At 39.5% G+C, this 415,508-nt stretch overlaps 5 protein-coding genes, 2 long non-coding RNA genes, 1 other non-coding gene and 2 pseudogenes across 35 annotated transcripts; 6 read left to right on the top strand and 4 right to left on the bottom strand.

Moving 5' to 3' along the window:
• The first annotated feature begins 59,640 nt into the window (after positions 1 to 59,640).
• NMU (neuromedin U) lies at positions 59,641 to 95,669 on the top strand. 6 transcript variants are annotated; one of them, XM_003898873.4, is made up of 10 exons: positions 59,651 to 59,895; positions 65,657 to 65,715; positions 73,201 to 73,248; positions 80,737 to 80,796; positions 82,448 to 82,477; positions 82,566 to 82,616; positions 84,571 to 84,645; positions 89,696 to 89,749; positions 91,079 to 91,118; positions 95,489 to 95,669. In XM_003898873.4, the coding sequence occupies exons 1-9, from the start codon at positions 59,787 to 59,789 to the stop codon at positions 91,112 to 91,114; spliced, it is 522 nt and encodes a 173-aa protein (XP_003898922.2). In that variant the 5' UTR covers positions 59,651 to 59,786; the 3' UTR covers positions 91,115 to 91,118; positions 95,489 to 95,669. The 6 variants fall into 6 exon arrangements, 5 of the variants coding, with proteins under 5 accessions (XP_021794302.2, XP_031520323.1, XP_021794301.2 ...); XR_004182761.1 differs by lacking the exon at positions 95,489 to 95,669 and having other exon boundaries at positions 59,645 to 59,895; positions 84,571 to 84,922; positions 91,079 to 91,097; XM_009207072.4 differs by lacking the exon at positions 82,566 to 82,616 and having other exon boundaries at positions 59,647 to 59,895.
• Positions 92,209 to 92,806, top strand: LOC101017119 (annotated as a pseudogene). Its single transcript, XR_160804.4, has one exon. The product of XR_160804.4 is annotated as a thymosin beta-4 pseudogene (transcript).
• A 2,942-nt stretch (positions 95,670 to 98,611) lies between the features above and the next one.
• Positions 98,612 to 133,910, top strand: PDCL2 (phosducin like 2). Its single transcript, XM_031664462.1, has 6 exons — positions 98,612 to 98,748; positions 106,922 to 107,042; positions 108,593 to 108,683; positions 120,524 to 120,667; positions 127,755 to 127,963; positions 133,718 to 133,910. Exons 1-6 carry the CDS (start codon positions 98,743 to 98,745, stop codon positions 133,870 to 133,872), a joined length of 726 nt encoding a protein of 241 aa, XP_031520322.1. The 5' UTR covers positions 98,612 to 98,742; the 3' UTR covers positions 133,873 to 133,910.
• Positions 133,911 to 141,756: 7,846 nt separating this feature from the next.
• LOC116274170 lies at positions 141,757 to 142,964 on the bottom strand. The gene is made up of 2 exons (XR_004182760.1): positions 142,877 to 142,964; positions 141,757 to 141,944 (listed from the first exon to the last, which is right to left on the bottom strand). It is a non-coding gene; the product is annotated as an uncharacterized LOC116274170 (long non-coding RNA).
• A 302-nt stretch (positions 142,965 to 143,266) lies between these two features.
• CLOCK (clock circadian regulator) lies at positions 143,267 to 263,459 on the top strand. Of its 16 annotated transcripts, none has more exons than XM_009207079.4 (24): positions 143,267 to 143,427; positions 178,975 to 179,128; positions 201,098 to 201,189; positions 204,447 to 204,603; positions 208,489 to 208,578; positions 211,308 to 211,367; positions 212,048 to 212,196; positions 214,938 to 215,029; positions 220,121 to 220,210; positions 226,960 to 227,080; positions 231,478 to 231,591; positions 231,729 to 231,847; positions 234,428 to 234,510; positions 234,723 to 234,829; positions 236,582 to 236,729; positions 237,263 to 237,338; positions 240,486 to 240,627; positions 241,531 to 241,631; positions 242,160 to 242,249; positions 246,706 to 246,858; positions 247,603 to 247,815; positions 248,866 to 249,068; positions 252,966 to 253,221; positions 255,905 to 262,709. In XM_009207079.4, the coding sequence occupies exons 5-24, from the start codon at positions 208,532 to 208,534 to the stop codon at positions 256,082 to 256,084; spliced, it is 2,544 nt and encodes an 847-aa protein (XP_009205343.1). In that variant the 5' UTR covers positions 143,267 to 143,427; positions 178,975 to 179,128; positions 201,098 to 201,189; positions 204,447 to 204,603; positions 208,489 to 208,531; the 3' UTR covers positions 256,085 to 262,709. The 16 variants fall into 16 exon arrangements, with proteins under 16 accessions (XP_009205343.1, XP_021794304.1, XP_003898923.1 ...); XM_021938612.2 differs by lacking the exon at positions 204,447 to 204,603 and adding an exon at positions 185,206 to 185,347 and having other exon boundaries at positions 255,905 to 256,351; XM_009207080.3 differs by lacking the exon at positions 143,267 to 143,427 and adding an exon at positions 143,562 to 143,726 and having other exon boundaries at positions 255,905 to 263,459.
• Positions 263,460 to 264,983: 1,524 nt separating this feature from the next.
• Positions 264,984 to 296,332, bottom strand: TMEM165 (transmembrane protein 165). Of its 3 annotated transcripts, XM_021938615.2 has the most exons (8): positions 295,583 to 296,332; positions 288,780 to 288,882; positions 279,379 to 279,604; positions 273,982 to 274,157; positions 273,249 to 273,431; positions 270,871 to 270,910; positions 266,500 to 266,605; positions 264,984 to 265,781 (listed from the first exon to the last, which is right to left on the bottom strand). In XM_021938615.2, exons 2-8 carry the CDS (start codon positions 288,795 to 288,797, stop codon positions 265,718 to 265,720), a joined length of 813 nt encoding a protein of 270 aa, XP_021794307.1. In that variant the 5' UTR covers positions 288,798 to 288,882; positions 295,583 to 296,332; the 3' UTR covers positions 264,984 to 265,717. The 3 variants fall into 3 exon arrangements, with proteins under 3 accessions (XP_021794307.1, XP_021794306.1, XP_009205338.1); XM_021938614.2 differs by lacking the exon at positions 288,780 to 288,882; XM_009207074.3 differs by lacking the exons at positions 270,871 to 270,910; positions 288,780 to 288,882 and having other exon boundaries at positions 295,583 to 296,006.
• Positions 296,333 to 304,799: 8,467 nt separating this feature from the next.
• SRD5A3 (steroid 5 alpha-reductase 3) lies at positions 304,800 to 346,357 on the bottom strand. 5 transcript variants are annotated; one of them, XM_031664459.1, is made up of 7 exons: positions 345,909 to 346,357; positions 333,049 to 333,191; positions 327,949 to 328,146; positions 324,511 to 324,645; positions 309,222 to 309,285; positions 306,885 to 306,947; positions 304,800 to 305,821 (listed from the first exon to the last, which is right to left on the bottom strand). In XM_031664459.1, exons 1-7 carry the CDS (start codon positions 346,127 to 346,129, stop codon positions 305,737 to 305,739), a joined length of 909 nt encoding a protein of 302 aa, XP_031520319.1. In that variant the 5' UTR covers positions 346,130 to 346,357; the 3' UTR covers positions 304,800 to 305,736. The 5 variants fall into 5 exon arrangements, with proteins under 5 accessions (XP_031520319.1, XP_017814298.1, XP_031520320.1 ...); XM_017958810.3 differs by having other exon boundaries at positions 305,668 to 305,821; positions 306,885 to 306,928; XM_017958809.3 differs by lacking the exon at positions 306,885 to 306,947.
• Positions 322,622 to 326,558, top strand: LOC103884453. Its single transcript, XR_647058.3, has 2 exons — positions 322,622 to 323,410; positions 325,065 to 326,558. It is a non-coding gene; the product is annotated as an uncharacterized LOC103884453 (long non-coding RNA).
• On the top strand, positions 339,186 to 340,837 carry LOC101019025 (annotated as a pseudogene).
• Positions 346,358 to 395,675: 49,318 nt separating the features above from the next.
• On the bottom strand, positions 395,676 to 395,784 carry LOC116274265. The gene has a single exon (XR_004182901.1). It is a non-coding gene; the product is annotated as a U6 spliceosomal RNA (small nuclear RNA).
• Between the last annotated feature and the right edge of the window lie 19,724 nt (positions 395,785 to 415,508).

Below are 415,508 nucleotides of genomic sequence, written 5' to 3'. Positions count from 1 at the left end.
GAAAGCCTTCCCAAGAAGGATGGGTACGAACAACCCTACACTGTGAAGACTACAATAAATACCTAACTCTTCAATCCCCAGATACTAACAAACATCCATAAGCATCAAGACCATCCAGGAAAACATGACTTCACCAAAGGAACTAAATAAGGCACCAGTGACCAATCCTGCAGAGACAGAGATATGTGCCCTTTCAACAGAGAATTCAAAATCATTGTTTTGAGGAAACTCAAAGAAATTTAAAATAACATAGGGAATTCAGAATCATATTAGATAGATTTAACAAAGAAATTGGAACAATTAAAAACAATCAAGCAGAAATTCTAGAGTTGAAAAATGCAATTGACCTACTGAAGAACGCATCAGAACCTCAACAGCAGAATTGCAAGCAGAAGAAAGAATTGGTGAGCTTAAAGACAGACGATTTGAAAATACACAAAGGAGACAAAAAAATAAAAAGCAATAAAGCAGGCCTACAAGATATAGAAAAAAGAGCCTCAAAAGGGCAAATTCAGGAGTTATTGGCCTTAAAGAGGAGGTGGAGAGAGATATCAGGATATAAAGTTTATTCAAAGAGATAACAACAGAGAACTTTCCAAACCTGGAAAAGATATCAATATTCAAGTATAAGAGAGTTATAGAACACCAAATAGACTTAACCCAAAGAAGACCACCTCCAGATATTCAATAGTCAAATTCCCAAAGGTCAAGGATAAAGAAAGGATTCTAAAAGCAGCAAGAGAAAGGAAACAAATAACATACAATGGAGGTCCAATACGTTTGGCAGCAGACTTTTTGGTGGAAGCCTTACAGGCCAGGAGGAAGTAGCATGACATATTTAAAGTGCTAAAGGAAAAAATATTTTATGCTAGAATAGTATATGCAGTGAAAATCTTCTTAAAACATGAAGGAGAAATAAAGATTTTACCAGACAAAAGCTGAAGGACTTCATCAACACCAGGTCTTTTCTACAGAAAAATGCTAAAGAGAGTTCTTCAGGCTGAAAGAAAAGGACAAAACAAGCCTTAAAACATTCAAAAAACTATACAAACACATGGAAATTAAACAATATGCTCCTGAATTACCAGTGATTCAATGAAGAAATTAAGAAGGAAATTGAAAAGTTTCTTGAAACAAATAAGAATGGAAACACAACATACCAAAACTTATGGGATATAGTGAAAGTAGTACTAAGAGGAAAGTTTATAGTTTATAGTACTAAACTATTTAATTCAGTCAGGAACCTTTAATCTTTCATTCTCAAAGACCTAAATTCTGAATTTAATTAAAATATCAAGTGTCATTCATGCTTCACCTCTATTCTACATTCACAATATGATTTAATTTGATTTCATTTCAATTTAATTTATATTTCTCTTTGGGGAAGTCCCTTCCTCTCTTTACATTTGTTTCCCCATCTGAAATGTGAAGATAATATTTATCGCATAGAGTTGTGTGATATTGTGATATAATAAGAAGTATATGTTTTGGTTTCTCATCCAGTGTTCCTGGTTCACAGCCGCTAAAACCCTTGAAATTTCCTAAGCTATTAGAGCTATGGTTGTATCTTACTGTTATAATATTTGATTTTTTGCCCTTGGTCCCTGAAACAGCTCCAGAATGATGAAAGTGAAAGAAGCATCTTGTGTTATTCATAACAAGCCCCTTTTATCCATACATAAATTTATGTTAATGAGGTGATTTTTAGAAAGCCTCCAGATAACCACAGGATGGGGTCTGGTTGCCAAGAGAACCAACCATGTGATTAGAGAGTTGGAATTTCCAGCCCCAGTGCTCACCTTCAGGGAGGGGAGAGGAGCTCAAGGTTGAGTTGATCACCAATAGCCAATGATTTAATCAATCATGTTGTTGCAATGAAGTTTCCATAAAAACCCAAAGGAATGAAGTTCAGAGAGCTTCTGGGTGATGAATAAGAACACAGCCATGTGCTATGAGGGTGGCATACCGAGAAGCTCCATAGGGACAGGAGGTCCTGTGCTTGGGACCCTTCTGGACCTCTCCCTATGTATCTCTTCATCTGACTGTTCATTTCTATCTTTCAATATATTCTTTGTAATAATCTGGTAATCTAGTTTTATACACTGCTTCCAGTTCAAAATTTGACTCCTAAACTGTTTTCCCGAGTTCTATAAGCTGCGTTAGCAAATGACTGAACCCAGCAGGAGGTCATGCAAACCTCTGATTTATAGCTGGTCAGCCAGAAACGCAGGTGACAAGGCTGTGATTGGCATCTGAAGTGGGGTCTCATCTTCACTTGTGGGACTGAGCCCTTAACCTGTGTGCTCTGAAAGCCATTTCCAGGTAGATACTGTTAAAATTGGGTTAAACTGTAAAATGCCCGTCAGTGTCTGCAGCGAACTAGGGAACTGCTTGGTGTGAAAAAGATCCCTACACAATTGGTGGCCAGAAGTGAAGTGTTGTCAGTATTAAGTGAGAATATAAGGGGGAAAAACAAACAAACAAAAAAATGTTTTTTCCCTCTTCAGTTGGTGTCAGAGAGGCAGGATTTGCTAAAATAAACTTGGCTTAGGAAACATGTGGTTTGAGAAGAGAAAGAATGAGGGGAGAGAGAGAGAAAATGAAGAACTTTTGATCCCTGGATGGCTACCTAGTCACCTATGGTACAAAACTGCAGCTTTGCTGCAATCAGTTACTAACGGTAAAAGTTACGAATTGTATTTAGAAATGGTGTTAGAACAAACTCCTGATGAGTCAATTCTAGGAAGTAAGCATTAGTAGCAATAGTTAAAATTGTAATCCATAGACACAGATGAAAGAAAATGATATTTGGGCCGGGTGCAGTGGCTCACGCCTGTAATCCCAGCACTTTGGGATGCCAAGGCAGGCAGATCACAGGTCAGGGTATCGAGACCATCCTGGCTAACACAGTGAAACCCCGTCTCTACTGAAAATACATTTAAAAAATAAATTAGCCGGGAGTTGTGGCAGGCGCCTGTAGTCCCAGCTACTCAGGAGGCTGAGGCAGGAGAATGGCGTGAACCTGGGAGGCGGAGCTTGCAGTAAGCCTAGGTGGCGCCACTGCACTCCAGCCTGGGTGACAGAGCAAGACTCTGTCTCCAAAAAAAAAAAAAAAAAAAAAAAAGAAAGCCACTTTTCTACGGTTTTTTTTGTTGTTGTTTGTTTGTTTGTTTTTAGTATTCAGGTATATCCATATGCTTACCTTGATACAATTGTGTTTAGATATTTCACCATTTGGATATACCTGAATTGTTAATAAACTATTTATTTATGTCATGCTTATTCTATTACATAGGAATTTATAAAACTACATTTATATAATATGGTTCTTAAATATACTAATCAACTTAGGTCAAAATTAATGAGATCCCAAACATTTACAAAGCACTGAAGCCAGTGTAGTTAAATTGTATTCTGAATGGCTGTATTTTGAGAGCTGAATGATAAATTTCTCTTGAATTATTATTATTTTACTAAAGTACTTTGATGAGAAGAAACAGATATAGAAGGAGCAATAATACAGGAGTTGCGCATTTGAGCAGTTGCCAAGTTCGAGAACCCTGAGCATTTTTAGCAGCCCTCTGCAACTCAGTCTTAAAATGACTTTTCAGATGAATGGGCATTTGTTTCATCCCTCCCACCTCCTCCAAAATCTCACTCCATCATCTTCTCTTTCAAAGTATCTTCAGTGTCTTTCCATATTCTTACTTTTTCTGCATCTCGTAGACTAGTCTGATCTGATATTCCTTAAGATACAATAATACTCTTCCCGTGCACAAAACTCTTGCTGATACACAAGAAGAGGACAAGGGCATAGGCTGTAGGTGGTAAGGCAATGTGGACAGAGATAGCAGTGACTGCAAACGTGGATCCCAAACCAAATGTCCCAAGGGCAGAGGCTATGCACTGCGGCGCTAATTGGCCTTCAAGCTGCTTCTCACATGGCTATTGCTAGGCAGCATGCTCCAAGGTCAGTGATGGTGGGAAGGTATTTAATAACAATGAATGAGTCTTACCAGCGACTCTGAATAGGCCAGCAAGAAAATAATAAAATAGGCTGGGTGTGGTGGCTCACGCTTGTAATCCCAGCACTTAGGGAGGCCGAGGCGGGCGGATCACAAGGTCAGAAGTTTGAGGCCAGCCTGGCCAACATAGTGAAACCCCGTCTCTACTAAAAAATACAAAAATTAGCTGGGTGTGGTGGCGGACACCTGTAATCCCAGCTACTCGAGAGGCTGAGGCAGGAGAATCGCTTGAATCCAGGAGGCCAGAGGTTGCAGTGAGCCAAGATCGCACCACTGCACTCCAGCCTGGGGAACAGAGCAAGATTCTATCTCAAAAAGATAAATAAAATAATAAAATAACAAATTGCCAGAGAAATTAAATATCAGCAAGGGGTTAATTTTGTGCTCTTTAAGCTCAGAATCGGCTTTTTCCTTCACAATCCTTCTGTTCCTTCATGATCTATTCTGCCTCTGCCTCTCCCGACAGAAAGAACTGCGTCTGATTTCATTCTTTCATCACAAGTACACAGTTTTAGAATACCAAAGTTAAAATTGTTTTAAGCAATTGCTTCCAAATGGAGCCTTTTACTGTGGACAACATCCCAGGAAAAGGGAATTAGAATTTTTCTCATCTCTGTTCTTACATATTCAAACTCTTTGGAAGCACTCAGTGGAAACAAGCTCAGTTGGGTTCTATTTAATTGCGTACTTAGTGGTCACTAAAAAGTGTTGGTCTGAATCACTGGAATGGTTCTTTATTTTAGTTCTCACAGTTGTTTTCCACAAGACATTAACTTAATTCTCCATTTCCCATCCTCTGTAAATCATAGGTATGGCTCACCATAAAAAGTAATTCCAATATTCAAGGTCAAGAATATGTAGTTAATGAAGTTAGATATGACTGCAATTTGGGATGAAAACCTGGTCCAGAATGCTGTACATTCTTATTTTTTTCTGTCGCGTGGTATTAAATGGATTTGTTCCATCTAATCAAAACAAAAGCAATTCTTAGAATTGAAATGTACCATATACATCAGTGCACAGATTGGTTCAGTACAGCATCCCCTGTACCTCGTACCTAGAACACAGTATGTGCTTAGTAAATATTTGCTGAATAACTTCATCTTGTTCAATCTTGCTGTCCATTGCAGAAATATTTTCAACTATGTTTCTTTAAGATGGTCCTTAATATTTTCTGCTTAAGACATTCCAGTTCCAGGAAACCCTTTCCTTCCTCTTTCCTTGTCTCCTCCCCTCCACTCCTTCTTCAGGAGATCCATATGCCGGACACTGTGCTAGGCTCTGGGATATTGGGAGCAAAAACACATTCCCTGTTCTCATGGAATTCATTGATTAGTAGGGGAAACAAACATTAATAAAAGAGTCAAACAAAAAAAGTAGCACCCAGAATAGTCAAATTCATAGAGACAGAAAGTGAAATAGCGATTGCCAAGGACTGGGGGCAAGAGGGAAAGGGGAATTATTGTTTAATGGGCATAGAGTGTCAGTATGGGATGATGAATAGGTTCTGGAGATGAATAATGGTATGGTTGTACAACAATGTGAATGTCTTTAATGCCATTAAGCTATACAGTTGAAAGTGGCTAAAATGGTAAATTTTATGTTATGTATATTTTACCACAATAAAAAGAAACAAAACAAAACAAAAGTAAAGGCACAACTCTGACAAATGCTTAAGAAGAGCAGTGCACAGAGCGCATAGAGGCAAAATTACCTCCTCTTGTTGGTCAGGAAGCTCTCCCAGAGGATGGGTAAACTGAGAGCTGAAGAATGAGTACAAGCTGGCTTGATATAGAAATGAAGGAAGACTACCCAGGCAGAAGGACTGGCACTTTCAACAGGTGGGAAGGAGGCTGCTGTGCACCAGGGACAGAAGGGAGGTCAGTATGGTTGCCATCAGTGGGAAAGGGGACCAGGTGCAGGCTGTGGCTGAACACCAAGGAGGGGCCAGTCCCCAAAAGACCTTGTAAACTCTGCTAAGGAACTTGATCTTTATCCTAAGAGTACTGAGGAGCCATTCAGTAGTTTTAGACAAGGGGAAACAGGATCAAATGGAGGAAACATGATCAAATTTGCATCCTACTCACTGCTTAGGGGTGTGTGTCTGTGTGTGTGTGTATTAGAAAGTTCTTCCTTCTATTGGCTTATAACTGCCTTCGTTCAGCTTTCTGCCACTAGTCTTGGTTTCCGTCTTCTTTCTTCCGGAGCTCTGCAGAAACAAGTGTCCTTTCTCTTTTCTGTGAGGGCTTTTTAAACTCCAGTTTTGTTTCAGCTTCTTACTATCCTCATGGTATCCTGTACTTTTTATTTTCAATCCTCCTAATAAAACGTGTCTTCTGTAGTTGCATACAATTCTCATCTCAGTTTTAGGAACACAAGAAATGCTATTGTCTGTGACCTGGACCCTATACCAGAGCCGCACCCATCACAGACTGTTTCATATTAAGTTGGTAGTTGACGAAACAATCCCCACCTCCAGCTTTTTTCAGACGCCATGCTAATAAAGCAGCAGGTCTCTGCCATTCTGATTTTTCTCCTTTTTAAAAAGCATAAATAAATAGAACAGCACTGGGTTTCAGCCCTGGCACTGTCACCAACTTGCTACACAACCTCATCTTTCTTCAGGAATAAACAGGCTACCAAAAGCACGTACTCTGGCCTACTCTCCCCATGCTCTTAAGTTTTACAAGCAGTTTTTTCGGGCTGGGAGGTCTGCAGTAGTCCAGTAGGATTCCCTGTTGGGAGGGCCACTTCCCTGCATGCTTAAACCAGTTTCTTCATTATCAACTTTATCGGTGATAATATAATAGTTTTGATCCCAACTGTCTTACTTCATTATCTTATTTCTCAATTGGTTCAGCACAGAGTAATATTAATTGGGTTCTCCCAAACAATGAGATCATGACCAGTGTTCCTTTTCTAAACTTCGTTGTCCCTAGGACTATGATTTTACATTTATCTCATTAAACGTCCTTAGGTTGGTTTTGGCCCATTCTTTATTATAACCTATTCTTTATTAGTACCCATTAGCACTAATTGGTACTAAGGATAATGGTCTGGAAGAGTTCTTATTTCCTTAACCAATTAGCTAACTCCAAGGAAGTGACTTTGGTCCTGGAATCCATCCTAGGGAAAGAATACAGTATGCTGGAATGTGGCCACAGCATGCATTATGTCAGTGCCATATTAACAATTATATGGAAGCCCCCATTAGTAAAATGCTATTTCTTAGGCTCAAAATCAGATCTGTTCTATATTCAATTCCACTCTCCTGTAACTAACATCACAGCAAGGTCATATGTTATACTATTTAGCATATCCCTTAAAAAGTTTGTTCATTGTGACTGTTGCATAACATATGCAGAAATAATCAAAGAAATTGATAAGGGTGATGAGTCAAAGTTTTAACAATAGTAATTTATAATAGCCAAGTGCTTTATAAGAGTCAAAGAAATCTCAGGTATAGTATCTCCCTTGGGCTTCTCAGTAGTCCTAGGAAGCAGGCTGAGTGAGAATTGCTGTCTTCACCTTACAGATGAGGAGAGGAGTTCAATAACATGTCCCAAATCACAAAGTGTTTTTAGTAGTAGAGTCAAAACCAGAACACAGGTCTGCAAAGACTGTCCAAAATTTGCCTCTAAACCTGATAACTACTCCAATTGTATATTACTTTCCACCTTGAATGGATTCTTACTAATGACCCTGATGTAGGTATGAAGATCACACTTATTTATCACTAGACTCAGTGCTCTGTGTAAATACTCTTAATGTGACTCTCTGGAGTTTATATAACATGGTGCCTATTGTTTGCATTAGAGCCCATGTTCCTCAGGACAGTGCCTAAGACCACAGGTGTTGAAAACAGACTTTCTGGGTTCAAATCCTGGCTCTGCCTATTACTGAGTGTCTTTGGGAAAGCTACTTAATATACCTGCCTGATTTTGGGTTCTCTTGAGAACTTGGGTAAAGAGAATTTGCTTCAAAGGTGATCCTGGGAAACAGAAAAGAGAAAAGTGAGACTTGGAAGGAAGAGAAGCCAATAGAGAGCATGCAAATTATCTGGTTACCACTGGGGGCAACTGAGACTCAGTTGTGTGGGGACCTTCTAAGGAACTATGCATAGATTGCATCTCAGAAGCTGTCTCAGCCCTGATTCTTGCCCTCACTGACTGAGAGTCCCCTCTGGTCGTTAGCTCCCCGACACTTCCAGATTGTCAAGTGGTTGAGAAGCTTCCTGAGGCTTCAAAGCTTCCCGAGGCAGCCAAGTAGAGCAATGCTGATGTCCTTAACCAACTAGCTAACTCCATGGAAGTGACTTTGGCCCTGGAACCCATCCTATGCAAAGAATAAATTGTGCCAGAATGTTGCCATAGCATGCATTATCTCAATGTCATATTAACAATTATAGAGAAGCCCCCATTAGTAAAATGCTAATTAATTGATGTGGGCAACATGTGTGGAACTGTATAACCAAGATGGATTGGTATCAGGTGTAGCAGAGCATGTAGCATAGTGCTCCAAAAGCATCTGCTACAGTCCCTAAGCCATGGTTATTGCATCCGTGACAAGCGATTGCAATACACCTTCTCATAGAGTGATAATGATGATTAAATGATAATATACACTTCCTAGGACACTTGATGTGCTTGATCAATGTTAGTGGTAATGAGGATGATAATGATGATGGAGATAAGTTATTCATCTTTTATTAAATCCCTAGTAATTCCAACTGAAATTAAGGTCAACGGGCAGGTCATATTTTTGCTATTTCTATGTGACTGTATTATTGGTCAGATCTCTAATCTGGAGTTATTTGTCTAGAACCAGCTATTGAATGTATCGTTGCATTAAACATAATTTATAGTTTGTGCTTTTAAGTTAAATAACCACTAAAAAGACAAAAAAAGCAAGTGATAATCTGGTACATCTGTAACCATAAAAGTTTTAAAAATAAATTTATAAGAGTACAGAGTACAGAAAACCAGGGATTGGGAGGACATGTGCTTAATTTTAGTCATTCATGAAAGATTTAATCCATATGGTCTTCTTCATCTTTCTAGGTTTGTTTTACATTTTGGATCCCCAAATATTAGACGTTTTCTTCTTTGTTCTCATAAGTACCACATCAGTACCTTTCTCTTTCTTAAAAATCTTCCATTCTTTTTTTTTTTTTTTTTTTTTTTTTTGAGATGGGGTCTTGCTTTGTTGCCCAGGCTGGAGTGCTGTGGAGTGCTGTGGCACAATTTCAGCTCACTGCAACCTTTGCCTCCAGGGCTCAAGTGATCCTCTCACCTCAACCTCCTAAGTAGCTGGGACTATAGGCACACGTCATTATGCCTGGCTAATTTTTTGTATTTTTGGTAGAGACAGGAGTCTTATTATGTTGCCCAGACTAATCTTGAACTACTGAGTTCAAGCGATCCACCCACTTCGGCCTCCCAAAATGTTGGGATTGCAGGTGTGAACCCCGACGCCTGGCCCCGAATCTCCCATTGTTTAGGAAGCCATGTGATTGGTTCAAGCCTCAGTTCTACTATTGTTTACTGGTTCTGTGACATTGGGCAAGTTACCTAGCTTTATTTTCCTTATTCTAACAACAACAAAACCCAAAAAATGTTAGCACTCTCGTCTTTTACTTTCTTAATAGCAAATCCCTCTTTCTTTCCATTGTGCTGGAATGTCCCTAAGAACAAAATTAAAATTGGCAGGGGATTTTAAAGCTGTAGTTCCTTCCACCTCTTCCTATATCGTTAGGGAGAATATTTTCCCTTTTTCCTCACTCCCAAACCCACAGTTTTTCTAATATGTCTAAGATTGGTCCCACTGGCTTCTTTGGCAACCACAGAAGAGAAACCTGGGTGAAGAGCAGGAGAGGGGAGGACAGTGGTATGGCTCCTGCATGGATGGGGGACCTGGCACATGTTACATTTCTGTGGCCTTTTGTGCTTTTTAAGGGCTCAAAACTGCTATTTTTAGAAGAAATCTTTAGCTGAGCATAGTGATTCACACCTGTAATCCCAGAACTTTGGGAAGCCAAGGCAGAAGGACCACTTAAGGCCAGGAGTTAGAGACCAGCCTGGGCAACACAGTGAAACTCTGTCTCTACCTAAAAATAAAAATGAAATAATTAGCTGGCCATGGTGGTGCACACCTGAAGTCCAGCCACTCAAGAGGCTGAGGTGGGAGGACTGCTTGAACCCAGGGATTTGAGGCCACAGTGAGCTATGATAGCACAGCTGCACTCCAGTTAGGGCAACAGAGAAAGACTCTGTCTCAAAAAAGAGTTTAAAAAAAGAAAAAAACTTTAAATTTTTTCAGTAAGTCTTCCTTTCTTTTTTAATATATGGGGCCAAGTCAAATTGTACCCAACTATCTTCATCACAAATTCTGATCTAGTCTAAAATAATGAGTAATCACAAATCATAAATAAATAGAATAAAATTCACAACCTGCAGTGTCTTAGGGTGCTGTGCTTAAGAAATAAGTAGCAAACTGAGTTTGAGGACATGGATGGACAATTGTGCATACACTCTGGCATGCTACTCTTCTGTCTATCTCCCATTACGTTGTCATAATCTCTCTGAAGAGTGAGGCCGCTGGGATCTATTGAACAGTCTCTCACATCCATCTCCTCTTCCACCCCTGCTGCTTGAATCAGTCCTGAAGGTGCTTAACAGCCCCGTCTCCTGGCTCACTCTTCTTCCATTAACCTCCCACATTGCATGAGTGATCTTCTAAAACACACATCTTACCATAACACCTATCCATTTGAAACTCCTGATGGCTTCTCACTACCCCCTCGAGATAGTACCCGCATATCTTGGCACAATAAATGAAGCCCCTTTACAACTTCACCTGAGCCCACCTCTCCAGATATGCCTCCATCTGTTCTCCCCCACCCTCCCATCGCTCACTATTGTTTACCTGAACATCCTGTGCACATTCCAGCCTCATTTCTGTGTACTCATTGAAACCCACTTGAAACTCTTGACGGCGTCTCACCACCCACTCCAGATAGTACATGAATATCTTAGCACAGTAAACAAAGCCCCTTTACAACCTCACCTGAGCCCAGCTCTCCAGATACTCCTCCATCCGTTCTCCCCACCACCTCCCATTACTCATTGTTGTTTACCTGAATATCCTGTGCACATTCCAGCCTCAATTCTCCTCTCCTACATTTCCCTTTGCCTGGAACTCCTCTTTTCACTTTGCTTGCCTAAGCTGCCTATTCTAAGCCAGAAATAATCAATCATTCTGTATCTTTGTATTTTATATAACACAAAACATTACAATTTATTATAACATATAACATATTATTGTGGTTATTTTTGTTTGCTTCTCTATATTCCAACCTAAGACATAAGCTCTGATGTGGTTTGGCTGTGTCCCCACCCAAATCTCATCTTGAATTGTAGCTCCCATAATTCCCGCATGTCATGGGAGGGACCTGGTGAGAGGTAATTGAATCATGGGGGCAGCTCTTTCCTGTGCTGTTCTCGTGAAAGTGAATACATTTCACAAGATGTGATGGTTTTATAAAGGGGAATTCCCCTGCACATGTTCTCTTGCCTGTCACCGTGTAAGAACATGGCTTTGTTCCTCCTTCACCTTCTGCCATGATTGTGAGGCCTCTCCAGGCATGTGGAACTGTGAGTCAATTAAACCACTTTCCTTTTTAAATTACCCAGTCTCAGATATGTCTTTATTAGCAATATGAGAGAAGACTAATACAAGCTCTCTCAAGACAGGGACTACCTTTTTTCCAGAACATAAATGATGCACAGAAATGTCAAGAACAAATATTGAGACATGGTGGAGTTAAGTCAATTTAAATAAAGCAAAGCCACCAGAAGTAGCCATTCAGAAGTACCTTACTAAAATCTTAATGAATTAAACTGCTGATAGCACATAAAAAACATCTTTCCCTAATCCTATTTCTCCCAACGAATTAAACAGCCTCTTGTCTCATGGCTGCCAGTTTCGAAGTTTCTGTTTTACATTGCTCTCAACTTACATTGTGGTCAGTTTGACAAAAAAAAAAAAAAACAAGCATACAGGAGAATTTTGAATAAAATTGGTCAGAGAAAACAATGAGACAAGAACAGGAAATTGAAGAACATATTGTCTTGCTTATGAAGACCTCATAATAGAAAATAACATGTTATAATATATTATACAGATGAAAAGGACAAAACCATTACCTGTATCATGCTTATTTAGCATGGCGTTTCTTATGTGATAGAGCATCAATCCATTCACTCGACTGTGTGGTAAGACTGTGGCTGGCATTTGTCATGCAAAAGGACAGGAAATGCTCTTTGGGGAACTCTTACCAGGACCTGACAATGGGCAACACCCAGAGTCTTGGAACTGCTCTGCAACCAAAACTGTTGCGGTAAGTAAAAAGACCCTTGTCATGACACGACCCTTTATCTTTTAGGCATTCTGTCTCTTTCTGAAAGGACTGTCTGAATGATCCAATGGACAAGATAATGAACTCCTCCTACAAGAGTATCAGGTCTAGATCCCTGTTCTGCTGCCAAGTAGTTAACTGTTTTCTAGTTTAAGTGGTAAAAGTCAAAGAAATATTTTTGAGTCTATTTGCAAAAAGTTTCCTATGTAGAGGTATGAGTAATCACACTCATTAGTCTAACCTCCACTGAGCACCTACTTTGCACAAGTAAGAGTGTAGGGGACTCTACAGGAGAATGGACCAGGTTCCTGTTCTCCAGGAGATGAGAATGTGGTTGAGAGTGTTTCAGTCAGTTCAAGCTACTACGGTAAATCTATCACAGACTGAATGACTTAAACAACAGATATTTTTGCATAAATAGCTCTAAGGGAAATTTCCAAAGTAAAGTTCCAAAAAGCATTTGAACAGAAGCCTTTTTGTTTGCTTGTGTTTTTTTTGTTTTTTTTTTTTTTTAAATTCAGGGTCTTGCTCTGTTGCCTGAGCTGAAGTACAGTGGTGCTGTCATAGCTCACTGCAGCCTTGAGCTCCTAGGCTCAAATGATTCTCCTGCCTTAGCCTCCTGAGTAGCTGGGACTACAGGTGTGTGTCACCATGTCTGGCTCATTTTTATATTTTTTTGTAGAGATGGGGTCTTGCTATGTTACTCAGGGTGAGTAACCTTTTTTTTTTTTTTTGAAAGAACATATAGATTCTCAGAAGGAATTTGGAGGACAACGTTTGTATGTATAGATTTTGGAATCTTAAAGGAGTAGAAGTAGAGGCACAGAGTGTCTGGGTAATGCTCCTTGGAGAGTCTGAGCTCTTCATAGTGTCCTAGGCCCTTTTGTCTGGGTGCTTTGAGGAGGTTTTCTCTTACATATGTTCTTACACATATACTACTAATGTGGGTGCTATTGTCCAGTTTGAAGGTGTATAGGTCAACTGAGTGGGGCTTGCATGGCTAGTTTTCCAGGCCAGGCCTCATGCATTGGCTTTAATACTTCCAAATATAGTCCTTCACTTCATAACCCAGGAACTTGACTTTTTCAGCCTACCAAAGCAGCCATCTGACTTAAGATAACAATACCTACCAAATCATCAATTTATTCATCGGGGCTGTTCTTTTACAATGACAGACTAGTCATGTCCGCTCTTCAGCAAGCTCTTCCTGGTTTCAAGATATCTTAAAGTCTGTGTGAAAACAAATCAGTAGTTTGCTCTGTGAGCACGCATTCAGAGCAAAGGGAGGTTGATAGAAATGGCAGAGTATCTTCAGAAGCTGAGTCGTTTCTAACTCAGAGCAGGGAGTTATCTCTAACTTACCTCTAACTAAGAGCCCTTAGTAAGTGTATTTGTTTTCCTTAGGGTCAGAGTCAACGTCAGCTGGAAGGACACTACTGACTTTGGTTGTTCTGATCCCCTTTTCTGCATTTTCACTTAGGCCACCCACTCGCATTACAATATTCTTTATTAAGCAATATTAATATATCACTCAGATCAATTCTATATTTCTATTTTTGAGCCAGAGCTCTTAAAAGCTACTACTCCACCCTTGCTTTTTTTAGATTTTGGCTACCTTTTGCCAATGTGTTCATTTTTTTCAGTCAAGTAAGTTCTTTGCCCCCTGCCTCCACAGCTAAGCTATGATGCCTGCACAGATGTAGCTTGCTCTGAATGGGGTAAATCAGAGAGCTCCATGCAAGAAGTTATTTATAAAATTTTCATTTTGCTCACTGAGATAGCTGTAAAAACAGTGCTGGAGAAAATTAAAGAAATAATATAGCACTATTCCCTATAAGCTTTTATCATAGACTCCAGCCATTTATATTTTGCCCCATGTTCGTTTGTTCTCCATAAAACTCCCTTACAAAACCCCAGAAGAGATCTTCAGACAACAAGCACAGTCACATCAGATGACTATTCAGGTTCTTAATACATTTTTTCCCTTTGGGATGTGCTATTCCAGATCCTATCTGCTCACTCCTTTATTAACTTGGTCTTTAAATATCTTTATGTTTATTTAGTTAATATTCATGATGAAAGGCCATGCTCTCCATCTGCAGTGCATACTCATTTTGTTTTGACTAAACCTTTAAAAAATCATTATTGATTTATAGTGGATGTGCACCTATTCCTTGAAGTTATAACCTAAACTATAATGCAAACATAATGCCAATACCAGTTTACATTAGAAGTTACCCACTTTATTAGTCTTGTATGACTTTCAGCTTTTTGAGCTCCAAAGATGGAATTTGTGTTGTGTTCTAGGAGATAAGAGATGCTACTATCAAGTGACAATGAGTTGAAGGTTTGAAAAATTCTAACTCATTTTCTTTATCCTCAACCCTAGGGAACTTTGGAGCACTGTAGCAGCTGCTGCAGTGCCTCACTTGGATTCCTCTCCCTGCCCCTTCAGCATACTCCAGCTCACTTCCAGCTGTGGGTACCTGCACCTCTTTGCCTGACGGCATTTTGGGGTCATGTGCTCTGCCCAGATGCAAAATGGCAGGCCAGAGGGAAGAAATGGGGAAATTAATATCCCTGAGAACCCTCAACTGAGGACTGATGGGACTTGGTGTACAAACACCCCAGAGTACTTTTCAAAATGCACACTGAAACATACTCTTGCGAGAAAATTAGTTTGGGAATTCAGGAATACTGGCCGGGCGCAGTGGCTCACGCCTGTAATCCCAGCACTTTGGGAGGCCAAGGTGGGCAGATCACTTGAGGTCAGGAGTTGGAGACCTACCTGGCCAACATGGTGAAACCCTGTCTCTACTAAAAATACAAAAATTAGCTGGGCGTGGGGGCAGGCACCTGTAATCCCAGCTACTTGGAAGGCTCAAGAATGAGAATGGCTTGAACCCAGGAGGCAGTGGTTGCAGTGAGCCAAGATGGTGCCACTGCACTCCAGCCCGGGTGACAAAATGAGACTCTGTCTCAAAAAAAAAAAAAAAAAAAAAAAAAAAGGTTGTGGGGTGGAATTCAGGAATGCTGATTTGCTCTAACTCTGGCAGAGGGAATTTGCGAAGTATTTACTTGGGGGGGAAAACTATATAAATATCCATTTCTTTGGGAACATTATGTTGTAGTTAGAGTGATAAGACCAACACATGTGTGCAGTAAAGGATTAACTCAGCAGATCTGGGTTGCTCAAATGCTTTAAGATCCAAAGAAAGCCTGCCTTCACAGGACTGGTGCTTGACTGGCCAGTCCTGGCAGATAACCTCTGAGCCGTTGGAATATCCTGCCTGATGAAGCATGTTTTCGTATGCCAGAGGGTCCTGGACCACGCTGTATCAATTTGACATAAGTAGAGGGGTGGCGCTGTAGGCCAAGTAATTAAAGTCGGTCCTGCCTACCTGACCAATTTGCAATAATAACCCTGGATATCAAGACTTATGTGAGCTTTCCTGAGTGGCAATAATTCACACATGTTGTCACATACCATTGCTTGGAGGATTAAATGCATCCCCATGCAACTCCACCCGGAAGCTTGTGCCTGATATCTCCTGGACATTGACCCATACACCTTTCCCATTTGCCGGTTTTAGTATGTACTCATTTCTCTGTAATAAGCAGTAATCATGAACATACCAGCTTTTCTGAGTTCCGTGAGTCTTTCTTGCAAATCTTCAAGCCCAACTGTAGCCTTAAGAACTTTCAACGAAACATATAACAGGCAAGACTAATCCTGGGTGGCCCCTTAAGACAGCTTACTTAAGAAGTGATCTAGAAAACAGAAGAGAAAGAAGGGTGAAAAAGACATGTTATCAAGTTGATCCATAGGCTTGATGCTGCTGGGATATTCTAAAGAGCCATAAAATATCTCTCACAGTGGTCTTCATGAAGAGGAGGTAGGGGCATTTATTCACCCATCCCCACTACCCCTGTATCAAGGATTTTTTTCAGAAAGATAATGATTCCCTTAAACTTTGAACATTTAGGTTGTATAGGCCATTGTAATGCTGCTAGTAAAAGATGGGCTGAGAGGATGTGAAGTGGAGCATAAGAGGTATCCACTGCAGTTCACCCCTTGTACCAAAAGATCCACTGTGTCCTACATGAAGTCCAATCCAAAGCCTTCAAGATGGTGGCTGGCAACAATCTACAAAAGACTCAATTCAGGAAAGTTAATAGAACAGGTTATACGCTCTATCAATACCAAGAGTTTTTACCATGAAGGGCTGTTGAATTTTGTCAAAGGCCTTTTCTGCATCTATTGAGATTATCATGTGGTTTTTGTCTTTGGTTCTGTTTATATGCTGGATTACGTTTATTAATTTGCGTATGTTGAACCAGCCTTGCATCCCAGGGATGAAGCCCACCTGATCATGGTGGATAAGCTTTTTGATGTGCTGCTGGATTCGGTTTGCCAGTATTTTATTGAGGATTTTTGCATTGATGTTCATCAGGGATATTGGTCTAAAATTCTCTTTTTTTGTTGTGTCTCTGCCAGGCTTTGGTATCAGGATGATGTTGGCCTCATAAAATGAGTTAGGGAGGATTCCCTTTTTTTCTATTGATTGGAATAGTTTCAGAAGGAATGGTACCAGCTCCTCCTTGAACCTCTGGTAGAAATCGGCTGTGAATCCATCTGGTCCTGGACTTTTTTTGGTTGGTAGGCTATTAATTATTGCCTCAATTTCAGAGCCTGTTATTGGTCTATTCAGGGATTCAACTTCTTCTTGGTTTGGACTTGGGAGAGTGTATGTGTCCAGGAATTTATCCATTTCTTTGAGGTTTTCTAGTTTATTTGCGTGGAGGTGTTTATTGTATTCTCTGATGGTAGTTTGTATTTCTGTGGGGTTAGTGGTGATATCCCCTTTATTATTTTTTATTGCATCTCTTTGATTCTCCTCTCTTTTCTTCTTTATTAGTCTTGCCAGTTCTGGCCAGGGCAATGAGACAGGAGAAAGACATAAAGGGTATTCAATTAGGAAACGAGGAAGTCAAATTGTCCCTGTTTGCAGATGACATGGTTGTATATTTAGAAAACCCCATCGTCTCAGCCCAAAATCTCCTTAAGCTGATAAGCAACTTTAGCAAAGTCTCAGGATACAAAATCAATGTGCAAAAATCACAAGCATTCTTATACACCAATAACAGACAAACAGAGAGCCAAATCATGAATGAACTACCATTCACAATTGCTTCAAAGAGAATAAAATACCTAGGAATTCAACTTACAAGGGATGTGAAGGGCCTCTTCAAGGAGAACTACAAACCATGCTCAATGAAATAAAAGAGGACACAAACAAATGGAAGAACATTCCATGCTCATGGATAGGAAGAATCAATATCGTGAAAATGGCCATACTGCCCTAGGTAATTTATAGATTCATTGCCATCTCCCTTAAGCTACCAATGACTTTCTTTACAGAATTGGAAAAAACTGCTTTAAAGTTCATATGGAACCAAGAAAGAGCCCGCATTGCCAAGACAATCGTTAACAAAAAGAACAAAGCTGGAGGCATCATGCTACCTGACTTCGAACTACACTACAAGGCTACAGTAACCAAAATAGCATGGTACTGGTACCAAAACAGAGATACAGAGCAATGGAACAGAACAGAGCCCGCAGAAATAATACCACACATCTACAACCATCTGACTTTTGACAAACCTGACAAAAATAAGAAATGGGGAAAGGATTTCCTATTTAATAAGTGGTGCTGGGAAAACTGGCTAGCCATAAGTACAAAGCTGAAACTGGGTCCTTTCCTTACACCTTAACAAAAAATTAATTCAACATGCATTACAGACTTAAATGTTAGACCTAAAACCATAAAAACCCTAGAAGAAAACCTAGGTAATACCATTCAGGACATAGGCATGGGCAAGGACTTCATGTCTAAAACACCAAAAGCAATGGCAACAAAAGCCAAAATAGACAAATGGGATCTAATTAAACCAAAGAGCTTCTGCACAGCAAAAGAAACTACCATCAGAGTGAACAGGCAACCTACAGAATGGGAGAAAATTTTTGCAATCTACTTATCTGAAAAAGGGCTAATATCCAGAACCTACAAAAAACTCAAACAAATTTATAAGAAAAAAAACAAACAACCCCATCAAAAAGTGGGCAAAGGATATGAACAGATGCTTCTCAAAATAAGACATTTATGCAGCCAACAAACACATGAAAAAATGCTCATCATCACTCACCATCAAGAGAAATGCAAATCAAAACCACAATGAGATACTATCTCACACCAGTGAGAATGGCAATCATTAAAAAGTCAGGAAACAACAGGTGCTGGAGAGGATGTGGAGAAATAGGAACACTTTTACACTCTTGGTGGGACTGTAAACTAGTTCAACCATTGTGGAAAACAGTATGGCGATTCCTCAAGGATCTAGAACTAGAAATACCATTTGACTCAGCCATCCCATTACTGGGTATATACCCAAAGGATTATAAATCATGCTGCTATAAAGACACATGCACATGTATGTTCACTGCGGCACTATTCACAATAGCAAAGAGTTAGAACTAACCCAAATGTCCATCAATGACAGACTGGATTAAGAAAATGTGGCACATATACACCATGGAATACTATGCAGCCATAAAAAAGGATGAATTTGTGTCCTTTGTAGGAACATGGATGTAGCTGGAAACCATCATTCTCAGCAAACTATCACAAGAACAGAAAACCAAACACCACATGTTCTCACTCATAGGTGGGAATTGAACATGAGAACACTTACACACAGGAAGGGGAACATCACACACTGGGCCTGTCGTGGGGTTGGTGGAGGGGGAACGGATAGCATTAGGAGATATACCTAATGTAAATGACGAGTTAATGGGTGCGGCACACCAACATGGCACATGTATAAATATGTAACTAACCTGCACGTTGTGCACATGTACCCTAGAATATGAAGTATAATTAAAAAAAGAAAAAGAAAATGTAGCACATAGACACCATGGAATACTATGCAGCCATAAAAAAAGATGAGTTCATGTCCTTTGCAGGGACATGGATACAGCTGGAAACCGTCATTCTCAGAAAACTATCACAAGGACAGAAAATCAAATACCACATGTTCTCACTCATAGGTGGGAATTGAACAATGAGAACACTTGGACACAGGAAGGGGAACATCACACACTGGGGCCTGTCATGGGGTGGGGGGAGGGCGATGGGATAGCACATGTATACATACATGACAAACCTGCATGTTGTGCACATGTACCCTAGAACTTAAAGTATAAAAAAAAAAAAAGAACAGGTTACACTCCCTACTGCTGCAGTGGTCCCAAAGCTATAGTTGGTATTTATAATCTACCTCCTCTTTCATCCATTCTAGATTCCTTTCACACTAGGCCTGCAACCAAGGCCAGCAAAGAGCATGCTAGAGTAAGGGTAAGTTGCTACTATAGGAAATGAGCTTCCAGAACCTATGATGGCAGCTTTATGAAATGTGTTGGATTTTTATTAAAATTTAAGCTGATCCACACCGGTCCTCTTGGACCCTAGGCATGGGAATGATTGCTGGATGTATAAATAATAACTATTTTGTGAATAATTCTTTCCACCATTACTGGATAGAATATGTTGTATCCATTATGTGTTTTGCAGTAGGAAAAAATTTTGAAAACTACTGATCCAGTAAACAACTAATATTATATTTGAAATCTTGATTTGAATTTAAAATTTTCTGGACAGTAAAGAAAATATCTTGCTATCTTGATTAAATATGATTATCCATAATTTTTGAGGCAAAGAAACAGTTTTTATGCTTACATAAGAATTAACTCTTTTGTTTTCTTTGTATATATGCAGGAATCCTTTTTCATAACACAGTTCACTAAGGCCCTTAACATTTTTTTTTTTTTTTTTTGAGATGGAGTCATGCTCTGTTGCCCAGGCTGGAGTACAGTGGTGTGATCTTGGCTCACTGCAATCTCCACCCCCTGAGTTCAAGTGATTCTCCTGCCTGAGCCTCCTGAGTAGTGGGAGTACAGGCACACACCACCATGCCCAGCTAGTTTCTGTATTTTTAGTAGAGATGGGGTTTCACCATGTTGTCCAGGCTGGTCTCAAACTCCTGACGTCAGGTGATCCACCCACGTTGGCCTCCCAGAGTGCTGGGATTACAGGTGTAAGCCTACCACGCCCGACTACTAAGGCCCTTAATTTATTACAGTGGGATAGTTACATTTAGACAACTAAATAAAAATCTTATGCCATCCAATATAAAAATAAAATCACTAGAGAAATTTAATTATAAGAAAAGCCCAGGAGAAGGAAAACCATACACAGACACCAGACATACACACAGACATACAATATTATTAATTTTTAAAATTAATATCCTACTTAAGATGTCAAAACTTAGTTTTGATAGAGGCAGACAAATACCTAGGCAGATAGGGGGCAGATCCCCAGCAAAACCCCATCTCCAGGCTGAAGACAGTTTAAAGCCTGAAAGCCAAGCTACAAGTTAAATCCTTGGGCTGGATTGAGAACTTGTCTTCCTGTTTGGTGCGCCTTCCTCCAATTAGTTCCCATTCTTCACCCATTTTACATATACCTACCCTTTCCTAATTGGTTTTCTACACTGTCATGCCCACCTTTGAGTGGTGTCATCGCTTTAACTTTTTTTGCATGCTCACAAACCAATCAGCATGCACTCCCCATTCTGAGTCTATAAAAGGCCTCAGACCCAGCCACACAGGGGACCCATCCCCACCTTGTCCCCTCTCCACTGAAAGCCATTTACATTGCTCAATACAATTATTCTCCACCCTCTTCACCCTCCAATGTCTTGCATATCCTCATTCTTCTTGTGCACAATACAAGAGCTCAGGAACAAATGTGGGTACAAGCTATATCACAGGCAAGCTGGGGCATACCAGTGTGGCTGAGCAAGGCCCTGCATGGAGTGTCGCTGGCCAGGGGTCACCGGCTCACAAAGAGAGAAGAAAAATCCTGCATCAGTTTGATATCAGGCCTATATTTGGCCAAGGGACTTGATAACAGCGCTAATCTGTCCAAAGACATTAGGAAGTATTCACATTTGGTGACAATGCAATAAGATATACTTGAAAGTATTTTGTAAAAATACATAAAGATGAGATCAAACTGTAGAATGCAAGTTTTGCTCTGATTGCTATTGCAATTAATATTTTTGTTCTTCAGGCCTATAGTTTCTTATCTAAAACCCTTAGACCAGGTGTTTTGAAATTCAGAATTAAAAAAAATTATAAGTAATACTGTACATTTACCACGTATGACATAACAGCCCCATTTAGTCTGAGGAAGAGCCCTGTAATTAACATATTAATAATTATGCAACAAAATATAGGATTATTCACACTAAATGAAATAAATAAGAGCCATGAAAAATCATTACATTTCAGGCCAAGTTTTGCCACCAAATGAATTCAAGTCAGGTCAGGTGTGAGACGAATTACAAAACCTACTTTGGGGCTTTTTGAATTTCAGAATTGCAAATATGGGTTTGTGGACTCTATCATCTTTGTCACTATATAGCTCAAGCTTTGATTATAAAAGAAAAATATCACCTATGCGTAGAATGTTTGCTGAGTGTTGGTGCTTAGAAGGTCCCATTCATGGAGGAAATGGAATACGCTTTCTCACTAGAGCTGGCTCCCAGACTTTGCCATTTATTAAGTGTGTTTCCTTGAGAAAGTCACCTTCTCTGAACTTTATTTTTCTCATCTATAAAATGTGTATGGTAACTTTGTGGATCCTTGATATTCCCACGGGTTATATATTGAGATCATATGAAACCACAAACTTGTGAGTATTAACAGATAATATAATTTCTCACAAAATTTAGTAAATTGTTACTGAGCCCAGTTGTTTATCAACTAGCTAATGTGTTGCCACTTGTAAGTAGTGGGCAGTCTAGATGATGGAGTTTATAGAAAATGATTGTTCAGGCCAGGTGCGATGGCTCACACCTGTAATCCCAGCACTTTGGGAGGCTGACACAGGCAGATCACCTGAAGTTAGGAGTTCGAGATCAGACTGGCTAACATAATGAAACCCCATCTCTACTTAAAACAAAAAAATTAGCAAGGCATGGTGGTGCATGCCTGTAATCCCAGTTATTTGGGAGTCTGAGGCAGGAGAATCCCTTGAACCTGGGAGGCTGAGGTTGCAGTGAGTCAAGATTGTGCCACTGTACTCCAGCCTGGGTGACAGAGAAAGACTCCGTCTAAAAAAAATAATAATGATGATCGTCCAAAGAGTAGTTGGAATGAAAATGTTGGTTTGTTTTGCTGTTTCAAATGCAACATCTCTTGGTTATTTAAGCAGAGATACAAACTTAGTTTCTATTTATGCAGTTATATTTTGCCTTGGGCATGACACATTCATGAGAAAAGTCCAAATGTGAAAATAAAATATGTGGCTAAGCTTGGACTTTTGATAATATCAAAGTGGTTTTGAAAGCCTCTACTTGGAAAACAACAACAACAACAACAACAACAAAACTGTGTCCAGAGAGTTTTGAAAACAGTAGTCATTTACATCTAGTAACTTGATTTGAATTTGTAATTTCTCCAAGAAGTTGAAAAGAAATAGTTATAATTTTTAGATAATGGCTGCCACAGCAAGAGAACTTTAAATATTTAAATGTGCAAAAAGTTTGTTCATAAACCAAACTTTTATAAGTTTTAAAATTTTACTTTTAAGTTACTTGCACTCCTGTACCAAAAAAAAGGCATTTGGAAATAGACATTCCACTGATGTTATTTTTAATCTGATACATTGACAGGGCACTTTTTTTGATGATTAAGAGCCCTTCACTTGGGGAGATAACAGGATTCAGGGACTGTCTAGAGCCATTTACATTTACAATCCAACTGAGTTTAAGTTAAGTGCTGATCATGAATCTAGAGGGCAAGATAAAGTTAAATAACTTGGGATGCCTGGAGTGTGTCATTTTTTGGTGTATAAGATTCAAAAGTGGGTTAGATGAATTTTGAGACTTCACAATTAACAATCAAAAAAGTAACACTTCAATTCCATCTCAGACCTAGAGAATTAAAATGACTCTCATGAAATCACACCCTCATGAAGTAGAAGATCACAGAATTAAATCATCAATCAAATCTTGGGAAGAAGAGAGATATTATCCACTTGATAGCTGTATAAGTTTTAAATAAGTACTATATGTGCTTAGAAATGAAAATCTGATGTTCCAGCCTGGACAACAAAATGAGACCTCATCTCTACAAAAAATGAAAAAGTTAGCCAGGCATGGTGTCATGGGCCTGTGGTCCCAGCTACATGGGAGGCTGAGGCAGAAAGATCACTTGAACCCAAGAGGTCCAGGCTGCAGTGAGCTGTCATTGTGCCATTGTACTCCAGCCTCGGTAACCGAGCAAGACCCTGTCTCAAAAAACAAACAAACAAACAAACCAAAGAAAGTGCAGTTTGAGATCAGGCTGGCCAATGTGGTAAAACCCCGTCTCTACTAAAAATACTAAAAATTAGTTGAGTGTGGTGGCCCACACCTATAATCCCAGTTATTCAAGAGGCTGAGGCACAAGAATTGCTTGCACTCAGTAGGCAGAGGTTTTTGTGAGCTAAGATAGTGCCACGGCACTCCAGCCTGGGTAACAAAGCAAGACTCTGTATCCAAAAAAAGAAAAAAAGAAAAGAAGAAAGTCTGCTGTCAAATCTACTGACAAGCAATGGGAGCCTTTTCTTCTCTGTCCCAAGAGAATGTTAGTAATTCTTAGGGATAATGTTTAAAATGAACTGTTTTCTCTAGACCATCCTTTGACATAATAAGAATAAGAATGGTCAGTTATCTTATTAACTGGGTCTAGATGGTATCCTTATTGTGGTTTTTGAAAAATGGCAATGATTATAGATGAGAATGCTAATACTTGATAGGTGTGGTATCACTAATAAATATAAAAACTTATTTCTAAGACAATAAAAAATACATTAGAATTTTATTTTCCAAGATGCTGATTTTTATTTATCAATCTATGGTCTGGGGCAAATTATTTCGTTTCCTTGAGATATTGAAAATAATGCTAATTATTTAAAATAATTTGATTACAATAGCTCTAATAGCTCTCTTAGACTGTTTTGTGCTGCTCTAACAGAATACCACAGACTAGGTAATTTATAATACACAAAAGTTTATTTGGCAACTGCTTCAGGAGGCTGGGAAGTCCAAGATTGTGGAATGGGCATCTGGTGAGGGCCTTCTTGCTGCATCATCCCATGGTGGAAGGCAGAAGGGCAAAAGAGCACTCGCAAGAGAGCAAGAGATTGAATTTGCAGTTTCAAGCCCTTTTAAAGTTTGCATTAATCCATTCATAAGAGTGGAGTCCTCTTGACCTGAACATCTCCTATTAGGCCCCACCCACTTTCCAACATTGTTGCAGTTGGGAATTAAGTTTCCAAAATGTGCTTTTTAGGGAACACATTCAAACCATAGAAATGGTTTTAAGTAGTTTCCGATGCACCTGGGATATCAAGGCGCTCAGAGGAAGAAAAAAAGTTGAGTGATTTATGAATCCTTCTATTTTGCCCCCAGTAGATTCTAAGAAAGACGATATAACTGATACAATCAGAATCTCGTAAGAATTAGTATTAGAATCACCCACATTAGTCAGAGAAACTCTAAATGATAACATTTTCTCACTAGTAAGACTTGTTTTATGGGCATGGTGGCTCAGGCCTATAATCCCAGTATTTTGGGAGGCTGAGGTGGGCAGACTGTTTGAGCCCAGGGGTTTGAGACCAGCCTGGACAACATTGAAAAACTCTCTCTCTACAAGCAATACAAAAATTAGCTAGGTGTGGCACTGTACACCTGTAGTCCCAGCTACTAGGGAGGTTGAGGTGGGAGGAGCCCTTGGGCCCAGGAAATTGAGCCTGCAGTGAGCAGTGAGCATGCCACTGCACTCCAGCCTGGGGACAGAGTGAGACCCTATCTAAAAAAAAAAAAAAAGAGGCGGAGCAAGATGGCCGAATAGGAACAGTGCCGGTCTCCAGCTCCCAGCGCAAGTGACACAGAAGACTGGTGATTTCTGCATTTTCAACTGAGGTACCGGGTTCATCTCACTAGGGAGTGCTGGACAATCAGTGCTGGTCAGCTGCTGCAACCTGACCAGCGAGAGCTGAAGCAGGGCGAGGCATCGCCTCACCTGGGAAGTGCAAAGGGGAAGGGAATCCCTTTTCCTACCCAGGGGAACTGAGACACACAACACCTGGAAAATCCGGTAACTCCCACCCCAATATTGTGCTTTACCAAGGGTCTTAGCAAATGGCACACTAGGGGATTATATCCCACACCTGGCTGGGAGGGTCCCACACCCATGGAGCCTCCCTCATTGCTAGCACAGCAGTCTGAGATCTAAGTGCAAGGTGGCAGCGAGGTTGGGGGAGGGGCGCCCACCATTGCTGAGGCTTAAGTAGGTAAACAAAGCCTCCAGGAAGCTCGAACTGGGTGGAGCTCAAGGAGGCTGGCCTGTCTCTGTAGACTCCACCTCTGGGGACAGGGCAGAGCTAAACAAAAAAAAAAAGCAGCAGAAACCTCTGCAGACGCAAACGACCCTGTCTGACCGCTTTGAAGAGAGCAGTGGATCTCCCAACATGGAGGTTGAGATCTGAGAACAGACAGACTGCCTGCTCAAGTGGGTCCCTGACCCCTGAGTAGCCTAACTGGGAGACATTCCCCACTGGGGGCAGACTGATACCCCACACCTCACACGGCGGAGTACACCCCTGAGATGAAGCTTCCAAAGCAAGAATCAGACAGTAATATTCTATCTTCTGCAGCCTCCTGCTGATACCTAGGCAAACAGGGTCTGAAGTGGACCTCAAGCAATCTCCAACAGACCTACAGCTGAGGGTTCTGACTGTTAGAAGGAAAACTAACAAACAGGAAGGACACCCACACCAAAACCCCATCAGTACGTCACCATCATCAAATACCAAAAGCAGATAAAACCACAAAGATGGGGAAAAAGCAGGGCAGAAAAAGCTGGAATTCAGTAAAATAAGAGCCGCACTCTCCAAAGGAACACAACTCATCGCCAGCAATGGATAAAAGCTGATGGAGAATAACTTTGACGAGTTGAGAGAAGAAGGCTTCAGTCCATCAAACTCTCAGAGCTAAAGGAGGAATTATTTAATTCCAAAGAAAGAAAATGGAAAATCTTGAAAAAAGAAATGGAAAAATGGATAACTAGAATAACAATTTGAAAGAGAAGGCCATAAACGAACTGACAGGACAAAACCATGACACGAGAAATACTTGACAAATGCACAAGCTTCAGTAACCGAATTTGATCAACTGGAAGAAAGATGAGGACAGTGATTGAGGATCAAACAAATGAATGAAGTGAGAAGAGAAGTCTAAAGAAAAGAGGAAAAGAAAGAACAAGCTCAAGAGGTATGGGATTATGTGAAAGACCAAATCTACATCTGATTGGGGTGCCTGAAAGTGAAGGGGGAAAATGGAAACCAAGTTGGAAAACACTCTTCAGGATATCATCATCCAGGAGAACTTCCCCAACCTAGCGTCTGGCAGGTCAACATTCAAATTCAGGAAATGGCAGAGAACGCCACAAAGATACCTCGAGAAGAGCAACTCCAAGGCACATAATGGTCGATTCACCAAAGTTGAAATGAAGGAAAACTGTTATGGGAAGGCAGCCATAGAGAGAAAGGTTGGGCTACCCAATAAAGCGTGGGAAGCCATTCAGACTAATAGCAGAGATCTCAAGCAGAAACCTACAAGCCAGAAGAGAGGCAAAAGAACATTCAACATTCTTAAAGGAAAGCAAATTTAAAACCCGAATTTCATCCGCCAAACTAAGTTTCATAAGTGAAGGAGAAATAAAATCCTTTACAGATAAGCAAATGCTTAGAGATTTTGTCACCACCAGGCCTGCCTTTAAAGACCGCTGAAGGAAGCACTCAACATGGAAAGGAACAACCGGGTACCAGCCATTGCAAAACATGTCAAAATGTAAAGACCATCGATGCTAGGAAGAAACTGCATCAACTAACGAGCAAAATAACCAGTTAATATCATAAACACAGGATCAAGTTCACACATAACAATATTAACTCTTTAAATGAAAAATGGACTAAATGGTCCAATTAAAAGACACAGACTGGCAAATTGATAAAGAGTCAAGACCCATCAGTTTGTTGGGTATTCAGGAGACTAATCTCAAAATGCAGAGACATACATAGGCTCAAAACAGTGATGGAGGGGAAGATCTACCGCAAGCAAATGGAGAACAAAAGCAGGGTTGCAATCCTAGTTTCTGACAAACAGACTTCTAAACCATCAAAGATCAAAGAGACAAAGAAGGCCATTACAATGGTAAAGGGATCAATTCAACAGGAAGAGCTAACTATCCTAAATATATATGCACCCAATACAGGAGCACCTATAGATTCATAAAGCAAGTCCCTAGAGACTTACAAAGAGACTTAGACTCATGCTGTCACAAATGGGAGATTCTCAAACACCCACTGTCAACATAAGACAGATCAAACAAGACAGAAAGTTAACAAGGATACAGGAATTGAACTAACTGTGCACCAAGCTGACTCAATAGACATCTACAGAACTCTCTACCCCAAATCAACAGAATATACATTCTTCCCAGCACCACATCACACTTATTCCAAAATTGACCACATAATTGTAGCGTAAAGCACTCAGCAAAATGGACAAGAACAGAAATTATAAATAAACTGTCTCAGACCACAGTAATCAAACTAGGAACTCATGACTAAGAAACTCAATCAAAACTGTTCAACCATGCTGAAACTGAACAACCTGCTCCTGAATGACTACTGGGTGCTACAACGAAATGAAAGCAGAAATAAAGATGTTCTTTGAAACCAATGAGACCAAAGATACAACACATACTCAGAAATCCTGGGACACATTTAAAGCAGTTTGTAGAGGGAAATTTATAGCACTAAATGCCCACAAGAGTAAGCTGGAAAGATCTAAAATTGACATTCTAACATCACAATTAAAAGACCTAGAGAAGCAAGAGCAAACACATCTCAAAAGCTAGCAGAAGGCAAGAAATAACTAAGATTAGAGCAGAACTGAAGGGAGATAGAGACACAAAAACCCTCCAAAAATCAATGAATCCAGGAGTTATTTTTGAAAAGATCAACAAAATGATAGGACCGCTAGCAAGACTAATAGCAAAGAAAGAGAGAAGAATCAAATAGACGAATAAAATGATAAAAGGGATACCACCACTGACCCCACAGAAATACAAACTACCATCAGAGAATACTATAAACACCTTCTATGCAAATAAACTAGAAAATCTAGAAGAAAATGGATAATTTCCTGACACTTACACTCTCCCAAGACTAAACCAGGAAGAAGTTGAATCCCTGAATAAACCCAACAGCAGGCTCTTGAAATAGAGGCAATAATTAATAGCCTACCAACCAAAAAAACTCCAGGACCAGATGATTCATTAAATTGAATTCTACCAGAGGTACAAGTAGGAGTTGGCACCCTCCCTTCTGAAACTACCCAATCAATAGAAAAACAGGGAATCCTCCCTTTAATTCATTTTATGAGGCCAACATCATCCTGGTAATTAAAGTCTGGCAGAAAACACAACAAAGCAAGAGAATTTTAGGACCAACATCCCCTGATGAACATCAATGCAAAAATCCCTCAATAAAATACTGGCAACACCGATCCCGCAGCGAAAGCACATCAAAAAAGCAAATCAATAAACGTAATCCAGCATATAAACAGAAGCAAAGACAAAAACCACATGATAATCTCAATAGATGCAGAAAAGGCCTTTGACAAAATTCAACAGCCCTTCATGCTAAAAACTCTCAATAAATTCAGTATTGATGGAACATATCTCAATAAGAAATATTTGTGACAAACCCACAGCCAATATCATACTGAATGGGCAAAAACTGGAAGCATTCGCTTTGAAAACTGGCACAAGACAGGGATGCCCTCATTGTATATTTAGAAAACCCCATCATCTCAGCCCCAAATCTCCTTAAGCTGATAAGCAACTTCAGCAAAGTCTCAGGATGTGAATTATTGTGCAAAAATCACAAGCATTCTTATACACCAGTAACAGACAAACAGAGAGCTAAATCATGAATGAACTTCCATTCACAATAGCTTCAAAGAGAATAAAATACCTAGGAATCCAATCCACAAGGGATGTAAAGGACTTCTTCAAGGAGAACTACAAAACCACTGCTCAATGAAATAAAAGAGGACACAAAACAAATGGAAGAACATCATACCGCGTTTCCGGCGGATAGGAAGAATCAATATCGTGAAAATGGCCATACTGCCCAAGGTAATTTATAGATTCAATGCCATCTCCATCAAGCTTATTCAATGAGTTTCTTCTCACAGAATTGGAAAACTGCTTTTAAAGTTCATATGGAACCAGGAAAGAGCCTGCATTGCCAAGACAATCGTTAACAAAAGAACAAAGCTGGAGGCAGACCATGCTACTCTGACTTCAAACTATTCACAAGGCTACAGTAAATCCCAAAAACAGCATAGTACTGGCAACAAACACATGCAGACCAATGAACAGAACAGAGCCTCAGAAATAATAATACCACACATCTACAGCCATCTGATCTTTGACAAACCTGAGAAAAACCAGGAAATGGGGAAAGGATTTCTATTTAATAAATGGTGCTTGAAAATTGGCTAGCCATAAGTAGGAAGCTGAAACTGATCCTTTCCTTACTCCTTATATGAAAATTAATTCAAGATGGATTAGAGACTTAAATGTTAGACCTAAAACCATAAAAACCCTAGAAGAAACTTTGAGGCCATCACATTCAGGACATAGGGCATGAGCGCGACTTCCATGTCTAAAAACACAAAAGCAATGGCAACAAAAGCCAAAATAGACAAATGATCTAATTAAACTAAAGAGCTTCTAACAGCAAAGAAACTACCATCAGAGTGAACAGGCAACCTACAGAATGGGAGAAAAATTTTGGTAAATCTACTCATCTGACAAAGGGCTAATATCCAGAACCTACAAAGAACTCAAAACAAATTTACAAGAAAACAAACAACCCCATCAAAGCGGGGCAAAGGATATGAAAACAGACATTTCTCAAAAAGAAATATATCATACAGCCAACAGACACACATGAAAAAATGCTCAATATCACTGGCCACCGAGAAATGCAAATCAAAACTACAAATGAGATACCATCTCACACCCAAAGTTAGAATGGCACCATAAGGAGTCAGGAAACAACAGGTGCTGGAGAGGATGTGGAGAAATAGGGAACACTTACACTGTTGGTGGGATTGTAACCAGTTCAAGCATTATGGAAAACAGTATGGCTTTATCCTCAAGGATCTAGAACTAGACGTACCATATGACCCAGCCATCCCATTACTGCTTATATAATTCCAAGTGATTATAAATTATGCTTTGGCGAAAAGACACATGCACACATATGTTTATTGGGGTAGCACTATTCCACAATAGCAAAGACTTGAATCAACCTAAATGTCCATCAGTGACAGACTGATGAAGAAATGTGTGGTACATATACACCATGGAATACTATGCAGCCATAAAAAGGATGAGTTTCAGGTCCTTTGTAGGACATGGATGCAGCTGAAACCATCATTTTAGCAACCATCACAAGAACAGAAAACCAAACACCCCGCACCTCACTCACAGGTGGGAACTCGAATACCGAGATCACTGGACTCGGAAGGGGAACATCACAACGGGCCTATCAAGTGGAGGGGGAGGGGGAGGGATTGCATTGGGAGTTATAATTCCTGGATAAATGACGAGTTGATGGATGCATACACCAACATGGCACAAGTACATATAATAAACCTGCATGTTATGCACATAAAATTTGCTAAACTTAAAGTATAATAATAAATAAATTTAAAAAAAAAAAAAAAAAAAAAGAAACTACCATCAGAGGAATAGGCAACCTACAGAATGGTAAAAAATTTTGCAATCTACTTATCTAACAAAGGGGCTAATATCCAGAACCTACAAAGAACTCAAACAAATTTACAAGAAAAACAACCCCATCAAAAACGTGTGGGCAAAGGATATGAACAGACATTTCTCAAGAAGACATGCATACAGCCAACAGACACATGAAAAAATGCTTGTCATCACTGGCCATCAGAGAATGCAAATCAAAACCACATTGAGATACCCATCTCACCCCAGTTAGAATGTTCATTAAAAAGTCAGGAAACAACAGGTGCTGGAGAGGATGTGAGAAATAGGAACACTTTGCACTGTTGGTGGGATTGTAAACTAAGTTCAACCATTATGGAAAAACAACAGTATGGGAATTCCTCAAGGATCTAGAACTAGAAGTACCATATGACCCAGCCATCCTACATTACTGGATATATACCCAAAGGATTATAAATCATGCTGCTATAAAGACACATGCACACGATGTTCATTGTGGCACTATTCACAATAGCAAAGACTTGAATCAACCCAAAATGTCCATCAGTGACAGATCAAGGAAGAAAATGTGGCACATATACACCATGGAATACTATGCAGCCATGTGATGATGAGTTTTGTGTCCTTGTAGGACATGGATGCAGCTGAAACCATCATTCTCAGCATACTATCTCAAGAACAGAAAACCAAACACCACATGTTCTCACCATAGGTGGAACTGAACAATGAGATCACTTGAACTCTGGAAGGGGAACATCACACACCAGGGCTATGGAGTGGGGGGAGGGGTTGCATTGGGAGTTATACCTGATGTAAATGACAAGTTGATGGGTGCTGACGAGTTGATGGGTGCAGCACACCAACATGGCACAAGTATACATAGGTAACAAACCTGCATGTTATGCACATGTACCCTAGAACTTAAAGTATAATAATAAAAAAAAAGGGACAGTAAAGCTATTATATTACTGAATGTATCAATGATAATCTCTTCAACAAGAATAGTTTTGAGGCCAGGCATAGTGGCTCACACCTGTAATCCCAACACTTTGGGAGGCCAAGGTGGGCAGTCACCTGAGGTCTGGAGTTCGAGACCAGCCTGACCAACATGCTGAAACCCTGTCTGTACTAAAAATACAAAATTAGCCAAGTGTCGTGGTGCACACCTGTAATCCAGGTAGGCTGAGGCAGGAGAATTGCTCGAACCTGCAGGAGAATTGCTTGAACTTGGAAGGTGGAGGTTGCGATGAGCCAAGATTGCACCATTGCACTGCAGCCTAGGCAACAAGAGTGAAACTCCATCTTAAAAAGAAAAAAAAAAAAAAAAAAAGAATAGCTTTGAAGGGGAAATTACATATAAGGCATTCATATCTTTTTCTGTTCTAAGACAGCTATTTACTAAGAATCCTAAGTAGCAGATTATAGAAATTCCTGAATGAACTATTATAATTGGTTCAACAACTTAAATACTTAGTTCCTTTTAAAAAAAAACTGTGTACATATATTTTCTTCAATTTTTAAATTTTATTATGAATATTTCAAACACAGAATTAAAAAGGTTCAGTGAACCCCCAGGCATCCATCCCCCAGCTGCAAAACCATCAACTCACGGCCTCTTGTTTCATCTAACTCAACCTCATTCACTGCTTCTCTCCCTCAATGGAGTTTTATGAAGCAAGTTGCAAATACCATATAATCTCACTTATAGAAACAAAGCCTGAGACAAAAGACCACATGTTGTGTAATTCAGTTTATATAAAATGTTCAGAAAAGCAACAGTTGCCTGGGTTGGGAGTAGGAATGGGGATTACCTGAAAATGAGTATGAAGAATCTTTCTGGGGTGATATACATATTCTAAAACTGGATTATGATGATGGTTGCACATCTTATAAGTTTACTAAGAGTCACTTGATTGTACACTTAGAATGGGTGAATTTCATGATGTGTAATGATGTGTGAAAGAAGCCAGATGCAAAAGAGTACATTAGTGTATGATTCCATTTATATGAACTCCAAGAACAGCAAAATTGATCTGTGATGCTAGAAGGCAGAAAGTGATTGCCTCTGAGGTAGGAGTGGGGAGTTACTGACTGGAAAGGAACTAGAGGGAACTTTCAGGGGTGATGAAAATGTTATATATCTACATCTATATTTTGTTTTTGGTAATAATTACCCAAGGGGATACAATTGTTAAAATTTGTCATACAGAACACTTAAAATCTGTGCATTTTATTGTATGCAAATTATACATTCATTAAAAGCTTAACAATAATTATGTTTTTGAGACAAGTCTTGCTCTATCATCCAGGCTGAAGTGCAATGGTGCTATCTCCACTCATTCCAACCTCCACCTCCCAGGTTCAGGTGATTCTCCTGTCTCAGCCTCCTAAGTAGCTGGGGCTACAGGTACACACCACCATGCCTGGCTAATTTTTGTATTTTTAGTAGAGACAGGGTTTCACCACGTTGGCCAGGCTGGTCTTGATCTCCTGACCTCAGGTGATCCACTCGCCTTGGCCTCCCAAAGGGTTGGGATTACAGGCATGAGCCACTGTGCCCAGCCAACAATAATTCTTCAATACCTTAAAATATCCAGTTCTGAATCCCTTGTTCATGTATATATAATTGATTTGTTTGAATTGGCATCTAAACTGATCCATACATTGCTCTTAATTGTCATCAGTTCTTTTCCCTCTCAAGCCTTTTCCCTCAAGAAAAAGAAGAAAGTTGATTTTTAGGTAGTATGTGTTTTGCACATGCATTTCATTTACTCTCTTGTTAAGTATGTTGTGGAGAAATAACTTACATATAATAAAATGCAATGATCTTTTAAATATATCACATGTATTTTTACCTGGAAAAGTAATTTAACCACATTGTAAAACAAGTTCAAATGAGAGAAAATTAAAAAAAAAAAAAGACAATGATCATTTTAGTGTATTCCATCTTTTTTATAACTACTTCTTCTTCACTGAGATAATATATGTATAGTATCTATTATTATTCTTAATAATGATATTATTCCATAGGCATAGATTCCTGAGAAAATTTATAGCTATAAATTCTATTAGTGGAATTATATTGAATTTTGAAGCCCCAAGCATACTATATGATGCTATTCTATCATTTCCATATCTAAGTGATAGCTAGGAAATGGATACACGTGTTTCAGCAGCTTTACATACATTTACCTATCTTCTACAATATTTTTTTTTTGAGACAGACTTTCAGTCTTGTTGCCCAAGCTGGAGTACAATGGCATGATCTCGGCTCACTGCAACCTCTGCCTTCTGGGTTCAAGCAATTATCCTGCCTCAGCCTCCCAAGTAGCTGGAATTACAGGGATGCATCACCACACCCAGCTAATTTTGTATTTTCAGTAGGATGGGGTTTCATCATGTAGTCCAGGCTAGTCTTGAACTCCTGACCTCAGGTGATCCACCTGCCTCAGCCTCCCAAAGTATTGGGATTACAGGCATGAGCCACATCTGGCCATACTTACCTATCTTCCAATAAGTTTATTTATTTCTTTAAAGTATACACAGATCTGCTTAAATTATCCTGAGAATGTAAAGATCTTTGTGTTGATTGAGGGAAAAAGATACCTACTATTTTATCCAGAGACCCCTATTCACAGTCCAGTATAGTTTTCAAGTTGACAGAAGGGTTGTACAGGTCTTTCCTTTGGCATTTTCAAGTTCTAAACTCAGTATGTTTTGTTGAAAATGAAGTTATGTCCTGGCATATGTTTTGATCTAAACTTAACTGCACATTGACTTACTCAGTACATGAGCTTTCTGAAAAGTTTCCACGTAACAGTTTGAGGCGTTGATTTTTCTACAGTCTCATTAACTCTTACGAACATGCTAGTTTTTTTGAGAAGAAACTATGTTAAATAATGGAAACATTGGCTTTTGGGTATCACTTTTATAAGCAGCATTTTTTTCTGGACTAGAAAAGGTTACGGCATTTCTAAGAGTATACTCTTTTGGAGGGCTGCTGTTCCTTCTCCTGAGATGTAATGAGATGCAGCTGATCTGTCAGCAAAAATGGCTTTCAGAGACTGTAGGTACAGTACAATCAAATCAAAGCAAACAAGATTATCCTAAAGTGACTTTTAAATAAAAAGTGGTTATCCCACTTTCTCAATAGTTTTGAAAACAATACCAAAAGCATGAAACCCGGTCAAAGGCAATGTAATGTTTTTAAAAATTTATGAGCACCTTTTCAAAAAATGGTGCTGCAGCAATTGGATATCTATCGGCAAAAAAATGTTAACCTTCACCTACATCTCATACCTTATGCAAAAATTAACTTAAAATTAATAACAGATTTAAATATAAGACATAAAACTATAAAACTTGTAGGAAAATATCATAAAACTCTTCAGAACCCAGGGCTAAGTGGAGAGTTTTCAGACTTGACACCAAAAGCACGATCCATAAAAGGAAAAAATGTGGTAAGTTGGACCTCACAATTTAAAAATCTGCTCTGCAAAAGACCTTATAAAGAGGATGAAAAAATGAACTGCAGACAGGAAGACAATAATGGTGAATCACATATTCAACACAAAGCCTTGCATCTAGACTATAGAAAGAACACTCAAAACTCAACAGTAAAAAACTAAACAATCCAATTAGAAAGTGGGCAAAAGACAGGAACAAACATTTCCTGGGTGAAGGAAATGTCCTGTTGAGAGGCGACAATGTGCTAGCAGCCCTCACTCTCAGCGCCTCCTCGGCCTCCAGTCTCCGCATCCACTCTGACGGCGCTTGAGGAGCCCTTCAGCCTGCCACAGCACCGTGGGAGCCCCTCTCTAGTCTGGCTGAGGCCAGAGCCTCCTCCCTTTGCTTGCCAGGAGGTGTGGAGGGAGAGGTGTGGGCGGGACCGTGGCTGTGCTCTCTGGCCGGTGTGAGTTCAGAGGGCCCAGGCGCTGGCTAGGCGGGCCTCACATACGGAGTGGCCGGCCGGCACCCCGGCCCAGGGGCAGTGAGGGGCTTAGCACCTGAGACAGCAGCTGCGGAGGTTGCACTAGGTCCCCCAGCAGTGCCGGCCCACGGGCACCACACTCAAATTGTCGCTGGGCCTTAGCTGCCTCCCGGCGGAGCAGGGCTCGGGACCTGCAGCACGCCATATCTGAGCCCCGCGCGGCCTGAGCCTCCCCGAGGGGCGCCTGGCCAGTCCTGCTCGGTGGCACCCAGTCCCATCCACAGCCCAAAGGCTGAGGAGTGCAGGAGCGGCTGGGGACTGGCGGCCAGCTCCGCCTGCAGCCCCAGTGCAGGATCCACTGGGTGAAGCCAGCTGGGCTCCGCAACCCAATGAGGACTTGGAGAAATTTTATATATAGCCTGAGGATTGTATGTGCACCAATCAGCACTCTGTCTCTAGCTCAGGGTTTGTAAATACACCAATCAGCATTCTGTGTCTACCTCAGGGTTTGTGAATACACCAAATGGTACTCTGTATCTAGCTCACCTAGTGGAGACTTGGAAGACTAGCACTCTGTGACTCTGTCTAGCTCAAGGACTGTAAATGCAACAATCAGCACTCTGTGTCTAGCTCAGGGTTTGTAAATACACCAATCAGCACTCTGTGTCTAGCTCAAGGTTTGTAAATACACCAATTGGTACTCTGTATCTAGCTAACTCTGTATCTAGCTAACTAGTACTCTGTGACTCTGTACCTAGCTCAAGGATTGTAAACGCACCAATCAGCACTCTGTCAAAACAGACCAATCAGCTCTCTGTAAAATGGACAATCAGCAGGATGTAGGTGGGGCCAGATAAGGGAATAAAAGCAGGCTGCCCGAGCCAGCCAGCAGCAACCCGCTCTGGTCCCCTTCCACATCGTGGAAGCTTTGTTCTTTCTCTCTTTGCAATAAATCTTGCTGCTGCTCACTCTTTGGGTCCACACTGCTTTTATGAGCTGTAACACTCACCACGAAGGTCTGCAGCTTCACTCCTGAAGCCAGCGAGACCACGAACCCACCGGGAAGAACAAACAACTCCAGACATGATGCCTTTAAGAGCTCTAACACTCACCACGAAGGTCTGAAGCTTCACTCCTGACAGTGAGACCACGAACCCACCAGAAGGAAGAAGCTCCAGATGCATCTGAACGTCTGAAGGAAAAAACTGCGGACACACCATCTTTAAGAACTGTAACACTCACTGCGAGAGTCTGCGGCTTCTTTCTTGAAGTGAGACCAAGAACCCACCAATTCTGGACACACTGTGTCCCACTGAAGAAGACACGCAGATGGCAAATGAGCACCTGAAAAGATGCCCAAAATATCGGGGGAACCAGCCCCCAGTATTTCAACGTAGGTTATTTTCTATTTTCCCTAAGTGTCAGCCTGTCTGAGAAATAAAGGGAAAGAGTACAAAAGAGAGAAATTTTAAAGCTAGGTGCCTGGGGGTGACACCACGTGGCAACAGGTTCCTATATGCCCTCCCCAAGTCATAAAACCAGCAAGTTTTTATTATGGATTTCAAAAGGGGAGGGAGTGTATGAATAGGGTGTGGGTCACAGAGATCACATGCTTCAAGGGCAATAAAATATCACAAGGCTAATGGGGGCAGGGTGAGATCACAGGACCAGGGCGAAATTAGAATTGCTGATAAAGTTTCATGTCCTACTGGGCATTCATTGTCATTGATAACATCAGGAGATAGGGTTTGAGAGCAGACAACTGGTCAAATTTACTAGGCAGGAATTTCCTAATCCTAGTAAGCTTGTGGGTGCTACGGGAGACTGGGGTTTATTTCATCTCTTATCTGCAACCGTGTAAGACAGATACTCCCAGAGCAGCCATTTTAGAGACCTCCCGCTGGGAATGCATTCTCTCTCTCTCAGGGCTGTTCCTTGCTGAGAAAAAGAATTCAGCGATATTTCTCCTATTTGCTTTTGTAAGAAGAGAAATATGACTCTGTTCTGTCCGGCCTTGCAGGCAGTTAGTCCTAATGGTTATCTCACTTGTTCCCTGAAAATCGCAGCCATCCTGTTCCTTTCGGATGTCCAGATTTCATATTGTTTAAACACACATGCTATACAAACAATTTATGCAGATAACGCAATCATTACAGGATCCTGAGGCGACATACATCCTAAGTTTATGAAGATGATGGCACTAAGAGATTAAAGACAGGCATAGGAAATTGTAAGAGTATTGATTGTGGAAGTGACAAATATCCATGAAATCTTCACAATTTATGTTCAGAGATTGCAGTACAGACAAGCATAAGAAATTATAAAAGTATTAATTTGGGGAACTAATAAATGTCCATGAAATCTTCACAATTTATGTTTTTCTGTCATAGCTTCAGCAGGTCCCTCTGTTCGGGGTACCTGACTTCCCACAACATCTCTCCCTTTCTTTTTATATAAATGTGCCACGGTGATGAAGGCTTGTTTGGTCTCTCAATTTTGATGCAGGATTTTTTTGACTGGTCCAGCACACTAAAGACAAGCTGATTAAACAGAGAAACATAATTCCAAAATTTACTACAGTCGAGCCCCCAATAGACTTAATTCAAGTTGCGGGGTTTAGTCCAGATTTTCTGTCACCTCATCTAATGCTTCAACTCCAGGCACAATGGATAAATGAGCTTGAGAGACTTCACACATTTGTTTCTTTAATTTAGTTATGTTCAATGATAAATTATCTTCCCTACCCAGAAGGTGTCCTTTGACCACGTCCCATGAATGATCAGTCTCATTGTAGTAATATGGGGTGATACAGAAATCCAAAGTATTCCAATCACACTGCATTTGCATGCAATGTTCGAGACTCACTACCCGATCTCCAAGCCAAATAACAGACTGTCTTAAATCATTAATTTGATTAGCCAATTTTTGATCAATGCCTTGTTGAGAATTCCACATTTGGGTGGTATTGGCTTGCCAATCATTAACAAAATTAGCCGTTTGAATAGATTGATGTAACGCCATTCCGGCAGCGGTGGTCATTGCAGTGACTGTAATTAGGCCCATGATCACAACAATTAAAGTGAAAACAAATCTCTTAGATCTTTTTAGAATTTGCTGTAACACTTCATTAATTAAATGTATTGAGGGGGAGGATTCCCAAGGTCTGGGCAAAGTTACTGGAATCCAGATTCCTTCTCGAGCTCGAACCAACATTTCCTGGAACCAACACTTTTCCTGGAGTCAAAATGGGAGTTAATACAAGTGTATAAATGACCATTTATGCATTGGACAGTTTGTTCATTCAAATTTTGATATTTCCCACTAATAGCATGTAAGGAGGCTTAACACAACTCTGTATGAGAACAGTCAGGTTGGAGGTAAGTAAAACAGAATGACTGGATCTACGTTGATACTGAGAGAGGGGGACAGTAGCGGGGACAACAGACAGAATAGTTTCCACTTCCCATACTCACAATCCAGACATGGTAATAGCCAATTTCCAAAGTTCTGGGTGTTCTGGGCTCAGAATAGGGAATATCATACAAGGCCTTGTGGGGGTAATGCCTTTATCTTCCCATTTTAAGGGAAAGAATGAGCTGAACCTCTTATGCAAAGTAGAATGATGATTCTCGTTCTTCTGATAAGAAATAAAATAAGTAGCCTCCAGGCATTCCCTTCTGTGAGAGGAGCAATTGTTTTTTAAATAGCCCTTTGGTGCCCAGTCTATTACTGAACCATATGAGTCATTTTTTCATATTACTGCATGTGAGTTAACACAATCTTCCCAAATTAAAGTTTTAGATAGGCCCTCAAAAATTTTAGGGCATAGTTTTCCTGCAGGTTTATATTGAAAGTATGGGGTATCTCCCATTACTCCCCCTTTCATTTGTTTTAAATGAGAAAGGGAGAGGCCAGAGACCAAATGTCCTGGTTCCTCTGTAGCTGATTTCTCTGGAAGATAAGCAGCCCAGACTTGGATTTGTAGATGGATACAACCAGGTGCATGTCCGAGGCACAGAGGTGGGTATCTATAACCCATAGTAAAATTAAATGCAGTGCCTTCTTCTCCTGGTTGAGTGGGTCAATGGTCATCTGTAGCTCCAGGCTTCCACACACTATCATTAGTGTAGATTTCCGCAGGGGCATCCATCCAGGTGAGAGGTCAAATCGGTGGAGGAAAAGGCACATAAACCGAACAAGAATAATTTTGTGTAGCAGGTAAATCAGTGTGAGAGGAAACTGGTGAGACAGAAAGTATAAGGAGGAGAATCATTAAATAAAACCTAGTGTAAGTGAGATTCAGTGCTGAAGGAGGAAGAGAAGAACAGAGGGATGTTATTTTCAGGCTAATAGAAGTGGTGAGATTTTTAGGTTTGTAAGGAGAAAAAGAAAGGTAATTAGGAGAAGTGGGATTAGTTAGATGGGTCTCTGTTGCCATCAGGGAGATTGAACCAGACCCATTTTGATTTGGCGTGCCAGCTTCTGAGGAGTTGGCACAGATCTCACCATGTCTGAGGGTGGTCTCTGACGCAGACGTCTTTTCCCTGTGGTTTTCGTCTGATGATCTCCCGGTGAAACACAAACATATCCTCTTTCCCATGTTAAGTAGAATCAGAGACAACATTTATAAGTTTGGGGAAATCCTGTAAGGCAGTAATTACAGCAACTAACTCTGCCTTTTGAGCAGAGGTATAAGGGGTAGAAATAAGCTTGTCTGTAGGACCGACATAACCAGCATCTCCATTGCTGGAGCCATCAGTGAACACTGTAACAGCCTCAGGAATGGGCTGATCTTTGGTTAATCGAGGGACCACTCAATAAGTCATTTTTATAAAATCAAACAATTAGTTTTTTGGATAATGATTGTCAATAATGCCAATAAAATCAGCCAAGTGAATTTGCCACAGTACGGAATGTTGAAAAGTGGCTTGAACTTCAAGCCGATTTAAAGGAATTACAATTAAATTCGGATCAAATCCAGACATTTTAAGTACTCTACCCCGAGCTTGTCCAATTAAGATGGCCAGTCAGTCCAGATAAACAAAGTTTTTGACACAGAATGAGGATGAAAACACCACTCCACTAAATCATTATGTCAAACTATTAGCCTAGTAAGGGAGTGCAATTAAGTGAAAACTGGAAGCTGAAAAGGCTGACATGGCTGTACTCTAGATAACTAGGCAGTCTGGATTCTTTCCTCTACGAATTCCAGTTCTAGTGAAGCCTCAGGGGTCAACATCCTGGCACTGTGGAGACTGGAATCTTCCCACAGCACAGAAAACAAGTTAGACAGTGCATAGGTCAGAATGCCTAAAGTAGGTCTTAAATAATTAATGTTACTCAAGAGTTTTTGGAAGTCATTTAAAGTTTTCAAAGAATCTTTCCTAATTTGAAATTTTTGAGGTTGAATGTGCTGTTTATTGACCACCATTCCTAAATATTAAACAGGGGTGGTCTGTTGAATTTTATCCTGAGCGATGTGTTATCCAGCCTCTGTAACATGGCAGCTCCAAATTTGATAACAGACAATTAATTCTTTATCAGTGGGGGCCGCAATTAAAATATCATCAATATAATGAAGACTATAGGAACTGGTGAAAGCACCTATCCAACATAAAGCTGGCAGATTGTAGGGCTATTTAGCATTCACTGAGGAAGTATTTTCCATTGATAACGAGCTCCAGGCTCCTGATTATTGATAGACGGTACAGTAAAAGCAAATTTTTCACAATCCGATTTATGTAAAGCAATATGAAAAAAAAAAACAATCTTCAAGATCAATAACTATGAGAGGCCAATGTTTAGGTATTAAAGCAGAGGCAGGCATGCCGGGTTGGACGGCTCCCATAGGTTTAATTACAGTGTTAATGGCCTTTAAATCAGTTGCCATCTGCCACTTGCCTGATTTCGTTTTTACTAGAAACACAGGAGAATTGCAGGGGGAAAGAGAAGGTTCCATGTTTCCAAGTCGTAACTGTTCGGAAACCAGTTGAGTCAAAGCCTCCAGTTTTTCTTTAGAAAGCAGCTACTGGTCAATCCACACAGGTGTGTCAGATTTCCATTGGAAAGGGATAGGATTAGGAGGCGAGGCAGAGGCTGCCATTAAAAGGGATAACCCAAACCAGCCCTGTCTTATTTTACAGTAATTGGGAGGGGTTTAGTAATCTCTTAATGTTTTGGACCGAGACCAAGTCCAGGAACAAACCCCATGTTTTCCATCATATACTGACTGGGAGCACTATAAGAGTTATGTGGAATATTAATTTCAGCCCCCCATTGTGCCAGTAAATCTCTACCCCAAAGATAAATGCGGATTGGCGTGATATAAGGCTGAATTGTACCCTTTTGACCAACAGGGCCGGTGCAAGGTAAGATAAATGTGCTCTCATAAACTTCCTCGGCTTTTCCAACACCTACTAGTCCCATGTGTGCAGGATGTTTAAGCCAGGAGGAAGGCCATAAACTAGAGGAAATAATAGAAACATCGGCACCAGTATCTACTAGGCCCTCAAACTTTTTTCCTTGAATGTGTATGGTGCAGGTGGGCCGTTGTTTAGAAATTACATTAATCCAATAAGCAGCCTTTTCACCACTGGAGCCCATCCCAGGGTCACGTGTCTTACCTCCTTTGTTTAAAATGATATTTGGAAGTAAAAACAATTGAGCAATTGACTCACTGGCTGGAATGGAAACAGGAACCTTGGGAGACAAGATTAATTTAATCTCATCAATGGAATCAGAATTAATGAGACCTGTGTGAATAGTGATTCCTTTAGTGGAGGTGGATGCCCTACCTACCGCCTGGCCCATCAAACCTTGAGATAAAGGGCCAGTGACCCCTGTGGGGACAATTAAAGGCAAAAAGTTGGGTAGTAAATTTAGAGGAATAGTACTACAGAGATTGACCACCCCGCCCCCTACTGTGGAGGTGGACAAGCATTGTACAGAGAGAGGAGAGGCTGGGACCCATTTGGGTTGACTGTAGGTAAATTTGTTTGTTCTGGGGACCTCCTGAAGCAGAAACACAATGCTGGTCTGAGTCTGAAGCATCCCATTTGATATTAGGGCCTGGGACTGGCCCTGCTCCCCATTTCCCTGGGTTTGTGGCAGGGGGTTTCCATCTATATCATACTTAGAGTGGCAAGTACTTGCCCAATGTTTACCTTTGTGACAAGGTGGGCAAATAGTAGCAGCAGCATTTGGCCGTGTTTGTTGAGCCGACTTGGCCACTTTTAAGTTTTTAAGAGTGTAATTTTTCTAAGTATGACCAAGTTGAACACAATTATAGCAGGCTCCAAGAAAAGAGTTAGTGGGGCCAGTTTGATTGGTGTTCTTCATGGCCCATGCCCACAGGATAGCTTTGTGGGTGTCTGATCCAATGTGTTCACAAGCTTTAATATATGCAGGCAACACCTCATGATCAGGTAAATTTTGTCATTGGATGGAATGCATGGCCATTTTACACTCATGGTTAGCATTTTCAAAAGCTAACATACGAAGGAGAATACCTTGAGTGCGCTCATCAGAGACAGATTTTTCAACAGCATCTTATAATTTAGCTAAAAAATCAGGGTATAATTCAGCGTGACCTGGTTTAACCGTGGTAAAAGAAACAGGAGCTTGGCCTGGGGTGCGTAATTTGTTCCAAGCTCTCATATACACCTTTGTTACTTGTTCTGTGGTAAGAGTATCAAAGTTTAATTGGGCATAAGTATCAGAGAAACTATTGGAGCCTGTGAGCTGAGCCTGAGTAATTAGAATGCCATTAGTCCAATTGATTTAGCTAAGCCTGCAAACGGGCCTCCTTTGACCATCAGGTACGAAATTGTAAATGCTGAGATGGAGTTAGAACAACTTTTGCCAAAAGGTCCCAGTCTAAAGGAAGCAACACAATCTCAGTACAAAAAGTTTGTAATACCATTTTAACATAAGGAGAAGTAGTACCATACTGAGTACAAGAAGGTACGGAGAAGCAGGTTGAGTGGATGACAAAGTGACTGGTTGAGGAACCAAAATGACAGGAGGGTGAGGGGCTGCAGTGTGCAGGAGAGGGCCTGCAGGATTACAGGTAAATTGTAGTTTGGCCCCAGAGCCATTAGGTGATGCCCAGAGGCAAGTGCTGCAAAGGTTTGAAGAGGGAAGAATTAGCATATATGTGGTCCTGGACTGTCTGAGTTGGGGCCACAAGAGCTATGAGTACCGGCTCTTCGTGAAAAGAAATAAGATCAGATAATGAAGGCCGTGTGGGAGAGGAAAGTTGAGGAAGAGGCAGAGGGTCATCAGATTCAGAAAATTGTGGTAACTGTAAGGGGTCACAAGATCGGCATGCCACCAAGGCCCAACCACCCCAAACAGTGACGGGAACACAATTCCCCACTGGGACCAGCTCCCGGAATGTTGCACCAACACAATCCCATAGTTTTACGTTGAAGTTTCCTTTTTCAGGAAACCAAGGACAATATTTTTCCACCGCCCTGAATAGAATGACCATATTTTCCATGGTTACTCAGACTCTTCCCTGTTTTAACAGGTCTATGTCTAAGGTTCCTTTTTCAGGAGACCAAGGACGGTATTTTTCCACTGCACTGAATAGAGTGATCACAGTTTCCACGAGCACTCGAACCCTTTTTTATTTTAACCGGAGTGTAATATAGAAGAGATAAGTATAATTTTTAGACTCCATGTGACTCATAGTTAACCCAGACCATACACAGACTACTCACCAGTCATCAGGGAGTTGAACAAGCGTTTCTGTGGACTGAACTGATGATGTTTCTCTGCACCTACCAAAGGGAATCAGGTTTCCACATGCACTTAGGAAAAAAGAAAAAACCACACTGGGCACCAGATATCAGGGGAACCAGCCCCCAATATTTCAATGTAGGTTCTTTTCTATTTTCTCTAAGTGTCAGCCTGTCTGAGAAATAAAGGGAAAGAGTACAAAAGAGAGAAATTTTAAAGCTGGGTGTCTGGGGGTGACATCACATGTCAGCAGGTTCTGTGATGCCTCCTGAGCCACAAAACCAGCAAGTTTTTATTATGGATTTCAAAAGGGGAGGGAGTGTATGAATAGGGTGTGGGTCACAGAGATCACATGCTTCGAGGGCAATAAAATATCACAAGGCTAATGGGGGCAGGGTGAGATCACAGGACCAAGGTGAAATTAGAATTGCTGATAAAGTTTCAAGTCCCACTGGGCATGCATTGTCATTGATAACATCAGGAGACAGGGTTTGAGAGCAGACAACTGGTCAGACTAAAATTTACTAGGCAGGAATTTCCTAATCCTAGTAAGCCTGTGGGTGCTACAGGAGACTGGAGTTTATTTCATCCCTTATCTGCAACTGTGTAAGACAGACACTCCCAGAGCAGCCATTTTAGAGACCTCCCGCTGGGAATGCATTCTCTTTCTCAGGGCTGTTCCTTGCTGAGAAAAAGAATTCAGCGATATTTCTCCTATTTGCTTTTGTAAGAAGAGAAATATGACTCTGTTCTGTCCGGCCTTGCAGGCAGTTAGTCCTAATGGTTATCTCACTTGTTTGCTGAAAATCGCAGTCATCCTGTTCCTTTTAGGTGCCCAGATTTCATATTGTTCAAACACACATGCTCTACAAACAATTTATGCAAATAACGCAATTATCACAGGATCCTGAGGCGACGTACATCCTCAGTTTACGAAGATGACGGGATTAAGAGATTAAAGTAAAGACAGGCATAGGAAATTATAAGAGTATTGATTGTGGAAGTGACAAATATCCATGAAATCTTCACAATTTATGTTCAGAGATTGCAGTAAAGACAGGCATAAGAAATTATAAAAGTATTAATTTGGGGAACTAATAAATGTCCATGAAATCTTCACAATTTATGTTCTTCTGTCATGACCTCAGCAGGTCCCTCTGTTCAGGGTCCCTGACTTCCCGCAACACAATAACACTAGCTTTTGAGGGGAGATGCAGATTAAAACTAAAACAAGATACTACTACGCACCTCTAAGGATGGCTAAAATAAAAAACAGTAATAACACCAAATGCTTACTAAGATATGAAGAAACGGAATCGCTCACTGCTGGTTGGAATGTAAAATGGTACAGCCACTCTAGAAAATAGTTTCTCATTCTCTAAATAAGTGCTTACGATACAACCCAGCAATTGCACTCTTGGGCATTTATTCCAGAGAAGTGAAAATTTATGTCAGCACAAACACCTGTAAAAGAATATTCATAGCATCTTTTTCACAATAGTAAAAAACCAGAAACAACCAAACGTCCTTCAGGAGGGGAAGTGTGAAATGGAACACAATAAAAAGGAACAAGCTATTGACACACACAACTTGGATAATCTCAAGGAAATTATGCTGAGTGAAAAAAGTCAATATCCAAAGATAACATGGTATATGATTCTATTTATATAACATTCATAAAATGACACTCATAAAATAAAATAACATTCATAAAATAAAATATATAACATTCATAAAACAAAATAATATAACATTCATAAAATTAAAAAATAACAAAATTATAGGGATGAAGAACAGATTAGTGGTTGCCAGGGGCTGGGGATAAGAACATGATGGGTGGGTATGGTTATAAAAGGATGATGTGGCTGGGCACAGTGGCTCAGGGCTGTAACTCCAGTACTTTGGGAGGCCGAGGCAGGAGGATCACTTGAGATCAGGAGTTCAAGAACAGCCTGACCAACATAGTAAAACCCAGTCTCTACTAAAAATAGCAAAAACTAGCTGGGTGTGGTGGTGGACACCCATAATCCCAGCAACTCCAGAGGCTGAGGCAGGAAAATGGCTTGAATTCAGGCGGCAGTGGGGTAGGGGACGGAGGTTGCAATGAGCCAAGGTCACACCACTGCACTCCAGCCTGGGCAACAGAACGAGACACTGTCTCAAAAAAAAAGGAAGAGATAATGTAAGGGAACCTTGCAGATGGAACTGTTCTGTATCTTGACTGTGGTGGTGGTTACAAGAGTCTGCATATTTGATAAAATTGCATGGAACTACACACTCACACAAATGAGTACATGTAAATGTGGTGGTATCTAAATAAGTTCTATGAGTTGTACCAATGTCAGCTTCCTGGTTTTAATATTGTGTTATTCAAGATGTTATCATTGGGGAAAACTAAGCAAAGGATCCATAGGACCTCATTGTACATTTTTTGATGATTTCCTGTGAATCTATAATTACATCAAAATTAAAAGTGTTTAAAAATTAATGAGAGCTTGGGTTGTGTGTTTATGGAAAGGCCCGAATAGTAGGAGGCTACGCAGTAATTAGTATAGTAGCCTCCTCTCTCCCTGAAGAAGTGGTGGGTCTAGGTCTTTGAAAGTTTGGTGAAAGAAAATGAATTGTCCCCTTTCTCGTATCTTTTCTTCCTATTTTAGACGTTGCCACTCTCATTATGAAACACACACAAAATCGAATAAAACTTTAGAAGTTTTTAAAGCCCTCTTTGCCGTGTGATGACTTTTCTTCCTCCTCTATTTATCATCACCAACACACTAAAATGTATTGGGTATGTATTTTGTTTCAGTCACTGTTGAAAATTTCTCAAACCCAACTTAAAAGAAAAACGGAAATTTTTGATTTACCTAACTCCAAACTCCAAAGGATGGACCTGGTTTCAGGCACAGCTGAATGTCAGCATGTATATCAATGTCAATCTCTCTTTCTCTCACTCTCTCTCTCTCTCTCCATCTCTCATTGCTGGCTGGTGTCATTGTTAAACAGGCTCTCTCTATGTAAGTATTGTCCTCACATGTTAGATTAACAGAGAATGAGAATGCCTTCACCATAGCCGCTGCACAAATACAGTGAATTGTGTAAGATTATTATAGAAGAGGGAAGGCATAGTTTTCCAAAACAGGGGTGCTGTGTAGGCCAAAAAGCAAAAAATCATACACTCACATTTTAAAAATAACAAAAACTGAAGCTTTCAGAAGTTAATTATCATCCCAATGTCTTCCACCGAGCAGGTGGTGTTGCCATGACTCAAAGTCAGGTTGTCCAGCTCCACTGCTCAATCTCTCAATCATGAGGTCACACTACCTCCAAGAATCCTTGCTCTCCTGGTTAGAAAATCCCAGTTCCTAATAATACTTCTGTATTTTTATTTTCCACCATATGCTAATTGACTCTTTATCATTTCCAAGTTCTCGTCTCCCAAATTGACTACAACAAAATAGGAAATAGAACTCAGGAAGATTCTAAGCAATGGTTTATACAGTGAAAGATTGTTCATTATTCCAGTATAGTTTAAGGGTATATCACCATTTATGCATATGTGCTTAAAGTTTGAATGATAGTATAAATAGAAGCTTCATAAACCAGATTATTTATTTCCCTGATTCATTTACATATATTCTGTAGTGCCCACTATGTGCCAAGTTATCTTGATACCACCAAGAACTTGAGATATTAGAAGAATATAAAAGCAAATATAAAATGAGTGTTTTTAAAATGATAAAAAGGGATTTAAAACCTTGCTTGGAGTTCTCATTCTACTAAAAGGAGATGGATAGATAATAAGCAAATGAAGAATTATCTAGATATAGACATGTAGTATGGTATTATCAGGAGGTTATAAGTGCTCAGGGTGAAGAAAAGCTACGCAAAGTAGATAGGAAATGCTGAGAGGAAGGAAGTTTCTGTTAACTATCAGGTGATCAAGGAAGGAAGATGTCGTCAATAAGATAACACACTATCTACCTCATATGCCTTTCCCAATATAGAATTAACTCTGTACACCTGAAGATCTCTAAGATGGAGTAATAATGATGTGGTGGGATAGAATACGAGTTAGAGGCAACTCTTTTATATTTTTAACTTTTAACTTTATTTTTTCTATTTTTGTAGAGACAGGGTCTCCCTATGTTGCCCAGGCTGGTCTGGAACTCCTGGGCTCAAGCAATCCTCCCACCTCGGCTTCCCAAAGTGTTGGAATTATAGGCGTGAGCCACCATGGTGAAAAGGGAATAAAAGTATAGCAGGAGAGAAGGATGAAAGCAAAAAAGTTCAAGTTGATTTTAATTGATCAACAATTGCCCCCAATCAATTGTTGGCAATTGAACCAATAGACATTAAACATATATTAGGTTGGTGCAAAAATAATTGAGGTTTTGCCATTACTTTGCACCAAACTAATAGATATCATAATAGAGAAGACCAGAGATGACCTGCTTGCAAACCTACTCAGTTAATGCAATGATTGCCTTAACTTTTTCAGTTTTCTCTAAGAAGTAAATATATTGTCTATTTTTGCTTTTTCCCTTAAACTGTTTAAAAACTTTAAAATTATGTTTGAAACTTGGGAAGATTGAAAGTAGCTTACATCTGAATTCACACTAATGGATGAAAACAGAAAAAGGACATGTGATTAACTTTTTAGAAAAAAGGATTTGATTACTTTACAGATGAACAAAGAGAATAAACTGCTCAACACTGGCTACTTTTATTCTCAGAAATTTCTTAAATTTCTTAAAATAATGTCAATTAGTATTTAATTTAGAGCAACATGACATGCATATTTATGCAACTTTCAGCATTTCATATCTATATTTAAAAGTACAGATTTTTTTACTTAAAAAAATCAGAGCTAAAATTATTTGAGATACTGGAGATAAAATGAGTAGTGATTACCCCTTTTATAACACTAACTAACATGTCTCTTATTTTTATATTCAGAAATTCATTCCAGGTCTCTTTCAATTATTTTAACTTTTTAAAAAATATTAAATTTTACCAACTTTTTTCTCTTCACTTTTTTCAATCACTTTTGCCCAAATGCAATAAAAATTTTGATCTGAACATGTCTATATAAAAACTTTATATATTTTTTCATAAATACCAGATGCTTTAGAAAACATAATAATGTTTTGATTTATTTTTAAATAGATTGAAAACTAGTCTAGCAATAAAAAATGGCTATAATATGTAGAAATAATAAAAATTACTTTATCATCTGTCCTTGTATTTTTATAGCTATCATTTAATTTTAGGTTCCATTTTTACAAAACTTCATAGGTCTGGAAATATGTTTTATTTGCCAGCTTTGTCCAGATGTGATTTATAAATATGTCAAGAAAATCTAATAAATTTTTCATTAGTTGGTATTAATATTTTCATTGCAATTTAAGGAACAAGAAAAGAGTCTGCCTTCAATGGACTGAAATTTTTTTAATGCCATGTTCCAAATTTGCAGTGACATTGCTGCTTTTCTTTAATGGCTTTACTCTCAGAACATCTATCATGTGAAAATTTAGCCTTGTGGACATCAATGTAACTGTAAAAAGCTACTGACTTTGCTTTCTAAAAAATTCTCTTATTACTTTTCTCAAAATAAATTTATTTCTCAAGGCTCTCCCATGCTGCTTTCAGATGGCATCTTAACCTTCCATGGCCAGCACTTAGAGAATTCATCAAAACTATCCCTACCTGCAATACTTCATGACCCCAAGAGGCTGAAGAGATGAAACCTCTTTTGCAAAAGAATGGCTCTTGGACTTTCATACAAATCTTTTATTTGCCATTAGCCCATCAGTCCACACAACATTCACTGGGTGAATCTGAAAAGAACCTCAAAAGGAAGGACTTTTAATAATGTTGTTTATAATTTTTGTAAATGGTTTAAAATTAATTTTAGCAAGTAAAATTAGAGAAATAAGAAAAGCTTTCCTTTCCTGTAAAGGATATTGTATTTCTTACAATTACGTGAACGGTTGTGTCATTATCAGGGCAAAGTTAATTATCCTACAACAGGAAGTCTTAAGAAACATCAATTTATTTGGTCTATAGTCTTCCATTTCTTGTATTCATTGTACTTTCATTGTCTTTTAGAAGAGCATTTCTCCTGGGATGATTTCTCAGTATAGTTCAGTTCATTCAAAAGTCCTTCAAAATCAATATTGTTAAAATGTTCATACTACCCAAAGCAATCTACAAAGTCAATGCAATCCCTATTAAAATACCCATGACATTCTTCACGGAAGTAGAAAAAAAAATCCTAAAATTTATATGGAACCACAAATGAACCAGAATAGTCAAAGCTATCCTGAGCAAAATAACAAAACTGGAGGAATTATATTACTTGACTTCAAATCATACTACAGAGCTATAGTAACCAAAACAGCATGGTACTGGCATAAAAACAGACACACAGACCAATGGAACAGAGTAGATAAGCCAGAAACAAATCCATACATCTATAGGCAACTCATTTTTGACAAAGTTGTCAGGAACATACATTGGAAAAAGGACAGTCTCTCCAGCAAGTGGTGCTTGGAAAACTGACAATCCGTATGCAGAAGAATAAAACTAGACCTCTGTCGCCATATACAAAAATCAAGTCAAAATGGATTAAAAACTTAAATATAAGACCTTAAGCTATGAAACTACTAAAAAAAAAAACATTAGGGAAACTCTCCAGGACATTGAAGTGGGCAAAGATTTCTTGAGTAATACTCCACAAACACAGGCAACAAAAGCAAAAATGCACAAAGGGTTAAAAAACTTCATCAAGTTAAAAAGCTTCTGCACAGCAAATGACACGATCAACAAAGTAAACAGACAACCAACAGAATGGGAGAAAATATCTGCAAGCTATCCATTTGACAAGAAATTAATAACCAGAATATATGCGGAGCTCAAACAAATCTATAGGGAAAAAAATCTAATAATCCAATTTAAAAATGGGCAAAGGATATGAGTAGACATTTCTCAAAAGGAGACATATAAATAGCAAACAGGTGTATGAAAAGGTGCTCAACATCATTGATCATCAGATAAATGCAAATCAAACCTACAGTGAGATATCATCTCACCTCAGTTAAAATGGCTTATATCCAAAAGACAGACAATAACAAATGCTGGCAAGGATGTCGAGAAAGAACCTTTGTAACACTGTTGGTGGAAACGAAATTAGTACAACCACTATGGTGAACAGTATGAAGGTTCCTCAAAAAGCAAAACATAGAGTTACAATATGATCCAGCAATCCCACTGCTAGGTATATATCCAAAAGAAAGAAAATCAGTATACTGAAGAGATATCTGCACTCCATGTTTATTGTAGCACTATTTACAATAGCCAAGATTTGGAAGCAACCTGTGTCCATCAACAGATGAATGGATTAAAAAATGTGATACATATATGCAATGGAGTACTATTCAACCATAAAAAGAATGAGATAGCGTCATTTGCAACAACATGGAATGGAACTGGAAGTCATTATGTTAAGTGAAATAAGCCAGGCACAGAAAGACAAACTTCCCATGTTCTCACTGATTTGTGGGAGTTAAAAATTAGAATAATTGAATGAATGGAGGTAGAGACTAGAATGATGGTTACCAGAGGTTGGGAAGGCTAGTGGGGAAGGGGAGGAAGAGGGGATGGTTAATGGGTACAAAAAATAGAAAGAATGAATTAGATGTAGTATTTGCTAGAATAACAGGGTGACTATAGTCAATAATAATTTCACTGTACATTCAAAAATAACAAAAAGAATATAAGATTGTTTGTAACACAAAGGATAAATGCTTAAGGCGAAGGATACCCCATTTACCCTGATAAGATTATTACTTATTGCATGCCTATATTAAAATATCTTATATACCCTATAAATATGTATACCTACTATGTGTACACAAAAATTACAAAAACAAAAGACAAAAGTCCTTCCAAATCAAGAGATTTTCCTGCAAGCAGAGAGGTTGATATCTACATAGCTTGAAGTAATCCCAATGGGAACCCCATAGTTATAGTAACACCAATAATCCTAATTATCAGTTATAGTAATCCTAATTATTGGAGTTACTATATATTATGAAATGTTATGAATTAGGATTATTGGGGTTACTATAGCTTATGGAATATTAGTGTTGAAAGAGAACCCAGTCATAAAAAAGGAATTCTATCCAGATGCCAAAGGCTTTTGTGGAGAGGACTGAAAGGTGTCCTGTCATTAAATAACAGTCATCCATCTTCGGAAACAAACAGGCCTCCAATCACTTGATCAGTTTCCTGCAGTTGTCACAAATGACTGTCTGTTCTAGAGCCTGAGCTCTATAGCTCCACAATTGGCTTCTATCCTGAACTCTATTTAGAGATAACAGGCTAAATTGGGTCTTTGGAGTACTTTGCTTTCAAATTCAGTAAAACTTTGACTTTTTGGTATTAGACATCCTTAAGCAAAAACTTTCCTCTGCATTTCAAATTTGAAATTAGGGTAGTATTTCTAAATGGCTCAGCCTGCATCAGCATAAGCAGTGAATAATAGGACATTGGGAAGATATATTGTCTTAGTCAATTTGGGCTGTTATTTACAAGTACCATACACCAGGCAGGGTAGCTCACGTCAGTAATCCTAGCACTTTGGGAGGCTGAGGTGAGAAGATCACTTGAGCCTAGAAGTTGGAGACCAGGCTGGGCAACATAGGGAGGCCCTATCTCTGCACAAAATAAAATTATCTGGATGTGGTGGTACACACCTGTAGTCCCAGCGACTTGGGAGGCTTAGGTGGCAGGATCACTAGAGCCTGGGAGACTGAGATTGCAGTGAGCTGTGATTGTGCCACTGCACCCTAGCCTGAGTGACAAAGCGAGACCCTGTTAAACACAAAAAACAAAAAACAAGAAAACCATAAACTAAGTGGCTTATAAACAACAAAAATTTATTTCTCACAGTTTGGAGACTGGGAAGTCCAGAATGAATGCACTGGCAGATTCAGGGTCTGGTGAGGGCCCACGTCCTGGTTCACAGATGGCTGTCTTTCTGCTGTTTCCTCATGTGGTAGAATGGGCAAGGGAGCTCTCTGGGGCCTCTTTTCTAAGAGCACTAACCCATTCATGAGGGCTGCACACTCACTATCTAATCATCTCCCAAAGGCCCTACCTCCAAATATCATCACATAGGGATTAAGATTTCAACTTAAGAATTTTGGGGGAATACATTCAGTCTACAGCATGTATGAAAGGGTGCAGGTGGTCTTAGAGATGATAAAACAGAACACGGAATTTTCAGAATTTTGAGAGTCTATACATGGCTGACACTTGAATGCTCATTAAATGGGTGAATACACATCCTGTAAAGCATTTATTCGTAGCAGGTTATTATTATTTCACAGATAGTATCCACTGTCCATTTTTTAGATAATGATGCTGTTCTTAGTTAAGAATCATATCAAAGTGAGTGTAAAGACCAATGCTCTCCACTTGGCTTTTATAAAGTATTTTCTGCCCTGAAAAAATTAAAACTAGGAATTACAGCAGAGTCACTGATGCAGACATGTCCTAGGTGAATGCCTTCGTGAAGTGGGAGAGGAGGATTTCGAGTTACTAAGAACACCTAGGACTATGTAATAAAATTTGGATATTTCATGCCAAAAATAGACAAATTTTGCTTGTGCTAAGATGCAAAGACTGCCACCATCCGATCCAACATATCTAGACTTCAATCTTTTTTCAAAGTTGAAATATTATTCACATTATAATATTCATCCTTTTAGAGTGTATAATTCAATGGTTTCTAGTCTATTCACAAGGCTGTGCAACTGTTACTACTGTCTAATTCCAGAACATTTTCATCACCCCAAAAGGAAACCGTTATACTTAGAAGCAGTCACTCTCACCAATCCCTGAAAACCACTAATCTATTTTCTGTCTCCATGGAGTTGCTTATTCTAGACATTACACATAAATGGAATCATACAATATGTGGCCTTTTGTATCTGGCTTCTTTTGCTTGGGATAAGTGTTTTCAAGTTTCACACAGGTTGCAGAATATATCAGTACTTCGTTCCTTTTGGCCATGGCATGAGCTTCTGTAGTATCCTCTTACCTGGTCTCCCTGCTTCTATTCAGGTCCCCCAGAACCTGTTCCTCACTGAAGCTGGAGTGATCTTTTTCAAATATAATTCAGATCATCTCACTCCTCTTCTTTAAATCCCCCAAAGGTTTCCCATTTTACTTAGAGAAAAATCTGAACTCATTATGGCCTCTAAGACTCATCAATCATCAAGACCCTACCTTGCCTACTCACTCCGTGCCAGCTACACTGGCTTCCTTCTGCTCTCTAAACCTTTGAGACTTGTTTCTGCCTCAGGACCTTTGCACTTGATGGCCCCTCTGTCTGGGGTTCCTTTTTCCCAGTTCTTCCCATAACTCATTCCTTCTCATCATTCAGGCCTCCCATAACCCCTCCTCAGAGACGCATGCCTAGATGATCCTGGCTCAAGTATCTTTCCCCCAACTGCCAGCCACCTTCTATTATTTCATTACCCTGGCTTAATTTCTTTTATAGCATTTGCTACTAGCTGAAATTGCTAATTTTAAAATTTACTTTCTTATTATCTGACTCTCTTGAAAATCTGCCAACTCCAAGGCAGAGACATCACTGCTATATCCCAAGCTCCCAGAATGGAGCCCAGTAGGTGTTCGATTAATATTTGAAGGACTTCCCGATTTCACCTTGCCTAGAATGCTTACATCTTCCAGATCTTGCCTCTACTCTTAGTTCCTGAAGCTGGATATTTTTGCTTATTACTAGACTTCCCTATTGCCAACTGACTGTATATGTGTATATATGTATGTATATATGTATTCATTCATTCATTCATCCACTCATAGAGACACAGTTTCACTCTATTTCCCAGGCTGGAGTGCAGTGGCACAGTCAGAGCTCACTGCAACCTTAAATTCCTGGGCTCAAGCAATCCACCTGCCTCAGGATCCTGAGTAGCTAGGACTACAGGTGCATGCCATTGCATCCAACTAAATTTTCTTTTTATTTTTTGTAGAGATGAGGTTTCATTATGTTGCCCAGGCCAGTCTCGGACTCCTGGCCACAAGTGATCCTCCTACCTTAGCCTCCCAAAGCTCTGGGATTACAGGCATGAAATACCACTAAGCTGCCTGACTGGTTTTTATCTATTACTGACTTTCTCATTCTCCTGATATCCCACTCTCCTCCCCTTCTAATCCTTTCTATGACAACTTTTCTAGACATCTCTATCACAAGCTAGTAGGTCTTGCTAATCTGCAGGCCCTTGACCAATTGAACTTTCATTGTTATAGTTTGTCAGCAGAAAGCAAAGTCCAGTTGCCAATTTGTGGTGAAGAATACAAGAGATAATAGGTGAGAGGAATCAGCATGGCACTAAGAATCAAACTTTCAATCTGATACAGAATAAGTGGAAATGCTCTCAAAGCTCGTATATATGGATATACAAGCTCAAATGAATGTGAATTTAGAAGTACAGATTGGAATGTCTGTAACTAAATTATCAAGGGACCACTGCAGTGATCTGGGATTTCACTTCTTTGCAATGCTTGGACAAAGGGGTACCTGTAGAATCAGCTTCCATTTAGTCATCTGTTCCCAGAGGAATCCAGTGCCTATAGGCCCCCACTTTTCTACTCCCCTATCTATCTTCTGTTATCATTCAAGTCACATAATGGCATGACCTTCAAGCCTGCAAGTCTTTTCCTGAACATTTCTTCAAAAATAACAACTCATATTAAAAATAATGGAAGAAAAGCCATAAATAGGGAGAAAATATTTGCCACATTTTTAATCAAACAAATGTTCCCAAATACATAAAGCATTGCTATAATGATTAAGAAAAAAGTTAACAACCCAATGGGGGAAAATGGGCAAAATAAATTTTCACTGAGATATTTCACAGAAGAGGAAGCAATAATGGCCAATAATTTGTGGAAAATTACTCAACCTCTTTTAGTAAACTGGGATTGCAAATTAAGTCCACAATAAAAAGTCACACTAGCCAGGCTCAGCAGCTTATATCTATAGTCCCAGCACTTTGGGAGGCTGAGACAGGGGGATTACCTGAGGTCAAGCATTCAAAGACCAGCCAGGCCAACATGGTGAAACTTCATCTTTACTAAAAATACAAAAATTAGCCGGGTGTGGTGGTGCACACCTGTAGTCCCAACTAGGAGACTGAGACATGAGGATCCCTTGAACTGGGAGGGAGAGGTTGGAGTGAGCCAAGATCGTGCCACTGCACTCCAGCTTGGGTAACAGAGTGAGACTCTATCTCAAAAAAAAAGAAGGAAAAAAAAAAAAAAAGGAAAGAAGTCACACTCACCAGATTGTCAAAGGTTTCTGCATGAATGAATAGCCATGGAAACTTCATTCATGGTTGGTGGGAATGTAAATTGGTATAACACTTTGGAAAACAGTGTAAAACAGAGATTAGCTAGGTCATCACCTATGACCTAATGACTGCACTCCTGGGAACATTCCTCAGAAAACTCTTGCACGTGTACACTAGGGGGCATGTACAAGAACGTTCTAAGCAGGCTGGTTTATGCAAGAAAAAAAAAACACCTTTAATACACAAGTTGTTTATTTTGCTGACTTGTTGGGGATATAAAAAACATTGAGCCCACTGTTTCAGGCTTCTCTGCTCTGGCTGACATTTCACGCTCACACTGGCTGCTGGGACTGGTGATCTTTCAGTGCACCTCTGGGAGACACCAGGAAGAAGGTCATAGGGAAGCAGAGCCATGTTCACTTGCTTGCATCCGTAGGTCATTTACATCCTTTGTGCTCTTTTTTTTTTTCTTTTTTTACTACTTTGGGAATAAATCAAAGTACAAGAATCTTGAATCAAATATTTTCTCACCCATCCCTGAACTTGGACCAGACCCTATAATCCAGCCTTTCTTACACGCTTCCTGTGTATAAAGAATTTAAAGAAGGTGGCCATTATTTTTTTACCTAATCTGTCAGGGTTTTACTCCTGCCTCTCTTCGTATTTCTGACAGAGCACTATCCCAATCTGCCTTGTAATTCAGCTATTTGAGTAAGGGTTTAGGGTCCTTTACCAAGTTATAACTTCCTTAGGAGAGAAAGATCCTACTGTCACTAAATCTTGTATCCCCAAAGGTCAGGTCTTGCTTACAGTAGGTTGAGCTGTGTGTGCCTGATACATTAAAACTCTGTATTTAGGGAGAAGTATCTTGGTGGAGTCGAATAGCCAGTGGCTGCCTCACGTGCTGACAGCCCTGAGCAGATTGTTTAATCCCTCTTGGCATCATAAATGAGAATTTCAGTACTTCTACATCCCAGAGATGCCATGAATATTAAATAAAATAACACAAGAAAATGCCTGACGCAAAAGTGCCCCTTCAGAAATGTTAATGTACTTCCTGCCCTTTCCTCGGCGTTCCTCGCCTTTCAAAGGGAGGTCAAATAAGACCGGTTTTCACACACTGGGACCTATGGGGGGGTAGAGTGCGGGGACAGGGGGAGCATCAGGAAAAATAGCTAATGCATTCTGGGCTTAATTCCTAGGTGATGGGTTGATAGGTACAGCAAACCACTATGGAACACGTTTAGCTATGGGACAAACCGGCACATCCTGCGCATGTACCCAGGAACTTGAAATAATAATAATAAAGACGAGGTTTCCCTCTTTCTGTAGAAGGAAATTAGGACTGTATTAGCTGGTGTCCTGGAAGAGGCTGCTTCCTGAACGTTTCCAATCAAGGAAAGTATAGAGATGGAAAGAGGGAGTCAGGTCACGGTAGAAATCAGGATGCAATAGCAGCAGAAATGCATAGAAAAAGGAGTTTCCTTAGGCTTGGAAATCCGTAGGATAACCAGCGCTCCAGAGCTGTTAGAAATGTGTGTGGTCAAGCCCCAGCAGTCCTTTCTTCTTTATCTTTTATTAACAGGCAACTGCATTTCCCTAAGGGGTCTGTGATTTTGCAGGAATTTGGGGGAGGGTAGATAGCATCAACATCACCGTTGAACCAGCACTGCCCTGATATGCACCAGGCATTGAGCTTGGACCTGGGGATAAACCGGGGAACAAAACAGAGGCGCTTCCACAGAGGTGCGTACTAGGGGCTGCCGGAGCTCTAGCAGAGGTGAAGGAGAAAGCGCGTCCCACGCAGACCCAGGAAACCAGACAGCGTCGCCACTACCAAGTTTAAAAACTCAGACGGCCTGGTTTGCCATCTCCATTGTGTTCCCACTCCAGTCCTTCCAAAGGTGTGAATGGTGCATTATTTAAAGTCCATTCTCTTTATTCCAGAGCGAAAATGCGTGGTACTTGGGTCAGAAACTCAGGCCAGAGGGCTCGGGTCCCCCTGCAGGGTGGGGCGCGGGCAGGCAGTGGGGCGGGTGACGCGGGGTAGGCCGGGGGTGGCAGGCGGCGAGGTGACGTGCGGCGGGGACTGCGCAGCCCAGCCCACGTGTGCGCGAGATTTAAAAGTTGTCGGCGCGCCGGGCGCTCAGTTCTGTGTGTGGGCCCCGCGAGCGGCGCTCCAGGGCCGCTGGAGACACTGCCAGGGCACCAGGTGGAGCACCAGCTCGGCGTGGCGCAGCGCAGGGTCCCTAGCAGCGAGCCTCCCGCAGCCGCCGAGATGCTGCGAACAGCGAGCTGCCCCGCCAGGTCGCCCCCCGGACAGGGGGCCGCGGCGTCCACGCTCCTGCTGCTGCTGCTGCTCGCCTGCTGCGCGGGCGCCTGCAGAGGTAAGACAGCCCCGCACCCGGCCGCCGCCACACCATGCGCGCCTCTCTCTGGCTCCACTCACCACTGTCTCCCGCCCTTTCTTTCACCTTCACTTGGTTTCTGGGACTTCTCTTGGCTTCTCTGGTACCGCGGGATTTCCCGCCTCCCAGGCACAGATCGCCCCCCTAGAGCAACTAGCGACATAGGAGCAAGGGGCCCGGCCGGGGCCGAAATCCCCAGGCCCCGCGCGTTGATGCCCAGCGGAGACCCTGCGCGGGGCCGACTGCGATAGGTGGAGACTGGTAGGGCTCCCTCATCCTCGGGATTTCCAGCCCCGCTGGCCCGTGGAAACGGGTATTAAAATAGTGAACGTTAAAATGCCTTCCCTTTGATTGCAATTATTGAAGGGATTGATGGTCGAAGCAAAACAAGAGTGAGCCTGATACTTCGTCCGCTGAGGCAAGGTAAACTTGGCGAGTGCTCAGCCTGTTTGGTGAGTGAGCTCGTGTTATGTTGACATAAACCTGAGCGGTACAACGGGCCTCACGCGCTAACCGCTTAGAAGGGGGAAGGAGTGGGCTTTGTGTTTTATCGGTTTTCAGGCACTAGATCAGGAAAAGGAATAGAGAACTTCTCATCACACAAAGTTGAAGAGGCAAATGTGCAAGCCAGGCTTTCAGGCAGTGCGACAGCTACAGCAAGTGATGGCAGATGTGATTTGATAACAATAGGGACTTCCTGAGCTTGGCTTAGAGGAAAGAAATAGGAAACGCAAGGTCAGGGAAGGAGATCGGAAGCTTTGGAGACATAGCCGAGCAGAATGCAAACGTTCTGGAGAGATTTGCATGGAGAGATCATTTTCTGGGTTCTCCAAGGGTTACAGCTTACGTTTGCAGGTGGCTTATGGGCACCATTATTCATCCCCAAGTCAGGGGTCCCTCCATTGTCAACCACTGCCTGGCTACATCCATAAATTTTCTAGCTTGACAGGAGGTTCTGTTAGCTTCCCTCTGCTCTCCTGTCAGTGAGGTAAAAGTGGCAGGCTGTTGTGTCATTGTTCAGAACGTTGGGTACTTAAAATCACAACTGCAGAGCCTGTAGTCCAGCCCTCAATTAGAGATGGGGAAATAGAGACCGCTATGCTTTTCCTAATCTATTTATTTTTACTGTTCTCCTCTCATTGTTTTGATTTTGTCCTTTCCTGAGGCATTGGAGGGGTGTGTGTGTGTGTGTGTGTGTGTGTGTGTGAGAGAGAGAGAGAGAGAGAGAGAGAGAGAGAGAGAGAGAGAGAGAGAGACTCCCCTACTTGAAAAGCAAGATAATTTGGCTTTGAAATCCAGGCAGTCAGAAGCTAGCAAACCCAAACCTTCTCCACATAGCCAGTAGTGATACATTACTTTCTCCCAAGGTAAATGTTCATCTTTTAGGATTTTAAATATATTATTGGTAACTTTGGATGGTAATCTTTATCTGCCTTCTTAAGGATGCAGATAAGCATAGTTTGAAAAGTGACTTTGCTATGTAAAGAAAATGGATTTCTATGCATTTGCATGCTATATGCTTGCAGTGAATTTGGCATCAGTGAATTTTGCATGCAGAGAAATTTGCATCAGAGATAACTGCCTTGGGATGGGTTGGAGAATTTCAGACTGCTGGTGATTGAACAGTATAGAAAGCAGCAGCTGGTTCCTAAAAGAGATGAGTCTTGGTTTTTATTTCCAAAAGAGCGTATCTGCTGACATACCAATCGTCTCGTAGATAACCCCAATATTTTTCAAGCAAAAGAATGAGATACTTCCTTTACTACCCAGAAGCCCCCTAGATTGCCCTTTTGCATCTTCATTCCCCTTCAGACCTGCTCTGAATACTAAAAAATGAATTGTATCTCTTTAAAAATGTGGTAGGATGGGGAGAGGGTGAATAGCCATGTGATCTGTCCGAGTCCTGAGTCCCTAAAGATGGCACTGAGGGGGACGTGACATACATAAGCAAAACCCAGAGATTATCTACCATGGTCAATCATCATGCAAGATGCAACTGGATGCCTCAAAAAACAACACAACAAATGTTGCAATGCCAGAGGAAAATAAAAGTGTCATTAAATGCAGCATCCTTGGAAAAAAAAAAGATAAAGGGTCAGCCACAGATTCAGTGGATGGAAACAATTTACTATTCAGAGCACACTAGTAAAATAAAGAAGGAAAATAAACACACTAGTAAAATAAAAAAAGATAAAGGGTCATGCGAAGATAAAGGGTCAGCCACAGATTCAGTGGATGGAAACAATTTACTATTCAGAGCACACTAGTAAAATAAAGAAGGAAACTTCTATAAGAGGAACACATTTTGGATATCTGCAACAAACTGTTACTTGATTTTGCCTGTGACAATAAGTTATCAAATGGTCAAGACTAAGTTAAGGAGTGTCTTTTCCTGCCCAGGCCTCTTGCTCATAGAATAATTCTTAACGTTCACTTGGCAGTAAAGATTTCTCACTTCCCAAACCCACAGTGAAGTACATACTCGCCATGAGAAAAGAAAATTGGCACTACTTTTAGAATAATCAGGTTTGTCATTCTTATACATAATGTATTTACAGATGTACAAGTTTTTATTTTCAGCAGAGTATACTGTATAATACTGAAGATTTCACTTTGCTAAATAGTAATGAAGTATAAATATCTTGAAGTTTCTCACTGAAACTTATCAAAAACAGTACAGTTTTTATGATACAGGCACTGTCTCTGAAAACACGGAAAGTGATCTAAGTACAGTATTGCTCTTTGACAGTGTGAAGTCCATATCCAGAATGAAAATCACATTGACTCTAATTAACACATAGACAAAGGAAAGAATAACTCCCCCTTACGTTTGGGTTCAGTCATAGGATATTAGTCGTCAGTCTTTTTTCTTTTCGTGAGACGGAGTCTCGCTCTGTCGCCCAGGCTGGAGTGCAGTGGCCTCATCTGGGCTCACTGCAAGCTCCGCCTCTTGGGTTCACCCCATTCTCCAGCCTCAGCCTCCCAAATAGCTGGAACTACAGGTGCCTGCCACCATGCCCGGCTAATTTTCTTTTATTTTTAGTGGAGATGGGGTTTCATCGTGTTAGCCAGGATGGTCTTGATCTCCTGACCTCATGATCCGCCCGTCTCGTCCTCCCAAAGTGTTGGGATTACAGGCGTGAACCACTGTGCCTGGCCAGGATATTAGTCGTTTTCTACAAATCATAGAATTTTTTTTTAAATTGTGTCTCTTCTTTTTATCTTTTTTTTTTTAAACATGAAACTGTGTTTGCATGTTTTTAGAAGGGCCACAAAATGTCCTTTTTCTATTTTATGGAAGTGCCTGGGGCTAAGTTAGGCATAGTGGCCTTTCTAAGGGCCCATGCGAGCTTGGGAAATGGAAGGAAGCAAACTCTCCATGGTCCTGATGAGGCGGTGTGTCTGAACACAGTGAAGTTGAGGTGGAAGCTTCCACTTTTACTGGGGGCCAGGGATGGTCAAAAGTATAAGAATAAAAAATAGCATTATTTAAACAGGAATGCTCTGTCAAACAGAATCTCATTTAGTGAGATCACCAGGTGTTTTATATGGAAATTTGAGAAGCACAGCTTTATCCCTTCCTGAAAACAATGAGCTCCGGGTAGGATCTACCAGACAACTGTGACTTTGGGATATATGTTTATGGTAGGGTGAGAAATATATATTTGAGAAGTGTGTAAGATTGTTTACCCATGTTCAATAGTTGTCCCATGAGAGGGGACTCTGTCAGGTTCTGAAATAAAGCCACTCTTTTATGGACTGCATGACCTCTCTAAGTTGTTTCTAATGCTTAGTGCCACAGAAAATGTAGTTGATTACTGTCATTATTATTGCTGTTATCAGAACTTAAATGAAATAACAGTAAAAACTTGTATGAATTCAAGGCAAGAGTTGCCTAAAACATGATAGAATTAGGAAAAAAAATCTGTCAGGATATGCAATCAACCAGACTGATTTTCTGAGTTTTTAGTGCACCTGTCATCCAAGAAGCATACACTATACCCAATATGTAGTCTTTTATCCCCCAGCCTCCTCCTAGCCTCCCACCTCAGAGTCCCCAAAGTCCATTACATCACTCTATGTCTTATGTCCTCATAGCTTAGCTCCCACTTATAAGTGATAACATATGGTATTTAGTTTCCCATTCACTTCAAATAATGGCCTCCAGCTCCATCCAAGTTGCTGCAAAAGACATTACTTTGTTCCTTTTTATGGCTGAGAGATAGTCCATGGTGTATATATACACCACATTTTCTTTATCCACTTGTTGGTCAATAAGAACATAGGTTGTTTCCATATCTTTGCAGTTGCAAATTTTGCTGCTATAAACATGTGTGCGCATGTGTCTTTTTCATATAATGACTTCTTTTCCTTTGGATGGATACCCAGTAGTGGGATTGCTGGATCAACCCATAGATCTACTTTTGGTTCTTTAAGGAATTTCCGTACTGTTTTCCATAGTGGTTGTACTAGTTTACATTCCCACCAGTAGTGTAAAAGTGTACCCTTTTTACACATCCATGCCAACATCTATTGTTTTATGACTTTTTAATTATGGCTGTTCTTGCAGGAGTAAGGTATTAACTTGTGGTTTTAATTTGCATTTCCCTGATGATTAGTGATGCTGAGCATTTTTTTTCATATGTTTGCTGGCTCTTTGTATATCTTCTTTTGAGAAATGTCTATTCATGTTCTTTGCCAACTTTTTGATGGGATTGTTTTTTTCTTGCTGATTTGAGTTCCTCATAGATTCTGGATACTAGTCCTTTGTTGGATGCATAGTTTGCATATATTTTCTCCTACTCTGTGGGTTCTCTGTTTACTCTGCTGATTATTTCTTTTGCTGTGCAGAAGCTTTTTAGTTTAATTAGGTCCCATTTATTTATTTTAGTTTTTGTTGCTTTTGCTTTTGGGGTTTTAGTCACAAATTCTTTGCCTAAGCCAATGTCCAAAAGAGTTTTTCCAATGGACTTTCTAGAATTTTTATTGTCTCAAGTCTTATATTTAAGTCCTTGATATGTCTCAAGTTGATTTTTAAGGTGAGAGATAAGGATCCACTTTCATTCTTCTGTATGTGGCTTGTCAGTTTTCCTAGCACCATTTATTGAATAAGGGTGTACTTTCTCCAATTTATGTTTTTGTATACTTTATTGAAGAATAGTTGGTTTTAAGTATTTGACTTTATTTCTTTGTTCTCTATTCTTTTCCATTGGTCTAAATGCCTATTTTTATACCAGTACCATACAGTTTTGGTAACTATAGCCTTATAGTATAATTTGAAGTCCAGTAATGTGATGCCTCCAGATGCATTCTTTTTGCTTAGTATTGCTTTGGCTATGTGGGCTCTTTTTGGTTTTATTTTAGGATTGTTTTTTCTAGTTCTGTGAAAAATGATGTTGATATTTTGATGGGAATTGCATTGAATCTGTAGATTGCTTTGGGCAGTATGATCATTTTCACAATATTCAGTCTTCCAATTCATGAGCATGAGGTGTGTTTCTATTTGTCTGTAGACATAAGTAATTCATTCTTGAGAGTAATATCTTTGTAATGTTATTAAGGTTTGTTTAGTAATTATGTCTCCTTGTACTAAATCTAATGCTGAAATATTTAGTTGAAATAGGTGGGTGATAATGTACAGTGAAAAATGAAGAGAGTGTCCAAGAAAGAATTATATGTGGATATTTAATTTTAGAAGAAATGCTATAAAATTAACCTGTGGCTATAACTTTATTTTTAGGTGCTCCAATATCACCTCAAGGATTACAGCCTGCACAACAGCTACAGTTGTGGAATGAGGTAAGGAACTATCATCACACAAATTTGTAGAAACTTTACCCTTCTTTGAAATTATCATGTTAAAATCTATAATTGAGCTTTGGGAAAACTATGATTTTACCAATAATCTCATAATAAAACCCAGAATTACTATTTTTATTAAATAAAAGAGAAGGAAAGAAGAAAAGAAACAAAAATTTTGTAAATGGTTAAGAGGGCAGAAACAAATGCCAATAACAGGATAAAATAGAATAATACAAGAACAGAGTAGTTACAGTAAATGTGTATGTACTTAAAAGACAGAGGTTCTAAGATTGGATTTTAAAAAATAGATCCAGATATATATTGTCTATCAGTATCACACTTAAAACAGAAAACAAAAAAAGACTAAGTATAAAAGGATGGAAAATGATGTAGCAAGCAAATACAAACTGAAAGAGAATATATCTGATCAAATAGAATTCAAATAAATAAACCGTCATAACAGACAAATAAGGATCTTATATGTTAATAAAAGAAAACCAGAACAAGAAAATATAGACATCATTAATATAAACTAATAATGCAACCTTAAAATTTATTTAACAACTGATAGACCTTCAGGAAAAAAATAAAAACATTATAACTCAAAACGTATAAGCTATAGCTAAAACAGTAGCTAGAGAGAAATTTTAGCTTCATATGTGTTTATCAGGAGAGAAGAAAATTTAAAAACATTAATAAGCTAAGCATTCTGCTAAAAATGAGGTGAAAAAGGAACAGGGAAAATTAGAAGAAACACGAAAGAAGTAAATAATAAAAATAAGCAGGGCGTGCTGGCTCACGCCTGTAATCCCAGCACTTTGGGGGGCCGAGGTGGGCGGATCACGAGATCAGGAGTTTGAGACCAGCCCAGTCAACATAGTAAAACCCCATCTACTAATAACACAAAAATTACCTGGACATGGTGGCACGTGCCTGTAATCCCAGCTACTCGGGAGGCTGGGAGGCGGAGGTTGCAGTGAGCCGAGATGGCACCACTGCACTCCAGCCTGGGCGGCAGAGTGAGACTCCATCTCAAAAAAGAATAAATAATAATAGTAATAATAATAATGGCAGCAATACATTTTTTAAAAAGAGTGGAGCAACAGTTTTAGCAAAACCATATATTTGTTCTTTCAGTAAGTTAAACGCTGGTGGTACTGATTTCAAAAGGCAAAGGGGAAGGCAAAGAAACAAGATATAGACCAAAAAAGGTAGAACCCAAGAAAAATAGAGATATAAAAAAAGTTTTAAAATAATATTATGGATAATTGATTGTGTGATGGATGGTTGCACAACTCTGTAAATACACTAAAAACCTTTGAGTTGTGCACTTTAAGTGGGTGAATTGTATGGCTTGTGGATTATATCTCAGTAAAGCTGTTAAAAAGAAAGTATGGACAGCTATCTGGTAATAATTTTGAAATTAGATGAAATGGATAAATTCCTAGATCAATATGCTGTGCCAAAAAAGGTGCAGTGGTAACATGATAAGCACTGAAGGAACAATTTCTTCTTTCCTTGTATCACTGGCCAAGGCCTGCTTACTATCTTACACAGTAAATGTATCTAAAGCTTCTCCATAAAGTATAAACTTGCTCTAGAAGTTCGATACATAACGTTTACCCAGTTAAGAAAGTTCTCTTATTTTCCTATCTTGCTAAGAGTTTTGTTAATCCTAAATAAAATGTGAACTTAGATACTTTATTTGTGTCACTATTGAGATAAACAATATGCTTTTTCTCTTTTAGTCTATAACTGCAATGAATTGCATTAACAAACTTCTTGCTCTTGAACTATTAGAACTAGTTTGAGAGTTCAGGAGATTTTTGGATGTAATGCCAATATACAAGACTCAATAACATTTCTTTTCACTAGGCAAAAGTAACATAAAAGTACAGTTTAAAATACTGTAGTATACACAATAGTGACAAAATCTGTATTTAGGAATTAACCAAAAACACACCCTAAATTTATGCAGTAGAAAATTAGTTTCTAATAAAGAAAATAGATGATGATATAAGTATTTGGAGAGACATTCTCTCTTGGATGAAACAATTAATTTAACATAATAAAAATATCATTTTTCCTTGTTAATTAATATAAATCCCATAAAATCAATGCAATCCCAAACAATTTAATTTACCTAAAAAAAAAACCCTTAAAATTTTTTTTTTTTTTTTGTGACGGAGTCTCGCTTTGTCACCCAGGCTGGAGTGCAGTGGCGCGATCTCGGCTCGCTGCAAGCTCCGCCTCCCGGGTTCCCGCCATTCTCCTGCCTCAGCCTCCCGAGTAGCTGGGACTACAGGCGCCCACCACCTCGCCGGGCTATTTTTTTGTATTTTTTTAGTAGAGACGGGGTTTCACCGTGTTAGCCAGGATGGTCTCGATCTCCTGACCTCGTGATCCGCCCGTCTTGGCCTCCCAAAGTGCTGGGATTACAGGCTTGAGCCACTGCACCTGGCTTGTGTTTTGTTTTTTAGAGACAGAGTCTTGCTCTGTTGCCCAGGCTGGAGTGCAGTGGCCGGATCTCAGCTCACTGCAAGCTCCGCCTTCCGGGTTCACGCCATTCTCCTGCCTCAGCCTCCCGAGTAGCTGGGACTACAGGCGCCCGCCACCACGCCCGGCTAATTTTTTGTATTTTTAGTAGAGACGGGGTTTCACTGGGTTAGCCAGGATGGTCTCGATCTCCTGACCTCGTGATCCGCCCGTCTCAGCCTCCCAAAGTGCTGGGATTACAGGCTTGAGCCACCGCGCCCGGCAAAAAACCCTTAAAATTTAACCTAAAATTGATATGGAAAAATACAGGTCTACAAATAGCTGAAGACATTTTAAATATGAAGAGCTACTACTGGGAATTGCCTTATTGGATATTGAGACATAGTATAAAAACTGCAGTAATTAAAAAAAGAGGCATGGTAATTGCACAAGAACAGACAGAATGAACCAATGGAACAGAGACTAGAGCTTGGCGAGTATAGCAGTCACCGCCAGTACCTGTCATATCCCTTTGGCATTTGCCATCCCAGGGCACTGGAAATTTATAGTTTCTGATTGCAAGCGTCCATGACTTTTCCTGTGCTGCCTGTACTTGGGCCAGCCAGAAGTGCCTGAATATAAATGACCCCACCACTGAGAGCAGCCCCCAATTGGAGACCAAAGGGAGTTGGTAGATAAATACCTTAGCCACCTCACCCTTAAAGAAGGAAATATATTGTAAATTATAGAGTTAGTAGAAAATCTTGTAGGACAATATCTTTTTTAGCTAGGTGAAGGGAAAAAACTTCTTGAATGAAACTTCAAATATAAATCGTAAGAAACTTCAAATATAAATCGTAAGGCCAAAAACATTCATGAATTAATTACATTAAAAGTGAAAATTCTTTCAACAAAGGACTCCATGGAAAAAAGTAAGAGCCTTTGTTGGTTTTTTGTTTTTGTTTTTGAGACAGGGTCTTGCTCTGTCGCCCAGGCTGGAGTATAGTGGTATGACCTCTGCTCACTGCAACCTCCACCTCCTTGGGTTCAAGTGATTCTCATGCCTTAGCCTCCTAAGTAGCTGGGACTACAGGCACGTGCCACCATGCCCAGCTAGTTTTTGTATTTTAAGTGGAGACAGGGTCTTGCCATGTTGGCCAGGCCGGTCTCGAACTCCTGACCTCAAGTGATCCGCCCACCTCGGCTTCTCAAAGTGCTGGAATTACAGATGTGAGCCACCCTGCCCAGCTGGTAAGAGCCTTTCAAAGAAGATATTGACAATGTCTAAAACCGATACGGGGTTGCTTTTCTAGATTATATAAGAAACTACACCAAATCAACTGGATAAAGATAAGACTTCAAAATAAAAATAGTCATAGGATAAGAACAGTTTACAGAAGAGGAAGTTCAAAAGGTTAACAAACATCTAAAACGTATAAGCATGTTCATTAGTAACAATAAAATGAAAATTGGGACAAGAGCAAAGTGTCACTTTCTACCTATTAGACTAGCAAAACAATTGAAATCTAGTTAATCACAAATGTTAACAAGGATGTGGGGTCTACAAACCCTCATGCATTGCTGGGCAGAGTGCAAACTGGTAGAGCCATCTAGAAAACAACCTAGATATCCCCATGATCCAGCATTCCCTCTCCTGGGTAGATAGCCCAAAGATATTCCCCCACAGATCTGTAAGTGGAGGACAGATTCAAGGAGGTTGATTATAGCTTTGCTTATAGTGGGAGGAATTGGAGGGAACCCAGCTGTCTCTCACTGGGGAGTGGTTAGGCAACATGTGGTGGGCACACATTATAGAATATATTACAGCACTTGAAGCAACATGCTAGATACACACCCAGCAACATGGATAGGTCTCAGTGGATAGTGTTAAGTAGGAAAAAAGTAAGAAAATATACATGCACACAAAACAACAATATGGGTTTTACAAAAACATATACAAATGGAGGATATGCCTCAAATACACTAGAAGAGTTGCCTATAGGAGGGTGGAATGGGGGTAGGAAATGGAAATACAAAAAGAATAAATAAATAAAGCAAGGCTAATGATGATAGTGAGCTATGAACTGAGAAGAGTACCCTTTGTACCTAGGCCACCCCTAACAAAATACATAAGGGAAAAGATAAGATAGATGCCAAGTGCCAAGTACAAAACAGTCTTCAATAGTATAGAAATTCATCAAGTGTGTATTACAAGGGCCTCTGCCGTGGTAGAATATCTAGGTACATGCTGGAAATATAAATAAGATGAAGAGTGACTTAGATAACAGATATTAATGTATAGTACAGACACATTTATTTTAGCTTGAAATATTCTATATTTCCATGGAAAATATTTGGAAAAATACTTTAGATGATAATGCTGGAAAAAACTCAGAGTTGCAAAAGCAGTATACATTCTTTTACAGAAAAAAAGATATTTAAACAAGTTAAGATGCAGCTGGGCATGGTGACTCAGGCCTAATACCAGTTCTTTGACAGGCTGAGGCAGGAGGATCCCTTGAGCTCAGGAGTTCAAGACCAGCCTGGGTAACATAGTGAGACCTCATCTCTATAAATAATAAAAAATATGCCAGGCATGGTGGTGCTTGCCTGTGGTGCCACCTACTCAAGAGGCTGAGGTGGGAGGATCACTTGAGCCCAAGAAGTCAAGGCTGCAGTAAGCTCTTATTGTACCACTGCACTCCAGTCTGGCAGTCTGGGTGACAGCCAGACCTCATCTCAAAAAAATAAAAAATAAAAAAAAAAAATAAAGAAAAGAAAAGAAAAGAAAGAAAAAAAAAAGAAGTTAAGATGCTAGGAACATATAGTTAATTTTTCTGCTTGAAGATTTAAAAATTACAGAGCTATAGCAAACCAACACAGGAACAGAAAACCAAACATCACATGTTCTCACTCGTAAGTGGGAGTTGAACAATGAGAACAAATGGACACAGGGAGGGGGAACATCACACACCAGAGCCTGTTGGTGGGAGGGGCTTGGGGGGTAAGGGGAGGGAGAGCATTAAGACAAATACCTAATGCATGCAGGGCTTAAAACCCAGATGATGGGTTGATGGGTGCAGCAAACCACCATGGCATGTGTATACCTATGTAACAAACCTACACGTTCTGCACATGTTTCCCAGAACTTAAAGTAAAATAAAAATAAATAAACAAATAAATACAGAGCTACCCAGACACTAGAAACACATTCTTCCTAACCATATATAGAGACCTAAACATTTTCAATGAGATTTACCAATGGTCTCTACAGAGTTCTCAAAAGCAATCAGTGGCATAAAAAAACCATTAGAGCCATATGCTGAGTACAATGAACAAACGCTTACTCAAATGGAAAGTGGGCAAGCAGTGTTCCTGTGTCCTTCAAAGAAATGTGAGAAAAGACTGAAAAACTTTGCAGCTATCTCCTAATTTGACTAACGGGGGTTTTTTAAAGTGTCATGTTTTTATTCAAATGGCGTTGATGTCCTGAGATTCAAAGGTTCTCTGTTCTTGAACATGGGCCACCTCACATAGACGGGCAGCCTGGTCTGTGTGTGGACAACGTTCCCCTGGAGTGGGTAATGTGTTCAGATACCTGCACACCATAAAAAACTCAGGAGAAACTACTTACTTTTACCCTACTGAACCACAGAAGGTGACATTTGGAGGTGATGTAGTAAGCATTGCTCAAAAGTCAGAGCTTTAAAATGGTTATCTTTTTGACTTTGCCCTCTCAATTCACTTTTTTCCCCCGCAAGTTTAATTCAACTTAATTAAAGGATTTTTGTTAAACACTTATTCTGGGCGATTTAGCAATGACATGGCCCCTACCCAGAGAGAGAGAGAGAGAGAGAGAGAGTGTGTGTGTGTGTGTGTGTGTGTGTGTGTGCGACCATGATTTCAGGTTTGTAAGGCATGGAAGAGGGACCAGCTGGGTGGGTGCAAAGGATGAGTGGAACAAACAATTCCCCAAATATTTGGGAAATAAAGGGAGGATGAGGATAAAAGGAGGATAAAAGTTCTGTGAGGATAAAAAGGAAGGAGACATAAGCTTATGCTTTTCTGTATTATCTTATACCTTTGTTATTCTCTAAGTTAGGAAATAATATATTTTAGGACATGTTCAACTTAGAAGCAATGAGGAGCTTGAGAATTTACGACAGTGAAGTATAATAATCCACCCCCTGGTATGAGAAGAAGAATTCTGGGACTGAAACGGGCCTCTGAGATGGAATGCCATAAATAGGACTCAACCTCAATCATTGCAGAGAGACAAGCATCAGTACCATTTTTTCCAGTTCCATTTTAAAAGGCCATCAAAGAAATAAATGTCATAAACAATGCCATACATCCAGCTTAGTGCTTAAATTCTCAGCATAGTTTTTATGATTAATATGAATCTCTCATTCTACCATTTAAAGTCTCAAGTTTTCTTTTTAGGATAAGGGCTGAGAATAGTTGCCAACTGTAGCTCAGTAAACCCTCATTATAAAATAGAACTCTCTTCCAATACTGGTTTCATAGGAGAGATCTAGTGGATTGCCTATGTTGTATGAACAATTTTTCTGGCATGCTGTTTATCATACTGTTATTATGTTAATTTAGGTGACATTAGGTTCGTGTGTCATACAGAACCATATGGTAACCAAAGGTCTGCCTTAATTTTAAACTCATTCTTTAGTCAGCTCTCACATTTCTCAGACTAAATAATATGTGACAGTCTTTTCCTCAATATATTAATGTGAGGCATCTCCATGCCCTAGGATGGTCCCCGTCAGCAGTCACTAGAGACGTATACCCTGTGGTTAGGATGACATCTTGAGGGAAGTCTCATTTCCAAGACTTTCTTATAAAGTTTTTGAGGCTCCTCTCTTCCACATCCAGAGTCCTAAACTGTCATGGAACTGTGGTTAATATTCCATAGGTAATGTGACTTTGTAAAATCTACTCTCTGTTATTTTCTGTCCATTCCCAGGATGTAACTGACATTTTTGTTTTCTACAGATAGATGATGCTTGTTCGTCTTTTCTGTCCATTGATTCCCAGCCTCAGGTAATTCCAATTGAAGATATTTTGTCATAATGTAGGTGTTTGTGTAGTGCTTAAACTCTCCATTGCTGCCTTTGGAACCTTTACGTGCTCACGAAAACATGTCAACATATGAGATATTATTACATTTGCTGCAGATAATAATCAATACTGTGGGCTTGTGTTGTAATGTGCTAGGGCTTTCATCTCTAAATAAAATAGATTTGCAGATAATATACACATATTTTGTAATGTCAAATTAAAATGTTAATTTCAAAATCAAATTATATGTTAAGTTAGAAATACTGTAACTGTCAGGGTGCAGTGGCTTATGCCTGTAATCCCAGTGCTTTGAGAGGTCCAGGTGGGAGGATCACTTGAGGCTGGGAGTTCGAGACTAGCCTGGGCAACATAGCAAGACCCTGTCTCTACCAAATCATATTAGTAAAAATTTAAGCAAACTAACACAGGAACAGAAAACCAAATACTGCATGTTCTCACTTACAAGTGGGAGTTAAATGATAAGAACACATGAACACAAAGAGGGGGAAAACAGACACAGGGCCTACTTGAGGGTGGAGGTGGGAAGAGAGAGACGATCAGAAGAAATAACTATTGGGTACTAGACTTAGTACCTGGGTGACGAAATAATCTGTATAACAGAACCCTGTGACACAAGTTTACCTATATGACAATCTTGCACATGTACTGCTGAACCTAAAATAAAAGTTTAAATAATTATAAAAATTTAAAATACTGTATCTATTGCTGTATTTGGGGACAAATATCCTATCTCCCAATTGAGTTCGAAACCCATTGAGAGATGAATTTATGAGTCAGACTTTTGGAGGTCAAAATATTGTCATTATAATGGAAAAGTCCATTTGTGACTGTGGCTTCAGATCTGATATCAAGTGTGTCTGCTATAATTGCCTCCAGAATTAAACTTGCCTGCAAGTCTCAGACAGTGACTCTGAGCTTTCCACCAGTCAGATTCTCAGCCACAGGGCAGAGACCAGGCAAGAACAACTGACCAGAGTAAGAACACTGACTCTATAGAGGAAGGAGCTGAACTGAACATGCCCAATTTCTTCCTCTCAGTTCACCTACCAGACAGCTCACTCCTCTTCAATAGAAAAGAATTAAGAGAAGGTTTTGGAAAGAGGCCAGGAGTGCTAATCTAGCCCCTCCACATGGACACTTAAGGAGTGGGGAATAAGTGTGTTCTTACATTGTCTTGACTGGATGATGCTGCTTTCAGAGTCATCAACTATGCGCCTGGGGCATACTCCCTACACAGTCTGGCCGAGGTGTCCAGGCTCTTGGTCACACAGTCTCCATTTGTGTTTTCCTGGCCCGTGTGAAGAAGCAGCCTTGTATAGTGTTGTATTTCTCCTGCCTCAATCTATACCCTAGGTACCTGCTGGAAATCTGAGGTATTAGGTAGTAAAGCAAGAACAAGATCACCATAGATGACGTTTTTGAACAATATTTCAAATTAATCCAGGAGCATTGGCAGATATATATTAATAACATGAGATAGATATTAATCAGTATATATGCATTTGTGTTGTATTTAAAATTCAGGAACATCCTCAAAATCACTTTTAGGTCTTCAGTACTAAGAGGATGAATTTTAAAGCGCTCATTTAAACTTCATCAAGATAAACTAATGTTTGACTGGATTTCAATACTGTGCCTCTTTCAAGAGGAGCTTAGTAAATTTACTATTTGTAACTTTTACATTTATAATGTAAATAGTAATAAATTTAATACTTTAAAAAATATTGTTTTATTACGTGTGAAATTAAAGCTATGCATTAAAACCTAATTTTGGTTTCACCATAGTATATTGGTGATGTTCTTATATGGGATACATTTATAGCCAGCACCTAGAATCATGCTTGAGAAGAGACTCAGTAAATATCTCTTTAATTACTTTGTTAATAAAACCCAGCAGCAAGCATGCTATGCAGAAATTTTTCTCTTGTAACAAATATCATTATATCATCCGTTTTTATGGCCCATTCACTAGTTTAAAAACCATATAAATATGGTTTTACTGATTTAGCTTTCAAATAAAAAATATAAATTCTGGAAGAATACTTACAAAATAAATGATAATGGTTATGTGGAAGGGGAGTCCTAGGTGGATAGAACAGAAAAAGGAGGACTTTTTAACTGGATATCATCTTATAATTTTTTTGCTTTGAAACGTGTGAAATTATGAATTATTCAAAATTCAAAGGAAATAAATGAAATAAATTGTATAAAAGAGATAGATTTACAAGTCCCTTCCCTAGAAATAGCTGCTAAATGAATACAGATGCATCTCTTTGGAATGGTGTTTATGTGTAGTAACTGTATTTGGGTACCTTCACAGGAATAAGTAATATTAATAAATTAGGAATTGTTTTTAAAAATTGTATTCCTGATGTTTTGGGAATATATCATTTTGTGGGCTTACTTCTGTGGCTGGGTTTCTTCATATGCTTGGTGATCGTTGGCTGGCTATTAGCAGGGGTGGTGGAGGCAGCTGGGCGAAGTGTTACTTACAGTCCAGCAGGCTAGTCTGAACTTTTTCACATGGTTGCTGGGTTCCACCAGCAGTGGGGAGAGCAAGCTCATTACCTAAGTGGGTTTCAAACATCTGCTTGTAACATGTTTACTCATGCCCCACTGGCCAAAGCAAGACACAGAGTCAATGTGGGGGGCCACACTCAGTGTCTGCGTTAGGGGACTGACTACATAAAGGCAATGGATACAGGGAGGCGTGATTCAATGGGGATATTGTCATAACAGTAATTACTATAATTTCTAAAAATTGACATTATTTTCTCAAAACATTGATAATAAACTCAATTCATGAGTGGGCAATTCAGTACACAACTGAAAACTAGTTGTAAGTATAGCTATTGTACTCAGATTTAAGGTTTTAGCATCACTTAGTCATTTAAAATACTAAGCCATCATATCACTGCTTTGTTCCAAATCTTCTTACGGTTTCTTATTGCAATTAGAATAATATCAAAATCCCTTGATACAGCCCACAGACCCTAAATAATTTTTTTTAATTTTAGGTTCGGGGTAAATGTGCTGTTTTGTTATGTAGGTAAAGTGTGTTGTGGAGGTTTGGTGTACAGATTATTTCATCACCCAAGTAATAAGCATATTACTAGATAGGTAATTTTTTGATCCTAACCCTCTTCCCACCCTCCACCCTCAAGAAGGCCCTGGTGTCTATTGTTCCCTTCTTTTTGGCCATGTGCATCCGTGTTTAGCTCCTACTTACAAGTGAGAACATGTGGTATTTGGTTTTCTATTCCTGTGTTATTTAGCTTAGGGTAATACCCTCCAGGTCCATCCATGTTGCTGCGAAGGACATGATCTCATTCTTTTTTATGGCTGCATAGTATTCAGTGGTGTATATGTACCACCAAATTTGATAAAATTTTAAAACATTGTTAATTTTCACATACACTATTATCTTATTATTTATGTGATTATGTGACCATTGCTTTGAAACATTTTTACCAAGTAGAAAATGTTATCTTTAAGGTCTATAAATTTAAAAATAAGATATTAAAACTTTCATGTATTTCAATCCTTGAAGAATAGCTGAGAATTGACTTCTTGTAAAGGGGAGTTGGGGAAAATGCATTTGCTTTGAAACTTTTTCAGTCAAAGTACAATCTTACTGAACCTCATCCAGCTTAGAAACTGTTTCCTAAGGAGAAACAGCTCACATGTGTGAATTTATTCTTCTTTGGAGTTGAAATACATTTTTGAAACATGACATTGTAGATATTTTCTTCTTATTGTTTTGTATTTTCTATTTTGAAATCAGCTACAAGTGTTTGTTCTTCTTTGAGGTGAAATACATTTTTGACACATGATATCACTGCCTATTTTTTTCTTATTGTTTTGTATTTTCTATTTTGAAATGATCGTAAGTGGAGCATTTTGTTTTTGTTTTTAGAGATAAGGTCTCACTCTATCCCAGGCTGGAATGCAGTGGTACAAGTGTAGCTCACCACAGCTACAAACTCCTTGGCTCAAGCAATCCTTCCAGCTTAGCCTCCTGAATAGCTGGGACTACAGGCGCATGCCGCCATGCCCAGCTAATTAAAAGAAAAAAATTTTGTGTACAGATGGGGGTCGCACCATCTTGCCTAGGCTGGTAAGAGAAGTTTTAGGGATTTTATTTCATATTTTTGTGGGGTGACCTGTGTATTCAGCCCTTAAGTATAACCAGTGAGAAAGGATGTATCAGTGTTCACACTCTAGTTTTTCTCGCTGCCAACTCCCAACTCTAGGCTTAGCAGGCAATACCAATGCAACACAAGAATATCTACAAATCAGAAGGCCAAGGTCCCAGGCCATGCTCCTCCAACTCCTAGCCATGTGTGGTATTGGGCAAGTGACAGTCTCTTAGGACCTCACTTCCTCTGTATATGAGAATCACAATTCATGTCCTGTGTAGGACAGAATACAAATTATGTATAGTCATGCATCACTTAACAATGGGGATATACATTCTGAAAAACGTGTCCTTAGATGATCTGTCATTGTGTAAAGATCATAGAGTGTACTTACACAAATCTAGATGTACAGCCTACTACACACCTAGGCTATATGACTACAAACCTGTACAGCACATTACTGTAATGAATACTGTGGGCAGTTGTAACACAATATGTATCTAAACATATCTAAATGTAGAAAAAGTACAGTAAATACATAATATAACAGATAAAAAATGATACACTTGTATAGGGCACTCACCATGAATGGAGCTTGAAAGACTGGAAGTTGCTTTGAGTGAGTCAATGAGTCAGTAATGAGTGAATGTGAAGGCCTAGGACATTACTATACACTACTGCAGATTTCATAAACACTGTAAACTTAGGCTGCTTTAAATTTATTTAAAAATTTTTCTCTCTTCAATAATAAGTTAACCTTAGCTCACTATAACTTTTATACTTTATAAACTTTTTAATTTTTTTTTTTTTTTTTTTTTTTTTTTGAGACGGAGTCTCGCGCTGTGTCACCCAGGCTGGAGTGCAGTGGCGCGTTCTCGGCTCACTGCAAGCTCCGCCTCCCAGGTTCAGGCCATTCTCCTGCCTCAGCCTCCGAGTAGCTGGGACTACAGGCGCCCGCCACCACGCCCGGCTAGTTTTTTTGTATTTTTAGTAGAGACGGGGTTTCACCATGTTAGCCAGGATGGTCTCGATCTCCTGACCTCGTGATCCGCCCGCCTCGGCCTCCCAAAGTGCTGGGATTACAGGCTTGAGCCACCGCGCGCGGCCAATTTTTTTTTTTTAAAGACAGGATCTCACTCTGTCATCCAGGCTGGAGTGCAGTGGCATAATCATGGCTCACTGTAGACTCGAACTCCTGGGCTCAGATGATCCTCCCATTTCAGCCTCCTGAGTAGCTGGGACTATAGGCATGCACCACCACACCTGGCTAATTTTTTGTATTTTTTGTAAAGACAGGATCTTGCTATGTTGTCCAGGCTGGTCTCAAACTCCTGGGCTCAAGCAATTCTTCCACCTCGGCCTCTCAAAGTGCTGGGATTACAGGCATGAGCCACTGTTCCTGGCCAACTTTTTAATATTTTAGAACTTTTTTCTCTTTTGTAATGACACTTGGCTTACAACACAAATTCGTTGAACAGGTGTATGTAAATATTTTCTTTCTTTATATCCTCATTCTATAAGCTTTTGAAATTAAAAAGAATTTTTTTTGACTTTTTAAACTTTGTTGTTAAAAATGAAGACATAAGCATTCATATTAGTCTAGGCCTACACAGGTCAGGATCATCAAGCTATGACTAGATGATAGGAATTTTTCAGCTTCATAATAATCTTATGTGACCACCATTGTATATGCACTCTATCATTGACTGATTGACTGAAATGCCATTATGTGGTGCATGACTGTATATGAAAGTGTTTTATAATTTATTGAAACACTATATACATGTGAGGCATTATTAATAAATACCCCAAGAATTTGCATGACAAGCAAACAAATGGAATGAAGAGAACAAAGCAGACCTCTGATGCTAGGAAGGGTGCGCAGGAAAACTGTCGACTCCACCTGCATCTCGAACCACAACCAACCATGTCAAGCATGTACTGTTGTTCAAAGGGAGAGAAGGTGAGACTACTTGAGGCCCTGAACAATTCTTTTCATATATCTCTTTTTTTTTTTTTTTTTTTTGAGACAGAGTCTCACTCCGTCATCCAGGCTGGAGTGCAGTGGCACCACCTCAGCTCACTGCAACCTCTGCCTCCTAGGTTCAAGTGATTCTCCTGCCTCAGCCTCCCTAGTAGCTGGAATTACAGGCGCGTGCTACCATGCCTGGCTAATTTTTTGTATTTTAGTAGAGACTAGGTTTCACCATGTTGGCCAGGCTGATCTCGAATTCCTGACCTCAGGAGAGCCGCCTGCCTCAGCATCCCAAAGTGCTGGGATTACAGGCGAGAGCCCCTGCACCCGACCTCTGTTTCATATAACTTCTAAATTAAGAATCACTTCAGCTGTAAATCAACCTGAGAACTTTACCTACATTTAATTCTTCTAAGAACTCTCTGCAGTGATGTCATCCCCAGCTTAGAGCTGAATAAACAGAAATTTAGAGAGGTTAGGTAACCAGCTCAAGGTTACACAGCTAATAAAGAGCAGAAATGGAATTTGCACTGCGTAGAGTTACAGCCTTCCCAACTCCATAGCTCATGCTTTTAACCACTAATTATATTGCCCTCCCCACTGTTCTAGTTCTTCATTACTTCCAAAATGCATATATTAAGTAATCAATTGTTTATGGTGCTACTGTGCTAAACTCTGTGCAAAGCAGGTTTCGCCCCTGCTTGTCCATTTCTTCTACTCCTTACCACACCCAGCTGGCTGCTAACCACAGAGCCCTGCCCTACTTCTGTGTTTGAATGCTTTGAAAAACCTGATCCTGGGGTGTGCAGTCAGCAACCTGAAAGGGTGGTACGCAGATTAGGTGCACCACACATGGCTTCTTCTCCTCCACTTCCCATTGTTTTCGAGCAATTGCAGGATTTTCAGATTAGCCAATAATGAGTAATATTCAGTGAGGCTCACAGCTTTGGCATGTAGATGCAGATTTTGCTACAAGCTGGGAAGAATAATTCCTCTTCTGGCACTGTCCCTTGTTACCCTCAGTCATAGAATTTCATAATATTTTAGCAAGTGCTGAGAACTATGTATCTAGATCACAGCAGAAGCCTTCATGAGTGCATATGTACAGTACTTACCTTTTTTTGTTGTTTCTAGTGAGAAGGAAGGCTTTACTTTTACAGCCAAGTTTTTGTTGTAAGAGAAATCAAAGGATTCCAGCAGTTTTAATAATCTACGGAAGGATTCTTTTCTAGGTAGTTAGCATTTCCTCATGCTGCTAACATTTTATAGTTATCTCTTCTATGTAAATGTCGTTAAAGCAGAAGCATAACTTACATATCTTCTCATTTCTGTCAGGCATCCAATGCACTGGAGGAGCTTTGCTTTGTGATTATGGGAATGCTACCAAAGCCTCAGGTAAGGTTGAAATAGTGTTTTGTTTGTAGACAAAAATTATCCAAAAATTTCTTGGAATTTCTCCTGGAAGAAAATATACTCAATTTAGGAAGCATGCCAAGACAAGTTAGAAGAGGAAAAATTGTTTTTGGATAAGAAATAATTCAGTTTCTCTGATGTCTGAGAATTGAGCATCATATTAATGGAGCTTACAGTAATCTAATTGGGAAATCATATGTCCCTATCAAATATAAAATGAGTTCCAGTCCGGAGGAATAAATATGGGGTCATGTTGGCTCTCTTTTTTTGCCCTGACTCATGCTACTTTGGAGAACAGATGCATCTTTCTAAGCTGCTAAGCACATCTAATGGTTCAAAGGTTAGGACATTGTACCTTGTGGGAGAGTAGGACATTAAGAATGCAAAACAAAAGCAAACTGTATTGTCATTGTCTTGGTTTCTTATTAAAATTACTTGATTCTTCTGGGAGAACTTTTTGTCCTAGAGTGAGGGTAGATGGAAACTTGAAAAGTAGCATAAGCACTATACCTAATTTTATAATCTCTGTCTTATGGATGAACTTATTTTTAAGCTACTTTATTAAAAATGAGAGCTTCAGGTTTGGAATTATACTTTTCATTTGCAATTCTAACTTAATCTGTGGTCATTGGTACACTCTGACTTTCATACCTTTTATATATAATAATTCAAAGAAAAAAAATTGATAATTTGAAAGCATAAATGTTTTATGAAACTAAGTAATCTCTGCCTACAATTGTATATTTATCCATTGTTTCTAACGGTGACATTGTCCCAAAAAGCATAATTGATTTTTTTCCTAATTAAGATAAAATAAATGACAATGGTGTTTATTCATGATCTTCCATTTGTATTAAAAACAAGTGAGAAAGAACAACAACAAAAAAGGAATTATACGATTTAAATTTTTTTTACTTTTTTAAAATTTTTTTTGAGACAGAGTTTTGCTCTGTTACCCAGGCTGGAGTACAGTGGCATCATCTCGGCTCACTGCAAGCTCTGCCTCCCGGATTCAAACCATTCTTCTGCCTCAGCCTCCCAAGTAGCTGGGACTACAGGCACGTGCCACCGCGCTCGGCTAATTTTTTGTCTTTTTTCAGTAGAGACGGGGTTTCACCGTGTTAGCCAGGGTGGTCTCAATCTCCTGACCTCATGATCTGCCCACCTCGGCCTCCCAAAGTGCTGGGATTACAGGTGTGAGCCACTGCACCCGGCTAAAAATTGTTTTGTGAAAGACATCAAAAACAACTCATAACCTTCTTATTTGGTGATAAACAGTAAAAATACTTTCATGTGATTCTTTCAGTCTTCTCCTCTGAATATTCCATCATGTCATGATATAATAATTTTGCATTCTACCACTGTTGAATATTTAGGATGTTTCCAATTTTTCACTCTTATGAATAAAGTTGCAGTAAAGAGATCTTTATGCACATCATATTTGTAAACAATATTCAATTAATTTCCCATTTATTTTTAGAGCAACGGATGCTTAACTAATTTCAGTCTTATATTTTATATGTAACATGAGTCATATGTTTTAAACAATTATGTGCTATAACATTATAAAATTATTGTATATAAGATAGTAAAATTTTACAATATATAATGATATAATATCTCTTTTCAATAGGAACAAGATGAAAAAGATAATACTAAAAGGGTAAGATGATTTTCATAAATCTATACCTTATAAAATAATAAGGAAACCATTAATTCTTATAGTAAAACTTACTGCTTTTTTAAAACAGTTCTTATTTCATTATTCGAAGACACAGAAGTTGGGCAATTCAAATGTTGTGGTAAGTTGTAGAACTACTTCTTAGTAATCACTAATATTTGTTTAAAATAATGAACCTGTTTTTGCAGCATAACAGAGCTACATCAGAATTCAAATTTTTTACTTTAAAAGTTTATATGTGAGTAAAAGAATGAAATTCAATATTTATTATCCATTTGATTTATTTTATATGTCAATTACTACCTGTACATTAAATTCATTCTTTAATTCATTCATTCTTTAACAGTTATTTACAAAGTATTAGCTATATGCTATGTGCCAGGCACAATTCTAGGTACTAGAAATATAGCAATAAATAAAACAAAATTTAAAAAAGAAATCCCTGGCCAGGCATGGTGGCTCGTGCCTGTAATCCCAGCAGTTTGGGAGGCCGAGGCAGGCAGATCACTTGAGGTCTGGAGTTCAAGACCAGCCTTGCCAACATGGTGAAACCCTGTCTCTAATAAAAATACAAAAATTAGCCAGGTGTGGTGGTGCACGCCTGTGGTCCCAGCTACTCAGGAGGTTAAGGCAAGAGAATTGCTTGTACCCAGGAGGTGGAGGTTGCAGTGAGCTGAGATCACGCCACTGCACTCTAGCATGGACGACAGAGTGATACTCTGTCTCAAAAAAAAAAAAGAAAGAAAAGAAAAGAAAAGTCCCTGCTTTTGTGAAACACATTCTAAAGACCAAGAAAATAAAAAAGCAAATAAATAAGTAAAACATATTGTTTCAGATGGCAATTGTTGCAAATTAAAAAATCATTTGATCCAAGGGCATTTTTTATTTTAAAGGATGATTTTCGAAAATGTAATTAAATATAATTAGAAATATCCTCTTCTATTCCTAAGATGTTCTTATTAATAATTAGGCATTTAATGTGCGAATGTATTCTCTAAGGTTAGCCAAAAACCAGTAACTTGAATTCAGTTCACTTTAAAATCATCTAGTATTAGCAGTAGTTTTTCTTTTTGTAGGCATGGATTTTAAAAATGCTAACCAGCCTACTTGGTGTTTCAATCTAGAATACTTAGAAATTATTTGACTATAATATTATTTCCACACTTGTGATTCACTTCCGTGAACCAATTTAGGGAATGAGGAGCATAGTGTATTTTAAGCAGATACATACCTATGGAAAGGTAACTGTAATCTTAAACTCAGTTTGAAATATTTATCACATGGAATATTCTTAACATATGAGGAGGCGAAAGATTATACTGGCTTTACACCAAGTACAAGTTGAATTAGTTAACAGATAACTGTTATATAGGGCTCAACATAATCCATGTCATAAATGAATTTAACATTAATGAGAAGTCTCAGTGTGACCCATACCTTTTTTAAAAATGCAGCCATAGCAGGTAGGTAGCTATATATCTCAAGTGTGCTTTCATTTTCTTTGGCTTGGCACCTTTACATTTTGGGAAAATGTATCTTAGTCACAGTTTTCACTATGGAGAACACATTGTCATTTTCACACATTGTTGTGTTGCTCCCAATGTTTCTATTTTAAGTATATAATTTATAAAGGAGGTTATTAGATGTGTGTATAGTATAATCTTCCAGATAAACATGTTTATAGTGGAAAATTGCTACTGGCAGTGTGGGTTTTGCCTGGCCCGAATTATTCTGACTAAGTCTAGTAACAGACAGACTGCCTTTTGCCTCTCAAAGAGGCAATGAGGGGTTTTACTTGCTGACAGTTCACAAGAGAGCTGCAGCTGTTGGGAAAGTGCTTCTTCTCAATATGAGGACAAAAATCCCAGTGTAGAGCTACCAAATTTTATCCCACCTCTTGGTTCATTCTCCACAGTTCTTTGAATTGCTCCCAAAGAGCAATTAGGTGACATCTTTAATTTTCCGTTTTGTCTGGGACAAGTTTAGTGGGTAAAAACAAAAACAAATAGGAAGCGTCTTGATGGCCAGTGCTGAGAAGCCATGTGCTCATCGCGTGTGTGTTCATGTCCTCTCAGTCATCTGTTGTGCATCCGTTGCTGCAGCTCGTTCCTCACCTGCATGAGAGAAGAATGAAGAGATTCAGAGTGGACGTATGTAATACAAACTGCATGCTGGCTTTGCCATTCCGCGTGGGGCAGCCCTTTCTGTTAATTCCCAGCTGTGGTAGTTCATCAAATGCTGCTCTTCAGGATAAGCCCACACTAATACCCAGTTAGCCAACGTAAGAGCATCTGTTTGCAGAGTAGAAGAGAATTGTTCAAGCCGCCCTTCCATGGACCCCTGCAATATTGTGTCCCTTCTAGCTGAAGCTGTGGACATTGAGGAAAGTTGGAACTACACTGTTTTCCAAAAGCCATGACTCTCTTGGTGAGAAAATCTATTCTTGGTTTAAGAAAGCTTGTATCCAGTCCTTAGGCAGGAATAAGAGAACAAATAAAGGACAATGTACTGCCCCTCTGTATCCAGCTTGGCAAATAGCTAGGATGGCAAGCTTTCTGCAAGTATTTAAATGTTCTTAAGAGTAGGCCAGGCCTGGTGGCTCACACCTGTAATCCCTTCAACTTTGAAGGTCCAGGTGGGTGGATCCCTTGAGGTCAGGAGTTCGAGACCAGCCTTGGCAACATGGCGAAACCCCGTCTCTACTAAAAATACAAAAAAAAAAAAAAAAAAAGTTAGCCAGGCATATTGGCGCATGCCTGTAATCCCAGTTACTCGGAGGCTGAGGCATAAGAATCGCTTGAACCCAGGAGGCAGAGGTTGCACTGCACTCCAGCTTGGGTGACAGAGCAAGACTCCGTCTCAAAAAAAAAAAAACAAAAAACAAGTTGGTAAGACTATGGTTCGTGAAGTAAATATCAGAAACTAAATATATATACTTTGGTTTTTTCAACAAAAAAATGTGACCTAAGTCCAGGGATCCACCCACCTGGACCTTCCAAAATTGAAGGGATTACAGGTGTGAGCCACCAGGCCTGGCCTACTCTTAACAACATTTAAATACTTGAGCAGAAAGCTTGCCATCCTAGCTATTTTGCCAATATGTGTAAGATGAATGTAACCACTTTAATACAGTCTAACTGTGTTACATTGTGGAGTTTTCACAGTCATTTAAAAAGAATCCTAACTCTTGTGGCTCACGCCTGTAATCCCAGCACTTTGGGAGGCTAGGTGGGTGCATCATTTGAGGTCAGGAGTTTGAGACCACCCTGGCCAACATGGTGAAACCCCGTCTTTACTAAAAATACAAAAATTAGCCGGGTGTGGCGGTGGGCGCCTGTGATCCCAGCTACTCGGGAGGCTGAGGAGAATCACTTGAACGGGGGAGGCGGAGGTTGCAGTAAGCCGAAATCTTGCCACTGCCCTGCAGCCTGAGTGACAGCGCGAGACTCCGTCTCAAAAAAAAAAAAAAAAAAAAAGAAAAGAAAAAAAAAGAATCCTAACCCTTGTAACACTGATAATTTCTGCAATTATTTTGTATACATATATATTATATACTTTTTTGTTTTTGTTTTTTGAGACGGAGTCTCGCTCTGTCACCCAGGCTGGAGTACAGTGGTGTGATCTTGGCTCACTGCAAGCTCCACCCACCATGTTCACGCCATTCTCCTGCCTCAGCCTCCCGAGGAGCTGGGATTACAGGCGCCCGCCACCACGCCCGGCTAATTTTTTGCATTTTTAGTAGAGACGGGGTTTCACTGTGTTAGCCAGGATGGTCTGGATCTCCTGACCTCGTGATCCACCCACCTCGGCCTCCCAAAGTGCTGGGATTACGGGCGTGAGCCACGGCGCCCCGCCTCTAGGATTATTTTTAAGTAATGCCTTCCCTTGCTGTAATACATTATAATTTTCAGTCTTATTTTATTCTTTGAGGAACTCTGTTAGTACTTTACAAGTATTATTTCCCATTTACAAAAGGGAAAGCAAGTCAGAATAGTTGAAGGAGTTTCCCAAGATCGTATTAGTAAGAGAAAGTGCAAAATAGTCTTCTGGCTTCTGATCTAGGCAAACTTTTTTTCACTATGCTGTATCCTTTATAGTTTAATCTTGGGTACTTTTATTATGTTATTTTTAAATTATGTATTTTATTATTAAAAGTTGAATTCAGGCTGGGCACGGTGGTTCACGCTTGTAATCCCAGCACTTTGGGAGGCCCAGGTGGGTGGATCACCTGTCAGGAGTTTGAGACCAGCCTGTCCATCATGATGAAATCTCGTCTCTACTAAAAATACAAAAAAAAAAAAAAAAGATTAGCTGGTCGTGGTGGCGGCACCTGTAATCCCGGCTACTTGGGAGGCTGAGGCGGGAGAATAGTTTGAATCGGGGGGCAGAGGTTGCAGTAAGCTGAGATCGTGCCACTGCACTCCAGCCTGGGTGACAGAGCAAGACTACGTCTCAAAACAAACAAACAAAAAAAATTTGAGTTCAGATCAAAGTTTTCTTTAATTTCAATACCATATTTAATTTATTCTTCTTAAAATGCTACCCAAAGTTTTCAGACACTTAAAAACGCATAGAGTTTAGGTGAATATATTCCTCAAAATTTATTTTTATGGCCAGTATTTCCTCCCTAGAATCTTCACATTCTTTTTTTTTTTTTGAGACGGAGTCTCGCTCTGTCGCCCATGCTGGAGTACAGTGGCACGATCTCGGCTCACTGCAAGCTCCACCTCCCGGGTTCATGACATTCTCCTGCCTCAGCCTCCTGAGTAGCTGGGACTACAGGTGCCTGCCACCACGCCCGGCTAATTTTTTTGTATTTTTAATAGAGATGGGGTTTCACCGTGTTAGCCAGGATGGTCTCGACCTCCTGACCTCGTGATCCACCCACCTCGGCCTCCCAAAGTGCTGGGATTACAGGCTTGAGCCACCGCGCCCGGCCAGAATCTTCACATTCTTAAATGAAGCTTCCATCAAAGAAGGCAATATCTGATGCCAACTGTAAAGAGAAATGTAAGATCTTAGGCAGTAGCCCCTTAAAATATTAGAATTTGCAGAATGAAGAAAAAGTAGTTGTCATCAAACTCTAGAAGTAACACATGCTTTTTTGATTTAACTTTTACTTCTTAAAGTATTTGCTTGAGTTATGAATTAGTAAACAATTTCAACTTAAAGATTCAGTTTCTTAAAAGACACCAACAATCATTAGTATGACTACATTATTTCAGTGCCGTGATTTACAAAACCAAAGCTAATCACTCAGTATTGTGGCCAGTTTAGTACATTGAGTGAATTTTCCACCTTCAGTGATATCATCTATATTTTCAGACAAATGATAAATCTTAAGGGTATTTTGCAGCCAGTCAAGTTTCCTAGAAACCTACGAAAGAAAATAATTTAAAAGATGAATAGAAATGCAATTGCAGGAGAGTGTTCACTTTGCTGGGCCTAAGTCATCTAATTTTAAAATGTATCTTTGATAGTGAAATATTTTGGATTCTTGAAGAAATGAGGTTTTAGATCTTAAAACACTTTTCTTAAATTTTGATTGCTAGACATCTTCCAATTTCATTCCCACATCTTTTTTTTTATCGCTACCTCCCAAATTATTTTATATACTACTCTATGCTTAATGATAAGACTCTAAAAAGATCTGTATGTTTGGGTTTTGCATTTGGAAGTTTTAAATATTTGGCACATTTAAATTTACATTTACATTTTGTCCTGCCTTTTAGTATTTTCTCTTTAATATGATATGCATTTGAATTTTTTTTTTTTTTTTTTTTTTTAGACAGCGTTTTTCTCTGTCACCTAGGCTGGAGTGCAGTGACGTTTTCATGGCTTACTGAGCCTTGACCTCCTGGGCTCAGGCAATCCTCCCACCTCAGCCTCCTGAGGAGCCTGAGGAATTGGGTCCACAGGTGTATGCCATCACACCTGGCTAAATTTTTTAATTATTTTTAGAGACTAGGTCTCTCTATGTTGCCCAGGCTGGTCTCAAACTCCTGGGCTCAAGTGATCCTCCCACATCAGTCTCCCAAAGTGCTCAGATTACAAGCATTAACCGCTGTACCCAGCTGAGAACGTTGCTTACATAGGTATATAAACATATATTTTATATGTGTACATTTTTTTTAATTTTGAAAACTTAAAAAAACTTTATTTTTTATTTTTCATTGGTATATTATAGTTATACATATTTTGGGGGTACATGTGATATTTTGATACATGTATACAGTATGTACATTTTTAAATACAGATTTTTTCAATATTAAGTAATTTGAGGAGTTATAGTAAAGATGAAAATTAAATACTATATTGAGAATTTAAGATACATTTGTTGCAAACTAAGTATTTCAGAATTTAAACATATATCAGAGCCATTTCTTAGAATTTAATATGATAGTATTCATATTATAAAATAGTTGAAAAAGGTCTTGGCTGACAGATTTCATGGTGATAGCCATGCTGATAATGCTTTTATGATATAGATAATTGTTAATGAAAATAGGAAGCTATAAGCCAATTTTATGGAAACCATAAAATGTTAATGTATTTTTTTCACAAAGTTTAAAATGAAATGTTTAAGAAAAAGATATACTTATTATGAATAATTGGGTCGTTCCTATTAATATTTGGAAATTTAAAAATTAACATTCTGCATATATAATTATATTAGGAACATCTGTCCTAAAGCTTCATCGAATAAACATAATTTACCAAATTTGTCCCTTAATTTCAAACTACATTTCTGTAGAAATATTGTATAATATTTTTTAGCTTTGACACAATTCTGTTTTGTATTTTCCCCTGTTCATGTGTTAACACATGCAATATATATTTTAAATAAATTATTTCATTCTAACAAAATGCTGAAAGGAGAATTTAAATATAGTCAATTATGAAGTGTCTGTCATTTCTCTTTCTACTTATTGATGAATTCACCTACAACTGACAAAATTCCTGAAAGGCAAATTGGTCACACTGATAAGGAAATTATTTCTAAATATAAGATTCTGATGATACTACTAGTTGTTGAAAATTTTCAGGTATAATACAAAAATTCTCTATTCAAGTCCCTGATTCCCTCTATGTTTAGTTATGATAGTTGAAAGTAATTCTGACCCTCAATGTACTTTCAAGGAGAATTTGCACTTATTTTTAGTGTTATTTGATTTGTAATGCCCTCATTTTCTCTTCTAGGAAGAATTCCAAAGTCCCTTTGCAAGTCAAAGTCGAGGATATTTTTTATTCAGGGTAGGTACATACTGTATTTTTTAAAAAAATCAATCTACATCAAAATTTAAAAACATGTTCACTGTGTATTTAATTAACTTTTACATTTCAATTAAGTTTTAAAGTTTATAGATGTTTGGCATCAGGTGTTACAGTCTGACATTCACTTCTGTCACCAGTTTATTGCTTCAATACCATAGTATCTCTGATCTCTCCTTTGATCTATTGCTCATGTTTAAACACCTCCAGTAACAGTCACCTATTTGACACTTTAATTCTATGACATTTTGTGTATAGAAAATAGGTGTCTTAAAGATACACTATTCCTTATTTCTATGGAATTATTTACAAAATTTTTAACTCAGTAGATTGGAAGAGAATTCACAAATTCTTAAAATTAAAAGAACCAATCATAATAAAAGGTATAAGTAGACAGAATTTCGGGATTACATTTCTGATTTTGTTTGTCCACATTGTCTATAAAATGTGTTTTTATTCTAGGCAGCTACACTTTGCAAAATATTTGCATCCTTAATACATTACCAGAAAGTTTTAATTAATTAGTTCAACAAGTATTTATTGAACTTCTACTGCGTGCTGAGCAATGTACCAAGGGCTGGGACTATAAAGACAGATAGGATTCCATTCCTGTGCTCTAGGAGTTTAGATAGGCTCTAAGAGAAAGCAGATAAGTAAACAAATATAAAGTACTGTGTGAAATGCACTTGTAATCCAAGGGCTGTGGTTTCCAAAAGAAAAGCATTTAACTCCAGCTGGGGAATGGAAGAGGTACAGAGAAGCTTCATGAGCTGAATCCTGAAGAATCAATGGGAAGTGGTTGATGAAATATTTAGCTAAGAGATTTCAGCTTTACACTAAAGGCTAAGGAGGGGGCAAATGTAAGATTTGCCTTTTGGAAAATAATTCTAATAGCAAATTAGAGAATGGATTGAATGAAGGAATTGGACTGATAGCAGGAAGGAGTAAGCAGCTAAACAGCCCTGACTTCAGTAAGTTCATTTTGGTTCATATCAAATTAAAATTGAGAACATTTGTTTTAAAATGTTGGTACCATCAAGGAAATAATTAAAGTCAAATAGCATCTAGTTCATGGTGGTCTTTGCAGCATTAGCATCACCTCAGAACTTGTTAGAAATACAAATTTCTCAGGATTCTCAGACTTACTAAATCAGAAATTCTGGCTAAGGAGTCCAGCAGTCTATGTTGTAAAAAGCCCTCAAGATGATTGTGATGCACATTAAACACTCCTCTAAGTCATCAATCTGTTCCTATGACTATTAGCTTCCATCTTTAGTTACAATGATTTATTTCTAATCTATTATTTTTCAGCCACGGAATGGAAGAAGGTCAGCAGGGTTCATTTAAAATGGTATGTGAGAAATAAATAAATAAAATGGTATGCATTTCACAGTTCAACACAGTTTGACATTTTCTGTTGTTTTCAAACAGTCACAAATTAAATTATGCTAAATATATTTCTATTATTTGATTGCATATGTACATGAATGTCCCATATAAATACTACAATGATAGGAGCTGTAAGGGCTTTATTGTAATGAGAAAATACCAGTATTTTAGGGCCTCATTTGCTTTGCCCATGTCATTTATTCCTCAGACTATGTCACAGTAATAATTATCATAAGTGATTTTGTAGACATTAATCTTATCATCATTTATTGTGCAAGTAGGATATGTCAAGGAATGAATTCTTATTGCAGTAATCAGTGTCTACCATAATGGGCCAAGATTTACAGACTGAAAGTACTTCTGTCATCTAAATAACCAATACTCAAAGATTCTTTGTAAAAGCTGGTGATTTACTGGTTTCTAGAGAATTTTTTAAAATGTGGAAAGACATGAGAGAATGACTACTTCTTTCGTGCTGCCAGAATTTCTACCTCAGTGCTGGACATACAGTAGAAATTTAGTAGCTGATGACTGTTCCCACATGTTTAATAAATATGTTAATCCTAATATTTTATTAGACAATAAATGTTGAAATCAAACCCAAATGCAGATGAATAAATTTATACCACAGAAATAAAAGTGTATTCTACTAAGCTTTTGTAATCCTAAATCCAGATTTTATGCTGAACGTATTTTTTCAAATATATCATTCATTTTAGACTGGGCAAGTGGCTCATGCCTGTAATCCTATCACTTTGAGAGGCTAGGGCATGAGGATCACTTGAGCACAGGATTTTGAGACCCCATCTCTACAAAAACTTAAGAAAAAAATTAGCCAGATGTGGTGGCGCATGCCTGTAGTCCTACCTACTTCAGAGGCTGAGATGGGAGGATAGCTTGAGCCCAGGAGTTTGAGGCTGTGAGCTATGTCTTTCCTCTGCACTCCAGCCAAGGCAATAGAACAAGAACTTATCTTAAAAAAATAAATAAATAAAATAAAAACAAAATAACAACAAAGTAAACTTCAAGAGGGCAGAAGGAAGTTATAAAAATGAAAGAAGAAATTGATGTTAAAAACAGTAAAACAGGACAACTCGGTGGTGGCCACTATGCAGACCAGACTTCGCTTGTTCTCGCGTGCCTGGCTCCACTTTCCCTCCGCAACCATGTCTGACAAACCCGATATGGCTGAGATCGAGAAATTCGGTAACTCGAAACTGAAGAAGACAGAGACGCAAGAGAAAAATCCACTGCCTTCCAAAGAAACGATGGAACAGGAGAAGCAAGCAGGCGAATCGTAATGAGGCGTGCGCCACCAATATGCACTGTACATTCCACAAGCATTGCCTTCTTATTTTACTTCTTTTAGCTGTTTAACTTTGTAAGATGCAAAGAGGTTGGATCAAGTTTAAATGACTGTACTGTCCCTTTCACATCAAAGAACTACTGACAACGAAGACCGCGCCTGCCTCTCTCATCTGTCTATCTGACTGGCAGGGAAGGAAAGAACTTGCATGTTGGTGAAGGAAGAAGTGGGGTGGAAGAAGTGGGGTGGGACGACAGTGAAATCTAGAGTAAAACCAAGCTGGCCCAAGGTGTCCTGCAGGATGTAATGCAGTTTAATCAGAGTGCCTTTTTTTTTTTTTTTTTTTTTTTGCTCAAATGATTTTAATTATTGGAATGCACAATTTTTTTAATATGCAAATGAAAAGTTTAAAAACTTTAAAAAAAAACCAGTAAAGAAGGAGGACAGTAAACAAAGCAAAAATCTATAGTAATTCTTTTTTTATAGTAATTCTTTGCAAAAATTAAATTGGCCTAGTGTAATCAAGAAAAAGGGTAAAATCATAAATATAGAAAAGTACAATGAAAAGAGAAATTAAAACAGAGAAGAAATAAAAATCACAAAAGAGTACTTTGCACATCTCTCCACATATCAGTTTGGAAACCTGGATAAAATGGAGGATTGTCTAATAAAGTAGGTGCTACCAAAATTGACCTCAGAAGAAAGAAAAACACTAAACGGACTAATAGGTATGGGGGAAAATTGGAAAATGTTATCTAGAAATTATACCCTTGGCCAGGTGCAGTAGCTCAGGCCTGTAATCCCAGCACTTTGGGAGGCCAAGGTGGGTGGATCACCTTCAAAAATAAAGAAACTGGAGTCAGGAGTTCAAGACCAGCCTGACCAACATGGAGAAATCCCGTCTCTACTAAAAATACAAAATTAGCCAGGTGTGGTGGTGCATCCCTATAATCCCAGCTACTCGGGAGGCTTAGGCAGGAGAATCACTTAAACCCAGGAGGCAGAGGTTGTAGTGAGCTGAGATCACACCATTGCACTCCAATCTGGTCATCAAGAGCAAAAAAAAAAAAAAAGAAAAAAAAAAGAAAAAAAATAAAGAAACTACTCATTCAAAACTATACTGTTTCAAAAAAAAGAAAAAAAAAAACTATACCCACAATATACCCTCAAAAAGTGCTAAGCCAATAATTTTGAATTTTTTCAGCTCAGAGAAAGAAGAAAAACTACCAAATATTTTTATGAAGCCAGCATAATATTAATACCAAAACTTAAAAAATAGTATAAAAAATCTGTAAGTCAACTGTGTTTATAAATATTAATGTAAAAATTTTAAAGGAATATTATTAAATAGTATTCATCAGTATACTTAAATAATTTTATGACCCCACTAAGTAAGATTTGTTCCAGCAACTCAAGGATGGTTCAACATTAAGAAGTGTGTTAAAAGTTTTCACTATTAGAAGAAAAATTATATGATAATCTCAATAGATACTTTTGGTAAAATTTCACATCAATTTCTGATCTATTAGGAAGAGATTAAGCCTTTCTTGACATGATTTATATAATGGTCTCAAACCAAGTTAGTACAGTAGCTGGCTTGTTAGTGAAACACTTTGGAGCATTTCCATTAATGTCAGGAACAAGATAAAGATACACTCTAATTTCTTATTTAATGTAGTTCTTAATGTGTTAGCCAATTCAATTAGAAAAGAAAGAAATAAAAGATTCAAATAGTGGAAAAGCGAAGGAAAAATTTAATGTGCTCATGGGACCTAATTAGGAACTTGAATTTGCAAACTGTGTTTAGTATTAACTCCTGCTTCAGAAGAGGCCTGATAAATTATGTTCACATGAAGAATATGAGAAAACATATTCTTAATTTTGTATTTTTTCAAGGAACGAAGAACAGAGAGCTAATGGATAAGAAACAATTTTATCTTTTATAATATTATAAATGTAAATTGGCATTAAAAATGTTTTTAAATAGCTTAATACCAAATGGGAAAAAAATAGGTGCATTTGTAACATCGAAGTAAGTATTAGAGTGTTCAGAATGTGAAATGAAATTTAATCCATGATTTGGTGAATTTAGTAAAAAAAAAAAAAAAAAAAAAACTCCAAAATTGAGAATAATTGCTTTATTCAGATTATGTTCAAGATTAGGGTATACATAAACTAATGTACTCATGATTTCATTTCATTTTCCCAATAGAAAAACAACATAATAATCATGTTTTCTTTGTTTTTCTCATCTGATTTTCTAAGGCCTTTCTCTATCCTGATGACCTATATTTATTTAGAAAGTGGTTAAACATAAAATAGAACTATTTAGTTGCAAATATATGAGGAAATAGATATACAAGGAGTAAAGGTAGCTTTTGAAATAGCTTATTCATAAATCTTATTGGTATGAATGAGCTTTAGGAAATCACTTTTAAATAGTTAAATACTGTAAACTGTTGGAAGCCACAGACATACAGAATAAGTGTTCCATTAGAGATAGATTAGATGATATATAGTTAAAAATATACAGACAGGCCAGGTACGGTGACTCACGCCGGTAATCCCAGCACTTTGGGATGCCAAAGTGGGCAGATCACTAGAGGTCAGGAGTTTGAGACCAGCCTGACCAACATAGTGAAACTCTGTCTCTACTAACAATACAAAAATTAGCTGGGCGTGGTGGTGCACTTCTGTAATCCCAGCTGCTCAGGAGGCTGAGGCAGGAGAATTGCTTAAACCCAGGAAGTGGAGGCTGCAGTGAGCCGAGATCACGCCACTGTACTCCAACCTGGGCAACAGAGCAAGACTCTGTCTCAAAAAAGAAAAATACATATATATATATTTCTTCTGTGTGTGTGTGTGTATTGTGTATGTATATATATATATAGAAGAACACACACAGAAGAACAGCTGGGAAATATTTCAGATGCTAATGTTACTCTATGACAAAATATAGAAATTATATACACATATTCACGTGGTCGTTTGCACTTAAATCTAATTCAGTTTTTCTTTTTTTGCAGGATGCCAACTAATTTTCCACAGAGCAATGCTATGGAATACAAAATGTACTGACATTTTGTTTTCTTCTGAAAAAAATCCTTGCTAAATTTACGCTGTTGAAAATCCCTGTGTTGTCGATGTTCTCAGTTGTAACAATGTTGTAAATGTTTAATTTGTTGAAAATTAAAAAATCTAAAAATATTTTTGCTTAGTGTTTTAATGAGAAATACTGTGTAATAAACCCGTAAATAATGATGTTCCTTAGATCCCTGCCGGGTTTGACAGTACTGACATGCTTTTTTTTTTTTTTTTTTGAAACAGAGTCTTGCTCTGTTACCCAGGCTGGAGTGCAGTGGTGCAATCTTGGTTCACTGCAACCTCTGTCTCTTGGGTTCAAGCGATTCTTCTACCTCAGTCTCCCGACTAGCTGGGATTACAGACATGCACCACCATGCCCAGCTAATTTTTTTTTTTTTGTATTTTTAGTAGAGACGAGGTTTTGCCATGTTGGCCAAGCTGGTCTCGAACTCTTGACCTCAGGTTATCCACCCGCCTTGGCCTCCCAAAGTGCTGGGATTACAGGCATGAGTCACCGTGCCCTGCCCACATGCATTTTTGATGTTTTCATTAAAGGCACTCATAGAGAGTTGAGAGTTGAGTTTTAATGAGCTGTATTAGTTTATCGTATTTGGATTTTGTCAGTGACAAAACACCAGCTCTCATAAATACCAGAATGCCCAGTAGCTACCAATCTTAGAATGTGAGCACCAACTGAAACTATACTAGTTGGAGGATTGGGCCATAACCCATCCAATAGTCCAATAATCAAGTTCTGATTTATAAACTGTATAATGGATATCTGATTGCTACAAATATATCAGAGGACCAACTTTTTCTACCAATTCATAGTATTCAGTTTATCCTAAAATAAGTTACTTCACCTCACAACATCTGAAAGGCAAGCAGTTCTGTCTATTAGCAGAAAGAAAATAATCTTATTAATAGAGGATCATGAACACAAATTGGGAACTTTTAACATCAAATCAATGTTTAGTGGGCACAGAATTAACTTCAGATGGAGGTTGAATTTATCTCCTCTCAGGTTCCCTTGATCTTTTTTCTTCTGACCTCTGTCTTAGGTTCCCACCTCCTCCATCAAGAAGGTTGCTGGCTGATTAGAAAGCAGTGGCTCTTTTGAGTAGGTAGAATTAGGTCTACACAGATATTCTTCAGAGCAGAGTATCTAACAAACCTTTGTCTTCCTAATGTTGAGCAATTATTATAGCTTAAGTTACACCTTTTACTAACAAAGTTCCTGAATTTCACTTCCTGTCAGCCTGAGTGAAGAACATAAGAAGAAGCAGAAGAGAAAAACATACATTATTTTTAGGGAAAAAAAAATGCCTTGATAAGATGGGGACTTGAGAGCAAGGAGAGCATGCTGCCCTAAAGCCACAAATGCATGGGGCTGCATTAGCTAGTTCTGTGCACAGTACTTCAACTAACCTGGACTTTGGATTGTCAGAACAAGAAAAGAATGTTAATTTAATCAGCAGTTCTCAGGGCCTCTCAGAAATCCAGAGAGATATAGGTAACATTTTTAGGGCTCCGGGGATGAAGAAGAAGAAGAAAGAGGAAGAGGAAGAAGATGAGGAAAATACCAAGACATTATTACAAAAATTGTGATATGTTTTAAATTATTTATATTTAACAAATTCATGTCTCATATGCAAACACAACAGAATATATGGGCTACTAGGAGTATAAGATTTGTATCAAGTACCCGCTGGGCACTACAGATGGACTGGTCCCATGCTGAACCCAAGTTTAAAGTTATGTCATTAAAAACATTTTTTTTCTTTCCAAGTCCTGTGAGTACATCTCTGGAACTGTGTAAAACAACTTGTGTAAAACACCAAGTGTTTTCCTCAAGTTCCTGGCAGCTCCCAGTAAACATCCTTTCCTTAATTTAAACACAAAGGAACCCCCACCTGTCTAGATATCCTACCTAAAGCCAGAGCTTTATTTATTTATTTATTTTTTCCCCTCAGTTTAGACAGATCTCACTCTGTCACTCAGGCTGGAGTGCAGTGGTGTGAACTTGGCTCGCTGCAACCTCTGCCTCCTGGGTAGCTGGGATTACAGGCACCCGCCACATCCCGTTAGTTTTTGGATTTTTAGTAGAGATGGGAGTTTCACCATGTTGGCCAGGCTGGTCTTGAACTCCTGAGCTCAAGTGATCTGCCTGCCTCAGCCTCCCAAAGAGCTGGGATTGCAGGCGTGTGCCACCGTGCCTGGCCTAAAGCCAGAGCTTCTGTCACTTAAGGCAGTGGATTTTTAAGATGGAATTGGGGGGCCTACAGTCCCATTTAAGCATCTAATGAAAGCTCTGGTTCTTAATTTCAGAAAAAAAAAATGTACACCTACAACAAAATTATGTGTACACTTGGGGGCTGGGGAGCAAGATATTCCCTAAAGTCTATCCAAATATATTGTATGGGCTAAGTGTGGTGGCTCATGCCTGTAATCCCAGCACTTTGGGAGACTGAAGTGGGAGGATCACTTGAGCCCAGGAATTTGAAACCAGCCTAGGCAACATGTGAGACCCCTGTCTCTACAAAAAAAATTAAAAAAAAATTATCTGGGTATGATGGCACATGCATCTGTGATCCCAGCTACTTGGGACGCTTATACAGGAGGATTGCTTGAGCCTTGGAGGTGGAGGCTGCAGTGAGCAGTGTTTGCACCACTTCACTCCAGCCGGTGCGACAGAGTAAGACCCTGTCTCAAAACAAAAAAATATATATAGTCTATGGATTCCAGGTTAAGAACCCCTCCTCTGAATAAAGGTTCTCCGTTCCAGGAGTTTGTTATTTCTCCATGAAGACAGGACTCGGTTTGAAGGGTGCCAGAGGCTCTGAAACAATCGGTTGATTCAGTGGTGGTGATGGAGGGAAAAGTTGACAGGAATGTCCACACCAGCACCACACAGCGAACGGGAAAGGCAGTGCTTGGGATAGAGGCTCCAGGCTCTGGGGCGTCAGTACCCACAACCATCCCCTGTGTTAGGCCTCTGCATTGCCTGGCAACCAAGCTGCCTCGTCCGCACAAGCGTAACAAGTCCTTGTTCGCCTCTGCCTCTTCCGGCGGGCACTCGAAACCGCCGGGCCTGAAGCGGGCGCGCTTCCTGCCTGGAGGAGGCTGCGGGTCTCAATCCGTGGCGCCTCGCCAGCTACAGGACGACGCGGGCTCCTGAGGGGCAGAGCAGCACATCATGCAGGTGAGGGTAGGGACTCGCCGGGCGACCCTGGAACACCCAGTGGGTCTCCAGCTGGGCCCGAAGCCAAGAGACACAAATGGGGAGGGCGGACACAGGAGTTAGGCTCTAACATTTGTTCTTGAAAAGTGCTCAATTTTGCGTGCTTCTCTGTCTAGTTTTGAGAAAAATCCTCTAGGAAAACGCCATTTTTTCAGCCTTTAAGACTTGTGTCTGTCGCTGGAGAAAACGTTAAAAGAGTTGCTGCGTATTGTATTTCACACCAGAATCATAGAAATCTTACTGCTGCATACTATTTTTGACTTAAGAAATAGACCAGCAACGTTAGCCCAAGTGTAATTCAATTTGTCCTCCTCCACTACCTTAAAAAATGATAAGAACAGAAAACCTACTAGTTTTTGTAGAATAGAAAGCCTTGAAATAAACCCACACATCTTTTCAAAAAGTTTTTAACAAGAGTGCTAAGACCATTAAATGGGCAACAGTTAATTTTTTTTTCAATAAATTGTGCTGGGTAAACTGGATATCCACATGCAAAAGAATGAAGTTGGAACCTTATCTTAGACTTTGTGAATCTGAAATATCTGAAACAGGTTTCAGTTGACTTAGAAAGTTTATTTTGCCAACGTTAAGGATGTACCCATGACACAGCCTTAAGAGGTCCTGATGACATGCGTCCAATGTGGCTGGGGTACAGCTTGCATTTATATATGCTACAGGAGTGCACCACCACGCCTGGCCACTTTTTGTATTTTTAGTAGACACAGGGTTTCAACACGTTCGCCAGGCTAGTCTCGGACTCCTGACCTCAAAAGATCTGCCTGCTTTGGCCTCTCAAAGTGCTGGGATTACAGGCTTGAGTTGGGACCCAACCTGTAATCTTGGGATAATGGGACAAAGAGCTGGGACTACAGTGCCTGGCTAGCAAAGCTTACTCTTAATACATCCTGCTTTTCCTGGATTCCTCCCCATCACTTGCTTCCCACATACCCCTTTTTTTTTTCCAGCTAAACATGTTATTTAAGTCTGAATTCTAAGCAACCTCTTTGAGATACACTCATTTTCCCTGGTATCTCCAATGTATCCATGAAGTATACATACTAATAAACAGGATTTTTTCTCTTGTTAATCTGTCTTTTATTACAGGAGTCTGTCCCAGCTAAGAAGTCAGAATGATAGAAAATTATTTGAGGTGGAACCAAAGGGTTTGGTTCATCAAAGGATGGGAGATGAGTAGGAGGGTGAACCGGCGGTAAACACATGTCTAGGAGAATTTAGGGAGGGATATCTTGGTGCTTAGTGGAACAGAGGAGAAAATGAAAAGGATTAAACCCCGTCGAAAAACATTTCGGCCCAAGACAGCTCTCATATGGATTTGTAACCTGAGTCGTATTGTTGGGTAGTCCAGCAACCTTAAACTGTGAATTCGTTATATATTATAGTGCCCTCAAATACCCGGAAGAAAAAACATACAAATCCTCTATAGAGGAAGATGTGTTTAGTTTAGGCTTTAAGGAATTCCCATCAATAAGTTTTCGAGGACAGAAAGCAGAAATCAGTCAAAGGTAACCAAGCACACAAGGAAATAAGCCACTGTGAGACCATGAACCAAGAAAAACAGAGTTACAGAGATTTTTAGATAACAGAATGGTCAGAAATAGGTTATAAAACAACCAGACTGGCCGGGCACAGTGCCTGTAATCCCAGCACTCTGGGAGGCCGAGGCGGGTGGATCACAAGTCAGGAGATCGAGACCATCCTGGCTAACACGGTGAAACCCTGTCTCTACTAAAAAAAAATACAAAAAATTAGCTGGGCATGGTGGCGGGCACCTGTAGTCCCAGCTACTCGGGAGGCTGAGGCAGGAGAATGTCATGAACCCAGGAGGTGGAGCTTGCAGTGAGCCGCCACTGCACTCCAGCCTGGGCGACAGAGCGAGACTCTGTCTCAAAAAAAAAACAACAACAATAACAAAAACAACTGTACTTATAAATACTGAAAACTATAAAACAGACAAGAGTAGAATAGAAAGCCTTGAAATAAACCCACACATCTTTTCAAAAAATTTTTAACAAGAGTGCTAAGACCATTAAATGGGCAATAGTTAATTTTTTTTCAATAAATGGTGCTGGGTAAACTGGAACCTTATCTTAGACTTTGTGAATCTGAAATATCTGAGACAGGTTTCAGTTGACTTAGAAAGTTTATTTTGCCAACGTTAAGGATGTACCCGTGACACAGTGTTAAGAGGTCCTGATGACATGCGTCCAATGTGGTTGGGGTACAGCTTGCATTTATATATGTTAGGGAGATGGGAGACATCATTCTCAATATGTGTAAGATGTACATTGATTTGGTATAGTAAGCAGGACAACTTGAAGAGGGGGTTTCAGGTCAGAAGTAGATAAGAGAGTCCTTGATTCTTTTGAGTCCTTGAGTAGCTTTCCACTGAATACACAATTTAGTCTGGCTCAGCGAATCTGCATTTTTACATAAACAACAGAGCAGAGGAAGCAGTCAGATATGCATTTGTCTCAGGTGAGTCTGAGAGGGATGATTTTCAGTTCCAGTCTGTCCTTTGTCCACAAGGAATTTCCTTTTGGGCAAATTGTGAGGGAGGTGTGTAGCTTTTTGTCTTTGTAGCTATTTTATTTAGGAATAAAATGAGAGGCAGATTTGCCTGACATAGTTCCCAACTTGACTTTTCCCTTGGCTTACTGATTTAGGGATCCTAAGATTTATTTTTCTTTCATAACTGTATACAAAAATTTACTCAAACTACATCAAAGTCCTATAGCTAAAGGTAGAAATATCTTAAAAGGAAACATAAGATAGACTCATGACATTGAGTTTGACAGTAATTTCTTGGTTATGACACCAAAAGCACAGGTAACAAAAGAAATAAATAAATTGTACTTTACCAAATTTAAAGCTTTTTTTTTGCTTCAGAGGACATTATCAAGAGAGTGAAAAGATAAGTAGTGAGGTGCGGTGGCTCAAACCTGTAATCCCAGCACTTTGGGAGGCTGAGGCAGGTGGATCATTGAGGTCAGGAGTTTGAGACCAACCTGGCCAACATGGTGAAACCCAATCTCTACTAAAAATACAAAAATTAGCTGGGTGTAGTGGTGGGCATCTGTAATCCTAGCTACTCAGGAGGCTGAGGTAGGAGAATCGTTTAAACCCAGGAAACGGAATTCGCAATGAGCCGAGATTGCTCCACTGTACTCCATCCTGGGCAATAGACCGAGACTTCATCTCAAAAAAAAAAAAAAAAAAAAGACAACCCACAGAATAGAAAATATTGGCTGATCATATATTTGATGAGAGAATAATATCCAGAAAATGTAAAGACTTCCTAAAATTCAACAACAAAAAGACAACCCAATATAAAAATGGGCAAAAGATTTTGCTATAGTTTGTGTCGGCTCCAAAATTCAGGTGTTTCCAATGTGATTGTATTAGGAGGTGGGGCCCTTAAGAGGTGATTAGGCCATTCGTCTCCTTCCTTGTAAATGAGATTAGATACCCTTATAAAAGGGCTTGTTAGAGAGAGTTTGTCCCTTTTTTTTTTTTTTTTTTTTTTTTTAACTATCCTGTCTTTTGCCATGTGAGGACACAGTGTTTCTCTCCTATGGAAGACACAGTGTTCAAAGTACCATCTTGAAAGACGAGATCAGACCCTCACTGGACAATGAACTTGACAGTGCCATAATCTTAGATTTCCCAGCCTCCAGAACAGTGAAAAATAAATTTCTGTTCTTTATAATTTACCGTCTAAGATATTTTGTTATAGAGTACAAAATGGACTCAGCCAAACTTGAATAGACATTTCTTAAAAGAAGATCTATAAATAGCCAATAAGCACATGAAAAGATGCTTAACATCACTAATCATGAGGGGGATGCAGCTCAAAACCACAATCTACTTCACACCCATTAGAATGTTTATGATAGAAAAGATTGACAATAACAAAACTGTTGATAAGGATGTAGACAAATTAGAACCCTTTTGCGTTGCTGGTAGGAATGTAAAACTGTGCAACTGCTGTAGAAAACTGGTAATTTCCTTCCAAATTAAACAGATAACATATGATCCAGTAATTCTCCTTCCAGGTATATACCCAAAAGAATTGAAAGTAAGGACATAAGGACTTAAACAGATACTTGTATACCCATTTTTACAACAGCTTTATTCCTAACAATGAAAAGTGAAAACTACCCAAATGTCCATTGATGGATGAATAAACAAAATGTGGTATATATGTACAATGGAATATTATTCAACCTTAAAAAAGAATGGAATTCTGCTACGTGCTACAACGTAGTTGAACCTTGAAAACACGCTAAGCGAAATAAGCCAGTCACAAAAGGACAATTATTGTATGGTTCCACTTGCATGAAGTACATAGAATAGTCAAATACATGGTAGAAAGTAGAACATAGAACAATGGTTTCCTGGAGTTTGGAAGAGGAGAGAATGAGGGGCTATCATTTTATGAGTACAGATTTTCTATTATAGAAATGAATAACAGGGGAAATCTTAGAAAATTAACAAACATGTGAAAATTAAACAACATGCTACTGAACAACCAATGGGTCAAAGAAGAAATTAGAAGAGAAATTTTAAAATATATTGAGGAAAACAAAAATGGAACTACAACAAAACCTATGGAAGGCAGCAAAAGCAGATTTAAGAGGGAAATGCATAGCAATAAATGCCAACAACAAAAAAGAACAAACTAAGCTTACAGTTATCAGAAGGATAGAAATAACAAACAGCAGAAATAAATAAAGACTAGAAAAACAATAGAAAAAATCAACAAAATCTTTGTTTTTTTTGAAAATATAAAATCAACAAAACCTTACCAATACTAAGAATAAAGAAGACTCAAATAAAATCAGAAACAAAAGAGGAGACCTTACAGCTGGTACCACAGAAATACAAAGCATCGTAAGACATTAATATGAACAGTTACATGCCAATGGATTGGATAACCTAGAAGAATTGGATAAATCCCTAGACACATAGAGCCTACCAACAGTGGATCAAGAAGAAATACAGAATCTAAACAGACCAATAACAAATAAGGAGATTGAATAAAAAATAAAGTCTCTCATCAAAGAAAAGTCCAGGACCTGATGGCTTCACCAGTAAATTCGACCAAACATTTCAAGGAGAACTAATACCAATCCTTCTTAAACTCTTCCAAAAATAGAAAAGGAATACTTCTAAATGTTTTTTGTTGTTGTTGTTGTTGTCTTTTTTTGTGACAGTGTCTCACTTTGTCTCCCAGGCTGGAGTGCAATGGTGCGATCTCGGCTCACTGCAACCTCCTCCTCCTGGGTTCAAGTGATTCTCTTGCCTCAGTCTCTCGAGTAGCTGGGATTACAGGTGCCTGCCACTGTGCCCAGCTAATTTTTGTATTTTTAGTAGAGACAGGGTTTCACCATGTTGGCCAGGCTGGTCTCGAACTCCTGACTTCAGGTGATCTGCCCACCTCGGCCTCCTAAGGTGCTGGGATTACAGGCCTGAGCCACTGCACCCGGCCCTAAATCTTTTTAATGAGATCAACATTACTTTGACATCAAAGCCAGACCTGGACATTACAAGAAAAGAAAATTAGAAGCCATTATCTCTGAAGAACACAGATGTAAAAATCCCCAACAAAATACTAGCAAACTGAAGTCAACAGCACATTAAAAGAATAATGTACCACAATTAAGTGGAATTTATCCTGTCGATGCAAGGATGTTTCAGCATATGCAAATCTACATATGTGACACACCACATTAAAAGAATTATGGACAAAAATCATATGATAATCTTGTTAGATGCAGAAAAAGCATTCAACCAAATTTAATATCCTTTCATGATAAAAACTTGCAACAAATTAGGTATAGAAGGAATATACCTCAACACAATAAAGGCATATATGACAAGCCTACCGATGATATTATATTCAATGGTAAGGTTGAAAGCTTTATTTCTTAGACAAGGATGCCCATTCTCACTACTTCTATTCAATATAGTACCAGAGGTCTTTGCCAGAGCAATTAAGCAAGAGAAATAAATAAAGGCATCCAAACAGGAAAGGAAATAGTGAAATTGTTGCTGTTTGCTTATGATGTAATCTTGTATATATAAAACCCTAAAGTCCCCACCAAAAAACTGTTAGGACTAATAAATGGATACAGTAAAGTTGCAAGATACCAAATCAATATAAAAACTAGTAGCATTTCTGGCCAGGCGTGGTGGCTCATACCTATAATCCCAGCACTTTGGGAGGCTGAGGTGGGTGTCTCACTTGAAGCCAGGAGTTTAAGACCAGCCTGGCCGACATGGTGAAACCTCATCTCTACTAAAAATACAAAATTAGCCGGGTGAGGTGGTAGGCACCTGTAGTTCCAGCTACTCGGGAGGCTGAGACAGGAGAATTGCTTGAACCCAGGAGGCAGAGGTTGCAGTGAGCTGAGTTTGCACCACTCCACTCCAGCCTGGGCGATAGAGTGAGACTCCATCTCAAAAAACAAAACACAAAACGAAACAAAACAAAAACAACAAAAAAACTAGTAGCATTTCTGTATACTAACAATGAACTATCAGAGAAATAAATCGAGGAAATAATCCCATTTATAATATTTACAAAAAAGTAAATACTTAGGATTTAAATACTTCTTAAAGAAGGATGTGAAAAATCTGTAGACTGAAAATGATAAAATATTGATGAAAGAGATTGAAGAAGACTCAAATAAATAGGAAGATATTCCATGTTCATGGATTGGAAAAATTATTGTTAAAGTGTTCATATTACCCAAAGCAATCTGCAGATTCCATATAATCCTTATCAAGATTCCAATTTGCCCTTTTGTACAGAAGTAGAAAAAGCAGTTCTAAAATCCATATGGCACTACAAGAAACTCTGAATAGCTAAGACAATCTTGAGCATAAAGAAGAAAACTAGAGGCATCACATTACCTGACTTCAAACTATATTGCAAAGCCATTGTAATCAAAACAGCATGGTACTGGCATAAAATAGACATTGACCAATGGAGAACTCAAAAATGAACTCATACATTTACAGTCAATTGATTTTTGGCAAAGGGGACAAGAACACACAATGGGGGAAGGGGCAGTCTCTTCAATAATTGGTTTTGGGGAATGAAATTGGACCCTTATCCCACTCCATCTATAAAAATCAACTAAAAATTGATTAAAGACCTAAATATAAGACCTGAAATTGTGAAAATATTATACAAGAAGAAAACACAGGGGAAAAACTACACACTACTGGTCTAAGCAGTGAATTTTTGGATTTAATCCCCCAAGCTCAGGCAACAAAGCAAAAATAGACAAGATTACATCGAACTAAAAAACTTCTGCACAGCAAAGGAAACAGTTAGCAAAGTGAAGAGACAATCTATATATTGGGAAAAAATATTTGCAAGCAATACGCTTGACATGGCATTACTACTTAAAATATATATGGAACTCAAATAACAGTAGTAAGAAAACAACCCAATTTTAAAATTAGCAAAGATAATCCCAGCAGTTTGGAAGACTGAGGAGGGAGGATCACTTGAGGCCAGGAGTTCAAGACCAGCTGAAGCAACATAGGGAAACCCTGTAAAAATACAAAAATTAGCTAGGCTTGGTGGAGCAAGCCTGTAGTCTCAGCTACTCAGGAGGCTGAGGCATGAGAATTACTTGAACCCAGGAGGTGGAGGTTGCAAGTGAGCCAAGATCATGCCACTGCATTCCAGCTTGGGTGACAGAGCAAGACTCTGTCTCAAAAAAAAAAAAAAAAAAGGAAGTTCATCTGATGGTCTCGAATGCTTACGTAGAAAAGGAAACCAAACTGTATTTGTGTATGATGTGAATTGGTTTTGCCCAATGCAGTCTTCAGCAAATTTTCCATGACTTAGGAGATACTTCCTTAATATTCTATATATGTATTCTAAATTGATACTTTATTAAAGTTTTCAATGGAGCACATAATCCCATTAGTGCTGGAAAGTAGGAGAAAGTAGGTCACTTTGCTTTATTCTCCAAAACCAATTAACTGTAGAGCTCATGAACAATTGAATACTTAAGTGCTACATGTCAATGAATTTTCCAAATACATATTAAAGTGTACAACCATGTTAATTTTCTTTTCTTTCCTTTTTGTGTAGGATCCCAATGAAGATACAGAATGGAATGACATTTTAAGAGATTTTGGCATTCTTCCTCCTAAAGAAGAGTCAAAAGATGAAATTGAAGAAATGGTTTTATGTTTACAGAAAGAAGCAATGGGTATGGTTGTAGATTTGGTGGGCTGGATGATGGGAATAATACAGTTAAGTTAGTAGTAAGGTACTTCATGAACATAGTGGGAGAGAGGACATTAGAAATCATTTAATATAGGCTGGGCGCGGTGGCTGACGCCTGTAATCCCAGCACTTTGGGAGGTGGAGGCGGGCGGATCACGAGGTCAGGAGATCGAGACCATCCTGGCTAACACGGTGAAACTCAGTCCCTACTAAAAATACAAAAACAAAATTAGCGGGGTATGGTGGCGAGCGCCTGTAGTCCTAGCTACTCGGGAGGCTGAGGCAGGAGAATGGTGTGAACCCAGGAGCCAGAGCTTGCAATGAGCCAAGATTGCACCACTGCACTCCAGCCTGGGTGACAGAGCAAGACTCTGTCTCAAAAAAACAAAACAAAAAAAAAACATTTAATATAAACCCCAACTACTTTCAGTATTTATATTGTTTCAGTATTTGTATACACCTAAAATGACTAATTTCACATTTCGAAAATCGCATACTAGTTAATAACAGAGCTGAAATAGCCTGTTGCATAAACTAGGGAGCTTTCTTCTCCCACCCTGTCCCTCTACCTTATTACCATCTATTTTTATCATTCTTTATAGTATGTATAGTATGTCTTCTTTATCAAGATTTCCAGGTACTTGAGGGAAATCTGAATTTATGAAATCTAATTGATTTTCATACCTAGTTTTTTTTGTTTTTTTGAGGAGGGGGACGGAGTCTCACTCTGTCGCCTAGGCTGGATGGAGTGCAGTGGCCGGATCTCGGCTCACTGCAAGCTCCGCCTCCCGGGTTTATGCCATTTTCCTGCCTCAGCCTCCCGAGTAGCTGGGACTACAGGCGCCCGCCACCTTGCCTGGCTAGTTTTTTTTGTATTTTTTAGTAGAGACGGGGTTTCATCGTGTTAGCCAGGATGGTCTCGATCTCCTGACCTCGTAATCCGCCCGTCTCGGCTTCCCAAAGTGCTGGGATTATAGGTTTGAGCCACCGCGCCCGGCCCATACCTAGTTTTAAATGTAGCCTGTCAGTTCTATGAACTTTGACGGAGTAATACTTTAATGTTATACTTTCTATAATATGTATACCTTTTTTTGGTGGCTGGCTGCTTTATGTTTGTTTGAAGATACTCTTTTTTGTTTGTTTGTTTTTTTGAGACCAAGTCTCGCTTTGTTGCCCCGGGTGGAATGCAGTGGTGTGATCTCAGCTCACTGCAACCTCAGCCATTTGGGTTCAAGTGATTCTCCTGCCTCAGCCTCCCAAGTAGCTAGGATTACAGGTGTTGCCACCACACCTGACTAATTTTTGTATTTTTAGTAGAGATAGGGTTTCACCATGTTGGCCAGGTTGGTCTCAAACTTCTGACCTCAAGTGATCCGCCCACCTTGACCTACCAAAGTGCTGGGATTCCATCACACCCGGCTGTTTAAAGATACTGTTGATCTCCTTTGTCTAAGACAGTTTTTTTCTAGACATTGATTGTATAGTAAAAAAATTTTTAAACAATTTGATAATCTATAATTTATGTTGTTTTAGTGAAACCATTTGAAAAGATGACTCTTGCACAGCTGAAGGAAGCTGAAGATGAATTTGATGAAGAAGATATGCAAGCTATTGAAACATACAGGTACAGTGATTCGTTTGGGTTAATTATAAATTTTTGAATGAAGTATTATAAGAATAAAACTAAAAAGATTTGTCTTGTCAGATAGGTTTTACAAAGAACAAAACTAATTTTTAAGTAACATTTTGAAACTCCCTTTATGTAAGGTGGAATTTTATTACATCATTACTTTATTTTTTCTTAATATTTTGCCTTTGATTGAATAGAAAATTATCCAATAATGTACAATATAACTTCATCAAGCTATGTATGATTAAAGTGGAATATAGCAATAAGAGGCCAGTAAAAAGATGGCCATGATTTTCCTTCTAGCATGATGCCTGTCAAAGGCAACTATCATTTCGTGAGTAATTAATTACTACTCTTAAACAAATTATTTTAGAAATTAGAACAGGGTCATACATTTCCCAACTTACTTCACAACTAAAATAAGCTGGGAAATGTATGAACCTGTTCTAAGTTCTAAAATAATTTTTACAAGACCAGTATTATCCTGATACTAAAACCAGAGAAAGATATCACTAAAACAGAGTACTACAAATATCCTTCATGACTGTAAACACAAAATCTTTAAGGAAATATTAGCAAATTAAGTCCAGCAATTTAAGGAAATAATAAATCTTGATCAAGTGGTATTGATTGCAGGAATGCAAGGTCATTTTAACAATTAAAAAAAAAACCAGTGAATTGGGACTAGACACAGTGGCTCATGCCTGTAATCTCTGACTTTGGGAGGCTATGGTGGGAAGATTGCTTGAGGCTAAGAGTTACAGACCAGCCTGGGCAACATAGTAAGACCCTGTCTCTACAAAACAAAAATAAAAACCAAAACCCACCAGTGAATGGAGTTAGAACAGCAATACTCCGGGAGCAATGAGCAGATATAGCAATCAGATCTTTCTCAGGCAGGGTGCAGTGGCTCACGCCTGTAATCCAGGCACTTTGGGAGGCCGAGGTGGGTGGATCACCTGAGGTCAGGAGTTTCAAACCAGTCTGGCCAACATGATGAAACCCGTGTCTACTAAAAATACAGAATTAGCCAGGCATTGTGACACATGCCTGTAATCCCAGCTACTTGAGAAGCTGAGGCAGGAGAATCACTTGAACCTGGGAGGTGGAGGTAGCAGTGAGCCGAGATCGTGCCATTGCACTCCATCCAGCCTGGGCAACAAGAGCGAAACTCCATCTCAAACAAACAAACAAACAAACAAAAACAAATAAGTACTATTCTCTAATAACAGGAATCAGTGCTCCTTAGTGAACTGCTTGATCCTTCGGTGTGTGTTAGGAAAGTATAATATGAATATGAAACATCTTATGTAGCCAGTAGGTAAGGAAGTACTTAAAAAAAAAAAAAAAGTCCCAGGAGTCAAATGGAAAGATCTTCCAAGGGCCAAAGTTAGAACAACTTGAACAACAAAATCAATAATTATATGATTGGATTATAAAGCAAATAATGAAATAAATATATAAAAGTTCATAATAATATAAGTAACTTAATATATGAACAAATTTGGAAGAAGTAATCTCTCTCCTTTACCGAAGAATTTTAATTAATCAATGTAAATGAAATGAGAGAAATAGAAAAATCACCATCAGAACAGTGGTAATTTCCTATGGGTAAGATCCAGTGGTGGATGCTAAAACGATTGGTTGAAAGTTTAAACACAAACAGGATATTGCATAATTTCAAAGAATTCTTCCCCAAATATTTAGTAATTATAAAGGAGGAAATACTAAGTTTATAGGCAGATACTGTCTTAGGCAAATGATCAAGTCTAACATCACCAGTAAAATATGCTGGGAGGTGATCAAGTAATCCCTGGTATGTTGTACTGAGAAGGACATATCACCTCTGTGGTATCCTTCTCAGTAATGCATAACTTTAATTATAAGAAAACTCCAAATAAACCCTAATTGAAGAACTCTTTAAAAATAAACCAAACCCACTAATGAGACATCAGTAAAAATAGCAGAATAGGAAGCTCCAAAAATCCATCTCTCTACCTAATCAAAGATTGTACTAGCAGGAACTGTCTGAAGTGACTGTTTTAGTACTCTGGATAATATTGAATGCTTGTAGTTTCCAAGTGAAAATTTGGCTGGTAAATGGCAGTACCAGTTGATTTCAGCCCTCAGTTCAGTAGTAGTTGTTCATACTCAATCCCTAGCTCCATGATAGGCAGCTGACAACCTATATTTCTGACACAGCTTGCTGGAGCCAAGGTGGACAATAGGATCTTTTCCTCCAAATATTGGGGTTCTGTGTTCTTATTACAGATTGCTGCTTCTGAACATGGATGTACAGGAACAGAGACTGGCTGCCATTGTGTGAACCCCCACTGGCTCAGGCAGCTATCAGAGGATTTAACAGAGCTATAACCTTTTTTAAAAATTCAAAACCAACTGTACTTTTGGGAAAATATAGAAAGCCAGTGCATTTACTCTGGGGAAGATGCAGGCTCAGAAAATACGTGAGAAGACCTTAAAGCTTATACCTCAGAATGATTCCCAGTACAAAGACAGCCTACAACAATTAAAACAAAACCCTGGCAAAGGAGGAGAACTTATTTCCAAAGTTACCACATTATAGGATTCAAATGTCACACTTTATAGGATTCACATTATAGGATTCATTATAGGATGTGTTCACATTATAGGAAATGTTCACATTATAGGATTCAAATGTCTAGTTTTCAACAAAAATCACAAGGCATACAAAGAAAGTATGGTCCATTCAAAGGAACAAAATATACTGATAGAAAATGCACTTGAGGAAGCCCAGAAGTCAGACTTACTAGACAAAGATTTTAAGACAACTATCTTACAGATGCTTAAAGAGCTAAAAAGATATGAATGTATGATCAAAAAGAGAATAGCAATAAAGAAATAGAAGTTATAAACAGGAATAAAAGATATTCTGGAACTGTGATAATAAGAAATATATATTTGATCTTCATCCCCAGTTCCTGACACAGACATACTTGGAATTTGCTGGGTGATAAAAGTACCTTTGGTATGCTCATGAGATGATTCTTGGGGGAGGGGATCCTAGTAGCTTTAGGAAGAGGGCTGGTTGTCAGAGGAACTAACCATGTGATAAGAAGGTTAGAACTTTTAATACTATTCCCTGCTCTCTGGCGAGGGCAGAGGGGCTAGAGATTGAGTTAATCACCAGTGGCCAATGATTTATTCAATCATGCCTGTCTAATGAAACCTCCCTAAAAACCACTAAATGATGGTGCTGTGGTCTGAATGTTTGTGTCCTCCCTCCCCCGAAATTCATATGTTGAAACCTAATCCCCCCCCAAAGTGATGACATTAAGAGGTGGAGCCTTAGGGAGGTAATTAGGTCATGAGGGCTCTCCCTTCATGAATGGCATTAGTGCTTTTATAAAAGAAGCCTGAGAAGGCCAGGCACAGTGGCCCATGCCTGTAATCCCAGCCCTTTGGGAGGCCAAGGCAGGCAGATCACCTGAGTCAGGAGTTCAAGACCAGCCTGGCCAACATGGTGAAACTCTGTCTCTCCTAAAATACAAAAATTAACTGGGTGTAGTGTCCTGCACCTGTAATCCCACCTATTCGGAAGGCTGAGGCAGGAGAATTGCTTGAATCTGGGAGGCGGAGGTTGCAGTGAGCCAAGATTGTGCCACTGCACTCCAGCCTGGGCGACAGAACAAGACTCTGTCTCAAAAAAAAGGACTGAGAAATCTGGAACATGCTTTTCTAAAGATTCATTTTGCCAATCTTTGCCTTTAGTTGGAGATTAATCACATTAGTTTAAAATTCACATACATTTAAAGTAAGTACTGTTAAGAAAGGAATGGCTTTTGCTACTTAGGTGTTTTCTGTATTTCTTATATAATTTTTGTTTTTTAAGTCTTCCATTACTGCTTTCTTTTCACAGTTAGCTGATTTTTGTAGTGTACGATTTTTATCTCCTTCTTCTTTCATTTTCTGTATATCTTTTAGTTTTTTCATAGTGATTATCCTAAGGATAAAAATTAACATCTTACAATGGCCTACTTTAAATAATACCAACTTCACTTCAATAGCATGTAAACACATCTCTATCCTTTTCCTTATTTGTTAGTGTCACAGACTACATTGTTATATATTGTGCATCCATTAACATAGATTTATTATTATTGCTTTATGTATTTGCCTCTTATATCATACAGGAGAAAAAGAGAAGTTAGAAACCAACGGTAGGCCAGGCATGATGGCTCATGCCTGTAATCCCAGTGCTTTGGGAGGCTGAGGTGGGCAGATCACCTGAGGTCAAGAGTTCGAGACCAGCCTGGCCAACATGGTGAAACCCCATGTCTAATAAAAATACAAAAAATTAGCCGGGCATGGTGGCACACGCCTGTAATCCCAGCTACTCAGGAGGCTAGGTGTGAGAATTGCTTGAACTTGGGAGGCAGAGGTTGCAGTGAGCCGAGATCGCGCCACGGCACTCCGGCCTGGGCAACAAAAAGGGAAAAAAAAGAAACCAACTCCTGTCTCAAAAAGAAAAAAAAAAAAACCAACTCCAATAATGGCTTTTACATTTTCTTATGTAAAAGCCAAATGGTAATACTGGCTATTATATTTCCCTATGTAGTTAACTTTACCATGTTCCTCGTTTCTTCATGTGGCTTTGGATACTATCTGGTGCCCTTTCATTTCAGCCCGAAGGACTCCTTTCACATATATTTTAGGCAGATCTAGGTCCCTTGATGTCTTTTTATTTTTATTTTTATTTTTTTAAATCTAGGAATGCATTAATTTACCCTCATTCTTAAAGCATAGTTTTGCCAAATATCAAATTCTTGCTTGACAGTTGTTTTCTCTCAGCATTTAAAAAACATCAACTCATTGCCTTTTTGGCTTCCAAAATTTGTACTGAGAAACTGGCTGATAGTCTTATTGAGGATCCCTTGTATGTGATGACTTGCTTCTCTCTGCTTTCAAGATTCTCATTGTCTCTTCTTGCCTTTCAGTAGTTTATGATGTATCCCCACGTGGGTGTCTTTGAGTCTGTCATACTGTTATCATACTTGCAGTTTGTTGAACATCTTGGATTTACAGATTCCTGTATTTTATCAAATTTGGGAAGTTTTCAGCCATTATTTCTTAAAATATGCTTTATGCTTTTTCTCTCTCTCTTTTCTGTTGAGATTCAGACAACATGTGTGTTGGTCTGCTTGATAACCATAGACCCTTTAGGCCCTGTTTATTTTTTTTCATTCTTTTTTTTTCTGTTCCTCAGATTTGATCATTGCAGTTGTCTTATTTTCAAGGTTGCTGATTCTTCTGCTTCTTCAAATCTGCTTTTGGAACTCTCCAATGTATTTTTTTATTTTAGTTACTGTACTTTTTAGTTCCTCTGGTGTGTTTTACTCATACCTCTTCTGACATGAAATGTTGGGGCAGGGTCCCCCACAACCAAAATCTCCAACTTCCTGGACACTAACTGGGTGTTCTACAATTCATTTCAATTCTGACACTATTGGAGTTAGGGAAGACCCCACATTGGGAGACTACTTCAAACACTAAGGTGATTATAATAAATAAGTTGGTAGGGATTGGAACCCTGTGAATTGCCATTGGGAATGTAAATGGTACAACCACTTTGAAAAACAGTCTGGTGGATCCTCAAAAGGTTAAATGTAAAGTTAGCATATGATCCAGCAATTCCACTTCTAAGTATATACCCAAGAAAATTCAAAACATGTATAGGAATGGCCATAGCAACATTATTCATAATAACGCCAAAATGGAAACAATCTAAATGTCATCAGTTGATGAAAAGATAACCAAAAGTGATATATCTATACAGTGGAATACTATTCAGCCATAATTGAAATGAAGTACCAATATGTTCTACAACACGGATGAAAACATGCTAGGTGAAAGAACCAGTACAAAAAGTCATAGAGACAGAATGCAATTATTGTTTACCAGGGCCTGGGATGGGGGATAGGGAGTAACTACAAATAGATATGGGTTTATTGTGGAGTGATGAAAATGTTTTTGAATTAGGTAGTGGTGATGGTTGCACAACTCTTTGATGCTTGTCCTATCGTTCTCCTGAGCAGCTCTCCTCCAGGTGATGACTATGAACCTGGGCTGTTTCATTAGGGGCTACATAATCTCAGAAACCTTTATTTGCAGTTGTGTGGATCAGAAAATGTGAAAGGTCACATGGAACATTTTAGGGGTGAGTCATCAAAATTTATATATCACTTTCACTCATGTGCCATGGGCTGTAATCTAGTCTCATGATGTGCAAGGCAAGCTGGCAAATGTAGTCTTCCAGGTAAATGTAGCTTCCCCAGAAGAGAAAGCTATAATGATGATCACCCTACCTGTCTCTACCAGAGACTGAAGAGCGATACCATAAATAGAAATTCTTTTATTTATATATTCCACATCAAAATCACAAATTTAGTTGCCACCAAATTATGGCATTATTTTCATTTCTGTACCTGAACCAGTAATGTTTAAAAATATTACTTGTTCTTAAGAAATTCTGTACTTGTTAGTGCTGATTTAAAGCAAATTTCTCATTTAAAGTAAAAACAAAACAGCAAGAAAATATTTTTAAAAAACTAGTGATAAATGGGAGGCTGGGGCAGGAGAATTCCTTGAACGCAGTGAGAGGTGACAATGTGCTAGCAGCCCTCGCTCTCAGTGCCTCCTCGGCCTCTGCGTCCACTCTGGCTGGGCTTGAGGAGTCCTTCAGCCCGCCACTGCACTGTGGGAGCCCCTCTCTGGGCTGGCCGAAGCCGGAGCCGGCTCCCTCTGCTTGCAGGGAGGTGTGGAGGGAGAGGCGGGGGCAGAAACCAGGGCTGCAGTGGGGTGCTCACAGGCCAGTGTGAGTTCCAGCAGGTGCGGGCTCGGGCCGCACTGGGAGCGGCCGGCAGTGAGGGGCTTAGCACCCGGGCCAGCAGCTGCTGAGGTTGCGCAGGGTACCCCAGCACTGCAGGCGCTGCGCTCAAATTCTCGCTGGGCCTCAGCCACCTCCCCATGGGGCAGGGCTCAGGACCTGCAGCCTGCCATGTCCCAGCCCCCTCTCTGCCGTGGGCTCCGCAGGGTAGGCGCCTCCCCGATTGGCGCCACCCCCTGCTCCCTGCCACCTGGTCCCATCTGCAGCCCAAGGGTTGAGGAGTGCAGGCCCGGCTGGGGACTGGTGGGCAGCTCTGCCTGCAGCCCCCATATGGGATCCACTGGATGAAGCCTGCTGGCCTCCTGAGTCTAGTGGGGACTTGGAGAACTTTTATGTCTAGCTAAGGGATTGTAAACACACCAATCAGCACCCTGTGTCTATCTCAAGGTTTGTAAATACACCAATCAGTACTCCGTATCTAGCTAACCTAGTGGGGACTTGGAGAACTTTTCTAATACTCTGTGTCCAACTAATGGATTGTAAATGCGCCAATCAGCACTCTGTCAAAACAGACCAATCGGCTCTCTGTAAAATGGGCCAATTAGCTCTCTGTAAAATGGACCAATCAGCAGGATGTGGGTGGGGCCAGATAAGGGAATAAAAGCTGGCTGCCAGCGGCGGCCAGTGGCAACTCACTCTGCCCTCTCCCAAAGGTTGGAAGATTTATTCTTTTGTTGTTTACAATAACTCTTGCTGCTGGTCGCTGTTTGGGTCCACGCTGCCTTTAAGAGCTGCAATACCGTGAAGCTCTGCAGCTTCAGTCATGAACACTCACCGTGAAGGTCTGGAGCTTCACTTCGAAAGCCAGGGAGACCACGAACCCACCAGGAAGAATGAACAACTGCAAATGCACCCGCCTGTAAGAGCTGTAACACTCACCGCAAAGGTGTGCAGCTTCACTTCTGAAGGCAGCGAGACCGGGAACCCACCAGAAGGAAGAAACTGTGGACATATCCGAAAATCAGAAGGAACAAACGCTGGACACACTTTAAGAACTGTAACACTCACCGCGAGGGTCTGCGGCTACATTCTTGGAGTCAGCAAGACCAAGAACCCACCAATTCCAGACACACCGGGAGGCAGAGTTTGCAATGAGCTGAGATCATGCCACTGCACTCCAGGCTGGTGATAGAGCGAGACTGTCTCAAAAACAAACAAACAAACTGAACTAAAGTAACAACTTTTTTTTACTTGATAAAAATTTTAACAACTTGTATGAGGAAAAAACGAATTACTCCTTTTTTTTTTTTTTTTTTTGGTAGGAGAAGGACAGAGTCTTGCTCTGTTGTGCCAGCTGCAGTGCAGTGGCCCAATCTCAGCTAACTGCAGCCTATGTCTCCTGGGCTCAAGTGATTATCCTACCTCAGCCTCTGGAGTAGCTGGGACTACAGGCACATCTACCACGCCCAACTAATTTTTGTATTTTTTTGGTAGAGAAGTGTTTAACCACGTTGGCCAGGCTGGTCTCGAACTCCTGACCTCAAGTGATGTGCCCGCCTTGGCCTCCCAAGGTGCTGGAATTACAAGCTTGAGCCACCATACGCGCCTCATCTGTTATTAAACATCATACTATAGGTCGTAGCCCGTAGCTTAGGACAATATTTTTTTTTAAAAAAAGATGTAATATTCTAACAAGAAGAGACAAATGTTATTGTGTAGATAATTATAAAATAACAAGGGAGTCAGTTCAGAAGCTCTTCTAGCTAAAAGGATGAAAAAAATTTATGCATAGCAATAAACAAGTATATTGTTGGTGTCATATAATACTAAATTGGCCTTTTTGACATATGTTCCCCTTTCTGTTGGTGTATTCCAGTACCATTGAAGCTAAAACCCTAACATGATATTTCTCAGACTTTGTTGCAGTAAAGGTAAAGGATGTGATTTAGATATTTCACCGGGAATGTGACTTCAGAACTAAATTAACTGGGGAAAGAAGTAGAAACACACGGCCGGGCACGGTGGCTCATGCCTGTAATCCCAGCTCTTTGAGAGTCCCAGGTGGGTGGATCATGAAGTCAGGAGATCGAGACCATCCTGGCTAACACGGTGAAACCCCGTCTCTACTAAAAATACAAAAAATTAGCTGGGCGTGGTAGCGGGCGCCTGTAGTCCCAGCTATTTGGGCGCTGAGGCGGGAGAATGGCGTGAATCCCGGAGGCGGAGCTTGCAGTGAGCCCAGATGCCCCACTGCACTCCAGTCTGGGGGACAGAGCCGAGACTCTGTCTCAAAAATAATAATAATAGTAATAATAATTAGAAACACACAAAGCATGCATTTAGGTGGTACTGATGTAGAATTTGCATCATGGTTTTGGAGCCTTTTTTTTTTTTATTTTATAATTTCAACTTTTATTGTAAATTCAGGGAATGCACATGCAGGCTTGTTATACTGGTACATTGCATGATACTGAGGTTTGGGATATGATTGAACCCATCATCCAGGTATGGAGCATAGTATCCAATGCAGCCATTATTTTGGCAACAATTTCTCATCCTTAGATTATTACTGAGAAGATAGGGTTCTAGAGACAAAAGTTGTTACACTGGCTTTCTGATTCTCAGAATAGTCTGATAGTAAAGCCAACAATGGAGTGGTAGTTCCAGATTCCCTAGTTTCCGGATTGTGGTAGAGAAAGCCTTGGCCGACCAGTTTTGCATGTTATTCTGGGAGTCATGCCTGGTATCCCAGCCTAGAGCCTGCTCCTTCTTTTTATTGGGTTGATAAAGTATTTAATTCCCCATATTAAGCTCCTTTCTGCTTAAAATAGCTAGTGGGCCTTCTGTTTATGCAACTGAATCCCAAATGATAGGATTGTTAGGTGAAAAATGCACGCCATTGAACACTGTGTGAACTCTTAATGGCAAAAGCAGCCCGTGTATTTACCGTTCTCCCCTGCCCAATTAGTTGAAATAACAGAAAAATGAGAAGGAGGAAGAAGTGGAAGAGGGGAGGAGGAAGAGAAGTTATTGATAGTTGCACCATTAATTAGAGCATGGTGTCATCATTGGAATAAGAATATTTTGAAATTTCTGAAAGATGTTAAGCCAGTAAGATCAAATTGAGGGAAGTTAGATACTCGGTACAAACAAAGTAGGGCTCCCAGAAGAACAGTGGAGTAACTCTAGGTTCCAAATATCTGGGCCAGTGGAGGAAAAATTGAAGGACTTCAATTTGAAAACTATGAGAGGTCCCCAGCCTTGGGTTACTATCCTTGGCATTTTCTTCTAGGTTTGATTTTGCTTGGATTACTGGTTATGTAAAGTAAGAGGTTTTACTTGAAATGTTTCTAGCATGTGAAATAAGGTCAGAATGTTTTAAAATATACCCAGGGTTTTGTTTTTATTCAAGTATGTCAGGAGATGGTTGCTATTGAAAGGATAGTTGGTTACTCACAGTTTCCAAGGGGAGGGGTGCATGCCACATCATGCCACACTGGGGCCATGCAGTGAAGCACCTGAATTGATCAGAAGTCAGAAGGAGCAAGGGGAAAAGCTTGGGCATAAGGCTTTTGTTGTGGTTTCTATGGGAAAAGCAAGGCTAGGCAGGGTAAGTAGAGTTAGGATTGGCTAGTTTCAATAATTTTGGTGGGCTCTGGGCTGTAGAGGCTATCTCTAGTTATTTGGTACCTGGCCCTGGGATGATTAGGGCAGGGGATCGTGGCTCAGTCTGATAAATGAAGTGATTGAGGGTATGGGCCCTAGATTGATTGGTTTGCGTTTGAAGAGTGTTTGCTATTTCGTGGAGTTCACGAGCCCTGGGAGGGGCAGACTCTACAGAATCAGCAATGTGCCAGATGCCAGAGCATCAAGAATACATAAAATGGGAAAATATGGTTAGTATACAGAGAAAGAAAGGGAGTAAATACTCCCAGCAAACTTAGAGGTATAGAATCATTAAATGTTAATAAACTTGCAGGCATGTCAGAAACCATTTAGATTTGCTTCATGAATCCAGGCATTCAACAGCAAAACTGTCAAATTGTAGATGTTGAGAAAGTTGGGTTTTTTAAACAGTTGCAAGGTTCTCTATGGATAGATAAATAGGTAGCAATGTTTACTGAATGCTCACAGTGTGTCAGGCACCCTGCTAAGAAATTTACATGTATTATTTCATTTTTTTCCCAATAATCCTTTGTGAGTAGTTATTAGTATTATTCCCATGTACAGTTAGGGAAACTGAAGTGTAGAGAGATTAAATAACTGCCCAACTTTATGCTATTAACAAGTACTGGAACTGGCATTTAAACCCAGTTTAGTCTGACCTTGGAATCCAAGCTCATAATCACTCTCCTCTACTACCTCTCTATCTATAATAAATCTATGTTTATAATAAATAATTGCAAATATCCACAAAAGCTTCAAAGTGAAGATCATCTTAGCATGATAGTTACTAACATTTACATGGGGATAATAATAGTACTGGCTTTGTAACATTTTTACAAGGATTAAGTTCATTAATGTTATGTATTTAAAATAGTGCCTGGCAACATAGCAAGCACTTGGTAAATGTTGGATATCATTATTCTCCTTAATGAAGTATTCAACTTGTACATGAGAATTTGTTGGCACAACATCCAGATAAACTCTCTATAGCAGGGAACAACTCCCCTGCACCCCTGCACCCCCCCATTCCTCCAAGACAGTTAATGATTTAAACCTAGTCTTAAATACAAACAAATTTAAAAGTCAATAGCAAACTTCTTATGCTTTTCAATATCCATGATAACACAGATTTGCATATAAAAAGAGAAATTGGCTTTATAAGATCATTCATTAATATCCCATCATTTAAAGTGTTTGATATGTATAGACATTATATTCATTGCCCTAAATTGTTATTACATATGAGAATGACCTTAAGAATATGACAGTATTCTTATGTAATTTAATTTCATGTTTTAATTAGAGAGAAGCGGTTACAGGAATGGAAAGCTCTTAAGAAAAAACAAAAATTTGGAGAATTAAGAGAAATTTCTGGAAATCAGTATGTGAATGAAGTCACAAATGCAGAAAAAGATGTGTGGGTTATAATTCATCTATACAGATCAAGGTAAGATCATAGTATTTCAAAATGTTAATATACTACTATTTTAAAAGACATATTTTTGGTTTTAAGGTTTTACAAAGCGTATGACAGTACTCAAGAAAAAGCAACTATATATTACACACATATACATCCATAGAGTTTTTGATAGTCATCGGCTTCAGGGATTAAATTAGGTATTTTAAGATCCTTTCATTTCTAATTTCAGGAACTTGTCACACTTTTTAGAAAAATAAGCACTCTTTGGTAGTTTTGTTAAAAATTTTTTATTCTAGAAAATCTCAAAAATACAGAGAAGTAGAAAGAATGAGAAAATGAACACTCTAAATATCGACCATGTAGATTCAACAAGTAACCTTTTGCCATATTTATATAATTGTATCTGTGTGTGTGTATATTTGCATTTGTAGAAAGTAAACTGAAAGTAAACTGACCATAGCATGATGCTTTATTCCTGTGTACTTCAGCATGCATCTTCAAAACATAAAGGTGTTGGAAAGAAAAAAAAGTTCTATTTCCTCTACCCATTTTAGGTTTATTGGCTGGGATCCTACAAATTGGACTGACAAAAGACAGGTTAACAAGAGAAAAACAAACAGAAGCCTATTAACAAGTGCATTACACATACACATAGGAGAGCTCAGTGATAAGTAACTCAAAGTGGTGGTTAGAGCTTGGGCTTATATAGTCTCTTAACAAAAGAACAGCAAATTTATAGAGATGTGATAAGACAACAGAAAGGGTCTTTGAGCTTCTAGGAATAACAAACTGTGGGATGGTAAATACATGGGTGAAACTATGTATTCAACTTGTTGAATCTATATGGTCAATATTTAGAGTGTTTGATTTAATAGAAATTAAAGGTTGTTTTAGCAAGGTTTGTTATACAGATTCCTCTGGTGCCTCACTGGGATGATAAGAATCTAGAGCTTTATCCAGTGATTAAGAGTGTCCTCCCCTTCCTGGTAGAGACAAGAGTGAGGATGTTACTGGGTGGAGAATATTTTTCTTGTGTTTGTTTCTTTTCAGTTGTCTTTAGCTCAAAATAATCCTTATGCCAGAGTGGCTTATTTTGGTGTGGCATATTACGAATCCCTGCAAGAACATTCTTCTACATAACCACAGTACCATTTTTTCACTTAACAAAATTAACAGTAATTCCTCATACCATCTAATACCTCGTCCTTACTCAGATTTTCCCAAGTGGCTTAAAAATGTCTTTTATAAATACATGTGTTTTGGACAAGGAGTCAATCAAGAATTATGCAGCACATTTAGATATATCAGCTTTCTTAAGTCTCTTCTAGTAGAACAATTCCCCTGCACTCCTATACTCCCCCATTCCTCCAAGACAGTTAATTTAAAAATATACCTGGTGGTACTAGGTATAATCCACTGTTGCTAGGCCTCACCAGCCTTGCCTAGTAAATAGGGAAAGTAGACTTTTCCCCAACTCTGTTTCTCTCATTCAAACAGTCCTTCTAGCTTTAGGTCCCTACCCCTCTGCCTCAGAGCTATAAACCGTTCTAGGAACAGAGGCCATGACAGCAACCTTCACTGTCCTTATTTCAATCTCTGAATAATAATTTTTTTTTCTCTTTAGGTTCTTGGGGAAATTATGTACAGAGCAATTTATGCAAATTATAGCCCTGTATATAACCCTGTGTAGCCTGTATGGGGCTATACTTTGCAGTTCCTGAGTTGAACTTTGACAGGACAACATGCCGCATAAAAGAAAATGCCCCATAAAAGTTATTTTATTATAACTAAAACTCTTGGTAGATTAATTTTTAGGTAGCTTTAAAGTTTTTAAAAGAATGTGTTGACCTAAAAGGAAGAGGCTGAGGCACAAAATATAATTTAAAGAGTTTACTTGAGCCAAAGTGAGGATAGCTGCCCAGAAGACTAAACCCAAGTAACCTTGGATACGATCTCCCTTTAGCCTTTGTTATGAGCAGGTTTGTGAAGACATAAAAGGGGGACAGGGAGTGGACTAATACAAAGCTGTTTGTCAGGAATTCTCTTTGGCTTAAGGAAATGACATTGATTAGTGATTGGCTATACATTGTTAAACTATGAAAATTACAGTGTCTGATGTATTATTGGGTTGATTTATAGCTACTTGCAAGCAATAGCAAGCAGTTTCAAGAGAGGAATGCATAGGTGAAGGAGGGAGTAGGTTGTAATTCTCTCTTTTTATTTTTGATACAGGGTCTCACTGTGTTTCCCAGGCTGGAGTGCAGTGACGATCGTAGCTCAATGCAGCCTTTAATGCTTGGGCTCAAGCAATGATCCTCCTGCCTCAGTCCTCCAAGTAGCTTGGACTACAGGTCTGCACTACCACATCTGGCCAATTTTTAAAATTTTTTCATCGAAACGGGGTCTTGCTATGTTGCCCAGACTGGTCTCGAACTCCTGGCCTCAAGTGATCCTCCTGCCTCAGCCTCCCAAAGTATTGAGATTACAGGCGTTAACCACTGTGCCTGGCTTGCTGTCTCATTTTAATGAGTCCGTGGGTGTAAATGTTTAAAAGGACTTGCATTCTTCAGAGAAAAGTTATTTCCTGAAATCACACTTCCATATTACCTATACTATTTATTTGGTTAACCAGTTTGTAAATGCTGCTTGTAGGTCTCACAGATAAGGATGAGAAACACTGACATTTATAAAACAGGGATCTGTTTGTGGTAAATATTATATACTGAAGTGGTTTACTGAATGTTTTTCTGACCCTGTGTGGTTAGCAGAGTAGATATTGCTTCTAAGTAAAATTATCTAGTTTAATGGTTATTTCCATATAAATTACTAGTTTTTAGAAATAATTTAAAAAAATTCATAAAGAGATTGCATGTGTTTTAGTCTGCTTCAAATTGTCATATGCTTTGATAGACTCAAAAAGAAGGATGTGGTTTCATAATATTTTAAGTATTTGTGACCTTCTCAGAAGGTTTTTCTGGACCACTCTAAAGTAGTTACATATTAGATTTCTGGACATTAAGAAAATACATTCCTGGGGCTGGGTGCCGTGGCTCACACCTGTAATCCCAGCACTTTGGGAGGCCGAGGCAGGCGGATCACTTGAGGTCAGGAGTCAAAGACCAGCCTGGCCAGCATGGTGAAACCCCATTTCTACTAAAAATCAAAAAAAAAAAAAAAAAAAAAAAAAATTTTAGCCGGGCTTGGTGGCGCATGCCTGTTGTCCCAGCAATGTGGGAGACTGAGGCAGGAGAATGGCTTGAACCCAGGAGGCAGAGGTTGCAGTGAGCTGAGATCGCGCCATTGCACTCCAACCTGGGTGACAGAGCAAGACTCTGAATCAAAAAAAAAAAAAAAAAAAACAGAAAATATGTTCCTGTGTTGGTATAAAACATATATTTTGAAAATTAATCTGTAATAATCCAAATTTATAAAATATAACAGAAAATAATTGTGTTATAAATATTCCTTAGAAAACTTTAGTTTTTAACAATGGAATTACTGGCCAGGCTTGGGGCTCATGCCTGTAATCCCAGCACTTTGGGAGGCTGAGGTGGGCAGATCACCTGAGGTCAGGAGTTTGAGACCAGCCTGGCCAACATGGCAAAACCCTGTCTTTACTAAAGTACAAAATATTAGCCGGGCATGGTGTCGTGTCCCTATAATCCCAGTTACTTGGGAGGCTGAGGCAGGAGAATCGCTTGAACCTGGGAGGCAGAGGTTACAGTGAGCTGAGATCGCATCATTGCGCTCCAGCCTGGGCAACAGAGCGGGACTCCATCTCAGAAAAAAAGGATTTACGTACAGCTTTTTAATATTATAAAGTTGAAGGAGAGCTGTTAATTTATGTTTTTGTAACCACCCAATGGGGTTCATTTTGCCTGCTGCCCACGTAGAGCCAATTTATCAAGACAGGGGAATTGCAATAAAGAGTTTAATTCATGCAGAGCCGGTTGAACAGGAAACCAGAGTTTTTTTATTACTCAAATCAGCCTCCCCCAAAATTTGGAGGCTGGGTTTTTCAAGGATAGTTTGCCAGACCACAGAATGGGTACTGCTGATTGGTTGGGAATGCAATCATAGGGATGTAGAAAATGATCCTTGATATGGTTTGGCTGTGTCCTCACTAAATCTCATCTTGAACTGAATTTCCCATAATCCCCATTTGTCGAGGGAGGGACCTGGCGGGAGGTAATTTAATCATGGGGGCAGTTACCCTTATGCTGTTCTTGTGATAATGAGTGAGTTCTCTTGAGATCTGATGGCTTTATAAGGGGCTTTTCCCCTTCTGCTCAGCACTTCTCATTGCTGCCACATGTGAAGAAGAATGTGCTTGCTTCCCCTTCTGCCATGATTGTAAGTTTCCTGTGAGTCAGTTAAACCTCTTTCCTTTATAATTACCCAGTCTTGGGTATGTCTTTATTATAATGCAGCATGAGAATGGACTAATACAGTCCTCATGCGGGCTAAGTCTGCTTCTGTATGGGGCCACAGGACCGCTTGGTGGGTCCAGGTAGAGGCATCAGTCATCAGAAATGCAAAAACCTTAAAAGATGTATCAAAAAGGCCAATCTTAGGTTCTACAATAGGGTTGTTGTCTGCAGGAGTAATTGAGGAAGTTGCAAATCTTGTGACTTCCAGAATAATGGCTGGTAATTGTTTAAGTGTGTATCTTAGCAGAATTCAGGCTCCTCTCATCCTCCTAACCTAGTCTTTGCTTAGCTTTTACAAAGGTGGTTTAGTTTTGGGGAAAAGCTATTATCATTTAAACTATAAACTGAATTTCTCCCAAAGTTAGCTTGGCCCAAGTCCAGGAATGATTCTGGGCAGTTTGGAGGTTAAAGAGAAGATGGGAGTTGGTTAGATCACATCTCTTTCACTGTCATAATTCTCTCACTGTTAAAGTTTTTGCAAAGGTGGTTTTATTTTTAGCTACTTTCTTTCAGTTTTATAAAAAGGTGGTGTGTGTTTGTTGATTAGACTCCTAAATTCTATGATTTCAATGCCTCCTTGCCATTAAATTGATAGGATTAGACCCACTTTTTATCCAAATGAAGGCTTAGCCTCCTTAAGGTGCTTTAGAGCGATCTAACTCAACCTGGGCCAGTAAGCCTGATGATTTAGCTTTAAGTCAGTCTTGTTTCTGGTTTTATTTAATCTTATGCCTGTACCCCAATTCTAATTTGGGGCTTTTATATTATTCTTATACCCAAGTGCATATTTTGAAGCTTGAATATCATAAATAGGCTCTTAACTTGCTTTGTGATGTTACTGGTCTGCCTCATATTTTACAGCTCTTCTGGGGTTAAAATTCTGGCCCTCAGCCCCAACACCAAATTTGTTCTCCTGCTGCTTGCTGTCAGAACTTTCTTCGGGTAACCCTTTCTCCCTGCATCACAATCTGTTATGCAATATTCTCTTAAATCTATACTTTTCACTGCCACCACCAATACCTACCTGCCTTTTGCCATTCACACTACTGATCCATCCCACAAATATCTGTTGTACCACTGACTGAGCTTTCATTCTGATAAAATTTCTAATGAAAATTATAAAATTTCTCTGAATTAGATATTAGTGGACTCATTTCACCTTGAAGAAAATCAAAACATTTTACTCTAAGATATACTTTCTTGACATATTTTGAGGTGGGTGTTCAGAGAGCCAACAAAACTGAAGTAACCCCTTAAAGCTGTCTTTTGTGGAGATTTGCAACTGTAGAGAAAATCTGCATTCATGCAGTCAGGCCTTCTCTGAGGGCCTTCCCTTGTCTGACCTAGGACCAAGTTAACTGAGAATCTGATGCCTTTAAAGGTCTAAAAGAAACATTTACCATCTATTCTCTTTAAGGGTTGCTACCTGTAAGGTTTCATCTACATAACAAGACCACTTTTGCTAGCCAGGCCTCCTCTTCTCTGCCTCCCATAGCCTGTCTTGTCACCGTAACCTGATTTACCCCAATGACACGTTTTTGGTCATGCCAGAGCCTCCATTCTTTCTGTAGCCTCAAGATGGCATATAAGCTTCTGTACCTCATTGGAGGGTTTGGGTAATCACTTTGTGTTTCCTCTCTCATGTGCATGTTAATAAACTTGTGTGCCTTTTCTCCAATTAATCTGCCTTTTGTTAGTTGATCTTTCAGTGAACCTTCCTTCGGAGGGCAAAGAAATTTTCCCTTGGCCCCTAAAACCTTTCATTTTTTAGTAGAGACGGGGTTTCACCATGTTGGCCAGACTGGTTTTGAACTCCTGACGTGAAAGGATCTGTCTACATTGGCATCCCAAAGTGCCGGGATTATAGGCTTGAGCCACTGCACCCGGCCCAAATTGAGTATGTTTATATAAAATGGAGAAAGAGTCTTTGGAGAAGGAAAGATGAGAAAACAGGAAAAGAGGGAAGCAGAATAACCAACAAAGGTCCCAAGGGAGATGGAAGGAATGTAGAATAAAGTAGAGGTGAAGAGATTCACTTGAAAGTTTGATAAAATGGGAGAAAAGGAACTAATTGATCAATGAGTGTGATGAGAATTAAGTGATAAAGCAGGAAGAACTGAGGTTGTGGTCACACTTCCAATCAATATTAAATTTCTGGTAAGGAATAGTTCTGGATAATGGGGCCACCAGAATGTGACATGGAGTGGGATTCTAAAGACTGTGGGAGAAGTTTGTTGGAGTCAGGAAAGACAGTTCTGGATATGGTAAACTCATTACATGGAAAGAAGCTGGTGATGGCAACAAGAGTTGGGATCCTTTTGTTTCAACTCAGAACTGCAAAGGATTTCCTAGAAGTGTCCTGTTTTTGTTTTTGTTTTTGTTTTTTCTATAAACTGGGAACCTGCTTGAACCAAACTGATGCTCAGTTGGATGTAGTTTCCTTAAGTTAAGCATCAGCTTGCCTGGTAGCTAGCTTCATTCCCAGGCTATAATGGTGCTTGCAATAAAACCAGAGGACTCTACATACAGTTCATCATTGCTAAAGGTAACAATAGAGGATGATAATAACATGTTTTTATATTAATCTAAGATTTATTTTTGCCATGGCGATATTTTACTTATTTCATTAGACTGAGATGAGTAGTCCGTTTATTAAAGATTGTGTGTACTGTTTCTCTTTTTAGCATCCCAATGTGTTTGTTGGTTAACCAGCATCTTAGTCTTCTAGCAAGAAAGTTTCCAGAAACTAAATTTGTTAAAGCCATCGTGAATAGCTGTATTCAACACTACCATGACAATTGTTTACCAACAATTTTTGTTTATAAAAATGGTCAGATAGAAGCCAAATTCATTGGAATTTTAGAATGTGGAGGGATAAATCTCAAGCTGGAAGGTAATGTTACAAATTTTGTTTATAAAAATGATAGGTGAAAACATCCAGAAACTAACAAGTATCCTAAAAGTTTTCTTCCTTTGTACCAAGGTTTTTTCCTTGCTTTTAGTCTCTTTTTGTATGCCTCCAGATTAACTTTCCTATAGTAATACTCTAATAACAGCCCCTTGCTTAAAATCCTTAATAGTTCTCTGTCTCAAGTAAGTTAAAAATTTAGAATCTTCTCCTTTAGAATGTCCACCCACCTCTCCAACTATATTGCTCAGTGCTTTCTAGTTTCTGTTCTTGTTAGGCTGGTCTTCAGCCACTACTAGGCTGGTCTTCAGCTACTACTAAATATACGTTAACTCATTTGTGCCATCACACTTTTTTACACATTCTCTGCTTGTACCTAACGTATTCTACCTTTCTCTGTTCTCCATATCCAAACTTTATTCCTACATGAGTCTGCTCTATTTTTATTTACTGCATTATGTAATATTGAACCAATTCATAATCTTTTTCTTCTCTACTGAATTTCTATAGTGTATATTCAATGCATCTTACTTTTCACTTATTAGCATGATAGCTAATTTTGTTGATGAAACAATCCGCTTTGAATTTTATCTTCCCAAAAATTGCAGGGACCATGCCTCCTATTACTTTATTTTTCTTAGCACACAGCACAAGACTTTCTATTTTTATCTTCTTTAATTGTTTTTACTTCCTAAGGTCATTTCTTTGATACATTCATTTTTTGGCAGTGCTTTAACTCTATTTTACAAAACTAAAAATCATTTTCTCTCACCACTGTGTTAAAGCCATCATGAATGGCTGTTTTCAGTTTTTGTTCTTTTGTTTGTTTGTTTGTTTGTTTGTTTTTGAGACGGAGCCTTGCTCTGTCACTCAGGCTAGTGTGCAGTGGCATGATCTCGGCTCACTGCAACCTTTGCCTCCTGGGTTCAAGCAGTTCTGCCTGCCTCAGCCTCCCGAGTAGCTGGGATTACAGGTGCCCACCACCATACCCGGCTAATTTTTGTAATTTTTAGTGGAGATGGGTTTTCGCCATGTTGGCAGGCTGATCTTGAACTCCTGACCTCGGGAGATCTGCCCTCCTCAGCCTCCCACAGTGATGGGATTACGGATGTAAGCCACTGCGCCTGGCCGGTTGGTTTCAATAGGTATTCTTTCACTCTGTCAGTCCCCCAAAATTGTTTTTGGCCTTACCGAGACCTCTGACACTTTAATTTTTCCAGAAGTTTCCCATTTTTCTTTTAGTCTTCTAAGGCCTTTCCTTGTTTTACCACTTGTTTTTGTAGCTTGGATCTTTTCTTTTTAATTAAAAAAAATTAACGACATAAGAGTACATAAAAGAATACATAGAATAATCATATAGTAAGCATTCATGAAATCATTATTGTCTTCTCTGTTTGGGATGCTATAATAAAAATACTATAAACTGGGTGGCTTATAAACAAGAAACTTTATATTAATATCTCACAGTTCTGGAGGCTGGGAAGTCCCAGATCAAGGCGCCAACAGATTTGGTGTTTTATGAGGACCTGTTCTTCATAGATGGTGACCTCTTCATTGACCTCACGTGGTGGAAGGGGCAAACAAGCTCCTTTTGGCCTCTCTGTTCACTCATTCCATTGAAGAGTGCTCTGCCCTCATGGTCTAATCACTCCCAAAGTCCCCACCTCTTAATACCATCACCTTGGGGATTAGGATTTCAACATATGAATTTTAGGGGGACACAAACATTCAGGACCATAGTAATTACCAAAAGTAACAAATGTGAACATTTGTTTATGCTTGCTTCAGCTGTTTATTTGAGATAGCATCTCACTCTGTCACCCAGGCTGGAGTGCAGTGGCACAATTATGGCTCACTTGCAGCCTTGACTTCTCAGGCTCAAGTAATCCTCCCACTTTAGCCTCCTGAGTAGCTGGGACTACAGGTGCCAGCCACCACACCTAACTATTTTTTTAACAAAATTTTGTAGTAGAGATGAGGTCTCACGATATTGCCCAGGCTGGTCTCAAACTCCTAGGCTCAAGTAATCCTCCCACATTTGACTCCCAAAGTGCTGGGATTACAAGCATGAGCCACCATGCCTGGCCTGTTTGCTTATCTTTTAAAAACACATTACAGATAAAGTTGAAATTACCTGTATTTCATACTTAGTCCTGTTCCCCTCCCTGCTTCCTTAGGGGCAAAAACTATCAAGAATTTAGAGTGTATCTCGTCCCTTTATTTATTTAATTTTTTTTTGAGAGGGAGATATCAATGACATTTATCGGTGTATTTTAAACATTGTAGTAGAATATGTGTAATATAACATTTACCATCAACTATTTTTAAGCATACAGTTCAGTGGCATTAAGCACATTCACATTCCATCACCATCATCTCCAGAAGTTTTTTTTGTCTTACGTAACAAACTCTGTACTCATTAAACAAAAACTCCTTGGTCTCCAGTTGCTTCAGCCCAGGCAATCACCTTTTTAAGATTCTGTCTCTATGAATTTGACAGCACTAGATACCTCATATAAATGGAATCATATAGTATTTGTCCTTTGTGATTGACTTATTTCACTTAGCATAATGTCCTCAAGTTTCATCCATGTGGTAGCATGTTATCAGAATTTTTTTCCTTTTTAAGTATATCTTGAGTATCCCTTCATCTGTTGATGGATACTTAGGTTGTTTTCACCTTTTGGCTATTGTGAATAATGCTGTTATGAACATATGTGTACAAATAATATGCTTATCTCCATTTTTAATTATTCTGGGAATATACACAGAAATGGAATTGCTAGATGATATGATAATTCTATTTTTAATTTTAGGAGAAACTATCTGGTCTATATTGTTATGCTTTAACTTAAGTATATCTATAGAAATAGAAGGAATAATTAATTGCAAAATCGAAAGTACTTAATAAAGGGCATTATATTGTAATATCATTCTGCAACTTGCTTTTTAAAAAATCTCAATCATAGTATTCAGAATCTCGTTTATTTCATATATGTCTGATTCAATAACTTTACCTCCTGTCTAGCATTCTATAATCAGCTATTCCTCAATTTATCATTCCCCTATTGTGAGAAATGTGAGTTGTTTCCAATTTTCCCATTATGAACAATTCTGCTGTGACAATTGTTGTGTCCACCTGTAAAAATTTCTCAAGGATATATGGAGAATTGTGGGAATATAGGGTATACACATTTTCAACTTCACTTGATAGTTGATAGATTGCTCTATAAATGGAAGTATCAATTTATCCTTCCATCTGTGTTTAAAGATATACGCACATCTTCACCACTTCTTGTTAATTTTAGACTGTTGGTTTTTTGGTCAATCTGATGGATATGAAATGGTATCATTTCATTGTTTAAATGTGGATTTCCCTCATTACAAGTGAGGTTATGGATTTTTTCATATGCATTGCTCATTCTGATTTCCTCTCCTGTTTATATACTTTGTCCATTTTGTCATTTGTGTTTTTTTCATTGATATAAGAGTGTGTATGTGTGCATATGTTGTTTCATTGACTCGTAAGAGTGGGTATGTGTGCATGAGTGTGTGTGTAAAGTTCTGGATACTATTTTTATAGTATTACTAATATATTCTCACCAGTTATGGCTTATCATTTCATTTTGATTGTCAGATAAAAGTTATGATTTGGCATAGTGAAAATTATTAATCTTTTTCTTTATTGTGTACTTTTTGTGCTTTCTTTTCAAAACCCTTCTGTATTCCCAAGGTGAAAAATATATTCTTCTATACTTTCTTCTAAGAGTTTTAAATTTTTATTTTTGAGCTTAGGTCTTGAATAACATTGGGCTTTTCTTTTGTGTATGATTTGATGTAAGGAATTGTATTAGTCTATTTTCACACTGCTAATAAAGACATACTTGAGACTTGGTAATTTATAAAGGAAAGAGGAGGTTTAATTGGCTCACAGTTCAGCTGGCTGGGGAGGTTTCAGGAAACTTACAATCATGACAGAATGGGAAGCAAGCATGTTCTTTTTCACATGGCAGCAGGAAAGAGAAGAATGAGAGCCAAGTGAAGTGGGGAAAAAGCCCCTTACAAAACCCATCAGATCTGGTGAGAACTCACTCAGTTCTCATCAAGAGAACAGCATGGAGATAACAACCCCCATGATTCAATTACCTCCCACCCACAATACGTGGTGATTATGACAACTACAGTTCAAGATGAGGTTAGGGTGGGGACATAGCCAAACCATATCAGGAATGTATCTACTTTTTTTCTGTAAGAAAATGCAACTGTTTCAACACCATTTATTAAAATTTCACTTCACTCTTTTTCTTTTTTTCTTTTTTTTTTTTTTTTGAGATGGAGTCTTGCACTGTTGCCCGCACTGGAGTGCAATGGCACGATCTCGATCTCGGCTCACTACAACCTCTGCCTCCAGGGTTCAAGCGATTCTTCTGCCTCAGCCTCCTGAATAGCTGGGATTACATGTGCCTGCCACCATGCGCGGCTAATGTTTTCTTTTCTTTTTTTTTTTTTTAGTATTTTTAGTAGGGATGGCGTTTCACCATGTTGGCCAGGCTGATCTCAAACTCCTTACCTCAGGTGACCCGCCCGCCTCAGCCTTTCAAAGTGCTGGGATTACAGGTGTGAGCCACCACACCTGGCCAGCTTGTTTAATTTTATAGGCTCACAGCTGGAGGGAAATGTACCTGAGTATGAATTGTGTCTTGAGTCTTTCCTGTATCTGATTTAGATGAGACTGTGGACTTTTGAGTTGATGTTGGAACAAGTTGAGACTTTGGGGGCTACTGGGATAGAATGAATGTATTTTGCATGTAAGAGGACATGAATTTTGGGGGCTGGGGTGGAATGGTATGATTTGAATGTGTCCCCCAAAATTAGTAATCCCCAATGCAACAGTGTTGAGAAGTGGGACCTTAAGAGGTGATTAGGTCATGAGGTCTCTGCCCTCATGAATGGATTAATGTCATTATTGCAGAGTGGGGTTGTTGTCATGAGGATGGGTTTGTTTTAGAAGTGAGTTCAGCCCTCTCTTGTTGTCTCTCATTCACCTTCTCTAACTCACTTGAATTCTGCCATGGGATAACCTCAGCAAGAAGACCCTCACCTGATGTAGGCCCCTCAACCTTATACTTCCCAGCCTCCAGATGTATAAGAAATAAATCTTGGTTCTCTATAAATTACTCAAGTCTCAGGTATTCTTTTATCACAAAACAGACTAGGAACCAGTTTAACCATAATTTCTCCCTTTAAGTATAACTTTGCTATATCTAATGTGTATTTTGATATTGTAGCACTTTTACTGTCAACCAGTTCTAAAGATACCAGGCTGGGTGTGGTGGCTTACACCTGTAATCCCAGCACTTTGGGAGGCTGAGGTAGGGGGATCACTTGAGGTCAGGAGTTCGAGACCAGCCTGGCCAACATGTTGAAACCCTGACTCTACTTAAAAAATATAAAACTTAGCTGGGTGTGGTGGCATGCACCTGTAATTGCAGCTACTCAGGAAGCCGTGGCATGAGAATCGCTTGAACCTGGGAGGCAGAGGTTGCAGTGAGCCAAGATGCACTCTAGCCTGGGTGACAGAGTGAGACTCTGTCTGAAAAAAGAAAAAAAAACTATAAATAAATATATCATCATTTCCATGGTAATATTACTAAGAGTCAATTCCTATTTCATATAGATGAAAAATTATTCATTTTTTCAAGATTTTTAACTGACTTAATGATGGGTTATTTATTACAGAACTTGAATGGAAGCTAGCAGAAGTTGGAGCAATACAGACTGATTTGGAAGAAAACCCCCAAAAAGACATTGTAGATATGATGGTATCTTCAATTAGAAACACTTCTATTCATGATGACAGTGATAGCTCCAACAGTGATAATGATACCAAATAGAGAGAAATATTCAGTAAATAGCTTTTAGTATATGTGTACTGAATGTTTTACTTATGACTGCTTTTATAATTAGGGATCAGAAAATTCATGAACAGATTTATTTTATTTTCATTTTTATATTAGAATTATGGCATATATGTCATTTAAAAAATTTTCAGGCATTTCAGAATATTCATTGCCTCTGAGAAAAATAGAATTTGGCAGCCAGGCATGGTGGCTTACGCCTGTAATCCCAGGACTTTGGGAGGCCAAAGTGGGCAGATCGCCTGAGGTCGGGAGTTCGAGACCAGTCTGACCAACATGGAGAAACCCCGTCTCTACTAAAAATACAAAAATTAGCTGGGCATCGTGGCACATGCCTGTAATCTCAGCTACTCGGGAGACTGAGGCAGGCGAATCGCTTGAACCCGGGAGGCAGAGGTTGCGATGAGCCAAGATCGCGCCATTGCACTCTATGTTGGGCAACAAGAGTGAAACTCCATCTCAAACAAAACAAAACAAAAAACAAAACAAAACAGAATTTGTATTAAGCCCTTAGTATTTTTCTGTGGTTTATCCTTTTTCTAACTCATGTTGGACAAAAACACAAATATTACAAGACCTTTCTTGCTTACTCACTTCCAAAGAGAACTACGAATGAAAGCAATGAAAGAAAACCATGAAATTTTATTTAAGTCAACACATTTTAAAATCTAGAGACTTAAGTAAAAAGTTTTAAATTTATGACCATAAAGCTTTTTCTTAGAAATCTCTTACCTATTAAAACATTAACCACTTAATAGCATAATGCAATTAATATATTTTGAAAAGTACATAAAAAAATCTGTATTCATTATTATTGTTCTGAGTAGTTACTATCAAGTTAGAAAATTACTGAGTATTCTCATTAATAGTTAAACTACAGAATCATTAGAACACTACACCATGTAAGTTTCTAAATCCTGAGCAGAGGTGAGAAAAATATATTGTAGGATGACCTATGTTTTAACAGTAATCACAGAAGAATTCATCATGAGAAAATATACATTAGTACACTGCAGAAGGCCTATAGGATGTTTCATCTTGGCATAATAATGAACATCACATTTAGCTGAAAGGTTGGTAAATCCAGCATATAATAGTTCAGTAACAGATTTTTTTCTACTTTGTTTGTATTTGTGATCCATAATTCTCATTATGGATGTTCACTGATATTTGTGAGAGAATCTAGACTAGGTTTAAATGCCTAGATCACAAAAATGAATTGGTGAGAATTGAGGCAGTTGAAGATTGAGTCAAGAAAGGGCTCTTGCTATTTAGGGATCTTAGAGGCTACAGAGAACCATGAAGTGGAAGGAAAGTTAAATACACATTTGGGTAAGGTAATAAGAGTTTATTTCACCAGGTAAAAATCAATTGATCTAATTCTGGGAAGGATTAGGAAAATTCTTCTGAGATAGTAAATATACATCTTGAGACTAGATGGAGGAAAGTTCAGAGAGGTCACACACAGTGGTCTTTTTTATAGCATTACATACACATGTCAGAGAGGTAATTACCTAGTTTTATTTATCCAATTCCTGAACCTTCCAGAAATGAATGGGTAAGTTACTATTCAGGATAAAAACAGCTGTGGAAATGAAAGGAAGAGCCATCTTCTACAGTTACAATGTAACTCTAATGCCATCTAATGCATATAACCATATTTATCAAAATAACTTTCATATACATTATTTTCCCCTCCAATTGAAACCAAATGCAGAAAGTCCCCCTAAATGAAGTCTTTTAAAAAGTAAATACATATTTATCTGTTTTCTTTTTAAAGTTAAAATAACGAAATAATAATAGTATTTAGGAGAGCTTAAAAAAGATATCTATTTCCCTTTGTCTTAACTCAGATCCACCAGGTGGCAGTAAGTTTTTACCCACAAACAGTTCTGAAGACTAACATTTGTAAAAATAATAAAAGTATATCATGTTAGAACTGGCTGCTTGTGATTCTGGCCCCGCTCTTTAGCAAAGTGCACGCACACATTCTTTTAGCAAGGACTGATTGATGCCTACCAACACAGGTCACTACTACTTCCATACACTGCTTCATGTATACATTCTCATTTGACTAGGGTAAAAATATTTGTCAGGATATGCAGAAATTATTTAATATGTAATATTGTTCCCCATTTTACTGAATGAATATTCAATGGGGTACAAAGTTTTTTTAATTGCCAATATTCAGTCATTTTTTGATCTATAAAAATTGATATTTTATCCTAATATTTTTGTCTATTCTTGCCAACTGTGCTGTATTGAATCTCCCTTCTCTATAGTGCCCTTTTTGTCAGAATGTGGTAAATGTGGTCCTAGAATCAGCAGGATTCCTAAGGAGCCTGTTAGAAATGCAGAATCTCTGGCCCCATCGCAGACTAACTGAATCATAATTTTCATTTTAATGAGATCTCCAGGTGATATGCACATTAAAATTCAAGAAGCACTAGGCAACAAATCCTTTAAAGGCAACCTGAGCATCTTCTTTTACCCATTCCACAGTGTGGGTTATTAAGTCTGTCTAGTTGAACACTCCAGTGTCAGTTCCAAGCAAACATTCTCTGGCTGAACTTGTGACCTAAGGAACTCTGAAGATGAAAGGTGGGGTTTTTAACCAGTTTTTCCCTCTCCTTTTGAGGCAGGAGAATAAGGTCTAGAGGCAGGGAACCTAAGGCTGTTTCACGCCACCTTCCTAGAGCTAGATTTAAAGGAAAACTCTTAACTTTCCATGCCTAAGTAACAAAAGGAGCAGAGGCTACTTTGCAAACCCCGACCTTTTGTGTCTGGCAGATGGGAAATTGGCTGTCCGCAATCAATCAGACTGATTGCCTGCTGAGGGTTCTTTTGCAACTTTGTAACTTCACCTCAGCCTCTGATTGGTGCAAGCCACCACTTCATGAAATGAAGTGGCCAATAGGAAGCCTCTAGGGGGTATTTGGACCGGAGAAGATTCTGAGCCACTGCTCATGCCTGCTCCCACACTGTGAAGTGTACTTTCATTTTCAATAAATCCCTGCTTTCGTTCTTTAGTTGCTTTATTCTGTCTTTACTTTGCTGGGCCTTTTGTCCAATTCTTTGTTCAAAACACCAAGAACTTGGACACCTTGCAGTCAAGACCCTCTACCAGTAACACTTTCAGGGCCTATCCCTCTTCTGTTGGGGACTGGGAGAGAGAACAGGGATGAAAGGGATAAATTTCCCTTAACTGTACAATGAATACTGCATCCAAATTGTTCACTCTTTAATGGGGCACATTGAGTTCTCCTAGAAACTCTGAAACAGCTTCCCAACTGCACAGTCCCTTGATTGACATGAGAGATGGACCAGTCTTAGCTCTATCTCTGCTAACTCTCTTAGTTTCCTCTCCTAGAAGTAAATCCAGCCTCTTGCTACTAGAATTTCCTTCCCCCTTGGGTGTCAAGATGGTTCAAATCTGAACAGCATTTTCCACACAGCATCAATTGACACATGAGAAACTTACACAACCATGGTATCCTTGCTACACCACATGGTAGATGTAGGTTGCTTTATTTCAGCCTACTCCCTGGCCAGCTATTTCTCCAACTCTTTTCCTGTTTCATGTAGGTACAAGGCAATATCAGCAAGTTTGATAGTGAATCAGATGCCACTCTCCCTCCCTCACAGTCACCTGATTCTGCTGGAGTCTTGTTCACTTGGGGTAGGGTAAGGCATAAAAAGGAAAGGAAAAACCATAGTACACACCAAGAGGCTGGCTTCAGTGATTCTCTCAGGTGTTTTTCCCTCTTGCCAAGTGTTGGGCTTATATGGTCTGAGAGTAGAGAGTTAGAGGTTTTGGCTATGGTAGATCCCTTTTTGTCCAACTTTTATCCTTGGGTGAAGGAGTGGGTATCTGACCCGAAATGTCGGCAGCTCTTTAGAAGGTGAGGTACTTCATGCACTTGTTCCTTATTTTAGATTTCAGTCAGCATCTTCTTATACAGGTATTAGCTGTACTTAATAGTGTTACATATTCTTGTTGGTTCTCAAGTATTCAATCACTAGAATAGTATTAGTCACATCATATTTCACCGACTGATTTTAGTTTGTTTCTCCTTTGTACTTTTGAGAGGTGAAGCCAGCTGGGCTTCTGGGTTTGGTGGGGACTTGGAGAACTCTTGTGTCTAGCTAAAGGATTGTAAATGCACCAATCAGCGCTCTCTGTCTAGCTAAAGGATTGTAAACGCACCAGTCAGCACTCTGTAAAAACGCACCAATCAGCACTCTGTGTCAAGTTAAAAGATTGTAAATGCACCAATCAGTAGTCTGTAAAATAGACCAATCAGTGCTCTGTAAAATGGAACAATCAGCAGGATGTGGGCAGGGCCAAACAAGGGAATAAAAGCTGGTCACCTAAGCCAGCAGCAGCAACCTGCTTGGGCCCCCTTCCATGCTGTGGAAGCTTTGTTCTTTCACTCTTAACAATAAATCTTGGTGCTGCTCACTCTTTGGGTCCGCATTACCTTTATGAGCTGTAACACTCACTGCGAGGGTCTGCAGCTTCATTCCTGAAGTCAGCAAGACCACAAACCCACCAGGAGGAACAAACAACTCCGGACGCGCCACCTTTAAGAGCTGTAACACTCACTGGGAAGGTCTGCGGCTTCACTCCTGAAGTCAGTGAGACCACAAACCCACCGGAAGGAAGAAACTCCGGACACATCTGAACATCGGAAAGAACAAACTCCAGACACACCATCTTTAAGAGCTATAACACTCACCACGAGGGTCCGTGGCTTCATTCTTGAAGTCAGTGAGACCAAGAACCCACCAGAAGGAATAAATTCCGGACACATTTTCATGCACATTACTAAGGCTACCCCTTGACAATAATCTGCCTACAGTCATAATTTAGGATAAAGATGATCCTAAAAATCTTCTTTCTGGCATTTCATTCACTCATTAAATCATTTATTCACCTCAGGCCTTGGTGGTTTTGTTTTTTTTTTTTTGAGACTGACTTGCTCTGTCACCCAGGCTGGAGTGCAGCAGCACGAATTGGGCTCATTGCAGACTCTGCCTCCCAGGTTCAAGTGATTTTCCTGCCACAGTCTCCCAGGTGGCTAGGACTACAGACATGCACCACCACATCTGGCTAATTATTTTGTATTTTTAGTAGAGACAGGGCTTCACTATGTTGGCCAGGCTGGTATCAAACTCCTGACCTCAAGTGATCTGCCTGCCTTGGCCTCCCAAAGTCCTGGGATTACAGGCGTCAGCCACCACACCCAACCTGGTTTTTATTTTTAAATTTTAATTAATTTATTTTAGTGATGGGGTCTTGCTATGTTGCCTTAACTCCTGGGCTCGAGCAATCCTCGAGCTTTCAAGGTGGGTACAGCTAACCTCAGGTATTGAAATGGATGCTACACATACAGTGAGTGGCAAAGAAAATACATGGTTCTTGCCCTTCTGGAGTTTACCTTGTGGTGGTAGGGAAAATAGTTAATAAGAAAACAAATATCATATATACATATAACTAATATATACATAATTTAAACTTATAAGTATTATGGGGGAAACTGGACACAATAGAAGAGAATAACTTTGCATATTATTGGTGGTGGGAGGGCAGGTGGGATGTTGGCAGGAGGCCTCCTTAAATAGGGTAGTTAGATCTTTGAGATGTGATGACTGAGAAGGAGCCAGCCATGAGAAAAGGTAGGAGGGGTCCAGTCAAGGGCACAGCATGCCTGAAAGCCTGAGAGCAGAGAGAAATTAGCAAGGAAATGAAAGGCAGTTTCTCAGTTGGAGAGTTACAGGAAAAGGAAAAAAATGGTAAGACATGAGGTTGGAGAGGTAGGGAGGGGCCAGATCAAACAGGTTATTGTGACCATAATTAGGAATTTGTATGTAATGGGAAATGATAAAAGGGATTTTAGAAGAAAATAACGTGACTTCATTTATATTTTCAAAATAATTTGGCTGCTCTGTGGAGAATAGATTGAAGGGAGCATCCAAGATATTTGTGATACAGAAGAAAAGACATCAGGTAGATAACTGGACAGTGTGTATAGAGCCCCGGGGAGAACTAAAGGCTGGAGTTAAAAAATCTGTGAGTCATTTCAACTATTCCTAGGGTTCCAACAAGAAATTGTAAAGATTTACAACCTTTAAAGATCACCACCTAACCTTTATGTAGCAGTTTATCTTTGATCATCACAGTTCTCTGAAATGCCTATTCTTTTAACTTTACAGATAAGTACCTGAAGCTCAGAGGAATTACTTGATTTGCTCACTATCTCTCAGCATTAGTCAGAATTTAAGCCAAGAGTTTTGACCACAAAGTCTGTAATACTACCTCAAGTATGAGGCAGGATTTTGTAGTTCTATTTTAAAGGGATTAGAAAGAATATGAGTAACTGAATAAACTATGCAAGCTTTAAAAAAATACTTAACCTTATATTCCGTATTAAGCATATCTTAAAGCTTCCTGTTCTCCAATTCACCTTAAAGCATGGTAGTAAAACTAGGAATGTCAATGAATGGATGAGTTACTATGGAAGAACAGATAATGACTTTGTGACTGACAGAGTGACACAGGAGTTAGGGCAAGAATTAGAGTAAAAGAGATATGAAAATTACCCAAAAAGGAACATCATTGACAAGAATAGCCAACATTTCTATGGGATTTCTTATGTACCAGATAAAAGTACACACAGACACACAGACACACACACACACACACAGTCTCAGTTATGTTATGAGATAGGATTGTAATTATCCCATTTTACAGATGAGGAAATTAAAGAACAGAGAAATAACTTGCTTAAAGTCATGCAGATATTAGTTGTGAAGCTATGATTTAAATGCAGGCAGTTTAGATCCTGATTCTGTACTCTTAACCACTATGATACATTGCCTACCAACTGGGGGAAATCAGTTGACAGAGGAGTTGAGAAAATAATCAGTTTAAATGATAGCAAGGTTCACAAGAAGGAGTGAATAGAATATCTGAAATTATGTTTAAGGTTATGGAATATAAATTTAGGATCTATGAAACTATGAGGCAGGATTTTTGTTTTATGAAAATGTGGGATCTGGAAGTTGGAAAAGCTATTGGAAATATCCAATACAGGCTCGGTACACTGGCTTGCGCCTGTAATCCCAGCACTTTTGGTGGCTGAGGCGGGTGGATCACTTGAGGCCAGGAGTTCAAGACCAGCCTGTCCAACATGGTGGCACCCCATCTCTACTAAAAATACAAAAATTAGCTGGGCGTGGTGGTGGGAGTCTGTAATCACAGCTACTTGGAAGGCTGAGGCAGAAGAATTGCTTGAACCTGGGAGGCAGAGGTTGCAGTGAGCTGAGATCATGCCACTGTACTCCAGATGGGCAATAGAGCAAGACTCTGTCTCAAAACAAAAAAAACACATGTAGTACATTTTTTCTTTTCTTGGAGAGAATCTGGGAGAAAGGAGAAGCTGTAAACTGAACCATGGGAAATGTTCAAGCAGCGAGAGAGGACTGAGCAGAAAAACGGGGGATTATCAACAGGTCTTGGTAAATAATTAAATACAATGAGAGAGAGAGGAGTCAAAGATGGACATGGTTTGATCTTGGTGACTGAGAGGACAATGAAATCAGTAAAAAGGGCAAAGGTATTTTTGAAGATAATACATTCTAGATGACAGGGACTATAAGGAGGGATCAGTGTCTCTAGAATAAAATTCAAAAATCCATCCTAGGGAAAGCATTCAAACCCTCTCTTGTCTGGCTGCAACCTAACTTATCAGTATTATTAACTTTGCCTCCTGTCTTCCTACCTACCTCTTGTCAGTCGGGACTCTTGATTGCATGTGAAAGAAAACCTCTCACTGGTTTAAGCAATAAAACAGATGCAAGAATTTACTGACTGGTTTAATGAAATTTCCAGAGGAATCTAGTCCACATTTGTTTCAGGGCCTCAAACATGTGTTTAGGCCAAACCTCTTGTCTTCAAATCTGCTTATTTTCCATGTTGCTTTCTTTCTCAGAATTCACGTGTGGAAAGACGGCTCCAGGTTTCCATTCTCCCAGATTTAAACCCACTGGTAAAGAGGTAAAACCTTTCTTAGGAACTGTAGTTTGCAACAGAGGATTAAACTCAAATATGCTTTCCCCCTGTGTCCTGCTCAGACCATGTGGACTGAGAGTGGATACATGATAGTTCTTCAAAGGAAATTATCAGAATAGGGAATAAATGCTGAACAGGCAAAAACATCGACCAAAATATCTTCTGTTATATGATGGGGTCAATTAACAAATCATGTTTTCCCACTCCTGAAAGAAAAATCCTTAGGTGAAGGATCAAGTATCTGAATAAGTGCTTCAGTTTGATGTTCTTTTGCCCGGAGCATACAGCAAGAACTGAAAATGTTTACTGAGGTGAATGTTACCTTAAAGGGAGGATTTTATAGCCAAAAAAGTAAAGTGTATTTTTTGAAACAAGAAGATGGCTTTTTATTTCAAATCCAAATGATATTCATTAAAACATAGGAATTACTAGGAATTAAGATTGTAAAGATCTATTCTCCAGTAGAAGCACTGAAATGTGCTTTCCCCTGTGGACCAAGAGTGCCTTAACGCATCAAGGGAAGTCATTTCCCGAAGATACGTAGTAGTCACACGTTGTTGCAACGAGGAAATCCATGCAAATTAGGGTCCTGGTTTATTTCTGATGCTTCATTCCCCATCTTCCATCATACTGTCACTTGGTGTTTATAAAAGGCCGGGGGAAAATCTCCAAATGAGCAAATAAATCCCGACGTCCTTTCGCTTCCCTCCTCCGGCCAAGGGCGCATGCCCTGTCTCCCCAAATCCACCCACCAATAAGAAGCAACCCAAGCCTCGCTCCTCCAGATGGGAGAGGATGTCACTGGCGGTCCAGGCGCCTCTTCAACTCTTCACTCCCAGCACCACGAGAGGAAACGCGAGTGATGCCACTGGGGGAAAAAGTCTGCCAACACCCGAAAAATCTAACCTGGCGTCTGCAGTGTTTTGCTTTGGAAGGGAGAGCGGGTTCCCTTTCTGGCCTCCGGATCCCTCATCCGGCAGGAAGCTCTTCCTCCTCCTCCTCGCCCCCGGCACACGGGGGGAAAGCCAAAGAGCCTCCAGGACCTAAGGCTAGCGCTCCGCCGGCCGGCCGCGCCCTCCACCCGACCAGGCCCCGCCTCCCCGGCTTTCTAGTAACCGGCGCCCTTCCCGGCCGGGGCAGGGAACTGGGCGCCTGCAGAGCCAGGTTTCGGCCCAAGGGAGCGGGAGTCTTTTCGGGCGTCCGGGATCCCTGGCGCGGCTCCGTGCTGCCTAACTGGGCAAGTCGCATGCGCACCGAGCCGCGCCGGGAAAAGGGAGAGTGAGGGGAGGGGCGAGCGCAGAGCCTCCGCCGGCCGTCGGAGCCCGCGGGGTAGCTGACGACGCATGCGCCGGGAGGGGGCGCAATCACTGACTCGGCTTGCGGCTGCCGTTTTAAAAAAGGAAACCCCGGAGAGCGAGAGCGCGAAGGAAATCTGGCCGCCGCCGTGAGCGCTCCCGGTGAGTGGCGCCCGCCCGGTGGGCCCAGGGCCTGCCGTCCACCGGTTGGCTTCCTCGGCGGCGCATGCGCGCTCCCGGTCGGTGGAGGAAGGGAAGGGAAGGGAGGGGGAGGAGGAGCTGGCCACAGTAGCGGCGAATTTTTGGGGGGGTGGGTGGGGGGCGCCACTCACAGCCCCAGGTGCTGCTGGAGGTGGGAGCCGCGGCGCCTCCTGGACACCGGCAGAGTAGTGGTTCCAAGCCACCGCAGCGGGAGACCTGGGTGGGGGAGGGAAGAAGCCGGAGCCGCCGCAAGCCACACGGTGAGGGCGCGGGGAAGGGGAGGGAGCGGGGGGCGGCGTGTGTGGGGCCGGGGGGCGGCGGCCAAGGGTGGGGAAGGCGGGAGCTGAAGCCCAAGTTTGGCGTCTTGTTCTAGTGTGTCTTTTCCCTGGACTTGGGGCGGAGGCCCGCCCTGCCTGAGAGGCCCTCTGGGGCAGCTGGGGTTACCTGCGGGGCAGGGGCGGGAGTGGGGTGCACGGCGGGGCCGGGTGGCTTGAGGGCGCCCGGAGCTGCTGCTGATTCCAGCAACTGGGAGGCGGGGAAAGCCGGGGACTGGGTGCCGAGAGCGCTTTCGCTGGGGACCCGCTAGGCCTTGTGACCCACTTTATTGCTGTCACCACTCGGGCACGTTTGGAGCAGCGCCCAATGGGGCGCCGGGGCGGCCAGCTCCTCCGGGGAACCCCCGCCCTCCCGGCGCCCGGCCCGCGTGCCGCGGTCCGCAGTCCGAGCGGCCGCCGTTGCCGCCCGCGGGCTGGTTCCGTAAGTGGTCGTGGTTCCGGGGTTCCGTCCCTGGGCAGCGCGCGGCTCTTAGTGTCTGACTCCGGCGACCGCGCGCGGGTTCGAGGGTTGGCGGCGAGGCGCTCGGTTTCTCTTCTTTCCTCCACCCGCGCTACCCGTTCCCGGTCACCCCCGCTGGCGTTTGTAGATTGCTTTTCGCCAGTGAAGCCGGGTTTTCTGGAGTTGGCTTTGGCCCTTGGAGTGTAATTTCCTACACGCAGCGCCGCAGAGTTTATATTCTTTGAAAGTGTTTGTCGCTTTGTAGAAGTCCTCTTGTTGACGGTAGGTGAGCCTAATTCTGCAAGATAAAAGCCTCAGTCTCTGACCTGGCAGATGAAAGATCAAATCGGGTTGTGGTTTCCTGCTATTAGAATGCCATGCTATTAGACTTTAAGGCTTTCTAGTCTTCTTTAAAAAATTTAAAAAAAAAAAATTGCAGTGGAAGAAAAGCACAAGAAGTAAAGAAACTTTTACAGTCGTTGTTGATTTGACTATAACGCTGAACCCCCCAAATGAAAGGTAATTTTACTTTGAAGATTGCATTCTGATTTGTAGCTTTAAGCGATTAGAGGAGAAAATTGTGCAATATTCCTCTCTACCTGTTTGAAAATAAACATTCTTAAAAGGATGTAATTTAGATAATGAGTTGCTTTCTCTGAAACGTATCCCTTGGGGACATCGCAAATCTGGTTGGTTTTCAAATCTTGGGGGAAGGAAATTAATTCCGGTGTTAAGTAGTTGGCTGAACAGAATGTCTTAAAAGGTTAGCCTGTAGCATTAGGAGAAATACCTAATGTAAATGATGAGTTAATGGGTGCAGCACACCGACATGGCACATGTATACATATGTAACAAACCTGCAGGTTGTGCATATGTACCCTAGAACTTAAAGTATAATAATAATAAAAAGAAGTAAAAAAAAGGTTAGCCTGGAGAAAGCAGACTGAAAATGTTCTAAAGCTAGGCATAATCAGTTATGAAAAAAGAATAAGGAAGCTTTCTGCGTTCTAACAGGGAAAGATCACAAAAATTTGTTATGAAGTGAAAAAAGCAAGGTCTAAGTAGTACATTGTGAATAGCGTGTTATGTCTTAAGGGCGAGGTATAATAATACAAATTTATGTTTGCTCTTTATATAAAGAAATTCTGGGAGGATTTAGAAAACTAGTAGTAATAGAGGAGGGTGAGAAACAGTGTCTGAGGGAATGGTGGGAAATGAGATGTATTATGTGTATGTCTTCATGTTTTCAAATTTTTGTGTATATTGTGGACTCATAAACTGGGTTAAACAAAAATTCTCCTCTCCCAAATAATTTATGTGATTTTTGTTGCCTAATTTATGGTGATTTGAGTCATTTTCAATATGATTGCTTTTAATATTTTTTAGGAAAATCAACTAAAAAGAAAGTTTGGGATACATTTTATGACTATTTACACTTTAATTTTTAAGATTGCAGAGGTCACAGGCATTTATCTTTTAAAGATGTTTAGTTACATTTTGCCTTGCTAAAATGTATAATGACTGTTTACATTTGGCATTATGGCTAGATTATGCTGCTTTCAGAGTGTAGTTTGTGTTTCCCCCTCCTCTTTTTTTCAGGAGTCGTAAGTGGATAAAATTTTACTTAATCCCAAAGTTTCATGATGAACAATTGTGAGGAGTAAGTGAACATTCCCTTTAAGTGCTAGTAAACTTGATTGTCCAGGTTGGTTTGCTTTTCAGATTGGGAAACTTTTCTTTCTTTTGAGGAAATCAAACATGAACCCTGGTGAAATGTAAATTGGGGTGTGTGTGTGTGTGTGTGTGTCTGGTTGTTTCTCATGAAAAAAGAGACAGTGTACAAAATGAACATTTTTTTAGGACTCTGAATTGTTGCAAACCTTTTTAATGAGGTTAAGACTGCACAGGCAGCTGTTAGATGGACCCTCAAACTCCCCCTGGTGACTAACATTGTGTAATCAAAGTAGTGACTAGCGAGTAATGGGTTGCAGTTGCTGTGAGCAGTTTTGTAATATTACCAGTATTCCTTTTTATTTTGTAGGGTAGGATACTTGTATTATTTCTGTTTGATACGTAGGTTTTTCTGATTGACTTCTGCAAAGTGGCACTTATTTTTCATTTGAATTCCATGTGGGTCTATTCAATCTTTTTAAAAAATTGAATTATATTTATTTATTTTTTCTTTTTTTTTTTTTTTTTGATACGGAGTCTCACTCTGTCACTAGGCCGGAGTGCAGTAGTGCAATCTCGGCTCACTGCAACCTCCGCTTCCCGGGTTGAAGTGATTCTCCTGCCTCAGCATCCCGAGTAGCTGGGACTCTTATTTTTAAAATTACAGAAGTAAATTGACGCTCATAAAAAGTTAAAACAATGGTGTATATATAATAAGTGACAACCCCTTTACATCCACTTCTAGCTCACATTCCTCCCCAGAGGAATCTGCGGAGCCCAGCTACTCATACTTTGACTGAAGGGTGTCACTGTTAGCACCACTGTATGATCTTCTAGATATTTTTCTGTGCATTAGCAGATATGTCCTTTTCAGTCTCGAAAACAGAATCGTTTTGAATGATCATCTGCTTTGTCATTTTGCCTCTAGTATGGGCTCTGTTATTACCTGCAGGACAGGGACATGACTTGGAGCCTGTGAGAAAGCTTAACATGTGATATAGACTGTAGGTCATACTCATCTTTTCACTAATGAGGGGCCAATTGTTATGGAGGCATTTGCAGAGTTTGCAGGGAGGTCATACTGATGTAAATTTTATCTGGTATAGATTGAATTTACTGTAAACTTTGAGAGGCTGAGGTAGGAGAATGGCTTGAGCCCAGGAGTTCAGGACCAGCCTGGACAACATAGTGAGACCTCTTTGCTACAACATGTTTTTTTAAAAAATAGCCAGATGGGGTGGTGCGCACCGTAATTCCAGCTAATTGGGAGGCTGAGGTGGGAGGATTACTTGAACCCAGGAGTTCTAAAAGAGCAGCCTGGGTGACAGAGTTGACACCCTTTTTTAAAACAAAACAAAACCCAAGAAGTACTTGGATTACATGAATTTTATAGGACTCTTCAGAATCCAAGTTTTAGGATTTTCTTTGGCTTTTGACTTGAGCAATAGCGTATGGGTTAAACTTCGATTTGTTTTTCTTCTGTACTTGCTTGCAGACTCCTACGAAAGCCTCCTAGATTACACCAGCCTCTTGAGCTTCTCTGAAGTGAACCTAAGCAGACTCTCCTTAGCTAAGGGACACTGTTACGGACTTGGATAAAATTTAGCTTTTGAAGGGAAAAGGAGAGAAGAGGCTCTTTGGTCTGGCTTTTGCTTAACTGACAGCAAACAACTAATATGCACTACTCTCTCCTCCATCCATCCCTCTGGTTCTCTAATAGTTCCAGAGGGTTGTTTGTTTTAAACCAGGTTACAAAGAATTACCAAACCTTAATTCTTTTTAGCTGATAGAGTTTGCAAAAAGTTCAGAGTATTGATAAAGACTGTTTACTATGGGAGATACCTAGAAAGATGCAGTATAATTGACCCTGCCTTCGGTGGAATCTAGTATGGTTAAAACAGCATAGACTACTACTACTACTACTACTACTACTATTATTATTATTATTATTATTATTCTTAGAGATAGAGTCTTGCTCTGTCACCCAGGCTGGAGTGCAGTGGCATGATCTCAGCTCACTGCAGCCTCCGCCTCCTGGGTTCAAGTGATTCTCCTGCCTCAGCCTCCCGAGAGTAGCTGGGATTACAGGTGCCTGCTTCCACACCCGGCTAATGTTTGTATTTTTAGTAGACACGATGTTTCTCCGTGTTGGCCAGGCTGGTCTTGACCTGCTGACCTCAGGTGATCCGCCCACCTCGGCCTCCCAAAGTGCTGGGATTATAGGGGTGAGCCACCGTGCCCAGCTGAAAAGCATAGACATTATAACACAAGGTAGAAAATGACAAATTTTAAAAGAAAATTACACACAAGATTTGTAAGGGTGAGCCTATTTCTGGCTATTTTTTTGTTTGTTTGTTTTTGTTTTTTGGTGGGGGAGAGGCATGGGGTTTTGAGGGAGAATATGTATGTCAACCTTTTAATTAGTTGAGAAAGGAAACTTAGCTCAGATCTTAGCTCTTGATAATGTAAGGAGTTGTTACATTCTTTTAGCAGGGATCTGTGAGACAGAGCTATTTCAATAGTTTTTTTTTAAAAGCTTTCCCACTGGAAAGAACCCTTTGATTTTTTTTTAATAATTATAATACAGCCTCTTTAATCACTTCAAGATTGCTAGAAAAATTTGGAAATTAAATCCTATCAGTTAACTGTTGTCTACCACCAAATATGTCAGCCAGTGTTAATATTAAAAGAAAATTGTTTCCTCTTATCTCAGTCTTGAAGCATGTATTTTATGTCACCTCTTCCCCACATTTTTACTTCTAGTGCTGTGTCAAAATATTTATTTGCTGTGACTATTTTAATAAAACAACACTGTGGGGGAAAAGTCAAAGTTCCACACTGTAGCTAAACCTTTTGATGTTTATCTGTTTCCTTATAGTTTTTTATAGATGCATAAAGTAAAATATTTTTTAAGTTCTTTTTAGGCGTTACACCAATGGCTGTTGCATTTTCTCCTTTTTTGAATAAAAAATTCTAGATGGAGTTATATGAATTATTTATAGAACACTCACGTGTCAGCAGTATAATTATTACTAATTGACTATAATTACATAATGGCATTTATATTTACAGGTTGCTTTACAACCGTTTGTTAAAAGCCCTATTAGGTGTAACTTAAATAGCTGGATAAAGAGATTCCTGTTTTTTTCCATTTTTTTGATTATGCAGATGTTAAATTATTTAAATTTATTCTCATAGCCTCAACTCTGAGTTATTACTTTAGTTGGATATTTCAGAGATATAATTCTGCTAATTTTAAGTCTTAGAAGTCTACAGAAAGAAATCACTTGTGAAAAATGAAATTTTGTGAATTACTTTGTGTTTTAAAGTATGCTGTTTCAGATATAATTTGCTTTTCATTTTTCAGAAACATTCATTTTTTACATTAATAATGATGGATATTAATTTTCTTTTTCAAAGAGTTCATATTCAGGTAGTTAACATTTTTAATTCTCATCCCAAATAGTGGAAAATGAGATGTGAGGGCTATCTGGCTGTGACATGTTACCTCATTGATCCCCAGGGTTGATTCAGCTCGTCTGGCTGACTCGGCAGGCATCCCCTTCCTCCCTCACTGCTCCATGTGTGTCCCTCCCGAAGCTGCATGCTTGGTCAAAGAGGATGACCATCCCTAATAGAGGAGGACTGGTCTTGGGTCAAGGGTGTATGAGTAGCTGCGCTCCCCTGCTAGAACCTTGGAACAAGCTCTCAAGGTCCAAATAGTGGAAAATGCAAGTACAGGTTGATTCATGTTGGCAGGTTTTGGTATTTAAAAAAAGGTAAAAAGCACAAATGGGGGATATACCAATAAAGGTTAGACCATATCCCTAGCTAAGAACTTATCGTTTGTATTAAAATATAGTTTAATATGAAAAGTTGCCTTTGTCCCTCCCCTCCCTTCCCCTCCCCTCCCCTCCCCCCTCTTCTCCTCCCTCCCTCTTCCCTTCTTTCCCCTCCCTTCCCCTCCCCTCCTCTCTTTCCCCCGGTTGTAAAAATAGCACATCCCTAATGTAGAAAACTTGGGAAACACTAAGAAAGCATAGATTAAATTTTAGACTGGGCGCAGTGGCTCATGCCTGTAATCCCAGCACTTTGGGAGGCCGAGGTGGGTGGATCACTTGACGTCGGGAGCTCGAGACCAGCCTGGCCAACATGGTGAAACCCCATCTCTACAAAAAATATAAAAATTAGCTGGGCATGGTGGCAAGTGCCTGTAATCCCAGCTACTTGGGAGGCTAAGACAGGAGAATTATGTGAACCCAGGAGGGAGAGGTTGCAGTGAGCAGAGATCACGCCATTGCACTCCAGCCTGTGCAACATATCAAGACTCAGTCTCAAAAAAAAAAAAAAAAAAATTAAAACAGTATCATTGGAGATCCTACCACCAAGAGTGCTGTTGTTAATCTTCTTGATTATCTATCTGCTTCCTGCATTTTGTTTAGCCATTACATAAGTATATGTATACTTTTATGATGTTACGGGTTCATAATGTAGTCCACTGTAGTGCAAGCTGTTAACAGTGAATCATCGACATATTTTCATGTCAGTATTTTTCTGCTATGTGATTATTTTTAGTAGGTATGTAACGTTCTCATCTCTGTAATACTTATCAATCTTCTGTTGGACATTGAAGTTGTTTTCAATTTTTAGAGTAATAATACTGTCACTTCCATATATTATGCATTTTGATAGTGGCCTACCTACTATCAGTGATTTTTTTCTATTTTTGTTTCTCTGAAAATATCTCAATTTCACCTGTTTTTTGTTTTTGTTTTTTTTTTTTGAGACAAGGTCTCATTCTGTCACCCAGGCTGGAGTGTGGTGGTAATAACATGGCTCAATGTAGCCTAAACCTTTTGGGCTCAGGCAATCCTTCCACCTCAGCCTCCTCAGTAGCTGGAACCACAGGCGCATGCCACCATGCCCAACTAATTTTTAAATTTTTTGTAGGGACAGGGTCTTGTCATATTGCCCAGTCTGTTCTTGAACTCCTGGGCTTAAGAGATCCTCCCACCTTGGCCTCCCAAAGTGCTGGGGTTATAGGTGTGAGCCACCATGCACGACAGTTTCACCTTTTTGAAGTGTTTTGTTTTGTTTTGTTTTGTTTTTTTGATACAGTCTCGTTCTGTTGCCTAGGCTGGAGTGCAGTGGCTGATCTAAGCTCACTGCAGCTTCTGCCTCCTGGGTTCAAATGATTCTCATGCCACAGCCTCTTGAGTAGCTGGGATTATAGGTATGTGCTACCTTGCCCAGCTAAATTTTTTTGTATTTTTAGTAGAGATAGGATTTTGCCATGTTGGCCACGCAGGTCTGTAAACTCATGGCCTCAAGTGATCTGCCCACCTTGGCCTCCCAAAGTGCTAGGATTGCAGGTATGAGTCACCGTGGCTGGCCTGAAGTGTGTTTTCATTGGCTATAAAGTTCTAAGTTGGTAGTTATTTTCTTTCAACACATTCAAGAATGTTTGGTTGCTTTCTGTCTTCCTTTCTTTTTGTTGAAGTCAGCTACCGGTCTTATTGAAGGCAATGTATTAGCTATATTCTTGCTGAGGATAATGTGTCTTTTATTTTTCTTTGGCTACTTTTAAGACTGTCTTACTTTTAAAGCACTTCGACTATGATGTGTTCAGATGTGGTTTTCTTTGTCGCTTTATGTTTATAGGGTTTTTTGAATCTGTAGCTGGATGCCTTTTAGTTTTCGAAAGTTCTGTTATCACCTTTTCCTATATTCTGCCCCTTTTTTTCTTTTTAGATCCTAATTACACATATGTTAAAGGTAATTATCATGTTCCACATGTTGAAAATTTTTTTTTTTCTCTGTTTGGATATTTTCTATTGACCTGCCTTCCAGTATGCCAAAACTGTCTTCTCTTTTTGGCAAAACTAATCTTTTGTATTCTTAATTTTACAGTGTGGTTTTGAGTTCTAGAGTATTCCTTTGATCTTATTTTATAGACTTGTAATAGACTCCAGTTCTCTTGAACATACTAATTACAGTTATTTAAATGCTTGTCTTTTCCAATATTGGCATCATCTATTCGTCTGTTTATCTTGTTTGTTTTTCTGTTGGTTATTGGTCATATGGTTGTATTGTTCTGTCTCTTCACATGCCTGGTAAGTTTTCCAAGGAACTTACCCATTTTATTTAACTTGTTGCATTTATTGGCAAAAAGTTGCTTATAATACTCTGTTATTGTTCTTTTACTATCTGTAGAAAGTGTAATGAGTCTAATATCTGTATAACCTGTAGAGATTTAGTATCATTCCCAATACTAGTAATTTGTGTCTGCTCCCCTTTTCCCTGATTAGTCTGGCTAGAAGTTTACTAATTTTATTGAGGTTTACTGATTTTATTGAGGTTCTTGAAAAGTTAACTTTTAGTTTGACTGCCTGTAGTTTTCTTATTTCTGCCCTGGTCTTTATTTCCTTTCCTCAGCTTATTTTGGGTTTAATTTGTTTTCTTTTTCTAGTTTCTTAAGATAGAAGCTGAGGTCATTGATTTGTGACCTTTTTTCTTTTCTAATGTAAGCATGCTATAAATTTCCCTTTAATTGTTTATAATTTATTTATTTGTTTTTTGAGACAAGGTCTCACTACTGCTCAGGCAGTGCAGTGGCATAATCATGGCCCATTGCAGCCTTGACCACTCGGGCTCAAGTGATCCTCCCATTTCAGCCTCCTGACTAGCTGGGACTGCAGGCGTGTGCCACCATGCCTGGCTAATTTTTTATTTTTATTTTATTTTTTTTGAGACTAGGTCTCACTCTGTTGCCCAGGCTTGAGTGCAGTGGCACAGTCATGGCTCACCACAGCGTTGACCTCTCGGGCTCAAGAGATCCTCCCACCACAGTCTCCTAAGTGCTGGGACTACAGGCGTGTGCCACCATGCCTGGCTAATTTTTGTATTTTTTGTAGAGAGAGGGTTTCACCATGTTGCCCAGACTGGTCTTGAACTCCTGAGGTCAGGCAATCAGACAATGCTTTAGCCTCCCAAAGTGCTGGGATTACAGGTGTAAGCCACCATACCTGGCCACAGTTTATTAAAATTTTTTCTGAAGACAAAGATGTCACTGTGTTGCCCATGTTGGTCTTGATCTCCTGAGTTCAAGCAGTCCTCTTTCCTTGGCCTCCTGGAGTGCTGTGATGTGAGCCACCACTCCTGGCCGTTTCCAGTTTTTGATATATTATGTTTCCATTTTCATTCCATTCAGAATACTTTATAATTTCTTTTCTGATGTCTTATTGGGTCTATAGTTTATTTATAAGTGTGTTATATATTTTTCAGATATTCGAGGATTTTCCCGAGATCATTGTTATTTTTAATTTAATTCCATTGTGATGAGATAAATTGAAATTTATTTGGATTTATTTCATGACCTAGAGTATATTCTGTCATGGTAAGGGTTCTTCATGTGCAGTTGAAAAGAATGTGTGTTTTGTTGTTAGGTGGAGTGTTTTACAAATGTCAATTAGGTTAAGTCTGTTGATTGTTTTGTTTATGTCTCATAATTTTTGATTGAATGCCAGGCATTGTGTAGTAAAAAAATTAAGCAAGCATTACCAGGTAATGGTACATTTTGCCGGGTTGGGAGAGGGGTGGGGGAAGGGGAAGTTCTATGCAGATAGGCTAGGGAGCTGTATTAATCTGTTTGCATTACTATAAAAGAATACCTGAGACTGGGTAATCTATAAAGAAAATAAGTTTAATTGGCTTATGGTTCTCCAAGGTATATAGGAAGCATGGTGCTGGCATCTGCTTATAGTGAGGCTTAGTAAGCTTCTAGTCATGGCTGAAAGTGAAGGGAGAGCAGGTACATCACATGGCAAGAGTGGGAGCAAGAGAGCAAGGTGGGGCAGGTCCCAGACTTTTCAACAACCAGATCTTGTGTGAACTCACTTATTACCGAGGAGATGGTACTAAGCCATTCTTGAGAGATTTGCCCCCATGATCTGGTTGCCTCCTACTGGGTCCCTCTTCCAACATTGGGAATTACATTTACATTTCATCATGAAGTTTTGAGGGGACAAACATCCAACCCATATCAAGAGCCCATCATCTTAAATTATGTGGTGGCTGGGTTGCTATTTTAATAGTTTGTTATCCTTATTTTTCCTTATTTTTTCAGGTGTTATCTTCTAAGGCTTTCATTTCAAAGCCTGTTGGTCTTGTCCCTTTAGCAATGCCAAAGATGGGAAATTTCACTTTGCTTTTTAAAGTTTTTTAGTTAACTTTGTAGCCTTTTACCCTGCACGGTTTTAAAATTCAGCAAATATGCTGAGGGGAGATACCACCCTTAAGCTTGAGGTCCTTGCATGAAACTTTTTATGAGAATTAGTCTCCTAGTTTTGTTATTTCTGCCCTGTGTGAACACCAAAAGCTATCCTGGCTTCTGTGTTCCTCAGCAACAATATTTTACACAGGTCAGGCCTCAATTTTCAGCCTCTAGCCCAAGCAATAATTAGGAAATACTCCCACGGAAAAGACAGATGCTGGTCATCTAAATACCCTTAAAATATTCTCCCCATCTCTGAGCTGGAGGTTGCAGTGAGCCAAGATCACACCACTGCACTCCAGCCTGGGCGACAGAGCAAGACTCCATCTCAAAAAAAAAAAAAAAAAAAAAGATTCTCCTCATCACTGTAATTTTAGACCTTCTTCTTTCCCATGCTTCCACAACTCTTCACTACCTTTAAAAATACGATTTTTATAATTTATTTAGCTTTTTAAGTTGTTCTTAGCAAGAATATTGGCCTGCTTCAAACTAGTTCATTTTACCTAAGTGCAGACAGTTTCCTATTATTATTATTGTCATTTATTTTTGCAGAGATAGGATCTGACTTTGTTGCCCAGGCTGGTCTTGAATTCCTGGCTAAAGTGATCCTCCTGCTTTGACCTTCCAAAGTACTAGGATTACAGGCATGAGCCACTTTACCTGGCCCCTATTATTTTTTAAAGGTGTGCAGAATACTCAATCTTTATGAGCTGTTTTATGTAGTGTTCTTTAGGTATTTTGTTGTTGGGTTTCACTTTTTGATGTAGTATGTTTTTTAAAATTGATTTGTATTGGAGTATAATGTATATATGTTAAAATCTGCCCAATTTAAATATGCAGATTTTGTTTTGACAAACCTAAACATTCTTGTAACCACCACAATCAAGAAGCAAAAAAAAAATTTTTTATACTGATACGGGGTCTTGCTGTATTGACCAGGTTGGAGTGTAGTGGCAATACAGCGAGGCCTTTGGCTCTCCAAAAAAATAGAAAAAGAATAGCCAGACGTGGTGGCATGCGCTTGTGATCCCAGCTACCCAGGAGCTGAGATGGGAGGATTGCTTGAGCCCAAGAGGTTGAGGCTGCTGTGAGCCATTGACTGCTGCTGGACTCGAGCCTGGATGATAGAGCAAGACTGTCTCAAAAAAAAAAAAAAAGAAAAAATTGTCACTGTATACAGAAAAGGCTGCTGAGATTTTGTTTAGGGTTATATTTACTCTATAGATTAATTTAAAGAAAATTGATAGCAACATTGAGTCCTTTGATCCTTGAACACAATATACCTCTCCATTCATTTAGGCCTTTCATTTTTCTCAGTAGTGCTTCAGAGTCTTTTAGTATACCTTTAATTGTGGTCCTTATCTTGTTCATTCAGCAGGTATATATTGAGCATCTCCTCAGTGCCAGGTACTGTTCTATTTGCTGGGGAACAAAGCCCTGCCTTCACGGAGCTTATGTTCTAACTGAGGAAACCAGATGAGAAACTAGTGAGTTAAATATATGCTAGATGGATATTTGTACTGTGGAGAAAACCAAATCAAGGCATCAGGATTAGAGTCTATTAGCATGTAAGGATAGAATGGATATTTTAGTTTTGGCTGCTATGATAAAAATACCTAGGAGTATTAGATACTGCAGTACGGCAGCACATAGACTGTGTGCTGTTGAATTTGGTTTGTGAGTATTTTTTTTTTTTTTTTAAGAGTAAAAAAATCAGTATTCATTAGGTTTATTGCTGTAGCTTTCTTTTTTTGTGATATCTTTGGTTTTGATATCAGAGCAATTCTGGCCTTTTAGAATGAGTTTGGAAATGTTCTCTCGCATATAATTCTTTGGAAGAGTTTGAGGATTGGCTTGGTGATAGTTGAGAGTAGAATAAGCACTCGTTTCAAGTTTGGTGTTGTTCCATTGATGCTCTACTTGACTTGCTGCATATTACAACTGTAATTGTTAATTATTTCTGTGCTGGTAATCATAAGGTAGTACAACCTAGATTAAATGGCAAACAAATGTACAAAGCGTTTTATTACTTACTGGGTTCTTTATAAATGTTTTAAGACACACACAAAAAGGAAAACATTGAGAGTTTACTGAAAAGCAAAAGTTTTGTAATGTGTCTTGAATTTAGTAAACAAGTATCCACTCTCCTACATCTTAAACAAACACTTTGGTTTTGTTTTATTTTTTTAAGATGGAGTCTTGCTCTTTGCTCAAGCTGGAGTGTAGTGGTGTGATTTGGGATTACTACAACCTCTGCCTCTCAGGTTGAAGCTGTTCTCCTGCCTCAGCCTCCCGAGTAGCTGGGATTACAGGCGTGTGCCACAACGCCTGGCTAATTTTTGTGGTGTTAGTAGAGACAGGGTTTCACCATGTTGGCCAAGCTGGCCTCAAACTCTTGACATCAGGTGATCTACCTGCCTTGGCCTCCCAAAGTGCTGGGATTACAGGCATGAGCCACCATGCTTGGCCTTAAACAAGCACTTTTTAATGGATTTATGAACAATCACAAAAATCTTTAGTCAGTGAAATGATTTAAATTACTTTCTAGGCAGAAAAATATTCCAATATGTATCTAAAATACTTAATTAAAAAGTGTTGGAAAAAATATTTGGAGATCAAAACTTTTAGGTCATCATAAAAAAATCAATAACATCACATTTTGGCTTCTCACATTTTGGAGAGGTATATTGTGTTCATTCTTTGGCATGCGGATATTCAGTTTTGCCAACACTGTTTGTTGTAGAGACTGTTTTTTTCTCCATTGGGTAGTCTTGGCACCCTTGTCACAAGTCATTTGGTGGTATGTGCAAGGGTATATTTCTGTTGTGTTCCATTGGTCTGTAGCTCTGTCTTTATGTCAGTACCACACTGTCTTGATTACTGTTGCTTTGTAGTGTGTTTTGAAATAAGAAAGTATGAGGCCTCTAAATTTTTGGTTGTTTTTCAAGATTGGTTTGACTACTTGGGGGGTCCCTTGAGATTCTGTGTGAATTTTATGATGGTTTTGTTTCTGTTTCTGCAAAAAAAGTGTCGTTGGGAATTTGACAGGGATTACATTGAATCTTTAGATTGCTTTAGGTAGTATGGACATTTTAACAGTAATGTTTAATTACTGTTAAAACACGGAATGTTTTTCCATTTATTTGTATTCTTTCTGTGATTTCTTTTAGCAACGTTTTATAGTTTTCAGAGTACAAGTCTTTTATCTCCTTGGTTAAGTTTATTCCTGAGTATTTTATCCACTCTACCCTTCCGCCGCCCCCCCCCCCCCCCCCCCCCCGCCAACCCCTTTTCTTTCTTTAAAGAGATAGGGTCTCTGTCACCTAGGCTGGAGTGCAGTGGCACAACCATGGCTCACTGTGACCTTGAACTCCTGGGCTCAAATGATCCTCCTGCCTCAGCCTCCCAAGTAACTGGGACTAAAAGTATATGCTTCCACACTTGCCTAATTTTTTGATTTTTTAAATAGACATAAGGTCTCAAATTCCTGGCTTCAAGCAGTCCTCCCACCTTGGCCTCCCAAAGTGCTAGGATTACAGGTTTGAGCCACCATGCTTGGCCTTTCCTCTTTTGATACTATAGTAAATTGGGATTTTTTTTTTAAATTTTCTTTTCCAGTTGATCGTTTTTAGTGTATAGAAACACAACTGATTTTTGTGTATTGATTTTGGATCCTGAAACTTTGCTGAAATCATGTATTAGTGCTAACAGTTTTTTTGTGGATTCTTCTTTAGGGCTTTCTGCATATAAATCATGTCATCTGTATACAGAAGTAATTTCCTTTCTTATTTGAGTGCCTGTTATTTATTCTTCTTGCCTAATTGCTCTATCTAGGAATTCTGGTACTGTGTTAAATAGAAGTAATGAGAGTGGGCATTCTTGACTTGCTTCTAATCCTAGAAGAAGTGATCAGTCTTTTACCATTGAATAGGATGTTAGCTGTGGGGTATTCATATATGGTGTTTATTATGTTGAGGTAGTTTCCTTCTATTCTTCATTTATTGAGTGTTTTTATCATGAAAGGGTGTTCAATCTTGTCAAATGCTTTGGTTCATCAATTGGAATCATGTGGTTTTTGTGCTTCATTCTATTAATGTGGTATATTACCCTAATTGATTTTTGTGTGTTGAACCATCCTTGAATTTCTGGTATAAATCCCACTTGGTCATGGTATATAATCCTTTTAATGTGCTGTTGAATTTGGTTTAAGATTTAAAAAATCAGTATTCATTATGGTTATTACTGTGGTTTTCTTGTGGTGTCTTTGTCTGGTTTTGGTATCAGGGTAATGGTGGCCTTTTAGAATGAGTTTGGAAATGTTCCCTCCTGTTTTAGTTGTTTGGAAGAGTTTGAGGAGGATTGGGTTAATTCCTTTCTTTTTTTTCTTTTCTTTTCTTTTCTTTTTTTTTGAGACGAAGTCTTGCTCTGTCACCAGGCGGAATGCAGTGGCGTGATCTCGACTCACTACAGTCCTGGGTTCAAGCGATTCTCCTGCCTCAGCTTCCTGAGTAGCTGGGACTACAGGCGCGCACCACCATGCCCAGCTAATTGTAGTTTTAGTAGAGATGGGGTTTCGCCATGTTGGCCAGGATGATCTGGACTTCTTAACCTCGTGATCCACCCTTCTCAGCCTCCCAAAGTGCTGGGATTACAGATGTGAGCCACCACGCCCGGCCTGGTTAATTCTTTTAAATGATTGGTAGAATTCTCCAGTAGAGCCTCCTAGGCTATTGTTGTTGTTGAGATCTGCTTTTATTTCTTGATTTACTAACTTCAAATTATATCTATTGACTCATTACTAAGAAAGATGAGGATTAACTCACTTACACTTTACTTAATTATTGTGCTAGGGTGATTTTTCTTTTCTGTGGTCTAAAGTCATAATGCTAGTGGAACTCAAGAAATAAAATATTTACTTATTTCTTCTTGTACTTCATCAGTTTTTCAAAATCATGCCACTAGATTGCTTTGTATCTAGATGACTTTTTGTTCATCTTTTCCTCCCACAGTTTGTAATTGTCCTTTTTTCTTGATAGAGAAATATATACCTTTATCATATTCTCAGATATTCTTCCTGCTTGGATCATAATATCTATTAACTGTTAGGTGGAATCCCTTTTCCTGGAGATATCACTCTTAGAGCCCTCATACTTCCTTTTTCAGTCTTGACAGGTTGTAAGCTGCTGTATATATGTCATTCTGAGATATTCCATGACTGCATTTCTGGTTAGATTTACTGTTTTAGATGCTACATCTTCCTCTTTTATGGCATTCTTCCTTTTTTAGCTGGAATGTATTTACTTTTTTGTGTGTGTGTGTGTGATGGAATCTTACTCTTTTTCCCAGGCGGGAGTGCAGGGGTACAATCTTGGCTCACTTCAGCCTCTACCTCCTGGGTTTAGCCAGTTCTCCTGCTTCAACCTCCCCAGTAGCTGGGATTACTGGCGTTTGCCACCATGTCTTGCTAATTTTTGTCCTTTTAATAGAGACAGGGTTTCACCATGTTGGCCAGGTTGGTCTTAAACGCCTGACCTCAAGTGATCCACCCTCCTCGGCCTCCCGAAGTGCTGGGATTATAGGCATGAGCCACCACATCCTGCTTTGAATGTATTTTAAATTAACTTCAGTATACGGAGTACTTACAATGTAATATCGTGAATTCTTGCATATCTGAAAATAGCTTTGGCCTGGGTCATAATTGCTTGATAGTTTGGCTGGGTGTAGAAATTTACTTTCAAATTAATTTTCTCTTACAACTTAGAGGTTTTTGGTCTATTCTGTTGAGCATCAAGATGGTAAGATGTCTGATGCTACTCCGTCTTGCTACTTTCTAAATGATCCTTTCCCTCACTCGCAAAGACAAGCTTTAGTATCTTTGTCCTTTGTAGTTGTGGAATTTTATAATTATGTGTTTAGATATGAATTGTTTTTGTCATTCTTTGCTAGACTCAGTAGGTCCTTTCAGTTGAAATGCAAGTGTCTCCCTTCAGTTATGGAAAATGTTCTTTTACTATTTCCTTGGTAATACTTCTTAGTCTACTAAGGTGGGAGGATTGCTTGAAGCTAGGAGTTTGAGACTAGCCTAGGCAACATAATGAGACCCCATCTCTACAAGAAAATTAAAGTATGAGTTGAGCATGGTCATGCATGTCTGTAGTCCTAGCTACTTGGGAGGCTGAGACTGGAAGATCACTTGAGCTCAGGAGTTCGAGGCTGCAGTGAGCTATGATTGTGCCACTGCACTCCTGCCTGGGCAACAAAGTAAGACTGTCTCTCTTAAAAGCTAAAAAAATAGATAATATCTTTATCTTGGTCTTTTTCTAGCTGTTGTTTCTTCTTGTATGTCTAGGGATCCTTATTGTTAATTCATGGTTCTTGCTAAAGGACTGTCTTGATTATATTAGGTGCTGCTGTTGGTTTCCTGTATTGTAGTGGTGGACTTGTTTTCTAATTGCCATCTTGGAATGAGAAGACTGTTTGTCAACTCTTTGTACATAGTTGGAGCATCTCTTGTTTCCTGGCAAGTTAGGTTTAGGGCAGAAGATCAGGGAACCTGTTTTTAGGCGTAGGAGCTTTCCAACTGCCGTATAGAAATGGACTCTACAGATACAAATATTCACACCAGAAAACCTAGTTTCTTTCTGTTCAGTTTGTTAACTGTCTTTAGAAAAAAAAAGAGTATTTCACCTTTTGTACCTACAGGTAACACTGGCCCTTGCTTAGTCATTGAGGGGGTAGGGAGAAAGAACGGGTGAAGCTTTCTCTTGTTTTCAGCCTCTTTACCTACTAACACTGAGCCTAGAATCTCTGAAAGATTGACTTCGACCTCCACTGTAGTCCTTTCATGTGTAGATTTTGGGCTGTGCTTCACTTAGTTCTGTTTAAACTTAACACACTTGGGTCTCCTTTCTGTTCTCCAGAAATCTATTGTAAACACTTTCTCTCTGTTCTTTTCATTGTCTTACAGATTTATTCTTTTTTGTTTGTTTTTATGTGCTCATCTGCACAGACTTTCTGCATGGCAGGGGCGGCAAAACATGAGTGTTTATCATCATCATCGTCATCATCATCTCATTCACTCCACAAGTTTCTTTAAAATAAGGCAGTTGGGGGCGGGGGTGAAAGAAATAGTCATTTCACCCCTAAATACTTCAATATGTTTAATTAATTAATTAATTATTTTTTTGAAATGGAGTTTTGCTCTTGTTTCCCAGGCTGGAGTGCAGTGGCATGATCTCGGCTCACTGCAGCCTCTCTCTCCTGGGTTCAAGTGATTCTCCTGCCTCAGCCTCCCAGGTAGCTGGGATTACAGGTATGCACCATGAGACCTGCTAATTTTGTATTTTTAGTAGAGACAGGATTTCACTGTTGGTCAGGCTGGTCTCAAACTCCTGACCTTAGGTGATCCACCCACCTCGCCTCCCAAAGTGCTGGAATTACAGGTGTGAGCCACCACACCCAGCTGATATTTTCTTTCATAATCTCAGTATCATTATCACACCTAACAAAATTAATACTTCCTTAATATCATAAAACACCTAGTTCATATTCAGATTTTTTCAAAAATGCCTTTTTGTTGCTTTATTTGAAACAAATAAATATTTGAATCAGGTATATACCTGCCAGTTATTTTTTTTAGTCTTTTAAAAATTCTATTTTCTCTTTTTCAGTCATGCCTATATAATGATTGAATCTTTTTTTAAAAAAGATATTATTTGGGAGAGGAATGACATCAGTTTGTAGATCACCTTTGATAGAAAATGTTTGGGCAAGCTATGTGTTGTATAGTTTTGTTCTCTCTAATATCCTAAGAAAGTAAAACCTGCCCCAAACATGCTTTTGTTTTTACAGGATGTTTTAAACATATATAACAGCATATAGAATAGTAAAATGAACTCCTATGTACCCATCACCTACTTTTAGTGATTTATTTACTCAACACCTCTCGTTTCATCTATACTTTAATCTCCTTACCCTTTTCTAATATTATTTTCAAGTGTATTCCACATCTTATTTATCTGTTAATATTTTAAAGTATATTTCTAAAAATGATTACCACAGTAAAGACTCTCAAGTCTTTTTACCCTCCATGTTGAAGGAACTGGGTCTATTTTTCTTTATAATGTTTCACGTTCTGCGTTTTCTTATTCCTTTTGATGTCATTTTACTTATTACTTTTTTTTTTTTTTTTGATACAGAGTCTCGCTCTGTCGCCCAGGTTGGAGTGCAGTGGCACCGTCTTGGCTCACTGCAAGGTCTGCTTCCCGAGTTCATGCCATTCTCCTGCCTCAGTATCCCAAGTAGCTGGGACTACAGGCACCCACCACCTTGCCTGGCTAATTTTTCGTATTTTTAGTAGAGACGGGGTTTCACCGTGTTAGCCAGGATGATCTCGATCTCCTGACCTCATGATCCGCCCACCTCGGCCTCCCAAAGTGCTGGGATTACAGGCACGAGCCACCGCTCCCAGCCTAGAACTTTTTTTTTTCCGTATTGTCAACACTGCACCTCTTCCCCAGAACTGGGGGCAGACACAGTAGTGTGATTTGGAGGATGAGAAACTGTCTTAATTTACTGTTTTAAGATTTCTTTGCCTTCTTGAATGTGACATTACTACTGTTGAGAATGTATGATCTAAAGGTTCATAAATTCTAGTTAGACTCTTAACAAGAATATTCTGTAAGTAGTACTGTTACTACATATTACATCATGATATGTGGTTGTCCCAGTGCTAGAGATGTTAAGATTGATAAGTGAATTCAGTTGGTGACAATATGATCCATTGTGAAATTCACCATTACTTTTTCTCCTAATGGTTTTTAGGGTTGATGATTTTTGCCTATGTATGTAATTTCTTTTGTTCTTAGTTGAAATTTTTCTTTAAAGGAGTAGCTCTCAGTACTTTGGTCCCTTTGCCTACCTTAAAATACAGTTTGACAGGACAGGCAAGGAAAATGCTTTGTTAATTTCCTATTACAGATTGAATATCTCTTATCTGAAATGCTTGGGATTAGAAGCGTTTCAGACTTCATATTTTTTTCCGATTGTGGGATATTTGTAGTATACTTTTCAGTTGAGTATCCCGAAAATCTGAAATCTGAAATACTGCTTTGAGTGTCATGTCATTACTCAAAAAGGTTCATATTTTGTAGCATTTCTGATTCTCGATTTTTGTATTAGGCATACTCAACCTATACTTAAATATTTTCTTATTAACCCTTGGCATACCATCAGTACACACTGGAATTTTTTTTTTTTTTTTTTTTAAATAGCAGTTCTAACTATTGAAGGACTAATAATTTCTTGACTGTCATTTTTTCTTAAAGGCCTTTGAAAGAAGAAAGGTAACATATACTTAAAATTTTTTTTTTAATTTAGCCAGGTGTGGTGGCTCATGCTTGTAATTCCAGCACTTTGGGAGGCTGAGGCGGGTGGATCACTTGAGGCCAGGAGTTTGAGACCAGCCTGGCCAACATGGTGAAACCCCGTCTCTACTAAAAATACAAAAAAAATTAGCTGAGCGTGGTGGTGGGCACCTGTAATCCCAGCTACTCGAGATGAATATTGCAATGAGCCAAGATTGTGCCATTGCACTCCAACCTGGGCAACAAGAACAAAACTCCATCTCAAAAAAAAAAAAAAAATTATTCATTTATTTAGAGACAAGGTCTTGCTCTGTTACCCAGGCTGGAGTGCAGTGGTGGGATCATAGCTTATCGTAACTTCCAATTCCTGGGCTCAAGCGATCTTCTCTTCTCAGACTTCTGAGTAGCTAGAACTATAGGCATGTGCCACCATGTCTGGCTGTTTTTCTTTTTTAAATTTTTTTCTAAAGAACAGGGTATGTGGCCCAGGCTGGTCTCGAACTCGCAACCTCAAGTGATCCTCCCACGTTGTCCTTTCAAAGTGCTGCGATTACAGACATGAGCCACTGTGCGCAGCCAAAATTTTCTTTTTAAAAACTGAATAAAACTCATTCTTTCATTGCTTATATTCCTGTAGCTTTAAGGATTGTGATTCATCATTCTAAGACTTGTTTCATTACTAAGATTTGTTTCGTTCCATTCATAACATATTACTCATCAATTATTTCCATCCCTCCTAAAAGATAATATGAAAATGGAAAAATGATGGAACCACCTAGGAGAGTGATAGAATATGGAAATAAATTGTCACTTTTGTATTTTTTTGTTTGTTTGTTTTTAAGATTTTTGCATTTCCCAAAGTATTATATCATCTTGCTAGAAGTTATATGTCTGGAGATACCATCATTGTAGGCTACTTTCTGCTTTCATTAGAAACAGTTGAGAATTTAGAAATTTTCATTTCTGCCCATTATGGCAAAGAGGAAAAATTACAGGAAGATGTTTTACATGTCTTTGACAAACCAGCACATAAATGCAAAGAGAAAAATAAATGCACTTCAGGCTTTATTCAATAGAAATTTCATGTGAATGACTGGACCATCATTGTCCAATAGAAATTTTATGTGAACCACAAATGTAAGTAATAGGTATAATTTAAAATAAAAAAATAAAAATAGGTCAAGCAAATTAAGCAAAATCTCAGATTGTACTTATTCGTATAGTAGGTGAATTTTCTCAGACTCAGAAATCAATGCATGAAGAATTATATTTCTGAGTGAAAAAATAAAAATATAGTTATTCTTATCTAGTCAGTCATTTAACAGGTGTTAATATTTTCTGTTTTCTTTTTTCTTTTTATTTATTTATTTATTTTATTTTTGAGACAGAGTCTCACTGTGTTGCCTAGGCTAGAGTGTAGTGGTGTGATCTCGGCTCACTGCAATGTCTGCCTCCCAGACTCAAGCAATTCTCCTGCCTCAGCCTCTTGAGTAGCTGGGACTACAGGCCGGTGCCACCATGCTCAGCTAATTTTTTTTTTTTTGTATTTTTAGTAGAGAGAGGGTTTTGCTGTGTTGGCCAGGCTGGTCTTCAAACTCCTGGCCTCAAGTGATCCGCCTGCTTCAGCCTCCCAAAGTACTGAGATTACAGACATAAGCTGCTGTGCCCAGCCAGGTATGAGTATTTTCTGATAAGCCTTACACCATCCTGTTTTGCTAGAATGATGTGTTCTTTCATCTTTTATGATGTTTGCATGCCAAAATTTACTAGATAACAGTTTGTAATACTAAAGATGTGTAACAAAGGTGACTGGAAGGAAATAGATTATTTAAAAAGAAAAAAGTTGTTTGCTCATTTTAATTGGTGCTTAAAAACAAGAATGTTTTGCAGTTTTGGTGCAAAAAAAGATGGTATCCACTTTTAATAAAATTATAAGCCATCAAAGGTTTCAAAAAATTCTTCAATTTTTTTAAATGAAATTGCAAGAAGAGTCAAAATATTGATAAGCTGATATGAAATTAGAGATATGTATTAGAAATCTGGTGAAGTATTAGAAATATATTTGAAATGTATGTAGAGATGTATCTGGAGAGGTATTAGAGATATATGTGAAACCTGGAAGCAGTACAAGATGATTATGTTCCAGATTCATGCATGGATGATCAGTCAGTTGCATTCAGAGGACATTACCATGTCATGTAGATACATTTTCAAAGCCTCAAAAAAGGAAATAAAAATTTGGTTGTGATATGTTTAATTTTTAAGTGTCAGTAATTTTTTTTATTATCCCTTTATTCTCATATAAATAATTCATAAAGTGACTTGAAAACATAAAGGGTCCGTTGGACCAAGAAGGTGTAAATAGTGATGACTGTTCTGTACCCTGAGGGTTGACTCGATACTCTAGCTACTCTTTGGTCACAAGTGAGAGTTTTACGTTTGCTCGGTTGTCTTTTTGAGTCAGAATCTTGCTCTGTCACCCAGGCTGTAGTGCAGTGGTGCGATCTCGGCTCACTGCAAGTTCCGCCTCCTGGGTTCATGCCATTCTCCTGCCTCAGCCTCCCCAGTAGCTGAGACTACAGGTGTCCGCCACCATGCCTGGCTAATTTTTTTTTGTATTTTTAGTAGAGACGGGGTTTCACTATCTTAGCCAGGGTGATATCGATCTCTTGACCTCATGATCTGCCCGTATGTACATGTGCATATTTGTATGTTGTATATGGAGATGCATACATATATATGAGAGAGGGAAAGTGCATTCACAAATACATATGTATGGTGGAAAGTGTACAGATGTGGCAGATTGTTAACAGTTGATGAATCTAGGTGAAGAATGTATGGCTGTTAATCTTATTATTCTTTAAGGGGTAAGATACCTGTTTAAGTTACCTATTTTTCCAACTACTTATTCTGTTCATGAGGTTTAGCATGTTTTCTTACATTTATTGGTTCTTTATGCTTCTTTTTAAAAACAAAAAAAACAAAAAAAAACATAGTTTATTACTGGTTCACATCTTTTGTCTTATCTTTTTTTCTTACTGATATGTAGTATCTTGTTAGAACTTTGGATACTAATCTGTGGTATATTTTCTCAGTCTGATTTGTCTTTTCATTTGTTTATGGGATATTTTGGTAATTAGAAAAGTTAAAAATAAACATTAAATTAGATTTAATTAGAATGAAGCCAAATATATATATTTTTTAAAGTTTGTGTTTGGCTTGTTTTCCTTTAAGGTTTATGATAGTTTTAAAAAGTTATTTTCTACTCTATACATATGAAGGTATTGTGTGTTTTCTTCTAAAAATTTCTGTTTTGCCTTCATATTTGGGTCTGACGCACTTGGAATTTGTTTTCGTGTGGTAAGAAAGAAATCCACTATAACTTTTTGCCCTATTTGGGTACCTGTTGTCTCTGTACCATTAATGGATAGTCCATTCTTTCCCTCTTTGTTTATAATGCTGCCTTTTTAGTGTATGTATAACTCTATTTCTGATCTTCTCTCTATCTTTGTTTTGAAAGACCCATGTTATAAGGCTTGATTATTTGTAGGACTACTTTCTCCGTTTTCTTCTTCAAATTACTGTAGCTATTCTTAGCCTTTTGCTCTTCCACATAAATACTAAGATCAGTTTGTCTAGTTACATACACACTCATATATGCATACCATATGGAAATAAATCAATATAAGATATTAATAAAAATTGCATAGCATCCATAGATGTATAGATGTATTTAGAGAGAATTCAGAGGTGAGGAAACTGAAATTCAAGCAAAGTGAATAATTTGCTCAAGTATGTCTGAGTCTGAGAGGCCCATTTCCTTTGCATACTTGTAAAGGCCAGTAATTCATGAGACATTACCACTACAGTATAACAGTAGCAAGAATCAGAATTTGGAGAGCACCAGCACACATCTACAATGTATAAGTGAGCTTTGTAAAACATAGAAATTTGAGCCCAGCATGTTGGCACATGCGTGCATTCCCAGCACTTTGGGAGGCTGAGGTGGGTGGATCACCTGAGGTCAGGAGTTCAAGACTAGCCTAACATGGTGAAACCCCATCTCTACTAAATACAAAAAATTAGCGACGCGTGGTGGCGCATGCCTGTAATCCCAGCTGCTTGGGAGGCTGAGGCAAGAGAATCGCTTGAATCTGGGAAGTGTGGGTTGCAGTGAGCTGAGATCATGCCATTGCACTCCAGCTCTGGCAACAAGAGCAAAACTCCATCTCAAAAAAACACACAAAAAAATAGAAGTTTGAATTTATGTGACAGATAAATTAAGGGACACAAATTACTGTAGTTCCATTTAAAATTGAATTTTTTTCTAGTACATTTTAGAAAGAAACTGTTTTACCAGTGTTAAAGTTGCACTTTTGTAAGAGAATATCTGTAAAAATATTGTAGACTGAAGAAACAGTGAGCATAAACTTGGAGGTGTAACAAAATTTGATGTATGTAGTGAATAGCAAGTAAATGGAAAGGGTTAAATCATGAGAGACTCGGAAGAGATAATGCTGAACCTTGGGGACTAAATCTGGAGTTCACAAAGGAGTTGTTATAGGGAGCAATTTTTATATCTCAGGGAATTTGAGTGACATGATCAAATATGAATGTTAGAGTCTTCTGATATAAAGCAAGGGATGGATTCAAGAGGGCTGGTACTGGAGGCAGGGGATGGGAAGAGGAATTTATGAAGATTAATTCCAGTCACAGAATTGGGAAAATTTTGAAGGAGTAAGGGAGAAAGAGTATTTAAAATGCCTCTAAAATTTGTAGCTTGTATGAGTTTAACATTACCTCACTTTGTTTCCTTAGAACTGAACCTTAGTATTAAAAATACTTTGGAGGGAGAAAAACCCTTTATGTCTACTGTGGATTTGTTTATTTTAAATGTATATTGTAAAATTAATATAAATTTGAAGCAGTAGGATACCTGTGTCAACAGTCTGTTTTGCCTCAGGTGTTGTTTTCTAGGTGTTGTTTTCTGTTTTCATACTATAAAAGCAGATCCTCATAATGATATTTTAGGAGTTGAATTTTCACCAGTTCATCTGCACAGTAGGGAAAACTATTGCTGTTAGTAAATGAGGTGTTGATGACCCTTGGATACAGTTGGCATCATAATCCTAAAACTTTCATCTGTAATTAATGGGAGCAAGGCTCATAGAAGTCAGGGTGTTGGGAGAAAACAGATACTTCACTTGATTGGTGTGGGGGCAGTGATAATTTTAAGGATTGTGATATGAGGTTGTTGCTTTTGATGATTCGGTGGCCTTAAAAAGGTAGTTAGATTTAGCACAACTAATTGCCAATGTAAGGCGTACTCTGGAACCCAGAGGGCTTCTATGACAGTTTTATAGGATAACAGAATCTTACCCTGTTGGCTTCAGGAAGACTATGCTAAAATGTTGGCCTTGAATCGGATTATTAAGGTGATACAACTGCAGAGAAGACTAAATATGCAAACATTGACAGGTCTTCTGTGTCTCAGTCAGTGCTCTAATAGAGAGAGAGTGGATCCCTCTACTTCAGAATTTTTAATCCTACAATTCCTGCTGAAGCTTCCTGGCAAGGAGAAACATCCCATTTCCCTCTGGCAGAGGAAAGACCCCCTACCACCCCCCCGTCCTCATTGCTTGAAGACTGTGCAGTGATCCATCCAAAGAAGGAGCTTTGTTCAATGACGTTTTTTTATTTTATTTTATTTTTTAATTTTTTTGAGGCAGATTCTTGCTCTGTTCCCCAGGCTGAAGTGCAGTGGCCAGTCTCTGCTCACTGCAGTCTCCGCTTTCCGGGTTCAAGCAATTCTCCTGCCTCAGCCTCCTGAGTAGTTGGAATTGTAGGTGTGTGCCACCACAGCCAGCTACTTTTTGTATTTTTGTATTTTCACCATGTTGGTCAGGCTGGTCTTGAACTCCTGACCTCAGGTGATCTGCCCACCTTGGCCTCCCAAAGTGCTGGGATTGCACGCATGAGCTACCACGCCTGGTCCAATGACGTTTATTCTTAAGATCTGCCTCTACTATGACTCGTTATCCTCTGGTTAATAACTATAGTCAGGGTCTTAGCACAGCCCAATAAGAGAATTACAAGCCCTGCTCCGGAAAGAACTATCCTGTATACAAAAAGAATTGCAGGACTGCAGGCTCAGTGACTCGCACCTATGATCCCAGTGCTGTGGGAAGCCAAGGCGGGAGGACCACTTGAGGCTAGGAGTTCGAGACCAGCCTGGGCAACATAGTGAGACCTTGTCTTTACAAAACACTTTTTAAAAAATTGGCTGGGCGTGGTGGTGTGTGCCTGTAGTTCTAGCTGCTCCAGAGGCTGAGGCGGGAGGATCGCTTGAGCCCAGGAGTTTGAGGGTGTAGTCAGTTATGATTGTTCCATTGCACTCCAGCCTGGGCAACAGAGTGAAACCCTATCAAATAAAAATAAAACAAAATAAAATTGCTGGACTTGAATAATAAGCATCTAGAGAAACCAGGGAAACAGGTATGAGAATGTTTTGAAAGGTGTTGGATTAGATGGGGGGCAGAATATAAGGTTAGCTTGAGGAAAATGTATTGACATGAGGATACTCATTGATGATCTGGGATTCAGTGTCATTCCAGGGCATTGGAACTTCCTCTTATAACTTGTCGGTTGTCTTAGTCCATTTGGCTGCTGTAACAAAGTATCTTAGTCTGACTAATTAATAAGCAACAGAAATTTATTATTTACAGTTCTAGAGACTGGGAAGTCCAAGATCAAGTTGCCAGCAGATTCAGTATCGTGGTGAAGGCTCATTCTGGTGCCTTCTTGCTGTGTCCTCACATGATGGAAAGGGAGGGGAACAAGCTCCCTCGGGCATTTTATAAGGGACACTAATCTCATTGATGAGGGTGGAGCCCTCATGACTTAATTACCTGCCAGAGGCCCCATGTCTTAATACTACCACATTGGGGATTAAGTTTTAACATAAGAATTTTGGAGGGACACAAACATTTACACCATAGCACTGATACAGTTCTTTGACGTCTGGGCACAGTGAATGTCTACAGTCAGCCTTTTAAGGAAAGATGGTATCATGAGGAAAACAATAAATATTTGGGATTTATATTTAGGGATTAATACCCTGTGGGAAAATCTTTGCCGGATCTCTTATGTCTCTTTAGCACTGATCAGATAAATTCTCCCCGTCTTCTCTCCTCTGCATTTACCCCAAATAGGCCGGTTTTCTCATGGCTCTACATAGCTTGGTAATTTCATACCTCATGTTTGCTTTGTCTCCTTATCTGCCTTATTTTCTTTAACTTTCTCTTCATATCCTGACATTATACCCTCTCTTCCCTAAGTGTCAGTTTATGATTTTTGCCTCAGGTTATCCTTTTAAAGCTGAAACAGTAGCTCCCAAACTTCTATGACCACAACTCATAGTAAGAAATAATATTTTATGTTATGACCTAGTACACTCATACACACTCAAACACATATCTGAAACAACAGTTTCAGGAAGTACCCTTTACCATAACTAGGTGTCCTGCGGTCCGACTCCCAACCCCCACCATGTTTCATTTTTTAAATGCTGGTTATAACCCCTATATTTCTGTACCAAAGGGTAAAAACATTTGTAATTTTGTTAAGGGTGCTGATGTAATGTTCTCTATAAAGTTTATATCAATTTATATTCCCACCATCAATGTGTAAGAGTAATGACAAAGCCAACATTCTACTACTGCTATCCCATAATCATTAAGGAAATTGATTTTGTAATTCTGAAACTCCCCAAAAAGATATCTCTAGGCCCAGTTGGTTTCACTGTAGAGTCTAATCTACACAGTCTCTTCTAGAAAACAGAAGAGAAGGGAACATTTCAAGTATTATCCTGATACTACAACCAAAGGCAGAACAAAAATAACAAATTAACCAATATTATTTGTAAATAGAGACACAAAAATCCTCAACTAAATATTAGCAAATAAAATTCAGCAACATATAAAAATAATCATTTTGTTTTGTTTTGTTGTTTTTTTGAGACACAGAGTGTCTCTGTTGCCCAGTCTGGAGTGCAGTGGCATGATCTCGGCTCACTGTAACCTCTGCCTCCCAGGTTCAAGTGATTCTCCTGCCTCAGCCTCCCAAGTAACTGGGACTAGAGGCACGTGCCACCACACCCGGCTAATTTTTTGTATTTTTAGTAGAGACAGGGTTTCACCATGTTAGCCAGGATGGTCTCGATCTCCTGACCTCATGATCCACCCACCTCAGCCTCCCAAAGTGCTGGGATTACAGGTGTGAGCCACCATGCCCGGACAACAGAATCTTATACTGTAATAATCATATGGAGTTTATTCTAGGGACACATGGCAGGTTAAATATTCAAAAATCAATGTGATCCACCACATTAACGGGCTTAACTGATGGTTTGTCCAAAATCATATTATCAACAGTATATTCAATTATGTGTGCTTATGTAAAAGTGAAGTGAATGACAGGAATGATACAAAGGATAGGAGGGAGGTATTAGGATTATTATGTGGTACTTGCACTACCCATAAAGTGGTTTAGTGTTACTTGAAAGCAGCCTTACATTAGTTGTAAATGTATATTGTGAACTCCAGGGCAACTACTGAAAAAAGTGAAAAAACAAAAGAAAATGAAAAAGTATGCCAAGAAAGGAGAGAAAATAGAATCATGTAAAACTACAACAGGCAGAATAAGACTGGAAGACTAAAATAGGAATAAAGAACAGCAATCACAAATATGGTAGCTACTAATCTAACTATATCAATGATCACTTTAAATGTTAGTGATCTCAGCACACCAATTAAAAGACAGTGCCGGAGTGGATGAAAAATCCAGGCTTAACTTTATGTTGTCTACAAAAAAACCACTTTAAATATAGATACATAGATTAAAAGAAAATGGATGGGGAAAAATACAGTATGCTAACACTAACCAAAAGAAAGCATGAATAGCTATATTTTAATTTCAGACAGAGCAGCTTTCAGAGCAAGGAAGTTATCTGGAATAAAGAGGGGCATTGCATAAATAATGATAAATGGGTCAGTTCTCCAAGAAGAGATAGTAGTCCTAAACATCTCTGCGGCTAACAGTGGAGCATCAAAGTATGTGAGGCAAAAACAGAACTGCAAGGAGAAACAGATGAATCTGCTCTTATAATGGAGACTTTATCCCATTGTTAGAAATGGACAGTTCTAGCAGACAGAAAACCGGTAAAGACATAGACGAGTTCAACAGTGCTGTCGAACAACTTGATATAATTGACATCTATAGTCTACTTCATCCAACAACAGCAGAATACACATTCTTCTCAAGCCTATGTGGAACACTCACCACGAGAGACAACATTTCGGGCCATAAAACACCTTAACAAATTTGAAAGAATAGAAATCAGACAGTGTCTGTTCTCAGACCACAGTATAATTAAAGTAGAAATCAATAACAGAAAGAGAGCTGGAAAATCCCCAAATACTTGAAGATTAAACAACACTCTTAACACATGGGTCAGAGATTCTCAAGAAATTTAATTTATTATTAAAAATTTTTTTATTTTCATCTTTTTTTGCACACTACACTGATGTATCAAGAGAAATCTAAAAATATTTTGAACTAAATGAAAATGAAAACAACCAAATATGTGGGATGCAACAAACGCAGTGCCTAGAGGGAAATTTATAGGGTGGAATACGTATATTAGAAAAGAGTAAAGATCTAAAACCAAAGTTTCTACCTCAGGAAACTACAAAAAGTAGAGCAAATTAAATCCAGAGTAAGCAGAAGAAAATAGAGCAGAGGCTGGTTGTGGTGGCTCATGCCTGTAATCCCAGCACTTTGGGAGGTAGAGGTAGGCGGATCACGAGGTCAGGAGATCAAGACCATGCTGGCTAATACAGTGAAACCCCATCTCTACTAAAAATACAAAAAATTCAAAAATTTAGCCAGGCATGGTGGCGGGCACCTGTAATCCCAGCTCATTGGGAGGCTAAGGCAGGAGAATCACTTGAACCCGGGAGGCGGAGCTTGCAGTGAGCCGAGATCTTGCCACTGTACTCCAGCCTGGGCAACAGAGCAAGACTCCGTCTCAAAACAAACAAACAAAACAGCAGAACCAGTGAAGTGGAAAACAAAAAATCTTACAGAAAATCAACAAAACCAAAAGCTGGTTCTTTGAAGAGATTAATAAAATTGATGTGCTTCCAACTAGACTAAGGAAAAAGGACACAAATTGCTAATAGAAGACATGAAAGTAGAAATCATAACAGATTCCCGTTTATATTAAAAATATTAAGGAATATTATGAACAACTCTGTGCCCACGAATTTGATAACCTAGATGAAATGAACCAATTCCTTGAAGGACGCAATCTGCCAAAAGTCATGCAAGAAATAGACAATCTGAATAGGCCTATATCTATTAAATTGAGTCAACAATTATTTATAATCTTTTAAGATAGAAATCACCAGGCCGAGATGGGTTCATTGGTGAGTTCTAATTCTACCAAACATTTAAGGAAGAAATTATACCAATATTAACAGTCTCTTTGAGAAGACAGAAGCGGAGGGAATACTTTCTAACTCATTCTGTGTGGCCAGTGTTACTTCAATACCAAAACCAGACAAAGATACTGCAAGAAAAGAAAACTGTAGACCAATTGATCTCTTACGAATGTAGATGCAAAAATCCCCAACAAAATATTAGCAAATCAAATTCAACATTTATAAAATGAACTATATGCTATGATCAAGTGGGATTTATCCAAGGCATGTAAGAAATTAATATAATCCGTCACATTGACTAGCTAAAGCAAACACAATTGTATGATCATATCAATAGATGTTTAAAAAACATTTGACAGAACCCAGCACCCATTCTTGATTAAAAAAAAAAAAAACTCTCCGTAACTGTATAACTTGGAATAGAGAGGAACTTCTTCAACTTGAGAAAGAACATCTTCGAAAAAATCTACAGCTCAGCAAAGTGGGGGAGGGATAAAAATGTTCTAAAGTTAGATTGTAGTGATAGTTGCACAACTCTGTAAATATAAAATTTACATTATATATAAATGTAAATATAAATTTACATTTATATTTACTCTGTAAATATAAAAAACACTGAATTGTAGGTTTTAAATGGCTGAGTTATATAGTGTGTGAATTGTGCCTCAGAATGGTAAATAATAATTTTTTTAAAAGAGACAAGGGGACATAACAGCCTAAATGCAGTAAAGAGCATCACTGAATTAGGTATTGGTATTGGGATATGAATGGAAGATTAAAAGTATTTTATGAATGTGAGAATAAAACTATAGCTAATGTTTTACATAATGGTGAGAATCTAGAACTTAAGATTCCCAGTAAGATCAGAAACAGGGTAAGGATGTCCCGTTTTACCACTCCTTTTCGGCGTCATAGTGGAAGTTCTAACTAATGCAATAAGATAAGAAAATGAAATGAAATGTATACTGATTGGGAAAGAAGAAATAAAACACATTTTGTTTGCAAGATGATATGATTGTTTATTTAGAAGCTCCAAAAGAATTGACAAACTGGAACCAAAAGCACAAGGTAGCAGGATACAAGGTTAATATGCAAAAGTAGATTATGTTCCTATATACCAGCAGTGAACAAGTGGAATTCTGAAATTAAAAACACAATACCATTAATCTCCTGAAATAAATTCTTAGGTATAAATTTAATAAAATATATATAAAATATGTGCAAAGAAAACTTCAAAACTCTGATGAAAGAAATCAAACAAGAACTAAGTAACATGTTCATGGATAGGAAGACTGTATTAACAAGATGTCAGTTCTTCGCAATTTTATTTGTAGACTGAATATAATCCTAGTCAAAATTGCACTTTGTTGTAGATATCAACAAACTGGTTCCAATAAGTTTATATGGAGAGGCAAAAGACCCAGAATAGAAAACTTAAAATTGAAAGAAAAGAACAAATTTGGAGATCCAACATTGCCTGACTTCGAGACTTACTTTACAACTACAGTCATCAAGCAGTGTGGTATTGGTGAAAGCATAGACAAATATTTTAATAGATCAGTGGAACAGAATAGAGAGCCCGGGAATAGATCCACATCAGTACAGTCATGTGTCACTTAATGAAAGAGATACATTCTGAGATGAGAAATGCATCGTTGGATGATTTTGTCGTTGTTCAAATAACGTGGAGTATATTTACACAAACTTAGGTGTATAGCCTGCTCTGCACCTAGGCTGTATGGTGCAGCCTATTGTTCCTAAACTGTACAGCATGTTACTGTAGTGAAACTATACGTAATTTTAATGTAACAGTAAGAGTTTGTGTATCTGAATGTAGAAAAGGAACATAAACATACAGTATAAAAGATGACGGTATACTTTACATAGAATACTTACCATGGAGATTTTTGGGCTGGAAGTTGCGTAGGGTGAGTCAGTGAGTGAGCGTAGATTGAATGTGAAGGCCTAGGACATTAGTGGACACTGCTATAGACTTTATATACACTGTACACTTAGACTACACTAAATGTATTTAAAAAGTAATTTGCACTACAATGTTATGATGGCTACAACAGCTGTAAAGTCACTAGACAACAGGAATTTTTCAGCTCTCTTATAATCTTACAGGACCACTGTCATCTATACGGTCTGTCCTGAAATATTGTTATGCAATTCATTATTGCATAGTCAACTAATGGTTCACAGAGAAACGAAGACAATACAATGGAGAAAATATAGTCTTCAACAAATGGTACTGGAACAACTGTCCACATGCAAAAAAGTGAATCTTGACAGACCTTATACCCTTCATAAAAATTAACTCAAAATGGATCATAGACCTAAATGTAAGTTGTAAAAGTATATAATTCCTAGAAGACAACATAGGAGAAAATCTAGATGACTTTGGGTTTGGCAGCGAGTTTTTATCCTCCAATCAAAGATGTATTCCATGTTAGAAAAAAATTAAATTTAATTAAAATTAATAATTTCTGCTCTGTGAAAGGTACTTACCAAAAGAATAAAAAGACACAGACTTGAAGGTTTTTGCAAAAGACATATTTGATAAAGGACTTTTATCCAAAGTACACAACGAACTCTTAAAACTTAACAGCTTTAACCAACAAACCAGTTAAAAAATGGGCCAGGTATGCTGACAGATACCTTACCAAAGAAGATGTACAAACAGCAAGAAGCATATGAAAAGATGTACCATATCATCTGTTATCATGGAAATGCAAATTAAAATGAGATATATACGTATTTGAATGGTGAAAATCCAAAATACTGACTACACCCAGTGCTGGCGAGGATGTGGAGCAATAGGAACTCTCATTCATTGCTGGTTAGAATGCAAAGTGGTACAGCCTCATTGAAAGGCAGTTTGGCAGGTTCTTACAAAACTAAACATAGTCTTACCATATGATCTAGCAACCAAAGAATTGAAAATTTATGTCCCTACAAAAATCTTTATGTGAAAGTTTATAGCATGCTTTTAAATAATTGCCAAAACTTGGAAGCAACCAAAGTGTCTTTCATTATATGAGCGGATAAACTGTGGTGTATTCAGACAATGAAATACGTCATTCAGTGCCAAAAAGAAATTATCAAGCCATGAAAAGACATGGAGGAATCTTAAATGTCTGAAATGGCTACATACTGTGTGATTCCAACTTTATGACATTCTGGAATAGGCAAAATTATGGAGGTAATAAAAAGATGAGTGTGGTGTAGGGGTTAGTGAGGGGAGGGATGCATATGCGGAGCACAGAGAGTTTTTAGGCCAGTGAAACTGTTCTGTATGATATGATAGTGGATGCCCTAAAGTTAACTATAAATTTTGGGTGATAAGGATGTGTCATTGTAGGTTTGTCAGTTGTAGTAAATGTGCCACTCTGGTGGGGAATGTTGAATATGGGGAAGGCTGTGCATTAATGGAGTCGGGGGTATATGGGAAATCTCTGTACTTTACCCTCAGTTTTTTATGTGAACCTAAAACAGTGGTATTAAATTAGAAAAGCTAAAGGAACCAAATTAATATTCTAAAGTCTTTTTTTGTTGATATTTAAACAGTACTTTTCTGATGGAGGAGTAACTAAAGTGCTTTCAATATTGTGTCAAGAAGTATTGTTGACATTTCTGTGAATTTTGTCAGTACAAGAAAATTAATAGTTGTGATTACACTGTGTCATTAAAGTCATACTAGATAAATAGGATAATGAGAGCACTTGCTTGATAATGATGTTGTGAGGATTGAATTAATACATGTCAAGTGCTTAAAACAGGGCTTTACACATAGTAAAGTGCTTAGTAATTGTTAATTATTAGTTGACAATTGTGATGAGACTTTTTTCTCATTCTGCACATTGGACCCTTGATGGTCAGTTGATTCTTTTATCCATCCATGGCAAGGTCAGCTATCGGCCCAGGGCTGTTCTTCCTTGGGCTTTTCCAAAAGTCCCCTGAAATCCTCTCTAGGAACTTTTAGCTTCCTGCTCAGAATGTCAGAATGGCTAGTATATTGCAGACAAGTGGTAAGGGTTTAAAATGGGCTCTGCCTTTAGCCCTGTGTGATTCAGGGCAAATTGCTTCACTTTTTACTTTCTTTCTTTGCCCATCTTGTCTCAGGAAATGTCTTTTCTCATTTCCTGTTTTATTCTGAGCATCCACATTGGACTTACATTACTTCCACACAAATGTCATATTTTCACCTATGCCTGGTCATTTGAACACACTGTTCCCTTTGGACAAAAAATTTTCTTTCTCACCTCTCCCCTCTTGCTTTATTTGGCTAGATCATACACATTCTTGCATTAAATTCTCCTCCTTAAGGAGAACTTTTTTTTTTTTTTGAGACAGAGTCTTGCTCTTTCGCCCAGACTGGAGTGCAGTGGAGCAATCTCGGCTCACTGGAACCTCCGTCTCCCGGGTTAAAGCTATTCTCCTGCCTCAGCCTCACCAGTAGCTGGGATTATAGATGTGTGCCACCATGCCTGGCTAATTTTTGTATTTTTAGTAGAGATGAGGTTTGACCATATTGGCCAGGCTGATCTTGAACTCCTGACCTTAAGTGATCCGCCTGCCTCGGCCTCCCAAAGTACTGGGGTTACAGGTGTGAGCCACCGCACCCATCCCAGGAGAACTTTTCTAACCAATTCCCAGCAAACTGGTTTGTATCTCTATTATGCTTTGCCTTCACACCATCGTGATTTTTCAAACTTTTTGTCCCATTTACAGTTGCCCTACAGGCTGAGTTCCCAGAGGGGTTGATGAGATCTGATCTGTTTATTGACACATTCCCAATTCTTGGCACGTAGAGGAGGCTCGCAATAAGTGTTCTATACGTCGATGAAACAAAAATACTAGAGATAATAATGTTACTTAAAATTTGGGTAGCATTATTTCAGCAACTGCTGTTTTTTTACAGAATTTTTATTTGTTCCCGCAAAGCTGCTGAAGCTCAGAAGCTGATTCTATCACATTGTAAGATGCCTTTGGATAATTCTACAGTCCTCTTAAATGAGTCTTTAGAACTTGGCGAGTTTCACTAGATACCTTCAATCATCATTTTGAGCTCAAAGGTATGCTATCTTTGTTTTTTTCCCTTAATCATGGTGGGTTGGGATTTGCAGTGTCCTGGTAGATGCATAGGACAAGGAATTATAAAAATAATTGGGGAATGATCTGCTACGTGGCAGCTTTTATTTATCTTTAGAATTTTCATTCTTATGAGGTGTAAGAAAGTTATTCATTGGGAAAAATAATTGAAATCCAGATGTAAAGTATTTTAGCAATTCCTGAAATTTCTCAAAACTAGTGCTCTAAAGTAAGAATCATAAACTTATCTTTTCCTGAGTTTAAGGAAGATGATTTGCAAATGACTGAAAGTCAAATAAGAATTATTTCCTGCCAGGCCTTAGGTATAAAGTATCAATTGACTGAGGTAAAAGAAGAGCCAGACTGCAGCTCCTATTTACAAGCAGGCCTTCATTGGGGTCTGCACACCACCAAATTTATTCAGCCTGGTGCCTGCTTTGGTATGACTCATGAGCTAAGAGTAGTGTTTGCATTTGTAAATGGTTGAAAAAAAATCTCAAGAAGACTAACTTGTGACATGTGAAAGTTATATGAAATTTAATTTTTAGTGTTTATGAGTAAAGCTTTATTAGAACATTAGCCACTCTTATTTTTTAGGTCTTGTGTATGACTGCTTTTAGGCTATAACAGCAGTTAAGTACAGTCATGCATTACGTGGTCAGTGATGGACCAAATATACAACAGTGGTCCCATGAGATTATAATGGAGCTGAAAAATTCCTATTGCCTGGTGACATCATGGCCATCAGGTCATCATGGCACAACCTGTTACCTTTTCTATGTTAAGATATGTTTAGATACTCAAATACTTAACATCGTGTTACAGTTGCTTTGAGTATTCAGTACCATTACATGCTGTGCAGGTTTGTAGCCTAGGAGCAATAGGCTATTCCATGTAGCCTAAGTGTGTAGTGGGCTATACCGTCTAGGTCTGTAAAATACAGTCTGTGATGTTGGCACAATGACAGATTGCCTGAGGATGCATTTCTCAGAATGTATCCCCATGACACATGTCTGTAGTTAAAGCAGAGACCCCAGCACTTTCGGAGGCTGAGGCGGGTGGATTACGAGGTCAGGAGATCGAGACTATCCTGGCTAACATGGTGAAAGCCCGTCTCTACTAAAAATACAAAAAATTAGCCAGGTGTGGTGGCGGGCACCTGTAGTCCCAGCTACTCGGGAGGCTGAGGCAGAAGAATGGTGTGAACCTAGGAGTTGGAGCTTGCAGTGAGCCGACATCACGCCACTGCACTCCAGCCTGGGCAACAGAGCGAGACTCCATCTCAAAAAAAAAAAAAAAAGTTTACCTGTGTGGGCCTTTACAGAATAAGTTTAGCTGATCCTTTCTCTACATGGTTGGAGAAGTATTTATAAATTTGAGTGCTATGATTTAAGAGATGAATTGGGGGGGAAATTAGAGATAGGAGTCCGTGCCAATTCTCAGTGACTTATATGTACTTTTTTCGTTTGTGGAAAGTATAACCCATATTCTAATTATATTGACCTGTGTTGTTTTAAAATAGCAAATCAGGGGAAATGGATTCTTTTATTATTTTTATTCTAAAATGAATATGTGGGAATATGTAAAAAGAAAATTAGTATGCTACTCTGTTTTTAACCAAGTTTTAATGTTACTGTAATACCTTACATACCTAATATCTTAAGTACTTAAAAGATTAGTTGATGACTGACTCAGTGTAACAAAAGTAGTTCATTGGAGATGAAAGTACACTGTTGCTTTGGAGTCAATGGATAGGCCTAAAAGATATGGTTAAGGAACTCTTTTGTAATCAGACACAGGCAGGTTAAGTACTGTATTAGGAGATAGAAGACCATAATTTTAGTGTTTACCTTCTTTGTCCCTTGAGAATACTTAGTTATGTGACTCGGGGCACATTTACCACTCTGAATCTAATTGCTTCATTTCCAAATTAGGGAAAACTAATACCTTTCCTGTCTGAAAACAGGAGTCTTTGGTGGTTTGCTAAATTACAAGTTTCCTAAGAGTAGATACTGTGCCTTTTTAGCTCACCACTGGATTCCCCAACTCTACAGTTAGCATAGGCCGGGCACATAGTTGGCACACAGGAAGTGTCCAGTGAAAGAACAAGGTATGTGCCAGTTCCAATAACTATTATATCTCTGCATGATCAGAGTAATTCCCCATTCTTTAAAGGTTTGCTTATTGAGACTGGGTGTTTTTGTTAACTGGAGGAGAGGATTTTGGTGAAAATAGTAATTTTCTGTAGATCCTTTTTTAAAAAGTTATTTTATTTATTTATTTATTTATTTTAATTTTTGAGACAGAGTCTTGCTCTGTCACCCAGGCTGGAGCGCAGTGGTGCTATCTTGGCTTACTACAACCTCCACCTCCTGGGTTCAAGTGATTCTTGTGCCTCAAACTCCTGAGTGGCTGGGACTACAAGTGTGCACCACCATGCCTGGCTAATTTTTATATTTTTAGTAGAGATGGGGTTTTGCCATGTTGGGCAGGCTGGTCTCAAACTCCTGATCTCAGATGTTCCCCCCACCTCAGCCTTCCAAAGTGTTGGAATTACAGATGTGAGCTGTCACACCTGGCTCCCCCCCCCCCCCCCCCCCCTTTTTTTTGAGACATGATCTTGCTCTGTCACCCACACCGGAGTGCAGTGGCATGATCTCAGTTCACTGCACCTCCCAGGCTCAAGCTATCCTCCCACCTTAGCCTCCTGAGTAGCTGAGACTATAGGTGTATACCACCATGCCCAGCTAATTTTGTTTATTTTTTGTAGAGATGACGTCTTACTATGTTGCTTAGGCTGGTCTAGAACTCCCAGACTTAAGTGGTCCTTCTGCCTCTGTCTCCCAAAGTGCTGGGATTACAAGTGTGAGCCACCATGCCCGACCCAGATCCATTTTCTACAGATACCAATCAAATCATTGGCCAGATTTATTTGTATAAATTGATTATATATTGCTATTTAATAGAATATAAACCTCTAATCTAAGAATTGCTGCTCTCAAAGAAACCTAGAAACCTCCTCATTATAAAGCTATATACTATAGGCCGGGTGTGGTGGCTCATGCCTGTGATCCCAGCACTTTGGGAGGCTGAGGTGGGTGGATCACCTGTGGTCAGGAGTTTGAGACCAGCCTGGCCAGCATGGTGAAACCCCATCTCTACTAAAAATACAAAAATTTAGGCAGGTGTGATGGCGGGAGCCTGTAATCCTAGCTACTTGGGAGGCTGAGGCAGAGAATTGCTTGAACCTGGAAGGCAGAGTTTACAGTGAGCCAAGATTGATTGCACCAGCCTGAACAGAGCGAGACTCCATCTCAAAAAAACAAAAAATAAATAAAATATAAAATAAAATAAAGACTATATGCTAAAAAGTCACTCTTGAGTAGGAAGATTTATGTATTTTTTATCTAAGTCTTATGAACTTTACGCAGCTCTTCCACTGAACCTCTTTTTTAAATGGAACTTCCCTATATAGTTTTTTGTAAGAATTCAACTTTCATAATCTTATCTTGCAGGAAACCATGTAAAGAAAAAATTGTTTAAAAGGTATTTAGCAGAAGCCGGGTATGTTGGTATGCACCTGTAGTCCCAGCTACCCAGGAGGCTGAGGCAGGAAGATCATTTGAACCTAGGAGTTCAAGAGCAGCCTGGGCAACATAGTGAGGCCCTGTCTCAAAAAAACAAAACAAAAAATATTTATTGAAAGAAAAATGTTTCAGCTTGAAGTCTGGGTAGACATGACAGCTAAATGCAGTACATGACCCTGGATTGGATTCTGTACTGGAAGAGGGAAAAAGTCTTGGAGGGCAGTTTTTGCTCAACTAAAATAAAGAGAGAAAATAGGCATTACATTAAGATATTGTATAACTGTTAAGTTTCCTGAAGTTGGTAATTATACTGTAGATATTTAAGAGAATATCCTTGTTCTTAGGAGGTATAGTTGAAGTATTTAGAGGTAAAAAGGTATGAGGTATGTGTTTTACTTTCAAATGATTCAGAAAATATGTTTATGTATGATATGGAAAATAATGCAAAATGTTGACAAATTGGTCAACAGGATTGTTGTTGACAGTTGGTCAAATCAGGATAAAGGATATGTAGAAGCTCTTTGAGCTATTCTTACAACTTTTCTGCATGTTTGAATGATTTCCAAGTATAAAGTTTAAGAAACATGTTTAGCAGCTGTGTATAAGACTGGAAATTGCATCCAGTTACTTTTAAAAAATTTTTTTTATTTATTATTTTGAGATGAGGTCTTGTTCTGTCACCCAGGCTGGAGTGCAGTGGTGCAGTCACTGCTCGTTGCAGCCTGGACTTCCAGGGCTCAGTTGATCCTCCTGCCTCAGCTTCCCAAGTAGCTGAGACCTTAGGCACTTGCCACAACACCCAGCTAATTTTTGTATTTTTAGTAGATACGGGTTTCGCCATGTTGCCCAGGCTGGTCTCGAATTCATGAGCTCTAATGATCTGCCTGCCTCCGCCTCCCAAAGTGCAGGGATTACAGGTGTGAGCCACCTTGCCTAGCTACTGTTACTTTTAAATTAACATTTATTTCCATTAAAAATATACTTACAGTATTGTAATAGGTTTAAAAAATATAGCCCCCCCCCTTTTTTTTCAAACTGCTTTTACATATACTTTGTTTACAAGATGGTACTGTTATTGAAAAGAATTTTTTTGGTTGGGTGGCATATCATTATGTGATCATAAGTATAAATATTCTTTGTTCCGTGATTTTTTTTTTTTTGGGCCGAGGGAGGATGGGGACAGAGTCTTGCTCTGTCACCCAGGCTGGATTGCATTGGTGGTGTCTCGGCTCACTGCAACCTCTGCCTCCCGGGTTCAAGCAATTCTCCCACCTCCACCTTCCAGGTAGCTGGGACTACAGGTGTGTGCCATCATACCCAGCTAATTTTTGTATTTTTAGTAAAGACAGGGATTTGCTATGTTGACCAGGCTGGTCTCGAACTCCTGACTTCATGATCCGCCTGCCTCGGCTTCCCACAGTGCTGGGATTACAGGCATGAGCCATTGCACCCGGCCTGTTCTGCAATTCGTTGCTGGATTTAATTGTTTTATAAAATAGGTTTAATTATTTTATAGTAATATGGTGATGAAATGAAATATAACTTTGCAAATGTAAAAAATGCGATGCAAAGATGAATTCTTTCTGTTAGCAGTATTTTTCCTGATTATCTCAGTTATTTTAATTGTAGGGTCATAGTTAAATACCAATTAAGTATAATTTAGAATTTAAAAAATTCTTGAGTAACATTTACTAAGTTTTTATTGATCCTGTACTTTAATATATTCAGTTCAGATTCATTAAAAATTGATTTTGTTCTCAACTCCATAAAAATGCTTTGTTTAAAAGTGGATCTGGTTTTACTACCATATATTTATTATATTTTGAAGGAAATTCAAGAATAAGGGTCTGTTACATGTGTTTCTTAGAATGGTATTAATAATTACAGACATTTTTGAGTGTTTACTTTGTTTGAGGCATTATATTCCAAACACTTTACATTTAATATTTATTTCATTCTTGTAACACCCTTATTGTGATACATTGCCTTGATTTGCTGAATGTTTTCAATTCAGTTAAAACTAAACTTAGGTGTGAAGCCTCAAGTTGTGTGTTTTTTTGGTTGATGTTATTTTTTAACCTCTTTTTGCCAAATAGAAGCTGTGGAAACTAGTGATCTGGAATGTAATAAAGAAAAATCGATCATTTATAATCACACTAAGAAGTACCTGTAGTGTTAGAATTTTCTAGTTTGTGAATATTGGATAACTGTAGCTTCAAGCTAGACTTTCTGTTGACCTCTGTTATGGGAAGGATCCACATACCAAGACAATTCCTCAGTAAATTGTGTTAAGAAAGAACGTGAACATGACTTTTAGTACCCACAAAGAGGCAGGCAGATGTAGAACTTACTAGACTTTTTAATTTCATAGACAAATAAAATAACAAAATTAAATTTAAAAAATCAAGGGACTGACATGGTATCACTAACTTTTTTTTACTCTTTCATCAAATTATAACACACATATTATAAAGTGCATAAATCCTGAGTGTCATTTTGATGAATTTTTATGAAGTCAACACCCGTTTAACCAATATCAAGAATAAGATATAGGACATTTTCATCAACCAAGGAGCCTCCTTCATGCCCCTTAACAGTTATTACACACTCCCGAAGGTAACTATTACGTGACTCATTCAGTATTCATTAGTATTGTCTATTTTTGAATTCTGTGCCTAGCCTTTTAAAATCTTGTTTATGACTCATCCATGTTGATGCATGTATCAGTGGTTCATCTTTTCTTTTGTTGCTGTGAAGTACTTCATTGTATGGATATGTCAGTATTTATTCTACTGTGATGAACATTTGGGGTGTTTCTAGGATTGGCTGTTATGAAGAATACTTCTGTGAACATTCTTGAGCATGTCTTTTGGTCCACATGTGTACACGTTTCTGTTGAGTAAACACCTAAGAGTGAAATTGCTGAGTCTTAAGGTATCTGGATATTTAGCTTTAGGAGATTATCCTAGTTTTCCAAAAGTAGTTAAATTAATTTATATTCCTGTTAGCAGTGTACAAAGAGTTCTCATTGTTCCACATCCTCACCAACACTTGAAATTATTAGTGTTTTTAATTTTAGCTCTTATGGAGCATGTGTAGTAAAGGTCTGTTGTAGTTTTAATTCATAATTCCCTGATCATTTAAAAGGCTTAGAATATTTTCAGATGCCTGTGGACCATTTGAATATCCTCTTTTGGGATATGACTGTTTATGTGTTTTGCTGATTTTTCTGTTGAGTTGGTTGTCTTGATTACCCCAGAAACAGATAATTTCAGTTGTTCAGTTGTATTGAAGATATCTTTCCTAGTCTTAAGCTTCTTCACTCTTAATAGTTTATCTTGATTAAGATAATTTCTTAATTTTAATGAAGTCCATTTTATCAAATTTTTTTATGGTTAGTGCTTCTTATGTTTCATTTAAGAAATCTTTGTGGCCAGGCTTAGTGGCTCATGCCTGTAATCCCAGCACTTTGGGAGGCCAAGGCAGGCAGATCACGAGGTCAGGAGATCGTGACAATCCTGGCTAACATGGTGAAACCCTGTCTCTACTAAAAATACAAATAATTAGCCAGGTGTGGTGGTGGGGGCCTGTAGTCCCAGCTACTCGGGAGGCTGAGGCAGGAGAATGGCGTGAACCCGGGAGGTGGAGCTGGCAGTGAGCTGAGACCGTGCCAGTGCACTCTAGCCTGGGTGACAGAGTGAGACTCCGTCTCAAAAAAAAAAAAGGAAATTTTTGCCTACCCTAAAGCCAAGAAGATGTTATCTATGTTTTCTTCTATAAACTTGACTGTTAAAACTATTGCATTTAGGTTTATGTATGATATATGTAAGCCTCATATTATTTTCCGTGTGAAAGTCCAGTTGTTCCAGTAGTATTTATTGAAAAGACCATCCTTTCTCTATTGTAATGCAGTAATACTTTTGTTGTAATTCAAGGGACTGTTTATTCATGGATTTATTTTTGGACTCTATTCTGTTGGTCTGTCTGTTGTGCCATTGCCATACTCTTTTAATTACTGTAGCTTTATAATAAGTCATGATATCTGATAGTTTAAATCCTCTAATTTGTTCTTCAGAATTACTTTGGCTTTCGTGGTCCTTTGAATTTCAATAAAAATTCTGCACTCAGCTTATAAGCAGTCTTCCTCACCACCCATCACAAACTGATTGGATTTTGTCTAGCTTAGTGTAGAATTTATAAATCAATTTGGAGATATTGGATGTTTTTCAATGTTGAGACTTCCAGTCAATTGAGAGGTTGTGTGCCTTCTTATATTTAGACTTTTATAGTTTCTCTCAGGGTGTTTTGTTATTTTGCATGTAAAGAAAGGTCTTATCTGTCTTTTGTTGACTTCTTAAGGTATGATAATGATATTGTAGTTATGTTTTATAAAGCTCTTGTAATTTATACAAATATACTGGACTATTTACCGATGGAATGATACAGTACTTGGGATTTGCTTCAAATAATCCAAAAGAATGGAGAGGAAGGGAAGGAGCAAAATAGATGAAACAAGATTGATTAGCCATGAGTTGATAATTGTGGAAACTGGGTGATGGATATATAGGATTAATTATATTATTCTTCTTACTTTGTGTATATTTGTAATTTCCTATAAAAATAGGTTTTAAAAAGTGTAATGTGACTAGTCTAAAGGTAATGGGTTATTTCATTTGATTGTTCACAGTCAGTTACAGATTGAACTCCTTGTTCTACTCTTCCCCCCTCATCTCACTACTGCGTTTGACTAATTTAAATATATATATATGCCAGGCATGGTGGCTCATGCATGTAGTCCCGGCTCCTTGGAAGGCTGAGGCAGGAAGGTCGCTTGAGCCTAGGAGTTTGAGGTTGCAGTGAGCTGTGATTATGCCACTACACTCCAACCTGGGTGACAGAGTGAGATCCTGTCTCTTAAAAAAAAAAGACAGAAATTTTAATATAAATGAATACTAAAAAGTGTAATGATTATAGTAGATTGAGATATACAAATATATAAGAATTCAGGAATTCATAATAATTCTTTAAAAATCCCTCATAGACACCAATTTATTATTCTGAAAATAATTGGTAAGTGAAAGGAAAAAGTCAACCATTTATTAATCTTTTTCTGTACAGATTATATTCCAGGACTGCCAAATAGTCAAGAGGGAAAGCATATCTTTAGAAGAATTGTAGCTATTAAGAAACGTTGGAGTTCAGGTGTGGTGGTCCATGCCTATAATCTCAACACTTTGGGAGGCTGAGGCGGGAGGATTGCTTGAGCTTGGTAGTTTGAGATCAGCCTGGGCAACATAGCAAGACCCCGTCTCTTCTAAAAACACAAAAATTAGCCCTACGCATGGTGGTACGTGCCTGTAGTCTCAGCTGCTGAGGAGGCTGAGGCAGGAGGATCGCTTGAACCCAGGAGATCGAGGCTGCAGTGAGCTGAGGTTGTGCCGCTGCGCTCCAGCCTGGGTGACAGAAGAAGACTCTGTCTCAAAAACAAGCACAAAAACAGACAAACAAACAGAAACACTGGAGAATGATCGGCTTACACACTCACTACAGTGCATACTCCTAATGAAATAATGATTCTAGATAATTAGTCGTGACTAGTAAAGCCATTAGGCGAAATTTAATTGGGAAATGGATGAAACATACTGGATAGCCAGAAGTGGAGTAAGCCTCTCTGATTAGAACTTACAACCCTGGTTAGGCCAGTGCTATGGCTCACGCCTTTAATCCCAGCAATTTGGGAGGTCAGGGCAGGAGGGTTGCTTGAGCCCAGGAGTTAGAGACCAGCCTGGACAACATAAGAAGATCTTGTCTCTGCAAAAAATTAAAAAGTTAAAAATTAACAGGACATGATGGTGTGTCCCTGTAATCCCAGCTACTTGGGAGGCTGAGGCAGGGAATTGCTTGAGCCCAGGAGGTCGAGGCCACAGGGAGCTGTGTTCACACCACTGCACTACAGCCTTGGTGAGGGAGTGAGGCCCTATCTGAAAACAACCCCTCTCCCCACTTGCCAAACAAAACAACAGCAACAACAAAAATCCTCTAGGTAGAAACAAAAACAATTATCTGAAGACTTTTAAAAGTAAACAGTAATAGACAAACTGAGAAGGGAAGTGAAAACCTGTATAGCTTGTATAGTGCTTAGCTTACCATTTTTTTTCTTTTTGTTATCCAGCTTTAACCAAATGGTAAGCTGGGTTGTAGAAGTACATACCGAGTGCAGCAGTTAGCAAAAACTCCAAGAGAAACCCTGTATTTCTAGTCATAGGACAAGGAAAGGTCTCCCCTTTTTTCCCTCTCCCAGCCCTGTCTTGAGACCATCTCCATTTGTAAAATTACATTGCCATAGTGGTACATGCACTTAAAATCCCAAAAAGAAAGCCATCTCTCTGGCCAGAGGAATTGGGAAAGAGAACTCTGGAAGCTGGAGCATGCTTTGGAAATCTCAGAGAGAAGAGAAATAATGTGGGAGGAGATTCCCTAATTGTGTGTATGAACGCACAAAGGTCCTACCGCATTCATGAGCTACAGTACATGGAACAGAGCCAAAGAAACATAGCAAAGACCTAGAGAGCTGAACTACGTCATAAACCACTGCTCAAATCCCAGAGTTGCCCCTGAGAGATGCATGCGGAGGATATATTCAAGCAGCATAGTGAAGGCTTTGAAAACTGAAGAAATGATTGGTACTGTGGCCTGTTAGGAACCAGGCCGCATAGCAGGAGGTAAGTGACTGGTGAATGAGCGTTAACGCCTGAGCTCCACCTCCTGTCATATCAGTAGCAGCATTAGATTCTCATAGGAGCGTGAACCCTGCAGTGAACTGTGAGTGCAAGGGATCTAGGTTGTATGCTCCTTATAAGAATCTTACTTAACAAGCCTGATGATCTGAGGTGGAACAGTTTTGTCCAGAAACCATCCCCGCTGTCCATGGAAAAAGTGTATTGCATGAAACCAGTCCCTGGTGCTAAAAAGGTTGAGGACTGCTGCTTTAGAGGATGTTAATAGAACCTAGAATCTCATAACTTAATATCTGGAATGTCCAGGATATAATCCAGAATTACTTGACACACAAAGAAACAGTAAAATCTGACCATTTTTAAAGGGAAAAGAACATAAGCAGATGACAACTCTGAGATGATGCAGATGATGGAATTATCAGAAAAAAGCCTTAAAGTACTCATGCTCATGAGGTAAAAGTGAACACTTCTGAAATGAGTGGGAAAATAGTTCTCTGAAAAATAAAAACCATATGAAATAATCAAATGGAAAATTCAGAGCCGAAAAATACAATATATGAAATATAGATGTACTGCATGGGCTCAATAACAGAATGGAGGTGACAGAAGAGTCAGTGAGCCTAAAGATGAATCAGTAGAAATCTCATCAGATCTTGTGTCTTCTGTATCAAGAGTATATATGTCTGTTCTATAATATACTTGTTATGTCCATGTTGGATTCTGTGAAACCTGGTCACAGGCCTTCTGGCTGGTGGATTCTTGTACTATCTACATGTCCTCATTTATCCTGTATTTACGTGATGCACTTACGTGACCTACTTACGTGATGCAAAGACCTGTGCAGTTTGAGCCCCTTTTCCCCTGCCACTCCACAGATTGAGATACCATCTTGGCCTGCCATTTTCCCAGACCTTGTCATTTTAGGGTAAGGATCAAACAGTCAGTGGGTTAAAATAATAATAATAAGGAACTAAATAGATCAATTTTTTAAATTTGAATGCTTTGAAAGTAAATAGGGACAGAAAGATAAGCAGAAACAGGTAACATGTATAAATTATATATTGCAAAACCTTCTAGTTCAAAGGGAGTACATTTTTTCCTGAACATAAACTTAGATATAATGGTTATTTTAGTGAGGAAGACATGCTTTATGGTAGTTTTTTTTCCCTGAATTATCTGTAGTTCAGGATGCATCAAAACTTCTTTGAAATACTTTTCAGATGATTTTGCATTTGCTTGGCCTACTTTGCTACACAAAAGCAACTGGCAGTTTACCCGAGTTTTAATAAGTCAAAACAACTGTCTTTTCAGTGAAAGGATTACTGCACAAAGAGGAATACTTGTGGCCTTGAAATTTGATGCATTTTTTGGTGGTGTTTTAAGTGGCTCTGGTGACCTCATAGATGTAGTGCATAATACGTCAAACATTGTCTTTATATTTATACGTATTAGTTGTAATTAAATATCTCATGAGTTAACTCTAAGCCTAGTATTGTCATACTACTACTTAATAATCATATTTCCTAAGAGGTCCCTAGAGGATTTATAGTACTAATGAAATTCTGTACTTTTTTTAGGTTGATAAAATTCTGTATCTCTTTTTTTTTTTTCTGGAGATGCATCTCAGAAATCTACATACATTTGCCCTGTTAAAAAATAGACTTCTACAATAAACATACGTGTGCATGTGTCTTTATAGCAGCAAGATTTATAATCCTTTGGGTATATACCCAGTAATGGGATCGCTGGGTCATATGGTACATCTAGTTCTAGATCCTTGAGGAATCGCCATACTGTTTTCCATAATGGTTGAACTAGTTTACAATCCCACCAACAGTGTAAAAATGTTCCTATTTCTCCACATCCTCTCCAGCACCTGTTGTTTCCTGACTTTTTAAAGACTTGGAATCAACCCAAATGTCCATCAGTGACAGACTGGATTAAGAAAATGTGGCACATATACACCATGGAATACTATGCAGCCATAAAAAAGGATGAGTTTGTGTCCTTTGTAGGGACATGGATGCAGCTGGAAACCATCATTCTTAGCAAACTATCACAAGAACAGAAAACCAAACACCGCATGTTCTCACTCATAGGTGGGAACTGAACAATGAGATCACTTGGACTCGGGAAAGGGAACATCACACACCGGGGCCTATCATGGGGAGGGGGAGGGATTGCATTGGGAGTTATTCCTGATGTAAATGACAAGTTGATGGGTGCTGACAAGTTGATGGGTGCAGCACAGCAACATGGCACAAGTATACATATGTAACAAACCTGCACGTTATGCACATGTACCCTAGAACTTAAAGTATAATAATAATAATAAATAAATTTAAAAAAAAATAGACTTCTACAAAGTTTGGGGTTTAATTCATCTTTTTTGGACATCTGTTTAGCGCATATAAATGATATCATATTTGTTTATGGTATAACAATTAATTTTCCAAAAGGGGAAATATGCCGTAGTATTCATTTGGACATTGACAGATTTTTCCTTTCAGAAGAATATGCTTAGAGCCTGTTGCTACCATATAGCAATAAAGTTAAAATAGTTACAGTTGAACTCATGCAGCCTGAATTGTCATACACATTATTTTCCAATTCCTTTTAAGAAATATGAAAGGATAAGATAGTTTAGAAGTTAGGAACTACTGGCATAGTACTGTAGTCTTTTATCTATTAATAGATCAGATTATCCTTTGATGTTTCATCTTTTCCCCCCAAAAAATTTGATTTTGTCTTTGTCAAACAGAGACTTCTTGGTCCATGGTACATGGTAGGCAGAATACTGACCCTTCAGAGAGATTCATATCCTGATTCCTGGAACCTGCCACTATGTTAGGGTACACGGCAAGGAATAATTAAGGTTGCTAATCAGTTAACCATAAAATATGGAGGTTATCTTAGATTATCTGTGTGGGCTTAATGTAATAAGGGAAGAAAGAGGCGGAAGAAATGGCAGCCTGAGAAGGACTTGGCCTCCTGCTGGTTTGAAGATGGAGTAGAGGGAACTATGAGCTAAAGAATATGGGTGGCTTCTAAAGCTTGAAAAGGCAAGGAAACATTTTCTGCTAGAGCTTCCAGGAGGGAATTCAGCCCTGCCAACACGTTGATTTTAGCCTGGTGAGACCTGTATTGGGCTCTCACCCACAGAACTGTAAGATAGTAAGTTTGTGTTGTTTTAATCCATTAACTTTGTGATAATTTTTAGAGAGGCCATAGGAAACACATAGTACCTCTTCAGTTTTTCACTAATAACATAAAGTTTATATTGTGATTAGTTGAATCCTGATGTGAATGACAATATGATTTTCTGTGAAGGTCAGTTCCAGTTTATTGTATTAAGACATTTATGTTGATAATATGTTGGGTACTGATGGACAAACCTTTGTTTTACGTAGAGGTCTTTATTTTCTACTATCTAGGAATGGTGACGTGATTCCTTATTATTGTAGCTGGAGAATAAGGAGTCTGTGTACAGTAAGGTAGAATGGGAAATGAGGAAGGAGAAATATACTAAAGCTAGAAAGGAAAATTGGTGTCTTGGAATGTGATAGATAATCTTCAGAAGCCTTGGAGCCCTGAACAAGTTTTTCATTATTTGCGTTATATGTGTTTGTGTTAATAAATACTGTAAATTGGAGTTTTAAAAAGTTTTTATAGTCAGCACAACTTGAACTATATTAGAGTGGTAAGCAATCATCACATTTTGCCACAGAATAGCTTATCAATATGGTAAGTGTATAAAGGACTCAGTGGTCAAAAGGAAGGCTAGAGTTTAGAGAAACATGAAAAAGAATGAAGCATTTCTCATAGAAGATAATTAACAACCTAACCAATCATTGACTGTCACTATATTTAGTCTTCCCTGTCATATCAAATAAACTTGCTTTACTCCCTTGTGCCTTTACTAGGAAGAGAAACTGAGGGTCCAACAAAGATTATGAGCTGACACAGTCTTTTTTTTTTTTTTTTTTTTTAAGACCAAGCATAAATAAGTTAGAGCTATATTGTCAGTTTTTTTTTTTTTGAGATGGCCTCTCACTCTGTTGCCCAGGATGAAGTGCGGTGGAGCAATCTTGGCTCACTGCAACCTCCGCCTCCTGGGTTCAAGCAGTTCTCCTGCCTCAGCCTCCCAAGTAGCTGGGATTACAGGCGGCTGCTACCACGCCCGGCTAATTTTTGTATTTTTAGTAGAGACGGGGTTTCACCATGTTGGCCGGGCTGGTCTTGAACTCCTGACCTCAGGTGATCCACCCGCCCCGACCTCCTAAAGTGCTGGGATTACAGGTGTGAGCCACTGCGCCCAGCAGTTTTTTTGGTTTTTTTTTTTTTTTTTGCTTGTGTTTGTTTTTTGCATCAAGTGGATCATATGCTATCCCAGTTTGTGAGAGAGAGGGGTTAGGTGCTTAAAATTGAGGATACAGAGGGTCTTTTGGTTATTAGTAATGGTTAATCTTTTGGTTATTAGAATTCTGGGGTAACACTAGCAGAATGAGTGGGGGGTGGGGTGGAACAAAAAATTGTTGCAGAAGAGATCAAGGAACTGACTGGCCAGTTTGGGGGGATCATTTTGTGTACACTGAAATTCAAAAGAGGTATTGGAGATGGTAATACCCTTCGTGGAGTGAAGGGGCTTATCCTGGGGTTTGTGAATGACAAATGACAATGAGTTACAAGGAAGTTCACCCCACCACCAGGGCTTGGTCATCTGAGATATGGGAGAAAAAACATATTTTCTCTCACATGGGAGAGAAGCCATTTTTTGAAAGGGCTAGAGCTAGAGCAGAACTCCTAGAGGGGGAGAGAGGTTACAGTTGGTACAAGAAAAGTGAAGAGTGTACAACAACAATACTGAGGAAATAGGATATTTTAACGACGATATATACCATGAGTTCCAGAAGACACAGCAAAAAGATTTTGGGAATTGGGGGTGGAAGAGAAAAGGGGTCAGTGTAGAGACATACAGAGTATACAGGGATGAAAGTATATAGGGATGGCGAGTCTTGGGAGTCTTGGGCATTTCTTGGTGACTGATGTTAATGGGATTTGCTTTGATGATCTCCTATTCAGGTTGCTGTAAATATTGAAAGGGAGGTGTTGGTGAGAGCCAGGTTTATCGAGAGAAACCAGATTCTGTATAGATTTCTGTTGCTACCATACAAATTACCACAAACTTAATGGCTTAAAACAATGCAAACTTATTGTTTTATGGTTCTACAGCTCAGAAGGCCAACACAAATCTCACTGGCCTGAACTCAAGGTGTCAGCAGGGCTGCCTTTCTCTCTGGAGGCTTCAGGAGAAAATCTGTTTCCTTGTTTTTTCCAGCTTGTAGAGTCTACCTGAATTCCTTGGCTTGTGGCCACCTTCTTTCACTTTCAAAGCCAGCAACTTTTCATCTTTTTAAAAGAATTATTATTTCAATAGGTTTTGGGGGAATAGGGTGGGTTTGGTTACATGGATAAGTTCTTTAGTGGTGATTTCTGAGATTTTGGTGCACCCATCACTTGAGCACTATTCCCAATGTATAGTCTTTTATCCCTCGTCCCCCCTCCCACCCTTCCCCCCGAGTCCCTATAGTCCATTGTATCATTCTTATGCCTTTAACTTGGCATCTTTTTGACCCTTCTTTCTGGTATATCAAACCACAGCTAGGAAAGGTCCTTCGCTCTTAAGAACTCACTTATTTTGGACCCCACTAGAATAATGCAGGATAATGTCCACATCTCAAGATCCTTACCCTTAATCACATCTGCAGGGTCCTTTTTTGCCATGTGAGGTAACATCTTCATAGGGTCAAGGGAGGAGGGAATGGACATTCCTCAGAGGCTGTTATTCTGCCTACCACAGGGCTCCCTCTTTCTTCCTGCTGGTGTTAGGATGAAGGCCAGGTGTAGAGTGGTATAGCTTCAGGTTTATGGTACCTGATTACCATGTGAAATTCATTCTGAGGCTTGCGCTCTTCCTCCACCTTCAGGTTTTCTGTGGGTCTTACTTGAGGCTGAGGACAGATGTAGGCCTCAGTCTTATCTCTGAAAAGGGGATAAGGTGCTCCTATACTCTCTGGGCAAGATCAGTTTATTACATGAATACAAAGCTCAGACATTACTTGAAATATATATATTAGGGGCTGGGCGCGGTGGCTCACGCCTGTAATCCCAGCACTTTGGGAGGCTGAGGCAGAGGTGGGCAGATCACGAGGTCAGGAGATTGAGACCATCCTGGCTAACAGGGTGAAACCCCGTCTCTACTAAAAATAGAAAAAATTAGCTGGGCATGGTGGTGGGCACCTGTAGTCCCAGCTACTCGGCAGACTGAGGCAGGAGAATGGCGTGAACCAGGAAGGCAGAGCTTACAGCGACCCAAGATTGCACCACTGCACTCTAGCCTAGGTGACAGAGCAAAACTTCGTCTCAAAAAACTATATATATATGTTTTTATAATATATATTATATATATATTAGTTGAATCATTGGAATAGTATTGTTCTACTTAGAGAACTGTGTTAATTTATTAGTTTTTGTTTATGTAATGAGGTTTAGTGAATATCTCACATCTTGACATTCAGCAGGCTAGAGTTATAGTATCAGTTGATGTTTGTCTTGAGCCAGAATCCTCTCTGGCTCTGAGAGGTTTGGTTCATAAAACTGGTTTGGACAATGAGAACACTTGGACACAGGGTGGGGAACATCACACACCGGGGCCTGTCGTGGGGTGGGGGGGAGCGGGGAGGGATAGCGATAGCATTAGGAATATACCTAATGTAAATGACGAGTTAACGGGTGCAGCACATCAACATGGCACATGTAAACATACGTAACAAACCTGCACGTTGTGCATATGTACCCTAGAACTTAAAGTATAATAATAAAATTAAAAATAATTTTTAAAAAAGTAGAATTAACCACCCCCCCCCCCAAAATGGTTTGGGATGTGATTGTTATTCTTACAGGTCAGTTTTCAAATTTGAATTGATCGTAGAGATAGCTGTAAAACCAAATATGTGTTTTATTTTGCCAGTACCTTATATTGGTTGTAGAGTTGGCTAATACTTTCAGTATTGAATAAATTGAGAACTACTGTTTAATTTCATTTTTTCCTCGTACATTAAACAGCGAATCGAAAAAGTATTAAATATTTGGGCCTTTCTTTGCAAGTTGAAATAGTTCTTCTCTTAAAATAATTATCAGCCGGGCGCGGTGGCTCACGCCTGTAATCCCAGCACTTTGGGAGGCCGAGGCGGGTGGATCACAAGGTCAGGAGATCGAGACCATGGTGAAACCCCGTCTCTACTAAAAATAGAAAAAATTAGCTGGGCGCAGCGGCGGGCGCCTGTAGTCCCAGCTACTCGGGAGGCTGAGGCAGGAGAATGGCGTGAACCCGGGAGGCAGAGCTTGCAGTGAGCCGAGATTGCGCCACTGCACTCCAGCCTGGGCAACAGAACAAGACTCCGTCTCAAAAAAAAAAAAAAAAAAAAAAAAAAAAATTATCATTTCATTTATAATACAAAATCAGTAATCCGCAGAAGCAAGTTAGAATTTTTCATAAATGGTAATACACGTAGTTAAGGTTTGTTGCTTGGGTTTTGTATTATACCAGTCAATTAAATTTCAGCACTACTTTTAATTAATGTTAATAGATCCGTCAGTTCCCGAAATACCTGTGGTATGAGAATTAACAAATCTAAATTCCAAAGTAGGTCAGTGGGTCAGTAGGTTATTAGGTTAGGGAAAAACTGTAGTTTTAATTTTTAAAATTCAAATTCCTGAGTTAGCCATTTTTAATTAATAATTTAAAAATTATTAACTAGATGAAACTTTTTTTTCTTTAAATGACTAGAACATAGAAAAATAGTCTCTGTTACTTAAGTTTTTGTTCTCTGGAATAGATAACAGGTTGTGTTTTATCTTATTAGCCTCCTCATGTATAGCTAGGCCTTAGTATTGTACAGTTAAAAGAAAAAGAAAAAAAAATGCAGCACTTAAGTTTTCTGATTATAAAAGTAATGCATGTTCATGGGAGAAATTTTAGAAAGTACTAAAGAAGGAACAAAAAAACACCATCCATAAACTACCTAGGAGCAATCACAGTTGATACTTTTGGTATATTCAGGTTTATGTCTGATATCTTTTCATGCCACTGTTAATGCAGTTAGACATTCAAATTTGTTCTAACTTTACTGTCTTTATTTCATTTTTTATTTTTTTTGAGACAGAATCTCGCTCTGTCACCCAGGCCAGAGTGCAGTGGCGCTGTCTCAGCTCAGTGCAACCTCGGCTTCCTGGGTTAAGCGATTCTCCTGCCTCACCCTCCCGAGTAACTGGGATTACAGGTGTGTGCCACCATGCCCAGCTAATTTTTGTATTTGTAGTAGAGATAGGGTTTCACCATATTAGCCAGGCTGGTCCACCCTGACCTCAAGTGATCTACCCGCCTTGGCCTCCCAAAGTGCTGGGATTACAGGCGTGAGCCACTGTGACTGGCCTAGCTTTATTATTTTTAATAATATCTCAATGAATATAAAAGTTTAGAGGCATCTTTGATTATTTTCTTATTTCTCAAAGTGAAATTACTGGGTCAAGGGCATAATTTTCAAACCAATTTGTTTTTTAAGAAAGAGAAATTCTTCCTTTTCCTGGTTTATAAATTCCTTCTATTCCTAGTTTGTTGAATGGTGTTTTTTAAAAATCATGAATAGGCATTGGAGTTTGCTAAATGCTTTTTCTGCATCAGTTGAGATCCCTAATATGATTTTTATCCTTTATTTTGTTAATGTGGTATGTAGCACATGGATTGGTTTTATTAATATATGTTGAACTTTGTTCAAATCCCAGGGATAAATACCACTTGGTCATGTTGAATAATCCTTTTAATTTACTATTGCGTTTGGATTGCTAGTATGTTGTTGAGAATTTTTCATCAATATTAATCAGAAATATTGTCTGTAGTTTTTTTCTTATGGTGTCTTTGGCTTTGATATCAGCATAATGCTGGCTTCATAAAGAGTTTGAAAGTGTTCCCTTTTCAGTTTGTTGGAAGCATTTGAGGGGGATTGGTATTCATTCTTTCACTGTTTGGTAGAATTCTTCAGTGAAGTCGTGTATATGGTCCTGGGCTTTTCTTTATTGGAAATTTTTTGATTCAATATAATTACAAGTTATACATGTCTGCTCAGATTTTCTTTTTTTATTTTATTCTGACTCTATTATCATTGATTAATTTGTCTATTCTTAAAAAACCTCTGTACTCTCTTGTAAAGTCATCTGTGCTGTTGCATGTAGTCTTCTCTTTGTTGTGTAGCATTCCATTATATGAATACCACATTTTGTTTTTCTGTTGTACTGTCAATGAAATCTGGGTTGTTTCTAGTTTTAGACTGTTACGAATAAAGGTGCTGTGAACTCTGTTCAGATTTCTATTCATGATTCAGCCTTGGTGGTAGATGGCATATTTCTGGGAATTTACCCATTTTTTCTAGGTTATCCGATTTGTTGGTGTATATTTATTGAGTTGTCTAAAAAAAATGCCTTTTTATTTCTGTGACATCAGTTGTAATTTCTCCCCTTATTTCTGATTTTGAGTCTTCTCTTATTCCTAGTGTAGCTAAAGGTTTGTCAATTTTGTTAGTCTTTTCAAAGAAACAACTCTTAGGTTTTGTTTTGTTTTGTTGTTGTTTTTCCTATTCACTGTTTTATTTCTACTCTTATCATATTTCCTTCCTTCTGCTCATAGTCTATGGGCTTTGTTCTTTTTCTAGTTCTTTGAGGTGTAAAGTTAGGTTGTTTGAGTTTTTTTTTTTTTTTTTTTTTTTTTTTTTTTTTAGCACACCTGCTGGCAGGAATCTTTCTTCATTTTTAATGCAGGCATTGACTGAAATAAGATTCCCTGTCAGAACACTTTTGCTGCATCCCATACATTTTGGTATGTTGTGTTTTCGTTTGTCTCAAGATGTTTTCTGATTTCTCTTTTGATGTCTTCCTTGACTCTTTGGTTATTCAACAGTGTGTTTAAATTTCATCTGCTTATGAATTTTCTCGTTTTCCTTCTGATACTGATTTCTATTTTCATTTCACTGTGATCAGAGAAGATACTTAGTAATTCAACCTTAAATTTGTTAAAACTTGTTCTGTGACTTGTTAAGTGATCTGTCCTAGAGAATGTTCTCTGTGTACTTGAGAATAATGTGCTGTTATTGTGTGGAATATTTTGTGTATGTCTGTTAGGTCCATTTGGTCTGTACAGTTGGCCTTCTGTATCTGAAGGTTCCACATCTGTGGATTCAACCAACTGTGGATAAAAATATTCAGAGAACAAAACCATTTACAAATAATAAAAATTAAAAAAAATATAGTGTAACACCTATTTACATCGTATTTACATTGTATTATGCATTATAAGTAATCTAGAGATGATTTAAAGTATAGGGGAGGAGGCACATAGATTATATGCAAATACTACATCATTTTATATAAGGGACTTAAGCATCTGCAGATTTTGATGCTAATATTTGGGGGGGGGGGGTCCTGGAACCGGTCCATCTCAGATAATGAAGGATGACTGTACTGATACACTGTTTAAGTTGATGCTTTCCTTCTTGATTTCTCTTGGATTATCTGTCCATTATTGAAAGTGGGATATTGACATCTCCTGCTGCTATTGCATCTGCTATTGCTATTTCTCCCTTCGGTTCTATTGATGTTTGCTTAATATATTTGGGTCCTCTGATGTTGGGTATGTATATATTTATAATTGCTATATCTTCCTAATGAATTGACTCTTATTTGTCTCTTGTATTTGACTTAACATGTATTTTATCTAAGTATGGTCACTCATACTCTTTAGGCTGCCATTTGCGTGGGATATATTTTTCCATTCTTTCACTTTCAGCTTCTGTTCTTAAATCTGAGGTGAATCTTGCAGACAACATGTAGTTGGATCTTTTTTTTTAAATATGTTCAGCCACTCTATGTATTTCAATTGAGGAGTTTAATCCATTTACGTTTAAAGTAGTTACTGATAGAGAAGGGCTTGCTTTCTTTCTTTCTTGTAGTGCTATTGTCCCTCTTTTCCTTTCTTCCTGTTTTTCTGTATGTTTCTTTTCTAATTTATTTATTATTATTTATTTATTTATTTATTTATTTATTTATTTTAGTGTAGTTGTGCTTTGACTCCCTTCGCATTTTCTTGTGTGAATCCTCACATGTGATTACCATGGGGCTTATATATAAAAACACCTTACAGTTAAAACAGTCTATCCTAAGCTTATAACAATCTAACTTCAATTGCATATAAAAATTTAACTCTCTCACTCTCCCCTTGTTATTGATGTCACAATTTTATCCTTTTATATTGTATACTCATTAATGTTTTCATAGTTACAGTTTTTTAATACTTTTACATTTTTAACTTCCGTACCAGAATTAAGTGGTTGTTTTAGTTTATTCATGATGTTTTAAGTTATTTTGTTTTCTTTTAGAAATAATTTATAGAATTTAAAATTGGTTATATACATTTTTGTGACGGTTCTAAATTTTATGTTTAAAAATCATTTTAAAACCCTTTTAATGATAAACTTCTATGTAAGTTTAATAAATCTAACATTTTTTCTTGTTTAAACAGAATTCTGAGACTTACGGTTGGTCATATAGAACAGTACCTTGAACTTACAGTTTCCTGAAGAATCAGTTTAAAAGATCCAAAGAGTACAAAAGGTAAAGAAAGGTGCATCTTAGAATGCATCATAAAATGATATTTTTCCAGAAAAATAAAAGAAATCCATGAACTATTTTGACACACTAATTTAAGGAAAGTTTAATTTAAAAAAAAATTTTGTGTGTGTTAATTTACCACCAAATGTAGTACCAGCTATGTTCCGATAATTACTTTAGATACTGGGGATTCAGTGATGAACAATACAGAAGCTGTCCCTGCTGTCGTGAAAACTGCCTTCTAGAGGAAGACAAATAATACACAAGTGAGAAATTTGTGGTTTGTACTGTGCAGAGAATTAAAATGGATAGTGTAAGGTTGGGCACAGTGGCTTGTGCCTGTAATCTTAGCAGTTTGGGAGGCTAAGGTGGGAGGATTGCGTGAGCCTAGAAGTTTGATACCAGCCTGGGCAACATAGACCCCGTCTCCACCAAAAATTTAGAAATTAGCTGGGCATAATGACGTATGCCTGTGATCCCAGCTACTTGGGAGGCTGAGGCAGGAGGACTTGAGCCTAGGAAGTTGAGGCTACAGTGAGCTCTGGTTGCACCACTGCATTCCAGCCTGGGAGACAGAGTGAGACCTTGTCTTACACATACAAAAAAGGGATAATGTGGTAGAGAATGGTGACTGCTTTCATTAGGCAGTCAGAGATAGCCTATGTGAAAAAGGGGAATTTTAGTTGAGATCTGAATGGCAAAAGGAGCCAGCTGTGTGAAGATCTGAGAGAAGAGCTTTATAGGTAGTGAGAACAAGAAAGATAGTGAAATGTTTGAGGAACATAAAGAGCATAATGTGACTGGAATATAGTAAGTGATGGAGAGAGTATATGGAGATCAGGTTGGGGAAAAAAACCTGGGAGTCAAATGCCCATCAGTGATAGACTGGATTAAGAAAATGTGGCACATATACACCATGGAATACTATGCAGCCATAAAAAAGGATGCGTTCATGTCCTTTGTAGGGACATGGATGAAGCTGGAAACCATCATTCTTCACAAACTATCGCAGGGACAGAAAACCAAGCACTGCATGTTCTCACTCATAGGTGGGAATTGAAAAGTGAGAACACCTGGACACAGGGTAGGGAACATCACACAGCAGGGCCTGTCGTGGGGTTGGAGGAGTAGGGAGGGATAGCATTAGGAGATACACCTAATGTAAATGATGAGTTAGTGGGCGCAGCACACCAACATGGCATATGTATACCTATGTAACAAACCTGCACGTTGTGCACATGTACCCTAGAACTTAAAAGTATAATAAAAACAAAACAAAATAAAAACCTGGGAGAGAAGCAAATTTACAGAAGAAAGTTAAGTGTTCTAAGTATATGGCATTTTGGACACCTTTAAAATCTGTAGAAATGTCTAAAAAGCAGTTGGATATCTGACTGCATTTGACAGTGTATTCTAGGGGTGGATTTGGGAGTCACTGGTATGTAGAAGTGCGATTTATCTAGGAAGTATATACAGATTGAGAAGGATTCAGCCCTGGCACATGCCAGTATTAGAGGAGAAGGAGCAGCCAGCAAGATGAGTAGAAAAGCAGGAGAATATTCTGTCACTGGAACCAAGAAAAGAAAGTACTTAATAAATGCAGAAGTGGTCATCTACATCACATATTACTTAATGGTCAAATAGAGAATAAACAGCCATTATTAGACTTGGCAATATGGAGATTTTGGATACTAAGAGTGAGCAATTTGAGTGGAGTGGTAGAAATGAAAGCCTAATTAAGAGTGATGAAGAAAGAATATGGGAAACTGCTGGTTATAGGTGGCAAACAATACAATTAAATTTTATTTTCTCTTGAGACCTCACTGAAGCTAAAGTAAAAAGAGTCTTACAAAAAACATAACTTCACAGGACAGAGAGAATGGAGAAGAAACAATGGCAACAAAATTTGGAACTGAAAAGCAAAAGGGAGCATAGTAACCTTCTTGCAAATCCCAGGATCCTAAGCCCGCTGTGAGAAAGCTGAGAAACAAACTTCTTGGCACTATAGAACCTCTATAATTTTCTTGAATTGAAAACACTGTTTCTGGAAATATGAGTTATGGTGGAACTAAAACAGGATAATTTGTGCAAATCTATTTAAGGGGTGATTATATTCCATGGGTCCTTTTCTTAACTTTGGAACCAAGGCAGCCACCTTTTTCCTATCTTAGCAGAAGTCAGTAGATTTATTCCCTAGTAAGAATAAAATAAAGGAGCCTCAAACATGGCTGAGAATGGGGGTAACATGTTAAAAATAGAAGGGTTAAGAACCCAGGGTACCAGGTTTTTATACTCTTCAGGCAAGAGTTGAGAAGATACATAATTCTTTTATCTGAATTATAATCATCTTAAAAGAAAAGATCTAAAGATTCTCACATTGAGAATTCCCCAAATCAATATTTCAACCTGATAACCCTACAATAAAGTTAACAGTCAGCAAGCTGTATCACACAGAGCTCCAGTTTTTTTAGTGCTTACCCTTAAATATGAGTTCATGCTCAGAGATCAGTAGACATCTGAGGAAAAACCTCTTATGTGCAAGATAAAGGCCAAACCGAAAGGTAAAACACCAAGTTAGGGGAAATGGAGAGCAGTTAGGCAGGTGACAATTAAACACAAACCTTAGATAAAGTTAAGAGGGATGCTATATCCATGAAATATGAACGAGAAACAATAAGAAATGAAATTAGAAATGAAAAACTCATTGGAAGGGTTGAAAAGTAAAGTGATCTATTGAAAGTAGAGCAAAGAGCCAAAGAGATGGAAAATGACAGAGAAAAAATAAGAAAATTACAACTGTCCAGGATGTCCAATATTCAAATAAGTGCTCCAGAAGGAGAGAGAGGAGATAGAGGGGAAAAACAAGGAATAGAGAACGACTCAAGAAAACTCTCCAGAATTAGAGTTACCAGTTAGGAAAAGCCTGTTGAGTGACCAGAACAGATACAAAAACAAGCCAAAACAGTGCGCATCACTGTTCAACTTTAGGAAACAAGGGAACTTCCAGATTGAGATAAATAACAGGTCACATTATTTTACTGATAAAGGATTACATCCTTTATCAGTAATCAGAATGGCTTTGCACTTCTTGACACCACACTGGAAGCTAGAAGATAGTGAAGCCTTCAGTATTCAGAGGGAAAAGTGATTTTCAACCAGGTATTCAGTATCCAACTAAACTATTGATTAAGGATAGACTAATGACAGTTTTAGACTTACGAAGTCTTAAAAAAATTTACCTGTCATGTCCCCTTTCTTAGGCAGTTAATGGAGGAATTACTCAACAAAAATAAAGAAATAAACTAAAAAAGGTGAAGGCATAGGATACAAGTAACAGGGAACATGACCTAACTAGAGACCCAGGGAATCACCAGGATGATGATGAATGATGGTCACAAGAAGATAGCTGGTCCTCAGGTTAGTAGATAGTTTCCAGTCCCAATAGAAACAGGTTGGAAGATTTCTAGTGATACCACTGTGAGAAGGTGAAATTGGTAGAATGTGTAATGTGTTTGAAGAAATAGTAGATTTAGACAGGGAAGAATTTGTAGCTAAGTTGGTAGTAAGTATAAACAAAACTAGGTAAACAACAAAACGGTAACTCTAGGAAAAACTCAAAAGGAAAAGTAATTATAGTATACTCTATGGCTCAGCTCTGAATTGACATTTACAGAGTCAAAATGATGTTAACTCCAAATATAACCACCTAACCAAAATTATGATACTGAGAATGGGGAAGTGTGCATGTGTATGAATAAAATAGTAATGTGATGCATGCTGAGCTGGGAAGTCATATCACCAGATAACTCTGATCTCAAGTTGCTTAAGTAAAGGAGCATTCGATTCCTAGCTGTAACTTGATCCTTTATAATTGGGGAACTTTGTTTTTTGGAATTTTTAATTTTAATTTTAATTTGTGTGGGTACCTAGTATATATATTTATGGGGTACATGAGATTTTTTGATAAAGGCATGCAATATGAAATAATCACATCTTGTAAAATGGGATATCCCCTCAAGCATTTATCCTTTGTGTTACAAACAATCCAGTTACATTATTTTCGTTATTTTAAATGTAACTGGTGAATTTTGGATTCCAGTAACTGCAACCGAGCCTTTTAAAGACATTGCCTATCATTGTGGTCTAATCATGTCGAACTTAAAATATAATGAAATTTATTCTATATTAGATGATATGTTTGACATTCCACTTCAGCTTGTGTAGGGAAGTGGCATGGCATCTGTATCCTTAGACTGCACACCATGGACAAGTGTGACTCTAGCTAGTCTCTTTCTGAATTGAAAGCATGGGACCTGCAGTAGTCTGCAAACAAAATATTTTGGCTGTTCCACCTTACCAGTTTGTCGCTAAAGTTAATTTGACACCATTTAAAAAAGTTTAGGGAAATCTTCTAACATTTGTTTTAGGGTGCATGTCCAGCCTATTTTACTTATTCCTTTCCCTTTCCCTTAAGTAAAGTGTGTCTGTCAATTGACTGGAAAGATGAAGATCTTGTGCTCGACTGTTAAGAGATGTATCTGAACGGTCACGGTGGCTCAAGCCTGTAATCCTAGCACTTTGGGAGGCTGAGGCGGGCAGATCACCGGAGTTCAGGAGTTCGAGACCAACCTGACCAATATGGTGAAACCTCATCTCTACTAAAAATACAAAAATTAGCTGGCTTTTGGTGGTATGTGCCTCTAATCTCAGCTACTGAGGAGGCAGAGGCAGGATAATCGCTTGAACCTGGGAGGCGGAGGTTGCAATGAGCTGAGATCGCGCCACTGCACTCCAGCCTGGACCACAGAGGGAGACCCTGTCTCAAAAAAAAAGAGAGATTTTTACATTCTATTAGCTAGACGACAAATAATTTTTAGAAGAATATTGTTAACAACAGTAGTTAAACAGCCTAATGAAGCATCAGCCTATATCTTCTAAACTATATTAGATTCACCCTTCTCGCAGTCAGCAAGGCTCTTCCTGTAGTATAACCCTTAATTCTTGGCGTTGCCAGTCCCCCGCCCCTGCCGCCCGCCCTTTTTTTGGTAGTTTGTCTTATTTTCTACCTTTTGATAATTAAGCCATACTGATGGCTTACTGGGTGCCTTAAAAGGCTCAGATCTGGCCTTTTAAACTTTTTACTGTTAATAATTCTTTTTTAATTCACTGAAATTTGCCCTGTTACTTTTATACTATTCTTCTTGTTCTAGTGATAGAATCAGCCTCAGTTTTTACCATGAAGATAAATATGTCTGTTGGACCAGAGGGATGTACTTAGGTGGTCTTTAAATTCTCTTCTACCTCTAAAATTCTGTAGTTCTGTGTTCCATCTGCTGATACTACCTCAGACACTTGAAATCACAACATTTCATTCTGGTGTTAGTTCTTTTTATTTTATTATTTCTATCTTTGACTCTGCCACTCATTTTCTTTTAAAAACTCTTAGTCCTGGGTATGGTAGCGAGTACCTGTAATCCCAGCTAGTCAGGCGGCTGAAGTGGCAGGATTGCTTGAGCCCAGGATTTCAAGGCAGCAGTGAGCTATGATCATGCCACAGCACTCTAGCCTGGGCAGCAGAGTAAGACCCCATCTCAAAAACAAAAAGAAAAAAAAATATTCTGAGCCCCTCACAGTTCTACTTCTGCAGCCGTAACCATACAGGCAATGCAGCAATGTTACCAGGGTTATTCTCCTTTCCTCTCATGAAGGTGCATTTAAAAACAGTGACCGAATGTTTAGAATCTCATGTTCTTGTAATATCTTTAATCTTCTTTGGTTTAGAAATACTCCAATGTGCATTTCCTTTGAATGTTGAACATTTTGTTGATGCTCAAAAGCTTTCAGATTTTGGAGCATTTTGCTATTCAGGTTTTCAGATTAGGGATACTCAACCTGTAGAATATAAAGAGACAAATTTTAGGCTTGTGATCCAGCTTTAAAGCAGTAAGTTTTACTTCCTTCAATTCGATATGAGACTCTTTATAGTAAGACTCTCCTGTACTTGACTTGCCTTTGCCAGTTTACCACTTGTATTCTCACTTTATGGTCTCATAATTAAAACTTTAAATTGTAACATGCCAGGTTTTTCATAAGGAAAATGCTAAACCTCCTAGTTTCTCAAATACGATATTCTTTTGTCTCACTAAGGCCTGTGCCTCTACAAATTGCCATTCTTGTAGCTTAAAATTCTTTCACCTATTACCTGTTTCTGTCCTTCAGCCTGTTGCTTCTCAAACTTAAGTGGTTATACATTATCACATGGAGCCCTTGTGAAAATGTAGATTCTGGTTGTTAAGGCTGGGATAGGGCCCAAGATTTTGCCTTTGAAAACAAGCTCTCAGAGGATGGTGATGCTGCCCGTCCCTGCACCATATTTGCATTAAAAAGAATCTTGACTCCTGACAGACTTACTGTCATGAAGAATATTTCCTCTTGTGTCCCCCCTCTAATTCCCATGGGTACACATAATTGTTCCTTGCCCAGTGATAGCATTACACAGTATATACCTTCATTATACCTCTTACTATAATTATTTAGATATCTATCTTCCTGCTCAATTGCAGTTTTTCCTGCAGGGACTGTGTCTTTCACTGTTGTGTACTAAAAGCCTGCTGTACTGTTTAGCAGAAAATAGGCTTTCAACAAATGTTTATTGCTGAATAGATGGTGTTATTACAGACTATTTGTGGCCGGGCACGGTGGCTCAAGCCTGTAATCCCAGCACTTTGGGAGGCCAAGATGGGTGGATCACAAGGTCAGGAGATTGAGACCATCATGGCTAACATGGTGAAACCCCATCTCTACTAAAAAATACAAAAAACTAGCCGGGCGAGGTGACGGGCGCCTGTAGTCCCAGCTACTCGGGAGGCTGAGGCAGGAGAATGGCGTGAACCCCGGAGGCGGAGCTTGCAGTGAGCTGAGATCCGGCCACTGCACTCCAGCCTGGGCGACAGAGCAAGACTCCGTCTCAAAAATAAAATAAAATAAAATACAGACTATTTGTAGTTATATAGTCAAATATATACTGAATATTGAGAATGTCTGTTTTATTTTGATTGATAGTAAAGAGAAAGTTTATATGAGCCTGAATTACTTTTTTTCTTGTAGTTGTTTTTTAGGAGGGGAGAAAAAGCCTCAAATGTACCTCAGCCATAGGTATTTGCTTGAAGATAATGTTCTAGTCTTCAGTACAAACAAAATGTTTTGAAGTCTCTGTGATAACATATCGTATTTCTCGGGATAACTTTGTGGAAGTAAGATTTTTAGAAAACTAATGACCATATATTTCTCTTTTCACATAAGGAGAAGTACAAATGTCTACTACAAGACGAAAACGTAGTATGTTATGTTGTTTACCGTAAGCTGTAGTAAAATGAGCTCGATTGTTGACAGGTATGTTTTTGAAGACTCTTATTTTAAGTTATATATCGTTATTTTAAAATGCACTATTAGAATGATGGTCTATATAATATTGATAGAAGGAGTTTTATGCCTAAACATAATTACTGTTGCATTCAGTTTCTGTATTAAACAAATATAGTGTAAAAAAGTAAGGTATATCAATATTTTTCTAGAGCCAAAGTCAGCAACATATGGGTTGTGTGTTTTAAATGAGTCCTGACCTGTAATTTTGAGTGATTTGGTCATAGCTGCTCTGAAGGAAATTCTGACAGTTGCAGATGTTTCCTTGGAACCTTCTAGAGTCCTTTTTCTTCTTATCTAACTTCATCCCTTCAAGCATCTTAGCATTTGTGACTGATAAGAGGTAACTATAATTAGGATTTCATTAGTTAAAATTGTAATCTTTACATCTTACTCTTGGGAAAAGGGTAAATCTCCATATTCCTTTGATTTTAATACTTGAAATTTTTGGAGGAGAGTAGAAGGGGGCAGAGAGGGTTAAAAAAACTATTGGGTACTGTGGTCACTACTTAGGTGGTGAGATCATTGGTACACGAAACCTCAGCGACATGCAGTCTACCCATGTGAAAAACCTGCACATATACCCTGGAACCTAAAGTAAAAGTAGAAATGAAAAGACTTTAAGTTGTCTTTATTTTTTACATTTTAACGTCTCTTATCATAATTTAATTGGTAGCACTCTTTTTTTTCTTTCTTAAGGGCACATAAAATAGTGGTGATCTTAACAGTCAATAATATCTTAAATTTGATATAATCCAATAACATTTTTAAAGCATCTACTCTTTGACAGCAAATGTACAGAATACTTTTTTATATGTTATTTAACCTCAATAATTACGTAAGATTTTACAGATAAGAAAACTGTAGGTCAGAGAGGTTAAATAATTGTTTAAAGTCACATAGCTAGTAAGATACCTGGAATTTTTACTTGTGTTGGTTTGGACATTAAAGTTGTTATGCTTTTATTGCACTGTTCTGGGTGCTCCATCCATTGGGGATTCTTGAAGAGTTTTGCACATAGACTTGTACACAGAAGTGACTTCTGACATCTGGGGACAACTTTTCTCCCTTTCTATGAGCTAAATAGTTAAGATATATACTCCACCAGAACTTAAGGTCTGAGGAGCCAGAAACTTCCTTAAAGAGGCCTGCCTGCCCCATGGCCATAGCTTTGAACTGTGCCATAGTTACAGGCAGAATTAATGATAGTCTTTTCCTTGGAAAGGATATTTCTTCACTGCCTTTGACAGATAAAATATGAATTTGGCATTATGCTTTTCCCATTCTAGATAGTATGACATCTAGGGATGACCTTTGTGTTTTCAGACATAAAGCAGTGATTATTAATATGGGTTCCTTATCTCTGAATGTCATGAAAGTTAGGAACTCTGTCCTCAGAAAATTCATGTACATACAAAAATTTTTAATAAATTTCAAGGCATACATGGAATCCCCAAAGTTCATACATACACCTCCACCATGATACAAGTGTTACAGGTGATCTCAATAGTGACCCCATTTTATAGCACATAGGCCTTTATAGGCCATAGAAAGGTGTGGCTAAAGGAGTGAATAGTGAATTTATATAAAACCTCATAAATCAACAGAAACTTTAATATTGCTCCTAGGGTTGAGTTAGCCACCAGTGCTCTTGATTTTATTTTTTGGGAATGGTCTTTCCTTACGTCTTCCCATAGCCAGCCCCTTGTTGTCACTTAGATCCTAGCTCACATGTCCCCCACTAACCACTCAGACTCTAGTAACTAAAACATCACCCATTTAAAAGAAATTAAAACTCATCACCCATTTTTATACTTGTTTCTATCTATTGGAAAATAAGGATGGGTATGGCAGCTCACACCTGTAATCACACTTTGGGAGGCTGAGGTGGGAAGGTCATTTGAGCCCAGGAATTTAGGACCAGCCTGGTCAATATAGCAAGACCCTGTCTCTACAAAAATTTAAAAAAACTAGCCAGTAATGGTGGCATGTACCTGTGGTCCCAGCTACTCAGGAGGCTGAGGCAAGAGGACTTCTTGAACCCAGGAGGTTGAGGCTGCAGTGAGTCATGTTCATGCAACTGCACTCTAGGCTGGGCAGCAGAGTAAGACACTGTCTCCAGAAAGAAAAAAAAAGGAAAAACTGTAGGAAAGCAGCTAAATGTCTTGTTCGTTGTTTACTAAACATGTCCAGAACAGAGCACATGAGTGCTACTACATATTTGTCAAATGAATTAGTAAATGAATGAAATGTATTAATATAAGTTAATGCATTAGATTGTGATGTTTATGAGTAATTTGTGGTTTTATAAAGTAAGAAAAAATTTAAATTATGCTGTTATAGTTAACAAAAATAATTTTATATAATGGCAAACACTGACTTTCTGTAAGTTTTTACTGATTACTAAAAGTTTGAAACAAGGTATTTAAACTGGTTAAATTCTTGTTTAGTGTAATGTGTTCATAATATAGCTAAGTATAAATACTTTTACAATTTATATATGTAATAAACTTAAAAATATAATTATTACTGAATTTTGATTTTCAAATATTTACTAGGAAATAGGTTAGTAGTTTGAATTTTATAGTCCATTAACTTTACAAAAATTCTAGGTTGTAACTGAGTTGATTTACATGTCATTTTAGTATTGCTGTTGCTTAGCGAGTCTGCTCTTATTTTCTCTATCCACTTTCTTTTAGAGATGACAGTAGTATTTTTGATGGGTTGGTGGAAGAAGATGACAAGGACAAAGCAAAAAGGTAGTTTGATTAGAGATGTAAAATAGTAAATAAGTGAATAATAAATATAATGGTAAATAAATAGTGAATTAATGATTTCCAAAAGCTCTCTGCTTTAGGAGTTTAGATATATTAGCAAGGGGGAAGAACTTAGAATATTGGTATGTAGTTTATAAATTAAATATCTTCTGACCTTTTGGAAAAGTATTATGCTTTGCTTAAACAGAAACTGAATTAGAAAATCTGACTTCCCAAAGCAGATAATTACAGGTATCATAAAATGATTGTTTTATAAATAATCAAGTTTATTTTTCTCAATAGCTCTTTGTTTACTGGTTACTGCTTCACATAGAATAGCAGTCATTATTCATTTAGCACATGTATTTATAATAACCATATAAGTTAACAATCATTGGAAGTATTAGATTAAATAAAACCTGTGATTTGAATGCAGTTTTTCTTATTGGCATTTTCGTAAAAACATGTATGTCAAATGCATGATTTGTAAAATTTTCTTTAGTAATAAACTAAGCTGAAAAATTATTGCAAATTAACTGTATATTGTTGGTAACCTGGGAGATACTTGTTACCATCTATGTTGATAGAAGTACGTGTTGTGTCATGTCTCAATTAACATTGTATTAAACTACTTGTGTAATTAAATGGATTGTTTAAAAAATGCATATTTTTCATTTCATCAGAGTATCTAGAAACAAATCTGAAAAGAAACGTAGAGATCAATTTAATGTTCTCATTAAAGAACTGGGATCCATGCTTCCTGGTAATGCTAGAAAGATGGACAAATCCACTGTTCTGCAGAAAAGCATTGATTTTTTACGAAAACATAAAGGTAAATTTTTAACTTTGTATAATGGAACAGACTCTCAAAGCATTAGTTAGAATCTTGGCAGAGATGCTTAAGATTGGATGCTTCCTTGGCTTTTTTAAGAGAGAGAAATCAATTGCATTTTAAAAGATTTCCTAATATGTTCATTCTTTCATTCAACAAACATTTATTCCATGCCTACTACATGATAAATCCTCATGATGCAGGGTAACAGTCCTGAATTTCAAGTAAGTCAAGCCAGGGCAGACAAACATGTAAGCACATAATTACAAATATGAGTAGTGCTTGTAAACTGCAGCAAAAACACAGGAAAGAGTGTATCAGGGAGACTTTAAAAATAGTTGATTTTTCAACTGAGCCTTTTAGATTAAGGAAGACAGCATGTCACACAAAGGGAATATGTGCAAAAGCAGAGAAGCAGGGAGACTTCATTGTCACTGAAGCATGTTTGTGTTGGAAAATTATGGGTGTATTTGAAAGAAAGGAAAAAGCTAGATGATATAAAGTTCTTATATGTCATTTTAAAAGGTTTTTTCAATGTATATCTAGTAAATCAACACTATAAAATAAAGTATTTGTTAATAGAAGAAAATCATCTTGACAAATGAGTCATGAAAAGAAAATTTAAAGAATATTAAGTATTTTGGTAACAGATAATAGATTAAAAAAAAAAAAAACCTGTAGAAGGAAATTTCCTTTTTCAAATGCGAATGAAACTGTTAAAGTCAGGACAGTTAGTAATTAGTGCCTCTGTTTTACTTCTGCCTAGCTCAGTTGCTAATGCCTTACCAGACTGGTTTATGTTCCACCACTCGTTGAAACTGTTTTTGTTAATTTCACTTATGACATTACCTGCCTATCCCCAAATAAAGCAATAGCTTTTTCTTATACCTCATCTTCTTCTGCATCTCTACAGCACTGGAAATTTTTATCCTTCCTCCCTTGGGCTTCCCTTATATTGTACTTTCACCTCCCCTTTTCTAACTGAAACTAACTTCTTTCCTCTCTCTTTTTCTACCCTCTAAATGTGACATTCCTAAGTCTTATCCTTGTTCTCTTGCTTTCTGTACACTCTCTCTCTTGCTTTTCTCATTCCATAGCTTCAGCTATTGTGTCTCTATTAAACTACCAGATTTCTATTTTTAGATGCAAACATTTTAGCCATGTATTTCCAGATAACTTCTAGATCTTTCTTTTGCATGTCCTCAAACTCAGTGCATCTAAAATTGAATTTATTTTCATTATGTCAAGTTACCTCTTTCTCTTAACTTGCCTTTTTTCATTTTTATACTACCGGCCTTTTAGTCACGTAAGACTTAAACCTGAAAAAATTTTAGGATTTTTTTTCATCTTCCTTAGCGCCATATCACAGTTGCCAAATTCTGTTGATCCTTTTGTAAATATGTCAATATTTATTGCCACCACTATCATCACATTTTACCTCTACAAATAGTATCTCACTAACCTCAGTGCCTGTTAAATGGCACACTCATTGAAATCAGTCCGAAAATACTAGGAGTTCAATAAATGATTGTTGAATGAAATGAAATGCATATATTTCCCCCGACAATAGAGGATGAATTTTGGCATTAGGTAATTTGTTTTTTCAAAATCAGATACATAATTCTCACAAAAGTAGTATTTCTGTTAAGGTGAAAGGATTTTATATATATATCATCCTAAAATAGGCCTATGTTTAATGAAACTTGATTGGATTTGTGGGTTTAAATCCTTTTCCCAAATGTATATAATTGATATGAATTTTAAAAGCACTATATTCCACACATTTAGTAGCTATACTTCTTAGTTACTCTTCATATTTCACTACAGGCATTTCTAATCTGCTAACTTATTCGACAGTATGCTGTATTTCTGTATCTGATGATAAAATCAGAATTTAGCTTATACTTACTACAAAGTAGAGTATATTTTGTAGAATATGGTCTATGACATAGATTTTTATTCTGCCTGCTTGTTTTAATATGTCTACATTTAAAAGTAGAAAAAATGTGTTACTAGGTTTCATCATGTATTAATAGCTTTTTCATAACTAAATCTATTAGAAGTATGTAGTGAAATAAAATAGTAATAATTGTTACAAATATATGTCCCACAGCAGGGATCTCCAAATTTTTGACCAGCTATCTACTATTGTACAAAGAGGACACTAAGAAAAATCACTGTGGGAGTATTACTGTAGTAAAGTTTTTGTGAAAAATAGTAATTTAGTCTCTTTGATTAATTAAGATGGAGCACTTAAGATTAGGAAAAAACTTTTTGCCCAGCAGTAGGCAGCTAAGGCCTTCTGTATTGAAAGTAAACCGAGTGACCTCTTTGGCCTTTTTCAGCTAATTTCCCTAATGCTGCTGTAGACATTGCTATTTGAATGCCAAGGGAAGGAAAAGGAAAAAAAGAATGTCTTCAAAATTCTTGGAGCAAAAATCTTATTTGGTCCTTGTGTCAAATAGGAAGCAATCTCAGGCCCATCAGCAACATAACAGAGCGCCAAGAGAAAAACTAAAGAGACTGGTATCACCAAGAAACCAAATCCAAGGAGATAACTTGCCACGTTATCTCAAATATTTCATCATACCAAAACCTGAACCTTTTGATATCTACCCAATAAATGTTAATGCCTATGGTTGTCATCTTTAATTAGACTGGGAAGAGAGAAGACAACTTGTAGGACTTTTGTACTCCTCCGGTGGTTGGAGTATGCCACTAATATGTCAATCTGTTTACAGAAATCACTGCACAGTCAGATGCTAGTGAAATTCGACAGGATTGGAAACCTACATTCCTTAGTAATGAAGAGTTTACACAATTAATGTTAGAGGTATGTCCAGATTTAATTTTTGAAAGTTTTATTTTCCTCAAAAAAGAAATCACTGGGTGACTTAATATACAGGTGTACCTTGGCGATATTGCAAGTTGAGTTCCAGACCACTGCAATAAAGCTAATATTTCAATAAAATGAGTCACATGAATTGTTTTGTTTCACTGTAGTCTATTAGGTGTGTAATAGCATTATATAAAAAAAATTGATCATACCTAAATTTAAAAATATTTTATTGCTAAAAAATTCTAACAATCACCTGAGCCTTCAGCAAGTCTTAATCTTTTTGCTGGTGGAAGGTATTGCCTCAGTGTCAGTGGCTACTAACTGATCAGGGTGATGGTTGCTGTAGGTTGGGATGGCTGTGGCAATTTCTTCAAATAGTCAGCAATGAAGTTTGCCACATCGATTGATTCTTCCTTACAAGAAGATTTCTCTGTAACGCGCAATGCTATTTGATAGCATTTTACCCAGAGTAGAACTTCTTTCAAAATTACAGTCAGTACTCTCAACCCCTGCTGCTGCTCTGTCAACTAAGTTTGTGTAATATTCTGTATCCTTTGCTGTCATGTCAACAATATTCACATCTTCATCAGGAGTAGAGTCGATCTCAAGAAACCGCTTTCTTTACTCATCAGTGGAGCAACTCCTCATCAGTTCAGGTTTATTAGGAGATTACAGCAATCAGTCACATCTTCAGACTGCACTTCTAATTCTAATTCTCTTGCTATTTCCACCACATCTGCAGTTACACGTTGACCCCCTCAAAAGTTATCCACAAGGGTTAGAATCATCTTCTTAACTCTTGTTAATGTTGATATTTTGTCCTTCTCCCATAAATCACAAATGTTCTCATGCCATCTAGAAGGGTGAATTCTTTCCAGAAAGTTTTCAGTTGACTTTGCCCAGTTCCATCACAGGAATCACTATCTGTGGGAGCTGTAGCCTTGCGAAATGTATTTCTTAAATAAGACCTGAAAGTCAGAATTATTCCTTAACCCATGGGCTGCAGAATGGGTGTTGTGTTAGCAGGCATGAAAACAACATTAATCTCCTTGTACATCTCCATCAGCTCTCTGGGCAACCAAGTACATTGTCAGTGAGTAATAGTATTTTGAAAGAAATGTATTTTTCTGACCAGTAGGTCTCAACAGTGGGCTTTAAATATTCAGTAAACCATGTTGTCAACAGATGTGCTGTCATCAGATGTCCTGTCATCCAGGGTTTGTTGCTCTATTCATAGGGCATACTTCTTAAGGGCTTTGGGACTTTCAGAATGGCAAATGAATATTGGCTTCAACTTAGAAGTTACCAGCTGCATTTGCCCCTGACAAGACAGTTAGCTTGTGTTTTGAAGCTTTGAAGCCAGCTATAGCTTCTCTTTTCCAACTTTGAAAGTTCTAATGGCATCTTCTCCCAATAGAAGGCTGTTTCATCTGCATTGAAACTCTGGTATATAGTGTAGCCACCTTCATCAATGATCTTACCTAGGTCTCCCGGATCACTTGCTGTAGCTTCTACATCAGCACTTGCTGCTTCACCTTGTACTTTTATGTTATGGAGATGGCTTCTTTCCTTATACCTCATGAACCAACCTCTGTTCACTTCGAACTTTTCTTCTGTAGTTTCCTTACCTCTCTCTGCCTTCACAGAATTGAAGAGAATTAAGGCCTTGCTCTGGATTAGGCTTTGGCTTAAGGGAATGTTGTGGCTAGTTTGATCATCTATACAGACCACTCAAACTTTCTCTATATCAGGAATAAGGCTGTTTCACTTTCTTAGCATTCATGTAGTTGCTAAAACTTTTCTTTTTCATTCACAACTTTGCTGCTTGTTTGGTTGCAAGAGGTCTAGCTTTTGGCCTGTCTCAGTTTTCGACATGCCTTCCTCACTAAGCTTAATCACATCTAACTTTTGATTCAAAGTCAGAGATGAGGGACTCTTCCTTTCACTTGAATACTTAAAGGCCATTGTAGAGTTATTAATTGGCCTAATTTCAATATTGTTGTGTGTCTCTGAATGGGAAGCTCCAAGGAGAGGGAGAGGGATGGGTGAGTTGGTGGAGCAGTCAGAGCATACACAACGTTTAAGTTCGCCATCTTATGTGGGCGAATCACCATTACAGATATAGTAATAATGGGAAAAGTTTGAAATATTGCAAGAATTACCAAAATGTCACACGAGACACAACGTGAACATATGCTATTGAAAAAAATGATGCTGATAGACTTACTTGACCCAAAGTTGCTACAAACCTTCACTTTGTAAAAAAAACAAAAAGCAAAACACAACCCAGTAACTGAAGTTCAATAAAGCGAAGCACAGTAAAACAAGGTATGCCTGTATAAATAGATTATGGCCACATCTCAAGTCTGAAGCAAGGTATTTGGCAAATTGAGTTATTTTTCTGTTTGTATTTTAGATGGGACAGTTAATTGTGTGTGATTCCTTATTCAGCAGAAATGTTACCATATGAAAATTTGTTAGAGTATAAATATAAACATTTAAACCTGTACTTTAAATCAGAAAAATAAGTGAATAATTTTTATGTATTAGCTCATTGAATCCTTATAACACTCTTATGAAGTAAACACTAGTATCTATGTGTCATAATAGCTAGTATTATAAAGTAGACAATAGTATCTGTTTCTTGCTTTCAGATGGAGAAATTGATGAACACTGTCTCTTATTTATTTATTTTTTTTGGAGACGGAGTCTTACTCAGTTGCCCAGGCTGGAGTGCAGTGGCACAATCTGCCCACTGCAACCTCTGCCTCCCAGATTCAAGTGATTCTGCCGCTTTAGCCTCCCAAGTAGCTGGGATTACAGGCATGTGTCACCGTGCCCAGCAATTTTTTTTATTTTTAGTAGAGACGAGGGTTTACCATGTTGGCCAGGCTGATCTCGAACTTGATCTCAGGTGATTCACCTGCCTTGGCCTCCCAAAGTGCTGGGATTACAGGCGTGAGCCTGGCGAACAGTTGTCTGCTTTTGACCCTATTATGAAATAATATTGGCATTATGGTACTAAAGGGTTGAAAAAAGTAATTCATGAATTTGCTCGAATGACAAGATTTCTACTTCTATATTAGCAAAGACTGGATTTGTTTGAGCCATTCTAAAAGATAGGCATCTACTCAAAATAAGTTCTTTGTGATATCCAGATCTCTTTTCCAAAAGAAGTGGACGTGGGGGAGGGTACCATTTTCTATATATTCATCAATTACGTAGAGTTAGGGAAGGTTACTCTAACTCCCAGCTCTATAAATTATATACTGCAAGTACTTCTACTTGTGCTACACTAGTGCTGTAGATACAAGGATTAATAAGATATACATGGTTCCTACCAGAGGTCACTATCCTTTTCGAGAGCCATTTAATTAAACAAGAATTAGAGTTTAGTGTGTTAACCATTTTAATAGAAGAATCCCTCTTGTAGTATCTTTTCCGCTGTGTATCTTCTACTTCTTCTCCACTGGATCTTCCTTTCCCTTTGACTGCAAATATACTTGCTCTTTTTTAAAATGCCTTCTGTTGATACTTCACCCTCTTAGAACTGTTTGCCTTTTTCTTTCCTTCTAAAGTTCATGAATGAATGACTTGTAATAGCCTTCTGATTTTGTACTCATTTTTAAACTCATTTTAGTCTGACTTACCTTCCTGTTAACATAACTTTTTGAAAATCACCAAAATTCATTTCTCATTCTTATTCTTTATTTTGTCTCATTTTATACCAAACCATTCCTCTCCTCTTCACTTTGTCATTCTCTCTTCAATTGATTCCTTGATGACAGCGTATTCTGTCTTTATCATTTTCTTTTTTGTAATTTTAATTTTTATTACTATTTTGAGGCAGGGTCTCACTCTGTTGCCCAGACTGGAGTGCAGTGACATGATCATGGCTCATGGCAGCCTCTGCTTCCTGGGCTCAAGTGATCTCACCTCAGCCTCCCAAGCATCTGGGACCATAGGCATGTGCCACCACACTTGGCTAATTTTTAAATTTTCTTTCAGAGACAAGGTTTCGCCATGTTGCTCAGGCTGGTCTCAAACTCCTGGGTTCTAGTGATCTTCCCGCCTTGGCTTCCAAATTGGCTTCCTGTCACAGGCGTAAACCACTGCACCCAGCTTTCTCTGTTACTTTCTCTGGCCTTTTTCTCTTCCTCATCCCTTATATGTAGATAATTCTTCCAGGATTTGTCTTTTGTAGATCTCATTTCTTCAACGGTCACTTCTGTGCCTAGGATTCTCAAATGAAAATACATTGTAGTGTATAAAGTACAAAATTGCTTTTTTATTAAGTCTTGTACTCCCTTCTCTGACTTCTCTTCTGAAATTAAGCTTCACATTTCTCAATGCTTGCTCAAAGTACTTTCTTTATTCCTAATACTACTGATTTCATTGAGATTCCCATTAACTTAATTATTCCAAAAGCCACTATGATTTTCCTAACTGAATTTTCTTTTCCCTCTAAATCCGTTTAACACCCTGCTTCCACACTACTCTTATTGAAGCACAGCTCCCTGCCCTAAAATCTTCTATTGGCTTACCATTGTATACAGAATAAAATTCTTATGTCAAAGCCTTTTATGATATGAACTCAGCCTAATTTTTCACCTTAATTTCCTGCTACTCCCTTTTACTTTATCCTCCATATATCTCCTTAAACTTCAAATGTACACCTCTGTGTTAACATATACATGATAATAATGTGTTCCTTTGTGTGCCTACAAAACATTTTGATGTCTTGTGTGCTTTGGAGATGTCAGCATCTTCAAATAAGCCATGATACTGTATATACATGGTTGGATCATGTAATATACCTAGTGATGAAGGTAGAACATTGTCTCTATCTTTTAGAGACCAGTTGTCCAATAGATGGCCAGAGAGAGACTTTTTTTCTCCAGAAGCATTTAAAAATGAACAAAGATACATACCAAGGTATTGTAAAGGGGGAAAGCTAGTATTATATTTTGACAGAACTTTGGATGTTTCCATATTAAATCCTTTGTCATTTATCTCAGATTTTTATTTCTGTCCTGTGAAATACTTTCTTCTTTTCATTTAACATATCATTATGTTTAATTTCAGGCTCTTGATGGTTTTTTTTTAGCAATCATGACAGATGGAAGCATAATATATGTGTCTGAGAGTGTAACTTCATTACTTGAACATTTACCAGTAAGTATAAAGATCCTACAATCTACTTCTCATTAAAATGCCTATTTTAAATATTCTAAAGCACTAGGAAGTGGACTTTGAGAGCAATGTACAACAGTGGTTAAAGGGGTAGGGATAAGAGCTGTAAGTATGTATTTGTTTTAGCATGTGTTTTCTCAAAGCTCAGTCATAACTAATCTGTAGTAACTTAATATTCAACTACAGTTATGCATCACTAAATAACGGGAATATGTTCTGAGTCACTTTTGTCACTGTGTGAACACCGTAGAGTATACTTATAAAAACCTAGATGTATATAACCTGCTACCCACTTAGGCTATATGGTGTAGCCTGTTGCTCCTAGACTCCAACCTGTACAGCATGCAGCTGTACTGAATACTATAGGTAATTGTAACACAATAAGTATCTATATGCTTAAAAATACCTAAACATAGAAAAGGTACATGTGAAGGATTAAGACAGTACTGTACACCTTTATAGACTTTATAAACACTGTGCACTTAGGCTTCTTTATATAAAAATGTTTTCGTCAATAATAAATTAACCTTAGCTTATTGTAACTTTTTAACTGTGTAAACTTAAAATTTTTTTTTTAACTTTTTTAATCTTGTAGTAACACTTAGCTTAACACTTTGGGAGGCCAAGGCTGGCAGATTGCTTGAGCTCAGGTGTTTGAGACCAGCCTGGGCCACGTGGTGAAACCCCATCTTTAAAAAAAGATAAAAATTAGCCAAGTGTTGTGGTATGCACCTGTGGTCCGAGTTACTCGGGAGGCTCTAGTAGGAGGATTGCACTGAGCCTGGGAGGCAAAGGCTACAGTGGGCCATCTGTGATAGTGCCAGTGTACTCCAGCCTGGGTGACAGAGCAAGACCCTGCCTCAAAACAAACAAACAAACAAACAAACAAAAAAACACACAAATACATCATACAGCTGTACAGAAATATTTCCTTTCTTTATATCCTTATTTCAAAAGCTTTTTTCTATTTAAAAAACTTTTTTTTTTAACTTTTTAAACATTTTTGTTTAAAAAGATGTAGCTGTCATCTCCTATAGTAACAGTACCCTTTTGAAATACCTCCTAAAGGACCTGCCTGATGCTGTTTTAGAGTTAACTTACAAATATATATATAAGGCCAGGTGTAGTGGCTCATGCCTGTAATCCCAGCACTTTGGGAGACCGAGGCAGGCGAATCACCTGAGGTTGGGAGTTTGAGACCAGCCTGACCAACATGGAGAAACCTCGTCTCTACTAAAAATACAAAATTAGCCGGGCGTGGTGGTGCATGCCTGTAATCCCAGCAACTTGGGAGGCTGAAGCAGGAGAATTGCTTGAACCTGGAAGGCGGAGGTTGCGGTGAGCCGAGATAGAGCCATTGCACTCCAGCCTGGTCAACAAGAGGGAAACTCCATCTCAAAAAAAAAAAAAATGTAAATAGAGAATACTCTAAATCATTAAAAGTATAGTAAATACATAAACTAGTAGATGATTGTTTATTATCATGTACATATGTACTGTATATAATTTTATGTGCTATACTTTTATATGATTGGTGGCACAATAGGTTTGTTTACACAGGCATCACCACAAACACAAGTGCAAAGGATGAGTGATGCATTGATTTATGACATTACAACAGATACGACATCACTAGACAGTAGGAATGTTTCAGCTCCACTGTAATCTTAGGGCCACTTGTGGTCATATATGCAGTCTATTGTTGACCGAAACATTGTTAATGCAATACAAGGTCGTACCACTTTATCTGACCTCTCTTCTTCCTGTCTTCTTTATTCTATTGCTAACTTTTTAGTGTTTCCATTTTAATCAGCCTGTTGAAAATGTTAAATCACTGAGAATGTCTTGAGAATGAATTTCTGCCGAGATACTTGTTGCAATTAGGGCAACTCGTAAATATTTTTCTCAATAGAATTACTTATTTAAAAAACACTCTAAAAATAGTAGATACAGAACTTTTTTTGCTGTGTGACTTTGAACTGATAAAGTCATACTGGCCATATTTTAATTTATTATCTATATGACCAAAAGGGTAAAGAATTAGAAAAGTGTATTTTGTTTGATTAGGATGGTGAATACCTGGTTTGTGTGCTTACTTTTTTTCTAATGTCTATTTATTAGTATCTACTCTGTGCCAGACACTGAGCTAGGTGCTGTGCCACAACTGATAGGCTTTTGGGGGGAATTTTCAGTTTTTAATATGTAATGTTACTGAAGATGGAGCTCGTGGTATAAATATTTTGAAGTTACTTATAAACTACTCTTAAAATGCCCCTCTATGTCTGGGTGCAGTGGCTTATGCCTGTAATGCTAATGTTTTCGGAGGCTAGGTGGGAAGATTGCTTGAGGCCAGGAATTCAAGACCAGCCTGGGCAACATAGTGAAGCATCCTGTCTCTACAAAAAAATTTTAAAAAGTAGCTCATCTCTGTAACAGGGTAAAGTAATTCTGCTTGTAAATGTCTCTTTCAAGAGATACTGAAAAGTGGTATTTCTCTCCCTTTGATTACTCTGATACTTCATATTTTGTAAAGAGAATGAATGGATTTTAGCACTTAAAAGTCCAGGCTCTAAAAGGGCATTTTTAAAAGATGAAAGCCATGCAGTAAATAATTTGCTAATTTCTTTGGTTCATACAGAAAATAACTTTTACTTTACCACTCTTCTGGGGCTTTATTTTCTAGTAAGCTCAAATAGTAGTATAAGCCCAACATTTAAAAACTTGTTTGAGAGTAACACATGAGATTATTAGCAACACATAAGTAAGCTAGCATAGGCAGAAAAAAGGACAGACTGATTAACTAAATTTTCTGGACAACTTAAAAAAATGTTTTCATAGCAAGAAAACCCAGGGAAAGAATCCCATTATAGGATTAAGATAATGTTTAAGTAATTTGAAAAAAGTATAGTTACATGCTTTTAAACTATATATAACTGTATTGGGTTTTGTCATGTTTACAGAAACTGTCTAATCTAGTCATAGAGCATCGTTTGCAATGTTTTTGCACTTTCTAAAAGTCTGCTTCTTGGCACTTGCTTGAATTTCATTCAGAATTAGATGTCCTTCATCTCTGTTCTACTGTTACCTTGTATGTACTACTGTCACGATACAGAGAATTGTAATTTTCTGTTTGTTTGGCTAGTTATGGTAGTTGTAGCTTCTTACAGGCAGGAACTTTATCTCTGTATCCGGAGGAGCTAGCTAGTTTCTTGGAGAGCCACTCAGTGATTATTTGTTGAATGTATGAAGATGAGTATGCTACTTGATTGGGCTGTTTTAAAAAATCCCTTTCTAATCTTTAGTGAGTTTAATTCCCTTTTGAAATAGACAACATGTGATAGATCTCATTGGAATCGAAGTGTTCGATTAACACTTCCCTCAATAAAAACACTCTCACCTTCCCATTTTCTTCTGGATATTTTTTAAAACATTTTTAATTTTAGAACCATTTTTAGATGTACAGAAAAATGGACAAGGTAGTTCAGAGAGTTCCCTTGTGCCCCATACCGTTTCCTCTGTTACTAACATCTTCTAGATTTTAAAAAATTGTGTCATCCAATCACTAAATGGTAATGTTGAGCTAATGTAGAAAAAAACAGAAAGGCTATTGATTTATGTCATATAAGTAAATCAGCAGAACTTATATTTCCTTTTCATGAAACGAGTAAGGGAGATAAAAAGATCCAAGTAGTTACCATTTTCTTTTCTTACTATTGAATTGTGTTTGAGAACTGAGTGGATGTATGGCCACATAAAGTATGATCAGCCTCATTTAGAGATTTTAAGTGTAGTGGTTAATGGAAAGTTTGACACCTATTAAAGTGGCAGGAGAGGCAGAGTGGTTGGGAGAGGCATTGCTTGTGATCCTACTACTCTTGATACAGCCATTCATTTTCTTTTCTCTATGAATATGAAACATCCTATGAAGTTATAGATGGAAAAACAAGGGTAAGATAGGTCACATCATAATTTACTGATGGTAGTAGAAATTGTTAGTAACAAATAATAGTAGAAAACTATAATCATTCTCAAAAATGAAAATTTTAGTTCCTATTAATATTTCAAATTGGTGGCATGTTTTTCTATTAAGACAACGTATTTGTCTGTTGTCAGACTGCTATAAAGGACTCCCTAATACTGGGTAATTTATAAAGGAAAGAGGTTTAATTGACTCACAGTTCAGCATGGCTGGGGAGGCCTCAGGAAACTTATAATCATGGTGGAGGGGAAGCAAACACGTCCCTCTTCACATGGCGACAAGAAGCAGAAGTGCTGAGCAAAAAGGGGAAAAGCCCCTTACAAAACCATCAGAACTTGGGAAAACTCACTATCACAAGAACATCAGCATGGAGGTATCTTCCCCCATGATTCAATCACCTCCCACTGGGCCCTTTCCATGACACATGGGGATTATGGGAACAGCAAGATGAGATTTAGATGGGGACACAGCCGAACCATATCAGATTATTTTTTGCATCAATATCGTGTACTATTGTATTTTGATTCTTTATTTTGTCAATAGAAGGCAACTTTCTAGCATTTGTGTTATTCAGGCCTGAATTTTTGTTTATTATTTTTTGAGACAGAGTCTTATTCTGTCGCCCAGGCTTGAGTGTAGTGGTAGGATCTCAGCTCACTACAGCCTCTGCCTCCTGGATTCAAGTGATTCTACTACCTCAGCCTCCCGAGTAGCTACGACTGTAGGTGCACACCACCATGCCCAGCTAATTTTTGTGTTAGCAGAGGCGGGGTTTCTCCATGTCGGCCAGGCTGGTCTCAAACTCCTGACCTCAGACAGTCGGCCTGCCTCAGCCTCCCAAAGTGCCGGGATTACAGGCATGAGCCACTGCACCCAGCCATGCATGAATTTTTAGTTCACTACTCCTTTAGTTGTAGAGGCTTTTCAGACTTCCAGAAAAATCCTTTATTGAAATATAGATATATTTTTGGTGTGGTTACCCTATAAGCCATTATCAAATACCTCCTTAGTCTAAAATCAGTTATTGTACTAATAACTGTTAAACACAGGGCACAGTGTTAATGTGCCTTGATTGGAAGTGAGAAAGATAAAGGTGTAAGAGATAGGCCCTTTGATTCACCTATAGGACAACAGGGCATAGACATTAAAATATAGTCATCCTTTGGTATCCATGGGGGATTGGTTCCAGCACCCGCTGCAGATACCAAAATCCATGGATGGTCAAGTCCCATAAATAAAATGGTGTTGTATTTACATGTAACTTACACACATCTTCCCATTTACATCACATCATCTCTATTTTATAATAACTAATACAATATCAATGCTATGTAAATATATGTTATACTACAGTGTTTAGGGAATAATGATTAGAAAAATGTCTGCACGTATTCAGTACAGACACAACCATCTGTTTTTGTTTTTGTTTTTTTTTTCCTGAATAGTTTTGATCCATCGTTGGCTGAATTCTGCTAAATGGGAAATGAATGATACAAGTAATAAATACTAAAGGAATTTTATTTTTAATGTGGATTATGGTGTTAAGGGAATGCTTTCTTGAAAGAAGTAATTTGAACTGGTCTTTGAAAGGTGAAAGATACAGATATGTAAAGAAGGGGATGGTCATTTCACTTCATGGAGTGGGCTTGGAGGGCTGGAGAAAAGACAAGAAATGATGGGAATGTGTGGCCTATATGAAGAATAGTATTAGGTTGGTACAAAAGTGATTGCATTCTTTGTTAGTAAAAGTATGGTACCAACCTAATACAACACCCTCTCACCATTCTTACTGCCTCTGTTTTTTGTTTGTTTGTTTGTTTTTTATTTTAAAGTAGTGGAGGTCTTCAAACAAAATCTTTACAGATGCGTGAAATAAAAACAAAAAGTAGAACTGCTTTAATTTAATGCAGGGGCAGGACCCTGAGCCCTGCTTCACAGCTCCTTTTTACTTCCCCAACCTCTAGTCCCACCTTTACAGTCCTTGAGATACGGTATCAGTATCCCTAGGATTCCACAGAGCAGTTTGAAATGCAGGAAACCAGGTAGAATGCATAGTAGCAAATGTAAAGTCATGGAAGTTTTGTTATCAATGGTACTTACGTATCAGAACTATCTTATTCATCTTTGTTTCCACAGCTGTGGCACGTTGTAGCCAACCTGATGTTTGTCAAATTGCTATTGATTAATCACGATTAAAGCTATATATTAGCAAGGATTATAATGCCTAACATATTAGGTGTCCTTTTGAGGGGGGATAACTAAACATAAGGCTTTTGTACAATGGGATGTAGGATAAATGCCAGGAAAAGATGAAGTAAAGAACACGTTGGACAACTGAAATCACAACAAAGCAAAATCTCCTCTTTATTTAGTTTGTGCCTAGTCCTTTATAGTAGGATATACCACTATTGTTTACCATAGGTTTGAATACATGTTAAGGCTCTGACTTGTCACCAGAGATTTTTCTTATTAGCTCTCTTGGTCACATTGTATTTTGAAATATTCAAAATGTTTTGGTGAAACACAGCTTTGCAAATAATTTATCAGGCTTTCAGGATCATACTGGTCATGGATTAGATGACATTAGTATCATCTCAATCTGGTTTTTGAGATTTGGTCTGTAACTTGACATTTGTTGGTTTTCACAGATAATTGAAAGCTAACTTCTGTGTTTAATAGCGATTATGTACTTTTAAAACAATTGTCTCTTGAATCATTAAAGTTATTTTACTTTTAACAATTTTCTTTTCAGTCTGATCTTGTGGATCAAAGTATATTTAATTTTATCCCAGAAGGGGAACATTCAGAGGTTTATAAAATACTCTCTACTCATCTGCTGGAAAGTGATTCATTAACCCCAGAATATTTAAAATGTAAGTAGTAGCTGTTAAGCAAAAAAGTCAAATGTTATATTCAGTAGCACTATCCTTTTGCAAGTTTATGAAAAATACAGACTTCTTTAAATACAGCATTACTCCATATGCCCTGTTAGGTGCTTTTTCAATATTAAAATACATATAAGATGAAATTGTGTCCATATTAAAAATCTGAAATCTATTTCAGAGTATATTGAAATCCCATCTTATTTGTTATAATAAATCCTGGACTCCCATTATGCCATAAAGCTATATTTTATGCAAAAGTGAGACCTAGCAATATATTGCTACTAATTTATAAATAAAACCTTACTATATTTAATGAGGGAAAATTAAACTTTCTGATTTTCACCATTGTTAACCAATTGGAAAAAATTTCTATGTTTCTCTTAAAGTTATTAAATATAAAGATAAATTATCTACTTTATTAATTAAACAGTCGTTTGTTAGATGTATCTAATTTGCTGGGCACTTGTGCTGTATCATAAAAATATCAAGAATAGTGAAAATAGTTCTCACCATCAAGAAACAACATATTATGGTAGAATCAGACATTTCTACTAGGTCCATTGACAAATTGATTTCACCAGAGTACCTCATTTTCTTCATATATTACCCTGTATAAAATCCAGAATTGTTACAGCACTATATTTGGCCATTAGCTATTAGATACCTTATTGAATCACCTTTTTCTTTATTTTTAAATGTGTCTCATCTGCTAATACATTATCTTAAAGATTCTTTGTGTTTGAATCCTCAAATTCTATAGCATACTGTCTAAAAATTAAGATACACATACGCGCACAAATTTGTATGTATCTATAACTTTGATAAGAGTGGATGGCCTTTCAGCGAGAGTTGAAAAAAACTAGACTTGGAGAATTCATTTGAAGCCTTGTTTTAAAACCAAGTTTATATGACATTGGCCATTACTAGGCCACTCTAGTCTGGTACTTAGAAAGATTTAGGCTGGATATAATAGATGCCTACAATTAGTATTTGAAGCCATGGATGGAATGGTATTGCTTGAGGTAAATATATAGAACGAGGAGAGAAGAATTAGAAAGGTGGGACCCAGCCAGGTCCAGTAGCTCACGCCTGTAATCCCAGCACTTTGGGAGGCTGAGGCGGGCAGATCACTTGAGGCTAGGAGTTTGAGACCAGCCTGGCCAACATGACGAAACCCTGTCTCTACCAAAAATTAGCCAGGCATGGTGGTGCGTGCCTGTAGTCCCAGCTACTCTGGAGACTGAGGTAGGAGAATTGCTTGAACTCCGGAGGCGGAGGTTGCAATGAGCCAGAGTCACACCACTGCACTCCAACCTGGGCGACAGAGCGAGACTCTGTCTCAAAAAAAAAAAAGAAAAGAAAGGTGGAACCCTTTGGAGATAGCAATAGGAAGACAAAGGAGAAGGCGTTTGCTTTGAAGACCCTACTAAGAATAAAATTGGATGGAGAACTAAATAAAAGCCTTTGGCAGAAAGAGCTTAGGCTTCTGCTTCCAAGAACAGAAATGAAAATGGCAAGAATACTTAAGAAAAGTCTTAATTAAATGGCTTGCTGATCTCCTCGTTAAACAAGTGATATACAGAAGAGTTCTTTCCCCAGAAAAAAGAAAGTTTCATGCCAAAAGAATAGACACAAGTTAAAACACAGGGAAAACTGCTTAGAAAATTCGGTAGGTCATTTTGGCCATAATGAAGTTGAGGTACAGGTGGTGTAATTTGTGTTGAGAGAAGGAATAAGGAAAGAATTATAAAGGTGCTTATAGTTCATCCTAAGAAATTTGAGTTTTATTTTTTACAGAGTAGAGAGCCAGTGAAGGAGATTTGGGTAGTTTTGTTGTCTGCAAAAAAAAAAAAAGAATAAAGAAAGAAAACCAGGTAAATAGTGGAAAGTTTGTTTGGAGAAGGCTAGGAAGAAAACTTGCAGCGGTGGGTTGCCTACCCCAGGCCTACGTGGCTTCTGCTTCATAAAGAGGCCCTGAGTCTGAGAGCTGAATAAGAGCCCTGGATTTCTCTGTCATAGTGGCTCAACTCAGGCTGTGCTCACCTGACCTGCAGGTTTCCTACTATGCAAATCAAGTGATAGCTTTATGGAGTTACTCCTCAGTTTCATTCCTAGAGTTCAGTTAAACACAACCAGAGATCTTATGGATCATACCATTCTGATGACAAAGCTGGCCCTGCTGCCTGGTACAGTAACTATGACTGTAACAGCTATTCTGTGTCATGGAGGTCCAGGTCTTCATTGCTGGCCTAGAGAGAGCAGCAGTACCTTGCTTATAAAAGTTGCTGCCACTTTCATCATCTGGTTTGGGAGATTAAAAAAATCACTCAGGTAGAAAATTTTTAAAAGAACCAGACTGGAGACAAAAAGGAAAACCATATAATCCTAGCAATAAAAGTAAGGATGGGCTGAGCACAGTTGTTCATGCCTGTAATCCCAGCACTTTGGGAGGCCAAGGTGGGCAGATCATTTGAGCCCAGGAGTTCAAGACCAGCATGGGCAACATGGTGAAACACTGTACACGATAAAGAGAAATACAAAAATTGGCTGGGGTGTGGTGGCACATGTCTGTAGTTCCTGCTACTCAGGAGGCTGAGCTCGAGGATCACTTGAGCCCAGTAGGCAGAGGTTGCAGTGAGCTGAGATCATGCCACTGTAGTCCAGCCTGGGTGACAGAGTGAGACTTTGTCTCAAAAAAAAAAAAAAAAAAAAAGGAAAGGATGGAGAGGAAAGTATATGACTGTTAAGTGTGTAAACTCAATAGAACTTGTTGTGATAGGCTCAGGTGACCAAGTGACTAAGAATCATCAATGGGGAATATTGAAGATAGTTAAATTTTGAACCTATTAGGTTAGATGATAAAGCCATCTATGATGATGTTAACAGAAGAATGTAAGCTTGAAGTAGTGAGCAAAGAAAGGTGTTACTAGTCCTTGAGTGCTGAAGTAGTACAGTGAAAGTAGTTATAAGTCTAAGAATAATAGGCAAGACTGAATCAGAGTGGCAGAATGTGGAGGCATAATGAATACATATTTCGGTTACCTAGATGCAAGGTAATTTGCAACTACACTAAATTGGTGGGCTTCCTTTGTGAAATAAGTAGCAGGTCTTGGTGACAGATTAGGTTTGGGACTTGTGATGGGAAGAGAAGAGACCAAATTGATACAGTTCCTAACTTGGGAAATAAGCATACATAGATGAAGGGAACTTGAAGAATGATAAATTCACTTTCAGATATTTTGATTTTAAGTTACTGATGGGACCATCAAGTACAAATGTCCTGAAAGCAAATTATAGGAAACTTTGTCTCACATAAAATGCTAGAGTTGGAGAGAGAGATTTAGGATCAGAAGAACCTTTGTGAAAGCCCCTAGTGTGAAAATGGATTAGCAGAAGATACAGGAGTAGTCAGTAAGGTAGGAAGGTAAGTTTATGCTGTGGGAATGACAAAGCATGACTTTAAAGAAATGGAAATGAAAAACCATTGAAGTTAACAATACAAATGTTAGTAATTTTGAGAAGAATAATTGCTGTAGAGGTGTAAGGATGAAAGCCACAGTGTGTGAAGTTATGGGAAATGAATATATGGAAGATGGAGCCCATAATGAAAAGGAAGGAGATCGATAATACCAAAATAATTAGCAAAACTCCTTTGAGATGGAAGACTGAGCAAATTTAAAAGTAGATAGTAAGGATCCTTGACCAGGTGCAGTGGCTCTCGCCTATAATCCCACCACTTTGGGAGGTTGAGGCAGGAGGATTGCTTGAGCCCAGAAGCTTGCAACCAGCCTGGGCAACATAGTGAGACCCACAAAAAATTAAAAATTAGCCAGGTATGGTGGCTCACATCTTGTAGTCTTGGCTACTTGGGAGGCTGAGGAAGGGGGCTCACTAGAGCCCAAGAGTTCAATGCTGCATGAGCTGTGATCATGCCACTGCACTCCAACCTGGGTGACAAAGCAAGATGCTGTCTCAAAAAAAAGAAAGTAAGGACCCAAAGGTGTAGATGCTCAAGGAATAAGGAACAGTGATGTGGCCCAGGTCCTAGAGAAAATAGGAAAGACTATAAATAGTAGAGATGGAAGGATTAGCTTTAGAACATGAAGCAAAACTTTCCTTTGAAAGTAAGTAAAGAAGGAAAAGGATGAATAGATAAAAATAGGAAAACATTAAGTTGTTTGCACCAGAAAGTCTGTTTTCCCTATTAAAGACAAAGTGAGGTCCTGTCCTGAAGTTACTCTGCTTTTATGAACTAAATGTCATTGACGACTTCTGTTGGGGAAAATAATGGTTGTAAACTTACACAACTTTTATGATCTTATTTTATGTGGTATATCATTGTTTTATATCACAAATATGTGATTTTTAAAATCTCTTTATTTCAGCAAAAAATCAGTTAGAATTCTGTTGTCATATGCTCCGAGGAACAATAGACCCAAAGGAGCCATCTACCTATGAATATGTAAAGTTTATAGGAAATTTCAAATCTTTAAACAGTGGTGAGTTAAAATGCTTCTCTCACAATGTGTTTCAACTTGTTATTTTTCTATGCTCTTAAAGACATAGATGTTTGAATATCAGTGACAGCTAGGTTTTGCTTGCATAACTCACGATACCTTTTTCCCTATTGTTTTAGTATCCTCTTCAGCACACAATGGTTTTGAAGGAACTATACAACGCACACATAGGCCGTCTTACGAAGATAGAGTTTGTTTTGTAGCTACTGTCAGGTTAGCTACACCTCAGTTCATCAAGGTATGTTTCTAATTTTATTTCCCTAAGGGGATTGCAGTTCATATGCTGAGAACTGCCTGAAACTTTCTGCAGACATTGAGGTGGAATGGCTTTGAGTCATTAAATATGCATGATAATACTTTTGAAATGACAAGTTATCAAGACACTCATTAAACTGTATAACTAATTTTTTAGTATATATCCTTTGCAGTTAACCAGTGATTATTATATATCAATATGCCCCACTTTTGTGGAAGATTTTAGGATCCTTTTGTGTATGGTTCATTATTAAAAGGGAAAGTCCAAAAATCTAGGTTTTTGGAATCTTTATTTTTAGAAGGTCACTTTTAAATATTTATTTGGAATGTACAAGTGACTCTTTACTACATATAACTTACCTTTTCAAATGTAAAATTAAGTATTTTGTTTTTATTTCCTGGGCCCCACAAACAGATGATTAGTAGGGAAGTGGAAAAGTGAAATAGTTCAACCGCTAGAAACTGACTGGAAAGAGGCAGCCAGGCTAAGATTTAAAATTTAGGCGGGGCCAGGCGAGGCAACTCATGCCTGTAATCCCAGCACTTTGGGAGGGCAAGGTGAGAGGATTGCCTGAGCCCAGTAGTTTGAGACCAGCCTGGGCAACATGACAAGACCCCATCTCTACAAAAAATACAAAAAATTAGCCAGGCATGGTGTTACACACCTGTGGTCTCAAGTTACTCAGGAGGCTGAGGTGGGAGGATCATTTGAGCCCAGGAGGTCGAGACTTCAGTGAACTGTGTTTGCATTTTATTTTGAGATGAGTCTCACTCTGTCTCAGATAAATTTGGGGAGACATCTTAGTACAGGACAAAGTACTGAATTATTAGAAGATCTTAAACCAGTCTTGCTCTGTTTGTTTTGCTCTTATGAAATGATAGTTGTTAACGTTTGAGTGCTTACTACATGCTGTGTATTTTACATACATTATCTCATTTAATTCTTATGACAGCCCTATAAGGTAGATGCTATTACGATCCCTCATTTTACATTATAAGGAAACAGAGGCTTAGGGAAGTTAAGTTACTTGCCCAAAGTCTCAGCTATTAGTGATGAAACTGGGACTTGATTCTATTAATTAATAATTATTTTTTTCTCAAAGCCCAACCTCACAACTATTACAGTGTGCTGCAGGTCATTCAGGGACGCAGAGGCAGGATGGAATACATTGTTTAGTATGACTAGAGTTTAGGGTTAGTGTGTGGAGGGGGAAGAGATAGTGGGAGGTAAGGCTACAAAAGTAATCAGAAACCAGAAATAAAATTTGTTTATTTCTTGTTTATTTCTCCATGCTGAAGAGAGTTTAGCACAAGGAACCATTAAAAGTTTTTTTAGCAGGGAAGTCATATAATATTTGAGTATTAGTAAGGTAATTGTAGCCCTAGAAGAGAAGATGAGTTGAAGGACAGGGAGACTAGTGAACACTATAGCAAATCAGTGATGGCAGGGGTCTAAACCAATGCACTTAAGATGGATGAGATGGAATTGATTTTTTAAATACTTAGATGAAATGGAAAATATTTAGTAGTGGCCACTTAGATGATGAAAGGTAAAAATGAAAGTATGTTTTAACTATCAGATTTCTAGAAACTGGCCACCATCCATGTATAGAATAATATGGAAGATTGTGTGACTGGGTGTGAGTTGTAAAGCAATTAGTTTATTTTAGGACATACTGAATTTGAGATGTGTGAGGACATTCAGATAGTTGGAAATAAGGATCTGTAATTCAGGAGAGAGGTCTGAATTTTGAGTAAGTGTTTATAGGCATGTGTGAATGGAAAATGTGCAGAGTGAGAAGTACCCACCCAAAATCTTGCATCTAAAGGTTATTTATTACCACATTCTTTAGTACTGGAAAAGTAAAATGTATTAACTTGTTTAGAAGGGCCTGCATTTTAGCTTATGCCTAGAATCTCAGCACTTTGGGAGGCTGTGATAGGCAGGTTGTTTGAGCCCAAGAGTTGAAAACCAGCCTGGACAACATAGTGAGACCCCCATCTCTACAAATAAAAATACAAAAATTAGCCGGGTGTGGTGGTGCATCCCTATTGTCTCAGCTACTTAGGATGCTGAGGCAGGAGGATCACTTGAGCCCGGAATGTTGAGGCTGCAGTGAGCTGAGATCACACCACTGCACTCCAGCCTGAGGGACAGAGTGAGACCTTGTCTGAAACAAATAAGTAAACATATACATACATACATGGAAACAACTAACTTGTTTAGGAAAAGTTATCTAGTAATGACAATTTATTTATTTAACCTCTACCTCCTGGGTTCAAGTGATTCTGCTGCCTCAGCCTGCTGAGTAGCTGGGATTACAGGCACCCGTCACTGTGCCCTGCTATGTTTTGTATTTTTAATAGAAATGGGGTTTCACCATATTGGCTGGGCTGGGCTCGAACTCCTGACCTTAGTGATTTGCCCACCTCAACCTCCCAAAGTGCTAGGATTACAGGTGTGAGCCACCGCGCCTGGCCATGACTTTTATTTTTATATGTAGCAATATTTAATATTCTTAAGGACACAAAGTATTTATAAATTTTAATTATTTATTTGTAGGAAATGTGCACTGTTGAAGAACCCAATGAAGAGTTTACATCTAGACATAGTTTAGAATGGAAATTTCTGTTTCTAGATCACAGGTAATTCCTTTTTTAATTCCATGGAAAGGTAATAGTCATGTTATATAATTCTTAAAATTAATGGATTTCAAGGGGAAACTCTTTTTTAAATTAGGACTTTGAAACCTGTTCCCATTTTTTGAAAAATAAAACCTCCCCCCCAATTTTATTTCTAGTTGGAATATTTCTTATTATGGAAAAACTTATAATAATGATTTTTGTGTGTAATTTAGGGCACCACCTATAATAGGATATTTGCCATTTGAAGTTCTGGGAACATCAGGCTATGATTACTATCATGTGGATGACCTAGAGAATTTGGCGAAATGTCATGAGCACTGTAAGTAGATTTTAACATTTCTGGTGATAATAACTTTTATATAAACAGAAGTCGCATCCTGAAATTATAGGTCTAAGACACAGATTTATAATCATTTTCATATTTTTGAAATGTACTAAAAGATTTTGCTCTGTGTATATAACCAATCTAGTGGGAATCATTGATCAAGTTTAAATTAAACTTGTTCCTATTTTTATAGTAAGTAGAATTTCATAATATAGCATCTGATACACCTTGTTCTGAAGCATGTGAGCTCTATATCTGGAGTAAGAGAAGTAGATTCCTTTGAAAATTGTAATATGTCAAACTTTTGGAATATTGTTTCCTAAATTTTGATTTTGAGGCATGTGAATCTTTTCAGGAGCTAGCTACATGTTTGGAAAATCTGTCTTAGAAAGCTCATAGTAAGTGCTTGGTGTTACCTGCTTATTATTATTGTTGTTAGAGCAGGAGCGTTATCATCCTTTGTGCCAGGCACTGTTCTAAATCCTTTACATGTATTACCTCCATTATTCTCCATCACAGTTCTAAAAGGTAGATACTATTATTGTCTTCATGAGTAAGCTGAAAACACAGTAAGGCTAAATAATTCACCCATAATTTCATAGCTCATTGGTGGCAGAGACAGGATTGGAGCCTAGGCCGACTCTTTTATCACTTGTATCTATTTTAGAAGTTTGTTTTAATGATGAGGTTTGTCTTAATGATATGTTTTATTTGCTTCTCTGATCCTCCTCCCAGGTGCTTACCCTCTTGAGTGTTCACTAAAACCTAACTAGGTATTTTAGACTTTTTCATGACATTTTATGCTGCTTTTATAAACCTCTGTGTATGGAAATGAAGCAGGTTGTATAATAGCATTAACTCTATGGAAAATTTTCAGAGTAAAGTCATTTCAGCACAAAAGATGTGGGCATTAAGTGCCATGATGTTGTGTAAAGAGCTGATACCTGTATTAACTAGCTGGGTAACTTTGGACAGCAAGTTTGTTTGTAGACCTTGATTTCCACCTTAGAGAGTGAGAGGCAGTGGTGGCAAGGTAGGGGGAGTTGGGGGAGAGATTGAGAGATCCTTGACCAGCATTTCCTAAGCTTTGTTCCACCAAATATTGGTCCATACAAAAAAGACTTTTTAGTCAAGGAAGACAGGGAAACACTGACCTCAAGTGATCCGCCCACCTCTGCTTCCCAAAGTACTGAGATTACAGGCGTGAGCCACCACACCCAGCCCAAAACCCATTTTTTTGCTTAATATCTGTTAAAAGGCTTCAGAACTTAAAACCTACAGCACGTGTTTTGGCAGTTACTGCACTCAGTTACTTTAGACAGTGAAGTTATTTTGATTTTGGTTAGTTAAGGTTTAAAATTAAATGCTTTGAAGGTTCTGTGCCTGCCAGAGTAGCTAGGAGAAAAAACTCAGGGGTGATTATTTATTGTTATTACCCTCTGTGTATCTAGGCAGGAGGAAGTCAGCAGTGTGAATTCTTAAGTATTTGGAAGTTAATTGTGTATGAAAAGATTGTAAGATCAGCAGTGACTAGCTCTGAGTTAGGCACTGTGGAAGATCTGATCATTGCTTGGGACCTTAAACTAGCTCTAAAGAATAACATTTTCATGTTGACATATATGTTATCAAAAGGCCTGAAAAAGAATAGTGTATGTAAACTTAAATGTAAATAACTTTTGGTTAAAAAACAGATTCTTTGTAACTAATATGAATTAAAGAAAAAATATTTTTCTATTTTCCTTTTAGTAATGCAATATGGGAAAGGCAAATCATGTTATTATAGGTTCCTGACTAAAGGGCAACAGTGGATTTGGCTTCAGACTCATTATTATATCACTTACCATCAGTGGAATTCAAGGCCAGAGTTTATTGTTTGTACTCACACTGTAGTAAGGTAATAATTCTTTTAGAGAATTTCTGAATTATTGTAACATCCTATGATGATTTTGGCAATGTAACTTTTATGCGTAACTTGTTAAAGAACTACAAAGTGCTCTTTTCTCAATTTCTGATACATCCTTTCAATGTTGCTATAAGCATTATATATAAATACAGGAATGATATAAATATATAAGGCTCGATACAAGTTTTGCGCTTTACAGCAGACGTTATTACTGTCATTTATGTAGCAGTGTCAGTCATGTAAGAGGAAAACTGTAGGTAGATAAGCATACACTTCCTTTACTTAGTTTTTCTTAATTTAAGTATTGTGGGGTTATGGATCATTTACAGCAGTGTTTGAAACTTTAAGATACCTAGAAAAATGCAAGTTAAATTAAGACATTACAGGTATATTTTAGGTTTGTGTAGCACATAGCAAATAGTCTAGATGAGCAGATGAGACACATAACACTGAATAGTTACAACTGTGCAGTATTTTAAATGAATGACCAAACACTAAAATTTGATTATTTTTTCCATTTGTAGTTATGCAGAAGTTAGGGCTGAAAGACGACGAGAACTTGGCATTGAAGAGTCTCTTCCTGAGACAGCTGCTGACAAAGTATGTTTCTTACAATTTAAAAAACATGATTTTAAATTTCTCTCCAATGAAAGATGAAACTCGAAAATTAATAGGAAAATTATTTTTCAAATACTTTATTTCCTCACTTATAACAGGGATATGATTATACTTTACTACTTATTTTTAGTTTAATATTTTAGAGTCTCACCTGCCTCTAAAAAGAAAATTGGATGAGAGACATATCTGATCTCAGATTAAAACTACCATTTATTCCCAGTGATGTACTAGTCTCTGGCTAGGTTATTTATATGAATTATGAAATATAATTTACACTTCAGATACTTTTATCTGGTAGATAATACCCCACTTTGAAAATACTGAAATTGGAGTTTCAAGAGGGGAAAAAAATCTCCCCTAAAGACACTGGCTGGGAAATTATAGTCAGAATTTGAACTCTGGTTTCTTTTTTGTTACATCAGGTCAAAAGTATAGTATATTAGTTATCTGTAGCTGTGTAACAAGTAACTCCAAAATTTAGTGATATAAAACAGCACACTTCTTATCTCCTAGTTTGGTGAATCAAGAATCCAGGCACAGTTTAGCTGGGCCCTCTACTTCAGATTCTGTCATGAGGCTGTAATCAAGGTGTTGGTGGGAGCCACAGTCATCTCAAAGTTCAACTGAGGTGGAATCTGTTTCCACCTCACTTAGTGGTTGCTGGCACACAAGTTCCTCATGGGCAGTTGGACTGAGGGCCTTGGTTTCTTACTGGCTGAAGGCTATCCTCAGTTCCTTTCTAGGTGACCTTTTCCATCAGAGCAAGCATGCAGGATGAGCCAGGGAGAGAAACTACAAGTTGGAAGTCACAGTCTTTTGTAACCTAATCACAGAATTGATATTTCACCACTTTTGTCTATTCTATTTATTATAGAAGGAAATCAGTAGGTCCAGCCCACACTCAAGGTTGGAGGATTATACAAGGGCACGAATACCAGGAGGCAGGAATTGTGAGCCATGTCAGAAGTTGCCTACCACAGTATTTTTGGACCTGCAGAAAATAAGTGGAATGAAAAGAGTCAAAAATCTATATAAAACTTGACTTAAATAGGCAGCATTCCAGGGGACAATATGGTGGATGTCATCCAGTCATTCAACAAATGGGTACATTCTACCCAGCATGGCTCTAGATGCTGAGAATACAGCATTGAATAATGCAAACAACTTCCTTGCTTTCATAGATCCGAAAGAACTTTTCGAAAGAGGTTTTGTATGTTTAGAAGAAGAGGATATAGTATGTTTTGGTAAAAGACATTATTTTCTGAGAAAAGTTCTTAAAATCTAGGGTTTCTTGATTAGGGGACCATTATGAAAACTTAAGTAATACAGAGATTAATTATCCTTCTTTTTCCTTCATGCAAAGATTCAATCCTAGTAAATCCTAAATTGCCCTATTTCCAAAATACACTCCAGCTATGTCTACTTTCTCACCATATTTACTGCCAGCATCATGATCCACCTGGGGTTTGGGGACAAGGTCCTTCTGAGATATTTTTGAGAAACTTCAGTGTGTGGATGGTTTAAAAATCGTGAGTCTTGGCCGGGCGCGGTGGCTCAAGCCTGTAATCCCAGCACTTCGGGAGGCCGAGATGGGCGGATCATGAGGTCAGGAAATCGAGACCATCCTGGCTAACATGGTGAAACCCCGTCTCTACTAAAAAATACAAAAAACAGCCAGGCGAGGTGGTGGCCGCCTGTAGTCCCAGCTACTCGTGAGGCTGAGGCAGGAGAATGGCATAAACCCGGGAGGCGCAGCTTGCAGTGAGCTGAGATCCGGCCACTGCACTCCAGCCTGGGTGACAGCGTGAGACTCCGTCTCAAAAAAAAAAAAAAAAAAAAAAAATCGTGAGTCTTGATGGGATCACCGAGGGGATGGGTATGTCTTAGAGCACTCCAGTATTAAGAGGTGATGGAGACGAGGAAGAGTCAACAACAGGGGGGTAATAACTAGTAAGTTAGGAATAAAACCAGGTAGTTACTTAGAAGACAAGAGTATCAGTGAGGAGTGAATGATCAGTTTTATCAGATTCAGCTGAAATAAGTTAAATTTTAGATGAGTGCTGAGAACTGAGCATTGACTTTAACATTTAATTCATTGGTGATCAATAATAACAGATTTTGTGGAGTAATAGTGTGGGTGAAAGCATGATTAGAGTGGGTTTAAAAGAGAATTTTCCAGGATGGGGGAATTAGGGACAGTGAATAGGGAGGGGTTTTGCTACAAAGAGATGAGAAATGGGGCAGTGGTAGGAAGGGAAAGTGGGCTTAAAGGAAGTTTCTGCCTTTTTTTTTTTTTTTTTTTTTTAAGAGAAATAACAGCATGTTTGTATACAGATGAGAATGAGATGATGGAGAAAGAAACGTTGGTGATGGGAAAGATTAGTGTCGCTTTATGAAACTATGACACTAGCTCCTGGGCTTAAGCAGTTCTCTTGCCTCAGCTTCCTGGGTAGTTGGCATCACAGGCATTCACCTGGCTTTCTCCCCTATGTTTTATTCTAAGTGTTACATAGTTTTAGCTGTTAACGTTTAGGTCTGCGATTCATTTTGAGTTGATTTTTTGTTTTTGTTTTTGTTTTTTTGTGTTTTTTTTTTAGATGGAGTCTTGCTCTTTTGCCCAGGCTAGAATGCAGTGGCAGGATCTCAGGGGACTACAACCTTCGCCTCCTTGGTTCAGGGGATTCTCCTGCCTCAGCCTCCCAAGTAGCTGGGATCACAGGCACCTGCCACCATACCTGGCTAATTTTTATAGTTTTGGTATAGAGAAGGGGTTTCACCATGTTGGCCAGGCTGGTCTCAAACTCCTGACCTCAGGTGGTCCACCTGCCTCAGCTTCCCAAAGTGCTGAGATTACAGGTGTGAGCCACCACACCTGGTCTTGAGTTAATTTTTGCATATGGTGTAAGAGATTCCAACTTCATTCTTCTGTTTTTTTTAAATAGTAAATGAAGCCAAAACTTTCTGGCTATAACACATAAATTTTCATTTCTTTACATGTGTATGTACATACAGGTACTTTTGCCTTGTTACAGACAAAAACTGATTTTTTTGTTGTTGATAACAGTATTGTGAATTTGAGATCTCTGAACTGAACCACAAGAAAACATTTATTTTACTCTGTCTCCTTAGAGCCAAGATTCTGGGTCAGACAATCGTATAAACACAGTCAGTCTCAAGGAAGCATTGGAAAGGTTTGATCACAGCCCAACCCCTTCTGCCTCTTCTCGGAGTTCAAGAAAATCATCTCACACAGCAGTCTCAGACCCTTCCTGTGAGTACCCTTACTTCAAAGCAGACTTCTTTAAAGTAACGAAACTGTTAGTTACTTACATCAGCATTTCTCATCAAATGCCTCTTTAAAATTGTAAGTTTTTACATTTCTGAAATATATTAACCTTTCCAGTGAGTTAAAGGCACGTTGCCCACTTTTAGCAAAGAATTAAGTTCTTCAAGTAGCCTATTAAAATGTGTAGGTGGTAATGGTGGTGATGGTGTTTTTAATCATCCCTCAAAAAGAAAGGCAACTATTTATTGTGTTTTTTACTGTAGGGCCAGTAAGTGTTCTTAGGTTTGCTTTTTGAAAGTTTTTTTTATTGTCTTCTCTTTATGAAGACTTGTATAATTGTCATTAAGTTAGTAACTTTTTGTATTTAAAGTTTTCCTATTTAAAATATTTTCTTTGTGCTCATAAAAAGATAGAAGTAACTATATTGAATCATCTGTCATGGACTTCACTTTCATTGAATGGTTTGGAAAAATAATTCAAAAGCCATTTTTATTAACTGAAATGCATTTTGAGATTAATCTTTTTTTTTTTTTTTTTGAGACGGAGTCTTGCTCTGTCACCCAGGCTGGGGTGCAGTGGCCGGATCTCAGCTCACTGCAAGCTCCGCCTCCCGGGTTGATGCCATTCTCCTGCCTCAGCCTCCCGAGTAGCTGGGACTACAGGCGCCCACCACCTCACCCGGCTACTTTTTTGTATTTTTTTAGTAGAGAGGGGTTTCACCGTGTTAGCCAGGATGGTCTCGATCTCCTGACCTCACGATCCGCCCGTCTCGGCCTCCCAAAGTGCTGGGATTACAGGCTTGAGCCACCACGCCCGGCCGAGATTAATCTTTGAAAAGTATATTTTACAAAGTACTAATGCTCTTCTGATTTTGTTGAATGACTTCAGCAACACCAACCAAGATCCCGACAGATACGAGCACTCCGCCCAGGCAGCATTTACCAGCTCATGAGAAGATGGTGCAAAGAAGGTCATCATTTAGTAGTCAGGTAAGCTCTTTAGTGGATATTCTTCTGAATAAAGATTTATTAAAAGGGGGAAAAATGATCTAAATCTTCAGAAATTCATTGATTTGTTACCCCTCTTTGTAAAGATCAAAATAGTTACTGATATGTGACGCTCAAGACTTCCCTTTTTTGTGTGAAGTGGTTGTCATGTGTATCAGTCCTTTCAATTATTTTTCAAGTAAAATATTAGTTTTTTTTTTTTTTTAATTGTGGAAAGCTCATAATTGATAACTGTTTTATGTCTGAGTTCAAATACCAATTGTCTTAAGTCTGGCCAGCTTTTATTGAGAGCTTGTTCAAGGTGTACTATAGGAAGTTCCTTGGAAAATAAAATATAAATAGGGAACAGGCCTTTCCAGTATAGACGGGAAGACATAGCTGTATTCAGCTAACAAAAATATGAGGCAAATGGTAAGTTTATTAATATGAATATCATATTGATATTTCTGCTGGAAGTACTCATGTATGGGAATGAGAATCACTTCAGTGTTATTTTTTATTTTGCTCTAGTCCATAAATTCCCAGTCTGTTGGTTCATCATTAACACAGCCAGTGATGTCTCAAGCTACAAATTTACCAATTCCACAAGGCATGTCCCAGGTATTTTTTGGTTTTTGTTTCAGTTGCATATTTGAAAATGATAAATTGCTTTTAAGCTAATGTAATTTAAAAAAAAAAAAAATCCATGCTTGCTGGCAAGTACCTGTAAGCACAGCTACTTGGGAGGCCGAGGTAGGAGCACATACACACACACACACACACACACACACGCACGCACGCACATATATAATTATAGTTACAGATGCAGTGAATCTTAACTGGGGCCATTTAGAATATCTGGGGACATTTTTGGTTGTCGTAATGATTGTGGGGTATCACTGGCCCTTAGTGAGCATGGTCCAGGAATCCTAATTATCTTTCAGGATGCATGACAGTCTTGCACAACAAAGAATTGTCTTGCTTAATATGCCATAACACTCCCTCATTGAGAAACACTATAGACATAAAGATATTAAAGATGAAATGTAGCTGTGCATTTTGTTCTTCCAATGAATATTGGAAGAATTGAGTAACTTTATTTGTATATTCATTCTTTCGATATTTATTGAGTTCCTTGTGTGTAACAGGCATTGCAGATGCTGACAGTACAAATATAATATCTATACTAAAAAACCATTACATCTAGAGGGAACGACAGATAACTACATTTCCACATTATATTGCCTGTGCTGAAGGTATATAAGTTGATATGTAAGCACATTGTGTGAATCCTTAATGCAATCTGAGGAAGTGAAGGAAAACTTTCTAGAATTGTTTCTTGGCCTAAGTTCAGAAGGAGGCCTGATAGTGGAAAGTAGCGAGAAAAGGGGGGAGTAATTCCAAAAGTGATACTGCGTTACTTTGGAGCCTAACTTCCCAACTTGTAATTTATGACTCTGTACTCTTTCAGTGCCTCAAACACATTAAAAATACCACGGAGAAATAGTATTTTTCTTCAACTTTTCTGTTTTGTTTGGCATTAAATATACCTTAACTTAGCAGGTCTTGATTTCAAGGAATGGTCATTAATAATAGGTAAAAACAGTATTTTTTTTTAAATGGCTCTCTCTGGGCCAGGCGTGGTGGCTCACTCTTGTAATCCCAGCACTTTGGGAGGCTGAGGCGGGTGGATCACCTGAGGTAGGGTGTTCGAGACCAGCCTGGCCAACCTGGGGAAACCCTGTCTCTACTAAAAATACAAATATCAGCCGGGTGTGGTTGCGGGCACCTGCAATCCCAGCTACTTGAGAGGCTGAGTAACGAGAATCGCTTGAACCCAGGAGGCGGACGTTGTAGTGAGCCGAGATCACGCCACTGCACTCCTACCTGGGCAACAAGAGTGAGACTCCATCTCAAAAAAAAAAAAAAAAAAAAGGTCTATCTTATATGGTTATTTAAGTTATACATATATGATAGGAGATACATACTTTCTATATTATTAGTTTTTTAATCTCAGGATTCTAAAGCATTTCTTAACATTTTATGGGAATATTTTCATGAAATAAAAGATATGTACTATGTCAAAAATGTTAGTAAGCATTCATATCTCACATTTTGTTCACTAATAAAACCAAATGCTTTCCCTCAGTTCTGTGGTTTTACTTCCTGTTTTCCTGCCTTCTGTGTTTGTTACTATTTTCTTTTTGTACTTGATAGAAATCCTTTTAAGTGATAGCAATATAATGCTTGTCCAAGGGTACAAATAACTTTAGTTATAATAAAATAACATTTGTATGATATAAATGTAACTTTTTTATTTTTTAATTTTTTGAGACAACGCCTCACCCTGTCATCCAGACTGGAGTGCAGTGGTGCTATCTTGGCTTACTGCAACCTCAGCTTCCTGGGCTCAGGCGATCTTCCCTCCTCAGCCTCCCAAGTAGCTGGGACTACGGGTGCATGCCACCACACCTGGCTAATTTTTATATTTTTAGTAAAGACGGGGTTTCACCCTGTTGCCCAGGCTGGTCGCAAACTCCTGGACTCAAGCATTCTGCCCACCTCAGCCTCCCAGAGTCCTGGGATTACAGCTGTGAGCCACCATGCTTGGCCATAATTATAACACATTGTCTAATTAAAAAAAAAAAAAAAGCTTGAGGGAGTTGAGGTACTAAATTAATTTATATTTTCTCAAGCTAGTATAATATAATATATGATATGGTCTGGTTATTGTTAATTTCTGAAATCAAAGTTGTGTGCTCTGAAATGTAATTTAGTATCCCGAATACAAACTATTCAAGATGGAGTTAAAAAGCTTTGGATGGGAAGGACATTTCTCGCTTTTACACACAGTTCACTGTAAGAGGCTACTTTAAGACTCTTTAAGACAGATTTCCTTCCAATAAAGAGAAACTCTTCCTGCTCTTACACTGTATCATGTACTGAAAATTCATGGGAATAATTAAAGAGCCTGTGTAGACTTAAGAGATGAATCACCAAATGTGGCTAAATTATAAGTAGAGGAAAATAGGAGCTGCTCATGACTCAAATGAAACAGAGAAATAAGATTGAAAACATAATTTTATTTTCATTCATGTATGTGTTTTTTCATTCATACTTGCCTAGTCTTTAAAAGCCCATGTTCTATACTTACCTGAGGATAGTTTCCATTGAAGATAGAAGTGAAAATATTATTATTGGTTATCTGTCAGATTTTTGCAACTTTGAGTAATTCTACTCATGTACACAGAGAGGACATTCTAGGGATGACAGAAATTGATACAGATTAACTCCAGGTGCAGACTACTTTTTCCTTTGTTAAGGGGTAAAAATGAAGCTAAGAAGTTTAAATACGACTGGGCACGGTGGCTTGTGGGAGGATTGCCTGAGCTCAGGAGTTCAACACCAGACTGGGCAACATGTGAGACCCCATCTCTTAAAAAAAAATTAGCCGGACATGGTGGCATATGCCTGTAGTCCCAGCCACTTGGGAGGCTGAAGTGCAAGGATTGCTTGAGCCTGGGTGGTTGAGGCTGCAATGAGCCATGATCACACCACTGCATTCCAGCCTGGGTGACTCTGTCTCAAAAAAAAAAAAGTAGTTACATTTTTTTCCAGTAAGTGATAGCTACAATATGAGCTCAGGTCTTGTAAATCCAGGGTGTATGTGTAATCAGTCAATATCCAGTCAGAAGCCAGAAGCATACCGGAAATTTGAACAGGAATAATATAAAAAAGTATTAACGGTAACACAGATTAACTCCTAAAAGAAGTAAAGAGAACCTAAAGAATATAGGAATAAGGCTAGGTGTGGTGGCTCATGCCTATATTCTCAGCACTTTGGAAGGCTGAAGGAGGAGGACTGCTTGAGCCAGAGAGTTCAAGAGTAGCATAGGCAACATAGGAAGACCCTATTTCAACTATATATATGTATTTTTAAATTTTTATTTATTTATTTATTTTGAGACAGAGTCTCGCTCTGTTGTCCAGGCTGGAACGCAGTGGCGTGATCTCAGCTCACTGCAAGCTCTGCCTCCCGGGTTCATGTCATTCACCTGCCTCAGCCTCCAGAGCAGCTGGGACTACAGGCGCCCGCCACCACGCCCAGCTAATTTTTTTTGTATTTTTTGGTAGGGGCAGGGTTTCACTGTGTCAGCTAGGATGGTCTCGATCTCCTGACCTCGTGATCCACCTGCCTCGGCCTCCCAAAGTGCTGGGATTACAGATGTGAGCCACCGCACCTGGCCAAAAAATACATTTTTGTATTAGCCAGGTGTGGTGGTGCATGCCTGTGGTCCCAGCCACTGGGGAGGCTGAAATGGGAGGATCTCTTGAACCCAGAAAGTTAAGGCTGCAGTGAGCCATGATCGCACTGCTGCTCAACAGCCTGGGTGACAGAGGGAGATCCTATCTCAAACAAACAAACAAAAAAAGAATACAGAAATAGCAGATGCAGAGAGCAACCACTCTGTAAGGCAGATGGAGAGTACCCAAGGAAGGAACATACTTAAAAGACTCCCCGCAAACTGCCAACCTCCTTCCCCCATGCCAGGCTAAGACACAGATCTTCTTGGGGCAGATGTGGCTATAGCAACTGGGTAATAGAGAAGTTCACTGACATGCCGCAGATTAGAGCTAGAGAGCTGGAAGCATCAGCTGGGGTACTGGTAAAGCTTTCAGGGAAGCTGCCCGCTAGGATGTCATTAAGACTTGCTGGAAAGCCACCTGCCGGGGAGCTGACAAGGCTAACTGGGAAGCTTCCCGTTGGCTTCCCGACATAAGAGCAAGAAGGAAAAGCACCAGAACCAGGAGTTGATCAAGCACCTTTCTTGGCAGTGTCCCTCCAGCACCACCTACTGATGTGGATAACTTTGTGCCTGCTGGCAAAGGAGAAATATTTTGAAGGTCCAGGTCCAATATCACAAAGCAGAGCAAAGATGGGTGGATTAGGAACTAAGGGGCATAATCAGCATAGCATCCTTCACTCATGTTACACTGCTTACTTTTCACATTGCACAATTATAAGGAGTAAGTAATTCTAAAATATTTTGTACTTTTGCCATACATGGTACTTCAGTTTCAGTTTTCAGCTCAATTAGGAGCCATGCAACATCTGAAAGACCAGTTGGAACAACGGACACGCATGATAGAAGCAAATATTCATCGGCAACAAGAAGAACTAAGAAAAATTCAAGAACAACTTCAGATGGTCCATGGCCAGGGGCTGCAGGTAATTGTTATATTTGAACACAAAGAAAGCATCCCATTCACATTTTGGATTTCTAGCAAAGTTAACTTTTCTTAATTAAAAGTGAGATGCAAGAGATACGTTTTATCAATTCAGTTAAATATTCACTGGTTACCTACTCAGTATGATTATACTTTACAGTCTCTAAAGATAATTCATTCCTGAGGGTATTTCTGTCAACATCCTTGTTTCTCCAGTCATCTTTTTTACCAGTCCAAATTTTAGTAAGTTTGAATCCATAATATAAAAATTATATTTTACATCAAGTTTTAGGTACCTCTTGGGTACGGAATTTATAAATCAATCATCAGTAATATTTTTATTAAACTACCAGTATGTATGATTCAAATTAGTCTTACATGACCAACCAGCAGGACCACGCCAGGAGACTATGACTTTGGTAAAGGGAAACGGAGTGAAAACTACTTCTGTCTGATGTTATAAAGTATAAATGATAAGTGATACAGAGCTGTCAGTCCACAGACTGAGTAGCACCGAGTTACACTTTTCTAACAATTGGAAACATAGAATTAAGATAACTGAAAGATTGAATATGAAGTTTCGTGTTTTATTCACTAATTATTTATTGCTAATTCTTCAAAGTGACTTAACCTTGTTACTTGCTTTTTAAATGCACTTTGTAGCTTGATTTTGCCTTCTTTTTAATGCTCTCATTCTTCTTTTCAATCTACAAAGCTCATTTTAACATAATCTTTATTTTTAAAGATGTTTTTGCAGCAATCAAATCCTGGGTTGAATTTTGGTTCTGTTCAACTTTCTTCTGGAAATTCATCTAACATCCAGCAACTTGCACCTATAAATATGCAAGGCCAAGTTGTTCCTACTAACCAGATTCAAAGTGGAATGAATACTGGACACATTGGCACAACTCAGCACATGATACAACAACAGACTTTACAGAGTAGTACATCAACTCAGGTAATGTTACTGAGCACAGCGGGCTGTGGAGTGGTCAGTGTTTGGAATGCACACTATTGCTGAAACAGAAATAAAGCTCTAATGATAAAATATCATTTCAAAATTTAATCATATTTAGAAAGTATAGCATTGAAAGTGATCATGAAAATATTTTGTGCTAATCATGTTAGTATCAAATATTTTCAGCTTTTTTTTTTTTTTTTTTTTGAGACAGAGTTTTGCTCCTGTTGCCCAGGCTGAAGTGCAATGGCATGATCTTAGCTCACTGAAACCTCTGCCTCCTGGGTTCAAGCGATTCTCCTGCCTCAACCTCCTGAATAGCTGGGATTACAGGCACCCGCCACCACGCCGGGCTAATTTTTGTATTTTTGTTAGAGATGGGGTTTCACCATGTTTGTCAGGCTGATCTTGAACTCCTGACCTCAGGTGATCGCCCACCTCAGCCTCCCAAAGTGCTGGGATTACAGGCCTGAGCCACTGCACCCAGCCGAGCTTTAAAATATGTCACAATCTGTTTAAAGATGTAGTCTAGTAATTATACCAAGTTACTATAACTTAGACTATTTCTGTATGTTAAAAAGGTATGACTTGCTCAAGAGGCTGACCAGGAAGCCTGCTGGTGCAGAATAGACTGTTGGGGGGTGGGGGGGCAGTAATGGTTTATTGACTATTCCAGAAAATATTGGCAATTACTGTACATCTGTGACTGTAAATCCCAAGGATTTAAATGGAAAATAGCAAAATACCCACTAATTAGTTATTCACTTTGGGCATTTAACAGAAATTCTTCGGGTATATTTTATATCATCTCTATTATAGTCACACTTCTTTCTAAAGTCATAGTTTACCTTCCAGCAAGATATTCAAGACTAATTCATTCTCAATTACCACGAGTCATTCCTTTGTGGTTATATTTCTCCCAGAGTAATATATCCTGCCACTTCTTTCTCTGTCATATTGTCATATTGTTAGAATGATGAATTCTAGCATACTTCCCAAATGATTATTTTCAGTTAATCTGTCTACAAAATCTGTCTTTATTTTTCACAGAGTCAACAAAATGTACTGAGTGGGCACAGTCAGCAAACATCTCTACCCAGTCAGACACAGAGCACTCTTACAGCCCCACTGTATAACACTATGGTGATTTCTCAGCCTGCAGCCGGAAGCATGGTCCAGATTCCATCTAGTATGCCGCAAAACAGCACCCAGAGTGCTGCAGTAACTACATTCACTCAGGACAGGCAGATAAGGTAGTTGTCATATTTCATTTGTTATTTTGAAAATTGTAAACCGATTAATTAGAAAACAATAATTTGATTTTTTAATCAAAATTTTTAATGTGACTTTAATGTGTTGCTCGCTGCAGCCAGTGTTCTTAAATTTGAAATAAAAACACATAATTTATTCATTGTTTAAAGACTTCATAATTAAAGGGTAACAACAAATTTTGTTTCTTGTCCAAAAATATGCTGCAAGATATTATAGAATACAGATTCTACAGCACATTGTTAGAAAAGGTTTATGACAGGCTCTGTGTCACTGTGAAGCTTTTGTCTTTTCAATATAGATGCTAGAGAATGTCCATGTAGTAACAGTGGTTAGGGTAGCTTACCTTTTTTAAGTTTGTTAAATGCTCAAAATATGTTGTCTCAAATTGTCATTTATTAAAAGAAAATGTACATGAGGGCCTTCTTTTATTTCCCAGATAAGAAAAAAGTGAATTTTCAGTAATTAGCCAAGGGGTCTATAGCTAGCTAAGGTGATGAGGGAGGGAGCTCTGAACACAGAGCTTGGTGTCGTCATTTCAATGCTCAAGTGCTTAAACATGTATTACAGAAAGGTTTTGTGGCCTGCTCTGGAAAAACAACCATCTATGACTTATTTTAGTGCACTGATCACGTGAGCAGTGCCCATTCTATCCAATATATAGTTTTTTTATCCCTCACCCCCACCATCCTCCTCCAAAGTCTATTATATCACTCTGTATGCCTTTGCTGTATCCATAGCTTAGCTCCCACTTACCAGTGAGAATATATAGTATTTGGTTTTCCATTTCTGAGTTACTTCACTTAGAATAATGGCCTCCACCTCCATCCAAGTTGCTGCAGAATGCATTATTTTATTCTTTTTTTATGGCTGAGTAGTAGTCCATGGTGTATACATACCACAGTTTCTTCATCCACTCACTGGTTGATGGGCACTTAGGTTGATTCCATATCTTTGGAATTGTGAATTGTACTGCGATAAACATACGTATGCAGGTGTCTTTTTGATACAATGACTTCTTTTCCTTTGGGTAGATACCCAGTAGTGGGATTGCTGGATCAAATGGTAGATCTACTTTTACTTCTTTGAGAAATCTCACATTCCCACCAGCAGTGTGTATTGTTTTTTGACTTTTTAATAATGGCCAGTCTGGCTGGGGTAAGGTGATATTTAACTGTGGTTTTAAGTTGCGTTTCCCTGAACATCTATCTATTGAGGAGGACAGAAACCACATCTTAGCAAACATTTGAAGGCCTACCTAGATGAGTATGGCATCGTCCCTTCCCCAAGGGAAAGACCAGACTAGTAAAAGCAGTAGAAAGATAAACAAATCAGTATTGTTTGGTATGATGAATACTTTAGAGTATTCTAAAGAGAAAGGAGGAAGTGAGCAGTTTTTTGTTTGTTTTTTTGTTTTTGTTTTGTTGTTTTGGTTTTGTAAGCAGTTTCATGGGTTGAGTCAAGCAGGTGAATAACAGTGTGGTCAGGAAAGCTTCACTAAGGCAGAGATACTTGCCTGGACTCTTCAAGAGCTTGGCTTTTGGTGTGGGTGTGGGCACGGAGTCTAGGGAAGCATTCTGGGCAGAGGGAGTCGTGTATACAAAGCTGCAGAAGTGTGAGTTACACGAAAGCAGATTAAAGAAAATGTTCTTATCACATTTACCAGTGAGCCATGGGCTAATTCAGATGTTAATTTCATTTAAGATTACAGAGAAATCAGCACCTAGCACTTCTGTGACTAAGTGTACTTTGTAAATATTACTTATTTCTTTGGACTTTCTTAATATGGACAATTTTAATTCTTTATAGTTTTGCATTAAAGTATTTGGTTGTGTAATATATAAAATACAGTATTTTATTTTCAAGATCTGTACTAAGTGTAATATTATATACTTTAAACAGTTTGTAAGTACAGTTATGTCATGCCACATCTATGTTAGAGTCATATCTCACTGTAATGACCAATGTTATAAACTAACTTCATCTCACAGAAAAGGCAAATGGAAATAATATTGTTCCACAAAGAAGCATCATTTTTTTGTGTTATTGTTCTTTCATTTCAATAAGCAAAAGGAAGCAGGGAAAGAGGGAAAAATTAATGAATTCTAGCACAGCAGATGCTATGCTGCCTTGATAAATCCATAAATTGAGAGGAGTTTTATTCACTGTTAGAATGTCATTTGGTTTTGAATTATATTTATAAGATACAATTTTGTGTGAATTTCTTCTGTAAACCTAGAGTTTAAAAAAATTACATTATGATAGCTTTGTTTATTCTTGAACTGTGTGCCAGTATAGCAGATGAATCATGTGCCACATGTATTTGACTCCCTGGTACCTAGTAATTTTATAAAAAGAAAAAGGTTCTTTTTTTATAGATTTTTAAAAAATTTTATTGTGGAAAAATGCAAATGACATAAAAGTTACCATGTTAACCATTTTAAAGTATACAGTTCCTTGTCATTGAGTACGATTTTTACCATCTCCCCTAACCATCTCCAGAACTTTTTTCATCTTCCCAAACAGAAACTCCATACCCATTATACAAGTCCCCATTCTTCTCTCCCCAGTCCTGGGCAACCACCATTCTATTTTCTGTCCCTGTAAATTTGACTAGTCTAAGTACCTCATATAAATGGAATCATACAGTATTTGTCCTTTTGTGAATGGCTTATTTTACTTAGGATAATGTTCTCAGGGTTCATCCGTGTTACAGCAGTTGTCAGAATTTCTTTCCTTTTTAAGGCTAAGTAATATTCCACTCTACTGTGTTGTACTTATTCATTCCATCTGTCAATGGAGTCTTGGGTTACTTCTACTTTTTGGCTCCTGTGAATAACGCTGCTTATGATTATGGGTGTACAAATATCTCTTTGAGTCCCTGCTTTCATTTTGGGGAGTTATGTAAGCAGAAGTGGAATTCCTTCATATAGTAATCCTATAGTAAATTTTTTGAGGAACTGCATACTGTTTTCCATAGTGGCTGCACCATTTTTACATTCCCACCAGCACTGCGCAAGATTTCTCTACTTGCTTGCCAACACTGGTCATTTTCTATTGTTGTTTGTCTTTTATAATAGCCATCCTGATGGGTATAAAGTAGCCTCTTGTTGTGGTTATGATTTGTATTTCCCTAATGATTAGTGATGTTGAGCATCTTTTCATGTGCTGATTAGCCATTTGTGTATCTTCTTTGGAGAAATGTTTGTTCAAGTTTGACCTTTGCCCATTTTTTTAATTGGGTTGATTGTTGGTGAGTTGAAGGAGCTCTTAGACATTCTGGTTATTAATCCCTTATCAGAAAGATGATAGGCAGTTATTTTCTCCCATCTGTGGGATGGGAGAGTTACCTTTTTACTCTGTTGATAGTGCCCTTTGATTCACAAGATTTTTAATTTGATATAGTCCAGTTTATCTGTTTATCTGTTCTTTTGTTGCCTGTACGTTCGGTATCATATCCAAGAAATTACTGCTAATGTCAGTTGCTAGTTATTGCTAAATCCATTGTCATGAAGCTTTTCCCCTATGTTTTCTTCTAAGAGTTTTATAGCATTGGCTCTTATATTTTGGTCTTTGGTCCATTTCAAGTTAACCTTTGTCTATGATGTGAGGTAAGGATCTAACTTTATCCTTTTGAATGTGGATATCCAAAAATGTTTTGTATTTTTGTTACACGTTGATCTTGCTGTATGAATTGTTTGTTTTACTGTTATACCAAAGGGAATCTTTTAAAATGAAACAAAGTAGGAATATACAGACCTTGAAAAACTAAATTGGCAATGTCATTGGGTATTATCTTAGGTAAGTATTTACTCCACTGCCTTTTATGATGTATACCTTGTACTTTGGACTCCAATTTTTTTCCTTCTTTCTTCTAACAGATTTTCTCAAGGTCAACAACTTGTGACCAAATTAGTGACTGCTCCTGTAGCTTGTGGGGCAGTCATGGTACCTAGTACTATGCTCATGGGCCAGGTGGTGACTGCATATCCTACTTTTGCTACACAACAGCAACAGTCACAGACATTGTCAGTAACACAGCAGCAGCAGCAGCAGAGCTCCCAGGAGCAGCAGCTCACTTCAGTTCAGCAACCATCTCAGGCTCAGCTGACCCAGCCACCGCAACAGTTTTTACAGGTAATTCTCGCCATGGGGAAGCTGCTTCAAACTCATTACTTTCATGTAATGAAATTAAGCATTAAGTGAACAGTTTTGTGAGTGATGTGAAAAATTCACAAAGCTTATTGTACAGTTTAAATCTCTACAAAGATGGAAAGCTGTCCTGGTTGGCAATTTTTTTTCTTCCCTTGTTCAGTCATTGGAAGACTTTAGACCTGCCTTTGGGTATACCCAGTTATCAGAACTGCTGGACAGAGTGAGTGGCCTACTTCCTGCCCACCTGTTTTCTCAGTCTCTGGCTAGAGTTTCTGGAACTTAAGCAAGTACCTCTTTCCTCCTTTTTCTAGCCAACCATAAATTCTACTCTGTACAGAGCAGGGATTTCTTTTTACTGGTATGGGTGTTACCTTAAATTATTTTGTTGAATTCAATCTTATTATAATTTTTGAGTTATAAATTAGTATCAGAGGAGAAATACTGTGGAGGTGTAGTATATGTATGAGCTAAGTATATGTATAGCTAAGAACTTGGGCTGTAAAGTCTAGCTGCCCTGGGGTTGAGTCACTGCTGCACCACGTACTGCGTGACCTTTGGCAGGTTGCTTACTCTTGCTAAACGTCACGTGTAAAGTGGAGGTTATAATAATTGATACCTCATGGATTAATAATGCTTGTAAATCACTGAATATAAGAAAGACAAGGCACATAGCTGTTATATGTGACCGCTATATTGACAAATGTCATAGACACTTGGATTCGCCAAAATATAGACACAGATATCATGTAGATAAATCAGACCATCTCTCCTTATCTATGGGATACAGAAGAAAGTCACTAGGGCGAGATCCTCATCAGAGAAATGAACAAAACCCTTATCTGGACCTCAGGATCCTCACTAGAAATCCACCTTTTCCCCTTCTGGCCTAGCTGGAGCATTGTGAATGTAGGCTAGCTTGGAAGTGTACTAGAGACCACTGCATCTAGGCCGGGCACTTACCATTAATTTCTGAGTTACACAACATGTGATGTGATTATTGTATTCTATATTTGGGCATAAATATAGTCTTAATTTGTCACCCTTTGTGTGCTGGTCCAAATATAATCCTTGTCTGTGGTGTGGAAAACTAAAACAGGCTAGTTGCCATAATATCTGATAGTCACACAGTCTCTTAGACTTTAAGCCTATGCTGCAGACATAACTGGGGTAGCTACTATTACAAATAAAGAAATAACAAAAACTTAGAACAAGTTCTAAATTATTATGTAGGGAAAATATATCCAATGAGAATTAAGCATAAGCTAAAAAAAGGAGAGGACCTGCCTTAACATCTCAGTCTTCTAAGTTATCAAGGAACAAAGGCCCTTAAAAGAATAAACATTCTCAAAAAAAAAAAAAAAAAAATTGGCATCCCAAAGACATAGGGCCCACAAAGAAATAAGATAGGCAATACCTCTCATAAATACACTTGTATGTAGGTAATAAATACACAACTTGGCCTTTCTAAATTATGTAATACCTAGTTCTAAAACATGCTCCTGTTGTAATCTTATAAGGCTCATAAGTATCCTGAAGTCTTTGCCTTACACAGCTTTTCCTAATAACAAAGAGCGAAAGAAAACTCTGAAGGTCCTTGACAAGGTGTAGTAGTCTTTAAGGTTTGTCAAGGATTTGCTCTTTTGTGTGTGTGTGTGCATGTTTCTTTCATGTACATTTGCAAAAATCGCCCACCACAGCTCCATTTTGAAATTAAGAACCCTGCATCAAGTTGTACTGTCAGTAATGGGGAAAGGACTTTCATTGTAAAAATTGACTTTCTTTCCATTAACGTTTTTTTGTATCCGAGAGTTTCACGTTAATGAACAGCACGTCAAAAGTAAAAATTTGGTGAAAGGAACGGGAGCTCATATATTTGAGTCTTGCCCAAAGTCACACAGCTTACTTATGTAAATGGCAGAGCAAAACTCAAATGCAGGGCTTCTGTCTGCAAATCCTGTGCCTTTTTTCGTTTTGTTTTGTTTTGTCTTGTCTGTCTGTATACCACACTGCTACTTATCGGACCTAAGGCTCCAACTTTGCCCTCATAATTATGATGCTTTTAAATAATATTAATATTTAATCTTTATTAAGAGCCCAGTGTGGTAGGCACTGTTATTCCTATTTTGTAAAGAAAGAAACTGAGGCCCAGAGAAGTACACAGCTTGACCAGGTCACACATGTGGTAAGTAGGGCAGCCCAAGTTTGAACCATTCAGTCTACCTCAGGGCCCACGGTCCTGGCAGCTTAACTGTGCCGCTCTAACCAGCTGAGCGGACCTGTGTGCAGAAGGCATTGTCTGTTTGGCCTAGGAGTGTTTGGTTTTCATATAGTCATAACTATGCTCAAATTTTGTAATTTAAAATATGGGTCTTTAGGACATAAAGTGAAAGAACATGTGTGATTTGGCTCAAGATATAGATTGCTTTCTATACCATAAAATCTGCAGCTGAGATTCCTGTAAAAAATGAAACTCTCATACTTTCAGAAAGAGGGAAGGCCTCATAAGCATTTTCCAAATTAGAATTTTTAAACCAGAGCGTGAAAGTGGTATGCGTTATGTAGAATTTTAAGGATTTTGTCCCTATGGACGGGAGAGTGTGAGTAAATCTTGCGTGGGTGGCATAAAGGGAGTAAAGCAATGCTGCATAATCCATTTGGTTTTTAGACTTCTAGGTTGCTCCATGGGAATCCCTCAACTCAGCTCATCCTCTCTGCTGCATTTCCTCTACAACAGAGCACCTTCTCTCAGTCACATCACCAGCAACATCAGTCTCAGCAACAGCAGCAACTCAGCCGGCACAGGACTGACAGTTTGCCCGACCCTTCCAAGGTTCAACCACAGTAGCACACGTGCTTCCTCTCTGACATCAAGGGAGGAAGGGGATGGCCCATTAAGAGTTACTCAAATGACCTGAGGAAAGGAGGAAAAGTTCCAGCAGTTTCATGAGATACGGTATTGAGTGTTCTAGTTCCTGGAATTAGTTGGCAGAGAAAATGCTGCCTAGTGCTACCGATGTACATTAAATACCAGCCAGCAGGAGCTGATCATAGGGGCATAGCCAATTCTGACAGTGTTTTAGTTGCCCGGATATTTTTGATGGAAAAAGAATATGTTGCCAAATGTTAAGAAGCTCAGCTATGAAATAACCTCCAGGGAATCAGAAAGGCACTAATGATGTTAGTAACTTTTAGTGGTTCTGTGCCTCTTACCAAGTGTTACAGAGGACACACCACTGCCACGTCAGGGGTTTGCTTACAGTGATGCCATGAAGACAGTCCAGTAGACTTGGTAGCGACCCCCTCCCCCGACCCCTCTCCCTTTTCAGATAATGATGGAACAGTAATTACTTTCAGAATGTTGTGTGGGTTCAAATTCTCTATGTACAGATGATGTAAAAATATGTATATGTCTGGATAAAAGGAGAGAAAGCAAAACATTTTGTATGCTGCATGAACGCGTTATCTCTTCCTTACAGGTATGAGCACCTTTCCTGAGATTCTGACACCATGTGCAAACTGATCCATCCTCTGTTTTTCCTTTTGTTTACAACACAATAGTGTTCTGTTCACTTTTCCGGGGCACAAGTTTTTTTGTTCATACTTTGGCTGTGATGTCACAGTTTGTTCAGTGAGGTATGATGTGCTGCTGGGAATGGATTTTTTTTTCAGGTTAAATTATTGATACAACAGGATTTTCAAGTTACTCAGAAATATCCCTCATTTCATTATTTTTCAATTATGTTTGAAAACAGAATTTGCACTGCTTTATTTTAGGTGGTTGGGAGTTTTGATTGCATATTTTGTTATAGTTCATAGTTGGAAATATTTGTGTAAATGGTTTTCAACAAGCCTGAAAGTAATTTCAAGAATGTTTCAGTTATAGAGGTAAAATTTGCACACAAAACATCTTAGGCACTTTTTAACATTCTCAATCATGGGAATTTTAACTTTTGAGATTTGTTGAAATATTTTTTATTATCCTTCACAATTTCAGTGCTTCTTTTAGTCAGAAATGATTCAGGGTTATTTGAGGGGGAAAAACCCCATAGTGCCTTGATTTTAATTCAGGTGATAACTCACCATCTTGAACTCATTGTCCGGTTTCCGTAGCAGTTTTACAACCTTAGTACCTTTTTAACAGCATGTGGGTGTCAGTGTCATTATTAGTCTCCTAATAAGTTCCTTTGAAGACTGCTATCAGTCTCTTGGACTGGAGATACAAATAATTTAGAAATGAAAGATGACAACCTAACACTATCATAGTTATTAATGTGATCCTAAAATTGTTTCCTAAATCAGCATTTTTCTTTAGTCATTTAAGAATTTACCAGAAATATTTGCTCAATATGATCTTGATATTCCTACAAAGAAAAAAAGAAGGCATAGGAATTTGGCTATGCCTTCACTACAACACTAAAATATTGTAACTCACATGCCTTCTAAACGTGAACTAAGATTTCCTTGAGCAATATCATATTCTAAAAGTAGTAAATTCCAATACAAGTTACATACATTTTAAAAACACTTTATAGATTTTATGGTACTAATGAAATTTACAGTGATAGAACAAAAGAAGATTAGTAGAAAATACATTATTAGAATATAAAAAAGTTATTACTGAGGAAAGGGAGGAGAGGACAAGTGTAATAAATCAAAATTGACCTCAAAAGAAAATGTGTAACAGAGTTGAGATTATTAAAACAGAAAAGGTTCTGAACAATGAAAATTAATCTAAATGCAGAATTGCTAGGTGAAGAGGTCAGGGGAATGCTAAGCCAGTTCTTAAGACTTTCTCTGTCCTCTGCTTTGCTGTTATCCTTAAGGCATATACTTTGTCTTTCTGCAGAAAATTCTACCTGGCCACAATTACTTTGAACATTAATGTTGAAAAAGAAAACAACCAAAGAAAATTGGTACTTACCCTTCTACAAGAGAAGTGCGACTAGATACCAATCAGTAATTAACATATCAAGGAGCTCTTCTAGCTCAATGACCATCCAGTAGAGATTTCCCACATTCCCATGAATATCAAGAATAGTTGTCAGAATATGTGTGTACCTGAGCATACGTACAGAGACAAGGGGGATGTTGTGGAATATGGCAAAAGGATTGTTCTTCTCCCCTTTCAAATTGCCTTTCTTAACTTTATGCCATTCCATATATATCTGAGTTGTGCCTCATTTATTTATTGGCAATTCCTAGTGATACGGATTTAGCTAACAAAAGATATGAAGAACTATTATATTAAGGCATGTCCTCTACATACCACACTTAAAAGATGGTGAACTGTGAGTACTACTTAGGTTGACAGCAACAAAGCATAAGACAAGCCCCAGGTAAATGTGTAAACTGTTTACTCACATTGTCCTACTCCAGCCCCTTCAATTATTTCCCATCTCTACAAATAGTTGGGGGAAAAAATTAAAATTTTCCTTTATGATTCTTACTGTTCTTCATAGCTCATCTTTTCCTGCTTAGAATTAACCATTGCTAATTTAAAGGAGCAGCTAGCTGCTTTTCTGTCAGTCTGAAGTGTAGTAGTGGAAGAAGTAGTAAGCACCAGCTGCCTCTTTGCTGCTTTGTTTTCCTCCTGCTTCTCTTAAATTTGGGGTGCAAAGCTATCCCGCCCCACACCCTGCCCCATGAAACTTGAGCATTCAAATGAAGATTCAGCAGTGTCTGTTCTTCATTCATTTCTATAGCCAAAGCTGTTAGTTAAAATCCCAAATCTTTATCATTTAAAGACACCAAATAGAAACACCTTCCAGCTTAAAGAGAAAAAAAAAGTCTCTTCCCTCTGCTTTACTCTCACAGGTATTCATCTTTCTTAAAAACACTTATTCTGGGTGGTACTTTTTAGGTAAGAAACTACTGGGTTTCAGGAAAAATGCTAGCTACTCTGCAGTTACCGTGCTTTGGATATACAGTTATCATAGTTTTGGGGGAGTCAGTATTGTTTAACAAATGCAAGTGAGAACTACAAGCGTTAATAAAGTTGCTCCTCAGAGCGGTGTCAAACCAGAACCCAGACACTTAAGTACTTCATTTTTGAGTGGAAAATATTGGAGGAACAAGTATGGGAGATGCCGGTAGCATGTGAGTAAATAACTACAGTCTAGCCTTCCAGCATCCCAAATTCCAGGGGTAACTTGAGAGTGCTGTGCTCTCCTTTGTCATTTGTATCTGGCTTAGGAATGTACTAGTAATAACAAGATGCCAGTGATTTTGAATAGTTTGTTGTAGATATTCAGTGCAAAATAGTGAAAATATTTGGATTCTTCAGAAGTGCTATAGTTGTTGGTCATTGCCTTAAAGCAGTCGCTTGACGTTAGGAGCACTGAAGCAGTCCAGCTCCATCAAGAGCACTGTGTTGAAGGGAGAAGAACCCTTGTTCAAGAAGCCTTAGAAAGGGATCCTTAAAATAGTACTCTACGCAGACAAGTGAAAATTCTTTTAAACTGGATATTACTCAACATGTTTTCAGATGTTTCCACTACACTGAGGCAAACTTTTTAAAAGTGGAATGCAAATAGCATTTTACTTTAGTATTTCTGCTTTTTTCTTTGTTTCTTTGGTAATTGAAAGTTTGTTGATGAATATTTGTGTAAAACTCATTCAACTCTATAACCTTTCCAATTACCTGTGGCCCTGTCTTAGTCCCACGGGAGTCCCTGTTGGAAGGGGTAAACACTGGATATTAATGTTGCTGAGTGAGTCTTTCTAGCCAGGACAAGCTGATTGGAATTTCTGAATGGTAGAGAAGAAACAGCACAAAGGCACTTGCCATTTTAAGTGTTTGGAGAAAGAGAACCTTTTAAGTTTGGATTGGGTGAGCTTTCTTCTAAAAGGAGCTTCTGAAGTAATTGCAAAGGAATAGAATCGACTATTTTTATAGTATATTTAATATATTTGTATATAACTATGAGTATAATAGGAACCCTCTACATGCCTCCCACTTTTCTAATTTACTTCCCCTTTTGCCATAGCACTAGTATAGCCTCATCCGCATGGGTAATGTGCCTATTGTCAGCCTACCAAAAGATAGTGCTGCTGCTTTATGAGACAGGTGAGAAGACCCAACTCTCATGCCTGGGGATCCTTTACGGAAGGAATAGCACACACTTTTAAAACAACATACCACAGTCTAAAAGCATCATTTGGAAATGTAACAAGCACTTTATTGCAATTACTCATTTTGATAAAGTTTATTCTTAGGCGTTAACCAATTCTAAAGGATCCCCAAATCATCACTTAGGTGAAATTATATAAAATGACACATTTCTGAGAAATGTTTAGATCCAGTGAACCGTAGTTGGTTTATGGGAGCGATTTCAAGATAGCCAAATGAACTTTGACTTTTGTTTTGAATGTGGTGGAGTCAAGAGATTGTAGATGCCTAGTTTGATTTAAACACTATTGTAAACCTATCTTGCCTATTGTGTGGACACCAAAAGAGACCAATGAGCCTGTTTATTTTTCAGAGGTCTAGGAAAATTGCATCCGTGTGAGTAGATGTACAGAACTAATCTAAAAGTGATTGCTAGTAATATTTTAGAATATAATAATTTCAAGAATTATTCTGAGTGTTTTAAATGTGCCCTGAAATGTTGGCATGTCATTTCAGCGTTTCCATTTGAATTGCTCTTGTAATATTTTTGCACAAAAAGGACTGAGAAAAAGACTACTTTGGTTAAAGGAAAAAAAGTATAATTTGATCTTTAATTTTAATGTCTCCTGTGGAAACACTGGGGATGAATTTTGTTGACACAGTTATTCAGGATATTTAAAACAGTGTTGAACAGCTCACAAGAAATTAAGCAAACTTGGATTTTTAAAATTAAAATACTTTCTTTCCATGTGACTGTTTTGCATAGTTTTTTCCCCCTATGTCATAACACTACATTCCTTTTCTTAAATAAAATACTCTGCAGGTTTTGTTGTGAGTGTTTAACAGTATTTTGTAAGCTGCCTGGGTTTCCTCAGGGAAACATTATTTAGTGGAATAATTTATGGAGAGACTGTTAAGTGAAATTCCATCACCACCACCAGCAAACACTGAGGTGCTGCATTAAGTGACAATCAAACTAGTAAGTATTTATGAAAGAATTTAGAAAGGGATTCAAAGAAGCAATTGCTTTTAAAACAGTTCTCTGGGGTTGTTGAATAAAAATGGCTAAATGTATTTATTTGTATTTTAAAATATCTGTGTGTTCTGTTTTCTCATCAAAGTGATTTCAGTGTCATGTATTTAATTTGTGGTTTGTTTTGTTTTGCACCATATTCTTCTTAGAGAACTGGCTCTGGTTTGGGGTGCAGTCACCAACTCTCACGATAATCTTTACGGACAGTCTGAACCTACTTTACTTCAGGACGGCAGTGGAGGGGCCAACTCCAGCAGCCCCTGCACTTCCCTCCTCAAGTCATCTCAGAAAGAATTTTAAAAATAACTTCTTTCAAATCTGATTCATATAGTTCCAACCTTTTTCTAGTTTCACTTGCTGCCTTCTCTGTTTTATGGGCACTTTTTGTATGATTACTTCCCCAACAGAGCCAAAGGCCAGTATGACAACCAATGGCACACGATGCCTCTATTTTGCCCAACTGGGGAAATGTTAGTAAAAGAAATAGCATCTTTTAATGGCTGTCATTATATCCATATTAAAATCCATTTAAAGTTATTAAATTTGATGGAATAATGTATACAGGCTGAAAACTTCTACCAAAAATGTTTGCTGTCTTTAACATGGTGTCGTGTTACTTGGTCCTTTGAAAACAAAACAAAACTTCCATACACAGCACTGCCCAATAAAGCAGTGTTGGAATATTGGAAGCCTAGGCATTGGAGGATCCTTCTTGGTCACATGCATTAGAACAGAATCCTCCACTTTAGGACTCAAAGAGAAGCTATGGAGTCTCACAGGCTAGGTATAGCACACAACTTAGAGAATGGTAGTTAAAGCACGTCAACCACAATTCAATGATCTAAAAAACATTTCTTAACTCTGAGGGTTAAAATGAAGACACAATGTTTTCAAATAAAAGCTTTTACATTTCTTAGGAAACAAACTGTGACATCGCTTTTAAAAATGACATTCAAATGTTTATAATGTGTGTTTTTGAGTTGGCTTGGACTAGTACAAGTTCAATGCTGGCAGTGGTTGTGCCAGTAGTTAAGTTAAAATAAGTTGTTACTTTCAGATTGATGTCTTGTATAACCAGACAATCATCTTCAAGCAAAAAAAAATGGCCAGGAAATGTCTTTTATTAAAAAAAAAAAAAAAAAAATGTCAGCCAGAACAGCTATCACTTAGACCATTCTGGAATGATTTCGAAATCTTTACTATGGTACAAAGTTGGGGAAGGCCTCAGTATGGCACTTTCATATTCACTCTATGTAAAGATTGAAGCCCAAAGATGAGTTTAATTCAGTGCTGTATTGAAACCAGTCAGTGCAAAAAAAAAAAAAAAAATTTATCTTTGTAAATTTTTCATTGTTAACATCAGTTGGTAGTTGTTAAAACATGCACCAAATTCTTTATAATGTTCTGTGTGGTTCTCAATGTGATATTCTTGACGTTGCTGTCCTTACTGCTTGGTTCTTGGTTTTAAATTAAAAAGTAGACGTAGCCCATCATTTTTACTTCCAAAACGGTGGAGCTAAAAACGGCTAATTGATCTTAAGAATACCCTTTACTAAGGCAAAGATTTAATTGAAATCCAAATTTACAGAAATGAAACTGACATTTTCCATTTGTTGTCTTCTGCCAAAATTCTGAATTGCATACACGCATGAGGGATAATGAATGGTTTCAACGGTGCTATATTAGGTTCTCTGATTTTCATGACCTATGTATGTTTGGAAATACAATATTGTATAAAATGTGGATCGTTTTGTTACCGATTTAATATTGCCATTTTAATTTGGTGTAACAATTGGTTACACTTGTTTTTCAAAGCTATCCTTTGAGGAGAAAGTCAAAATGTTGTTAGCCTACCTCCACTCAGGCCTCTTGCTGTGTAATCATTATTCCAGGTTATGATGTGCATAGCTTTTAAAACTGCGTGTACTATTATTCTGCTCTTTCCCATACTCTTGTCATGTATTCAGAACCTAAACTTATAGCAAAAGAGCCAAGCAGTAGTTTTTTTGTAAATGTAAAAATAATTAGATCCAGACTTTGTTTCCTTCAATTTTAAAAATAAAAAATACCTCAGTGCTATGTTTTTCAGTATCACCTGCATTTCTCAAGAAATAACACCTGCTTCATGTGGCACATAACTTGTAAGAATCACATTTTGGATTTTAAAGAAAGACGATTAAATATTTTAAGATCACAATCAATGACATTTCCCTTTCTTTTATTCAACTATGGAGCCTAATTGCTGCAATAGCGATTTTTTGTAGCTTAGGTCTGACTTACCAAATTCTCAGAGGAATTATGTCCTGCTACAAGATTGTGGTGCCTCAGAGTGCGACGCTGTTGTTATTTGCATATGAAGCTAGTATTGGGACCAAGCTATCTGAACTGAGGTTAGGCTATGATGGTACCAGCTACTCTCTACGAGTAATTGTCTCTTCTGTTATTGGAAAAACAGCCGGGCGCGGTGGCTCACGCTTGTAATCCTAGCACTTTGGGAGGCCGAGGTGGGTGGATCACCTAAGACCAGCCTGGCCAACATGGTAAAACCCTGTCTCTACTGAAAATACAAAAAATTAGCCGGGCGTGGTGGCAGGCACCTGTAATCCCTGCAACTCGGGAGGCTGAGGCAGGAGAATTGCTTGAACTCAGGAGGCGGACGTTGCAGGGAGCTGAGATCATGCCACTGCATTCCAGCCCGGGTGACAGAGTGAAACTCGGTCTCAAAAATAAAAAAAAAAAAAAAAAAAAAAGTATTAGTGAGAATTCCTCACTCTTTATAATAATCTAAGGCAATATAGACTGTCTAACCACAGAGTTTATCTTAATCCACAAGACATTGAGTTTTCCACCCTTTGATACTTCCTATAGCAGAGAACTGAAAAGTTGACAAATACGACCTTTTTCACTAACATGTGCTACTTGGCATTTAAAAGTTACTTTTTAGCTGAAGACCCCTCTAAGATCTCCACAGTAGTAGCTATCTTCCTCACAGAGTTACCATGTAGCAATTCCTACAGTGCTGGGTGATTAACTGGGTTCTTTCACAATCTCTTCAAATTGCAAACTACATTGTGGACCTTTGTAGTAACTCATAAACCTGAATTGCTCTGGGTCTCTTACACTTCACACAAATAACATGAATGTTTCTGTAGAATTGTCCTTCAGTTTAGTGAGGCTATTAATGGGAATATTACTGCATATGATTCTAGAATATAAAAGGCTGACAGAAAGCAGCTGTTACTCTACTTGGGTGGAGGAGTAGTCAGAATATACTCAAAACGACAGTGACGACTGAGGTTGCTATGAAAAAACAAGGCAGTCATAGCATAATGAATGATGTTAGGCTCTGGAATTAAACTGCCTGGTGTGACTCTACCATGTAACCTTGGGTGAGTTAGTTTTTTCTTGTTTAACCTTATATTAGTACCTACTAGCTCACAGAACTGTAAGGGTGACGACAGTACTTTCGAACAATGAATGCCTGGCTCCTGTTTAGCTACTTTAGGCATATCTCAAATGTTTAATATATTAGTTTTTTACATCAGCTTTAGAAATTGGCCTATCAATACTGATAATTGTATATAACACACAAGGAAAAACAAGCACTGGTCATACCACTTTTATTTATATTGTATCTATGTTACATTGTTTATTCAATATAGAAAAAATATGAATACATTCATAGTATTCTCTTTTAATTTGGTAATTCCACGTTGTCAAATATTGACTGTTTTAATATTGGGTGTCCTACCCAATTAAAAAAAAAAAAGAGGAAGAATGACCTGGCAGACAGTTCTTCTTGTACCATGTTATTGATAAAACAGTAATATCATATATGTCTTTTTTTAAACACCTAATTTTGAAAAGACCGATGATTAAACTACTGCTTACTGGCTCAGGGAAATGTTTTAAAACATAGAAATTAATTCATTCTTTCCCCAAGAAAATTTTTAAGGTAAACATCTTTAAAACACCTAAGTGATGAAGGAGAAAATTTGTATTCCTTAAAAAGGGGTCAGTGCTGAAAGAAAATCGCATGGCAGACCCCACTGCACAACAGTTCTGCACCAGAATAAAAATGGGAACTATATTAACATAATTATGCTGGAGAGAAAAAAACCCACACTTAGAAGTCAGGTTTCTTTTAAAACTCCTTGTTACAAATAGAATCAATGATTATATCTCAAACATCATAATGGGTCAAACTCACAAATCAGTGCTACAAAATACAGTATTTTTCCATCACTTTTAGTTGTAATGTACACTATGTACAGAAAGATAATATTATCTATTTTAAACTAAATACAGATGAACAAACAGCTTGTCAAAAACCAGAATCAGGGCTTATAAATAGTGCAGAAAATGCAAACGCCAAAAAAACGATGCCTCCTATGATTGTCACTGGAAGAGAGAAAAAAAAAGTCAAATACAGCAAAATTCCTATACCTTGATACTATACAAAATGAAAAGGGAGCCGATGAGGTGGCCAATTATTCTTCCAATCTAGTAAACTAACCTTGAAAACAAATTAGAATCACTTCAACCCCTTTTAAATAGCAAGGAACAACACTTAACACGCTTGACTGTGAACAGTAAGAATCAGGTTTTTCTCCAGCACTGTTTTGAGAAATGACAGGAGTGTATTAAATCCAGACAGTGCTGACAAGCAACAGGAGAACTGTAACTCATTTTAAGATCCAGTTATAAAAGAAAACGTTCAAGTCTTCTGACTAGCAAAGAGACAATTCTTCCATCTCCAGACCTAACTGTAGCTTCACAGGACATATTCAGCAGAATCAGTATATGGTCTGAACATATGATTCCAGTCTTGTAAGACACATTTTTAGAGCCAAAAACTTCTCATACTTCCAAATGGCAATTGTTTTACTAAGATACTATGTTAACAAGAAGCTACTATGAATTCAATAAAAATGACTTTGTATTTTGCTAACTTTTACACAGGTGAAAAGAGTCCACATTTGCAATACCAAGAGTAATAGTAGGTAGGTAATTACAAAAACCAAGTATACTTCAGCAGCAGAAATTTAAATAAAGCTAACACCCTTTAATCTCTCTGTGATTCTAAAATGTTATCTGATTTGTAATTTTCAAGACTTACCAGTTCTGACAGAGATTTTCTGTGCTATCATTCTTCCTCCAATTACTGCCAATCCCGTGCACAGGCAGTGCCCCACAGTTCCACCCACAGCTACACCATAGGGGTCCTGGAAGCAAGCATCACAGCATTAATTCAAAACCAAGTATTAATTCATAAGAACCATAACAATTCAGAAGCACTAAAAATGGTGGCCAACAATTAAAAAGCATAATAGTTATAAAAATGCAGGTGTATAATAAATTTATGAAAGGTGTAATGGCTGCTTGAAGGAATATGTACCAGTTATACTTAAGACTAGACCTAAAAATTGAAATAACCCAAATCAATTTGTAAAGTCAAAAAAATCCTGATGAAATAAAGCTAATCAAACCGTTTAGCAGTTATTAAACTTCCTTCACAGGCAATACGTAGCACTGCTATGACAAGTGCTAGGGAGGATTTTAAGCTAGACGGTTGTTCCCTCAGGTACTGCTTGGTGTTATGAGAAACTCAAGTCAATCTTTCGCAGAATAGTATGCCTCTGCTTCTTGGGAACAGAAACCCTGCCTCAGTGCCAGGAACCAAGGATTTATCCAGTGAACACATGCTACCTGAGCAAAGCAGGCACTCAGATTCGGAGGAGAGGAGTATTTAGTGAAAGTTTCCCAGAAGATAGCCCTGAAGAATGAGCAGGGGGTGGTGAGAATGTGATTTTGTTTTGTGGGAGAAGGAACATGCTAAGTAGAAAGCAAAGGCCAGCAGTACCAGACAACCAGCTGCAGAGCCCTTCACCATTTCACAAAAGGGTAGCTGGAAGCCCAGGTCAGGGAGGACCCTACCATCTTGGAGTTTAAACTGTGTCCTAAGACACTTACTGGTTTTTAGCTGGAAAGTAACAAAACAGATTTATGCTTTGAAAGTCCACTAGGCCAGGTGCAGTGGCTCATGCCTGTAATCCCAACACTTTGGGAGGCTGAAGCAGGAGAACTGCTTGAGCCTGGCAGTTTGAGACTAGCCTAGGCAACATAGTGAGACCTCTCATCTCTACAAAAAAATAAAAACTTAGCCAGGCATCCTAGCAACCACAAGTGGTCCCAGCCGCTCGGGAGGATGAGGTGGGAGGATCACTTGAGCCCAGGAGGTTGTGTCTGCAGTGAGCTGTGATTGTTCTCCATCCTGGGCAATAGAGTAAGACTCTATCTCAAAAATTTTTTAAAGTCTACTGAAGAGAAAGAACCGGAGGGGAACAAGACTGAAGGAAGGGTGATCCACTGCAATGCTACAGCAACAGCCCTGGAAAGAAAGAGCACTGCCCCAGATTGGGGTAGATGACTGTAGGCAAAAAGCAGGTGAATTTGAGAGAAATTAAGAAGGCAAATTAATATACATCCATGATAAATGAATGATAGGCTTTATGGAAAAATATCAGAGCCAAGCACAGTGGAGCCAGCCACTCAGGAGGCTAAGGCAGAAGGATCACTTGAGGCCAGGAGTTCAAGACTAGCCTGAGCAATACAGCGAGATCCTGTCTCTTAAAAATAAAATAATGGTGCAGTGGTTCATGAACGTAGTTCCAGCTATTAAGGAAGCTGAGGTGAAAGGATCACTTGAGCCTGAGTTTGAAGCTACAGTGAGTTATGATCACACTACTGTGCTACAAATTCCATCCTGGGTGACAAAGCAAGACTCCATCTCTTATTAAAAAAAGAAAAATTGGTTGGGTGCAGTGGCTCATGCCTGTAATGCCAGCACTTTGGGAGGCCGAGGAGGGCGGATCACAAGGTCAGGAGATCAAAACACGGTGAAACTCCGTCTCTACTAAAAATACAAAAAATTAGCCAGGTGTGGTGGCGGGCACCTGCAGTTCCAGCTACTGGGGAGGCTAAGGCAGTAGAATCGCTTGAATCTGGGAGGTGGAGACTGCAGTGAGCCGAGATCACACCACTGCACCATCTCAAAAAAAAAAAAAAAAAAAAAAATCAAGCATGACACCCAAGTTTCTCTCCCACAATTCTTTGGATGAACTATGGTAAGACCAATGTGATTTTTAAAGTTAAGAGTCAGCTGAATCATGGTGGGTGGATGGTTCACACATGTAATCTCACCACTCTGGGAGGCTAAGGCAGGCAGATCACCTGAGGTTGGGAGTTTAAGACCAGCCTGGCCAATATGGTGAAACCTCATCTTTACTAAAAATATAAAAACTAGCCAAGCTTGGTGGCACATGCCTCTAATCCCAGCTACTCGGAGGCTGAGGCATTAGAATCGCTTGAATCCAGGAAGCAGAGGTTGCAGCAAGCCAAGATTGCTCCACTGCACTCCAGCCTAGGTGACAGAACAAGACTCTTAAATTAAAAAAAAAAAAAAAAAAGAGTCAATAACCCTGGTATAGAGAAAGCAGAAAGAGAAGAATGTTGATGACATAATCATGAGGGACAAAGGCAGCATTCAAGGAAGGATAAAGAAGGGTCCACAGGAGAAAGCAAGTGAGGTGGCCAGGCAATTACCTCCTGTGAGGACCAATGGAGGCACCATCGAAGGCCATGGGGAGCTCAAAGCACAACAGTGTTTCTGGTGAGGCCAGAAACTGGGTTTCCACGGGCTAAGTATGCAAGGAGAGCAGAGCCAAGGCTTATTCCCATCACAGCCAAGCCCTCTGACACAAGTGGGATTTGAGATGTAGAATTGAGGAAAGGGGCTTTTTCTTTTTAAAGGATGAGAAAAAATTGGTACACACGAACAATGCTCACAAAACGGCTGAGAGAAAGGCAAAATCTAAGCATATTATAAGGGTGGAATTCAGAATACAGGAGGGTAGAGGGGCTGCCACTGTGATGGGTGGGAATGAAGACAGGGAACTACTGCTGTTATGAAGGAGAAGGGAAAGCCCGCTGCTGGGCAGTGTGTGTGCAGAGACAGGAAACTGGCTGAAGCATCCACTGTGAATAGAAGAGTGGGAGTACATTTCCCAAATTCTACTTGTTTATTATAAACTGCTATCCATGAAGATGGTTCTATTTGAAAGTAATATTTAGGCCAGGCGTAATCTCAGCACTGTGGGAGGCCAAGGTGGGCAGATTGCTTGAGCTCAGGAGTTCAAGACCAGCCTGGGCAACATGGCAAAACACCATCTCTACAAAAAATATAAAATTAGCCAGCCGTGGTGGCGGGAATCTGTAGTCCCAGACTTGGGATGCTGAGGTGGGAGAATGGCTTGAGCCCAGGAGGTGGAGGTTGAGGTGAGCTGAGATTGTGCCACTGTACTCCAGCCTGGTTAACAGAGCCAGATCCTGTCTCAAAAAAAAAGAAAGAAAATGATATTTAAAAATGCACTAGATTAAGTAAAATAAACTAGTAGTAAACTAGTTCCTTTAATATAGGATTTTTCAGTCTTTATTTGTATACTGAGTCGTCCTTTTTTTTTTTTTTTTTGAGATGGAATCTAGCTCTGTCACCCAGAGTGGAGTACAGTGACACAATCTCGGCTTACCCGGGTTCGAGCGATTCTCCTGCCTCAGCCTCCTGAGTAGCTGAGACTACAGGCGAGTGCCACCACACCCACCTAATTTTTGTATTTTTAGTAGACACGGAGTTTCTCCATGTTGGCCAGGCTGGTCTCAAACTCCTGACCTCAGGTGATCTGCCTGCCTTGGCCTCCCAAAGTGCTGGGATTAAACATGTGAGCCACCACACCCGGCCTGAGTCTTAAAAACAAAAAACAAAACACCAGGGATATAATATTTGCCAAATTTGACTCTGAATTTCTTCCTTCCCCCTCACCCTTTTTTGGCCTAGAACCAATTCACATCTCAAAAGACACTAGGATTATGTGAAATCCAATTTGGGAACAGTAAATCATGTTGGAAGCAAAGATAAAACTGCATACTAAAATGGCCTGAACTAGACAACTGCATGGTTCATAAGAAAAATTACCAACAAAAATAGGGAATACTAAGGGAACAGAAAAAGACACAACATTCCTGCCATTTCAGAGCTCATTATATATCCCCACAGTGCAGTTAGTATGGAAGTGTGACTAACACTGAATGTGCCACGTGTGGGACCGTGCTAGATACCCTGCGTGTGTTATTTCATCTGCAAAACGATCCACAAAGCAGGTAATCCCCATTTTTGGATGAGGAAATGCAGGGAAGTGTAGTAACATGATTATACAGCAAGAGACTCAGACCCAGTCAGCACGTGCCATACTGCTAGAATGGACCGGGGTGTCTCGTAGGTAGGGAGCCTCGAGCCTTTCACACATTGCTCTATGGCATACAGTCTATGGCACAGACTGTATGCCATAGAGCAGACAGAAAAACGCAGTGATTCTGCTGTCAGGATAACTCACCCTGGTAGAACCACTACCACTTCAACAATATGGTTACTTACTTTTGAGTCCAACTCTGGCAATCTGAAAGCCAATAAAAGGCTAGAAATCAAGAAGAATATAGGGTACAGCCATTATATATACATACACACACACACACACACACATATATATATTTTTTTATTTAAGATAGTGTCTCGCCGGGCGCGGTGGCTCAAGCCTGTAATCCCAGCACTTTGGGAGGCCGAGACGGGCGGATCACGAGGTCAGGAGATCAAGACCATCCTGGCTAACACGGTGAAACCCCGTCTCTACTAAAAAATACAAAAAACTAGCCGGGCGAGGTGGCGGGCGCCTGTAGTCCCAGCTACTCTGGAGGCTGAGGCAGGAGAATGGCGTAAACCCAGGAGGCGGAGCTTGCAGTGAGCTGAGACCGGCCCACCACCCCCCGCCGGGGGAAAAAAGAAAACCCCCGCTCAAAAAAAAAAAAAAAAAAAAAAAGATAGTGATAGTGTCTCACTCTGTCACCTAGGCTAGAGAACAGTGGCACGATCTCGGCTCACTGCAACCTCTGCCTCCGGGGTTCAAGTGATTCTCCTGCCTCAGCCTCCCTAGTAGCTAGGATTACAGGCACCTGCCACCACGCCCAGCTAATTAAAGTGATATTTTTTAAAGAAAGTTTGTTTTACGGGAATCCAGTGAAAATCAGAGTTCCATTTTTTTTCCTCAAAATACAGCATTTTTGAGGCTTCTCTGACAAAACAGCCTTTCCCATCTATCTTAGTCCTGGTCTTCAACTGTCTTATATTTTAAACCACAGCCTATAATTAAAGAACTTGTTCTTTTACAGTAGACAGTTCCAAGGAATTAGAAACAATTTTAATCTTATAAAAAGAATTTAATATAAACACAGATAAGAAATAACATTAGTTAAGATCAAAAAGAGGTTGAAAAGCAGTAGCAGTATTCCATTCCACAATCATCTCCACATGAAATCTTAATAAATCCGTGTGAACAATGACAGGCACCTCATACAAAACCTCACTATTCCTCAAAAGAAAAATTAAATAAAAAAATCAGTGGGCATGTTTTAAGTAAGTGGCATTGAACAACTGTGAAGAAGGCCACAGACAGCCAGCTTACTCCCTCACACAAGTCACTCGATCTCTCTGGGTGTCAGGTTCTTCATCTGAAGAGTAAAAGCTACAACAAGATGAGCTGAGGCCCTTAGCTTCCCACTCCAGGACTTAGGATTCTTGGGCTAAGACCTAACAGAAAGTTCCTACACAGAAACAAACAAGTCACCTAGACCAGAGCAGTGGCTCATGCCTATAATCCCAAAAGGATTATTTGCGAGGCTGAGGCAGGAAGTTTCAGGCCAGGGGTTCAAAACGGGCCTGGACAACATGGTGAGACCCCACCCCAACCAAAAAGTAAATAAATAAAACAAATTACCCATAATAGCAGTACTCAACGATACATAAGCACTGAAATAAAAACAATGTTTTTATTTCCTTAAGTCTTTTTTGTTCTTTTTATGTATCATTTATTTAATTTCTTGAGATAGAGTCTCGCTCTGCTGCCCAGGCTGGAGTGCAGTGGCGCAATCTAGGCTCACTGGAACCTCTGTTTCCCCGGTTCAAGTAATTCTCCTGCCTCAACCTCCTGAGTAGCTAAGATTACAAGCATGAGCCACCTTGCCCAGCTAATTTTTGTATTTCTAGTAGTAGAGGTTTCTCCATGCTGGCCAGGCTGGTCTCAAATTCCTGATCGCAGGTGATCCGCCCACCTTGGCCTCCCAAAGTGCTGAGATTACAGGCCTAAGGGACCGCGCCCGGCCTTCTTTTTATATTTTAAAAGTAAACCTCCTTTTAAAATTTTTCCATGTCACTAAAATGATGTTGAAGAGTGAATATTCTAAGAGTTACATAGAGATTTGTAAATAGTTGAACCAATTTTCTGCTGGATTATTAGGCTGCTTCTAAATTTCTACTAAGTTACAATAATTATAAGTAGTCTGTGCAACACTCAATTTCTTTAGTGTAACAGATAAACCAAAAGCTATACACTTTATTAAACACCAAAATGGCCTTCAATAATACTATACCGATTCATATTCTCAACTACTATAAAAAAGAAAGTTCTATGATAAGAAAGAAAACCAAGCTAAGATGACTAGTACCACAGTATCATTTTGGCAAAACCAAAGGGAAGAGGATGAGTAAAAACAGTCCAACTAAGCTTGGTTACAAGAATATCACCTGCAGGTAGCAGGAACTGGGAGAAGGCCAATTTTAGAGACTGGCAGAATTATCAGATGTAAAACAGTCTTGCATATGAAGGAATGCTGTGGCCCACTTGAGTGTGTCCAGTGTTTTCTGGAACAAAGTAATATTAATTGCATTTCGTTTTAAACAGTCTCCTCTCAAATATCACTCACCTCTCTAGCTGCCAATACAATTGTAGTTAGTTGAGAGCGATCACCCCATTCTGCTAAGAATGTTAATGTAAGAGCTTGAACAAAAATGGGTGAAATAAAATGCAACCACTTTTTCTGAGGTACTGTTATGCTTGTACCCGTTTCGACATCTCCTGGTCCATTTAAAAGTTTGGTTCGTTGGAACTAAAATAAATAATAAACAAATGAAAGTAAGCACAGGAAGCAAATAAAATAGCACACAAATCACTTAATTTTTCTTTTATAAGTGTTTAAATTCTATGAAATATGCTCCAAAAAAACATTTATGTGACCCCCAAACCTCCCCTCTGAAGCACTGGTCTCACACAGCAACAAATGCTATAGTCTCAATTCTTCCGTTTCTCCTCAGCTGAACAAACCAAACAGGATTTACTGATCATTTACTATCCCAGACACTATGGGAGAAACATGTAAAATTATAAAATACAGTTCCTGCTTTTCAGGAGCTTATAATCAACCTAATTAAGGAAACTGATTACCTGTGCTCAGTATTCATCTCTCAGCTTCCTTTCTCTACTACATTCACACCAACCCCAAGTCAGATCACAGACAGGTATAAGAACAGAACTAAGCAAAAGACGTTATTTTGGTGTAGCCCACGCATATCACACAGATGGGGCCACTGAGAAACCTCTGGAGTGTTTATTCCTAGTTGAGTGCCTTTCTGGTCCAGATCAATGGTGCCATGGCTTACTTCTTCATCTTTCTTCTTTAATTCAGCTTGAACTTCCTCCAGTTCCTCTTGACCCTCATCAGGGCTCATCTTTAAGCCTTCCCGAAGCATTCTAATGCCAAAAATGGCAAATAATACAGTTGAAACATAGTATGTATAGACCCTGGGGATGACTGTGGTGGCATAGCCAAACAAAACTGGAAAAAATACAACAGTATGTTTGTTAATGAGTGTGTATCATGACCGACTAAAGGAACAGTTAACTTCAGAAATAAAAATTTATCACTGTTGAAAGAAAAATGGTTCACATTAGAAGCTAATCTAGCATGTAATAAACTCAAGTAGTTCCAGTTCTTTCCCTCCACCAATAATAAACCCTCAGATCTAGCCCAGGCCTAACACAGCTTACTCAGAAGCCAATGGTCAGGCTGAAGATGGCACATCTCTCAGAGAGATGTTAAATAAGATATTGAACTCCTTTCCAGGCATGTTCAGCCAGAGGCTGGCTTGCCCATACGTTGCGCAAGGCACAGTACCTGGGGTAGAGATTAGCTCAGAGGCCCTCTCAAGAGTTGAGATTTTATTACCTGGAAGCCACACCACTTTCATAGTGGTATTTCTTCATCACAAATCTTTAAATTACAAACTTCTAGTGAAGCATCATGATAAGATTCTCACATAGCAAGATTCAAACTCTGCTCCTTTGTAACTATTTAAAATAAGTACATTTTATGAAAAAAAAAAAACCTAAAAATTCTTATAACATATATTAAAATAATGTTACAACAGGCTCAAACATTCAGTTCCACTCTTTCCCACTAATAAGACATCTGTGTAAGTTATATAAAAAATGATGCTTGGAACTGTATCAAGAACTCAAATCCTAACGGGGAAACAACTACATCAGTAATACTAATTCAGTAATTAAAACTTAAAAATTTGGCTGGGCAAAGTGGCATAATCCCAGCACTCTGGGAGGCCACGGCGGAAGGACTGCTTGAGCCTAGAAGTTCCAGACCAGCCTGGGAAACACAGTGAAACCCTGTCTCATAAACAAACAAAAACAACTACGTAAGGAACAGAGGATACGACCATACATATAATACATGCAATTACTCTGGCCAGGCACGGTGGCTCATGCCTGTAATCCCAGCACTTTGGGAGACCGAGTCGGGCGGATTACTTGAGCCCAGGAGCTTGAGACCACTGGTCAACATGGTGAAATCCTGTCTCCACAAAAAAAATACAAAAATTAGCCTGATGGGGTGGCACACACCTGTGGTTCCAACCTACTTGAGGGGCTGAGGTAGAAGGATCACTTGAGCCCAGGAGGTCAAAGCTGCAGTGAGCTGTAATCATGCCACTGCATCCCAGCTTGGGCAACAGAGTGAGACCCCATCTCAAAAAAGAAAGAAAGAAAGAAAAATACAATTACTCTTTAATTCACTAGCTCTTTTTATGAAATGGGTGCAACACTTATAAACCTGCCTGAAAATTAAATATATAACCTGTATGTAAATTCCCTACATTACAAAACTTAAAAGATCTTAAAATCATGGTTAGAAATGTAGCAAACCTATGTCTGCGTGCACATCTGTATTTAAATTATTGTGTGTGTGTATATGTATGGATGTATATTTGTATATATGTAAGTATACACACAGGATACAAGCACATATTTTCTAGCTCTGTCCGCTGAAAAGACAAGAGGCAATTTGTAACAATGAGCTCAGTAACCTTGCACCGAGATCTTGGGTTCTAATAACATTCTCCCCTAAAAAGCTCCTCAAAACTCCTCTGAGAAATGGCCAGTTCCAGGACTGGGCAGAGCAGGAGCATGATGAACCTGTAATATCTTCTTGTACTAGAAAGTGAGGAGCAAAAACAAATGGAAGCATGCCACAAAGACACAGGACACAGTTTGAAAAGGCTCCCACTGGCCTAACCTGGGATAATTTAATCAGCAAAATAGTTAAATAATTAATTATAAACCACTGAAAAAAGGAATCCATGAGTTTGTACTAATAGTAAAAAGACAAACAAATGGGAAAGGAAGGAGAGCTCTCGCTGGCAGTAGAATGTCAAGGCTTACTGGTGAATATGCAAGTACTAGAATTAAAAGTCGTCATTTTGCAAACATCAAGGAAAGATTTAATTATGCAAGAATCATCAACTGATGCAAAATCTTTGGAGAAATTTTGATGAGGAAGAGGGTGTTTGTACTGTCTTTAAGTATATCCCTACAGATTAGATATTAGTTACAAGGGAAGACAAAGACAACACAGAAAAGAAATCCTGACTGGGTCACCAAAATTAATGTCACCAATGAGGGATAAATGGACACCATGTGCTTCCAGATGAGACATTCTTGGAGAGACAAAGTATCACCTATGCAGTTTTCTAGTCAGGAATGCCTACCTCAATCTAACCGTGAAGAAACATCAGACAAACAAGAAATGGGTAACAGTCCATTCCGCCAGGGGAGGGGGGATGCACTGTATTCTCCCAAAAAAGCTGATGTCAGAAAACATTTTTAAAAAAGGCGATGGACATATTTCAGATTAAAAGACTAAAAAAAATAAATAAATAACTAAATGCAATACCTGACCTAGACCGAAGGGAAAAACACTGATATAAAGGACATTATCGAGGGGTTGGGGGCAAGGGGAGGGAGAGCATTAGGACCAATACCTAATGCATGGGGGGCTTAAAACCTAGATGACAGGTTGATGAGTGCAACAAATCACCATGGCACACGTATACCTAATGTAATAAACCTGCACGTTCTGCACATGTATCCCAGAACTTAAAGTATTAAAAAAAAAAAAGTGGTTAAATCTATAAAACTAAAGCTGTGAAAGAGAAGGAAGATGTAGAAATAAAGACATATGACTTAACAATTGAGACAAAATAATAAGACTGTTACATCCACTTAATTACATAAAACTGCTGTCACAAGTGAAATATTTAATAAGTTTTATGTTCTTTCTTTTTCTTTTTTTTTTTGAGACGAAGTCTCGCTCTGTCCCCCAGGCTGGAGTGCAGTGGCGCGATCTCGGCTCACTGCAAGCTCCGCCTCCCAGGTTCACGCCATTCTCCTGCCTCACCCTCCCGAGTAGCAGGAACTACAGGTGCCCGCCACCAAGCCCGGCTAATTTTTTGTACTTTTTTAGTAGAAATCGGGTTTCACCGTGTTAGCCAGGATGGTCTCAATCTCCTGACCTTGTGATCCGCCCACCTCGGCCTCCCAAAGTGCTGGGATTACAGGCGTGAGCCACCGCGCCCGGCCTATGTCCTTTCAAAAAACAAAAAAAGAAAGGACATTGGGTCATCCAAAATTAAAATATGGATGACAGATTCAAGTACTTTATCAATACATAAAATATATTAAATGTTGTGTGTATGTGTGTGCATTACATAGCTCATAATGTATGTATATGTACACACTATAGACAGGTATTTAAACCATGAGTATATATACACATTTATAATTTTATTTAGATAGAGTACAAATGCTAAAACAAATGGGATAAAATGTTAACAGGTAAATCTAGGCAAAAGATATATAAGTGTTCTTTGTACTATTTTATTTTTGCTGCTTTGTAAACTTAAAATTATTTCTATAAAATGTTTAAAAATTGTAAAATGATGGGCCAGGGGCCAGGCGCAGTAGCTCACACCTATAATCCCAGCACTTTGGGAGGCCAAGGCGGGCGATCACTTGAGGTCAGGAGTTTGAGACCAGCCTGGCCAACATGAGAAACTCCATCTCTACCAAAACATACAGCAAGTAGCTAGGCGTGATGGCACGTGCCTGCAGTCTCAGCTACTTGGGAGGCTGAGGCACGAAAACTGCCTGAGCCCGGGAGGCGGAGGCTGCAGTGAGCCGGGATCATGCCACTGCACTCCAGCCTGGGTGACAGAGCGAGAATCTGTCTCAAAATAAATAAAAAGATAAATAAATAAAAATTTAAAAAATAAATACAAGGTAAAAGGATGGGCCAGGCACACATACCTATAATATCAGTACATTGGTATTGTTGAGGTGGAAGGATAGCTTGAGCCCAAGAGTTCAAGATCAGCCTGGGCAACACAGCCAGACCCTGTCTCTACAAAAAAACAAAAAATTTAGCTGGGCATAGTGACATGGTCCCAGCTACTCAGGAGGCTGACGTGGAAGGATCACTTGAGCCCAGGAGCTCCAGGTTTCAGTGAGCTATGATCATGCCACTGCACTCCAGCCCTCTGATAGAGCAAGACCCTGTCTCTAAAAAAAAAAAAAAAATACATAAATGAATAAAAAATAGCTCTATCATCTCATTAAGAGATGTATTTCCACTTTTTAAAAATGATTATTTAAATCTGTAATATATTTTCTTTGAGTACTAATAACTATAACAACTCAATTCATAGAGTTAACACTTAGAGATTTACTAGAAGAAATTTACAATATCTTTGAAAATTCAATGATATTAAATGCATATTTTTATTGCAGGTAGGTATGACGGGGTGATCCACACATATATTTCTTTAGGCTCATAAAGTGAAGCAGTGGGAGTGGACAAGGAAGAAAGAAATCTGTAACTGGTTTGTCATCAATTAGTTGTAAACACCACTGCACTTGGATCAGCTCTGTAATACATTTTGAAGCAAAAACTGATAATCATTAGGGTAAAATTAAGGAAAGTTAATGAAAATATAAATTATAGGAAGAAAAAAATGTAAATTTCCAACTGTTAAAAAAGTATATTCACATTTGTTTTAAAGGAATGATGGTGATAGTGGGTATCAAATTGCTAATGGTATTTAGACTCACTGGGTATATTTTTAAAACATCCTAACAGTCTCTCTTTTTTTTTTTTTTTGAGACGGGAGTCTCACTCTGTTACCCAGGCTGGAGTGCAGTGGCACGATCTTGGCTCACTGCAACTTCTGCCTCCTGGGTTCAAGCGATTCTCCTGCCTCAGCCTCCTGAGTAGCTGGGATAACAGGCGCCTGCCACCATACCCAGCTAATTTTTGTATTTTCAGTAGAGATGGGGTTTCACCACGTTGGTCAGGCTGGTCTCGAACTCCTGACCTCGTGGTCCGCCCGCCTTGGCCTCCCAAAGTGCTGGGATTACAGGCGTGAGCGACTGTGCACAGCCCCAACAGTCTTACTTTACACATTATAACAGAAATTAGATCTTTGCAATTCCTTAAATTTAAGATGAAAAATTATAGACACCTATGCAACAGAGGGTACAAAATTATTTTAGAGGATACACAAGGAAAGAATACACAAATAAAAGGTTGGAAGACCACAAATACGGTGTAAGCCAAATTCCCATAGGACTAGGTCAATGACTCAATGACTTCATGTCACACAATGTACTTTCCCTTTAATTCAGCGAACTCATGGGGGAAAAAGTACACTCACCTGACAAGCACGTCATTAGTCCCAAGGCAAGCATTGCACCAGCCAGAACGGTCAGGCGGTTATAGCGCATTGCCATGATGGCTGCTATAAAAAATGTCTTATCACCCAATTCAGATACAATAATAACTGATATGGCAGCGACAAATGCATGGATAAATCCCAAATTAGTTTGGGTAGCAGGATCTTCTTTATTGGTATGAACTGGAGCTGCTGGTGTAAATATTTTCTGCAAAATAAAAGATCAGTTACTTCTTAAAATCATTATTTAAAATTATTTTATTTTACATGTAAATAAGATTTAGTTTTTTTTTGAAAACTTTCCTGTCATGGTCATTACACTTATTTACTGTCTAATCACTCTGAAAGCCATCAGTAATGACAGTAACCTCTGACGGTGGTTGCTACAATTTGAGTATCTCTTACCTGAAATGCCTGGGACCAGAAGTATTTGGAATTTTGGATTTTTTTAGATTTTGGAATATTTGTATCATAGTTGAGTATCCCTCATCCAGAAATCCAAAATGTTCCATTGAGCATTTCATGTGAGCATGTCAGTGCTCAAAAAGTTTCAGATTCTGGAGCACTGTGATTTTAGATTGAGGATACTAAACATGTATGATGCAGATACATATATATATATATAAATAAATTCTCCAAAACAATTTTAAGAACAGAGTACAGACCTGCTATATCCATTATTTTTTTTTTTTTTATTTTTTTATTTTTTGAGACAATCTCACTCTGTCACTCAGGCTGGAGTGCGGAGTGCAGTGGTGCGATCTTGGCTCACTGCATCCTCTACCTCCCGGATTCAAGCGATTCTCCTGCCTCAGCCTCAGAAGTAACTGGGATTATAGGCATGCACCACCACGCCCAGCTAATTTTTGTATTTTTGGTCAAGAGGGGGTTTCTCATCATGTTGGCCAGGCTGGTCTTGAACTCCTGACCTCAAGTGATCCACCCACCTCAGCCTCCCAAAGTGCTGAGATTACAGGCGTGAGCCACCACGCCTGGCCAAAATTACCTTATTTGTTACGCATTTGTGATTTGAAATTTAGTTATTAGCTATGTCTCATTCAAATTTGTATTAGTAACTTACGTGAAAGACCCAGGTATGTTTATTAAACATTTGAATGACATGAAGCTAAGAAAAATTTCATTAACACTCTGAAGGACAAATTAAGACCCACAAACCTCAGCAGGGTATAGAGAGCTGTTTCCAGCTAAGACAAGTTTAATACAAGTTTACACGGATGGTCCTATGCTGAAGTCTAAAAATATCTTAGAAGGTAAAGTGGCCTAGCCAGGCACCATACATCACGCCTGTAATCTCAGCACTTTGGGAGGCTGAGGCGGGTGGATAACCTGAGGTCAGGAGTTCCAGATCAGCCTGGTCAACATGATGAAACCCCATCTCTACTAAAAATACAAAAATTAGCCGGGCATGGTGGCGGGAGCCTGTAATCCCAGCTACCTGAGAGGCTGAGACGGGAGAATTGCTTCAACCTGGGAGGCGGAGGTTGCAGTGAGCTGAGATCACGCCATTGCACAATGGGCAATGAGTGAAACTCAGTCTCAAAAAAAAAAGTAGGGGAGGGGAAGGAAAAGTGGCTAATGAAAAAGACAAACCAGTGTCTTGGCTGTCATTATGCTGAAAATGTGACAAAGCTACAAAAAAGCAGTAAGCTTTTCGCTTGAAGGAGTTAGTGACAAGTCCAACGTTATTCTATGCTGCTCAGACCTTCCCCAAAGTTCTATACACAGTTCTAAAGCACTGCACTGCCTTCTGAAGATTAGCAGAGATGTCAAAGACTCTAAAACCAGGGATGGCAAGTTACTGAAGCCAAAACCCAGCCTGTAAGAACAAAAAAATGTTTTTTTACATTTTTAAGAGGTTACAAGAAATAAGAAGAAAGAGAAAAGGAGGGAAGGTTGCTGGAAGGCAAGAAGGAGGGAGGGAAGGAAAGGAAGATTATGCATCAGAGATTGGTAGCCTGTAAATACATGGCCTAAAATATTTACTTTCTGGCAACTACAAAGTGTGCTGACTTGGCTCTAAAACAACCCCATGAGGGACCAGGAAGGACAGGGTATCATGTTCCAATAACTGGGAAAGTGTATATGTGAATCTATCCAATGTATATGGTCCTAAGAGGCTGAACTAAAAAGTTACAGATGGCAGGTTTTAGCTTAACAGAGAGGAGAGATTTCTATCTCCAAAGAGGCACCTGAAGTTGGAATGGACTGCTAGAGGAGGTGGTAAATACCCTTCTCTTCTCAATGTCTAAGTTCCAGAGAAGGGAACCACCACTCCCGGGAAATGGGCTAGACAAACGGTTCTCAACCAGGGCGATTGTGTCTCCCAGGGGACATCTGACAATGTTTGGAGACATTTTTAGTTGTCACAATCAAAGGGGAACTACTGGCATCTAGTGGGTAGAGGCCAGATACGCTGCTAAACATCCTACAATGCACAGGACAGTCAGTCCTTCCACAACCAAGAATGATGTATCCAAAATGTCAACAGTTACCAGACTGAGATGCCCTGAGCTAGATAAACCACTTCCAAAGGTCTCTTCCAATCCTAATAGCTTATTTTTAATTTTTAAAGCGTATGAATCTCTAGAAACCCAAGAGATAAAGAAAAAGAAACCCAAGAACACAGTCATTTTGGACAGGGTAAAAACAGATTTATTACAAAGGCCCTAGTCAGAGATAAGAATATAATCGTAAATTCTTAGTGTGCATGTCATTCCTTAACACATAACATAAACCTGATTCCAAAATTCCACAGTAAAGATCAGAAAAATTTAAGCATTACCATTAAGACTAGACCTCTGAGCTAAATACTGGAGAAATTTAACAAATTTAACAAAATGGTTAATTTTAATTTTAATTAAACTGCCTTGACAGCTACCTCTTAATGAATTAAGTTTAATTAATTAAGCAAGTATCATTTTAAGGGCTTCTCCACTACTATTTTGGTTCCATCTACATGGATGGTCCTTTAAAAATGAGCTTCCTGGCCGGGTGCGGTGGCTGACGCCTGTAATCCCAGCACTTTGGGAGGCCGAGGCGGGTGGATCATGAGGTCAGGAGTTCAAGACCAGACTGGCCAACATGGTGAAACCTTGTCTCTACTAAAAATACAAAACTTAGCTGGGCATGGTGGCGGGTGCCTGTAATTTCAGCTATTCAGGAGGCTGAGGCAGGAGAATTGCTTGAAGCTGGGAGGAGGAGTCTGCGATCCCGCCACTGCACTCCAGCCTGGGTGACAGAGCCAAGACTCCGTCTCAAAAAAAAAAAAAAAAAAAAAAAAAAAAGAGCTTCCTGCAGTGAGCTATGATGGCACCACTGCACTCCAGTCTGCGTGATGGAACAAGCTCCCTTCTCAAAACAACAACTTCCTTTCTCTTCCAATATTAAGAATTCATATATATATATATCTATAAGCATTTCAAATTTCAACTTGGCTCTGCCACATTTTCCTCCTGAATATGCTTTTTAAAGGTTAGTGTAAAATTTCAGGATCTGAAATACCAGAAAAATTTTAGGAATAAATATACACCATTTATGATCACTTAGTGCTAAGCTCAAACACAAAATGTTTACTTTTTAAATCAAACACAATAGCGATCAAAGCTACATAGTCTCATGGTTTTATAATTCCCAGCCATGAAACCTCAGCCACATTATTTCATCTCTGTTCCTTTGTGAAATGTAGGGATAAAATAAAATTTGCTTTAAGAGTACCGACATGCACCACATAACGACATTTTGATCAATGATGGACCGAATATACAGCAGTAGTCCCATAAGATTACAGTACCAAATTTTTTACTGTACCTTTTCTATGTTTTTATATATATATATGATGTTACAACTGCCTACAGTATTTAATACAGTAACACCCTGTACAGATTTGTAGCCTAGGAGCCATACACTATACTGTTTAGCCTACGTGTGTAGCAGGTTATACATCTAGGTTTGTGTTGAGTACACTCGAGGACATCTGCACAACAATGAAACTGCCTGATAATGCATTTCTCAGAACACATCCCCATCATTAAGCGATGCATGACTGTAAAACAAAACAAAATTTTAAAAAACTACATACTCTTAAAACTTTCCTATACCCGAAACACAAGCAAAATAAACTTAAAGCTTGTTACATACTATGCTGGTCCTGGGTGGCCAAAATCATACAACCAACCATGGTGACAAGAACTTAAAAATGAAAAGTATCAGGGTACTGTGAAGACACAAGATTTTTTTAAATTAAAATATTAACAGGATTAGAAAGTGATCCATTACCATTCCTTCACTGCTATGTGCAAGGATCATCTTCTTTGTCTAATTCACCTTCACAGGGACACAGTGTAGTGGTTAAGTGTATAGGCTCTGGAATCAGACTGCCTGGGTTCATAGCCAAGGCATTATCAGTTATGGCATGACCTTGGGCCAGTAGGTACACCTCCCTAAGACTCAAGTTCATCTATAACATAAGGGCTACTTATGTCTCAAAGGGTTGCTGTGAGGATTAAATGAATAAAGCCCTTTAGGACGGTGCTCAGTACACAGTAAGAACTCAATTAGTTTTTGCAGTGCTACAAAATATGAACAGTTGAATCTTCCTGAAACTAATTTCACGTTACTTTACTGTTTTAAGAAACATAATGGTTTTTTCATACCAAATACTTGATTCCGATAACCATCCAACAGTTCGCACTGAAGCACATACCAGGTTCCCCAACTGAACCTGTTTTTCCATCCTGAAGCATGAGCCAGAGCAGAGTCTAACAAAAAACCATGCAGCCAAAAAGGTGGGCCACATAATGCATTTTTACATTTTCTGGTAGCCATGTATTTAAAAGTAAAACCAGGTAAAAAATTTAATAACATTTTACTTCACCCAATATATTCAAAATGCTACTATTTAAATTACAAGCAGTATTTTTAAAACTACTGAGCTATTTTAACATTCTTTCTTTCATACTAAGTCTTCAGACCCTGGTGGGTACTCACTGCACACCTCAACTCTGGATTTGCCACATAGCAAGTGCTCACAGCCACACGTACTCATGGCTCATGGTTACAGTACTGGGCAGTGCAGCTCAAAAGCATGCCAGCCTTTTGCTAACCACAAGACTTTGGCCACAGTCCTTTTTCCCTTCCCACCTCCTTTTCATTATCCCCCTCTTCATCTAGATTCCTCAAGGTCCAACTCAAGTAGAACCTCTTGAGAAAGGCCTATCCCAGCAACTCTAGCTCTTAACGATCCTGACCCACTACAATAAAACTGATGCAAACTTGTGGGCAATGAATATGGGAGGCCTATTACAGAAAAAAGTTCAAGATAAGAACACTCAAGAAATTGACCTTTTTGGATTACAAATATGTATAAATGTAATGCTATCATTTGTAATAAGGAGACAAAATAATTAAATGTCAGCTCGGTGGTTCATGCCTGTAATCCCAGCACTTTGGGAGATGAGTGGAGCCCTTGAGCCCAGCCAGGAGTTCAAGACCAGCCTGGGCAACAAAGGGAGACCCTGTCTCTACAAAAAATACAAAATTAGCTGGGTGTGGTGGCACACACTTGTAGTTTACAGCTATTTGGGTGGCTGTGAGTTGAGAGGGATCGCTTGAGCCCAGGAGGTGGAAGTTGCAGTGAGCAGAGATCACATCACTGCACTCCAGCCTGGGCAACAGAGTGAGACCCTGTCTCCAAACAAAGAGAAAGAAAAAAACAACTGAATGTCCATTGATAGAAAACTAGTTAAATAAATGGTAGATCCACATAACAATATTATAGAGCTAAAAAAAATAATAAGAATATTCTATATACTAATATAGAAAATCATTAAGATATTTTGAAGTTGAGAAAAAGTATATACTAAGTATGTGTGTACGTGGACGGTGTAAGTATCGTAAATACACACCAAGTCTCAAGAAACAAGTTAATGACGAATGTTTCCAGGAAAGGAACCAGAATGACTAGAACAGGGGTTGGCAAACTTTTTCTAGAATACAAAAAAGGAAAAGAGACATAACTTCTCACTTTACATTCTTCTGTATCTTCTGGAATTTTCAACTTTCACACCATTATAGACACATACTATGCACCATTTCAAAAACCTCTTGACCCAACATCTTATGCCAGCTATGAAGGATCAATTTCGTGTAAGCTGTGACTGGCTTCGAGCAGGTCCAACCAAAAAGCACTGCTCTGTACTTACTCATTCACTACCTGGAAGTGTGGGGAGTTAATAGCTGTGGGGCAACCAATATGGAAGCTGGTTCTAAGATTCATTTCATAAGCCTCCTTGGAAGTTTCAGACGGATTCAGTACTAGTCACTCACGGAGTAGCTAACTTGAAAATACATCGGCCGGGCACGGTGGCTCAAGCCTGTAATCCCAGCACTTTGGGAGGCCAAGATGGGTGGATCATGAGGTCAGGAAATCGAGACCATCCTGGCTAACACGGTGAAACCCCATCTCTAATAAAAAATACAAAAAACTAGCCAGGCGAGGTGGCGGGCGCCTGTGTTCCCAGCTACTCGGTAGGCTGAGGTAGGAGAATGGCATAAACCCGGGAGGCGGAGCTTGCAGTGAGCTGAGATCCAGCCACTGCAGTGAGCTGAGATCCAGCCACTTGCCTGGGTGACAGAGCAAGACTCTGTCTCAAAAAAAAAAAGAAAGAAAGAAAATACATCACACCTTTCCTGCATATACCTCTTTTCTGCACTGACAATGTGGAAGAATACAGGCATGTTCTGAGAACAGGAAGTAAACCATCAGAAGAATGGTTGGGGCAAGATTAGAAAGATAAACCGGGCCTGAAATCCTTCATGTTTGCGGACAAGCTCAGAGGCAAGAGGGAAGTCCTTACATATTTTGTGTAACACATAAACACGATCAAGGCACTGTGACCAATTATCAGGGCAGAGTGGAGAATACCAGCCACTGGATCAATCAGGAGGTCAGCTGCACGAAACCCGTGTTAAGGACAAATAAGAGAAGGAAAAAATTCTGCGCATGATGGAAAGAAAAACCACTAGACCTTTAAAAAATGTAGGCGGGCTGGGGGAATCAAGGATGGTGGTGAGGTTTTCTGACTGGTTGGCAGAAATATTAGTACCCTTAAAACGCTAGTATGTATTTAGTACTCTTATTATGTGTATTTAGTATGTCTTTAGTATGTGTGAAAGGGGAATAAAAACAATGGGTTTAGTTTCATATACATTCCACTTGGGGTGATAAAAAGCATTTCAAATGAAGGTTTGGAAGAGGTTATTGGAAATGGATCACCAGAGTTTAGCCTAGGACAGCTTCAAGATATGTAGGCTCAAGGTTGACAGCCTCCATGTCCTCAATAGGCTCTTGGAAACTGCAACTTTAAGTGAAATGATGTAAAAGAAAACCAACTTTCTTTTCTAATCCATGTTATAATGAAACAACACTGAATTAAAATGACATGATTTGATGTCATTTCACTTAAAGTCACAATTTCCAAGAATCTATTAATGACATTAAGTGAGGACGTACTGTATCTGGTTGCTGGCAGCCCAAAATTATCAGCTAGAGATCTGCAAGTAGATGAGATTTCCAACAGATAAGGCAAAGAGATAAAGTTCAAAATATGTGCCTTAGAGAATGTCTTTATTTAAAGAAGATGGAGGGAGGAAAAAAATAGGAAAAAAAAACTATTTTAGATATTTCAAGAGCCAGACAGCAACTAAAGCATCACAGACTCTCAGGTTAGTTTTGAGCTACTAACTAGATGCCAGATATTTTCAGATATATTGTTGCATTTGATACTCAAAAAAACTTAAGAGCTGTTTTAAGTTTTAACACAAGAAAACTGAGGTCAAACGGGCTTCATTATTCCTCCAAGTTCATACACCTGAGATGGATTCTTAAAAAGTAGAGAATTAACAGTGTCAAATGAGAACTGAAAAAGATCCCTGGATTTAGCAATTTGCTAACTTACAAGTTTCCTTCAAAAAATGGAATTTGTGGTGGCTCATGCCTATAATCCCAGCACTTTGGGAGGCCGAGGCAGGAGGATTGCTTGAGGCCAAGAATTCGAGGCCGGCCTGGGCAACATAGTGAGACCTCATCTACAGAAAAAAATAAAATAAAATAAATAAAATTAGCCAGGTGTGGTGGCATGTACCTGTAGTCCCAGCTACTTGGGAGGCTGAGGTGGGAGGATCACTTGAGCCCACGAGTTCCAGGCTGCAGTACGCTATGACTGTGCCACTGAACTCCAGCCTGGGCAACAGAGCAAGACCCTGTCTTTAAATTAAAATAAATAAATAAATAAATAAAATAAAAAAATAAAAAAAGAATTTCAAGAAAAAGTCAAGGACTGAAGTCAGATAACAACAGACTAAAGTGAAAATACAGCAAATCCCCTAGTTAGAAGTTTGGTTTATAAAACTGAAGAAACTAATATGGCTGGGTATGGTGGCTCATGCCTGTACTCCCAGCGCTTTGGGAGGCCGAGGTGGGCAGATCTGAGGTCAGGAAATCGAGAGCTGCCTGGCAAACATGATGAAACCCCGTCTCTACTAAAAGTACAAAAAAAAAAAAAAAAAAAATTAGCCAGGTGTGGTGGCACATACCTGTAGTCCTAGCTACTCGGGAGGCTGAGGTTGCAGTGAGCCAAGACTGTGCCACTACACTCCAGGCTGGGCAACAGAGCGAGACACCGTCTCAAAAAATAAAAAGAAAAAGAAAGAAAAGAAACTAATAAGTAAGATTAAACGAATGACGTTTTTCTTTTCCAAAATAGGAGGAACATACGAACACGTGTCAGCAGACATAAAGGAAGCAATGGGAAGGGAGAAAAAATAAAGGCACTGAGGGAACAGAATAGGAACGTGGACACAGAGAGGAGGTACGCAAAGGATGAGAGTTTTGTCCAAAACATTAAAAAGGCAGAAAGTACGGGCACAGAAGAAAATACTTCGATGCATACAGGGTTAGATGCAGTGTGCAATTCCAATTTTGGTATTCCACTATTCAGTTATACAGTGTTATATAATGGTAAGTAATGAGATACTAGGGTTTTGGTACAAATACCACTATTTCTGTGTTTTAATAATGTCTGAAACACACCTTATTTACATCTTGAGAGCAGGATTAACAACTTAGATTTTTTTTTAAAAACTTGCTTAATAAAAACTCTGTTCTAGTTAAAACTTTAATTCCAAATTTAAAAATTGTAAAAAAAAAATGAAAACAGCACCTTCATTTAGAAAGTATTCTTTTATACTTTCATGATCCTCAAGAGAAGGAAGAAAAAGAAAATCAAAGAAAAAAGTAATTCCTATTCTAGTTCTAGAGTTCAAATGAACACAAATGTGACTGTATTGAAATTTGATACAGATACCTGCATCGGAATCTTCATCTATACATGATGAAACTAGAGAAGATGAAGATGCTTTCTTTGAAACAAAATCTACAGCTTGCTACCAAGAAAAAGACTGATGTCCCTGCAAAAAAAAAAACAAAAACAAAGTTGCTCAATAAGTTATCAAACAACAGGTGAGATTATCTGAAGATAAAGGAGTCAGAAGAAAATGCTTACAATTTGCTTAGAACTGTCTCCTGGGCACTACTAATATTAAGTCAAAAGAAGCTTTTTTTTAGGGGTTGGGTGCAGTGGCCCACGCTTGTAATCCCAGCACTTTAGGAGGCCAAGGTGGGCGGATCATGAGGTCAGGAGATGGAGACCATCCTGGCTAACACAGTGAAACACCGTCTCTATTAAAAATACAAAAAATTAGCTGGGCATGGTGGTGGGCGCCTGTAGTCCCAGCTACTCGGTAGGCTGAGGTAGGAGAATGGCGTAAACCCGGGAGGCGGAGCTTGCAGTGAGCTGAGATCCCACAACTGCACTCCAGCCTGGACAGAGCAAGACTCTGTCTCCAAAACAAAAAAAAAAGCTTTTTTTAAAAGTTGTAAAAATGTGCACAAAAAAATACATGCACTTAGGCCGGGCACAGTGGCTCATGCCTGTAATCCCAGCAATTTGGGAGGCACGGTGGGTGGATCACTTGAGGTCAGGAGCTTGAGACCAACCTGGCCAACACGGCAAAATCCTATCTCTACTATAAAAACAAAAAACAGCTGGGCCTGGGGGCATGCACCTGTAGTCCCAGTTACTCTGGAGGCTGAGGCATGAGAACTGCATGAATCCAGGAGACAGAGGTTGAAGTGAGCCAAGATCTCGCCACTGCACTCCAGCCTGGGTGACAGTGAGACTCTGTCTCAAAAAATATATATATATAAAATATTATATATTATGTTATATATTATATATATTTTATATGTTTATATATAATATATATACATGCACTTAAACAATGACACCACAGATAAACCTGATTTCGAAAGATGTCATTAAAGATAAAATATTAGGCCGGGTGCGGTGGCTCAAGTCTGTAATCCCAGCACTTTGGGAGGCCGAGACGGGCGGATCACGAGGTCAGGAGATCGAGACCATCCTGGCTAACACGGTGAAACCCCGTCTCTACTAAAAAATACAAAAAAGTAGCCGGGCGAGGTGGCGGGCGCCTGTAGTCCCAGCTACTCGGGAGGCTGAGGCAGGAGAATGGCATAAACTCGGGAGGCAGAGCTTGCAGTGAGCTGAGATCTGGCCACTGCACTCCAGCCTGGGCGACACAGCGAGACTCCGTCTAAAAAAATAATAATAATAAAATAAAGATACAATATTTTAATTTTCATTATTGTGTATTTTTGTGAATTGTTTCACTATTTTTAAATACTTTACTAATGTTACTTGTTAATTTATATTAGAATTTATATGTAATAATTATTTTGTTATAAAATTATCTTGTTTTAATGAATGTTTATTTTTATGAATGTTATTGTTTTGTAATGTATTTATGCACTTGAAATTTATTAAATGTGTTTAGTTTCATTGATTTTTTTTTTCTTTTTTTTTTTTTTTTTTAAGACAGAGTTCTCTTCTTGTTGCCCAGGCTGGAGTGCAGTAAGCAGCACAATCTCGGCTCACTGCAACCTCCACCTTCTGGGTCCCAGCGATTCTCCTGGGATTCTCAAGCAGGGATTACAGGCATGCACCACCACGCCCAGCTAATTTTTTGTATTTTTAGTAGAGATGGGGTTTCATCATGTTGGCCAGGCTGGTCTAGAACTCCTGACCTCAGCTGATCCACCCACCTCGGCCTCCCAAAGTGCAGGGATGACAAGCGTGAGCCACTGTGCCCAGCCTTCATTGATTTTTTTTTAATGAGTTTTTTTGATGACAGACCACCACTAAATAAATTCAGTATTAATATAATTACTTTCTGAGAAGGTAATTATGAGCAGGTGTCCTGATAACTGATGGCCTCAATCTTAGCTGTACAGAGGCTAGAATTAGGAGGCTGGACTGGGTGGAGTGGGACTGCAACTTAATGAAAATAGAAAAAAGTTTAAAATGTTTTGTAGAAGGTACTCTCACAGCTGAAACATAATAAATAAATGAAATACCAAAAACAGTAAAGTAAAAATATGGTAACAAGAACTGACACTTGGGTCAGGTAATGATTCTGCGGCTTTATTAAAAGTGCTATGCAACCAGAGTCATTCTTCTTTGGACTTCCAGAATATGCAATAAGGTATAAATGACTTTTATTAAATCTCTGATCTCCCTTAACTAAAAGGACTTATGTTTCTTATATTACATATTCTGCCCAAGGAAGGAATAAGAAAAAAAAAAACATATTGAGTAAGTCACTAGAAACATAAACTGCAGAAAAGATACGATCCAAGTAATCAACAACACTTTTTATCATGGGTCTGTAAATTGGAGGTTAATCATGACTATAAGTTCATATTACTTACCAACTTTTTTTTAACCTAATTATAGAGAAAAGTACATACCTCAATGTAGCATGCCCTGTTAGAAGTTCAGTCACCTTGCTTTTAGCACCCTATAAGATACAACTAGGTTTTTATAACATTATCTTCCACTTGAATGCCTACTAACCAAGGAGAGATGCTTCCCCGCTCCATTTTCAGAAGCCCACTCTCACACAGTGGCACAAAAAAGGTTATAGTTAAATATCCTACCCTCTTAAAAGATCTACTGCATGTAGTTGCAAAGCAAATCCGTTGAAACTTACATGTTCAACTCTTGCTTACATGGCTGTTAAATTACTTGGATCATTTCTTACCTCCATCAGGTAGACAAAAAAAGCAAATGACACTTATATTACATAGTTTAGAAAACATGTGAAAGAAAAATCTTTCAGCATAGTGAGTACTGTAGATAGAGGAAAACATACTTGAGCAGTATCAAAAAGTTACATAAAAATGTAATTAAAACAAGACAAGGCCAGGCATGATGGCTCATACCTGTAATCCCACCACTTTGGCAGGCCAAGAGGGGAAGATCCCATGAGCCCAGGAGTTTGAGAGCAGGCTGGGCAACATAGTGAGACCCAGTCTCTTAAAAAAAAAAAAAAAAAAAAGGAAGACAACAAGACAGTTATATTCTACTATAATACAAAATTAGAATAAACAATAATAAATAAATGTATAACTAAAATGAATCACCAATATATGAAAATATTAAAGGGAAAAATCGTATTATATTATAACCGCCCTTCCCTCCACACCCCTAGTTTTAAAGACAAGGATCCCTTCCCAGCTACTCAGAAGGCTGAGGCAGGAGGATGGCCTGAGTCCAGGAGCTGGAGGCTGCAATGAGTTATGAGCTGTAAGAAGACCTTGTCTCTATAAAAAAAATTAAATAAAACTTTAAAAGATAAGAATCCTTAAGACCATTTAACATGTTTACTGGACACTGTTTCTACCACTGTGGCATTTTGCATGGCTAGATTTTTCCTAGCTTCTTAAAAAGGATATTAGTAGCTCCACACCTACCGTTATTTCTATCTTAAAAATCCCAATATGACTAAAACTTCAACAAAATACCTGCAAAGTTACATATTTATAATATCTCTCTCACACAATTAACTTAATCCAAAATAGTGATTGTTTTAAAATAATGTGATACTGGGGTAAATGACAGGGCTAAAAGATGAACACTAAGAGTAAAGTTCATGTATCAGCATTTCAGTTCAGTTCCTGGAGTGGACATGTCAAGCAGGGTCAGCGGAGCCCAGGAGAGACAAGCAGGGCAGTGTAAATGGGAGCCCCACTTCTAAGCATATGCCTGGGGGCAGCAGGGCAGGTAGAGGGAAAAAGATGGAGAAGCCCACTCACTACTTTGCCCCCCGCAAGTGGACTAAAGACCCTGGCTTCACATGTTAAATGATTCACACTTCTTGTACACCTCTGACATCACTCCATTATACCTCTCTGTTATCATGGGTTATTTATTACTCATGAGTTCAGTGCTTTTGATCTTCTCTCTTTAAAAAAAAAAAAAAAAAAAAAACTTTACAGGAGTCCCAGAATTAACCATATAGTCAGCTAAAACTAAATTGTCTAAACCAACACCAATCCAATAATGGTTACAAAATCACATCATATCCAGCAGATAATAAAAGCTGAATTTTCATAATTCCATCTGGTGGATCCCTTTGCAACTTAAAGAAAAAAAAAAAATGTTGGATAGACACTTAAAAATAGGGTTGTTGTTGTTTTTTCCTGGTTGAGTTTATTTTACAGCCAGTTTTTCCTTAAAGGTATTTAAAAGCTGATACAAACTTGACATGCAAATACTTCTACCCAGCCTTTGAAAATTACTTAATAAATGCCAACAGACAGAGTCCTCTGGAATAGACAAAGATGAGTAAGCCAGAGTCGTGCTCTCAAGACACCCAAAAGCTAGTAGGGGCAGATAAAAACATGTACACAACTTGCAAGAACCCAAGGCAGCAAGATGTGTGCGTAAACATGCCACAATATACACAATAAAGCTCCCCAAAAAAGGAGAAAGAGAAAGCTAAGCTCAAGATCAAAGAACTACACCAGCATACAATCCAAATAAACCATTAAAATCCATTAATGAATTAAATAAGTCAAAAGAGAAAGTTAAGACACAATGAATGCTAATAAAACTTAGTAAGGCATAGAAGTCCAGATTCTAACTCTGGTTCTGCTGAAAACTAGCTGTGATATTAAACCATTACTCCTTCCAAACCTAGGTTTCTCCATCTACAAACGGGAAACGGCACCTCCTCTGCCTGTTTAACGGGCTGCTGTGAGGATGAAATCGGCTCACAAAATCTTCACTTCCCAGTAACTTTAGCTCCCAGCTTCCCTCCCACACCAGAATCTCCTCATAAGCAGTTATTCAACTTCTTCCTGAGCACTTCCAGTAAGGGGAACTTCATTATTTCTCAATATCGATTACTACATCTGGGACAGCACTGATTCTTACAAATGTTCTTGCTTAGTGAAACCAAGATCAGTCTCTCAGAAATTTCTATCCTATGGTCTTACACAGAAAAACAACAGAAAACTGGAAAAGCCTAAGAAAGTAACATGTAATGAAAACATGAAACACAAAACCAATGCACCGGTGTGAGAGCTCACCAGCACTTGGGAGGCCAAGGCCGGAGAAGCGCTTAAGCCCAGGAGTTTGAGACCAAATACGGCAACACAGTGAGACTTCCTCTCTTAAAAAAAAAAATAAACAAAAATTAGCCGGGCGTGTTAGCACACGCCTGCAGTCCCAGCCACTCAGGAGGCTGAGGTGGGAGGATCAATTAGAGTTTGCAGTGAGCCAAGATGGCGCCACCGCACTCCAGCCTGGGCGACAGAGCAAGACCCTGTCTCAACAAAGGAAAAGGAAAAGGAAAAGGAAAAGGAAAGGAACAGAACGGAAAGGAAAAAGGAACAGAAAGGAGAAAGGAACGGAAAGGAAAGAAGAAATGAAAGGAACGGAAAGGAAAAAGGAACGGAAAGGAGAAAAGGAGAAAAGGAGAGAGGAGAGAGGAGAGAGGAGGGAGGAAAGGAAAGGAAAGGTCAGAGATAAATCACTCTTAACCAAGAAATTTTAGGGAAGGCTTCACAGAGAGTAGGTATCTGCTGGTTCTCCAAGGTGGGAAGAGTTGATCCGTGGCTTCAAACTCTAGGTCTTTTTCTTTGAAAAGGTCTTCTGTTAGGGAGAAACTGGCAAGAGAGCACAAGGCCTGTCCCAAAGGGTTCTTGAAGCACATTCTTTTTTGCAGATGAGCACATCCCTTTAGCATATGAGCCAAGAAAGCGGTGGCCAAAAAGCCTGGAGGTGAGCTGGAGCCAGATCAGGAGAAACCTGAACATCACTCTCCTAAAAAGGCTGGACTGAAATGAGTGCAGGCAACTCACCGAAGACTTCTGACAAGATGGCAGAATTCAACGTTTGGGAAGATTAGTTACGTGGAGATGGCTTGGGTGGGAGTGGGGGTTTGAGTGCCACACTGGCCAGGATTCAGGGAGCAGATACTGGAAATGACGCGAAAGCCCACGACTGGGAGAGAGAAGAAATGTTAAAACGCTGCCAAGTGACTAAGGACTGATTCTATTAACAGATTAAAAAGTTAATTTATAGTATCTATTCAGTGAAGGACAAAATACAGGATTCTGTTTTACTTATAAATGTAGTTTTGACATCCCACACCGCTGCAGGACGCTGTACTGCCGGAGACTAATTCCTCTGCGTTCCTAAAGAGTACTTCCTGCTAGCCAAAGCACGTTTTAAAAAAGTGAGAGTCATGGTTCATAATCCATATTTATTTGGCAAGAAGCACAGGCAGTGCCAAGTTGAATTTGGGTAAGCAGTTTGGGATAAGCTATTTCAACAATGAAATGGCCGATGTGATGATCCTTAGGGAATACAAAAAGCCTCCTAGCAGCCATCTGTTAAAAACTTTTTGGTAGGGATGAGTCTTTCCAGCTACTCTAAGACACATCTGATCAATAAAACGCCCATCCCTGAGCAGCACCTTGGTCCTCCGGAGATCAGCGTTTACAGCGGGCTCCTCTTGGACTCTCCCTCTCCCTTTCCCTAAAGGAGCGGGCAGGACCAGGCCTCACCGGAAAACAGCGCAGCCGACCGCCCTCCACCCCGGGAGCAGGGGCCGGGCTCCCCTCCCCCAGCAGAGGCGGCGGAGGGCGGCGCTCTCAGAGGCCTGGAGCCTGGTACCCGGCGCAGCCGGCCCCGCAGCCTCGCCCGCCCCATCCCCCGCCGCCCCGGCCCGGCCCGCTCACCTCGACCCGGGCCGGCTCCGGGCCCTGCACGGCCACCGGCTGCTGCTGCTGCTGCTGCAGCTGCTGGGCAAGCGCCGGCGATACTTTGTTCCGGTGGCTAAGGTCTTCATCGGGGCCGGCCCGGACCGCAGCCGGGGCCCACAGCAGTGGAATCAGAAAGAGCAGAAGCAGCTGAGGCGCCGATGCGCGGCCGTTCCCTGGGGCCGCGGCCGCCATCCCGCCCGCCGGGCCGGCCGCGCACGGGCACCGCAAGAGGAAGTGCGGCGACAGGAAGCCTCGACCCCGAACAGCCTCCGCGGCGCGTCCTCACGACTCGCCGCCGCCGCCGCTTAGAGAGCAGTCAGCACCATCCGGGAAGTGCAAGCGGCGGGAGTAAGGTGAGGGGCAGGCCCCAGTCCTCTCAGGCGGCGGCTACACTGGAGTCAACCAACCGACTCCGCGCTACCCAGCCCCGGCTCCTCTCGGCCCCGTCCCTGCCCGCGACGGCCTCCCATTGGCCCGGGGTCCGCCTCGGCGTCGTGACGTCCTCGGCCAGGTTGAGGAGCGGCGCGCGCCCTCCTCCCATTGGACCCGGCGCTCCCGGCAGGTACCCGGCACCGCGTGTCCTTCCTCTGCTCGCATCCTACCCGCGCCGCGTCCCGGCCCTCCTTTCTCTGCCTCACCGTCCCAGGACGGCGGGGCTCTTCGCGTCTGCTTCGTCCTGAGCCTTCCGCCGTCATGTCCGCACCCGCTGTTCCCTGCGCTTAGTCTCTCTTAGAGGTCAAATTAGCGCGAGCGCCTCTGGTTACGTGGCGCTTGCTCGCAGGCACCGCCACGCCCAGCTCTGTTCCGCTCTCCCTTGCCGAGCCTCTGTGCCACCCTCCATGCGCCCACCTACCGCCAAAAACGTTCTTAGGAGCTCAAAACGCTATTTTTTTTTAAGTTCTGAAATGGGATTTGGAAATAACATGACATTTTTCAAGCCTTGTTTTAAGATACTGCCTATAATTATCCCAGACCAAAAATGGCTAACGTTGCCCTCGTCCAGTATGGCCTTGACGTTGTGGGTGCATCTTGTTTTGTGTTACTCCTTAGACCTTTTAAAAATGCTGGGCTTTTGAAATGGACTGTTTAAGACTTTTGCAGGATGGAGCTTTGGGTGAGCAAGACTAGAAGACAAGAAAGGATGGTTGGTTAGGCTTGAGAATATTTTTACGTCTTCCCAAAAGAAAAGTGAGCTACCATAAGTTTGACTGAGACCGAGTCCCTAATAAAAATCGGTAGTGCTAACCATGTGCCAGGCACTAATCTAATATTACACATATTTACATACAGTAAACCTGTACTCAGTAAAGAGCTAAGGAAGTTTATCACTAACTGAAACAAAAAATTAATTTACCAAAACAATCTGTGGGAAAGTGGGCGAACCTACTTTGAGTTCACCGAAGATACCGTGTTTGTCATAGGATAGTAAAATTTCCGTCTATGTCTTTTTGTTTTGTTTTTCGGGTTGTTTTTGTTTTTGAGACGGAGTTTCACTCTTGTTGTCCAGGATGGAGTGCAATGGCGCCATCTCGGCTCCCTGTAACCTCCGCCTCCCTGCAACCTCCGCCTCCCAGGTACAAACGATTCTCCTGCCTCAGCTTCCCGAGTAGCTGGGATTACAGGCATGGTCCACCATGCCTGGCTAATTTTGTATTTTTAGTAGAGATGAGGTTTCTCCATGTTGGTCAGGCTGGTCTCGAACTCCCGACCTCAGGTGATGCGCCCACCTTCTCCTCTCAAAGTGTTGGGATTACAGGTGTGCGCTTCCGGTCTCCGTCCATGTTGCTCTGTCCGCAGTTCCCCTTGTAAACTGCTACTCATACTTCCAAAACCTATTCAGGCCTCCACTCTCAGAAGTTTTCCCTAACACCTGCCCTTACAGAATTTGTCACTTGTTCCTTCATGTTATAGCTTTATGCATGCTTCTATTATTGTGTAAGTAGGATGCCGCCACACAGTTTGGGGGTGTGTTAAAAGAAAATTAACAAGTTAGGCAAATTAACAGCGTTTAATCAAGCAAAGAACCCAAAGAATGATTTGCAAATCAAAAAGACCCCAAACCAAAGTAAGTTCAGAGAGGCTCCAGTCCTGCCGAGTGGTCAGAAAAAATAAAGTGACTTACAGAAAACATAATTGAGGGACCAAAACAGCTGGATTGGTTATAGCTGGGGTTTGCCTTATTTGAACACGGTTTGAACAGTTGGACACTTGTGATCGGCCAAAACTCTGTGATTGGTACAAGAATAGGTTACAGTCTGTTTACACACCCAGTTAGGCTACAGTTCACTAAGTATGGGGAAACATTTAGGTTGAACTTAAAATATGTAAGGAGGCAGCTTTACACTAAATTTAACAGATGCAACTATCATCCCTGGAGTGCAAATGTTTGAGCTTTCATAAGCCAGTAATAACATAAAACCCAGAAGCCCAAACTTCTTCAACTACCTCCCTTTAATCATACAGGAATTGCTGTGCTTAAAAGGGGCCTGAAAGGGTGGCTTGAGGTCCCAAGGAAGGGACCTGAAGGGAGCAGCTTAGACTAAAGACAGAGCCAGCAGGGTGAATGTAGCAAAACTGGCTGTGTGTCCCTCATTGCTGAAAGCTGCTTTGTTTATTTTGTAGGATGGGCTGCCCACACTCCAGGGTTGTCTCAGGAAGGACTCCTGGCCAAATTCAGTCATCTCAACATATGAGGCAGTGAGGACTTCTGGGCTACAGCTGCAGGATGCTGAAGCACTAGCTCCTGAGTGTGCAGTGGCTCAGGGGCAAGGCAGCAAAGCTATTTGGCAGAAGATGTAACATAAATGGAGATAAAGCATTGGCGAACTGGCACAGTGGTGTCAGCAAAGCATCAGAGTCTTACTCTGGGCCAGAGTAAGACCTTTCTAGCCTGCCCCAGTGTCACCCTGATCCAAGGGCCCTCAGGTGCTGCCAGGCTCGGCTCTAGGTGTCTGATTCTCATGGGATTTATTTCTGTTTCCACACACATCTACCTCCTGGGGTCAGTGCTCAGGCATGCTAAATCAAGGCTGATTCTAGTTTTCACCACTTGAGGGTTTAGAGCCATCATCCTTCTAGTCCTCATTGGTGACTAACTCCCTTAAAAAAAAAAAATTTAAAAACCGTAGGAGCTTTCCTGATACCTTTCTTGAAGAACAACTGAAGCTACTTATTTGACCCCCTACCCAATAAGGATGTGGGTGGCTCAACAATTCCAAGATGATTTTTTTTTTATCATAGCCTACACTGATATAGTCTTACTAAAATGTAACCACTGTCAGGCATCCTATGGAAAGAAACACTACTACATGTGCATTACATTGTATTTTATTTTATTTATGTATATATTTTTGAGGTAGAGTCTCGCTCTGTTGCCCAGGCTGGAGTGCAGTGGCGTGATCTCAGCTCACTGCAGCCTCTGCCTCCTGGGTCCAAGCAATTCTCCTGCCTCAGCCTCCTGAGTAGCTAGGATTACAGGCGTGTGGTACCAGGCCTGGCTAATTTTTTGTATTTTTAGTGGAGATGGGTTCACTGTGTTAGCCAGGATGGTCTTGATCTCCTGACTTCATGATCTGCCCGCCTTGGCCTCCCAAAAGTGCTGGGATTATAGGTGTGAGCCACTGCACCCATCCTATATTTTATTTTTTATTTATTTATGTAGAGATGGAGTCTCGCTCTGTAGCCCAGGCTGGAGTGCAGTGGCACAATCTCGGCTCACTGCAACCTCCACCTCCCAGGTTCAAGTGATTCTCCTGCCTCAGCCTCCAAAGTAGCTGAGACTAAAGGCACCCGCCACCATGCCTGGCTAATTTTTGTATTTTTAGTAGAGACGGGGTTTCACCATGTTGGCAAGGCAGGTCTCAAACTCCTGACCTCAAGTGATCCACCCACCTCGGCCTCCCAAAGTGCTGGGATTGCAGGTGTGAGCCACTGCGCTGGGTCTACACTGTATTTTAATGTCTTTTTTCCAAAATCCTTACTAGGCCTTAAGCTTCTAGATGGTAAGGTTATGCCTTTTATCTTTATATTCCTAGCACCCGGTAGATTATATAAGAAGGTAATAGGAATAGTTAGTAAAGTAGTAGTAAAACTTTATTGAATGCTATTCTGATCCAGTCAGAGCACTAAGTGTGTTACATGAATTATTTCTGTCATCATTTTTGCAAATGAGAAATTTGAGACTTAGGTCAAGGAACTTTCCCCAAATTACACAGCTAGTAAGTAGCAGAATTATGCCTCATATCTGTTTGTTGAATTCACCTATGCTCCACTTACTGAAAATCTACTTTATGAAAATTTAAACATATAAGACCAGCCAATTAATTAACGGTGAACATTTTTGTTAACTGTTAGGGAACGCTGTTTCTCCACTCTAGGGTTCTATGAAAAGGACTATTTCCTGCCGGGTGTGGTGGCTCATGCCTGTAATCCCAGCACTTTGGGAGGCTGAGGCGGGCAGATCACGAGGTCAGGAGTTTGAGACCGGCCTAGCCAATATGGTGAAACCTCGTGTCTACTAAAAATGCAAAAGTTAGCCAGGCATAGTGGTGTGTGCCTATAGTCCCAGCTACTTGGGAGGCGGAGGCAGAAGAATCGCTTGAACCCGGGAGATGGAAGTTGCAGTGAGCCAAGACCACGCCACTGCACTCTTGCCTGGGTGACAGAGAGAAGCTCTGTCTCAGAAAAAAAAAAAAAGAAAAAAAGAAAAGGACTATTTCCTGGCCTCTCTCAGTGCCTTCATCATTCCCCTCTGATGATGTAGAGTCCATCTAAGCAGTGTAACTGAGCATATTGGGCTCAGCTCCATTGCCTTCTTCCTCTGGGGAGACGGACACCTAAAGGAAAAGCATTATCTGCTGTTCTCTGCGGGGCTTGCCCCCAGCCCAGTGCTGCATGTGACTGGGTGGGAACAGCTCTTGATTCTGGACTTCAGTATTAGCCCAGCCCACCTGGCCACCAGACTTAAAATTATTCCTTCCAACCCGGCCTCCTGTCTGTGTCACTCTCTGTTTTCATCCTCAATGTTTCAGAAATAGGGAGAAGTGAGCTATTTCCTTAACTCTTTTGGAGAACCCTCCTTCCCCATAATCAGCAAAGGGCAGATTAAAGTTTTTTGCCTTAAATAGTCCACAGAGCAAAGGTTGGTTAGAGAAGCCAGGGCAGGGAGATATAAGGAAAGAGGAAAAGCAGAAACCAGAAACTTCACGCTAAGAGTCAACTGAAGATCATTCAAATTTAAAGCACTCAGGCTGGGCACGGTGGCTCACACCTATGATCCCAGCACTTTGGGAGGCTGAGGCAGGTGTATCACCTGAGGTCAGGAGTTCGAGACCAGCCTGACCAATATGGTGAAACCCTATCTCTACTAAACATACAAAAATTAGCCGGGTGTGGTGGCATGCGCCTATGGTCCCCACTACTTGGGAGGCTGAGGCAAGAGATGGCTTGAACCCGGGAGGTGAAGGTTGCAGTGAGTTGAGATCATACCACTGCATTCCAGCCTGGGCAACAGAGCAAGACTCTGTCTCAAAAAAAAAAAAAAAAAAAATTAAAGCACTCAGCAAATGTAAGTGAATGACGAATAGCAATTTGCAACTTGCTTGACCTTCTCAACTCTTTAAAGCACATGAAACAAACCACACTGCTACCCATCAGCTTGCTAAATCCCTTTAAATGATGGGGACCATTGTGTGGGAACTCTGCTGGTGCAGGGGAAAGGGAGGGCAACCCTTTCCCTACATTCTTGAGTTTTCCTAGGTTTCCACAAGCAGGCTGAAAATTCCAAAAAGAATGCTAAATACATGCTCCAGGTTCATTTATCCAACTGTTTACTTGCATCTCCTTCTGGATGTTTCACAGGCATTTCCAACAGAGCAAGGGCAAAACAGGTCTTTTGATCTCCCTCCAAACACCTGTTCCTCCTTCAGGCTTTCCATCTCAGTAAATGGAACCAACACCCACCATGTTAGATTACGTTCATTCCCCCATACCCCACATCCAATCCACCAGCAAATTTTATCTCTAATTCTAAAATCTATTTGAATCTGTTCACCTCTGTCTCCACTGTTACCACCTTGTACAAACCAGGTGTCATTTCTCACCCAGGCCATTAAATGGCATCCTAATTGGTCTTCCTGCCTCTGCCAATCTAGAATCTAACCAGCAGCCAGAATGAGCTTTCAAAATTAAAATAATTTCATTCCACTGCTTAAAAGTAATGACTTCTAAATGGACAGAGAATAAAGTCCAAAGCCCCTATCTCTGAATGAAAGTTTAATGTGAGCTAAGCCGGGTGCGTTGGCTCACACCTGTAATCCCAGCACTTTGGGAGGCTGAGGCAGGTGGATCACCTGAGGTCAGGAGTTCGAAACCTGCTTGGCCAACATGGCAAAACCCCATCTCTACTAAAAATAAAAAAATCAGCTGGGCATGGTGGCAGGCACCTGTAATCCCGGCTACTCAGGAGGCTGATGCAGGAGAATCGCTTGAACCCAGGAGGCAAAGGTTTCAGTGAGCCAAGATTGCACCATTGCACTCCAGCCTGGGTGACAAGAGCAAAACTCTGTCTAAAAAAAAAAAAAAAGAAAAGAAAGTTTAATGTGAGCTACCCCTGCCTCCCTGTGTGACCTCGTCTCTTGGCTTTCTCCACCTCATGTGCCATGCCCAACCAAGAGCTTCTTTCCACCTCAGACTCTTTATACTTCTTCTGCTTTTCTCATCTGAGAACATTCTTTTTTTAAGATCTTCCGGTCATTTAGGTTAAAGTTCACTTCCTCAAGAGCAGCCTTCCCAGACCACCCATCTAAAATACACTCTTCCATTCACCCTTGTCACTCTGTCTCATTGTTGGTTCTTTTTAAGTTTGGGAATTTTTGAAAGTTTTTTCGTAGCACTTATCACTGCCTGAAATTATCTTTTTTTTTTTTTTTTTTTGAGACAGAGTCTTGCTCTGTTGCCCAGGCTGGAGTGCAGTGGTACGATCTTGGCTCAATGCAACCTCTTCCTCCTGGGTTCAAGTGATTCTTCTGCCTCAGCCTCCTGAGTAGCTGGGACTACAGGCGTATGCCACCACTCCCGGCTAATTTTTGTATTTTTAATAGAGACAGGGTTTTGCCGTGTTGGCCAGGCTGGTCTCAAACTCTTGACCTCAAGTGATCTGCCCATCTTGGCCTCCCAAAGTACTAGGATTAAAGTTGTGAGCCACCATGCCTGGCCATCCTGATTATCTACTTGTTTACTTCTTTTTTTGTTTTGTTTTGTTTTTTCAAGACAGTCTCACTCTGTAGCCCAGGCTGGAGTGCAGGGCCGTGATCTCCACTCACTGCAACCTCCGCCTCCCAAGTCCTGGTTCAAGCAGTTCTCCTCCCTCAACCTCCTCGAATAGCTGGGATTACAGGCATGCACCACCATGCCCAGCTATCTTATATTTTTAGTAGAGATGGGGTTTCACAGTGTTGGCCAGGATGGTCTTGAACTCCTGGCCCCAAGTGACGCGCCAGCCTTGGCCTCCCAAAGTGCTGGCATTACATGTGAGCCACCATGCCCGGCCTGCTTTTTGTTTTTTGAGACAGGGTGGCGTTCTGTCACCCAGGCTAGAGTGCAATGGTGTGATCTCGGCTTACCGCAACCTCTGCCTGCTGGGTTCAAGCAATTCTCATGCCTCAGCTTCCCAAGTAGCTGGAATTACAGGCATGTGCCACCATGCCCAGTTTTTTTTTTTTTAGTATTTTTAGTGAAGACAAGATTTCACCATACTGGCCAGGCTGGTTTTGAACTCTTGACCTCAAATGATCCACCCTCCTTGGCCTCCTAAAGTGCTGGGATTGGTCGGGCGCGGTGGCTCAAGCCTGTAATCCCAGCACTTTGGGAGGCCGAGACGGGCGGATCATGAGGTCAGGAGATCGAGACCATCCTGGCTAACACGGTGAAACCCCGTCTCTACTAAAAAATACAAAAATCTAGGCGGGCGAGGTGGCGAGCGCCTGTAGTCCCAGCTACTCGGGAGGCTGAGGCAGGAGAATGGCGTAAACTCGGGAGGCGGAGCTTGCAGTGAGCTGAGATCCGGCCACTGCAGTCCAGCCTGGGCAACAGAGCGAGACTCCATCTCAAAAAAAAAAAAAAAAAAAGTGCTGGGATTACAGGTGTGAGCCAGCATGCCCGGCCTTTGTTTACTTCTTATATTTATTATCTGTATTGGCAACTAAAACGTAAGTGTCATTGGGGTTGGCATCTTGTCTAAAGAGTGCCTGGCAGTAGAAAACACTCATACATGAATGAATAATTAGTTAAATGAAATTCTGACAACAAAAAGACAAAGGCAAATCTAGACACAGACATAGTCTGGCTCAAAAATACAGATTTCTGATCTGTCACAGCTTCATCTTTGAAAGTCAGCCTCATTCCATACCATTCCATACCCACTCCTTCCTCCCAAAAGGCCTGAGCAGTTTCGAAGTGGCTTCTGCGCCTTCTTTGCCCTTGGCCTGCCTCTGAGAGACAGTTCATCTGACTTTCTGCTCACTTCCTAGCGACCTTGAGTTCATTTACAGCCAAAGACAATAATGGGTCTGTAACTCACCAAGAATCCTTCAACCCAGGGCACTCCACCTCCCCCAATTATTGCCAAGTCTGGTTTAGGTCTGACAGCAACTGAGGCTCCACCCTCCATCCCTTCCATCTTCTCCATCCTCCCCCAGGTTAGGGGAAATCCTCTCTCCATTGTCAAGTCAAAGTGTGAAGTTTGATGAAGCTACTCAGGGCAGAGAGGTGGTTGGAAATTAGGTGGGGGTGATACTCTTTCGTCAAATTAAGGCTTGGATATTACCAAGAAGTAGGATCAAAATTACATCAGCCAGAGAAATATAAATCCATTAGACTAGATGAGGATCTTTAAAATGAGAAAAAGTTGCAGCCATGGAGTAGAAGACCCTCTCATTCCCTCTTCCCAAACCTTGAGAGTAGAACTTCACCGCCATGAAAAGTCTATGGATGCTGAGACCTGTGCACCCCTTCTCCCTGAGGCAGGCCTACAGAATTGGGCATGAAACGGCAAAGGATGGCCTCTGCTTCCACCACCATCAGAAATGTTACATTTTCACCAGCGCACCATAATATAGCAGTATCTCATTGTGAGGTATCACCTGGAGTTCTTCATCTCATGACCAAGAAAATTAAGGAGCGTAGATGCAAAGGGTGAAGTTGCAGCGAAAGTTTAATAAGCAAAGGAAGAAAGCTCTCCACAGTGGAGAGCGGACCCGGAAGAGGGTTGCTATTTTTACAGGTGACTGCAAAGGCTTTTATAAGAAACTGGTGAGGACCGGGCATCTCATTTGCATAAGATATGAATTTCTGGTAGCTCCACTTCATCCTTCTAGTGTGAGTGTGGGCCCTTAGCTAAAGTTTTACTCCGTATTGCTTCGTTCCCCTTACTGCGCATGTGTTAGGGGATGGAATTTTCCACTGCATGCATATCTGGGCAAGTCATCTCGGTAGGCTTTTATATCTGTGTGGCTGTTGGAATGTCTTAGGCAAGGCCCCCTGTGCAGATCTCCTTATCTGTGCCTGCAGCTTGATTTTTTCAGGCCGTTCTTTTGTTTGAAAGAATTTAACCAAAGACCCACCCTAACTGATGCCTGAAAGGTTTCTTCCTTTCTCCTCTCGCAGTATCTTCCCTTGTAGACTACAGCAATGTTGAAATGTTCTTGCTAAAAAGGATGCAGGGAGAAAGACAAAGTTATAAAGTAGGCATCCACAATTTTTCCATCTTGCCCCACTCCCCAGTCTAAATGAGGGGAAAGAAAAAATTAGTGGGGTCTCCAGCCTTGTCTGAAGCAGGCATCCATTATTCTGCCAGGTCAATTGCTGCAATGGAAAGCATGACCTCAAGTTTTGTCAGATGCACCAAATTTTCAAGAGAAAAGCCAGAGAGCTGAATATTTGTGTGAAATTTCCTAATTTTTAAAAGTTGGCAATTGTATCAAATTAGGATTATACTCCACTAAATATAACATAAAATCGAAAAGAACATGCAGCATAAATGAGAGAGAAATGTTTTCCTTCATTAGAGGCAGTTCAGTGGCTCCACAGAGATCAGGGATCCAGGTTCCTTCCAGCCTTCTGCTCTATCATTCCTAGGGGGTGACCTTTATCTTCATGGCCCAGTGTGGCTGCAAGAGCTCTAGCATCCAACTTCCCAGCAGAAGGATGGAGGACTGGCTGGAAAAACAAGGAGACACAGGGTATGCTTCAGGTATGTTTTAAGGGAACTGCCGCAAAACACATCTGCTTCCATCTTATTGGCTAGAACTTAGCTGCATGGTGACAGCTAATTGCAAAGGAAGCTGGGAAATGTAGTCTCTATTTCAGAGGCGCTTTCTATAGGGAATAAAGGGAGAAAGACTCTTGGGGTCAGCAATTAATAGTCTGTGTCATAGTAACTATATCAGTCAGGGTTCTCCAGAGAAACAGAACCAGTAGGAGGCACACGGCAAATCTGAAATCTTAGAAAAGACCAGCAGGCTGGAAACTCAAGCCAGATTTTTATATTACAGTCCTTCTCCAGGAAATCTCGGATTTTGCTCTTAAGGCTGTTAACTAATTAGATGAGGCCTACCCACATTATTGACAGTAGACTCCTTAAAGTCAACTGGTTGTAGATATTAATTACATCTGCAAAATATCTTCACAGCCACATCGTTATTAGTGTTGGAACAAACAACTGAGCCCCATAGCCTAACCAAGTTGACACATATAATTAACCATTACACTAATTCACAATTTTACAAAACTATGCATACAAAACAGTAGCTGTCTATGAGCAGGGTATGACCTGCAGCCTGCCAGTTTGCAGTCCTTTCTTTGCATGTCAGAGCAAGGGACTTGGCCCTTTATATAGACCTATGATGTAATAATACCCTAACCACATACCCACCATACGACTGGAATCACACATACACTGCCACAAGAGGTCTGCAGTGAAGGTCCCAAAGTCCCAGACAGTATGTAGAGAAAGAGTCCTGTTTTTTGTTTGTGTTGCTTTTACCACTGTGCTGATGGAATGCTATCTGATAACACACTTTTCTGACTCCTTTCTGACTCAGAAAATTATTTTCACTGTAAAACCCAAACCTCAGTTGCTAGGTAGTGATTTAGAGTCACAGGAGGGGGCAGTGAGGGGAGAAGGCAGGGAGCTGGGGCTAAGAAAAAGCCCAGGGCTTTGTCAGCCTATAATCACCAACCATTCTACTCACCCTACTGGGTGAGACTCTTCCATACTCACTCCAGACAGTTCTTATCTGGTGCTCCTCTTTCAAAGCTGTCATGCTGTAAAGTTGTGTTGTCACTGATTTGTAAGAGCGGTTTATATATTGTGAATATTTATTTTTTCTTTCTTATGAGTATTGTAATTGGTTTTTCTAATTTTTAAAACATTGTTTGTGATGTCTTACACTGTAATTCTGTACAGGCTTACAGCTTTTCTGAGTCTATTTGAATAATATAAGTACTAGAAATGTGGCTAAAATGGGCCCATTAAAAGCACTGGGCCAGGCACAGTGGCTCATGTCTGCAATCCCGGCACTTTGGAAGACTGAGGTGGGCAGATTGCTTGAGCTCAGGAATTTGAGACCAGCCTGGGCAACATGGTGAAATTCCATCTCTACAAAAAATTAAAAAAAAAAAACAGCTGAGTATGGTGGCATGAGCCTGTAGTCTCTGCTACTTGGGAGGCTGAGGCAGGAAGATCACTTAAGCCCAGGAGATAGAGGCTGCAGTGAGATATAATTGCACCACTGTCCTCCAGCCTAGGTGACAGAGTGAGGAAAAAATAAAAATGAAAAGAAGGAAGAAAAAAAAGCATTGACACACTTCTTTTTTTTTTTTTTTTTTTTTTTTTTTTTGAGACAGGGTCTCACTCTGTTACACAGGCTGGAGGGCAGTGACGTGATCACAGCTCACTCCCACGGTCAAGCGATCCTCCTGCCTCAGCCTCCTGCATGGCTGGGACTACCCACATGCACCACCATGCCCAGCTAATTTTTTAAATTCCTTTTAGAGACACAGTCTCACTGTATTGCCCAGGCTGGTACTGAACTCCTGGGCTCAAGTGATCTTCCTGCCTTCACCTCCCAAAGTGTTAGGATTACAGGTGTGAGCCACTGTGCCCGGCCAGCACACAAATTATATCGCCTAGAAATCAATAATTTCACTAAAAGCCAGAAGATAGAACTAAAATTATTTAGGGTAAATGTGTGTCTTGTATTTCTTAATTCAGCAACAAATTAGTTATGTTTATGCAACCATCATCATATAAAAATAAAAACAATTATAATTCAGTGGATCTTTTTTCACTTTATGGGAAGCAGGTTTGGTTTATCTGGCTTCAGTGCTTTTCCCTGCTGTTTACTTTTCACAAGTAAGTCATCTTTATCGTCATTTTGTTTTTACTGCAAAGTTCATTGGAGTCATCATTTTTGAAGAAACCAAAAATAGATGAGGTGGGCCCATATTGTGGTGGCCATTTCTCTGATCTTTAGAAAAATTGTTCTCCATATTTGAAAACTAAGAATGCTCATAGAAGGACAATCTAACAGTCTTGCTATTTATAAGACACCTGAATTGGACTCCCATTTGAATGGATGTTTATCCCTGTCAAACTTATGCTTTGGACAGCAAAACACGTAACTTTTAAATTTTTGTTATTATTTTTGAGACAGAGTCCCCTCTTGTTGCTCAGGCTAGAGTGCAGCGGCATGATTACGGCTCACATCAGCCTCGACCTCCCAGGCTCAAGCTATCCTCCCACCTCAGCTTCCCAAGTAGCTGGGACTATAGGTACATGGCACCACACCCAGCCAGTTTTTTTCCTATTTTTTGTAGAGATGAGGGCCTCACTACATTGCCGAGGCTGGTCTTGAACTCCTGGGCTCAAGCACTCCTCCTGCCTTGGCCTCCCAAAATGCTGGGATTACAGCCATGAGCCACTGTGTCCAGCCGAAACTCCTAATTTTAATGAGAATGGCATCCATTGAAGGCATTGTCCCCAATTGCTTTGTGACATCAGTCCTGGATCAAATGCAAACAGATTTTTCCTTATGACAAATTCTGCACTATAGCCCACAGTATTATATTGCTTTGCTCTGTTTTTTTTGTTTCTTTCCCTGAGGTGGAGTCTCTCTCTGTCACCCAGGGTAGAGTGCAGTGGCGCAATCTTGGCTCACTGCAACCTCTGCCTCCCGGGTTCAAGCGATTCTCCTGCCTTAGCTTCCTGAGTAGCTGGGACTATAGGCGTGCGCCACTACGCCCAGCTAATTTTTGTATTTTTAGTAGAGACGAGGTTTCATCATATTGGTCAGGCTGGTCTTGAACTCCTGACCTCGTGATCCTCCTGCTTCGGCCTCCCAAAGTGCTGGGATTATAGGCATGAGCCACCGCACCCGGCTATATTGCTTTACTCTTAACATAGATTAAATGCCTATTACCTGATAGATTTTGTATGGCACACATTCAGAACATGCATTTTCTTGCATCTCTTGCTCTTTTTCTACTCTCCTTAAGCATTCATAGGCATGCATTTTCTACTATGATGGCTTATAACAAAAATCTATAATACTCTTACTTGTGGTCATTGCTGGCTATGTAATTCGCTGAGACCAGTGCAAAATGAAAATATGGGACCTCCTCTGTAAAAAACAGGAAAAAATACAGTTAAAGATACTAATGTAATAGGGATAATAGTGATACTGGAGAACTACATGAGCTTAAACATTGCAAAACTAAGAGTTGTGATGTCATAATTTTATATAATACAATAAACAATAATCATTTATTAATGTGATGTCCTGACTACTATATTTTTCTGGCTCATTTTTCTGCAAATTCATCAAAATTTATTCTTTTCATTTCACTTTCATTTTCAATAGATATGAAATTTATGTCACACAATTTCTTTACCAATAGATAAGACTGAAAGCAACACCAGCCAGTATTGGGAAATATAAAATCACAAATAAATTTTGATAATTTTTCATTTTGTAAAGGATCTTTCTACTGATGCAGCTGTTAAGAGTGTTTCATAAACTGTGACAGCACTGATATAAATTTCTGATAAATTATTTTGAAATATAAATTTTAGTACTTCTAGAGTTGTTGGTTCTTGTGGAATAATTTTTCTAAAGGGACTTAACTCCTTAGACAACTCAGTTTTAAGTAAAAATCTGAATTTAATTTTAAGTATAAATTTATACAATGATATTTTAATGTTTCTGCAGACATAAGGAAATATTTCCTGAAACTTGTGGAGGTCTTACAAGAAACTGAAAGTGGCTTCATAATTTGTATATAATTCATAGGGCCTGTTTATGTATTCTGTCACTGACTCTTCAATTACAAGAAAAAAAAATGTTTAATTATCTTTCTGCTAAACAAGCTAAACAATTGGTTTGTACTTCCTAGGAAAATAGCATTCTTTTCTGTAGAATGTGACAATCTTTAAACTTAATTTCTGTTTCTAAGCCTGAGGTTATTTGCTTTGCAATGTTGTAGTAGTTTTCAAAACTAGACATTCTAAATGCTTCAAGAATTCTAATAACCCCCTGCTATGCTACGACTATGTTCATGTATACACTTTTATTGTATACATGTTGTACTAATTTACTGACAAGTTAGCGGAATGAGTTCCTGTCCCAGTACTCAGGGTGGAGAGTTACTATTTGTGCAGGTGATGCAGGGCTAAGCTCTGGGAAGGGACAGGCGAGCTGGTCCCTTCTCAGGCGACCAGTGGGAGCACTGCTAGTTCTGGCAATGCCCATATGCAGAGCCCTTTCCTATCTTTGGAGCCACAGCCACCACTCTCCTGACTGTTACTTCTGCTGCTGCCACCATTACCACTGCAACTGGGCCCAGGTACTGGCTCAGCTGCACTCTGGACTGCCCTGAATCATGCACACATGCATGCCTTCCTGGCTGGGGTGTTTCCACTGCTCATGTGCATGCTTCATTGTCTCACTGGCTTCACTTGCCAAACACAAATTCAAAGATAAAATCACTAAGAATTCCAAGACAGCAACAGCAGAGGATTAAACCAAGCATGGGCCCCTTCTGAGAGTGCAACTGCACAGCATATGGTCCTATAAATAGTCTATTAGGTGTCAGGATTTGGACTTTTTGTAGAAGAGAGGATAAGGTGACAAGAAAATGATGGGCACTGACAGATTTCCTCCATGATCTTAAAGCAATAGGTTGTTGATAAATCTACATCATCTTCATACTGAAATGTTTGCTCTTTGAGAGCAAGAATCTTGTCTTATGCAGCCCTGTATTCCCCATGGGACCTACCTCTGTGCCTTCCATATAGCAGATGTTAAGTACATTAGTTTGAACACATAAATTGCTATTCTTCCATTTCAGAAGGGTAACGTGTAAAGAGTTGGGAACAGGTGGTCCTTTTATTTAAGGCATTAAACTGATCAAAACTGGTATAAAAAAATCTGATCTTCTTGTCTGATCCAGGAGGAGAAATATCATTAGTAAGCATTGTGTTTTCTGTGTTCTTTCCACAAATGTGCCCTGTATAAACTTCCTGAGTTTGGTAGAGGAGAATCCTGGTTTTGCTTGCACATACAGAGCATGATGGATTTCATTTTTTCCCCTTTGTTTCTGTGTCTTAGAAGCAAAATCATAGAAGGAAACTCTGTAGACAATTTCAGATGGAAGATGAAAAAGGATTGGAAGTACAATTTGGCCATGACAATTAGGTGGGAAAGGGTGATGAAACTTATTAACCTAATAAGCTAAAGTACTTAAAGTAATAAGAAGTAACTTATTAACCTAATAAGCTAAAGTCCATCCTTTTCCATCTATTACTATGGGCTACATTTTGCACTGAACATTATTTACGTTCACTGCATAAGGACAGAAAGGAGGGATAACATTATAGAGGAATGAGTTATTTCCCATTTACTGGATTACATGGTTCCTGTGGCATGAATTTTTTTTAACCTCAAAGATTTTACACAATCTACATGTCAAAAATTCCTGATTGGCTGGGCATGGTGGCTCACGCCTGTAATGCCAGCACTTTGGGAGGCCGAGGCTGGCGGATCACCTGAGGTCAGGAGTTCGAGGCCAGCCTGGCCAACATGGTGAAATCCTGTCTCTACTAATACAAAAATTAGTGGGGCACGGTGGCAAGTGCCTGTAATCTCAGTTACTCGGGAGGCTGAGGCAGGAGAATCGCTTGAACCCGGGAGACAGAGGTTGCACTGAGCCAAGATCCCACCACTGCACTCCAGTCTGGGTGTCTTGGGAAAAAAAAATTCATGATCACTAGTCATGCTATTAATTAATAGCAGATCACAGGATTATAGGTCTAGATGTGAGGAAGCAAGAAATCTCAAAGTGCTGATTTTTTTTTTTTTAAGTTTATGGGAAGAACAAATATTAAAGATCTCAGTCTCTAAAGACTAATCACTGTCTTCTTCACCAACAGGTCTTAATCTTAATATTTTGAAGGGTAAATATATTTATTCCAATTCCCACAAATGCTGTATTTCTCTAATAAAACCTGATAAAGGCTGGGTGTGGTGGCCCCTGCCTATAGTCCTAGCTACTCGGGAGACTGAAGTGGGAGGACAGCTTGAGCCCCAGGAGGTTGAGGCTGGTGTGAGCCGTAATTATGCCGTTGCACTCCACCCTGGGTGACAGAGTGAGACCCTGTCTCAAAGAAAAAAAAAAACCAAAAATCGAAAAACCTGACAAAAAGATGTGGATAAGATTGTAACAGTTTATGGATTCCCAGACAAGTATTTTGGCTTTCATTTTACTTCCTCTTTATGAGAATTGTTACCAGATTCTTGGTAATATAAATGCACAATTGGATGCATTTCACACGTGTCAATATAAACTGCATTCAATCTTTGAAAGAAAGATATTATTGCAATTCTGCAACAGAGTAAAGTAAGCCAGGGGACTAGTTACTTATGCAGATAACAGTAACAGAGTCATATTTTTAATAAATGTTGAGTGTCTGCTATATATCAGGCACTTTAATAGTGCTGGGGATATATCTGTGAACAACACAATAAAAACAAAAACAAAAATGTTTGCCCTCATGTAGCTCACATTACATTGAGGAAACACAAGCAAAAAATAATGTACCTAAGTGTGTTGGAGGCCAAAAGGTTGAGGGTCATGATCAACTCAGTATACCACTGGAGGCTATATGAGTAAACAGCAAACTTTCTCATAAACGCAGAATGTTGGCAAACTGACAAACTGCGTCTGCCACTAGAAGGAATGCTGAGAGCAGTCGTGCCCCAAGCATGGTGTTTATTGTGATTAGGTATATCTGAAGCCTATTAGTAATAATATGAACCTGTGATCAATTAAACAGCTGACCAATCGTTACCTCCTCCTCCCTGCTCTTTCTACCCAATAAATAAGAAGGGCTGTGAAAACTCAGGGACTGCCTTTGCTCACTAGAAGCGGGGAGCTCTCTTCTTTCCTGGTTCCCCTTCCTTTAAAATAGTTTCTTTTGTCTTAAGTTTACATTTCTACATCCGTCCCTTCCTTCAGCCTTGTAATGACAGTCTCAAGCAGTATTAGTGGCAGTCAGTCACATAAGTGAAAAAGTACATTGTAGAGGTTTATTTCTACAGAACAAACCACCTTCAAAACCAGGTGACTCAGAACAGTAAGTATTTATTATTGCTCACTAGAGCAAATGGAAAGGAAAATGGAAATGTGTGTGTGATAGAGAGAGAGGAAGAGGAAGAGAGAGGGAGAGGTACAAGGGGGTTGGGTTGCAATTTTAAATAAGGGGATCACCTTATTGAGAAGGCAGCTGTGGTATGCAGCCTCTTTGATGGTCCCCAGTAGTCTGAATTTCCTGGGCTTCTTTGAGTATTCTCTTTCTTTGAGTATGGGCTGGACCTAGTAACTCCTTTCTAACAAAGAGAATATGGCAAAAGTGACAAGACTTTTCCAAGATTAAGTTATAATGAGATTGTCTTCCTTTGTGGACGCTCTTGCTTGCTTTAATTTCCAAGATTAAGTTATAAAGAGATTGTCTTCCTTTGTGGGCGCCCTTGCTTGCTTGCTCTGATGGAAGCTGTGTACCATGTTGTGAGATGCTCTATGCAGAGGTCCCTCCATAGAGGCAAGGAGCTGAAGGAGGCCCCAGCCAATGAGGGGCCCTTTTCTTTTCTTTCTTTCTTTTTTTTCTTTTTTTTTTTTGAGACAGGGTCTCCCTTTGTTACCCAGGCTGGAGTACAGTGGGGTTATCTTGACTCACTGCAACCTCTACCTCCTGGGCTCAAGAGATCCTCCCACCTCAGCCTCCCAAGTAGTTGGGACTACAGGTGCAAGCAACCACACCCGGCTAATTTTTGTATTTTTTGTAGATGTGGGGTTTTGTCATGTTCCCCAGGCTGATCTTGAACTCCTGAGCTCAAACAATCCACCTGCCTTGGCCTCCGAAAGTGCTGAAATTACAGGTGTGAGCCACTGTGCCTGGCCTGGAACTAGGGCCTTTAGTTCTAGAGCCCATGGGGAACTGAACCCCACTAACAACCATGTGAGTGGGCTTGAAGGTGGGTCCTCCCTCAGTAGAGCAAGAGCCCTGGGGACATCTTGACTGCAGAGAATCCTTGAGGCCGAGGCACCCAGCTAAGTTGTACCTGGAATCCTGACCCCAGAAACAATGAGATAATAGATGTTTTTAGATCCTAAGACTTGGAGTCTTAGGGGACTAAAGACTGTTACACAGCAGTAGATAACTAATACAGTGATGTTTGAACAAAGACTTGAAGAAGCTGAGTGAGAAGGCCATGCGGCTGTCTTGGAGAAGTGCATTCCAGGCAGAGGAAAAGCCAGTGCAGAGACACTGAAGCATGGCATGACTGATGTGTATAAGGAGTATCATATACATGATCATCTACAGTCCACTGAGGAGAACAGCAGACGAGGTAACGTGTATGACTGGAGGCCACAGCATATTGGGCCTAGTGGGTTATTAGAACTTTAGCCTTACTCCGAGAGAAATTGGCAGCTGCGTTGCAGGGTTTGGAGACAGTAGTGGCATGATCTCATTTATGTTTGTGAAAGATCACTCTAGCTTGTGTTGAGAATTGTCTGTAAGGTATAAGGGGGAAAACAGAGAGCTCACTTAGTCGGTTGCAATAATCTAGGCAAGAAATGAATGAAAATCACGATGGTAGTTAGTAGAAAGATGATAACAGAGGTAGATTCTGGACATGCTCTAAATGTAGACCCACTGATTTCTGGATTGTGAAAGAAAGAAGAGTCAAGGAAGACTCCATGGCTTTTGGTTCGAGTAAGTGAAAAAACAGGAAGAATGTAGGTGGCTCAGGTGCGGGGAAGAGGAAAATCAGAAATTCACCTTTAATCATGTCTAACTTAAGAACAGCTAGTGCTGTTCAAGTCAAGTAGAGCTGTTAAGTAGGCAACTGGATATATGAGTCTAGAGGTCAGGGTGATGTCTGGGCTGAATATATAAATTTAGGAGTTGTCAGCATATAAATAGTGTTTAAAATTATGAGACTGAATGAGTTCACCAAGTATTGATAAAGAAAGGGACCCAGGACTGAGAACTGGGGCAATTCAACATTCAGACATCAGAAAACAGAAGAGATCAGCAGAGGAACCTGGGAAGGAACAGCCAGGGAGGTAGGAGGAAAATCCAGTGTAATGTCTCAGAACCAATTAAAGAACGCATCTTAAATGAGGTAACCAACTGCTACTATGCTGGGATGAACACTGAGAAACAACTGTGAGGTTTAGCAGTGTGGTCATTGGAGACCTTTTCAAGAGCAGTTTAATAAAGTTCTGAGAGCTAAAAATATAAAAATTTAAAAAGTGACTATAGGGGGTTTAGCAGTGGGAGGGAAGGACTGATGTTAGAACAGACTAATCTTTCCAGGAGCTTTGCTGCCAAGGAACTAGTGAAATCAGGTGGTATCTGGTGAGGGAAATGGAGTTAGGTTTTAAAAAGATATTTGGGGCCAGGCTCGGTGGCTCATGCCTGTAATCCCAGCACTTTGGGAGGCCAAGGCAGGTGGATTACTTGAGGTCAGGAGTTTGAGACCAGCCTGGTCAACATGGTGAAACCCCATCTCTACTAAAAATATGAAAATTAGCTGGGCGTGGTGGCACACTCCTATAATCTCAGTTAGTCGGGAGGCTGAGGCAGGAGAATCACTTGAACCTGGGAGTGGAGCTTGCAGTAAGCTGGGATCACACTACTGCACTCCAGCCTGGGCGACATAATAAGACTCTGTCTCAAAAAAATAAATAAGTAAAATAAATATCAAGATATTTGGGCCTGGCGCGGTGACTCACACCTGTAATCCCAGCACTCTGGGAGGCTGAAGTGGGTGGATAACCTGAGGTCGGGAGTTCGAGATCAGCCTGACTAACATGGAGAAACCCCATCTCTACTAAAAATACAAAATTAGCCGGGCGCGATGGCGCATGCCTGTAATCCCAGCTACTCGGGAGGCTGAGGCAGGAGAATCACTTGAACCTGGGAGGCAGAGGTTACAGTGAGTCAAGATCACGCCATTGTGCTCCATCCTGGACAACAAGAGCAAAACTGTCTTTAAAAAAAAAAAAAAAAAATTGGGCCAGGCACAGTGGCTCATGACTGTAATCCCAGCACTTTGGGAGGCCAAGGCGGCCCAATTGCTTGAGCCCAGGAATTCAAGACCAGCCTGGGCAACACAGTGAAACCCCGTCTCTACAAAAAATACAAAAATTAGCCCGGTGTGATGGTGTGCACCTGTAATTCCAGCCACTCAGGAAGGTGAGGCAGGAGGATCACCTCAACCCAGAGAGGTCAAGTCTGCAGTGAGTTGTGATCATGCCACTGCACTCCAGCCTCGGTGACAGAAGGGGACCCTGTCTCAAAAACAGATTTATCTTCTGATGGGAAAGTGGGAATGTTGAGAAGAGGGCAAAAAATTGATATAATAGAGGGAAGAATGGTCAATGTCCTTAAGTAGGTGAAAAGGAATCCAATCTAGCGCCCAAGAGGGCTGAGTTTTGGGTAGAAATTCAAAGTTTGTTTACAGTTTCAGGAAAAAAAATGTAAATGGACGAAATGAACAAGAAATATTACTGATGTCTTATCTAGTAGTCTCTTCAAGTTATTATCTGTATCTTTCATTGTCTTTGAGGTATTTTACAACTCTGTAAGTGGCAGACAACTGATAGAAATGCAAATAATTCTTTTCCATAGATATATAGTGAATTTTGCCCAGTGGAGGCACAGTTGATTACCCTCCCCCATTATAGAGGCCAGTTGTGCATCTGTTAAGCAAATTCATTTTGACATGCCTCATATCTATATATGTATCTGTTTTTAGGATTATTTTTTAAACTAGTTCCAACATCTTAGTGGTTCCTTTATTTGTGAGTTAAGTAAAATCTTTGGCACATGTTCATTTTATATTTATATGAGAATTTATATGAGAAACTTTTTTTTTCTTTTAAAAAAAAAGAGGCCAGGTGCAGTGCATGTAATCCCAGCACTTTGGGAGACTGAGATGGGGAGATCGCTTGAGGCCAGGAGTGCAAGACCAGCCTGGGCAACATAGCAAGACATTGACTCTACCAAAAAAAAAAAAAAAAGGATTCTTCAACTTCAACAATAATAACACGAGGGAAGGTAATGCACAGAGACACAGATGCTTAGGTGGGTGGAAGTGGTGGTGCCAACCAGTGCAAGTTCTTTCCAATAGCTTCACTTTTCTGAGAAAAGAAGAGATGTAAAATAGTTAGGAGAGTGGCAAATGGACTAGAGAATTTTAATATGACTGCAGCATTAAAAGCCACTTGAGGCCAAGCAAAGTGGCTCATGCCTGTAATCCCAGCACTATGGGAGGCCAATGCTGGCAGATCACCTAAGGTCAGGAGTTTGAGATCAGCCTGGCCAACATGGTGAAACCCCGTCGCTACTAAAAATACAAAAATTAGCCAGGCGTTGTGACGCTCGCCTGTAATCCCAGCTACTTGGGAGGCTGAGGTAGGAGAATTGCTTGAACCCGGGAGGCAGATGCTTCAGTGAGCGGAGATCATACCACTTCACTCCAGCCTGGGTGACAGAGGGAGACTCTGTCTCAAAAAAAAAAAAAAAAAAAAAAGCCACTTGCGGTTAGTGTCATGATTTTAAAGTAAGCTGTTAATGTACTGAATTTCTCCAGGCACAGTTCAACTGCATGGGTGCACACACAAAGGAGGGAGGGTTGAATTAACGAGGATTTTGGCTTTGGTAAGTGGGTAGGCAAAAGCAATGTAAGGAGGCAAGAGAGATGGGGATATATATAAAGGACTGATTGTAATGATTTACTAGGAATTTAATCCAGGTAAGGAGGTAAGAGAAGATTCATGAGAAATGAATGACAGTGAAAATGTGATGAGATCAAAAGACTGGAGATCCCAGTAGAGTTGACAGATTGTTGGAGTTGCAGTACTAAAACAATGAGCTGGAAAGGCAGGTGTTAGTAGTCAGAAAGGAAGAAAACAACACTATTTCTGTTTGGGGTCGGCATTCTAGCATCTGAACAGACATTCTATTATTCGAGGATCACTTACCTGCTAACCACCACACTCCCCTTTTTGTGTGTAGGAGGACAGATGTTTTGCATGGAGTGCTTACTTATTCCTTCTAGTCTCTCTCAATGTGATGATTCCATGCAATCAAGTTTTTTGTTTTGTTTTGTTTTTTCAAGAGTGAACAAAATCTGCAGACAGGCAGGCAGCATGATGAGCAGGGTCTCTGTGGAAGGTTGTGCAGTTTGTACACTGCACAAGGGACACCGGGCTGAGATCCATCCCAAACTCTGCTCACTGACTGTGGCCCCATCACCAGTTGACATTTTTGGCCCACACAGGCTCATGCCCTGCCACCATGGGGCTGTTCCTTGGGTCATGCCTTTTCTACTTCCCAGAAAGGTGCTGCGTAGGCCAGCCAGCTCTGATAAAGACTGCATATGCACCATGAGGTTTAAGCCAGAGGGCTGGGCTTGAGGGAGATGTGCCCTTTTGTTGAAAAAATCCCTTGTGGACTTGTATCCTCAGATTGCTTCAAGCATTCAGTCTTTTTGAATGAAGAGACCCGATATTATACTTTCTCAATTATATGTATAAAGTAGCTCTTGACATAATAGTTTCATTGGGATAATTAGGTTTTACTTCTCCCAAAACCAATACTTGGCTTTCTAGATCACTGCTATTTGAGAAAAACGATGAGGTATCATATGCATTGTTTATGGATCACTGGTCTCTCCACTGTTTCTTGTCTGTTTATCAGGAAAATCTTAGATTAGACTAATATATTTATGAAAAACCAGTTGAATGTTTTGTTTTGTTTTGTTTTTTCCCCTGATAAGTAATGTGAAAGAGTGGGCAGAAGTTGCTTAAATAGTTTACAGGGGTAAAGAAATTCGACTTGCTCATTTACTGTTTTACGGTCTTCTTTAATATATCAGCTCATTTTGAGAGATCTCACTTATCAATGGTTCTTGAGTTTTCAGGCACCTTATGCAAATGTTGCAGTCTCCTTAAACCAGATATCTATTAAGCTACATACAAAAATATCTGCAAAGGTTTTGTGTGTGTGTGTGTGTGTGTGTGTGTGTGTGTGTGTGTGTGTGTGTGTAGGAATTCTAGCAATAACCACTCATTGAAGTAAAAATCTAATACAGGGCACCGCTTTCTCGAGACAAAATAATCCATGTTAGAGTAAGCAAATGTTAGTGTGTAGGATGAGCTTCACAAAAACAAAGGCCATTTTCAGCACACTTTTAGTCAGTAGTTAATCAAGGGAAGGCTGCTAATGAGGTAGTTCAATGTCATTTCCCCTGACTTAATGGTAGTAGAAAATGAAAGATTAAGGCTATTTAAGCCAACAGGAAAATCATGAATCTCTACCTTTAAGCTATTTCTGGGTCCTTGTGAAGAATCTGCAAAATCCCTGATGCTCTCCCTCTAGGCACATGGAATATTTTCACCAACACAAAAAACAGTGCTGATTCTGACACCGCAAGCACTGCTCTATTCTCATTTATTTCCTGCTGGTGACGCTTTCACCAAAGGCCATGCTACGTTGTTCTGAACCCCTTTCAGGCCATCACTATTTCCTCTTTTATCTTTGCCTAGAAATGTGATGTTTGGGCAAAGAAGGAAAAGGGAAAGTAAGAAACAGGGATGAGTGGGAGAGAGACAGCAGGAAACAGGGGTGGGAAACTGGACACTGCAGCTTTCTCACAACCCCTGACAGGGTGCGTCATCGGATGCTCATTATTTTACTTAAGAGTACAATGAGATTCCAGAACATCAGCCAAATCTCTAGTCTAACCTGGGCATAAAATTGCATGCTGAAATAAAATACATTTTTCTCCAAATAATCTATTAAAAATTACACTTGATATTCGTGTGGAAATTAAGACCAAATTGCAATATGCTTTCCATTTCCAATGAACAAAGAGTTTTGTTCCTGACAAGGACAAATTCTAAATGATAAGTAAAATAAATATGGCATTTATTTAAGTAGTGTGAGCCATAGGTTAATCTTAAGTGGTGTTTGGTTGATGGGAGAGAAAATGCTCCATCAGAATTGTTGTAAGAACTTTCAAATGTGCTTGACATGCATTCGGGAGTGGTGACTTACACCTGTAATCACAGCACTTTGGGAGGCCGAGGCAGGTGGATCACCTGAGATCAGGAGTTCGAGACCAGCCTGGCCATCATGGTGAAACCCCATCTCTACTAGAAATACAAAAATTAGCCAGGTATGGTGGTAGGCGCCTGTAATCCCAGCTACTTGGGAGGCTGAGGCAGGAGAATCGCTGGAACCCAGAAGGCAGAGGTTGCAGTGAGCCAGGATCCCACCACTGCACTCCAGTCTGGGTGAGAGAATGAGACTCTGTCTCAAAAAAAAAAAAAAAAAAAAAAAAAAAAAAATCTTAGTTTAACGGTTTCGGGTTATAGCTCCAGGGATGGGGGGTGGGGATGATTGACTATGCATTTGATATGTATCTTATTAATCATAAGGTTCTTTCCCCCATAGCAAAGTACATATAAATGCAAAGCTTTAGTGCTTAGCTGACTGTAATAGGACATCTTCGTAAAAGGAATACACTTAACACCTCAGCCAATAAGCCAGAGAATCTTATGCTGCACAAATGTGCAGTTTTAATGTGTTGCTCAGGCTATAGTATTATTTTTAAGTTTTTGGTTTTGTTTTATACCATGCATTTATTTCCCTCTGAATTAATCACAGGTACTTTCTTTAACATAAACTATTTTAAGTATAAACTTTATTCCTGAATATTTTCAGATGCATTCTGCTAGTTCAAGTAAACTCACACAGACATTAATCCAATTTGAATAACTACATATGAATGAGGCTACAGTATTATTCAATCCAGAGTGTGTCACTTCCGTTCATGAAGGCTTGCTATGCATAAATATAAAAATATTTTTTCTTCTGATGCTTTCACTTTTGAAGTACTCCCTACAAGGGACTTAAAAAAAATTAAAGAGCTTTCAAAGTGTTCTGTTAGGCTATGATTTGAGGGGGAGATGAATGGAAATGGCTAATGATAGTTATTTAACTGGAGATATTTGTGGTAACATGCGAAAGTATAAACAAACTCCAACAAACTCATTTTTCCCTGAAACTTTTGGTGGAAAATTATATATTATTTTGAGACAGGGTCTTGCTCTGTTGCCCACGCCAGGCTGGAGTGCAGTGGCATGACCTCGGCTCACTGTACCCTTGACCTCCTGGGCTCAAGCGATTTTCCCATTTCAGCCCACTCCCAAGTATCTGGGACTACAGACATGTACCACCACTCTTGGCTAATTTTTATATTTTTTCATGGAGATAGGGTTTCACCATGTTGCCCAGGCTGGTCTCGAACTCTTGGACCCACGCAATCTGCCCATCTTGGCCTCCCAAAGTGCTGGATTACAGATGTGAGCCATTGCACCCAGCCTATTATTTTGAAAGGTTATTCTGCCTTTACTGAAATGCAACAAACGGTTATTGAGCACCTACTATATTATTATATAGTCCATTCCTACTAGGCTACCGCAGCCATTGATGACCTTATCTCTTCCTTTGTGTGTGTGTGTGTGTGTCTGTGAAGCTGTTTGTATATTTTTGGTTAGTTTGCTTGCGAAGCAGCTTGGAGAAGTTTCATCCACTTTTTTTTTTTTTTGTGATGGAGTCTCGCTCTGTTGCCCAGGCTGCAGTGCAGTGGCACCATCTCGGCTCACTGCAAGCTCTGCCTCCCGGGTTCACGCCATTCTCCTGCCTCAGCCTCCCGAGTAATTGGGACTACAGTCACCCGCCACTGCGCCCGGCTAATTTTTTGTATTTTTAGTAGAGATGGGGTTTCACCGTGGTCTCAATCTCTTGACCACGTGATCCGCCCACCTCGGCCTCCCAAAGTGCTGGGATTACAGGCGCGAGCCGCCGTGCCCGGCCCCTTTCATCTACTTTTTATTAGTTCGTTGGTTTTATAAAGCATCTCAGAAAGTGGACCCAGAAATCGCAGATCTGCCATTAGTATTTATTCTTTAAAGACACTTTGGAGATTCATTTTCTTGAGTGGCACTGCCATGCTCATTCAGTGAAAACCTGTGGGGTATAGAAATGGAACGGAGAGTTTTAAACAGCTCTGCCGAAACAGTACTTTGGGTTCCATACTTCACTGTCCTTAGGCATTGAAACCATCACCTGGTTTGCATTCTTCATGACTGAGGTTAACTTAAAACAAAAATGGTAGGAAAGCTTTTCTATGCTTCGGGTAAGAGACAAATTTGCTTTTGTAGAATTGGTGGCTGAGAAAGGCAGACAGGGCCTGACTAAAGAAGACATTTGTCACCACTAGCCACCAAGTGAAGTTGTGGAACCCAAAGGTGACAGCCATGGAAATGTAGATCATCAGTTCTGCTAAGTAGTTAGGGGAAGAAACATATTCAAACCAGTCTCCAAATGGGATCCTGTGGTTACAGTGAATGACCACTCCTGAAAGGGTAAAAGAAGATCTCATAAGCATTTAAAGGTTTGAAAAGAAAGTTTCACCACTTCACTCCCAAATCATTTACAGAAACTGTTTTTATTTTTTTGAGACACAGTCTTGCTCTGTTGTCCAGGCTGGAGTGCAGTGGTGCAGTCATGGCTCACTGTAGTCTCATCCTTCCAGGCCCAGGCAATCCTCCCATCTCAAACTCCCCAGTGGCTAGAACCACAGGTACGCACTACCATGCCTGGCTCATTTTTTGAATTTTTTGTAAAGACAGGGTCTGCCTATGTTGCCCAGGTTGGTCTCAAACCACTGGACTCAAGTGATCCTCCCACCTCAGCCTCCCAAAGTGCTAGGATTACCAGTGTGAGCCAACCTGCCCAGCCCAGAAACTCTTATTTAGAAGAGTATCATAGATGTGTGTAAACCACCATCCTGTCACACTTCTGTCAGTCTATTACATATTGAAAAGTCATCTGCTTAGGTTAAATTGTCAACTGTCAATAAGCACAAGAGAAAAGCCAGTTACTCCAGCAATCCTCCAAGCTACTACTTAAGAGCTCAGACTACTCCAGAGTCAGACTGCACAAGTTTAAATCCTGGCTCTCCCACTTACTAGCTGTGTAACTTTAGATAAATTGCTTAACCTCTTTGTGCCTTAGTTTCCTCCTCTGTAAAATGAAGACTGGTCTGTCATCTCATGTCGGCATTATGAAGCTGTATGTAAAGCACTCAGAACAGAGCCTGGGACAAAGTAAGTACTTGATAAATATTAAAACTATTCAATTTTTTGGCCAGACGTGGTGGCTCATGCTTGTAATCCTAGCACTTCGGGAGACTGAGGTGGGTGGGTCACCTGAGGTCAGGAGTTCGAAACCAGCCTGGCCAACATGATGAAACCCCATCTCTACTAAAAATATAAAAATTAGCCAGGTGTGGTGGCACATGCCTGTAATCCCAGCTACTTGGGAGGCTGAGGCATGAGAATCGCTTGAACCCAGGAGGCGGAGGTTGCAGTGAGCTGAGGTGGCGCCACTGCACTCCAGCCTGGGTGACAGAGTGAGAGTCTGTCTCAAAATAAATAAATAAAATAAAATAAAATAAATAATAGGCCAGGCACAGTGGCTCACGCCTGTAATTGGGGCACATTTTATTAAAATAAAATAAATAAATAAAACTATTCAATTTTTTTTTTTTTCAGACAGAGTCTAGCTCTGTCACCCCAGCTGGAGTGCAGTGGCACGATCTCGGCTCACTGCAACTTCTGCCTCCCAGGTTCAAGTGATTCTAGTGCCTCAGCCTCCCAAGTAGCTGGGACTACAGGTGCCCACACCACTACACCCAGCTAATTTTTGTATTTTTAGTAGAGACGGGGTTTCACCATGTTGGCCAGGCTGATCTTGAACTCCTGACCTCAAGTGATCCGCCTACCTTGGCTTCCCAAAGTGCTGGGATTACAGGCGTGAGCCACTGTGCCTGGCCTATTCAATTTCTAGTATTTCAAAAAATCTAATGGAAACTGTACCTGTGATAAGTCAACACAAACTAACTTAAAGGTCAAGTTTTTATGCTGTGGCTGGTACTAACTCCATGGTAACACTAGTTCTCACATGCTGATGAGACACAAAATGTAGAATCACAGAATGTCGGGGCTACTTGGGTCCAGAGAGGTCTTTCAATGTAAGGCTCTCATTTTCACAGATAGGAAGATCGAGGCCCAGAGAAGTGTCTTGCCAAAAATAAATATTTGATATAGTCGACTAACTAGGGCAGGAAGGAAAAGTATGCAGGCCCATGGAGAACTAACTTCTGAGGGTTAAAATCCATATGCGGAGGCTTTAAAAGAGGTCTCACCTGCTTTATTTTTCCTGAGATTGCCGAGAATAACATGGCACTTATACTGATGGGCAGATGACCAGATGAACATCATCATCCCGAGAATATGGAACCACCGTGCTTGCATCAGTACATTTTTCCCTGTTACGTAGGCTATAGGAATAAGAATTGTTAGCCAACACTAAACAATTTCACAGGCTCAGGGAATTAAACGAATCATTTAGTCAGCAGAAACACAATTATCCACTTATTCTGTTCCTCAATATCCTAATGTAATTTCCCAAGTACAAAGAGGGGAACCTGTTCCTCAATATCCCGATGTAATTTCCTGATGTAATTTCCCAGTACAGAAGGCAGAGCGCTGTCTCTCTGGACAAAGGAGATATGTTCATCAGTTACGGGCAGCTTCAGTCCCCCTGGCAGAGAATTCCATACAGACACATTCTCTTGCCTCTTCTCTAAATGGTTCAAGCACAAAGTTCAGCTCCCCTACTGTGATCTACTTTCGCATGGTAAGACTCTTTTGTGTTTACCTTGCTAAGTCCAGTTTTAAGTCTTCTTATGTTTTACAGTGAAGAAAAACACTTTCTAAGGAAATCTCTCTCTCTGAGCTACCATCCTGCTAGGGAGAGCCTGAAAGCAGAATGCTGACTTGACTAGCTCGGGCCGATGAAGGAAATCACCAGTGGAAAGGCTACCAGGGGGCTTTCTCAAAAGAGGGGGACAGTAAACTACAAGATGAACAACTCGATGCCATCCAGGTCTGGATAAGAGAGAACACAGTCGAGAGACTGAGTTTCAGGAGTGGAAACACTCAAAGCATCATCTTCCACTTTTTTCTCTGGCTGCTAGGAAGAAGGGAAAAACACAGACCACCTGATGACCTGTGGAGCAAACCACTGGCTTCAGAAAAGCAAACAGAGACTTCCCTCTGAGCAGCAGGAAGCAGTTAGCCTAGTCTGAGGCTTGACTGAAGAAACAAATGTGTCCACTGATAATGGGCAAGAGCCTGAGGCTCTGCAGCCAAGGGGGAACCCTAAAAAGCTGATTCAAGTAAGAGAACCAAGGATCATGCAATTCCACATGGCCAACTCGAAGCAGGAATCAGTTAAGGACTGATGAAAATCCACCGGTCTACCTGTGTCAGTTTATTTTTTAAAAGCTTGTTTTATATAATCAATCTACTATAGTCTTTTAGTGTTTACAAGTTTAGGCATTTAACTACTAGGTTATATTTTTATAAGTTCAAAACAGACTGGGTACAGCGGTTCACACCTGCAATCCTGGCACTTTGGGGGACCAAGGCAGGAGGATCACTTGAGGGGTTTGAGACCAGCCTGCCAACATAGGGAGAACCTGTCTCTACAAAAATGAAATAAGCAAAATATTAAAAATACAGTTTTAAATCTGATAGGCTTCAAGAGCAAGTCAACAGGATGAAAAGTTAGAGTGTCTGGAATTTCAAATCACTAACAAGTCCTTTACTCTAAATGCAGAGAATTTACCTATGGGAAAAAGGATTTGTTAAGGGTAACACCAGAATTATAATGCAGGAAAAGGGAGGCAGATGGAAGGGTCACATTTCCTCAGTTCTACTCAGTATTTAATTATTTGTTTATTCACTAGTTACTTAAGGAGTGCCTACTAAGCCTGGCCCTGCTGCAGGTACAAAGGATAAAGCAGGAAATAAGTCAGGCAAGATCCCAGTCCTTATAGAGTTACATCCTAGTTTGCAGAGTCTTCTTTTCACTTTAAGAAGAACCCTGTGAAATCAGTATGTGTCAGTAAATTACTAATGAAGGCTCTGAGGCTCAGAGAAGCTCAATGAGCCAAATGCAGGCCCATGAGACTCTGGAGCCCATGTTATTTCTATCACACCCTTTGGTTGGCAAATGCCCCAGTGTGTTTTCTCTCAATGAATTACTGAAACCAACTTTCCGCATATTGTCCCAAATGATCCCAGATGACCCTTGAAGGACAAGAGGTGAAACAGAAAACAGCTTCAGAAAGGAGTGCTTGGAAAGTTATTTTTATGGGCTCCTCTTCCTTGACTGTCTATGCAGGAGGGAAGACAGAAGTTGAGATGCAGCCAGTAGAGGAAACTCTGGGAGAGGCAGGTAATGCCAACAGACATGAACACACTGAAAGCTAGCAGCCACCAAGCGCTCTGCAAAGTTCCTTTAGGGGGAGAACCAGCACTGCCCACCAGGAATGACAGCCCCTTCCACTGTACTGGCTGGCAGAATGCCACCACAGACATGCCAGGGAGGAATAAGTTCAGAGGAATCAGACAGAGAGATGCTAGCTAAGTGGCTGGAGCCAATGAATAATTCATGAATTGAGAAAGATCGTCAATAAATCCTCCTTTAAAATCACTCCTCTAGTCAGAGGCCTTAGGTTGAGCTACAGCAAAAGAGAGAAGACTTTCATGGGGCACTCGTACCAAAATCTAACCTGAGGAGGAAGCTCACTCACAGATTGTTGGAAATCACTAGAGTTTACGAGGATGGATAGGGCAGCTGGAAACATGGAGCCCTGGGTTTAGAGACAATGGTCATTACAGACCTACAGGGTCTAGACTGACAGATACTAGGGCTGCAAGGTCAGGTTAACCTCAGCACTATAAACTCATTTCCATCACCCCAAGTGACTTGATTTCTTTATAATCATGCATTGTTTTTACAAAAATGGTAGTCATATGTGTTAGATAACGTCCCCTCCTCCCCCCATAAAACAAAAAATCCGTTTCATTTCCTTCTCCTAAACGTCATGGTTTGGCTTCCCTCTTCCTGGCTAGTGAGAGCTTAGAGACTAAAACACAATTTTCACTACCACAGTACTCTTTGTCCTCTCCCCTCAGGCAGCATCACTTGAAGAAAAGCTCTGTTGTGATGGGAACAATCACAAGAACTAAGTGGCAACAAAACGGCTCCCCACCCCCTCTGCAAATCCCAACTCCATGCAAGCACCACTCCCTTCCCTCATTTTCTTTTCTTTTTTGAGATGGAGACTCGCTCTGTTCCCTAGGCTGAAGTGCAGTGGTGCGATCTTGGCTCACTGCAACCTCCACCTCCCGGTTTCTGCTTTAAGCAATTCTCCTGCCTCAGCCTCCCCAGTAGCTGGGACTACAGGCGTGTGCCACCACGCCTGGCTAATTTTTTTTTTAATTTTTAGTAGAGACAGAGTTTCACCATGTTGGCCAGGCTAGTCTCGAACTCCTGGCCTCAAGTGATCCACCTGCCTCGGCCTCCCAAAGTGGTGGGATTACAGGTGTGAGCCACCATGCCCGGCCTTTTAAAATCGATTTGAGGCTCATCTCCTCAAAACTCTGCAAAATGCACTGGGCCTGTCTCTTTCTTTTGCATGTCTTACAATGCTTAGCAGAGCACAAACCCTGAGAGCACCTCATATACCCTGGGGTGGGAAGGAGCTCCTGGCAGGGCTGGACCCACTCACCATTCCTTCCATCCATTGGCACTTGGCTTAGCACAGTTAGGCCAACAAGGACATAGTAGACAAGTCCAAAACAGTACTGTACGACGTGAATCATGACATTGGAGAAGACACTGACGTAGAGGCACTCGAAGAGTCTTCGTAAGCTGTGCAGCCACAGAAATACTAGCACTAAGAATGCAGACAGCGCCAGCTCCCCTCCTACAATTCAGAAGGCGACAGGGTCAGCATTTCTCTTCCGGGATTAATCCAAAGTTTTGTTTTTCCCTACTGTTAAGTAGAGTATGAAATTCCGTCTAACATCTTCCTTTTTGGTAGTAAGGAAGAAATGGGCCAAATGAAGTAAAGGAATTTGACTTCACTCAGATTACACAGTTATACAGTAATCTAGTGACAGGGCTGGCCCAAACACCCATCCCTCGATTCTGCTTCATTGTTTGACAGCCTTCCAGGCTTCATGGGGCATCGTGGTCAGGAGGTCTGTGAAGAGGTCTGTGGGTCTCTGGTCCCTGGCACTAACAGCCAGATGCAAACTGTCTGGAAGAGTTCCCAGTGGCCTCTGAGTGGCCCCAGCCATGGGATTCCCAGCATCTCAGGCACCACAGAGGCAGAGACGGGGACAGGAACAGAAACAGAGTTATGCATTTCTTTCCACATTAAAAACAAGAAATTATACTTTTAGAGGGATGGTGAGCCCAAGATCTACTTCCCCACCTGTCTTTCACGACCTGCCCACCAAAAAATCTGAAGAAAAGCTGGCTTTAAAAAACACACACTTAGTTTTTCTCTTTTTATTTTTTGTTTTTTGGTTAATTTTATGTGTCAACTTCTTTATTTTATTTTTGAGACAGGGTCTTGCTCTGTCACCTAGGCTGGAGTGCAGTGGCATAGTCAGGCCTCACTGCAGCTTTGAACTCCTGAGCTCAAGTGATCCTGTCTCAGCCTCCTGAGTAGCTAGGACTACAGTCATGTGCCACCACGCCTGACTAATTAAAAAAAATTTTTTTTTTTTGTAGAGACAGGGTCTCCCTATGTTGCCCAGGCTGGTCTCGAACTCCCGGCCTCCAGCCATCCTCCAGCCTCAGCCTCCCAAAGTGCTGGGATTTTAGGTGTGAGATACCACGCCCTGTCACTTAAAAAAAAAAAAATGAGTCACAGCTGGGCGCAGTGGCTCATGCCTGTAATCTTAGCACTTTGTGAGGCCGAGGCGGGTAGACTGCCTGAGCTCAGGAGTGAAACCTCATCTCTACTAAAAATACAAAAAATTAGCCAGGCATGGCAGCAAGCTACTCGGGAGGCTGAGGTAGGAGAATTGCTTGAACCCAGGAGGTGGCGGCTGCAGTGAGCCAAGATCGGGCCACTGCACTCCAGCCTGGGAGACAGAGTGAGACTGTATCTCCATTTAAAAAAAAAAGTCTCATATACACACACACACACGCATGCACAACACCATAAAGATGCAACTTAATTAACTTTTACAAATTAAGCCAACCAATCCCACCCATATAACAGCACTCAGATCCAGAAACAGAACACTTTAGGGAGCTGAGGTTGGAGGAGAGTGCTTGAGACCAGGAGTTTGAGACCAGCCTGGGCAACACAGCAGGTCCCCCATCTCTAAAAACATTTAAAAAAATTAGCTGGGCACGGTGGCATGCACCTGTAGTCCCAACTACTCAAGAGGCAGAGGAGGGAGGATCGCTTGAGCCCAGGAGTTAAAGGCCACGGTGAGCTATGATCATGCCATGGCACTCCAGCCTGAACAACACAGCGAGACCCTCTCTCTTAAAAAAAAAAGAAAGAAAGAAAGAAAAAGAAAAAAATGAAACAAACAAAAGAAACAGGCTGGGTGGAGTGGCTCATGCCTGTAATCCCAGCACTTTGGGAGGCCAAGGTGGGTGGATCACGAGGTCAGGAGTTCGAGACCAGCCTGGCCAACATAGTGAAACCCTGTCTCTACTGAAAATACAAAAATTAGCCAGGCATGGTGGCGCATGCCTGTAGCCCCAGCTACTCAGGAGGCTGAGGCAGGAGAATTACTTGAACCCGGGAGAGGGAGGTTACAGTGAGTTGAGATCAGGCCACTGCACTCTGCCTGGGCAACAGAGCCAGACTCCATACTAAAAAATAATAATAAAAAAAAAAGGGGCCGGGCGCGGTGGCTCAAGCCTGTAATCCCAGCACTTTGGGAGGCCGAGACGGGCGGATCACGAGGTCAGGAGATCGAGACCATCCTGGCTAACATGGTGAAATCCCGTCTCTACTAAAAAATACAAAAAACTAGCCGGGTGAGGTGGCAGGCCTCTGTAGTCCCAGCTACTCGGGAGGCTGAGGCAGGAGAATGGCATAAACCCAGGAGGCGGAGCTTGCAGCGAGCTGAGATCCGGCCACTGCACTCCAGCCTGGGCTACAGCGCGAGCGAGACTCCCTCTCAAAAAAAAAAAAAGAAAAAGAAACAGAACACGACCAGCACCCCCTAGTGTTCCCTTCCAGGCACTACCCCTCCCCCAAACTTACCATGGGGAACAACCCCTATCCTGACCTCTATCAGCACAGATTAGCTTTGACTGTTTTTGTATTTTAAATGAACTAAAACTTAGTTTTAACTCCTTAGGAACAAGTTAAAGCAAACAAATAGAATTCCTCATATCCTCACAACCAACCCTCCAAATACGAAACCACCCCAGTCAGTCCCACAGTAAACAAATGAAGAGATGAAGTTTTAATGAGTGGAGTGAGATCCACTGATGTATCCTGCCCTCCCAAAGAGGATGTACAAGGGTTTGCTCTTTTTTTTGAGATGGAGTCTTGCTCTGTCACCCAGGCTGGAGTGGAGTGACATGATCTCAGCTCACTGCAACCTTTGCCTCCTGGGTTCAAGCCATTCTCCTGCCTCAGCCTCCTGAGTAACTGGGATTACAGGCACGTGCCACCATGCCCAGCTAATCTTTTGTATTTTTAGTAGAGACAGGGTTTCACCATGTTGGCCAGGCTGGTCTCGAACTCCTGACCTCAAGTGATACACCTGCTTCAGCCTCCCAAAGTGCTGGGATTACAGGCATGAGTCACTGTCTACTGTGCCCAGCAGGGTTTGTTCTTTTTTTTTTTTTTTTGAGATGGAGTCTCACTCTGTCCTCTTAGTCTAGAGTGCAATGGCGCAATCTTGGCTCGCTGCAACCTCTGTCTCTTGGGTTCAAGCAATTCTCTCACCTCAGGCTACCGAGTAGCTGGGGTTACAGGCATGCGCCAGCATACCCAACTAAGTTTTGTATTTTTAGTAGAAATGGAATTTCACCATGTTGGCTAGGGTGGTCTTGAACTCTTGACCTCAAGTGATCTGCCCACCTTGGCCTCCCAAAGTGCTGGGATAACAGACATAAGCCACCACACCCAGCTGAGGTTTGCTCTTCTAATTGTCATCTCTTGCAACCAGTTTCTCTGGTTATACAGAAAAGGACTGTTTCCAGGGTGCCAGTGGTTTGGCCACTGGAACAAAGGACAGAGATAAAACCAGAACAATTTGTTTCTGATTCTGCCCCTCACACTCTGCCTGACCTTAATTGAGGACATTTCATAGTTTTCACCTTCAATTCTTTATTTTTATTATTATTTTTTTTGAGACGGAGTCTCACTCTGTTGCCCAGGCTGGAGTGCAGTGGGGCAAGCTCAGCTTACTGCAAGCTCCACCTCCCGGGTTCACACCATTCTCCTGGCTCAGCCTCCCGAGTAGCTGGGACTACAGGCGCCCGCCACCACGCCTGGCTAATTTTTGTATTTCTAGTAGAGACGGGGTTTCACCCTGTCAGGATGGTCTCGATCCCTTGACCTCGTGATCCGCCCGCCTCGGCCTCCCAAAGTGCTGGGATTACAGGCATGAGCCACTGTGCCCGGCCCAGTTCGTTATTTTAAAAACTGTGCTGGCTGGGCGCAGTGGCTCACGCCTGTAATCCCAGCACTTTGGGAGGCCCAGGTGGGCGGACCACCTGAGGTTGGGAATTTGAGACCAGCCTGACCAACATGGAGAAACCCCATCTCTCTACCAAAAATACAAAATTAGCTGGGCATGCCTGTAATCCCAGCTACTCACAAGGCTGAGGCAGGAGAATCGCTTGAACCTGGGAGGCAGAGGTTGCGGTGAGCCGAGATCGTGCCATTGCATTCCATCCTGGGCAACGTGAGTGAAACTCCGTCTCAAAAAACAAAAAACTGTTTTACATATTCTTCATCCTGATGCTGAGGATGGCAAATTTAAAGGCTATTTTGTAATCGTCTGTTCAACAACTGTTTAGTCAGTTTTATTATACTACCAAAGCCTTGCATCATAACTTTTTTTTCCATGTTTTTCAAAAAGTAATTTTTATTTTATTCATTCATTTATTTATTTATTTGAGATGAAGTCTCCCTCTGTTGTCCAGGCCTGGAGTGCAGTAGTTCAGTCTCAGCTCATGGCAACTTCCACCTCCCAGGTTCAAGCGATTCTCTTGCCTCAGCCTCCCGAGTAGCTGGGATTACAATAAGCGCCTGCCACCACACCCAGCTAATTTTTGTATTTTTAGTAGAGTCAGGGTTTCACCCCATTGGCCAGGCTGGTCTTGAACTCCTGATCTCAAGTGATCCACCCGTCTTGGCCTCCCAAAGTACTGGGATTACAGGCACGAATGAAAAAGTAATTTTTAAATCACATTTCTGGAGTTCTAAGTCATGATTTTGGTTGGAATAGTATAAATGATAACTGTTTCCAGACAAAACCGATGGATCCTAAAAGCTTTCTCCCTTTTGTGTAAAGACTTCTTTATACATTTATCAACAGTACTAAAAATACCAGAGGGAGGACAGCCAGTTCTGTACACAGCACAGCACTTGCTGGGAAGTCAGAAGTGCTAACTCTTGGCTCTGTCTCCTTCTCAGGGAAGGGCTTAGGGACATCCCTTTGGCCATCCAGCAATGAACCGTGCAAAGCTCTTTTTTGCCCTCATCCTCCACTTCCCAGGCCCTTCTGAGGAGGTGCCTGAGAGAGGAGACAAAATGCCAAAAACCGCTCCCTTGCAGACAGGAATGACAGGAATAGGATGCAGTGTTGTCATAAGCCGGGGGAGTCCTTACCCTGGAACTGTGCTGCCCCGAGAATTCTGAGCAAACCATGAAGCCAGCTTGGAAAAGGTGCTCCCAGGAACAGAGATTGAGTAAGGCACCAAAGCAGGAAGCCATTCCACACCACTGAGATGATATAAAAGTGGGAAAAATATCTGCAAAAGGAAAACAAGTGAGGCAATAATTAGGTTAAATCCACTTTAAGCTGTTATACGGGAAGATTATTTTTAGTTTCTCTGTCTTTCCCCACCCCTCCATTCCCAAAGTATACTTTTGCTTTTTAATAGAATCTGAATCCTGTAGGTGTTCAGATTTTTAAAATTTCCTTTCAAATAATGGGACCAGTTAACTTTCAGGAAAAAGAGGCCTCTCTGAGGTTAACAAGAACGCAACCGACTGTGTTAAACTTAGAATAAAGTTTAGTTAGCAATCTCTCAGATTGCTGGGTAACAGAATTGGGTTCAAGTTCCCAAAACGGAGGCTGCAGGTCCTTGCAAAGAGAACCTAGATTGTGCTAAAACAAGCTAAATCTGTGAAAGATTTTGATTTCTATATCCCAAACAATATTGCAGTAATAGCCATACAACTGCTACACACGATTTGCATAATTACAGACACTTGGGGCTAGAGGAAGTAAAAGATCTTTAGGCATGACTCAGTGTTTTTCCAAATTAGGTTGACCTAAATTACTTTTATTATACCATGACTAATACTACAATCATAAAACTAGGTATTAACTCCTTATGGTTATAATTCTCAGACAACTATAGGGCCTGTTTTGCAATCAACACGTCTACAAACTAAATACAAACAGGACCACAAAACCAATGCAATTGAAATTAGCAATGTTAATTTAATGTGAAAGACGATGTTGATTTACTGAAACAAAAAAATCACCCTATATGGCACAAGGGCCTAGGGCCTAGCAGGTTCTTCTTTTTTTTTTTTTTCTTTTGAGACAGGGTCTTGCTGTGTCGTCCAGGCTGGAGTGCAGTGTCGTGATCACAGTTCACTGCAACATTGACCTCCCAGGCTCAAGTGATCCTCACACCTCAGCTTTCCAAGTAGCTGGGACCACAGGCGTGTAGTAGTCCACCATGCCTGGCTAACTTTTAAATTTTTTATAGAGATGCGATCTCCCTACGTTGCCCAGGCTGGTCTCAAACTCCTGGGCTCAAGAGATCCCTCCCACATTGGCTTCCCAAAGTGCTGGGATTACAGGTGTGAGCCACCATGTCCAGCCCCTCATGGGTTCTTTTGAGGTCTGTTTATGTATACTTTTCTATTTTTTTCTATTCATTCTGAAATCTTTCTGACTCTATAGAGTGCCTGGCGGTCATCTGGCTTTCCCTGGTCTTCAATGCATCATGTATATATTAAATCCCACTCCTTCTTTTCTTTTTCTCATTAGTCTATGACAATAAAAGACAACCTGGCGCCAAAAGAGGATTAAACATAATCTCAGGGGCTCCTCCAGATGATCCAGAATATGCTTGTAAGAGAATGCACAGCCCCTGAGATCATGCCTACACACTCAGTCTGATAAACTCTGATCCAACCTGATCATTCCATGGCAACCCACTCCACTCTGCCAATTACTGTTAGCAAATTCTATCACTGGCCAGGCATGGTGACTCATGCCTGTAATCCCAGGGCTTTGGGAGGCCAAAGTGAGAGGATCCCTTGAGGCCAGGAGTTTGAGGTTATAGTGAGCTATGATCCTGCTTCTGCACTGCAGCCTGGGCAATAGAGCAAGACCCTGTGTCTTAAAAAATAAATAAATAAAATTCTACCACTGGATTTGCCAACTCTGGCCACACAGAACAAGAATTTTATTTCCACACAACAGCTCTTAAACTATTTGAAGAGAGCCATCCTGTGATTCCCAATTGGGATCTTCTCCAGGCTCAAGAGCCTACTTTTCACAGAAGTTCACGCATCAAGGTCAATCGCCACCCGTGGCTACTGATCTTCAGTTATACGACAGGGTCTTCCTTAAGATACGCTTCCCACAACTGACCCCAGGTATGGGCTGAGCTTCGTGGAGCAGAGTGGAAGGTCAAGAACATGCTATTCTGTAGGCTCCCAGGGAAAGGCAGGAGGGACAGCTTCTGAAGGACAATTTCTCGACCAGCCACTTTACCTACTTAATTTTTTCACAAATATTTACGGAGCACTTCGAATGTGTTGGACAATATTCTAGAAGCTGGGGACTCGGCAGGGAGTAAACAGACCAGGTCTCTGCCTTGATGGAGTTTACTTTACGGTGGAGAGTCAGACAGTCAACAACTAAACCTGCAGACATCTAGCATAATGCTGGGTCAGGGGACAGAGGGTGCAGAGGGGAGGCTGTTCTGGATGGGTGGTCAAGGATGGCTTCTCTGGAAGTGACATTTGGCTAGAAGGAGTCATCTTTTTGGATTTCCAGGGGAAGAACTTTCTAGGCAGAAGAAATAACAACTGCAAAGGCAATGAGGTGGGTGTATATTAGCGGTGTTCAAGGAACATTAAAAGACATCTGTGCAGCTGCTGTGGCATGGCCAACGGTGAGCGTAGAAGGTGAGGCAGGAGTGGGGAGAGGACATGAAGCCCTGTAAGGCCACTAGTTTTTATAATGAGGAGCCATTTGGGCAGAGGAGTGACTTGAGGTAGTAATTTACGTTTTAAAAATCCCTCTAGCCTACCCGGGAGGTGGAGGTTGCAATGAGCCAAGATCGCGCCACTGCACTCCAGCCTGGGCAACAGAGTGAGACTCCGTCTCAAATAAATTAAATAAATAAATAAATAAAATCTCTCTAGCCTGGGCAACATAATGAGGCCCCATCTCTACTTAAAAAAAAAAAAAAAAAAAAAGAAATAAAAAAATTTGCCATGTGTGATGATGCATGCCTGTAGTTCTAGCTACTTGGGAGGCCAAGCAGTAAGTGGTGGTCATGCCACAGCACTCCAGCCTGGGTGACAAAGCGAGATTCTGTCTCAAAACAAACAAACAAACAAAAGTCTAAAAATCCTTCTGGCTGATGGATTCTGGAGATAGGTGGTGGTGATAGTTGGATAACAAGATGAATGTATTTAAAGCTACCTAACTATATATTTAAAAAATTTTTAAAGGTAAAATTTAAGTTATGTATACTTTACCACAATAAAAACATTTTAAAAGGCAGCAAAAGACGCTGGGTGCGGTGGCTCAGGCCTGTAATCCCAGCAGGAGGCCAGTGGGCGGATGCCTGGAGGTTCAGGAGTTCAAACCAGCCACAGCCAACGCGGTGGCCCTGGTTCTACTAAAATACAAAGTGTGGTGCTGGCACATGCCTGTAATCCCAGCTACTTGGGAGGCTGAGATGTTCCAAACCAGCCTGGCCAACATGGTGAAGCCCTGTTTCTACTAAAAATACAAAAATTAGCCAGGCGTGCTGGCACATGCCTGTAATCCCAGCTACTTGGGAGGCTGAGATAGAAGAATCGCTTAAACCCAGGGGGCGGAGGGTATAGTGAGCCGAGATTGCACCACTGCACTCCAGCCCGGGAGACAGAGCAATACTTTGTCTCAAAAAAAAAAAAAAAGGAAGCAAAAGAAGGCATTGGTCATATATTTCATTATTCTTTAAGTGAAAATATATCCCTCTGGTAACTATGTAGAGAATAGTCTAGTTGTGGGGGTAAGAGGTACCAGGTAGAGCGTGGCAAAACAGTTAAGACTATTTAATTCATCTTCATAACAATCCTATGAAGCTTATATTGTTATCTTCATGTGGCAGATGAGAAACCCAAGGCTCAGAGAGGTTAAGTTACTTATCCAATGTCAGACAGTAAGCGGCAGCCCTGATGACTGTGAAGTTAAAATCATACTATTGTGCTCTCATTCATGCAATCTAGGCATGCCTGAACTTGCTTTTCTATCCTTATGTTACACGTACCGATTTATATCAAGCCTAAAGTCAAGCATATCACTCAAGTGGGTTTTGTGTAAGTTGCTAGGCTACACCATGCTGTGCTCTACTTGTGTCATGGTGTCTTTCATTCACGGGCATATTGTGTTGCTTTTTATTCCCACATTTTGTTTTGCTTGCCTGATTTCCCTCCATACATTTTCTATTCTTTTTTCTTTTTTTAGACTGAGTCTCGCTCTGTCGCCCAGGCTGGAGTGCAGGGGCACGATCTCGGTTCATTGCAAACTCTGCCTCCCGGGTTCACGCCATTCTTCTGCCTCAGCCTCCCGAGTAGCTGGGACTACAGGCTTCTGCCATCACGCCCGGCTAATTTTTGGTATTTTTAGTAGAGATGGGGTTTCACAGTGTTAGCCAGGATGGTCTGGATCTCCTGATATCGTGATCCGCCCACCTTGGCCTCCTGAAGTGCTGGGATTACAGGCATGAGCCACCGCACCAGGCCTATACATTTTCTATTCTTTAGAGCAAGTCATAGCTCTTGTTTGTTTTTAAAGACCAGCTTGAACCTCCAAAAGCTGATCTAAAATCTCCATCGTCGTCTGTTTTGGACACTCTCCTTTTTTCCTCCTTTGGCACTATGCTTACTTGTAGCACTGTTGTCCAAGTCCTTGCAAGTAGGGATAAGGTGATCCTTATAGGATAATACAAGGTGCTGAGTGAGCCCTCCCTCGCTTAACAAACATTTGAGTGCTTAAGTCATAACTGCTCCAGGCTCTGGGGATACAGCAGCAAACGCAACAGACAATTCCTGCCCTCGTGGAGCTTACACAAGCGTACGCACACACACACACGCACAAAGTAAATTTTATAGCATGTCAGGTGATACTACTGAGAAAACTAAAGCAGAAAAGGGGAAGAAGGAATGCTTGGATGGCAGAATTATAATATCAAACAAAATAGACATGGAGGGGCCTCATTGAGAAGGTAATATTTGAGTAGAATTACAGGAAGTGAGGGGATAAACCACGTGGCTATGCGGGGAAAGGCCTTTCCAGGTAGAGGGAAACAGGCAGTGCAGGTAGGAGAGAAAACTAGCAGAAATGCCCTCAAACCTGGAATAGAGCCAGATGGGGCAAACTAGAGATAAAGTCAGTAAGGTAGTGGGAATGAGACCAGATGAGGTCTTGGGCTTTTACTGTGAGTTAGAAGCTACTCTACGGTTTGGGGCCTACAAGACATAATCTATTTTTAACAGTAATACACATTTGCTGGCCGAGCGCAGTGCCTCACGCCTGTAATCTCAGCACTTTGAAAGGCTGAGGTGGGCGGATCATCTGAGGTCAGGAGTTCAAGACCAGCCTGGCCAACATGATAAAACCCCATCTCTACTAAAAATACAAAAATTAGCCAGGTGTGGTGGGGCACACCTGTAGTCCCAGCTTCTTGGGAGGCTGAGACAAGAGAATCACTTGAACCCAGAGATGGGAGGCTGCAGTGAGCCCAGATTGCGCCACTGCACTCCAGCCTCGGCAACACAGCGAGACTCCATCTCAAAACAAACAAACAAAAATGTACTTGCTGACTGCTGGAACAGACTCCAGGCCCCAGTCAGAGGCGTCATGGGATTAAGGAGGGGAATTAATGTTTACTGAGTTCTGGTTAGATCCCTGGCCCTGTGCTGAATGCTTTAATATCACCACCAATGAGACCAACAGGTGCTATCGTGTCCAAAATTGGTTCCTTCCGGTGGGTTTTTGGTCTTGCTGACTTCAAGAATGAAGCTGCAGACCCTGGCGGTGAGTGTTACAGTTCTTAAAGATGGTATGTCTGGAGTTTATTCCCTCAGATGTTCAGATGTGTCCAGAATTTCTTCCTTCCAGTGGGTTGGTGGTCTCACTTGACACCAGGAGTGAAGCCGCAGACCTTCGTGGTGAGTGTTACAGCTCATAAAGGCAGTACAGACCCCAACAGTGAGCAGCAGCACGATTTATTGTGAAGAGCAAAAACACAAACCTTCCACAGCATAGAAGTGCGCGGGTTGCCGCTCCCAGCTCCGGTGGCCAGCTTTTATTCCCTTAATTGGCACCACCCATATTCTGCTGATTGGCTCATTATACAGAGTGCTGATTGGTCCATCTTACAGAGTGCTGATTGGTCCAATTTACAGAATGCTGATTGGTCAGTTTTTACAGAGTGCTGATTGCTGCGTTCACAAACCTTTAGCTAGACACAGAGCACTGATGGGTGCGTTTTTACAGAGCGCTGATTGGTGCCTTTACAAACCTTTAGCTAGACAGAAAAGTTCTCCAAGTCCCCACTCGACCCAGGAAGTCCAGGTGGCTTCACCTCTCACTATTATGCTAATACTCTAATGCACACCATCACCATCTCTTTTCCACATGATGGCTTTTCCACATGATGGCCAATCATCATGATGGCCAATCATCCTTTCCACATGATGGCCAATCATCCTTTAAAACATAAATCACACAATGCAATGCCTCCCCCTCCCACACAAAGCCCTCAGTAGCTTCCACTCACTCAGAATAACATCCAAACTCCAGCATAGGTTGCAAGGCCCCGGCAAGCTGCTGTCCCCCCAACCCCATCCATCCTTCTATGTTGTCACTCATGCCCACTCCAGTCTTGCTCATGATCAAATAACCCTGCTGGATTTCCTCTAAAGCACTTGTAGTCATCTGAAATTATCTGGCTGGTTTTACAATATTTATTGACATGTCTGCCTTCCTAGAAGATAAGCTCTAAGGAGCCTAGAATGATTCCTGGCACACAGTAGGTATCTATAAACACTGGTTAAATAAATGAATGAGAGAAGGTAAGCACCTCTTCTGAAGTTACTCTCAGAGTAGGCATCCAGCTAATCGACAAACTAATTAAACCTCAAACTACTTTTTGTCATTCATTCAAAACACACTGCCCAAGGTCCTTATTACCAGTCAGGCGTTAAGCTAGGGATATGGTAGCAAACAAGACAAATATAAACGCATGAAAAGTTTACAGTCTAGAGCAGGGGTTCTCACCATTCTCCATCATAGACCCCTTTGACAGTTTGGGGAAGGCTACAGCCCTTCTCAAAATACTATACAAGCACAGGAGTGTGGCATGACCATGGGGAAGCAAGAGAAAACCAGGAAATATGCGACCATGAAGCGAATACTTAGTCTCGGAGATCAGAGGCTTAAAGAAAAGGATAGATTAAAACCTAAAAAGAAAGAAAAGAAGGATCCCAGTGTGTTAAAGGAAAGAGAAATTCCCCAATACCCTACCTGCTTATTTTTCCAATATACTACACAGCTGGGTCCCCCTTACCACATCCTCATTGATACCAACCTTTGCCAACTTTTCCATAAAAGCCGAACTGGACTTAGTGCAGTCCATGATGGACTGTCTGTATGCCAAGTGTATTCCTTGTATAACTGATTATATAATGCCTGAAATTGAGAAATTGGAGCAGAAGTATCAAGTGACTCTAAGAATCACCAAGGATCCAAGATTTGAAGGATTACCATGGACACACAAAGGAACCTATGCAGATGACTGCTTAGTACAGAGAGTAACTCAGCATAAGTGTTACATTGTGGCCACAGTTGACTGGGACCTTAAAAGAAGAACCCCTAAGGTTCCTGGAGTTCCTATCATGTACATTTCTAACCATAGATACAACATTGCATGAATGCCAGATGATTATGGAGCCCCTCGATTCTAATTCTTATAAGACAGTTCCTCTGCCTTTCTTCAATGAACTTTTTCTTATTGCCAGTTCATTACACATGCAAGAGCGTGAATTATTATTCTGTTGACCTATTTGCTCTATTATGAGCTGAGGATGGTTAAATATGCTCACCTCCGCTTTTTTTTTTTTTCTTTTTGAGATGAAGTTTTGCTCTTGTTGCCCAGGCTGGAGTGCAGTGGCACAGTCTCAGCTCACTGCAGCCTCTGCCTCACAGGTTTGGGCGATTGTCCTGCCTCAGCCTCCTGAGTGGCCAGCTAATTTTTTTTTTGTTTTTTTGTATTTTTAGTAGAGACAAATACATATTTTTAGCACAGAAAAATATGCCTTGGCCTCCCAGGGTGCTGGGATTGCAGGTATGAGCCACCGTGCTTGGCCTGCTCACTTTTTGATGCTGGTTTGAAATTGATATTTTGTCTCATAAAAATGTTAGGCGAGGCTGGGCACAGTGGCTCACGCCTGTGGTCCCGGTGCTTTGGGAGGCCGAGGTAGGTAGGTGGATCTTCTGAGGTCAGGAGTTCAAGACCAGTTGGCCAACATGGTGAAACCCCATGTCTACTAAAAATGCAAAAACTGTCTGTGCATGGTGGTGCGTACCTGTGTTCTCGGCTGCTGGGGGGCTTAGGCAGCAGAATCGCTTGAACTTGGGAGGTAGATGTTGCAGTGAGCCGATATTGCGCCATTGCACTCCGGCCTGGGCAACAAGAGTGAAACCCTGTCTCAAGAAAAAAAAAAAAGAAAAAAAAAAAAGAAAATTTAGGCCAGGCACACAGTGACTCACGCCTATAATCCCAGCACTTTGGGAGGCCAAGGTGGGCAGATCTTCTGAGGTCAGGAGTTCCAGGCCAGCTTGGACAACATGGCGAAACCCCATCTCTACTAAAAATACAAAAAAAATTACCCAGGTGTGGTGTCACATGCCTGTAATCCCAGCTACTGGGGGTGCTGAGGCAGGAGAATTGCTTGAACCCAGGAGGTGGAGGTTGCAGTGAGCGGAGACTGGGCCACGGCACTCCAGCCTGGATGACAGAGTAAGACCGTCTCAAAAAAAAAAAAAAAATTTATGATAGTCGAAAGGTACAAAATCTTAGACAGGAAAAATATATTTTCTGCCTTTTTTGAGTTATATTGTACAGTGTGTTGCATATACTTAATAATGGAGTATTACACATTTCAAAATTGATGTTCTCATCACAGAAGTGTATCTGAAGTATTGGATATGTTAACTAGCTTGATTTAATTATTCCACATCTCATCCACAATTTATGACATCACTTTGTAACCTATAAATTTATACGATGATAAATTGTCAATTTACAAAAAAAATTATACAAGCATAAAGTAAAATGCAGCGGGCTTACAAAGGAAACCAATTACAGTAACATACAAGTAATGCAACTACTAAAAAACAAATTTGCAATATAGTAATATGTATATTTCTTTCTTTCTTTTTCAGACAGAGTTTTAATCTGTCGCCCAGGCTGGAGTGCAGTGGCGCAATCTTGGCTCACTTCAACCTATACCTCCCAGGTTCAAGCTATTCTCCTACCTCAGCCTCCCGAGTAGCTGGAATTACTGGTGCTCACCACCATGCCTGGCTAATTTTTGTATTTTCAGTAGAGATGGGGTTTCACCATTTCGGCCAGGCTGGTGATCCACCCGCCTCAGCCCCCCAAAGTGCTGGGATTACAGGTGTGAGCCACTGCACCCGGCCTGTAATATGTATACTTCTTAATGTGTCTAATAACAAGATCTAGTGGTGAAAGACTACAGTGTTCTCATAGCGATGAAAACAGTAATATTTTGAGGTATCATCAATATTCTTAATGTAATATAAAAAAATTATCACAGAGTTGCAGGTACTGCTAATTCTGTGGTTTGTAGATTATATTCATAATTAAGGCAATGCTAAATTTCAGCTAGAGGTTAGTGAAAATAAAGACATAACTTTCTTCCAATCCAAGTTTGCCCTGAATTCTGTCCACAGATCCTCTGAACCTCCAGTTAATGCTCCCTGGATTCCAGTGGGGAAAGTCTGGACAGCTCTTTTTGCCTCTAGAGCCCAATTCAATTGCAAAGCTTCGATACCATTTGGAATCATTTTGAAATTTAAGAAGTTTTTCTACATTCACTATGCAACCCAGAGCATCATGATACATGTTCGAGGTTGCCTGTTTATTCAGACTTTCTGAGAAATCAAAACTCTAGGAACCAAAAGGAAAACAAAAAAAAAGCAACCATCACCTCAATTAAAAAAAAAAAAAAATCTACCAGACAGGAGTCATGGAAACAAACATTCCAAGAACCGATTTTAGGTTTTATTCTTGCCTCCTTAGGAAAGAAAAAAACAATTCCAAACAAAATTACCTACATACTACCTTATTTGCAGAAATGTGATTTACAACTGCCTATTTTTAACTATAGCAATTATGAACTTCTTTTCATTTTTAAGAGTACTGCTAGAGGGCCAGGTGCAATGGCTAATGCCTGTAATCCCAGCACTTTGGGAGGCCAAGGCAGGTGGATCACTTGAGGTCACGAGTTCAAGACCAGCCTGGCCAAAATGTTGAAACCCCATTTCTACTAAAAAATACAAAAATTAGCTGGGCATGGTGGTGTGCACCTTTAGTCCCAGCTACTCAGGAGGCTGAGGGAGGAGAATTGCTTGAACCCAGGAGGCAGAGGTTGCAGTGAGCCAAGATCAAGCCACTACATTCCAGCCTGGGTGACAGTGAGACTCCATCTCAAAAAAAAAGAGTACTACTAGATTTTGCACAGGAAAAATATTCAAATATAAGTATCAAGGTTAACGTTACCAAATGATTTTAAATTTGGATTAACCAAGATATTTACTAAATGCTACCATCTGGGATAAATCCATTCCTACTTGATCTTTCACACAGATTGAGCTTCACATGGTACAAGATATTTCCCATGAAGTATACCAGAGCATAAGAGCTTGGGATTTAAATTCCAACAGGCAGGGTTCAGGTACCACCCTTGCTAGTACTAGCATCATTGCACAAGTGCTATCTTCTAAGTTTGAGTTTGCACATGTGTAAATGGGAATAATGACAATAACATCTCCCTCACAGGTCTACTGTGAGGATTAAGTGAGGAAAGGCATGTACTCCTTAGTAGTCATCACATAATCATATACGTAAGCACTTAGTCAATGGTGGTTACTATTAATAAACCAGTAAAATCTCTCTTACATGCTCCTTAGCCATTAACACATTTTTTTAAAATGATAAAAGTGATAAGCATCTTGTCAATGAAGACTCTTTGGAAAATACAGAGACATATAAAAAAGAGGCCATAGACTCTTACCTCCACCCAAGTCTATCTCCCTTTTTCATATAAACAGGGGTACAAAATTTGAAAAGAGAGTAATACATGTATTAATTTTTTGGAGACACTGCCAGTGTTGATGCAAGTTATCTTTTTTTTGTTGCAATAAAAATGCCTTTCATTACTGGTCTGGATGTTTTGTACCTTCTCCAGTACTAAAAGAAACATCTGTTTAAATTTAGAGAGAGAGGGAAAAAAGGGCACTTGAACACTATGGGAGGTTCTACTGTAGAATTCTGGAAGAAGAAAAAGGTGTAAATTATTTCACAATACAGTAGAAATTACAGAAAGTCCAAAGAGTACCAATTGTTACAGTAATGAATAAGGAAAAGGCACCAAGTATCTTTTTTGACTGTCATATAATAACAGACTTGAGTTGCAGCAGCTGGTGTGTATGCAAGTTCAGGGGATGATTTTACACGTGCCATTTAATCCAAGTACACTAGACTAGTACCTTTCTCAAAACTCAGAAAATAAATTGCTGCGAAGTTAAAAGGACTTAACCCTGATTACAAATGGGGTAACAGGTAATTTTTTGCTTAAAGAGAGCCTCTAGGAAACAGGAGGTTTGATCAGTTTGTTTCATGTACTTCTACTTCTTCCCTTTAGGGTGCCTCAGAATGACCTGGTTCTCCCTTCTCTGTGTTAACACCTGACACATCTTTCTCTGACAGTCAAGACTCACAGATTATCCAAGTTTTAGAAGCCAAGTTATACTCGTCCCTTTGTTGCCTGCGGACCTGGGGCACTGCCTATGAGTGTTTCAAGGGATAACCCAGATGTTTTTAAACTTTAAAAAAAAAAATTTTTTTTAATACAAGGTCTTTCTCTGTTATCCAGGCTAGAGTACAGTGGCATGATTATAGCTCACTGCAGTCTCTAACGCCTGATCTCAAATGATCTTCCTGCCTTCATTCCAAGTAGCTGGCACTACCGGCACACGCCACCACGCCCTGCCAATTTTTTATATTTTCAGGAGAGACGGAGTCGCACTATATTTCCCAGTCTGGTCTCGAACTCCTGAGCTCGAGCGATCCACCTGCCTCGGCCTCCTAAAGCGCTGGGATTATAGGCGTGAGCCACTGCGCCCGGCCTAAGATGCATCTTAAGAGGCACTGTTCTATTTCTACTATCTCGAATAGTATTCGGCCAACTCCTTCCAGCTGTGTCCTGAATTCAAAGTGGAAAAAGGAGAAGAAAATTATAACAGGTCTCACAATCTCTGATTCTATTCAAACCCTGACGATTTAATCTTTCGCTGAACTGGGTTACAGAATCTTTCGAAAGTCAAATGGAGCTTCGGGACGGGCCTGCCTATGACGTGCACCTTGGATCACCTTCCCCAGGGGCACCTGCCTAGGTGCGGGCTAGGGCGATTCAGTCCTTTGTTCCCACTGCGAGGGTTGGGGAGAGAAATGGGGGAAGCCGAGGCCGAAGAGCCAGCCTGACTTCATTTCCACAAATGATTCCGGTGACCTCAAGTTAGAGTATGAGCCACTGGAGTGCAGGGGACGGGCAAGAGGAGGATCTGGGGCAAGGGGGACTTCATTTTGCCGCCTAAATTCGGATGACCAGGCCTAAATTCGGATGCGTCGCCATTTCCCACAGGGAAAGGCTCCGTGCGGCTATCAGTTCACATTCCTCCAGCCGAGTGCAAGCGGCTTCGCTCTCCCTCGGCGTCCGCGGACACCTGGGCACTGCTCCCCCGAGCCACGCAGCAGCCCGGGCATGGCCGGGGTCTGGCGGAGGGAGCGCCGTGCTGCGCCCGGGAACCCGCCGGGGCCTCATAGGCCGGGTCCCGCCTCTGCTGCCCCCTGCCGGCTGCCCGCGAGCCCGGGCGCCCTGAACTCCCCGCGCCTGGGCCACCGCGGCTCGGTTACCTCTTGGGGACATCAAAGGCGCGGCAGGCGGCGGGGCGCGGCGGCTCCCCACACTTCGTTTTCCCATAGCGTATCAGGTCCTGAAAGATCGCGCAGCCCGGGAGCAGGCCAGGCGGCAGGAGCTGCAGCAGTAGGGTGAGCAGGAAGGCGGCGGTCAGCGTGAGCCACACCGCGCGCAGCGGGTTCAGCGCCGAGAGCTCGGCCTCGGCCCAGGGAGCCATGGCCCGCGGGCCCGCCTTCCGAGCTGCTGGCGCCCCCACCGCCCGCTTGTCCGCGGAAAAGCGGCCACTGGCGCGCCGCGCGCAGGTCTCAGCCTAGCGGGACGTCGGTGACGCGGTGCGGTGCGGGGCGGGGACGCGCAGAGCCCCTCCCGGAGTCGCCGCTCAGCCGCGGAGGTCCTTGGTCCCGGTTGTGCTGGCGCAGGCTGGTCGCTCGCAGTCCCTAATCTGGGTATGGAGATGCTTAGATGGAGTTCGAGAATATGATTAATCAGAAGTAAAGACGCAAAACAGAGGAGACCACGTGTTTGCCACTCTTATCAGCATTATCTCCAAGGCAAAAAATGGAAACCTTACATGTTCCACTTTATTTAGCTAAATTGTGCCACACTAACATGTTAGAATATCATGCAGTCATTGAGAATTATTATGACGAGTGTAGAAACACGGAAAGCTGCTTAGGAAACAGTATGTGAAGTGAAAAAAAAACCAGCTGTAAAAATACATAGCTATGATTGCAAACAACTGTATTAATATGAATGTTTGTATATATGGATAAGGTAGATCACACACAAAAATGAATAATCGTGTTAGGATGTTGGAAATGTGTTGCATATGTGTGTAGTGTAAACATGTAGACAAGTAATTGCACGTAATAATAAAAATTATAGTGGTAAAAACTGTGTTTAAAAAACAGCAGTCGCTTCCCAATAGGGTTTCAATCCTTAGAAGCAAAGTTTTTAAATTCCATCAGCTGTTTCCTGTAACATTTATCTCAGGTAGTGACAATGCTATTTATTGACTCACTGATTTTAAACAACACTGATTTTATTTACTATAAGTGAAAATCTAGCTCTTTTAAGTATTTAAAAGCCTTTAAAATGTTAATTCTGAAATATTGTATGCCTACTGTATGACGGGCATCATTTTGGATACTGAGGACAGAGGGGTTTACAAGACAATTGTCACTGCCTATTTGGAGCTTACATTTTTGAGACTGGGTGGTGGGTGTGAAGTGGAAGAGGGGAGAGGTAGCCAACTCATCACCCTTACCCCAATGAGATAGCCGATGTGTGTGTTGAATAAACATCAGGGTGGGTAGGTTAGTGGGACTTTGGATTGTTAAATGAGCAAGCTTTTAGAATTTTGCTTCTTTGGGCAACAACACCTAAGGCTTTACCAATCCTTTGACAGCCAGGTGATAAAGGATGGTCAAATTGGTATTCTAGCTAGGACAATGAGGCCTTATTGAGTGATCCTGGATCTCTTTTGCAGGAGTCGCCCTTTCGCTGTTTCTTTCCTTTTTTTTTTTTTTTTTTTTTTTTTGAGACGGAGTCTAGCTCTGTCGCCCAGGCTGGAGTGCAGTAGCCTGATCTCTGCTCACTGCAAGCTCTGCCTCCCAGGTTCACACCATTCTCCTGCCTTAGCCTCCCGAATAGCTGGGACTACAGGCACCTGCCATCACACCCGGCTAATTTTTTTTTTTTTTTTTTTTTTAATTTTTAGTAGAGACGGGGTTTCACTGTGTTAGCCAGGATGGTTTCGATCTCCTGACCTCGCGATCCGTCCGCCTCAGCCTCCCAAAGTGCTGGGATTACAAGCATGAGCCACCGCACCTGGCACCACTTCACTGTTTCTTTATTGTTCTTAGGTTAACTCCCTGGAAATGCAGGGGGCTTTTCCATGATCTCTTTCTTTTCAGAGAAGCTACTTGTAAGTGCATTGCAGGGACTCAGTTTCCTAGGTAGGAGTTTCTCTTACAGTTGTCTGACCTGGGGGAGGATTGAAAACAAGGTAGGAGAGTGTGTGTGTGTGTGTGTGTGTGTGTGTGTGTGTGTGTGTGTGTTGTGGAAACAGGAAGGGTTGAGGAGGCTGGAGGGGAAAATTATCCCATATATTTTTTTGATTTCTTTTTTTTTTTTTTTGAGATGGAGTTTCACTCTTGTTGCCCGGGCTGGAGTGCAATGGCACAATCTTGGCTCACCACGATCTCCGCCTCCCGGGTTCAAGCTATTCTCCTGCCTCAGCCTCCCGAGTAGCTGGGATTACAGGCACGTGCCACCAGACCAGGCTAATTTTGTATTTTCAGTAGAGACAGGGTTTCTCCATGTTGGTCAGGCTGATCTCAAACTCCCGACCTCAGATGATCGGCCTGCCTCGGCCTCCCAAAGTGCTGGGATTATAGGCGTGAGTCACCCTGCCTGGATATTTTTTAGATTATAATCAGCATGCACAGTTTATATTCAGAGAAGCCCCCTGTAGATGGCAGTGGCTGAACAGAAAGCCATAAGCTACACCCTCCCGGGAGTATTTGTGAATGTAAATCCTGACTGGAGTGAGTTCGAAAGTGGAATACCAGGCTAACATCTGTTAGAAAGATCATTGCTAATAAATATCAGTGAGCATTTTTTTCTTCATTTAATTAACTGCACTATATGTTCAACAAACTACTGGTCTTGCCTGCAGTAAATGGCAAAGCCATTTTTCCAGTTGCTCAGGGGAAAAACCTTGAACTCAGCCTTGATTCCTGTCTTTCTCTCATAGCCTAAATACAGTCAGTCAGCAAATCCTGTTGGCTCTACCTTCAAAATATGAATCTAAATTCAATCACCCTTAGAGTCAGTGCTTTAGGTCACAAGCCATCTCAATAAATCAGAAAAAGAAAGAAAACATATAAGGACTACTAAGTAAGAAATAACGCTGTCATTATTTGACGATTATATGAAACTCCAATAATAGAAACTCCAATGGCATGCACAGATAAGGTATCAGAACTAGCAGGAGAGTTTGGGGAGGTTGCTGGAGATAAAAATCTGTTCATAAATATGATTTCTGTTTCCCAGCAACAAACAGGAAATTGTACATTTTTATTTCTCAGCAGCAAACAATATATTGTATGTTTCAAAGATACAATTCACAATGGCATAAAATATATGTCTAGGAGTAAATCTAATAAGGATATAAAAGATGTTAGAAATACCAAAATTGTTAGAAATAGATCATTGGTACGGCAAAGAAAAGTCGGCACAGAGACAAAAGATCCCTCAGCAAGGCCGTCTTTACTTTCTGCAGAAAGGGCGTTCAGTCGCAGATGGAACCATGGCGAGAGCACCCTTGAACAAAAGAAAATGAGACATAAATATTTATCCCTTACGCATTTGGGTTATCCTTACTGCTGTGTCCTGCATCCATTGGCTGGAGTGGGACCTCACAATCTTTTTTTTTTTAAGGACAGAGTTTGGCTCTTGTTGTCCAGGCTGGAGTGCAATGGCACGATCTCCGCTCACCGCAACCTCCGCCTCCCAGGTTCAAGCAATTCTCCTGCCTCAGCCTCCCTAGTAACTGGGATTACAGGCATGTGCCATGATGCCTGGCTAATTGTGTATTTTTAGTAGAGATGGGTTTCTCCATGTTGGTCAGGCTGGAACCTCACAATCTTAAATTGATACCTGATTTGCTAATAACCTGAAACTTTTCTGAATAGGTAAATGCAGGGAAGAACAAAGAAGTTGCTTACGAAAGGTGTAAGGAAGCAATAACGTTTCCAAATAAGGAAGGGGCATAGGCTGTGAGCTGGAACCTGCCTGTGAGCACGTCCAACAGTTACATAGGATAGGACTTAACGAAGAGTTATTAGCACAAAGCAAGGAGGCTTGAAGAAAGTTAGTCTTTAAAAGAAACTATTATTTCTAACACTTATAATTTATTCTTTAACAAGAAGGAAATCTTTGAAGAGGAAACTTTTTACTTTCTACAATCCCTCCTCTTTTAATTGTCCTCTTCAAACTTGATTAACATGTGTTGGCTTAGTTGTTTTGATTAACTCCTGGATGTGTGGTACAACATAATACCTAAGATGAAGGAGTAGAGTACACTTATTATAGTTGTTAAAGAGGTAAGAATCGAGGCTACAGTTTTTTTCTTTTTCTGTTGATGAAATGCCAAGGTAAAAGGGATAGCCAATTGAACTAAAGTGTAAGTACTGCTCTAATTATTTGGCAGAGTGTCCAGTAAAGGTCCTCTATAATACCACCATACATCCGCTCAGCAATGAGTAAGGGCAGACTGATGGATCAGCTCTTGGAAGTGCCTGACTTCACTGCATCCTGTTAAGTCTCCAAGGAATGCCAAAATTTTCCTCTTGTCATTAGAGACACAAGGTAAAGTTGGTTTTGGAAGATGGAGACTGGATGGCCCTCAGGGGCTGACCCACAGGGTGTTGAGCTTCAGGAAATAGCGGGGAAAGAGCTTGGTACAATTTGTTATTCCAGGCAGTGGAATCTTGAAAAAGAGCTACCATACACTTCATGTCTGCTTGATTTGAGGACCACCCCAGTGGAAAGGGAACAACCTGGGCCTTTGGCCTACCGTGCACACAAGCCTAACAGTTGCTTTTGTTTGAAGTGTGAAAGGAATATTTAATCCATTTTAACCAGGCATTTACATCTTTATACCCTGTTTCAATGGCTATGGTTTACCTTAGGTCTCCTATTTCTACTACTGAGACCTTACTTTTGTCATTTGGCATGAGGCGAGGCATAGTTTGATTTCATAGGTTTGGGAAAGGGGCAGTTGTAGGAGGTGGAGGAGGGAGAACAAAGCGCATCTTAAAGAAGCCTAAAGGATCCTTTCCAGTGACCTCTGCTCCTAGACCGCAGAAACGCTCTAAAGTGGGGTTAGAGTTGCTAGTGGTAGGAGTAGTAATGGATGTAGCAACTGGGTAAGGAAAGGAATAGATAGACTAAGCTTTTCTTAGCTTTTATTTGGTAGGGCTTGATCCAGGAACAATGGCCCATGATAATAGCGTTTGCTTGACTTGGGTATGATGTGTCCATCCCCTTTCTGCTGTAGGAACAGCAGTCTTGGTGGTTAGCAGCACAAGGTAGGGTCCTTCCCAGGCTTGCTTGATTTTCCCTTCTTTCTACGTTTTGATGAGGAAGTGATCCCCAGGGTGGTGCTGGAAACTCCAAGGGCGGTGCCTGTGCTAAAAGACCTTTTGTTTTAAGGGAAGAGAAGGTTGAAGGTAAACCAAGTATATAATTTCTGAGAAATTGATCTTTTGTTTTAAATATGGGGACATCAGCAGTGGACTTTATAGTCCTTAGTGCCTTCTTGTTGAGAAATTTCTTTAGCACCTATTTTTATTAGTTTTTTAGACCAAAGAAAGCCAAACACCATTTTATATTTGACAATGCTTCCTGTATGATTTTATACCAAATAAACTGAATTTTACCTTTACATTAGTGTGTTATTAATGTTACACTTAATTTTAACAAAGCCTTGTAGACATATTTATCCAATTTTAATGTCTGACCATAAAGTAAGATTTTTATAGACTCTTTTTAACCTTTTAGAATTGTTGTTAAAGAGCAGGTTAGTGCTTTAAGAAAAACCTGTTGTGCTTTTATTTTAATGTCCAGTTCACAGAAAAACTGGGTGATACCCCTTTAACTTTAGCCAATGTTTACACACAGAATTTCCTTTACAATTAATGTTTCAAAGCTTGCTTAAACCTTTAAAACAAATCTCTAAGATGATAACCATTCTTTTCCAAAGCGAAATTCTTTCATGTCTGTGGACTACACTGCCTAAGGCCACAGGATTAGAAGTTAGGATAAAATGCATGTGACACTTTTAACTTTTAGGAAACTTTACTTTTGTTGAAAACCTTGTAAGTTTGCGATTTCAATTATCCTTTGCTATTAATAAGACCTTGTTTAGTCCAAATTTAACTTAGAATTGGTATAGGTGACTCCTTCCTGAATTCTGTAAGTATTTTAAGGCTTGGCTAAGTGCAAACAACTCACCAACTATTAGGCAATTTTCCTAACTCTACTTCTAGAAGAGTTTCCCTATTACTTACTGAGTACCCATTGTCTTTTTCCCTCAATCACCCAGGAGGAACCATCTATTGTCCTGTCCTGAAGCTCCTTCTAGGTCTAGTCGGACCTTTGTATGGTAATGAATTAAGATTTAGATGCCTCCCCATCTTCCCCTCTTAGAAAACCTGCTGGGTTAAGGGAATTATTAGTGGTTAATGTTAAATCATCTTTTTCTAAGAGAATAGCCCCATACTTTAAGGTTCTTGAGTCAGTCATGCTACCTTTTTGCTTTTTTTTTTTTTTTTGAGAGGGTAGTTCTGACCTGGTGAGGTGTGCTCACAAACAGGTTTCCTCTAAAAGTTATTTTTCTACTTTCCTACAACAAAGCAGTTGCCGCTACAGATTGAATGCATTTGGGCCATCCACAGGTTACTGGGTTAAGGATTTTTGATTAGGGTATTACCAAGGCTATACCCTTGTTTACACTGACAACAAGGTGGAATGGCTGCTTAAGGAAGGTAAAGCTGGAATAGCAGCTTTTTTTTCTTGTGTTTGGGCCTTTCATTATCCTTCTAATATTTTAATATATGCCCTAAAGGACTACCAGAAGGAATCTGATCACCTTCACCTCTCCCTGAGTCAGCTTTACTCCCTGTCCTCATTTTACTCATTTTACTAGAAACGTTTCCCTTGTTGGGTACCCGGTAAGATTCAGTCTCCTGAAATTAGCGGAAAGCTCAACCCCTCAAACCAGGGATGTCTTGCCTTGCCTGCCCTGGGAGGTTGACCTGTTTCCTCCCTTTCCCCCTCAGAAGGTCCCTTGCACACTTCCCACTCATGTTGTCCTCTCTGGCCGCTTCCCCAAGGGAGAATTAGGCCCCTCTTAGTGTTGGCATGCCGGTATAAATCCCACGGCAGGATCCACCCTAAGCCATATGAGGTAGCTAGGGGACCGCGGAGAGGACCCACTCACTCCATCCAGCAGCAGGACTTGTCACACAAACAACACGGCAAGCAGGGTCGTCTGTGATCATTCACATACATACACATTCAGCCCTGTGGAATTTCACCACCAAGGAAGTACTTTATTGACTCTCGTGGCTTCTTTTTCATTGGTCTGTGTGCAGAGTCGTCACCGTGGTATATGAGGATCCTTTACCCCAGGTTGCTGGCCAGTTTCTTTCCGTGTTGCTGAGAGTCTGGGCTTATTCATCACACTGGGTGGGTCTCAGCCCCTTACCCCTGAGGCCACCACAAGAGGCAGCGTGGGGCCTCATGAGAGAGGACTAGAGATGCCCTGAAGGAGAATGTATCCCCATACAGTTGCCACCAAAATTGTTAGAAATGCCAAAATTGTTAGAAAGAGACAATTGGTGCCATGAAGAAAAGTCAGCACAGAGACAAAAGATCCCTCAGCAAGGCCATCTTTACTTTCTGCAGAAAGGGCGCTCAGTCGCAGGTGGAACCATGGCAAGTGCACCCTTGAACAAAGGAAAAGCAGACATATTTATCCCTTATGCATTTGAGTCATGCTTACTTCTGTGTCCTGCATCCACTGACTGGAGTGGGACCTCACAATGTTAAACTGATACCCGATTTACTAATAACCTGAAACTTTCCTAAATAGTGAAGTGCAGGGAAGAACAAAGAAGTTGCTTACGAAAGGTTTAAGGAAGCAATAACATTTCCAGATAAGGAAGGGGCATAGGCTGTGAGCTGGAATGTGTCTGTGAGCACGTCCAACAGTTACATAGGATAGGGCTTAACAAAGAGTTATTGGCACAAAGCAAGGAGGCTTGGAGAAAGTCTTTAAAAGAAACTATTATTTCTAACACTTATGATTTATTCTTTAACAAGAAGGAAAACTTTGAAGAGGAAACTTTTTACTTTCTACATAAGACTTCTTCAAATAAAATAATAAAATGTTACTGATATTAAAGAAAATGTGTTTAACAGAAGAGGTATATTAAGCCTACAAGTTGGAAGACTCCATATGGTTAAGATGACAATTCTCCCTAAACTGATTTTTGTAATAAATATAATCCCAATCTTTTGTGGAACTTAAGCTGATTCTAAAGTTTATATGAAAATGAGAAGGGCTCAAGGTGGCCAAGGCACTCTTGAAGGTGAAGAAAAATGTTAGAAGCCTTACTCTATGAGACATCAAGTCTAATACAGAGTGCTACTATGTATAATTATGTGAGTGTGGTAAAGGAAGCAGGAACAGACAAATAGACAATGGAACATAATGGAGAGTCCAGAAAAAGACACCCACATGTGTCAACACTGGGTGTATGTTTGAGGTTGCGTGATGTGTCAGTGGGGAAAGGATAAACTTGACAATAAATGAGGCTAGGACAAATCAGCAAACTCTGAGATATAGAGATGGAGATAGAGATGATAGAGAGAGAAAGAAATGAGACCACTTCCTTATTCTATTCATCAAAATAATTCTAGGTGGGCTAAAGACCTATGTGACAGGTAAAATGAAATGTTTTAGAAGGTAGTATAGTAGACAATAGACAATTTTCTGTTTTTTTTTTTTCCTGGGACGGAGTTTTGCTCTTGTCATCCAGGCTGGAGTGCAGCAGTGCAGTCTCAGCTCATTGCAAACTCTACCTCCCAGGTTCAAGAGATTCTCCTGCCTCAGCCTTCTAAGTAGCTGGGATTACAGGCACCGGCCACCACAACTCGCTAAGTTTTGTATCTTTGGTAGAGACGGGGTTTCACCATGTTGGCCAGGCTGGTCTTGAACTCCTCACCTCAGGTGATCCGCCTGCCTCAGCCTCCCAAAGTGCTGAGATTACAGGCGTGAGCCACCACATCTGGCCTTGGAGACTATTTTCATGACTTCATGGTAAGGAAGGTGTTCTTATTCAAGATATGAAAAGCAACTAGAAGAAAATATCCAAACATTCTGCAACATTAAAATTAAAATCCTCTCTTCATCAAAAGATACCATAGAAGGCCAGGCACCGTGGCTCTTGCCTGTAATCCCAACACTCTGGGGAGGCTAGTAGGTGACTCAAGCCCAGGAGTTTGAGGCAGCAGTTAGCTATGATTTTTTATTTTTTTAAAACAGAGTCTCACTCTGTCGCCAGGCTGGAGTGCAGTGGTGTGATCTCAACTCACTACAACCACCACCTTCCGGGCTTAAGCGGTTCTGCTGCTTCAGCCTCCCAAGTAGCTGGGATTACAGGCAACCGCCACCACACCTGGCTAATTTTTGTATTTTAAGTAGAGACGGGGTTTCACCATATTGGCCAGACTGGTCTCGAACTCCTGACCTTGTGATTCACCTGCCTTGGCCTCCCAAAGTGCTGGGATTACAGGCGTGAGCCTCCTCCCTTTTCTTTGCCAACCACGTGTACAATAAGGAACAAATAACATGGCTCTGGCCAGGTAGAGACCCCACCTACAAAATGAAAGATTAGGGTGGTGTAGCCAGCTTCTTCCCATGCTATGCAAATAGAACTTCTGGTCCAACCAATCTTTGGGCCCTATGTAAATCACACACCACCTCCTTAAGCACGTCTATAAAACCCAGTGCATTTCTTTACAAAACCAGAAGATCCACTTGGGCACCCCTCTTACTCTACTGTTGTGGGAAGTCAGGGACCCCGAACGGAAGGACCAGCTGAAGCCACAGCAGAAGAACATAAACTATGAAGATTTCATGGACATTTATTAGTTCCCCAAATTAATACTTTTATAATTTCTTATGCCTGTCTTTACTGAAATCTCTGAACATAAATTGTGAAGATTTCATGGATACTTATCACTTCCCCAGTCAATACCCTTGTGATTTCCTATGCCTGTCTTTAATCTATTAATCCTGTCATCTTCGTAAGCTGAGGAGAATGTATGTTGCCTCAGGACCCTGTGATGATTGCGTTAACTGCACAAATTGTTTGTAGAGCATGTGTGTTTGAATAATATGAAATCTAGGCATCTTGAAAAAAGAATAGGATAACAGCAATGTTCAGGGAACAAGGGAGATAACTTTAAACTCTGACTGCCAGTGAGCCAGACAGAACAGAGTCATATTTCTCTTCTTTCAAAAGCAAATAGGAGAAATATTGCTGAATTCTTTTTCTCAGCAAGGAACATCCCTGAGAAAGATAATGTGCTCCTGAGGGTAGGTCTATGAATGGACCTACCCTCAGGACCATAGGTCTTTTATGGTCGAAGCCAAAGGGATGAAATAAGCCCTGGTCTCCTGTAGCACTGCCAGGCTTATTAGGACAAGGAAATTCCCACCTAATAAATTTTGGTCAGACAGGTTGTCTGCTCTCAAACCCTGTCTCCTGATAAGATGTTATCAATGACAATGCATGCCCGAAACTTCATTAGCAATTTTAATTTCACCCCATCCTGTGGTCCTGTGATCTTGTCCTGCCTCCAATTGCTTTGTGATATTTTATTACCTGGTGAAGCATGTGAGCTCTGTGACCCACACCCTATTCATACACTCCCTCCCCTTTTGAAAATCACTAATAAAAACTTGCTGGTTTTATGGCTCAGGGAGCATCACAGAACCTGCTGGCATGTGATGTCTTCCCTGGACACCCAGCTTTAAAATTTCTCTCTTTTGTACTCTTTCCCTCTATTTCTCAAACCAGCCGACACTTAGGGAAATAGAAAAGAACCCATTAACTATTGGGGGCGGGTTCCCCTGATACTCTACTCTGCAGGAGTTCTCTTTTCTTTTTCTTCCTTCTCTTTTCTTCCTTCGCCTATTAAACCTCTGGTCTTAAACTCACTTCTTATGAGTCAGCATCCTTGATTCCCTTGGTGTAAGACAACGAACCTCAGGTATCTACCCCTGACAACGATGCTGCTTCACTGTTTTCCCACAGTTTTCAGTTATCACAGTGGTTGTAGAATTCATTCCTATTTGTTTTCCACCGTCATGGGCAGGGGTTCATTATTCTGTCAGGAGAGAATAGCCGACTGCCAGGAGAAACTATGAATAAGATCACATGAAGAAGCGTATGTACCAAAAGCCTGGACTTCTTTTCCCACTTTAGTTAAACACTGAATATTACCAGTTTTGCTTCTCAAATGTACTGGAATAAAATGTGGTACAATGTGGTTAACTGACATTTTCCCTGCAGCTGTTAATATTTCCTATTCGAGTTGGAAGACCATGGGACAGGATAACCCAGTGGGTGGGGGTGGAGAGAAGTGTCATAAAAGAGCTAGAGAATAAAGATGTCACTTCTTTTTTGGCTTAAGCTCAAATATATAGATTTAGGCAAAGATGGGCATGGTGGCTCACACCTGTAATTCCAGAACTTTGGGAGGCCAAGGTGGGTGGATCACCTGAGGTCAGGAGTTCGAGACAGCCTGGTCAACATGGTGAAACCCTGTCTCTACTAAAAATAAAAAAATTAGCCTGGCTTGGTGGCATGTGCCTGTAATCCCAGCTGCTGTATTCCAGGGTGAGGCAGGAGAATAGCTTGAATCTGGGAGGTGGAGGTTGTAGTAAGCCGAGATCATGCCACTACTCTCCAGCCTGGGAAACAAGAACGAAACTCCATCTTAAAAAAAAAAAAAAAAAAAAAAAAAAAAAAAAAGGTTTAGGCAAAGATGAGGAAGAATGCTTGTTGAACATTTCCCTTCCCCTAGCATCAGACATTAGGTAAGGCTGATGACCCGAATTGGGGAGGGAGAAAAAATTAGCGATCTGTTTGTGGGAGTTGTTGACTTAAGGATTTGGGGTTTTAGCATTCACATGAAGACTGAGAGAAGGCCCTGAGGCCTTGTGATGGAGGGGATTGGAACTGATCTTCTCTTTCTGTACAAGGCTGGGACCCTCAAAAAATCACAGGATAAACTGTAGATAAATGTGTTAAGGTGATAGACTAATAGACTCTCTGGTATTCTTTATTGCAATCTCTTGTAATTTTTTATGGTTAGTATTTTTGAGTCATATTTAAAAATCTTCACTTATCCCAAGATCATGAGGATAGTCTCAGTGTTTTCTTCTAGAAGTTTTACTATTTTGTCTTTCACATTTAGGTCTATGTTTAATTAAAATACAAGTGTTAATGCTAAGTAGTTTTTTTATTGAGGCATGACATAATAAAGTATGTCAAGTGCACTAATTGAGTTTTTCATCCACCCATACACTTATGTAACCAACACTCAGATTAAGCTAGAAAACATTTATAAAACCTAAAAGTTACTCGTGATCCTTCCCAGGTTATACCTGTCCCCAGCAGTAACTGCCATCCTGATTTCTATCCTCAAAGAGTTGTTTCCTGAATTTCATGTAAATGGAATCATTCAGTATATATTCTTCATGCTTGGCTTCTTTCATGCGACATAATATCTGGGAAATTCACTCATGTTATATGTAACAGTAGTTCATTCTTTTTATTGCAGTGAAGAATATACTGCAACTGATACCTTCTCCTGCTTTTGGGCATTAGTATCATTTCCACTTTAAATCTATTATGAACAAACCTGCCAAGAACATTCTTGTATAATCATTTTGGACATAAGTACTCATTTATTTTGGGTATGCATTTTTAAGACAAGTTTCTGGTTATAGAGTAAGCATATGTTTAGCTTTAGTAGAAACTGCAAAGCAGTTTTCCAAGGCCATTGTACCATTTTCTATGTCTATCAATAGTTTCACTTGCTCCATATCCTGGCCAACTGGATAAATTATTAATCTTTAAAAATTATAGCCATTCTAGTGAGTTTGTAAAGGTATCTCATTTTAGTTTCATTTGCATTTCCTTGATTTGCATTTCCTTGATAAAGTTAGCACCTTTTCATATACTTATTGGTTATTTGGCTATCTTCTTATAAAGGGTCTGATTTTGCCCATTTTGAAATTGTTTTGTCTCTTATTGGTCTGTAGGAGTTCTTTATATATTTTGGATAAAAATCATTTGTTGCCTTTTTGCTTTCCTAGTGGTATCTTTTGATATCTAGGCATTTTAAATTTGATGATGTCCAATTTAACAATCTTTTTCTATGGTTAGTGCTTTTGATTCATATTTAAGAAATCTTTTCTTATCCTAAGATGGTGAAGATAGTCTTCTACATTTTCTTCTAAAAGTTTTTTGTTTGTTTCTTTTTTTTTAGACATAGTTTTGCTCTGTCACCCAGGCTGGAGTGCAGTGGTGTTATCATAGCTCAATGCAGCCTTGAGCTCCTGGGCTTAAGTAATCTTTCTGCCTTACCTCCTGAGTAGATGGGACTAAAGATCTAAGCCACTATGCCCAGATAAATTTAAATTTTTTTTTTTTTTTTTTTTTTTTGAGACGGAGTCTCGCTCTGTCGCGCAGGCTGGAGTGCAGTGGCCGGATCTCAGCTCACTGCAAGCTCCGCCTCCCAGGTTCACGCCATTCTCCTGCCTCAGCCTCCCGAGTCGCTGGGACTACAGGCACCCGCCACATCGCCTGGCTAGTTTTTTGTATTTTTTAGTAGAGACAGGGTTTCACCATGTTAGCCAGGATGGTCTCGATCTCCTGACCTCGTGATCCACCCATCTCGGCCTCCCTAAAATTTTTTGTAGAGATGGAGTCTCACTAGGTTGCTCAGGCTGGTGTTGAACTCTTGGGTGCAGATGATCCTCCCTCCTCGGCCTCCCAAAGTGCTGGGATTATAGGCTTGAACCACCATGCCTGGCCTTCTAGAAGTTTTGTTCTTTTATCTTTTACATTGAAATCTATGATCTATGAATTATCTCAATTAAATTTTGTATATGGTATTAGATAAGGGGAAAAAATATGTATGTTTTTTCTCTGTTGATACTCAATTGCTTCAGTACCTTCTATTGAAAAGACTATCTCCCTACAGAATTACATGGATCTTCATCATAAATCAAGTAACCAATATGTGTTGGTCTAGTTATGGAATCATTTTTATTCCATATATCTATGTATCCTAACACTAATGTCACACTCTCTTAATTAGTATGGCTTGATATCAAGTCTTGAAATATGATAATGTAAATCCTTCAGCATGGTTTTTTTCTGACATTATCTTGGGCTATTTTAGACCCTTTGTTTTCCGTATATACTTGAGATTCAGCTTGTCAGTTCCCACAAAATTCTTGCTGGGATTTTCATTTCAATTACATTGAATAATTTGATCAATATGGGAGCAACTATCATCTCGACAATATTAAATCTTCTAAAACGTGAACAGGATCTGTCTTTTTATTCTTTATTTTTCCTAGCAATATTTTTAAAATTTCAGTGTAGAACCCTTACACATCTAGGTATTTGATGTGTATGACAATGATATTTAATAATGTCATTTCCAACTCTTTGTAGGTTGCATTAGAAAAACAATTGCTTTTTAAAACATTGACCTTGTAGATTGTGATCCGGCAGAATTTAGTTATTGGTTCTAAGAGGTTGTGACTACCTTATGATTTCTATATTTAGATTCATGTCATCTGTGAATAAGGGCTAAAACTGTCTTCCTTTACCATCTGAATGGCATTTATTTATTTTGATTGCCTTATGTACTGAGTGAAACTTCTAGTACAATGATAAATAGAAGTGATGAGAGCAGATATTCTTGCATTGTTCCTGATTTTAAGGGCAAAGCATTCAGTCTTTCATCATTAAGTATAATGTTAGCTGCAGGTTTTCACAGATAACCATTTATTTAGGTTGAAGAAGTTTTTTTTTTATTTCAAGTTTGTTAAGAGTTTTTTTTAATCACAAAAGATGCTGAATTTTATTATATACTTTTATGTGTTTATTGAGATAACCACATGTTTTTCCCTTCATTCTCTTAATGTGATTAATTGCATTGATTTACAAAAATTATGCCAACCTTGCATTCTTGCGATAAACTTCACTTGGTCATTGTTTAATATACCTGTTAATATATTATTGGGTTTGACTTGTTAATATTTTGATGAGGATTATTTGTGTCTTTGTTTATGAGGAATATTGGTTTGAAGATTTATTTTCTTACAATGTCCTTGTCAGGTTTTGGTACCAGAGTCATACGAGTTCATAAAACAAGCTGGGAATTGTTCCTTTTTGTTCTTGTCTTTGAAAGAGTTTATATATGAATAGCTTAATTTTTCATTAAATGCTAGTAGAATTTACCAGTAAAGCCACCTGACTTTGAAGATGTTTTTGTAGGAAGGTTTTAAATTATGGATTCAATTTTAAAAAACAGATATAGGATTATTCACTTTTTGTTTTTGTATCAGTTTAGGTAAGTTGTGTTTTTCAAGAATTTTATCCATTTCTTCTAAGTTGTTAATATCCAGTTATACAGAATAATCTTGTATCCTTTTAAATGTTAGTGGAGATCTATAGTTATGTCTCATTTTTCTTCTCTAACATTGATAATTTGTATTTTCTTTCTTTACCAGTCCTGCTAGAATTTTATAAAATTTTATTAATCTTTTCTGAGAACAAACTGTTGGATTTGTTGATTTTTTTCCCCTATTTATATTTGTCTTTGATTTTGTTGAAATTTTTTTGCTCTGATTTTATTCCCCTGTTTCTAATTTCTTGAGTGTAATCTTCTACTTTTTTCTAGCTTGTTTTTATTGAGACAGGAGCTTGCTCTGTCATACAAGTTGGAGTGCAGTGGTATGATCACTGATCACTGTAACCTCCACCTCCCAGGCTCAAGTGATTCTCCCACCTCAGCCTCCTGAGTGGCTGGGACTACAGATTTTATGTGCTATCAGGCCCAGCTAATTAAAAAAAATTTTTTTTTTGACAGACAAGGTCTCCCTTTGTTGCCCAGGTTGGTCTTGAACTCCTGGCCTCAAGTAATCCTCCTGTCTTGGCCTCCCTAAGTGCTAGGATTACAGACGTGAGCTACTTTACAAGGCCTCTAGCTTCTTGAGATGGAAGCTTAGATCACTGAAATAAAATACTTTTTTTTCTAATGAGCATTGTAACTATTGTTTTCCCTCTAGGCATTGATTTAACTGCATCTCACAAATTTTTATAGAAAATTTATTATCATTATTATTATTATTTTTGAGATGGAGTCTTGCTCTGTCGCCCAAGCTAGAGTGCAGTGGCATGATGTTGGCACACTGCAAGGTCCACTTTCCAGGTTCATGCCATTCTCCTGCCTCAGCTTCCCAAGTAGCTGGGACTACAGGGGCCTGCCACCATGCCTGGCTAATTTTTTTTTTTGTATTTTTAGTACAGACGGGGTTTCACTGTGTTAGCCGGGATGGTCTCAATCTCCTGGCCTCATGATCCTCCCGCCTTGGCCTCCCAAAGTGCCAGGATTACAGGCGTGAGCCACCGCGCCCAACTGAAAAATTTTTATTATTGTTTAGTTAAATAAAATTTACAATTTTCATTGTGACTTCCTCTCTCAATTTCCACCATTTTTGAATTCTTTAGTTATCTTTCTGTTACTGATTTCTAGTTCAATTATACTGTGATCAATACATATTTTTATATGATTTCAATCCTTCAAAATGTATGGAGACTGGCTTTATGTTCCAGAATGTGGTGTATTTTATAAATATTTATGTACAATTGAAAAGAAAATGTGTTCTATAATATTTGAATATAGTATTTCGTAAATTTCAATGGAATCAAGTTGGTTAGTAGTACTCAAATATTTTATACCCTGTTAAAAGATCAACAGGTTTATATACCTACTGCATAGTAACATACGAATACACTGAGACATCAGGGTTTGCTGTAGAGAGTTTAATGATCACAGGGTACTAAGTAATGAGATAGGAGGAGACCCTCAAATTTATCTCCCCAAGGAGTTCTGGGCTGGAAATTTTTTATTTTTTATTTTTTATTTTTTTTTGAGACAGAGTGTCGCTCTGCCACCCAGGCTGGAGTGCAGTGGGGCGATCTCAGCTCACGGCAAGCTCGGCCTCCCAGGTTCACGCCATTCTCCTGCCTCAGCCTCCTGAGTAGCTGGGACTGCAGGTGCCCACCACCATGCTCAGCTAATTTTTTTGTATTTTTTAGTGGAGACAGGATTTCACCGTGTTAGCCAGGATGGTCTTGGTCTTCTGAACTTGTGATCTGCCTGCCTCGGCCTCCCAAAGTGCTGGGATTACAAGCGTGAGCCACCGCACCCAGCCTGGGCTGGAGATTTTAAGGGGATAATGAAGGGGAAGGGACTGTAAAATTGATATCAATTGGTTGGGGCAAGGGGGATGAAATCATCAGGATGTAGACACTGCATTCTTTGGAGAGTCAGCTCCTTGTGGGGTTCTTCAGACCAGCTGACTTCAGTAGTTTCACTGGTGTGCAGGACCTGAAAGTATATTTCAAAAGAAAAACTTAATGTTGCATAATGTTTAATAAGTTTTGTTTATAGAGCAGTTCAAGAGAACTATAATCTAGGGCCTACATAATTCTAAGACAATAGGCAAACAATTGTGAGGAAGTGGGTCAGAGAGGAAGCTGATCTAATGATTAAATGCTAAATGTGTTGCAAGCTTGGTTTATTTTTGTTCCCACCCCTCCTTTCTTTCCTGATTTATTTTATAAAGTTCATAGGGACGGTTTTATCCTTACTGATATTCTTGTCTGCTTGGTCTACCATTTCCTAAGGGAGATATATTAATATATGCAATGATTATGGATTTGTCTGTCTTTCCTTTTATTTCTGTCAGTTTGCTTTATGTATTTTGAAACTATGTTATGAGGTGCATAAGCATTAAATATATTGCATCTGTCTATTTATTTGAGTTATCTGTGTATCTGCTTCTAGTGTCTATTTTTCCTTTGATTATAGGTCACAATTTTTTGTGCTTCACATTTCATACTTTTTCATTATATGTCAGACATTATGTATAAAAGGACCATAGAGATTGAAGTCAGTGTTTTCCCTCAGAGAGACTCCACCCTTTACTCTTACTCTTGTTGCACACAGAGCAACAGAATAGAAGTGACTGCCAATTTCCTAGAAAGGACTTCTCCCTCTCTGGAATTTAATTTCTCTAGATTTTGTTTCTGTAGTTTTTCAGTGTCTTAAAATATGGTTTTTATTTTTGCTTATGTTTTTCTCTATTTCTTTTCTTTTTCTTTTTTTTTTGAGATGGGGTCTTGCTCTGTTGCCCAGGTTGGAGTGCAGTGGCACAGTCTTGGCTCACTGCAATCTCCGCCTCCCAGGTTCAAGTGATTCTTCTGCCTTAGCCTCCTGAGTAGCTGGGACTACAGGCACCTGCCACCACACCTGGCTAATGTTTGTATTTTTAGTAGAGACGGGGTTTCACCATATTGGCCAGGCTGGTCTCGAACTCCTGACCTCGTGATCTGCCCCCCCCTCAGCCTTCCAAAGTGCTGGGATTACAGGCGTGAGCCACTGTGTCCAGCATGTTTTTTTTTCTATTTCTTTCTTATGGCAGGAGTGATAGCCTGCTGCTATCATCTATATCTTAAACCAACAACACATAGTTTGTAAGATTTATCTGGAGCCTTTTGATTTAAAAAATGTATAAATATGAGTAAAAAAAAACCTCTACTCACTGGCAGAGGTAGATTTAAAAAATGGTTTGTCTGTAGCAGCTTGGACTTTGAGAAGGGGAAAAGTATCAACCTATCTGCTCTCTAATTGTTTACCTCAGATCTAATTTCCTGGTTACTGATTCTGTCATTAGTCATCTTTCTCAGGGGAGAAGGTAACATGAATGTCAGTCTAAGCTTTTGATAGTTCTGTCTAGCACAAACAAATACCAAACCACTTGGAAAGGTGGTCAGAGAGAAAAACAAAAAAAAACTCACATTAAAGATGAGTTCCTAAAAAGGCACAGAACCCATGGGGAAGTGATCTGCTATGAGTGATAAAAATCAAGAATACAGAACACTAAGAAACTGAGATAACTGAATGACAAAGGGAAAGAATATAAAATAAATATGTTCAAAGTGATCAAAGACACACTAGAAGAATTTAAAACCCTAGCAAAGAATACACTATTAAGAAAAGACCAGGCAAGTTTTAAAGATCCATATAAAACTTCTTTTTTTGTTGGTGTTTTTGAGACGGAGTCTTGCTCTGCCACCCAGACTGAAGTGTCATGGTGTGATCTTGACTCACAACAGCCTTCACCTCCCAGGTTCAAATAATTCTCCTGCCTCAGCCTCCCGAGTAGATGGGATTATGGGTGCCCACCACCACACCCAGCTAATTTTGTACTTTTAGTAGAGACAGGGTTTCACCACGTTGGCCAGGCTGGTCTCAAACTCCTGACCTCAAGTGATCTTCCCATCCTTGGCCTCCCAAAGTACTGGGATTATAGGCGTGAGCCACCACGCCTGGTCTCAAATAGAACTTCTAAAAAAGAAATGGGTGGGCCGGGTGCTGTGGCTCATGCTTATAATTCCCACATGTTGGGAGAGCAAGATGGGAGGATCACTTGAGGCCAGCAGTTTGGGACCAGCCTAGGCAAGATGGCGAGACCTTATCTGTACAAGAAATTTAAAAATTAGCTGATTGCAGTGGTGGGTGCTTATAATCCCTTACTTGGGAACCTGAGAAAGGAGGATTGCTTGAGCCCAGAACTTCCTGTGGTGAGTTATGATCATGCCAGTGCACTCCAGCCTGGGCGACAAAGTAAGAACCCATCTGAAAAAAATAACAAAATTAGAAAGTAAAAGGTGAGTGGTGATTGAATAGCTAATTAGGGATACCTAGAGAACTAGTGATCTATAAGCTAAATCTTCTGGTAGATACCCAGAAAGCAGCACAGATTAACAGAGATGGAAAATGAAAGAAGATAAGAAACATGGAGGAGAAAAGGGAGAGAGCCAAACAGTGTGATGCCAGAAGAAGAAAAGAAAATGAAGAAAAGGTAAAGTTTGAAAGGGTAATGTTTGAGAATTTCCAGATTGATTAAAAATGTGAATCTTGGCCGGGTGTGGTGGCTCATGCCTGTAATCCCAGCATTTTGGAAGGCCAAGGCAGGCAGATCACGTGGTCAGGAGTTCGGGACCAGCCTGGCCAATACAGTGAAACCCTGTCTCTACTAAAAACACAAAAATTAGCTGGGCGTGGTGATGGATGACTGTAATCCCAGCTATTTGGGAGGCTGAGGCAGGAGAATTGCTTAAACCGGGGAGGCGGAGGTTGCAGTGAACCAGAATCACGCCACTGCACTCCAGCCTGGGTGATAGAACTAGACTCTGTCTCAAAAAAAAAACGTGAATCTTGACTGGACATGGTGGCTTGTGCCTGTAATTCCAGCACTGGGAGGCCAAGGTGGGAGAATTGCTTGAGTTCAAGAGTTCAAGATCAGCCTGAGCAACACAGTGAGGCCTCATCTCTACTAAAGATAAAAAACATTAGCTGGATGTGGTGGCATGTGCCTGTAGTCCCATCTACTTAGGAGGCTAAGGCAGGAGGCAGGAGGATCTCTTGAGCCTGGGAGGATGAGGCTGCAGTTAGCTCTGCTTGTGCCACTGCACTCTAGCCTGAGTAACAGAGTTGAGACCCTGTCTCAAAAAAAAAAAAAAAGAATCTTCACGTTTAAGACACACAATGAAATGAGCAGAATATGTAAATATAGGTATCTAGATGCAGAAGTAAAAATGAATATTAGGAACAAAGCACACAAAAAATCTTAAATGCACCCAGAGAAAAAGGGCAAATTACTTAGAGGAGCAGTAGTCAGATTTACAACAGCAATAACAGGGGCTGGAAATAAATGAAATAATGTTTCAAAATACTAAAGCAAAGTGTCAATTAGAATCTATACAAAAGAAACTATCATTCAAGAATGATGACATAGTTTTTTTAAATTGACAGAATAAACACAATTTATCACTTATAGGATCTTGTTGGATAAAATCCTGTTGCTTGTCCTTCAGGAAGAAGGAAGTTGAACCCAAAGGAAAGAGTGAAGTGTAGTGAGCAATGGTAAACAATATAATTGGCAAATGAGTATTTAGTTAAGTTACTAAGTAAATACTGACTTAAAAAATGATAAAACTTTTAAAGTGTGAAAAATAAAGTTGGAATAAAATACTAGATAATCATTAAGATGGGATAAAGTGATAAATTCTTTTAAGATCTCTGTGTTTGGGAGAAGAATAAGAACTATTAATATCATGTTTGACTTAAAGCCTCAAGTTTATGTTAAAAATGTAAGGTCCATTGTAATAGAAATAGGATCCAAACCAGTTTGTGTGTGGTGTGGTGAGAGAAGGAATACAGAAAAATATAGAAATGGCCAAGAAGCACATCAAAAGATTCTCAAAGGGCCGGACACTGGCCCATGCCTATAATCCTAGCACTTTGGGAGGTTGAGGCAGGCTTGAGCTCAGGAGTTGGAGACCAGCCTAGGCAACATGGTGAAACCCCGTCTCTACTAAAAACACAAAAATTAGCCTGGTGTGGGGGCGGATGCCTGTAATCCCGGCTACTTGGGAGGCCGAGGCATAAGAGTCACTTGAACCCGGAAAGTGGAGGTTGTAGTGAGCCAAGATAGCACCACTGCACTCCAGCCTGGGTGACTGACGGAGTGAGACTCTGTCTCAAAGTAAATTAAATTAAATTAAAACGATCCTCAACATTGGTATCCACCAGGGAAATGCAACAAGCAGAATCTCAGTGAAAGACCACTTTATACCTACTAGCATGACTATAATAATAAGTGTTGGCCAGGATTTGGGGAAACTCAAAACTTCATACATTGTTTGTGGGAATGAAAAATGGTGCGTCCACCTTGGAAATCAGTCAGAAAGTTCCCCAAAAAGTTAAACACAGAGATACTATTTGATCTAGCAATTCCACTCCTAGTTTCACTTCTCAAAGAATTAAAAACATACGTCTACACAAGAACTTGTGCCTGAATGTTTATAGCGGTATTATTCATCATAGCTAAAGGTGGAAACAATCTAAACGCCTATCAGCTGATGAATAAATAAACAAAATGTGGTATTCCATACAATAGAATAGTTCTTGGCCAAAGAAGGAAGGAAGGATGGATACATGCTCCAACATGGATGACCCTCGAAAACATGCTAAGTGAAAGAAGCCAGCCACGAAAGACCACATAACAACACATTGACGTCTGAGAGAGGATAATTTATCACTCCCCTGTCCCTCTTCTGGCCCAGAAATGGCTATCTCACTTAGAACCCCAGCTTCTCCTGGAAAAGCGACAGCCCCGAATCTACTGAGCCTTATGGTTTCAGTTTCCTTTCTCAAATTCATTCATTAAACAGATGGAGAAGTAAGTGATGGGGACTGAACAAAGACCAGTCTCCCATACTTTTTCCTTGTTTTGTCTTCCTTCCTTCCTTCCTTCCTTCCTTCCTTCCTTCCTTCCTTCCTTCCCTCCTTCTTTTTCTTTCTTTCATCTTTCTTTCTCTTTCTTTCTCTTTTCTTTTCTTTTGACAGGGTCTCACTCTATTACCTAGGATGAAGTGCATTGAGGCAACAATCATGGCTCATTGCAGCCTCAACCTCCCATGCTCAAGCAATCCTCCCATCTCAGCCTCGTGAGTAGACAGGACCACAGGTGTGCACCATCATGCCCAGTTAATGTTTTATTTTTTGTAGAGACACGGTCTCCTTATGTTGCCCAGGCTGGTCTTGAACTCCTGAATGCAAGCGATCCTCCTGTCTTTGCCTCCCAAAGTGCTGCGGCTATAGGCGTGAGCCACCATGTCTGACTTCCGATACTTTTTCTTCCTTAATCTTGGTAACCCCTTCAAACATTGCGTGGTGCACCCATTTATTCACTCGTTCACTAAATATTTACTTAGTAACTACCACGGGCAAAATGCCTAGTGAATACAACAAAGACATGGGCTGTAGCCTCAAGGATCTGGCATTTTCGTTGAAGAACAACAACACTAAGCATCTGAACAGTTAAACAATAGCCAACTCCTTTAGGTATTGGATAGTCCAAGACTCAGTTGTGAAAAACCTTCTTGGTTCCATCTACACTCTTTTGGTGATCTTATCCAGTCTCAGGACTAAAATAACACCAAGGACTCCAGCCTCAACTTCTCTCTTGAATCCTGATCTTATGTATTCAATTAAAAAAAAAGAATAAGTAAAAGCCATTTTAAATTGATCTCCAAAAGCAATCTCTGATCATTCTCCTGCCTCCCCTCACCCAAATCTACTCATGTCTGTTTTCCTGGGAACTGGTACCTCCATTCTTCGAATTGCTCAAAAAGCTTGACATTTTCTCTTGTCTTCTTATATACCACATCCAAACCATCTTCAAATCCTGCCGGTTTAAACTTCAAAATATGTCTAGGATTTGATACCATTTCATTATCTTCACTACCACCATCCTGGTCCAAGTCATCATCTTCTCCTGCCTGGATTACTATAACAATCTTCTAACTCACCTCCCTCTTCTGCTGAGGGCCCTAAGATTTATTTCCAACACAGCAGTTAAGTGATTCCTTCCAAAGATGTTATAAACAGATCATGTTCATCTCTGCTAAACTCTCTAGTTAGTGGCTTTCTCTCTCACTTAGAGGAAAATCCAAAGTCCTTACAGTGGCTGCAAGGGCCTGACTGATCTGGGCCCTGCTACCTCTCTGGCTTGGAGTCCACTCCACTCCTCCCTCTACGTTGTTCCTCAACCTGCTAAGCATGCTCCTGCCTTGGGGCCTCTGTCCTTCTTTTCTATTAGCAGCTCACCCCCATATATCTGCATGACCTCCTCCCTTGCTTCTTTCAAGTCCCTACTCAAAATTCCCCTTAAGCAAGACCAATCCGAGTAAAACAGCTCCTCTGCCTCCTTGGCATTTCCCCCTTACTGTTCTCCACATCACTTATAACATTCTGATATGCTGTGCATTTCATCATTTATGTACAGACTCCAGGAGGGAAAGACTATTTTATTCCCTGCTGTATGTATTTCTAGTGCCTGTATCAGTGCCTGGCATATAAGTTCTCAATAAATATTATTGAATGAATGAATTATTCAATATACATTCAAGACACAGGAAATGCTATAAGGTATTGCCAAATTAATGATATATAAATTAATATTTTGGTTTACTATTTATTATTATTATTACCATTATTATTACCATTTCAGTAATTATATGTGACACTAATCTGTTTGTTATTTTGTATAACAAGTAGGATTGATGTCCCATTATTTTATTTAGGTTAATAACAAAACGTGACATGAGTAATGGATAAAACATGAGGAAATGGGACAATTGAAAGGAAGAGAGTGGGAGTTAAACTTTCCTTCCTATATGACTTACATCATAAAAAAAAAATCATTTCATTAAGGTGCTTCCTATTCTACTTAGTATATTCAATTTATATAACACAAAACTTCATTTCCTAAGTTAAATCTACATTTTCCATTTGGTATTCAAAAAAATGCTCTCTTATGAGAGGAACATTTGGTTCATATGCACAGCACACTGGGAATTGATTAGGCTTGATTAATCTGTCTTATAACAATCTTTACAAAGATGAGTGAAAATATTTTAACCACTTTTGCTCCTTGGAGTCACCTGCCAATATTATTTTAATTGGAACCTCACCTTTCTATGCAATGGATTTTATTTTCACAACCAATGCTAACATCTATTTGAATTTTCTCTTAACAATGTGCTTAGTTACAAAGAGATTTTGGCATAATATCACTACTAATTTTAGCTGTGGTTCCTACTTAAGTGTTTTCCTTAGTTTCTTTACATCGTTACCAGACAATGTAAAGAAGGGGATGTTTCCTGAGATATAGACCCAATAAACAGAAATGAATGTATTCATTCAACAAATAGTTATTCAATATCTTCTAGGTGCTAAATATATGGTGGGAAGCTGGACATTGGAAGAATGAATAAGACCTTCCCACAAGGAACTCAGTTACAAAACTATAATTCCTTCTTATTTAGCATAAAGGAATCAGTCTTCTTTAAATTGATTTTACTGACTCAGTGATTGGAATACACATTATTGATTCTGCACTCTGGCCTTTTTTTCATGGCCAAAGTATGTTATTTGTAGCAATAGCTTACACAGCAGAGGTTTTCTAAGTGTAGTCACCGACTTACACAAATACTGAATACCCTACAATTCTGTTACAAGGATCCCTAAGGACATCACATTGTCTTGTATACTTACAATAATGTGTTTTGTTTGCCAGTGAAGCAGTAGTCTTACTTTATTTTTACTCCAAGCAATAGATGGATTCTCAGGAGGATGTATTATAAAGTGGATATTTAGTAGTTTCAAGATCACCGGGGTTTTAGGGTCACCAGGTACATAACCATGAACAAGCCATGCCGCCACCATGGGTCTTAGTTTGTGCATTTGTAAAACAAGGGGATTGGATTACATTAGCAAGTTTCAAACTTAATATGCATGCCAGTCACCTGGGGATTTTGCTGAAATGCAAATTCTGATTCAGAAGGCTGGGGATAAGGCCAGGGATTCTGCATTTCTAACAAGCTCCCAGGTAATAAATAACCATGCTGCTGCTCCCTGGCCCACATTCTGAGCAGTAAGGATGAGATTAGTATTGTCCAACAGAAAGATAACGTGAGCTACAGATTTAATTTTAAATTTCTAGCAGCCACATGAAAAAGATAAAAATAACTAGGTAAAATTAATAATAATTATAATAATATTGTACTTTACATTATATAATCAAAAATATTATTTTATCATGTCATCAATATAAAAATTAGGAATGAGATGTTTTACATTCTTTTTTCCACCTTCAGAATCTGATGTGTATTTTACACTCACAGTAAATCTCAATTTGGACTATCCAAATTTCAAGTGCTCAGTCACCACCTATTTGCTACCATTTGTGGCCACACAGGTCCCTAATGACCATCTCTGCTACTCCTTTTAGTGCTAATCACGTTCTCCTAAGAGAACTATCTTACGTTTCAAATAGACTTCTGCCTCGAGGTGGCGCTAATGTTCTTTGTTTTGTCCCTGAAAACACATTTTTGGATAGGTGAGAATTCTGCAATTCTTACATTATTTATTTATTTACTCATTTATTCCTTTCTTCCTTCATTTAATAATTTTTGTTTCTAGAATTTACTAACGGTAAGTATATTATATTCTCTGTAAGTTTGTCCAATAACTAATGTCTAATAAAGTTATTATTAATTATGCCAAAGTAAATTATAGAAGGAACACTTAAGGTCATTGTTATCCATTCTTGGTAGGGAGCTGTATGAGATTGATCTGTGATTATATAATATTTTTAGATATAGGATGGCGACCAGGTATTTAATAGAGCCACAGTGAAAACGGGAAAATTGCTGACTAGTGTATGTCAGATTTAAATATCTTTGTGACATGATTGTTTATGAGAAGGAGGAGAACGTTTCTCCATCTTCAATTTTATCTAATACAGGATGATTGGTGTTTTGTTTTGGTGGCTTATGCATTGAATTTTCTGAAAGGGAAATGATGAATATAAAAAGTAACCTCAGCCTCAACTCTAATTTTGCCTATACACCAGCGATAGTATACCTGAAAGATTACTTTTTTCTGGAAAAATAATTTTAATACTCACACTTAGTTTTAAGAAGGTATGCTCACTGTACATTTTTTAAAAGACTGATATTTCTTTTGTCTGAGTGTACCTCTAATGATAACTAAAATATGTTAGGTTTTGTGAACAAGTGGGTTACATGAGTTAACTCACCTCCACAGTAAACCAATGAGGTGGATACTTTTCTCATTCCCGCATTTCGAATGAGAAAATGGGTGCTCTAGATATTAAATAACTTGTTCTGGGCACACAACCATTAAGAGGTAGAATGTGAATTCATATTCAGTCTGTTTGATGCTAAGGTTTGTTCGCTTAACTACTACACTTCATTGAGGAAGCGCTCTTCCTCTATCTTAAGCTAAATTTACCAATCAGTCAACAAAATAGTCACCAAAACCACAATCTACAATATCCAAATCTACATATTCATGATCGGGCGAGGGTTGTCTTTTATGATGATAACCCATAACATGCTTTAAACAAGGCCAGAGAGCCAAAAGCTCAGGTGCCTTTTGTCATAGTTCTCATTTAACTAATGACTCTCTAAGCCGAGTCACCTAAACTTATTTCCTTTTCTTTTTTTTTGAGACAGAGTCTTGCTTTGTCACCCAGGCTGGAGTGCAGTGGCACGATCTCATCTCACTGCAACCTCCGCCTCACGGGTTCAAGGGATTCTGCTGCCTCAACCTCCCGAGTAACTAGGATTACAGATGCTTGCTACCACGCCCAGCTAATTTTTTAGTTTTAGTAGAGACGGGGTTTCACTGTGTTAGCCAGGATGGTCTTGATCTCCTGACTAAACTCATTTTCTAAGTGTATAAAACAGAGTGAATAGGAAATCTCTTTCATGAATGTATAGATCAAATTCATCACCTGATTTCATGACAACTCACTTTACAAATATAAATTCCTCCCAGTAACCATTGTAAAAGCAAACTCACTATATTTTATCACACATAGATTTCCCAGCAGTTTTTTCATGTACTCCCTTTTTGATGAATCCAAACAAAATGCTGTGTGTGTGAGTGTGTGTATGTGTGTGTGTGTATGAGATAGAGGTGAATTCACATCCTTTCTTTTCCACCTACTAGCTCTGTCATCTTGGGTAGCTTACTAAATCTCTCTTGGAATACCAGTTTCCTTAACTGAAAATCAGGGTTGAGATATATATATTTTTTTTCCTGAGGATGTTTCATGAGAATGAAATGAGATGATACATGCGAAGTTTCTAGCACATAGTTAATCTTCAATAAATGTTAATTTTGCAGAACAATAATAATACAGAAATATCAGTAAGCTACTCATATGCCTGCTTACTTGAGCTTTTAGAGGAATTTGATATCTAGCGACAAATGAAGGTGAAAAGTGAGACTATTCCCCAGGCAAAGAAAGTCTACTGCCTCCAACGCCCCCAAATTCTCAATTCCTTGACGAATTTAGGCCAGATGAATCTAAATTATGCACCAAACTACTTCAGTTCTTTGCTTTGGCAGTGAAAGCCACTTTTCTTAGTAATACCATGGAAAGGGGCTTGTAAAGACATTGTGGTATTTGGTTCCTGATCCAAGTCATTTCCTTATCCAAGTCACCTGGATGAAAATTTTTTATCTTTCCTTCCCATATTTCAGACAGAGGATTTACAATTACTTTAATATATTATTGACGAGGAGATACTATGAAAACGTGACTCTGGGCTGACTTTTCTAGGTCTTGATTTGGAAGCATAGCTTAAGGTTCACAGGCAGGAAAAAATGCGTTGTTTTAAAAATGTCAACATTTCCTGATATAAAAGTGTTTCTTTTTTTTTTTTGGTTTCTTTTCTTCTTTTTCTCTCTCCTCCTCCTCCTCATTCTCTCTCTCCTCCTTTTTCTTCTTAGTCTGTGTGTGACTCCATCTAAGAACATGCAAATTCTGAAACTTTTCACCAGGTTCTTGAAAACTAGCCCAAATGATTTTTCCTGATCAAATTTCCTCTTTTATTTTTGGCCAGGAACAAAGCCACCTAGGCCAAGAGATCACAGTTCACCTCACATGTAGGAAGAAGGAAAATCGATTTCAATAGATTCACAGGGAAAGCATGATCTCAGAAAATTCCCTCAGGACTCAGAAGGAGCCCAGACAAATACGGAGTATAAAAATGCCCCTGTTTCCGATGTTTGTAAAAGGAGCAGAGAGCTGGAGATGGAGGGGCAACTTTATCAGGGAGAAAGGCAGGCAAGGACCTGACATGAATGATACCTTAATGCAGCAGAGAAGGACGATTCAAGCCTGATGGTTTTGGATTGTATAAAAGGTTGAGTTGAGAGAATTTTCCCACAAAGGAAGTTGGTATTTGCGGTCCTTTCTATGGAGTAACTATAAAGCAGACTGTTTCCTGTGTTAAACTGGTAGTGCGAGGGGGAATCAAGACATGATTATGGAAGGAGAAAGAGAAGGAGGAGGAGGAGAAGGAAGAGAGACAATTGCCCTTTACTCTCCTCACCTACTCTCCACTCTCCTGCCTGTCCCACACCTACTCCCCCTGCACGGATTTGCTCATATCATTGAGGGACCAATGGTTAGGGTAAGGTACAGAGGTGCAGTGGAAGGAGTACAGGCTTTGTAACTGAATGAAACTGAGTTTGAATCTCTGCTCTACTCCTAAGTGACCCTGGCAAACCCCTTAACTTCTCAGCCTTAATTTCCTCCTATGGAAATACAAACATCATCTGCCTTGATAACCTTAAGTTGTGGTGAGAATCACATTAGGTAATGGAAAGGCAAGTGCTTTGTAAATGGTTGAGTGCTATAAATGTAAAGTCTAATGATAATAATAACATACAAAATTAATTCATCTTGCGTCGATGGATTTCTGCAGATCTGAGGTTTGGCTCACTGATGAAATCTTGTTTCCTTTTCTTTGTTAAATAACAGATGGGAGGACTTGGTCAGCCTCCATCAGACGGAATTAATCATGTTCCAGCGTAGAAGAGCCATCCAGCATCTTGCTCTCAGGGTCTCAGCTCTTACTCCCTACATATCTATATTGTGAAAAGTACACAGTGCAGTCCCCACCCAAGAACATGGTAGACAACTTACCTAGGCTTTCTTATGAACTCTGGTTTGCAGGAGAGAAAACTGATAATCCAAAAATGAAGATACTCACTCAAGTTCACACAGCTATTAAGTGATAGGGCCAAGATTCTAAGATAGGGACGCTTTTTCTCGTGGGGAATATAGAGGTATGGTTTTCCCTGTCTTACCTTCCCTTCTCCTTCCTCTTCCTCCTTGCCTTCTTCCCTTCTGCTCTCTCTCTTCCTCTTTCCACCTTCTTCTCTTTCTTGTGATATGAAGCTTTCTTCACCAAAGAAGCAGGATAAGTTTAAAAGAATTAAAACGTAGGTAAGCCTGTGGAAAACAGTTTGGCAATTTCTTCAAAAAACTTTAAACAGAATTACCATTTGACCTAGCAATCCCATTATGGGGTACATACCCAAAGGAATAGAAATCGTTCTACTGTGAAGACACATGCACATATATATTCATTGCACTCATATTCACAATAGCAAAGACATGAAATCAATCTAATATCCATCAGTGGCAGACTAGATGAAGAAAATATGGTACATATACACCATGGAATACTATGCAGCCATAAAAAGAACATGATCATGACCTTGACAGCAACATGGAAGGAACTGGAGGCCATTATCCTAAGCGAACTAACACAGGAACAGAAAACCAAATATCACATGTTCTCACTTATAAGTGGGAGCTAAATATTGAGTACACATGGAGATAGAGAAGAGAGCAAGAGCCACTGGAGCTTACCTGAGGGTGAAGAGTGGGAAGAAGGAGAGAGCTGAAAAACTACCCATTGGGCACCATGCTCATGACCTGGGTGATGAAATAATCTATATGCCAAACAGCCAGAAGACACGATTTACCTATATAACAAACTTGCACATATACCCCTGCAACTAAAATGAAAGTTGAAAACAAAGACAGGTGAGCAAAAGTTGAAACTCTTCACTAAATATGGCTTTTCCAGTATCCCGAGGAAAGCACCAAAGAAGTAAACCTGTGGATACATGGAGTTTCTTGGTGAGCATATCCCACATGGGTTTGTGACTTTCTCCATAAGAGCTTCTTTCTTTTAAAAATGTTGTTCATATTTAAAATACATGAATACATTTTCATTGTAAATTTAAAAAATTGAACATTACAGGTAAAGTTAACATCTCTTTTGACCTCCTTTTTCTCAGTCCCTTCCCCAGAGGTTGCTGTCATTTTAGTATGTATGTTTTTAGAACTTTAAAAATTCATTTATACACATTTATCTAGATCTAGATAAACATATATATCAATTGTATATGCATCAATTGTACTTATCATTCTATAGTTTGTTGAAAAATATTTATTCAATAACATAATTTGGAGATATTCCCACATCTGGACACAAGCATCTGCTTCATTCTTTTACTGACACATAGTGTGAAGCCACTGTAATTTAAGCATTTCCCTACTGATGAACCTTATTTTTTTTAGACGGAGTCTCGCTCTGTCACCAGGCTGGAGTGCAGTGACTCACTGCAACCTCCACCTCCCGGGTGTAAGTGATTCTCCTGCCTCAGCCTCCCGAGTAGCTGGTATTACAGGCATGTGCCACCACACCCAGCTAATTTTTGTATTTTTAGTATAGATGGCATTTCACCATGTTGACCAGGATGGTTTTGATCTCTTGACCTTGTGATCCGCCCACCTTGGCCTCCCAAAGCGCTGGGATTACAGACATGAGCCACCGCACCCGGCCTTACTGATGAACTTTTAAAGGCTGTTTTCATTCTATTGTAAACAGTGCTCCAACGAAAAACTTATACACATATGTGAGTATTTCTCTAGGGTGGATGCTATAATATTGTGACTCTGGATACAGAGTCACAATGAAATTAGTTCGTTGGCTCCCATCCTCCACTTAACCTCTATTCTCAAAAGGGAGTTACCATGATCCGTTGGGGTTTTCTAATTTCAGCAAATTGCCAGTTGTGTACATTATAATTTTCATGATCTTTATTTTTGTGCTTTTGTGATAGTACAGATTGAAAAATATGGTTTGCATTACTCTTAGAATAATCAACCCTGCACTTGACATGGTTGAGGGGCGTGTGTGTGTGTAGTTTATGGATTAATAGTATAGTCTGAATTGCCCTCCAAAGTGGCTACACCAACATATGCTCCTGACAATACTGTCAAGAAAACTCATTTCCTCAAACCCTCCCCAACACCTGATATTTTTCGACATTACACATTTTGCCAATATAATGGAATGAAGAAAAATAACATTTCATGGCCAGGCGCAGTGGCTCATGCCTGTAATCCCAGCACTTTGGGAGGCCAAGGCAGACAGATCACTTGAAGTCAGGTGTTCGAGAACAGCCTGGCCAACATGGTGAAACCCCGTCTCTACCAAAAATACAAAAATTAGCCAGACATGATGGTGCACACATGTAATCCCAGCTACTCAGGAGGCTATGGCAGGAGAACTGCTTGAACCTAGGAGGCAGAGGTGGCAGTGAGCCAAGATCGTGCCACTGCACTCCAGCCTAGGCGACAGAGCGAGACTCCGTCTCAAAACAACAACAACAACAATTTCATTGTTGGTTTAATTTGCATCTTTTTTCTACTTTTCTTCTCATGGCAAAAATGTCCTCATTAGGGAGTTCTTATGTCCTTATCAAGCAGTGGGGAGTCCATCCCCAGATCTGCTGTATCCCAGCACCCCAGGGTGTGGGCTGGAGAAGATGCCTGGAATGGTGGGGAGGTCTAGAGCTCCACATGTGCACACCTCTCCCGCAGGGCTTAGCTCCTATTTTGGAACTTCTCATAGCTTGCCTATCCATGATCCAGCTCTAGAATATTAGGATATGTTTAGAAATGCTGTAAAATGATCACATGCCAGCTCTCCTCTTGTTTGTTTTCCTATTTATATGTATTGTATGTTAGGCCTAATATGCCAATTGTGTTTAAATTGAGGACCTACACTGTGGAATTTTAACAATACAGAAAAGTTTTGTGATTATGAAAGTACTAAGTGTACATTATTTAAAACTTGAAAAGTTAAAAGAAGTAGAAATCTGTCTTCCATGTAAAGGCAATCATTGTTTCATCTTAACCATTGGTAAGATGAAAATAGATGTTTTGAGGAAAACACAGTTTCAGGTACAAGCATATCTACCTTTTATCTAGATTTTATAAGTGCCTGCTATAACCATTTTTTAAACATTCAGGAAGATCATTTTCTTATTTCCTCTGTTAGGTTGTTTATGAGTGTGTTTGTGCTTTTCTCATTCTGATTCTCACACAAGCTTTAAAAAGCTCAACAATCTGTGAAACTATCTTGGCTGAATTGGACTTCAGACCCAGAGGTGCCATGTGTTCTAGGAGTAGACAAGCCTCTTAAATGTCCCTGGAGGGATAGGAGAACTTTACAATTGTCTTGGAGCACTCTCAGGGGATAACCCTTAATTTGCATGAGGCCGAGGAATCCAACTGGAAAGAACATGCAACCCTTCCTCAACTGTTGTTGGAAAACATAGATGTGCCCTAGATGCCTGGGAAAAAGTCTAGCAGCACGGACCAGATAGAGTGTAGGGAATCAGTGGCTCCAAGTTAAACATGAGCCTGTGCCTGCCCAGTGTCTCAGCTACATTTACTAAGCTCCTAGGTTGTGCCAACAGAGGAGACAAAGATACCTTCTTGCTTCCCACTCTCTAATGCAGCCAGTGGGAGAGGCAATTGGCTGTTCATTTTGCACACCAAATTCTTGGAGAAAGATTTTCTTCCATAAGTGCAAAAGAATATTGTTTATCATGGTGAAGATAAATGCATAAGGCTGCACAATTTTTCACAGTTAAGAGACATGTTGAATTAAATGTTTGGAATCATTTCAGTTCTATTGTGAAAATTATTTGTTGGCTACTACTTATTTCTTTTTCTAATCCACAGTTTATGTACTTGACTCTGAATATTAAGCAGTGATTGAAATGGTTTGCTTCAGAACAGATGGTTTCCTGCTATTATATAGAAAGTGCTTTCTGAAATCCCCTGCCTTAGGAGCTGTGATGCCCTGCATCTGAACAGTAGCCTACATTACCTTGACGTTGGCTGCAATAAAATAACTCATGATGGGATGGTATATTTGGCTGTCATACTGAAAAGCAATACTACCCTGGAAATAATAGATCTGTCTTTTAACAGAATAGAAAATGTAGGCACTATCTCAGTGAAACTCTTATTCCACACATGAGGAGTCTTAAAGTGTTGTCAGTAGTCAGCAACAACATGGAGGGAGAACTTGTTGCACTTTCACAATCAATGAAAACAAATTCCACATTCTCTGTATTAGTTTGTTTTCATGCTGCTGATAAAGACATAACTGAGACTGAGTAATTTATAAAGAAAAAGGGGTTTAATGAATTAACAGTTCCATGTGGCTAGGGAGGCCTCACAATCATGGTGGAAGGCAAAAGGCATATCTTACATGGCAGCAGGCAAGAGAGAAAATGAGATCCAAGTGAAAACAGAAACCTCTTATAAAACCATCAGATCTCATGAGATTTGTTCACTACTATGAGAACAGTATGGGGCAAACCACCCTCATGATTTAATTATCTCCCACCGGGTCCCTCCCACAACACATGAACATTATGGGAGATACAATTTAAGATGAGATTTGGTTGGGGACACAGCCAAACTATATCATGCTCTAGTATCTACATTTGGGGAAACAAACAAATTTGTTAAGACTATATGCATGGCATATTCAGACTTAATTCAAATGGGCCATCTACAAACAGACAATGTGGATGTGGAGCCATTTGTGGTGACAAATGCATGTACCTTACAGAAGTCTCCAATGGCCTTAAAAGGCATTATTACTGGACACCAACCTAGGGAGAAGCTTACAACCATTCATCTTATGTAGGTTTTGCTCTTGTTTCAGTAGGTCAACATCTATGGAAAAGAAGCTCTAAAATAATGTTCATACATTTATTTTATTACTTTCACAGAGATTAATATTTTATAGCCTATTCAACTTTTCTTTATAAATTAAAAGTTTTTCTGTGACAAGTAACCAAAAAATGCTCAACTTAAAATGGCCTAAAAAATAAGGGGAATTGGTTCAGTAAATGAAAAGTCCAGGGACAGAGCAGGTGCATTAGCTTGCTAGGGCTGCTGTAATGAAGTACCAAAACCTTGGTGGCTTAAAACAATAGCAATGTGTGCTGTCACAGTTCTGGAGGCCAGATGTCTGAAGTCAAGGTACTGGCAGGGTAGTGCTCCCTCTGGAGGCTCTGAAGGAATTTTCCTGTTTAGCTTCTGCTCAACATTCTTTTGAGTTCATTGGAATCAAAATTGGAGTGTTTGTGGTTGTGTCTCACACTGTCTCCATCTTCATATTGCCTTTCTGTCTGTCTATGTCTAATCTCTGGCTTATAAGGAAGCATGAGATTGCATTCAGGACTTGGATAATCCAGGATAAGCTCTTCCGCACAAGACCATCAACTCAATCCCATCTTTCGCCATATAAGATAATGCTCACTTTTTGCTATTTAAGGCAACATTTGTAAGTTCCAGGGATTAGGATGTAGACCTATCTTTGTGGCCACCATTCAGCTCACTGCAGCTGGCATGCTGGATCAGACCCAAATTATGTCATCAGCACTTTGTTTCACATCATTTTTCAACTATCTTCTGGTGTGTGGCTTTGATTTCAGTCTCCATTTATAGTACGATGGTGGCAACAGCTCTAGATTTTATATACTCTCAACTTCAAATCTGGTTGAAGCAAATCTTTTTCTCCCAGATGCCTTAGTGAGATCCTCCTGGGGCTTCCTTACATCTGAGGAGTCACCCATCTGTTCCCAAACTGATCCCAGTAGCCGGGGGGAATCTGAGGTTCTGACTGACATGGCCCGAGTCATATGATCCTAGCATCAGCTCTTCTTCATCATCTAATCACACGGACTGGGAGTGGGGGAGGTGTGTGGGCTGTTACCACAAGAAAGGGAAGTGGATGCCAGGTGACAAGATAAAGAGACAAAAACAAATCAAAACAACAAACCCACAAATGTCCACAACATCAGCCTTGTGGATAAGATGCTTTAATAAGACTCCTGCTCATCTAGAAGAAGGAAGCAACTCTATGTAATGCAGGATTTCAGTGGGGAGAGGGTATCTGGTGAGTGGGGCAGGAGGAGAGACTTCCTTGAGAAGCGTTTAATTGAGATTTTGTAAAGCTGTGTTCTGTGTGAGGTGACCCTTCCATGGGCCTTCGTGAATATTTAATAAAATCTAGAAAAATTACAATACCTTAATTAAACCAATTAATTTCTCATTAAAATAATGAAGGTGTTGAATTTGCATTAAGTTTGAGGGTTGGCCAAAATAGAGTCAGCTCTTGTAGATGAAACTGGGAGTGCAGATCTGGGTTACATGTAAAATAGAACCAATGCTCTCTCTTCATAGGGTTGTGAGGGGTCAACTGAGATCAAGGGTATGAAAATGCTTTGTAAACCGTAAAGGGATACACTCCTGGGAATTACCCTTGAGTTGTTTTCATGACTTTCCTCCTAAGTTCATATTCATGTAGGCCTATTAGTTTCCCTCTGACCATCCCCAGACACTGTTGGCCCTCAGGGAATCAGTTAAGAATGAAGATAAATCTCCTGAAATCCATCTTTCCACCAAGAAATACCTCAGAGCACATCCCTGCTGATGGTAAGGCATCATAGCAAACAACGCTGCCAGCTATGACTTATTATGTAGACAGCAATTTCAGAACTTTAGTCAAGCTTCAGTAAATCAGACGAAAGTTGACTTCTTATATTATTTTATGTCAGGGACTTTTACCTGAGACACATTGACAGGCGTGGTTTGCATCTGTTTAATCTTCTGAAATAGCATGCAAAATGTGTGTGTGTGTGTGTGTGTGTGTGTGTGTGTGTGTGTGTGTGTGGATCCATGACATGCTTCTTGCATTGTCCTGGGAAGAGGGTCCATGGTTTTCAACAAATTCTCAAGGGAATCATGACCCCACCAAAGGTTAAGTACTACTGACCCATAGTGTTTCTAGTGGGATTTTGTTGAAAGGTGAATGAAGAAATGTGAGAAATCTAATCCCACTCAGTTTTTAGCTTACTTCTACCATCTCTTTTCTGAGGCTCTGTGGTGCTGCTCTGACACAACATCTTAGGAAAAAGCAAAACATTTTGTTTGCACGTGTGTGTGTGCGTGTGTGTGGGACTTGTTCTTTCTTTTTTTAAAAAGGACTTATTTTGTGTTTATATTTTTAATTAGAAAGATAATCACGCTACTTTTAGAAAAATCAGAAACTAAAGAAAAATAGAATGTGATTTCTGCAAAAATCATTCAAAGACCTCATGAAAAAGTTGGCTGGCAGCATAGCCAAGTGAGTGTCAGATACAGCTGAGTTAGTGTTCTGTGAAATTTTGGAAAAGCTGCTTAATCTCTGTGAGTCTGTCTTCTCATTAATAGCATTGAAATAATCATTGTATTTACCTCATGGGTTCTTGGGAATTAAATGAGAAAATGAATGTAAAGTGCTTAGCACAGTGCATGCCTGGCACTCAGTAAGTGCTTAATATATGATAGTGTTTGGTCATGACTATTGTTCTCTTTCCAATTGTGTTTGCATCCTTGAGATACTGTTTACAATTTCGTATCCTGCCTTTTTCTCTTTTCATTGTACTAATTCCCCATGTTATGTTGTACTTTTTATTAGCATTAGTTTCAATGGCTACATTATATGAAACACAGGGGATACATTCAAATTTACTGGACCATTCTCCTGTTGTTAGATATTGAGTGTTTTCAATTTTTAACTACAGTCATGTGCTGCGTACCACATTTTGGTTGATGATGGATTGCATATATGACAGCAGTCCAAAAAGATTATAATGGAGCTGAAAAATTCCTATCGCCTAGTGACGTCATAGCCTTCTTAGTGTCATAGCACAATGCATTACTCATATGTTTGTGGTGATGCTGGTGTAAACAAACCTACTATGCTGCCAGCTATATGAAGCATAGCATATACTATTATGTACAGTACATAATACTTGATAATGATCATAAATGACTATGTTACTGGTTCATGTATTTACTCTACTATGCTTTTTATGGTTATTTTATTTTTCTTTCTTTCTTTTCTTGAGAGATGGTCTCACTCTGTCACCCAGGCTGGAGTGCAGTGGCACCATCATAGCTCACTGTGGCCTCTACTTCCTGGGCTCAAACTATCCTCCTATCTCAGTCTCCCAAGTAGATGGGACCACAGGTGCGGGCTACCATGCCCCGCTAATTTTTTTGTTTTTTGGTAGCTATGGGGGACTCGCTATGTTGCCCAGCTGGTCTTGAACTCTTGGGTTCAAGAGATCCTTCTGCTTCAGCCTCCCGAAGTGTTGGGATTAAAAGTGTGAGCCACTGCGCCTGACCTTTTAAAAAATCCTGAACACTAGACAACCAGGGATATTTTTATTTTAGAGTATATTCCTTCTAAGAAAACAATTAACTGTAAAACAGCCTAAGGCAGGTCCTTCAGGAGGTACTCAGAAAAAGGTATTGTTATCATAGAAGATGATTACAGCTTCATGTGTGTTATTTACCTCAAAGACTTCCAGTGGGATGAGATGTGGAAATGGAAGACAGTGATACTGATGATTCCAACCCTGTGTAGGTCTGGCTGATGTGTGTGTTTTCTTGTGTCTTTGTTTCCAACAAAAAAGTTTAAAATTAAAAAAAATGTAAAAATAGAAACAAGCTTATAGAATAAGAATATAAAAGAAGAAAATATTTTTGTTCCATTGTATAATGAGTTTATCTTTTAAGCTAAGTGTTATTACAAAATAGTCAAAAAGTTAAAAAATTTAAGTTTATAAAGTAAAAAAGTTACAATGAGTTAAGGTTAATTTATTATTATTGAAGACAGAATTAACAAAAAAAATTTAGTGTAGCCTAAGTGCAGAGTGTTATAAAAAGTCTATGGTAATCTACGGTAGTGTCCTAGGCCTTCACATTCAGTCGCCACTCACTCACTAAGTTGCCCAGAGCAGCTTCCCCTCTTGCAAGCTCCATTCATGGTGAGTGCCCAATATAAGTGTACTCTTATAGAAAACATTTATATTAAAAAGAAAACTTTTATACTTTTACTGTACTTTTTCTTTTCTTTTCTTTCTTTCTTTTTTTTTTTTTTTTTTGAGATGAAGTCTTGCTCTTGTCGCCCAGGCTGGAGTGCGGTGGCATGATATCGGTTCACTGAGCCTCCACCTCCCGGGTTCAAGTGATTCTCCTGCCCTAGCCTCCTGAGTAGCTGGGATTACTGCCTGCCTGCCACCATGGCTGGCTAATTTTTGTATTTTTAGTAGAGATGGGGTTTCACCATGCTGGCCAAGCTGGTCTCAAACTCCTGACGCTAGGCAATCTGCCTGCCTCAGCCTCTCAAAGTGTTGGGATTACAGGCATGAGCCATTGCGCCTTGCTACTGTACTTTTTCTATGTTTAAATATATAAATACTTGCCATTGTGTTACAGTTGCCTACAGTATTCAGTACAGTAACATGCTGTACAGGTTTGTAGCCCAGGAGCATTAGGCTATACCAAATAGACTAGCTGTGTAGTAGACTATACCATCAAAGTTTGTATAAGTACACTCTATTATGTTTGCACACTGATGAAATTGTCTAATGATGAATTTCTCAGAAAATATTCCCATTGTTAAACAACACATGACTATACTATAGATAAATGATGTCATACACAATTTTGGATTTGTTGGTTTGTTAGAACCCAGATTAGATAATCTCATTAATATAGGACGCTGAGGTAGGAGAAAGGCTTGAACCCAGGAGGCGGAGATTGCAGTGAGCTGAGATTGTGCCATTGCACTCCAGCCTGGGAGACAGAGTGAGACTCCATCTCAAAAAAAAAAAAAAAAAAAGTTTGACTGCCCTAAAAATCCCTTGTTCTCGACCTAGTTATCCCATCCCCCCAAGCCTTCGGCAACCGATGGTCTTTTTACTCCCTCCCAAGTTTTTGCCTTTACCAGAATGACATATAGTTGGAATCATACAGTATGGAGCCTTTTTAGATTGGCTTCTTTCATTCAGTAATATGCATTTAAGGTTCCTTCCTGTCTTTTGATGGCTTGAGAGATCATTTCTTTTTATCGCTGAGAAATAGTCCACTGTATGGATGTATCAGAGTTTGTTTATGCATTCTTCTATTGAAGGACAGCTTGGTTGTTTCCACGTTGGCAATTATGGATAAAGCTGCTACAAGTGTGCATGTGCAGGTTTTTGTGTGGAAATAAGCTTTCAACTCCTTTGAGTAAATACCAAGGAGTATTGCTGGGTCAAACATGGTCCTTCGCATAACCCTCTTTTATTTGCAATATACTTTCACATTCATTAATTTACCCAATTTTCACAGGAGTTAAGTGAAGCATGTGTTTTTATTCTTACATAACAGATGGGAAACTGAGGATCCAAGAATTTAAGTAAGACATACAAATTCACATAGTTGGTGAGTGTGTAACCAAAACACTTAATCCAGCCTCTTCATACAGCCTGAAGTTTACAATAAAGCAATTAGCTATAGCCAGAATAATTCTCATGATCTCATCCCACACCTCTCAAACAATGAGACCAGGCCAGTCTTAGAAAAATGGCGAAGTAGCAAGGTCCTTTTACTGTCTTCCTGGGTCCACACCCAGAGTCTGTCTTTCAGACGTCCTCTGGTTTTTTCCTCCAGGATCAAAAGCACCATCACTACCACCCTGGAGACTGCCCAGAAACGGGCCAGATAACTCGATGAAGTCATTCGAGTAATTGTTATTATTAATGACTCAGAGTGCTGCCCCTCCCAGATGAAATACGCATTTCATAGTAGTTTAAGGACTTAACTCAAAACAGTGAAAAAATGTGGCAATTTTTAGCACCCTGGCAGGACTTGGAGGGTGGAGAGAGATGAAGTGAGATCTCTCAGTGCTCCTGAAATTATACCTCATATTTGGTTCATACAATATGTCATATCACAGGTAATGCATATGACAGTGTAATTTCCTGACATTGCCATGGCATTTATTCTTTCATATCATTCCAAGTTGCAGAAATTACCCCCAGAGAATTAGAAGAAGGTATCAATGGGCAAAATGACTTAGGTATAGTTACATTTCCTTTCAGTACCTAGGCCTTAATTTCCCCTTCAGTTATATGTGTGTGTATGTGTGTGTATATATACACACACACACACACACACATATATATATATGCATATATTTTAAGTGAAAGCAAGTTTATTAAGAAAGTAAAGGAATAAAGAATGGCTACTCCATAGGTAGAGCAGTGACATGGGCAGCTCAACTGTGTATACTTATAGTTATTTCTTTTCTTTTTTTTGGAAACATAAAATTCTGTTAAAAACATGCAACAAATAAAAATTACTAGAGGAAAGCCATAGGACTTGTTGCTGAGACATAGTGAGAAAAATGATTGTTAGTCAGAAAAATTGTTGAATGAGGCATGAAAAATCTCTTTTTTTTTTCATTATATTTTAAGTTCTAGGGTACATGTGCACAACATGCAGGTTTTTTACATAGGTATACATGTGCCATGTTGGTTTGCTGCACACATCAACTTGTCATTTACATTAGGTATTTCTCCTAATGCTGTCCCTCCCCCAGCCCCCCACACCCCAATAGGCCCCGGTGTGTGATGTTCCCTGCCCTGTGTCCATGTGTTCTCATTGTTCAACTCCCACCTATGAGTGAGAACATGCAGTGTTCGGTTTTCTGTCCTTGTGATAGTTCGCTGAGAATGATGGTTTCCAGCTGCATCCATGTCCTTGCAAAGGACGTGAACCCATCCTTTTTTATGGCTACATAGTATTCCATGGTGTATATGTGCCACATTTTCTTAATCCAGTTTATCATTAATGGGCATTCCAAGTCTTTGCCATTGTGAATAGTGCTGTAATAAACATACGTGTGCATGTGTCTTTATCATAGAATGATTTATAATCCTTTGCGTATATACCCAGTAAAGGGATCACTGGGTCAAATGGTATTTCTAGTTCTAGATCCTTGAGGAATCGCCACATTGTCTTCCACAGTGGTTGAACTAACACTCCCACCAACAGTGTAAAAATGTTCGTATTTCTCCACATCCTCTCCAGCATCTGTTGTTTCCTGACTTTTTAATGGTCTCCATTCTAAGTGGTGTGAGATAGTATCTCATTGTGGTTTTGATTTGCATTTTTCTGATGACCAGCGATGATGAGCATTTTTTCATATGTCTGTTGGGTGCATAAATGTCTTCTTTTGAGAAGTGTCTGTTCATATCTGTTGCCCAGTTTTTGATGGGGTTGTTTGTTTTTTTCTTGTAAATTTGTTTAAGTTCTTTGTAGATTCTGGATATTAGCCCTTTGTCAGATGAGTATATTGCAAAGATTTTCTCCCATTCTGTAGGTTGCCTGTTCACTCTGATGATAGTTTATTTTGCTGTGCAGAAGCTCTTTAGTTTAATTAGATCCCATTTGTCAATTTTGGCTTTTGTTGCCATTGCTTTTGGTGTTTTAGTCATGAAGTCTCTGCCCATGCCTATGTCCTGAATGGTATTGCCTAGGTTTTCTTCTAGGGTTTTTATGGTGTTAGGTCTTACATTTAAGTCTTTAATCCATCCTGAGTTAATTTTTGTATACGGTGTAAGGAATTTTCAGCTTCCTACATATGGCTAGCCAGTTTTCCCATCACCACTTATTAAATAGGGAATCCTTTCCCCATTTCTTGTTTTTGTCAGGTTAGTCAAAGATCAGATGGTTGTAGATGTGTGGTGTTATTTCTGAGGCCTCTGTTCTGTTCCATTGATCTGTATACCAGTTTTGGTAGCAGTACCATGCTGTTTTGGTTACTGTAGTCTTGTAGTATAGCTTCAAGTTAGGCAGCATGATGCCTCCAGCTTTGTTCTTTTTGCTTGTCTTGGCAATTGCAGGCTCTTTTTTGGTTCCAAATGAACTTTAAAGTAGTTTTTGCCAATTCTGTGAAGAAAGTCTGTGGAAGCTTGATGGGGGATAGCATTGAATCTATAAAAAATTACCCTGGACAGTATGGCCATTTTCATGATATTGATTCTTCCTATCCATGAGCATGGAATGTTGTTCCATTTGTTTGTGTCCTCTTTTATTTCATTGAGCAGTGGTTTGTAGTTCTCCTTGAAGAGGTTCTTCACATCCCTTGTAAGTTGGATTCCTAGGTATTTTATGCTCTTTGTAGTATTTGTGAATGGGAGTTCACTCACGATTTGACTCTCTGTTTGTCTGTTATTAGTGTATAGGAATGCTTGTGATTTTTGCATATTGATTTTATATCCTGAGACTTTGCTGAAGTTGCTTATCAGCTTAAGGAGATTTTGGGCTGAGACGATGGGGTTTTCTAAATATACAATCATGTCATCTGCAAACAGGGACAATTTGACTTCCTCTTTTCCAATTGAATACCCTTTCTTTCTTTCTCTTGCCTGATTGCCCTAGTCAGAACTTCCAACATTATGTTGAATAAGAGTAGTGAGAGAGGGCATCCCTGTCTTGTGCCGGTTTTCAAAGGGAATGCTTCCAGTTTTTGCCCATTCAGTATGATATTGGCTGTGGGTTTGTCATAAATAGTTCTTATTATTTTGAGATATATCCCATCAATATCTAGTTTATTCAGAGTTTTTAGCATGAAAGGCTGTTAAATTTTGTCAAAGGCCTTTTCTGCATCTATTGAGGTTTTTTTCATTGGTTCAGTTTATCTGATGGATTATGTTTATTGATTTGCATATGTTGAACCAGCCTTGCATCCCAGGGATGAAGCCCACTTGATCATGGTGGATAAGCTTTTTGATGTGCTCCTGGATTCGGTTTGCCAGTATTTTATTGAGGATTTTCACATTAATGTTCATCAGAGATGTTGGCCTAAGATTCTCTTTTTTTTTTGTTGTGTCTCTACCAGGCTTTGGTATCAGGATGATGCTAGCCTCATAAAATGAGTTAGGAAGGATTCCCTCTTTTTCTGTTAATTGAAATAGTTTCAGAAGGAATGGTACCAGCTCCTCTTTGTACTTCTGGTAGAATTCGGTTGACCATCTGTCTGGTGCTGGACTTTTTTAGGTGGTAGGCTATTCATTATTGACTCAATTTGAGAACCTGTTTTTGGTCTATTCAGAGATTCAACTTCTTCCTCGTTTAGTGTTGGGAGGATGTATGTGTCCAGGAATTTATCCATTTCTTCTAGATTTTCTAGTTTATTTGCATAGAGGTGTTTATAGTATTCTCTGATGGTAGTTTGTATTTCTGTGGGATCAATGGTGATATCCCCTTTATCATTTTTTATTGCATCTATTTGATTCTTCTCTCCTTTCTTCTTTATTAGTCTTGCTAGCAGTCTATCAATTTTGTTGGTCTTTTCAAAAAACCAGCTCCTGGATTCCTTGATTTTTTGAAGGGTTTTTTGTGTCTGTATCTCCTTCAGTTCTTCTCTGATCTTATTTATTTCTTGCCTCCTGCTAGCTTTTGAATGTGTTTGCTCTTGCTTCTCTAGTTCTTTTAATTATGATGTTAGGGTGTTGATTTTAGGTCTTTCCTGCTTTCTCTTGTGGGCATTTCGTGCTATAAATTTCCCTCTACACACTGCATTAAATGCGTCCCAGAGATTCTGGTACGTTGTGTCTTTGTTCTCATTGGTTTCAAAGAACGTCTTTATTTCTGCCTTCATTTCATTATTTACCCAGTAGTCAGTCATTCAGGAGCGGTTGTTCAGTTTCCATGTAGTTGTGTGGTTTTGAGTGAGTTTCTTAATCCTGAGTTCTAATTTGATTGCACTGTGGTCTGAGAGAGGTTTTTGTGATTTCTGTTCTTTTCCACTTGCTGAGGAGTGTTTTACTACAAATTTTGTGGTCAACTTTAGAATAAGTGCAATGTGGTGCTGAGAAGAATGTATATTCTGTCAATTTGGGGTGGAGAGTTCTGTAGATGTCTATTAGGTCTGCTTGGTCCAGAGCTGAGTTCAAGTCCTGGATATCCTTGTTAAACTTCTGTCTTGTTGATCTGTCTAATATTGACAATGGGGTATTAAAGTCTCCCAATATTATTGCGTGGGAGTCTCTTGTAGGTTTCTAAGGCTTTGCTTTATGAATCTGGGTGCTCCTGTATTGGGTGCATATATATTTAGGATGGTTAGCTCTTCTTGATGAATTGATCCCTTTACCATTATGTAGTGACCTTCTTTGTCTCTTTTGATCTTTGTTGGTTTAAAGTCTGTTTTATCAGAGACTAGGATTGCAGCCCCTGCTTTTTTTTTGCTTTCCATTTGCTTGGTAGCTCTTCTTCCATCCCTTTATTTTGAGCCTATGTACATCTTTGCACATGAGATGGGTCTTCTGAATACAGCACACCAGTGGGTCTTGACTCTTTATCCAATTTGCCAGTCTGTGTTTTTTAATTGGGGCATTTAGCCCATTTATGTTTAAGGATAATATTGTTATGTTTGAATTTGATCCTGTCATTATGATGTTAGCTGGTTATTTTGCCCATTAATTGATGCAGTTTCTTCCTAGCATCGATGGTCTTTACCATTTGGCATGTTTTTGCAGTGGCTGGTACCAGTTGTTCCTTTCCATCTTTAGTGCTTCCTTCAGGAGCTATTGTAAGGCAAGCCTGGTGGTGACAAAATCTCAGTATTTGCTTGTCGTAAAGGATTTTATTTGTCCTTCACTTATGAAGTTTATTTTGGCTGGATATGAGATTTGGGTTTGAAAATTTTTTCTTCAAGAATGTTGAATATTGACCCCCTCTCTTCTGGCTTATAGAGTTTCTGCCGAGAGATCTGCTGTTAGTCTGATAGGCTTCCCTTTGTGGGTAACCCGACCTTTCTCTCTGGCTATCCTTAACATTTTTTCCTTCCTTTCAACCTTGGTGAATCTGACAATTATGTGTGTTGGGGTTTCTGTTCTCGAGGAGTATCTTTGTGGTGTTCTCTGTATTTCCTGTAGTTGAATGTTGGCCTGCCTTGCTGGTTTGGGGAAGTTCTCCTGGATAATACCCTGCAGAGTGTTTTCTAACTTGGTTCCATTCTCCCAGTCACTTTCAGATACACCAATCAAGCGTATATTTGGACTTTTCACATAGTCCCATATTTCTTGGAGGCTGTGTTCGTTTCTTTTTACTCTTTTTTGTCTAATCTTGTCTTCTCAGTTTATTTCATTAATTTGATCTTCAATCACTGATATCCTTTCTTCCACTTAATCAAATCGCCTATTGAAGCTTGTGCATGCATCACGAAGTTCTTATGCCATGGTTTTCAGCTCCATCAAGTCATTTAAGGTCTTCTCTACACTGTTTACTCTAATTAGCCATTCATCTAACCTTTTTTCAAGGTTTTTAGCTTCCTCGCGATGGGTTAGAACATGCTCCTTTAGCTTGGAGAAGTTTGTTATTACGAGCATCTGAAGTCTACTTCTGTCAACTTGTCAAACTCATTCTCCATCCAGTTTTGTTCCCTTGCTGGCGAGGAGCTGCGATCCTTTGGAGGAGAAGAGGCGCTCTGTTTTTTGGAATTTTCAGCTTTTCTGCTCTGGTTTCTCCCCATGTTTGTGGTTTCATCTACCTTTGGTCTTTGATGTTGGTGACCTACAGATGGGGTTTCGAGTGGATGTCCTTTTTGTTGATGTTGATGCTATTCCTTTCTGTTTGTTGGTTTTGCCTCTAACAGTCAGATCCCTCAGCTGCAAGTTTGTTGGAGTTTGCTGGGGGTCCACTCCAGACCCTGTTTCCCTGGGTATCACCAGTGGAGGCTGCAGAACAGCAAATATTGCTGCCTGATCCTTCCTCTGGAGGCTTTGTCTCAGAGGGGCACCTGTTTGAGGTGTCTGTTGGCCCCTACTGGGAGGTGTTTCCCAGTCAGGCTACACAGAGGTCAGGGACTTGCTTGAGGAGGCAGTCTGTTCTTAGAGCTTGAACGCCATGCTGAGAGAACCACTACTCTTTTCAGAGGTGTCAGACAGGGATGTTTAAGTCTGCAGAAGCTGTCTGCTGCTTTTATTCTACTATGCCCTGCCCCCAGAGTTGGAATACATAGAGACAGTAGGCCTTGTTGAGCTGTGGTGCACTCCGCCCAGTTCATGCTTCCCGGCCTCTTTGTTTACACTGTGAGCTACTCAAGCCTCAGCAATGGTGGACGCCCCTCCTCCCGCCAATGTGCAGTGTCACAGGTTGATCTCAGGCTGCTCTGCTAGCAGTGAGCAAGGCTCTTTGGGTGTGGGACCCACTGAGCCAGGCACGGGAGGGTATCTCCTGCTCTTCTGGTTGCTAAGATGGCAGGAAAAGTGCAGTATTTGGTCAGGAGTGTACCATTTCTCCAGGGATAGTCTGTCACAGCTTCCTTGGCTAGGAAAGGTAAATCCCCTGACCCTTCCACTTCTTGGTTGAGGTGATGCCCCACCCTGCTTCGGATCACCCTCTGTGGGCTGCACCCACTGTCCAACTAGTCCCAATGAGATGAACCACGTACCTCAGTTGGAAATGCAGAAATCACCTGTCTTCTGCTCGATCTTGCTGGGAGCTGCAGACCAGAGCTGTTCCTATTAGGCCATCTTGGAAGCCAGTTATTTCTTGATTATGTGCTAAACAAGGTGTGGATTGTTCATGAGTTTTCCTGAAAAGGGGTGGGCAATTCCAAGAACTGAGGGTTCCTCCACTTTTTAGACCATATAGGGTAACTTCCTGACCTTGCCATGGCATTTGTAAGCTGTCATAGCACTGTTGAGATTGTCCAGTGAGGACAGTGAGGACGACCAGAGGCCACTTTCGTCACCATCTTGGTGGGTTTTGGGCAACTTCTTTACTGCAACCTCTTTTATCAGCAAGATTTTAGTAACCTTCTATCTCATCCTGTGACTCAGAATGCTTAAACTTTCTGGGAATGCAGCCCAGTAGGGCTCAGTCTTATTTTACCCAGTCCTATTGAATACTCCATCCTATTCAGGATGGAGTCACTCTGGTTCAAACACCTCTGACATATTTCCCCCCTCCCTGTTACAAGGGAACCCTTAATCCTAAAGGTTCTAGAGGGACGAAGACCCACCTTCTGTAACTTCTTCAAGGCTCCCATCAGTAGTCTTTATCACCTTCACAGGTTAATTACCCTGAGTGAAATATATCACATACGTTGTTGGGGTAGAGGAGGCATGTCACAAGCATAATAGGAGTGTATTAGTTTTCTCTCTATAATCTCCATGTCATTACAAATAAACATATAATATGAATACAGGCTACTAATTATCCAAAGGCAGCTTCATGACAAATCTCTTCCAACCGGGTTGCTGCCTTTAAACCCCGCCCTTGTAGAGACTTTATGGCTACCACAGAGAAATCCTTCTTAAAACAGTTTTAGAAAATAAAATAAACATTCCGGCATGGATTTTGACACTATTCCTCAAATGTAGGAAGAGCAATGCCCTGATTGTTACAATGAGGAGCTGGCCTCTATCCAGCATGCTGTAGTTTTATTTTTTGCCACAAAATGACTCAAATTCCTTCCTTTTGCCATTAAAATTTTAGTAGTCGACTGGCCTTGGGCACCTCTGATCTTGAATAATCTTTGACATCTTACAGTAAATGAAAACATTGCTTGCCTAAATATGATTCCAATATATATATTTAAGATTGAGGATTTCTGGGTCACTGTTTTATTTCTTTCCTGAACTGCAGAGAAACTGTTGGCTACCTCTGTACAGCTTTTGGGTGAGGAAAGTGTAACTTAGAGCCGTCCTCAAAACGAATCGTCTTTGGATGGTAATGATTTTCCAAGGGGAGATTTTAATTCAGTTCATTCTGGGTGCCAGTATCAGGATGAGATTTTCAGCGTTCACCCAGAGCAATCATTTATAACAATACCGGTAGAGCATTTAAGTCAGTTTATCTTTCTGTGGCCTTCCATTGCCCTCAAAATAAAATCCAAACTTCTTAACAAGGCTTTAAGGCCCTTTACAATCTATCTCTCTAGCCAATCCAGTGGTCCTCTGTCCTTGGGATCCTTGGGCACTTATCACTCCTGTTGAACTTGAGTCTGCAGTGTAACAGTTGCTTACACTCTATCTCCCCCAGTAAGTTGTGAGCACTGGATTCTCATTCCTGAGCATAAGGCATGGTGTTCTGTAGCAATCCATAAATATCTGATGAATGAATTAATGAATGAAAAGAATTCAGGCCAGATGCAGTGGCTCATGCCTGTAATCCCAGCTCTTTGGGAGACCGAGACGAAAGCGTCACTTGAGGCCAGGAATTTGAGACCAGCCTGGCCAACATGGTGAAATCCCATCTCTACTACAAATACAAAAATTAGCTGGGTGTGGTGGCACATGCCTGTAATCCCAGCTACTTCTGGAGGCTGAGGCACGAGAGTCACTTGAGCCTGGGGGGCAGAGGTTGCAGTGAGCTGAGACTGCACCACTGTACTCCAGCCTGGGGGACAAAGTGAGACTCTCTTTCAAAACAAACAAACAAACAAAAAATGAAAGAGAAGAATTCATTGATGAATCCACACTATGGAATGAGCTATGAGTACTTTACTAGACAGTTAGCTTAAACAAATGTAGTAATGTAAGTCTGCGAAGATCATTGGTCTACTATTAACTTGTTTTCCTCACTATGAAATCGGTAAGCCCTTCAGTGGAGAGAGGCCAGAAGAATTCATTCTGCCCTGGCTCCATGTACCCTGACACATTTTCTTTTTTGGCCCTAGTATTGCATTGTCCCAAAGCCTCTTGTCAATGCTTCACTCCTCTGAATCCCACACTTGTGTGCACTGGAATGGGTTCTTTCCTTTATGAGAATTTTAATAGAAATTTTTAAGACTTCTCAGTCTATCTGAATGAAGTTGTACAAAGTTTACAGTTTAAGGATGATCCTATTTCAATGACCTGGACTCTTGGTGTTTTTAATTTGCTATTGCTATTGTAAGACCTCTGTGTTGCCTGACCTTGAAGAAGCCTGATTTCCTTTATTGTGCCTTCTGCAGAAAGCAGAGTTCTGCTGCCTCTTCCTGGGGCATTGTTTTCTCTGTTCCATTCTGTCTCTTAGCTTTATGCAGGAGCATTGGCAGATATAATCAAAACCACCACCACCACCACCACAACCCCTATGCTAAGTATTCTATCCATATTTAATATTTTTATTTTCACTTAAACATTTTTTTTTGGTAAAAAATATGTAGTGCTTCATGAACTTGTGTGTCATCCTTCAGCAGGGGCCATGTTAATCATCTTCTCTTATCATTCCAATTTTAGTATATGTGCTGCCAAAGTGAGCACTCCATCCATGTTTATTCATGGAATCCTCACAACGCCTATGGAGTAGGTGCCGTAATTATAAACTTCTTTTTGCAGATGAGGAAACTGAGGCATAGAAAGACCGATTTGCTCAAGGTCACATCTAGGGACCCTTGTGGTCTAGCTCCAGGACATTACACTCACCTAGATCTTTCTCGGGACCTCTGTGTGTTACACTAGCAAATATTCTGCATCCTCCACCATCCTCGCTGTAGCAGCCAGAGCTTTTTTATGTCACACTGACCTTCATGTGGACTTTACAGACAGAGCCATGAAAGCAAAATGCTTTCCTTTCATGTGGTCTTCGTTTCTTCAGTCTGCCTTTCCTTCTTGCTCAGTGAGCCCTTGACCTTGTGCTGAGTGATCCGTGGGTATTCGGCACTTTTCCCAGTCATAAGAGAATCCTGCTGGAGGAAGGATGATGTGATAGTATGAAGCAGTGGGGGTTAAGTTTAGGGTGCGGCATGTTGGGGGGCCTGTTGGGAGAAATACAGTGAGAAAATGTCTGAGACCCTTTGGTAAAATATTGCAGAATCATGTAGGCTTTGTACCATCCGTCTCTATCACTGTTTAGCGTTTTCAAAAACAGAAACAGTTTTGTGAGCCAGGTGGGGTAGGAATTATCATTATTATTTTTTTTTTTTGCTGAAAACCGCAGCTCAGAAAGCAAAATGATTGGCTGTAGGTCATCCAGCTACTAAGCAGTGAAGCAGGTTTAGCACTTCTGTTTCCTTTCCCCACAGCGCCCTGTTTCTCTGTGATTGTACAAGCAGGCAATGAACAAAAACTAACATCTTCTGTCTTCATAATTGAAACTTTTCTTTTGTTGCTTTCCCAGAAAACAAATGAAAAATGAACTTGGAGTCCCTGTTGACTGGCTTGGCTATTGTTACTACCTTTCCTCTCACTGACAAATTCTAGTGTGTTAGGGCGGTGATTGTGATGAGCAACTTCAGAGGGGCCAAAGCTCTGGTTGCTGGACCAGTGATCAAATCGTTTTGTCTGGAAATCCAGCTGACTCATACATGAGTCTGGATTATTGAACCCAACTGGCTAGTATGACTGCAAGAATGTCACCTTATTGCTCTGTTCTTATTTCCATCTCTTTTCCAGGCTATGGGGAATTATTATATGCTGCTTGAAGTATAGTGAAGTAGGAAAAGAAAGATTGTTTTGAAACTTCCAAATGACTTAATTTACTTCCATCCTGCCATGGAACATTCCACCACGTGTTTGTGTGATATTCACTTTTACTTTCCCCTCTCCATCTTTCACCAGGTGTTATTGTTTTCAGCATAAGAATGTATTATTTTTATTTTTTTGAGACTAGAGTTTCACTCTTATCACCTAGGCTGTAGTGCAATGGCACGATCTTGGCTCATTGCAACCTCCACTTCCCAGGTTCAAGCAATTCTTCTGCCTCAGCCTCCCAAGTAGCTGGGATTACAGGCACCTGCCAGCGTGCCTGGCTAATTTTTGTATTTTTAGTAGAGATGGGGTTTCACCATATTGGCTAGACTGGTGTCGAACTCCTGACCTCAGGTGATCTGCCTGCCTCGGCCTCCCAAAGTGCTGGGATTACAAGCGTAAGCCACTGACCCTGGCCTGGAATGTATTATTTTTATATAAAATGGCCTGCAAAAAATTAACTCTGCTCTATTATTGTTATTATTACTATTGTTAACAGAGGGTCTCACTGTGTTAACCAGGTTAGAATGCAGTGGCACGATCTTGGCTCACTGCAACCTCTGCCTCCCGGGCTCATGCGATCTTCCCACCCCAGCCTCTCTAGTAGCTGAGACCACTTTTGTATGCCACTGCTTTTGGCTAATTTTTTAAAGGTTTTTGTAGAGACAAGGTCACACTATATTGCCCAGGCTGGTCTTGAACTCCTGGGCTCAAGTGATCCTTCCTTCTCGGCCTCCCAAAGTGCTGGGATTACAGGAGTGAGCTATTGTGCCCTGCCAACTCTGCTTTAATTGTAACTTAAGCCTCCAAAGTGGAATGAAGACTAAATGCCAAATTTGCTTTATAATAAGGGAGAAAAAACCACACCCAACTATAAGCAATCTTTACATTTCTTCTTCTATTCACTTGTATACATTGTCTATTTTACCTAAAGGAAAAGTTCTTTATATTCATTTTAATTCACTAAAACTTTGTTCCACGCCTATTTTTGGCTTTTTCCTGGTTAAGTCTCCAAACAATGAGACACAGTGTCCACCCTCACAGAGCTGACAGATTTTGAGAAATGAAAAAAACGTTGGTTTTCCAAAGATTCTCTGGAGACAGAAACAGGATTGTGACACACACAGAATTGCAGGGCTTCTGTGCACATCTCTTTTCAGTAGTGCTTTGCCAGCCCCCATGGTGTCTGTCCCTGTGCAGAATTAGGTTGCTGGTCATCCGGATGTTCTGACTCTGGAAAATGCTGCCATCTCCAGCTCTTTCTCTGGCTGGTCCAGCTCACTGCTCATTTGAGCCAACAGTATAACCCTGTTATACTCTCACACATTGATTACAAAGCAGAGGTACTTTTTGTTTTCCCTGCTTTATAGGAACGCTTCAAATTATAAATTGTAAAAAAAAATAAGTAGACAAATAAAAAAACAAAATTCATTCACTTTTTATATTGCAACTCCCTTTTTTTTTAGAATTCCCACTAGACTTTAAGTTAAGCTCCCTGAGGTCAGGGACTGGGTCTCTCTTATTTCATCTCCTGCTGCCTATGCCCAGTGCAGAGCCTGGTCCATGTTACCCACTCAATAAATATTTTGCTAAATGCAAATGGATGACTCCATGACTCAGGCATGCGTCTCTGTGAACGTGGCCAAGACAAGCTGAGTGGCAGACACCATGCCGTACTAAAAATTATCCCTTCTTCTGACACTGGCTGACTGTCCTTGGAACGTGTTAGTGTGACTTGGCCCTTTCTTCCCTCAGGATGAGTTCATTTCCCAGGAGGCTTCTCAGACCCTCATGTAAGTAGAACCTTGGCAGAGCCACCCTGGGGGCCCTCCAGACTTGGCCAGGTCCTGTCTGGATCCTGGAGTGAAGGCAGCCTGGGCTCAAGCCAGGGTTCAGCTACACAAACAATGACAGCTGGGATGTCAAATGGAAGGACAAGAACTAAGAGAGAGAGAAACAGTTACTTCTGACTGGGAAGGTCAAGGAAGACATCGGGCAGGTGATCAGAGGAATGCACCAGCTGCAGGAGCAGAGTCACGGGGCACAGAGGAGCACAGTGTTCCTGGGGAGTGGTCAGAGGCCTGCTGTGGAGAATAACACTGGGAGACAAAAAAATAAAGATTGTTTGGGGACAGTTGTGGATTTTATTCTAGAGGCCAAGAGCAGCAATTTGACCTGAGTTTGGGGAAGCATCACTATGAAAGATGGATTGAAGGGGAGAGTTGGAAAATTGCTTAAAAAACTCCATCAATAATCCAAGGGAGAGTATTGAAGATAACCAAAGCCAGGGCAATGGGACTGCAAAGTCCCCTCCATTTGCCAGTATTTACTTATTTTTGTATCCACAACACTTCCAAACCCAGTGTCAGGCCCAGAATAAGTGGTCGGGAAGTATAGAAGACTGAGTAAATAAAGCACAAATAGAGAAGACATTGGAAATCTAGAATCAATGAATCCATAGGTTGTGAGCATAGGGGGGTGGGTGAGGGGAAGGCAGAAAATGAAGATAAAATGAAGTTTTGGGTATTATGTCTATGTTGTTGGGACATTCCTACAGGAGTACAACAGAAAGCAGCAGCAGATGGTGTTTGAGAGGATTATGACAACATTTAATGAAGCCTTACTTGGTGGCAGGCATACCTCTAAATGCCTTCCGTGTAGTAACTTATTTCATCCATATGATAACCTTATGTGGCAGATACCATTATTCTTTGACAGATGAGGACACCGAGGCACAGGCAGGTAAGGTAACCTCCTGAAGTCACACAGCTAACAAGTGACACAGCCAGAATTTGAATTTTTGTCTCTGTTGTATTGCAGATACCTGTGAAATGCCTGTGGTTAAATCTTGCAGGCCTAGGAAGACAGCCTGCATGCAGCTTTGCAGATGCTCTTTTAGGCCCTTTGGCGTCAACGTCAGTTCTGTGATTCCAACTAGGTCTATCAGTCATGGTCCTTCAGAGAAACAGAATTGACAGGATGTATATGTATGTATATGTATATTCATCCTGTTGTAAATGTGTGTATCTATATATCTAATCTATATCTGTATTTAATCTAGATTTATATCTTGAGAAAGAGAGAGAGAGAAACATAGGGACAGAGAGAGATTATTTTAAAGAATTGACTTATGTGACTGTGGAAGCTGGCAAGTCTAAAATCTGCAGGGGTGGGCAGGGAGGCTGGAGACGCAGGGAAGAATTGAACTTTGGTCCGAAATCCCCCTTCTCCCAGGGAGGGCAGTCTTTTCTATTAATATCTTCAGCTGAGTGGATGAAACCCACCACATTATGGAGAACAGCCTGCTTTACTCAAAGTCTACTAATTTAAATGTTAATCTCATCTAAAAAATAGCTTCAGAGACACATCTAAAATAATGTTTGACCAAATATTTAGATACTGTGGCTTGGCCAAGTTGATCCATAAAATTAATTAATCATCACACTAAGGCTCAGAAATAGGGACTTCACTGAGCCTAGTAGGTGGCAAGTGCTGAGCTCCTACTGCAGTAGCCTTTGTGGAAGCAGGCATGAAGTGTGAATCATTCCTTGATGAATTTGGAAAATGTTAGGCTTGGATTATCAACACTGATCATCTTTAGAACAATATATCTAGGCCGGGTGCAGTGGCTCACACCTGTAATCCCAGTACTCTGGGACGCTGAGGTGGGCAGATCACCTAGGTCAGGAGTTCGAGACCAGCCTGGCCAACATGGCAAAACCTGGTCTCTACTAAAAATACAAAAATTAGCCGGGTGTGGTAGTGGCATGCCTGTCACCCCAGCTACTCGGGAGGCTGAGGCAGGAAAATCATTTGAACCTGGGGAGGGGGAGGTTTCAGTGAGCTGAGATCATGCCACTGCACTCCAGCCTGGGTGACAGAGTGAGACCCCAGCTCACTGCAATAATCATGGAAGTGCAGATATCTCTTTGATACACTGATTTCCTTTCTTTTGGGTGTGTATCTAGGAGTAGGATTGCTGGATAATATGGTAGCTCTATTTTTAGTTTTTTTGAGGGACCTCCAAACTGTTCTTCATAGTGATTGTACTAATTTACATTTCCATCAACAGTGTATGAGGGTTCCTTTTTCTCCACATCCTTGCCAACAATTGTTATTGCCTGTCTTTTGGATAAAAGCCATTTTAACTGAGATGAGATAATATTTTATTGTAGTTTTGATTTGCATTTCTCTGATGATCAATGATGTTGAGCACCTTTTCATGTGTCTGTTTACCATTTGTATGCCTTCTTTTGAGAAATGTCTATTTATATCTTTTGCCCATTTTAAAATCAGATTGTTTTTCCTGTAGATTTGTTTGAACTCCGTATATTGTGGTTACCCTAGTCAGATGAGTAGTTCACAAATATTTTCTCCAGTTCTGTGGGTTGTCTCTTTACTTTGCTGATTGTTTCCTTTGCTATGCAGAAGCTTTTTAACTTGGTGTGATCCCATTTGTCCATTTTTACTTTGGTTGCCTGTGTTTGTGGAGTATTACTCAAGAAATCTTTGCCCAGACCCATTTTTATTTATCTACTTATTTTAAGAGACAGGGTCTCACTTTGTTGCCTGGGCTGGAGTGTAGTGGTGCAATCATGGCTTACTGAAGTGTTGAACTCCTGAGCTCGAGTGATCTTCCCACCTCAGCCTCCTAAATAGCTGGGACCACAGGTACACACCACTGTGGCTGGCTAATTTTTTTTAAAGTTTTTTTTTTTTTTTTTTAGAGATCTATCTTACTATGTTACCCAGGCTGGGTCTTGAACTCTGGGTCTCAAGCAATCCTTCTGCCTTGGCCTCCCACAGTGCTAGGATTACAGGGCTGGGCCATCATGTCTGGCCTCCAATTTTTTATGGTATAAAAAGAAGGCTGTTTTAGATATCTGGAGTGCATTTCCATCCCACTAGAAGTATATGAGTTTTGTGCCTGACCCAGACTTCTCAGGTAATAGTGAGCAGCACCAGCCATCACAGGCAGCCAGGCAAGGCCTGAGCTAAAGTCTTATCCCAGCTCGATCTTGGCATCAAGTTACTTTCTTTCTTCTGAATCAAAACATTCATATTCCCACATGTTTTCTCTATGAGCATTTTTGATGAATATTTATTGGCCTGGTTTATACTGCCTTCTCCCCCAGTATATATTTACTGGGGCTAGCACTTTTAAATTTTCAGAAACTACCACAAGTATTGACATTTATTTTCTAGGCTCCAAGCAAATATTATCTATACTGTTTGGAAAGACATCATTTGGTGTCTGGTTAGTTAAGAAATGGAGACATTGAAATCTGATCTTAACTCCTTTTTGAGAGTATAATTTTTATCTGTATATAATAATATTTTTTAAATAAAAGTATATTTAGGCTTTACATAGTACATTATAAACATGAATTTTTTCTTTCTTATATTTTGAGTAGAGTCAGTAAAACCCTTAAAAGGGTAAATTGGCCTAAATTATTCAGTGGTCAAACCAGGAATTAAACCTTCGTCTCCAGATTCCCCAACCAGGGCACTCTAGCAGGCAGTGATGGACTGGCTGACATCCGGGGAGGTCTGGTAGAAAGAGCACAGACTTTGGAGTCATGGGTTCAAATCTCTGCTCTACCCCTTACCAGCCGCATACATTTGGAGAAGTTATTTGATGTCTCTGAGCCTTATTTACCTCGTTGGTCAAACATACGTCCATCAAGGGATTTTTTGTGGGCACTCAAGGAGTTAACTGTATGTGTCTGGCACAGAGCACATATACCATGTCTGTGCCCTTTTTCTCTTGCCTCTGGTTAGTAATCATATGCATGCTTCTCTCACAGAGGATGAATGTTTCTTGTTTTGGATCACTCAGGAAAAACCCTGCTCCGAAGATAAGGAAAAATGTCCACTGATTTTTTTGCAAGTTATCTTGGACTCTATTAATAATACATTCTCTGGTATTATTTATGAAATAACTTTGTATAACATGTATTTGAGCAGTATTTCCCACTAAACACTAATGCACTTTAAAAAAAGCAATTTTTACCTATACAATCTCCCTTTTCTATCCTTGATAATAAAAGTTGAGATATAGATTCTTTTTTTTCTTCCTTCCTCCTCTTCTTAATCTCTGGGCCCAAAGGGTACTCAGGAAATAATTTACTTGGTTTTCTCTTTGGTTCATTGTTAAATTTGGGATGAGAAACACTGATAAATATAATATTAAAAGTTTCCTCAACCATACAGGATGATGCTCAGGAGCCACACTTTTAGCCACACTAAAAAGTAGAGTAGGGTGTAAAGAAAATCTAGGCAGGAGGTCCTTTCTGGTGGATCTGAGTGAATCTGTATGTGCTCTGTCACTTAAGACATATCTAATCATGAAAACTATCAAAATAAAAGAATTACATTTAAGATTTAGTTAATAATAATATCTACCATTTATTAAGTATTTATTAAGCACAGGAAATGTGATAAGCATTTTACATGCTTTAACTTATTTAAAGACAAGGTTACTATTATTCTCAAGTTACAGGTGAGGAAAATAAGATTTATTCAAGCTTGCATAGCCTGTAGTAAGTGGCAGAGCTAGGCTCTGAATCACCAAGCATATCATCTGTCTTCCAGTAACAATAACTATCATTCTTGGACACCTGATGATGTGTCAGGCATCATGCTAATTTCTATTCATACATTATCATAATATTCCCATGATGTAGGCATTAATATCTGCATTTTAGAGTTAAAAAACTGAGACATTCTAATTGTATTAATGACTTATTGACTTGTACTTCAATCATGTGTCTGCACATTGATAAATGATGTTCGTAATTTGAGGCATTGTTAAATCTTTTAAAGTATTTAAAGTAAAAATAATTAAATGAAAGTAATTGATATACATGCTTAAAAACAAAGTAGAACAAGGAGCTTGTAATAAAAAGTCATAGTCCATAGCTCCACTGATGTCTACTCCATATTAATTCTCCAGAAGCAATCGGTTTCGACAGTTTGCTTGTGTTCTTTTGGGATATCTATCCATAAATCTAGAAGACGTATTTATAGAATTAGTTCTTCTATCCAATTTAGACATTTTCTGTTGATAATTTAGCTCACTCATACTCTTACCTCATCCATCCTTATCCTCCTCTAGATACAGTTGTATCTCTATATTCAATTTCAAAAACAAATTTAAACCTTCATTTCTTTTTTATTCCTTTTGTTGGGCTGGAGGATATCTTCCTGTAACTTCTTAAGAAAAAGTGACTCTTTTCCTTGATATAGTTTTGGATGATCAAACAAGGAAGGCTTTTGTTTTTTCTTTTCTGATTGATTATTTGACTAGGCATAAAATTCTAGGTTGAAAATAGTTTTTTCTCTAAAATTGGAAGGCTTTGAGGTAATACAGGCAAGATAGGAATAGGAGTTTTCAACCTTCATGCTCCCCATAGAAACACTGATTTTGACAATCACCCATGGATGAGAGTACTCAGGAGCCCAGTGAAGAAGTCCCAGTGCCTGTTGGAACAAACAAACAAAAAATTCAAGAATAGATGTATTGAAGAGGCTAGGAAAAACAGTTTTGAACACTTTACCCACATCATCTATCCAATGTGGCACACCTTGGTGCCAAGAGAAACTCCTTCAGCCTGCAATTTCTCCAACAGGGAAATGTGAAAGCATAGTGAGAACTGGCTTCCCTAGTCATGCAGAATGATGCTCAGGAGCCACACTTCTGTCTTGTTCCACTCAGATCACTGGGAATATCAGCACAGCTGAATAATCAGGGGATAGCTAGGAGCAGAGGAAAAAGGTGGGGGCTCACCGCAAGTGGGGAGTGGAATTCAACAAAGGGCCATGGTTTCTACTAACTGCCTCATGAACTTCACTAAGAAGACTGCCCACAAACCTCATAGAACACATCACCTGCAGCTCCCCTAACTGGCCAACAGGCACCCCCAGCACTCCAAGCCCCGCCTCCTGTAGCTGGCATCCCATGCATGCCCTTACAGATGGTGCATGTGAGTCTCTGCAAATTATGCACAAACACATGCAGACAGCCAGATCAGCTCTGCAGGATTGGCAGAAGGTGTAGAGGTGTTTGATATTAAACACTTCAGGGAACTGCCCCAGGGAAAATAAATGGGAGACTCCCTGCACCTGGCCTGCCCGTGTGGGACCAAAAGAAGTCATAACAATTCTAAGACCCACTCCCAACCCCATCAACCAAAGAGGGACAAGAGAAGTGAAGCAGGTACATCCATAAAAAAGGTCTGAGCGACCCCAGAATTACTAACTGGGCTGACTGGTGCAGGTCCTTCTATCCTGAAGTCAGCCAGCAAAGACTGAAGGATGTCACTGCTTCTTCAAATGTAAAGAGAGCAATATAAGACTTCAAGAAACACAAAAACAAAAAATCAAGGAAGCATGACATCACCAAAACAGCAAGGTAATTTTTCAGTAACCAACCCCAAATAAATGGGGATCTAGACATTACCTGACAAAGAATTCAAAATACTTGTTTTAAGGAAGCTCGGCAAACTACAAAATAACACAGAAAACTCAGTAAATTCAGGAAAACAATACATGAACAAAGCTAGAAGATGAGCAAAGAGAAATGTAAAAAAAAAATTAAACAGAAATTCTGGAGCTGAAAAATACAATGAGTGGAAATGAAAAGAGCAATAGAGAGCTTCAACAGCAGACTGGATCAAACAGAAGAAAGAACTTGTGAACTTCACAATAGGTCATTTGAAATTATCCAGTCAGAAGGGGGAAAAAGGAAATGAAACAGAGTGAAGAAATTCTGCAAATTGATGGGACACCATCAAGTGGACCAATATATACAATTAGGAAGTCCCAGAAAAAAGAAGCGGGAAAGAGGGCAGAAGGCTTATTTAAAGAAATAAAGGCTAAAACTTTCCAAATTTTAGGAGTGATATGAACACCCAGGTTCATGAAACTCCAATATCCCCAATAGAATCAACCCAAAGAAGGTTACACCAAGACACATTATAATAAAGTTATCAAAAGTTAAAGACAAAAAGAGAATCTTGAAAGCAAAAAGGGAAAAAACAACTTGTAACATATGAGGAAACCTCCCTCCATAAGGCTATAAGCAAATTTCTTGGCAGAAACCTTGCGGGCCAAGTAAGAGTGGGATGACATATTCAAAGTGCTGAAAGAAAAAATTGCCAACCAAGAACACTATACCTGGCACAGCTGTCCTTCAGACATAAGGGAGAGATATTTTCCCAGACAAACAGAAGTTGAGGGAATCCATCACTACTAGACCTGCCTTATGAGAAACGATAAAGGAAGTTCCTTAAGTTGAAATGAAAAAATGCTAATTAGTAATATGAAAATATATTAAAGCATAAAACTCACGGGTAAAGGTAGGCATATAGTAAACTTCAGAATACTAAAATACTATAATGGTGGTGTGTAAATAACTTTCAGTTCTAGAACAAAAATTGACAAAAGTATTAAAAATAACTACAGCTAAAATAATTTATTAATGGATACACAATATAAGAAGATGTAAATTGTGATATCAATAACATAAAATGTGTGTATGTAGAAGTAAATGTCTATAGTTTTTCCATGAAACTGAAATTGTTATTAATTCAGAGTAGACCATTACAATTGTATGGTGTCTTATGCAAGCCTTATGGTAATTATAAAGAAAATACCTCTAGTAGATACACAAAAGATAATGAGAAAGGCATCAAAGGATACTACCACAAAAACAAACAAACCAACCATAAAGCAAGACAGCAAGAGAGGAAAAAAGGAACAACAAAACAGTCATAAAACAATGACCAAAATTGTAATAGTAAGTCCCTACCTAACAATAAGTATTTGAAATGCAGATGAATTCTTCTCTAATAAAAGATCTGGAGTGGCTGAATGGATAAAAAACAAGACTGAACAATATGCTGTCTACAAGAGACACATTTTAGCTTTAAAGATACAGATAGGATTAAAATGAAGGGATGGAAAAGACATTCCATGCAAATGATAACCAAAAGAAAGCCTGAATGAACATACTTACATCAGACAAAATAGACTTTAAGTCAAAAACTGTCACAAGATGCAAAGAAGGTCATTATGTAACAGCAAAGGGATAAATTCATTAAGAGGATGTAACAATTATAAAATACATGCACCCAACATTGGAGCACACAAACATATAAAGCACATATTAACAGATTTGAAGGGAGAAATAGAGAGTAATAATAATAGGGAACTTCAGTACCCCCATTTCAACAATTAATAGATAATCTAGACAGAAAATCAATGAGAAAACAGTGGACTTGAATCATACTATAGACCAAATGGTCCTAACAGACATATACCGAACATTCCATCCAACAGCAGCAGAATACTCATTCTTGTTAAAAGCACACACAGTTTTCTCCGGTACAGATCATATGTTTGGACCACAAAACAAGTCTAAATGAATTTGAGAAGAGTGGAATTATATCAAGCATATTTTCTAATCACAATGGTATAAAACTAGACATCAATAATAAAAGGAAAATTAGAAAATGCATGAATATGTGTCCATTAAACAACAAACTCCTGAACAACCAATGGATCAAGGAAGAAATCAAAAGGAAAATAAAAAAATAGCTTGAGTTAAAAATAGAAACACAATATACCAAAATATATGAGATACAGCAAAAGCAGTTCTAACAGGGAAGTTTATCATGACAAAAGTCTACATTAAAAATGAAGGAAGATCTTAAATAAACCACCTAAATTTATACCTTGAGGAACTAGAAAAAGAAGAACAAACAAAATCCAAAGTTAGCAGAAAGGGCTGGGCATGGTGGCTCGCGTCTGTAATCCCAGCTCTTTGGGATCCGAGGCAGGCAGATCACTTGAGGCCAGGAGTTCAAGACCAGTCTGGCCAACATGGTGAAACCCGGTCTCTGCTGAAAACACAAAAATTAGCCAGGTGTGGTGGCACATGCCTATAATCCAAGCTACTCAGGAGGCTGAGGCAGGAGAATTGCTTCAATCTGGGCGGCGGAGGTTTCAGTGAGCTGAGATCGTGCCACTGCACTTCAGCCTGGGTGACAGAGTGACACTCCATCTTTAAAAAAAAAAAAAAAGTTAGCAGAAAGAAGGAAATAATAATGATTAGAGGAGAAATAAATGAAATACAGCCTAGAAAAATGATAGAAAACATCAATGAAACACAGAGTTGGTTTTTTGAAAAGATAAAACAAAATTGACAAAGATCAATTGATGAAATTGATCTTTATTTAGGCCAACCAAATAAAAGAGAGAGAAGACCCAAATAAATAAAATAATGAATGAAACAGGAGACATCACAACTGATAACACAGAAATAGAAAAGAGCATAAGAGACTACTATAAACAATTATATCACAATTAATAGGATAACCTAGAAGAAATAAGTAAAATCCTAGAAAAATATGATCTCCTAAGACAGAATTATGAAGAAATGGAAAATCTGAGCAGACCAATAATGAGTAAAAAGATTGAATCACTAGTCAAAAACCTCCCAACAAAGAAAAGCCCAAGCCTAGATGATTACCCTGGTAAATTCTACCAAACATTTAAAAAAGGAGTTAATACCAATCCTTCTCAAACCTTTCCAAAAAACCGAAAAGGAGAGAACACTTCCAAACTGATTTTACAAGGCTAGAATTATCCTGATACCAAAACCAGACAAAGAAACACAAGAAAATAAAATTTTAGGTCAATATCCCTGATGAACTTAGATGCAGAAATCCTCAATGAAATACTAGCAAACTGAATTCAACAGCACATTAAGAGGATCATACACCACGATCAAATGGGATTTATTCCTGGAATGCAAGGATGATTCAACATACTCAAATCAATAAATGCGATACACCACATCAACAGAATAATTTTAAAAAGCCACATGATCATTTCTCTAGAAAAAACATTTGACAAAATTCAACATATTTTCATGATGAAAATTCTTAACAAATTAGATATAGAAGGAATTTACCTCAACATAATAAAGGCCATATAAGACAAGCCTGCAGCTAACGTCATACTGAACTGTGAAAAGCTGAAAGCTTTTCCTCTAAGATCAGGAGCAAGACAAGGGTGCCCACTCACATCACTTCTATTTAACATAGTGCTGGAAGTCCTAGTCAGAGCAATTAGGCAAGAAAATAAATAAAAGTCATCCAAATTGGAAAGAAAGAAGTGAAATTGTTTCTGTTTGCAGATAACATAATCTGTCCTAGTTTGTTTTCTATTGCTTATAACAGAATACCTGCAACTGAGTAATTTATAAAGAAAAGTAATTTATTTCTTATAGTTATGGAGGCTGAGAAGTCCAAGGTTGAGGGGCTGCATCTAGTAAGGGCCTTCTTGCTAGTGGGGAGTCTTGAGTCTTGAGGTGGCTCAGGGCATCAAATGGTGAGGAGCTGAGTGGGCTAGCTCAGGTCTCTCTTCCTCTTTTTATAAACCCACCAGTCCCACTCCTGTGATAATCCATTAATCTACAAATTGATTAATCCATTCATAAGGGCAGTGCCCTCATGACCTAATCATCTCTTAAAGATCCCACTTCTTAATACTGCCATACTGGGGATTAAGTTTCAACATGAGTTTTGGAAGGGACAAAGATTGGAACCTTAGCATTCTGCCCCTGGTTCCTGAAAACTCAAGTGCTTCTCACACACAAATACATTTATTCCAACCCCACAGCTCCAAAGTCTTAACTCAATGCAGCATCAACTCTAAAGTCACAAGTCCAGAGTCTCACCTGTGAGCCTGTGAAATCAAAACAGCTTATCTACTTCTAAGATATAGTAATGGTGCAGGCATAAAACAGACATTCCCATTCTAAAAGGGAGAAATAGGCAAAAGAAAGGAGTAACAGACTCCAGGCAAGTCTGAAATCTAGCAGGGCAGACATTACATTTTAAAGTTGGAGAATAATCTCTTTTGACTCCACATGCCACCTCCTGGACACACTGGGGTAGGGGTTGGGCCCTCAAGGCCTCAGGCAGCCCCCTCCACCCCCTGCATGGCTTTGCTGATCTCTTCTATAAATGGTGCTGGAAAAACTAGATATCCACATGCAGAAGAATGAATTTAGACCCTTATCTCACACAGTATACAAAAATCAACTTAAAATGGATTAAAGACTTGAACATAAGACCTGAAATGGTAAAACTACTAGAAGAAAACTTAGAGAAAAGGCCTCATGACATTACTTTGGGCAATGATTTTTTTTTTTTTTTTCTATAAACCCAAATGCACAAGCAATAAAAGTAAAAATAAAGTGGAACTGAGGCCGAATTTGTAGTCAAGGAAGTGACCAAGTTCTTGGGACATGGTAATTGTGGTGACCCTACAGTCAACACAATAATCCTCAGCCTCAGCATTCACATTGTAATTGAGTTAATTTTGGCAAAGCTATCTTCAGTAGGGACTTTCTCCTCTAGAGAGCATGCGCATTTTGATTTTACCTGTCCTCAAACTGACCCTTTGCTCATTATAATAGTAAAGAACACACCCCTGGGTGGAGATTGAAGATGCCAATGAGACATGTGATGTATGAACAAGTATGTACAGTGACTGCACATGTGCACCCAGAGGACTACCCAGAACATGCTTACTAGTAACCCTCTTTCCACCTCCTTATAAATAATCATGTAAGACCCCCATAAAGGGAGTCTCCCTGGAGCCAGTCTTTGCTATATCATCCTTACAAGCAGCCCATCCTGAAATCCTCTCTCTCTCAGGGTGTACTGTCTATTCTGCACCTAACTTTCAAAATATTCTTTTTCCTTTACAATACAATTACTCTATGCTGCATCTCCTTTGTTGTATGTCTCTTGTTTAAATATGTTTAAACTAAGAAGACAAGAATCGAGATATCTCATCAGCCATCAACAATTGCATCAGACTAAAAGCTTCTATATAGCAAAGGAAAATATCAATAGAGTGAAGAGACAACCTATGAATTTGGATATTCATCTGATAAGGGGTTAGTATTCAAAGTTTATAAGAAACTCAAGCAACTCAATAGCAAAATCCAAATAACCGAACTGAAAAATGGGCAAAGGACCTGAATAGACATTTCTCAGAAGACACACAAATAGCCAACAGGCCTATGAATGGGTGCTCAACATCATTAATCATCAGAGAAATGCACATCAAAACCAAATGAGATATCACTTCACACCTGTTAGAATGACTATTACAAAAAGGACAAAAGATTGACGAGGATGTAGATAAGAGGAGAACCCTTGTATACTCTTGGTGGGAATGTAAATAGTTACAGCTATTATGGAAAGCAATATGGAAGTTCCTTAAAAATTTAGAAATAAAACTACCATGTGATCTAGTAATCCCACCTCTGGATATATATCCAAAGGAAATGAAATCAGTTTCTTGATAAGATATCTGCATTCTCATGTTCGTTGCAGCATTGTTCAACAGAGCCAAGATATGGAAACAACCTAAGTGGCTGTTGATGGATGAATGGATAAAGAAAACATTACATATATAATAGATTACATAATTATATATAGATTACGTATTTATATATTATATATTATGTATAATGTATAATATATAATTATATATTAATCCACATAACATTTAATATATATTTATATATTTATAGAAATTATTAATTTTTATAAGTATAAATATAACTAATTATAAGTATGCTAATTAATATGCTTATTAATTACATAACAGAAATATATTATGATTATATATAATTATATACATATATAATTATTATATATTTATTGTATAAATACATAAATACATATAATCTACTATATATAATGTTTTCTTTATTCATCCATCAAGAGACACTTAGGTTGTTTCCCTGTGTTGGTGATACTGACCAATGCTTCAACGAATATGATAGTGCAGATATCTCATCAAGAAACTGATTTCATTTCCATGAATACATAATATATAATATATTTAATTATATATAATTATAATATATTTATGTAGTTATATAATTATATAAAAGTATGCTTATATATAATTCAATATTTGTATAATTATATATAATTCAATATTTATATAATATATTTAACATATATTTATATAATCATATATGTAATTTTTGTATACATAAAATATTATTCAGTCTTAAAAAGAAGACAATCTTGCCATTTGTGACAACATGAATAAACCTGAAGGACATTGTTAAGTGATATAAGCCAGATACAGAATGACAAATACTGCACGATCTCATATGTGGAGTCTAAAAAATTTTTTGAACTCATAAAAGCAGAGCATAGAATGATGGTTACTAGGGGCTTAGGGTGGAGAAAATGGGAGACATTGTTCAAAGGGTACATAGTTTCAGTTATTCAGAATAAATACATTCTGGAGATCTAATGTATAGCATGGTACTATAGCTAAGAATATTGTATTGTATACTTGAAATTTGCTAAGGGAATAGATCTTAGCATTTAAACAATAAATTTTCTCACCACAAAAAATCAAAATGGTGACCGTGTGTGGTGATGGATACGTTAATCAGCTTCACTGTGGTCATTTCACAATGTATATGAATATTAAACATCATGTTATACACCTTAAATGCATACAATTCTTATTTGCCAATTATATCTTAATAGAGCTGGTTAAAAGAATCCATATGTACTGACTTTTAGATAATTTACATTTGCTACCTTATCACCACATTGGACTTTTTCTTCACTAATATTTTTAATCATTTAACTCCTAAGGTTGACAAATTGAATGACTGCTAAACTAAATTAACCCCAAATAAGTTTAATAAGTTTCTATGTAAGGAGAACAAAAAAAAGAAATGTGAAGACTTTGTTGTACTGTTTTCTAGTATCCAGTGTTGCTGATGAGAAATCTGATGCTGATTTGATTCTCCTTTATAGATGACCTGCTTTTTCCACTTTAAATATTTTTTATCTTTAGTGTTTTAAGATTTTATGTGCGTACGTCTAGTTGTCAGTCTTTCTAAATTTGTCCTACTCAGAACATGCTAGTCCTTTCATTCTGAAGACTTGCGTCCTTCTTGACTTATAGATGGTTCTCTTCAATTATTTATTTAATGATTGTCTCCCATTTGTATTCTCTGTTTTTTTCCCTGAAGCTTGTATTAGTTTGTATTAGAATATATTGGCTTGATCTTCTTCATATTTCCTATTTTTGTATGAATGTGTGTGTGTGTGTGCACATGCATGTGTGTATTTGTATACCTTTTGAGAGTTTTCTTCAACTTCACCTCCCAACTCTTCCATTAAACTTTTTATAAAGACAATTATATTTTTAGCTTTGTTTTCTACTGCTTCCCTGATTATATGTTTTTTTTTCCTTTTTTTTTTTCATTAAACCAGCATCTTGTTTTTGTTTTAAAGACAAACTTCTCAAATCTACAATCTGTCAACATTTTAAAAAGGGTCTTTTCCTCTTCCCCTCCTCTTCCTCTTTCTGCTCCTACCTCCTCTTTCTCTTTTTTTCTCTTTCTCACTCTCTAGCTCTCTGTCTTAACATTTAACTTTCATGTTACAGGTTTTCTCACACATGTGGACAGAAGGGATGTTTAGGAGCTCCTTTTATATTAGTATGGCTTCTTGACAGGCATGCTTTGCTTTACTGTGAGTCCCTAGAGAGCTAAGCCAACACCGGAGAAGAGGGTAGATGCTAGATTTGGGAAGACTTTTTTCTGGAGCACTAACACTTGTCCCAGGCACCTTACTTTTCTGACATTATGTTCAATTTCCTTGAACAAGAACCTTCTGAGTTTTTCCTGGATTAAATGCCTACTCTATAGGCAGTCTTTTTTTTTTTTTTTTTGAGACGGAGTCTCGCTCTGTCGCCCGGGCTGGAGTGCAGTGGCCGGATCTCAGCTCACTGCAAGCTCCGCCTCCCGGGTTCCCGCCATTCTCCTGCCTCAGCCTCCCGAGTAGCTGGGACTACAGGCGCCCGCCACCTCGCCCGGCTAATTTTTTTTTTTTTTTAGTAGAGACGGGGTTTCACCGTGTTAGCCAGGATGGTCTCGATCTCCTGACCTCGTGATCCGCCCGTCTCGGCCTCCCAAAGTGCTGGGATTACAGGCTTGAGCCACCGCGCCCGGCCGACTTTTTGTGAAGAGGTAGGAGAAGAGTGGGATGTGCTTGTTCTATATCTAGATCTTTGGTTATAGCTCACTTTCACTGGCACTTCTCACTTCCATCTCCCTGACACTTGCCATGTTTGATTTCAGAGTCTTATTGGAATTCCTCTAGATAGATGGCTCCTCTCCCTGGAGAAGTGTACATTCTAAGCGTTTTTCTCATTTACCCATTAGCAGACTTTCATGTATTTTTCATCTTCCACAAATTTGCTGAGCTCTCTTGGGTGCTCATGATCCCAGAAGCATTCTTTAGTTATTGTGAGTTTGCATCATTTGAATGCTTTTTTCCCCCTAGCATTTTAATAGAGCCCAGGAGGGAGAGGAAATAAATATTCTCAGCCTATCAGATTGAACTGGAAACTCCCTCACTCCCTTTGGGAATTTATTAATTCACCAATACTTATTGAAGTATTGGCAGAAGAGATACAAAATTGAATCAGACATAGGTTTTCAAAATCTAGAGGGAGACATGTTTAACAAATAATTATGTTGCAATGTTAGAAGTGATGTAATAAAAGCTCGTATAAGACACTAAATATCACAGAAGAAAGAAAAATTAATTCTATTGGCAGTAGAAAGGGAGTTAGGAAATAACCAAGTGTCCCCAGTAACATTCAAGAAGTTTCTACATCTCTCAGGTCATATCTGTCTAAAGATAAAGTAGTGTTATATTAACAGGAAACCACCCCCGCCACTATTTGTTTAGCTGATGTTAAACCTTGGTTAGATATCTCCAGAGACAGTCTAGGATACAGACAAGGGTGCAGGTAGTTTTGGGGAGACCATCCCAGGAAGCAGTGAGAGAGTAGGGAGGATGAGACAGGGAAGGGAGAAAATTCAATAAAGTTGCATTATTGAGCTGGTTGTTGCAGTGAAAAAAATGGGGCTCTGTCCCACTGGGGATATTTTGAAGAATGTTGGAAAAGGCATCTCAGAATTATTCTTCCAATGACAGGAAGCTGGGGCACTTATCTATGGACTCTTGTACTCTGTTGGTTGATGGTAGCCTCTGGGGGTATTAATTCTCTTTCTTTTCCAGGGTGTGGCTATATGCCATCTTAGTGGCCTTCCCTGGTTTTGGAGAAAGTCCCTGAGCAGAAAAGCTGGAGATTCTTTGGTAGAAGCTTGAGTTTTGGAATCTGGCACTGCACTTAGAAGCAGAACTGCCCACCATAGCAGAGCTAACATCAGGTGGGCTGATGGGAGTGGGAAGAAGGGGCTCAAAAATGATTTGCTGCAAACCTCAATCTTCACCTCAGTGATTTCTGATAATGTGCAGGGGGACCTTGTGTGTGATTGCAAACATGTGGCTGGAGCTCTGTGCAACAATGTCAGGTGCTAAAGCTTCTGGGTCCCCCCATACCCTGCAAAGCTTTTCACCACTGTGGTCCCATTTGACTAG

Source organism: Papio anubis, chromosome 3, assembly GCF_008728515.1.
Source record: "Papio anubis isolate 15944 chromosome 3, Panubis1.0, whole genome shotgun sequence".
In the NCBI taxonomy this organism is placed as follows: Eukaryota; Metazoa; Chordata; class Mammalia; order Primates; family Cercopithecidae; genus Papio; species Papio anubis.
Note: the sequence above shows the minus strand (reverse complement) of the source record. Positions and strands in the feature narration are given on the sequence as shown.

Bases quoted from the DNA above. Each gene is read 5' to 3' on its own strand.
- TMEM165 (XM_021938614.2), bottom strand. From the start codon at position 295,798: ATGGCGGCCGCGGCCCCAGGGAACGGCCGCGCATCGGCGCCTCAGCTG. The intron at 270,911-273,248 runs GTGAGTGATATT...CTTGATTTCTAG, and splicing joins TTGTATTGGCAGCTAGAGAG to CCTTTTATTGGCTTTCAGAT. The intron at 266,606-270,870 runs GTAAGTAACCAT...GCTTGCTTCCAG, and splicing joins TGCCAGAGTTGGACTCAAAA to GACCCCTATGGTGTAGCTGT.
- NMU (XM_021938609.2), top strand. From the start codon at position 59,787: ATGCTGCGAACAGCGAGCTGCCCCGCCAGGTCGCCCCCCGGACAGGGG. The intron at 65,716-73,200 runs GTAAGGAACTAT...TGTTTTCTACAG, and splicing joins AGCTACAGTTGTGGAATGAG to ATAGATGATGCTTGTTCGTC. The intron at 82,478-82,565 runs GTAAGATGATTT...TTTTTAAAACAG, and splicing joins AAAAAGATAATACTAAAAGG to TTCTTATTTCATTATTCGAA.
- SRD5A3 (XM_003898877.5), bottom strand. From the start codon at position 346,129: ATGGCTCCCTGGGCCGAGGCCGAGCTCTCGGCGCTGAACCCGCTGCGC. The intron at 333,192-345,908 runs GTAACCGAGCCG...TTCCTTTTGCAG, and splicing joins GCCTTTGATGTCCCCAAGAG to ATATTTTTCCCACTTTTATA. The intron at 324,646-327,948 runs GTGAGTGGGTCC...TTATTCCTATAG, and splicing joins GCCAATGGATGGAAGGAATG to CCTACGTAACAGGGAAAAAT.
- PDCL2 (XM_031664462.1), top strand. The intron at 120,668-127,754 runs GTAAGATCATAG...TTCTCTTTTTAG, and splicing joins ATTCATCTATACAGATCAAG to CATCCCAATGTGTTTGTTGG. The intron at 127,964-133,717 runs GTAATGTTACAA...TATTTATTACAG, and splicing joins GATAAATCTCAAGCTGGAAG to AACTTGAATGGAAGCTAGCA.
- CLOCK (XM_009207080.3), top strand. From the start codon at position 208,532: ATGTTGTTTACCGTAAGCTGTAGTAAAATGAGCTCGATTGTTGACAG. The intron at 237,339-240,485 runs GTATGTTTCTTA...CTGTCTCCTTAG, and splicing joins CTGAGACAGCTGCTGACAAA to AGCCAAGATTCTGGGTCAGA. The intron at 241,632-242,159 runs GTAAGCTCTTTA...ATTTTGCTCTAG, and splicing joins GGTCATCATTTAGTAGTCAG to TCCATAAATTCCCAGTCTGT.